The following is a 576,716-nucleotide window of genomic DNA, read 5'->3' on the forward strand; positions in this document are numbered from 1 at the left end:
GAGATGTTCAGTGAAAGCCATAAAGGGGACTCCTGGTCTGTCTTGGTTTTTTCGAAACAATATTTGCATACAGCAAGTGACCCTGGCTGACACAGTTACGAGATAGGCTAAACCTGGTAACATAATACTGCAGCTGTGATCATTCAACATAATGTAACTTCCATTAGAAAGTTGCCTAAAAACTGGATCAATCACTGCAGCTGGTGAACCTTGCAGGTGGCAGGATAAATTGTTAAAGAAACCATCGCAGGCCCGTGTAAATTAATACCCTGACAAAGGAGAGAGCCGCTTAGTGCGTTTCCACAATTTCTACCACTAAGAAACACTTCTTTCTCCCCACTCCAACATGTGTGTGTTTATGGTAATTCCCAGGATGTCTTAATGTATTCTTTACCCAACCTTTCATATAAGCCTGCTGGTATATGTTTTAAGCAATACTGAAAAGGGAAAATTGTAACAGGTAGAGTGATTGTACCGTGTATTATCCATTCAATTGTTTTTTTCAGTGACTGTACATGGCAATCTTTCCAGTTTTTAAATGCTCAGCACCGTATAGTCTGCTCCCCTCTGTGCCAGTTTGATCTGTTTATCAGTGAGATTAAATTATGAAAACAGTGACGTAGTGTTGATTAAATGCCAAGGCACATAGCCTGAACGAAGGTTTTGTAACGTCCAGCCAAATAGCATGATAGAACATAATTGTGACTGACCATGTTGAAACATAACCTAGTCCTGTTCCATTATGTCTATGGCAGAGGAAACTATGATGTCCAAAGAATATATCCTGGACAGCAGAGTCATTAACCCATTGTCTACTACAGAGAGAGATTTCTCAAAATTAGTACGATCAATTTCTCGTATTTATTCTGCAGTCTCTACTTGCGTAATCTTCCATGCTTCATTATAAGCAGCATAGATACCGGCGTATATAAAACGTTTATGACACGGTTTAGTAGGTCCTTGTAAGAAGTTCCTCAGATCAGCGCCATCTTTAAGTAAAGATAAGTGTTGTTTTACTTCCTTTACTGTAGACTTGTGTAGCCAATCAAGGCACAGTTTCCCTACACTGTATGTTGTTACTATTCCTGGATGCCGTCTCTGAACATATCTTGGGTCTGTGGGCCAGATTAACCATTTTTTCCAATCTGGATCTGTTCTGTTGTGATGCAAAATAGTATGTACGTCGACCCCCCCTCTGAAATGTTATTAATATCAGGTGTAGGTATGGACGGATTGTTTAACTCCTTGATCTTGGCTAACCCAAGACAAGATGTCTGTTGGACAGTGTCATTCAAAAACATTATTTGCTCTGGGATAATGCAGGCTCTAAATAAGGCTTCAATTCCCTGCACCTGCCAATCTTTTGTGCCCCAGACAGATTTTGTCTCAATGTTGTTTTTCCAAAAGTCGAAACCTAACGAAGACAGCTGAGCATAAAAGGCTGCAGAATAAATTTGCCTGGTATTTGTCAACATTCTTTTCATTCCTGTCCTATTAACATTTTTAAAGTAAAATGATTCTGGATTTGAAACATTAAAACTGAAAAGTATGGAAATTTTCCATAAAATGTTTTTGAGCCTACTTTGGTGGCGTAGGACAATGTTCCCATCGGTTATATAATTTAGTTTCATTTAGATAACTTTATTTCAGTCAAATAGACCATAAAAGTGTACATAAAATCAGGACATTTTACTGAGGGTTAAAACAATAAATTACGTTTGCAGTAAAACCTTGAGGATAAAATAGATTAAACCAGAAGTTATTAACGATACAGTATAATAGATATATACAGGATTATAAAAAACTTCTCCTTCTGTGCCACATACTCAACAAGTATCGTGATACGGCAAAGACAATTGGGAGATGTGTATCAAAGCGAAGGACCCTACAAGCATGGGCACATTGGGTGAAACCAAAGTTCCTACAAAGTGGGATCAGCCAGCGTTTCCTTATCTCCCGGTAGGCAGTACAGAAAAACAGTACATGGGGAATATCTTCTTGCTTGTATTTGCAAGCTGGGCAAACAATGGTCTCAGTATTGGCCCATTTACCAGTGAAGACCCTAAGTGGGAGGCTGGCGATCCTTAGCTGTATACAGAGTTTCTTGCAAGAGCGGGATAGATTAAGTCCAAGAAGTTCTCTAGACCCGGTTCTACCTTCACTTGAAGGAACTCCAATGTCAGTCTACCCAGAGTTGGACACCTCTGTAGAGATGCTAGATTATAATTTCTGGCATAACTCAGCAACTTAGCCTTCGTTATCTTCTGGCAGCTATCTACAGGATTCTTCCACAACTCGGGTAAACCAAATTGATCACATAGTGCCCTCACATGAGCAAGCCATGGGATGTTCTTAGTTTTTAAAGTAGCCCATACATCAGTAAACTCCGCTTTATAGGATAATAATTCAGGGGCAGACCAAAGCCTCTTCCAATACATTAGTAGCCGAGCAGCTACTACCTCCTTAGTTAATGGGGTACTGATTGGTAGGTCAAATAGATTCCTCATGAAACCATGTTCTACCCTCACAAGGTTTGGTATTTGTTTATGGCCCCAAAGTTCTGCACCATACGTGGAGTCTGCTCTGGCCTGAAGTTTGTAAATTCGGGCGGGTTTTCTTCGGGGGATTAAAAATCACAGGGACGCGATCCAACAGTTCTCCATATCGTCCACACCTAACTTGCGCATAATTATTGGTATGGAGTCTAATCAAGATGTCTAACAGATCAGGTGGGAGACCCATACCCAGCAATACAGCCCACAGTTTTTCTCTCGGGATCAAATGCGGCCCGCAGGTCCACGAATATGACATAGAGGCTGCCACCCTCCACACATACCGTTTTCCAAAATAATACCTGGAGCCTAAAAATGTGATTGATTGTTGAAATACCCGTCCGAAACTCGGCTTGGAATATAGACAGTGTCCCATTTTCCTCTATCCACCCCTGAATTCTATCTAGGAGGATCCTGCCCATCAGCTTTTGTGTGGTGTCTATCAAGCTGATGGGGCGATAGTTAGACGGGGTTAATGGACAGCCTTTTTTGTGTATTGGGACAATTTCCGCTCCAAGCCACGTATCCGGCGGGGAACTACCCTTGAGTATAGCATTAAATAGGACAACCAAATATGGTGCCCAAATGTTGGATTGTGTACGAAATAGATCACCGGGGAGCTTGTCAAGGCCGGGGGCCTTGTTTGGTAGGAGTTTAATTATAGCTGTCTCAACCGCCACAAGTGAGATAACTTCAACCCCACCCATAGGGTGGTCACCGGGAGGGGCCGCTGTGCCCTTGCCCTGTTTGCAAATCAGGGGCCCCACCAAAGAATGCTCGTTTGGTGATCTTAGAGTAGAGGGCTGGGGAATTTCATCTACTACCTCCGTCGTCGGCACCAACCGAGCTTCCAAACTATGTTCATAAGAGTCCCCAAGGGTGGCGTGCGGTGTTGACTGTACATCAATATCAGTATATAGGGCCCCAAAATGGGCTTCTCATGCTGCTGGTGCAATATTCGCTATAGTTGGTGCTCTACCCCCTGAATTCACAATAGACCAAAATGATTTAGCATCTTTGGTCAAGAGGGCTACTCTTAAATCCTCCCACCTATTCTCCTCCCAGTTCTTCTTCTCGCAGTTAACTACCTGCTTGTACCTGTGCCGGCACTGTTTGATGCTAGCCCTGTCCTCATTTTTTATAGCAGCTAGGAGGTCACTTTTCGCCTTCCGGCAGGATGCGTCATACCAAGGGTGTTTTTGGTGAGTGATAACCTTCCCACTTCCACCTGGAAAAAAGACATCCGATTGATTAACAATCAATTGTTTGTGGATATCTACAGCCCTGGTCCATGCCTCTGGGTCAGAGTCCTTCTCTCCAACCGTGCCCATTTCTAAGAGCAACGGTAGTACAAGCTGATAGATCCCTGCCAGTTTGATCGGCGATTCCTGTATTTTCGCCCACTTCATTCGCCGCCGATTATTAGAAAGAAGGAGGGATGGTTGGGCAGAGTTAGGGTCGGGCGCAGTGCTAGACAGACCAAAATTCTCTGGTTTCAAAGACAACACCAGAGCGTCATGGTCACTATCGCTCCGTTGGTGAATCCTGAAATCAAAACCCAATTCCAATGTCTGGCTTCAACTAATACATAATCTATATTGGATTTTTGGCCCAGTCTATTAAAAGTTGGTAAGCCTGGTCTACCTGGGTCCACCCACCCATTACACGCCTGCAGAGACGTTGTAAGGGATAAGGATTTAATTTGCAGTACCAGTAGAGTCCAAGCTTTTACTGGGGCTATTCGTGGTTCAGGGATATGCCAGTATTCGTCCTCATCCACTAAATCAGCCATATCAATGCCAGCAAGAGGTTCATACTGGCAATTGAAATCGCCTCCAACTAAGAGAGCTATTTCTGGGTCAAGCGAAGAGATAAACCGGCCTAGTGTATCAATAGTGGGAGATTCCTGGCCGCCCTTCGACGGTCTGGAATACACATTAAGAAGGGCACACTGGGTAGAATCGGACAGTGTCAGGAGGACACATTGGATGTCAGATGAATTGGTTGGGACATTGGCTGCCTTAGCCCCCAAGTGCGTGCCGACCATTATCGCTAAATCGCCCGAAGGTCGCCCCCTGCCCCTGGAAGTTGCCAAAATGCTAAAAGTGGCAAAACCATCCCATAAGATTTCTTCCAGGGCCCACGTCTCCTGCATGGTGCAGATATCATGCTTTTCAATAAATTGACCCCACTCGGGAGTAGATAATTTATTTCTGAGTCCGGCCAAATTCCAGGACAGGACTTTAATGTTAGCGTCCTTTGACCCAACACTGCTAGTGCCAACAACTTCTTTGGGGTCAAAACCACCAAATGCATTACCACTGGGGCGCGCCATCTTCTTGTTTGCTTTGGATTGTTCAGCTGCTTGTTCCAAATGTGGCATGCCGGCTGACCCCGAAGCTCCCTCCTGCATCACACAAGGAAATGCATCAGAGTTTAAAACCAGGCTGGCATTCTCCCTAATCTGTACCACAGTTGGCTCTTTCGGCCCAGTCCCCTTTGCTGTCTCTAGTTGCGTAAACTAGGGTCTCTGAAGAAATTAACATCTGCAGTATCCAGGTTACTAGCTAATTGCAAACCAGGTTCTCTAGCTACTGATGGTGGACATGCTTTGACCACTGGTTGTCAATCTACTAAGTCAAGAGTACTGAACCTGTTGTACTGAGGAAAAAAGGAGAGCAACAGGGTAGTTATTTGTGGACCCTCCCAGTTATTCAGCTCAGTTTGGTCTCTGCATGTTGGTGAGTTCAGGAACCCCCGTGACTGCCCCCTCTTTATTGTTTCCGACCCACATTAGTAACAGGGTAAAAATAAGACAAATTTAGGGGTAGGATTTGCGTTTTACTCCCCACTGAGGCCCCCTTACATATATAATCCATTACAGAGGTATTCCTAAAATTTATAATTACACAGTTACCAGCAATTGTTTTTGGCCCATCCCCAATCCAATCAACCCGCCTTGCAAAGAGTATTTCATCAGTTGCCTGTGATGGGAGAGGCCTATTATAGTTCAACCACTAAATACATTTGTTCTTAAGCTCAGTGTATGCCTCATTTTTCCCACTATCCAGTGCTGGTACCCCTACAAGCACTACCACATAGGGCAGTGAAGCTGGGGGGAGATCAACTCGAGGTAGTAATTGCACCTGCTTCTCCTCAGCGATATTTCTATGGGCTTTGGGTTGTTCATCCACATACCCCGTTTTCCTTCCCAAAGCCCCACTACTGGGGTGTACGTTGTTAATTTCTTTAGGCCTTTCCCTGGGTGGTAAAGGGTCACTACTAGTGGGTGGACTGGAATTTACCACCATCGGCCTAGCATTCGGTATAGAATTACTAATTGGCTGATTGCTAGCAGTTGCTTCTCCTTTCCCTGGTTGCAACCCCCCATCTAGGAGACCTGCCCCTACTGCAACTTGCAGATCTGCCTGCAAGTGTGATGGGCCAGTCCGTGACTCTAAGTGCAGTAGTCTCTTCTCAATCTGTGCGAGTCTATCGTATATCAGAAGACAGGTCCTTGTGAAAATGCTCTGCAACTCCCCCCAGAATGCAGATCCCAAATCTGCCGGGTTGATATCTCTAAAGTTCATTGAAGTGCTGGCCGCTGGAGTCGGCGGTGGGCTTGTCGCCAGAATAAGTGGGGCTCTTAAACTCGATTCTTCATTCTTTTTGTTCCCTTTTTTAAGTTTCGCTTTTTTACTAGTTAAGGGTGCTCCTCTGCGCTTCCTATTCACGACCAAGTCTGTTATCGCTTTTACGCTCTCTGCCTTGGAGCACTGTAGGGATCTCGTTAGTGGTCTCAAGTTTACGGAGTCAGTATCTCCATTATGGGGATCAAGTGCACTTGTACTAGGTGGTGCAGTGATCCTGCTGACTTGAAAAAGTTCTGCAACACGACTACCCTGGGTATTTGGGCTTTCCATCTCCAACTCTGAGTCACCAGTACTGACCACGTATTAATGGTTTGGGGAGATTGAATGCAGTAGTTGCCCAATTGATGAGCATTTATCAAAGACTGGGTCTAGGGACAGTCTATTCTCTGTCAATTCAATTTTGCGAGAATGGACTGATGAAGCCCTTGTGATAAAGCGATCTAGTGTTCCCACAATAGAACCACCCACATTGGGCTTTCCCCCTTACCATCCGTGCTAGTGGCCATGGTGGAAGCTTGAGGAGCAGCTAAAAGCCGTCAGTAAGAACTCGTAGATCGCCGTACAGTTATCTGACCACTAGCAACAATACAGGGTAGGTTTTTGCGAGCACTAACCTTAATTCCGAAGATGATATAGGGGTGGCCTGTCCCGTCCTCTCCCGGGCTCGAACGGGCTAAAACGGGCCCAGGCTACGCCCGGCACCAACCCGCGCCCGCGGGGCCGGAAGTAGTAGCTGACTAAATTTCCCCGGTAGCAAGGGGGCATGGCCGCTGCCTGCCGCGTCCTCCCGCAGCCTCCTGGTGTCTGTAGTTTGCCGCCGGTCACTCGCGCTGTATCTCCCGCAGAGCGGGAGATGCAAGGTCCTTTTCAAATGCCCCTGGTAACAAGGGGGTGTGGCCGCTGCCTGCCGCGTCCTCCCGCAGCCTCCTGGTGTCTGTAGTTTGCCGCCGGTCACTCGCGCTGCGTCTCCCGCAGAGCAGGAGATTCGAGGTCCTTTTCAAATGCTCCCGGTAACAAGGGGGCATGGCCACTGCCTGCCACGTCCTCCCGCAGCCTCCTGGTGTCTGTAGTTTGCCGCCGGTCACTCGCGCTGTGTCTCCTGCGGAGCGGGAGATGCGAGGTCCTTTTCAAATGCCCCTGGTAACAAGGGGGCGTGGCCGCTGCCTGCCGCGTCCTTCCGCAGCCTCCTGGTGTCAGTAGTTTGCCGTCGGTCACTCGTGCTGCATCTCCCGCGGTAATTAAGTACATTTCTAGGATTTGCAGATCTGTGCAAGAAATGAAGACCATAATGATTATAACAATGCATTTGTTCATAATCTGATGAACCTTCTAAGTATTCATGATTTGTAAATACTGCAGACATTTCTAAGTCTGACATCATATTATTAATAGTCTCGAAGTCCAAATCATCAGAAAAGGTACTAGATGAAACAAAGTTATGCAAGGAAATCTTGAACTGGTGTTGAATCTTCAACAGCTCTGCCGGACTGAAAATGTCATAATCAGTTCTGTCCCAAGCTATACCACCAGGTATAGGAACGGCTGTGATGTTCACTGATGACAAGTCTCTTTGTTCACGATGAGATGATTTGTGTGGCTTGAGGAGTAAGTTGATGTTTTTACTTGCTGTGTCCTTTTTATCATATCTTCCATTTATCAGCATTCCCAAAGTTATTACAAGAGTCAACGAAAGTAGAAGAAAAAGTACACCCAACACAATCCAAAGTTCAATCCATGGTGAAACCAGATAAATCTTTTCCAGGTGATGAAAAAGTTCTGTTGCTTGTTTTTTGAAAGTTCTTTTTACTGGCGTTGTCTCAAGTTCGATGGGATCCTCGGAAAACATAGCAAAGTTAATGAAATAGCCAGAGGCAGTTCTGTGAATTGTAGGGATTACTTCAGGATTCGTTAAAATCGCTGTAACTACTTGATCACTTGTTACAGTTGTATAGTCAGATGCTACTTCATTGTAGACAGGCGTTTCTTGATGAACTTGCAGATTCTTCAAAGGTGATGAGTCTTTTAGTTTGAACCTCTTGGATAGTAGCCAGATTAGGGCGTCTGCTACATCATTGGAGTCCACTTGGCCTACTTCTTATGATCGACCACATGATGTGGTTTGACCAGTTTGATGGATACAAACCTGTTCTCCTTTTTACCAGCAAGGGGCGGCAGTAATACTGTTCTTGATCCGTGGATTGCTAGGACAGGTACTGGTTGTCTGTAAGAAGGCCCAAATTCCTTCTTGTCCGCAATCTTTCCTCTGACTACATTCCCCATCTTTGGAATCCAGACATTTCTTGCTGGGACGGATGGGTTTTTTTCAGTGGTCGTTGGCTTCAGGAACACGTTACTTTGGCTTTTTCTTATTTCATTTAGGCCTGCAAAACAGCCAAACGATCTTTGATATCAAAGGGTTTTTGTTCTACCACTGAAGTCTGACAATCAAGATCCAAAATAATCATTCTTGTTCCAAAAATGATTTCATATGGAGTGAAACCCCCTAGAAAACTTCTTGGCAGATTATTAAGACTACGTTAGACACTTATAAGATGTTTGACCCACCCATCACCCGAGCCTAATACCCTAGCTGTTATAGATTGCTTTATGTCCCAGGTTTTTCTCTCCACTACCGAATTTCCCTCAGGATGGAATGGACTAGAGTACCGCAATGCAACTCCCAATTTGGCCATGGCCTCCTTGTAAGCTTGAGAGCTAAACTCAGGACAATGGTCAGAATGTAGCATGCCGACTGCGTATGTGCCGATAAAGACTCACAAATCTTTTATAACAATTTGAGCCTCAGCCGAGAGCTGAGGCCACATCCAAATGAACCTTGAGCACAAATCCACTGCGACCATGATATATTTATAGTTACCATCCCTCTGTAAGGGACCGCAGTGATCCAGGTAAACACAAGCTAATGGTTTGTCTGAAATTAATAGGGGCGTCTGCGCAGGACGTTTCACTGTAGACACTTTCATCTTTTGGCAGATTTCACATTCCAAAACATAGTTTCTGGTCTGTGGCCTCATACGCGGCCACCTGTATCTCTGTTTTAATAACGACACTAGCGGAAACACCTGCGTGTGCAGAGGCAAGCCCTTCATGTGCTGCTAAGATTAGTCCTAATCTATGTTCCATGTTTGGAATTACTCTATCCCCCACTCCAGGGATTCGAGCAAACTGAACATTATTTGCATCAGTTATGTATGACTATTTGAGCGGAAAGCCTTTTGTTAATGTTTGACCACTGTCTTTGCTTGAAGCATTGACAGCTTGCATTATTTCGCCGTCTGTTTTCGTTTTTGAACAAGTGATTGCAGCTACGGAAGCCGTTTGCACAGCTGCCTTTGTGGCTTCATCAGCCAATGAATTCCCTGCACCGTGAACGCCATCACGTTGATGACTCAGTGCATGTATCACGTGAGCCTTTTGTAGGTCTTGTCGTAACTGAACTACTTGTTCCCAAAGCAATTTATGCTTGATTGTGCCTCCTTTTGCATCTCTGTAACCGTTTTGAATACAGTTTTGCAAGAATTCATTGTAAGATTGAACACAATAATACGAATCGGACACTATTAGTGTCAGGAATTCGCGATCAGCATTTTCAAGCGCCATCTTTAAAGATCTTATTTCAGCTCGCTGAGCTGTACAGTTTCTGAGAGATTCAGTTTTAGTGACCATCGGTCTGAATTTACCTAGGCGCCAGCGCCCTTTGACAATCGCGCATGCTGGATTGTAAATCTTTTTTTCCACAACGTAGTGTTGTGCAAATCTGTCCGTGTAGATTACACAGGTGTACTGTTCGAGAGGCAGAATTTCGATCGGCAGAGGACATTCATTATCATAGTCCAGACATTCTAGTTTTTTCATTTTCGGATCAAATGCGTGTGTCACGTCTTCTGTTGCAAGAGAAGTTTCCCATTTTATCCATTTAGGATCTAGAGCTTTAGCATTAAGATTGCCTGGTAATGTTACCGCCTCAAGGGCTGATACTGCTGTTAAAACAGATATCCTCTTTCCTTGGGCTAGGGCTCTTTCTTTTGCTACAGCAGTTTGAACCGCAGTTACAATTTTTTCAGTAGAACTGAATTTCATTTCAGCTTGAAATGTGATTTGTAAGCTATTGGTACAGTTTCTCCCTCATTAGAGGTCAGGTATGTGAATCCGCATCTTCCTGGCATGACTCGGATTACAAGGTTGCGTTCGTTTGCGCGTGTTTGCAGTTTTGTTTTAGTTAACATGTCTGTCTGTAATGATCTTAAAATTTCTGTGTGTTTTTGAGTCCAATTATTTGGTTTAAATTCAAGTTTTATTAGTTCATGAAGAGGTTTAACCCTCTCTGCATAATTTAGAATGTATGTTCTTCTGAAATTCAGGAAACCTAGTATTGATTGTAACTTCTTCAGCGTTTTTGGAGCTTCTTGGAGTACTGCACACTTCTCTAAGAAGTTGTCTGCTAGGCTTTTGCCTTCACTTGATAATTCATATCCTAAAAATAGGACAGTTAGATGGGCAATTCGTGATTTATAAAAATAAAATTTGTACCCTTCAGCTGCGAACCCAAGTATTATGGTGTTCACTCTTTTCAAGTGAGTCTCCAGGTCATTGTCTGTAAGATAGATGTCATCGACATAGGATAATGCCTCATCATCATAAATTTGTAGTAACTCTGTTACCCTGGCTGAAAATAATCCTGGGCTATTCTTGAATCCCTGTGGGAGACAACAAAATTTTTTTGGGTCCCCATGCTGGAGAAAGCGGTCAAATATCTGCTTTCAGGTGCTATGTTTTGACAGAAGAAACCATTTGAAATATCTAATGTCGTTTTATATTTTTTGCGCACAATGTTATTCATTAGTGCTGCACTGTGTGAGTTTTGTACTGCAAAAGTTTTACAGCAGGAGTTTAGATGTCTGTAGTCCAAAACTAGACAATATGAATCGTCTGGCTTAGAGACAGGAAACAAAGGATTGTTCATTTGTGAGGTGCATGTTTCAATCACCTCCTGATATTCAAGTTGATCTAAAATTTCTTTTACTTGTTTTTTTAGCTTCTTGCTTAACAGGATACTGCCTCTTTGCAGTAGGTTGATTTTTTAACTGGATTTTATGGTGAGGAGAATCCTCATCCCATCCTACATGATTTTTATATAATGCAGGGGCTTGGGCCACTGCCCATTTTCTAGCAAGTGTGTATTTTTTTATGAATTGGAATGCCATTTGAGAAGGCAGGCATAATCATTTTTCGCTATGTGGGCACTCCCTGACAAACTCTGGTGGCCAGTCCTTTTCTGCTAGAAGGATATCATAGCCTTTAGATAGATCCCAAAAGAGAACTTTTATTTTCCTTGTTTTATCTCCCTCTATACGTAATGTTATTTCATCTAGTTTATGGGGCACGCTCACTCGGGTGTCTGCAGTTTCCACTTGAATGTATTCATTCGTGTCCCCTGTCTCCAGAAGATTCATCAGGATCTTGCGAGCTCACTTCTGCTGCGCTGTCTAGCATTGTCTGGGCCCACTCTCTGTTTTTCAGTTGTGTCCTCAGAATTCTCGGCATGTTTTATTTTAATACTTGCTACCTTCTTTCTGGGAATTTGTAATTTTTTACTTTGATGAGCAGGTCCCTTGTCTTTAGACTTGACGTGCTCTTCTTTCTGTTCTGACCGTCCTCTTCTTTCCGATTTCTTTGATGAAGTCTGAAAAGATCGAGAGGGACGTGTATCAATATCTTGATATCTGTCAGGTTTTCTCAAATTGTCCCTATTTCTAAGGTTGTATCTTTTTTCAGAGGGCTCCCTTTGGGGAGACTCCCCCCCCCCCCTCGTTCTGGAGATTTATCTCTTCATTGGGGAGACCTTCCTCTGGTCTGAAACTGTTTTTCTCTGGGAGTGGTTTGTAGCTGGCTAGAACCGGCCATGTGGCTCCTGGTCTACCTAGTGGACCGAGCCTGGTAATGTGATTTTGATGTTTTAGGGCGCCATTAAACCAGATCAGGTGCTCTTGGTATGTTAGTGGAATTTCAACTTCCTCGAAAGGAGAGTATTCCTCTGGAGCATCCGCTATTTTGTAGTAGTGGAACTCATGTGTTACAGCATGTGCTGCTGGAAAATTTATCCAGGAATAGAATACCTCTGTCTGCCGAAATTCATGTGCCTCTACCACAAATACGACTGTACCACTTCTTGATGTTACTCCATTTTCTATAAGTTTTATAGTTATGGTTTTTCTTATATTGACCGGGATGATTATTGCATCATGGTCGTCTTCATTAATCCCTGTAACGTCTGCACCCGGTTGGTTCGCATTTACTGCGGCTTCACCGGTTTTGTTGTTGTCGCCGTGATTTGACATTGTTTAATGAAAGTTTCTTGCAGAGCAAGTTTTGAGGAAACAAAGATTAGGTGTACAATATTTTGGAACACTGTATCCTTCAACGTTGACTAAACCAAAAACTAATACATAGGATTCTCATCCTACTAAGTTCTGGCGGATATTAACCTTTCACCCACTCCAGACGTCTATTTGAGTTTTTACGGGAAAAAGCGGACTGTGTGAAAAAGCACGACTGAGTTACTCTAGTATCTTGCGTTAGATTATCGCCTTACCAAACATTGGGCGCCATGTAGTGTAGTTCCTATTTTCCCAATAGGCTCTGCGCATTGGAATAACATAAACGATAGGTTAGACGTAGGACTGAGGTTGACTACGTCTCTATTGAATATATTAGACTTAATTAGGTTTGCTAGCTAGCTCAGAGGTCACTAGAAACTTTCTCGAATGAACAGGGAGGAGTTAACTTCCCTGATTAGACAAGAAGGGATTAGCTTCTGACAACCGCATAAACCTGACAACTTTGCTCCCCCAGAATAAGGAGTATATCTCCAGAGCAGTGTTCCCAGGAACGTGCGCGGCTGGGCGGGCGCGCACGTCTAATCCCCCGAGCGCGCAGTGCTGCCTGTGGAGCGCGCATCCACAGCACTTCTCAGAAGAGCATTCGCGCCGCCGCTTTTAGAACAGCATTGGTGCGAAAAATGTTAATTTCCGGCTTGCCGAGGCTCCTGCACTTAGTGCTGTTTTACCATCTTAAAGGAGCACAGCTGGGGGCTGTTTGAGGACCATTGCGAAAATATTCCTGTTAATTGTAGCACCGTCAGCGCCGCAATTAACATAAATATTTTCACAATGGCCCTCAATTAGCTCTCAGCAGCGCCGCTTTAAGAGAAGAACGACGTGTAAAGCACACATGGTGCTTTTAGGCTTGCTGCACACCTTATGTTAATAGAGCGCGGCAGATTGTGTGCCTTTTAAAAAGTTTTCATGTTAAATGCAGCCCCGTGCATTAGTATGTCGGGCTCTGCAATTAACATGAAAACTTTCCAAAAGGCATGCAATCTGCAGTTATCTACCACGAACACCTTTTCCAAAATAATATAATAATCAACCACATAGTCTCTAGAATGTAACATCTGCTCCCGGTTAGGTAATAGTTCATGTTGGAAAAACAATATTTAACTTACATTTCTAAATACAAACTACTAACTACTGGGTTCCTTATCCGGAGAAATATCTGTTTTCAGGAAGGATATGAAACAAATCTGCATAATTGAGAGACAAGAACGCAGTGTTTCAGGGTTGCTCCCGCAAAAATGGCTAAATCTACAGAGGAAAAAAAAGCGTTTGGGAAACGGGCACATCTAACTGCGAGGCCCTCCAGAGATGTGACACAGAGCCTTCCCTGTCCTTAGGGGTTAGCCCTCTGGGCTTGTTTGTTTCTGTTTTCAGCTCAGAGGCAGAAGTTTGACCGGGATTGAGGCAGGATGCTAATCAAAAGTAGACTCCCAACAGTTTGCAATCCTCTGTTACTCAATGCATTTTCCGTTTAATTTTCAGAGAGAGATGAACTTCTGAGCTTTCTAAATGGTAGCACGATTAAATAATTTAGCAACAATACAAATATTTTAGCAAGCTTCCGTCTAGTTAAGAATGCCTAACGAAACTAATGTATGTAAGAGTTCATTGAACTCTATCTGTTATCCCTCATAAACTAGAAACGGCTGCCCTATTTGGCTAGACAGGCAGACCCCCCCATCAGACGGACATACACACAGACAACCAGAGCAGCGGAAAGTTTCCTAAGTACGAAGGTAGATTAGACAGACATTCCTAGGAGACAGGCGGCCACGATGCAAGGAGGCAGGAACAGAAAATGAGAGAGAAAGGGACGTACACATAGCATAAATACACAGGCACAGAGAAGCCAGCAGGGACAAAAGCCCGGAAGACAAATATAGACAACACACTTAACGACGTACTGACAGTTGTACACCGAGGTAACTGGATAGACAGCGATAAAAAAACATACACTGGCAAATACAGAAAAAGTTTAAAGAAAAATATAAATGCATATAGCTTGTGTATAGTTTATGTACAGGTGAATGATAATATCTAGTTAAAAAGATAGACATGCTTCCAAAAATACAAAGGGGAGGGAAGGATAGAGAAAATATACAGAAGGTACCCACATTGGCAGACGTAGATGGTCTGAACACACATATTTGACTGCATTCTCTCTGCTAGACTGACAGACGTACAGACAGACAGACAGAGAGAGATAGATAGATAGACAGATAGATAGATTTATTTAAATTCGAGATGTGCTGATGGATGGATGGACTCTAGATGGACGGGTTATGGGTTTGGGAGCTGGATGGGTTTGAGTGGGTGAATGAGCTGTATGTAAGGATGGATGAGCTTAAGGGGTAGCTGGATGGGTATGAGTGTGTAGATACGGTGGATGTAAGTTTATGTGGATGGATGAATGAATGGATGGATGGATTTATTTTACTTGGATGCTAGATGAGGGACACTATGGGTTGGATGGATGGGCTTAAGGGGTAGCTGGATGGGTTTGAGTGTGTGGATAGCAAGTATGTAAGATATGTGGATGATGGATGGATGGATGGATTTAGTTTACTTGTATGCTAGATGAGTGACACTATGGGTTGGATGGATGGATGGCTAGGGGATGGATGGGACGGGGGTTTGTATACAGACATAGTCAATGGAAGAATGTATTGACAAAAAGGGAAGTGTTCAAATGCTCAGTAAATGTGTTTAGAACAATATTTAAGCAGAGCCTGTCTGCCCTGCAGAGTGCATCCAGCACAGCAGGCAGGCTTCCATAAGCTGAATTCTATGTGCGTACAGCCGTTCTTCATACATGAGAAGTGCAGGGAAAGTGCGTGGGTGATGTTTGCATATTTTTTGACAAGGGTCTTGCAGTTTTCCTCCCGTGAACATGTGTTTGCGTCTCACAGCGGGAGCCGGAGCTGTCGGAGGCTGTCCTCAACTGCCTGACCCCCATGAGCCATCCGAGGAGCCCCTTGCAGATGGCGCTGCTGCTCTGCATGCTGACGGCTGGAGGCTGCAAAGAGAGAACTGAGCCAGTCGAGCTCTGAGACAGCGCCGTCCTCAACCTCATTATAGACATCATACAGGACTTGAGAAACTACCACTTAGCCAAGGAAAACAGAGTGCAGTTTTACTCCAAATTCTGAGACTAAAAACTGGAGGACAAGGAAGCGCTAAGTATGGGCACTATCAGGACAAGCCGAGAGTCGGCGAGTCTCCCATTTTCACTCCTCTCGTTAGTTAGCATCCGCACTATTCTGTTAGTAAGAAGGTGAAACCGGGCAGAGCCCGAGCACACTGTTATGGCTGGGCTTGTTGTACTGAGAGGTAGGCAGGGCTTGGGTCAGGTGGGTGGTCTCTTTGGACTGGGATGATGCAAGATTGGGGCAAATCTGTAGCATTATATGCTAAAATAGAATTGTATCGAATTTACATATCCTCTAAGGAGATCTGTTGTTACCACCTAAAAATGAATATATTGTGCGGCACAGTTAGTGCAGTAAATTATATTAGAAACCAAGTGTTTGGCTACAGATATTTCACAATAACTTCTAAACTATCTATTCGTGTCCATTAGTGCCACTGAGGGTGCTCTGGTCAAAGTATTTATAAGTCACAAGGCAAAACAAGCACCACGCGGCCATAAAAGTAACAGCGCAAGTATTTTCATTCCACTCAAAGCCTTGGTCTACACGCGCGGTCAGGTTCATGGCGCACATAGCCTTGGCTACAGCGCACAGAGACCTTACTCTGCCGCACACAGAGGAAAATAATTAGAGGGAACATTGCTCCAGAGTCGTGTGAAAACAATAGATAGCTATTTCACTCAGTCAATCGTGCATACTTAGTTTCACCCGAGTGCAGAGAAATAGAGAGACGGGCGTTTTCAATAAAAGGTGTTATTTATTGAGCAGTCTTCTTTCTCATGCAAGAGAAGTGAATTGCTATAATTGCAATACTTGTCATAAAGTAAAGTGTGTACAGTAAAAGGAGTATTATGAAATAATACTGTAAAAGCATTGATATGGTTTCTGAGCCATATGATATTTAAAATGTATAAAATATATACAATTACATACAATGATAAAAGTTGACTAAACGTACTCAACTGATGTTTCTAAATACGCCTACCCCAGTGTACCTAACCTAAGCCTAGTACGTGGGAAGGAGTAAGGGAGTTGCAGTTTAAGTTAAGTTAGTTTTGCCAAGAATCTGATTCAAGAATACTCTAAGGATCCAATCAGCTCCGTACCTCGGTTTTAGAATGAAGGAGGTCTTGTATCTCGCTCTCAGGACTCGATCTCCCAGTAACCCGCAAGGGTGACTGGAAACACTGGAGCTGGATTTTCTCGGCAGGAGAAAAAGACAGCCTCTTTCTCAGTGCATCAAATGGGAGGGACGGCTTCCTTTGGCACTCGCATCAGTTGGGCTTCGGATAACTAGATAGCCGCTCTGCTCCAAACCACCGTGTGTTGCTTAAGGCAAACACTGGTATATTTATACCTGGAAGGTGCTGTGTTTGACCTAAGGTTGGACATAAGACGTCAATAAAAGATGTCACTAAGAACTGGACATTCTTTTCAGACTCGCAGGACTTCTAGGACAAATCAAAACAAAAGCATGGGGAATTCCCAGGTTGCTGGAGGTTTGGTTTGTTTAAAGAACTCATTGTACTTTCTAGGAGTCCAAGGAAGTAGCATTGCCGTATTTGGACTGCATTGGCTATGACTAAATATGGATATGATTCTTATGCCTTTATAAGGATATGATTTGTTATAACCACATAAGGGCATAAATCGGGAATATTTAATTAGGGTCCTAGATACGTTCACAACAACAGGTCTTGCTGGGATGGATGGGTTTTTTTCAGTGGTCGTTGGCTTCAGGAACACGTTACTTTGGCTTTTTCTTATTTCATTTAAGTCCTGCAAAACAGCCAAACGATCTTTGATATCAAAGGGTTTTTGTTCTACCACTGAAGTCTGACAATCAAGATCCAAAATAATCATTCTTGTTCCAAAAACGATTTCATATGGAGTGATTCCCCCTAGAGAACTTCTTGGCAGATTATTAAGACTATGTTGGACACTTATAAGATGTTTGACCCTCTCATCATCCGAGCCTAATACCCTAGCTGTTATAGATTGCTTTATGTCCCAGGTTTTTCTCTCCACTACCGAATTTCCCTCAGGATGGAATGGACTAGAGTACCGTAATGAAACTCCCAATTTGGCCATGGCCTCCTTGTAAGCTCGAGAGCTAAAACCAGGACCCTGGTCAGAATGTAGCGTGCCGACTGCGTATGTGCCGATAAAGACTCTCAAATCTTTTATAACAATTTGAGCGTCAGCCGAGAGCTGAGGCCACATCCAAATGAACCTTGAGCACAAATCCACTGCGACCATGATATATTTATAGTTACCATCCCTCTGTAAGGGACCGCAGTTATCCAGGTAAAAACAAGCTAATGGTTTGTCTGAAATTAATAGGGGCGTCTGCGCAGGACATTTCACTGTAGACACTTTCATCTTTTGGCAGATTTCACATTCCAAAACATAGTTTCTGGTCTGTTGCCTCATGCGCGGCCACCTGTATCTCTGTTTTAATAACAACACTGTAGCGGAAACACCTGCGTGTGCAGAGGCAAGCCCTTCCTCTGCTGCTAAAATTAGTCCTAATCTATGTTCTAAGTTTGGAATTACTCTATCCCCCACTCCAGGGATTCGAGCAAACGGAACATTATTTGCATCAGTTATGTATGACTATTTGAGCGGAAATCCTTTTGTTAATGTTTGACCACTGTCTTTGCTTTAAGCATTGACAGCTTGCATTATTTCGCCGTCTATTTTTGTTTTTGAACAAGTGATTGTAGCTACGGAAGCCGTTTGCACAGCTGCCTTTGTGGCTTCATCAGCCAATGAATTCCCTGCAACATGAGCGCCATCACGTTGATGACTCATGCATGTATCACGTGCAGAGGCAAGCCCTTCATGTGCTGCTAAGATTAGTCCTAATCTATGTTCCATGTTTGGAATTACTCTATCCCCCACTCCAGGGATTCGAGCAAACTGAACATTATTTGCATCAGTTATGTATGACTATTTGAGCGGAAAGCCTTTTGTTAATGTTTGACCACTGTCTTTGCTTGAAGCATTGACAGCTTGCATTATTTCGCCGTCTGTTTTCGTTTTTGAACAAGTGATTGCAGCTACGGAAGCCGTTTGCACAGCTGCCTTTGTGGCTTCATCAGCCAATGAATTCCCTGCACCGTGAACGCCATCACGTTGATGACTCAGTGCATGTATCACGTGAGCCTTTTGTAGTTCTTTTCGTAACTGAACTACTTGTTCCCAAAGCAATTTATGCTTGATTGTGCCACCTTTTGCATCTCAGTAACCGTTTTGAATACAGTTTTGCAAGTGTTCATTGTAAGATTGAACACAATAATACCCATCGCACACTATGAGTGTGGGGAATTCGCGATCAGTATTTTTAAGTGCCATGTTGAATGCTTGTAGTTCAGCTCGCTGAGCTGTACAATCTCCTAGAGATTGTGTTTAGTGACCATAGGTTGGAATTTACCATCGCGCCAGCGACCTTTAATGATCGCGCACGCAGCACTATAAGCTTGTTTACCCCCCGTAGCGGGTTGGTCTGATCCGTCAGTATAAATTATACATTCATACTGCTCTAGAGGCAGAATCTCAGTAGGCAGAGGACATTCTTGTTCATATTGTAGAAATGCTTGTGTTTTTAAATATGGGTCAAAAACGTATTTAACGTCTGTTGCAGCAAGAGAATTAACCCATTGTATCTATCTCGGATGTAAAGCTTTAGCATTTGGAATGCTTGCTTTTGTCACTGCCTCTAAGGCAGGTACAGGAGTAACAACCATTATGCGCTTACCCTGTGCGAGGGCTCTCTCTTTTGCTACTGCAGTTTGAACCGCTGTCAGAATTTTTCCTGTTGCAGTGAATTTAATTTCTGCCATTAAAGGTTAAGTAGGTGAATCCGCATTGTCCTGGAATGATTCGGATCACTAAGTTGCGTACGTTTACACATGTTTGTAAATGTTTTGTTGCTAACATGTCTGTTTGCAACAAATGCAAAATTTCTGTGTGTTTTTTAGTCCATTAACTGTTTTGAAATCAGGTTTGATTAATTCGTAGAGAGGTTTAACCTTTTCTGCATAGTTTAGAATGTAAGTTCTTCCGATATTCTGGAAACCTAGAATCGACTGTAAGTTTTTCAGCGTTTTTGGAGGTTGGAGCAGCGCACATTGATCTAGAAAATTTGCTGCCAGGCTTTTGCCTTCACTTCCTAGGAAAAGGACCTTTAAATCGGCAATTCTCATTTTTTTTAAAATTGAATTTGTACCCTTCAGAGGCGAATCCAAGTATGATGGTGTTCACCCTGTTCAAATGCCTATCCAAGTCATCGTCTGTTAGATAGATGTCATCGACATATGATAATGCCTCATCATCATAGGTTTGTAGTATCTCTGTTACCCTGGCTGAAAATAACCCTGGTCTATTCTTGAATCCCTGTGGGAGACGACAGAAGTGACTCTGTGTCCCCATAATTGAGAAAGCAGTTAAATACCTATTTTCTGGTGCAATGTTTTGACAGAAGAAACCGTTAGAAATATCTAATGTGGTTTTATATTTTTTATGCACAATGTTATTCATTAATGCTGCACTTACTACGTTTTGTACTGCAAAAGTTTTGCAACAGATTTAGATGTCTGTAATCCAAAACTAGACGATGTGTATTGTCTGGTTTGGAGACAGGAAACAAAGGATTGTTCATTGACGAGGTGCATGTTTCAATCAACCTTTGGTATTCACGTTGATCTAATATCTCCCTGGCCTGTTTTTTAGCTTCTTGCTTAACTGCGTTTTGTACTGCAAAAGTTTTGCAACAGATTTAGATGTCTGTAATCCAAAACTAGACGATGTGTATTGTCTGGTTTGGAGACAGGAAACAAAGGATTGTTCATTGACGAGGTGCATGTTTCAATCAACCTTTGGTATTCACGTTGATCTAATATCTCCCTGGCCTGTTTTTTAGCTTCTTGCTTAACTGGGTACTGCCTTTGTGCAGTTGGTTGATTTTTTAACTGGATTTTAGGGTGAGGAGAATCCTCATCCCATTCTACATGATTTTTATATAATGCAGGAGCCTGGGCCACGAACCATTCCCTGGCATTGGTATATTTTAAATGAATTGGCATATTGATTTCTTCACTATGTGGGCACTCCCTGACAAATTCAGGTGGCCAGTCTTGTTCAGCTAGAAGAATGTCATAACCCTGAGAGAGTCGTTACCAAAAGAGTGCTCTTATTTTTCTTTTTATGTCCCCCTCCATCCCGAGTGTTACTTCATATAACTTATGTGGTACACTAACCCTGGTATCTGCAGTTTCAACTTGGATGTACTCATTCAAGTCCACTGTCTCCAGATGATCCTTCAAGTTCTTGCGAGCTATGGTGACTTCTGCTGCGCTGTCCAACATTGTTTGAGCCCATTCCCTGTTCTTGAGTTGTGTCCTCAAGATCCTCTGCATCTCTAATTATTAGACCTGCCACTTTCTTTTTGGTGAATTGAATTTTCTTATTTTTTGGAACGTGTTGATTGTCTTTGAACTTCACGCAATGAGGTAATCTAAATTTTATGGTCCAGTTGTGTTCCAGTTATGGTCCAGTTGTGTTCCCTAGCGAGTACCCCACCGACTCCATGTACGAGTTAAAGTGCATGTAACTTCCCTCCTGTGTCAGCTATGAAGACGCAAATACATTTGCGTCCAACGTTAACATGTCCTCTTTCAGACCCACCATGAATGGGTCAAATGGTCCGTTCCTAAGTATGCTATGCCAACGTCTTTTTGTAGTGTACTCCTACGTTTTTCAGCCCTGGCTGAAGTAGGCCCTGAATCTCTGCCACCGAGCCTCTTTTCTGGCTTCTGACTCCGAGAAATCTCTGCCCAGGCAGCCCCTGTACTCGTGAACTCTGACTTACTTTCAGCGCGGCCCCTCGCGCTCGGCTCAGCCTGCTGCCTGCCAAGATTGACTATAACCTTCGAGTTATCTGTTTCCCTCCCCGAAAATACATTCCAGCCTGCTAGCTTCAGTAAACATCCTTCCTCAGCTACAGGGCTAAAGGGCCGACCTGTCTCTGTGCAAGTAATTCATAGCTTCGTTGCCATGCTTCCATGGAAGGCCCCATGCCCCCACGCTTCTCATACAGACACTCAGGCGCTTATACACGCACTCACAGCAAGTATAGAATAGCTTCTGCTCTAGAGACCTTTCTGCCCAGATAGCTTAGTTCCTAAACATCAGATATCAGATATGATAGAAGCACAAGTTGATCTGACATGCCAGACTTCTGTCTCTTTCCGTCAGTGTAAATGTCAAGTCCCCTGCACCCCTCCAATTTCACGTCATGCAGCTGCGTGCGCATCCAAGTTTCCGATTTCTGCTGACATTGCCACATTTTCTGTTAGTGCCACCCCTTTGTGACACCTATCAGTGACGTTTCCAGAACACACCTCTAGTTCACGCCTCTTGATTACGCACATGTACCACGTGTATATTGTTATCTTGTCTTCTCTCAGCTGTTACGCCTTCTATACTGTTTTAAATGGTGTACAATAAGTATATAAGCTATGTACTGTTAATAAAATGTTAGCGCGCTCATCTATCCCTTCTGACACCCTGTGTGGTGGTCAGAACATGATATCTTGGCCATGACCATTCCCTTTTAAGGAATAAAACCCTTAGAACTCTAACACCACGGACTCTGTCTTTTTTCACCCGATCTGAGTTATTATTGATTAAGTACTTACCTGCATAGAAATTAAGAGAGTAAATTAATTATTTACGTCATTTTGGCGCCCGAATAGGGACCCCTCCCCCACCTCACGCGCCGGTTGGCGCATTGCAAGCTCTGTCCCCTGCCATCAGTTAGAAGGAACATACGCGTACCGGCAGGATTTCCTGCATCTCCCTCTGACCCACGGAGGTGACGAAGACTGCGATCAGTGCCCAGACGAGGCGGTGAGGAGTGCGGAGGATCCCGACCAGAGCCTAGCCGAAAGAAGCAAGGTCCGAGGTGTCAAGAGGCCCACCAGGTTTCCGAAGTTTTCCGAAAATTCCCGAAGTTGTCCGAAGTTTTCCGAAGTATCGAGTCGAGTCCAGTCGAGTTTTCCGAGGCCTTCTGTTTCCGTGCTTCCCGGTGAGTACCATTGCTGGGTCGTATCTAGACGGGTTTGGGTACGCAAGTCCGGTCTGCACTGTTTTTAGGCAGTGTATCTGTACTGTTTAGCAGTATATCTAGTATTCCGAATTTCTGAATTTCTGCACTGTTACAACAGTGTATCTGTACTGTTTAGCAGTACATCTAGTATAGTGGGGTAGTCATCTATGTTTTAAATGTTTTTGTGATTAATGTCGTGGTATGAATGTGATTGTTTTCCTTGTGCATTATTGTATTTTCGTGTATAAATAGTTACATTCAGAATTAAGTATCAAGGATCGAGCATTTCAGTATCAAGTAGGCACAATGCCGTTTTTCAACAAATTAAAGCAGATAGGAACTAGGAAAGGGATGTTAGAGGAAGAAATTCCGATCCCCCCTAGGGACACTCCAGGTAATTTCATGTATAATAAGCATGGCATAGACGCCATATTGTATCTAGAGTTATGGACCGATTATACCAAGCACCTAGAGGAAAGATACCGATGGCCAGTTAACGGAACATGGGATGCCGAGTGCATCATAAAGGTAGAAGAAGCATTACGGAAAAAGAAAGCCAGACAATCTCAGAAAGACGCCATAGAATTTTGGCGTAAGGAATCACATAAACGTGCTGAAAGAGCACTCCGTAGAGAAGACAGACTTAAAGAATCAGAAAAGGCCCAAGAAAACGAATTAGTTATGGAAGGAATTCGAGTAAAATCAGAACAAATAGATCGCATCCGAAATAGCCAAGTGAACAACATGTATCTTTTGGCCGAAGGTACATCTGACGCCATTTCAGAAATACCGAAAAATTTGCCGTCACCATTAGTTCCAACTAAAGTAATGCACAAGACTACTAAAGACATATTCCTAGATTCATACTTAGAAGATGTAGCACCAGCTTACACCAATCTGCCTGTTCGTGCCCTGCCTACTGACAGGGACGGGGGTGGCACTCAACCCCCAGGTCAAGTTCCAACGGTACCGCAACAGACTTCTCCCGTTCCGCCAGCCCCGCCGCTTCCCGCACTCAAAACTGACTTACCGAAACCACGTTTGCCTGATCCACCTAAACGACAAGTTCAAGTTCAGATACAGACTCCACAGGGAGGTAATGCACAAGCGTCCGCTTCAGGAGGTGCGACCGCGGGTCCTCAGACCCCGCCACCAACTCACAGATTCAATCTCAGAGATATGCAGAGTCCTCTCACGTACAGGTCTCCCCACTCCTCTAATTCATCCCGCCTTGACGCATTAAAGGAAAACATGTCAGTTTGCAGATATGATCCAGTACCCGGAAAGGACGATTTAATGATATTGGCATCATTACGGTTAAGATCTGCTACTGATAGCTTGTTATGCTATGCAGGAATGAAGGAGCGTCTAGACAGAATATATGAGTTTGTTCAGACAGGAAAGGACCCTGACAGTATTAAGGATGCCATGGAGAAACAGAAAGTTGGCATGCAAGCGCTGATACTACGATTCTTTATAAATTGTCTAATAAGAGAACGAGACAGGCCCGGAACAGATCAGAGTGAATTAGACGCATTGAACAAGTGGGGTCAAAATATAGCTGATGGAAGACATGACAGACAGAATTGCATAGACTCTATGTACAAGAAAATTAGGAAAGCAGTGATAGCCGTACATCAGAAAGAGAAAGAAGAAGCTCCCTCCGAGGAGGAAGAAGAACAGGAAGAACCCGAAAGAAATGTAGGAACAATAGCATATGTAGGTAAGGGAACTTACCTTAGGAAGGGTATCCGTCCGGAGAGCAAGAGAGTTTTCTTCTCTGCCTTAACAAATCCGAATTCTGCTGAGCATCAGTTCCAGGAAACTGATAAAAGGCTTCGAGATCGAGTTGGGTACCACGTACTCAATTCTATGGATGAACAAGAACTAGCCCGATCAGCTGTATCATGGGCCGAAAATGCAGACATATATAATGATGACACCGTAGCACAGACATTTCTGAACCTCTCCCCCGACGAACAGAAATTAGCAGGTGTATACATGATTCAGCACCTTCTCATCAAATACAGAAAACATTATTCCGATCCAGGTCCCTTACACGAGACACTAGAAGCACTACTGATGGATAGATGGAGAGGTCTAAGCACTAAATTAATTCAAATAATTCTAGAACAACGACACAGATATGATACCTTTGTAAGCTCTGAATATGTTCCCGCCCCACCTCCAGAAAGGAAAATGTACCACATGCAATGCGGGGGTGGTATTGAAAGTCAGAACCCCTTACGAGAAGTGCACCCTGTTATGGGTGAGGATAAAACCTTGAAACGCGTGTATGTACACACGCCTCTGACTAAATTAGAACTGTTAGAAATGAAGAAACTAGTACCATGCCATGATAAAGACCCTGCCGGTTTCCATAGAGAACTTAAAGACATGTTATTAATGGGGGATTACACGTATGATGATATCATGAAAATGTTGAAAGTATTATTGCCTACGGGTATATTCGAGAAATTAAAGGAAAAGGAATGGGAGGTGGGAGACACAAAGATTGCCTGGGCAGAAATAGAGGAAGAAGAAAAGAAACGGGTCCCAGGGTTAGGCCTTGGGGACAAAACTAAAGCATTACCAGGTTTGATAGTACAGGTCCTGCCCAGATTATTGACAACAAGAAAGGAGGATTGGGATGCAATATCGTCCTGTAAACAGAAACATGATGAAGATACTAGTGACTTCTATTCCCGATTCGAGAAATGTTTTATTATTAATAGTGGCCTCCAGCCAAGTAGCGAGTCGTACCCGCATCTTTTTGTATCAAAGTTAGTCGAGAATTCCTTACCGTTAGTCAAAAATAGAGTGTACAAGGTCGAGAGTACATGGCAAGCAAATACGCCATCACAGATGTTACAAATGTTACAATATCATCAGAACAGAATCAGAGAAGAACAAGATCAGGAACAAAAACGCATGAAAGACACAAAGATGAAAATGTTAGTAGCTCAGACGGTCCCATCCGATGGTCACAGAAAGGGTGCGACCCAGACAAGTCACACTGCAGCTCCCGTCAAAGGGACATGCAATTATTGCAAGCAGCCAGGTCACTACGTACATGAATGCCCAGTTCTGAAACATAACATAGCGACAGGTAAAACTAAAGAAAGACCGCACCCGCCTAGACAAGACCATAACCAGCATCAGTCTTCACAGAATACACAGGGTACACAGCCTATGCATGTTTCCTCGACTCCAGCACAGACCGTAGCAGTACCACAGCCACAGCCCATTGCCGCAACTCAGCAAGTTTCACAGCAGATGTACCAGTATGCCCAGTCCGCGTATCCCGAATATTCCCGATATACATGAAACAGCCTAGAGAGGGAAGGTGGCTTGCCTCTTATTGAGATTCCTGTAGATCAAGAAGGTCCTTATGTACACAGTCAAGTATTGGGAAAAGACAGAAAGTTTTTAATTGACACAGGGGCAAGTCGCACTACAATAAGTCATGATGAAGTTCCAGGGGCACCCCTCTCAGGCTCACAAAATGTTTCTCTGGGTTTTTCAGGACAGCCTATTGTAAATGAGGTATCAGAACCAGTTCCCCTGGCTGTGGGTCCATTATCACGTGTTACAGACCTGTTACTCACGAAATCATGTCCAGAAAATCTGTTAGGAATTAAAACATTGAAGGCTCTAGGAGCTATAATATGCTGTTCCCCGGAGGGAGTTAGACTCTTTCTGCGGGATTTCAAGGGTCATTATGTTCTGCGTGAATTTGATGTCAGATTGAAAAATGTACCAGACTACTTGTCGGCAAAAGGCCCAACTGATGTAGGCTGTATGCACATTACACCATACCGCGTTACACTCAAGGCAGGTGTTATATTACCCAGAATCAGACAATATAAGTTACCACCCGATGCTGTAGTGGCTTTACTGAAAATCATTGAAGAGCTCATTGCCCAAGGAGTGGTCGTCGAGACCGACTCCAATATCTGCAATTCACCCATCATTCCGATTCTTAAACGTACTGATCCCAATGCACCGCCAGTATATCGGCTGGTGGTTGATCTTCGAGAATTGAATAAATGCATTATTCCACAGTATCCTGTGGTCCCCGATATCTCCTCTCTATTGACTGCTATTGATTCAGAAGCAACGTTCTTTACTGTAATTGATCTCAAGAACGCCTTCTTCAGCGTGCCTATTGATCCAGAGAGCCAATATCTCTTCGGATTCAGTTTAAATGGACGCAGTTTCAAATTTTCGCGCGCACCTCAAGGATTCACAGAAAGCCCCAGCATCTATAGTCAAGCATTGAAAAGACAACTAGATTGTATTCAAATGCCAGTTAACACCGCTTTACTGCAATACGTCGATGATCTGCTGATCACCGCACGAAGTGAGCCCGAATGTGAAAAAGCATCACTGACAGTTTTACACTTCCTGGCCGACAAGGGACACAAGGTGTCCCCTTCGAAGCTACAATTCTGTGTTCAGCAAGTTGTGTACTTGGGTCACTTGCTGTCCAAAGTGGGGAGACAGCTCACTCCCGATCGCATTCAGTTAATTGCAAATATGCCACAACCCCAGACACAAAAGGAAGTGCGGGCCTTCATAGGCCTCACCTCGTACTGCAGACAATGGATTCCCCAGTATGCATTTCTAGCAAAGCCACTCATCCAGTTAACGACACAGGAGGCAGCGACTTCGACTGCCCTCCCTTGGACTCAGGAACATACACAAGCTTTTGAAGACTTAAAGAAAGCCTTATGTCAAGCACCAGTTTTAGCGACACCATGTTACAGCAAACCGTTTACACTTTTTGTTACAGAACGTGATGGTACAGCGTTGTCTGTCCTCACCCAAGATCAAGCAGGTTCACATAAGCCTTGTGCTTATTTTTCTAGTACATTGGATTCAGTAGCCCAAGCACTCCCTGCGTGCTTAAAGTCAGTAGCAGCAACAGCGTTAGCAATAAGACAAAGTGATTCAATTGTTTTAGGTCATCAGTTGACAGTTCAAGTACCACACTCTGTAGAGGTTTTGTTAAACAGAACCCAGACTCAACACTTGACTATAGCACGACTGACAGGTTATGAATTAACACTATTTCAGCCACACATAGAAATCAGACGCTGCAGTATCCTTTGGCAGACCACCGAATATGTGGGGGACGCCCATTCCGAAGAAAATAACTGATGTTGATTGCAATATGTTGACAGATTACCTTGCCTCCTTGATGTCTGCACTCCAATCATGTCGTTCACAGGTTGCTGCAGCCTTCCCTGACAACACCGATGTGAAGGCGCATGAGGTCCGTCCTGGGGACCTGGTACTCGTCCGGAATTTCGACCGGAAAAGTCCGCTGGAGCCCCGCTGGAAGTCTCCGAAGACCGTTCTCCTTACAACCAGGACCGCCGTGAAGATAGAGGGGAGAAAGGGGTGGGTCCACACGAGTCACATCAAACTTTGCAATGAACTAAAAAACGGACTAAAACAGGACTCTGACTCGTCCACCCCCACCAAAGACTGTGTTGAAAGAAAAGACGTTACAGTGTCTGAACGAGAAAAGACTCCCCAAGAACTATATCGTACGAAACTCCGATCTAGCAAGTCAGACAGTTTAATTGTTTAAGTCCTCCCCTAGGTGAATCGGTTAAATAGTTTCTGACATGTATCCCCTAGATCGAGATAGAGAGAGAGAGAGAGAAGCAAAGAAACGTACATACTGTAAATCACTGCGTAGTCGCTGTATAGTGACGTTGTTAATAATGTTTTTTTTAAGTATTCTAATTATTATTGCCAGCATTCTGCTACCTATATATTGGCCTATTTTCAGGCGTGAACAATCTGTTTACAATGTCTCTGCTGAACACACTTTTAGTGAACTTCCTGCACATGAACTCTCTTACAGACTTGCGCTGCGCAACAATACATTCATTAGTATGTTACACCACTCCCATCAGACAAATAATGCTACCGACTGCTGGATATGTGGCCGACTCCCTCCCTACCAGAATTACAAGGGAGCTCTGCCCCACTTTCCGTACCCGTTCACTCACAATGGCTCCTGTGGGGCATGGTTTAAAATAATTAATTCCTTAGATCCTGATATTGCTGTTTTCGATGGGGGTTGGGTTTGGGGAAACTTGAACTTAGTCCTGCTCGACGTCTGTTATCCTGATAAAGAGGGACTTCCCACTCGAATAGGAACTGATCTAGAGAATGAAGTATATGGATTAGGTAATTACACAATTAGCCTTATGATCCTTACTGTAGAATCCGAGGATGCTCCAGTTCTGCCCCATATGTTAGTATTACCAGTCACAGGTGAATTATGTGTTAGTAAGAAAGGTTCAGTACATGTAGGTCATAGTAAATGCACTACTGTGGTCGAATTCAGTGATCATGGTAAATCGTCTTTCAAAGCTATCAGTCACTCCTATTTTGTTTGTGGTCATACCGCATACATACGTTTGCCTCCAGATTGGGATGGTACCTGTTACATTGCATTCCTTCTGCCACCTGTTTTTCTAGCTCCCCCAGATTACCATAGAAATACGAATCTAGTACCGAATAGACCCAAAAGAGATATTCCACTTGTCGACTATACAGAAACGGCATGGGAACAGTACACTGATTTCAATAAAGGATTCTTTTTCTTTCTAGGACCTGTCCAAAACAGTAAATTAATACGTAGATTAACTAGAACACTTGAAGCAGTAGTACATGAAACTGCCTCCGCCTTAGGTAACTTAACAGAGGAGCAATCTGCTATGCGGGTTGTTGTCCTTCAAAATCGTCTTGTTATTGACGTCATCTTGGCAGATAGAGGTGGAGCCTGTAAGGTCATCGGGTCAAGTTGCTGCGTTTTCATCCCACAAAATGCACCATCTGTTTATGAAGCTATTACCCGTCTGCATAAAATTGCGAATCAGATACATCAGAATCCAGGCACCTGGACTTGGTCCGGTTGGTTCTGGACAACGTTAACAGCTTGGGGATGGAAGATCTTATCCTTCCTAGGCATTGGCCTTGTTATAGTATTCAGCTGCTGCCTGTGCCTACAGTGTGGGCCAGCGATATGTGGACTGTGTGCCACCTCGTGCATTGAACATTCCAGTTGTCTCTTAAACAGTCAAAGAAAGAAAGATGAACATATAATGTTACAAGAACAAACCGATCGATTTATGAGGATCGATATATCATGAAGGGTCCGTAGGGAACAAGGAGGGAATGAGGTAATCTAAATTTTATGGTCCAGTTGTGTTCCAGTTATGGTCCAGTTGTGTTCCCTAGCGAGTACCCCACCGACTCCATGTACGAGTTAAAGTGCATGTAACTTCCCTCCTGTGTCAGCTATGAAGACGCAAATACATTTGCGTCCAACGTTAACATGTCCTCTTTCAGACCCACCATGAATGGGTCAAATGGTCCGTTCCTAAGTATGCTATGCCAACGTCTTTTTGTAGTGTACTCCTACGTTTTTCAGCCCTGGCTGAAGTAGGCCCTGAATCTCTGCCACCGAGCCTCTTTTCTGGCTTCTGACTCCGAGAAATCTCTGCCCAGGCAGCCCCTGTACTCGTGAACTCTGACTTACTTTCAGCGCGGCCCCTCGCGCTCGGCTCAGCCTGCTGCCTGCCAAGATTGACTATAACCTTCGAGTTATCTGTTTCCCTCCCCGAAAATACATTCCAGCCTGCTAGCTTCAGTAAACATCCTTCCTCAGCTACAGGGCTAAAGGGCCGACCTGTCTCTGTGCAAGTAATTCATAGCTTCGTTGCCATGCTTCCATGGAAGGCCCCATGCCCCCACGCTTCTCATACAGACACTCAGGCGCTTATACACGCACTCACAGCAAGTATAGAATAGCTTCTGCTCTAGAGACCTTTCTGCCCAGATAGCTTAGTTCCTAAACATCAGATATCAGATATGATAGAAGCACAAGTTGATCTGACATGCCAGACTTCTGTCTCTTTCCGTCAGTGTAAATGTCAAGTCCCCTGCACCCCTCCAATTTCACGTCATGCAGCTGCGTGCGCATCCAAGTTTCCGATTTCTGCTGACATTGCCACATTTTCTGTTAGTGCCACCCCTTTGTGACACCTATCAGTGACGTTTCCAGAACACACCTCTAGTTCACGCCTCTTGATTACGCACATGTACCACGTGTATATTGTTATCTTGTCTTCTCTCAGCTGTTACGCCTTCTATACTGTTTTAAATGGTGTACAATAAGTATATAAGCTATGTACTGTTAATAAAATGTTAGCGCGCTCATCTATCCCTTCTGACACCCTGTGTGGTGGTCAGAACATGATATCTTGGCCATGACCATTCCTTTTTAAGGAATAAAACCCTTAGAACTCTAACACCACGGACTCTGTCTTTTTTCACCCGATCTGAGTTATTATTGATTAAGTACTTACCTGCATAGAAATTAAGAGAGTAAATTAATTATTTACGTCAGCGTTCTGCCTTTTGTTTTGACCGTCCTCTTCTTTCGGATTTCTGTGAGGAAGTCTGAAAGGTACGAGAGGAACGTGTATCAGTATCTTGATTTCTATCAGGTTTTCTCAAATTATCCCTATTCCTGAGGTTATACCTCTTTTCAGAGGGCTCCTTTTCAGGAGACCTACCTCTGGATTGAGAACGCTTCTCTTTAGAAGTTTGCTTAGTATTCTCCCACTTCAGTGGCGGCTGGTGACATTTGAAAGTGGCGGGGCGTAAAAAGATAATCACACTGCACCGTAGCGAGCGAGCGAGCCTGAACCCCCTAAGGAGGGTTTCCGAGAAAAGTTTGAAAAAAGAGTGGACAAATGGTGCATTTTCAAGAAAATTTGTGAAAGCAGAAATGTTAATAAAGCAATTGTGAAAGTCCAGTTATTACATTAATAAAGTGGTGTCACATAACATAGGCAGCTGCTTATTCAGCATAACCACAGAGCTTCATAACAGACTTTGAAACAGATTGCATTGCTGAGTACCTCACAGATGTATTTTAATAACAAACAAATAAACAGGACGCAAACTAGCAGCATTTAAATAGAGTGTTCACTTTTTGTAATTAAAATCAGCACGTCTGTTTTTCATGGAAGCAAACTTCTCAATGGCTGTATCATACATAATAGATTCATCCTCGGCAGTGATAATTACCCACCAATCCCTGCTACAATCCACCACCTTGCAGTGCTGGATAAACTGCGTGGACAAAAAAACGAGGACACACCTGTATGCCCTGGCACTGGCAGTGCCCTTGATAGGCGCACTGCATGGCAACCTCAGAACGAATTGTCAGCCTTGACAGAGGTGGATTTAAAGACAGAGTGACAGACTTTGAAGTATTTTATTTCATTAGTTAACTTTCAAAACTGCCTGAACATCATGAGGCTTTTGAGCAAAAATATATTTCAGAAATTATACAGTAAAATGCACCGTTTGGAAAAATGTTTTGTTACAGTGGAGGGAGATTCCACACCAAGCTACTAAGAGCGGGACAGGCTCTCTAGCTTCACTCACTAGCTCAGTGCAACGTAAACATATGTTTGCGATCATGCCATGGACATTACCAATACCATGCGGTAACACCCTGCCAGTGCCACGCAGTTACGAGTTAATACCCTCGGAATGGAGCTGACTGTCCTGGCCTGGTTTTACTGGGCAGGCTTCAATTTGGTATTTGGTGTTCCTTCAGGGCCGAGTCTGATGTGCGGCACGTACAGGGGGGTGTCGGAGAGGTGTGTGTGGGGGGAGGAGGGGGTGGAAAGGTGCAGGAGGGAAAGGGAATAGAAAAAAAGTGTCCTGGTGGGGGAAAACTTTCAGCGCTGCTCCTGCCATAGGAGAGGGGGTCGGGGAGAAGCGTGGATGAACTATATTCATGCAAGGGGTGAAAAGTTTGCTGCCCTGACAAAGGGTGGACGGACCCCATATTTCTGGTGTTGCTGCAAAAATAAATGCTTGCGTGACGTGACAAAGATCAGAGTTTGAAGCGAGATGGAGCTGACGATGGATCTGCATGCAGGCTGTGGCCTGGTCCAAGAGCACTGGGAGATAGTGTAAGCCAAGAAGGGAACAAGCTCTCTGAGTTGTATTGGCGGAAATCAGCGTGGATGCATGTGCAATGAAATTGACACTACGGTGGCCGCCTTTGACCTTGGAGGAACATTAATACCACAAAATTATATTACGAGTTCCCCGAATCCCCGTTGTAATATATGCAGCGAAAATGGTGCTGTCGTCTCGGAGCTACAAGTTAGAAACTTACACCGATCATTTAGCAGAATAAGCAGCGCCAGTGATCCGGGGCCCTGCACTTACCTTAGGCTCCGCTTCCCGCCTTCAGGTCCTGACTCCCGCGGCGCTGTCCTGTTCGAAATTCCGTGGTGTTGACTCGTCGTGACGCAGCAGGAAGGCTGCAGGCAGCCTCCCCTCCCCTCCACCACAGCACAGCGCTGTGATAGGTTCGGCCGGCTGCCCCCTACTGACGTCATTTCTCTCTGTATGCTGCAGCACAGCAGCATACAGAGAGCAGGGAGAGTGGGAGGGGTTACGCGAGGGCAGGGGGGAGCGGCTTGCCTACTGTGTGAATACTGTCTGTTTGGGTAGCCTCTCAGGCAGCCCAAACAGACAGTATTACGAACAGTGGGCAAGCCTCTCCCCCCCTGCCCTCGCGTAACACCTCCCACACAGGAACTTCTGTTTTCTCGTCATGCGGAGAAGGCAAGGCAGAAACAAATGGTAGTTATTATCATTGGTAATAACTACCTTTGTTTGCCTTCTCGCACGGCGAGAAAACAGGGGGGTGCGGCGCCCAAACGCCCCCATGGACCAGCCGCCACTGTCCCACTTCTTTTTAGGAGGAGTAGGAGTGTTTTTAATAAAGACCTTTAACTGTGTAATTGTACTAAATTCTGTATATTACTTAGTATTTCATCCTCTGACATTGCTTCAATGTCAGGGTCAGGTCTGTAGTTGGCTAAAGCTAGCCATGTTGCTCCTGGTCTACCTAGTGGACCGAGCCTGGTAATTGTGATGTATATGTTTTAGAGCGCCTTTAAACCAGAGTGCATGCTCTTGGTATGTTAATGGAATTTCAATATCCTTGAAAGGAATGTATTCCTCTAGTGTTTCATCTTCTTTGTAGAAGTGACAATCCATGAATAGAATACCTCTGTCTGATGATGTTCACGTGCCTCTATCACAAAACCTACCCTACCACCTCTTGCTGATAGGCCATTTCATATGAGTTTTATAGTGATGGCTTTCCTTAAAGTTTCTGGAATGCTTATATCATCATCTTCGGTATCTTGGAATCCTGTAAAGTTTAAAACTTGTACGGCTGCTTATGCTGCAGCTCCACCGGTCTCGGTGTTGTTGCCGTTATTCAACAATGTTTAATGAAAATTGCAGAGCAAGTTTCAAGGAAACAAAGATGAGGGGCAGAATATTGTGGAACACTGTATCCTTCAACGTTGAAAAACCAAACTAATACATAGGATTTTCGTCCTACTCAGTTATGATGGATAATATTCCTTTACACACTCCATACGTTTATTGGAGTATTTTACGGAAAAAGGGGTCTCTGAGAAAAGCACAACTGAGTTACTTTAGTATCTAGCGTTAAATTTGTGCCTTACCAAACGTTGGGCACCAAGTAGTGTAGCTCCTATATTCCCAATAGGCTCTGCGCATTGGAATAATATGTCAGATAGATTAGACGTAGGACTGAGGTCAACTAGGTCTCTATCGAATATACTAAACTTAATTGTGTGTGTGCTAGCTAACTCAGAAGTCACTAGAACATTTCTCGAATACACAAGAAGGGATTCGTTTCTGACAACCGCATAATCATGACAACTCTGTTTCCCAAGAAAAAGAATATATCTCTCAGAGTCTCGGAAACAATAGATAAGTATTTCACTCAGTCAATCGTGCATGCTTCGTTTCTACAGAGTTTCAGAGAAATAGTGAGACGGGCATTTTCAATGAAAAGGGTTTATTGACTGTCTTCTTTCTCATGCAAGAGAAGTGAACTACTACAATCGTTATGCAGACTGCAAAGTATAATGCGTACAGCATAAACAGTGATTTGAAATAAAACTGTAAGAGCATTGTTTGGTTTCTAAGCCATATAAAAATACATACATAAATAACATAGACTAAAATACTCAACTGGTGCTTCTAAAATACGCCTACCCCAGTGTACCTAACCTAAGTCTAGTACGGGGGAAGAAGTAAGTATTGTGCAGCATAGGTTTTAGTTCTTTTGCCAAGAATCTACAAAAGGTTTCTCTAGGTTCTAATCAGCTCCATACCTTGGTTAGAATGAAGGAGGTCTGGTATCTCTGTCTCGGGACTCGATTTCCCAACACCCCGCAAGGGGAGTCGGAAACACTGGAGTTGGATTCTCGGCAGGAGAAAGGCAGCTTCCTGATCAGTGCGTCAACTGGAGAGTCTGCTTCCTTCTGTACTTCCTGTAGGGTGCTGCATCTGGCAAGTAGGTCTTCGAACTGCTCTGAACCACCGCTCTTTCAAATCAAATCAAAAAGTCTTTATTTAGATATAAACAAATATCTTTAAAAAAGAATTACCGGTTCATATTATTTACAAATAATAAAAGCAGTACAAACAGTCAATTAGACAGCGAGAATATAAATATTCGTCTCCTCGGTCTCCTAATTACAAAAACTTTTAAAACTGCACCCCTAAGCTGTGATTACTGCATAAAACAAACCATGATCACAAGATAATATTTAAACTGTTCTTGTCACTAATTGCGTAATATTTTTTAAAAAAATGCATTAATTAATTTAAAACAGGTGGGGTAAAGCAGTGACAGACCGCTTTTGTTTAAAATTGCGATATGCATACTGGATCAAGTTTGTCAGTCTTATGTTTAGATCTGTATTCTCTGGACTCAGTGCCGCAATAATGGCTTGCCTACAGGTCCGAACACCCAGCCGATTCCATTCCCCCCTCAGCTTAAGCCTACGTTGGAGGTTGAAGGCGGGGCAAATGCAAACCACATGCAATAGCGTTTCTGCTACTTCGCCGCACCCTCTGCAGGTTGTGTCCTCCTCCGTGCGGCGCCAGGGGGGTAAATTTTGCAAAAATCGCCAGTGGCCCATTCTAATAGCGATAAAAATGCGTTTTAAATACAGTGAATAAGGACTGGAGAGATAAGTGGCAGGGATTAGCCGATTGTAGGAATTAATAACTGCCCACGAGTGACTTTGTTTTGAAAACCGTGCTTTGTCAGTAATGAGTGATCGCATTCTTACACATTTTTTGATTGCAAGCTTAAATATAGGCTGACTGGGATTGAGGGCCCAGAGGCCGTCTGCTGACATTTGTTGGATATAATCCTTAAAAAGACGGCCAAATGTTCCTCCTGGGTTTTTCTCAGTTATTTCTTGCCAAACTAGGGACTCTAGTGTGCCTGGATTGGATTGTCGTAATTTATGGCAGAGATTAAGAAATACCCCAATGCTGGAAGCATCATAATTCAATAACCCCAGCTCTAGTCTGATCTGTGGAGGAGATGCGGAATAAGGCAAATGAAGAACCTTTTTATAGATTTTAATCATGTGCTGATTTAAAGCAGTGTTCAGTTTGCCCTTGAATATCCCTATACCGTACGACAGGGTAAGGCCAATTTTCGCTTTCATGACTTCCAGGAGGGGTAACAGAGTGGGGCCTGAGAGGTTTTTCGAAAGCTTAGTCAATGACACCGCAAGCGTCGCAATCTCATTGCGCTGCTTTATAAGGTTGCCCCTGGAGTCTAAGTGGACACCCAGGTATTTATACGACTTGCCTATGGCGAGGCCGTTGTTGTTAAATGACCATCCGCCACCGCATACCGCTTCTTCCCAAACGGGACAACCTGGGTTTTCTTCATATTGACTTCTAATTGGTTCTTGATAGTGTATTGCAGCAGTGTGTCAAGAAGCCTTTGCAACCCCACCCTGGTGAGGCTAAACAGAACCAAATTGTCGGCATATAGAAGGTTACTTAATGCCGTGCCTCCTACCTTTGGCGGGTGGCTATTTACATCATCCAGGATACTAGATAAATCGGCTATAAACAAGTTAAAAAGGAGAGGGGCCAGCACGCATCCCTGCTTAACACCTCTCGTTGTTGGAATTGTTCGCGAGAGATGCGTGCCAGACCCTAACTTCCCTCGAACCCAGGTGCGTGAGTGCAGTTGGATAATTGCATTTAATATTTTGTCAGGGATTCCCCACTTCTTCAGCTTTTCCCTTAGGGCCTCCCTGGGGACTCTGTCAAAAGCAGCTTTGAAGTCGACAAAGCAACAAAACACGAACCTAGATGTAATAAGGGCTTTGTCAACAATGGATGACACCACTAATAGGTTGGTCATGGTCCCCGAGTTGGCAGTGAACCCAGTTTGGTTCATTGGCACCCGGTTGTGATCATTTGCCCAATGCCTCAAGTCCTCCAAAAGGAGCCCTGCGTAGTGTTTCGCCTCAATATCCAAAAGGGCTATTAGTCTGTAGTTATTGGGGACAGCACGCGAACGTGATTTATGAATTGGGTGAAATATTGCACCCCTCCACGAGTCTGGAATTGTTGCAGTTCTCAATGCATAGTTAAAAAGATTTGTTAACAATCCAGACCAGAAGGTTATGTCCGATTTAAACAGGTTTTGTGGGAGGCCGTTGGGACCGGGTGCTCCGTCTTGTCTAGCCTTTGTCACTGAAATGAGGACCCTGTCTTCGGGCACCTGGTAAGCCTGGTCGGACAAATGTGTTGGCTCAGTGGGAGGACTCCCTTTGGTTCCGAGACATTTCCCCGTTTCTCCTGGCGATCCGTGTCCTGCAGGATCTGGGTGGGCTTGTGACTTAAAGTGATCCGTAAGGTATATTACCCATTCTGCTTCTTGAATATTTGCAGTTCCAAAGCTTGAAAAACTCGGGTTTGACTGATTAATTAGGGCCCAAAATGTCCTTGAATTTTTACTCTTGCTCTCCCACACCAGTTTGCACCAGAATTGGTTTTCATATGACCGCTTATCCTTGGTAATCGCCAACCTGAAGGCCTTCTGGGTTCTGTGATATTTGTTTAAGATTTCACTGTTCCCAGGGAATTTAACGAGTAGCCGTAACGCGATGTTTCTTGCCTTTTAAGTGTTTTTGTTTTTCAGGATGCTGCAAACTTGCGAAACTGGGTTCGGCTATGAACCTGCGTTTTAGCTGGAAAACAGCTGGTCAGGTGGGAGCAGAGCATCGTCCAGGTAGCAATCGGTGAGGCATCTAAATTGTTGCCGCCTTTTGTAAAATCCATGCACACTTGTAGAATTTTCAGGCCGGTGTTGTCACTCCACTTCAGGCGCTTTAGATTTTCGGTGTATATTCCCTGACAGGTTGGGGGTGCTGATTTATGAGTCCTTGGCCTTGTGTTGAGAGAGGTAACCTGAGGTCTGTGGTCACTTTCGGTACGTGGAAGAATACTAAAGGTGTCTAAATAATAAAGCTGGTCAGCGTTGCAGATGGTATAATCCAGATGGGAATGTTTGCTGCCATTTGACCTGGACCAGTTTGGTGGAGTGTCACCTGCAGACCTACCGTTCATTACCAGGTAACCCGCACTATAGAGTTTTGACACGCAGAGCTCTCCCAGTTGGCTATGGACTTGATTAAGCGGTCTGGTTTGGATTACGGCCTCAATGATGTTGAACAGGAGATACTCTTCAGTATCCACTGTTTTTCCCTGAAATAGATTGATGTTAAAGTCCCCCGTAGCGATACAATCTGAATTTGGGTGCTCAGTGGCTATATTGCTCATAATTTCTTTTAGGCGGGCCAGATGGACTTTTTTGGTGCGAGAGCTTGGATTAATATACACATTTAAAAGAAAAAGTGAACGCAGATTTTGCCACCGATTGATTTTGACCCCTAATATCCAGTCTTCTTTGAGGGGTAGTTGTTTAATTGTGCCTTTTAAATTGGTGGATATGTAAGTTGACAGGCCGCCTATGGCATGTCCATGGGGGCTATCCCTAAGGGCTGGATTCCAAAATTCAATAAACCCAATAATAGGGTGGCCGACAGTTGCCCAGGTTTCCTGCAAAGCTATTGCTGTGTGCTCACATAGGAAGGAGAGGGTTTCTTGGTTCTCGATTTTTTGGTGAAGCCCACTGATGTTCCAGGAGCACATTGAGAATGTAACACGCCCTTGGTGTTCGTCTGTAATTGGAAAAGCTGCTGACCGAATTGGCACGCCCAAGGGTTTATTTATCGTTACCGAAAGCCCTGCAACTGGAATTCATTCTGTACTTTTAGATTACAAAATCGCTGGAAAGCACCCCCAGCCTTGACTAAAGTCAGCGTCAGCAACCTCTGTTTGTGGGGTTTTACAATGATCTAATGGACCTGATGCGTTTTTTAGGATCGAATATGGTCTGACATTAGCAGCCAGTCTGGTACTTGCGGCTTGTCGGAATAGTGGTGATTGAGTTAACAAGGAGATAGGGTAGCCAGGGGTGGGGTATGGATAAACTCTGATACCCCAGTTTTGCAGGGTGGCCTTATGGTCCATGAAGGCTCCCACCCAGCTGGCAGACTTAAATGACACCAAGGTTGCCTCAGACGGTTGGTTGCCTCTGGGAGGGAGAAACTCTATAGATTCAATGTACTCCGAGGCCAACCCTTCAAGCCCCGGGATGCCCTCCGCTAGTTTTAGCATGTTTGATCTATTAAGGATGTCATGGCGGCCCTTGGATTTGTATTCTGGGACCAGTAGGAGCTGATGATGTAGTGTATCGTTTTTATTCGCGTGCTCAAACTTGTTTATTTCGTTGGGTGGCTGGCCTACATCTGGTTCGTGCTTCTGTTGCGTCTGCTGATGGGAGGCCTTCACCGATAGTTGTGTGAGACTGGACAGGTTTACATGTTTATTGTAAATTGTTTTTTTATAAGTCATTCTTGGTGTAACATTGTCCACTCCAAGCGGGGTTAGGGCCGACGCTGGATTAATTATTCCTTGTTTCGGCATGGGCCTCATTGGATTGGCCTCGTTGGTTTCCATCCTTAGAATTTATATATCTGTACTGGGCTCATCTGTTACTATTTCCATAATTGGTTCGCTTGAGTCAGGGACACTTGACACGCACTGTTGGGTGGCGGACCCTGGTGTTTTTTCTTGGGGATTCGTCGGAGGAGATGGGACACCCATCTTGCTTAGGGACTTGTTATTTACCGTATTCTCAAAGAGAGGAAAAAACTTCTGGTAAGCCATGTTGGCGGATGCCCTAGTTTTATTTCTGTTTTTGCGCTGACGTTTACGTTCTCTCTTACTACACGGTGGAGGGAGGACTGGTGGTTCTTCCGGTGTGGGCTCAGTCAAAGGCACTAAACTAGCCTTCAGCCCTATATTTGAGTGATCCGAGCTAACTGTGCGCCCGCACAGAGCCCCGCCATTTTTCGATCGTCGGTTTAATTTGAACAGCGCTTATCGGCAAGATTTGTGGTTGCCCACTATTCTCCTGCCCATTATGTTGGATTGTGCAGGGAGCTGCTCCATCGGACGACTCCGTTTCTTTGTTTATAATGGGCCAAGAGTTGGCGGGGTGTTGGGACAGGGCGGACTGATTTTGATGTTGCAAGCTGGATTTTGTAGATGGAGTGCCTCCCTTCATACACTTAACTTCCTTTATGATGCTAAATAGAAGCTCTGGAAGCGAAGAGAGAGAGTCAATGATTGGGGAGCAACAGCAAACCGATTGGACAAACTTTGTAGATGCTTGCGCCCCTAATATTAAGTTATTCAGTTTATCAAGTTTGCTGTCGATCCCTGACGTAAATAATGCTAGAGTGTTTAAAAGATCGACCTGGACCTCCAGCTTTTCCGAATGGTAATTTAGAGCAGTGACTGTTTGTTCAAAAGTCTGAAGAAGTTGGGGCCAAACACTACTTGCGGTATGCTCTTCTTTCTGAGGTTTTTTATTGGGCGTTGGATTAGGAGAGTTTTGGGTGTTTTTAAAAAAGAGTGATAAGTCCGCTAAGAGCTGCTCACTTGGGTCAGGAGATCTTGGCTGTTTTTGAGGTGATATCGTAATTGCTCCGGGTGAAGAAAGTGAAAGTTGCTCGGAGCTTTGCACTGCTAACTGCTCCTTTAGAGTGGTTATGTTTTGGGGTGTGTTTTGAGGTGAGTCAGGCAATTGACTGGTATTTGTGCATACGCTAGTGTTTTGCCCGTGGATTTGTGCGTAGGTTAGTTGACGAGGAAAAACTTTTAAAGGATCCATTAGCGCCACCAAATTTTGTTTAGTGAGTGTTAGTTGGGTTTCTGGCTGCTGTGTTGAATCAAGGGGGGAGCTTAATTTGGGCTGAGAGCCCTCCAACTGGGGTTGCAATTGGCCTGGTGCTTCTATGTCCGCTGTTGGAAATATAGGCAACTGAATCAGTGGCGGCTGAACTTGATGATTGGCATTCAGATTTTGATTAAGAGTTGCATCACTCCCATGGTCCATGGGCTGATCGCCGAGTGATGATCCAAAGATATAGACTCCTGAGGGTTGGGCCTAATTTTTGATTTCAAATGGCCACGGTTGGGAAGATATCAGTTGCCGGAAGGAAGCACTTAGTTCAGTCGGTTTAACCGAGGCTCTAAGCCTCATTGCCTCCAAAGGCTGGGGCTGCTGCTGAAATGACGAATTGCTCATTTTTGAAATAATTCAGCAAACTCGAGGATTTTAGGGCTTTTGGCCTGTCCGTAGTACCATCTTTATGTGAGTCACTGTCTTGAGTCAGTGAAGGTTTTGCCACTTTTGCTGTTTCTTGAGGGGTTCTAGGCAGTTTTTGACAACCCAGGTGTGACTCCTCTTCCAGGACAGGCTGTTTAGATTTCCTCCGTTTAAGAACCGCTGCAGCCTTCCTTACTTTTCCTGATCTCATGGTTCCAGCTGGTAGAAGTAGAACTAGTACTACACGAACTCCGAATGCGGAGCACTGCCAGGGTGGATAGAATTCTAAATTGACCTGTCCCCAAGGAAGAACAGGGGGTTATCGGATGATCAGTAGCTGGATGGTTGGTTGGCTGACTGTCTACTTGGCTGGCTGGTTGGCTGGCTGGCAGGCTGGCTGGCAGACTGGTTAGCAGGCTAGTTGGAGAACTAGCTTCCTCTTATCATTAAGGATAGAGAACTTTAGGAATTTCTGTGGCGTGTCTTAACTTTTCCCCCCACGCCACAATAAGTGCCAGTGCTAGATCAATAGGCACCCCCCCACCAACTGAACCCACCTGCCCAGAACACCGACCTGCAGCGGCCCACACACACCACTCCCCTCACGCCCTATCCGGGGGTCAACAAGTGGCCGCACAATTATAGTAGCACGACCAGGCTGACTCAACCAAATGGGCAGAGGGGGCAGCGGGGCTGGCTACCACTGGGCTGGGTCTGGGCAGGCACAGGGAGAGGAGGCAGGGGGAGCAGCCCCAGAGCTGGGAGAGATGGTCAGCCGACCAGGCTGGCGAGCGCGGACAGCGTGGAGAATGAGGCGAGCCAGCCGGTGCGAGCCGGTGAGAGTGAGAGCGAGAGCGAGAGCGAGAGCAACACCGGAGTTAACAGGTGAGGCCTGGTGGGGCCGGGGGGGGGGTCAGGTGACTCAAGTGACTCGCGTGGTGGGACTCACAACGAGCGGCCCCAGGCAACAATGGAATGTAATTTGGGGAGGGACGAGAGAGGGAGCTTCCCACAACAAAAGAGGCGGCAGGCAGCGCCTCTCAAAGCCTCTCAGCCCTCACCCGCACCCAATGCAGGCTCAGTCTCAGTCACAATTACTCAGTTGCCGTTTGCCGACTTACCAGTGAGTGTCCACTCCGCACCGCACCGCTCCGTCTCCTCCTCCGGCCTCAGCACTCAGACCCCGAAGCCAATAATGGGGCAGATCACCCCGGATGTGGCCTCCGTAGCGCAGCGGGACCCCGGCTCTCTGTTTCTCTGTTCTCAGCTCTCCGCTCCAGGCTCCCAAACAGCTCACACACTCGCTCGCTCGCCCACCGCCCTGCCATGCCTACCTGTCGACACACGCTCTGCTTCCGTTAGTGGGGCGCGGCCAACTAGCACGTAACACTCCTGAACCACTGTATCTTGCTAGAGCAAGTGTAGGTATATTTATACCTTGAAGGTGTTTAGGAATGCCATAGTTTGATGTAAAGTCGGGCATATGAATGTCAGGAAAGAGCCCCTAGAGAATAGTTGTTCTTTGTAACTGAGTTCCTGGACAAATCAATATTCAAGCAAGGGGAAGTTCCCTAACTGCATAAGCTGGTTTTCCAAAATCGTTGTGATGTTTTGTACGGGTGGAAGTAGCCATGCCTGTATTTGGGTAGCATGGGCTATGCCTAAATAAGGGCTTGATTTCTATGCCTAAATAAGGGCAATGTGAATTGTACCTATATAAGGTTATGAATCGGGAAAATTCACTTGGAGCTTAAAACGCCACACAACACTATCTCACTCCACTCTATGCCCCTCCACTCTGCGTCACCCTATTCCACTGCACTCCACTCTGCAACATTCTACACCACTCTATGCCACTTTAGTCCACTTAACTTTAGGCCACTCTACGCCTCTCCAATCTATGACTCTACTCCACTCTACGCTACTCCACTCTACACCACTCCACTCTATGACCCTCCAGGTCACTCCACTCAATTTCACTTTACAACACTTTACTCCACTCTACGCTATACCACTCCACTCTACTCTACTCTATGACACTTTACGTCTCTCCACTAAACGCCCCTTCACTCTACGCCCTTCCACTCTATGTCCCTCTGCTCTATGACACTCCATGCCACTCTGTCATTCTACTCCCCTTCACTCCATAACAATTTACAACACTAAACTTGATGACACTTTATTCCACTCTACAACTCTCTACTCCTGTCCTCTCACTGATACTTTACTCCACTCTACTCTACTCCACTGAATTCCCCTTCAATTTACACCCCTGCATTCTATGACCCTACACTATACGCAAATATAAATAAAATGTCACGCTGTACTAAAAGGATCTGTTACTCTTTCTATTTGACGCCATACTCACAGATGGGCAAGAGGCTACGAGGTGCTTCTCCTAGCCTTGATTGACGCTTGGCTTAAAAGCTCTGCTCAATACATTATGGATATGCAATTTCCTCCTGAATACTCTATTACCCAGTACAATTGTGGGGTCAGATATGGTGGAAAGGTTGTAGTTATTCACAGGAATTTCATTTATTCTGAATGGGAACCGTGGACACCCACTCCTCATTGTGATATTTGCTTCTAGAAATCAAATGTTCGAATATTCCTTCCGACAACTAAATATGGTCTACCTTAACTCACCTTTATTGAGGAATGCATGGAACTCTTCCTGAATCATTTATTAACAGTTCATGAATTACCGATTAACACGTCATAAATTATTTATTCTTCTTTGAATCTAAACTTTTCTTAGGTGACCTAAAATATCCACTTTGTTGACTCTAATGACACAGAAGTCTAATTGTTCATAAGACTATGAGCATATTTAACACTTTTGTACATCTACAAGCACAAACCTCTACTATTGATTTGTTCACCTCAAATAAAGATTTCCTGGTGATAAAAGTGTGCAAAAATCACATCCCTTAAGATAAGGAGGGATATAAAAATAGGAATCAGGAAATAATTGTATTTCCCTATAAATAACTTCCTAGAGGGGGAGGTTATGTAGGTAAAGCACTGTAATAAGGCATTTTTTTCTTTACAATTCTGGATTCTCAATTAGTATGGGCCCAGACCCTGTTTGATGGTATGATCATTTCCAGTTATACTTTTCCTTATTGTTTACATACAGCAAAATATTTGGTCAAACTCAAAAGGAAATAACTTAGTTCATGACACCAAAGATGTAATCAGCCTCTCAGCACTGGCCATTTTGATAATTTTCCCTTTATCTCACACCTTGAGATGTTAATGCCACTATCACTCAAAATAATGCATGAATGTACCTCTTAACCACTTGGCTCTGAAAAAAAGAAAGAGAAACAAATAATCTCCTTCATTGTTCTCTAGAGGGCTTTACTAAGAGAGAAAACCTCAGAGTAATGGGAAAAATGTGGCTGAAATTTGGAAAAATGCACCCATTGAAAGCTGCCGCAACAATTTGAGGGCAACGAAATTATCTCAAAAAGAAATATTTATCTCCCCACAGCATCACGCATCAAATCTCCAGTTGATACTATGAGCAATCAACCTCAAGAACTCTTCAAAGTTGTTCAAATGGTTAATAATCCCTCCCTTTTATTTACTTTTAAAGATCCAGAAGCCAAATGTGAGGAATTTGCAATGCTGGCCGGTGAGAAAGTTAACTCTCGTTGACTTTACTTCCAAATACATGAAAAAAAATTGACAAAGTCATTTCCAGGCTACTTGTTGCCATTTTCAAGACATCTTACAGAGGGATGTGATGGAAACCATAGGAAAGATAAAGTCCTCAAACAATTTCACACACCCTCCTGTGGCTATTGCTAAAGATGTGTGTTATTTATTTTTACCCTATTCGACCAATCTTTCAGTTATCTATTGCACAAAGTATCTCCCTCAAGTGCAATGAAAAAGCAGAGTCTCCAGGTCCAGAATTATTGGGTCAAAAGTTGGTGGACCAAATACTTCCAGACACAGCTGCACTTGCAATTGTGGGTGGCAGAATTCCACTTAATTATTGCTCTAGGTGAAATTCGGCCACTCAAAAAGAGGACCTTAGTTACATATTCAGGAACTTAGAGATCCTGGCATGAAGATTTAAATAAAGATCAAAGAAACCTCTGACCAACTAAAGTTGATATTACACCTCAAGTTGCATACACTGTTCACATACATTGGAATATTCTATTGAATGATGCTGCTCTCAAATGACAAGTCAACAGAAACCATTGCCAGGTTACACCCTTGTAAGAAGGTGGAGTACTATGTGGTGATGCTGGTTAAGCTTCACCATGCAATACTCTCATAATACCCCAAAACTGGCCCTTGGATTCACAATAATAAATCCTTAGCTCAGTCCTGGTAGAGTGGCAAAGAGCAGGCAGGCTTTACTAGAAGAGCATGTGTTAAGTATTTTGGCGTTCCAACATGGACAATAAGCAATTGAAACTACTCAATAGAAATCCACCACCAATTTATAAAAATAAAGCAATATTTAATCAGTGCAAAACAGTACTGCAAAACCTCATCATTGCGATCAATGGGAAAAAGCACGAGTGGCCACTTGCAGGTTCAGCTGCCTGCAACCCAAGGAGGGTAAAGGTGATGTGGGTCCCAGGACCAAGCCATGAAAGTTAGTTTGATTTTACCGGCCTCGAGAAGCCCGGGTAGCAAGGGTGTCCTGGATGGCTTTGGTGCTGAAGTGGGAGCCGTGGGAGAGCTGTTTTTCACTGCTTACAGGGTGCTGGTGGGGAATAGGGTGAAAAAAGTTGACAGCATAGCCATTGCTGATGTTGTATGAGGGTTTTGCGGGGTTCCCTCGAGGTGCTGAATTGAGTAAAGGGGGTGGTTGCCGGAATGCAACCAACAAACCTTGCCACTGGTAAGCACAGCAGAAAGTTGTTTTCAGGTCCGAAGGTCTAGGGTAATAGGGTAGTTGCCTGAAACTTAGTGGAGGTCAGGACTACATTTCCTACAATGCAAAGGACCATCTACTTCTGGGCAATCCCTCAGAGGGCCGGTGGGCAGCAATTCTTTGGTTCCGGTACTTTGTTTTTACCTGCAGTGAGTAGAGGACTAGTCCAGGGGAGTCTGGTGATGCCTTTTGCCTCTCAAAGTGGTCCCTCTGTCTTGGGGGAAATAAGCTTTGGTCCAGGACGAGTCTCAGTCATGCAGTTCCAGGAAGGTTGCCACAGGTGCAGAGTATCACTCATTTGGTTTGTGCAGCCCCTGTTGTTGCAGATTTGGGTCTGTTCTTGGGTCCTTTGTTGCAAGTTATATCAGAACTGAAGTTCTGGTGTCAGGGGTAGCCCTTAAAACCTAGATTTAGGGGAGTTAGAGGTGTGGGTGCAAGTGGCAAATGGCCTAATAGCCCCAGCGGTGGTTCACTGACAAAACATTGCCACCCAAAATACCCTCATACAACAATATTGAGTTATAAAAATCGATGTAAAAAATATCGACATTCTATATTTATAAAGGTAAGTACAAAAATATTGAAAAAAATATCGATATAAATATAGATGTAAAAAAATATTTTTAATATATATAAAATAAATATGAAGTATATCAAATAATAAACTTAATTATAAAATAGATTTAATATACATTTTAACAAAAATTACAAGTGCAGTTAACTTTAAAACGTTAAAAGTTAAAAACACATATATAATAATTATTATATATATTTATTGAAAAACAATTAATAAACTATTTATTTAAGTGTATTTTATAATTTTAAAAATATATGAAAATTTAACAAATATAAATATATATATATATATATGGATAGATATACATATGCCCATAACATAAAATGTATGTTAGAAAAAATTCTATTATTAATTAAAACATTAAACTATTTAAAAATATTTCAACTTAATTATTCCACTTCAGTCAATGCAACAGTAGGGAAAGCGTGGGATAGTGGAGGGGTAAAAATTACTATTTTCACTCCAGTGAGTGCAACAGTAGGGACAGGGTTGGATAGCGGAGGGGTAAAAATTACTATTCCTACTTCAATGGGTCCAACAGTAGGGAAAGTGTGGGATAGCGGAGGGGTAAAAATGACTGTTCCCACTCCAGTGACTGAAACAAAAGGGAAAGTGTTGCATAGCGGAGGGGTAAAAATTACATTTCCACTCCAGTCAGTGTAACAGTAGGGAAAGTGTTGGATTGTGGAGAAATAAAAATGACTATTTCCGCTACAGTCAATTCAAAATGAAAAACAAATATCAACAACAAAAAATATATGAAAATCAAAATACATTTAAAAAATATATAAATATGTTAAAAATTAAAATACAAATATATTTATTATAAATTAAAAAAATATATATATATTATAGTGGTAAATACATATCACAAAGACCTACAAATATTATATTAAATAAAATATTCACAGAAAAAACCATAGGTTTCAGGGGCTTTATAGTTAGCTGGACATTTCACTCTTACAAAACCATTGAAATTCCCCCGTTATAGTTAGTGCAGCTAACTATAACTGGCGCGCCCGCAATGCACTTCTGATGACGTTACATGTTACATCACTCATGACATGGTCAATAACATCACTCATGACATCACTGATGACATCTCAAGTGACATCACTGATGACATCACGGATGACATCATCCAGTGAATGTGTGTTTTTCTGAAAATTAAATATGGTTTATATATGTATATCTCAAGGTCGACGGAAGAATAAATGGCTATATAAGTGTCTAAATGGATGATGTTTAAAAAAAATGATTGCATAACTGACTGATTAAGTGTATCTTAGTGAATACATGGGTTAGCGAGTAATGTTTAAATATGTAAATATCTGTACCAGTCTCTCCCTTTGTGTTTAAGTGGCTGCATGGGTTGGTGAGTAGCTACATGAGTGTCTGTATGAGTTATTACTTTGTTTTTCAAATATCAGTATGAGTGTCTGAGTGTCTGTATGGTTCAGTGGGGGGTATTACTTAGTGCATAGAAGCATGAATGAGTAAGTCACTGTATGTGTTGAAGACAGTATGTCTGCAGGACTATATGGGTGGATGAATGTGTGTATGGGTGTGTTAGTGAGTGAATGACTGTCTAAATAGTGTCTTTATAAGTAACTACATATATTTTAAACTAGTATATGTGAGTATTGGTGTATATAAATGAGTATATGTGAGAGATTGGAAGAGTTCCTGTATGAATACGTATGTGTTTCTATAAGTGGTTCTTTAAAAGAGTAAGTATGTGTAAGTTTCTGTAGAAGTATGTGTGGTGGTGTGTGTATAACTGTATATGCAAGTAAATGGATGTTTGATTCTTTATTAGCATGAGTGACTATGTGTGTGAGTAACTCTATGGATGAGTGGCGGTGTGTAACAGGATGTATAGGTGTATTAGTACATATGATGAGTGAGTACATGTATGAGTGACTATATAGGACTGTTGGTGAATGAGTGGATGTGTATGTGTATGTAGATCTTGGAATTACTGAATAGGTTGTTGTAATTGGTATAGGTATGTCCATTGTTTTGAAAATTTTCATTTCTATTTTTGAATGTGTGTATCAAAGGGTATATTAGGGTGAGAGGAGGTCTGCCACTCTATCACAAGGATGATGTCATCAGTGATGTCATTTGAGATGTCATCAGTGATGTCATGAGTGATGTCACTGACCATGTCATGAGTGATGTAATATGTGACGTCATCAGCAGTGCATTGCGGGCGCGCAAGTTATAGTTAGCTGAACTAACTATAACGGGGGAATTTCAATGGTTTTATACAAGTGAAATGTCCAGCTAACTATAACGCCCCTGAAACCTATCTTTTTTTCTGTGAATTTCTAGGGTTTTTAAAATGCTAATTCCTAACTATAACGTGCCTGAAACCTATGTTTTTTTCTGTGAATTACTAAGGTTTTTTAAATGCTAATTCCTAACTTTAACATGACTGACACCTATGTTTTTTTTTATTGAATTACAAAGCTTTTTTAAATGCTAGTTTCTAACTATGCCTACTGAGGTAGGACATGTGAAGAAAGGAGAAAAACACACAGAAAGAACAAAAAAATGCAGAAAGAAACAACAGAAGTCCTCAAAGATGAAGAAAAGTGCAAGAAGAAGGAGGATGTGCAGAAAGAACAAACAGAGGAGCAGAAAGAGGCCTGTTGCAAAATCATCCTGTACCCTCAACTTTTTCAGATGGGTACTGGTGGTAACTGACTCTGACTAACCAGTCCTAGAGCCAGTGCTATGCTAAAAGACACTTAGAATACAGTTAAGACCTTGGCTGCTATGGAGATTTTTCTCCTGTGCGGCACTCAATGAGTTCCCATTATACATGACGAGCTCAGCTCGTCATAAGCACAGCTCAACCGTGCCTCATGACGAGCTGAGCTCGTCATGAGCAGGGAAGGGGTTAAAAAACCTACATACACTAGGGAACACTATGCATTGGCTAGCCCTGTTATTAGCATGACCTCCTCTGTAAGCCCCTAGTATATAACAGGGCAGGGGGATTAAAACTACCTCTTAAAACGCCCCACAGGGCGCGTTTGCACACTGGTGAAGGGAGGGGGGTGCCTCAGATGACATAAGTGCAAACACGACCTGTGGGCGTTTTAAGTTGTGGGATAAAGTCCCCTTGAATCTTGAGGGTCCCTGAAGGCCAATTAACCCACCAGGTATGTCCAGTAAGTGCCACAGAGTTGCATTGCAGAGAGGTGTAAAATGGGGCATGGACTCGGACCACCTCTCTGCAACGCAACTCTCTGGAGCTTACTGGAGGTACATCGTGGACTAGTTGGACTCAGGTACTGTCAAAATTAAAGAGGACTTAATTCCCCAACTTAAAACGCGACACAGGGCGTGTTTACACACATCACCTCCGGCCCCGTCCCCTCCCTTCACCACTGTGCAAACACGCTCTGTGGCTCCCTAGGGTCCAACTAGCCCACTAGATACTTCCAGTAAGCGCCACAGAGCTGCATTGCAGAGAGGTGTAAAAAGGGCCACCTCTCTGCAATGCAAGCGCAGTGGCGCTTACTGGAAGCACCTGGTGGGCTAGTTAGACCCCATGGGCCCTCAGGATTGAAGGGGAATTATTTCCCTAACTTAAAACGCTCCACAGGGCGCATTTGAACACGTCACTTCAGGCTCCGTCCCCTTCCTTCCCCACTGTGCAAACGTGCCCGTGGCGTGTTTTAAATTGGGGGATTAATTCCCCTTCAATCCTGAGGGTCCCTAGGGTCAAACAAGCCCACTAAGTACCTCCAGTAAGCGCCACACAGCTGCGTTGCAGAGAGGTGTAAAAAGGGGCGTGGTCCCTGAACATCTGTCTGCAACGCAGCTCTGTGGCGCATACTGGAGATACCTGGTGGGCTAGTTGGCCCTCTGGGACCCTCAGTATTGAGGGGGAATTAATTCCCCAACTTATAACTCGCTAAGTATGGGTGAATTTTGTGGATCTGCGGTCCGCAAATTTGCACAAAATCGCAAAAAAGTCTGCGAATTCGCGGATTTATCCACAAAATCGCAGATTTTTTTGCGATTTCCATCTACTCAACTGGAGTACTTTTTACTGGCTAATCAGTAAGTGCTACCTCGTTGGGTAAATATATAGTGCTTTCCCTACACTGCAGCTGCGTAAAGGGCCAGAAGATTTGTCTCCACTGACCATGTGTGCCTGTAACTTTGCCTCCGCGCCAAAAGACGCCGAGGTCCCTTGAGTGAGCTGACCATCATAGTTGGGATGGGGCGGGAAGACGTTTGATACCACTAGTGTGTGGTGCTGGCTTCTATGCGTGTCAACATGCCTCTTGTGCTCTTGTGTATAAAGGGTCAGAGAGCGAGCAGGGCAGCAGGTGAGGAGAAAGCAGCCTCCTGGTCACAGGAACTACACGGGGATTGCGCTCGAGAAACTCATGGATTCAAAGACCTCCCTCGAATATTACAGCTAATTTTCGACAGCAGATATGGGGTTGAAGCACACTTGCCCAGCCTTGACCGTGCTCACTAATGTTTTGGGCTGATTAAAACGTTACTGAATTTGAGCTTCAACTCGGGCACCTGCTTTATTTATATCTGTAAGTGCTTCCTGTTGAGGTTTAACTTTTGGCCCACAGGAAGCACTTACAGAGTTAAGGCAGGTGCCCGAGTTGAAGCTAACTTTGTAACCATTTTAGAATGGCGCCAACAAGCACTCTGGCAGCTTGCCGGCGCCATTCTAAAATGGTTACAAAGTAAGCTCCAACTCGAGCACCTGCCTTAACTGTGCTTCCTGTGGGCCCCAAAAAAAATCCGCCCGCTCGCGAATTTGCGAATTTTTCAGCAATTTCGCGAGATTTGCACATCGCGAAATTGCAGAAAATTCGCAAATTTCACGAGCGAAGCGGATTTTGCGCCCATACTTACAACTCGCCAGGAGGTGCCTTTGCACAATGATGAAGGAAGGGGGCGGGGCCTGAGGTGACGTGTCTGCAAACACGCCCTGTGGCACATTTTAAGTTGGGGAATGAATTCCTCTTCATTTCTGAGGGTCCCTGGGGGCCAACTAGCCCACCAAGTACCTCCAGTATGCCCCAACTTAAAACGCGCCACAGCGAGTGTTTGCACACATGTCACCTCAGGCCCCGCCCCCTTCCTTCACCACTGTGCAAACGCACCCCGTGGTGCGTTTTAAACTGTGGAATTAAATCCTCTTCAATCATAAGGGTCCCTGGGGGCCTACTAGCCCACCATGTACCTCCAGTAGGCGCCACTGAGCTGTGTTGCAGAGAGGTGTAAAAAGGGGTGTGGCCTCAGACCACCTCTCTGCAACATAGCCCTGTGGTGCTAACTGGTGGTACCTGGTGGGCTAGGTAGCCCCCTAGGGACCCTCAGGATTGTAGGGGAAAAAATTCCTCATCTTAAAATGTTCCACCGGGCGGATTTGCATAGTGTTGATGGTAGGGGGAGGGCCCTCCAGCGCGAAGCCGTTTTTTTAGTTTTTTTCTTTTTTAGAAGGGGGGCTTTGTGGCACCCCTTCCTTTACTGTTTTGTGGGCCCTGGGGACCCCATCCCCCAGAGCCTGACCCCTAATTATTACATTTTTTAATTTTTAATCGGGAAGGGGCTGGATGGGCCCCCTCCTGAGGCTTTTTTTGGGCCGTGGACCCCATCGCCCGGGGCATGGCCAATTAATTTTTTATATTTTTATGAAGGAGGGGGCTGCATGGCCCCCTTCCTGAGGCTTCTTTTAGCCCCAGGGACCCCATCTCCCGGGGCCCTACCTTGTTTTTAAAAAATATTTTTGGGGTTGGGGGGCCACGTGGCCCCCCTCCCGGGCCACTTGAAGCCCCGAGGGCCCATTCCCAGGGCATGACCACTTAATTAAAAAAAAAATTCCAAGGGGGGGGCTGCATGGCACCCTCCTGAGGTTTCTTTTAGCCCCGGGGACCCCATCTCCCTCGGCTCTGCCTCGTTTTTTTTCTTTTTGGGAAGGGAGGGGGGCACAAGACCCCGCTCCCGGGCCTGTCCTCTCAATGGGGACCGTGGGGGGGTACCCAATCCCCCCACGGTCCCAGCCGGGTCCCCGCCTCCTGCGGGAGCCGGCATTGCTTTTCCACATGGGGAGCAGCTAACATGTTGCTGCTCCCCATGAGGAAAAGCAATCTGCTTTGCTTCATTGAAGCGAGAGCAGGTTTCCCTGCTCTCGCTTCAATGAAGCAAAGTAGTTTGCAATGACAGTGTAGCCCTGTCATTGCAAACAGCAGTGTCCAGGGTTTGGGCACCCAGGGACACTGCAGGAGCCGGCCTTGGGGGTGGCTGTCCCCAGGGCCATCATTGGTTCCAGGGGGGGCCGCATGGCCCCCTCCCACCATTTTCCAAAGTCCCGAGGGTGGTGGTCCCCAGGGCTGGGTGTCCGTCACTGACCCCCAATTAAAATATTTAGAGCCCCGGGGAGGTAGCGGTCTCCGGGGCGTGTAGGGGGGCTTGAGCCCCCCACACAGGGTATTTTTTCATTAAAAAAAGCCCTGGGGGTGGCGGTCCCGGGGCTGCAGGGGGCAGTGTGCTCCCCGCAATGTCAATTAAGTTGAGCACCGGGGGGTGGCGGTCCCTGGGGCTTGGGCGGCCTTAGAGGCCCCTCAACATTAAACTATTAAGCCCCAGGGGTGGCAGTCCCCAGGGCTCCAGGGGGGGCATGTGCCCCCCGCAATCATTCATACTTTGCCCCGGGGGTGGCAGTCCCCGGGGCAGTGTGGGGGGGATTGGGCCACCCCACACTTTATTTTCAACATGCCCCGGGACTTGGCCCCCTGGGGGTTAATTAGCATCGAAGCGCGGGAGCCTGCGCTTAGATTCTTTTTTTATCGGCAGGATCCGTGCACCCTGCGCAGATTTTGCCAATTTAAAAAAAAAAAAAATTGGGGGGGGGCTTTAAGGATCCTTGTGGGACCCCCTGAGCAGGCCTAGGGGGTCAGGGTGTTTCTACCATGCCCCCTTTTTGCGTTTTGCATGTTTTTTTCTTAGGTTTCTTGTGCATCGGTTCCACAAGATGGCTGCCAACACTTTTGATTTGGAGTGTTGACAGCCAATTAGAATACAGCTCGTGCTCGGCAGGATGCGCTCAGGGTGCGCAGATTCACAGCGGCCATAGATATATATGTGATTTTTATTTTCATTTTCTCAGGAACTACTGAAGTGATTTACACCATTTAACCAAAAGGCACAACTCTGAACCAAGGTCTACCTTTCTGCCAAATTTGGTGTAATTCCGTTCAGCAGTTCGGACTGTAGCTGCGACTAGGGGACCCTTCCCCTTTGTGAATGTGTGCAAAAATATTGTAAATTCTGATTGATTTGTGACGACAAATGCGGTTGCAAAACAATCCTACATTGGTGCTAGACTCACTATTAGGAAGGGACGACCTTGGCACCACGCTTCCTAATACCAAGTCGCAAACCATATTTTGTAAGCCGCTAATGGGTTAGCGACTCGCAAAGTATGGTTTGTGCATGGGGCAGACCAATTTGCGGTCACAAACGGACCTAATTCCCTTTGGGACCACAAAAACAGTTGCACATCTGCCCCTAGGACATGTGTACTTTATTCTTACTTGCCCTAGCAATGGAAACTCCTAACGTCGTTTCACCCTGTTGTTAGCCTGTCTTTCCCTTTGACTAAGACTAGATTACCTTATTACATTTAATAAGTGTTACCTTTAGAATGGAAGCAGATAGAAATATCCTTTTTACAATCAAACAAATTGTGATTTGGAATTCTCTTTAATGGTGAATTCGGATTTTAAGTTACAGTTTTGAAAATTTCACTTTTAGAAAGATGGCATGTTCTTGTCACAACATATTATACCTTCTGCCAGTGTCCTGGGTCACATGATTGTGAATGGCTCTGCTGTTCAGGTTTGTGTATTGCTCCCAGACAATGGCAGAAAAGGACCTTAGGTGTGGACAAAATGAGCCATCCTGGAGGGTGACTGGGGAGGCTATACCCAGCCCCACTTACACTTTGAAGGGCTTTGCCTGCAGCGCCCACAAAGAAACCTGAGATCACTCCTGCCCTTCATTTTGTCAACTCAGACCATTTGGAGTTTTGACCAGGGTACGGGGAAGAACTTTTCAGAACCAGTGTTTGAGGTAGGTCAGGGAATCCCCAACACAAATGCTGTTGCTAAGTATAAATATTAAACCTTCAGAGCCACTCTTCAAGACACTCCTGAACCTGGGGAAGATTCAGAAGAAACACTGCTCTGCTGTCAGAGGACTTTCCTGCTGCTTGCAGGACTGCCTTGTCCGAAGAAAGAAGAATAGCTCTACTTGCTTTACTCTCTGGCCACCCAGAGTAACTCCAGCTGTCAGCTAGCTGACCTCCTCCTGTGTGACCTACAGGGACACAACAAGCATCACAGTGCTTGCTGCAACTGCCCAGCTGACCAACTGCAATTGTATCTGCCTGGACCTGCCTGAACCTGCTGTAGTCTTTGTGTGTTTGTCCTAATCACAAAGAGGTGCACCCCAGTTCCTGGACCCTTGGTTGGCATCAATGGAAGCTCCTCCAAGAAAAAAGTGTACAAATCCTGAAATTTGGGCTCCTTGAGAGTGCGAATTGGCCGGTTTGCGTGAAAGCTCTGCCTCCTACGATGACGGGCAGCGCAAAGCTATGGCGAGACCTGCTCTTCGTGCCAACAGGGAGTGCCTTCAACGACAGGCAACACAATACCTACACTGTGTGCTACGGCAATGACAGCCCAGAATAACCACAAAATGAAAGCTCCAATGGTGACTGAATCTTCGTGCCACAGCAATGACTGTCCACAACACTCAACCTGCTCTTTGAATCGAAAACCTCCTCCTTGCGGCCTACTCCAACGCAAACAGAACTCTTCACTTAAGACTTGAGAAGGTAACTTTTCAGCGGGACTGACCTTGTCCCTGTTAGTGCCCCTTGCTCCATCGCAGTTGGCCTTGTGACTTTCCCATGGTCTGGTGCAAACAGATGACCGCGAGTGGAGCTTTGTGCTTTTAGGTGCTATTTTCACTTAAAAGATTAAAATTAAATACCTCTAGTTCTACTTATTGGATTTGTGGTGTTCTAATATTTTATTTATACAAATGTGTTCCATTTTCCTAAAATGGTTTAGGATTTTCTTGTGCTGTTTTCACTTTATTTTTGTTTGTGTGCTGCATAAATACTTTACACATTACCTCTAAATTAAGTCTGACTTCTTTGTGCCAAGCTACCAGAGGATTAAGCATAGATTAATTTAGTGGCTTTTTATGGTTAGCCCTGCCAAAGAATTGTGGTTGTTGCTTGAGTGGAGAACACAGTCAACTCAACCAATAACCCATTTTTTTTACACTAATCTTGAATGGCGCACCCTTTAGGAACCATGTGTAGAATTAACAAGTTTTAGAAATGTGTGATTTAAACTAATGTCAAATGCCCTTTCAGATTTACTTTTCTTTACTTAGAAGCACCTTCTGTAAGGCAGAACATTCTCATTTTGACTTCTCAGCAGAACATCCCTGACTTAGTAGAACAGGTTACTCTCTTTATGAGAAAACAGATTTGACCTAATTTACCTTTTGAGGGAGCTTTATAATAGTTTGTCTTTGCTTGATGACTTTGAATTGCTTTGAATATATTAACTAATCCATTCATGTATTGGCTACTGAATGTCGGCTAATTTGATGATTTGAATTTGTAACTTTGCATATCATTTAATAAACTTTTATGGTTTTGAAACTTTACCCCTCTGTGTCATCCTTGTGGAGCCTCATGTGTTGATTTTGATGTCAGCCTCAAACGGAACTAAAGATACATCGGAGGAAGCTTTCTGAACCTGAATATGCACCAGAATCTGCATTGGGCAAAGTGCCCCATCATATGTGTTTAAAAGTCCTGATCTTTTTTATAGTCAATCTGTAGTGATATCATAGAAATGTATTTATGAAAATTGTTGTCTATATTTTACTTTGGTGATTTGGTATGTTTACCTCCTGATGAAGGAGACCTTCTAATCTTAAAATGCACAGAGGTTGTAGTGCATACAAAAGTAATAGGAGATATTGTAGAACTGTATTTTTAAAATGGAAGAACACCCAAATTAAGAAAAAACTTTATTTGATACCGAAGATCTTTTCTTCAGACTGCATGCTCTCTAGGAATGGGGGAACATATGTGCATTTGTAGTTATTAGAACTTGTAATTACAGGATACAAATGCCTAAAGAGGGACATTTGATTTTTGTGCGGGAGAATCATCAAAGTTAACGTGTCCAAGGAAGAGGTGAACCAGTAAGTACTGTGTTTATGAACAAACACAGGATGTTATTTTTATAATTGTCCAAATTTAGGTAGGAAAGCAGGGCAAGAAATTAAAGGCCTCATTTATGAGGCCTTGCGTCAGTTTTGCGCTTCCAATGCGTCACTTTTTGTGACGCATCAGCGGCGTAAAACATGCCTCCTGTTGCGCACTACTTACAAAGTGACGCATCTAAGCAGATGTGTCAATTTGTAAACTCCTGCGCTACATTATACCTGCGTCAGGTATAATGTATGTAGGGGGGACGTTCCCCCGCAAAAAGCCTCGTAGAAGTGATGCAGTGACATCTATGAGATGTCACTGCGTCACATCTAGGACGCCGTTGCGTCAAAATCTTACGCTGGCCTCACAGCAGGCATAAGACTGATGCAGGCCCTTTCATCATGTTAAAGGACGCATTGCTGGAGTTGCATCACTTTTGTGACACACTCCAGCAATGCGTCACTTTTGCGCCATACAGATACGTCAAAAATACTGACGTATCTGTAACTCCTTGCGACATGATGCGCCATACAGTAAATATGACGCATCAGGTATGTCGCAAGGAGTGCGCACTGAGAAGTGATGCATCGCTGCTTTCCCACAGCGATGCATCATTTCTCATAAATGAGGCCCTAAGGGTCTCTTTTAGAGTTTGTCGGATGGAGTAGAGTCCTTGGGGATGGTGGAGGACATTACCTCTGCCATCCAGAGTGTATTTCTTGTGCCAAATTTAAAGATGATCACTGGGCCAGTGGTAATCTCTGAATGTTGACAGGAACCGCAGTGACATCATTTATTTTCAATCTACTACAAGTTTGATGGCCACTGTCGGTTTTGATGGCCATCCACCAAACTTTTACAAAAGTTTTGTTTTTTAGAAACAATCTCCCAAAGTGGGAGTTTGTTTCTGAAAAACAATAAACAGATGACCCCCACACCCTGGAAGTATTCTTCTGGGATGTGAGGGTCAATATTGTTTTTTTCCTGTACCTCTCTGGCAGTTTTCCAGGCTTCAGATTGATACGGAAGACCTTTTCCCAAGCAATACCTCCCCAGCACCCCCAGGTAGGAACATGTGAGTCCTGCCACACCTCCGTACATAAATTCAGCAGAGTATAATAGCTGCTAACCTACACCAACAGAGCTGTAATAGTGACAAAGCACAGAATATGTTTGCATACCTTGGGATCTTATTATTCACAGCATTCATTTACTGGGGGCAGAGAAATCTGCGGTAAGATTATGTATCCACTACATTTATAGTTACTGAAGGTAAGTAACTTTATCTGCTGGTGTATATATCTTCCCATGGATTCTTCATCCTACAAACCAGTTCAAAATCAGTACTTTTCTGCGACGAGGGATTGAGTATTGCCCGTTAAGCAAAGAAATCATGCAACAAACATCTGGCAAACTACCCGTCACTGCATGCCCGAGACCGGAGGAAGCAGTGCTTTGCAAACGGGAAACAACCTTTGCAACGCAACTTTTACAACGCACTACCATTACAATGAAACTTTTACAACGCAAGATCCATTACAACGCATGCCATTACAACGCAACCATTACAACACATGACACTACAACGCATACCATTACAACGCATGTCATTACAACGCAGTCATTACAACTCATACCAAAACAATGCATAGTACCCTTACACTATCCAAAACTTACCCTACTGTTGCACCCCCTGGAGTTAGAATAGTAATTTTTACCCCTACTCTATCCAACACTTACCCTACTGTTGCACCCCCTGGAGTTAGAATAGTAATTTTTACCTCTACACTATCCAACACTTACCCTACTGTTGCACCCCCCTGGAGTTAGAATAGTAATTTAAACCTCTACACTATCCAATACTTACCATACATGCAATGTAATGGTATGCGTTGTAAAGGTAGTATGCATTGTAATGGAATGCGTTGTGAATATAGTTGTTCAAAATTCGTTGTAATGGCATGCGTTGTAATAGATGTTGCGTTGTAAATAAAGCGTTGTAAAGGTATGCGTTGTAAAAGTATGCGTTGTAACGTCATACATCCATTGCAAACGTATGAAAGATGAGCATATAGCTGCCTGGCAGACATCTGCAACAGGAACGTCTATGGAAAGGGCGGTGGAAGCAGCCATGGTCCTGGTTGAATAAGTACAAATGACCTACAGAGGCTCTCTCTTGGCCAGGCATAGCAAATTTTGACACAGAGAATGAACCTATGTGAAACAGTGCATTTGATCATCACCTTGTTTGCTCGAGCAAAGCCCACAAAGGTTATTGACTTTGTCCTGTTGTGTGTGGTCATTGTAGTATGAGAGGGCATGGCTTGGCACAGCCTATGCATTTGTTCCTTATAATTAGTTGGATGCGCAGGAGGGTTGAAAGATACAAGGGTAATGGACTAGTCAATATGAAATGCAAACATCACATTGTGTAAGAAGGATTGGGAGGTGTGAAGGACTTGATAAGGTTCGAATACCATAGAAGAAAAATAAACAGAGGGAAAAAGTACTGCAAACCCTTCATTTAATGTGTCACTAGTGTCGATTTAAACAGGGAAATATTATCAAGACAAGACGTAAATGCAGGCAGGGCTACCAGGTAAGATGTACCTGTAATCACCTTCAGACCATGCAAGTGACAATGCAAACCTCAGGATGATCCACAGCCCTCAACAAACGTGGACCAGCAGTCAGCATAGATAGATTTGGTGGCAGACTCCCTTGTCACCAAGATGATGTCAGAATCATTTTGTCTTCTTGATGATATTTCTATCTGGCAGCACTTAAGCTGCAAACTTGCAGCTGCAGGGACTGATGATTGGAGTGGAGGACCTGGACATCCTCTTGTGAGGGACGGTCCACTCTGTGTGGAAGGGGAAAAGGTGGCTAAATGCTGAGTGCCGGCAGGTCGGTGTTCCGGATCCTCCTCACCCATTCTGGGATGATCAGCCTCAGCTGCACCTGACCATCCTGCACTTTTTGCAGACCTTTGGTCGGAAGCAGGATTGGTGGGAATGCATTCAGCAGACAGTATATGGCACACAGCTGAGGACAGTTCCTGTTCCTTGTTTAGGTGAAGAGATCCATGAATGGAAACCCCAATCTAGAGATGGTCACTTCCATCAATTTGGAGATTAGCTCCCTAGGCAAGAGATGACTGGGTCATCCGCCCCTCTACCCCCACTGCAATATCCTGTGAGATGGGCCTCTGCTGTAAGTCTCCCAATATCTGCGTCCATGTCCACAGTAGACCTGGTTGAAATGTTAATTACACTGGCATAATTTATTTCATATCAGAAAATTCACATTACGCTTGTTATGCAAAATTCCTTAAATGTTGCCTTTGTACCACATTGAGAAATTATGCACCATTAGCAGTAAATATTTACCGCAAATAAAAACTATAAAAACTTACTACGAACACGTGAACAACAGAATTCTAGTGGCTGTTGTTTGTGGTGCATTTGTTTATTTGCACTTTTATTTAGCGCCAAATGCATTCTCATGTCATAAATTGACAGGAGGACTGATTTCATGCTAAAACATAGCGTTAAATAAAGGATTCAAATTTTGCGTAATTATATGTAGATTTGACAAATTGTGCATATTTATACAAAAGCAAATTAAGGGAATTTTGCCCACCCCTAGTTCACAGATGAATTACCTTCCAACATAGTGTCCCTGACTGCACACCACCCTGCTTGTTGATATACTGGACAGGTATAGCAGTCAGGAAATAATCTGGAATTTGCCCACTGAGATAGAAGGGAGAAAGGACTTCAGAAAATGATGGTTCTCACACATCTCGAACACATGTATGTGCAGGTGCTGCTCCTACATGGACCAAAGGCCCCATTACGTCATGTCACCCAGATGAGCAACCCAGGCCAGCAACAAGGAATCTGTGACAATTGTACTTTGAGTATGAAGAGGGGTGAAAGGGCAACCGTTCATAGGGTTAGAATCAATATCCACAAGGCTCCTGTCGCTCCGACTAGAAATCCACACTATAGCCGAGAGGAGAGATATGCTTTGTTTTACAGCCATTGCTTCTTCAGTCCCCACTGGATGGATCTTGTGCACCAAAGCAATAATGACCAGCAAGCCCTAGACCTGCAAGACCACGATTTGAGGTTTATCCAGACATTTGGGAATCATTATCTTAATATCCTCGATCTACGGAGGATCCACGTTGAGGATGATGTTGAGAATTGCCTCAGTGTGGGACTGAGGTAAGACTTTTGGAAATTGATGGTAAAGACCAGGGAGCATATTTAAAAGGGCTTATCCCACCAGAACGTCACATTCTATGATGTTCTGGTGAAGATAATCCCTTTGCCTTATTTACAAGGCGGAGTTAAGCATGAAAGGGGTGGGCAACGGGCAGTGGGCGTTCAGTCGCAACACACTTTGCTTTTGACGCTGCCCCTTATTTACAAGGCTGGTGTAAATATGAAACTGTGCCAAAACTTAGACTAGGGAATACCTGGTTTTACCTGGCGAAATGAGGAGAAATTATTAATTTCTCTTCGTTTTTGCTGTTTCTGTGTGTGCTGCATTAGGCTACTGACATTTCGTAAATCCAATTAGACGCAAGTATTAGTATTATAAAGTGGCCATGGTCCTTGTCCTCTATGGCCAAGGCATCTGAGTTGAAACTAAAAAATCTCCTTCAAGTGGGCAAATCTTTAAGACCAGGGAAGTGTTCACAATAGTATTCTTTTTTTTTTTTAATTCAGGTCGTTTTTATTGAAGTAGAAAAACAAAAGGAAAGACATTACAGTAATTCTTCCGTTACAGAAATTATTCGATTCAGTTATCGATAAACAATTACAAAAATGCAAATAATATAAAGTAAATCAACTCTTGCTTACATCATCGTAATACAGATACATACATAACACTCAGTGTGTGAAGGTAGCGGCTTAGGCTCTAGCGGATGACCACAAATGTACTCTCAGATGCCACAAGCCCATGTAACAAGATCACCATATAATGCATCAAGGTGGCTCATAGTGAAATGAGGATGCATCTAGTGATTTCCACAGCTTTCTATTAGACGGACTACATGTAGATGCTTGTAGTGCCGGATTATTAGCACCCCTCAGAAATGATAACCACTCCTGCCAGATTTTAAAGTTTACCTCATTCGCACTTTTCCATTTGCATAGAACCACTTTACACGCCAATGTTAGCATTAAGTCCAAAAGCAGGCGGTCTTGATCATTTGATAACTGTGGGTCGAGCGCCCCCAAAATTTCATATACAAAGTCCTGTACAGGCCTTATCTTGAATACGTGGTAAATGCAGTCAAATATTTTGCCCCAGTATACACTTAGAGAAGTACAGTTGAATAGCATGTGGGCAGGATCACCCGAACCTGACTGGCAGTTCCAGCATGTAGGTGAGTCCCTTAATTTACATTTGAAGAGCTTATCTGGAGTCCAAAATGCCCTGTTTATTAGCATGTATTTTGTTTGGAATAGGATGGGTGATACTTTGTGGGCAAGGGCCGTCTTATGAATCACATCCCAGTCGAAATCTATACCTGTTAAATTTGGTTCAGCTTCCCATTTCAATTCCACCTTTCTGTGAGTTTTCTTGGGCAAGGGCAATAAAAGTTTATACACCTTTGAAACGAAGTGACCCGCATACATAAGACGTGGGAGATGAGTTATTAACCATGGTGTATAGGGAGAGAAATTACGGGCAGTTAGTATCGCTTTGATTTTCAAGAAATCATAAAAATCCATCAGAGTAAGACCATGCTTCCGTTGCAAAGTCGAGAACGGGAGTGGATCTTTCTCTTCGTACAGGTCCCTCACCAAGTTAATGCCCTTCTTGGACCATGAGTCCCAGAAGAGTCTATTGCCATTATGCTTGAGATAGGGATTTCTCCACAGGGACATAAAAGATGATTTAGCGAATGTCAACTTAGTTTTATGTGTTTGGTCAAGTCTAAGCAGGGCCCGCCTAGTATTTAGCATTATGTATTTGGAGTGTGCTAAATGCGACAGGTCCATAGTGAGTAGGGTTTCAAGAGGAGCATGGTCCACAAGTGCTTCCTCAATATTAATCCATATTGGTGTGTAGATTGGTGATTTTGTCAACCACTGAGCTCCCTGTTTACAAAGAAAGGCTGTCTGATAGTTCCTGAACAAGGGCAGACCCAGGCCGCCTTTATCTTTGGCTAATTGCAGTTTCTTTAGTGATACCCTGGCTTTCTTACCCCGCCACAGGAAACTACCAAACAGCTGATCTACCTTAGCAACAAAATTGTTCGAGAACGTCATAGGGAGCATGCTGGCCAGATAGTTAACCAACGGAGTAGACATCATTTTAAGCGTCTCCGCTCTACCCCACCAGGAGAGGAATTTTGGAGACCACCCTTCCAGTAGTGTGGATATCTTTTTAAGAGTCAGTTCTTCGTTTATTTTCAGGGTGGAGATCAAATCTTTATCAAAGTCTAACCCTAGATATTTAAAACACTTAGACTGCCATGTAAGACCGGAGTCCCCAATGATTCCTTTATCACCAATATTGTTCAGGAGTTTGACCTCCGTTTTGTCTTTATTGAGTTTATACCCAGAAACCCTGGATAATTCCTCAATATCAGTCATGAGTGCAGGTATGGCCTCCCCAGCTCTCTCTGACAGAACAAGCACATCGTCTGCATATGCCGTTAATTTGACCGTGCAGTCCCCAAATTGAATGCCTGCGATGTTAGGGTCATTTCTTATATGATATAAGAACGGCTCAATTGCCAATAAGAACAATGAAGGAGACAGGGGGCATCCCTGCCTCGTGCCCTGCTTTAAACAGAAGGCGGAGGAGAAAGATCCACCAGCCCTAACTCTCGCTGAAGGGCAGCAGTATAAGGACATTACTAGTCTTGTAAATGTTCCCCCTAAGTTAAATTTGTGTAGGACTGCTTCAAGGAAGGACCAGTCAACCTTGTCAAAGGCTTTTTCAGCATCCAGTGTTATTGCTGCTGTGGGTGTGCCTAGTAATTTCGCCTTTTCTAAAACATGTGCCAGAATCCTTGTATTGTCACTGGACAACCTATTTTTAAGGAAGCCTGCCTGAGATGGATGGACTAACTGGGGAAGGACCTTCTGGAGGCGGGCGGAAAGTATCATAGCCAGGACCTTACAGTCTATATTAATCAGTGAAATAGGTCTATAATTTTTCGGGAGCGACGGGTCTTTCCCATCTTTAGGGAGTACTGCAATTATTGCTTCTGCCAGTGTGCCTCTGACCTCACCTGAGTTATTTATTTCTTGAAATAGATGTAGGAGGGGCTCTACTAGTAGGGAGGGGAAGGTTTTGTAAAATTTAGCCGTGAAGCCATCCGGGCCTGGTGCCTTCCCTGGTTTCGGACTTTTAATTGCATTTTCTATTTCTAGAGCACTAATCGGGCCATTAAGACTAACCTGTTCCTCAGCAGAGAGTCATGGAAGATCACATTCATCTAAATAACTCTTAATCCTGTCTTCCTCCACCGTTTTATTCTTTGCATAAAGGTCTTCATAGAATACTCTGAACACCTCTGTTATTTTGTCCGGATCCGAGTGTGCGGACCCTAAGGTATCTTTAATGACACTAATCGAATTCTTCTGGACTTTAAACTTCAAGTACGAGGCTAGACTCTTGCCAGCTTTATTAGAATCACAGATCTTAAATCTCCTTCTTTTATCAAGCCAAACTCCCGCTCTCTCGCTGACTATTTTATTGTATTCGTATTTTTTATTTGCCAGGGCATAAAGAGGCATATCATCTCTATCATTCAAATGTTTAGTCTCTAGGTTTACAATTTCACTCTCCAAGGATTCCAGATTCGCATTATAATTTTTGTTTATTGCTGATCTGATTTTGATACACCCCCCCTTATGGTACTTTTCAAGGCCTCCCATCTAATGAGATCAGATGTGTCCCCCTCTTTGTTGACCTGCAGATAAGAAGAGATCGCATCTTGTATTGTGGCCCGATGCTGATCATTATTTAGGATTTCATCATTCAGGCGCCAAGACCTCTGACGAGAGGAGGGTTTGACATTAGCAATGGATAAGGAGATGCAAGAGTGATCAGGCATTACTCGGGGTTCTATGGCAGTAGACTCTATTCTAGGGACTCCGTTCTGTGATATGAGGATGTAGTCGATTCGGGAGTACGAATCATGTGGTGAGGAGTAAAAAGTATAGTCTCTCCCTGTGGGATTTTGAAGCCTCCACGCATCTACCAAGTGAAAGCGTTGACATAAATTGAGAAAGGCTTTATGTGATTTATTTGTTTTGAAGGGACAGTGGGAGTCTCTATCCAACGTTGCATCCATTGGAAGATTGAAATCCCCGGCCAGTATGTGAACAGCATTATCCGGGATATTTTCAATATGCTTATTCAGATCCTCCCAAAATTTAAGGTCACTAGTGTTAGGAGCATATATGTTTGTGACATAAAACTCTGTATTATCCCTACTTAGTTTGGCCGTGACCCACCTCCCGTTGTCACTCGCTTCGGAGGACAAAAGCTCTACCTTAGATTTCTTTGCCACAAGTATCAAGACACCATTCTTTTTGTTCACAGCCTCTGCACTCACAACCTCATTATAAAACTTATTCCTCAGGTGGTAGAACTGCTTAGTCTCAAGTTTCGTCTCCTGCAGTAAAACAATGTCACCTCTCAATCTCCGTATTTAGTCTAAAATCTTTTGTCTCTTGACAGTTTGGTTCAGACCTTTAACATTAAGAGATAATATCTTCAGTTTGTCCACATTACATACCCCCAATGGAGTATTGATAGTATTCAATGTGAAAATGGGCCTTGACGTTTTTCCTTTGCCACATGGATGATAACTGTAGCCTGTCGATTCCTTGGCCAAAACCACCTCAGAAGAAGGACTTGAACAAACAGGGGACAACACCATAATCGTTTTTAATTTTTCTATGGGCGCCAGAGTCAAAGTCCATGAAGGCATGAAGGCACAACGTTGGGAAGCATTAGGGTTGTAGCCACCAGTATCATCTAACCTGCAGGAACAGATCCCCCACCTCACTGGGGAGTAACCCAGAAGAATGTTCCCAGAAACGGAACCACGTTTTCTAGGAAGACTTCTCCTTCCTGTGCCATTTCTAGTGTTACTGTGTGGAGATCTTTTAGGAGAAAGTGCCTTGGAAGGTGAGTTACCTTCTGGAGAGGGAGCCTGCTTTAAAGTCTCTCTGAAGTCTTTAGCTAAAACGTTCCCAGTCACTCACTGATGGCCTTTGGGAACACGGTGGAGCAAGAGTTGCAGATCACGGGATCTTGTACTAACAAAACACCAGATACATTTGTTGTGAGGTCAGAAAATGACATTTTTTAGCAGCAGCACCTGCAAGCCTCAAAGCCTGAGCAGACCTTTCACATAGTTGTTGTCTAAAGCTGAGGGATTTGTGGGTGAAGCACCACATCAATGATGCACCGAAAAATGGGGATCTTACATCAGCGCTCAGGTTGAGGCGTAATATACTCTTGCGATGCTAAGATCTAAAGCAGAGACACGACTGGCGCCATGCAGTGGTCCTTGGTGATGATGGAGAGTTGTTGAGGAAAATCCTTTCCAGGTCAGTTTGAATCCTACAAGGAGTATTGGTAAGTTATGAATCTGCAGAGAGATCTATCCATCAGCATTTAGTGAGCATAGTTACATATCTGTAAGCCACCGAGGAAAATTGGAGTGATACCACCCAGAAACACAGTGTCAGATATGTAGGGGCCTGATTTTCAATGTAGGGGGGTGAAACCAATGTACTGGCCTTGGAATATTTGACTTTATTTAGTTGAACGTCAGTGTAATAATAAATTGTCAGCCAGTATAGGATGTGTACAGAGGAGAAAACATTTATCTGAGATGGTAGGATGAGATGATTATTTCACTCTGGTTTATGCAGTTGCACTTGAAAAATGAGTTCAGTGCCAGCACCTGTGAGACTGTACCTAGTATATGTGGGCTCTGCCTGTGAATACCATGGCTGTACCCAAAATATAATGCACCACCTGGAGATATGAGGCTGGGCTTGAAATATGATAACATTAACTCATCAATTGATGCTGTACCTCAACATGGAAGGCGGAAATTGGATGAGAAAACAATCACTATATTTTCACAGGTGTTGATGTCCCAAGGAATATGAGGTTTTACATGACTCTCATAGAATTCTGGTGGAAATACCTTTACGTCCAAAAATGTGTCCCTATACACCATGTAGAGTTCTGACAGCAGCAGTCTATGCCTGCCGCAACAGATGTTTCCTGAAACGGTTTACTGCTGTGTGCGGAAGGTAATTTCCATTTGGTGTAGGAGAACATGCCTTCATTGCTCCAGCTCGTTTTACCCCCATTAGGAAGGACCATCTTTTTGCATGGTATTTCATCATATTTTCACTTTCTGTAGCAGAACCTGTTTGTGCTGGAATTAGAACTCTGTGCACTTTACCCTAATAACCAAGGGTAAAGTGAATGTTCTCTTCCTTTTAAACATGGGAAAGTTGGCATATTTATGATTGTTACATTTAATTTCCTTATAAGACCCTAGTATATGGTGCTATCTGTAACAAGGACCTATAAATTAGATCCCACTAGTGGGCTGCAGCAATCATTGTGCCGCACACTAAAGTAGCTCCCTACGACATGACACAGACCTGCCATGTCAGCCTGTACGGTAGTTTTAAACTTCCATTTCACCCTTAATGCAAATATTTAAAAAATTACAGCTGAGCACACTTTTCCATTTGTTTTTATTGGCAGTCAGATGCTGAATAAACAACAATGGTGCATTTTTTTAAACGCAAGCTAACAATAAAAACCAATTGTGAATTTATGCTCAGCTGCAATCTTTCTCTTTCTAATTGCATTAAGGGTGAAGTACCTTATATGGCTAACAGAGGTCCTTTTACAACTCCCCAAGGACACCTAGTATCAGCCTGTAGTACTGCACCCTTTCCCTGCTTCATGGATTTTCTTTTATTCCTAATGCTACTGCTGGAATATTTTTTAACACAAAAAAAAATTAACAAACATTATTATTTTCAACAGCAATAGCCCAAACTTTCCCTAATGCGAGACCTATTGCATTGTATTCATTTTAGTTTTCAGTTTATTTAATGTATGATTAATTACAACTGAGAACAAAATTAACAATCTAATCCATTGTAATAATAAAATAAAAGGATATTAATCTTTGTGGTAAAACTCCTTAGTTCACAATAAATAGTACACAAGTTAATCCAAATAATAGAAAAAAATAATCAAGTTTAGGTAGGGGGCACGGAAGATGTCTTGTAAAACATTTGAGATTGAGACTAGTATATAGTAAAGATCAGCACATGCTTGCATGAATAACGGTTAAAAATACTGTTATGGATTTGGAAACGTCAAATTATAAGGAGCAGAATCTACATGTTCAAATCCGTTAAAAAAAACTGCATTTTACTCTTCTTCAGACGTTCACTAACTGCTTCTGCACACCACCTGATCAAATAAATTCTGGTTCCAGTAACTTCCTGCAGATGGTATGCTCTGTTCAGAAGTGTATCAAATATCAACAGTGATTCCGCATTTGCTGAACAGACACACACACAGTTGGTTTTCCCCAGAATTCTTCCAGGTGGAGCTGAACTCAAATATTGACGAAGCAGCATCTGGTCCATTTACACTTCTGAGGGAAGGGTAAGGAGATTAGAAAATATTCTTGAATATGTTTATGAGAATAGGAAGATATTATTACATTTGAGAACTTTATTATTTATTTATTTATTTAGACGTTTTATATAGCGCTGGCTAGACCTAGAGGTATAAGAGCGCTTTACAGGGGTAGGAGAGAGGTCATATTATGGCACAATAAATAAACAGTAAAACCAAACAACAAGTAATTAAAGTCAAAATTACAGAACACCAAAAGAGAGAGCTAGGGCAATATACATCATCGATATCAAGATGTGGGTGATCATGTTTAGAATGAAGCTGTGAAACAGGGGGGAAAGGTAGGTGAACAGTTGGGGGTGATAGGATTGGACGATTAGACAGGAGGGGGAGAGGCAAAAGGGGAAGCTTAGGAAGGAAGGGACAAGAGAGAAAGAGAACTGAGAGAGATAGAGGAGGAGGGTAGGAGGGAAATCAGCGACAAAATGCTGCGGGGGCAAGGGGATGGGAAATTGGAACAAGTTGCAGGTTAGTCACCCCAATATTTATAGAGGAGGTGTAATTTGAGATATTTTTTGAAGCTGGATTAAGAGGGGTTACAACGTAGGTCTTTTGGGAGGGAATTCCAGATGATTGGGGCGTTTCCTGTAAAGGAGCGAGACTGAGTGGATTTCTTTTTTTGTAAGGGAGGGACTAGGAGGAGAGCGCTAGAGCTTCTTAGAGGTCTTGTGTTGCCTGCTTTGTGGATTTTGTTGGTGAGGTATGTCGAGGAATTTTGGTGGAGGACTTTATGTTTGATGCACGCAGATTTGAAGGTGGACCTGCCTTCGATGGGGAGCCATTTAAGGTATTTGATGGCAGGGGTGATATGCTCAAAGCGTTTGCAGTTGGTAACAAGCCTTACAGCCAGGTTGAGCACAGATTTAAGCAGCGCAAGGTGGATTTGGGGGATTCCGGTGAGGATGGCGTTGTCGTAATCAATGCACGATAGGACAAGAGTTTGGACAACTAGTTTAAAATCTTCAGTGGGGATGAAGGGTTTAATCTTTTTTAGATGATGGAGGGTAAAGAGGGCTCCTTTAGCAGAGTTTTTGATGTGAACACTGAGGTTAAGTTTAGTGTCAAAGGAGATACCCAAGGATTTTACTGAGTTGGCAAGGAATAGGGAGCAGTTGAGGGCATTGAGGTCGTAGATCCAGGATTGAATGGGGTGGAGGTTGTTTTTGGGGAGAATGATTTCAGTTTTTTTGGGGTTAAGCTTGAGATGATTACGTTGGAACCAGGATTGAATCTTGGTGAGGGTGCTGTTGAGGTGTAGGATATCTGCGTGGGTTTTGATCTTGTGGTAGATTTGAGTATCATCGACATAGAGCTGGTAGTTGATCCCAGCTTGTTTAAGTATGAGGCTGAGGGGTTCCATAAACAGGGAGAGAGGATAGATCCTTGGGGAACTCCAAGGGAGACCGGAGTGGGGTTGGATAGGCAGTTGAGTATTTTAATTTGTCGTGATCGGTCCGGTAGGTAGGAGACAAACCATTTATGAGCCATGCCATAAGGCTGAAGCGATCTCTGAGAACATTAAGTAGAACCGCATGGTTGACAGTATCGAATGTAGCTGAGAGATCAAGGAGGATAAGTAGGCAGGTCTCGCCTTTGTCAAGGGAGTGGTTTATGTTGTCGACAATGTTGAGCATAGCAGTTTCAGTGCTGCAGGCTTTCCTAAAGCCAGATTGTAGGGGGTCCAGTAAGTTGAATTTATCAATGTGCCTATCTAATTGGAGTAGGACACATTTTTCAAGTGCTTTGGAAAGCAAGGGGAGGTTAGAGATGGGGCGGAGATTATTAAGGTCATTGGGGTCAGCCATAGGGTTTTTAAGAATGGGGGAGATTTGTCCAAGTTGAAGGGAGGTGGGGACACAACCTGATGCCAAGGAGGTATTAAGGATTGAGGTCCAAGATGGGGTAATGATGTGTTTTAGGTCTTGGACTAGGTTAGAGGGAAGGGGGTCTTTGGTGTGGGAGGAAGGTTTAAGTTTAGAAATTATATTAAAGACATCATGTTCAGAAACTGGGTGGAAATGATGCCAGGAGGCATTGTTTTTGAGTTGCGTGTTATTCATATTGGTTTCAGGAGGAATGGAAATGGGTGAATGTGTGGAGAGATTATGGGCGAGTATTATGGAAGAAGTGTGTAAGGGCAGAAGAGAGAGGGGAGAAGAAGTAAGCTGGGAAGAGGTGTATAATGGTCTGGGGTGCAGTGAATGGGGAGAGGGTTATAGAGGGGATGTCTGGAGAAATTTGGGTGGTTGAAGGGATCAGAGTGGGGAGGAAGGAGTGCTCAATCTTCGCGATTCGATCCAAAAAGAAATGAGCAATTTCTTCACATCTGGCGGTCAATGGTATAGGTGGTGTGGAAGAAGTTTGGTTATGAACAATGTTGAACAGCTCTCTGGGTCTGTTCTTTGCCCGATCAAGTTGGGATCGGAAGAAGGATGATTTTTCGTTACAAATATGTTTCTTGTAGGATGATCTGGCTAATCTGAGTAGGGCAAGATGTATGGGAGAGGGATGTTGTCTCCAGGTTCTTTCAGTCAGTCTAAGCGTACGTCTTTCTTTGTTAAGCTCAGTGTTAAACCATGATTTGGACGGGATGGTTCTTTGATTTCTTAGTTTCATCGGGCCAGTTGGTCAAGGGTATCTTTGACTGCTTTATTAAAGTGCTCAGTAAGCTCATTTGCGTTATGTGAGGGGGGGGTGAGTAGAAGTTGAACATAGAGTTTGGACTCTAGTACTTTAGGGGGAATGAGGTTAAGATTCCTGGTCAATTTCCTAGGTTTTATGGTTTTGGTAGGGAGGGGAGGTGCCATAGCAGCTATGGTGAACAGGACAATGTGATGGTCCGACCAGTCTATGGGTACAATATTAAAATAAAAAGGCCAGGTCCTTGTAAGTGATGATAGTGTCAAGTATGGCACCTTTGGAGGGAGTCAGGGATTTACATAGTTGTACGCGGTCATTGATCTCGAGGAGATTGTTGAGGAGGGTGATAGAGGGATCGTCAGAATCATTCAAATGGAGGTTAAGATCTCCAAGGAAGACATTATTGGAGTTACAAATTGAGGATTGTGTTAGAAAGTTGGATGGCTCATCGACAAAGAGAAGAGGGTCCCCAGGAGGATGGTAGATATTATGTAGGCGAATTGGGAGGGAGCCTTGGACTTTAAGTTCAGCTTCAAGAAATTCAAATGTGGGGTGCTCAGAGTTGTTTACAAGAGAGATCGGAATATCATCTTTGAATATGATTGCTAGACCACCACCCATTCTGTCAGTTTAAACCAAGTAAAATATTCTTTGAACTATTGTTTTTTTATTTATTGGGAAAAGTAATTGTAAATCCCAAAGTTCAGTTAGCTGCTAATAGAACAGTGGCAGTTCACATACAACATGAAGTGCTACTACAAGCTTGAGGGTCTTGCAATCAGTCTGCAGTAGAGTGATGATATTTGCATAGCACTATTGCTAATGTGCACGAAGCAGGGAAAGGGTGCAGTACCACAGGCTGTCACGAGGTGTCCATAGAGTCCTCTTTAGGTCACATAAGGTATTGCACCCTACAGTCTTGTATTGAGCACATCCCAAATTACTTTTGGGCACCACGCAGAAAAATGAAGTAAAGTGCCCGTTTTGTGAAAAGATTTACCATGTGCATTTAAAGCCTACAGTGTTTCCAAGTGGCAACATGTAAATAACAATAAATGTCTATAAAAAAAACATACGTATCGTGGCTCCAACAAGAGCTCCCGAGCATGTGAACAGGAGCACTCCCATGCCACCAAGTGAAGTGATCAGGGGAAGCAACAATAAACGAGGGATAAGGCACCAGTAAGCAGTATGAATCACATTGGGATGGACGACCAGGAGGAACCAAAAATGCCTTGGATGGCTAAACAGAATGCTCGATTTGTGATGTCCCCTGGGCGGGAACCAAGCAGATAGAGAAGGGCCACTGACAAGCAATGCACCAATCAAAAGGCAGGATTTCTGAATGGCACAACAAAGAACCAATGGGTAGTCGATGGGTGGGCTTTAACCCCATATTCTGGATACAAAATGCCTTGCAGAGAAGCGCAAGTGCTGCCCAGGCTCGACCTAAAAAGGAATAAATGTTGGTGGGGTGTCTTTTCCTATACAGTGTTTGTTTGGAATCTCATCATCAACAAATTTGAGACAACTTTACATTCTCACTGTCTTCCCAGTCAAAACTGCACTCACCATCTGTGCGTCCACAGAAAGCATGTTTTATTGTTCTTTACAGCTCATTTTTTTGCAAAGCTTTTTTGGGAAATTAAAAAAAATAATACAAACTTTAGTTATAGTTAGCTATTTTATGACACAGTTCAAAGTTAACACAAACCTTTGAACACAATCTTCAGCAAGTGCGGGCAAACGGATACACATTAGGTCTGGGTATCTTTCACAATTCTAAAGTAAAGAACGTTTCTGAGGAGGTGTCAAAACATAACAAAAGGGACCGTCTGAGTCGTAGGGGCTCACATCCTTTAGTAGGCAAATGGTTAAAGAATAGAAAAATAGTTTGTTCTTGTTTTAGAAACGTTCATGTAAACAATTGAATTAGAAGGTACATTTCTGCTTTGAATTGCATATTTTAGTCGATTGTCACCTCCACGCCAAAGGTTTCATCACTTTCAGCCAGATCTCTTCCTGTCTCTGCTGTGAAGCACTCTCTCTGGCCCTCTCATCTTTTAATCCTCCACCAACTATCCATCGTGAACCCCACATATTGAGGGTGGGCACACCCGGGTAGAAAAGTGGAACGGGCGTGCGTCTCTCCATCCACGCTACAATGACTTATAAGGAGTGTTTGGAGTCAGACAACCCTGTCAGAGTAACTCTCACGTGCAGGGAGAGTATGTGTATAGATATAGATCCCCACACTGACCCCTAAGAAATAGTAGACATACAAACAACGAAATCATGGTTTTTGTTTCTCAATTTTAATGATAAATGTTGTTTTACCACATTACATACCAATATTCTTAACTAATGTCTCACACTACACCACATATTACATGGCCTTCCTTGCAATACAAATAAATACAATACATGTTGAAGTATATATCTACATAACAATCCTACACAATGAAGGCCTTCATCACAGTAGTGGTACGCCCAAAAGGGCAAAATTGCATCCGGCAGTGTAGCCCTAAGCACTGAAAAAAGCTGTACTCAACCGCCTGTACTTTGCAGCGTTCCAGTTGTAGCAGGCTAGATCATTGTGCAAAACATGTGCATAATTGACACACGAAGCATAACAATATTCAGTTTCATAAAAGGTGAAGCACTGATGTTTGTCATGTTAATGTCATCCTGCGCATATATTAGGACGATAACAGCAACTCTCAAAATACCAATAATTTAATCATAGACTTCCTGTTAAGAACCCCACAGTAACATCTTTCAGATGTTGATAGTATCGTCCCGATAAATGCACAGGCTGGTATTTCAACCACATTATGGTGGTAGAACGCCTAAAGCACTGGCTGAACACTTATTGAAGTCACAAGTCTCAGTTTTGGGGCGAATGATACTCTATACGCAGCCGCGGCCCATGCAGATACGAGCGGTGGGGCCGGGTTTGGGGATTTTGATGGACGATGACGAGGGAAAATTAAATAAATAATTGTATTTCCCTTGTCATCTGTCTATACGATCAGAGAAACACAGGGTTAGGAAGAATACAAAGGGACTTGGGGTTCTACATACTGCCTCCTCTGAGAAGATAATCCAAATGGAAAACTCTTTTGTACTGGCCATAGATGAGCCAACATTAGTGACAGTCACATAGGCTTTTATGCTTCTCTCAAAGGTTGGTGGTATTTTAAATCTCACAAACTAGAATGAGCACAATCAATAGCATCTAGTAGAGTTTAACCTTCATGAATGCTCTGAAACAACCATCGTACTCCTTGAATCTCTGGTCATCCGGTGTCATAGATGTGCATCTATGAAGAGCTTATACCACATCCATAATAAAACAAAATTGATTGTGCTTGGGAAGTCCTTATCTACTAAGTGACCTAATTGGTCAAACACTGCTCGGTTTGTTAGCTCTGCAGGGAAGTCAAGGTCGATACAGTCCAAAGGCAAGCATGATGACAGGAGTCTACCTTTAATTTCTTCAAGAGATGGGGTACTGAGAAGGAAGGAGGCAGAAGCAGTCCCTTAATCAAGAGACTACTTCATCACACTTCTAAACGCTTTTACTATTTCAATTGACTACCTCAGGTTTTCAGAAAGGGTACCCAAAATTACATGATTTAGTGATTATAAGGTTTACAATTGCTGATCTGGTTAAGTCCTGCGTAAGAGGTTTAACGCCTGAAATAGTCTGGCATTTTCTTGAAGAAGTGTGAGAAATAGTGCAAGAAATAGTATTCATGATCAGGAAGACAAAGCTAATGGTCTATGTATGAAAACTTCACAATCTAACGTTCTGATTCACAAAGGTAAACTTACATGCTTGTGTAAGTTTGCGCTTTTTCAGCATTCACAAAACTGCATTTTAATCGTAAATTTACGAGTGCAAAGACTCCGCAGTCGGGACGGAGAACTCTGCACATAAAAAGATTGGCCTGTCCTAAGGAAAACTTTGTGTGCCAGCACTTATTTTTAAAAGATTTTATTTTACAAATTAAGCAATGAAACATCTGAAGATTGAATTGAGGGTTTGCATGGAAAGGCGATTACATTTTTGGAATAGTATTTTAAAAAGTAGCTAGTCCAGATATCTGACCAACTTAGGCGCACGATGAGTGAAGAACTTCAACAATAAATCTGGTCCACGTTTGGACGGCAGTGTGCACATATGTATAGTGTTATGAGAGAGTTCATTGCTGCTCCGCTGAGGCTCCCATCCTTGCCAGGACAATTGGCTGAGGATACAACAGGACCGCATGGTCTTCTGATACTCATAGTTGCACTTTCTGGAGTTTCTGCTTCTGATGATCCAAACCACATACTCTTAACACACGTTCACCTCTAGTGCTTGCTGTCATTACTTGCAAGTGTTGCTGCAGAAGTCAACCATCCTTGTTTTTCACGTGTGGTGCTATTTAACTGCTGTTCCTAGAACAAGAAATTCAGAAAAAAAGTGAAGAGGGTATGGGAGTGAGAGAAGGAGGATGGAAAATAGGGATGGGGAGGGAAAGTGGAAGGAATGATGTAACGAAAAGGTGCTGGAGAAGGAGGTAAGTGATGAAAGCGGTTCAATTTGGGAAGGAGGGACAGATGAAAGCAGGAAGGAAGAAAAGATTAGAGAGGAAGAGAATCGATAAAGAGTAAGGAGGGCGAAACATTATGTACATGTGAAAGAGATATGGAGTTGTTAGTTTAAGAAAGCAGAGGACAGAAATAATAAGTACGGATAAGAATGAAAAAGGACTGGAAGGACATGGGGAAGAAAATGAAAGGGGAGAGAGGGAGGGTAGAGGTCCTGAGGAAAGTGTGAAGGGGGAAGAAAAGATGTAGACGATGGGCTAGGATGATAACAATGGGAGTAAGGCAAAACAAGAAAGAGAGGAATGTCAAAGGAAGGAGTGGGGGAAAGAGGGAGGGAATGAGAGAGGGAGAGGATAGGTAAATGAGGGACTGGGGGCCAAAGAATGAGCAAGGGATGGAGTCACAGAAGAAAGGGAGAAAAGTATATAGGGGTGTTTGGAAACGGTTTCCGTGTCTACTCATTGTTTTTAACTTAACATTTAAAAGCATTAAAATAAGATTAAAACGCGTTCAAACATTGTTGAAGCTATTATTAGATTTTTTTTTGAAAAAACTTGATAAAACTCTTCTATGTATTCTCACAGACGGGAAGGAACTGTTGATAGGAAAACAAAACCATTGATTTTGCGGCACACAAGCAGTACCTTGTTTTGGTTCAATAAGCTTCAGCGAGAAAGGTATTGGTATAGGTTAATGGAAAAATGACCCGTTGCTGAAGGTCCGTAAGTTTTCTAGAAGTGAAAATTCAACATATCGTAGGATTCTTTCACAACAATATTTATTTTGTAATTCATTTATTCGAGAAAGCCCTCATTCATCATCCATCATGCTTCATCTATTATTCCTCCTTTCTCAAACCCTCATCTCTCATTCCTCATATCTTATACCACGTCATTCAGTCTTCACTGGTAGCCATCATACCACATCTATCATCCATCATCCCTCAATAAACCTTATCCTTCAGCTATCAGCCATCATCCCTCTTCCATCATGCTTCATCCGTCTTTCCTCAACAATTATTCCTCATTCATCATTCCTCACTCCCCATCCCTCTTTTATAATGCTTCAGCTCTCATTCCTCAAGCTTCAATCCTCATTCCCCTTTCCTCTAGTTATAAGTGGAAGTGATGTAGGTGGTGTGCCCAGAAGAAATACGTATTCGATGATGTAAATTATATGCATACACACTGTAACCAATACGCCTCTTTTTGGTTGGTTGCTAGGTACAACTAGTTTCAGAAGCAGTGCTTAATTTGAGCAGGTGGTTTCCGGTGCTCAGCCCTAGCAGCTAATTGTCATCACTGGCACATTCAACAGTCTCCCACATGGTGGCGCTCTCTGTCTAATTTAGAGCTGAGCACAATAGTTGCTTACTAAGTCAATGAACATTAAAAATAACCAATACCTATCACCAAAGCCATTCTTAGAGCTTTGGGAGCCTGGAATAGTCAGAACTGTCAGTGTGATGGTTAGTAGTTGTGTTGTAACTGTAATTGGAAGAACTGACAGGAATGGGCAGTGAAAGTAGAAATGGCCTTCTAATGAGTGTCCTGGCTCTTATTTATTTGCATATTAAGAACGGTTTACAATGTCTTTTAGTTAGTAGTAGGAGTCTGTTGGTCTATTACGATAAGTGGTGACTTTTTTATAAGGGCTATTTTTGCAAGGACACTAGTGATCACAGAGTTTACATCACTGATAGCGACTTCAGTGCTGGGAATAACACTGTTTTAAGTGTTAAATAGATCAGATAGTAGATTGGAGTTGCTAACTTTATTACAGTTGCATTTGTGAACTGTGGGAAAGACTCCTAGATCAGTGTTTTTCAAACAATGTGGTTGCAAGCCAATTTTTGGTGGTTTATGAAAGTCCAAGCATTAACTAAAGATGACTTTAAATTCTGTGTTAATCTTGTCAAGTTTGCTGCACATCAATGACAAAGGTCAAATGTCAGGCTATGTTTTCTGACAAATTGTCGATTCTTTTTTCAACATGAGTGTTAGTGTTTACAAACTCCTCTCACTTTTGCAGTAAGAGAAAGAGAAGCAACGAGAATTATGTGACAATCTTTCTGGTGTACAGAGACTGTAGAAAAAAGGCAGTAGGGTGTAATTCTTTGTAACACACAACAAAATGCAAATATCTGTAAATGAGCTGAACACACTCAGCAGTTTGGAAAGCAAAAATGAAGTCAGATTTTTTTGTTTATCTGAAGTGTGAACGAAAAAAAGGTTTTAAAGTGATCATAACAAAAAATGTTCTTGCTGAAGTGCAAATGCTACATTTTCACTGATACCCTATTTCCACATATTATCATTTGTATGCAATATAATTTTATCAGTAAAACAATATATGTCTTTGCAAATGTGTTAATTTCAAATGAAAATGTGCTGTCTGTAAATGACAATGCACCATCACTCGAAGATTTAATTCTATTTAAAAATTGCCCACCTCATGTCCATCAAAGGTGGGTGGATTCTGGAACGTTTGTCATGGTAAAATGTATGGGAAGCACTGTCGAAAGAATTTGTAACTTAAAGCAGGTAAGTTTATTCTGCGGCGTTAATACACTCCTGAGAAAAAGAAGCAGCAGCTATACAACCGGCATCTGTTAACTTCCTAAACTGATCACTTCCAAAAGGCAACATTGTAAGGGCATGAGTGATGAACTCTATGTGACATACTAACATTATAATATCAACACCTTTAACTAATACATTAAAAGAGTTTATTTGCAGGATTAGTGTCATGTGAGTCTTCTCAAGATGGTGACCCAAGAATTAGAATTCTAAATCAAATCTGAACCTCTAAACAGGGTATAAAATGTTCAAAGAATCTTCAGAAATTATGTGAGCCCTTTCTATATCCTTGATTTTCTGCAGCATTATTTTTCTTTCTCTCATATCTTCAGACGATATAGCTTGATCAAGCGCTCATCTTCAGTTTCAATTACGTCACCTGTTTCATTTTCATTTTTACTTGTTTCTTGACTCACAACTGGAACAAACAGGTTGCTCTCTGGGTTTTTAGAGTTTGAGTTTTCAAAGTCTGATTTTTTTTAGTTTGAAATTTGTTGACGTTATTGTTGAACTCTTTGATTGTCTCCCTTTTCTGGATCTACGTGCTGAACTTGCTGCAAACATCTACACTTGAAAATGTTTTTCAAATAATAATGTTGTGAGTGTAATAAATAGTATTTTTATTTTTATAATCTATGGAAGAAACAGTATTACTCATGTTTTTTAGGTTGATATACCCGTTGGTAAATCTCTGGTTCAGTGCACTCTACTTGATTATAGGTAAGTCAAGTAATACAGAGCACAACAGGGAAATGTGTTTTTTAGTTCAAGAAAAATAATGACCACCCACCTCCAATGTTGGTTCTGCAATGCACTTGAAAGATTGTATAGACTGGGAGAAAAGGAAGGGTAAAAGACTCATTACTGGTGGTGGGAGGAAAAATGAGAAGGTGTGAGGACTGAGGAGTGAAGGTTAAGGAGTGATGGAAGAAGAAAAAGGGATGAAGATGTATTAGCACAAACAGGTCTGTGTTCATTTTAGGACATCACCATTAGCCAATTTTACTCATCACTCTTGAAGTGAGTAGGAGGTTGATTAGTGAGGGATGAGGAGTAATAGGTGAGGTCCTATGGACGGAAAGTGAGGACTGAAGAATGATGCAGGAGGGATGATGGATATGGAATGCTGAATAATGGATGAGAAATATGGGGAAAAGACTGATGGATGTGGTCAATCTATAATTAAGGTATGAAGAATGAGAACTGTTGGATGAGGGTTGATAGAGAGGAATGAGGAATGATGGCAGAGGGTTGGGGGACAACAGATGGGAAAGATGGTTGATGCATAATGAACGATGAGTGATGGACGAGGTATGAATGGTAAGGAATGATAGCTGATGGACCAGGGATGAGAATGTCCTAAAACGGATGCTATAACTTAGGAAATGTATTCTTAAGATGATAATTATGTCTTGCTATTTTCAGTATTGTTTTATTTATTTTGTGGTGAGTGTGTGCTTTACACAGCCAGAAAAGAGATCATTGACCGATGCATCCGGCACCCGGAAACAGAAGTGTTGGTATTTCCAAGTGTGGGGAGAGGAATAGTGTGGGTTTCCAACTTGCACCCTGCATATCCTCAAAAATGAGACATTACCACGTCAATCGGTGTCTCTGCACATGATTCCCACACTATTTCTCATTTTTTGTCAGTTTTCACCCCAGAAATGTCATCCACGCATGAAGATTGATGCACATGAACAGAGCCTTGGGTCTTCGTTTTGGAATAGGGAGGAGGCTGCGCTCTCTAGGCACCCACTTGTTAAGATGAAAATGATGCTTGGAGGTCTCACCACAAGACTCAGGGTCAACAGAGAAAGTGTCACGTTTGTGTGCCTATTAGTGCAGCTTAGTAGTGTGTGTTTGAGAGAGAGAGAGTGTGTGTGTGTGTGTGTGTGTGTGTGTGTGTGTGTGTGTGTGTGTGTGTGCCTAGCAGTGCAGCTAAGTAGCGTGTGTGTGCCAATTAGTGCAGCTAAGTAGAGAATGTATGTGTGAGAGTGTGCCTGTGTGTGTGTCTATTAGTGCAGCTAAGCAGTGTGTGTGTGTGTGTGAGAGAGAGATGTTTGTGTGTGTGGGTGCATATCAGTGCAGCTAAGCGGTGTGTGTGTGTTCCAATTAGTGCAGCTAAGTAGCATGTGTATGTGTGAGTGTGGCTTTGTGTGTGTCTATTAGTGCAACTAAGCAGTGTGTGTGTGTGTGTGAGAGAGAGAGATGTGTGTGTATGTGTATGTGTGGGTGCATATCAGTGCAGCTAAGTAGCGTGTGCATGTGTGAGTGTGTCTGTGTGTGTCTGCATGCGTCTATTGGTGCAGCTAAGTGGTGCCTGTGTGTGTCTGTGTGTGTGTGTGTGTGTGTGTGTGTGTGTGTGTGAGAGAGAGAGAGCGTGTGTGTGCTTATTAGTGCAGCTAAGTAGAGTGTGTATGTGTGACAGTGTGCATGTGTGTGTGTGTATTAGTGCAGCTAAGCAGTGTGTGTGTGTGTGAGAGAGAGAGATGTGTGTGTATGTGTGTGTGCCTATCAGTGCAGCTAAGCAGTGTGTGTGAGAGAGAGAGAGAGATGTGTGTGTGCCTATCAGTGCAGCTAAGCAGTGTGTGTGTGTGTGAGAGAGAGAGAGAGAGAGAGAGAGAGAGATGTGTGTGTATGTGCCTATCAGTGCAGCTAAGTAGTGTGTGTGTGTGTTCCAATTAGTGCAGCTAAGTAGTGTGTGTATGTGTCTGCATGTGTCTATTAGTGCAGCTAAGTGGTGCCTGTGTGTATGTATGTGTGAGAGAGAGAGAGCACGTGTGTCCTTATTAGTGCAGCTAAGTAGTGACCAAGTGTGAGGTAAACAAGTAGGTGGCAGGCACAGCACACAAACTCACCCAGTCACTTGACTTTGCAGGTGATCTCTTTCATGATTCGCTTCAGCTCGTGCAGCTGGGGGAGAGAGGAGAGAGGTTACTGAGACCTTCGAAGTGAGCTCCGTGCCACGTGCACACACAACAACACACACTGCACGTCCTCCTCTTGGCACACTGCTCATTCCCCCTTTGACTGCTTCCCGAGTCATCTCAGCAATCACTTCTCTGCAGACAAAAGACATCTGGCCACCAGAAGCGTTTCTACAGCCTACCGACAAGAAATCCAAAGCGCCCTACCTTGAGCTCCATGTGCCGGAAGCGGTGGTCCATCCTAGACGGGAGAGAAGATGGAGAGATTCTCATGAAGAGTGCAGCTAGATATAAAGACACTCCTGCCAGCGAGTACAGCCACCAGGCCCGTTTCACTACTGTTGTGTCACCGCAGACTCTATCCGAGCCTAAGCCCTCAGAGTCCCATCCTCTGCCTTCCACTGCTCCCTGGGTGCTTGACGTCATAAAGTCATTACCTTGACAAGTATTTACTAGTGATGATATAACTAAGATACAGACTAGTGCCCTGACTTTCACTTTACAGGATTTTCCACCAATAAACACCTTTTAGGTTTCACCTGGCAGATATTTATTCAGATCATATCTACTCATGATGCCGCCACTATGCATATCTAATGCGACAGTCCACATGTATCCAAACATTTGTAGCCCCTCCCTCCCAGCCCTCTGACGAGGGCAGCTTTAGATATATAGTGGGACCCTCAGACTGAGCATTAGTGTGTGAGGTTCTGAGGTATCAGAGGCCATGCCAGTGCGTAATTTGTAAAACAAAATAAGTGACATGGATCTCGTCAGGAGGCCACCGCAGCTTGCACCACACATTGCACCTGCCATGCTGCCAATGACAGTTACAAGACAGCTACTAACCCTTACACCCCTACAAGCGTGACAATTTGGACTATTCCAGGCTTCCAAAGCTTTAAGAATGGCTTGGGCGGCAGGTAATAGTAATTTTTAATGTATATCGAACTAACAATTATCTGTTGTTGCGGTCATCAGTAAATGAGCCAGACATCACCACCTTGAGGCAGACTGTTACAAGCGCCGGTGTTCACAATTAACTATTGGTGCCACCAGCTCAAATTAAGCGCTGCATGCATAGGGGCGTGGAAAGGGAAGAAGTCACCTAAAGACTGAGATAGGCAGCAGGGAAACTCTTGGGTCATCACAATCACATGTAGTAAGACAATGTTGAAACGTCATCTGCATCTCTTTACTAGGGAGGCAGGTTTGGGTTAAAAGCAGTGCTTAGAATGAGCAGGTACTGTCCGGTACTGAGCACCTGCACTTCTTTCATTTTAAAGGAAGTGGGCCTGCACTTCTCTGCACAGCTACAATACATTTAATGGGAGAGTACTGGCACATCTCAGGAATAAACATGTTCTCTAAATAGTGAGTACCTGCACTTTTACATTTCCATTTAAAGCACTGGCTAAGAGGTCACAAGGGAATCAACGGAAGTGCGTAACAGGGCGACGTACTGTTCTGTCGAGTCACTGGCCTTGATGTTGCTTTTCACAAGATAATTCTCCTTCATGACAGCCTCCCAAGCCAGGGTTTCTGTGTCCTCATTCCTAGAGCCTAGAGGGGTTTAAACACGCCTTGTTAACATAAAGGCATATTTTCACAAAATACAACATACACAAGAGCATTGGTGATTTTTTTTTACTAAACCATCTAAGAATTTTGCAAGTCTGATAAAATAACGTGGTAATAAGTCAAGGCGACGACGACAAGCTGCACATGGTAAGATCTCCGCTAGTACTTCTAAAAGAGCAGTATGAGTCAGTGTCACATCAAGGGTGATTGACATATACCTGACTCGGGCCCATTCGCCAGGGCTTCCAAATTGTAATTGTATTTATATAGCGCTTACTACCCCTGAAGAGGCGTTAAAGTGCTTTTCAGCAAATAGCACAATGCTCCAGAACCCATAGGATTAGTGGTGGATTAGTGTAGGGAAATATAAGTGATAATTTGAGTGATGGACATGCAAGTCTGTTAGTTTGATTGAACAGGGTGAAGGAGGGATAGGGAAGGGAAGAGTCTAGATAGTGGTATTTGTGGGAAGTGAGGTAGTGTGGCTCACTGGTTAGAGGCGGCAGACCCGAGAGCAGAGGACGGCCCGGGACCAGGGTTCGATTCCCGGCGCGGCAGGTCTCTGGACCAGGGTCAGCGGACTCGATAATTCTCTCGCCTCGGTGCCCACTCTGATCAGCGATCACACTCGGCAACTCTGGGCATTAGCTTGCCTCATCTTCACTAACGGCCCCACCAGACCGCCGGGGATGCCTGGTCTCACCCTGGAGATACCCATTAAGGGACCATCTCTCAGGGAAGCCAGGAAGGGTTTCGCAGCGGTCGAAGCGCGGAGATACTCCCCCGGCAGTGATTCTAGCGCTATATAAACACGCACATTAAATTAAATTTGGGAGTTCATACTAGTTAGACGAGGTTTGGGATGAGTCAAAGGAGGGTTAGAAGAGAGAAGAGTCTACAAAGGATTATTAGGGACATCATAGTCAGGGACACTGGTACCAGTAGAAGGGCCCTGGCCTCCACCCCATCCTTTCATATGCCTTTCGGAAAACCTAACACTTTCCAACAGAGCACTCCATCCCTGATGATAAACAGTGTCATTGAAGAATGATTGGGATGTGTTGGTCTTTCCTCGTATACTTTCTTCCACTGCCATTATCAGGGTTTGACCGGAGTGCCAAAAGCTGCCCTGGATAAAATGTTAAAATCAGCCCCTTTTCATTTGTCTCCTTGCACTCTCTCTTAACATCCATCCATCCATTTTTCTCTTGCCTTGTTTCCCCTCTCTTCTCCCTCTCTGGTCGATTTCACTCCACTTCCCCCACTTTCTCTCTCTCTTGAACCACCCCCTCTCGACCCCTCCCCCCTGTGCTTCCTGAAATAAATATTGGGCGAAAGTGACACAGACACCAGAGATGGACCTGGGCTTTCAAAACTGCACACCAGGGAAATGCCTGGCGGAATAAAAGCCCTGTCCAGCATTACCTGGTGGTAGTCTTTAATACCAGGTCAAAAAACACTCATACCCGTAGAGCTAGGGGAGGAGGGGGTGTAGTGTGAGTATGAAGGGATGTGTAAATGCTTTGCACAGGGCGGGTTTGTCGCCTAACAGCCATTTCACAACATTAGACAGGTGTTGGGTCTGGTAACCCTTTAAGTTGAAGCCTGTGTCTGTGGTGGAAGACGCAGGCCATGACATTGACCTGCGTGCAATAGTCGGTGGGGATTGGCCAAAAATCCACAGTTGTGGTGCAGGATTTAAAAAGAGCTACTTTTTATGTGTGGGTCAGCTAGTTAATTAAAAGGACCATGTGTCCTTAGAAGTTCTATGATTGTATATCTTGTGTGCTGGCAGGGCTGAGGCAGTGCTCACCACTGGACTTTTGTACATTGTCTGTTGCTAAGAAGGACACATGCATGAGTGCCACCAGGTAGTCAAAGTTTGATACTAACTGAGGTAATGGAGAGAACAGACAGTAGTGACATCTAGTGGCCAGTTACAGCTTCTATTTCAAATGGACACCACATAGATGCAGAAGATAGACTTACAGCATACGGTGGGCTCTGCTGCCTGCTCCTTCCAGCAGCAGCGAAACATCTTTCTGAGCGCCATGAAGAAGTAAGCAAAGATGACGAAGGGGAACGGGATAGTGAGGCGGTTGCAGTACTCCTGCACCAGGAAGTAGCGCTGGAACTTCCACACCTGGTCGTTGTTCTCTTGCACTGACCCAACGGTGTACCTAGACACAGAGAGCAAATGGAAGTGTGGCTATTATTAGCTGATGTGCATGAGCCTTGCAGAGGTCTTTGTGCAGGCAGAATCCAACCCAGGGTGGGCAGCACCCACACATTTCTCCACTGAGCAGCCCCTGTGTGAACTTAAACTCAACTCATCCACAGCAGTCCATGAAACATAAACATTGGGAAAAGCTTGTTTGATTATCCCTGATTTCATAACAGAACAGTAAGTCTACCATATTACATCTCAAGTAAATGTTCCTTCTCAGAGAACCAATCATTTGGTCTAGTGAAAATTATACATTAAACATATATGTCATCAAGCATAAAAATCCTAAGCACAGCTCTGGACTTATCTTCAAACTTTTGACAAGTGCTACTCAGCAATGGAAGGCGCTTGAAAAAAGCACACTGAAACGAAAAAACAAACCAAACCTTGACCCTTGCTTGGAAGAACAAAATTGTAAGACTTGTTGTTCACTCACCCAAACATGGCAATCAGGAGGTTGACCAAGAGGATGTTGGTGGACAACATGTATATGCACACAAGAGGAATCGTAATCCACTCAGGGAACCGAGGGTGATCATCAGAATCCATCTCCACACACAGAGGCTTTGATTCATTCCCAGTGAAGGTGCAGTGATCAAAATCATACGTTGTACCTGAAACCCATGAGAAAGAGTTGTGGGAAAATGTTGAGGGAGGGAGGGAAATGAGATAAAGAAGGGGAGAGTGCTTAAAGAAAGAGACAAAAGAATAGCATGGCAGACGGATTACCATCAACATCACTAGGATACTGGCCGAACACCGCAAGATACGGCTCATAGATGACCGAGCGGAAGATCCACTCCCATCGGTGTTCATTCAGGCGTAAGATGCCTTGTCGTGCGACGCCAAACGCAATCACCCAGACCGCAAAGAGGAACAGGAAGAAGAAAACATCGATCAGCTGCATAGGAGATATAAGAGGTATGACACATAATGTGTTATGTTACCGAATTTTATAAAGCGCGCATCAACTGAAATATCTCTTGGAGCTAGAGCTACAGAAGCAAAGCTATAGTTAAAGGCACTGACAGGTCTTCAGGAGTTTTCTAAATTTGAAATAGCATGAGGCAAACCTGATTTCGGATGGTAGGGTGTTCCAGATACATGGGGCAAGTGTAGAAAAGCTGGAATCACCCAGATTATTTTTTATTAAAAGCTGGGATGGACATATGGTTTAGGTAGGAAGATGTGTGATGCTTTACCTGTACACTGTATGAGACTTTATAAAAATCAATAAAAAAAAAAGTAGGAAGATCTTAAATTAGGACCAGGTGTGTATTTGTGGATGCAGGTCGAAATGTAGGCCGAGCTGCAACTATACAAAGATTTAAGAAGAATGCAACAGGACTTGAAAACTGAACGTTGCTCCACCTGTAACCAATGCAATTCCCGCAGCAGGAGTGTGATGTGACACTTCCGGGCTAGTTGATACAGAAGCCTAGCAGCCTGATTCTGTATCAATTGTCAATAAACCATAACAAGAAGAAACATTTCCGTTTAAAAAGAGTGCATTCCGACCCTTCCAAAACTGAGCATGCCTGGAATCTGTGGAAATTATGTAAACAAGGCGATCAGTGCAGGTATCATGTCTGCAATCAACTGCACAGCTGTAGGCTAAGATGCTATGCCAACCCAGCTTACATTAGTGCATAACTCAGCCGCAACCTATGGTATATTGTATATAGTAATCGAAAACAGGTATGTAACGTAGGTGGCTGCACCCCCTGCAGGGCAAAGGGGCCCCCATCCCTGATTCCATTCAGTTTAAAGCTTATGGACGGTGGCGAGATGTGGGGGTCTCGGGTCTCCCAACATCTTCGGCGGCTGGGCCCCATCATTTGGTTTTACACCACTGAATCGAGCACAATATCTTTCCCTATTTTGATGCTAGTATAATAGACAAGATGTTATTTTGAATTTTGCACCATGGCAAAAAACGGTAAAAAACGGCGGTAAAATTATCGCCGGTTTAGCGGCAGAAAACTGCCACTAAAGTGGCGATAATGGGCTTGATAATATGCCCGGGAGAATTCCAATAGAAGCCCATGTTTACACCAGATCATGGATTTCTATTGGAATTCTCAAGGGCATATTATCAAGCCCTTTCTCACCGCTTTAGTGGCAGTTTTCTGCCGCTAAACTGGCGATAATTTTTAATGCCGTTCTTGATAATATGCCCCTGAATTTTTTATATTTTTGCTGTGGTTTCCTGACAAGGAACGGAACAATAATGTTTTCTCCACTTTTACTGTATAGGATGAAACTAGGGGAAACATTAGAAGGTGCCTCTTTTTAAGGATGCAGCCTGAACAGTGCAAAATATTTGTGTGTTTTTAAAGAAAGGGATTGTCTTTATTTATCCTGGATTATGCACATTAAATGATTTATAAGAAAAAGACTTATTCTATACTGTTTCTCTGTCTGATTGAAGTAACGACCACCTACACATGGATTGTGCAGTTACAGCATAAGCACGAGAACTGGGTTACACAGACAACAGTGGTGAACATTTCCCTCACACAGGTAGAGCAGAAGAAAGAGCAGTGTTGTCTCCTCACACACAGAGCAGGTGCTGCAATGTGATGAGATGAATACCCAGTATCAGATAAGACCCCTTTCCATGCAACCTCTCCTGCGTAGGAGCATGAAACCAACCACACCCTGAAGAAACACAATACCAAAAAAACAAAGACGGCCTGATACCAGCTTCCTCTTCTAAAGAAACTGAAATCGTTTATTCCAGAAACGGATGGTTACAGCATCCTGCCCATGGCCTCCTAGGATTCCACACTGGCCCCGCTTATGGCCGTTCGACACACCGCAGCATGCGTCACCCATGGCCTGGGGAAAAATGATCACATCACTCCCACCTTGATGGAACTCCACTGGTTGGCCAAGCACCATCTTCAAAACCAACAGCATCATTTCCAAGGCTATCCTGACCAGCACCCCCGCTTATCTTGCAGACAAGCTCACCATGCCTGGTGGTTCTCATCAGCCCCACAGTCCGGAGACCATCAGAATGGAGGCAAAGAAGGTTACAAGATCTATGCAGCCAGGATCTAGACAACATCGGAGTATCAATCAGTACAGCCCAAATGCTGCAGCCATTTTGGAAAGAGCTGAAGATTAACCTCTTTGAAGAACATTACATCACAATGTAATAACAGGGCCCTTCTCCACCCACAAACCATGTACCGCTCCTATTGCTCGCCGACTATATGCTTGGCTTTGACCCTGTTCAGCTCTCTGCAGCCTTTCTGGCAGGAGCGCTCTATATAAATACCTAATACACACATGATGGCACTTTGTGCCCACCGTAGGACATACACTGCCAACCTACTTACCATCCTCTGCAGCATAATGATCTTGGGCCCCAAGTTCCGGCTCACAGTGAAGATGTGGATCAGTCGGACAGTGAAGATAATGTAGTCCAAGCAGAAAATGACTCTCCCTGCATACAAGGAGCTGGGGTTGGATTTATTCAGTCTGTGGAAAGAGGACAAGATGGGAAATTAAAAAGAGAAAGGAACCAGCACTGATAAACCAGCAGAGTTTGCTGCAAGACAAGTGTCACAGGTGGATCAGCCTAGACAGAAATCAGGAAATTTCCAAACAAGCTGATACCTCTTTAAGGACGAGACATCGGTCAACTACTAGTCCTGTTTTATGTGCCCTGTAACTTACTCTTCTGGTCATTCATAGGAATTGGCTGTGGAAATAATCTGCTTCTTTCCAAATAGCCCAGGCCTCCTCAAAACTTATCTCAGAAGAACTGCACCCATAAAAAGATGAGAATCCCACCCCAGTGCACCTACAATATTTAACCAATCCATAAAACGCCCAGGAGTACATGATTTCAATAACTTTTGTGGTAGTCAGTATGCCCTATGCAAGCCTGTGCTCAAAATCCACAGGTAAAGCTATTGTTACATTTCACATTTGTTTTTGTTTCTACTTGTTATGCCCAGATTTTCCTTCATCTGCAAAAATGGAAGCTTGCACGCTCTTTCCCACACTTACTAAACCACTTATGCACGGTCCAATAAGAAGTAACGATAAGTTTAGGGAAATGTGGGAAAAGCATTGCAAATGCAAGTGAATATGCAAATGTTAGTTATCTGGGCTCGATTAGGAGTTTTAAATCCATGTGCGACTGTATGTGTAGGGATTGCAATTGCACGCGGTGCAAAGTTTGCTGCCATTTTACAGTATAATAAAAATTATTATATTTATATGGGGTGATAAAAAAGCCGACCTGTATCCCCCGATACCATTTTGGTAGGTCAATCCTATCAAATTTACCAGGTGAAAAGGACCCAATTAATACTGGATTATATGGATGTTGATGCTAGAAGCAATAAAAACTGCATGTTCTGTCCCATGGGTTGGATAAAACATCAGTGCACACGGGGCATTCGGAATTTAGGGCTATTTTCGTGTTTGCACCAATGGCAGGCCTGCTCTCCTGACACCCCCCTAGGAACATCCAATTAGCTATCCATAAGGGGCCTCATCACTAGCTATGTGAACGTACTCCATCGGCAATACTGATTCCTTAATTACTGATACTGAGTTTAGGCCTGGAGAATAGAGAATAGCTTCAGTAATCCCTGTTTCGCAATAAATCCCATATGGGGTGGTGGAGGTTAGAGTGGCCTCCAGGAAGGCCACTGGCACTTATTTTTTTTTTTTACAAATTAAGCACTGGTTTTCCAGCTTTTCCAGGCACTTCCCCCACCCACATTTGACCAGAATTTTCCAGAAGAAAAGTCCCAAGCGAAAATTTGAGGAGTGTAGTGTTCCCGCACAATTTATAAAGTTTGATTCTGACAGTAGTTTCAGTTACTGGCCAAATACTAATTGTCACAATACTGGTAATGAAGGCCGTAGTGCCACTTACAGGTGCGGAAACATCTGGCCGTATTGCAGTGCAGGAGACCTCTGCACACATAACAGTCTTACGGATCCTGACTGTGTGACTCAGTATTCACACTTTATGCATGCAGGCGTCACTCTTTCCAACCATATGTTACATCTGTGTGTAGAGTCTGTTTTATAAGTTAGACCCTCTGTCACCAGTATGAAGGCAACTGATACAGTAAACTAGATTAAAAGCAGATGTTCCTGCGCCTGACTTTGTGGTGCTCCTGGATTACTTTTGGAATTCGGGATTCAGCCAACCCACCTGGGGCCAAGGCGCAGCATGTCTGAAGAGACAGAGGCAAAACTGCACCCGCTGCACTGTTAGTGTCTCTTCAGAAGAGCCCACAGCCTTTCTTGTCTTGTACTCCCCTCCAGGGCAGGAATTGGACTCAATGTACGCCTTGATCTATACATTTCAGGTCAAGGTGTGGCAGAGGAAGGAAGGGGAAGTCATGAGGGGCAGAACTCGAAAAGCAGAGTCTGATAGTCAACGTCTGTTGCAAAGAAATTGGTAACAAGGAAAAAAGTGATGCAAATTTGCTCTAATTTACTCAATTGGTTACAAAAAGGCTGTATTTTGAAACATCTTAGGGGGTTAAGACACCTGCTGCAGAGATTTTGGTCTGCCCGGCAACTTTGAGGAAGTTACAATGGGTGTACGATAACTTTGGTGGTTAAAGCAATTTTGGGACCGTTTTCGTTTTTGTCCAGCCACACTTCTGACTCATAAAGTAGCATAGAGGGTTAATGTGCTTGCTGCAAAGCACTTTGTGTAACGTGCAGATCAAAAATGTGTATTTTATGTAGACTCGTAAGTGGGCTACTGCTTTTGACACTGAGGTCATTTTGTTACCTCCAGTTCATAAGTTGCAATCCTTCTAATATAGCACAATGATCCATTTACCAGCATCAATGAGCTGCATGCAAACTGTAAGTCATAGGTTTAGTTCCTTACTATGGATTTTTTCTGAATCTGTTGTTATTCTAAGATTGCTAAGAAGAGCTCCCCTGGGAACTAATAGAGGGCTATTAATAGGGACAATCCCGATCATTGTGTCACATCTCATACCCAGACTTTGTGTTTCTCCCAACAGTTCACCCTTCACATATATAATAGACAAGTACGAATGATGTGTGATTCCTACACCCTAAAACGCTCATTGTCTTTAGCAACCTTTCCTGTACATTGATTCATTGTGTCTCTGTGTGTGATGTAAAGCGCTCTGACACCCTATTCTGGGATGAGTAATGCTACAAAAGGTCTAAATAAAAATAACTTAGTAGGTGTTATTTAAATCATTATTAGTGTAATTACTCATACACATAGATACATGTAGCTAACAGTGCATGCACATCTCTTACATGGGGTGGGGGGGGGGGGGGGACAGAGTCAAAAAACCTGCCTCCAAGTCATAGTTTCTCTAAAATGCTTGTGAAGCGATAAGCTGTGTGCCTTTATTTCCCTTTATGGCATTGAGGTTTGGTTGATTGCCTTCAGATAGTACACAGTCAGGATCATACTTGAACAAAAGAAGGGCTGATGGCCCTTTAAGTTAGACCTTTGCTTGTGCCCCGCTGGACAGTGACTATAAGAAAGCTCCCTCGCTGTCTGCAGGTTTCTGCACGGAATAGAATGCAGGCAGCGTGAAGGAGCTGCTGAATTGTGTCCCATTGTCAGAAAATGAAACCGGGACTAATTAAGCCTGTTTCCACGGGTCGTCCGGCCAGAAATAGATGCAGGAACTAGGATCCAGTGGGATCCCCTGCTTTCCAGCACTGCTCCCCTCCATACTGGAATGCAATCGGTAAAGGAATCCTGTGAGGAAATATATAGGGGGATGGGTCCGTGTTAACCTTCACGAGTCCTCCTCTAAAAGGGTGTCCTGAAAGTGATATTGACTGTGCATCACATTCTGGGTCCCTCGAGGGCCTCCTTGCCCATGTACCTCTATCTGTAATAAGGGGGAGAGGCACTAACTTTGCCTTGTGAGCCCCCACCTTTACTCACTGCAATGAACAGTACAGAAAAGCCCGCTCAAAGGTTAGCAGCTCCTACATTAGTAACAAAGGATCCAGAGAGCATTGGGAGTAGATACATGTTTCTTGCTCTCCTGATCCCTTTGAGAATAAAACGCCAGTTCTTATGGGTTTATAGCTTATAATTTATCAAACAGACCACACACATTTAAAAAAAAACCTATAAAAGCCACACATTGATCACACTTCTCATGCAAACTATCATAGGGAGCAAACATGTGCCATCAAATCAAAACTACTTCTGTCCACATTAATCCACATGTTTGAAACGCTATCAAGCAAATAGGGTGCATGCTTTTTAAAGTTGGCACTGATACCTGTGATACAGGTGTGACTTTTGTCCGATTATGTTGTTTGTGATGTTGCCATGTTGTTACTATGGTGTCCACTAGCAGCGCTTTGAGGGCCTGTAGCTTCCGGAGCTGCCCGAACCAGCAGATATTGGGACTTTTGATGTTTGTGCAACATTTTATTCTTTAATGGCCTTTCGAGGAATTTCAAAATCGTGTGTGCTAGCTCTCCACAGCCAGTTTGATTGAATGAGAGAATTAGTGAGCTGGTACATTTCCATAGTGCCCACAGGCAGATCCCACTGGGACTCGGGCACAGTGTTCAAGACCCCATGCTGCAAAATGCAGCTTCAAAACTCACACGGGATCCCTAATCCAAAAACGCCCACATTAAACATCCCATAAAGACTTTCCACGGCGAAAATGCATAAAAGTCAAACCCAGACCATGCTTAAAATAAAGACCGAGACAAAAATGTTTTGATCATGATTCTGGAAATACCTTAATGTAAATACACACTTTATGAATATATTTACAGAGTTCCATTAAGTCAGAGGCAAAATCAGTTTCGAAGTTTCGCATTACACACCCAGCATAGGTAGAGACAATCAATGTGTTCCATTCTTTTTTATCAAAATATATTGACATACTCGGATTTTTTAGTACCTACAAACATGTATTGCATATAATAGATGGATGTTTTGTTTATTTCTCAGTGGTTTCAAAAGTTATTGCCAACTGCAAATATGTTTTTGTATAATTGAGTGGAGCTAAGCAGGTCTGTTCCAGTCCATATTTTACAATCAATAAAGCAGTACACAAATGCATTCTTTTATCTATTGTGTTGCTTGTCAATCTGCACTATGCATTTCAATTCTTTGATGATAACTAATGTACTTGAGTCCCCTCCTATTGGGTTTATCCTAGATTGCTGGAAGGCATAACGGTCCCACTGGAGGTACTTAGGGCTTTTCTTTTTAGGTTTTTGCTTTCTGGCACTCAGCTTCATTATGCAGATATATTATTGGGGGTATTCTGTTAGATTCATCAGCCATTGGTGCTAAAGGATGTAGCCTGGTTTGAAATTTACAGGAGTCTGCTTAACTGTACTGTAGCAAATTGAGCTTGCATTTTCATTGTGTGTTTCTGTAATTATTGTATTTGGTTTTATCTGCTTTTATGGTTCTTCGAGCCAAATTAAAGATGATGATGATGATATAATCTGCACCACATCACTCTGCCTATCCTTCAAATCAAATCTAATCAGTTTTACAAGGTAGATTGAGTGCAAGTATAACCATGAGGTACAAGTGTCGAAATGCACAGACGCTGAAACAACCATGGAACCATCTATAAATGTGGCTTTGGATTACAAACCATTATCAATAAAATATGGTATAATATCAAATACATGATAATTATATACACTTTCTCATTTACAGTCCCACATCATGACTCAAAACAGAGATATGGACTGGTAAATTAAAAATGGCACTGTTTAAAACAGTTTATTCTTCAAATCATGCCACCCCTAAAACACAATCCGGTGGATTGCCCGTGCCTTGTTCGCCCTCGCGTCACAATTCATGTCACAGTTTAAAGTTATAGCACCTTAATTATCTGCTTAATCTAATTTCCAAACAATACAATTGCAAATATCACACATTTACAAATTACTTTACAATAGCACAAACTATCTACTTAATCTGATTTCCAAAAACTGGAACACATTTTTCAGGTTTTAAATCCTTTTCCTGAATGCGAAGATACAGCATGTATCTTTTTGTCTAAATACACTGCAAGGAGTCAAGTCTCACAGGTCTCCGGACCTTCCAATGTGAACTTTGCTTTTCTCTAGAGAGGAAGTCTGTGCGAGGATCACATCTCAGTTCAAAACTCTGAGAGAGGTCACCAAGTGGGAGAAAAGAGGGACTGCGAGAGGATGATAGGAAAGGTGGATACAGAGATGAAGGAAGGGGAATCGGCCTTTGCAACACGAGCTGGGCCATGCGTGCCGTTTCCCGCAAACGGATCCACGTGTGCCTTAACCAGGGTTGGATTGGGATTGAAAATCGGACCGGGCAAAATAAAATCGGCCTACATTTGCATAATCACTCTTCAAATCACTGCTTTGGCGTAATCTTATAAAAAAAACTTTAGGAGGGGGTTAAAAAAATGCACGCGTTAGTTTAGACTGGTGAAACAAGTGAGGCCACTTCTTCTCAGGCCCCCTGTCCCCGCTCAGTATCTGCACACATTAAAGGGCCGGCCAGCGAGACAAAGGGAGTGACAGCTCTGCCTGTTGCTTAACGGAGGTAATGAGCGCCCATCGCCTCTAGAAAGGCCACTCAGACACCCACTGGGTCGCTGGCTGCATTTTAACAATAGAGACAGCGCCCAAATGGCCCCCCAGACTGCTATAAAAAGCAGCCCACAGCAGAAGTCGGACGCCGGCCCCTGAGGCATTGCCCGAATGCCCGCGTTACCAATCCGACGCTGGCCTTAACCACGCATATGGGTGGTTAAGGCACTGTGCCATCTAGATGCATGGATCGGCGGGCACAGGAAGAGGATGGATCAGGAGAGGGAGCTTCGGGGCGTGGTCTGTTAAGTGGGGGCGGGTTTTGAGGGGGTGGGAGGTAAATTTTAAAGCTGGGATAGTTTAAGGAGCTGGGGTCGTTTTTAGGGCTCGGGGGTCAGCTTTGTTTTTAGGGATTGGGTTGTTTTTAGGGATCGGGGGTTGGAGTTGTTTTAGTGCTCAGGGGGATCGGGGGTGTTTTTAGGGCTCAGGGCGGGGGGCAAGGGTGTGATCTTTACCACACATATCCCTTTACCAGTACTACCTTTACCATGAAATTGCATGGTAAAGACATGCATAGTAAAGGAATGCATTTTCAAGATGCGTTCGTTGTTCGGGCAGCGTTGTAGAGGCACTTGTGGTTTAGCCATGTCTGTCTCTGCCATACAACCTGAAGGAAGGAAGTGTGAGGAAAAGATTGATAAAGTTGAACATGGAGAACATAAGGGGGTCATAATTAGGAGTGAGAAGGGAGCAGAGACAGAAGGGGAAGCTTTTAGAACACGTTGATCCTCTGAGTTGCTTCACAATTCTACCCACGGCTTGGTTTTTATTTGTATTCTGAGCATGGAGTCATCTCTGGAATAGCTCACATTATTTCATTTGAAAAACGCCTATCAACCCTCCATAATTGTTTTTTTTTAATAAGGTGAGATATTCCAGATCCAGCAGGATACAATATAAGGAGGGTTGGACTGAAAACCAAAATCAGCTCTGACGAAATGTTCAGACTTCAAGAGGCCATGACTAGAAAAGGGCCTGATGGGTTTCAATGTTGGGTCATGGGACGCCATCCAGATGCGAAAGCAGTGCCCTAAGCCTGCAGCCACCAAGAACATTACAGAATGGCCGGTCACCCTGAATAGGAGTCTCCACAAATGTAAGCTCTACATGCAGTTTTGATGATGCTTTTCTTCCTGTACCCGTATGCCATGGCTAAGATTTTATGGCCTCTGTGTTTCTTGTTAGACATTCGACTTTTGAGCTCTGAGATGCCGGATTAGATGTCCATTGACTCTCCTTCTGCATCGTCTCTGAGGTTCTCACCTTGATGCCAGGCAGAGTGATGATCTACACCAGGAGTGATCTTGAGCCTTAAGGCTTTGCAGAAATAATATATACACCGGCTCGGTTACAGATGACTGTTCAGACAGTTGAGGTACCTTTATTGAATTGGTGTCTATGGGATTACACATCTATTATTCTGCTGTATGATTATCATACCGATGCATGACCTCTCTAGAAAGATAGACATGATTACTACTTTGCTGGTTTGCTCCCCTTTACTCTGCGCCACTTTGAATCTGGGAACATCTTGCCTTAGCGCCCTGAAGAAGGTGTAACCCGTAGTTGGGTGGTCACCAAAACGTACATCGGTGCTGGTTACAGCCGGAACATCAGGATGTTATGCATAGCTGGAGAGAATGTTTTGAATACACACAATACCTGAAGCAATCTATGAAGATAGCTATTAATTAGCTCTTTATCTTTATATATGTAAAGAATTTGTGTTCAATTTAATTTGTATCACATATGTATTTTGATATTGTACTGTTGTATTCTTAAATCTCAGTTTATCGTTTCTTGGCTTTTTGTTCCTGTATATGTAAACTTCCACATGTGTAAGGTGGATTTGACTGAACATTGCCTGTATATGGTGTGCTGGTTGGTAGTAGTATGTGTATGGCTTGAGTGATTGTCGATATGAATGGACGAGGAGTATGATTGTACTTTGATAGGGGGATGTAAAATGCAGTTGTGAGTTTTTCATTTGTTGGAATTGATATATTTTTTTGGTCCTAAATTGAAACTATAGCTATAAGAAATATGAAATGTATTTAGGAACATTTTTGTATTAAATGCAAATAAATCTACGTAAGTGTATTGTGTTCCTATGGATAGCTTGATCAATTGAGGAATGACTATCCGAGGAAAAGTTGACATATTCCCCTTTTTTAGTTTTTTTGGGTAGGTTAGTTTTTTTGTAGCTTATATGGTCTTGTTAGACATTGCCAGATTTTTATGACCTGTTTATATGTCGCGGGCTTCTCAATGCTCAGCAGCCTTGGGGAATAGGAGTTCTGGTTTTTTTGCCTTCTTGTCCACTGTTCAGCAAAATCTAGGACCACAGAGCGTCTAACTGTACTGTAAAGAAGACTAGTGCTCATTTGCAGCCACTATTAATTTCCAAACTTTCTGTGCTTATTTTCATAGCTCCGGGGTCCAAGAATCCTTCAACGGTCAGCAACAATGGTTTGCAGGTCAGGTCTCTGCAAAACTTGTAACACACTTGTAATCCCCTAGCCCTACTGCACTGGGTAGAGTAACTTGGGTCAAAGAACTTCATGCATGGTACCTGGTGCTCATTTCAACTGCTGTGGCTGAGTCTACTGCCAAAACAGGTGGACTTTGAACTAAACATAAAGGGACTACCACATTTTAAGGTTTGCCTACAACGCACATGTGCTGTCAGCAAAAGCTATTGCTTTTTTTTAAAAAGCAGCTTAAAAATGGGCTTTGAGCACGGCCATCACTTACAAATACTTACCATTGGTTGGCTTGCACATCACTTTCCTTTCCTTGCTTCTTACTGGTCACACCTCCTGCTTACTGCCACCTGCTCACCTCCTCCTGCATTCTTCTGTCCTTGCCGTGGAGCATGGGCATCTCGCAGCTTCCTGTTAGCATCCAGTGTCCTTCCACTGGCTGAGCACTGCTTGAGGTACTTTTTTAGGGCGTGCCTGGGCAGCGCATGCGCTGCTCTGTGAGCCATGCTGTAATGGAGTATGGAATAGAAGCCCTGCCCACTCTCCGTCTATATTTGGCATTGGCCTGTGTCATTGTCCTTCGTAAAGGCTGGCTTCTGATTCATTAATAGGCTTGTTAGTCCCTCCTTAGTAGAGCCATGTCTTCCTTCGTAACCTCCCATGAGGACTGGCCCATTTTTAGGTCGAGCGTAGCGATAGCGTAGCAATGGACCTTTTGTTGGCGTGTCTGGGGGAATGTGAGACAGCGATCGCCCACGCGCCTCGCTGACTCAGATTCCTCCTCGTGGGCACGCATGGCGCCATGCCTCATATTCCCGACACTCACGCATGCGCACATACACAGCCACACGCATATACAGCCACACGCATACACAGGCACACACACACGCACCCCCCCGCCGCCGCACCTACACACACTAGCGCACCTACACGCACACACAGAGACCCCCCACACACACACCAGCGCACCTACACACACGCACGCACACATACAGAGACCCCCCTCCCCCCGCCGCCATCGCACACATACACACACACACACACACACACACACAAGCACACCCCCCTCCCCCCTAGAACTAAGCCCCACTTACCGCCATTCGGGACTTCTTTAGCCGGGGCTCTCCCTCGGGCATGGGAGCCCCGCCTTCAGGCACTCCGTGGGCACGTGCGCGGGACTTCCGAAGACGGAAGTCCCGCCCAAAGGAACTGGCTCGTACGGCTCGTACAGGCGTCTCCAGCGACTTCCCTCACTGCTAGTTCTTCAATACTTTGTTTTCCTCGGGTAACTACACACAGAAGATTTTTCCTTACTTGCTACTCTTTGACTGCCACGGTCATATTAATGCCCATCTCATATTAAATGTGCAGTAAAAGACCTAGAGCTATCACCGTGATCACTCTTTCACTTCTGATAAATGCAATTCATAACAGTACCTAGACAAATGCTGATCGTCATTCCTTTGATCGTGAGGGTACCAAGACTTCCAAAGCATGTTCCCGATTGTGTAGTTTCGTTCTATGCTGAAGTTTCTTTCCTAATTGCTTCCCCCACATGATGCAGAGCTTGGAAATCCGGGTTCTTCATCCATTTCCGGTACCATTTTTTTTTTTATACTAATGCCCATCTCTTACTAAATGTGCAGAAAAATACTTGTTGTACTTGTTTCTTTAGCAGGCGACCGGGACGGGACAGCAGAGGAGCATAGGCAGGGCAGGGATGGAGGGGGCAGCGGGGCTCGGAAGGGGAGGGAGGGAAGGGCTGGGTCGGAGCAGAAGACATGACTAGTTAGTGCATGGGGAATGCATGATGCTGCTTCGGTTGTATTTTTGCACTCAGTCACACACGTTGTTAAATTATCAATGTATACTGCTTATTATTGTGTGTCTGCTCTGCGGATGCTGCGCCCGCGGTGCACAATACCGACTGATGGTTGGAAAGTTGTCAGCTTCCGGTTTTTAAGGTCTTCGTTGGGACGTATTGTCTCTGCTGCTGTTTTGTGTGTCCTCGCTAAAGGACACGTACCGTGAAAATGCAAGTGTTTCATGAGTGTGTCAGCTCTGTGGGGCCGTCTTTGCTTCTATCCCAATGACAAAATAACAAACAAGTGTGTGGACTTGATGTATGTGTGTGCGTGTTTGTGTAACATAATTTGCGCTTGTGCATTTGATGGCGTTTGTGTGCATTGAGTGGCATGTGTGTTCGCATTTGAAAATGTGGGTTTGATTAGTGTATATGTGCCTTTAACGGTGGCTGCATGAAAGTGTATTTTCGCATTTGGTGATTTCTGTGAGTGAATGTTATGGTGTGTTCGCATCCATTCATTCGCGTTTGGTGTATTAGGAGATGTATATGCCTGTAGTGTGTGTGTGTGTGTGTGTGTGTGGGGGGGGGGGGTCGGTGCTGTGTGCTGTTTCAAGGTGTTCTTGGGGTGAACAGGGTTAATCTCTGTGTAGATGTTCGATATTTGAGCTTTTTTTCACCGAGTTGTTGTGTTAATGTGTGCATTCATTTCTTGTGTCCGAGGAAAGGAATAGAGTCATGTGGTCTGTGTGTGTTGCTTACGGTCTGTCTGGTAATTCGTTCATTTTATTTTGCCTCTTTTGCTCACATTTATCACCTCTTCCTGGCCGTATTGTAGTTTTTGCTCTATTTTGTTCCTCTTAACTCCCATCTCCCTTCCTCCCCAATAGTTTTCCCCTCGTTATATGTGTAAGTGGGTGCAATTTCATGGCTTATGGGGAAAACTCCTAGCTGAAGGGACACTTTCTGACTCACAGTGGCTGTTACAATTCCGTGGGCCATGGTGCAATTGTATGAGCTTTGTGGAGGAATTTTGTGTACCTATACATAGAGCTTCATGGCTCACACAGTCTTCCGTGGCTATTTCATGTTTTATTGACAAAGTCAGGCCTGCGTCTTTTTTTTGTTGTTGTAACTTTCCACTGAAGTAATTTTACATCTCCCGTTTTTCACCCATGTCTGTGTCTTAATGCTTTACTGCTATAACTCTAAAACCCTGGTAGGCTTTGAATTGCTTATGACTTCATCAAGTGTAAAGGGGGCCTGGGGCGTTAATGACTTTGTGCGCTTTCCTCTCCAATCATTCATCCATCCATTTATTAGGTCGAGCCTGAGCAGTGCATGTGCTGCTCTGCGAGCCATGCTATATTGGAGTATGAAATAGAAGCACCGCCCACTCTCCGCCTATATTTGTCATTAGCTTGTTGTCTGATGTAAACATGAAGGCGCATGCGCAAGGAGCCGGGCAACGCATGCTGCTTGTTACTTCTGCTGTTCTATATAGCGCTAACAGAAGTGGAAGACATGGAGGCGCATTACCCAAGCCGGGCATATTCATTTTTAGGCACGGTATAGAAGTGAGTCATTCCGAACCACAGGATGCCAAGACTCGAACTAGGCTTCCCAGCTTCATAGTCTGAAACTGTAGCCTTTCTGCTGCGTTGTATCGGCCTATTCTGGAGCTTTTGTTGAAGTGCTTCTGTTTTGATGAGTGAGGGCGACATAAGAGGCCCCAGCTCGCCTCGGTTCACATCCAGGGTCAATCTTGAAAACTCACCGTGGAAGCTTCTCCCAGCCTCAGCTCTTTGTACCCGAGGCCATGAGGGACGCGTGTCCAAGCTTGTCCCAGGAAGGAGCGCCCACCCTAGGATGGCAACATCGGTGATAAGATGGTTTCTTTCTATTCGCAGCCAACTGTGGGGTTCCTTCCACCCCGCCACCCGAGGGTGCAGCCAGCAGGGCCAGGGCAGAGTGCCTGGGGCGGGCAGACTTCTACCGAAAGCAGGAGAGGCTCCTCCCTCCAGCACTTCCCTGCCCCCCACCCCCTGCTGAGAGCTCCTGTGTTGCACTCGACCCAGGGGTGTCCAACGCAGCTCCAAGAGGGCGAGAAGCATGGCAGACTTCTACCCAAAGCAGGAGAGGCTCCTACCCTCCGGCACTTCCCTGCCCCCCCTGCTGAGAGCTCCTGTGTTGCACTCGACCCAGGAGTATCCAACGCAGCTCCAAGAGGGCGAGAAGCATGGCAGACTTCTACCCAAAGCAGGAAAGGCTCCTACCCTCCGGCGCTTCCCTGCCGCCCCCACCTGCTGGGAGCTCCTGTGTTGCACTCGACCCAGGGGTGTCCAACGCAGCTCCAAGAGGGCGAGAAGCATGGAAGACTTCTACCCAAAGCAGGAGAGGCTCCTACCCTCCGGCACTTCCCTGCCCCCCACCCCCTGCTGATAGCTCCTGTGTTGCACTCGACCCAGGGGTGTCCAACGCAGCTCCAAGAGGGCGAAAAGCATGGCAGACTTATACCAAAGCAGGAGAGGCTCCTACCCTCCGGCACTTCCCTGCCCCCGCCCTCCTGCTGAGAGCTCCTGTGTTGCACTCGACCCAGGGGTGTCCAACGCTGCTCCAAGAGGGCGAGAAGCATGGCAGACTTCTATCCAAAGCAGGAGAGGCTCCTACCCCCCGGCTCTTACCAGCCCCCCCTCCTTGCTGGGAGCTCCTGTGTTGCAATCGACCCAGGGGTGTCCAATGCAGCTCCAAGAGGGCGAGAAGCATGGCAGACTTCTACCCAAAGCAGGAGAGGCTCCTACCCTCCGGCACTTCCCTGCCCCCCCCTGCTGAGAGCTCCTGTGTTGCACTCGACCCAGGGGTGTCCAACGCAGCTCCAAGAGGGCGAGAAGCATGGCAGACTTCTACCCAAAGCAGGAGAGGCTCCTACCCTCCTGCTCTTACCAGACCCCCCCCCTCCCTGCTGGGAGCTCCTGTGTAGCACTCGACCCAGGGGTGTCCAACGCAGCTCTAAGAGGGCGAGAAGCATGGCAGACTTCTACCCAAAGCAGGAGAGGCTCCTATCCTCCAGCACTTCCCTGCCCCCCCCCTGCTGAGAGCTCCAGTGTTGCACTCGACCCAGGGGTGTCCAACGCAGCTCCAAGAGGGCTAGAAGCATGGCAGACTTCTACCCAAAGCAGGAGAGGCTCCTACCCTACGGCTCTTACCTGCCCCCCCCCCCCCCCCCGGCTGGGAGCTCCTGTGTTGCACTCGACCCAGGGGTGTCGCACGCAGCTCCAAGAGGGCGAGAAGCATGGCAGACTTCTACCCAAAGCAGGAGAGGCTCCTACCCTCCGGCACTTCCCTGCCCCTCCCTGCTGGGAGCTCCTGTGCTGCACTCGACCCAGGGGTGTCCAGCGCAGCTACAAGAGAGCGAGAAGCATGGCAGACTTATACCTAAAGCAGGAGAGGCTCTTACCCTCCGCCTCTTCCCTGTCCCCCCTGCTGGGAGCTCCTGTGTTGCACTCGACCCAGGGGTGTCCAATGCAGCTCCAAGAGGGCGAGAAGCATGGCAGACTTCTACCAAAAGCAGGAGAGGCTCCTACCTTCCGGCTCTTCCCTGCCCCTCCTGCTGGGAGCTCCTGTGTTGCACTCGACCCAGGGGTCAGCTAATCGTTCAAAGCACAGATGCGTTTATTTCTTTTCTTCACGGGTTTAGTATTGTGTGGGATGAATAATCCAGACACAATGGTGGGGGTCCCTCTGACGAAAGTGACTAGTGTAGGGACACTTGTGAGGAACTTAAAGTGTGTCTGATAAGACTTTCGGCCGAACTATGACGTGAGAGCTTATTTTTTTCTTCACTGGACGCAGTGTCATCTTTATAGTGTTTGCGGTTTTTTGGGGGTCTTTTTCAATAATTGGGCAGCCCTCACAACCTCTGCCTCTGCAAGCTGCAGCACACAGAGGCGCTTCCTCAACTCCGGTTGCAGCCAGTGCTCCTGCTCAACACCCGCCTTCTTCACTTTGAGGCTGCTGCTTGGCCATGGTCGAGGGGAGGAGCAAAAGGAAGGACCTGTGAACTTCCCCAGGACGCGTGTAAGGTAAGCAGCCCCCCAATATAATAACTCTACATGGGGGAAAAAAGTTGTGTCTTTGTTTAAATAGCGCTTCTGTTTTCAGCTGATCCTCGTTAGTTTGCAAGCAATTAATGAACGCCACAGCATCACTCGTCGCCACCACAACATCACTCAGCGCCACCACAGCATCAATCTGTGCATCCATTCCACAACAACTGGTTCAAATATGTTCTCTCAATGTTTCAAGCTTTATTACAAATTTCACAAAAAGATGTTAATATTTCACTTCTGTTCTTGGATTTTCGTCACAATAAAATACACTGAACATAATCTTCACAAAAGTTATTTACAAAAGTTTAAGCTATTACCATTATAAATTACAATAACTTTTATTTAAGTATTAATTATTAAAAAAAAATTTTTAAAAAGCCATTGTTATTTGTAATATCAATACATCTAAGTCACGTAAATACAACACATATTGCATTACAAATGCTATAGGTGTCACATTTGCGAAAGTTAAAGCTATTGGCATTGTAAATGACAAAGCTATTAATTTAGCTATTTTCAAAACCAACACATAAATACAAAATTTGTCATTTACAATACCAATAGCTCAAACTTTCCTAATGCGAGACCTATTGCATTGCAAATGCTTGTTTTGGTTGTTACACTGTGAGTCATTTTTAGTCTGTAAGCACTATTTTCTTTAAATAGTTTTTCCTACAGCAGGCACAACATGCTTTCCTGCCACATTGAGCGCACTTTGCACCCTTTTACTTTTTAAGCAGCCCGGGACAATGGTGGCCGCTTTTTGGAATAGGTCTAGCATTTACAAGAGTTTGAGCTATAGGCATTGTACATGACAGAGAGAGATGGGACAGTAGTTCTTGAGTTCGCTGTGGTAGGCGGACGGTTTCTTGACAAGGAGTTTGACTTCTGCGTTTTTCCATTATTGGATGAAGGTGACCATGGTGATGGATGTTTTGCAGATGGCGGTGATCTCACTCCTGATCCTCTTGCTCCCGAAGTTGAAAATATGGTTGGCCCAGAAGTCCGTGGGTGCTCCTGAGTGGACAGAGGTCATGATGGCTGTGGTGTTCTATGTGATGAGATCATCCCAGGCGGGGAGTAGGTGGTCAGGGTTTGCACCTGTGGAAGCAAGGAGGCTGAAAGGTCAGAAGGGCTGGGGTCAAAGTTTTTGTGACTGGTGGAGATCTTGTCATGGAAGAAGTCTGCCAGGGTGTCACAAAGCTCTGGGAAGGGGTGATGACATTTTCTGTAGCTGTTGAAGTGTTCTTTGCTGAGGCTAGAACTGGCTTTGATGTGGTCAGCTAGGACGCTCCATTTTATCTCTTTCAGGAGTTGGTGGTATTGGTTGAGGGTAGTCTTGAAGGTGACTCGGTCTTGGGCTTCTTGCTGGTGCGCCAATTCCTTTCCAGACACATGCAATTTTGTTTTGTGATTCTCAGGTACTTGGTGTACCAACTGGCCTGTTTAGTGGATTTCTTGAGTTTGGTGGGTTTGACAGGGGCGACTCTGTTGGTGCAGTTGGTGATCCAGGCGGAAAAGTTATTGACAGCATGTTCTAGGTTGGCTGCGGTGTCAGGGTGGGAGGTATTGAGGGCGTCAGTCCATTGGCTCTCTGACACTTTTTTCCAGCTGTGGTGTGAGGTTCTGGGCCGCTTGGCGGCTGTGCCAGGAGATCCTGTGATGGTGAAATGGACAATGGCATGGTCTGTCCAAGTGAGCTCGGTGACATGGCTGTACTTCACCTTGTCTCTGGCTATGAAGACAGGGTTGAGCGTGTGTCCTGAGTTGTGTGTGGGATTGGTGACTGGTTGGGTGAGGCCAATGTTGTTCATGCTTTGGAGGAGGTTGGCGGTGTTGGTGTTGTTAGGGTGAAAATTGAGATTTTTGAATTCAATGGCAAGAGGGGCGATGAAGTCGGGAATGATGTTGCAGGAAATGGGGTGTGGTTCTAGACGTCTGTAAGGAGGGGGCATCTCATGGTGGTTTTGCCATCGGTATGGAGTTGGAGTCTGTGTGGATAATGGAGATTCCACCTCCATGTTTGTTGATGCAGTCCCAGTGTGCTATCTTGTATCCGTCTGGAGTTGCTGATGCAATGTCAGGAGCGGATGTGGGGTTGAGCTAGGTCTCGGTCAGGAAGATGAAGTTGAATGTGATGTAGGTATGGTGTCCCAGATCTCAGTTGCGTACGTGCAGAGTGATTTTGCATTGAGCAAAAGGCAACAGAGTTGTTCTGAAGCAGTTGTGGCTGGGGTGGTGTTGGTGGTCCTGAGTGTGGATGCTCCTGTGTTGCAGGAGAAGAGGCAATGCCGGCAGGAAAAATGTCCTGCCATAGATTGTGGAGAGGAGTGGCAGCTGCTGCGGAGTCTGGGGTCAAGGGCGCGGTCCAGGGGCATACTGGCGCCGACAGACTTGTCTTTCGCGCTGGCTCCGCGTGTGTGCTACGTGGCTGCACTGCAACCTTCTTTAAGTAGGTCCTGGGAGGTGTGAGGGGCGCTGGGTGGTAGTGGACGGGGCAGGCAAGAGGCAAAAAGGAGGGAACCGGCAGGAGAAAATGGAAGAGAGCGACAAAAGTAAAACAGGCACAAAATACGGCAAACAAAGGCGGGAAGTACAACAGAAAACAAACCAGGAAACCCAAAAACAATACCCCAAAACAGGACTAAACAGTGGGGTAACAGAACAGTTTGCAAGCAAGCAAGGCAGTCAGGAGGGAAAACGTGAAAAAGTGAGCCCCAAGAGCACACACCCACTTCGAGTGTAGATGCACAGCTCAACATCTGACACATCCAACAAGTCCCATTATTTCTTGCAAGGGGTTCAAATGGGAGACTACACTTCATTTTCAAGTTACCCCATTGACTAATGTTGATAAAAACTCGTAAACAGAATTAAATTGGGTTAACACTTTTGTTCCAAGGTATAGTAGAGAACGATACGAAAAGGCCAAAGTTATAAATCACCAAATATTGCTTCTTTATACGGACATTTAGTTGTATGCATTATTAGGTAGCAGACATGCATTGTCATTCATAATCCACTTGTTAGGAGCATTAATTGAGTCACACTCACACTGCAGAATGCTTATTTTCTAATCCTCTTGAGCTGAGGAAGTCGTGAAAAATGATGTGTTGGCTGGACACATATTTGCAAGGTGACAAAATGCACAATTTCCGAAACGTTATCAAATATGCCCGCTGGGCAAAAGTCCTGAAAACTGTTTTTGCAGAACAATTAACCCCCACCCCAAAATCTTCTTATACGAAAACTCTCATTCCAAGATTTTACATAGGTGTTTCCTGAGAAACCTACATTTCCCCCCCAAATTGTTTTTACAAAGCATTATCAAGTTTTTGGATGAGAACCTTTGCAACTTTGCACACAATTCAGATTTCGAGCTTCATAATTTCTGTAAAATGTACACCAGGCAGTTGAATCCCTAGGCATGCAGCAGTCCCAGCATGTTTCTCAGAGACAGGCTGTTTCGGGCAGTGGCTATGCACTCACCTGAAAACAATCCCAGTGATGAAGTACAGGATGCCCAGCATGTCCATGATGTTCCACATGTCTGTGAAATACTTAACACCGCTCATGTACAACTAGGAGAAAGGGGAGAAGGAAGCATGTCAGTTGAGATATATTGATGTTGAAGACTGATGGAAGACTCAATTATGTACTTCTTGTCTGTTTGTGAAGAGTGGATCATCCTCTAATAATGCATGAAGCAAGAAATCTAACTTGTGGGAATGAGACTACTCACTGTACGGGAAATAGTGTGGTCCCCTTGACGTCTCCTACTGACATTTCCACTCTACACTGTCTGATGTACACCTGAGTGGAGCCAATTAAAAGAGATTGGTGCCTTCTGCCTCTTTGCACGGTACCTTCTCTCTGCATTATGGGATCTCCACCTTTTTGAAATTTGTGGAGTAGGCATTCGGATAAACACTAATGAGTGGTCATTTTGAATAAGGATTTGTGGCTATTATAAGTGTAAGAACACAGATGTGAAAATTTCTAGGTGGCAGCACTGACCTTGGAAAACAGATTAACTCTCGCCCTTGCAATCTATGAGGTCTTTAAGGAAAGTTCATACATATTTCATTACCTGCTCTTCTTTAATCACATTTCTAAAGTCTTCCCCAGTCTCTGTACCACTCACAGGTACAAGTGCATCAACACAAGCTCGTCAGCAAGGTAGCTCAAGGGGGCTGTTGCAAACAGGAGGGTGGGAGCACACTGCCTCCCATCCGGGCACTCAGTTTGCCCTAATTCATCATGGTACATGCAATGCATGATAACTCTTACTTCAACAGTAGTCTTTAATTGTTCACCCTTGTTGGTCCAGCCTGTGCTGTGCAGTCTTTTCAGCACTCCCAAAATGACTTGTTGCTCTACTGATGCAGGATGAATCTAGAAACACGTGTCTAGAGTTACACAGCATAGGCTGCACCAACAAGGTTGGAAAATGCACGACTACTACGACCACGGTGCAAGGGTGCCTGCGTTGCCGCATGGTATCCAATTATGCGTCAGGACAGGGGAAAGCTCAGGGATATGTCATACTGTTGTAAATATGAGGCATTCCTTTGCTTTGGAAGTAACGCCACACGGTGCAGCTGAATGGCATGCGGCACCGCACTGCATTACTTCCTTGTAAATATGGCCCTTAGTTCTTAAGGTAATAGACAAATCAAAGTGTGCTCATCGATGAGGTGAGTAGGGTGGACCTAAAAATATTTTAGTGGAGCATTCACAATAATGTATTTTGATAACGGACTCCAGAGTGTTATCTTCACTGATGCAATTCTTATTGATTTGAAGTGGAGTAGTTCACATCCATAAATGAAGAAAAAAAAGTAAAAATTGCATTCTGATGTCAAATGGAACGGAGCTATGATATTTTATAATTTACAAAGAGGAATTGGTGGTACTATGGAGAGTTTGAACGTTTAACACTGTTATATCTTCTAAGAGTTAGTAGTATGTGTATTTTTATTGCACCTGGTAAGCTGGAATATGTTGGGAAAATAAGGCAATGATTACGTCAGCCAATCTTTCCTAATCTCAATGGCCTACAGGTAGTTTAGTAAAATGTCCTGCCCTGTGCCCTAGTGCAAATTTCCTGTTTAAAAAGTCTACCGGAAATGACATCCTAGAGCAGAAAATGAGGGGATGGGAGCTGCGATCCCCGGATGGAGGAGCAAGGACGTTGACACTAGGGCCCTGTGGTGTGCTGGCCAATAATAGTTTTGTTGTGCTGTGCAGGGATAGAAGGGGAGAACAAGGGATGTGCTGGGCTGGCTGCCAAACTTAGAGTGGGCGGGGGCAGGGAGAAGGACGTCCAGGTCAGCCCTGCTGGGTAATTACGTGTTCGCAGTGTGGCAGCTCGGAGTATGGGATGGGGAGCACGAATGCCTGTCAGCCCCACCATTGCTCTGAGCAGACCTTCACTGCAGTGGGACCACTAACTGTTGTCCCCAAGGGCTGCTGACACTGTCTTCATTCAACAGAAAAAGCTTCAGGAGCTTAGCATCTTGCAAAGCTCCTAAGGTTCAAAAAAACATGCACTCCCCAAGAAATCATGCTGAAGTTCATTGCTCAGGGTGGACAATTGGTGAATGATCAAAAACTGGTGCTTTGATGGTGGATATACTACCGGAATAGGAGAAGAGAACGATTTTAGAGGAGGAGGATGGGTGTGTCATGGCAAGCGGTCAAAAAAGAAAGGAGGACACACTCTCTACATGGTCTAAAATGAATTGAGTGTGGAAGGTGTGCTTCTTGTGTTTGGGGTACCGAAAAGCCTTGCACAATTTCTGCCTGTTGTTGATACAAATTCATATACAATTCTACATGTTTTGCTCTATTTGACGTGCTGACTCTGACCTCATCTAATTTGAGAATATCAAGAATATGTGCTGCATACCTGTCTGATTTCATCACACAGCAAGATAAAGACCAGCACATAGACAGAAATTTCAAGTCCAGTGGGCACGGGTTGGAAGTTCATCAGTAGCACATAGGCAAAGAGCAGGAGGAAGCCAATGTAGAAGATCACGGTCCAGGAGAAGACCACAAATGGTGATGTTATGAAGGCTCCATACTTCCAGAGTTGGGACTGTTTCCCATCCGAAGGCTTTTTCCTTACAACAGGGAGAGAAACAGATATGTCAAGATCCTACATTTCAGCCACCACAGGGTAACATCTGCATGCCTGTAGAGACCTATTGCGTACCTCAAAATATTTTTTGTAATTACTGCACAAACCTGTCCAAGTCTTTAAACTATTATTACAAATAAGCAGGATCCTCAGAAAGATTGGATCTTATCTCTCTCCTGAGGCGATGAAGCAGGCCACTGTGGCTCTGGTCTCGTCAAGACTCGATTATTGTAATGCGCTGTATGCGGGTATAAACAAGAGTCTTGTTCACAACACAGATGGTCCAGAATGCCGCAGCCAGGTTGGTCCTTAATCTTCCTAGGCTTTCCTCAGCCTCCCTGGCCAGAAAAGACCTTCACTGGCTTCCCGTTCAGTCCAGGATCACATTCAAGCTTCTTTGCCTTGCTCATGGGGATATTTATGGTTCTGGACCAGAGGGCCTTAGGTCTCTCTTAGTTCCCTATCTTCCCAGCAGAGCACTTAGGTCCTCCACAAAAAATCTTCTTCTAGTCTCTAGATTTTCCAAGGCAAAATGGGGAGGCAGGGCTTTTTCCACCCTGTTTCCTAAGCTCTGGAACTCCCTCCCCCCTGCTCTGTTAGGACAACGATCCCTTGTTAATTTCTGAAAGGATCTGAAAACTTGGCTTTTCCGAGAGGTCTACCTATAATCATGGACCCGGTGATCTGAGGCTCGATAATTTGATACCTGCTTTGTCAGGTGCCTTGATGCCCTTGGGCTAAGTTGCGCGTTATAAATCCCCATTCATTCATTCATTCATTCATTCATTCATTCAAAGACTGAAATGTTTACCAATCAAAATGCATTATCCAATTTCCCCACATCCTGATTGCTTCAAACTATGTGACAGTGAACTACATTTCTAACATTGTAGTTCAGTGCTTCCAGGCGGAATGGATCGGAGGTTAACAGTCTAGCTGCTAACCTCCTCTATTTAATCCCATGACTGGCACGACGCACAGAGGACGCTTTCAGTGGGCGTGACGCTGGCGCGTCAAATGCAAGCGCGTCCGCACCTGGTCATCGCCAGGAGCCAGGACTCCTGCATGTTTCACACCAGCATCAGGTACAGACTGAAGGACATATACATATATACCAACCAGGAACTTCTCGAGATCAGACAAGGTAGTTCAAATAAATGTACCCACCATGCAAATGCTACGCCTAGAGCTCCCAAGGTTATGGAGGGGCCTTTCACGTGTAGGTTCTGTCAATTTCAGAGCCTGAGATTGGAACAGCACCTCACTGATTGTACGACACATGACCTAAACAAAAGTCAGAATAGCCCCTTTGTAGAGGTAGACACCTCTCCCCAGACCCTTTCGGGAAACCAAGGCTGGAATTGCTTACTAAGCAATGTTAGAACTTTACCTAAACATGCAGTTGAAATCTGGGACTTATTTTCCTCCAAGCTCCCCGACATTGGATTCCTGACCGTAACCTGGATCAAACCCAGCTCCACCCCTGCCATAGCAGCGGCACTCCTGGAGGGCTACCGCATCCAAAAGTTGAACAGACAAACTAAGGTGGGGGAGGGGTTATAGCCATAATTCATAGATAATCCATTAAAGTCTCCATACTCGAGCAACTAAATAATGACAAAACTGAAATCGCAGTTTTTAGAATTGACTGGCTTTCTCAACAGTTGGAAAGGTGCCCTTGTATACCGGTCCCCAGGCCCCCTCTTAGAGTTCTCGTTTAATCTAATGGAATTAATTTTCTCTCATGTCATTTCAACAAAAAAATGTTTGCTCCTGGGTGACTTTCACGTTCACAGTGAAAGCCCCACAAACCGGGATGCTTTGACGCTCCTGGCAGATTTAACCACAATAGAATTAAGTAAGAACAACGACGGCCCCACCCACTCAGCTGGACACATGTTGGATCTTATTTTTACTCATTCCGCTAACATTTTCTACGGAGGTTTTGTACCAATCTCATATGCTGATGATACTCAGCTCGTACTTTCCTTCGACAAAAATAATCCCAATGCTCAGTCCACTTTTTTGAAGGGCATGACGGCTATTGCTAGCTGGATGAGGAATAATTTCCTCCTGCTGTGAGGTGGGCCCCAAGCTGGTGGCTAGTGGAGCTGGGCGCTGCTCCGGCTCCCAAGACTGTGGTCAAAAACCTGGGCGTCCGCCTGAACCAGAAACGAATAATGAAGAGCACGCCGCAACTACCGCCGGCGCTTGCTTCCATGTGTTAAGCCTCCTTAGCAAGTTATTTCCCTTCCTCCCTCTGACCACGCAGAAAACCCTCATCCAGGCACTGGTGCTAAGCCACCTGGACTACTGCAATGCTCTTCTGATCTCAGCCAATGAAGCTTCACTGAACAGATTGCAAGTGGTCCAGAACACTGCGGCTCGCCTGGTTTCCAATGCTCCCCCCGATCTGCCTCCCTCCCTCTCTTGCAGCAACTGCATTGGCTCCCAATGCAGAAACCGATCAGATTCAAGATCTGCTGCATTGTGCACAAATCCTTTAATGGCAAAGGGCCCAGCTACCTGGCAGAAAAATTAACTAAATATCTGCCATCCACGTCCCTACGCTCAGGGACCAAGTCTTTACTCCTTGTTCAACATTGCAAAAAATCACGCCTAGGAGGTACAACCTTATTCCATCAAGCCACCCTCTACTGGAACCAACTCTCCATCCCTCTGCGACAATGCCCGGATCAGTTACAGTTAAGAAGGCTCCTCAAAAATGTATTGTTTTAATTTGCTCCCCTTCTTTGGCCAACTGCAGCAGTTCCATAGTGAGGATATATCCCTTGGGGGTGATTCAGGCACTTAATAAAATAATAAATATGAAATATCAAACAGTACTTACCAGCCCACCTCTGCAGTCTCCAATTTGCAATGCATATTGCAGCTGCAGTACACCTGACACTTGACTTGTGTTATGTTCTCTACCCGTAACACTAGGAAAGTGTACCATCATATCCATATGTTGGATGATAATCATGGTCTGGTACTATAAAATGAGATACATTCCCATTCTAGTACCGAATGGAATGACAAAGCCATTGACCAAACGTGTGAGCCAATGAGCCACCAGGGATGCAGTTGCCAAGATGGTCATAATTTGAAGAACTTTGGTAGCAAGGGGCAATACCCTTCAGCATCCTCCCCTGACATCATCTCCCCCTGTGACTGCATGTTGTCAATGGTGGGGACCTCACTATACACCGATTTGGCTAGCCCTGTTGCCGCCATGGGCTGCCTTGGAGGAGGGCTGCGCTGTGCCCCCACCATTTAGTGTTTTTATTTCAAATCTGTTTTTATTTTCAAAAGAGAAGAAAAAAAAGGATCCCACACCACAGGACCAGAGGTACACAGCGTTACGCCTACAACCCTATCCAGGGCCGGCCACGTGCTCACATATTACATGCAATTCACTAATACTCAGTAGAAGAGGTGAGAGGATACACAGCATTACGCCTACATCCCAAAAGGGGCCTGCCGCGTTCTGTAGTGCATATAATGGCATAGTCTGATCCCATGTGGGGAAGACCCCTAGTGTCCACCCTTGTAAAAGACAGGCAACACGCCCGGAGTCAACATTCCGCCCAACAGGGCCCTAGAACCGGCAGAGCAGCGGAGAAAATAGAAGAGAAAGGACAGACGATAGGAGAGGAACGAAGGAGAAGAGGAGAGACCATGCAGGAAGAGTAATAGCAGTGTGCGCTAGGGATGAGAGAGCAGGGTGTGAATGCCAGTACCAAGGCGGCTATGGTGGGGTCACAGCACAGGAGAGCAGCTAGGGTAGCAATCTGCTTGGATCCAAGGGAATAACAGCATCCATGAAAAGGTGCAGCATTCTCAGTTTGGTGGGCATATGGCGGGCATGTTCAACCGTGCATAGGTACTTAATTAAAGGTTGCCAAACAGCCTTAAAGCATGTATCGCGTGCCTGCAGTCGCGCTGTGAAGAGCTCCATAGTGGCAAAATGCCATAAACGCACAAACCAGGAAGCGATTGGAGGGGCCTCAGTTTTTTTCCAATACAAAGCAATAAGTTGCTTAGCGGCTCCTAACTTTTAAAGCGCCTAGATCCAATCACTCCTGGTGAGTGTCTTCAGGCCAACAGGTTTGATGCCCAACAAGCCCGCACTAGGATCATCAGGCAAAGGGAACCCCAGCACCCCCCGATGTGGCTGAGGACCTCCTTCCAGAGTATAGTCAATAACGGGCAAGCCCACCAGATGTGAATGAAGTCCCCCGTCGCAGATCGGCATCTCCAGCATAAGGGGGAGGACGAGGGAAACATCCTGTGAAGGCACTGGGGTGTGTAGTACCACTGAGTCATGATCTTATAAGCGTTTTCCCGTTGCGGAATACTACAGTACACTTTGGGAATGTCCCGCCACAGCCTACTCCACTGCGCAGAAGAAATATCCACGTCCAGCATTTCCTGCCAGCGGTGCTGATAGGGGTGTGAAGGCAGTACCTGTGGATATTGCAGAATCTGGTAGATTCGGACATTAGCCCCTTGGACTCAATAGGATGCCGGGACAGGCGCTCAAAGGGAGTGAAGTACCGCGTAGCTGCCTGATGCATGTCCTCCGCAGACACCCAGTGCCTCAGCTGGGTATATTGTATCCCTGCCGTTGACGGGACTCGGAACTCTTCCCTGCATTGAGCAAAGGATTTAAACACTCCCCCCCAAACAGGTCCATTATAACCCGGCAGTCCCCTTGTGACCATTTGGCAAAAGCCCGTGTATGATATGCCGCTGGAAAGGACGGATTCCCTTCTATCGGGGTGTGCGGCGAGGTAAAGGTTGTAAGGCCTCTGCACACGGCTACCGTATCCCAAATGTCTAGGACCGTTTTCATGGGTATCGCAACATAGGCACTCATAGAGCGTGCCGCCCGGTGGTGCCAGGCAAGGTCCCAGATAGTTCGCCCCGTCAGGGCTCGGTCCATGTGTAGCCATCTCTTCTCACTCTCTGTGACCACCCACTCCACTACATAGCGAAGATGTGCGGCCCAATAGTAGTCCACTAGATTGGGACATGCCAGTCCCCCCATATCCCGCGGTGCCAACAGGAGTTTCTGCGAGAACCGGGGTCTCTTCCCTCCCCAAATAAAGTTTGTGAGGTCACGTTGGAGGCAGCGTATACAATGTAACAGAATGGGGTTGGGGAGGAATTGAAAGAGATATAAGATTTTGGGAAGGACCGACATTTTAATGGCATTGAGTCGGCCCAGCCATGAGAGCAGCAATGGCCGCCACCGCCTCAGATCTTCAAGCACTGACCTGCGGCAGACTCGCCAATTAGCTTGCATCCACGTGTCGAGAGAGGGGGTCACTTGGAGGCCGAGGTAGTGAATGGAGTGGGCGGCCCATTGGTATGGGACCAGGCTCTTCAGGAGGGAGATTTCCTCCTGCGGGATGGTTAAGTTGAGTGCCCAAGACTTACTATGATTAATTTTGAGGCCAGAAGCATGTTCAAAAAGGCACAGCGTAGTATGAAGGGCCGGAAGGGACTCCCGGGGGCGCGTTAAGGAGAGAATAAGATCGTCCGCAAACAACGCCACCTTCCCTTCCGCTCGACTCAGAGCGATGGGCACCGACGGATAGAGCGGGGCCTCAATTTCCCGAGCGGTTGCCGGGCGAGATGAGGTCTTCACCCACATAAAGCTGGGAAGAAGATTCCTTTCCTGCCAACATTGGGAGATATTTGTCTTCCTAAAGTACATTGTACGCTGTTGTGTGAAACTAATGTGTTTGCATTTCTGTATACCTTCTCACACTGTATTGCAGTAGCTGACCAACTTACAAGGTCCTGATGAAAGCTGGAGAAACACTCCATCTAGCTGAAACTAGTCAACCATACTGCACAGCGCCATAATGTAGTCTCACATTCTCACTACCAGGCGTGGGTTTTAATCTTGACACCTACACTTATCTTTATGAAAAAAAAATTTTCAGTCTAGGTAGTCATTTTTAATTAAGCACTTTTTCTTTGAGCACTGCACTTTCTCTGTATTGTAGGTTGCGCACAATTGTGGCTAAATGCACCGGTTTCCAATTCCGCACCGTCTCTTGATGGCACGGGCAGCACACGGAGCAATTGTCCTTTCTCACATGATGATATGCCGCCACGAGGGCGGTCTGATGGGACTTTTTTAGCCTATTGTGACGCAACACTCTTCTCCACACACATATCCGCGTGATCCTCTTGCACCAGTCAGGACAACACACCATTTTGGACCTGGTCTTCTCTCTTTGTGTTGTTTACCTCAAGTGCAGGGGCATGAGGTGACAGGTCGTTAAACTATTACCCCTTTGACCCTCTGTAAATTTGTGTTTTGAGTATTGAGTCGGCCCAGCCATGAGAGCAGCATTGGCCGCCACCGCCTCAGATCTTCAAGCACTGACCTGCGGCAGACTCGCTAATGAGCTTGCGTCCACGTGTCGAGAGAGGGGATCACTTGGAGGCCGAAGTAGTGAATTGAGTGGGCGGCCCATTGGTATGGGACCAGGCTCTTTAGGAGGGAGATTTCCTCCTGTGGGATGGTTAAGTTGAGTGCCCAAGACTTACTATGATTAATTTTGAGGCCAGAAGCATGTTCAAAAAGGCACAGCGTAGTATGAAGGGCCGGAAGGGACTCCCGGGGGCGCGTTAAGGAGAGAATAAGATCATCCGCAAACAACGCCACCTTGTTTTCACGTGCCCCCATTTGGATGCCATGTATGTTGGGCGCCTGGCGAATCATCTTTGCCAGTGGTTCCACCACAAGGGCAAATAACAGAGGTGAGAAGGGGCACCCCGTCTGGTACCCCTAGAGATGGTGAACGGCTCCATGAGCCGGCCATTGACCCGAACCCTAGCCTGTGGGGCAAGATATGGTGCCATGATCCGGGTGATCATGTTCTGGCCTAGTCCAAGTTTACCTAAAACCGCCCGCAGAAAAGTCCAATCCACGCGATCGAATGCCTTCTCCACATCCAACGAAAGAAGGCAAGCCGGGATCCCCCAGTGTTGCGCCTTACCCACTAAGTGTGCTACTTTGCATACATTATCCGCCCCCTGCCGGTTGCGAATAAAGCCAACCTGGTCGGGATCCACCAGTCCCGGCATATAGGGGTCCAGACGCTTCGCCAAGAGTTTGGTGTAAATTTTGAGGTCGGTGTTTAGCAGAGCGATAGGGCGATACGATGCACACTGTGTAGGGTCTTTCCCTGGCTTTAAAATCAACGCTATCTCTGCCATACCCATATACTGGGACGGCCCCTCAGTGTCTGTAAAGGAGTTATACAGCCTTAAGAGATGCGGCCAAAGCTGGGACTGGAACATGCAATAGAAGGATAGGGGCAAACCATCCAGTCCCAGGGTCTTTCCAAGGGGGAGATCCCTTATGGCTGCTAGTACCTCTTCTTGAGTGATAGGGCCTTCCAGGGTCGCAGCATAGTGCGGGTGCAGCGTCGCCCCCGCGTAATTATTCAGAACGTCCTCTACCACCTCCGGAGCCGGCGGATCCTTCCGATATAGTGCCGAGTAGTAGGCCTGGAATGCCTCACGCTTATCCCCCTCCAAGGTGACCTTTGTCCCGTCCGGACGCTGGACAGTTGCTATATGAGCCTTAGCGGCACGCGCCCGTAATCTCCCCGCGAGCAACCTGCCCACCTTATCCCCCACCTCATAGTATTTCTGCTTTAGGGCCAGGAGAGATTTTTCTACTTTGTTAATGCGCAAAAGTCGGAGTTGCCCTCTAAGGTTGGCAAGGCGCCTCCTAGATGTTAACGAGTGGCCACCCTGGTCCCGTCGTTCCTCCAATTTTATGTCTTTTGCCAGCCTATCTGTACCCACATAACATATAACACTATCCTCTAGGGCCCGAGTCTCACGCGCCCTGGCAATTGAAAGAGTGGTTATATGGCCTCTTATGGTTGCCTTGAAGGCGTCCCACACCACAGGGAAGGGCGTCTCTGGGAGATCGTTGGCAGCGAAGTAGGAATCAATGACAGTTCGGATGCTGTCCACATCCTCTGGGTCTCGAAGGACACCCAGTAGGAAACCCTGCCGGGGGAGCGGGCACTCTGTTGTACGGTTAAGAGCCAGTCCTCTGATCATGGAGTCAATGGCCGCAAGACAGGTTCCTCCCGATCTCCCTCCAGGGATTTAATGTGCGCGATGATGCCCTGCTTTGCCTGGGAGGCCGACAGCTCATCTAGCGGGGGCGTGCAACGATGCCGCTGGACAGTGGTCCAAGTCAGCTTGGCTTGTATCCGTTCCTGTCGTCGTGGGCGGGATGGGGTTGTCGGCGGCGACGTCGGTACCTGAAGGAGCTGCGCCGCCTCCGTGAAGGTCCGTATCACTCTTCTTCTGCTCTCCCACTGGAAAATGAGGGCAAAGGGGTGGCCCCACTGGTAAGGAATGCCCAAGGTGCGCAGTTTCTCTGTCACTGGCTTGAAGGCTCGTCAGCGCTTCAGAATGTTGGGCGCCAGGTCCTGAAATATCTGTATCTTGTGCCCCTGGTATCAGAGGTCCTGTTTGTCATGGGCTGCTCTCCAGATAGCTTCCTTCTCTGTAAAGAAATGGACCCGTGTCAGTATGTCTGGAAGGAGGCCCGGTCGCCCCGGGGGCCCAGAAACTCGATGCGCCCGATCCAAAGTCAGCGGCGATGGCATTTTTGTCACCCCATACCTTGTGGAGGAGCTGCGCTACATACGTTAGGATGTCCTTCCCCTCTTCTCCGATGGGAACTCCCCGGATGCGAAGATTGTTCCGGCGGCTCCTGTTCTCCAAGTCCTCCTGTTTGACTTGCAGCTCATTATTCTGCTCCTCCAGAACCGCTAGACGCTGCCACAGCTGCTCCTGATCTTCCGTGCGAGCATCCATCGTTTTTTCCAGCCCATCCACTCGGTCTCCCAAGTACGGGACTTCTCTCCGAAGCTCCGTCACGCAAGTGTTTACCTCAGTTCTGAGGGAGCTGAACTCTATCTTAAGCTCAGCCATGAAAGAGGCCATAAACGCCTGAGTGACCGGCATCAAATTCCCCGCCGCCTGGGAAAAGCCCTCAGAGGCCGTCAACGCCCCCACCTTACCCCACATAGCCACGACAGAATTGTCCCTGGGGGCCGTGGCCGGGTCCAACTTACCCCCTTTGGAGCGCGTCATTGCCAGCCCTGGAGTGGTCCGGAGGCAGTCAGGGAATGCTGCCACAGTACGCCCACGCAAGGTTATTAGGGGGTCTCCCCAACGTGGCGCCATGGGTCAGGTGTGAGCTGAAGCCTCAGTCCCAGAACGGTAGGCAAGGTGTCGGGCCCCAGCCCCCCATGCCCATCTGCTCACTGGTACATAGGCACGGGGACCCTCCCTCTAGTCCGCCCCTCCCCCTACAAAGTTTTTAACAGGTATGATACAACTGTCGGAAGTGGTGTCTCTACCCCTTAAGGACACCAACCGCTAATGGCCAACAGGAGAGGATCCAAGAATGTGAGGCGGGGTGCGGAGGAGACACTCAACCCCCCTCAACAAACTAGCATGGGGTTTAGGAGGCAATATGAGTTCAGACGATACAATAGGTACAGCAGGCCGCCCAGCCACACAGCCCCAAGTCAGCTCCCGCTGCACCCCAATTAGCAGCCCCCAGACAGATGATAAGCCCCCCGGGAATTAGGGCATACAGAGCATGTGTCGCGGGGCAGTCAGTCGCAGCAACGGTAAAGAGTCCATACAAAAAGTCCCCACTAAAAGCGCTTACGCAGGATGGGGGGGCATACCCACCTCACCGCCTCCCTTCCTGAAGCCTTCCTCAGCAGTAGCGTCTCTGCACCACCTTTTTTGACCCCCATAGCGCAGTCTCAGGGTCCATCCAGCCCCTGGGCTGACAGGGCAAGCACCGCGGAACCAGGCCCACCGGGGTAAGGGCCCAGAGGCTCAAGGCCGGGTACCAGGCGGAATCGAGGGCCGTCGGTGCGCCACCCAGGACACTCCCGTGCCAGTGCCCAACAGCAGTCCCCCGCTGTCACTCCCCAGGGCCTCCTCACAGCCACGAGACCCAGCAGGTCAGGGCCCCGCAGCAAGAACAGAGGCCACCGACTGCAGGAGCACCCAGGGGCTGGAGCGCCAACCCACGGCAGGAAAGCAGGCAAAGCAGGCAAAATGATGGGGAGGAGCACGCACTCCCACTCCCCTCTCACCTGAGGTAACCACATCCAGCGACAGCAGTGTCCGGGCCCCGTCACTTCCAGCAGAGTGGGGGAGGGTAATGGCCCAGGTCCAACTTAAGTCTCCGCTGTCCAGTCGTGCCTCCAGCCGGCAGATTGCAGGTCGCCCCCTGCAGCTCGGGGACCAGAGGCAACAACCCAGTCGCAGGGCTCCAGCTGCCCTCACTCCGCTCACCGACGAAACTCCTTAGCAGGCCCCCAGGCCCGAGCAGGCCCCAATCCGCTCCTCAGCACGTAGGCCACAAAATGGTGGCTCCGGCCTCAGCTCCGTCCCGCGCTCCCCGCCGGGCTCTCAGGGGGGCACCACAGGCCAGGAGTCTGCCGCACTTCAGGCCCTCCACCAGGGGCCCGTCTGTGCAGGGGAGCCCGTAGATTCCACCGGGTCATGTCAGTTCCCACGCACCTCCGCCACCGCAGCGGGGTCACTCCAGGCATCGGGGCCGCCCACTGTACAAGGCCGCAGTCGGGGGTCAGATGGGAGGCCCCTGTCGCCCTTTCTCCATGTAACTCACTGCCTGTCAGCACGGGGGTGGGGGGAGGCCTCCAGCCCAGCTCCAGCCTCCACTTCCCGGCTGTGTCACAGGGTTCCCATCGTCACCAGGAGCCAGGGGCAACACCGCGGCTGCGGGGCTTCAGTCTCCCCCAATTCACTCTGCACCAATATTTCTCCGCAGCCTCTGGCACAGGGAGGGTTATGCAGGCATCCGGGGTGCAAGGGCCGTAAGGCGCAGGCAAGACGCTGCACGGGCACCGCCGGACAGCACACAAGATGGCGGCTCCCGCCTCTGGGCCGCAATGCTTCCCCCGTCAGCCTCTCGCAGGGGACACCACTAGACCGAATTTCACCGCACCTCCAGGTCCGAAGCCCACCACAGGTACTTCTCACCCCGGGGAGGGCAATATAAGCGCCCCAACTCCGCTTTACAGGCCTAAAACGGTGGTGGAGGGTCGGAGCTCCCACCAGGCATGTCCTACGGCAACTCCAGTCAGGCCACGCCCTCGCCACTTAGTGTTTTAAAAATAAAAAGGGCCAGGCCCTGAGGGATGGGGTCCCCGGGCCGAAATTGGCCCGAAGGGGGTGTCGTTCGGCCCCCTCCCTCTAATTTATAGAGAAAAAAAAAATAAATATCCTCAAAAAAGTCCGGGATTGGGTCCCAGACTGAAATTGGCCAGGGAGGGCGGCTCCCCTACCTCATTCAAAACATTCCTGGCCCTAGCGGATGTTGTTCCTGGGGTCCAAATTGGCCCAGGGAGAGGGCTCCCCTCCCCTAATAAATTAAAATAAATAAATAAATAAAAGTCAGACGGCAAGTCTTCGGAGGCCTCGCCCCCTTTTGCCATCACCCTTGCTGTTACCTCCAGTAAGTCTGCTGAGAGGTATGTTGAGGCCATGCCCCCTTTCTCCACCACTCTGCAAACGGGCCTCTTGGCACGCTACTCTTTGGGGGATGTAATCCTCTTGGATGCTGAGGGTTCTTGGGAGCCCAGAAGCCCTCCTGTTACCTCCAGTAAGTCCGACACAGCAGAAGTCCTGGCAGGTTGTTAGAGGACACGCACCCTTTTTCCTCCACTCTGGAAACATGTCTCCTGGTGCACTGTGGTTGGGGAATGAAATCACCTCCACTCCAGAGGGTACTTGGCAGCCAGCAAGACGTCCTGTTATCTCCAGTATGTCTCATAGAGCGCGATTGCTGAGAGGACTTCGGAGTCCACGTTGCCTTTTTCCACCACTCTGCAAATGTGACTCCTGGTGCACCGCTTGTTGGGGGATGAAGTCCTCTTGGATGCTGAGGATTTTGAGAGCCCAGAAGCCCTCCTTTAACCTCCAGTAAGTCTGACACAGCAGGATTCCTGAGAGCTGCTCGCAGGCCCCACCCCCTTTCTTCACCACTCTGCAAACGCGACTACGAGTTAAAAAAAACGATAGAAATTTACTTTAAAAGAACAAAGTTTACAGGTACGTTATAGTTAGGAAATAGAATTTAAAAAACCTTAGAAATTCACTGAAAAAAACAAAGGTTACAGGGACGTTATAGTTAGGCTCAGATTTCACTTGTACAAAACCTGTGAAATTCAGCAGTTATAGTTACCTGAGCTAACTAGAAGTCAAGCCCCCCACAATACACTGCTCAAGATTTCACATATTACATTACTCATGACATGGTCAGAGGCATCACTGATGACAGGATGTATGACGTTATAACGCATACCATTACAACTACCTACCATTACAACGCGACCATTACAACGCATACCATTACAACGCATAGCGCTTAGAGGTGCTGGATAGTGGTAAGTATAATTTACTATTCCAACTCCAGTCCCCGTGGACACTAGGGAAGGTGTTGGATAGTAAATTAAACTTATTCCCTATCCTAGAGCGCCCCCCAGCGCAATGCGTTGTAATGGTATGCGTTGTAAAAGTTGCGTTGTAATGGTAGGTAGTTGTAAAAGTTGCGTTGTAACAGGTGTATACCCTGATGACATCACAGATGACTTCTCACATGTGATGGAAACTATTTCTGCAGTACCAAAAACATTTTTGTGGAACATAATGAACACGCTTCATCAACTGTCAATTACTCATAGAGTTACTCTTTAATACAAAGATGTATAATGTGTTCAATACCTCTACACACCCATGATGCATTAGAAGCACATGCATTTTGTAAGCAGTTATACTCATTAGCTGGACACAGGCTGTACAAAATTAGGTAAAACGTAATATGGTACTTCCCTGCCACTATGTAAACTATAAAACAAGCTAGCACACTCATTGGATGATGTCATCAGTGATGTCATCAGTGATGTCATCAATTATGTCATTTGAGATATCATAAATGATGCCATGATTGATGTCATAGAACATGTCGTGGGTGATGTGATATGTGAGGTCATTAGCAGTGCCTTGCGGGCGTAAAATATAGTTAGCTCAGGTAACTATAACTGCCAAATTTCTCTGGTTTTATCTGAGTGAAATCGTGCCCTGACTATGTGTTTGTGTTTTTAAGGGAATTTCAATTTTTTTTTAATCCTATTTGCTAACTATAACATCCCTGTAACCTTTGTTTTTTTCAGAGAATATATATATATATATATATATATATATATATATATATATATATATATATATATATATATATATATATATATATATATATATATATATATATATATATATAGCTGTTAGAGTTGGTTAATACGTATTGCACATATTGTGATAAATTTGGTAGCACTGCTGGAGTCAGTGTAATGTTTTTTACCATTTACTTTACACCGTTCTCTTGCTGTGCTAGCTGGGGCATGCACACCACAGCTGGATGCTCTACAGAGAGCAGGTGAAGGAAAGCTGGGCAAACCATTACTATGCCTTCCCACTCTGGTACTTAAAGGCTCCACCACCCCATTTAGTTTATCATCAAATAGAGCTAAACTGCATATACTGGGAAAATTAGCAGACATCAACGAGCTTACACTGAGAAGTGCCTTACCCAATGCCCTCTTGGCCACATTACCTGAAGGAGATTAAGCCACAGCTGATCAGAGGGAGGAAGAGGAGGCAGAGGATAATTTTCCAATTCTTCGTGTCCCTTGAGATATGGCCGTACCACTGCTTGGACAGGAAGTTCTGTAGTGAAGAAATGGTCAAGTTGTTCAGACTTGTTGGGATAACAATTGAGGTGTGTGGTTTCTCACTTTGCCTACAATGCTTCAATTAACAGATGATTACTTGTCATGCTGGCTTTTGTTAGAAGCACTTCTAAATTACTTGTGTACCACAGGTATAGCAGCCCCATGGTGATGAGGAAATTATCCTAGGATATTGTGGAGAAGATACCTCCAAGTGGCAAAACCTGAGTCTTTACCTGTTTCCTAGATCTCAAGTGGGACTAGAATGCTTTAAGGCTTTCTTACACAAACCTGTAGCTTTTTAAGCTAATATATCTGCAATATTATACTGTAAATCGTCTATCTACATTTCTCTAAAAACTAGTTTTAAAGGAGGAACACCAAACCTCCTTTAGAGTGTTGAACACACTCACTTGATCACTTGATCTAATATGATGTCAGTGGGATGTACTTCAGAATATTGAGAGAAGGCATATATCGTGATACACTAATATTGTGGCAGAATATCGAGGAACAAAATATCGAAAGTTAAGTGCATAATGTGGAAGATTAGATTTACTGTTTTTAACTCCACATTTATAAATCTTGAAGGTATATATATATATAGTTCTGTAGTGAAGAAATGGTCAAGTAGTTCAGACTTGTTGGGATAACAATTGAGGTGTGTGGTTTCTCACTTTGCCTACAATGCTTCAATTAACAGATGATTACTTGTCATGCTGGCTTTTGTTAGAAGCACTTCTAAATTATCCTAGGATATTGTGGAGAAAATACCTCCAAGTTACCTTTTTTTGCATTTTTGTATGACTCGTGTTCATGACCTGCCTGAGTGTTTACGCTATCAATTATTTGTACTTGTATTTGTACTTGTATCATTATTGATGTATCTGGCTGACTATGCTCCCTCATGTACCTTCCCCACCCCAATACTATTTGCTCACACGTTGTTCTTTTCGTCTGTAATGCGCTCTGATATCTGCAAAGATCTTGTTCGCTCTATATAAAACTTTCAAAATAAATAAATAAATAAATAAATAAATATATATATTTATATATATATATATATACACACACACACATATATATATATATATATATATATATATATATATATATATATATATATATATATATATATATATATATATATATATTACAGCGAAAAACGGAGTTCCAAGCGTGCTCTCAGGCGCATTAATCCACACCACACAGTGTCATCAGCGAGCAAGTGCCGCGGGGGATTGACCTTCCAGGTTTTGATCCTTGTGGACACTGCAAAGCCTGTTCCAACAGTCATATGATCAAGGAATATTGGAACCCGAGTACCAGTAAAATGCAAACTATCATGCAATTCCTTACATGTACAACAATGTTTGTAGTTTATGTTCTGGTATGCCCAGGTGACTTAAAGTATATTGGCAGTACCACCAAAATGGCCAAACAACGCATCTTAGAGCATATGAGAGCTATTACCAAGAAGGACAAGCAATATCCCATAGCAAGACATTTTGAATCTCATCATTACTCTAATGCTAAACTGATAAGTTACTATATTCTTGAACAGGTTAATCTGTCCAAACGAGGTGGGAACCGAGCACTGAGACTCAGGCAAAGGGAATCGAGACAAACTATAGGCCTCTGTACTCGTTTTCCGAGAGGACACAATTTGGATGAGGAATACAATGTACATTTACATAGTGTATAAGTGTGTTAGATGGATTTACATACTTATGCCTCTCTATCTATCCTCTTTTCTACAGGTTGAGAGGGAGGGACTCTGTCTCAGGCTCAGGCTTGCGACAACGATACCCTAAACCTTTTAACATGGACTTTCTCCATTCTTCACTCCTAGTATGTACAGTTTCTTTGACATCATTTTTGTTATTATTTTTTCACTTATTGCGATGGGAGTGTGGGTTTATGCCTTTAACAGACTGTGCAATGGTTGTTTGCCATCAACTGTGTAAAGTAATCATGGGTTGATACTTTTATGTTTGACTTAACAGTTGTTTCCCACTAGCTAGGGTCTACATTCACGGTTGTACAGTGGGACACGAAACCTGTACCAATTTCATACATTGGACATGTTCAAGCACACACCCACTATCTAGGGGTTATGCAACTTTGATGTGCTTGCCGTCTCATGTGTCTTCATTCACTTTATGGCTTACAAGCCAATGAATAACAATTACTGACAACCTAGTTCCATTGTACCAATTTCCTACATTGGTTATGTTCAAGCACACACCCACTATTTAGGGGTCATGTATCTACAATTTTTGATGTGCTTGTCGTTTCATTTGCCCTCATTATTTCATGTACTTCTTGGCTCCACTAGCCAAGGAATAACATTTACCGACAACTTAGTTCCGTTGCCTTGACAACGCGACTACTGTCAGAGGTTCACACATGCGCATTACCTGGCGCATTTAACTTCACTGCACTACGGGACATTGGGCATCCGTGGGCATTTGCAGTCTTTTGCTCATGGTACACAAATACATCGACCTTTTTCACTCACAATAGTATTATTGTAGCAGATTGTGATTAGTGGGGAACACTCGAACCTGTCATGGAAGGTTCACAATGGTCAGCTATAATGTATCCCAATATCTTCATGCTGTATAATATATTTCAGAATGTAATTTATTTTTGAGACTGAATATTGGTTTGTGATTATTGTCTATATTATATACATACTGACCACTGTAAGATGGCGCCCGCAAATAGAGCGGCTCCTCGTGGGTCCGTCTTCTATGTTAAGTTAACATTTGTATTTAAAATGGCAAACTTCAATAACACAAGTGTGTGATCAAGCACTCATGGAGTGCGAAACGCGTCACGTAGGGCTTATGACGTGAATAAACCCTACCCTTTTTGGCAAATCGGACTGTGTGGTGTGGATTATTGCGCCTGAGAGCACGCTTGGAACTCCGTTTTTCGCTGTAATATTGACGCCGGCTGCTTCACCGGCAGTGTGCCACCCCCAGAAGACGAAGGATACACTGCAGAAGCTACTTTGGATTCATATATATATATATATATATATATATATATATATATATATATATATATATATATATATATATATATATTCACTGAAAAAACCATAGGTTATAGACCATATATAGTTAGGAATTAGCATTTAAAAAACCTTGAAAATTCACTGAAAAAACCATAGGTTATAGACCATATATAGTTAGGGATTAGCATTTACAAAACCTTATTTTACTCACACAAAACCATTGAAATTCGCATATATAGTTAGTTGTACTAATTATATATCGCGCACCCGCAATCCACTGCTGATGATGTCACATATTACATCATTCATGACATGGTCAGTGACATCACTGATGACATCATCCAGTCACTGTAAGTTTCTGTAAAGTTAAAATATGTCTTACATATTGAACAATGAGTGGATGTATAAGTGTGTGGATTAAGGATTTAGTAGGTGCATGACTGACTGTATGAGAGAGTGATTAAATGTGTCTCACTAAGTGCATGGGTTAGTGACTAAACTGTTTTAATTTGTGCATCATTATATCTGTTGTTCTGTAAACTGCTGCATGTGTTGATCAGTAGCTATATGAGTAACTATATGGGTTATTGATTGGTTGCCCAAGTATTTGTATGGGAGAGTGAGTGTGTGTGTGTGGGTGGCTGGGAGGTGTGTGACTCTTTGCATAGATGTGTGAACAGTTGATTCACTAGATGTATTGGTTCAAAACTGCATGTGGAAACAGCTGTATGGGTGGTTGACTGTGTGCATGAGTGTATTGGTGAGTGAATGGATATCTCAGTGCTACATGTCAAAGTAAGTATATTTGTAAAACACAGTACATGTGAGAGTTGACATATATAAATTACTGTTTATAAGAGCCAGTGAATGTGTGAGTGGCTGCATGGATCATTGAAAACTTGTTTCAGTGATTGTATAAGAGAGTAAATATATGTTAGAATATATTTGAATTAGTAAGGTGTGTATAACTGTATAGTTGAGGAAATGAAGGTGTGATTGATTCTTTACATGACTGACTAGGTGTATGAGTAACTCCATGGATGAGTGACAATCTGTGAGTGTCTGTTTACACTGAGTGTATCTAAGGTTATATTAGAGTCTGAAGAGGGTCATCGTATTATCACATGACTGATGTAATCAGTGATGTCATTTGAGTTGTCAACAGTGATGTCATCAGTGATGTCACTGACCATGTCATGAATGATGTAATATGTGACATCATCAGCAGTGGATTGCGGGTGCGCGATATATAGTTAGTGCAACTAACTATATATGCGAATTTCAATGGTTTTGTGTGAGTAAAATAAGGTTTTGTAAATGCTAATCCCTAACTATATATGGTCTATAACCTATGGTTTTTTTCAGTGAATTTTCAAGGTTTTTTAAATGCTAATTCCTAACTATATATAGTCTATAACCTATGGTTTTTTCAGTGAATTTCAATGGTTTTTTAATAGCAAATATCAAAAGCTGTAAAATGTATTCTTCTTTTAAAGGAAAAATATATTTTATATGTTTTTAATATAATTTTTTTATGCATCTGCCAAACCCTGACCTCTTAATAGTGCACTGTGGTGGAAATGATTTGGGCACTTTGACTGGGGTTGGTCTGGAAATGCTTTTAATGGACACCTTTCATCAATTGATGACACTTTTTCCCCAAACTGCCTTGGTATATTCCAATATATGCCAAAGACAGAAATGGAACTGGTTCAACCAATTTTGTCCACAATTTGAGAAAGCACGGAAACATGTGAATAAATCTGTTTCTGCTTACATGAGAGACTTTAGAATGGGTTTAATATACAACAATAACTTGTGTTACAACATGCAAGACATCTACAGAGGAGATGGTGTGCACTTCTCCGATGAGGGGAATAGAATATTCCTCCTGAATTTAAAATTGTGCATTGGAACCTACTTGTAGGTACCTAAATTAGCCACAGAACCCAATAGCTCTTTTCAGAGCTACCCTACCTCTGATCATTCAAAACGTTTTTCTTTTTCTAACTTTTTTCACTATTTTTCACCAAAGTACGCTCCCTGGTTTGCTTACCGGTGCGCGTACCGGGCGCTCCCCATGCAAAATTTTTTTTTCTTTTTTTTTTGCCTATATGAGCGTCCTAAGCCCCCCTCAGAAAACCTAGAGGGTCAGGAAGTGTCTTCCCTGCCCCCTTCTACCCATTCCGAACATTGTTTGCCCTCCATCTTGTGTCTCAATTCTACCGAAACACAAAATGGAGGACTCCCGTAACGCTGCCGGTGCGCGTACTGGGGCGCGCACCGGGGAGCGCTCGCTAAAAAAAGGTGGGAAAGTAATTTACAGAAAAACCACTGGAGACACTTTCATCAAATATAGAATAGGCCCTACTACATAGCAGTCCCTACCATTTACCCAAATTTGATGGAATTCCATTGAGAAAATCATGCTGTAGGCCTGACTAAATATCCTGAGGTAAATTACATGACAAAAACACATATGGAGTGTTAGAATTGACAACCAATTAAAATGTTACTTTCATTTTCTACTATTATTTCAAGACATTTGATTGGTTATGTACCTGACTATTTATAAAGAAAGAGAGAGAAACACAGTCATTTTGACTACTACTTCCTGAAGTATATTTCAAGAGCATTTTCACTGACAACTTTAACTTCTTTTTCAAAGGTAAGATATAATTTAAAAAAATTGAAAGGAACAAAAATGTTATGCACTTTAAATTAATTTAGGAAAACGTTTTCAGATAGTTACATACTGTCCCTCGATAAGAGTTAGTCATTGAGAAAGACTTAATTATTTAAATTATTGATTGAGTTAGGCTTCTGTGGTATAATTATGAATTTACTTAGGCTTCATCACAGGCACTTTTTAATAGTTCTACTTCCTGCCTGAAACCATGCACTGCCCAAAGATAACTTCACTGTTAAAAACTCACAAGTACCTGTCTGAACTTAAACCCAACAGTGCCCTATCTCCACTGATATATTTATTTTTTATGCAATTTACAGCAAGAAAATGGAAGCACAGCAAAAAGAAAATACAATTTCATTTCAAATTAAGATTGAAAACAATCCTAACGAAGAAAAAGAAGAAGTGGACTTTATGGATGAAACACTAGACCAAGAATTAATAAAATGTGCTGAAGAATGTGATTCTTGGAATGAAAAGGAGGACATACCTGATGATTTAATGTTACAAATTCTCTCAGAATTTAAAAAATCAGAACAATAAATTTAACCCCTTCCGTGAGGCCGCGATTTTCCCCGTGTGCGGCCGCCGGCAGAACACGGGCGGGCCATGACGAACCCCAGCCGTCATCAGCACACGAGCACCGTAGTGCATGACGGCTGGGGTTCGTCACCAGCATGGAAGGGGTTAAATTTTAAAAGTTAAAATAGTTTGAGACATTATTCTTTTTAATACGAAAATTATGAAATAGTACCCAAAAAGATAAAATATAAAGTGAGACTTCAAATATACTGTGCAACTTTTTTGTGTTACATAGTAAGTTTGCTCATAGTTACTTCCTTTCTCCCACTATATTATCTCCAATGTGTATTTAACATATCTTTATCATCTCCTGCCTCCATGTTCTTTCTGCTTTCCTGACAGACTATGCTATGAATTCCATATACCACAATAACTTCTGAAACAACATGCAAGATATCTACAAAGGAGACGGTGTTTATTTATTTTTAGACTCTGCATTGGTACCCACATGTTGGTACTTAAATAAAAAAAAAAAAAAAAAATAGAACAAAAAGAACAATCAATAAACATACAATATTTGAAAATTCTTTCATTCTTTTTTCCCTATATTACGCTCCCCGGACCGCTTCCCGGTGTGCGTACCGGGCGCTCCCCCCGCAAAAAAAACGAAAATAAAAATTATTTTTTTTTGCCTTGCGGGGCCCTTTTAAAACCCCCTCATCAAACCTAGGGGGTCAGGGAGGATGTACTCTGCCCTCTTATGCTTATTTCCCCCTTTGTTTTTTCCACCTCTTGTGTCTCGATCCTACCGAGACACAAGATGGCGGCCGCTCCGGACTGTTTAGAATGTTCACAGTCACCGGGGAGCCAATCCGCTTCTCCTTGCGAAGTTCCGTTACGCGTCAGGTACGCGAACCGGGGCGCTAACCGGGACGCTGTCACAGATATATATATTTTTTTGAACGTTAATTTCTCAAAATCCACTGGAGCACATATCTTGAAACCTAGCAAAGGCACATCGGGCTACCAGTCCCTAAAATTTTGCCAAGTTTCATAGAAATCCATTCAGCCATTCGAGCTAAAAGTGAGTTCAACCGCCCTATGGAAAACTCAATGTTAAAAACATGTTTTGGGAACCCCCTTTTTTCTCGGCCCCCACTTCACGAAACCCCCCCAAACTTTCAGGGGACGCTCAGAAACAAAATGTGTCATTTTCCTGAAAATTTCAGCCAATTCCGTCCATCAACGCCAAAGTTATTCAACATAGAATGTTCAGAAATCCCTATTCAAAAAAATCCTAACTATATATACCTACTGGCGACCGCCAGTAGGTTATATATATATATATATATATATATATATATATATATATATATATATATATATATATATATATATATATATATATGTTCAAAATCACCCCAGGCACGATATACCCACAGAAAAGAAAGACACTCGCACACCAGGGTCCGTGAATCAAAAGTTTTGTTATTGGCGACGAGTTTCGACCGAACCACCGTTGACAACCCGTTGGTGTGCGACTCCGTTTCCTGCGTTGGTGGGAGTTTGGTGTCAATATTTGGCGGCGTGGTTCTGCCGCGGGAGGACGCACAGTCAGCAAGCGCGCCAGAGGCTTTCCCGACTTGAACCAGCTCTTCTTGGTCGTGACGCACGAGAGGGAAAGCGGTTGCCGCCGATGACCGGCATCGGTATGACTCTGTAAGCGAACTTGAAAATGGTTCGCCAACAGCAACACGGAACAAACAGACACTTCTAAACAACACCGCCTAATGGAGGGCAGATAAACTACTGCTGCCAATAAAACTACAGGATCCAGCATGCCTCGAAAACCACGTAATGACCATTGAAGGTCTTGACCACTGGGGGTCAATAAAAGGAACTTTGGCAATCACCTGTGGATTGGCAGCAGCAATGGTGTAAGGGGTGACCTTTGAAAAAGTCCAATGGTGGACGAAACGCGTCAGGAAATTCCCCCGTTAAGTGAATAAATTACCTGTTTGACAACCCGTTGGTGTGCGACTCCGTTTCCTGCGTTGGTGGGAGTTTGGTGTCAATATTTGGCGGCGTGGTTCTGCCGCGGGAGGACGCACAGTCAGCAAGCGCGCCAGAGGCTTTCCCGACTTGAACCAGCTCTTCTTGGTCGTGACGCACGAGAGGGAAAGCGGTTGCCACCGATGACCGGCATCGGTATGACTCTGTAAGCGGACTTGAAAATGGTTCGCCAACAGCAACACGGAACAAACAGACACTTCTAAACAACACCGCCTAATGGAGGGCAGATAAACTACTGCTGCCAATAAAACTACAGGATCCAGCATGCCTCGAAAACCACGTAATGACCATTGAAGGTCTTGACCACTGGGGGTCAATAAAAGGAACTTTGGCAATCACCTGTGGATTGGCAGCAGCAATGGTGTAAGGGGTGACCTTTGAAAAAGTCCAATGGTGGACGAAACGCGTCAGGAAATTCCCCCGTTAAGTGAATAAATTACCTGTTTGACAACCCGTTGGTGTGCGACTCCGTTTCCTGCGTTGGTGGGAGTTTGGTGTCAATATTTGGCGGCGTGGTTCTGCCGCGGGAGGACGCACAGTCAGCAAGCGCGCCAGAGGCTTTCCCGACTTGAACCAGCTCTTCTTGGTCGTGACGCACGAGAGGGAAAGCGGTTGCCACCGATGACCGGCATCGGTATGACTCTGTAAGCGGACTTGAAAATGGTTCGCCAACAGCAACACGGAACAAACAGACACTTCTAAACAACACCGCCTAATGGAGGGCAGATAAACTACTGCTGCCAATAAAACTACAGGATCCAGCATGCCTCGAAAACCACGTAATGACCATTGAAGGTCTTGACCACTGGGGGTCAATAAAAGGAACTTTGGCAATCACCTGTGGATTGGCAGCAGCAATGGTGTAAGGGGTGACCTTTGAAAAAGTCCAATGGTGGACGAAACGCGTCAGGAAATTCCCCCGTTAAGTGAATAAATTACCTGTTTGACAACCCGTTGGTGTGCGACTCCGTTTCCTGCGTTGGTGGGAGTTTGGTGTCAATATTTGGCGGCGTGGTTCTGCCGCGGGAGGACGCACAGTCAGAAAGCGCGCCAGAGGCTTTCCCGACTTGAACCAGCTCTTCTTGGTCGTGACGCACGAGAGGGAAAGCGGTTGCCACCGATGACCGGCATCGGTATGACTCTGTAAGCGGACTTGAAAATGGTTCGCCAACAGCAACACGGAACAAACAGACACTTCTAAACAACACCGCCTAATGGAGGGCAGATAAACTACTGCTGCCAATAAAACTACAGGATCCAGCATGCCTCGAAAACCACGTAATGACCATTGAAGGTCTTGACCACTGGGGGTCAATAAAAGGAACTTTGGCAATCACCTGTGGATTGGCAGCAGCAATGGTGTAAGGGGTGACCTTTGAAAAAGTCCAATGGTGGACGAAACGCGTCAGGAAATTCCCCCGTTAAGTGAATAAATTACCTGTTTGACAACCCGTTGGTGTGCGACTCCGTTTCCTGCGTTGGTGGGAGTTTGGTGTCAATATTTGGCGGCGTGGTTCTGCCGCGGGAGGACGCACAGTCAGCAAGCGCGCCAGAGGCTTTCCCGACTTGAACCAGCTCTTCTTGGTCGTGACGCACGAGAGGGAAAGCGGTTGCCACCGATGACCGGCATCGGTATGACTCTGTAAGCGGACTTGAAAATGGTTCGCCAACAGCAACACGGAACAAACAGACACTTCTAAACAACACCGCCTAATGGAGGGCAGATAAACTACTGCTGCCAATAAAACTACAGGATCCAGCATGCCTCGAAAACCACGTAATGACCATTGAAGGTCTTGACCACTGGGGGTCAATAAAAGGAACTTTGGCAATCACCTGTGGATTGGCAGCAGCAATGGTGTAAGGGGTGACCTTTGAAAAAGTCCAATGGTGGACGAAACGCGTCAGGAAATTCCCCCGTTAAGTGAATAAATTACCTGTTTGACAACCCGTTGGTGTGCGACTCCGTTTCCTGCGTTGGTGGGAGTTTGGTGTCAATATTTGGCGGCGTGGTTCTGCCGCGGGAGGACGCACAGTCAGCAAGCGCGCCAGAGGCTTTCCCGACTTGAACCAGCTCTTCTTGGTCGTGACGCAGGAGAGGGAAAGCGGTTGCCACCGATGACCGGCATCGGTATGACTCTGTAAGCGGACTTGAAAATGGTTCGCCAACAGCAACACGGAACAAACAGACACTTCTAAACAACACCGCCTAATGGAGGGCAGATAAACTACTGCTGCCAATAAAACTACAGGATCCAGCATGCCTCGAAAACCACGTAATGACCATTGAAGGTCTTGACCACTGGGGGTCAATAAAAGGAACTTTGGCAATCACCTGTGGATTGGCAGCAGCAATGGTGTAAGGGGTGACCTTTGAAAAAGTCCAATGGTGGACGAAACGCGTCAGGAAATTCCCCCGTTAAGTGAATAAATTACCTGTTTGACAACCCGTTGGTGTGCGACTCCGTTTCCTGCGTTGGTGGGAGTTTGGTGTCAATATATATATATATATATATATATATATATATATATATATATATATATATATATATGTTCAAAATCACCCCAGGCACGATATACCCACAGAAAAGAAAGACACTCGCACACCAGGGTCCGTGAATCAAAAGTTTTGTTATTGGCGACGAGTTTCGACCGAACCACCGTTCGGTCGAAACGCGTCGCCAATAACAACACTTTTGATACACTAATATTGTGGCAGAATATCGAGGAACAAAATATCGAAAGTTAAGTGCATATAGTGGAAGTATAGATTTACTGTTTTTAACTCCCCATTTATAAATCTTGAAGGTATACATATTACCTACTGACGGTAGCCAGTAGGTATATATAGTTAGGACCTAGTTTCCATAGGAAATCCCCAACATTCTATTGGGAATAACTTTGGCGCTGGTTGATGAATCTTCGCACATTTCTCAAAGAAGATGGCTCACTCCGCTCCGCTCCTTCCCTGAAAGTTTGGGGGGGATTCGTCAAGTGGGGGCTGAGAAAAAAGGGGGGTCCCAAAACGTGTTTTCCCTATGTTAATTTCCATAGGACCTTTAGACTCAGCTACAGCTTGAACCGCTGAAGGGAATTATACCAAACTTGTCAAAATGGTAGTGTCTATTACGCAGATCACGCTTTTTGTTAAATAGTGTAAATCCCTCCAGTAGTTCCTGAGAAAATTAGAAGAGAAATCAATTATATATCTATAAGCGCGCACGGGTGCGCGCACCCCGCGATTTTTCGTGATTTTTTTTTGGGGGGGGCTTGGGGGGGGGGCTTGGGGGGCTTCTCTCTTTCATTTTAATGTTTTTATTTTAATTTTGAGGGTGCCCACCCCTCGTTTTGGCCCCCGAGATCACCGCCGCCGCCCGAGCTGCCTTAAGATGGCCGCCGCCTGGTTGTGGGCGGGGCCGGCGAAGGAGCCGCGCTCTGATTGGTCAAGGAGCTCTGACGTCATCGGGGGCTCGCCTCAGGGCCACGCTGGGATTGGCCCATCGCTCTGCACCTTACATCACAGCCTCCTCGAAAACATTCGGAGGTTAATTCCTTGTTGGCATGCTTTCGGACGAGTTTTCGCCTTCGTTTTCCCCAAAGTTGCGTGCAGTTGCAAATGTATAGTACCAAAGGGAGAACAACATTTCCGAAAGCTTTGTAAACGATCTATGCCAAAGCGCGCAAAAGTCATATGTTCTTTCCAAAACGTGCAATCGCGCCTAGCAGGCTCGGCTCTCTCGCCTCTTTCCTGCACTCTCATTCTGATGCTGAGCTTTAGGAGGCGTTTGTTTTTCCCTACACCGCCGGAAGTACGTCAGGTGGCATCCTGAAACGGAGCGCGCGCGGCTGATTCGCTCTTCCTGCTGGCTCTGGTTTAGTTGCTACCAAGGCGCTCAAATGACGGGTAAGTTCCTGTTGTGGAAAACAGAAGGCACCGTTCTCGCGGCAACCTTGATCCTTTAAAAGACTGGTCGCTTTCGGATAGCGGTGTTTGCAGCTGTAGGGCTGGCTTGGAGGGCGTGGAACAAGAAGGCGCTGCAGAGCTCCCTCCATCTGACAGCACCTAACCCGGCTGCGCGGGAAAACAGCCCCCCTTCAGCCTCTACTCCCCACGCTGACTCAACCAGACCGCGTGTACAATCTATATATCTCCCTCTGTAGCTGCTTCTCAGTCTGATGTGTGTACTTAGAGATGCGCCACTTGTCTCCATGCATAGCATAGGGCAGCACAAACTGTTACAGCAGGACGAAAAGTGGCGGAGCAGTTGTTCCTAGCCACGGTTGAACCCTCACCCATATCGATGTTTTGCCCCTCAGGCACCTGATAGCAAATCGGAACTGGCCTCCGAGCCGTCACCTGCCAATCTCTTGTTGGTCTCCCCTTCTCTACTTGTGGCGTCTTCCACATCAACAGCTTTTCACCCGCGGTGGCCTCTTGTCACTCGCCTAGATTATCGTATCTTCACTGGTTCACGGTGCCCTCCCTACGCATCGATGGGTACCCTCCCATTCACCTTGCTCCTCCGCACTTGCGAAGCACGTGTGGTTTGTTTACGTACCATCACTTACCCACGATTTCTTCTTCACTGTCCCTCATCCGATGAGTCTTCTGCCTCTCGGCTACTAAGTACCCTCCTCCCCAGCCACGATATCCCAGACAAGTGTCGCTCACCTGTGGTGACCATTCTTTCCGCACCCAAGCCCTTCACCTGGATTAATAGCTTTAACTTGGAGTTCTTTCCAACTGAATGTTGCCTGTAAGCTATAATCTCCAGAATAGGAGGTTTAGCGGTCCGACTAGACTTTCTGTTGGAGTTGACTTGGGTGGATTTGCATTTAGTTGGCTACTGTTGGTAGTCTCGCATTGAGCCAAAAATGATGGACCGGAATGCAACCAGAGTAATTACTAGTGGTTGAGATTAAAGAATTCTATCCATCTCGTTATTGTATTTATTATATTTTTTGTGAGCTGGTACCTTTCAGCAGAGCCCAGTTTTCCAGCTTATTCCTGGCAATGTATTATGAGGGCAAAGTTATAGCCTTTGGAACATGCAAGTGCATCATTGCTATTTCGGGTTTCCTACTTTACCAAAGTATGTGATCTTGGGTGAATCGTGCGCCCACTGTGCCTCTGTCTCCTAATCTGACCATAGCTAACAGCTTTGATTAAACTATTGAGAAGTCTACTTCACTTTGGAGATTGTTTACGTTTAACATATCTAGCCCTTTTCTTGTTTATGAATGATATACTTCATGTCACTAGTCATAACTTCAGTTGGTGCCTATGTAGATGTGTGCAATACATGAACCATTTCCATGTATCTTTCTATATTGCTTACTGCATTTCTCAGTGTCTGCAGTTTCGTTCTTCATACCTCACAGCGAGGGGTTGGAAGCATAGTTACCCCATGGCAAGTTGTGATGTATATTCATTCCTCAACGATCAGTTTATTGAGCCGATCATAAAAGTTAATTATAATTACAGCTGCATATGGAATCGGCTGTCCTATGCCAAGTGTTCATTTTTACATTCAAACATCTGCACTGCAAATTTTAAATTCATATGATGACACATTTTAGTACCATTCTGACCCGTTGTAGATGATTCGTTCTATGATTTGGCAATGAGTGGTGTATGTTGTCGTTTGATACTCCATGCATGTTGGCTGATGCATCTTATTTTTGTGTTGATATTGCTGCATCTCCACAACTTTTGTAGTGTGAATGATGTTGCAGGCGAGTCTCATGTTTATGAGCTCCTGTTGACGGCAAGTTTGAAATTACACTGACTTTGTGGAGAATCCATTAGTGTACCTTCAGCATATTTAAGTGCTTGAGACAGGGTCGATGCATTCACTGTTTCAAGTACCTACGATTATATGTAATATATATTTTGTGCGGTTGTCTTAAGCATTGTCCTTATAAGGAAACCATCACCATATATCTGTTTGGCATTTTAAAGAACCCAACTGCCACCTTCCCTGTGTGTCCTGTCCTTGTTTGGAACCATGGAGAAATCAAAACCCACAAAATATTTATTTGTAAAAGCTGCCCAAGTAATTTCTCCAGTGTCAAAATACATAGTTAATGGCGATTGGCTGCAAACATTTTCCATTGTATGTTTATTTGGTTCATTTTCCTTTATTTTAACACCTGTGAGACAAGACCACCTCGTTTTCGAGCCATGAGTGGTATTTTCCAATACTTGATTAAGATGAGTTGTAACACCCACTAATAGTTTTAACTCACCGGCTTTACTGTGATGTTTATTTGACCATCTTTCACTTGTCCTCCATAAGAAGCCATGTTCCGTCTATATTCGCTTCCTAGCCGGTATTGTGGTAAGTCTGGCAACATATAATACATTCTAACTAGGGATGAGTGATATTTTTAACGGTGCCTTTTCAATAGGGGACTTCTGTGTTTAGATTAAACATCTAAAAACTTTCTCTACATTACCCAGTCAATTTGGTCCCTCACATTTACTACCATTCATGCACCCCATACATCCACCCACCTATCCATCCATCCTGCATCCATCCATCATTCATGCATCCATTCACCCATCTATCATGCATGCATCCATCCATGCATCCAACCAACAATCATTCATCCATCATGCATCCAACCATCGTTCATGCATCAAAAATCGGATCCCTAGGGCTGCTCAGGTGGTCCCACAAGGATACTAACATATTTAAACGTTATCCGCTAATAGAATTAGCATTTTCAAAACCTTGCAAATTCACTGAAAAAACCATAGGTTTCTGGCCATATATATATATATATCTATATATATATATATATATATATATATATATATATATATATATATATATATATATATATATTCGCTTCACAACTCACCAAGAATATTGATGAAAAACGGGACACCCAGAGCTGCAGTGTACAAAAGGTTTATTCGGCAGATGAACAAAGTTCCACGACGCGTTTCGCCATTACGGCTTGGTCACGCTCGTCTCGTGGTTTGCGATACCTTCATTTAAACAACACCCATAAGTGCATGTAATAACATCAAAAGTGAAGGTGGCGGCCATCTTGTAGTGTGAAACTAACCATGGTTGTAAGACTTTCATGATTGTCTTTGCCCTGCATATTGGTTATATACATGTGTTATTATTTTGTAACATATACAATACATAGTAAAGAAATGTGGCGCCATATCAGCACGAAATCCATAGTTACGAACATTATTCGTTATACTCTTCGTATTACATTTTGTGCTATCATAATTACACGTGTATATTTTTTAAATCAATGAGACCCATATCAGAGATTCATAAGGCAAAGTTCAAATTAATTCTTAACGCAAAAGTGCGGTCTCGTGATAGGTCAATCTCTCATGGTGTCACAGTTTGTTCTACCAATCACATCCATTGTGGCCGACTCGTTGTTATGACGACCCAACGTTGTTATCCACCATTGTAGCATTTCTACGCTTCCCCAAAATCACGCCCCAGTGGGCAAAATTGTTCTACTAATGTCCTCGCAATTGGGCCCCAGTGGGCACGAAAGTAATGACAGAATTGAGGATATAGTTCCAATCTGTATTTATATCCATCAGACGCTAAGTTCATATTGTTCAGAAATGCCACTTAGGAAGAATCTCAGTGCAAATTAATAATATCAATTCCATTTTGTGCCGCCACCACGTGATGCATAGATTCCTGTGAATAAAATAGATTATGTTACAATTAAAATCCAGATAACCGCGGATAACAGTTCAAAACACATTCTTAGTCATATAAGTGGATTGCCAGTTCTTCCGTCACATTTAGACCTTTAGGTGTTAAACATTCGAAATCTCGAAATCCACAATGTATTTAGACTCGAGTTTCCTAAGGGACAGTTCTTGATTCCCACCCCTTACTCCCAAGTCCACACTGTCAATGACAACCAGTTGCAGCAATTGTTCATTTTGCATGTGCATCTCTGAGAAATGTCTAGCAACAGGGTAGAGTCTATTGTTGTTGTGTATGGCTCTGAGGTGTTCCAATACCCTTTTCTTAGCAGTGTGTTTGGTGCTGCCAACATACCATTTGTTGCAGGGACAAATCAGAATGTATATGCTGTATGGTGTGTTACATGATAATCGTTTCCGGATTGTAAACACTCTTTTGCTGTTTGGGACCGTAAGAGTTTTACAATCTTTGCTGAATTTGCAGGCCTTACATTTTCTGCAACATCTAAAGCCCCCCTCATTTCTGTTAGGGTCATTTTTGGATGTCACATAATTGTGGCTGAGTTCATCTCTTAATGATTTACTCTTCCGGAATGTTATTTGGGGATTATCAGAGAGATATTTTGTTAAATGCATGTCCGTCTGGAGGACATGCCAGTGTTTCTGAAGACTCTTACGTATAGTATGGGCTTGTTCAGAGTAAGTAGTAATGAATCTTACTGTGTCAATTGTTTCATCGGTGGTACGAGGAATTAACAGTTCTTCTCTGTTTTTCAGAGCCACGCGATCTTTAGCGTTATTGATTACTTTGAGACTGTACCCCCTGTTCAGAAATCTCTCACACATTACATTTTCTTCATTCTGATAGGCCAACTCGTTACTGCAATTGTGTTTAGCTCGCAGTAATTCCCCATAGGGTATGCTGTTTATTAAGCTACGGGGATGGCAGCTGTTAGCATTTAAAATGCTGTTGCCCGCTGTTTTTTTCCGATATAACTTGGTGTTGAGTAAATTATTTTCAACTCCCACAATTACATCTAGAAATTCTACTTCTGTTTTACTGAAGTTGCCCGTCAGGGTTAGATTTAGTTGGTTGTGATTCAGTTTGTCAATGAAGGACTGTAATGAATTTATGTCTCCACACCAAATAAAAAAGATGTCGTCTATGTATCTCAGCCACAGGGCCACCTGATCGAATTCTGCCATTTCTCGGACGACCTGCTCCTCCCACCAGCCCATGAAAAGATTCGCATGACAAACTGAATCACAACCAACTAAATCTAACCCTGACGGGCAACTTCAGTAAAACAGAAGTAGAATTTCTAGATGTAATTGTGGGAGTTGAAAATAATTTACTCAACACCAAGTTATATCGGAAAAAAACAGCGGGCAACAGCATTTTAAATGCTAACAGCTGCCATCCCCGTAGCTTAATAAACAGCATACCCTATGGGGAATTACTGCGAGCTAAACGCAATTGCAGTAACGAGTTGGCCTATCAGAATGAAGAAAATGTAATGTGTGAGAGATTTCTGAACAGGGGGTACAGTCTCAAAGTAATCAATAACGCTAAAGATCGCGTGGCTCTGAAAAACAGAGAAGAACTGTTAATTCCTCGTACCACCGATGAAAAAATTGTAACAGTAAGATTCATTACTACTTACTCTGAACAAGCCCATACTATACGTAAGAGTCTTCAGAAACACTGGCATGTCCTCCAGACGGACATGCATTTAACAAAATATCTCTCTGATAATCCCCAAATAACATTCCGGAAGAGTAAATCATTAAGAGATGAACTCAGCCACAATTATGTGACATCCAAAAATGACCCTAACAGAAATGAGGGGGGCTTTAGATGTTGCAGAAAATGTAAGGCCTGCAAATTCAGCAAAGATTGTAAAACTCTTACGGTCCCAAACAGCAAAAGAGTGTTTACAATCCGGAAACGATTATCATGTAACACACCATACAGCATATACATTCTGATTTGTCCCTGCAACAAATGGTATGTTGGCAGCACCAAACACACTGCTAAGAAAAGGGTATTGGAACACCTCAGAGCCATACACAACAACAATAGACTCTACCCTGTTGCTAGACATTTCTCAGAGATGCACATGCAAAATGAACAATTGCTGCAACTGGTTGTCATTGACAGTGTGGACTTGGGAGTAAGGGGTGGGAATCAAGAACTGTCCCTTAGGAAACTCGAGTCTAAATACATTGTGGATTTCGAATGTTTAACACCTAAAGGTCTAAATGTGACGGAAGAACTGGCAATCCACTTATATGACTAAGAATGTGTTTTGAACTGTTATCCGCGGTTATCTGGATTTTAATTGTAACATAATCTATTTTATTCACAGGAATCTATGCATCACGTGGTGGCGGCACAAAATGGAATTGATATTATTAATTTGCACTGAGATTCTTCCTAAGTGGCATTTCTGAACAATATGAACTTAGCGTCTGATGGATATAAATACAGATTGGAACTATATCCTCAATTCTGTCATTACTTTCGTGCCCACTGGGGCCCAATTGCGAGGACATTAGTAGAACAATTTTGCCCACTGGGGCGTGATTTTGGGGAAGCGTAGAAATGCTACAATGGTGGATAACAACGTTGGGTCGTCATAACAACGAGTCGGCCACAATGGATGTGATTGGTAGAACAAACTGTGACACCATGAGAGATTGACCTATCACGAGACCGCACTTTTGCGTTAAGAATTAATTTGAACTTTGCCTTATGAATCTCTGATATGGGTCTCATTGATTTAAAAAATATACACGTGTAATTATGATAGCACAAAATGTAATACGAAGAGTATAACGAATAATGTTCGTAACTATGGATTTCGTGCTGATATGGCGCCACATTTCTTTACTATGTATTGTATATGTTACAAAATAATAACACATGTATATAACCAATATGCAGGGCAAAGACAATCATGAAAGTCTTACAACCATGGTTAGTTTCACACTACAAGATGGCCGCCACCTTCACTTTTGATGTTATTACATGCACTTATGGGTGTTGTTTAAATGAAGGTATCGCAAACCACGAGACGAGCGTGACCAAGCCGTAATGGCGAAACGCGTCGTGGAACTTTGTTCATCTGCCGAATAAACCTTTTGTACACTGCAGCTCTGGGTGTCCCGTTTTTCATCAATATTCTTGGTGAGTTGTGAAGCGAATTGAACAGCCAGCTGGTGGCTGCAACGGGACCGCCCGCGCCAGCTCTTCTCCCAATACCAGCGGTGGTGGGGTGAATATATATATATATATATATATATATATATATATATATTAGCTTTTAAAAAACCAATGAAATTCACTGAAAAAACCATAGGTTATACAGTATATATAGTTAGGAATTAGCCTTTAAAAAACCAATGAAATTCACTAAAAAAACCATAGGTTTTAGGCCTTATATAGTTAGGAATTAACATATAAAAAACCATTGAAATTCCTCCTATATAGTTAGCTGGACATTTTATTGATATAAAACCAATGAAATTCGACATATAGTTAGTTGCACTAACTATATATTTCGCGCATCCGCAATCCAATGCTGATGATGTCACATATTACATCATTCATGTCATGGTCAGTGACATCACTGACGCGTTTCGGGAGAAAGCTCCCTTCGTCAGTGTTTACACTGACGAAGGGAGCTTTCTCCCGAAACGCGTCCGGAAACGGCACCCGCTGCTGGAGTGACTCGTAATTGGTGCGCCTGGAGCGTATATATATATATATATATATATATATACGCTCAAAGGTCCCTTCCCTCAAAGGAACAACAGCACTCCGGGGGTGATGAATTTCACAGCGGTCTTTGTTTATTCAAAATGAAAGTCAACAACAAACGCGTTTCGGCATCAGCCTTCGTCAGTGTCAATGACACTAAGCACATGATGTCATTTTAAACCTCCCTCATAGTGGCAGACATAGGTGAAGGACAAACCCTGGATCTAATATGGGCGCCATCTTGTAATGGATAAGATGTGCACATTAACACATACAATTACCCTTCCAAAGTGATCAAACCGTGTATCGGTTAGAAAAACAAGTGGTAAATGCCATAAAGTAATAATTATACAAATGATATAATGTGACAACATCTAGCCTTGGATCTGCATAAGTCCTTTCATTATTGGTCTGTTGTTATACGAATGAGGCTTATATCGGCATGAAAATCAAAGAGCAAATACACTAATAAACATATACATATATACATATATACATTCACACCTAGAGGGTTGCACAGAAAAATATATTTATACACATGATAGCTTACCTAACTCATATGTCTTGGCTTCATGTTATTTCAAGGTTTTAGAGAATATATACATATATACAAGTTAATGAATAGGCTGGACAAACTAATAGTGAAAATTAAAAATTTCAAAAATAATTTTTTTCATTTTTTCATATTCTCATATATTCGTTTTCTAGAATCATGGATCATAAGCACTCCTATTCTGAGATCGTACTACAGAATTTTTTTCTAACAATGACTACAGAACAGATATATCAGCTAGAAGCTAATATCTTCCCTAGGCGGATCATTTTCCTAGGTGAACGGCCATCTCCTCCCCACTGTTGAGGCCTCCCGGATGTTTGGTCTCTAAATCGATGATATATCTCGATTATAATCTTCGGAGTCGTCTTAACCTATCTCCGCCCCTGATGTTATTAGGTACGTAATCCAGCCCAAAGTATGTTAGTTTGCTGCGATCCTTATTATGAAGCTCAGAGAAATGGCGTGCTACTGGGTAGGAAGGATCAACCTTATCAATGGCCCTGAGATGCTCTAGCACCCTCAATTTTAATTGGTTGATGGTACTTCCGATGTAGCGGAGGCCACATGGGCATACCAAGCAATAAACCGCATAGACAGTACTGCAGGTCAAGAATTTCTGTATAGCCATGGATCTACCTGTCATCTGATTTTCATATCGAAGGACTCTTTTACTTGCTGCACAAGCTTTACAGTGGCCACAAGGGTAGAACCCACTCATGTCCTTCAGTGTGTTTGGTTTATTGATGGGTTTGTTGAAATGGCTATGTGTCAACATATCCCCCAGCGATCTGCACTTACTGAAGGTTACTAGAGGATAGAGAGGCAAATCTTCCCTCAGTATACTGTCTGTACGTAGGATGTGCCAGTTTTTTCTCATCATGGCCTTAAGGTGGTTGGCTCTAGAGGAGTAAGGTGTTATCATCCTGAATTTACTATCCTCTGTGTTGGTGGTCTTAGTCTGCAAATCATTTTCTGTTTGTTTCTTTTTCAGCAATTCAATCCTAGGGATATTTCTGACTCTCTTAAGTGTACTCTGTAGTAGGGAATCATCATAGCCATAGTCTGAAATGTTTCAGACATTCGTGGGCTGCTTTCTCAAACTCACGTTCTTGTGTGCTGTTTCTACGGAGTCTGAGAAGTTCCCCATAAGGGATGCTTCTGATAAGCTTGGGAGGGTGACTGCTTTTAGCAAATAGAATGGAGTTCCCTGCCGTTTCTTTTCTGTACAGGGAAGTATGTACCAGGCCCTCATCAATGTACACCCTCAGGTCCAGATAGTCGACTGCCACTCGGCTAATTGTTCCCGAGAGGTGCAGATTGTAGCAGTTGTTATTCAAATCTTCAATGTACATTTCTGCACTTGCAGTCGTACCCTGCCACATGATAAAAAGATCGTCTATGTACCGGTACCAATGTACCACCCTGCCATGCTCTTGTCCCTTCTTCCAGCTCCTGGGCACCTGCTCCTCCCACCAGCCAACTAACAAGTTCGCCTAGCTGGGAGCAAAGCAGGTGCCCATCGCCCTACCAGAGATTTGCCTGTACAGTTGTTCACCGAATAGAAATATGTTGTTATTTAAGCAGAATTGTACAAACTCGAGAATCATAATGTTATGCTGTGTGAAGCGCAATTGTCGCTTTTCCAAAAAATGTCTGACAGCATTCAGGCCATGTTGGTGGTCAATGTTAGTGTAGAGACTGGTGATATCCATCACCATAAGTAGATAGTCGGATTCCCAGCTCATACCTTCAATTATGTTCAAAAAGTATTTTGTATCCTGGATATAAGAATCCAGGATAGTAACAAGGGGGAAAAGAACAGAGTCCACGAACTTGGACATGTTTTCAGTTAGTCCATAAATAGACGCAACAATAGGGCGTCCAGGTGGTGATATAGAGTTCTTGTGGAGCTTAGGAAGATGGTAGAACGTCGGAATCATGGGGCTATTGCTCGGTTGAAATAAATGTTCGTCCTTCCCCAGCATTTGTAGATTATACCATTTCCGAATCAAATCATCATAATTAACGATGCTCTCTATATATATATGTTCAAAATCTCCCCAGGCACGATATACCCGCAGAGAAGAAAGACACTCGCACACCAGGGTCCTTGAATCAAAAGTGTTGTTATTGGCGACGAGGTTCGCTCGCAACGCGTCTCCAATAATAACACTTTTGATTCATGGACCCTGGTGTGCGAGTGTCTTTCTTCTCTGTGGGTATATCGTGCCTGGGGAGATTTCGAACATTAATTTACCGGGTCCCGACACCCGGAACTCGCACCAACCCTGTCTGGAGTGGGGCTGGCAAGTCGGGAAATTTTCTTTAAATACATATATATATATAATACATATATATATATATATATATATATATATATATATATATATATATATATATATATATATATATATATATATATATTGAACGAAGACTCCTGACCGCCAAGGGTAGCGGTTTCAACAGGCGTAGACCTCCACTCCAATGATGGGTGTTTTTACTCGATCTTAGCAAACACCAAAAAGCCACATCACAAGTTCCTGTGCCAGTAATCCATCTTTATTCCAGCAAAGTGAAAAGAGCGAGTGCCCTCCCTGGCGCGTTTCGCTCCGCAGGCGGAGCTTGATCACATGATATACATATACATCAACAACCTTTTGCAGAAGCAGTCCTTTCTCAACCCCTTTCCCTCAGATCACCATCACAACAGGCGCTTCCCTTATGGGGTGAGGGTATATATATATATATATTCGCCCATCAGCGGGTGATGCGAGATCCTCTTACCTGCTAAATTGGAATAAAGGGCGTTTCCACCCGTTCCCCTATTGTGGCCTCTTCACTCTTGTCGTTGCAGGAGGTGATGGATGTACATTACAGCGCGGGTTCCAGTACCGCGCAAGGAGGCCCCCGTCCCTTCAAGTTGGCTCTGACCTGCTGGTTGCTGCTTTGGTGGCGTTTGGAAGTACCCGGGGTACCAGGATTTCCCAGAGCCCACCTCCTGGTCTGGGTGAAATTGCAGCGGTTAAGGAGTCAATCGGCTTCACGCTGGGCAGAAATGCCCCCGCTTAACGGACACCAGATACACGGAGGGTGAGACGGTTGGGGACTGGAGGGGACGGCTTGTTCCACAGCAGCAGGGTGTAGAGTTTTTCTCATCAACACAGCGTTTTTCCATCCCCACGCAACATTCACCAGTTACAAGCACGAAAACTGCATTCTGGGACTGGTAGTCGCGGTACATTATGCAACACACCAGGGACATTTGTGATAGGTATTTGTGCCAGAGGGGGCGGAACAGTGCTCGACCAATCTGGTGGGGCGTGATATTATATCAGGGAAAATTTCCGCCACCTGAAGCATCCGTACCTGTGGCGCTGACGAAGGCTAATCCTAAACCGAAATGCATTCGCCCATCAGCGGGTGATGCGAGATCCTCTTACCTGCTAAATTGGAATAAAGGCTGTTTCCATCCGTTCCCCATCGTGGCCTCTTCACTCTCGTCATTGGAGGAGGTGATGGATGTACATTACAGAGCATGTTCCTCTACCGCGCAAGGAGGCCCCCGTCCCTTCAAGTTGGCTCTGACCTGCTGGTTGCTGCTTTGGTGGCGTTTCGAAGTACCCGGGGTACCAGGATTTGCCAGAGCCCACCTCCTGGTCTGGGTGAAATTGCAGCGGTGTAGGAGTCAATCGGCTTCACGCTGGGCAGAAATGCCCCCGCTTAACGGACACCAGATTCACGGAGGGTGAGATGGTTGGGGACTGGAGGGGACGGCTTGTTCCACGGCAGCAGGGTGTGGAGTTTTTCTCATCAACACAGCGTTTTTCCATCCACACGCAACATTTACCAGTTACAAGCACGAAAACTGCATTCTGGGACTGGTAGTTGCGGTACATTATACGACACACCAGGGACATTTGCGATAGGTATTTGTGCCAGAGGGGGGCGGAACAGTGCTGGACCGATCTGGTGGGGCGTGATATTATATCAGCATCCGTACCCATGGCGCTGACGAAGGCTAATCCTAAGCCGAAATGCATTCGCCCATCAGCGGGTGTTGCAAGATCCTCTTACCTGCTAAATTGGAATAAAGGCTGTTCCCACCCGTTCCCCTATTGTGGCCTCTTCACTCTCGTTGTTGGAGGAGGTGATGGGTGTACACATATATATATATATATATATATATATATATATATATATATATATATATATATATATATATATATATATATATATATATATATATATATATATATACCCTCACCCCATAAGAGAAGCACCTGTTGTGATGGTGATCTGAGGGAAAGGGGTCTAGAAAGGACTGCTTCTGCAAAAGGTTGTTGATGTTCCACCACTGCAGAGAGCGATAGGTGTGGTTCCCAGTCAACACTAGATCTTCCCAGTGACCCCAAGGTGAGACCATCGGTGCACTCTTGAAATGGGCAAATGTGTAACCTGGTGTGGGGGACTATGGATATGCAAAAGCCCATCATTTCCAGAAGGTATATCACTGTTCTGACTGTAACTTGCTGATCTGGCTAAAAAATAGGTTTGCAATGACTGCAAGGCCTGCACCCTTGTGGGACTGGGGTAGGCACTGCCCAGCACTGAGCTGAGGATGGCCCCTTGATAGAGCTGATTTTGGAGAACCTGAAGGTGGGACTTGGTGGTGCTGATGATGAACCCCGAGTCTAATAAGAGGTTAATGGTGGCCTGCGTATGTGCGAGGCACTGCTGGTGAGTTACACTCTTGATCAGCCAGTTGTTCCAGGTAAGAGAACATGTGGTTGACCTTGTGCCGCTGGTGTGTGGCTACCAATGCTAAAAACTCTGGAGGTGGTGGTTACCCCGAATGGCAACACCTTGAATTGATAATGTTTACCACTTACCACAAACCAGAGGTAGCGCTGGTGAACTGGATGAATTGGGATATGAATACAGGCATCTTTGAGGTCAAGGACAGTCATGAAATCACCTTATTGTAAAAGAGGAAGGACATCCTATGGACTAACCATGTGGAAATGTTCGGACAGGATGTTCTCGTTCAGGTGCTTGGGGTCTAGGATAACCCTGAGGGCCACATCCTTGGGAATGAGAAAGTAGAAGGAATACCCTCCTGTACTTGTAGGTGTGGTGGCACTGACCCTATGGTGCCCTTAAGTAGGAAGGCATCTATCTCTTCCCAAAGCAGGTGTTGGTGTTGTGGGGAGAGGATGTGTCTGCGGGTGGGATAAGGGTGTAAGAGAACTTCAAACAGTAATCATCGCGTATGATGTCTGCACCCACTGGTCGGAGGTGATCTTCAACCATGTGGGGAAGAACCCTTGTAGTCGACCCCCGACAGGTGTTGTGTGATCTGTTGGAATGAGGGGCAAGTGGCTGGGGCAGCTCACTTGGTGGAGCCCTCCCACACCTCTTCCCTTAGAATTGTTGCATCTGTAGGAACTTAAATAATAACCCCTTGTGGAGGGTTGTTGAGGCTGATGACATTGGTAATAGGTGGAGGCGTCTGGGGAAGTGGCCTTAGAGGAGCTCCAGTAGGCAGACCATTAAAAAGATCCCAGACTTGAGGGTGTTAGGAAGAGACCCAGGGCTTTGGCAATCTCCATTTCTTTTTTTGATCTTCTCCTGCACCTCATCAACCTGTGGCCAGAAGAGGTGTTCCCATCGAAGGGCAGGTTGAATAGATGCTGTTGAACATCTGGTTTGAAGCCAGAGACATGGGGCTAGATGTGTTTGTGGATGAGTACGCTCGAATTGATGCTGCGAACCGCAATGTATGCAGCATCAAAGGCACATCCTATGATGGTACTTGAGATGAGTTTGCCTTCAGAGCCTAACTCTTGGCCCTTTTTGCAATTTTCATCTGGGAGATGCTGGAGGAGCTCTTTCATTTCATTCCAGTGAGCTGTGCCATACCGAGAAAGTAAATCAATTGAATTAACAATGGGCCAGCGGTTGGTAGATTGCTCAGCGATGGGTTTGCCAGCCACATTCATCTTTTTACTTTCTTTGTCAGGCATCCCCAGTGCCCTGCACATTGGCCCTTTTGAGTGTAGTATGGCCCACCAATGAGTTGAGGAGGGAAGTTGACTTTTAATATAGACTGGGTCTCACCGAGAGGCCTTATATTTTTTTGTCCAGCCCCAGGGTGACCACCCGTGCTTTAACTGTCTCCTTTAAAATGTCTGGAGTTGGTTTGAGCTTCCCCTTCAACATTTGCAAGTATTGCATGGAACACTGGAAGGAAGAAAGGGTTTCCAGAAGGAAATTCTCCTCAATGGAATCCCTATGTGTATCCACTTTATGGAAAGAGGCCACCCTGCCTAGGACATCATGGTAGGAGGTGGTGTCATCTGGCAGGGAGGGATGGGGTTCAGCTTTCAATGAGTTGATTAACATCAAGCTTTCACTTGGACTTTCTCTTTCCCCAGTTCCTAGATGTGCACTTCCCACATTCATCTCTGGTTGGATCCAACATCTCCAGAGGTACCTCTATCTGCCTGTCTGTGCTACTTGCACAGGGATGGTGCACTGCTAGTCTTCATACCTGGACTCCTGGTTGTGAAATAAATTGTTGGTCTTTTGCTTCCACAGCAAGTTCCAGGCAGTTGCTCCCACCCCAAGCTTCACAAGAATACACCAGCATCTGTTCAGCCAGGTCTTCGTCGCTGCTGTAACACTCCGTGAAGAGCTCTAGGACAAAACAAAGCAGGAAAAGAAAAGAGAAGCATTGCATAGGTACAAAAGGGCAATATAATGCAGAGTCAAGAAAAAAGGACAATTCATTTTCACATCAGAAGATTGAGGTTCTCACCCTCTTGTACATTTTAAAGACTAGGAGGACGGTTGCATAACAAACACAGGCAAGGCATATCTGTAATTCTATTGCATACTTATCTGCCTTTAAAACAAATATGAACTGGGTACAGCCCGATCAACCTTTCAAAATCCTCGGCCTCCTATGTAGTAAGCTATGCTGTCAATCCCTTATCACTCTCCTGACTCTTCATAATACCCTGTCTCTTACTGTCACACATCAAATTGCTTCCAAAAAATGTTTAGTACTTTATTAATGTTCTTTATTAAAGTTAAATTTTCCCTCTTTTCAGTCTTTATATTTTGGTGTAGTGGTACATTACCAATACCAGAGACAAAGTAATGCAGAGGTTTTTCAAGCAGTAGGGCCTCTGTAAAACAAAATGGTGTGGTTGACCATCCCCCATCATATCCTGACTCCTGAAAAGTAGCACTGAGGTTGCAGAGGTGCACATGCATGCTGAGCCTGATCCAGAGGGCTGGTCTGTCTGTTTTGGAAATCCATTGGAACAGCAGGATATATTTTTCCAAGAAAAATGCAACAGCAGCTCATGTGCATGCCTCATCCAAGAAGTCTCAGACAAACACACTGTGGCTAGGCTTGTCAGAAGCTTTTGTGATGCTCACATCACTAAAAAGCTGTGCAGCCCTTTTCTAATTTTATGGCAACACCTAGTTTTGGCTAAGGGTATATGCCTTATTGAGAACATATATTACGAAAGCAGGATAAGCCTGTTTTGTGGCATATAAATGGATTTAGCAATATTGTAATGTGGCATTTGGATAGTGCTCACTACTTATATGTTGGGTAGTGAAGCATTTACCCACATGGATATCAAGCTATACAGTTTAGAGTGTGTGTGTTGGGAGGGTGTTTTGTTTTGTTTAGAGCCTATGTGGGAAGTGTTTCATGTCGAGCATGATGACCATCAAGGTGGGGTATCATGCTATGGGATTCAAAAATTGCTGATGTAATGAGTGAGGCTATGTGAGAGATTGACTTACAAATTGTAATTGTAATACAGACAAAACATCTAAGAAGTTATAATTGTTTTTATTAACTACACAATAAATGTATTCATTACTATAAGGAGCTACTTAGCATCAACCTGTCAAGATGCTCAGTGCAAGGGAGCAATCAGATAAGATCCGGTAATACATGTGGCAATGTGCAGCAAGTAGAGATGATGTTGAATGAGTAAGAGAATCCCCAGATGGACCCACATCACTCCCCACCTCCCAAAGCTGCACTGGCTCCTGATCCAGAGGAGATGTCAGTTCAAGATGTTGAGCCACACATACAAAGCCCTGAATAACAAAGGACCAGCATACATCCACACATGTATGATCTTCCACAAACCAACCAGACACCTAAGATCTGCCTCCCTCTTCCTTGCAGACTAGATCCGCTGAGGCAACAGCGAGGATGCTTGTCTTACACCTATTGGCCAAAGCTTGGAATAACCTTCCCCTGGCCCTCAGGGTTGTCTCATTGTTCTGGAAATTCAGGAAAGGGCTCACGATCTGGCTTTTGGAATGAACAAATCAGTACGAAGCAGCTGGCAACTCCAGTACCTTAAGACCCTCACGGGTTATTTACCGTGCTTTATAAATCCCGATTGATTGAAGTAAATGCCTGATTAATTGAAAGAATTCCAAAATGGCAAACACTGGAATTGGTGATATTATCAGTAGCCATGCCCTTTTATTTGTTTCTTTTTAAAGGCAAGGATGCTACCTAGTCCTGAAAAAATATACCCAATGCACAAGGAATAACGTGGAAGAGCAATTAAGGCTCACAACCTGGGCAGCTCAGATTCCACCTACTCCGGTTAGGCCAAAATAAGCCAACATTTTGAGAAGGGGTTCATGCCCCAAGCTTCTCTCAAGCTCCATAAATCTCCCACAAGCGGTTGTATACCATTCAGGGGAGCCTAAGTCAGGTAGTGGCTCAGACACTAGCCAGGCTGGCAACCATCGCATGCAAATGAGAGAGAAAGTACTTGGTAGGTTGCTGCCCTGAAAGCAGAATGGGAGATTAGCCTGCTCAAGTTACTCTTCTGTCCTGACTTCTCCATGCAAGCCTAATACTTTTCTTCGATCCCAGAGACCCTTACTTTTCTCATTTAAATGCATCCTCCTGATCTTCTAGAATTTCCTCCCAAACAACTTCCTATTTCATTATTAGTAGTGAATGATTAGGGTGGAGGAAAACAGTTATTTGAAACATGAGGCTGGGCAGGGGTCTGTTGGAGCACTGGACACATATATTGTCGGCCAGTCTCAGAGCAACTCAGGCTCTGAGATAGCAGGCATACCTGGGTTTGTCAATTCTTGTTTTGTTTTGTCATGGTTTTTGTAAAACATTATTGTTGGGGCCTTTGCCACTATATATAAGAAATGGCTAAAAGCTAACCTTTTTTTAGATCGCACAATGCCTTGGCAGTCCCTGGCATGGATGGAAACTACTTTGTGTGTGAATGTTCTCCTTGTGAAAGAAAGAAAATGCTGTCATTCACAGTGAATGTAGCCAAAGCTGTGGTATAGTTCCCAAGTTTCCCAGGTCCATGTGTGATGTGCTGCTTCAGTCCAGTTTTTTTTCCTTTGAGTTTGGGGATCTGTAATCTGTTTTATTATGGAATAAAGATTACTACAAATCCCAGAATTCACAGAAAAAACATTTACTGGTGCAGCGCAGCACAGCATGCTTGGACCTGTGAAACGTGGCTGGGCAGCTGTGGTGGCTGACTGCCTCCTGCTGTACTGCGTGGAAAAAAATGAGAATGGCTCAAAAACAAACTAATGGATGAAGAGTGCTGGCTAACAGGCCCTAAAAGAAGGTTAAAAGCAGATATATTGTATATATAATTTTAGTAAAAACAAAAGGTTTTGTCTACTGCCAGACCTAAAAAGGATGTAAAAAGATTGCGTAGGAGAGTTTGCAAAAGGTTTTATTCACAGCAGACTATGCTGAATGCAATTTCTTCTATTGCTTGCAGTTGAATTGTTTCAGCTCTGAGGGTTCTTCTCTGAGCAGCTTGTGCTGGGATGGAAACATTCCCTGCATGGTTTTACAGATGTGCACCACTGCTTGATTAAACTTAACTGTAGTTTTCATTGGTTCTTCATTTTTTGTGCCTAGTATGCATGACAATCATGCGTGCATGCATGCTGAGGCCTACTCTGTGGGAAAGTTGCTGAGACCTAGAGCGTGCCTCTATGGTCTGGAGCGGTGCATCAAGCGTGCCTTGCAGGTACACAAGATTAGGGCCCATGTTCTAGAAAATAATCATGGAATGATGGTGGCAGCATATGTTTTTTTTAATTTGTAGTGCAGGATAGGCATTTTTCTTGTTCTTAAATATTGAGATGCCCACTGGCCCCACTTAAGTAACTTTCTGCTATCAAGATATGCTTGGACCTTGATCTGACATCCGAGTGAGTGAGTGGTGTGAGTATGTAGAGTGACTTGTAGTGAGAATCTATGTTAAATGCAAATCTGTGACTGTGAGGGCAGTGGAATCTTTATTGGATCTGTCTGGTACATCATGACATAAGGTGGAGGAGGAAGGCCATAAAGGATATGGGTGGCATTCCTGAGCTTTGGGTTTAGTATCAGATAGTAAGTTATGGGAAGATGGACATTGAGATGTTTTTGCTATGCAGCAGTGCCCATTTTAGTAGTGATCTGCTGACTGTCTCTTTCTGAGCACTACTATTTGGTTTGATGGAAGGTTGGGGGAGGTGGAGATAAACATGTGCCTCTTTTTCGTGTTTTAGAACCCTGTACCTATAGGCATACTTCTTTGTATGCTATTTCATTTTGATATAACAAAGAATTCCACTTTTATATAAGGTAAGCAGAACCATGTGGAGCCTATTTTGTGTGATAGGAAAGCATTCATTACTACATCTGTGCTGCACCAGTTGTCGAACAGCAATGAGCTGCTTTATATAGTGAGTAGGGTTTGTTTTGTATTAGATGCACTTTGCTTAGACACATTTTGTGTGCTAGGCACTATGAGCCTTTCTCTGTGTTGAGTAGAGGAGAAAAATTCGGTATAATTTTGCACCTATTTTTATACTTTGTGCCCATTATGGCACAAACATGGCTCACTCATGACTTTTGCGCATGCAATTTCCTCCAGGTCATATCCGGAGCAAACTGTGCATGTTTAACAAACCTACGGTGGCCCCCAACATTGTGTTTTTGGGTGCTGAAGGTGGGCATACAATAGAAATTGCCCCAGGGAATGGGCTCTCGAGAGCCACACCAGGCTCCGGAAGGGGGGTGGGGGCAGTGTGCTTCCCTCTTTTTAAACAATGAAGGACCTAGGTGATGGGGTCCCCAGGGGTTGGGGAGGGGAGCCACAGACCCCCCTTCCTCTTGAAATATAAAAAGGCATCAGGTCCCCCGGGGTCAATACTGGCTTGCGGAAGGGGGTTACATGTCCCCACACCTTTAAATATATGTTTTAGCCCTGAGGAATGGGATCGTCAGGGCCACCATTGGCTAGGTGAGAGCTCCCCCTCCCATAACATTTTTAAAAAGTCCCAGGGTATAGAGCCCCAGAGGCCCTTAGTGGCTTGGCTGATGGTTCCATGCTCCCTGCCCTTAATTAAATAAAATGGCCCTACGGGATTGGGTTCCAGGGGCCCTAAAGGCTCATGGGGGAGCGTACAACCCCGTGTCCAATATTTTAAACAAAAAAAAAGAATTGCCGGCTTCCACCATGCCTTGTGGTTGACCAGTGGGGGTGCTGGCTGCCTGCAGCCAGTAGGACACAGGAACTGACCATAGGCCAGGTCCTGCGGCCAATCACCCTCCATGCCCAGCCAAAGACCGTGCACAGCATGGGGTTGGCTTTATGTATGGTAATATAATATTACTTTGCTTAAAAAAGTCCTAGAGATTCACTGAAAAAAAAAACAAAGGTTAAAGTCACATTATACAGTGTAAAAAATATGGCATAATATTAACACATTGGGAGGGAGAAATTGCCTGAAGGAAACACAACCAAGTGATTATAAAAAACTATATTTCATTTAATAAGTGTATAAATGTTCATATTAAAAACAGTTAATAAAAAGGCATGAATATAAATCAATTATACAAAAAGCAAGATATACAGTAATCATATAATACATAAAAAGTACATATAAAAAGATTCTATAACAGTGGCAAACAATATTATTTGACGCGCGTTTTCGGCGTTATCGGGAACGCCTTCCTCAGGAGCCACAAATCGTATCTGAAAAACATAGTTAATTTATAATTAAATCAAAACACATATGTGACTATTTTATTCAGAAGTTGCATTTTGAATTACATTACAATATAACAACCAATAATGACAACAAAAAAATATATAATGCCTAAATGACAATAACTCCCTACTTGTATAGCTGAATGAATTTAGCTACACAAGGTACAGACTAGCATTCCTATATAATAGATAAGATTCACGAGTCAGATTTAGATTGTAGGTACTATGTTGAATTTTCTTTAGCATACATTGGTCTTTCATTCACGATGAGACTTTCTAGTTAGACTCACTATGAATATTCAAATATGGTGAAATTATTCGTTTTTACGGTGTTTGCCATTGTCAGATGGTATGCACCCTATATGTAACCCAGGCTCATTTTTGAGATTATCTTATCTGCAAGAATAGTCATGATCATTGAGATTATGGGATATAAATACGATCTCTCGGTCTGAATTTGCAAGATCGTCTGCCGCTATGAATTTTTTAACTTCTGTTATCCGCCTTCTGACAAAAGACTGCAATTAAGAGATCCGAAAATAATAAGTGCCTCCTACTATACACTGATTGGGTGTTACGTTTGTATAAGACATTTTTATTATCATGACTGTCGGATTATAAAATTCCTTTGGTGCGACTTTTTGTTTATCATCCGCCCCTTTAAACGAAGTTTGAGCTGTCCCCCTCTGACAATAGGCGTGCTCTCAGCACTTACACGTCACCCACTAGGCGTTCCCGCTTGTGACTCGGCCCGCGAACTTTAAAGTTAAAAGGATTCTCCTTTAATAGGCGGCACCCAAACAATTACGCGTCACACAGGGTAATACAAGCGGTCCATATATAAGGACACGAATGCCGGCACGCTAGGTTATACCCCTTTTCCAACGGCTGCGGGACGCCAGCAGCTATCCTCTGTGCGGCTCCCGCGGGTTGACACATTCGGACCAAGAACCTTTCTTCCGGTAAGATCTTTGTTTCCCTTTAGGCTTACGCCTTTTCGCCTGACAATACTAGATACCCACAAGTTATTTAGAACTCAGATGGGTTTGTTTTATCTACTTCTATTTTTAGAAGTGGAAACTCGGCGTGGCGATACACTCTCCTACGGCTTAAACATGACGGCAGGCACGAGCCGTTTTTCCTAAACACACCAAGAAATCGGCAGCAGCACGCTATTTGTGCCTCCGGTAAGGCAATGCGATTAGATTCAACATTGCTGTTAGTTTTGAGCACAGTCTAACTATCGCTTCGTGGTTTGAATTCCTTGGCCTTGACTTGTTCATGTTGTACTTTTCACTTTCTAGTATTGCTATGGACATTCCCTATTAACCTTCTGAAGTGGACACATAAAAGATTCCATTTCCCCGATGTCCTCCACTGTGGGTGTTAGAATGCAGAATATTAATTACTGATTTGTCTTACCGGTAAGGTTTCTTCTTGTATGACAAGCTTCCAGATTCTGTTATGTCCATAACACTGGGCCTTTTTAAATAAATACCCAAACATCATGTTACGGTACCATTGAAGATAAATCCCTCGTGTACTGGCAATTATCCAGTTCGTTGTGCTAATTGAATAGAATTAAGGCTTGATATCAAGAATAAGTTTATCTATCTCATCCCTTGTTAAGATTTCACTACATTCTCTTATTTTTTGAATCCCAGCGTTGACGATAATCCGTATGAAGGCCGGTCACTCGGAAATAAGGACATAGTTACGTTCGAACCGGAAGGTGTTTCTTCAATGTGAATAATTAGCGAGTATGTGCCATGGTAAGCATGAGCTAATAAATATGCTACACTTTGCAGTTAGTTAATTCTCCTATTTAGGAATCCCTTGGATAATAACTAAACTATGTCCTCATATCAGAAGATGCATGCATGCCCATCTAGTCTTCCCCCTTATTATCACGATCATCTAAAAGACCTGTTCTATATTGGCAAATATGGAAAATGTGCCTGACAAACGGAGAACCACCTTTTGCCATTCTTCCCCTTTTTAGATTATGAATTACTTCTGGAGTTACCTTTTTGACACTTTGCACCAATACTTTGGTAAACCACTACTGATAGTCCTTTCTTTCCTCTTTGTCTACTGTAATATCCTATTCCAGACTATAGCTTATGGACATTGATATAAAGAGAGAGACAAGCATTGTTTGTTCAACTTCCGCCCCCACCGTCGGTACCTTGGTAAGTGACTCCCTACATCTTTAGTTTAGGTCCTTTGACCATTTAGCCCCTATATTTATTTGATTGATTGGCTAAAATAGCCCCCCCCCTCACATGGACTCTTTTATCTAAGATCTTATCAGCTGGAATAGCAGTTGGAAGTGCTTTGTACCAAAATTACAGTTGTTAGCTAGATGAGCTTTTTGACAGATGATTTCTTACATACAGATCCATCTACTTATGTCAAATGTGTGAGTAATACCAAATCACTCATAAATGAATTATACATCTCCTTACATTTAGAGCTTATCCATTAGATTGGCTCCCTAAGAAGAGATTATCCCCAAGGTCTCACTATTGGCTGCTCTACAGGAACTATCTTTTCCCACAATTACTACTGCTCAAATATAGGAATGCTAGTCTGTACCTTGTGTAGCTACATTCATTCAGCTATACAAGTAGGGAGTTATTGTCATTTAGGCATTATATATTTTTTTGTTGTCATTATTGGTTGTTATATTGTAATGTAATTCAGAATGCAACTTCTGAATAAAATAGTCACATATGTGTTTTGATTTAATTATAAATTAACTATGTTTTTCAGATACGATTTGTGGCTCCTGAGGAAGGCGTTCCCGATAACGCCGAAACGCGCGTCGAATAATATTGTTTGCCACTGTTATAGAATCTTTTTATATGTACTTTTTATGTATCATATGATTACTGTATATCTTGCTTTTTGTATAATTGATTTATATTCATGCCTTTTTATTAACTGTTTTTAATATGAACATTTATATACTTATTAAATGAAATATAGTTTTTTTATAATCACTTGGTTGTGTTTCCTTTAGGCAATTTCTCCCTCCCAATGTGTTAATATTATGCCATATTTTTTACACTGTTTATTTCCCTGTACCACAAATTGATTTTCTTAACAGGGGGTCCTTGTTATTTACATTATTATAAAGTCACATTATAGTAAGGTGAAAATTTTTATGACAATGTAACGATGTAAACTAAAAAAAAAATACTGAATTTCAACTGCTATAGTAATCTCCAGTAACTAAAGCTTGTGCATCTGTGTGCATGTTTTTCTGAGCAAATGCATGAGTGTCAGAGTAGAGTACCTTTTGAGATCTTTCTATGAAAATATATTAATGTAAATTGGGATATTTCAAGGGACGGTTTCAAAAAGCCATTAAACTGTGCAATGAATGTAGTGCAAAAGCAAGGCATGGGCACATTTAAATGGAAATGACAAATCCCCCAGGGTTTTCCTACAACTGTGTGTATTTCCCAGTAATCAAAATGTGCATTCTGGGGCACCATCGACTACTCAAAGCAGGGGACCGTCCCATTCTAAAGCTGTCCAAATACATTGATGACTTCTGAAACTTTGTAAAAAATAATTTTGCTTGCTGAAAGGAGCCTTCCTTTTCCAGATTCTTTTGGCAAAAACATTATACGAAGGTCTGAAAGAGAAGACCGACCAACAGGGAAATTGGAATTCACAATAAGCATGGGCATTAAAAGGCCAGTCAGACTATGGTTCAGTCAGGACATTCGTCTGATATACTACCACAGAAGTATTCTCTTTTGACACCAGGTTTTGGAAGAATCTCAACAGTTCCTCATAATTCAGTAGCTCTCTGATGATTTCCCTGTAATACAATCATGACACTGTTAAGGATGTGAGGCTCCTTAGCTCACCAACTGCTCTGGTCTCATACTCATTGGCGATTTCCTCCGACTCCCCTGCGGCATTGATGTCATTCTTGACTTTGGCCAAGCTCTTCAGCAACTTGCTAGCTCCCAGAGCAGCCAGAGTGCATCCCCTTGTCTAGTGAGGAAAAGAAGACATATCAGAAGCACGAAAACGATATGCAACATGCAGAAACAAAACATGTCCTATAAAGGAATTAAATGGGCCGCATGGTAATGACTTCAGCAATGCATGTCAATGCAACTTAAACGAGCCTGCAGGCACTAGCTGATAGCAACAGGCATGAGATTACCTACCCTGCCCCAATTAATTCTGCTAAGAAGAAATGTATACACAAATCCTGAGGCTAAACCCTAAGACATTAATTGTCCACTCAGAGAACAATGCAGCATTTTTGTGAACTAAGAGGGATCCCATTCAGAAGTCACAGACCTGGTCCTACCTGGACATGCTGACACAAGTTTGCCATTGCACACTTGGATTTACTTTCTATGTAGATTGATATTTAGATTTAATTTACTTTTCATGTAGATTAGCAATTAGATTTAATTGGCAAAACTGTCATTTGCCAGTATGTCTCACTAGGAGGGCAGCCTCGCAGTGAGTCTGGAGTTTCTATGTTTAGAAGGTGTTTTCATACCCTGGGCACACCCCTTCCTATGACCAACTACAAATTCAGACGGGCAGCATATTCACGCTAGACTCGCCAGGACATGGACTTGGTCCTACCTGGACATGCCAACAACAGCCTCCATTTGTATACTTAGGACCATATTTACCAGAGAATGGCGAGACGCTGTAAGTCATCTTGTTGCACTGAGCTGCCTCATAAGAAAAGTGCAGGGTTGATTCGTGTTTACACATCCCTCTTTCCTCTGCTCTGGCGCACAATTGGTTGCCCTGCTCCAATGTAGGTACCCTTACACCATATTACAGGAAGAGACACTTTCCAGCACAAAACCAATCACTGATGGACAATCCCGGCCCTTGGAGGGAGTTCCGTGGGGCAGAGAGGCGGGGTGGGGGGTAGCAAACACTGGAATATAGATGATGGGAAGTAAGTAAACAATTACATTTAAAAAACTAATTTTGCATCGCGTTGCATCGCATTCTGCGATGCAGGGCGCGCAACGAAATTCGTTGTATTTATTTAATTCTTTACTTACCTCCGATCATCCATATTCCATTGTTTACTACCCCCACCCTGCCCCTACCTCCACCCTGCCTTTCCGCCACACGGAACTCTCTCCACGGGCCGCTACTGCTGATGGGATTTTCCTCCTCCTTCTATGTGTGCTGCAGAATGTAGCACACATAGAAAAAGCAAAAATAAGGAGAAATAAAGGCATTTCTCTTCGTTCCTTCACTTTACCGCCGCCAGCGGGGAGCCGTTAAAATATGACCCATTCCCAGGTGTGCAAAACCTTGTAAATCTGGTACTGCTTCAGAATTAATGGGTGTTGCGTAGGAACACCCACAGCAACACTCATGGAATGCCCCTTTCATGCAGAGTGATGCGTAAAAGGAGGCCATATTTATAAAGCCATGAAAAGCCATGCAGGGTGGCTTTGCGTGGGCTCATAAATATGGCTCATCATTGTGCGCCACCAAAGCGTCAAAAAAAGTGATGCTCCAGTGGCACAGAGGGCCTTGTAAATCCATCCCTTACTTTCTTTATGGAGCACAGGCTCCAGTGGAGGTGCCTGCCGCTGCTATTGCATCTTGGGCACCATCTTGGAAGAGCGCTTTCTGATGCAACACCTTTGAACCTTTTTATGATTTCTCATTTCACATATTTTATTTTATTCACTCTCATTTGCCAGTATCTCTCACTGGAAAAGGATCCTCCAGTGATTCAGGAGTTCATGGGCTGCAGTTATCACTGTCATCCCCCCAGCCCCACGTTCATTCCAATAGTCGCCTGCAAAGCAAGAAGGGGAGCGTGTCAGCATGCAGTGGGCATGCTTAAGGCACACCAGAGGCACGCCTCTCTGCATTCATCTGTGCCTGGACCTTACTCAGCACCCAGAACCCTGCTCCTCTGTCTCTAGCCCTCACTGGGCCCATCAGGTAATCATTGGATATGCTACATATAGTTAATATTACAGATCCACTACTCTCTCACTGCTCTACCTTTGTGCTAAACGTTTACTGGGCTTATACCTGTGATATCTGCAGCTTTCTGACCTTAAACCTCCCCTCCAGGTTTATCTCGCCCATCAACGGAGGGCAAGAAGATCCTACTACGCCGCCTTCGAGTTTGGCCCCCTCAATCTCTGCCTTTTTTTAATCAATGTAAGATCTTTATCGAAAAGTAAAATTGAAATACTCAAATTTATCAATCAACTTATACCAGACATACTCTCTCTCACATAGACTTTGTTCTGAAATTCTTCAGCACTTGATATTGTCCATGCAATTACTAATAACTATACTTTTATTCACTGTGATTGCCTTGACAAATTAGGCGGCGGTAAAGTCATAATTCATCTTAGATCTAAGTCCTGCAGTATTCCCAACTCTCACACCTCAAGATCTGAAAGGGATCAACTTCTCCCTTGAACTCAACTCTTCTACTTCTCTTAATGGGGTGCTTATTTTTAGGCCCCCTGGCTATCGCTACGATTACATACATTAACTCTCAGAATTTCTTGAACCTTATATACTTAACGATTCTGCTTGTATCAGGCAACTTCAGCTGCCATTTGGAAGACCTTAGGACTCTGACACGGCCAAACTATGTGAATCTTTGAAAGAGCTTGGTCTCACACAATTAGTTCAACACAGTACCCAAAGGGCTGATCACACCCTATATCCTATATACGCCATCTTAATTACAATCAAGACCCGCTTCCTCTAATCAGGACAGACCATACTACAATACCATTCTATACTGCAGCATCCTGCGTGGAGCGCTTCTTCTATACCAGTTAAGTCCCGGCCTGGGGCTTAAGTCACATAGGAAAACTTTTCATCTGAACTTAATCTAATTGATTATAATTCTAATACTGATACAGGAGTCAGGGTTATATTACCAACCTTGGCGATATAAGATTATCGCCGCTTTAGCAGCCGTTTTCGGCCGCTAAGCGGCGATAAATACATCGCCCTATTAGCAAGCTGTCGCTAACTGAAGTTAGCGACAGCTTTGAGGTGATAGCAAGCGGTTTGGGGCCTGCTTTGCATGTCAGCTATATTTATTGCTAATGACATGCAAAGTGGGCGTACCCAAACTGTTAGTGACTGAAAACAGTCGCTAACATCGCTATCGCCTATTAGCAAGGCAGGCGTAACGATGGAAATATTCGCGCTAAGCGCAAATATCTCCAATAACTAACGCCTGCTCCGACCAGTTCTTAGCCATTATATCCAATGGGAGGTGGATATAATGGCTAAGACCCTGTTAGCGATAATACGTGAATATCGCTGTATTCTCAGCGATATTCACGGATTCGCCTGGAATTTTATCGCTTTTGAGATAAACGTTGCTAATAGCACGTTATCTCAGCAATAAAATCCGGCGTTGCTTGGCGATAAGAAAAATTGTTGCTAAGCCTATTTAGCGATAATTATTGCTAGTTGTTGGTAATATGCCCCTCAGTGTCTCAAACTTCAACTTGTGGCTTCTCTCTGTCTTGAATTCTATCACCCACATTTGTAACAAACGAGAGCACAGAACTAGACGATAACTGATCTCCTAGATGTTTCCAAATCTGGTGCATCCTTAGACACATTCTTGCGTTTATGAGATGAACTTGCAGTTTGCTTAACAGCACTAAATCTAGCTTCCCGCTGGATCTTTCCCCTCAAATTTCTTCAGCCTATCTCACATCAGGTTAGCTCCAGTCCTACTAAACCTTGCAACAAATCTTTGACTACTACTACGGCTGTCCATAACTCTAGGAGAGAGGCATTTGTCTTTCCATTACTAAAAACCTTTGACCGATCCTGCTCTAATTTTTATCTGATTTCTCCGCTACCTCTATCAGATAAAATTCAGGAGAAAACTACTAATATCCAGTTATCTGCATATTTAAAGACTCACACTCTTTTGGCCATCTCTCAGTCTGGATCCAGACCAGCTCATGGGACTTAGGCAGCATTGCTAATTGATACGGATAATATCAAAGGGATGCATACTGGACCATGGTGGGTCCACTTCTATGTTAAACCTGTATCTCTCAGTGGCTTTTGATATTGTTTCCTATTCAGTCTTACGTAGAAGGCTCATAGGTCTTGGTATTAGCAAGTAAGCTCTAAAATGGCTTTGGTCTTTTCTGAGGGACAGAACTCAGGCAGTTATCTTTCCACCCACAAGAGTTACCCTCAAATGTGAGGTCCCACAAGACTTCTTAACATATATGTTGCCCCCTGGCACATCTGATCAGATCTTTTGATTCAGTATTTCTTTTTATGCAAACATCACACAGTCATTTCAATCTCTCAAGACATCATTGCAGCTCAAGACAATTTCTGAAACTGTGTGATCTCAGTTGCAAACGGAATGTGCATAAATAGCCCTAAACAGAATGGTGCGAAAATTAAGGTGCTGCTCTCTGGTAGTCAACACTTTCGGGTTTCCCTTTGTTGGGCGATGGAACTCATCTCTTTACTCAATCCAGTTCATACTACCAAGAACTCATGTGTTATCTTCTACAGCAAGCTCACCTTTTGAGCACATATTGCTAAGAGAGCTTCTATATTCTGCATCTCTTGAGAAAGACTTTACTCGAGCTGCAATTTTCTACACCAGTGCCCAGAAAACTGTAGTGCAATCTTTAGTCACCTCTCATCTGGACTATGCCAACTGCCTTCTGCTTGGCATTCCCCACTTTCTCATCAATCATCTTCATGCTTAACATAACAATGCTGCCAGGCTACTATTAAGCATCCTGCTTCATTACCCTATAAAACAGCACCTGCATGCACTGCAGTGGCTGCCCATACAAAAACACATTGGGCCTGATTCACAAAGGCAATCTGAGACAAAAGTCTAACTTTATGACATTTAATATTCACAGAGGTCATTTACAAGTCATATTTTTACGTCCGCAGTTGGTCCGTACTATCCGGCTCAAGCCGTACTCTCCGGCTTGGGCTGGAATCTCTGCCTCAGGCCGGATGATGTGTAATTAATGGGCCAGAACTCAATTTTTACAAAAAGGAACATTAGGAACGTGAGATAAATGGTAGAGGAGGTCAAGACAATTAGTTTGGCCAGGGAAAAGGGTGTGGCCAGACACTACAGCACATCCCAGAAAAGTTTGTTGTAACACTACAGTCAACACTGAGTGTGGTGTAACACTACAGCCAACACTGTAGGGAGTGCAAATTGTGGACTGCATGTACCATGATGCAAAGAAACAAACTATTCTGGGATATGATTCAATGTTTGGCCACACCCTTTTCCCTTCCCAAACTGATTTTCATGACCTCCTCTACCATTTACCTCACATTCCTAATGTTCTTTATTGTAAAAATTGCGTTCCGGCCCAATGATTACACTTCATTCGGCCCAAGAAGGAGATTCCGGCTCGAGCCAGAGAATACTACTTGAACCGGAGAGTACGGTTTGAGCCGGAGATTCTGGCCCGACTGCGGATGTAAAGGTACGACTCCCAATGACCTCTGTGAAAATCAAAAGTCGTAAATTTAGACTTTTGTCTCAGATTGCTTTTGTGAATCAGATCCATTGTTTTCAAGTCGTTATGCATCGCTCATCAAGGTCTCAATATTCGTGGTCCCTCTTACATCAGATGGATTTACTAATTACACCTCTTCCTGTTCTGTACAGTTTTTCTCTCTTCACTTGGTGTCAGTTCCAAATTCTGTCTTAGCAGACAGGGAGAAAGATCTTTTTACTAGCCTGCTGCTAAAGCATGAGATCGTTTCCTGTTAGCATTAGGTTGCTCCTTGCCACCCAGAAATCAATCAATCAATCAATCAATCAAGACATTTATATAGCGCACTACTCACCCGGAGGGTCTCAAGGCGCTTGGGGGGGGGTCCGCTACTGCTCGAACAGCCAGGTCTTGAGCTGCTTCCTGAAGGCGAGGTGGTCTTGGGTCAGGCGGAGGTGGGTCGGGAGGGAGTTCCAGGTCTTGGCGGCCAGGTAGGAGAAGGACCTTCCTCCTGTTGTGGCTCTGCGGATGCGGGGGACGGCGGCGAGGGCGTGGCTGGTTGATCGGAGCTGGCGTGTGGGAGTGTAGAAGTTGATGCGGCTGTTGAGGTATCTCGGGCCTTGGCTGTGTAGGCTTTGTGTGCATGGGTGAGGAGACGGAAGGTGATTCTCTTGTTGACTGGGAGCCAGTGCAGGTCTCTCAGATGTCCGGAGATGTGGCTTTGTCGGGGGATGTCGAGGATGAGTCTGGCTGAGGCGTTCTGGATTCGCTGGAGTCTCTTCTGGAGCTTGGTGGTGGTTCCGGCGTAGAGGGTGTTGCCGTAGTCCGGTCGGCTGGTGACGAGGGCCTGGGTGACCGTCTTCCTGGTCTCGGTGGGGATCCACCGGAAGATCTTACGTAGCATGCGCAGGATATTGAAGCAGGACGAGGAGACGGCGTTGACTTGTCTGGTCATGGAGAGGGAGGAGTCCAGGATGAAGCCCAGGTTGCGTGCGTGGTCTGTTGGTTTGGGTGCGGAGCCCAGGGCGGGTGGCCACCAGACGTCGTCCCAGGCGGAGGGCGACGAGCCCAGGATGAGAACTTCCGTCTTGTCTGAGTTCAGTTTCAGGCGGCTGGACGTCATCCATTCGGCCACGTCTTTCATCCCTTCGTGAAGGTTGGTTCTGGCGATGGAGGGGTCGTTGGTGAGGGAGAGGATCAGCTGTGTGTCGTCGGTGTAGGAGATGATGTTGAGGTTGTGTTGGCGTGCGATGGCCGCAAGGGGGCTCATGTAGACGTTGAAGAGGGTGGGGCTGAGCGATGATCCCTGTGGTACGCCGCAGATGACTTCGGTGGCTTCTGATTTGAACGGGGGTAGGCGGACTCTCTGTGTCCTTCCAGCGAGGAAGGAGATGATCCACTCCAGAGCCTTCTCTTGGATTCTGACGTTGCTGAGGCGCTGCACTAGGGTGCGGTGGCAGACAGTGTCGAATGCTGCGGATAGGTCTAGGAGGATGAGGGCCGCTGTTTCTCCATTGTCGAGCAGGGTACGGATGTCATCGGTGGCAGCAATGAGGGCGGTCTCGGTGCTGTGGTTGGCCCTGAAGCCCGACTGAGATGGGTCGAGGGATCCATTCGTCTCGAGGAAGGCGGGCAGTTGATTGTTGACGGTCTTCTCGATGACTTTGGCTGGAAACGGGAGGAGCGAGATGGGGCGGTAGTTTTTGAGTTCGGTGGGGTCCGCTGTTGGTTTCTTCAATAGAGCGCTGAGTTAGGCATGCTTCCAACTCTCAGGGAAGGTGGCGGTGTCGAAGGAGGTGTTGATGATGTCTCGCAGGTGGGGTGCGATGACAGCGTCGGCCTTGTTATAGACGTGGTGAGGGCAGGGGTCAGTGGGCGATCCGGAGTGGATGGAGTTCATCGTGCGGATGGTGTCTTCGGTGCTGATCGGGGTCCAGGCGCTGAGGGTGGTGGTGGGGGGCGTTGGTGCGGTCGTGGGGAGCGTTGGTTGTGTGCTGAAGCTGTTGTGTATGTCAGCGATCTTGTTGTGGAAGTACCAGGCGAGGGAGTTGCAGAGGTCTTGCGATGGTGTGATGTCGTTGTTTCCGGCGTTGGGGTTGGAGAGCTCTTTCACGATGTTGAAGAATTCCTTGCTTTTGTCTGCGTTGTTGTCCAGCCGCTCCTTGAATGCTGTTTTCTTGGTGGCGCAGATCAGTTGGTGGTGCTTCCAGGTGGCGAGCTTGAGGGTGGTCATGTTGTCTGGTGTTGGGTCTCTTCTCCAGGCTCTCTCAAGGGCTCGGCAGTTCTTCTTGGAGCTCTTGAGTTCGTCAGAGAACCATGGGGCTTTCTTGCTGCCGGGTCTGCTAGGCGGGGTCCTCAGTGGGGCGAGGTCATCTGCGCAGATGCTGATCCACTTCGTGAGGTTGTCGGCAGCCTGGCTGGGGTTCGCTGAGCTGGCGGGAGGGTGCTGGCTCAGGGATGCGGCGAGTTGGTCGGCCATGATCTTGCTCCAGCTTCTTCGTGCAACCTGTTGCTGGTGGTGGTGGATTGTGGTCCTTCTGAAGCTGAAGTGGACGCAGCTGTGGTCCGTCCAATGGAGTCCGGTGGCGTGGCTGAAGGCGATGTCCTTGCTGGATGAGAAGATTGCGTCGAGTGTGTGTCCGGCGTAGTGGGTGGGCGTGGTCACCAGCTGCTTGAGACCGAGGTTGGCGAGGTTGTCCAGCAGGGTGGTGGTGTTGCTGTCGTTGTTGTTCTCCAGGTGGAAGTTGAGGTCCCCGAGGAGGATGTAGTCGGCGGAGGGGAGGGCGTGCGGGCTGATGAAGTCGGCGATGTCTTCGCTGAAATGCGTGCGTGGTCCCGGGGGTCTGTAGATGAGGGTGCCTCTGAGGGTGGTCTTGGGGTCGGTGTGGATCTGGAAGTGCAGGTGTTCGGCGGTTGTGAGGGTGTCGTCGGAGTTGCTCGAAATGCGGATGGTGTTCCTGTGGATGATGGCGATGCCTCCTCCGGTCTGGTTGCCGCGGTCCCTCCGGATGATCTTGTAACCGTCTGGGATGGCGATGGCGATGTCGGGCGCTGAGGAGGCATTCATCCAGGTTTCCGTGAGGAAGGCGACGTCTGGTGATGTTGTGTCGAGGAGGTTCCAGAGCTCCACGGCGTGTCTGTGGACGGAGCGGTTGTTGATCAGGATGCACTTCAGGTGGTTGCTGCTGGTTCTCGGCTTGGTAGGTGCGGGTGCGGTGCAGGTCCGGATGCAGGAGAACTTGCAGGAGTGGCAGCTGAAGGGTCCGTGGGTGCTCCTCGGGGTGGCTCGGTAGCATCCTGGGATCCGGCCGGTGTGGAGAGCGATGAGTTCGGTAGCGTCATAGGTCCGGCGGGTGGGCTGGTGTCTGCGGGAGGCAGGGGTCCTGGCGCTGGGCGCGGGCCAGGCGCGGACGGGCGCAGACGGGCTTACCTTTGGCGCGCCTTCGGTGCACAATCGGCGCACCCGCTGCGCGTTCGCACGGTCGCCATATATGGCGAAGTGGGAGGGAGGGAGGAGCTGGGAGGCGGGAGCGGGGAGGGTACACAAAGGAAAGGGGGCGTGGCCGCTGGCACGGCGGCGGGAAGCGGGGAGCGGGGCGGGGGGCACAGTGGAACACGAGGAAGGAAAAAATAAGTCACAGGGGAACGCGAGGAAGGAAAAAAAATGTTACAGGCTCAGGGGGAACAAAAGAACAACAGTGGACAAATGCAGCAGCAGTACTAGTGCAGAAACAGTGGCACAATTAGCGCGGCAGCACACAGGCAGGGAGCGCGATCCCGCTAGGGCAGCGGGGGCGGGGTAGAGGCGGCAGGCTCAGCGAGGCTGAGAGAGGCAGCGGGTAGGGGGCACACGCAGCTGCCGGTGGCCGTGCGGTGCCGGGGTGTCCTGGGAGCAGGCAAATCCACTAGCAAATCAACTCAAGACACTTCCCTTTTCCCACTGGTTCCATTGTCCATCGTGGAAGCTATGTCCCCCGTGCACAGCCAATAGGCAACCCTAAAGGTTTAACCTCTTTTACAACTTCATCATAGCTTTACACCATAGGACACCCTTTCTGCTACTTATCTTTTACCTACCAGCAAATAAGAAAGCAGTGACGTCCCCTATGTCTTCCTTAAACAATTCACCATCTGCCCCTCGAGGTCCTGCGATAATCAATCATTACATATATCATACTTCTTGTCTTTCCCTATGCACAGTACTGTCTCTTCACCTCAGAATCCCCTTGTATCTACTCTTTCAACTTCAGGGATACCCCACTGAACGACAGATCTAAGGTTGATGCTGAGAAAGAAACCTATTTCCACATTCTGATAGAAGATTACTTTCTTTGGCTACTTACACTGACAAGAACTTGGCGCACAAACCCTTTAACCCCTTGCCTGTGGTGCTAATTCCCCCGCTGTGCTGGGGGGCGGGGGTCGCGCACTGCGCCCCGGTGCTCATGACGAGCACTGCTCGTCATGAGCCACGGTGGCTGTGTGCTCATGACGAGCTGAGCTCGTCACGGCCACACCCGTTTCTTTAGAACGCTCAGCACAGCGGGGGAATTAGCCCCGCGTGCGAGCGTTGTGGCCGTTATGACGAGCTCAGCTCGTCATGAGCACACAGCCACCGTGGCTCATGGCGAGCTCAGCTCGTCATGAGCATGGGAGGGGGTAAAAAGGTGACTCGTTGACAGTCTACCACCAGTTGATCACAAAATTCATTTGAAAATCTGTAGCACCAGAGGCACCATAATCTTCACTGACTAGATTTTGAATGAACATAGAGGTCCTCTTTATGATAATCCTTTGAACAGTCTTTTGATAGGCCTCACAGCTCATGCGTCCTCCTTCACATGTGCAATAACAGTAGGGGGCATATTACCAACAACTAGCGATAATTATCGCTATGTTGGATTAGAGGCAATATTTTTATCGCTGAGCTGCGGCGATTTTTATCGCTTAGGAACCTTGCTATTATCAAGTTTTCTCTCACAAGCGATAAAAATCGGCCGAAATGCATGAATATCGCTGAAAACTCAGTGATATTCATGCATTACTGAGCTAATGCTCTTAACCCTGTTATCCACCTACCATTGGATAACATGGCTAAGAACTGCTCAGGGGCAGGTGTTAGCTTTTAGAGATAATCGCGCTTAGCGCGAATATCTCCAAAAGTTGGTAATAGGAGATAGTGATGTTAGCGACTGTTTCCAGGCGCTAACATCTTGGCACGCCCACTTTGCATGTCATTAGTGATAAATATCACTGACATGCCAAGCGGGGCCCAAGATGGTCGCTATCTCCTACTAGCTGTCGCTAACTGGTGTTAGCGACAGCTAGGTAATAGGGAGATCATTTTATCTCCGCTTTCTTGGCTTTTAAAGCCAAAAAAGCAGAGATAAACCCCCTTGATAATATGCCCCTATGTCTTTACAAACCTAACGCTGTAGAAATACAGCATTACCTAAAGAGAGCCAGTGAAACACCTTTAAAGCATGGTTTGATGTAAGCTGCATTGATGGCATCAATGTTTTGCATTGTGCAGAAAAAAGGAACATTGTGGTCATATTTCTTCTAATTGAGGATCAGTCTAGCTGGCTGCTTTTGCAGTCTGTTCATCATGTTGGTTGGTTGGTACCTGTAAATCAACTTGAAGCAAGTTAGATAAGTCAAGACTATCGATGTTGTCACTTCAACTTAGTCCTCACCGCAGTAGCATGGTATCGCTTTATGGAAAAAGGAGAGTCGGAAAGTGTTTCCCTTCACCGCTATGTTTATCTAGAGAATGAAGAAAAGGTCTGGGTTGAAGATTGTAGAGGTTGTGGTGTAGTACACATGACTGATAACCTAGTGAAAAGTTACTCTTGGTCTTTTTCACCACTCACTAAAAGGATTATGAGGCTCTCGCTCATTCAACAGGGTAGGCAATTAAAAGAATTGTGATTGTATCTTAGCTCCCTGTTTCATCTACGACATACAACTGGATCTGAGTGTCCTCTTAGTACATCTGGAATTTTCGATTTTCATCAACATAGCACTTACAAATGTTCAGCCGAGAAATTTGTTTTAAAACCAAGAGATTTGATAGAGCTAAACCATATATTAGCTGCGAAGTTTCGACCCTGACAAGAGCGTTATTGAAAAAGTTTCATGGTGGGTCTTCTTCAGGAGAAAAAAAGTGTCATGGCGGGTCTTCTTCAGGACAAAGGAAAAGAATGACAGCCCATCCTGGGGGTGGATTCCCATAGGCGTCCCTCGTTGAGTGAAGGCTGCTAGTAGATCTGCACATGTCAGGAAAGCTCATGAACACAGTTCAAGAAGTCTTTGAGATCTAAGCTTGTGAAGTCATTTGCAGGCCGTTATCAGGTAATCAGCCGATTTTGAGGTAAAGTGAACATAAATCCCCAAAGGTTTGGTCAGTCATCAGTCCTGGCCGTACAAGTGCACTCAGCAGCAGTCTGATGGGTTGTCATTCTCACCAGAGTTCTGACCACCGTTAGCTTTATTTCCTTTTATATCATGTACATTGTTTAATTACACCCTGTATATATGATATGCACTCCACCACTGTCACTGAGAACCCATTGTCACTATAATATATTTCACTCCAAAATTGCATTTAATATTGACAGCCTAGTATATATTTGTAAATATATAAATGAATGCTCAATTTAACATAAAATAATACCTTTGCAAGCACTTACTTGCCAGTGTTTTTGTGTTCCAATTGCATTGAATATGCCTTCTATTCTATGATTTATATATCACTTGTAAAGCAATTAATATTTCCCGACAGAACCATTGTAGCTTCTCATGTAAGTACCCAGGTTCTGAGGGACACAAGGTTACCCCCATTGTGATTGTACTCTATGCACGCAACTTCGTTATCATCCCCGACAGCCAGCCATAAAATGACATGTCAATGCAGTCACCTCCTCCTGCTTCCTCACCCTCTGCATGCTCCACCAAATCTTCAGATGGATACCCATTAACACCAGAAAGACCATCATTCGAGCCCTCATCACCAGCTGCCTCTACAATGGCAACATTCTTTACTCCAGATCGCCACCCAGCTCCTCAAAAGACTTCAGACCATACAAAACATCAAAGCCTTATCCTGGAACTCCCCAAATGGACCCACATCACCCCTCATCGCAGAAACCTCCACTTGCTCCACATACTGAAGAGATGCAAGTTCAAGATCCTCATGCATGCATACAGAGCTCTCCATGACCAAGGGTCATCATACCTCAATCATCGACACAACTTACACTGGCCCGACAGACATCTGTGCTCTGCCTCGCTTGCCTTTGCACACACCACGCATCCATCCTTCTCCTTCGTTGCGGCAAAAAAATTTAACAGCCTGCCCTTCCACCTCTGGACAACCCCCTCCCTGGCGAAATTCATAAAGAAACTCAAGAACTGACTCTTCAATGGAGATACAGGACCCTCCACACATAGATAACCTCAGAAGTCACAGTGTAGCACTATGCAAATGATGTTTGATTTGATTTGATAATAAGATAAAGACACATGTTAATACTCTTTCTTTCTTGGACTTCCATACCTGCTCCCAAATGACTTTCGAAAGCTCCCTCTTGTTCTGCAGAACTGCCCAGATGAAGACGGCTTGCAGTGGGTGTCTTGTGATCGGAGATGTTTCCTAGCAAGAGATTGACAAAAATATTTTTACTTAAATGACAGGTCTCTAGTTTTGACTGAGCTTCTGTGAAGGAACCTGACTACAGTTTCCACCTGCTTGCTCTACAGATGAGTACTTTTATTGTATATTTAAGTGTGGCCTGTGTGAAAGGTAATGAAGCTCTAGACTGACAAAAGGGTGGCCTCTATGTTAAATAGAAGGTGATACTGAAAACTGCTCCATAGAGAAGAATGGTTCAACGAGCACTGCTCATGAGCTCTCCATAGTAATGACCTCTTAAATAACTTCTTCTACAGAACTGTCTCTCAATAATAGGAATTGTCTTCACTGTAGTTCCCTATCAGTGTAAGTGTAGTCTGTAAGCATATGTATGGCGTGTGCCTTGCCCCCACCCATCTCACACCAACACACATAACTCTTATAGTATATTACGATGAACAGGCACATAAGAAATTCTGAAGATTTCCACAGAGGACAATCCCTTTGACAAGCTTATGTGTGACAGACTGTCTCAGCTATTCTACGCATTAGGGGCAACCACCCACTGGAAAGTCTCTCACGTTTCCCAAAGTACAATCACTCCCTCACAATGTTTATTGCAATATACATCATTCAATGACATGCTTTTATTGCCACCATTATGCCTGACATTGACATCTCAGAGGGAACTTTACTCTTCCAGTTCTAAAGCCATGGCTTAAGCAAGTTTTGTATCTATAATTGCTTCACCCACAAGGTAACGTCCTACTATTTGAACTTCCATTCCATCCTTCATGCTGCCATCGTCCTTTTTGCTCCTCTGAAAGTTGGTGACCATTTTCCAGACAAAGGTGAGCAGGTTATCGTTGTAGGAGTTCTTCGCGATGTGCAGGTTTCGAAAGACCAGAGAGCTGAAGTTCTCAGAGAAAAGCTCCGTGAGCACCTCACAGCTAAGGAACTTCTTCAGATTCAAGCCATTCTCAAGCAGGAGGCGTACAAATTTCGGACGATCCTTTACCAAGGCCAAGAACATGGCATCCTCCAAGTCAGCAGACTGGGAATGGATGGAGAAAAAAACACAAAGCAATATTAGGAGTAAGTTGTTATTTTACATTAAGACACTCGGTGAATAGAAAAAAAATCCAATTCTGTTACAAGACTAGATTTTTTGATTCATGTTATCTGAGATCAAAGGAAAGTTCAGGGATCTTTTTTGAAATTATAAATGACAGTTTATTATCCCCCTACAAAAAAGGAATGAGATTAGTATGTGCTTTCTTTGAAGCATGAATGACCTGGTGAGAGGCTTGATATATATCATAAAGAATCAAGGAATGAGTGTCGGGACTGAGCTTCATCTCAGGCAATCATATGAATTTGAGAACAACAGCTACACTTGAGGCGGTGAAAGTTGTAAAGCTGTCACGGATAAAGAACTCAAATTTCATAGACTTTTCTCAAATCAAGCTTTCTGTATGTGTCTCTTCTCGTGTATTCCCCTTTTATTCTCCCATTGTCTTTTAAAATCTCACATATTCTTCCCTGTCTGTCAGAACTTTAGACCAGCTTATCCACTCAACCCACTTCTCACCCAGCCTTGTTCCCAGAGCACTGTTCCCACCCATTTCCCCAGAACGCTGAAAGTCTACCAACAGGTTCCCTTTATCTTCTTCATCCTCCTTTGTCTCACCCTATAACTTATAAAATCAAGTAGTCACTGTGAGAAGTTGGCCTGGCATATGCTGTCCACTATTCTAGAGGGCACCTTGCACCAGTCCAAGCGACCCTTATTGATGGCAGGTTTAAAGACAAGCTATATAGAAAGCTTTCTTAGTGATAGCTGTGGAGAGCAATCTTCAGGCTAAGTCTTGGAGGAATGTAAAGCAGCTTTTTTTACCAGTCTATAATCTCATGAATGTCAAAATGAACCACACCCGGTATATATATAAAATATATGTATTTATTCTAAACACATCCCTCTAGTCTCTTTATGAGGCTAGAGGCAAAAGTACATTCAGTAAACTTATTTAGCACAGAGTAAATTAGCACAATATACGTTGAGCCCTAGGGGTGTACCAAACCATATATTACGAAAGTGGTATAAGAACCATGACTGACATAGATACAAGGCCTAGAGCCTTTAGAACCACTGTGACCACCAGGAACCACCCAAGGTAGTGACACAGGGGACCCACCGGGGGCGCGTACAGTGTCTAAACACAGCTGCGAATCACCATTAACTTCTATGGGGAAAGTCGCGGTTGGAAAATTACATATAAAGGACACTTAGAAGAGGACTTGGAGCAAACCCCTTTAGAACTAGGCAGTTCTAGAGTTAACACCCATGGGAGCACTGGAGTACTCAAGTTACCTCACCTAGGGAAGCCGGGAGCATAGGTGTCTTTTTGTGTCAGGTTTTGTCATCGATTTCAATGGCGAGCTGCTGAAAAATGCTGCAGGCGACCAAGTGGAAAGTGTCCGGGTGGATCAAAGGGTGGATCAGAGATGTTAAGAACCTGAAAGCAGAAGGGACAGAGTCTGGGTCACTTGCCAGTGACCAGGAAGGCGATAAGAAGATGACAACTGATGTTGGGTGATTTCAGGTGAAGAAGGTTAAGCTTGACTCTTCAGCCACGAAGACCAGGAGGTGTCGACACCAACCAGGTGCTGGTTTTGAGCTGTCTCATGAAGGATGTCCAGTGCTGCGGTATCGGATTCCGGATGGGACCCAACAATCCTTGGCAACAGCAACCCACCCAGAAAGCAGAGATTGGCTTTGGTGCAGACCTGCAAGGTCAGAGGGACTCACCTTTTGAAGGGGAGTCATGGCACGTCTGGACCAACCAGGGAAACCCAAGAAATAGCAGAGTTACCTTCATAGGGACCCACCAGTCGATGGACCAGGGATCGCAAAGGGGCCTCAAGCAGAAATGATAGAAGCAGGCTCACTGAACACTCGTGGAGTGTAGGCCCACAATCTTCTGTGAAGATAGTGCTCAGGGCTTGGACTACAAGTAACCCAATGCACAACTTCAGGAAAGCTCGAGATGTGGATGCTCTAGGAAATGTGCACGGTGTCCAGGAGTTCCAGTCCCACTTCACTCGTGAGGGCTGCGGGTCTCAGCTTTGCTGGGGTCTAATGTTGGCCTCTGAGAAGTCTGGAAGTCCATGTCCTGCATCGCAAATCCATTGGGATCCTGCGGGAGCCTTGGAAATGCAGACCGGCAAGATGCTTCTTTGGTGCCTGTTTGAACAGGGGAGTCACTCCTTGACCCCAAGGGAGATTCTTCGATCTTCTAGTCGATGTAGAATGTCGATGTTCCAGGACATATGTTGCAGAGTTTCGTCCATGTGTAATCTGAAGTCCTAAGGACTGGGATCCCATACTTATACTAAGTTAGGCGGTTGGACATACTCTGGGGACCCACCTATGGGAGGATCTAGGGAGGGGGGTGGCTACACTCCTTTCCCTCTGTCCAGTTTCGAGCCAGAATAGGGGCTGAGTGCCCCTGCAACCGGTTTGAACTGGGATATGCACAGGGACACCAACTGTGCCCCCAGCACTATCTGAAAAGCATTCTATGAATGCACCCACCCAGCCTCAATACACTAAAGCCTGTCTGGGAGGTGGTTACACCTCCCTGTAACAGGAAACCTATTGATCAGGCCTCCCCTCCCGAAGTTTCGTCCAGCAGCAGGAGGTCAGAGTCGTGTCTGTGGCTTCAGCATTCATTTTGTGATGCTGGGGCTCTTTTAAATTATTTCCGGTTAGGTTAGTGTGTACATGTCTGCTCCCTCTAGAAGGGTGGGATTCTACCCCCGCCGCAAGGACTGGCGGTGGGGGGTAGGATTCCAAAATGTTTGACACCAAACATTACATGCTTCCATGTAGCCATTCTTAACCTCTTCAATGCTAATGACAAGGGTAACTCGTCATGCACTGCCCATTCATTTCAATGGAAATCTCATTAGATGGGCCTGATTCCAATAGCATCCAAGTGGTTCAGTTAGCATTACCACGAGGTTATAATGCACTTGAGAGTATATGATCTGGCTGCATCACAGAGCAGCTACAGAGAATAGATTCCGAAAGCTGCAGAGGGGTCCTGCTCATGCATGGGCACCCTCTCACACAAAACCAAGCACTCTGCCTTCAGAATTGATAAGGTCTGCCATAGGAGTGACTTATAGGTTTATATGTGTCAGTGATATAAGGTAGATATAGGTAACCTATATCTTAGTAAGGGGTGCATGCACCACTTTACTCAGGCTGCAGTAGCAGACCTGTGGTGCCATTCAGGAAGGCTTCCCAGGGGTGACATAATACATGCTTCAACCCCTGGTAAGCCTCTGGTGTAGCTATGCCCTTAGCACCTAAGGTACCATATACTAAGGACTAACAAGTGTAACCCAGTAACCGATCTGGAGTGTACCTAAAGTACATGGAATCACTTTAAAGAGGAAAGCAGATAGGCTGGGGCCCTGATTAGCAAGGTTCCCAGCCAAACTAAGTCAAAAACCATCAACACACCAGGAAAAAAGTGGGGGCAACCATGCAGTTAGATTCCACCCTCCTACATTCACTTTAATCACTTTCTACTTCCCCCTCACTGAAATGTTCTCCTAACCACACTCTCTCCCTCCTATCCATCCACATCATGGCACTGCAGCTCTTCCCCTGTTATTCTTGTGTACTACTCCTTTTTATCTTCTGCCTGAACTTTACTTTAATCCCACTTCCTTACCCTGACTGACACCACTCGTTTATCCCTTTTAACCCAATGAGTCACAATTTTCAGGTCTTTCCCAAATCAGGCCTACGTTTACAAAGATCCTGCAGGGAAGTTCTTGTTTTCACAAATACCTTGTCTCTTGTTTTCCTACGAGTATCCCTGGTCTCAATGCTACCCACCCTCACCACAATGCTCAAATTTGGCAATGCCAAATGCAATTCATTTTTTGACAATGTCCTACTTTCTACTTAAATTTGCCCACCAGATACACGTTGTATGCCTTATATGTCTTGTAATAGCGTATCTTGTTTCCTATCATGGAAGTACAAAGAGATTCTGTGGTGTGGTGGGCGACTGAGGATAATCAACCCTAACACTACCCTTTAACATGTATGTGATGCTGCACCCTAAGCAACAGCTAGATGAACTCATGTTCTCGACTGATGTGAGGGACTTGAATTCTAGAAGGTCTGTAACACAGACTCACTACCCAACATAACCAAGATTAGTATCATACAAACATGACATAAAAAAAATATGAACACAATGAATATTTGGCATGGTAAGTAGAACTATTACCAATAATATGAATATCAAATGTAATATAATGCAAATGTAAACATTTCATATTACCATCAGCTTAATTTATACGTATTCAGAATTTCATGACATTGAATATATAATTCAGAAATATTTAAAGTCAGAGCCTTATACTCAAATGCGACTCAAACGGATATCCAAATTCTTACAAAGGCGTAGAGCAACAAACCTGCCAAAGATAATTCAGAAAAGGGTGGTTTCAAGCTTAGGAGCAGTATCCCCTTTCATTTCCTCTAGTAAAAGCTGTGTACTGCTAAAATGGTTCAAATGCGTCAGATTAGGACTTTAAATGCTGTACTACTGAGGGGAATTCATACTTCCTACATTCATCCTTTTTTTCGGATATGCCGAATTAAGTAAGAAATGTTAGATCCTACACTTTCAAAAAATAAAGTGATTTTATGAGGTGGACACGTTGAGTAAGTTTTCACTTGTTTTTAACTGTTCTAAGGATATAAATTAGATTTTTTTGTCGACATCCTGGGCCATCTGAGACTCTGGCACCTGGGCGTGACTCCAGTGTCTGTGCTTTTGCTTTTCTGTGAACTCTGATTGAGATCCTGCTTGTGTACATGAAACAGCACTCGTGTGTAGGTGGGTTTGTAAATGCCTGCAGTGATCTCGGTGCCACTTGATACCTGCACGTGCTCTCACTCTTGGTTTGTTAAGACAGAATACAGTAGACTTGCATGACAGCAAAATATACTCTCCTCATCAGCCAAGATTCCAGAAGGCCTGGCTTTTCTTCTAAATCACATAACTTTATTGCGCCTTTAGGCTTTATTGCGTTCTCTTCTATGCTTTTCTGGATCTCATGACATTAACACGCTTTCGGTTGCCATGTTGGATGTTGTTTACATGGCAGAATAAGGAGTGTATTATTTGTAGTCGTACACAACTAGGGAAAAATATTTCTGAGGCAAAACATTGTTTAACCAAGAGAAAATAGTAAATAAAGGTACACTGAATGCGCAAGGGCAACAGCTTGGAAAAACAGGGAAGTACTCAAAGCCCTAGGTACGTACGCTCTTTCATTGATAAATAGAGGAAATTTACTGTGGATCATATTGAAAAATATAGATGGAAAGCAATGAGAGGGATGTTAATGAGATGCAATGGGATGAAATTTTCTGCATTTTGACTGAATATGCGTGAGTCACCTGAAAGAAAAAGGTCCAGATGCTGGGCCTGAAGTGTGCATATGTCTAGATTCCAAACCACATAAGCCCTTATATTGTCTGTGATTCTGATGAGACCACAGGATGTCACAGTTTACATGGCACCCACTTGATCAATTGTCCAGCTTTGGTGTTTCAAAAAGCTACCCTATCCAGCCAGGAGTAATCTGAAGAGCCAGGATGTAGAGAGTGAATTTTCTTGTTATTAATGAATACACCTTTAAAGAATGTATTATTACTTAGTATTCTGTATTCTAGAATGTTTAATGTGCATCTTTCAATTAGCTACCTGCTAATTGACTGGACTAGTCGTGGGTCCAGTGTAAGGAAATAAACTTACTTTCCATTTCTACTAACTTTGGAGTTTCCTTTAGAATTATTTTGGAAAGAACTTACTACAATTAATGGCGATGATTTACTTAAGACCCACCGATCTTGAAATTCATTGAAACCTCAACAATTTACTTATTATTCCTGGAAATACATTTTTTATTTTCCATGGATTGTGTGTCAATACGTATCTTATTTTGGATACTAGCAGCCCGTCCCGACGTTGTCCGGGAGCAATTAGGCTTCAGGGCCCCCGCCAGCCCCGACGTTGTCCGTGGGTCCCCCGGAGCCTTCCTCCATATATTGCAGTATTATACCTCTATGTTTACTTTTTACGCTTTTGTAAACTTCACACGTAACTTTTTCCTCCTGTAATGCACCGTTTGGCTCACTTTTTTAATGCTCCGTTTCCTTCCTCTTGCTACCTGCACACGTCACTTTTTCCTCCTATACCTCTATGTTTACTTTCTACGCTTTTGTAACCTGCACACATAACTTTTTCCTCCTGTACTGCACTGTTTGGCTCACTTTTTTAATGCTCCGTTTGCTTCCTCTTGCTACCTGCACACGTCACTTTTTCCTCCTATACCTCTATGTTTACTTTCTACGCTTTTGTAACCTGCACACGTAACTTTTTCCTCCTGTAATGCACCGTTTGGCTCACTTTGGTAATGCTCCGTTTGCTTCCTCTTGCTCACGATGTACGCTTTTGTAACCTGCACACTTAACTTTTTCCTCCTGTAATGCACCATTCGGCTCACTTTTGTAATGCTCCGTTTGCTTCCTCTTGCTCACGATTTTCATTTTTGCTTCATTTTTCCGCTGCTCGCCGCTCACCGCTCCTAAATAAATAAATAAATAACCTACCTCATCCGCCGCTCACCGCTCCTTCCCGCCTGTCCGCCGCTCCTCACCGCCAGTCCGCCGCTCTTTACCAGTCCTCCCCGCGCCATGTCCGCCTGTCCTCCTCGCGCTCCTGGACGCCGCACCTCCTCGCGCTCCTCACGTCGGGCACGCACGTCGCGGCCGGCGCTTCTTCCAAGGGACTACTTTTTTTTCCGGTAAATTTTTTAAATATCGTATAATTATTACGTTTATATAGCCTATGTCCATCTGCACACCCTGACGATTACAACGATGTATCGGGTGTGTGGATTGGCACTGTGGTTCCCGATTTTACCCACCTCAAAGTTCTTCCTTTATAATAGTAGTATAGATATTTACTGTTCTACTGGTGATCTTTATGGCTTTGGCATTTCGCTTTTGGATATCGACATCGTGTTTACCATAAAGGATTTGAAGGAGAAGATAAAGGAAAAGGTACTATGCATTTTATTGTATAGCTGTTTTGCTGATACTCGCATTGTTCACTCCGACGCTCGCACAAATATTTTTCATTTGAGCGCGCTAGAGTTAAACATTGGCTGTACCCCGTCTTTTCTGGTTTGTTTACCTTCAAGCACCCTCACCGTTGCACTGCTGATTACTTTTGAATCTGGCATCGGACTTTACTCCAGCAAGTCGGTTGTTTGTCACGCATTCCTTTTAAATAACGATGATTTGGATTTGGTGATCAAGGAGAATGATTCTGCTGTGGTTTTCACCATCGGTGATTTAACACAGTGTAGTAAACTATCTGAGGAAGAATGGGTTACTTGAGATAAGAGTGATCTCTGTCTTGAAAGAGTAAAAACAATTTTAGTCCAAGGTTGGCCTTGTGATAGGATCTTATCTATGCAAGACAAATGCTACTCGCAGGTGGTGGCAGAATTATCAATTGTGAATAATGTTTTAGTCAGAGAGGACAAAGTGGTACCACCTGAAGGTATAAGGTCTAAAATAATTTCTCTTGCTCATGAGGGACACTTAGGAACATCTAGTAGGGTTAGGAAGATTAAGGAGATGTATTGGTGGCCAGGTATTGATGGTCAAGTTAAGAATTATGTAGATAAGTGTCCTGAATGTTTATGTTCCGATAAGCATTGGCGCTTATCCACTTCTCCTTTGTGTCCTGTAGAGTGGCCCAAAGGTCCTTGGCAAAAGTTGGGAATGGACTTTTCAGGTCTGTTTAATCTTCTTGGAGGTGATAATAGATTTTTGATTGTGATAATTGATTATTTCTTTAAATGGCTATATTTTTCATTTGTAAAGAAAGCTGATTCTAGTTCTGTAGTTACATTTTTACAACGTTTATGTATGATTGAAGGTCTTCCTTCTGAAATTGTGACAGACAACGGAACTCATTTTGTTTCTAATGAGTTTGAAAATGTTCTGAGTGCAATATCTGTTAAGCATGTGTTAGTTCCTCTATATAGTCCAGCTTCTAACGGCCTCATGGAAAGAGCATATAGATTATTGAAAGAAGGTGTGCAAACAGCTGTGTCTAACAACGTTGATGTTTGTAAGTATCTTTGTGATAAGGTCTGGAGTTACAACACAACACCACATTCAACCACTGATGTTTCTCCTTATGTCTTTTTACTAAGAAGTAGAAAACCTGTCTCTATGCTTAATCCATAATGGTTGAGAGGTAAATTAGGGGACACCGATTCTAACATTGACTTTCGCAAAGTCAGAGAACATGTAAAACAAAAACAAACGACATACCAAAGAAATTTTGATTTGAGAAAACATGTCAAACTGACTTCTTTATCTCCAGGTGACTGGGTGCTTATAAAGAAGCCTATTAAGGTAAGGAAATATGAATCAAGGTTTTCAGAACCTGCAAAAATTGTTAGGGTTTCGAAAATGGCTGTAATGCTTCAAAATCGTGGATGGTGGAATCGAAATGCGGTGATTAAAATTACACAAGGACAAGCTAAGATAATTTGTGAAAGAATCAAAACTCAAACAGACGCAAGTTGGTTTGATTTTGGTGACCTTGTTCATAGGGATGACATTGATAATCACATTTCTTCTCATTCTTATGAAAGTGTTGGGAATGGTGATTCTGTAAATGTTGTTCCCATGATTCAAAGATCTATTGAAAATGTGCAACATAGTGCTTGTGCTTCTGGCGATAATGCACCAATCAGGTGTAGTTCTCGCATCAGGATTCCTGTTCATTCTGATGATTTTGTTTATTATTGAGATGGTTTTACTTGCCTGTATATAGATCTATCTATTTGTTTATTTATTTTTATATAAATATTTTTTCCGGTTATTTAAAAAAATATATATTATAGGATGGGGGGCGTGTAGAGCGTTAGTTTTCTTGTTATTAATTAACTAGCAGCCCGTCCCGACGTTGTCCGGGTATGAATTGCTGCCGGCCAATAGTATATTGTTTTGTAGGATTTCGTTTTGATAGCATTTCTTATCTGTGACAGGCCTGTGAAACGCTCAGATTCACAGTGCACTGCTGATGCACTTAAGAGTGCGCATTCAGTAGTGTGTGAACTCGAGTTTCACTACTTTATTTTTCCTTGCAATATTATATAGCGCAAACTCGACAACATGGCATGAGCACAATTTACATTACAGAAGAACACACTCATTTGTGGTAGGCACGGGGAGACAAAGCGATTTGCCTGGAATCACAGGATGTTGAGCTGATGCCTAGGTTCGACCGTAGCTCCCCAGCTCTACAGTTCGCAATTCTAGAACTTGTGACGGGAGGTGTGCTAAAAGTGTATGTCGGTGCTGGCCATCAATGAGAGAGACCTGTGCATTTTTCAAATGGGTGGTGAAAAAATATGAGTATGTTGCTGGAGATGTGGGCCTCCGTGCCACCAATGTACTTACCGCGGGAGGGTAAACACCCATTATTCCGCAACTTTCTTTCCGCATACCATCACTCCGCTTACTTTCATTACGAAAGTACCATGACTCTGCAACTCCATTATAACGCATGGCTTACATTTAATATGCTTTTACCACGCATACATTTACAACGAAAATGCATGAATGGTAAAAGCTTGTTTTTTTAAAAATGTTTGGATAAGGTAAGTATGGGTATAGGGGTATATCTTTTGTGGTACTGAGGTATATGTTTTGGGGTGTTTGGGTATTTTAAGTGTTCAGATATAGTTTTGGGTTATGGGGTACAGGGGTAGTTTTAGGGTTTAGGGATAGGTATGGGTTTTGGGGTACAGGGGTATTTTTAGGGTACAGAGCTAGGTTTGGGTTTTGGGGTACAGGGGTATTTTAGGGTTCAGGGGTAGATTTGGGTTTTGGGGTACAGTGGTATTTTTAGGGTTCAGGGCTAGGTTTGGGTTTTGGGGTACAGGGGTATTTTTAGGGTACAGAGCTAGGTTTGGGTTTTGGGGTACAGGGGTATTTTAGGGTTCAGGGGTAGGTTTGGGTATTGGGGTACAGTGGTATTTTTAGGGTTCAGGGCTAGGTTTGGGTTTTGGGGTACAGGGGTATTTTTAGGGTTCAGGGGTAGGTTTGGGTTTTGGGGTTCAGGGGTATTTTAAGGGTTCAGGGCTAGGTCTGGGTTTTGGGGTACAGGGGTATTTTAGGGTTCAGGGATAGGTTTGGGTTTTGGGGTACAGTGGTATTTTTAGGGTTCAGGGCTAGGTTTGGGTTTTGGGGTACAGGGGTATTTTTAGGGTCATGGGGTAGGTTTGGGTTTAGAGGTACAGGGGTATTTTTAGGGTTCAGGGGTAGGTTTGGGTTTTGGGGTTCAGGGGTATTTTAAGGGTTCAGGGCTAGGTCTGGGTTTTGGGGTACAGGGGTATTTTAGGGTTCAGGGATAGGTTTGGGTTTTGGGGTACAGTGGTATTTTTAGGGTTCAGGGCTAGGTTTGGGTTTTGGGGTACAGGGGTATTTTTAGGGTCATGGGGTAGGTTTGGGTTTAGAGGTACAGGGGTATTTACAGGGTTCAGGGCTAGGTTTGGGTTTTGGGGTAGAGGGGTAATATTAGGGTTTAGGGATAGGTTTGGGTTTTGGGGTACAGGGTATATTTATAGGGTTAAGATGGGTTAGTGTTTAAGGGTGTTGGGGTATTGTAAGGAGTAAGGGTGGGTTATGAATATGGAGTGCAGGGATATTTAAAGGGAGGAGGGTGGGATTAGCACACGATATGAGACATGGCATGAAGGGCGGAACGTACCACACGCCCCCAGCACATGCCCACAGCACAATGCAGACACGCCCACAAGGGACTACTTTGCTGGCACGGTTCTTTTACCTTTTAAATGTATATGGTGGGCGTCTGCATAGCCTATGTCCTTCTGCGGCAACTGCCCTTTCCAACGCTGTATTGGGTGTTGTGATTGGGGCTGTGGTTCCTGAGATTACCCGCCTCAAAGGTTTGGGCTCTCTTTTTATTATATTAGTATGGATACACCTTTAAAGAAAGTATTATTACTTAGTATTCTGTATTCTAGAATGTTTAATGTGCATCTTTCATTTAGCTACCTGCTAATTGACTGAACTATTCGTGGGTCCTATGTAAGGAAATAAACTTACTTTCCTTTTCTACTAACTTTGGAGTTTCCTTTGGAATTATTTTGGAAAGAACTTACTACAAAGGATTACATCTAAAAAGGTTAATAAGAAAGACATCAAGAAGATAAGTAAAACAAGGTGTACGCCTAAGGATGAACAGAACCGAAGAAGCTTCTTTCATGTCAGATAGGCGGCTCGCTAAAAAGTGTCTACTTGATGGCACACATCAATTTCACTGCACTAGAGAGGCATGAAAAGAGACATACAAAACAATCTCCAATCATTCTCTAATTTTTTACCCCATGATGATAGTGTTCAGCATTATATTAATGAATATAGAAAAGACATTCGGAATATAAATTAATCTCATGCACAGGACAAGTTGAAGTATTATCATGAAGAGGAATACAAGCAGGGTTGTAAATAAAGAATCAGCATGTAAAAGAAATAATTCACTCACTAAGGATTCACCACTCTTGATCCAAAAGGTTGTAACTTAGGGCTCTTAATATTCAGCATATTAAATGTCCTTATAACAAATGTCCAAAACCAATTATAGGTGATAAGGCTTGCAAAACCCGAATTGTAACCCTAATTTTATATATGGGTCACGACCCAGGAAAGGGTAAAAATCACAAAATGAAGGTCTGTTCGGAAAGATTATTAGATGTAGTAAGCCCACGGGCATGCCTTAACATGACTTATAACCTAGACCCAGTTAACTTTGAATTGTTTCGTGGGCATACTTTATTCTGCTCTCTTGAGAAAGCTAACTTTGCACACTCATTGTGCACAACAATCTAATCAAATCAAAATTGTTAGAGAAGCCATCCAAGAAAACTGACCAGAGCCAAAAGATCTCCATTTTCTCCATTCAGAACCAATTCTGTATTGTCACATTGTTATTGTTTTTTTGTAGGTTTTTTCCATTAACAAATTTGGATAATGGACCAGGAGACGAGCATTATTTGAAAGAATTGAGATTATACAACAGACATATTGCAATCCAGTATCTCAATGCAAAAATAGAAAAATAATGGTGGAATGACAGGGATGAATGTACGGTCGTTAAATATGTAAGTGCTTTGCAGACATTTCAAGACAGGTTGATTTGTCTTATGAGAGATAAGTGGCTTCCACTGGACTGATTGACGATGCTGGACCTGAAGGATGCATATTTCTACATTCCAATACAGCCATGTCATGAAAATAGCTGGGATTCAGTTTGGACCAAAGAAAATCACAGTTTACAAGACACCCGCTTGGTCCATCTTCTAGCTTTGGTGTTTTAGAAAGAAACTCCCAGCAGACATGACTTATATGAAGGTGAAAGAAGTGAAGCAGCTTAGACACATTTTTTCAGGATTCGTCATAGTTCATTATTCAGTCATTTGATAAAGAACCTTTAGTAAAAGATAAAGGTATTGTCAACAAGAAGTCTGCACTGGTTCTGGAATGTCTGGGATTTCAGGGAATTAAGGTCCTTGTTCATCAGTGTGTCCCCCCACAGCCATCCCCCCAGTGAGATGAGCGGGAAAGTCCTAGATGTGTGTGTCTTTGACCTCATGTATCCTTCCACTGTGCGTCCTATATTTTAAGTTGTTTTTTAAGAATATTTGATGTATTGTTTTTATCTTTTATGGTTGATGGAATCGAATAAAGATTGTTTGGTTGATTGATTGTGTTACAAACACTTGCAGCAATCGAAAAGAGCATTCTGTGCAATGGGAAGAATTACAGAGGTGCAGTGGATTAGGAAGTGAGTCAGAAGTCAGAATTTTGGATGTCCTACAAAGACTGTTGGCATTGTGGAGCAGTTTCTGGAACTGCACCAGAGAGTATCATCGTCTGCACAAGCCGACTAATTTAGGAAGCTAGAAGGGGCTAACCAGAAGGAAATAGTCATTAGAAGAAAATGTGGTAACATAGAAATGGTCTAGAGCTCCTGATAGATGTTTTCATTGAACAGCATGGAGAGGGATTCTCAGAAACGTTTAGATCTGTTGGGGAACAACAGTCTTTGAGATGTCCAGAATATAAATATTTGAGAACCCAGAACATTTATACAAGTAGAGCCTGGGAGAATGGGGTTTATTTACTAAAGCACCAGATTTTATAAAGGCTGACATGCGAGATGAGATTTTAATTCTCAAAGTGAGGTTGGACAACTATGCTATATGAGCACTCTTTATCTGCCATTTTATTGGGCATTAGGGGATAACTAAAAATATTTGAGCAGAAGATTATGAGAGGCCAGACAGAAGAAGTGTCCTACTGCTGGAACTTTGAAGTCAGTAATGATGGCCCTATCTGATAAATGGTCCTGTGACCTGTTGTAGTATCCTTGGACGCCACTGTGTTCACAGTTCTAGAGGCCAGTAGTCTCGTGAGGGTGGGAGCCTTGTTTAATTTGTAGACAAATGTAAAATGGTGTCCCATAGACGGAAACTCCACAGAGAGCTCCGCAGCAAAGTGCATGAAGTTCTTAAATCTGGTGAAACTGCAAGAAATATATGAATTCGTAATGAAAGCACATGGGAAGATTCTTTACACCTTTGGGTGGTCTGGAATAGATCGAATTGTGTCCCTTGTAGGAGTGTGATGATTAGTAATTGTGTTGGTACTGCCTTTGGCAGCGCTTGTAGGGGTAACGTGTGGTGCAAGCTCCAGTGGTCTGGCACTTATTTTTCTACAAATTAAGCACTGGCTGCATGGTCTGGGACTGCCGGCCACCCCCGCCTTATCATGCAAACTATAGTAAACACTTATCAGTCAAGCAACAGAATTCTTTGGAAGGCAGGGGGTCTCGCGACCCCCCGGCTGTATTTATTAAAATATGAAAACAAATCAAAATTAAAATAACATTATGTACATAATTATTAAATGCAAAATTCAGACATTAGATTTACAGCGAGTTAGACAGGTATGATGGGCTAAGCTTAACAAATATCTAATACAGCGTGTTTTCTAGCCGAATCTAACATCCTACATATCAATTTTGCATTCTAATAATTTCTGGTCATAAGGCAAGGTCGTTAACCGGTGTCAGATCCTTTACCCAGCTACGCCCTCACGTCTGAGTGCGCATGCGCGACAAGGGCCCGGTTACCGGGAGAGTTCATCCCTCTCCTGGTTGCCCTTGTAAGCTACGTGAACTCCATTTAACCAAAAAGAAGGGCCCTTACACTCGCGCCATTTTCTGACGTCATAGTGTATGTGCGGGGTGGCTACCAGCCCGAGGAAAGCGTGACCCCCCCCCCCAGCATCCTTCCAAGCAAGCGGATATCCTGCCCCTGAAGTTCTAGGAGAGACCATTGGCCTCTCCCCCTGGGCAGCCCCATTCGTTAATGGTGCCGCCCCCTAAGGACATTAAATTGCTGCTCACATATTATGATCTTACCGCCACAGGCCAGCATAGTTGACTGACTATCTGCCCCCCCCCCCCCAAATGCCTACACTGAAAGGTCATACCCTCCTAGCAAAACCTTCTACCCATGCCAGTATGTTTCCTATCAAACGGGCATTCCCTGACTCGGTCAAGTGGACCCCATCCCGCAAGTAGAACTGCTCCCCCCAAATGCACCCATGAGGTATACTCTGTAGGTGAGGAGTTCGAAAAAGCTTGTCTATTTTATTGTTGACCCTCTTTACCGAGTGATTCAATGCCCTGACTGATTCACCCCCCCTCCATTGAAGCCTCGGTATCAACTGTGACCACACTATAGTGCAATCCGGTAACAGTTTCGCCAGCCAACCTGCTGTTGAGATGATTTCTTCCAACAGGACCCTTCTGCCCAAGTCGACTAAATCATTCCCCCCCCAGGTGCAGGATGACCAGGGACTGGGTTAATGGGTGGCATGACTGGCGCTATTGGCACGCTCACTGGAATTTGCAGAGCGGGCGTGGGTGACCCAGGTGCCACAAGCACTCTATTCGGTACCGGCCTCGGGGACCCCCCACCCACAATGGGCTTGGGAGGGCGACCACTACCCTTCCTAGTTCTGCTACGTTTCGGCGGTGTCTCGAAATCACCCCTTGGTTTGGGCGGTACTATGGTCCATTTAGGCCTTCCCGTTGGTCCTGCCTGTGCCTCTACCTTTGCATCCAGCTCAGCGACAGTCCTACCCAATTTGTCCACCTTCCCCAATCTCTTGTCCATTGCAGACATTCTGCGCATCATTGTTCAAAACATTAGTTCCATGCGCAAATTCCCTGCACCCCGTCTGGCAGACATATTGCTCTTACACCTACACTGCACAGTGCGTTCTGTTAGCTACCGGCACAATGTGCCCTGTACCTGTCCAATGCGGAGGCTCACAAGCTGGCTGTAGGCACCACGCAACTGTGACCGCACACACCAGCTAGACTGGAGTGTTTTGGCGAGCAAACTCTAGCCCAGTGGCCAGCCAGAAGCAGTGAAATGCAGGCCTGCCTGCGTCCTCAGAATCTGTTGTCCACCATGAGCTCCCCAGCTACCCGGTCCGCAGGGGCGCTTGTCTTTTGCTCCTAAAATGAGAAAAATTGTTAAAACCGAATTCAGGCTACTCACAAATGGGGAATTTTCCATCCCACACTGTGTAAATGCTTCCTAAATGCTTTGCATTGATATTATTAAATCACACCGCCTGATTTAAACGCTAAATCAGCTCCCCACTGACCCCTTAATCAAAAAGGCTGCCACTGGGATGTAGCAAACGGTATGCTAATGCAAAAACAGGCTGTTGTAAAAAACAATATAGTGTAAAACTTGGCCTGAATCAGAAGGTATGCTAAAGCAAAACAAGCTGTTGTAGAAAGAAAATACTGCTGTCTTATGAACTGTTTTACAAAGTGCAAAATTGACCTGAATCAGCTATAAAGACGCTTCTTTGAACGTTTTTTTTGCAATGTACAGGTCTGCCGCCGCCTAAATACACAGCAATCCGATCTCTGCTACTAACAAACCCAGCACTGGTCTCCCATTCACTTGCTGCCCGGGCCGACCCTGCTTCGCAACGCCCTTATTGCCGTGTCACTCGGGAGAATGCCTCGCAGATCCCAGCCGCTCTGTCGGGCCAGTCCTGTAGCGGCCGTACCGCAGAGCCCGCAACGTACCTTGTGAAGATTAAACCTGTTTTTCTTAACCGAATCTCCAAATAAAGCCCGCTCTCTGTGCCTGCTGTTCCCACTGCACCGCTTGGATTGAAACTCCGGCTGCCGTCCCCGATCGGCAATCCTGCTCGTCACGACCGATTGGGCCCACCGACCGCCGCTCCGAATCGCGAAAACCTGCCGCTCCAAACGAAAACCGGAAATAAAAAAAAGAGAGACAATTACAAGCCCCACGGCGGGACGAGGAGCGAGCCTGGAAAGCGTGGGGCACAAAGAGGACGCTTCCCGCGCTCCCCAGGCTCTTAAACCCCCCCTTTTTTGCTATGGGTCCCGCCTCCTTGACCCGGAAGAGTAAAACCGCTTACGGGTCAATGGCGGGACCCACGGACCAATCAGGGCGGGTGAAGAGGGGCCGGGCCCAGCGTGCGTAAATGTAAATAGATACTTGTATAGCGCACTACTCACCCGCAAGGGTCTCAAGGCGCTTGTACGAATACCGCTGTGGAACCCATCCTGGCTTTCCCTGTGAGGCTTCCACTCCTGGGCACCCCCAAGGTGGAGGCCAGGCATCCTTAGCGTTGTGGGGGCTGTTGTGGAGATTAAGCAAACTATTGCCCAGAGTTGCAGAGTGGGACTCCATGATTTGAATAGGCACCGAGACAAGTATTATCAGGTCCGTGGAATTTTGAGCCCAAGACCCGCCGAGGCGGGGAATTGAACCCTGGTCCTGGGCTAGACCTCTGCATCAGGGTCTGCTGCTCTAATCATTGAGCCACACTACTCCGTGGGGGCCGAGCTCCTCTTATTCCATTTTGCTTCCTGACGAATGAATTATCATCATACCTCTACCAATAGGACTGCAAATAAGTGTGGCCCGCTTGGGATTAACCAGACCTCTAACAGAATGGCTCTGGGAGAAAGCTTGTTTCTGGGGTTTGCAACAAATGTACTCACCAAGTCAGTAATCTCGCTCTGTTCAAGAATGGGAAAATACCCAAGCAGTGAATTTAGCCCAAGGGCATTAGAGTGATTTACATGAGCATCTGACTCAATCATACATTTTTAGGCTGGGGAGATTTAGCGATTTTCACAGAATCATAAGGTGCTGAGCCGAGGTCGAAGCTTGAGTCTGGTTCCCTAGCCCCAGACTCGACAGCTCTGGCCCTTAAGCCACTTCCCTCCCCTACATAAAAAACATAGCGAAGAGGGCGTGATAATTTTTTTTAAAAACTTCTTACTTTGCAGGCACTCTGGTCTAAATAAATAATGACAACTCGCACAATAAGTAAAGTGCTCCATTCTAACCAAGAAAGCTGAAGTGCAGAGGAGGTGGAAAGACATTTGAATGACTTGCATGGGAATTTGTGAAACCATAAATTCAATTTTTGCTCAGGGCAGCTGAAGCTGGCAGCGGATACTGCGGAAGTGAACTAAACTCATCCTTTCATGCTCACTTTCCCTTTCCCACTGCTAGGGCTCTCTCCTAATCACATCTTTCTTTCCTGACTTCGGTTCTCTCCTTGCAATGCCGTTATGGCTCATGTACTTCTATTATTTGCAGCTAATGGTTTCCGCAAATGGATGCTTCGGAGATGCCATTATGAACGTATTTTCGTGAACTTGAAGGAAAAATGTGTATAATGCTATTTTCCTCATGGCTGGATACCCGTTGATAGCCTGGTCTGGCAGCATGGCGCTACATTTATTCTCTGGGCACGTGGCCTGGCTCCACACTGCAGCAGGGCCCATTTTGACGCGGGCGAAGCATCTCTGCGGTTTTTCAAGAGGGTTACGTGATTAGCATGCTTGTGGAATATGGAGCTATATATGACAAGAAAATATTAAGTTTCAAATTGAGTATATTCAAATTATATTATACCTAGTATGTATGGAGATGTGCAAAATGAGATATACTATTCAGGAAATTATTTGAGTGGCTCGTGATACTCCTTCCCCTCAATCAACAGGGTCAATAAACAGCATAATGTAATACTCGATGCAATTCTGCATATATACTTTAGTCCTTGCTGTTTATTCGTACTAAGCAGTTAAAAAATATTTAACCAAAATCAGGTAACAAGCAGTTAAGTTTGTACACTGAAATAAAATTTCGTTCTCACGTGTCTATCCGCAGAGTTGTTTTTCTGTGCAATAACATCTGACCTGCAATCTGTGACACACTAAGCAGTATTTTGCCACATCAGTTTCACTGTCCGCCTCCCCATTCCGTTCCAAAGCCTCCTAGATCATCTGCGGCGTACCCCAGCGATCCTCCCTAAGCCTGACGCTGTTCAACATGTTACATGGCCCCGCTCGCACACGTAACCCGACAGCACCACCTCAACATAATCTCCTACGCCGACGACACTCAGCTGATCCTCACCAAGGACCCCATCACCGCCAAAGCCAACGTGTTTTGGCTTTGCGCCTTTTTTCAATTGTATACAAAGTGCTGTAGGATCAACACAATTATATCCGGTTCCACACATTGAGCTTCCGGTGCAACACAAGTAAACACAAGTAAACATAAATAACGGACTTCAAAACAACAATTCAACGGAGGCGCCACCTTTGTATATGCAGGTAAATACAGGGGATACTTCAAACTCATTGCTTTTATGTAATTACAAACATTGTATGTTGCACACATTTCGCAACAATTCATTTATAAATGAATCTTATTCCTCCCTGAAGGCGGTAACTCATAATAACACAAAATTGGGCTCTGAATGGGTATAATGTACATCAAATTAATTTTGAAGCCGTCACCAATGATTATTTTCAACCATAAATCAATTGCTACATTTAATACCAGATAAAAAAGTGCCTTAAGAAATAATAAATAGTGCCTCAAAAATAATGATCCATATATCTATATACAAAAATTACAAAAGTCTCATGTAGGCTGAACAGCAGTTATACACTAACTCTCTAATTTAATATATGTGCTTATGGACTCATACAGTCTTATCATCATAACTAACCAGGATACCTGGGTGATGGCACAACAGTTACACAGGTAATTAGCAACGCATAGCAACATCAGCACTCATCCCAAATGAATTGCCAATTCTTCTTCAGTATTTAAACCTTTTTGGATGGTGGTTTGCATGTCAATTATAAATCTAAATTCAAACCGCCTTAATCTAAGCTCTCGATTTCCTCCCTGATCACTTGCTGGTATATGATCCAAACAGAAAAATGTCAGTAAATTTCTGTCACTATTGTGAAATTTGGCAAAATGCATCGCTACGGGATACGTAAAATCCATATTTTCTATAGCTCTTGCATGCTCTAAGATTCGTCGCTTTGTGGAGTGTATCGTACTCCCAATGTACTGCTTGCCACATGGACATAACAAGAAGTACACACAGAACGGTGTATTGCAGGTCAAGAATTTATTAATAGCCCTAGTATTTCTCATGCCTGGTATTTTATATGTCAAGACCTCTGTTTGCATGCCTTACATTTAGAGCAAGGGAAAAACCTGTTAGTGTGCTGATCCGTGGAACACATGGAATGGGTTCATAATGAATTTTCACAAGTGCATCTTTTAAAGATCTACTCCGTCTGAAGGTCACTTGTGGATAGTCTGGAAGCGTATTTCCTATCACCACATCTGTTTTCAAAATGTGCCAGTTACGACACAGTATTTTCCTCAGTGTGCCTGCCTCATTTGAAAAAGTGGTGATAAATCTAAAGGTTTCCCTTCCTATCAATCAATCAATCAATCGATGACATTTATAGAGCGCGCTACATACCCGTAGGGTCTCAAGGCGCTGGGGGTGGGGGGGGTGCCGCTACTGCTCGAACAGCCAGGTCTTCAGCTTCTTCCTGAAGGAGAGGTGGTCTTGGGTCAGGCGCAGGTCGGTCAGGAGGGAGTTCCAGGTCTTGGCGGCAAGGTAGGAGAAGGACCTTCCTCCTGTAGTCGCTCTTCGGATGCGGGGAACGGCGGCGAGGGCGTGGTTGGCTGATCGGAGGTGGCGTTTGGGAGCGTAGAAGTTGACTCGGCTGTTGAGGTAGTTCGGGCCTTGGTCGTGTAGTGCTTTGTGTGCGTGGGTGAGGAGGCGGAAGGTGATTCTTTTGTTGACGGGGAGCCAGTGAAGGTCTCCCAGATGTCCGGAGATGTGGCTGGTTCGTGGGATGTCGAGGATGAGTCTGGCTGAGGCGTTCTGGATCCGCTGGAGTCTCTTCTGGAGCTTGGCGGTGGTACCGGCGTAGAGGGCGTTGCCGTAGTCCAGTCGGCTGGTGACGAGGGCCTGGGTTACGGTCTTCCTGGTCTCGGTGGGGATCCACCAGAAGATCTTCCGTAGCATGCGCAGGATGTTGAAGCACGCCGAGGAGACGTTGTTGACTTGCCTGGTCATGGAGAGGGAGGAGTCCAGGATGAAGCCCAGGTTGCGTGCATGGTCTGTCGGTTTGGGTGCGGTGCCCAGGGCGGGAGGCCACCAGGAGTCGTCCCAGGCGGAGGGTGAGGAGCCCAGGATGAGGACCTCCGTCTTGTCCGAGTTCAGTTTCAGGCGGCTGGTCGTCATCCACTCGGCTACCTCTTTCATCCCTTCGTGCAGGTTGGCTCTGGCGGCGGCGGGGTCGTTGGTTAGGGAGAGGATCAGCTGGGTGTCGTCGGCGTAGGAGATTATGTTGAGGTTGTGCTGGCGTGCGATGGCCGCGAGGGGGCTCATGTAGACGTTGAAGAGGGTGGGGCTCAGAGAGGATCCTTGAGGGACGCCGCAGATGACTTCGGTGGCCTCTGACTTGTACGGTGGTAGGCGGACTCTCTGTGTTCTTCCGTCGAGGAAGGAGATGATCCATTCCAGCGCCTTGTCCTGGATTCCGACGTTGCTGAGGCGCTGTACTAGGGTGCGGTAGCAGACAGTGTCGAAAGCCGCGGAGAGGTCTAGGAGGATGAGGGCCGCTGTTTCTCCGTTGTCCATCAGGGCTCGGATGTCATCGGTGGCGGCGATGAGGGCGGTCTCGGTGCTGTGATTGGCTCGGAAGCCGGACTGTGAGGGGTCGAGGGATCCATTCGTCTCGAGGAAGGCGGCCATCTGCTTGTTGACGGTCTTCTCGATGACTTTGGCTGGAAACGGGAGGAGCGAGATGGGGCGGTAATTCTTGAGTTCGGTGGGGTCCGCTGTGGGTTTCTTGAGAAGAGCGCTGAGTTCGGCGTGCTTCCAGCTCTCAGGGAAGGTGGCGGTGTCGAAGGATGTGTTGATGATGTCTCGCAGGTGGGGTGCGATGACAGCGTCCGCCTTGTTGAAGACTGGTGAGGGCAGGGGTCAGTCGGTGATCCGGAGTGGATGGAGTTCATCGTGCGGATGGTGTCTTCGGTGCTGATCGGGGTCCAGGCGTGGAGGGTGGTGGTGGGGGGTGGTTGTTCGGTCTTGGTGTGCGTTGGTTGGTTGTTGAAGCTGTTGTGTATGTCCGCGATCTTGTTGTGGAAGTATGAAGCGAGGGAGTTGCAGAGGTCTTGCGATGGGGTGATGTCGTTGTTTCCTGCGTTGGGGTTGGATAGCTCTTTCACGATGTTGAAGAGTTCCTTGCAGTTGTGTGCGTTGTTGTCCAGCCGGTCCTTGAAAGCAGTTTTCTTGGCGGCGCGGATCAGCTGGTGGTGCTTCCGGGTGGCCAGCTTGAAGGTGGTCCTGTTGTCCGGTGTAGGTTCCCTTCTCCAGACTTTCTCCTATAGTGTTAGGCTTTTCCTTATTCCGTAGTAAGCAGTGTCTGGGAATGTTATCTACTTTAGATAAAGTTTTGGCCAGCAGATCCGGGCAGAAGCCACGTAATTTGAATCTCTCTATTGCTGATGCCTCAATGTGAAAATCACTCTCCAGGGTACAATTTTTGGTGGCTACTATGTGCTTCTAGAATGGAATTGCCCGCCATTTCCTTCCTAAAAAGGGAAGTGCAACTATTTCCTTCCCTTACAAAGACTTTTAAATCTAGGAAAGAAACCTCTGTTGTACTAAGATGTCCACTGAAGTGTAAGTTCAAGGTGTTATTATTGAGTTCTGATATATAGCTCTCAGCATCACTTTGGGAACCCTTCCACAGTATAAAAAGATCGTCGATATACCTTTACCATGCAGTAATGCATTTGGCCCAATGATTATATTTTTCTGCTCAGGCCACCTGCTTCTCCCACCAGCCTACAAACAAGTTCTAATAGCTGGTGGTGAAGCAGGTGCCCATGGCCCTGCCCTGTATCTGCCGGTAGTGCTGCTTATTAAACAAAAATATGTTATTTGTTAAACAGAACCATGTAAATTCAATCAATATTTCATTGTGTTCTGTAAATTGCAATAATCTACCCTTCAAAAAATACCGTAGGGCATGCAATCCATTGGTGTGTTTGATGCAGCTATAAAGACTTGTTATATCCAAAACGATCATCAGCATGTCCAGGTTCCGAATATATGTGCATGATGTTCTTGATAAAGTGCGTAATGTCTCGTATATATGAGGGCAACATCCTTACAAACTCTGCCAGGAAGAAATCAATATATTGAGACATGGCGTCCGTTAGACAGCTCTTGATATATTCATCCTTGGTTATTTGGATATAGCATTTCTCATCAGACAATTGTTTCACTGCCTCCTGTACATAATATTCTCATGTCATTAACACTACATTTCCTCCTTTATCAGAGGGCTTACAGATCAGATCAGGATCACTCTGGATTTGTTGTAACACAATACGCTGACCTTTATTTAGGATGGAGTCCACATTACTTGATTTTCTTGAAATCAATCTCAGCAGGTCTTTATTAACAGATTCCTCAAAGGTGTTGATCGTGTCGAAAGGAGTCATGGGTATATAGGTTGACTTGGGCTTGAAGTTAGTTCTGACAGATTTCTGTCCAATACCAAAGCTAGCGATATTGGAGACATCTGGAATCATACTCTGTGTATTTCCAACATCCTGAATAGCCATGATTAGTAACGTCCTTAAGTCATCGCCCGTGAGGGTATCAGTTGAGATTTCATGCCTTGGGCCAGAGATTAATGCAGGTGTGTGCTAAATGGCCTGCTGTTGTGAACCCTTCAATTTGAAGAAATTATGCAATTTTAACTTTCTGGTGAATAGGTAGAGGTCGATACGTGTTTGGGTATACTCCTATTCTTTTGCTGGACAGAAGGTAAGTCCTTTCTTAAGTACCACTTGTTGATCTTTAGTCAATTTTTTGTTGGTAAGATTTATGATTGTTAGATCTTGAACTGGCATTACCTCCTGAACCCCCTCTTGCTGCATGTTTGACCTGCAATACCTTGATTTTGATTTGTTGTAGCCGGCCCTTCTCGTTTTTATCTGCGGTGTCTTGGCGTTTTATTTCTGGGGGTTTGCTGCGTCCACCCCGTTGACGTGAATTCCACATGAGTTGGAATTCCTCGAAAAAACGGCTTCGAGCAGAAAGGGCAGTTGCATTGTTCGTACCATCATCACCAGATTGTTCTGCGTCTGTGCTGGCATTGGACTCATATGTGTCCCTTGGTTCCGCACTTCGGGGAGCTGCATTCTTCAATGCCTTCCGTAGCCCATCAAATTTGCACGCGAAAATTAAGATTCTCCCCTGGGCATAATCTCTGTTGAACTTTGTATGTTTTCTTAATTTGATTTTTTCTTGATAACCAATAAGGCGTTGCTTCATACTCTTCTGCAATTCATCCTTGGTTTTTGTATCCTGATTTTGCGTGATGAGAGCTTCCAGTTCCTCGATCTCCTTTAGGCACTTTTCTCGATAGCGCCATTGAAATTTTATGAGTACCTTTAGCATGTCAACCGAGGCTTCAATGGTATATTCTGACCATTCCTCGAGGAGAGCTGGATCCGGGTTTTCCTAAGACGGGATCGAGTAGATTCGTAATCCGCGTGGTATTCGCTTAGCCTCAATGTAATTTTGCAAAGAGGTGGCTTCCCACCACTTGCGGATTTAGCGCTCAAAGAGCCGCTCCAGTCTGCTAAACTGTGTATTCAAGGAGCCTTGCACGCCATGTTCACATTCCCGCTCCGTTCGCTGCATTGGAGTACATTTGAACACCTCCGCTGCTTCCTCATGACGAGATGCATCGGAAAACATGTTACGGCAGTGAACTCAGCACTTTGCCCCATTACAGTCTGTTTCCAACCTCGAAACACTCCCGCTACGATTTCTAGTCGTACTTCGACAATATCGCTCTTGCCATTCAGAGTGTCACAAAGCAGGGACTGGCGCGTTCAGCTACTCACTCGTCCGCGTTGCTCGATTATTCGTCAACTTGAATGCAACGTGGTGGTGCTCCAATGCGACAACAGTTCAAAGCTCCATTTCCACCACAGGTTGCTGACAGCACTCCGAAGTGGGTGCAGGTCCTACAACGTGGCGATGGTTCCACGTAACGTATTCAGCGCAAAACTTCATCTCACAGCGCAAATAAAGGGACCGCACTCTTTCGAGGTTACACTCGGTTACTTTCTTTTACAGAGATTAGAACACAGGACGCATTTCGGCTTTGTGCCTTTTTCCAACTGCATACAAAGTGCCATAGGTTCAACATAACTATATGCGGTTCTACAAATTGAGCTTCCAGTGCAACACAAGTAAAAAACATAACGGACTCCAAAACAACAATTCAATGAAGGCGCCATCTTTGTATATGAAGGTAAATACAGGGGATACTTCAAACTCATTGCTTTTATGTAATTACAATCAGTGTATGTTGCAAACATTTCACAACAATTCATTCATAAATGAATCTTATTCCTCCCTAAAGGCGGTAACTCATAATAAGATTTTGTTGTCATATGAAGCGGCGGGGTCCAGCTGCAAAGCACGCACCACCAACCAAAGAGCTCCCACTACTGCCCGCCATTGGACCCAAACCTTTTTTCGCGCAAGCACCAAGGGCAGGCGAAGCCGCCAGTGACCAGACCTTGGTATTGGCCCTCTACACCTCGAGAATAGGTAGTATGAGGCGCAGGTGTTTGCAGCCAAGAACATTAGTCTCCAAGCGTCGCCCCCCTACAGGGCAGAAATGAGGAAGGAGGGGCAGACTACCCAGACCAGCGTGCCTCGCTCTTCGAGCCGACCGTGGCGCCCACCAGGGGGCAAACACACCATCAAGTTACCAGCAACGCCCACCGTGGGTTAAAAAAAAAAAACACACTGCCGAGCCGCTGGTAATGCACACCTCTCCACCCTGACGACGCAACTAGCCTCCTTTGAAAAAGGTCTGTGGGACAGACCAAAATGCATCAGGACGAATATGGCTAGAATACTGCAAATGAAATAAAAGACTTTCATATTCACCACGAGGAGTGTGGCTTATCCTTCTTTCCTTGAAAGATTTTGCTGTCATATGAAGCGGCGGGGTCCAGCTGCAAAGCACGCACCGCCAACCAAAGAGCTCCCACTACTGCCCGCCATTGGACCCAAACCTTTTTTCGCGCAAGCACCCAGGACAGGGGAAGCCGCCAGGGACCGGACCTTGGTATTGGCCCTCTACACCTCGAGAATAGGTAGTATGTGGCGCAGGTGTTTGCAGCCAAGAACATTGTTCTCCATGCGTCGCCCCCCTACAGGGCAGAAATGAGGAAGGAGGGGCAGACTACCAAGACCAGCGTGCCTCGCTCTTCGAGCCGACCGTGGCGCCCACCAGGGGGCAAAAACACCATCAAGTTACCAGCAACGCCCACCGTGGGGTTAAAAAAAAAAAAACACACTGCCGAGCCGCTGGTAATGCACACCTCTCCACGCTGACGACGCGACTAGCCTCCTTTGAAAAAGGTCTGTGGGACAGACCGAAATGCATCAGGAGTGGACGTATATGGCTAGAATCCTGCAAATGAAATAAAAGACTTTCATATTCACCACGAGGAGTGCGGCTTATCCTTCTTTCCTTGAAAGATTTTGCTGTCATATATATATATATATATATAAAACCTACTGGTGGTCGGCAGTAGGTAGTTATAATTAGAACCTAGTTTCCATAGGGAAAGCATTTTTTGATTTGCTAATAACTTTGGCGTCGTTTGACGAATCTTCGTGAAATTCGCCAAAAAAATGGCGATCCAGGTCAGCTCCTACCCTGAAAGTTTGGGGGTGATTCGTCAAGCGGGGGCTGAGAAAAAACAGGGGTCCCAAAAAGTGTTTTCTCCATGTTAATTTCCATAGCAACTTTAGCCAAGGCTACAGCCCAAACTGCTGAACGGAATTACACCAAATTTGGCAAATGGGTAGTGCTTGGTTCTGAAAGCTACCTTTCTTTTAAATGGTGTCAGTCCGTTCAGTAGTTGCTGAGAAATTAAAAAAATAAGAGTCAAAAAATCAATTTCACATAGGATTGTTTAGGCAAGGCTACAGCCCGAACAGCTGAACAGAATTACACCAAACTTGGCAAAAAGGTGGTTCTTGTTTCAGAAAGATAGTTTTTTTTAAATGGTGTAAATCCGTTCAGTAGTTGCTGAGAAAATCAAAAAATAAAATATCGATATCTATGTCTGCTGTGGGTTTGCGACCCCTGCTGACCACGAGCCTCATTCTAACTGGCTGCCAACACTCCAAACCAGGAAGTGTTGGCAGCCATCTTGTGACTTGGTAGAACCGAGTCCCAAGGAAACAGTAGAAAAACTATTAAAAAAGAAGAAAAGAGGACAGGGTAGAAACACCCTACCCCCTAGGCCTGCTCATGGGGCCCCAGGGCCCAAAAAAGCATTTTTTTTAAAAACTTCGGCAAAATTTGCGCTTGGGTCACGAATCCCGCTGAAATTGTTAAATTCTTCATTTGATTGAAGCCCCCGCGTGGGCCAGGTCCCGGGGGCAATGTCAAAAAATATTAGCGGGGGCCCCCGCAGACCCGGGGACCGCCACCTCCCCGTGGCTTATTATAATGTATGCGGCATCACTACAGCTCCCCGCAGTCCCACGGACCGCCACCTCCCTGGGCTTTGATACTAAACCGTGGGGGCACACGGCCCCCCGCAGCCCCGGGGAATGCCATCTCCCCGGGACTCTTTTGTTTTAATTTTAAAAGGTGTGCGGGTGGGCTCGAGCTCCCCCACATGCCCCAGGGACCACCACCTCCCCAGGGATTTTAAATGTTGGGAGGGAGACCACGCGGCCCCCCTCCTGGAGCCCTTGATGGCCCTGGGGACCGCCACCCCCCAGGGCTAGCTCCTGCAGTGTCCCGGGGTGTCCACCCCCAGGACACAGCTGTTTGCTATGGCAGGGCGGGAGCCGTGCTGCTCCCAACCTGTCATAGCAAACTCTGCTTTTGATTTTGGAAGCGAGAGCAGGTTTCCTGCTCTCGCTTCCAAAATCCAAAGCAGATTGCTTTTCCACACGGGGAGCTGCATGTTAACAGCTCCCCAAGTGGAAAAGCAATGCCGGCTCCCACAGGAGTGGTACAAAAGGGGGTGGTGATGGACGGAGCATCTGAATCAATCAAACACTCACACCCAGTCAAAAGATCTGGGTTTAATCCATCACCGTTCTTTAGCCCACTCTGCCACCCCAGTTCAGACATGGCCATATGCAAATCAGTCTGACCCTGTGCCTCATGGGAACAGTCCAGCCTGAACTGCCAAGCCATGTCTTCCCTGGACCGGAAACAAGCTTCAGAGGACAGGTTTCTGGCATTCCAGCCGTCTTCAGCCCAGCTTGCTTGAAACCAGTGGCAAAGTGAGCAAGGGACTCACGTCTGAGCATACCCTGCCACACTTATGGCGGCCAAAAGCGGTACAAAAGGGGGTGGTGATGGACAGAGCATCTGAATCAATCAAACACTCACACCCAGTCAAAAGATCTGGGTTTAATCCATCACCGTTCTTTAGCCCACTCTGCCAACCCAGTTCAGGCATGCCATATGCAAATCAGTCTGACCCTGTGCCTCATGGGAACAGTCCAGCCCGAACTGCCAAGCCATGTCTTCCCTGGACCGGAAACAAGCTTACGAGGACCGGTTTCTGGCATTCCAGCCATCTTCAGCCCGGCTTGCTTGAAACCAGTGGCAAAGTGAGCAAGGGACTCGTCTGAGCATACCCTGCCACACTTACGGTCCAGGGAAGACATGGCTTGGCAGTTCGGGCTGGACTGTTCCCGTGAGGCACAGGGTGATACTGATTTGCATATAGCCATGTCTGAACTGGGGTGGCAGAGTGGGCTAAAGAACGGTGATGGATTAAACCCAGATATTTTGACTGGGTGTGAGTGTTTGATTGATTCAGATGCTCCGTCCATCACCACCCCCTTTTGTACGGCTCCCACAGGAGGCGGGGAGCACGCAAGGACCGTGGGGGCATTGGGGCTACCCCCACGGCCCCCAACTGAGTAGCCAGGCCCCGGGGTTGATGTCCCCGGGGCCAGAAGGGGCCCAGGGTAGGGGGCCACGCAGCCCCCTACCAAAAAATACACACAAAAAGAAAAAGAGAACCAGCTAATCACCGGAGGGCCCGCCCCCTCCCTGCACCAGTGTGCAAACGCGCCCTGTGGCGCGTTTTAAGGTGGGAAATTAGTTCCCCTTGAATTCTGAGAGTCCCTGGGGGCTATGTAGCCCACCAGGTACCTCCAGTAAGCACCACAGGGCTGGGTTGCACAGAGGTGGTCCGAGGCCACGCTCTTTTTACACCTCTTTGCAACGCAGCTCTGTGGCACTTACTGGCGGTACCTTGTGGGCTAGTTGGACCCCAGGGACCCTCAGGATTCAAGGGGACTTAATCTCCAACTTAAAATGGGCCACAGGCACGGACTCTGTGCATAGATGTGTGAGTGGTTGATTCACTGGGTGTATGGGTTCAAGAGTGCATGTGGAAACAGCTGTAAGGGTGGGTGAGTGTATGTATGGGTGTGTTGGTGAGTGAATGGATATCTTAGTGGTACATGTCCAAGTAACTACATATGTAAAAGGCAGTGTATTTGAAAGTTGGAGTATATAAATGACTATAAGTGAGAGTCAGTGATTGTGAGAGTGGCTGTATGGATGAGTGTGTACTTGAATCAGTGATTATATAAGAGAGTAAGTATGCGTTAGTATCTGTATGAATAAGTGAAGTGGTGTGTGTATAACTGTATAGGTGAGTAAATGGAACTGTGATTGATTCTTTGCATTACTGACTAGGTGTGTGAGTAACTCCATGGATGAGTGGCGGCGCGTGAGTGTTTGTATAGGTGTATGAGTGCATATGATAGCGTTGTAATAATGAGTGACTGCATGTATGAGTGATTGTATGAGTGAATGAGTGGATGTGAGTGTAGACCTAGGAATTAGTGAGTGCGTATGTAGTAACAAGTATTGGTGTGTCGATGGTTTCGAAAATAGTAGTCTGTATTTTATAGTGGGTGTATCAAAGGTTATATTAGGGTGTGAGGGGGTGCATTAGATTTTCACGTGAATCATGTCATTTGAGATGTCATCAGTGTTGTCACTGATCATGTCATGAATGATGTAATATGTGATGTCATCAGCAGCGCATTGCGGGGGCACAAGTTATAGTTAGCTGAATTAACTATAACGGCGGAATAACTCTGGTTTTCTAGGAGTGAAATGTCCAACTAACTATAGCGTCAATGAAACCGGTGTTTTTTTCAGTGAATTTCTAAGGTTTTAAATGCTAATTTCTAACTATAACGTGCCTGAAACCTATAGTTTTTTCAGTGAATATATATTTATATACAGCAAGGCATCAAGCCGGGGTGTATTATAGCCCCAGACATTTTTAATCATCTACTCATGTGTGATCTGGCACCTGCAATGAACTCGATCATCAGGGATGCATCAAACTTTGCAAATCACCCTATCACTTCCTTGCTCTACTCCTACGATGTTGTCCGCTTAAGCCACACAGCAAAAGGTCTGCAAAGGCTGATTGACTCTTTACAGCAACACAAAAGTACCAATGGAATGACGGTGAATTACAATCAGACGAACATCGTAATTTTCATAAGTAAAAAGAAAAAAAGCTGCATTTGGCACCTTAGCAGTCACCGCCTGACTGTAGCCTCAAATTACAAATATCTGGGATGCTGGCTGGACAATAAGTCAGAATACCTAACAAATTTAAACTCACTACAACCTAAAGTCGCATCACTAATATTCGCCTTCCACACCATCTTCAAACGAAGAAAACAGACCACCTTGGAACCCCTAATGAACATAGTAAAAGCCAGACTTATTCCACACTACATTATGGCTTGGAACCTTTCCCGTACTTTCCTAAACACGGCCCAGAGTTCTGTTTTTAGATCATTGTTTAAACTCCCTCATACACCTCTTAGCCCAGATCAGATTGAAATTCATGCTGTGTAATCAGTCTTTAGCACAAAAAAACAGCCTCCTCAAATACCTGCACGCAGCATGCGAGGCAAAAGTAGGAACTTTGGAGAATCTAATCTGACTGGAAATTTCATTGGAAAACAAATTAGCCCCCCAAAACCCCTGGAAGCTTGCCCTCTCTCACACCTTGGAGCTACAAAATGCAGCAACCTACTGGAACCAAAATCACTCTCACCAGCGTTTTAAACTAAATATAAATGAAGCGCTCCATAAGGAATCCTTTGAACAGAACAGTCAGCCTCTTAAGAGAAGAAAACATTCAAACCTTAGGGAGCTACGATGAAAGAGGTATACAAAAATACATCATTGACACATTCTCTGTGTATTATAAAAAAAAAAGCTCTACTCTATTCCAATGGGCAACTTCTCTTTCCTCATGGTCAATCCGCCATCCCTGCAATAAGTGCTGCCTCTGTGAACAGAACCAAGAGACTTTATCCCATCTGCTCTGTATCTGCCCCCACTGAACGATGACCACAGAAGATTCCTTCCTCGTCAATTGGTTAAACAAGGGATTCAAACAATACAGGCAGCTGTGACGGTTTTCTGAATGATTTACACCCTCAAGCTACTGTTGGAGTAATAACATTTTTGAAGAAAGTGGATAAAATGTTACGAAATTCAGATCCACCTCCAACTTCTTAAGGACGGTAGGGCGATGCACCAGGGTGCACGATTCCTGCTTTTGTTAGTAAACAATATCAAGAGTAGGCTCCTAGGTGAGCTCAGTCAGCAGGCCAGGCTCACATACTGCACCTGCCCATCACTTCCAGTTGACCCAAGTGCTGGAGCTTACCTATCCTACCTCTTTAATGCCTCCCCTTAGCCTGGCGGCCGATAAGAGACACATCAGTTTTACTATGCACTGCTGCTACATCAATCACACTTCTTTTTTAGACCTTAGAACAAGTCAGTTTCTTTGACTCCAGCACTTTAACCCCTTCCCTGCTGGTGACGGAACCACTCCGTCATCAGCCGCGGTCACGCTGTGCTGATGACGGAGCGGTTCCGTCACGGCCCGCTCGTCACGCCTGCGCGGCGCGGATTCCGCACCTGCTCTGAGCGTTCAATTGAGCGGGCGGGGCCGTGACGGAACCGCTCCGTCATGAGCACAGCGCAACCGCAGCTGGTGACGGAGCGGTTCCGTCACCAGCATGGGCGCGCCGCGCGCGCCTTGCCCCCTTAGCACTGCGGCAGAATAGCCGCCGCAGTGAAGGGGTTAAGCCCAACCCCGGTTTTCTTACCATCACAGTGTTATTGGTGTGTTATGTTTAAGATGTGTTTTCAGTAACAGGCTGCAGACTAAGATCACGTTCACCCTCGTTATTAACAAATGCTGCCTCAGTCACTTACAGCATGGGACACTTTACAAACTGGTCTGCCTCTGCCACCTGGACAAAAATAATTACAACCCCCCATGCACCACGAGGTGTGACAAGGTTGCAGACACTTGCGTATGGGCCAAGCACATAGGACTCAACCTGGCTGGTTTTGCAGACTGCTGCACTCGTACTGTCATAATCAGCTGTAAACTCTTAGACACCCGTTTTGTATTGTCAAGTTACATGCTAAAGTGCCAATAGGTTTTATCCTGATCACAGCTTACATCCTTTTATGAACTGTCAGTGTTGGTCATGCAGCCTTTTTGTCTCTTTTTTGTATGCTATCAAAACAACCGGGTATTCTTTTATATATTTGTCTATATTTACCTTGTCATTCCCCACTTCTGGCATGAAATAATTTTATGAATTGTGTTACCCATGGAGGTTTTATGCTTTTTATTTATTGTATTACTTTTAAATACTGTTGCACTACACTGTTCTTACTTTGATGGACTTGATCGCCAAAATAAAGTATTATAAGACTTGAAATTGAACTTGAAACTGTTTAGTAGATACGTTTTAATACTCCATAGTGTATTTCTCATGAGAGTTTCACTGTCTGCAAACAATGGGGTACAGGGTAAACTCTCTCCATAGAGTGAATACTGTTTATAGAACCTATTTCTCTACTCTTACCAACTTCATTTGGAACAGACGTTCAGTATTTTTAGAAACTTGGCTTTCTCTGAACAGTTGTATGCTGACTGGACACCATACTCAATGAGTGTTTTCCATATATCTGGGGTTGACTGCTGTGAAGTATGCTACCTGCAAAGTGTGTGGTATAGGGCCAATGTTGCACATAATGATTGCTTTCTAAAATTAAGGGAGTTGTGTCTGTGATGGCACTAATGATGCCTGATATTCTCCAGAGCTATTTTGAACTTACTGTCAGGCCTCCAATACCGTAGTGGTTTATAGAGTAATATGTGGGGAAATGAAGCTTGGAAGATGTCATCAGTGAGGTCCTCAATGATGTTTTCTGAGATGGCATCAGTGATGTCATAAATAATGTAATTGAAATGTCATGAGTGATTTTTAAGGTCATTAGTATTGCATGGCGGGGACAAGTTATAATTAGTGCTGGTAAATAAAACTAGTGAATTTCTGAGTTTTTGTTTTATTTAAATTAATGTTGTCATTGACAAATTTACCTATTTTACTTTGCTTTACTTAATCCTTTGTTTTTTTCAGTGAGTTTCTAATGTGTTTTTAAAAAAACAAAAACATCTTTTTTTTCAGTGAATTTCTGTTTTTGTTTTACATAAAGTAATAATTAATTACCACATGGAAATGCAAAGCTCTTTGGCCGTGCAAGGCAGGGGGTTGCCTGCAGGGCCTGCAGCCAACCCCCATCCATAAAGCCAACCCCACGCTGTGCATGGCCTTTGCAGTGAAGGGTTGGCCATAGGGCTTGGCCTTGGGCAACCCATCTCCCAGGGCCTTTAGTTGTTTAATTAAAGAGGATTGGGCCATGCCACCCCCTCCCCGAGCCTTGTTAGACCCTGAGGACCTCATTCCCTAGTGCCATTTCTAAAAATAAAGATGAGGGAGGCCCCCCTCCCTGAGCCTCTTTAGGCTCTGGGATTCCATACCCCAGCGGCATGTATTTTTTTAAGGGGAGGGTAGCTGCATGGTCCCCATCCCAGAGCCGTTTTCGGCCCCGGACCCCAGCCCCCAGGGCCACTTATTTAAACAAAAGCGTGAGGGAGCTGTGTGCTCCCCTCCCCAAGCTTTGTTAGGCCATGGGGACCCCATCCAGAGGTCCACTCTCTTAAATAAAAGGAGATGGCGGTGCACGTGGGGCCCCTCCCCGGGCCAATTTCAGCTCCACAGATCCCAAACTCCGGGGCCTGGTGTAATTTTCATGGGGAGGGGGACAGGCGCCCCCCGTCCCGGGCTGACTTCTGTACCTGGGACCCCATCCTCCTGGGGCCCGTTGTCATCACTGGGGGAAGGGGGCACACTGCCTCCCTCCCTGGCTTATTACGTCCCCAGAGACCCCATCCCCGGGTGCCCAGCAACATTTTGCAGGGGGAAGTGGGCACACTGATCCCCTTGCCGGGCTGATCTCGACCTCGGGGACCCCATCACCAGGGGTCCTCAAATGTAAAGGTGGAAGCCCTGATGCCCATCCAGGGCACCCACCATAGTATGCTACGAGCCACAAGAAGAGCCTCAAGGCCCCTTGCAGCCTCAGCCAGTTTCCCACATACAGCGGGAGCCAGCATTGCTCCCGCCCACAGGGAGCAGAACTTAATGCGTCTCCCTGGCGGCGGGAGCAATATTTTGACCTATTTCCCTGCTCGCATTTCTGGGGGCAGGAAGAAAGATCAGACGTCCGCTCCCAGAGGGCGGGAGCATTTTTTAAGGTTCTGCCCACTGGGAGCAGACTTAGCATTTGCTCCTGCTTGGTGAGAGTTTAAAAATCCTCCCCCCATGCAAGGTCAAACACAGGTTTCCCTGCCTACGCAGCTGTGGGCAGGGAAACCGCCATGTCCTGGAGTGGGCTCCCTGGTGGCATGTGTCCCCCTTCCTGAAAGTTATTGCCCGGGCCTTTATACTCTCCCTTCCCCATTTTGAAAATTTTTGGTACTGGGGTGAGCTCCTCAGGACCTTTAGAGGCTCGGGGAGGGGAGCCGCGTGGCCCCCTCCCTTTCTGCAATAATATTGACCCTGTGGAGTAGGCTCCCCAGGGCTTCTAATGGCTTGGTGAGGGGGCCGTATGACCCTCTTCCCCTTACATAACATGTTCAACCCTAGGGATGGGCTCCCCAGAGCCTCTGATAGCTCAGGGAGAGGAGCCATGGGTCCTGCTTCTCATAAACATTGTTTTCGGCCATTGAGGTAGCCACAAAGCCCCTCTCCTCTTTATGAACACAGTTCCAGAGGTGGGCTCTCCTGGGCTTATAGGACATAAATATGGACCAGCCACCTTTTTTTGAATCCAATGAGAGTCTCGCCTGATCGCAGCATTTTTTGCCTTTTTTTTCTTTTTAGGCTCAGGGGAGTTCTTCTGGGTCCCCTATGGGGTCTAGGGAGTAAGGGTAACCTTACCTTGCCCTCATATATCTTTATTTTTGTATAGCTTCAGAACAGGCGACTCAGTCCCCGGGTCCTGTATGGCTGCCAGCAAAATTGTTCTCACGTTTCTTGCAGCCAATCAGAGCGCTCGCTCTCATAGGAGTAGGACTCCCGCGGGAGTGAAATGGTCCAAGGAAAATAAAGCTTCCCAGACCAATCAGAATGTTCTATTTTAAGACTGGTGCTCCCGATAGAGTCTCTCACGACTCTAATGGACCCAACTGCTAAATTATGCAAATAGTTTTACTCTACATTTTTCAAAAACTACTGAACGGATTTAAACCAGATCACAAAAATCTGGGGGCAAGGTCTAGCTTCCTGCCGAATTCGGTGTTGTTCGGTTCTACAGTTTTTGCTGTGGCAAGGTCTAAAGAAGTCTCTGGAAAATGCATGGGGATTTTAATTTGTGGGACCCTGCATTTTTGGGATTTTAATTTGTGGGACACTGCATTTTTATCGGCCCCTGCTTGATGGATCACCTCATAACTTACCAGGAAGGAGCTGAGGTGGGTGAACTTTTTTCTGAGAAGTTTTGTGAAGATTCAGTAGCCGGGGCCAAAGTTATTAGCAAACCCAAAAAACGCTAAGCAGAGAAAATGGCGATGCAGTTTTGAAAAAACTCAATAATTAAATATTTTATCATTGTTAATGCCTAGGAGTTAAGTGACAATAATGTAGTGTATCTTTGGGAATATGCTGTTTGGAGTAAAGCACGTGTGATACCGGCTGGTCGCTAATTGATCATTTCCCTCTAGACCACTTGGGCTGACTGTTGTTAAATTGACAATATACACTTTTCAGAGTCTTTGTAAAATTGAGATTTTGTTAGTTAAGTAACAAAAGATCTGTACATTGAAAGTAATAATTCGTTGGTGTGTTTACATATACATAAATAACAATAACTTCTGGCACATAATAATAGGTTTTACTATAAAGTTTTTTAATTAGTTACATAATGAATTAAAACCTTTCTTTGTACATTAATCCCCAAAAATTAGAACCAAAGGACTAATTAATGTAACTGTTGTTTGGTAAATAGATTGAAACTGAGCACAAAGCAGACATTGGGAATTAACATCAGTTTCAGAAATATTTCTCTGAAATCAGTGATCTAGGGAGACACAGACAGACTCTTCAGCAATTTAGTCCAGACCTGGACCCTACTTGGAATTTTCCTGCACTTCTAGTCTTTTGCTTACCCATTTAACTCCCCATAGATTCTTAGATGGTTTGAGTGTGGCACACAAGTTCAAGCTGCCTTCCAATCACATCTCGCTGTATCTCTTCTTCTCTTTCCAATTGTGCTGTTGTAATGTGTTCTTGCTCCTTCTTCCCACCCTACTGGTGAGGTGTGCGTGCATATAGTGGCCACGGGTTGTACAACCCCTAGAATCAGTATGGCCATGTGGACCCTTTCATCTGGCACTTTGACAGTCTGCAAAGGCTTTGACCATTCGCTCACATTTAGCCTGTGGCTTCCTTACCTCCCAGCGTCTGTCATTGGTGAAGATCTCCTCACTGGCCAGCTCCAACTGGTTCCACTCCAGGAGCAGCTTCAGCTGGGCATTCCAGTTCTCCTTGTCCTGTTCATTGGTGCTGAATGCTGTGGAGTTGATAGGATGAAGTTGACAACAGGTCTGAATGGCAATATCCTGCCAAAAGCATACACCTAGCAATTTCTTTAAGACTAAATCTATTATTTGGTCAAACGTATGCCACAATATTGTGGGTGTAACATCAACTTGTAAATATATTGTATCCACAGTCTACCAACAGATTGTCAAGGTAAGCATACGTAGGGAAGTATAGATGTACTATTCCAAACTCCACATCTACTCACCTTGGCAACATGTGAGGAGTTGAGATCATCGACTTAATATCTTTGCAAATCATTTATTAAAATGTATAATATTGTGATAGGATACACCCAGGTCTCCATGGTCTGGGATATTATGATTCACAGGTGTACATCTCTACCCCACCATAATGATGAGGAAGGTATGCTTTGTCATGTGTTGTAATTACTGTGAGGCAAATGTACGTCGTAGTAATTACTGTGGTAAATATAACATATGCTAGTACTACCCTAGAGCAAGGGGTTGGTGTTCAATAATCAAGAGCGAGGGTTTTTTCCCTAAAGCAAAAATTTAATAATATTTTTTTCTGTTGCTTTTGGTTTGAACCCCATACCTTTTTAACACACACATTTCACCTCCCTAAACAGAGCATCACAACACACACCCTATACTAAATATATGCATTGCTAACTCTTTCGTGTGAATAAAACCCAGCAAGAAAGTTCTATTGATCAATGCCTTGCTGCTAATCTTTATGTCCTCAATTACATGCCACTTTCATAAATTCGACCCAATGTCTCAGACATCTATTCTTCTAAAACTGATAAAACAAACTGCATTCAAATTCCTATATTCCCACTATAAATTATCTTTTTAACTTCATGTAGAAGTAAGTCTGTTGTCTGAGTTTTTGTGCATTTAAACTAAAATGTGCATTAATATTAGTCACTCAGCATCTTCTCATGATTCACACAAGTATACTCAAATAGAGTTATAGTAATTGAAACCCACTTGCTCTGATGTGTTTAAGTGTGATTTTCTGGCTTAGGCTAACTGGGCCTCAGTTAAGCCTCGAGGCTAACTTGTCCAAAGATAAAGCTGTATCATGATGTTAATTCTGTGTTTATATTTTTCGGCATTAAGTGAAGCAAGATGTGGATTGTTTATTTCTGTATGACACTGTTCTTGAAAGGATCCCTAGAGGATGCCTTTAGATACAATGCTTAAGGTCTTTCCACTTGCACACTGTATTGTATTCATTCTTCTTGTTTTTGGTACTGGTTTGTTCTAACACCTTGGATGACATTAGGTCAGACAGGGTGAATCAATATTCATGTAGTGGAGTAGTGCTAAGGTGATAGGACTATGTGGTGTTTTCAAAGGTGGGAATGTGATTTGTTGGAGCAATTATCCTACTGTGCTGACTTTGCAGCTTCTATCTTTGTCTATGCAAGAACACTGTACATAAACCCTTACATTTGAGGGTGAGCCAGAGAACTTTTGGCGATTTTTCCTCAGCCCGAAGGAAGCTGTCCGATTTCTTACTCATTTTGCTACAGACGTGAGACTTGGCATTTTTCTGATTTTTGTTCATTATTCTGCATTTGATAGCCTTCAAGGCAAATGACTTCAATGCAATTGAATGAGATTACTGCTACATCTGCATTTTACTCTTTCTGTACTGTACTCTTGAATTTTTGTAATAAAAGTTTATGGGTCTTTTTCAAAATTCAATTTTCATTCCCCTTTCTGAGTCAGGTTGTTCTTTATGATTGTATTTTTGAGAAGTTGTTTTGAATCTTCTCTTTTAGGACACTTTGCCTAATAGACTTTAGGTTTAACACCATCCTCTATTAACGCAATGTTTGGGCGAGCCTCTGTAATGCAGATTTCCTAGAGCCCAGAGCCCCCACCGAGCCACTCTTCAAATTTAAGATAAAGTCAACCATGCGCTGAATGCAAGGATTGCATGTCTTATTGCACAGTCGGCTAACTCAGTGGAATTTGATGAAATGATCTTCCATGGGATATTGCTTCATATTATGAAGAATTGTTGAGCATTGCTACTTGATGCTCCCTATTCCTATCTCGGTGTGCGTGGAAGGTCACGGAGATGTTTTAAAGTCTGCACCAGTTCACAGCCCCTTATGCATGCTGCAGGGTTTAATCCAGTCTTAAAAAACCCTCAGCTTTCATATGGAGCAACTGGAGATCTGATTGTACCTTTGGTTGTCCACATGCACCAATACATTGCGTTTCAGCTGCATTCCACATTTTATCAAAAATACCTATCTGGGCCTTTGAAGTTCGGCCAATTGGAGTGGCCAAAAGGGACACAAGGAACCCTCCAGTAACCTGAGGGAGAGGTGGATGCTTTTATGGATGGAAAAAGCAACACCAATCTGGGATAGCAAACAAGCATAATGGAACACACACAATTTTCTTGTAAGCATGTTAGTAATCCCTGATTCTAAACACCTACTCTCTCAAATCCTGGAGAGGATGAGACTCACTTACTATGCTGACTTGGTGCAATATGGGATGGTATGAACACATTTTTCAGGGCTGCTAAAGTTTGGACCTTTGGCAACTCAGGCCCTGATTTAGCATTTGGTGGATGGGATACTCCATGAGAAGTGTGATAGCCCGTCCGCCACAATACAAAATGCATTATAGCCTATAGTCTTGTAATGTAGCCTTTTACCCCGCTGCTTAGGGCTATTCTGGTTGTTAAAGGCCCTGAACCAGAGCATTCATTAGGGAGTGGGCCTTTAACAACTGGTACACCCTGAGGCCGAAGGGCTATAAGGCTACCTGTGTGATTTTTAATTCTTCTTTTGAAACTTTATTAAATAACTTGATTTGCGCCGTGTTTTACCCAGAATCCAGCAATCCCCTCACACTGGGAAACATCCCACACTGACCCCTGACTCAAGAGTGGTTTTGTGGCGGCCATATTGAGGGAACAAGGAAGTCCCAGCGCTCTAGCGCTGTAGACTATAAAAGGAGGCAGCGCGATAGCTCGCGAGACTCTGTGTACATCTGAGGCGGAAAGCCGGGTGTTAGGCTACCTGTGTGATTTTTAATTCTTCTTTTGAAACTTTATTAAATAACTTGATTTGCGCCGTGTTTTACCCAGAAACATCCCACACTGACCCCTGACTCAAGAGTGGTTTTGTGGCGGCCATATTGAGGGAACAAGGAAGTCCCATCGCTCTAGCGCTGTAGACTATAAAAGGAGATGGCCACTCCTCCGCGCAGCGGACGCGAGCAGCGGCGCTGGTATCGCGCCGAAGCCAAGCCTAAGTCCTGCCCGTCTGCGCCCGTCCGCGCTGAGGTCGGGCTTAGGGCCGGAAATACTGCACTGGTAACTACTTATGCTTCTCCAACTAAAAATCTTATTGTATCCGTGAATACCCATTCTATGCATTGTCCCCAAGCTCTTGTAGTAGATAAGTGGGCAGGGCCCATAGGCTGTTAATACTGTAAACAAAACGTTGTACCCATTATAGAACAACGGATTAAAGACACTGAGAGGGCTCTTATGGGAGGCCTCATAAACGCTCGATCTATGTGTAAGAATGCTCAGCACATATATGATTTGATTACAGAAAAATTACTAGATTGTCTATTTGTAACAGAGACATGGTTTAAAGACTGGTCCAACCCGGACATTGTCCTAGCTCTACCCCCGGGCTTTTTAATACAGAGGTTGGATAGACCCCGCCAGCAAGGAGGAGGGCTGGCAATTATTCATCGGGATTCCCTTAAATGTACCACCACGGAATTACCAGGCATAAAAGGTTCAAAATGTCTTAGTTTTAATCTTCAAGTCCATGATTCGTTCACTTTCTCCGGAATGTTAATATACCGACCCCCCCGGACAAGCAACTCAGTTTCTGGAAAGTATAGGGCAGGTACTAGCTAGTCTAATCCTGGGATTTGCAAACTTCACCTTTCTAGGAGACATAAACATTCACTTGGATAACACTAATGACCCCAATGCACTGTGCTTTAAAGAAACCTTACGCATTTTAGGATTGACAATTCAAACAGTAGAGCCAACCCATACAGCTGGGCATACCTTAGACTGTATCTGTTCTAATATAAACACAATCAAAGTGGATTCACCGCTAACCCAAACATGGTCAGACCATAAGTTTATTGGCTTTAACCTTAAAATTGATAACAAAAAGGAAACTAAACTAACATCAGGCAATATAAAATCATTTCCATGCTGGAGAAAAATAATAGAACATCCAGATCTGGATAGCTGGGCGGTAGCAGAAAAACCAACTATGTCAGGGAATGTGATCACTGACAATGAACACTATGAGGGTTGGATGAGAACCATTGGGGAAAGGATGAAAACATGTGGAACAAAATCTAAAACTACCCAAAGAAAGAAATCTGCTCCATGGTATACAAGTTCTCTAAAAGGAACACTGGGAGAAGTGAGAGTATTACAGCGAAAATGGCGCCGCCACTATAAGAGCGACGACCGGGAAAGATATAAAAAGGCTAGGAGGAATTACCATATCTCAATCAAACTTGCCAAAACTAGCTACTATACAAATTTGATTGAGTCCTCGAATAATAAGCAAAAAGAGATATTCCAAATTGTCAACAGTTTCAGGAAACCTAAAATACTATCCCAGGAAATCCCCCCATCCCAGTCTCTCTTTGATGAAATTGCAGTATATTTTGAACAGAAAATCACCAATTTCACAAAAGACTTCCCACAGGTCAATCAAGAAGAGCTAGACGAAGATTTCAATGCTGTAAAGGAAAGATTGGGTACCACAACTTGGGAAAGCTTTGCCATAATTAGCTCAACTGAATCTTCCCAAGCTATCTCCAGACTAAATTCAGGCTCCCCTTTTGACCCTTGTCCCCAGTTGCTACTAAAGGCCATAAAAGATGAAGTTAATCCAATGATTAACTCCATACTCAATTCTTCATATCCCAACATCCTGGAAGGTCGCAGCTGTTAGACCTCTCCATAAAAAAGCCATCCCAGACCCCACAGTACTATCAAATTTACGGCCCATTTCACTTCTTCCAGCGGTATGCAAACTCCCAGAGACCTGTATTAATAAAGAGCTTACAGCATATCTTGAGGGTAATAATCTTCTCCATCCAAATCAGGCTGGCTTTAGGTCCCATCATTCAACAGAATCTGCCCTCTTATTCTCCACCGAAACAATTAGAGCGGCTTTGGATCAGGGCAAAAGAGCAGTCCTGATCCTGCTAGATTTATCTGAAGCCTTCGACACAGTGTCCCACAATATTCTGATACATCGCCTAAGGAGTGTGGGCATAGTGGGCACCGTGTTGAAATGGTTTAACAACTTTTTGAGACAAAGAAAGCAGATTACCATGCTAGGGCAGTACTGTTCGGAAGAAAGGGAAGTCCAGTCCGGGGTACCTCAGGGCTCTAGTTTGAGCCCTATTTTATTTAATCTTTATATGGGGCCACTGATGGAGCTTATTTCTTCCTTTGCTATCAGCTCAATAGCATATGCCGACGACACCCAACTAGTCCTAATCTTGGATGAGGACGCGGCAATTGCTGAATGTGCTCTTAGAGACTGTCTGAAGGCCACTTTCGAGTGGATGAACAAGAATCATCTGAGATGTAACACCGCGAGGACAGAAATTTTTCCCTTTGGTAAAAATAATCTGCTCTCCCCCGAAACCTGTTGGCCGATAGAAGCGGAGGCGCCGCCTAGCACTATCACGGCGGCTCGAAATCTAGGAATCAAATTTGACGAGACACTATCCTTCAAACAACAGGCTAGTGAAGTAGCAGGTTCGTGCTTCAATGTAATAAAGGGTCTCAAAAAATTATTTACCTTTCTTCCCTTATCAGCCAGACGAACGGTAGCAGTGGCATTAATTATATCCAGGTTGGATTATTGTAACAGTTTATATGCGGGGGCAAACAAAGCAGCCCTACATAAACTACAAATGGTCCAACATGCTGCGGCAAGACTAGTGCTGAAAATGCCTAGAAAAACTTCAGCTTCCGCAGCACTTAATATGCTTCATTGGCTCCCCATCAAAAAGCGGATCCTGTTTAAGGTCCTAATGATTACTTTTAGGGCCTTTCATAAACGAGGCCCACAATATCTGTCAAAAAATGTCATTCGCTATTACCCCCGCCGTGAACTAAGATCGGCAAAGCCAATCTGATGGTTGTTCCAAAATTACGGTTCGTCACGAGAGGAGGAAAATCCTTAGGGGTTAGAGGAGCTAAAGCCTGGAATGAACTCCCCTACCAAATTCGTGAAATTACTTGCGAAAGTAAATTTAGGAAAGCTCTTAAAACCTGGATCTACAGCATGGCAGACACAACCTGCAATACCCTGGTCTAGAATCTGATCGCCAATGTGAGTATTACAACTCTCACTATCTGGAATACACAAGTCAAAAGCGCCAAGATGCTCTTCGGAGTGATAGTGCACTATAAAAGCTCCACATCACATCACACAAGGCAATTAGAACATTCCACCGACCAAGGAACACTGTTCCCAATGACGTGCACACGTGGGCGCGCGCGTACCTCTGTAGCATGAAGCGCGCAGTGCTGTGTGTGGAGCGCACACACACACAGAACATCAATCGATAACATTGGCACTGCTGCTTTTACAAAGCGAGCAGCGCAAAAAACAGGTATTTCTTTCATGTAGAGCACGGCTGCGGTGCCAACTGTGTGTTTTTGTTTAAAGTATTCATGTTAATTGCAGCACCGTCACGAGCTGAAATTAACATGAATACTTTAAACAAAAGCACACAAGCTGCCCATCACCCTACAGCTGCGCTCTATTATGAAAAGAAATTCAAATCTACAAACAGGGCGTGAAAAACCCACGTCGTGTTTGTAAACTTAGTGAATTTCTCTTCTTAACAGAGCTGGGCTGCGGGGTGATTGTGTGACTTTGTTAAAGTTTCAGGTTAATTACAGCTGCAGACGGGCGCTTTAATTAACCTTAAATCTTTAACAAAGCACCACAATCACCCCCCAGCCCAGCTCTGTTAAGAAAAGAAATGCAGAAACTCTACAAACACGACGTGAAAAGCACACGTCGTGTTTGTAGAGGTTTTGCATTTCTTTTTAACAGAGCTGGGCTGGGGGGTGATTGTGTGACTTTGTTAAAGTTTCAGGTTAATTACAGCTTCAGACGGGCACTGTAATTAACCTGAAATCTTTAACAAAGCACCACAATTGCCCCGCAGCCCAGCTCTGTTAAGAAAAGAAATGCAGCAACTCTACAAGCACACGTCGTGTTTGTAGACTTGCTGAATCTCTCTACTTGATAGAGCATAATTGTGGGGTGATTTACCCCTTTCTGTGCTTGCCATGGTGTGCCACCCTACTTGTATTTTACTGTTTCTGCATTGCTTCCAGATATATGATACAACAAGTAACATCATACATAGGACTTTAAGTTGGATGAAAAAACTTGGGGGTCTCGCAATGGTACCTGGCCAGTGTAATTAAGGCCCTGGCTTAAGACACATAAGCTTAAAAATCTGTACTTAGCATAGTGTACCTCCCAACTTGTATTATGCTGTTTCTGTCATTGCATCCAGATATATGATACAACAAGTAACATCATACCTACAAGTCAGGACTATTGGCTTTGTCAATGGTCGTTAGTTGCATAAAATAAATAAGCAGCAACTATGGCTTGTGTGTAATATTGAAAAGACTTCAACTTAAAGCCCCGGTGGCACCACAACAATGTTGCTGCTCCTGAGTTTCAAAAAGAGAACAGAAATCCAGAGAGAAAATTACTCTCTTTAAATGATTTCCCATCCCCTACAAGTAGGGTGAATAGAGCGGGCGACCCAAAAAATGGGACATTTCGCAAAAATAGAGGAAGGACGACAAATTTATATCAATAAAGTGGTAAATAATGACAGTCCTCATCCTCATAGAAACACAGAACAGGCACTAAGAAAATAAATCGAATGTCATTTTTAAAGCAAGCATCATGCCTGTTAATTAAACTGCTTACTTATAACAGCTGCTTACTATCCCTGCTTTAGAACACCCAAATATATAAAGAGTACAGTGGTTCAGGGGTGGCCTAGCTAAGTCCAGAAGCAAGAGCAATTACTTAAAATGGATACTAAATCAATGTGGGAGCAAGACATGTAGGGCAGTATGTATATTTTTAATAGATGTATTTTTCAAAACTTTAGACAAGATACGTTCCGGTGCTCACATTAGTGACAGGGTGTGTTTTGTGACTGAGTGAAAATAAACAAAGCATCACATAAACAACACAAAATTATATACAGTGGAAGGATTTCGTTGGGGGGGTTGTCGACCACGTTTCGATCCTGTAGTTATTTAAGATCATCATCATGACAGGGTGAGCAGTCTGAAACTAAAGAAGCAAGCTAAAATTAGCACTATGCCCTACTTAAATTCTCACTTGATAGAGTGACGTAGTGCTGCCAGTGACATGGTAAAAACAGTTGGCATGCAGACTGTTTATATTAGTTACTTAAGATGGTGGGAAACCGGGTGGTGAGGGCTGGGGCACGCACAGTTGCATCGGATGGATTGAACAATTCGATCGCCAACGGCTGAATACTGTGTGCTATGACTACACTTACTTTCTTTGTGGGTCAATTCAATGGTGGGGAGAGGCGGACTATAACATGGGCAGTGAATTTGTTGGCTTTATCCACCGGCCTGCAATTCCTGCTAGAATAAATTCTGGAAAATTCAAGGTTGGGGGTGAAGATCTGTGAATGGGCGGAAAGCAAAAGTCAGCTACATGTTGGCACTTCTATTAGGAATACTCTAATTGAGGTTAAGCGGTTATCTTCCTTACTGGCTGGTAGATTAGGTAGATTCGCAACGTGCTAATCGGTCAGGATGGAGACTCACTTAAAGGGAATCTAAAAGAAGAGAATGAATCAGTGTCCACACCAACACGAGTCAGGGAGTAGCTGAACTAATAATAACCATGCTTACTGGGGCCTTTTCAAGGAATGATGGTGTATACTTTGAATCGTCACCATCCGTTCAGAGGGTCGGCTAGTCGGTCGTCCATACTTGGGCCTAGGGACAAGCTGACATTATTACTGATTTATCTATACAGTTTTAGATATCTATTATGCGTGGTAAACTTACAATCTGCGCTATTTATCACAGTTGAGGTTTGCTGGGCCGTGGCTTAAGCTGCGAAATGCTCAGTAACCTAACAAACATTCTATTCTTATTTAGGTTGGTCCCCGTTCACTTGTGCTGGTCCGTACGTTATATTACAGGCCTGGAGTTCCAGAAGGTTCTATTTCCTTTTTGGGTGGGAGATCTAAAAAAAAAATGTACGTCGGTGTAGTAAATCGTGGTTTAGGGCATACTACCTAGCTGAGTACAATTTCCGCTGTGTTCCCAGTACTGGAATTAAGAGGAAAAGTATTAAGTTAAAACAATGAAAGGAAATCATTTCTAGGTGGTTACTGGGTCATGCATCATATACTCACTAGATGTAGGGCTTTGCAACCGGGATCTGAAAGATTAAGACGGGGATATTTGCAATCAAGGCCATTGTCTTGCTGGTAATTGTTTTAGATAAAACTTCTCAAAAAAACGCAACATAAGCCACTTTTCCCGAAATCTGCCGGGACAACTGTTGAAAAACCAGGACGGTCCAGACACATCTGGGACTCCTGGTCACCCTACCTATAAGGCTCACCAGGCATGACGTCATGCCCTAACTTCTCTACTAGTGAGAAGTGAGCAGTGTGAGCACACGCACATCGATGTTCCTGCTGTCACTGCAGTCTGGAAAAAAATGGTCTGCCTGTGCCTGTTTGGAGGCCCCCTTTAAAAAAACTGCCAGTGCTCAGCACTGGTGAGACCCGGCCCTCTTAAAGCACTGATCATACCTACAAGTCGGACTATTCACTTTGTAAGTGGTTGCTAGTTGCTTAAGATAAATACGCAGCAAGAATGGCTGGTATACATTAAATCCATCTGAATCTGAAAGCAGCAAAACTCTCCAGCCATCTTTCTAGTTGTGATTAGGCTGCCAATGACAGAGACTTGCTGGAGTGTCTGTTATGGTCATGCTGGTAGTACAGTTTTAATAACCCCTTTTGACAAAATGTGAAATTTTAACAAGAAGTAGTTTGACTGTAAATGAGATTCGCTTTTTTGTACTTGCATATATTAGGGCGAAAGGGGGTGATCTTCTGTACAAAACTCAGCTCTGAAATTCATCAGGTTAAGCAGACTGTCTTGTGATAGGAGTTTGCCATACATCTAGTGGTGTAGCTTCCATACTGTGGTTGGGACAGAAAAGTGACTAATGGGAATTCAATAGTTGGCTTGGTTCTAAATATTTTTCAAATTGTAGGGTGTTTATTCTTTCCAGGTTTAATGGGGTCAGAGGATGGAAGAACGGAGAAATGTTTGTGGTATTTCTCTATTTTTTTATGTAAGTGCTCATTATGACACGTCTGAAGAATAGACTAGATATACCTTGACCCAGTGAGACACTGATGATGGTAACAGTAGTCTTGAGCAGTGGAGGAGCAGTCTTTTTTAGGGTCTTAATTATTGTTCTAATATTGTCTTGAGAAACGGACATCTAAAAGAGTTTGTTTTTTATGCATGATTATCTGTGACCTGAGCATTCGACGGAATTAGCTGATGTACCAGTGCAGTGATGGTGCAGGTTTTCACAGATCTCTTGTCAGCGTTGTAATGTTGGTCTAAGTTTGTATTCTTTCAAGGATTTGAAAGTTGGATAGCAGTTCAGTGATCCCTATGCTTACCTATAAAAGCCTTTAGGCACACTGCTCACTCCTAGTCATCCCATTTCACTTCATCTGAAGGTTTTTTTGTTAATTGCAACTCCGGACGGGCACTATGATTAACTCGAAAACTTTAACAAAGGCACACAATCACCCTGCAGCTGCGCTTTATTAAGAAAAGAAATGCAGCAACTCCACAGACATGGTGTGTAAAGCACAGGCCTTGTTTGTAGACTTGCTGTATTTCTCTTCTTAGTAGAGCTTGGGTGTGGGGTGATTGTGTGACTTTTCAAACTTTTCTGTGCTTGGCATAGTGCACCCCCAACTTGTATTTTCCTGTTTCTGTCATTGCATCCAGATATATGATACAACAAGTAACATCACACTTACAACAAGTCGGACTATTGGCTGTGTCAGTGGTTGTTCGTTGCATGAGATAAATAAGCAGCAACTTTGGCTTTCATATAATATTGAAAAAGCTTCCACTTAAAGCCCTGGTGGCACCATGACAATGTTGCTGCCCCGGAGTTTCAAAAAGAGAAGGGAAGCAAGTGTTAGTGAAGAGAATACTCCGGACAGATGGATCAGTCATTTACACACTTGCAGCTGCCATCTGCTCAGACCTGCATCTTGGCAAGATTAAAAATCTTGGCAAGGCCTAACCAACCTTCCACCCTTCTTAGTTTGTTCAGGTGAGTACGGTTACATAGAGCAAGCGTTTAGAAATGACAAGATGGCGCAAAAGGCTCCTTATAGAACACCCCAACGTTGACATGCTGAGATGCTACTTCTGAAGCATTGCCATACCACACTCGCTGTCTTCTCTGACATATCTTTTGTCCTTTTTTCTTCCACTCCCCAGCTGCTCCCACTGTCTCCTTCTCCTCTTTTTCTTCTTCCTCATACCAGTCCCGCTCCACGTTTACCCACTTTCCCCTTCTCCCCATCCCATTCTTGTCTCCATTTCCCTCTCACTGCCTGTTATTTGCTTTCTCTCTTACCTGTTTTCCATTCTCCGTTTTCTATCCCAGTTCTCCAAAGCCTCTGGCTGCCTTTCTTTTCGTCCCCCTCTTACCAATTTCTCCATTATCCCTTCCCCTTTTCTCATCTTTGCACCCTGACTTTTTTTCTACTTTGTTCCTCTCTCCCCCTTTCTCTATCACTAAATCCTATTTCTCACTAGTCTCCTCTTATTTTCCTTCAGGCTATGTTACAATTTTGAAAACACATCCAACTATCCCTGAATATTACATGGAAGCACATTTAGAATTGGACCAGTGTGCCTCTGCAATGTCGGTGACCTGGCCAAAAAGGACATGAAAAAGCTGAAATTGGATCATAAATCCAAGCTGTTCAAATCAGAGGCCCCGGAAATTAATTTGGCCCTCGCAGCGCCCATCATGAGCTGCAATTAACACAAAAACCTTAACAAATGCACACAATCATCCCACAGCCCAACCCTATTAAGAAAAAAACGCAGCAACATAGCTGCCAAGGTTTCAAATTGCAATGTGGGATGTTTTCATAATTTTACTGTAAGTATTAGTGCCATTTAGTGCTGGCGGCGCCTGCTGTGACAATATTTGTTGGTGCCCCAATGACCACCCCAGCCACGAATACTCTCATTACCAACCTTTAACAGTGACCCTCAAGTCTCCAAAACCCCTCTCTCTTTCATATTTATTTTGTTTAATAGCGTCACTCATACCAGTGTAAGGTGTTAAGCACTTTACATTGCATACACATTACACAGACACTGAATCATAGTGTGTAAATCAATGTATAAAAAAAGTTACATCAGACAGAGGAATAAAATGTCTCTTCTTAACAGAGCTGGGCTGCTAGGGTTTTAAACAAATGCTTGTAGTGATATTTGGCGCTGCACACATGTGCAGTGTGGTTCTTGGCGCACAGATCCACGGCTGAAGCGCACAGAGACCCTACACTGCCGCACACAGAGGTAAAAAATTTGAGGGAACATTGCCAAGGACCAATCCCTCCGCAGTACTGTTTCCAAAAATATTCCTAGAGGAGATGCCTGTGCTCTTCATCGGCAAGCCTAATCTGTATTCCCAAATTCAAGAAAAACAGACTAGGAGGGATGGCCTTTGCAGTGATAGAAGCTCTACTCTGGAATCAGCTTCCTGCCTCCCTTAGGAATGCAGGGGACCTGCTGCATTTCAGAAAATCCCTGAAAACGTGGCTCTTCCCTCAGTATTTCTTGCCAGGTATGCAGCTGGAAGCAACCCCCAACCCACAATCCTGGGTTTTTAAGGCTACTAGCGCAAATATACCTTTTTTGTGGGCAAGTGCACTTTATAAATATAAATAAATATAAATAAGGGTAGAATGCTCTAAATTAAATAGGAAGAAACATGAAGACAAATATTGGAATGTTGAAACTCCCATCTTATACCAGCCATTATAAGCCTGGAGCTACTTCATTGTGTTCAGTGGAGCTATCAACATTCCAATGTTCTAATATCGCCTTAGAGCCCGCCGTAGCAGGCTCTACAGGCCATTAACGGTCCGTTCCAGCTTTTAAGGCCCAAGCCGAAAGGCGAGGAACTCTAATAAGGGAGTGGGCCTTTAATGTCCGGTAGAGCCCGCTACGGAGGGCTCTAAGGCTATTAGAACATTCCACCCTAGAGGGCAGAATGTTCTAATTTGTAAAAACAAAGGCCTCATGGAGTTGAAATCCCCTGGGAGTCCATGAGGCCTTTGCTAAAAATTGGAATGTTGATGCTCCGGGCTTCTACCGCTCATCAGTAGCCCGGAGCACTCCATTGTTTTCCATTGAGCGCTTGACATTCCAATGTTCTAATGAGGTGGACTGGATAGCCTCCACGGTTGTGACTAAGTATCCCATCCGCCAAGCTCTATTTCAAGCCCTTGGTTTTATGGACATCCTCAGTGCCCCTTCACCCTGTGAAGGAGATGTTCATTATATTACCAAACTAGTGGTGGGATCAAGAAACTTGCTTTTAGACCGGTTATGCAAATCTTACACTAGCTACCTTTCACTGACTAGAGTCTGTTTCAGTTTGTATGCCTCGCTCAAAAATCCATTCATGCCAGCCTCCCTTCACACTTGTCTAACAAACTGAACATGTCTAGTGCATTTAGATGGTTATAGAGCAGAGGCCAGCTAAGCGTGAGAGGCAAAACTTCTGGAAGATTCAACTTCTACCCATGCTTTTGCTGCTCTGGTAGTCTAAATGTTGGTTCTCCGCCAGGTGCACTCAGGACAAATTCAAATTCTCACTCTTCCAACAGATATCTTAAAACTAAACTGTGGAAGTCCTCGTTTGGGGAAATGTATGCTAATATGTTTGTGTTCTGCTATTATTTTGGATTGTGGTGGTTGTATTTTTATATATTCTATATTGTAGTCTGCATGTCCTGACTTTTTAAATAGCATAGCACCCGGTGCAAGTGTGTGTTTGCTCGTATTTTAGAAAATTAAATAAAATACAAAATCTGAATTAAAAACATTCACTGTCCTAACAATCATACCGGCCATATCTTTGTTGTGCTATGAAACTGAAAAATGTGGTAACATTTGACATACCAAACAAGTAATTCTATTCATAATAACCTATGCTTTGAATACCTCCTAAAACCTCATTTCAAATGGCCAGTAATCCCAATTCGGGTACGAACTGGCTTTGCTCGCAAATCAGCATTAGAAATGATGTGGTAATTCTTACTTAGGGGTCCTCTTTGAGAATAAACTTAATTGGGATCCCCTATTACAGAAAAAAGGGGACCTTGCTAGGGTGAATTCAGCAATCTTTAATCTTGCTTCCAAATTAGGGAAGAAACCCACAGGAGCTATACTGCAAGTGTATCAGGCCAAAAGCCTTGCCATAGCTTCATATGGCAGCGAAATATGGGGATATAATGCTGGAGAATCCCTCCAAATAGCGGGAAACGACTTTCTGGAAAGCCTATTATGTGTTCCACGGGGTACATCCAATTTAGCGGTCCAGGAGGAGTTGGGGGTCCCTTATGTAAATGACGTACTTTCTTTCCGACCACTGATTTGTGGGTTAAAATGTTGGTTGAATCCAGACTTCTTTCTGACCCATTTGATCATAGGGTCCCTTGATAACTCAGCTCGTATTCCGTGGCTGAGGTACGTTAAGAAAAGTTTTGGTAGGCTAGGGCGGGGGGACCTATTCACTAATCCTGAATGCATCCCAAAGAGGAATGTGGAGGCAATTAAAGTTTCCTTCCTGTCAGAAAGGAATATGGATTGAGAAGCTAAGGAGGTAAAGAAACCAAATATGTGGACGTACATAATGCTCAAAGTAACCACAAGGGCAGATCGATAACTTATGGGGTCGTTGTCCACGCACGAGAAATTCCTATTAACTAGGTTTCGTCTGAACCTTTTCCACCTTTTGCTTGCCAGACCCAAATGTTTTACTAATCGCAGAGTGGCAGCTCCTTGCGGCTGCAACGGACAGTCTCCGCAGGATATGTTGCATTTTATGTTTTTATGTCAATTGTATGAATTTCCTCGTAAACGCTATCTGGTCCCATTTTAAAAAGTTTGAATTTTAGGCAGGCTCGTCCTGCACTGGTGTATCTTCAACTATTGAAAGAGGACTGTTTATTTTTTATAGTGAGATTTTTAAAAGCAATTGTTAATTCTAGGAATTATATGGATTTGTAATGAGTGTTTTCCTCAGGCTTTTTGTGAATTATTTATCTATTTTTATTGCTGTTCTTGATATCATCTTAACAATGTAATGTCACTTATATTGTTTTTATGACGTGTAACTTTTATTGTTTGAACTATAAACCGAATAAAGTTTTCTATTGATTGATTGATTGATGTGGTAATGCCGCAGTTTTTCCATACAAATATGAGCTTTGTTACTCCTCAATACCAACTCACACACAGTGCAAGGTAAACATTAACACACAGTAAAAACCTTGGACTAACACTAATTTGTGATTTGTTGATTTTGCAATTTTACTGATGTACTTATAAGTCGCAAAGCCTCCTGCCTAATTAATATTAGGAAGGAGGCATTCTGAGGTCCCCCCAAGGAACCTATGTGAATGCAGGGCTGGAGGCCTACAAGGGACAGCTGACCTCAAGCCCTTTACTTTGCCTTGAATCCAAATGAACATTTCTTTTAAAAGCATCCCATGTCCTTTAACCCTTTAATTGCTGCCGTCGATCAACGGTCGTCACGAGCGCTACCTCCCCAGTGCTGCGCACGACCGTTGGCCGTCCGGCCAGCATTCGTTCTCCGAACGTTCAGCACTGGGCGCTGAACGTTCGACGCTGGGAATGGGTTAAAGAAACACAGGCTGCTTTAATAAAAAATATTTGAAATGAAAGGCATTGGAAGGAGCTTGTGACTATGGCCACCCTCCCAAATAATATTTCCTCAATCGCCCCCGCTCCCCCACCCCCACACATTGCCCTTCCAATGTCCCTCCAACAGGATTATCCAAAGGGAATCTGTCCTTCCCATGGAAACAACTTGCCCTCTGCTAATCAGTTGCCACCTCAACTTGGGTGGCGGTAAGTAAACAATGAACTAACTGCACAGCCACATTTGCGGCCACAAACCACTCATACATGGCATTCCGAATCACAAATAGGAGGGTGCATCTTTCACGCTTCTTTTCTATTTGCGATTCTGAAGCGGCCACAAAAGTTACCTTACAAGTTGGCTTGCAGGGTAACTTTTATACATTTCAGAACACTCTTTTGCAGTTGCAAAGCATTGATTTTGCGAATCCCAGACTTTGTGACCACAAAATAGTTGTGTACATGTGGGCCATCTTCAGTGACATAACGAAACTTAGGGGGGGCCTGCAAAAAACTTGGCAGAACCCCATATCCCATCCACCGCTCGACCCAGGCATGAACTCTCTGGCCAGGGGCCCGTCCCCCATGCACAGTTCCAGAGGGGGCCCCCGGGAGTTTGTGGACCTCCCCACACCCCGCACAGCGGGGGCTGCTGGGGCTGATGTTACAAAAGGGGGTGGTGATGGACGGAGCATCTGAACTAATCAAACACTCACACCCAGTCAACAGATCTGGGTTTAATCCATCACCGGCTGATGTTACGCCACTGGTTGTCTTATCTAAGGCACAAAGCAGCACATTGGTGCAAACCTAACACACATCCTGCTTTACTTGCTGGTCCATGAGTTTACCTTTGTACAATGCGTATGAAATAGCCGTGCTCACGATCTCATCTCCGGCCTCGTCAATTTTGATGACTGTCAGGAGGTGCAGATGTTCCATGATCTCCTTCACCTGCAGAAAGAAGAACATCCCCAGTTCAGCCAGGAAACAGCTCTGACAACCCTGGTGTCCTCGTGCAAACCCCTCTAGCTAGTTCAAGCCTTTCATTCACTATATTATCTTAGTCAAACTAAGGGATCTTTACTTCCACTCTCAAATTTTAATGCTGTTGTACTGATGAATTCCACTGTCAGCAAACCAATTGTACTTGTAATGTAGGTACAGAGAAGAAAATCACCAGTGATGCTTCTGCAATATCATTTTTTACGTCATCTGTATCTGGACATTAGTGATTATAGTCAGTAATAAGACACATTCACTAAATATAGTTTGGTGGCTGCAGTACCACTGTCAACATCTCCTGGTGTCTACAAAGGAAACTTATTAAAATAAAGTCATGTTTCCACAGTCAGCGAACAGATAACAGTGATAGCTTGGGCATTTTTCGTTAATGATTTTGCTCATTGAGGAGGGCAGGCCCCCGCTTGGCTTTAGTATCTGTCCTCTACAGGTGCTTGCTTTCTCGTGTACTGCCATACTTGCTTGCTTCTTTCTGTGGGGGGAGTGGCCGCCACAATTTTTGTGGACTAGGAGGTCTCTGCAATGGTATTTCTACCGGCTGCTTCACTGCTGCCTGAAGCTGGACTTGCTTGGTCGGATGATCCTCACTCCACCAGAGCAAAGTATAATGGAAGGTACTGCAGCATTATGGACTAAGTAAAGAAGCTTCTCAGTCCCAAAAAGCAATTCTGTGGCACTGTCGGGGAAACAGCACAGCTATATGCTGTATTATTAGCTTATTATATATCAGTTTGGAGAAAGGACTCTGGCAATTTGGCAACCAAAGCTGAAAATGTTCAGAGAAAGCCCCGGCTTCTCAGGTATGTGTATATTTGTTTATTAGAAACAACAGTTTTGGGCACTTTTACAGAGTTTTTTTTTTATATATCGCGAACTGTACCTGAAGGTATCAGGTATCAGAACGCTTTACCTAGCAGCATTTGTGTTACATGAGGACACATTCATTTTTGTTAGGCACAGGAGATTAAGTGATCTGCCCAGAATCACAGGATGTTCAGCGGCATTGCCGAGACGCGAACCCGGTTCCCCAGATTCATGGTCAACAGCTCTAGCCATTAGACCTAACTCCTCTCTACTTGTTTTTGGGAAAAAATGCTAACAGGACAGCCATGACATAGCAGCCAATTTGGTATTACATTTTCATTGAACGTGCTGCCGCTGAGTCAGCTGGAAACTTTTAAAGTAAAAATGCTTAATTTCAGTTGTAGGGTGCAATACATTTAATGTATGGGCTGCTCAATGGCTGGCAGAGATGTGGCCTCGGCCCCTCTAGTGGTTTGGCAATCCATTCACCAAATTTCGAATAACGGCCTAAGTGCCCTAGTAACTTTCCAAACTAAGCATGGCCTCTCATCATTCGAGACCCTCAGAAGGGTATTGGGAATCTCTATGTGCTCCATGCATTTGTGGCTGCGACAGATGCACTGAACACACAAAACGTAGCTGCCCGCCTAGTGCTGAATCTCCCTAAAAGAACATCTACTACAAAGGCCTTAACCAAATTGCATTGGCTATCTGTGGAGAAAGGAATATTGTTCAAGACAATGTGCTACTGTCACCGAATCTTGGCAAAAAAAGGTCCACGATACCTTCAAACTATGATAGCAGCCTACACACCCAGCAGAAACCTGAGATCCGAAGGAAAGACACCAGAAAATGTACCAAGAATAAGGAAGTCTAGGATGGGTGGTCGGTCTTTTAGAAACCTAGCAACTAAACACTGGAACTCATTACCTGTTGACATGAGAACGGAGCCATGTGAAGCTACCTATCTGAAAATACTGAAGACATGGCTTTTCTCCACCAGGAAATTTGAATAGACCCCCAAGACCCCCTGATACATGCTCATGGGCTTGATGTGACATGCCTTACTTTCAACTCCTGCCATCTGAGAGTCTCCTACTAGCGCGGGGACACACCGGCGGTGTAATCATGCGCTCTATAAATGTATAAATATTAAATGAAATATAAATAAAATAAATAAGACAGAGAGAACACCATGGGGGATATTCTCAAGAATGTGTGATAATTATCGCAAAATTAGCTTAACGCAACTTTGCATATTGCTGTCTATCGCGGGAAAATAACACTGTGTTAACGTTGTATTCTCAACACGGCGGTACCATGCGATAGTCTCATGATAATGCGTCAAATGACAGCGTTAATATTTACGAGATGCCTAAAACATGCGAAACACAAACAAAGCGTCAATGTCCCAAATCGAAATACAAAAATCTGCGATAACCAGCAAGAAAATCTGAGGGAATAATAAATAATAATAATGGTAAAATAACTTTGGTGATTAACATATTTTCTGGGGAGATCTGTGTTTTGTCTAATGCCCGTTTTGACTCAAAGTAGCATGGATGGTAAATGTGTCTCCTTCAAAGCACATCATGTAAATGCAGATGACAGATTTTTATTTTATCTAGATAGATAAGTGGGTCACTGCTTTTAACACAGAGGTCCTTTTGTTACTTGCCGTCCATAAATTGTAATCCTTCTAATTTAACACAGTGAGCATGGGCATGACGGGTGATTTGTACACCTTGTAACCCTCACTATCTTATGTAACACATATTCTGACATTGAAGTAAAAATGTGCATGATTTATTTTCAATGTCATAAGTATGTGTGATGTAAAGCGCTCTGACACACCTGCATTTTGATGAGTAGCACTATAACAGAAATAAAAAAAATAGTGGGATTTAAAATATTTTGTGTAAATACTTGGACAGATCAACACATCTGACATTCTTACAGTGCACGCATATCTCTCATATACAGGGACCGCATAAAGTCAGAAGTGTGCCTCCTCGCTTATGTAAAAGTGAAGTGCTAACAGGTTGTGTGCCTTTGTTTCCCCTCCTGGCATTTGCATCTAGGTGGGAGGCTCCAGGTAGCTTCCAGCAAAGGATACTTTAACAAAAGAAGGCTTGATGACCCCTTAAATTCAGCCTTTGTTATGCGCCTAGCTAGAGTCTGAAATTGGAAAGATCCCCCTCCCCACCTGCACGTTGTTGCTCGGAGTGAAAGCAGATAACATGCATGCGCTGCTGTGTCCTAGTGTCTGAAAATTACAACGGGACGAGCACAGTGATTTGATTTGATTTGATTAGTAAGCTTGTAAAGCACGCGAATGCCCAAGTGCGTCTTGGCGCTGTTGTTTGATGCGTTCCAGATTAATGAAGGGGTACGATTCTAGCTTAACTGGGATACAACGATGTTTTGACTGCCTTTCTGAAAGCCAGAAGCGACAGGCTACTTTTTATTGCAGTAGGTAGAAGGTTCCATAACTTGGCTGTCCTCAGCAGGAAGCTTCTTCCTCCCCACCTCGCCTGCCTAAACTTGAGTTCTTGAAGAAGTTTTGCATGAGTCGATCTTAGACTTCTCGCTGGGACATACCATTTAAAATGTGTTCTCCGGAACTGAGGTCCTCAGCCGTGAAGTGCCTTATATGCCAGACACAGAGACTTAAAGTCAATCCTTTTGTCCACTGGCAACCAGTGGAGGGCCCTTAGTCAGTGGGACCCATCTTCTTGGCAGGGTGGGCAGCATCTACCCGCGTGTACCCCTGACTTGGGCCCTGTCTAGAAAATTTCACCCTGCATTAGACTTGCACTAGACTTTGGCTTGCCAAATGCTTTTTGCCAAAATAAGAGTGTTATTCTTGACACAGAAAGGCAGGTGAGCAGAGAGTGCTAAATGGAGTGCATAATATCGATGATGGGATGGAAGAATTATGTCATTTTTTCCAATGTGCAATCCTTTTATAGTTTTAATCTTCCTAACTAGAAAATTCTGAACAGGAAAAATATGTTTTAATGGACATATGCTGACCTCAGCGGGCGGTGCCAGACAGTCGAGGCACGAGCAAATGCAAGGGACACTCAATAGCAAAAATCAATAAGGCGTTGGTAATGGCTGTCCGTCAGGTGCTAGGGCCACTAAGTACTTACTGAGAGCAACAGGCCCTCTTTCGTGATCTCACTTCTTTCTGGCCTGAGGGGGAATGTGGTCCACTAACCCCTGCCATGGGATGAATTAAACATTGAGAAGTTACTTCAGGAAGCCATCAGTGAGGGCTTGAAGGCCACATCACTGTATAAATGCAACAATGACTAATGTCTCTCACTCAATCAACCAATCAAGCGGTACTTGTATAGTTATGCTTCTCACCCGAGAGGGTATCCAGGCGCTATGCTGCGATGTCAGTCGAAGAGCCAAGTCTTGGGTCCCTTCCTGAAGTAGGTCAGCAAGGGTGAAGTACAGAGTTGGAGGGGAATGGCGTTCCAGGGCTTGGTGCTGAGGTGGGAGAAGGAGTATCCTTTGGTGCGGCATCATCAGATGCTTGGTATCTGTGTGAGGGAAAGATGAGTGGAGCAGAGGTTCCTAGGAGGTAGGTGGAAGTTCAGGCGGTGATTCATGTAGGTGGGTCCTTGGTCGTGGAGGGCCTTGTAGGCATCGATCAGGAGCCTGAATTGGCATCTCTTTTGTATGGTGACCTGTCATTTCATGGAGAGTTTGCTCTCTAGGATGATGTCAAGGTTGCAGGTGTGGTCTTTTGGAGAGGGGGTGGGTCCAAGTTTCGATGGCCACCAGGAGTCGTTCCAGAGGGAAGTGTGTCTGCCGAGGATCAGTACTTCAGTTTGGTTCTGATGATGTCCATGAGTGGTGTAATATCGATGTTGAAGAGGGTTGGACAGAGGGAAAAACCTTGAAGGACTCTACAGATAGTGCCTTTGCGTTGAGAGGTGATGTGAGGGAGACAAATTCTTTGGGTGCACCCTGTGAGAAAGGAAGCCATCCACTTGAGTGCATCGTCTGTGATTCGGATCTGTCGCAGATGATCGATGATTGTGTGGTGGAAGATGGTGTTGAAGGCTGTGGAGAGGTCTAGCAGGATCAGGGCAGCTGATTCTTCTTTGTCGAGTAGGGTGCATCGGTCATCTTTTGCGGCAATCAAGGCTGTCTGGGTTCTGTGGTTGGAACTGAATCCTGATTGGGAAGGGTCCAGCAGGTTGTTTCTCTCAAGGTGTTCGGTGAGTTGGAGGTTGATGCCTTCTTCATGACTTTGGCTGGAAATGGGAGCCCAGAAATGGGACAGGAGTTCTGGAGTTCGCTGGGGTCTGCCGATAGTTTCTTGAGGAAGGGTATGACTTCTGCGTGTTTCCAGGCACCTAGACAAGTGGTTGTGGCGATCAATGTAGGGGTTGAGAATGGTGGTGAGCTGGTGGCTGATTTAGTTTCTCTAAGGTTGGACAGTTGAAGGGGCATGGGTCGCTGGGTGCTCATTTAGGGTTGAGCGGTCAGAGGTAGCATTACAAGATGGGCGAGAAGGTTTGGAGTCAACAAATGGGAAACATTTTGGGAATGCAATATCAGAAGATTGCAAAGTAGCTAACCCATGTGAAAAGGAAGCAGAAGGCAGAGGGAAATATCGGCGGTGCATGGGGAAACAGACAAAAGGAGAAATGCAACATAATCAGTACCTTCTGTAACTATACATATCCCAGCAAGGTTCTTTGGCACTATATAACAGATATCTATTATTACTGATCTCAAATGTACATAGGATGAAATGTATAAGGAGAAGACAGACTTCGTGGACCCAACGATATTTGAACCTGTCACTATGTGGGTCAAACATAAAACCCTGCATTTGATGTTTTAGTCAATTAGGCTATCGGGCCAAGTGCAAATATGAAGTCTGACTTCACCGAAGGTTTGAATCAAGGCATTATTACTGGAAACTACATGTGAAAATGCACTGCCCAGTCCTAGGGGCCTCTTCTAAAGTACTTTAACTAGTTCTGCAGTTCATATCTGCAGCATTGCATCTATTTCTGGAGGCCACATCTGGAGTGTTGTGTCCCGTTTTTGGGGTCACAAGTGGAGCTATGGGGGCTGGGTTCGAAGTACTGCATTCAGTTGAAAAGCCCACCCAAGCAGACCTGTGTCTGGATTTAGATTCAGCACTTGAATTTTATGTCCATTTCTGGAAAGGCCCTTCTTTAGAATTGTGTCTAGTTTCATATTTCATCCCTGGACGTATATACATAGGCACGAGCAGTGAAGCATGATAGCTTCGGTGTAAACCATAGTCATAGGTCCAGATGTAAATTTTTAACTGGCAGTCAGCCCAGAAACTGTTGCCATGCCATAATAAATAATCCATAAACCAAAAAAGACCCTATCATCATAGCACTATAAAAATCCAAATTAGGACTTCTATCACTGCTGGCACAGAGTCGTTTATTTAGGGCACAACTCATTGATAGCAAACAAGTGAGTAAGGAATGTTTGCAGACTAGTGAGTTCAGGTAATGAACAGAGAGACCACCATGGCACACTCTAGTTATGTGAGTCAAATGTACATTGCAGTCCCTTTTCTCTCATCATTGGTGTCTACATACCTCTCTTGTGTGAGTACGGGTGAATATGTACTCACACAAGAATGGGAGCTATACCTATCAACTCAACTAAAAGCTGTCCTACAAAAGATGCAAAAGCTCGTGCAGTGCCACAAAACTGTAGCATAATAGCGTTAACCACAGAATTAGGATTTAACAGTTACCACAAGATGGCCATCATTTCGAGTGGCTCTTAATTCCCAGTGAGGTCTCCTGAGGTCCACGAGAACACAGCAGACCTCTAGATTTTCCCTCAGAGATTTTCGCTGCTGAAAGCAACTGAGATCTGCTGGAATTAGGGGTATTCGACCTTCAGTTACTCTTTCCTCATTCATGGGTGTAGGAAGTGTGGGGGACGCTGGGGATATATCACCCCCCCCCCCCCCCCCCCCGATTTTGGAGTGGAGGTGACAAAGGGGACACGTGTGGGGGGACCAGGGGACAAAGGAATTTCCCCTCTCCCTTCTGTTAATCAATGGCCCTGCACTTGACCTGCCTGGAGTCAGAGAGGCCACCCCCCTCTACCTTTTGTTATGCTGCAGTAAAGCTCTGTGTTCTGGGAAGGGCAGAAAATGAAAAACATCTCTGTCTCTTTTCCTTCATGCCAAGAGAAGGCAATGACAGTGTCCACTTCCCCTGATCTGCCTCTGGCAGCTGCCCTCGTCCCCTCTCTCTCTCTTTATTCCTCCATCTCTTTCTGTCTCTGTCTCGCTCCTCCTAACCTGTGGATTTCAAGAGACAGCTCTTACATACTTTCTCTTGCCTCTCTTTTTATTTGTTCACATGTCAAAGGGATCCTTTATTTGTTCAAATGTGAAATGTATCCAAAAAAGGTGGAACACTTTAGCTGGAAATGTCCTCATTTTCTGACTGTTTTCTATTCAAAAGAAAAACCTCAGGAGAGAAAAAATAATTAAATACCTAAATAAAGCTATACAGAGTGGTCAGCAGACAAACCAGATTGTTATTATTCACCAACACACATTAGCACCACTTTTCAGAGTTTACCAGTGAAAGCGGTACTTTCTTTTTATCTTCTTTCTTTGAACAACATTGTTTTCCCACGGTGGGGAAGTGCAACATTCCTAAAGGGACTGCAATACCTGGTTGAAGGGTGGAGTTTTAATTATTTTATTTTATAAAATGTGGCTCTGTGTTCGGGGATGTGGTCTTTTTTAAACCAAACTGCTTACATTTTGAAAGGATATAAGCAATGGACATTGAAACGGGTCCCTTCCTGGTACTGTAGCCATGTCCTGAACTTTTCAGGCAAAATCCCTTACTGATTTCTGAATAATGAGTTTAAAACCATTAAGGTAACCATGTTGTTACTGATTACAGTTCACATGCGTTGCTTATTCTTGCATTCCCTATGAGTGTTTGCTTTTTCCAGGGTGTTATTCTTTTTTTTCAGGCAGTATTTTACTGTTGTCAAGTGCATAATTTGAATTTAGTCACAGCACAATTGAGTGGAGCCGAAGGCATTGCAAGTTTCTCTTAGTGGGGCAGTATGGTGTTCAGTGTGGGAGAGGATGTGCCACTCTGGCCAGAGCTGCTGAATTTGGAACTGGAGAACCATGTTCAGCTTTCATGACCTGTCCACCAGACCACACTCCTAGCAGAGCTTATTCTGATGCTACACCTTAGAAGGCCTGATGGACCTTAGAAGCCCTGGTGTCTTAGCACCCGCAGGTGGATCCTAACGGTGGCAAGTGTGAGTTAACCTTGAAGGCCTGTCCACCACAATCCATACTGCAGTTCACCTCCAGTCTTGCGAGCAGGCAAACGAAGAAGCACACCCTAGATCGTCAGTGACTCTGTCAGTGAGGACACAAGACCCTTGAGGTCAGTCCACCTCACCCATTGGTATCTCCATTGGCCTTTTTCAGCAGTAGTAGTGTAATTTACCAGTGGTTGGCAATGTAGGATTTGCATGCACACCAAACTTAGGGGGTGATTATAATGGGGCTGGGACCGCCATGTCGCCCCGTCGGTGGGGTCTCACTGCCATCGGTGACTGCATCACTGCCTGCCATTTTACAATAGCGGGTGGTTCCCTGGCGGTAAGAAAGACCAACCGGCATGGACCCGATGGGCTCCTTGAGCCCGCCAGTTTGGCGGAGGGGCTCGTGGGTCCTACAATGCTGGTGGTGCCTCCTAGGCACCGCAGTAGGGATTACGATGTCCCTTAACCGCCAGCCTATCCATGGCGGTTCACCGCCATGGAAAAGCTGGTGGGAAGGGACATTGAGACCTGTAGCAGGCCCCTTTCCCCCCAGCCCCAAGACATGGTACCTGGGTGGCATCTATGATGCCCCCCTACATATCACTGCACCATGTGAGAGGCACCGCATTGTCCCTGCCACCTAGTGCAGTGATATATGTAACATGTCCCTTTTTTACATTGCGGCGGATGATGCAGCCAGCAGCACCTGCTACAATGTAAAAGATAGGCACTGCGAACGCCATTGTAATGCCTATTGTGGGGCCGCCACTTTGTAGCTCAGCAGTACCATTCCCCGATTGTGGCGGACGGACTGAAGTCCACCTCTCATCGTAATCAGCCCCTAAGTTTGCAAACTTCTTGGTCTCTGCTTCATGCACAAACACTTTTAAGAGGTGCAGCCTGCTTTCGGGCCACTGGAGTTATGAAGCAATGGAGGCCAAAATTATGTTGCAGCGTTGAGTAAATTATGCAACAATAAAAAGGGTGCAGCGTAATGCGGTACATTTTATGATACTTTATTATTTTGACATATTTATACATACTAACAGCCTCTGCAAAGCTTTTGCCTCATTAGTACCTGTGTAACATACAAATGCAGCAGAGTGAAGGGAGAGCAGTCAACCTTTGCAAAGGGCCCTACACTTCACAGTCACATTTATTTTAGTAATTTTTGATCCGTTTGAGCTATAAAATTGTTTGGGTGAAATCGTTAACTTATGCAGCAGATGGTGTATTATGTGGCAAATATGATACAGCTATCGTCAAGTGGAAAACATTTTTCCACTTAAATTAATTTTGCCCCAACATTTAAGTTGATCAATTTGTAAGTTCCCCAAACCCAAAAGTCGAGTTTGGGGAACATTTGCATTTTAAAAGCAGTCCTACAACACAGGGCTGCTTTTAAACTGACCTCAGGCTTCAGCAGTGCATACATGCAAACGCAGAAAGGGCTGCTGGCCTCTAAACTGCCATGCTCTTTTACATTCTAGGGACTTAAAGTTAGTTCTCCTGCCCTATTATGTACTAGGGCCTTATAGGAGAGGTCATGCCAATCATAGGGTTACTCTAACCCATAGTGCACCCTAGTGTATGTAGGTGTTTTCACTGTATTTGTATGTGTCTCTTTCAGAATAGCACTGGCCCTGGGCAGGCAGAGCCCAGGGTCAGTCAGAGTCAGGTACCACCAGTACCAGTCAGCAAAAAGTTGGGGAGTGTTTCAGGCGCTTGTTTCCTTTAATTGGTTGTGAAAAAAAATGTTGGGGAGTGCCCAGGGCACGGGGTGGCTTTGCAACACTAAAGAAACACAAACTCTGAATGTAAAACATAACACCTTGGTTGGGGGTTCTCTTTAATAATCAGAATTGATTTCTATCCTAATGAACCCATTTTCCAACATTAGGATAAGGAAAGACGGGAAAAATCATAACGTTCTAATCTATACCTTGAAGTTTTGATGCAGTTCTTTGATGACGGTTAATAGCTCAATGTTCAATGTTAGTATTTTAACTTATAAACTGCAAACACCAAAAGAATCTCTCAGACAAAAGCAGTAACTCACTGACCTATTTACATGATATGCATTTCGTGATCTGCGTGGTACTCGTTCTTTGCAGCAGGCATATTACCCCACTGTGGCCACCTTACCATGAGTCAAAACTTCCACTAGACAAACCTCCTATCTCTCTCAATAAAGAACATTAATAGCCGAAGTTATCTTCACATTTTTATTGTTGCCTGAAAATTGCTGGAGACCAGGAATGCAGCAGCAGGTACTTTTCAAACCATAATGAACTTACAAACATGACGCCCCCACCCTAAGCCAGCGACCTTTGTTTGCTTGTTGCATGAAGATGCAAGATTCATATACATGTGTTTTTTAACATTTGGTCTGATTACTGTATGTATGTAAATAACAATAAAGCATACATGCAAACTGTGACTACATGCCTGCTTTTCTCAATATTTCACTTCGAAAGTATGCGTTTGTATTTGTTTAACAGGTGGTGATTTGTGCAGAGTCACTGGAAAGTCCACAAGGTTGTCCCTGTCCCCCCTCCCCCGGAATTATAGGGTCTCCTACGCCCCTGTCCTCATTTCTTAGGGGAATCTCAGGGTTCTACCAAGGTTCCTGGTTAATTCTGCAGCCCTTAGCGTTTACAAGACTCACTGTATCAATAACTCAAGGGTGGAAAATGTATATGCCAGCATCCGAGGATCTCATAATGACACCCAATGTAGACCTCCACGCTTCCATACACAAGCATAATTCTACCTGGAATGGGTTGTAGCTTAACATCATTTGGTTTCAACTTCATCCAGGGAAACTTCTAAAGAATCTCAATTTCTTTGTGAACTCCTGCTTGTAATGTAGGCTTTGCAGACTGTGAGGTCCCTACAAGACATCTGTTTATGCGGAGCCTTCAGGAAAACATACCTAGTGTGTCAGTATGTTTCTCAAGAGTTATTTTGTCAACCTTTTAGGAAGATTTTTAACCACTGTCAAGATTTGCAGTTCTTCAGCGTGGGCAATATTAGCATCAGGCATATTCTCTGCATATTCAAGGCTGATAACCAATGAGTGAACTTTGTGTCTCACACATATGCCCCTATCATGTGACCTATGAGTAATGTTGTTCCTGTAAATAATGTGAGTTAGCTCCATGTCAGTCACCAGAAACCCACCCATTAAATCTCTCCACCCCAGACCAGATCGTGGCTGTATGAAGACAAGTGGCACATAAAATCATACCCATCGGATCCAGGTCTCCGTCTCTTCCTCCGATAGCCGTGAAACCGTGCGGGGCAAATAGCGGACCAACTTTTCCTTGATGGTGGATGAGCCAAGGATTATGCCCTCCATATCCAGCAGGCTGGCAATGACATCAGCAGTCTGTCCAGACCCTTCCACCACCACACAGGGAATTTTACTTTTAATAGCAATGTTGATCGCCTGGGTAGAAAAGAGAAAGTGAATGATATGTGTCCATTTATATATAGGACTTCCGGTTGTAAGGTATTCGTTTTTATACATTTCTATCTGTAATTATAACTTTGTTTTGTTTTCTTTTTATTGCAATTATCCATATTTCTTTTGTGTTTTGTGAAACAACGAACGCATTCATTTTTTTAAACTCTTTTCCTTGTCCTAACAGTCATGACTGACAGCCTCAACACCCACTCAAAAATTACATATTTTCCGTATTTTCAATTTTAAAAATAAATACAAATATATAAATAGATGGGATTCTGTCAGCATTTATCTGTAAAATCAGTGTAAAACGGAAAATTAGATGATTTGTTTATATCAAAACAAAAATAATTGAAGGCTCAATGGTGAGCATACATACATACACAAGTATAACGTACAGAAGGAATGCAAACATCCCTCACATTAATCCAACACAGCTCAATCCCACTCAAGGTGATCTTGACCGTCAGTACTGCTAACCGAATGAATCACTCTATGCAACTAGTCAAGTCAAGTCAAGTCAGTAAATTTATATAGCGCGCTACATACCCAGAGGGTCTCAAGGCGCTTGAGGAGGGGTGGGGAATTACTTCTCGAATATCCAGGTTTTAAGCTGCTTTCTGAATGCTAGGTGGTTTTGAGTGAGGCGAAGGTGCATGGGAAGTGAGTTCCAGGTTTTGGCCGCTAGGTAGGAGAATGATCTTCCTCCCATGGTGGTTTTGTTGACGCGGGGAACAGTAGCGAGGGCTTGGTTGGAAGAGCGCAGCTGGCGGGAGGGGGTGTAGAAGGAAAGACGTGAATTGAGGCATTCGGGTCCAGGTTCGTAGAGAGCTTTGTGTGCGAGGGTGAGGAGGCGGAAAGTTATTCTCTTATTGACGGGGAGCCAGTGGAGGTTTTTCAGGTGACCAGAAATGTGTTCTTTACGCGGGATGTCTAATATGAGTCTGGCTGATGCGTTGAATTGATGCGTTGAATTGAAAGTGACGTAAAAGGAAGGCACAGTTAGCAGAGCAAAATAACCTAATATTGTGTCTAAAAATTAAGTAGTATACATAAAACCACACATCAGTCAACAAAAACAGAAACAATCAAGACACATCATAAAATCTAGATGCTCATAGTTTATTTGTATTGTTATATGTACTTAAAATGAATCCCAATATGTTAAATCAATTACAACTAAAAGGACATTGATATTCGCAGGACAACGTTGAACCTGAGACCGAGACCGAATAGAAAATGAAGAGGTGAGGGGGTGTGGACAGCAAGGCCAAGATGGTCGCTGCTTTTTAGGAGAGGTCCCTGCACTTCCTTTAAATCCTACTGAATCTGGCATTGTCAATCATGCCTACTCGTGGACAGCCCGAAGCTCAGACGAAGATCTCTACTTGAGCTGACTGACCATCCGTTGGCGAGCAACATGGAACGGGGCTGACCACTCTCATGGATCTGGCGCTGGAGCTGCCGGAGGCCATGTGGATCGGGGCAGCATCACCCAAATGGGGAGGTGACGGCATTCGGCCTCACAGGTGCCATTGTGTCGCTACGGATCTTGGTCCTCGGCCATGAGGTGCCGACAGGAGATTTTCCACCAAATCTCCCAAGTTCTGGACATAATGTTGGGTTGTCAGGGTGATTTATGGATGACAAATGCTTCTAGGGGAGAAGTATGGGGGGAGGCAGTTGAGGGGAGTTGTTGTTAATACATTTTGTATATTTGCAGTTATCGATACTGTTAGAATTGGGGGTCTCTGGCTGGCACAGGTAGGTACTTGTGACAAGCAGGGATCCTCTCCTCTAGTCAGGGCAAGGGAATTACCCTCTTAAAATAAAACCTGCTCACCCTCTAGGCGGCGTGCCGCGAGCAGTCAAGGCTAGTTCAGAGGCGATGTAAGTTGAGCATTTGTGACCACATACAGTAACCCAGTGACAACACTACAAATGGACACCACACAAGGTTTTATATAAAAAAATAAGTATAATTTATATAGAATTATCACAAGACCAATAAACGAAAAAAAAGAATCCACAGTACTATTAAATGTCAAGAGTTCTAGTTAAGAAGGTGTAAATCAAAGTTCTGTGCGAGTCGGTAGCCTTGTCCGGCTACGGCGTGCTGAAAGACTGCGACGGTCCGGGCCCACTTAAATGTCGACAGACTCAAACACAGTACCTTTTCCTTGAGGCAGCCGGCCCGGTTGTACGAGCCGGTACTGGGGATTGTCGCAGTGTACAAAAAGAAAGCGTTGCAGGTCACGGTGTCCCTTCCGTCGCGGTGCAGGCTACGGCTCGTTGATGGCGTCGGTGAGCTCAGAGCTGGCGTTGTTCGTGGTGGACGTTGCTCGTTGCGGTGCTTCCAGCTTTACAGTGCGGCGTTCGAGCCGAAGTTCGGGAGCTGGCGTCGGTCAGTCTGGACAGCGGTGCGAGTCGGGCGGTGCGTCGATAAGTGTGCGAGGCGGTGCCCAACTCCGGTGCGGTCACAGGATTCAAAGTCAGAAGCAGTGACTTGTCGTTCAGACCAGTTCGAGTTGGTGTAGCAAGGCGTTGCACGTTGTGGTGTCCTTCCAGTCACGGTGCAGGCTACAGCTCGTTGACGGCGTCGGGACGGAGTCGGTGAGCGCAGAGCTTGCGTTTTTCGAGGCGGACGTTGCTCAGTGCGGTGCCAACAAGACACCGGGCCAGTCGTGAGAGTCGGTCATAGCTCCCTGCCTCTGTAGCCACTGGAACAGCAGCAGTTCACAAAGGCTGGTGAAGTCCACTGGTCCTGGGACTTCGGTCAGGGGGCAAGCATTCTTCCAAGCCCTTGGAGATCTTTTTAGCACAAGTTGAAAGCAAAGGTAAAATCCACAAAGTCCTTTCTCGTCTCTAGGTAGCCAGGCATCCACTGCAGGCCAATCCCCCAATCAGCACTTCAGCTTGGGAATAGTCTCTCCTCAGTTTCATCAGGTTCCTTCTCCTCAGCAGAGGTTTCTTCTTGTCAGTTCCAGGAGTCATCTAATTTCATGCGATCAGGGTCCCAATACTTATACCCCAAAATCCTTTCTTCTCTGCGGGAAGAGGGGCCTGTGCCCAGTTCAAGACAGTTCTGAAGCACTCTGTTTACCACACTTCTCCTTTCACAGCACAGGGCAGGCACATCAGACGCCCCACAGGAGGTGGAGCCAGCATTGTGGAAGGCAAGTACAGTCCAGGAGCACTTTGTTGACAGTCTTCCTTCTCTTCTTTCAGTGTGCAGGGCAGAGACATCAGACGCACCACAGGGGGTGGAGCCAGCACTGTGGAGGACGGGCACTGTTCTATTCAGGTCTCAGGTGCAACTTCTCCCTCCCATCTGGTTGCAGATCTCCCTATTCACCACCGGGCTGCCCCAGCCTGTCTCCTGGAATTCCTCAGTCCTGTCACACACAAACCCTGACAAGGAATAAACAACCTAGCAGAGGCGGGCTCAAATGGTTAGGGAAGCAAATACCTACGTTCTAAAAGTGGTATTTGCAAACACAGAAAATTAAAATAAACTTTACTAAAAGATGTGTTTTATTATTCTGAGTCCAGGCAGACTCAGAGAACATGGTAGAAATTCGAAATTCGAAAATCGATTTTCTACCATGTTCTCTGAGTCTGCTAGGATTATAAACATGTAACAATCCAGCAACCCATTCTAGCCTAAGGAGCACAGGTAGCCTTGCAATAGTGAAAAACGAAAATGGCTGTAATTCACTATTAGGACATGCCACACACATCAGGGCTTGTCCTACCTTATACTTACAATGCACCCTGCCCTTGGGCCTACCATAGGGTGACTGATATGAAGAAAAGGTAAGGTTTAGGGACTGGCAAGTGGGTGCATTTGCCCAGTCAGCATGACAGTACCAGACAGCATGCAGGCTCTCCAATGGCAGACCTTAGAACCGTTTTACAAGGCCGCTTCTGTGGGTGGCACAACCAGTGCTGCAAGCCCACTAGCAGCATTTGGATTTACACGCCCTGGGCACACTCAGTGCACTGTACTAGGGTCTGACAAGTAAACCGAATATCCAATCATGGAACCACTAATCAATACATCAATTTACAGTAGGGAGCACTCGTACTGTGGCACTGGACAGCAGTGGCACAGTGCCCAAAGCATCTAACACCAGAAAAACACATGAGCCAACAGCAAAAATGGAAGGGAGACCCACGCCAATGGTGCCAGGTCTAACAGGTACCCAGACACACATCAATTTTTCTACCTTGGAAGTCCCGTACCAGACATTTCTTTCTAATGTACAACACATCCCTCATTGGCCCAGACCTTCAATCAGCACCCAAACCATACCCATGATCCATTGCATCTAAAGGCTCCCTGGTTAACTTTTCCTTACTCTCCTGAAGTGTAAATGGCCTACAGGACCAATTCAAAAGGGTAGCCATACTCTAATAGGCCACGAGGTGGCTCCCGGCGAACCTAATGCTCCTGGTACTCATTTGGTGGGCCTTCAGTGCCACCTCCTACATGTTTTGGGTACGACCTTGCGATCCATGCAGGTTTCTCCAGTGGTACAAGGGGTGTGGTCATACTTTTACACAGATCCTTTCCCATGATTCACCACAGCAAAATACATGCGGACCCTCAGGGCAGATTTGTGGGACTGTAGGGAAGCCTGGAGGGATCCCACTATAATCTACTCAGTGTTTATATCCCACCACAGTCTCCCAAGGAAGCTTTGGATGACTGCTGTGCACTACTTATGGGGTTTCCCACCATGGTGACTATCATTGGGGGTGACCTTAAATTGTTTCCTAATCCTGAGCACGATTCCACCGTCGATTAAACTGCATACCGAATAAGTGGCACCAAATTACTGGAGTCTTGGATGACCCCCTTATGCCTCTGCGACATGTGGAGGGTGTGGCATCCACATGAGAGGAAAGTTACACATAAGCCCGCAGCTCACAAAAACCTCACTTGCATTGATCCAGTGCTGCTTCCAGCGGCAGATGTTCTTCTTACCACAGTGGTAGAGATTCTTCTGTGAGGTATATCTCATCATTCCCGGTCCATCTTTACTTAGGCACCCCTTCAGTAACTCGAAAACCAATTTAGCGACTTAATGCCTGGTTCCTAGGAGGAGATGCCAATCATGTGGGGAGCCATTTGCGCCATATCTAAAAAAAACTCTGAAATAAAAGGTGGGTTTCTCGGGCGTGGCCGAGATGGGTTCGGATGAGATGTGTTCCAGAGTCTCTCAATCCCTGCCGTGATCTATTCCACACAGCTGCTTGCACATCTGGGATTTTCACCCCTACCTGATGTGTTCTGGCTAGCAGAACCTACGGAACACCAGCAGCTCAAGAATAAGGGCTGACTGGCTGGGCTATCTGCATCTGAAGTCTACGATTGGGGGAGAGGAGTGTGGCCTATGGAAACATGGCTGTGTTGCGGTCTTGCTTTAGCTGTGCTAATGACGGCAGATCCTGCTTTGCTCTATGGCAACATAGCAAAGGCACCTGAGCTGGACCCCTGGTGGGAGGCTGCATCAGAGGGTAGTGAGTCCTACATGCGCCTGGCAGCTCCATCCTAAATTGCTCAACAGGTCTCCCCGACCCTCCCGGCCTTACCTGACTGAGGAACGGATAGTGGTCGACCGGTGCTTGTGGTGTGGGGCCCTGGAGTGGAGCTGTGACAGTGAACATACCTCCTCCTTGATCCGGGCTCTGTAGACAGAGCTTCAGAGGCCCTTGAATGTGGCCCATGACGATTCAGCACTGGTGGAGGCCTACCAAGGCCTGGCTTCGGCCTTTCCCCTGCAATGAGGTTTGGAGGGTAACTGGCCTTGACTTGCAGCCCAGACTGCAGGGACCTGCAGTAGCTGCACCACTCCACTGGGGACCACCAAGGGGTTTACTCCAGAGAAGCTGGATTATTGCACAGAGGGAGGGACGCCCTCCCTACCGTAGGACGCCCTCCCAACCACAGTGAACTACTACAGAGCAGATTTAGCACCCAGACCACCAGTCATGCAGTACGGCGCTCACTGAAACGGGCACTGCTGAATTGGCATACTCCTAGACCCTGGTATCAAACAGGGGGAATAGGGGTGGACGATTTTTAATGGGGTCCAATGTACTCGTCCTAGGAAGCAGCAAGCAATGAGTGTTGTACAGAGTTCCCCAGTGGGAGCTAGGAAATTAGCTCAGCTTGTCTTCTCTCTCACTCAGTTAGTCATTCCTTAGACAGTTTGTTACCCACTGGGCACGCATGTTCTGACACCTTGAACATAGGCACGAATATGATGTAGTCCGGTCACAATAACTCTGACATCATTTGTGTCTGCTTATCTCTCTTTCACAACAAGGGTTGAATAAGGGTTGGTTTCATTGTTCACCACTCCTTAATACCCCTTCATTTTTAATAAAGCAGTGAGCCTGACTATTAAAATAATCTCCAACAGGACTCTACTGACTTTTTTTAAAACACACCACCACGCTCACTATTGCACTTTTTTAGGCCCCTCACACCCACACACCCGTTGGCTCGGAATAGAAGATCTCCGCCAAAGTGCAGCTCCCCTTGCTGCCCGACGGGCATTGCACCGCCAGCCTGCCGTAGGAGCAGGATACCGATGATGACGCTGGACGGTCATCGGCTGGGACAACAGTTGTGGTCCTGCCGATAGCCTGTGTGAGGTATCCTTACATTCTGAAAAGGGTCTACACCATGCACTTAAACACCCCCTTTTTTCTAACTGAGTGAGAGAGAAGACAAGCTGAGCTAATTTCCTAGCTCCCACTGGGGAACTCTGTACAACACTCATTGCTTGCTGATACTCCTAGACCCTGACAGAGGACTTGCTCTTGCTGCTAGGCCCACGAATTCCACTGATCTCCTGGGGGATCCCTGTGATGGACTGGAGATCTGGGGTTTGCCTGTTTTCATTGTGCTGCTGATCGCTCACTTCCAGTGATGGTGTCCGGTTTTGGCCGGACGTCTACATACCTTCTGCACTTGACCGCCCCCAGTGTTGGTGGGACCTGCCGCTCCGGCTCTGCACCATACCGGCCCCAAGTGAACGATCCTCACTCCCTCAGGTCTTGGGTGTTAGGCTCCATTGAGCATTAGCCAGTCTGATGCTCTTTCTTATAGGCAACGCTTATTGAATCTCACAAATAGCCAGCTGAACGAGCATTGGGATAGTTCTCTTCATCTTTGCAACCTAAAAACTCAATGAGCAGGTTAACTCCCCACTTCGGCAGCAACGTTTTTGAACACCTTCTTGACCACCTGGCTTTCCTGTTCGAAGTGGACCTTCTGTGATTGGGAGCAGAGTGGACCCCACCCTTACCTTCTTCAGAGAGTGTTGTTTCAGCCACAGAGAGTATGGCACCGGACAGGGGAAGAAGGACCTTACTCTGAAGGACATGCTCACCAAGCCCATCGGTTCGCAGATTGAAGAATCTTCCTCTCCTCCGAAACAAATACCACGCCAGATGTAAGAGTGGGGAATGCCCCGGTTACTTACCCATTCCTGGAGGCCCTGTTTGCTTCGAGATGACCTCCAGACAATCAGGAAAGATCTTTCCAACGATCTTACGGAAGTTCCCCAAGACATCGACAGCCTAGGTGACAGAGTCTCATCACTGGAAGACCATGAAACAATTCGCAACAAAGAGATTGAGCAGCTCTAGCAGGAGGTCCTCCAACTCTGTGACCAACATTTGGACCTGTAGGCACATGCCAAAGATTTGGAAAACCAATCGCAGCACCACAGTATTTTACAGCAAAGGTATACCTACCGGATTTGAGGGATCTGACATTACACGAGTCATTACAGAGCTCTTCCGTTCAATCCTGGAGGCTTCGTTAGAGACTGAAATCAAGCTTGACAAAATGCACAGAGTGGACCCTAAGGTACCCAACTCTGCACCTCCAATGGAAATTTTTGGCATGTGTTTATGACTTTCCATTAAAGGAACGTATCGTTCGCGCTTCCCGGGACAGACACCTAATACAGTATCAAGGTTTCAAGCTGATGTACCTGGCTGCCTTTACCCTCCAGAAACGTAGAGCCTTCTACCCTGTCACTGCTCATCTTAGATCTGCAGGCAGATCATATTCGTGGGGGCACCACTTCCAGCTTGTCTTTCGACTGAACGATAAACTTCATCAACACCGATCACTGGAGGAGGCTTGTCATCTACTGGACAACGAGGACAACACTCCTGAATTATCACAGACAACCCAGCGCAAGCGAGGGGCCTGAGGACGTCGCAGATGGAGAAGTACTAGGGCGTCTCTCACAGAGCACCATCCGAATCAAGCCACCATGGCTAAAGAACATCAAGTGGTGCTAGAGACACTAACTGGAGATTCTGCCAGTGCTGCTGAGTCATGAACCTGGCCGTGATACCTCTATATTTCAGTCCAGATGGGTGGTTCGGGCAGAGGGCGGGGCGAGACGGACTTTGGGTCATTACACACACCTCACTAACTCTATCAGTTGGGTCCTTGACATTGGACACTGACTTTACTTGCAAATATTTTTATGGTTGTTTGCCCAGTTTTCTTCTTTGTTTCGTTTCGTTTTCTGGAAACCTACAGCTAATGACCTTTCTCACCTGTATGGCCTGTATTTCTGCACTCTACACTACAAGATGCATATCAAGACCTATTCTTTATCTCATGATGACCTCATAGCGCTTTCCTTACCTCAGTCCTATGCAACATAATCTGCAGATTCTTATCCTTATTGTAAAGGGCCTTAAAAATCCTGCCAAATTCCGGGCTAACCTTTCTTACCTTGAACATTCAGGCGCCCACATCTGTCTTCTTCAAGAAACTCATCTACTTGCCAGTGACTGGCGTAGACTGCGCTCTAGAGCTTTTCCACACCAATTCGTCTCCCACTCTACATAAAGCATGGAGGTGGCGATCTTGGTATAAATCTCCTTTAGAGGGAAAATAGGCCCCAAGCAACCTGAAATTAGGGATAGGCTGCTTGCCTATTCAGTGACTCTGGGCACTTGTACCTTTGCTTTGGGGACTATCTATAATCCTATAAGGGACAGGAGCACTTTATACATCACGCAGTGGCTGTTGTGATGACCATTCCTAACAGTCTAGGTACTCTTGGGGGGTGATCTAAACCTGGTTTTCGATAACAACCTGTACAAATCTGCCCAAACGCAAGGGTCAAACAGTAGCCCTCTCCCAAGCAGGCACACTCTGGCAGAAGAAAATAGGTTTGGGTGACATTTGTCGTGCTCTACACGAACAAACACGAGACTTCACGTTTTACTCTCATGCAGATAAAACATATGCCTGAATAGATCATTTCTTAGGCACGTCTGGCATTCGGTGTATGGCCTCGGAGATGGAACCCCCTTCCCAGCCAGACAATACCTTTATGCCGCTCACCTTGGCCTTCCCATCTTAGCAGCCTCAACTCAGAACCTGACAGTTGAGAAACTTTCTTAAACTACCCTGAGATTGTTAAGAAAATCAACAAGGCCCTAATGTAGTTCCTCACAATCAATGACACAGCAGATGTTTCTGTCTCCACTCTGTGGGCATCTCTGAAAGCAGTGATTTGGGGCAAACTGATAGCGATTTCTGTGGCAGACAATAAGCTCCACAGAGATAAGAGGGAGTACCTATCCTGTAGGGTCCAGTACCTGGAGCACACTCATAAGTGTACTAACTCTCCTCGGGTGTGGAGACAGCCAGAGGCAGCCTTACACAATTGGCGGGCATTGATCTAGATAGAGGGGAATGCACTGTCCTTCATCACACTTATTATGTTGGTGGAGCTAAGTGCGGCCGCCTCCTGGCTAATAGATTGCAGATGCAGTGACAGGCTGCAGGAGTCCAGGCCGTGTTCGACACTGATGGCTTGGAACATAATCGAATATCCCCATATTGTCGCTACCTTTTGAGAGTTCCTTAAAGAGTTTTAAGCAGAGCAAGACCTACCCGCAGATAGACAACGTGCATATCTCAGGGATGCCCATAAACCGAAGTTAACGCCAGAACAGACGTCTGATCTAGAACGCCAGATTTGGGTAGAGGATTTTATCTCAATTATTGCCAGGCAGAATCCTCTTAAGTCACTGGGCCCTGATGGCTTTACGGCGCTCTTTATAAAACCTTCTGCATGACCCTAGCCCCCTCCTAACCAGATTATTTAACGCTATTAAAGATCCAGCTCTGATCCCGCCTTCATTAACTGGCATTCTAGCATCCCGCTTGGGCCCCTTCTACGGGGCCTCATTGCCTCTGTTCAGGCGGACTTTGTCCCCCAATGCCGGTGTAGTGACAATACGAAGCAGATCCTGCACTTAACAGATAAGGCCCAACGTTTGTCCCGTGATCTAACGCAGAGAATGTGTTAGAGTGGGTCCATTGGCCATACCTGCTAGCTACTCTTAATCACCTTCCAGCTTATATCATTCCAGGGTTGCCCAATGCACTCAGTTTCTAACTCAAATCCTGTTGGGGGTGGCAGATTGGGTTGACTTTGGGGACGACCTTGCAGAATATTCTATCACACTGGACAGGGGACTGCTCCCCACACACCAGGGATGGCTGGACCATCTTTGGTATAAGCTAGGGATGATAAGACTGACCCGTACCCTCGTGGCACAGGGCACCTCATATATTGAGCTCTGGCATCATTTTATAGCTTTCTTATCCTCAGAATTCCCCAAACTTACTTGCCTCAGATACCTCCATCTTCTTTGTTTAATTGAGGTTTTTAATGATTCCCAGTAAGAGAGCATTGGTTAGATTACTACATAAAAATGTGTAAGACCACATTACTCATTCGCAAAACTGTGGTTCCTGGTGGGAGGGGGGTGTTTTGGGATCGAGTCTCCTGAGGCGAAATAGCCGGGAGTGTGTTGTTTTAAATTGTGATACCTGTGTAATTTGTGCTTTTAAAACCTACCTTGACTCCCATTGCTATCTACATCGCGAGGGCGCCGTGCAGCGGATTTTAGCGCTCACGTGACCCCCTCCCTCGGGCTTCCTCCACGCCTGGCCACGCCCACCTAGAGGCCACGCCCCCTTTTCGCCCTACTTAAGCGCTGAGACACTAGCGCTCGGTTGATTTCGAGTCTCCTGAGGCGAAATAGCCGGGAGTGTGTTGTTTTAAATTGTGATACCTGTGTAATTTGTGCTTTTAAAACCTACCTTGACTCCCATTGCTATCTACATCGCGAGGGCGCCGTGCAGCGGATTTTAGCGCTCACGTGACCCCCTCCCTCGGGCTTCCTCCACGCCTGGCCACGCCCACCTAGAGGCCACGCCCCCTTTTCGCCCTACTTAAGCGCTGAGCCACTAGCGCTCGGTTGATTTCGAGTCTCCTGAGGCGAAATAGCCGGGAGTGTGTTGTTTTAAATTGTGATACCTGTGTAATTTGTGCTTTTAAAACCTACCTTGACTCCCATTGCTATCTACATCGCGAGGGCGCCGTGCAGCGGATTTTAGCGCTCACGTGACCCCCTCCCTCGGGCTTCCTCCACGCCTGGCCACGCCCACCTAGAGGCCACGCCCCCTTTTCGCCCTACTTAAGCGCTGAGACACTAGCGCTCGGTTGATTTCGAGTCTCCTGAGGCGAAATAGCCGGGAGTGTGTTGTTTTAAATTGTGATACCTGTGTAATTTGTGCTTTTAAAACCTACCTTGACTCCCATTGCTATCTACATCGCGAGGGCGCCGTGCAGCGGATTTTAGCGCTCACGTGACCCCCTCCCTCGGGCTTCCTCCACGCCTGGCCACGCCCACCTAGAGGCCACGCCCCCTTTTCGCCCTACTTAAGCGCTGAGCCACTAGCGCTCGGTTGATTTCGAGTCTCCTGAGGCGAAATAGCCGGGAGTGTGTTGTTTTAAATTGTGATACCTGTGTAATTTGTGCTTTTAAAACCTACCTTGACTCCCATTGCTATCTACATCGCGAGGGCGCCGTGCAGCGGATTTTAGCGCTCACGTGACCCCCTCCCTCGGGCTTCCTCCACGCCTGGCCACGCCCACCTAGAGGCCACGCCCCCTTTTCGCCCCTAAGATTTCCTATATCAATGTGCAATCCCAGAACGCGCAGCGGACGTGCGCAGCGGGCGCGCCGTTTGCGCGCCGAAGGCGCGCCTAAGGCAAGCCCGTCTGCGCCCGTCCGCGGCCGGACGGGGCCAGGGGCACGACCCCATGCCAAACTTATTTCATACTCTTCTGAGGAGCTGACCAGCCTCCAAGGCCACTGGCCCTTCTCAGAAACCACCCTTAGACACATCGCCTCATTAGGACTTGTCTCCTCTTCCACTCCTACATCGCCGCTTTCTAGACTGATCCCTTCACCACATGGTTCTTCCCCGCCTGACCCTCTCCCCCCTACTCCGTCATTATCTGCTTTTTTACTCAACACCAGGTCAGCGGTCAAGCACCATCATGAGCTGTTTGTCCTGCTTGACACTGAGAAGCCTGACTTACTGCTCTTGACTGAAACCTGGTTCTGTGATTCTTCCCTTCCTGTTCTCCTGGCTACCCTCCCCCCCTCCTACGTTGCCCTACGTGCCGATCGTCCGTCAGGCAGGGTTGGTGGTGGTGTGGCATTAATCGCCCGGTCAGAATTAAACTTTCAAACCCTTCCCTCCCCCCCCATTGCCCTTACTGAGTTCCTTCTAGTTCGTTCCCTATCCTTTTCCCCCCCCATCACTTGTCTCCTAATGTATCGCCCACCCCAGTCTTCGTCTTTGTTCCTACCAGCATTTCAAGATCTACTGGCCAATTTGGTGGTTAACTACGCCTCGGTCTTGGTGCTGGGGGATTTTAACTACTGGCCCTCGGATCCCTCCGAGTGCACTGCCTCGAAAGAGTTTACAGAAACTCTTTCTTCTTTGAACTTTGTTCCCCATATAACTGTCCCCACTCATTCCCACGGTCATTTACTTGACCAGGTCTGGTCCCTAAATCTTCAAATATCCTCGGTGATTGTCTCCCCTTGTTCTTGGTCTGACCATGCCCTTATTTCCTTTTCCATTTCCCACAACCGTGCACCTAAAACCCCACACGCCAAAAATACCTGGGCGCGGAATTGGAACAGAGTCGACCTTCTCTCCCTGTCTTCTCTGCTTCGGAACTCCACTCCGACTCTCTCCGGTCTCTCTTCCAACTCTCAAGCCAACGCCATCAATACCTGGCTGACGGGAGGCTGTGACTCAATGGCTCCCTTGCGTCGCATCTCCGTTCGGCGACCAAAGGACTCCAACAGGTGGTTTAACGACCACCTAAAAGAACTAAAACTGTCCACTCGACAGGCCGAGAGACAGTGGAGAAAAAACTATTGCCCCTTATTAAAAACCCTCTATCTTAAATCACTTGCCGACTACAAAACTGCGATTCTCTCCGCCAAAACCACCTATTTCTCTACAAAAATAATGGCAGCTGAAAACAAATCTAGAGAAATATTCGGTATAGTGAATGACCTGGCCTATTTCGACAGAGCTTCACCTCAAATCCCTCCTTCCCAGACACTATGCGACCAACTCAACATTTACTTCTTAGAGAAGATCGCCACCATCAAGGCTAATATCCCCCCCCCTTCATCTGCCTTCGTGGATCCCTCCCCTCCCGCTGTTCGTTGTTATCTCACCTCTATCCCTCCCCTTACTGAGGCTAGATTCCGGGAGATACTCCCCAAAGTAAAGTCGGGTTCTCCGGCAGACATCTGTCCGGCTCGAATTCTGCAACATATCTATTCCTCTTGTCCTGAATCCCCCATTACTTTCCTCAACAACTCCCTTGCACAGGGAGTAGTGACCCCGGCACTCAAATCAGCCACTATAGTGCCCATTTTAAAAAAGCCTGGCGCTGACCCTTCCATCTCAGCCAATTACCGCCCCATTTCCCTGCTGCCCTATTTGGGCAAGGTGCTGGAACGCCATGCCACCGCGGTTTTCAGCGCCCACGTAGAGGCTAATGGGGTACTGGCCCCCCGCCAGGCTGGCTTTCGCCCTAGGCACTCGACCGAATCAGTTGTGGTTTCGGTCTTGGATAACCTCAGGAAGGGTATGGACAATAACAATTATCAGGCGCTGGTACTCCTCGATCTCTCCGCCGCCTTTGACACGGTTGACCACACCATCTTATTGTCCCGTGTCAGGGCGGCTGGAATTGAGGGTTCAGCCCTGATTTGGCTTTCCTCCTTCCTGAGGGACCGCACTCAGGCGGTCCGGCTAGGAGAATTTACGACCACTCCACTTCCTGTCACTTGTGGTGTTCCCCAGGGTTCCTCTCTTTCTCCTTTATTATTCAATCTTTATATTTCTCCTCTTATTTTCGCGCTTCAGCAGCTGGAGGTCACCGTGTTTAATTACGCTGACGACCTCCAGCTCATCTTTGACCTGTCCTCCTCTTCTCTTTCTGTCTCCAATTTTCAGTCTACCATGACCTTCATCAGGGACTGGATGAACCACAACCACCTTAAATTGAACCCGGACAAAACCGAGTTGGTTCTCACCGGTGGTTCGTCCAGTCCCTGGAACTCCCTCTTCTGGCCCTCTTCTCTTGGTCCCTCCCCCATTCCCTCAACCACAGTTAAAACACTGGGGGTTAAAATGAACAACCAGCTCACCCTTCATTCTCAAATCAGTACTGTAGTTTCTTCCTGTTTCCTCACTCTCCGAACCATTCGCACTGTTTCCCGTTTCTTTTCCCCACAAGCACTCAAGTTGATCATGGCCGCACTGGTGATATCGCGGCTGGATTATGCCAATGCCCTTTACCACGGCATTCCAGCATACAGCCTGCGGAGACTCCAGATGGTCCAGAACCAGGCGGCCCGGTTGGTCTATGGTCTCCCACGTTATCATCATTCTACACCTCTCCTCAGGGAGCTTCACTGGCTGCCTGTCAAGGAACGTTCCCTGTTCAAGACCGGCTGCATGGTCTTCCAGGCCCGCCAGGGCACTGCCCCCACCTTCATTTCCTCGCTAATAAATGAGTATGTCCCTTCCAGAGAGCTTCGCTCTTCTTCCAAATCCCTCCTCCTAATCCCACGTTTCAAACGGAAAAAGTGGGGTGGAACTAACTTCTCTACCCTTGCCCCCACGTTCTGGAACTCCCTCCCTGATCACCTCCGCTCCGCCACTCATTATCTTTCCTTTCGTAAAGATCTAAAAACTTTTCTCTTTAAACAGGCCTTTTCCGTGTAATTTCCCCTCTTTTCCACGACAGGTTTCATTTTGCCTCAGTTGCCGAACTCTCCACTAGCGCCAAGAAACCGTATGGTGCACGTTGCGCTTTATAAATGTTTTAAATTTGAAATTTGAAATTTGGGATGTTATGTTTACCCATATTTGTATCACAGATGATGAGCTATATTGCTTATGGCATCGCTATATTTTCTTGGTTCTGAAAATCAAAATCAATAAAGATATTTGAAGCATAAACTAAAAGGTGGAATTCCGTAATTTAGCATAGGAATCACTTTTTGCAAATATGCTTGTAGATGCTGCTTAATGAAATAACCACTAAACAGGTTATTACAACACCGGAGGATGTTCCGAGCTGCCGTCACCTTCTTAGATATCAATTCCAAAGGGCTCTTTCAGTCTAAATTACTCTGAATGAGCACACCAGATGTTTATATCGTAAAACAGCCTCAAGTCTGGTGGAGTCTATGCATCATCAAAAAGATACTTTTGCCCACATGCATCATTGAGAATTGCATTCGCAAACGGTGCGAATCACAATTTTCGGCCGTTTGCGAATGCAATTCTCAAATTTGGGATGCATCACGCTTTTCGCAATTTTAGGAATCACAACCATGTTGCGATTTCTAAAATTGTGATTGCATTTAAGAAATCGCAAATTGAGATTTCTTAAATGCAATGCATGAACATTTTTAATTTGCGAATTCGCAAATAGGAAGGGGTAAATTAGCATGAAGTTGACCATGCTAATTTGCGAAAACGTTCAAAAATGCACAAAAATGCATTTTTGAAAGTTTCATGTTACACACACACATGTCCTTGGGACATGTGTGTGTGAAACTTGCACTTAAAGTTACATTTCAGGGGTGCGGGGGGGTCCTTTGGACCCCCTCTGCACCCTTGAAAATGCATTCACAAATTGCGATTCGCAAAATGCCAATCGCAATTTGTGAGTGCCTTCCCATTCATTCCTAGGGGCCTCTTAGCCCATAGGAATCAATGGGAAGGGATTCCTTGATTGCGATTCGCAAATTGTGAATCGCAATTAAGGAATTTTTAGAAATCGCAAATAAAAATGCAATTTTTTGATGCATAGCAATTTGCGATTTCTTAATTGCAAATCCTTAATTTTCGCAATTAAGAAATCGCAAATGCTAACTTTGATGCATGTGGCCGATAATGTTTCCCAAATGCTACTACCTGAGTCTTCAATGTCTTCATGCTAAGTAAGTTAACCTTACAAAAAACAGTAAAGCATCAAACTGGCTTTGAAGCCTAATGCCTGGGTACGCCATCGCAACCAAGTTGCCCCCGTATAATAGCATGTTCAAGTGCGTTTGTAAAGTCTTGGGCAGAAAGGCATCAACTAGTGATAGATAATGGGGGTGATCAAGATACAAAGCAATCACGAATGGAGCTGGAATAAACCCCTGTTTCAAACTGTTAAAGATTCTAATTCTATCACTAGATGGGCTTTTCTAGAGTGGTCAACACAGGCACCCTTGAACCATAGTGCAAGCATGCCTGAGTTACAGGGAATCATTGTTTATGTGCAGGAAGGTGTTACTTCCTGCACATAAACTATCACTATTGGTGATTTGTTACTTCTATATGTGCTGTGGAATGCAGCACACATAGAAGCCGCAAATCGTCATTACATGATTGCTTAGGTGTAGGAAGGGACTCCTTCCTGCTCAAAAACAATTATTAATGGCCTTTTGCTCTTTCTATATGCGCTGCAGAATGCTGCACGCATATAAAAAGCAAAAAAGAAGAGCAATAAAAAGTTTTCTCATCTTATAACTATTCTAACGCCTGCTCTTGCATGGCATTAGTTTTTTGGAGCCGCCTCAGATTTACACCTCCATGTAAATATGGGGCAAAGTCAAAAACAATGGGTGTTGTGGTGGAAAGCCCACAGCAACACCCATTGCACACCCCTTTCACGCTAAGAGATGCATGTAAAAGGCAGCAAAGGCACAAAATGTGGCTTAAGGCCGCTTTGTAAATATGTAGAAGGGCACACCGCTACCAGAAAGTTGCTAAAAGTGACGTTTTGGTGGCGATACCCCCATGTAAATATGCCCCAAAGTGTGCAGAAGTATATGCACATCCAGTTGCTATTGCTCACAATCGAATGATGCATTGATTTTCTTTCTAGTGGACACGGAGACAGCATGAGTTAATAATATAGGCTTCTCTGTAAACCCCCACCAATCTGCAAAAGGGCCCATATTTAAACTTGCTCACATAATTTACACTCATTCTAATACATATTTAAACACCATAAAAAACATAGTAGAACTTATTAAAATAACTGGAACTCCAACAAATGCTCTAGAGATGTTTAAAAAATGTTCCACGAATGTAGTGTTTCAGTTGTACGTGGTCCATAAGCCAGCATCTTAAAGAGAATTTGACTGCTAGTCGCCTTCCAAGTGTTATTCTAAGGGAAGGGCAGTTGTTCATGTAACTAGACACTGATCAACACATCATAATTAGTTTACATCATACATTTAATAGATATTGTGTTTTGAATTGCAATTCACAGTTAGTCAGCTCCAGATAATATAGTGTCATAATAATGCTAAGGTCTACATTTTGCCTTTCAAAGCCACTAGTGTTCCAATTGACCCTCGAATCACACTTTCTCTGCCAGCCCCCAAGCTAAATCAGTATTAGTTACTCAAAGCAATATTATGTGCTGTGTGTTACAAATGGCATGTTCGTTAAATGATTCCCAGCATCCATCATGGCTGTGGAAGAGGGACAAAAAGAGCATATGGAAGGGGAGCTGATCTCGGTTGTATGCAGGCTGGCTTGAAACAATGCTGACCTTAGTCAGGCTTTCTTAAACTACCTTTAATACCTACACACCTCAAATCTAGAGTCATAAGATCCTGACATGGGGTATTTTTTGGAGTTCCCATTGGCCACACCCTTGTCCACAGACATGGGCTTATTAGATGCAGCACGAATGGCTGCCAATGGTGATCTTAAGGTGACTGGCTAGCAAACTGACTATGGAATCATTGGCATTGTTACAGCAAGGAAGGAAGTTGTCAGAATTTACTCAAGAGCATGTCTCAGCGAGCTGCAGATCTAATAGATATGGAGAAACCAAAGGGTGACATAGCACCTTGTGCTGCCAAGGATATGGAGGTTAGGAAGTTGTAGGAATGTAGGATCCTTCTGCACGGTTACCGCCACTTTTTGCCTGGTGATAAGCTGTTTTTGACTAGTCTGACTGGGATACTGCTAATCAGGACCCCAATCTATCCGCTTTGTCCCTAAAATGTTGTGTTAGTACGTAGATACAATCACAGATTGGATACTGGGGTAACATTATCAGACCCTACTATATGGTACTAAGGTACCCAGGGCATAGGTACCACGAGGTCTCCCATGGGCTGAAGCATGCACTATGACACCCATGGGAGACCATGCAAAAGGAAACTACAGGGCTTGACATTGCAGCCTGTGTAAGTTGGTGCTTGCACCACTTACTTAAGATATAGGTTTCCTATATCTAAGGGTCACTGAACTTAAAATCAATAAGTCACCCCTATAGCCGGCCTTTGCAAATTTGAGGGCAGGGTGCTTGGTTCTAAGGGAGAGGGTGCCCCTGCAAGAGCAGGACACTGCTACAGCCTATGGAGTCCATTCTCCTGGGTTGTCAGTGAAGCAGCCATATACTATATAGAGGGGCACAGAGTAATTACGCAATGACAATCTCGAAAATGGCTGCAACTAATCCTATAATGTTTGGTAACAAATATGCTGGAATCATACCGCCACACCGAGGTATGATTCCAAGCAGGGCCGGACTGGGAACCAGAACCGGCCCTGGCAAAGTGCTCGGCCGGCCCCCCTCCGGGAGGAGAGGGGAGGGGGGAGAGGTGCGACCGCGCTCTGTGACAGGGCCGGTTTTCGGCCGTTTTTGTTACAGGGCTGTTTTTGCAGCATAACGGCCTTGTAATAAAAACGGCCCCAGGGGCCCAAAACCGGCCCCCAACCATGCGGCCCACCGGGGAATTGCCCGGTGCCCTCAACGGCCAGTCCGGGCCTGATTCCAAGCACTGGAAGAACCCTCCGTTAGGCTCTCAATGTTCCCGGTACCAATTTTCTAGACCCGGACAGCACAAAATGGTTGCTGCCGACCAGAGACACAATTTTGCCCTCCTGCTGCTGAGCCAAGCTCGAGCAGAGGCAGGTGGAACAATAGGCATCTTGTCACAGGGAGGTGTGACACCTCCCAGACAGGATTTAGTGTATTGGAACCAGATGGGTGTGCTTGTCAGCACCAGAAGGTCTGCATTAGGTGCACACTTGGTGTCCCGTGCATAGTCCAGTTCAAACCAGTTCTGGGGCTGTTGGCTCTCGCTCTGGGGTGAAACTGGACAAAGGACATGGGTGTAACCTCCCCCCTGTCAAGGCCCTCCCCTGGGAGGGAACCCTGAATCTTCCCAACCCTTTCTGTAGGGTACTTAAGGGCTTACCTGGGTGTAGGTCCCTAGTTCCTCCTTTGCCGGACATCGTTTGGGCCTGAGTTCGTCTCCCTTCCAGGCTGCTGCATCTTTTGTGCCTTTGCATCATACAGGAATCTTCCAAGGCCTGTGAAGCATCAAAGACACCAGAGGAAATCTCCCTTGGAGTGAAGGAGTCCTGCATCCTCAGGCACCGCAGCTAAGTTGAACGGTCTGCTGAATCTGACCTCCTCCAGACTCCAAAGGTTCTGCAACACAGGTGATGGTTTTTCACAGCTCCTGGGGTTTGCCCTGTCCCCTCACCAAGTTTGAGGCCAGTATCCTTTGAGGGGGTTGCAATAACCGAACCCCAGTGCACTGCGTCAACTTGCAGTTGCAAAGGCTTGTTGACTTTTTTCCCAGATGATCTTTGGGCTCCAAGTAGCCCCAACCTCGAGCATCTCCAGTGACCAGAATTTTCAGCCACACCATATTGTGGGTCCACTTGAGGGTCCACTTGTTTCTTTTGGGCTCCCCTGATTGCTCGGGACCTGTCCTGACTCCCCCGCTGTTGGTGAGTCCCCTGGACCTTGCTGGTCCCGACGTGATTCCTTCTTTGATGATTCCTGCACTGGTTGTATTTGCCAAGGCTTGTTGGTGCTCCCGCCGGACACCGACCCCTCAGCACTTAACATCCTTTGTGGAACAGCTTGTCCATGGCTCCTGGTCCTCCTCAGCGTCGCCTGATCCTCACAGATGCAGAGTCAAGGTCCTCGTCATCCATCTTGCAACACCTGACATCGGAGGGCATTCATCTTCTAGGTCTCCTGGTCACTCCTGAGTGACAAAGACTCTGTCCCCTCTGCTTGCAGGTATCTCTCATCAATAATCCATCCTCAGAGACACTTCTCCCTTCTTCCACAGCAGCACTTTCCTGAAGTCCTCCATTGGGTTCGATGGCGATTTCCATAATCACCTCACACATATGCACCCGGCTTCCCTGGTGTAGGTAATGTGGGTACTAGGGTATCCATGGGTGGGGTGGCTCTCCAACCCTCTATCTTCCACAGGGTTTCTTCAGGGTCCACTAGGAAGGGTCCTTAATCTTTAAAAATCCAACAGCGACTTGCACATAGAGTTGCACAGAGCACAAGGTCGTGTTTCCACACTGCATGCGCTCTCGGTGGGGTCCCTATCCACTCACCTTAGGTAGGTCCGTGGGGTCCCAGCAGTTCTATATCCTCACGACTCCGTCTTGATCCAAGTCGTGGTTCTTATACCACTTTCGTAGTATATGGTTTGGTCCCCCCAGGAGTCCAATGAGTATTTTGTGCTATTTACTGTGTTTCTTTGCTAAAGTATTGTGTGCATTGTGTTTATCTCTGTGTTGAAGATATTGGAACATACTATGGAGTATTACATAATAAATACATATTTTTTCACTTAATCTATACTACAAGATTGCATTCTTGTAAAACAAGCTGCTTTACACTCCTTCTGGACTAAGCCTGAAGGCTGTTCTCCACAGATACCACTTAGAGAGCTTTCTAAGGTTGTCTAGGACCACTTAAATCACCATAAAGATTGTCTGGACTGTTGAAAGGTGCCCACTTACATAAGTGGACATCATATACCAGGCCAGCTTCTCCCAGAAGTCATGAACAGAAGCATAGGCACTCTAATCATTCTAAGATGGAGGAAGTTCCCTGTGTAGGGAATAGAGATCAGACCAAAGAAAGATGGTGACCAGGTTCCTCTTCTGGATCACCATAGGCAGAACAGTACTAAGGACAATATTCTCAATTAGTCTTTGCGCATGTTGGTGGGCTTCCTCACTCGTTCCAGGTTGCACCCAACTCCCCTCGTGTTTGCACCTTTATCAATTTCTTGCGTTCCTGCTGGCAGGATTCATTACGTCACTCTTCTTTGTACGTACGTAAAGAACATGCAGCAACTGTTCAAGCCTCTCCTTCATGCAGAGCACACACACAGCACAGACAGAATATGGATGAGATTCACAAATACAACTCATCACAAGATGCAGCAGTGCAAAACAGATGGGATACAGCACAAGCAGGAGCAGTCCAAGTATCCCTCACACACGAACCAAATACAGCTTCGAAAGCAGAAGAGCAAGTGTCTTTTGTGACCACAAAACAGATGCAGCATGAAGAGCAGCAGTACAAGCTCCACTAATGCAAACAGAACAACTGCTGCGATGGCAAGAGCAGAGGAAGCATGCCTTACAAAGATGAAGCAACAAATACTTCTGCATTCTCTTGCACTAACACAAAATATACAGCAAAGTGGTGTTCCGTGCGGCTCAAGGGCACGTCAGGCAAATAGGACCCCTAAATGCTCACTGGGCAGTGGCAGCGCGTCCTCTAAGACCGAGGAGCGTCGCCCCACTGCTTATCAGCAGTGCAAAGATGGAAAAATAAAATGATAACAATGTTGTTATCATTTTATTTTTCTGTGCTGCTGCAGGATTTGGGGTGGGGCTTGGCTGTCGTCACAGCTAGCAGGAGGAGGAGGAAATATGAAGCAGTGCATTACAGCCCGGTGGAGAGCAAGGACAGGCTCCCACTGGCGCTCAGACCAATCACTACGCTCCTATCATTGTGACAACTGCATTGTGATTGGCTTAGGGGGATGTATGACGTTACTCCGCATACTTTTACTCCGCATACCGTTACAACGCGACTTTTACAACGCATACCACTACAACGCATAGCGCTTTGAGGTGCTGGATAGTGGTAAGTATAATTTACTATTCTAACTCCAGTCCCCGTGGACCCTAGGGAAGGTGTTGGATAGTAAATTATACTTATTCCCTATCCTGGAGCGCCCCCCAGCGCAATGCGTTGTAATGGTATGCGGAGTAAAAGTCGCGTTGTAATGGTAGTGCGGAGTAAAAGATGCGTTGTAACGGGTGTATACCGGCTTAGGGGAGCCTGCGTGCTTCCTGACACCGGACTGAAAGAGGAGCGGACGAGAGTCAGTGGCCATACCTTTGGACTCTCGTCCGATTCTCTTTCGGTCCGGAGTCAAGAAGCACACAGACTACCCCACCACCACCACACCACCCTCATTTAGTACCAGTCACCACTGTAGAATGGGCAGAACAATATAGGGGGGGGGGGCGGTCTTTGGCCTCAGGGCTAGCTCTGGGTCTTGTGCAGGGCCGGACTGAGAACCAAAAACGACCCTGGCAAAGTGCTCGGCCGGCCCCCCCTCCCCACTCGGTGGGGTTGGAGGTGCCGCAGAGCTCTTTGCCAGGACCGGTTTTCGGCCGATTTTGTTACAGGGCCGATTTTGCAGCTTGGCTGCAAAAACAGCCCTGTAACAAAAACGGCCCCCAGGGGTCTAAAACCGGCCCCCACCTGTGCGGCGCACCGGGGATTGCCCGGTGCCCGCTATAACCAGTCCGGCCCTGGCCTTGTGCCACTTAAGCTTCTTCCCTGGTACATACAACATGAGAATGCAGGTGGACGTTCCTTCCCACATAGAACTTGCTCACAGTAGGGGTGGGGTCAGAGGGCAGCACCTAGCTCCCTAATCATTGTCTTGTGAATGATTCTTTGTTCCTTGAAACCTTTAATCCCCCCAAAGTGTCCCTGTTTGTGTTCGATGTGCAGTTTTGGGTGTTTAAAAGCCTACTCAAAGCATGAGTGATTAACTTACAAGTGGGAGGTGCATCTTACTGACCTTGAGCGTCTCTTTCCCGCCTCCTTGAGCAAAGCACACGATTGGAATCTTGCCACCGTAATTGGATTCTAGGAAAATGCAAAGGGAAAAGAATGAAGTCCAACAGCGATCCACCACTCACCATAACGCAAAAGATCATTTCAAAACCAGGAATCGGGGCCAGTCATGCCCTGTGAGAGGCGACGTGATCTATAGATGCTAATATATTGGATCTGAAGACTGATGGCCACAAGTACCAAAAGATTGGCAGCAAAATGCAGTCACAAGTTGCACACAGACTTTTTGCAACCAACCTTTGTGATGCATCCTATGTACAAATAGGTCGCACTGCGGGTCCAGGTGCAGAGGGTCGCAAAATGATCTGCATAATTAATATTAACTAGGCAGATTGCTCCTTGTAAATGGATACGAACGGAGGGATGGTGGTCTGCAGGAAACACAAACTACCATCCTTATGTTTGCATTCCTAACGTTTTCCTTTAATGTTCCTTAAATAGACTGCAGCTGCTTTTTTTATTTATTTATTTATTTATTTTTTAAAAAGCTTCTTGCTTGTGAAAAACATTAAGGAGAGTAGGCAATGGTCCTATTTTCTCTTTTCAAATGAGTTACTACCCTCTTTGAGTTGTTGGTAACTGATGAATAATTTGCACCCACTGTTGCAAGTTCAAACTATTAATACATACCATACTAAATTGCAATTAGAAGGGTAGGGCCCCTTCACACCCCTACTTAGCTGTTATTCTCTATGGATTGCTAAATCCATTTTGCAAGTCGGAAACACTTTCCCAGTCACAAAATGGCTTTAATACATACATTTTGTGAATTACAGAATTTGGAATCTCAAAATGACGTTGTGAATGTGGCCCCACACTCCTAAACCTGGTGTGCGGAGTCCAAAGACACCAGTGGGGGTTGAAGTAGGAGGAAAGACTTGGGGGTGGGGGTCATTTAGAGTTTGGCAGGGTGAGAGAACGACTATAAATCCACTGTTCTTCCACACCACCAAGCTGGCGGTTCTCTAGCCTCCCTGGAGGCAGATGAACTGCTGATTGGCTGCCGGGGGTCAGCCAAGGGTAGTAGCCAGTCTTTATCAGGGATACCACTTCATAAGTACTGTAACATCTGCTCTGTTTTGAACAGTCCTTCATATGTATGTTTCTCTACATGGCTCTGCAATGGCGTGTAATGACCACCGAGCATTGGGATAACACTCTCTGTATGTTACAGAGATTATGATTTCTTTTATTTCAGAAACAAAACACCTATGTAGAAATGTGTCTCTTGAAAAGAAAAAAGAATGCAGAGTGAGCACAAAATGGCACCCTGTCCGACATTCATATTATACATGCACTTACATTTGAGAAAACAATCCAACCCAAGCAGGCATCCCTGCTCATGTTCTCTGAGTATGGTGCTGAAGTCCCCCCCCCCCCCCCCACCACCAGCACCCACCCCTTTTAGGGTTTTAATCTTCCTGTTAATGTGCGATATTTGATATTTGAGCTTTCAGAGCACCTGAACTCAGCTATTCACTTACAGAGACGAATCACACGCAGAAGGTTGGAATGTGCAATGGGCTCATCATTCATCAGCTTGTGGAGGCCAGTGCTTAATTTGTGCAGGTGGTTTCCCTCTGCTTGTACCGGCACGTAATTGCTGGCACCAGCACTTAATTTCCCGCACCAGCACTTAATTGCCAGAAGCTACACTTATGGCAGCTGCCACATGGTGGCACTGTTTGTGCAATTTTAGGATTTGTTGTTTGTTAAATCAATATACATTTATAAACAACTAATACCTGCCACCCAAGCCATTCTTAAAGCGTTTGCTCCTCTCAAACAGCTTGAATTGTCACACTTGTAGCAGTGTGATGGTTAGTAGTTGTGTAAGTACAGTGGAAATGTGTGGTGCAAACTGCGGTGGCATCCTTACGAGGGCCCAATACTTATTTTATTTTTCTTTTTTTAACAAATTAAGCACTGGTCCAGGTTCAGGACTTTAAGCTGTCTAGAAATAAAAATGATGTAAAAAATAATATACACAATTCACAGCTGTTTCACGTGCTGAAATGTTGAGGTGTAAAAGATTATTAAATAGATAGTGAGTTAGCCAAAGCTCAATTTCTGTGCTTAATTTGCTGGGCCACATGAACCTCGAAGGGCAGAATTGAGTGATTGCTAAGTGACCAAGAAATACCTTAATTTATATGAACCAAACATTCATGGAGGTCATTTAAGATTTGCAATGGGTCGCAGCTGCGACCCCTATTTTGTCCCTTGTGACCCTTAACACTGCCTTTGTGACATCAGTGGTGGCAAAATCAGTGCCAAGAACATAGGGTGGCTTTACATTATTTATTTTCTGCCCGTTTTTCACTAGACTACTAGTGAATAATGTTCTATTATTCACTACTAGTGTAATGCATAATGGACCACACTTTGATTGTAGCGGTGGTAAGTAATAATGGTGTTAAATGTATGTTGTGTGCGTGCTTGCATGTGAGAGAGTAAGTGAAATAAAGTGTGTGTAAGTGTGAGCCAGTGTGTCTGCATGTGTAAGTATGTGTATGTAAGTGAAAGTGAGTGATAGGTAGTAAGTAAGATTGATGCCAGGATTTACTATTCTTTGATGTAAGGCAACACTGCATCAAAGTGCTGCACTGCATCAAGGAGAGAGTAAACTGTGCCATATATACAAAGAACAGGGCTGGCTTTACCACTGGTGGTGCCCTGTGCGACATTGTTTGCTGGCGCCCCCCCAATGACCACCTCTCGCTATGGATCCCCACACTACCGTCATTTGACAGTACCCCCCCCCCCCCAAGTTTCCATAACCACTGTCTCTTAGATTCATTGAGCTTTATAGCACTGCTCACACTAGTTTAAGGCGTAAGAGCACCGTATATCACACCTACATTGCACAGAGACAATCATACGTGTGTAAATCAGTGTATAGGAAATGTTACATAAGACAGAGGCCTACAAGGTGTATGAGTCACTACATCCATACGGGTAGGTAAAATAGTTTAAGAGTCCTTGGTCTGGAAAAGCACAAATTCAGAAGCATATGTTCAAGGAAGTGGTGGAGTGAGGCATTAGACGTCATGGCTTAATGCCTCACTACGCCACTTCAGAAACGCTAAGCTGCACCATATTTACAACAATATGGTGCAGCCTTGCATTTACCCCCTACTCTGGCACTACACTTAGCAGTGTAGCGCCAATCGAGGCACCCTTGCCCCGTAATGCAAGGTTGTCTGTGTGCAAGGAAAAGATTGTTTATGTCCAGAAAAGTCCCTCTTCTTGTACATAAAGAATCTTTAAATGCCCTTTCGTCACTTCTATGTGAGCTGCTTAATGCAGCACACATGGAAGTCACAAATAGCATTTTTTTAAAAAGATAGTTTATGTACAGGAAGGGGGACCTTCCTGTACATAAACAATCCAGGCTTTTTCCATGGGTGCTGCACAAGGCAGCACACATGGAAAAAGAAAAAACGAGGAGAAATAATGCATTTCTCCTCGTTTCGCCAACTCAAGGCCAGGATTTCCCTGGTCTTAATTTTGGCGCTGCCTCCTATTTACTCTGCCCTTGTAAATAAGGGGCAGCATCAAAAGCAATGGGTGTTGCAGTGGAACTCCCACCGCAACACCCACTGCCGACCCCTTTCACGCTATTGCGTGAAAGGGGGCCTTATTCACAAGGTAGCGTTAAGCCACATTAAGTGGCTTAACGCTGCCTTGTAAATAAGGCAAGACCCTATCACCATGGGAATGTCACAAAAAGTGACGTTCCTGTGGCGATAGGGGCTTGTACATATGACCCTCAGAATTTAAAATGTAACAGCATTGTTAGGGGTTTTCTTCAATAATAAGATTTGATTTCTACCCAAATGAACCCTTTTTTGCAATCTTAGGATAAGGAAAGACTGGGCAAAAAAAACATGTATCTGTAATATATTCCTTGCAGTTTGCATGCAGCTCTTTGATGCCTGTTAATAGCTCACTGCTCTACAATAGGATTTTAAAAGTTAAACTACAAGTAACAAAAGGATCTTTCTGACAAAAGTCATAACCCATTGACCTATTAATAGTATATGCACTTCTGTGGTCTGAATTGAACAAGTTCTTTGCAGCAGGCATGTTAACCTTCTGCGCTGCGCTATGATAAGTCAAAACTTCCACTATGAGACAAAGCTCTGGTCTCTCTGGGGCAGGGTCTTCAAACTGTGGGGCGTGACCCCCAGTGGGGCCATGGAGTGATGCCAAGGGGTTCCCGCCTTCACGGTCACACTTCTGCCCAGGCCCAAGGGCTTCAGCCCCCCTCCTCGCTCATCGTGTGTCTCAGCCAGGCTGCTGCTGCAGTGAAACTCGAGCTGCTGGGGGCCTGGGCAGTGTCTGGAGTCATCTCCTGCAGGCTGAGTTTTTCACAGGTCTTTAAAGACCATTTGCATATTTACATGTCTTTGTAAACTTGTTACAGAGGCTTAGTGTTTTTTCCTGGTTCCAGTACCCCCTGGGCCACTACTCTGCCTGTTCCTTACATTTGTATTTTACAATTACTGTTGTACTGTGAGAATGCATTTAATGAAAAGGAACATAAAGTAGGATTGCCAAAAGAAAAATGCCTGCCTGTTTTGTTTAAAGAGCCTGGAAAGACCTCCTCTTGACACTAAATAGACTTTTAAACACAAAAGTATGTATGCATTCCTTATGTGACTTTTCTGTCTTTTTTCTCTTCATCAGTCATGGATCATTGAGGCAGCCCTAGAACACAATTAAAAGTGCTTTCTATTTATATTTGCTGTTCAAAGTATGCACAGATAAATGCTGAAAATACAGATTTAGGTGACTGTGCCATCAAAATAATCTGCTGGCAACCCTAACCATAGGACTGTAAGTTTGTTGCAGGATAAGCACATTATTTATTTCCTCCACCCTCGATCCCCGATTAATGCCGCAATAGTTTAACTTAGATCATAAACCCTACGCCGCCGTCAATAACATGATGAGTTACTTCAAGTGTCTGGAATGCGCCCTGCATTCAGACATCTCGCTCCTCATTCTCGCCCTTCACTTTCACGCTCACCCTGCACTCACATTGATCACCTTGCACTCACACAATTCACCCACTCACCCTGCACTCACAGTGATCACTCTGCACTCACAATGCACTTGCGCTGTTCACCCTATACCTCACCCTGCAGTCACACGAGTACACTACTCATCCTGCACTCATGTGACACTTAGCTCACCTGTCCCCCTCACTGCACAATATGCAACTTACTCAAACAAGCCCATCAGTAATCATACATTCATTCGTCCCATTCTGACCTTGCATTTGCACCCAAATTCATAAATTCATACGCCACCTCACTCACCCTGCACACTCCTCTTACCCTACTCTCGCACTGCTGCATCGCTCACCGTGCACTCACATGGGCACTCTTATCACCCACACAGTGTGCAGAGGGTTAATCTGCCTGCTACAAAGAACATGTACTATGCAGATCACAGAACTGAGTTCGAGTAAACTATGAGTAGCGCTATAAAAAAATGAAATGTTTGTCAGAAAGGTGCTATAGAGAGATGAGGTGCATTGTTGGTGAGTGGCAGTGAAGGAATGGATGTACCATGTTACTCCGCATACTTTTACTCCGCATACCGTTACAACGCGGTATTTACAACGCATACCATTACAACGCATAGCGCTTTGGGGTGCTGGATAGTGGTAAGTATAATTTACTATTCTAACTCCAGTCCCCGTGGACCCTAGGGAAGGTGTTGGATAGTAAATTATACTTATTCCCTATCCTAGAGCGCCCCCCAGCGCAATGCGTTGTAATGGTATGCGGAGTAAAAGTCGCGTTGTAATGGTAGTGCGGAGTAAAAGATGCGTTGTAACGGGTGTATACCTGAAGGAATTCATGGAGAAGGAGGAAACGGGGGTGGGGCACCAAAAAAGACTGTTGCACCATGTGCGACCAGTGTTAGGACCAGCCCTGGCTGGGAGTGTTAGTCCTCTCCGAATTTCTGGTCTAGTGACTCTCCTGCTTCTGGCTATATTATTATTTACATTTGTAGTGCGCTACTGTTACCAAAAGATGTCCTGGGGCTAATAACTATCTGCTGCCTGTAGGCAAATGAGAAACACACAGAAGGAGAACCAGACAAATGGGGTAACCTACAGAGCATAGAGAAAGGTTTTTATATCTTCCTAAAGGATAATATATTCTTGGTGGAGCGAAGCAAAGGAGGGTGTAAGTTCCATAACTGCGTGGCCTGCAACAAAACAGCGAGACAGACAAGTCATGCGTTCTTGAATTAGGGAACAATAAGCAGAGTGGCACAGGCCGAGAGGAGCATACGGGTCTGACCCATATACTTGGTGAGGAGAGATGAGAGGATGAGAGAGGACAGCAAGGGAGTGAGAGAATTCGATTGAGGAGGTCAGGGATGAGGAGAAATGTGAATTGCCGAAGAGAAGTGTGGACACACAAGAAGTGAGTGTGAGCCAAAGGTGAGGGCTTCTGCTAGAACAAAGGGGAGATGTGAAAGTTGAATGGGGGGGACTGGAGAGGTGCAAGATACAAATAGACAAAAATTTGAATGAAGAGACTAGGTGAATGAGAAGTGCTGAGGAGCACGGGAGGTGATGGGACCAGAGAGGCCATGAGATAAATACGAGAGACTGTTAGAGATGAGGGCAGTGAAAAGAGAGAATGGCAAAAGGTGAAGTGAGAGGTTGAATGGGGAGAGTTCAGAAGTTGTAAAAAGACGTGAAAGAAAATGGCTTGCAAACTGAGAGAGGGATTCGGGGTTAGGAGAGGAGAGAGGGATGGAAGGGAGGGAGTGAGAGAAAAGCTGCATGGGTAAACTGCTCAACTCTGCACAAAACCGCCAGGTTTTTAAGGGACCCCGGCTTCTCCTGGCCAGGGCCAGGTGAGCTTCTAATGTGGCAGCACATATTCCTGCGGAGTGGAAGGCCCTTCTCAAAGGTTGACTATAAATCTTTCTGATGTTAATTGCTGTATTTTGGTTATAAACAGGTACTGATGGGGTGAAATCTTTCCTCAGTGTTACTGTGTGTAAAAAATGTCAAAATAATGAAGCAATGCTATCCCAAAATACACAGCATCACATAACATCACTTACATTTTCTTCCCACACAATTTAGTCAAACCTGTCGCGTAATTTGGTGCTCACCTGCCTCATAGTTCTAGTAGCCCTGCCTACAAGTTTAGAAATTTTTGTCAGGAGGGGGTCCCAACGCCTCAAAATGTTGACAGGGGGTCTCGGCATCCAAAAGTTTGAAGACCTCTGCTCTAGAGGGAGACCATTAATCACCGGAGTTAACCTGACATGTTTATTGATGCTTGAAAATTGCTGTGACAAGTAACATCGAATCAGGAGCTTTTAAAACAATACACATGGCGCCCCCACCCCAAATCAGCGCCCGGTGCAGTGGCACCGATCGCACCGCCCTAGAGCCGGCCCTGACAAAGAAATGGAAATGGGTTCTCTACTTATGCGCTGGCACGCTTTTGGCAGTCATTTCACAATGCACACACTTTGTGCCACAGTGCAAGGAGGTATGTATTCTCAGAAGCATAGGTTTTGTACTGGGAGGAGTCCCTTCCAGTAAAAAGCTATGCTTTAAGGGGTTTTCCACCTTGTATTTGTGCTTTACAATATAGCACACATACAAAGTTGGAAAAAAATAAAAAGAAATTAAAACATTTCTTCTCATTATGCCTCCGTTCCAAGAGCCGTGAGATTTTGGCACAAATTCATGTTTGGTGATGTTTGTAGATAGGAATTTGCATCAAAAATCCATTGGTAGTTACAGGTAAACACCCATGCACCCCCATGGAATGCCCCCTTGACACACAAATTAAGCAAAGCAGAGCATAGCTCAACTTTGCATTACTTTGGATACTATCTATTGCAAATAATGATTTGCGTTGATTATTACACCCACCCTAATACTTTGCACTAGATTTGTATTGCAAAAGTAATGCAAACCCAGTGCAAACCATTAGTAACCCTGTATTTTTTAATTTTGCACTCACTTATTTTGCACACACATTTGAGTTGAATCACTAGTACACTCACCACCAAACCTGCTCCGCTGTAACTCAGGCGTTGTAGCACGCTGGGGCGGCATTCGGTCACCCCAGTGGGGACCCGATGATGAAGCATGTCACCAACTAGTGGTGAGTGAAGGTCCTTCTAAACAAAAGGCTGCTTGCCTTGCCTTGTTGGACATAGTCATCCCTGGCCACAGGGTGGACGCCTCCTGACTTTTAGGAACAGACATGCGAAACACACAGAACTACCTGACCAAGGTTGGGGTCCAGGAATAAACTGTCACTGTTATTACTTTTTCTTTTGTTCTTGGGTATATGGGTTTTTTTAGTTACACTTAAGCACTCCTTTGTTGTTTTCAATATAACCTTAGGGGGCACAGGAGTGTTGACTCGAGCCCTACCTCTCCCGTTGATACATAAACATTAGTAAACATTGCCTGAGTGTCAGTAAGTAAGATTGAGTGGGAATGAGTGAGATTAAGAGTGATTTCATGGGAGTGAGAAAGTGAGAATGAATACAAAAGAGTATAAAGGATTGTAACAGAGTGTGAAAGAGAGTGAATGTGTGAGTGTAACTGTGAGGGAGAATACAATGTGATGCTTACGAGTTTACCATTGGCCGTGGCATGCTGATGGTAATTATTATCTTATAGACAAAGAAAGGGCAAAAATATTGGTGCTGGCATACTTGCAGCAGTCCTTATCATGAAAGACACATGAGAGAAAATACTGGCAGTGGCTCACTGGGGGTCATTCTTAATTCTTAGCATTAAAGACACCAATAGTAAAATATTGATAGTAGCATACTAGAGGTAGGTTCATGGCTTAGAGGGCACCCATGGAAAAATACTGGCATACTTGAGGAAGCTCTTGACATGTGTACATCAGTGGCAAAATGCTGGTATTAGCACAATTGAGGTAATCCTTGGCATAACGGTGGACAACCTGGCAAAATGCTGGATCTGACATACTTAGTTAATTTTTTAGATAAGGGTCACTTATTGCACAAAGTGCAAAATTCTAGCACTGACATTTTTTAGGCAAGTTTTGAAGTAAAGGGGCACTCATGGAATATGATAGCAACCATGACAAAATGCTGGCCCTAGCACAATGGAGATAATATTTGGAATATTGGAGCACCAATAAAACATTTTGAAAAAAATGGGATCAAATTCTAGGGAACATCAGGTTTCATTGGCTTGGCGCACCTTAAAAGGATTTGAATATTTAATGAGTGCCCCTCAGCGCCTATGGCATTTAAGCAAATTTATGTGAGCCTTTTGCCTTAAAAAACATAGCTTCGTCCTATTTTCTTCAAATTTTGTTCGTGGGGAGAAACCCCCTTTAAGAGGACTGGCTTACCTGCTTTGCTCACTCACTACAATTCGAGACAAGTATTATGCCCCAGAACTTTCTAAGATAAAGTCAGTGGTGGTACCTGAAATAGACACTTGTTCTGTTCTATGCTGCTATTCAAATTATGCAATGTCAATTGTTGTGATGTTAGGGTCAAGTGACATGCCTTCTTGGTAAAAGATCCGGATCAATGGTCATTTGATGTAATTTACTGTGTTGTCATTAAGGTCAAATGGTATGTGATGCCACTTCTCATACCCCTGGCATTTTGGTGAATCGATGCCCATGTAAATATTATTTCAATGAATCAAAATATAAAAATTTTCAGCTGGTCTACAGGGGTTTATGTGGCTCGAACCAATAAATGTGCAGTTAAGCATCTTCGTCTGTGATTGCAAGTCAACTCCCTTCCATGTTACACACCAACATCCCCGTTACCCTTGAACCACAGAATCCCCAGCCAACAAGCACATTGAAAGCGCACATTTGCAACCTGGCAGGCGCCACTTAGCCCGCTTGTTTGGTGGTGGTCCTCAATGTCACCCCCAATGGAGGACTAGACGTCTTATCAGGAGATCCCGCCTGCCTAACAGACTTTCTGTGCCGAAAGTGCATCCACCGCAGAGGTGAATGTAGAAGGGGATGCCTTCTTTTTAGCTTTTTCATAGTAACAAGTGAAGGTTCGCTTCTGAAGAGCAAGAACATGTCCCCAATGTGCTTGGAGTTTTCTCCATGTGTTGTGGACATTTTAAATAGAAGCAGTTGATTGACCACCTTGTATATTGCAATGAAGAACTTGAACTCTATTCTGGACTTCTACCTCCTTCATCTAGGCCAAGAGACATCTGGGATCCTCTGGCTGGTGCATAGGAGACCTCTTTGCCAGGGTTAGATGGTGGAGCCCCCTGAGATTAAATGCGCTCACTGCTGAATGAACCCTTATAAATGTGTGCTGCTCATTATAGTGTTTGTCCCAGGGCACCAAATGCATATGTAGGATTGGAGTTTACTGTGCATTAACATAGATCTACGTGTGGGTGGGAGGGATGGACCTACATGTGAGATACGGATAGGTTGCTGATGTGCAATGAATAAGCTGCACTTTCTTATTACCACGTGTAATAAAGTCCACACCCCTCATTATATTTTGTCAGGTCAAACCTGCCAGAATTTAAAGAGTAAGAAACATCCAGCAGATTTTGGTGTGATATGCTTCAATTACAGGTCAACCCTTACTTAGGATCAGTGAAAATGTTTACACCTAAAACAAGTTCTAAATATCCTGTTGCAGGATTTTTTCGAATGTGATGATTATCATATCCAACCCAAATGGCTAAACAGAGGCTTCTCATGCTATTAATTAGTTCACTTTTATGCAGCTATTCACACCACCCTGCTGATGTTGGTAAATGCTGTAAAGATCAGGGAGTCTTATTGTCTGATTTAAATGGTATTCAACTTACCCACTGCAGAGTCGGCCACATATTTTAACTCTGACCTGTAGACCACCACATCTTAGCAAGAAACGTTCAACTCACTGAGCCACCCTGCTTGCCAAAGAAAACTGGCGATGAAGAAAAACTACTCTGAGTGGTAGCAGTTGCGGTTGAAGACTGAAGTAGGCTCTGAGGTCTTCAGATTTGTAATCCTAGGAAGTTCTTGGAGTAGTCGCTGCAGGAGGGAGGGAATCTCAAACGATGCTCACATTGCTCAATGCAACAGGACAAGGCCCTGCGTTGATGCTCCACAGAATACATGATGCTGGGGCTCATGGACAGCACTCACCAGGCTATCGACTGTAACAAATTGTTCTGGATTGGTCAAGGCCCTATTAAGGGCTTCACTGTGAATTGGGAACCAGTGTGCAATGAATGCCCACTATATGCCAGGAATAGACACCATAATGTCAAAACTATAATGGCTGGGCATCACAATGATGTTATAGAATTGAATAATGTACCAAGACTGCCAGCAAGGCATCATGTACTAAAACGACTACTGTCTGTTACTATGTGGGTACCCTAGCAAATACTAAACTCTTTAATACGTCTACAGGGCACACGACGTTGTAAAATATAATAAACCATGCAGCTTTACTAGCTAGAGGTGGGCAAAGAATTCTGCTCCGCCGTGGGAGTTTGCAGAGTTTTGCCCACTTCAACAAAGCTCCACGAAGTGATGTGTAGCAGAGTTTTTTCTCTTGCCCTGCTCACCAATGGTAGGTTGGCAAGCGCTCACAAGAGAAAAATTGCGTGCCTGACCTTCTCTCGGTGAGATTTCTCCTCGCAAGCAGTCACTGCAGATCGCGACCGCTTGCATTGAGAAATCTGCCACTTGTGTTGAGGAAGCTGCCACTTCAAAAAGCAGCACCGACCTCTGGCGTCCTGCAGAGTCATGCAAAGTGCTGATCATGCTGATTTTACAGCGTGGGACAAACTCCTGGGGCTTAAAATCAGTGTGAGCAGCGCAACTTAACATACTCTGATGCTGGCAGAACTCAGCGGAGCGTGACAGAGTATTCTGTCACATTGCGGAGTTCACGGAGTACAACTCTGCCCAGGCCTAAATTACTAGCTTATGGTAGTCAATAATCTAGGGATGTAGAATAAAGCTACTGTCATTGCACTGGAATGCACAACAGAGGCTCAGAGCAGGCAGTAAAGCATGTATAGAAATTATGACCCTATTGGAATGGGTAAATACAAGATCAATGAATACCTTGATACATCTATGACCTTCTGTCCGACAACTCACTGGATGCCCTTTTCCTCACTGAGACGCGGCTACATGACAGTTCAGGCCCAGACATCGCTGAAGCCCTACCGTTAAACTATGCCATTGCCAGAAAAGACCGAACCACTGGAATAGGGGGTGGTATAGCAGTCATTTTAAAAAAATCGTTGCAATGTACTCTGGAACCGGTTTCCTTAAACGCCTGCGAGATGGCCCTTTTTAAACTTCATCTCCACCCGAATTTCACCTTCACAGGGCTCCTGATTTACCGACCACCTGGCCCTATTCAACCCTGGGCCACCCAACTTGTGGATTGGACCGCATCGGTCCGGGTAAACTATAGCAATTTATCCATCATAGGTGACCTGAATATACACTTCGACGACCCACTGAACAAACCTGGCAGAAATTTAATTCACGACCTTGCTGCCATGAACCTTACTTTGTGGAACTCGGGAGCAACACACAAAGGAGGTCACCTCTTGGACCCAATCTTTTCCAGCATTCCCCTGTCACACTGTCATCCAGCTTTGCCCCTGCACTGGTCAGACCACTTCCTAATTAATTTCAGCGTGTCTGATCCAATGGCTTCCAGCCCTTCCAGCAAGACAGGACAGTCCTGTAAAAGGAATTGGAAGAAGCTGGACATAAATCACTTCATGTCTGTCCTAGACTCTGCACCTCTGGATGAAATATTTGATACTGAGGACATAGAGATTGTAGCCACTAAGATCAACAAATGGCTTCTAGGAACCTTAGACACTTGCCTTCCTGTGGCCCGCAAAAAATTCACAACCCACAACTCTCCAGCGTTATGGTACAACGAGCAACTGAAGGCTGCGAAATCCAAGTGTAAACGTTTGGAACGCCTTTGGAGGAAAGATTACTCCCCTGTAGCCAGCTCGACCTACAAAAACGAACTCATGCTTTACCACAAAGCCTGCACCACGGCCAGAGCCAATTACGTGTCGAAATCTATTTCTGAAGCCACAAACAAATCTAAAACTCTGTCTAATCTTGTAAAAGAGTTAGCGGGCTCTAACACATCAGCCAAACCCCTTCCATTGAATAATGTCCAATGTGAAGAACTGGTGCAGTTCTTCACAAAGAAGATTAAGGCCATCTACCAGGACATAGCAAAACAGCACCCAGCACAAGCAGCGACGGATACAGACCTCGGCCCGAACGAGGAGGCCATCTCCCCTCCGCCAAACCTGTCCTATGAGCCACTAACATCCAGGCCCGGGATAAATGTTCAGGGTCTTGAAGACATCTTAGGGAAAGTAAAATCTGGCTCTCCCATCGACACCCTCCCGATTTCCGTACTCAGGCTCTTGGACACCCCACAATTCTCCGTCATATGCCAAACTCTGAATCTATTCAAAAGGGGGTGGTGATGAACAGAGTGTCTGAATTAAGCAGACCACTCTTACCCAGTCAAGAGATGAGGGCTTGATCCATCACCGTTATTTAGCTCACTGCATCACCCCAGTTCAGAACCTGGCTATGTGCAAATTAGTCTGACCCAGTGCCTCATGGGAACAGGGCAGACCAAACTACCAAGCCAATTCTTCACCGGAAAGGAGACAAGCTTCCGGGGACCGGTTTCTGGCATTTCAGCCGTCGTCGGCCCGGCTTGCTTGAATCCTGGTGGTGCAGTGAGCAAGGGACTCATGTCTCAGTATACCCTGCCACACTTGTGGAGGCCAAAAACGATTCAAAAAGGGGGTGGTGATGAACAGAGTGTCTGAATTAAGCAGACCACTCTTACCCAGTCAAGAGATCAGGGCTTGATCCATCACCGTTATTTAGCTCACTGCATCACCCCAGTTCAGAACCTGGCTATATGCAAATTAGTCTGACCCAGTGCCTCATGGGAACAGGGCAGACCAAACTACCAAGCAAATTCTTCACCGGAAAGGAGACAAGCTTCCGGGGACCGGTTTCTGGCATTTCATCCGTCGTCGGCCCGGCTTGCTTGAATCCTGGTGGTGCAGTGAGCAAGGGATTCATGTCTGAGTATACCCTGCCACACTTGTGGTGGCCAAAAACGATTCAAAAAGGGGGTGGTGATGAACAGAGTGTCTGAATTAAGCAGACCACTCTTACCCAGTCAAGAGATCAGGGCTTGATCCATCACCGTTATTTAGCTCACTGCATCACCCCAGTTCAGAACCTGGCTATATGCAAATTAGTCTGACCCAGTGCCTCATATGCCAAACTCTGAATCTATTCAAAAGGGGGTGGTGATGAACAGAGTGTCTGAATTAAGCAGACCACTCTTACCCAGTCAAGAGATGAGGGCTTGATCCATCACCGTTATTTAGCTCACTGCATCACCCCAGTTCAGAACCTGGCTATGTGCAAATTAGTCTGACCCAGTGCCTCATGGGAACAGGGCAGACCAAACTACCAAGCCAATTCTTCACCGGAAAGGAGACAAGCTTCCGGGGACCGGTTTCTGGCATTTCAGCCGTCGTCGGCCCGGCTTGCTTGAATCCTGGTGGTGCAGTGAGCAAGGGACTCATGTCTCAGTATACCCTGCCACACTTGTGGAGGCCAAAAACGATTCAAAAAGGGGGTGGTGATGAACAGAGTGTCTGAATTAAGCAGACCACTCTTACCCAGTCAAGAGATCAGGGCTTGATCCATCACCGTTATTTAGCTCACTGCATCACCCCAGTTCAGAACCTGGCTATATGCAAATTAGTCTGACCCAGTGCCTCATGGGAACAGGGCAGACCAAACTACCAAGCCAATTCTTCACCGGAAAGGAGACAAGCTTCCGGGGACCGGTTTCTGGCATTTCATCCGTCGTCGGCCCGGCTTGCTTGAATCCTGGTGGTGCAGTGAGCAAGGGATTCATGTCTGAGTATACCCTGCCACACTTGTGGTGGCCAAAAACGATTCAAAAAGGGGGTGGTGATGAACAGAGTGTCTGAATTAAGCAGATCACTCTTACCCAGTCAAGAGATCAGGGCTTGATCCATCACCGTTATTTAGCTCACTGCATCACCCCAGTTCAGAACCTGGCTATATGCAAATTAGTCTGACCCAGTGCCTCATGGGAACAGGGCAGACCAAACTACCAAGCCAATTCTTCACCGGAAAGGAGACAAGCTTCCGGGGACCGGTTTCTGGCATTTCAGCCGTCGTCGGCCCGGCTTGCTTGAATCCTGGTGGTGAAGTGAGCAAGGGACTCATGTCTGAGTATACCCTGCCACACTTGTGGTGGCCAAAAACGATTCAAAAAGGGGGTGGTGATGAACAGAGTGTCTGAATTAAGCAGACCACTCTTACCCAGTCAAGAGATCAGGGCTTGATCCATCACCGTTATTTAGCTCACTGCATCACCCCAGTTCAGAACCTGGCTATATGCAAATTAGTCTGACCCAGTGCCTCATGGGAACAGGGCAGACCAAACTACCAAGCCAATTCTTCACCGGAAAGGAGACAAGCTTCCGGGGACCGGTTTCTGGCATTTCAGCCGTCGTCGGCCCGGCTCGCTTGCATCCTGGTGGTGCAGTGAGCAAGGGACTCATGTCTGAGTACACCCTGCCACACTTGTGGTGGCCAAAAACGATTCAAAAAGGGGGTGGTGATGAACAGAGTGTCTGAATTAAGCAGACCACTCTTACCCAGTCAAGAGACCAGGGCTTGATCCATCACCGTTATTTAGCTCACTGCATCACCCCAGTTCAGAACCTGGCTATATGCAAATTAGTCTGACCCAGTGCCTCATGGGAACAGGGCAGACCAAACTACCAAGCCAATTCTTCACCGGAAAGGAGACAAGCTTCCGGGGACCGGTTTCTGGCATTTCAGCCATCGTCGGCCCGGCTTGCTTGAATCCTGGTGGTGCAGTGAGCAAGGGACTCATGTCTGAGTATACCCTGCCACACTTGTGGTGGCCAAAAACGATTAAAAAAGGGGGTGGTGATGAACAGAGTGTCTGAATTAAGCAGACCACTCTTACCCAGTCAAGAGATCAGGGCTTGATCCATCACCGCTATTTAGCTCACTGCATCACCCCAGTTCAGAACCTGGCTATATGCAAATTAGTCTGACCCAGTGCCTCATGAGAACAGGGCAGACCAAACTACCAAGCCAATTCTTCACCGGAAAGGAGACAAGCTTCCGGGGACCGGTTTCTGGCATTTCAGCCGTCGTTGGCCCGGCTTGCTTGAATCCTGTTGGTGCAGTGAGCAAGGGACTCATGTCTGAGTATACCCTGCCACACTTGTGGTGGCCAAAATCGATTCAAAAAGGGGGTGGTGATGAGCAGAGTGTCTGAATTAAGCAGACCACTCTTACCCAGTCAAGAGATCAGGGCTTGATCCATCACCGTTATTTAGCTCACTGCATCACCCCAGTTCAGAACCTGGCTATGTGCAAATTAGTCTGACCCAGTGCCTCATGGGAACAGGGCAGACCAAACTACCAAGCCAATTCTTCACCGGAAAGGAGACAAGCTTCCGGGGACCGGTTTCTGGCATTTCAGCCGTCGTCGGCCCGGCTTGCTTGAATCCTGGTGGTGCAGTGAGCAAGGGACTCATGTCTCAGTATACCCTGCCACACTTGTGGAGGCCAAAAACGATTCAAAAAGGGGGTGGTGATGAACAGAGTGTCTGAATTAAGCAGACCACTCTTACCCAGTCAAGAGATCAGGGCTTGATCCATCACCGTTATTTAGCTCACTGCATCACCCCAGTTCAGAACCTGGCTATATGCAAATTAGTCTGACCCAGTGCCTCATGGGAACAGGGCAGACCAAACTACCAAGCCAATTCTTCACCGGAAAGGAGACAAGCTTCCGGGGACCGGTTTCTGGCATTTCATCCGTCGTCGGCCCGGCTTGCTTGAATCCTGGTGGTGCAGTGAGCAAGGGATTCATGTCTGAGTATACCCTGCCACACTTGTGGTGGCCAAAAACGATTCAAAAAGGGGGTGGTGATGAACAGAGTGTCTGAATTAAGCAGACTACTCTTACCCAGTCAAGAGATCAGGGCTTGATCCATCACCGTTATTTAGCTCACTGCATCACCCCAGTTCAGAACCTGGCTATATGCAAATTAGTCTGACCCAGTGCCTCATATGCCAAACTCTGAATCTATTCAAAAGGGGGTGGTGATGAACAGAGTGTCTGAATTAAGCAGACCACTCTTACCCAGTCAAGAGATGAGGGCTTGATCCATCACCGTTATTTAGCTCACTGCATCACCCCAGTTCAGAACCTGGCTATGTGCAAATTAGTCTGACCCAGTGCCTCATGGGAACAGGGCAGACCAAACTACCAAGCCAATTCTTCACCGGAAAGGAGACAAGCTTCCGGGGACCGGTTTCTGGCATTTCAGCCGTCGTCGGCCCGGCTTGCTTGAATCCTGGTGGTGCAGTGAGCAAGGGACTCATGTGTCAGTATACCCTGCCACACTTGTGGAGGCCAAAAACGATTCAAAAAGGGGGTGGTGATGAACAGAGTGTCTGAATTAAGCAGACCACTCTTACCCAGTCAAGAGATCAGGGCTTGATCCGTCACCGTTATTTAGCTCACTGCATCACCCCAGTTCAGAACCTGGCTATATGCAAATTAGTCTGACCCAGTGCCTCATGGGAACAGGGCAGACCAAACTACCAAGCCAATTCTTCACCGGAAAGGAGACAAGCTTCCGGGGACCGGTTTCTGGCATTTCATCCGTCGTCGGCCCGGCTTGCTTGAATCCTGGTGGTGCAGTGAGCAAGGGATTCATGTCTGAGTATACCCTGCCACACTTGTGGTGGCCAAAAACGATTCAAAAAGGGGGTGGTGATGAACAGAGTGTCTGAATTAAGCAGACCACTCTTACCCAGTCAAGAGATCAGGGCTTGATCCATCACCGTTATTTAGCTCACTGCATCACCCCAGTTCAGAACCTGGCTATATGCAAATTAGTCTGACCCAGTGCCTCATGGGAACAGGGCAGACCAAACTACCAAGCCAATTCTTCACCGGAAAGGAGACAAGCTTCCGGGGACCGGTTTCTGGCATTTCAGCCGTCGTCGGCCCGGCTTGCTTGAATCCTGGTGGTGAAGTGAGCAAGGGACTCATGTCTGAGTATACCCTGCCACACTTGTGGTGGCCAAAAACGATTCAAAAAGGGGGTGGTGATGAACAGAGTGTCTGAATTAAGCAGACCACTCTTACCCAGTCAAGAGATCAGGGCTTGATCCATCACCGTTATTTAGCTCACTGCATCACCCCAGTTCAGAACCTGGCTATATGCAAATTAGTCTGACCCAGTGCCTCATGGGAACAGGACAGACCAAACTACCAAGCCAATTCTTCACCGGAAAGGAGACAAGCTTCCGGGGACCGGTTTCTGGCATTTCAGCCGTCGTCGGACGGGCTTGCTTGCATCCTGGTGGTGCAGTGAGCAAGGGACTCATGTCTGAGTACACCCTGCCACACTTGTGGTGGCCAAAAACGATTCAAAAAGGGGGTGGTGATGAACAGAGTGTCTGAATTAAGCAGACCACTCTTACCCAGTCAAGAGACCAGGGCTTGATCCATCACCGTTATTTAGCTCACTGCATCACCCCAGTTCAGAACCTGGCTATATGCAAATTAGTCTGACCCAGTGCCTCATGGGAACAGGGCAGACCAAACTACCAAGCCAATTCTTCACCGGAAAGGAGACAAGCTTCCGGGGACCGGTTTCTGGCATTTCATCCGTCGTCGGCCCGGCTTGCTTGAATCCTGGTGGTGCAGTGAGCAAGGGATTCATGTCTGAGTATACCCTGCCACACTTGTGGTGGCCAAAAACGATTCAAAAAGGGGGTGGTGATGAACAGAGTGTCTGAATTAAGCAGATCACTCTTACCCAGTCAAGAGATCAGGGCTTGATCCATCACCGTTATTTAGCTCACTGCATCACCCCAGTTCAGAACCTGGCTATATGCAAATTAGTCTGACCCAGTGCCTCATGGGAACAGGGCAGACCAAACTACCAAGCCAATTCTTCACCGGAAAGGAGACAAGCTTCCGGGGACCGGTTTCTGGCATTTCAGCCGTCGTCGGCCCGGCTTGCTTGAATCCTGGTGGTGAAGTGAGCAAGGGACTCATGTCTGAGTATACCCTGCCACACTTGTGGTGGCCAAAAACGATTCAAAAAGGGGGTGGTGATGAACAGAGTGTCTGAATTAAGCAGACCACTCTTACCCAGTCAAGAGATCAGGGCTTGATCCATCACCGTTATTTAGCTCACTGCATCACCCCAGTTCAGAACCTGGCTATATGCAAATTAGTCTGACCCAGTGCCTCATGGGAACAGGGCAGACCAAACTACCAAGCCAATTCTTCACCGGAAAGGAGACAAGCTTCCGGGGACCGGTTTCTGGCATTTCAGCCGTCGTCGGCCCGGCTCGCTTGCATCCTGGTGGTGCAGTGAGCAAGGGACTCATGTCTGAGTACACCCTGCCACACTTGTGGTGGCCAAAAACGATTCAAAAAGGGGGTGGTGATGAACAGAGTGTCTGAATTAAGCAGACCACTCTTACCCAGTCAAGAGACCAGGGCTTGATCCATCACCGTTATTTAGCTCACTGCATCACCCCAGTTCAGAACCTGGCTATATGCAAATTAGTCTGACCCAGTGCCTCATGGGAACAGGGCAGACCAAACTACCAAGCCAATTCTTCACCGGAAAGGAGACAAGCTTCCGGGGACCGGTTTCTGGCATTTCAGCCATCGTCGGCCCGGCTTGCTTGAATCCTGGTGGTGCAGTGAGCAAGGGACTCATGTCTGAGTATACCCTGCCACACTTGTGGTGGCCAAAAACGATTAAAAAAGGGGGTGGTGATGAACAGAGTGTCTGAATTAAGCAGACCACTCTTACCCAGTCAAGAGATCAGGGCTTGATCCATCACCGCTATTTAGCTCACTGCATCACCCCAGTTCAGAACCTGGCTATATGCAAATTAGTCTGACCCAGTGCCTCATGAGAACAGGGCAGACCAAACTACCAAGCCAATTCTTCACCGGAAAGGAGACAAGCTTCCGGGGACCGGTTTCTGGCATTTCAGCCGTCGTTGGCCCGGCTTGCTTGAATCCTGTTGGTGCAGTGAGCAAGGGACTCATGTCTGAGTATACCCTGCCACACTTGTGGTGGCCAAAAACGATTCAAAAAGGGGGTGGTGATGAGCAGAGTGTCTGAATTAAGCAGACCACTCTTACCCAGTCAAGAGATCAGGGCTTGATCCATCACCGTTATTTAGCTCACTGCATCACCCCAGTTCAGAACCTGGCTATGTGCAAATTAGTCTGACCCAGTGCCTCATGGGAACAGGGCAGACCAAACTACCAAGCCAATTCTTCACCGGAAAGGAGACAAGCTTCCGGGGACCGGTTTCTGGCATTTCAGCCGTCGTCGGCCCGGCTTGCTTGAATCCTGGTGGTGCAGTGAGCAAGGGACTCATGTCTCAGTATACCCTGCCACACTTGTGGAGGCCAAAAACGATTCAAAAAGGGGGTGGTGATGAACAGAGTGTCTGAATTAAGCAGACCACTCTTACCCAGTCAAGAGATCAGGGCTTGATCCATCACCGTTATTTAGCTCACTGCATCACCCCAGTTCAGAACCTGGCTATATGCAAATTAGTCTGACCCAGTGCCTCATGGGAACAGGGCAGACCAAACTACCAAGCCAATTCTTCACCGGAAAGGAGACAAGCTTCCGGGGACCGGTTTCTGGCATTTCAGCCGTCGTCGGCCCGGCTTGCTTGAATCCTGGTGGTGCAGTGAGCAAGGGATTCATGTCTGAGTATACCCTGCCACACTTGTGGTGGCCAAAAACGATTCAAAAAGGGGGTGGTGATGAACAGAGTGTCTGAATTAAGCAGACTACTCTTACCCAGTCAAGAGATCAGGGCTTGATCCATCAACGTTATTTAGCTCACTGCATCACCCCAGTTCAGAACCTGGCTATATGCAAATTAGTCTGACCCAGTGCCTCATATGCCAAACTCTGAATCTATTCAAAAGGGGGTGGTGATGAACAGAGTGTCTGAATTAAGCAGACCACTCTTACCCAGTCAAGAGATGAGGGCTTGATCCATCACCGTTATTTAGCTCACTGCATCACCCCAGTTCAGAACCTGGCTATGTGCAAATTAGTCTGACCCAGTGCCTCATGGGAACAGGGCAGACCAAACTACCAAGCCAATTCTTCACCGGAAAGGAGACAAGCTTCCGGGGACCGGTTTCTGGCATTTCAGCCGTCGTTGGCCCGGCTTGCTTGAATCCTGTTGGTGCAGTGAGCAAGGGACTCATGTCTGAGTATACCCTGCCACACTTGTGGTGGCCAAAAACGATTCAAAAAGGGGGTGGTGATGAGCAGAGTGTCTGAATTAAGCAGACCACTCTTACCCAGTCAAGAGATCAGGGCTTGATCCGTCACCGTTATTTAGCTCACTGCATCACCCCAGTTCAGAACCTGGCTATATGCAAATTAGTCTGACTCAGTGCCTCATGAGAACAGGGCAGACCAAACTACCAAGCCAATTCTTCACCGGAAAGGAGACAAGCTTCCGGGGACCGGTTTCTGGCATTTCAGCCGTCGTTGGCCCGGCTTGCTTGAATCCTGTTGGTGCAGTGAGCAAGGGACTCATGTCTGAGTATACCCTGCCACACTTGTGGTGGCCAAAAACGATTCAAAAAGGGGGTGGTGATGAGCAGAGTGTCTGAATTAAGCAGACCACTCTTACCCAGTCAAGAGATCAGGGCTTGATCCATCACCGTTATTTAGCTCACTGCATCACCCCAGTTCAGAACCTGTCTATATGCAAAGTAGTCTGACCCAGTTCCTCATGGGAACAGGGCAGACCAAACTACCAAGCCAATTCTTCACCGGAAAGGAGACAAGCTTCCGGGGACCGGTTTCTGGCATTTCAGCCGTCGTCGGCCCGGCTTGCTTGAATCCTGGTGGTGCAGTGAGCAAGGGACTCATGTCTGAGTACACCCTGCCACACTTGTGGTGGCCAAAAACGATTCAAAAAGGGGGTGGTGATGAACAGAGTTTCTGAAGTAAGCAGACCACTCTTACCCAGTCAAGAGATCTCTGAATCTATCCCTCTCCACGGCAAAGGTCCCAGCAATGTGGAAACATGCCATGGTTTCACCCCTACTCAAGAAACCATCGGCAGATCCGAAAATCCTGGCCAACTTCCGCCCAATATCCCTCCTACCCGCCTTCTCCAAAGTCTTGGAGAAACATGTCCATGGACACCTCGCCAGGTTTACGGAGGTAAATGACATACTTCACCCCTCCCAATCGGGTTTCCGCCCTGGCTTTTCGACAGAGACGACACTGCTTGGAGTGATGGAAAATCTTAGCCTCCTGGTCGACAGAGGGGATTCTGCTGTGTTGATTTTACTTGATCTCAGCGCAGCGTTCGACACCATCTCCCACAACACTTTGTTAAACTCGCTCTCCACCGTAGGCATCAGGGGAAATGCATTGGACTGGATAGCATCCTTTCTGACACTCAGGACATTTCAAATCACCTCCAGTACCACGGCCTCAAATGTCCATCTATCCCCCTATGGAGTCCCTCAGGGCTCTGTGTTGAGCCCCCTGCTTTTTAACCTATACGTAACCCCACTCGCCCAGATCGCCGAAGCAGCAGGTCTAAACATGTTTACCTATGCCGACGATTCACAGATCGTATTTTCACTCTCCAATTGAGACCATGACTCCTCCTCCCTCCTGCAGTCAGGCCTTAGGAACATTGCCACTTGGATGAGTAACAATATGCTCGAACTAAATGGTAACAAAACGGAGGTTTTAATACTGGGGCCAAACCAAAATCTCTGGAACCCAAGACACTGGCCGCCTGAAATGGGCTCCCTACCCATCCCGTCGCAACAAGTGCGCAACTTAGGCATTATCATTGACAACGGCCTAACTATGGAGCCCCAAGACACCAACCTTACAGCCACCTGTTTCACCATTCTGAGGTGGTTCAGAAAAATCATTTGGATGTTACCTGACGACACACAAAAGACTGTGGTCAATGCATTAATCACCTCCCGTTTAGACTACGGAAATGTCCTCTACCTAGGGTCATCACAGGCAGTCAAGCGACACCTTCAACTGGTGCAGAACGCCGCAGCAAGACTGCTCTGCAAGTGCCACAGAAGGGAACGCATGTCCGGTCACCTTAAGGCGCTCCACTGGCTATGAATCGAAAACAGGGTCAAATTCAAAACACTTAGCCTTATGCACAGAATAAAATGGGGCAATGCCCCCAGATACCTACAAACCCTCGTGCAAACCTACACGCCGGCTCGGTGCCTGAGATCCTCATCTCAAGACCTTTTCTGTGTGCCCAAAATACGCAGAGCGAGGATGGGGGGAAGATCCTTCTCCCTATTGGGCCCCAAGCTCTGGAATTCCCTCCCTCAGCACCTACGCTTGGAAACCCGCTACATCCACTTCTGCAAAGCCATTAAGACCTGGCTTTTTAACCAGTAACTGCTCCTGCCTCTCCCTTGAGTCATTCGATCCGTCCATGAGGTTTAGTATCTCTTAGCGCCGGGAAACCCTTTTTGGGTAGCTGTCGCGCTTTAAAAACCCAATAAATAAATAAATAATAAATATGTGCAGGCCCAACAGCGGCAATACCAATAAATGCAATGTTAACGTATACCATAACCTGTGCAGCATAACAATGTCCACACCCAAAAATTTTAAGTTAATGTGTGCCGTAATCTATGCCCAGACAACAGTGTTGACACCTGCAGTAACAATGTCAATGTATACCATAATCCATGCTCGCATAACAATGTTGTTCCCAGTAGAAATAAATGTTGATGTACGCCATGATCTCGGCACGCATAACTATGTCAATATGTGTGAAGACAATGTTGATGTATGCTATGACAACTGTATGCACAATGTTGAGAATGTTGATTAAAAATGATTCCAGTGAGCGCCATAATATTTTCAGGAGTTCTAATGAACTTGAATCATGCTCTCAGATTCATCCAAGGTGACCTCCCGATCAAACCCAAGTCAGAGATACGTGGTCAGGCAGGTCCTCTGACCCACACCCACACCTATTGAATGACAGGTCACAGGTGGGGTCTCACTTAGCCCAGAGACAAATGCACACCCAGGGAAAACCCTGATCAATCCCACAGATAGATTGTTGCACCACAAACAGGTCAGAGGAAATTGGTCTCAATAAAACACGTTTGGCCAAAGGCTCGCGTTTCCCAAAAATATCACAAAGCTAGATACCACATGTAGGTAAGAACACTCAGTCAATCAGGACATGACATGCACACCACATGTAGTGATCACACGCTCCCCCAGATAGCTTGACACATACACACTGGCCAACACTAGCACTCACTGAGGTCAAGAGTCATCGGTGTATTTATCAGATGCCCAATCTTGTTAAGTTATGACTGAGATGCTTTTTAAAGAATGCAGAAATTGCTTTGTTACACGGCACAAGATGTATATAATGTCAGCCAAAACAGTGTACACCAAGAGACTTTCCTCAGACGCATTCTGTCCAGACTCTCCTTGCCGCTGCATTTAATTAAGCCAACGTGTTCCTGTTTTGCCAAATGCTTCTTGTGTTTTTTCATTTCTTTAAGGTAAATTCACATCCAAGCAACAATCCATCTTCTGGTTGCTCGCAATCATATGCCATAAACAATATATGGTGTAGGACGCCAGTCACTAATTTCAGATCATAAAGGGTATAAGCCTTATTACAAATTTCTGTTTATAAAATGTTCAAAGAACTTTTCACATCATTACCATTCCCCAGTATTTTCATCTAAATCCTCATGCTTAATCTTGGGAAGGGAAAGATAACAACCCTCTGTTTCCCACTAGCATATGCATTATGTAAATGTGTCATCAAATAAGATTTTTTTTTAGTGTGATCACAAAACTCCAAACATCACTGGTGTACCTCTTGGGCCCGATTACGAGTCTGGTGATCCGAGGACTGCCAGATTCGTGGTGGCACAGCAGTGACAGATCCAGCCATTGCCGCACCAGCGGTCCACTCTTGGACCACCGGCTACACCAGGGAAACACCGTGCCCTGCCATTGGAGAAGCAGTCAGAGACCACAATTTGCTTGGCTGGATCAATCAATCAATTAATCAGGGAACTGTAAGCGCGCTACTCACCCGTGAGGGTCTCAAAGCGCTGAGTGGTCCGCAGATCTGTTTAGCCAAAGAGCCAGGACTTGAGGGTCTTCCTGAAGGTGTTCAGGGAAGGGGGCATGTCTGATGTCTACCGGTAGCTCATTCCAGGTCTTGGCAGCAATGTAAAAGAAGGATCTTCCGCCTGCTCTGGCTCTGTGGTTGCGCGGGTTTTCGGCCAGTGCGAGGTTGGAAGATCGGAGGTTTCTTTTGGGTACGTGGAAGTTGATTCTGTCGTTGAGGTATTTGGGTCCATTGTTGTGTAGGCATTTGTAGGCATGAGTGAGAATTTTGAAAGTGACTCTTTTCTCCACGGAAGCCAGTGGAGACTTCGTAGGTGTTGGGTGATGTGTTCATGTTAGGGGATGCTGAGGACAAGTCTGGTGGCGGTGTTCTGTATTGTCTGGAGTTTGCGGAGTAGGGACTTGTTGATGCCGGCGTAGAGTGCGTTTCCATAGTCCTGTCTGCTGGTGATGAGTGCAAGGGTGACTGTCTTCCTTGACTCAGGGGGGATCCCCTTGAAGGTCTTGCAAAGGATGCGGAGGGTGCTGAAGCAGCTGGAGGTGATGGCATTGACCTGTCGGTTCATGGTGAGTGATAAGTTGAGTACGATGCCGAGGTTCTTGGCATGGTCTGAGGGGGTAGGTGGGATTCCGAGGACGGGCTGCCACCAGGCGCTGTCCCATGCAGAAGGGGTGGAACTGAGGATGAGGACTTCTATCTTCTTGGCGTTGAGCGTCAGGCAGCTGTCATCCAGACTGCGACGTCTTACATTCCTTTCTGGAAGTTGAGTTTGGCAGTGGTGGGGTCTTTGGTGAGGGAGAGGATGAGCTGGGTATCGTCTGTGTAGGATACGATGTTGAGGCCGTGTTGTCGGACGATGGCTGCAAGGAGGGCCATGTAGGGTGGGGCTCAGTGAGGGACCCTGTTGGACTCCGCAGGGGATTTTCATGGGGTCGTCGAGTAAGGGTGGGAGTCTGATCCTTTGTCTTCTTCCAGTGAGGAATGACCAAGCATAGTACAAGTTTCCTTTCCACCAAGGTTTACATAGAGGATCTTCCTTCATGTAAAGCTTGTAGGAGAAGAGACGAAGGGGGCCCTACAGGTCCCTCCGTGCCTCAACCGCATGTGCATACACGTGAGGGAGTAGAACATGTGCCCCGTGTGCACGGACATAGGTTCCTGCATGGCACGGACTTTCAAGTCCATGCCGTTCAGGAACCTTGTGCTGCGGTTGCATTGCGGTCCCTTTTTTCAAAGGCACAGCTGCCTTTAAAAGAGGCACCACCATGGGACCACCATGCTGTCACCTGCCAGACTACTCAAAAGTCGTAATCTGGCAGGTGGCAGTGGCCTTTGGCGAAGCGGTGGCTTGGTGGTTTGCACCGCCACACCACCGGTCTTCCAAAAAGTCATAAGTAGGGCTTTATTCTTGGGAGCCCAAGGTCTCAAAAACTCCCAGGTGCTGCTTGAAGACCGCATGGTCTTCAAGCAGCATTCTCTTTAAGAAAACAATATACATTTTACTGAATGTATTTACTCAAAACAATGACACACCTCTGATATTCATTCAACAATATACAATATGTGATTTCAACAACACCATTGATAACTTCAAACGTATGAAGTTAGAAGGCTTTAAAGCATAGTCAACTCATTGTCAAATATGTGTACAAAGGTGAAATCTCTTTCTCAAGATATTGAGGTTGTCAGCTAGGAGAGAGATGAGAGGGGAGCTATATGTAAGACAGATGAGAGTGGAATGGAACTTAACGTAAAAATTTAAGGGAAAAAAGATGGGAAAAGATGTCGAGAGGGGTGAGTTGCGTCAAAGAGGGAAGAGGGCAAACAAGGTGTACAGCATGGTCAAATATACATTATCTATTGCATCCATGGTATTGGCATAATAAAAACACCATAATAATTCAATCTGAATGAAGGCCCCTTCCCTTTGTTCTTATTTTGATGATGACCTTCCTTCAGATTCGGATTTATAGCCAGCAACATTACAGAGACCATTTCTAAATTATTTACCACCAGCATTATGTATTTTTTGGAAATGTACCATAAGTTTCATCTGCTATTGCAATACACAACTTAACTATCATACTAAGACAATGGTGTTACCCTAAACGACATACAGGGACATACATTATTAAGGTAGAATCACAGTAGATAAGTTCTCAATTTCCCTAATTCTGACAGTCTTCACTTGGCCTTAGAAATCCTTCAAATTGGTACATCTAACATTTGGTTATGAGATAAATGGCAATTGGTTGTGTTACAAAACCATATTAGTACACTGGCCTTAGTTGGTAAGTATTTTCTAGCTAGTCTATCCTTTGTCTTTTTTACGTAATAGGTCCCGTCCCATGACTTTGTTAATCCTCTTCTGCTCACAATGCCGACTATGGACCTAATTACGATGAGACTCGGAAAGCCTCCGACAGCAGGTCAGAGGCTATTCGAGTGTCATCGTGTGTTTCTCTTTCGACTGCTGCATTACCATGCAGGCGGTCAAAAGTGAAACCAGCCGGTCATTTCGGCTGGATTCTGACTGCTCAAGGTGCCCGTCGGCCAGTCAGAGGCCTGCCCGTAATCCCTATGGACGTCATTTCTGCAGTAGGGCTTACGTTGTCGGTTTCCAACAGGCATTCCGACATGGAAAGTCTGTTGGAGAGCGACATTGAGGGCCCCTAGAAGGGCCCCCTTCACCCTGCGGCCTCCGGTTGGGGACTGAGGGGGGCACCTATGGAGCCCCCTGTTAATTCCTGCCCCGTTTGACAGGCACCCTGAGGGGCCTGCAACGCGGTGCAGGGATGAACAGATTCTCCAATTTCTGTATGGGAGCTTATGCTACGGCCGGTTCACGGCCGCAGCACAAGCTCCCATAGACAAATGGGAGTATGCGACCGAACCATGTGCAGTCGACTCGTATTGTAATGCTGTGGTCGGTCCTGATTCCGCAACAATGTCGGGTGGACGAGAGTCCACCCAACATCATAATTAGGCCTTAAGTATATTTTAGATTTTTTTATTTGTTACTTTTTTTACTGTTTTGTATACCGCAAACTCGCCCAAAGGTATCAGAGCACTTAACCTGAGCACCCGTTGCATTCAAGATGAACACATTCATTTTTTCAGGTTTCTGCAAATCTTGTTGCCCATTGTGACCGGTACTCAGACATATTTATTTAACTAGCTATTATGATTAGACACGGACACCTTCACTGGAGGCCGAGGGGAGTTTGAAACCAACGCTCCCAGCAGTGCTTGCGGCAGGATACGCCACCGTCGTGCATCGCAGCGCATCTGGCGGCGCATAAAAAGGGCAGCCACACTCCAGTCGGCACGGGACATGGACACCTTCACCGGGGCAGAGGGGAGTTTGAAACGACCACTCCCAGCCGTGCTTGCGGCAGGACAGGCCTCCGACGTACATCGCAGCGCGCCTGGTGGCTCAGGAAAAGGGCAGCCACACTCCCTCAGCGCGGGACACGGGCACCTTCACGGGGGGCCGAGGGGAGTTTGAAACCACCACTCCCAGCAGTGCTTGCAGCAGGATACGCGCAGACGTACATCACTGCATGCCTGGTGGCTCAAATAAGTGGCAGCCACAGTCCTGCAGCGCAGGACACAGATACCTTCACCGGGGGCCGAGTGGAATTTGAAACCACCACTCCCAGCAGTGCCTTCGGCAGGATATGCTGCCGACGTACATCGCAACGCACCTGGTGGCGCAGAAAAAGGACAGCCACACTCCCACACCGCGGGACACGGACACCTTCACCGGGGCCCGAGGTGAGTTTGAAAACACCACTCCCAGTAGAGCTTGCGGCAGGACACGCTGCCAATGTACATCGCAGTGCGCCTGACAGCGCAGAAAAAGGGCAACCACACTCCCGCACTGCAGGATGCACGAGGGAGGGCCAAGGCCATCCCCGGGCCAAGCCCGGGCCAAGGGTGGGCCCTTCTGTGCCCATCCGTGGCCGATCAAGGCTGGGCTGGGCTGCCCTCCTTAGCTCATGCCCCGGGAATCAGTGGACCTGGTCTTTGGATATCACTTGGCTTAAGGTCAGGGTTTTAACCCTTTGCACTACATATATCTGTGCCAGTCCACTCCTTTTTTATCTCGGTCCGGTGTGATCCGGTATATGGTCTAGACAAATGTTGGTGTTCTACTGTTGTTTTGGAATATAAGTGTGTAGTAATCAGGGACCACGCTGGAGATATTAAGTCAAGGTAGGTTTATTCAGGTAGCAGGTAGGTAAGTAAACAGTTAGAACAAATCCAGGTATAATGCCACAGCAATCCCAACGGGAGCAGCCTGCTAGCTGCTCAGCCCCATCCATCAACTGTCATTCCTGATTCAATCACCCAAGCATTCCACTCATAGTCCACATACCAAACATTCCATTCATAACACTCACATAGACTGAGCAGCCAGGGACAGGGAAACATGGGAGAGACAATCCATAACATCAGGATACTACATACCTCTTCCCTAATGAACAGAAGAATGATGTAACATAAACAAAGAATAAGTGCAAGACCCTGTGTGTATGGAGTTTTGTTCCAAATCAGGCACACAATCTGCGCAGCATCAATGTAGTGAAAGAAAAGGCTTAGTGTACTTGTAGGCTCACTCTGCACAGCATTCATGAAGTACCTTGTTGTAGTAGCCTCTCGAGACAGGGTACAGCATGCTTGAGTGTCGGCTGTCCGATGTAATGGACACCGGTGGGGCTGCTCTGCGATCTGTGGCTGTACCAGTTTCATATATTGTCTTTGTACTATAATGTCTTTAGAGTGACACAGTTGTGTGTCCTCATGTAACTCTTGTTTGTTTTGTCTTATTCCTGTCGCTTGCGTTAATCGACTTCTTCAAGTAGTGGCTTTTTCCCAGCATGATGTAGGAGGTATCTTGAAGTTTCTTCAGGCCACTGATACCAAGTGTAGAGCGTGGGGATGTCCCCAACTCATCGCTAAAAATATGTGTAGTAATCAGGGGCCACTCTGAAGATATTAAGTCAACGTAGGTTTATTCAGGTAGCAGGTAGGCAAGTAAACAGGGAGAACAAATCCAGGTATAATGCCACAGAAACCCCACCGGGAGCAGCCTGATAGCTGCTTAGCCCCATCCATCGACTATCATTCCTTATTCAGACTCCCAAGCATTCCACTCATAGTCCACACACCAAACATTCCATTCAGAACACTCACACAGGCTGAGCAGCCAGGGACGGGGAAACATGGGAGAGGCAATCCATAACATCAGGATACTACAAAGTGGTGACCCTACAACACCTATGCTAACAAAGCAAGTAGAACAATGGGATAGCAAACCAGCACTGATAAGAAGCAAATGACACTCCTGAAACCAATGCCCAAAGTCCACCCCGCTTCTATTGATAGGATGTTACAGAGAGCAATAGGAGTGGTGGCTACTGAAAATTAACTGACCGAAAGACGGCTATCACTAACCCTAAACTTGGACTTCACTTTGATAGATCTGGATGCCACACACGCTTCAGGAACCTTGGTTAATGATACCCCCAGGGCCCATATAACTGCAGATGAATTATCTAACGCTGATTTTCATATGGGGCCACTCCAACACGTCATGCAAAAAAAGGAAAACACAACGCACCAGCAAGATCGGGGGTAAAACGGAAGAAGGGTGGAGAAGAAATCATGGCTAACTTAGACACTGGGGAAGAAGGATCATCCACCCATTTAGTAATGGACAATGAACAACCAATATGGGTCACAAATCTAGTAGTGGATTTACAAATACAAGTAAGGGCTATTGTAAAGGACATGCTTAAAATGCTGGTAGAAAGGGTTGACAAGCTGGCTGTCCTGCTCGAGGCCCAGGTAGGCAGTCAAGGGGTAACAAATGGGGGGGGAGTGACTGGCAGTGGTCAAGAAGGTCAGGTTGCACCCAGTACCAACAAGGTTAACTCTCCACTTGTACAGAATGGCTCTACTACTATCATCGCTCCGAATCAAGCTAGCTAGTGTATTACAAGTATTAGCGGGCCAACTTAATTCCACCACAAGCACATAACAATAGACAGTGGCAAGAGAATAGACAACGGGAGGGGGTAGGATCTGCAAAATGTACAGAAGCTAACAAAGAAAATCTACCCCCGCCATGCATTAGTCTTCCACCCTCCTCAAACCTATATGTTGTTGTTTTGACAGGTATCCCAGAGCTTGGGAGGGGGCATAGCGAATCACACCAGGAATTAAGAAAAAAATGCATGTTTTGGCTAGCTAATCAGAAGCAATTTCCTTATGAGGATGCAGGAGAGATCCTAACAACACGCAGAGTCGGCTGGGTGAGCTGGAGACCCAAGGATAGGCAGGGGAATTGTATAGTGATCAATTTTAGAAGTCCACTGGTCGCTCAAGCAATTAAAATCAGGGATGACTGGAAATGGAGGGGGCTATAAGGGCCCTTCGGCTGGGTTATTTTTACCCTCCAGGGGGACCAAAACAAACTAGAAGGCTGAATGGTTGGAAGGTGAGAACATTAAACCAGACATATCGATCTAGATTATGATCGGCCCAGGCAGCCACTTTTTAATATACCACCAACAAATAGATTTGGTGTCTTAGAGGGAGTAGATTGACTTGAACCCGAAAGATACTGGCTAGAGGAATCCTACCAACAGAGAGAGCAACTGGTGAAAACTGTTCAAACAGGGGAGGTCACAGACCAGAGCACGTTCTCGAGGGGGGAGGGGGGGGGGGGAGACTTGTAGGAGGTTGTGTGGGACAACAACGAAAGAAATTGATAGACGCACTATGGCCGCAACTAATAGACAATCTTTTAATTCATCCAATGAGATTCCCCAGAAGTCAGATTTGGGTACTGGTGAGACCCCACACCCGCCCTCCCAAATATCGGCTGTCATAGATAGCCGGCCGGACCTATCAAGGCTGCGGGTTCTATCTTGGAACGTAGCTGGACTAGCCCCCAAGTTGGATAATCCTGAATGGGGGACATTCATTGAACAACACGAGATCTGCATGTATCAAGCAACCTGGGCCAGGGAGTACATCCCTGAATCCGGCTACGCATCGTATAGTGTAGCTGCAATATCGGGGGGAAAGGGGAGGCCCTCAGGGGGGCTTTGTATCTGGGTGGGTATACATCTGGGCTGCACTGTAAAACAGTTGGAAACATCCACAAACGACATCCTAGGTGTCCTTTTTAACTTCCCATCAAAGATTATAATTGCTTTAATAAATGTCTATTCAAGATCAGTTAGTCGTAGTAAAGAGTCAAGGACACTTGATCAGCTAACGACTTTTCTCTCTACTATCCCTGATAACTGCCTGGTGATTCTTGGAGGGGACTTCAACTGCCAATATGAGCCCTTAGATGGTATGAACGAAGACAACCCTTGTGAAGAAGATCAACACTGGGTTATTTTAGAGACTACAAGTCTGTTAGTAAGAGTCTGGACCCCTCTGGTGCTCCAGATGAATTCTCCTGCATTAAAACGTTCACTGAGGGCATGTAACGGTAGAACAAAGTCAGATACACCAGGCAAACACACCTTTAATAGAATTGGACACGCTTTCATACTAGATTATATTTTTATTGATAAAAAATCCTGGCACAGGGTAATAGACCTTTAGATCGTACCTCGTCACGATAGTGACCACAATGCCCTAATCCTAGTGTTGACCATGCCAAGCCCTGTGAGTGTATCAGGTCTGGATGTGCCAGTTGCAGGAAGAGAGTCCAATGGGTGGATATAAGCCAATCTCAAGAAAAGCTATCCCCCTATACCAAACCATCATTCTGATTCTCGCAAATTCAATGCAATCCGTCTTAGCTGACAGTACTTCAAATGAACTTTCAAAGGTCGCCCTTAATCATACTAGAGTGACAACAACCATGGCTGATTTCTTCTTTTCGACCAAAAAATCTAGAATCAACAGAAAACACAGACACCCCTGGTACAACAAAAGATATTGAAAGGCCAAAACAGCTTTGATCTCTGCTGTCAAGGCCATGGACAGCCCATTGATTAAAATCAAAGGAGTGGCCTATCAAAATAATATCGATGAGGCAAAAAAAGGGTGGGAACGCAATAAGTGGGATACTCTGAGAAGTTCCTTGGGCACCCTTGATATGAGGACTTTTTGTAACGTGGTAAATACGGGCAGTTACGAAGGAAAATCGGCGATAGAACCATATCTAGGGGAAGCTGTGTGGAAGGACCATTTTGAGTCCCTCTATTGGAGGTAGAGGATGGCACAGTGAATAATGAACATTGCCCCCCACAGGCCAACTGTCCCGAGGCCCACACGATTATCTTTAAGGAGAAAAAAGATATCCAGATGATAACACTCAAAGAGGTAACTGGAGCACTGAACAAAATAGCACCAGCAAAAGCCCCAGGGCGAGACAAGATACCCGGGGATCAGTTCAGTAGCGAACCTACTAACTGGGCACCATATTTTTGGACTCTATTTAAAGCCATCCTGCTAGGTATGGGAATCCCCTCTACCTGGGCTGGTGTGGAAATCATACCAGTTTACAAAAAGGGTTCTCCTTTGTTTCCCACAAATTACAGGCCCATAAGCCTCATTGACATTAGTAAAAGAAAATGTGCATGTGTGCTGTTGGGTCGCCTACAGAGCTGGAGAGAGGAGCACAATGTTCTCAGCTTCTTTCAAGCTGGGTTTAGAGAAAAAATGTCAACATTGGATCAGATTTTTAGGCTACAATTATTACACTGGAAGACCGTGTGTATTGAGGGTGGCAGCCTCTATTTAATATTTGTGGACTTAAAATCTGCATTCGATTTGGTGCCAAGAGATAAGTTGTGGGCAACCCTACTGGAGATGGGGGTCCCGGTGTGTTTGTGCCAAATTCTGAGGCAGTACCCATAAGAAATTTTGCACAAATAAGGTTTGGTAAACACGGGGAACTTACCACACCCATCCCTGTAGATAGAGATGTCCTTCAAGGATGTGTTCTTGCCTGACCCTTTTTTGTCTCTTTATAAATGGGTTAATTGAATTTTTAAACTCAGAGAAGGATTCAGATGCACCTAAGTTTGCGACCCGTAAAATCCCAGCCATGATGTTTGCCGACGATACCCTGTTACTTTCAAAAACTCCTATGGGTATACAGAGGGTTCGAAACAAAATTCATGTCTTCTGTAAGGAAAGAGGGCTTGAGATTAACCCACAAAAAACAAAATTCATGGTGTTCAACTCAGGCAACAGTACCCGACCAAACCCATGTTTGGATGGCAGACCCCTGGAGAGGGTGTCTGTCTTTGAGTATCTCGCATTATGATTACAGAAAAAATGGACTGGGGGGCACAAATAAAAAAAAATGTTTGAAGCTAGCCCAGACAACGGGGGCCTGACTAAGACCAAGACCGAGGTTCTCCTCTTCGGGGCTAGAGAGAATTTCTGGTCCCAAATATGGTGGCCGGAAGAATTGGGCATCCCTCCCTCACCTGTTGCCAAGGTCAAGAACCTTGGGGTTCTGATGGACGATAAACTGTCCTTTAGGCCTCAAGTAAATGCGCTGTCTTCAGCGACCTTCTTTGTTCTTAATACTCTACGTAAGATCCTGCCCTTTCTTCCAGATGAGCATAGAAAAACAGTAGTGTCTGGATTGTCTGTCTCGGCTGTATTATTGTAACGGCCTACTGCTCAATGCTCAACAGGGGCGACTTAATAAATTACAAATTCTGCAAAATGCAGCAGCTCGCCTGATCACGGGCATTCCCAAATTTGCCTTGGTTGCCCAAGAGCTGGTGAAATTACACTGGCTGCCTGTGCGCAAGCGGATTGCATTCAAAGCATTATGCTTAGTCTTCGTCTTCAAGGCACTTAAAGGGCTGGGTCCGCAGTGTGTGACCTAGTGCTTTCAGTGGAACAAACCTGTAAGATCACTGAGATCAACCGACCAGTGATAGTGATCCCAAGAATTAAGAAAGCCCGATGGGGAGGCAGAAGCTTCTCCTTGGGAGCAACAAAGGCTTGGAACGCCTTACCAGCGGACCTCAGACAGATACAAGACTTGATGTCCTTTCGGAATGTCTTGAAAACATGGCTATTTAGGCAATAAGCCATCCGGCTAGTCTTTGGAGTGGTCAACCAGCGCCAGGACACTGTCTGGTAACAGTGAGCTTTATAAATGTTGAAAATAAATAAATAAATAAATAAACTAAGGTATTTCGAAATTCTAGCCATAAACCTGTGGGCCCGGTACTAGAAATATACAAGGCTCAAGCTAGAGGTGCTGCTTTATATGGGGCAGAAATATGGGGACACCGTCATTCTGACAGTCTTACAAAAGCAGAAAACACCTTTGTCAGGCAATTATTTGGCCTCCCTTGCAACTCGGATTTTGCGGAAGAAACTGCTCTCAGACCTCTCTTATTTTGGCGACGTTTGTGGGTCACTCCAGAACTGGCTGAGTATAGGGAAGAACTAAGAGAGGTGTTGAGTATACCCGGGGCAGGGAGACTACCATGGCTGGCCCTTATCCGGAACACTTTTTTGTCTATGGGACGGGGGGTACTTTGTGGGATAATCCAGAAATAACATGCCCCACAGTGTCAAGGAAGGAGCAAAAGGATTGTTACTGGTAGAACAAATTGGCTCAACTACAAGGGAGCCATTCAATAGGCAAGCTTGCTGAAGTAGTTCTGGAAATCAAAGAGAAGTACAGGTTAGAGTCTGTACTGGATGACAATAAGCCAGTTACCATAAGGAAGCTATATTTACAATTCAGGCACGGGGTATTGCCACTGCTTGCTTTTACGAACAAATGGGCAGGCTTAAAAACTCTGGGTTGCCCGCCCTGTAAAAATGCAGTAGACACAGAATACCATGCGCTTTTTTTCTGCCCTGGGCATAAGAAAGCGAGAAAACGATGGTTGATCCAGATATGCAGAAACTTGGGAACCAGGCATTGCTCAGAGGCTTTTAGGATATTTAATATGACGCATGCCTCCCTATAGCATTCCCAGTAGCAGGCTTTTCTTTGTCCATGTGGTGCACACGTAGAGCATTCCTGAAGTTGACTCCTGCAGGCACTGGTTAATCCTTGGTACACTCCTTTTTTTTAATGGACCTTGGATGTCCTTTTATCTGGAGGTATTATTTATGAATTTTATGAGCTTTTTTAATCACTTTGTTGATGTATTTTTAACTTGATGGATAGTGCACTAGTGTATAGGACTGTCAACATGTAGAATTGTGGTCCATGGGTGTATGATAATACTTACAGGTTTTTAAATTGACCGACACAAGCACTTTATAAAAAAATACCTAAATGGCTGACCTGTGAGATAGAGCATGGGCTTATCAAGTACGACATTGTAAATTGTACATACATACTGCACATGCACTTTAATGTAGCTAGTGAGCTTGGATTGATTGTAATATTGATTGTTTGCAGGTTGCACTTGTGTGTTATATATACAATGCCATATAATGAATGTATTTCTTTTCCTTGTTTTAACCATGAATCAAATCAAATGTATGTTATCGTATATATGCTTTTATGGTCAAATTGGCCGAAATAAAGTTTTATTGATGATGATGATTAGAGCTTTCATCTTAAAAATGCTGCTGTGGAGTGGGAACGTATGCTACTTTACATGTAGGTATCTATCAGGAAGTGAGGTTGGACATAATGCCTACCGCTTAGTGTGGTTTCGGCACAGTGAAGTGTTAGGCCAAACTAGGTTCCAATTTTGCAAAGTAAAGGCTAGCGGTCATAGCAGAGTGCCAGCGTTGTGTGCACTGAGGCTGTGTGAGTGTGGAGAACAGTCTGCGCCGCAGCATGCTAGCAGTGAACTACAATTCCGAGCCCACCACCAACTCCTGTGTGTTCTGTAGAGACAGTGGCCATATTGGAGTTTTGGGTATAGATTCCTCTTGGTGCAGAGTGTCCTTTGCTAGGCTATCATGATATAGTGATACTGCAGCCAGAATCTTGCTACAGAGCCACCCCGAGACGAACCCACGGACCCTTCAGCTGCCACGCCTGCAAGTTTACCTGCATCCGGACCTGCCCCGCACCAGCACCCGCCAAGCCGAACACCAGCAGCAACCACCTCAAGTGCATCCTACTCAACACCCGCTCCGTCCACAGACACGCCATCGAACTCTGGAACCTCCTCGACACCACAGCTCCTGACGTTGCCTTCCTCACGGAAACCTGGATGAACGACTCCTCAGCGCCCGACATCGCCATCGCCATCCCAGAGGGCTACAAGATCACCCGAAGAGACCGCGGCAACCAGACTGGAGGAGGCATCGCCATCATCTACAGAGACACCATCCGCATCGTGACCAACACCGACGACACCCTGACAACCGCCGAACACCTGCACTTCCAGATCCACACGGACCCCAAAACCACCCTCAGAGGCACCCTCATCTACCGACCCCCGGGACCACGCACACAATTCAGCGAAGACATCGCCGACTTCACCAGCCCGCACGCCCTCCCCTCCGCTGACTTCATCCTCCTGGGGGACATCAACTTCCACCTGGAGAACAACAACGACCGCAACACCACCACCCTGCTTGACAACCTCGCCATCCTCGGACTCAAGCAGCTGGTGACCACCCTCACCCACCTCGCCGGACACACACTCGACGCTGTCTTCTCATCCAGCAAGGACATCGTCTTCAGCCACGCCACCGGACTCCACTGGACGGACCACAGCTGCGTCCACTTCACCTTCAGAAGATCCACGATCCACCACCACCAGCAACAGGTTGCTCGAAGAAACTGGAACAAGATCACAGCAGACCAGCTCGCCGCTTCCCTGAGCCAGCACCCTCCCGCCAGCTCAGCGAACCCCAGCCAGGCCGCCGACAACCTCACGAAGTGGATCAGCAACTGCGCAGACGACCTCGCCCCACTGAGGACCCCGCCTAGCAGACCCGGCAGCAAGAAGGCTCCATGGTTCACCGACGAACTCAAGAGCTCCAAGAAGAACTGCCGAGCCCTTGAGAAAGCCTGGAGAAGGGAGCCAACACCGGACAACATGACCACCCTCAAGCTCGCCACCCGGAAGCACCATCAACTGATCCGCGCCACCAAGAAAACAGCATTCAAGGACCGGCTGGACAACAACGCACACAACTGCAAGGAACTCTTCAACATCGTGAAAGAGCTCTCCAACCCCAACGCCGGAATCAACGACATCACCCCGTCGCAAGACCTCTGCAACTCCCTCGCCTCCTACTTCCACAACAAGATCGCTGACATACACAACAGCTTCAGCCCACAAACAACGCTCCCCACGACCGCACCAATGCCCCCTACCACCACCCTCAGCGCCTGGACCCAGATCAACACAGAAGACACCATCTGCACGATGAACTCTATCCACTCCGGATCTCCGACCGACCCCTGCCCTCACCACATCTTCAACAAGGCCGACGCTGTCATCGCACCCCACCTGCGGGACATCATCAACACCTCCTTCGACACCGCCACCTTCCCTGAGAGCTGGAAGCACGCCGAACTCAGCGCTCTACTAAAGAAACCAACAGCGGACCCCACCGAACTCAAGAATTACCGCCCCATCTCGCTCCTCCCGTTTCCAGCCAAAGTCATCGAGAAGACCGTCAACAAGCAGCTGGCCGCCTTCCTCGAGACGAATGGATCCCTCGACCCCTCACAGTCTGGCTTCCAAGCCAACCACAGCACCGAGACCGCCCTCATCGCTGCCACCGATGACATCCGAGCCCTGCTGGACAACGATGAAACAGCGGCCCTCATCCTCCTAGACCTCTCCGCGGCGTTCAACACTGTTTGCCACCGCACCCTAGTGCAGCGCCTCAGCAACATCGGAATCCAGGAAAAGGCCCTGGAGTGGATCATCTCCTTCCTCGCTGGAAGGACACAGAGAGTACGCCTACCACCGTTCAGATCTGCAGCCACGGAAGTCATCTGCGGCGTTCCTCAGGGCTCCTCACTCAGCCCCACCCTCTTCAACGTCTACATGAGCCCCCTTGCGGCCATCGCACGCCAACACAACCTCAACATCATCTCCTACGCCGACGACACCCAGCTGATCCTCTCCCTGACCAACGACCCCGCCGCCGCCAGAACCAACCTCCACGAAGGGATGAAAGACGTAGCCGAGTGGATGACGACCAGCCGCCTGAAGCTGAACTCAGACAAGACGAAAGTCTTCATCCTGGGCTCCTCGCCCTCCACCTGGGACGAATCCTGGTGGCCCCCCGCCCTGGGCACCGCACCCAAACCGACAGACCACGCACGCAACCTGGGCTTCATCCTGGACTCCTCCCTCTCCATGACCAGACAAGTCAACGCCGTCTCCGCGTCCTGTTTCAACATCCTGCGCATGCTACGGAAGATCTTCCGGTGGATCCCCACCGAGACCAGGAAGACGGTCACCCAGGCCCTCGTCACCAGCCGACTGGACTACGGCAACGCCCTCTACGCCGGAACCACCGCCAAGCTCCAGAAGAGACTCCAGCGGATCCAGAACGCCTCAGCCAGACTCATCCTCGACATCCCCCGACGCAGCCACATCTCCGGACATCTGAGAGACCTGCACTGGCTCCCCATCAACAAGAGAATCACCTTCTGTCTCCTCACCCACACACACAAAGCCCTACACGGCCAAGGCCCGAGCTACCTCAACAACCGCCTCAACTTCTACGCTCCCAAACGCCACCTCCAATCGACCAACCACGCCCTCGCCGCCGTCCCCCACATCCGAAGAGCGACAACAGGAGGAAGGTCCTTCTCCTACCTGGCCGCCAAGACCTGGAACACCCTCCCTCCCGACCTTCGCCTGACCCAAGACCACCTCTCCTTCAGGAAGAAGCTCGAGACCTGGCTGTTCGAGCAGTAGCGGCACCCCCCCCCCCCCCAAGCACCTTGAGACCCTCCGGGTGAGTAGGGCGCTCCATAAATGCCTTGATTGATTGATTGATTGATTGATTTGGGGTTTTCCTTGAAAAGACCTATTGATGCATAAGGATTGTTTTAAGGACATTGTGTACACAGAGAGGTATTCTGAAAGTGGTTTTCTTGATGAAAGTAAACATTGAACTATTTTCTTGAACCATCTCAACTCCATACCACTGGGATTGTCACATTATGCTACGGATTAGCTTTTGACAAAACAGGAAGGATTCTTAAATTGGACTACGCTGCATATGTACCTATGACTGTCACACACAATTATTCGAGTTCTAGTATGCACATACAAATTGCTAGGAGTGGTGAACACCAGGATTTTAGAAGTGTTTGTTATTTTGAAGAATTACAAAAGTCAAGCAGAAACTATGACTCAATTTCCACAAGCGATGGTGTAGTGACTAAGCTTAAGGTCATTACTGAAAACATCAGGAGTAGTTCTTATGTATTTAAATAGCTGAGGTGCTCAATCTGTGTGTGCTTAGTTTTCAGGAATTACAGGTTCACATCACAGTACAGAGAGTTTCTTACTATCCCAGAGACATTGTTAGGGTATATCCATTCACAATTACAACTAAAAACCTAATGACAAGTTATTTAAGATATCTCTTTGTCTTGTATGGATTCACTACATCCTGCACACCTCCTTAACCAACAAAACTGATGCAGTACAGTGGTTGAGTCCTGTAACTTTGTTTTTCCTCTTTTCCATTCCACTTTCTGTGCTTGTACCACTGTCCCGCAAATTTCTGTGTATGGGGTCACTCGTAGGGGGGGTGAGAGTCAAAAACAACACCGCTACAGTTAAATCTTACACACAAAGTTAGCGCATCCTAATAGTATTTGTGTCTTTGATGGCCAGATTCAGATATTTAATTATTTCTCTATCATGTATGCAGAACAATTCCAGTTTTTAATCATCAATCTTGGCAGCATACTGATCTAGTGTCTGTGTTAAACTTTCCTTTACTAGCAACGCGTTTTCAGTATATTGCAACAAGAACACAACATTTTGCTTAGTGCTTCCACACTTTATCTTTAGCCACACCTGTCTCCAAACATGAGTCCATTGCATGGCCCTGGGCCTGGCTATAAAACTCACTGTTAAAGAAATTATTTTTGATCACAATGAATTCTGCTATTTCAAGACGCACATTGGTGTCACAATGGAACAGTTCCAATCTGCCATCCAAGAAATAGAAGACACTACAGTCTAAATCATCCCGTAATTGTATATAGTTATGAACGGCTTCTACATCCAAACTAACATGTAATTCTATTCACATGGTAAGCTGCAGATCCCCAGAAGGATATGTTTGGAGACATGCATGGATGGTGGTAATGCCCTCTACATGCGCAAACAAAATAGCAATTTAGAAATATAGACATCATTTTAATAATGTATCCTATTGATGTGAAAAAGGGCCTACCAGGAAGTTTGTGTACCTTGGGGAGAAGACTTAGAATGAATTAGAGCTTGCTTGATGAGTTATTCCATCACAAACATGACGAACACCAGTCTGCTTTATTACGAGTACCATAGGATATAGTGATGGAGCAGATTTCATCTGCAGTCAGGCATTGTTTTATTTTTGTGCTTCAGACAGACTGCATTTAAATTGAATTAACATGTGTTTTTGCAATGTAGAGAAAAGTGGCCTTTTTAGCTTTGAAGATTAATAGAATATGTTTCTCTCTTCCCAGCTCATCCCTAAATCCACTATTTCTGTCTTAAGAGACTTTGACTTGTTGCATATTTTGATAAATATTTTCAGTTAATAACACCTCTTTTACTTTGTTGCACATTTATTTTGCATGTTGTCATAAATAATAGAAAAGCTGATTTACACTAGTAGCTTGGCTAGGTAAACATTTATAAGGGGTATTAGTATAGAGTTGGGAAACATAATGGGCTGATTTACATGAAATTAATATTATCTTTGTGTTTTTTTTTTTTTTGGGCCTACCATTAAATGGCTGCCTGTGAAACCAGCAAGGCTATGGCTTGCTTTGAAAGAGAAGAGAGCATGCGCAGACTGTGGCAGCTTGACTCAAACTGCGGAAGGAGTCAAGGACAGCTTGAACTGTACATTCTTGTGACTGTGCCAATGTACCAGTTAGTTAAAAGTATCCATCTGACTGCACTGTGAAAGGAAGGAAGGAACTATAGAAACATTTTCCCTAGCAATTGTTGCAAACTTATAAAATGTAGTTATTCATGTATGCTTCTTTTGTTAAAACTGGAAAAGTCTGTTTTTTTTAGAATGAGTCAGGGTAGTGCGAACTCATGCCATCATGACTGACCAATCACGTACAGGTTTTCCTGAAGTTGAAACATTTTGTGTATTCTGCCAAAATTTTGTGTATAAATTCTGACCTCTCTGGAGGAGGGGCTGGCTTTCTCAGCTCAGCTGGCTTCTAGGCTCATTAGGGGGTGTGTGAGCTCTTGAGAGAAGGAACAGATTAGGCCAGACATTCTATGGGTTAAGTACGAGAAACGTCCCGGGAGATTGCTGAAGGGAGGAGTGGCGTCCGAGGAGTGTCAGGGGGAGGTTTCTTGCTTCCACGTCATATCTTGGCACTGCAGGCCACATTCCTTTGAGGTCTGGTGAAGGGCGGGCTGTCTCGCTCCTTTTTGCTTTTTAGACACAGAGATGCACAGGGCACCAAACAGATAGAAAGGCTTTTTAGATTTAGATGCTAAACTATAGGTTTATGCTTTGACTAATTAATTAGGTCTGAAAAGATTTATTTGTTTTATGCATTTATTTCTCTTTATGGGAGATTTTTGCAAACTATTTGATTTTTGATTAGCCTTGCAAGACTATATTTTTCTTAGAAACTCTTTAAGAGTTTTGAATGGCATTTTGCGCCACATTCCTATATGTAATGCTTATATGCAGACAGTAATACGTTCTGTATTAATGCTATTTTTCCTGTTTTCCAAATTCTGTAACCTGATTGATATTTTACTAATGAATAAAGGGTCAGAGAAAAATTAACTTTTGACTAGAAAATAAAACCCTTTATATACTCAACAACTCTCTTTATTGGCTTAAAATAATAATTGCATTTTTGACTGTTCATCTTTATTTATAGTCTCCTGAAGGTAATACATGGTGTGAAGGGCCCAACACCTTTTGAGCGGTAAATTAGAGGTAGCATGAAGGTTTTGCATTGAGAAACTACCAGAAGAAATTACCGCTCCATCAATAGTGCACTTGTAATAAGGCAGACAGGATATCCGTCACGTTTGTGACGGAACAGCTCGTCCACCAAATTCTAGATCAGGCCCTTAATGTAGTCACAACAGGAAGTGTATTCGTCAAAAAAGCAAGTTCATCATCATTCAAACGACCGTCACCAAGGCGATCCCTGGGAGATTCAAATAATGCTATTTGGAATTCCAAGGTCAGACATTTTTCAACTTTAGCAAGACACGTAATGTCGACAATCATTTGCTAGCTTCTGGTGGGTTTGTATTTCTAAGCCACTCTGCCCTTCAAGGGCCTGGGCTCCCCCACTGTGTCCTAACAATAAAGTACAGAACTTGTGACAGACTTTAAAAGTGCAACACTGTCAAGAAGTGGAATATGCTTCTGTGGATGGAATAAAAAGGAATCAAATTCGACCACCCATCACTTTAATCTCTGACCATACTTTCAAAATCTTCAGTGCTTTCCAAGAACTCCAAATAACCAAAGAATTTGGGTGGTGGTGAGGATACTCTGTAAAGACGGATAATGCTTACCACCAATATATAAATCGGGCCCATAATTATTCAACCCATACAGGCCCAATGCATCAAATATATATCTTTAAAATAGCACAAGAGAAATATTTTCACAGTAATGGATGTTTAGAATGTGTAAGGTTGTATACTAAGGGTATCAATATGATGCTAGATGGTCAGACCGACGCCTGAAATCACAGCAGTCCGGGTACCACCTAACAGGCAGGCTGTGGTCCGACCGCCAAATTACGATGTGCCCGCCGGGCTGGCAGGCGCAAAAGTGTTCTATAACACTGCGGGCTGCTGCGGCCCTGGAAAAGGGCTGCATCACAAGTCGCAGTGATACAGAGCACTTTGAAGACTTTGTGCACATTCATGTACCGTGTTCCAGGCACCATTCGGTGGCTGGCACACGCTGCATGAATCAATCAATCAAGCAAGCGCTTATAAGCACAACTACTCATCCAAAGGGGTCTCAAGGCACTGAGGGAGAAATGGGGGGGGCGCGCAGCACTTTGGAGATCACGGTGCTTAGTCGAAGAGCTAGGTCTTGAGGTCCTTTAGGAATGTGGAGAGTGTTGGTGTCTGTCGAAGGTGGAGAGGGAGGGTGTTCCGTGCTTGGCCTCGAGGAGGGAGAAGGCATGGTCTTCTTGAAGCGTGTACCATTGCAAGAGAGAGCTGAGCTTAGCAGAGGGATCTTTGGGGTGCGTGGATTGAGAGGCAGTGTTTCATGTAGGCGGGTCTGGGGCTGTGGAGGGCTTTGTGGGGGTGGATAAGAATTTTGAAGGTGATTCTCTTCTCGACGGGGAGCGAGTGTGGTGTCCGTAGATGATGGCTCATGTGGCTTTGTCGCAGTAAGTTGAGGACTAGTCTGGCGGCGGCATTCTGGGCGTTCTGGAGTTTGCAGGTGAGGCTCTTATTGATCCCAGCATACATTGGGTTGCCATAGTCCAGTCTGCTGCTGATTAGGATGTAGTTGACAGTTTTCCTGTGTTCAAGGAGAATTCAGTTGAAGGTCTTTCAGAGTAGGCAGAGAGTGTGGTAGCAGTAGGAGGTGAAAGCATTGATCTGGCGGTCCATTTTGAGTTTGGAGTCCAGGATGATTCCGAGGTTGCTTGAGTGGTCCGTGGTAGAGGGAGAGGCCCCTAGGACGAGGGCCACCAGGAATTGTCCCAGGCATCGGGTCTGGGCCCAGAATGAGTACTTCGGTTTTGTCCGAGTTCAATTGTAGGCAGCTGTTCTTCATTCACCTGGCGACTGTTTCCATTCATTCGGGATTCTTGGAAGTTGTGATGGGAGGTATCAGCTTTGTTGGATAGGGAGAGGAGGAGTTAGGTATCGACTGCGTATGATACGATAATGAGTCTGTGTGGTCTGAGGATGGAGGCGAGCGGGGCCATGTAGACGTTGAACAATGTGGGGCTTATGGAGGATTCTTGAGGGATGCCGCAGGTGGACGATGTGTGCTCCGAAAGGAAGGGAGGGAGTCTGACCTGTTGCATTCTGTGGGAGAGGAAAGAGCGTATCCACTTAAGGGCCTTGTTCCAGATCCCTGCGTCGTCGAGTCTGAGGGCTAGTGTGTGATGCAAGATTGTGTCGAAAGCAGCAGAGAGGTCCAGGAGGATGAGGGCCACGGTCTCTCCTCTGTCGAGGAGGGAGCGGATGTCTTCTGTTGCTGCGAGAACGGCGGTTTCAGTGCTGTGATTCTTTCTGAAGTCTGATCGGAAGGAGTCGAGGATGTTTTTTTCTTATATGAAGGAGGTGAGTTGACTGTCAATGGCTTTTTCCATGACTTTCACTGGGTACTGGATTAAGGAGATCAGTCTGAAGTCTTTGAGATCAGTGGGGTCCGCCGAGGGTTTTTTCAGGAGGGGGTTGATCTTGGTGTGTTTCCAGTCTTCGGGGAAGGAGGCGGTCTAGCGGTTGATGATTTGTTGAAGCATGGGGGCAATGATGTGGTGGGAGCAGGGGTCCGTGGGGGCCCTGGAGTGCGTTTGCTTCATAGTCTTCAGGGTGTCTTTGATGCTGATGATGATGCTGATGATGATGTCTCCATCTGTCCAGTGTTGGCTTCGCAGTGTGAAGGACGATGGGTGTGGGTTCCTTGTGAGGAATGTTGTTGTTGAGGTTGTCGTAGATGGTCTTGATTTTGTGATGGAAGAAGGTGCGGAGTCTGTCGCATAGGTCGTGGGAAGGTGGGATGTTGATAGTTTCACTGTTGGGTTGGGTGAACTTTTTGACGATGCTGAAGAGTTCCTTGCTGTTGAGTGTGTGGGAGGAGATTCAGTCCTGGAGGGCTTTCTTCCTTAAGTATCTGATGAGTTTATGGTGAGCGGTGGTGACTGCTTTGAAATTGTCGAGGTCTGATGGGGTTTTGGAGATCCTCCAACGCTTCTTGAGGGGTCTGCATTCTCGGATTCTCTGACTTCGGTGGAGAACCAGCTGGCTTTCTTGGCGTGTGTTTCAGAAGTTTTCTTGAGGGGGCGATGATGTTGGCACAGTTCGTGATCCAGTTGTGTAGGGTATGGGTGGCAGAGGTAGGGTCGTCGTCGTTGGTGGGGGCGAAACTGCTAAGAGAGGCGGCAAGCTGGTCGTCGGAGATCTTGTTCCAGTTCCTGCGGTGGAGCTGGTGAGGATGTCTGCGGGGGTGCTGGTTTTGAAAGTGAAGTGGATGCATCGGTGGTTCGTCCATGGGAGTTCGGAGGTGTGGCTGAAGGTGGTGGAGCTCCCTGTTGTGAAGATAGGGTCGAGGGTGTGTCCTGCTCAGTGCGTGGGTTCGTGTGTGATCTGTTTGAGTCTGATGTTGTGGAGGTTGTCCAGGAGGGAGGAGGAGTCGGGGTCTTGGCGAGTGTCAAGGTGGAAGTTGAGGTCTCCCAGCAAGGTGTAGTCAGTGGAGGTGATGGCCTGTGGGGTGATGATATTGGTGATGGAATCAGAGAAAGATATGCGTGGTCCAGGAGGTTCGTAGATGAGGGTGGTGGACGGTTTGGTATGTATCTTGAAGTGGAAGTGTTCCATCATGTCTGTGGGCTCATCGGTGTAGGTGCTCAGACGGAGGTTGGATTTGTGGGCGATGGTGATGCCAGTTGGGGTGCTCCTGTTGGGTAATCTTGTAGCCTTCGGGGATGGCGATCGCAATGTCGGGTCCCAAGGCGGTGTTTGTCCAGGTTTCGGTAAAGAAGGCGACGTCAGGGGTGGCTAAGTTGAGTAGGTCCCAGATTTCTGCAGCATGTCTGTGGAGGGAGTGGATGCTGAGGAAGATGCATTGCAGAGTGTAGGGTACGGTAGAGTTGTGGCAGTGGGTTGAGGTAGGTCCTGGGTCTCGGTGAAGGAGAATGAGTGGTGGCAGTGGCTGCAAGTGAAATGTCTGTAGGTGTCGATAGGTGACAAAAGTTTGCAGTTGTTGTCCTTTCCGGTGTTAAGTGCGTAGAGAGCCAAGGAGCTCAAGCACTGGCGGTTTGGACGACCAGGGCCCCTGGCGCTGATCGCAGTCAGGTCGCGGATGGGCGCAGACGGGCTTGCCTTTGTTGTGCCTTCACTGTGCCAGTGGCGCGGCCGCGCAACGGGCGCCATTAAGTAGGGGGAGGTCGGGAGGACGGAACAGCTGGAAGGTGGGAAAACACGGGAGGGGCCACAGGGGCAACAGTGGGGGAAAAGGAGAGAAAAAGAATAGAATACAGAGGAGAAAAGGCAGCAGCAGAAGTAGAAAGAGGCAGAAAGAAAAAAAGCTGAAGAAAGGCAAATAGCAAAAAACCCAACAGGCAGTGGGCAAAAATTGAACACAAAAGTGAGGTGCAAAACCTGAAGCGAGAAAGCGGCAGCAAAAGAGAGGCAGAGGAAGGACTGGGGTACAGGGGCCTCAAACCCCATCAAAAGGCAGCGCTTGGGGCAGGCCACTCACAGCGGTGCTACGCGGTGGGCGAGCAGGGGTCTTACGAATGCGCGAGTGGGCATTACAATGTGCCCTTAGGGCCATTGAAAAGTGGCCTATGGGGGCACTGCTCAGGCCCCTAAAGTCCCCTTTTGTCTGCATATTCATGGCAGTGGGACCGACAGGAAAAGGTAGTCAGAAAGGGACATCCATCCTAATCCCTACGGCGAAGCTTGCGCACGCACTGCCTCAATCGTAGGGCTAGGATTCCTACTGCCACCTCGACAAGATCTTGAATCCTGTCGGAGGCGGCGGTCTTACCCCCATCCTCTGCTGTCCGGCCGGCTGCATCCTAATGCAGCGGTCAGACCAATGCCCCATATGTCAGGAGGGCAGCCATCGACGGCCTGTCCGTGGCGGTCCACCCGACCTCATAATAAGGAACAAAGTTAGGTATTTTCCATAGTCACTCTCAAGGCAGTTATTCAAATTGCACTGCAGGAAAGTGGCAGAAATATGCATCAATACTAACCTGGAACAATCAGCTCCGATATATATTTTTCAAGCTGCGCCCGCACATCTGCCTCCACGGTAGCAAAGCCATTGGTTCCATTATCCACCAGAATTTGGTGTGTGTGATTATTGTCCAGACAATATAGAGGGTCTCTTTTCTGGTCATCCATGACGTAATGAGCTACGTGAGTGCCCTAGGAAACACAAGGAAAAGGACTCTGATTTAAAATGTAACAATTCGAGAGACAACAGCAGAATGCTTATAATTTTCTGTCTGGTCAAACTTTCCAAACATTTTGTATAATTTAGGTTACATTGGGTGAGATAATTCTCATGATCCATGGTGCTGGTATTGAAACCATGAAGAAAGCTGAGTGCTGGAGAAGAAGGATCCTCCATGGTGGCCATGGGATGTACCTCTGTATTTGGACTTCGGATCAGGCTGTCCCTGTTGGCAATCATACCCCAGGCTGCAATACCAATTGAAACTATCTTCTCTTCGGATCTGCGGCTGATCGTGTTATCTCTCACCACTTCGCCAATGTACTTCATAAGTCCATAGTGTGTGCCCCCAGTGAAGATCCAGGCCCCTGTGAATGGGAGAGTAGGTATTAGGAAGGGTAAAGATAAGCAGTTGTATCATACCTCAACCGATGACAGAATATTTTTTCATGATAGAAATGTGTGTGATGGCTACGGGATGGCTGTAATAATGGGTTTACAAAAATCATTTTTCAAGGAGAAAGACCAAGAAATAGTAATTGTTCACTATAATCTTCTTTTGTTTTTGACCAGCCCTCACTGGGTATTGTATGATGATTTTGAACAAAGGGTTGTATTAGACCTTGGTGCAGAGAATAGCTTTGCTGCTTCTGTCCAAGGAAGAGGGTTTCAAGGGCTACATGATCTGGAGGAGGTTACTATTCCTAAGTTCCAATCACATGATCACATGTCCTTACTAAAGATCCCCTTGTTACTCTTATTGACATAATTCAGCTCTTTTACCTTAGCTCAACAGCAACAAGTGGGCAACACTGTCTATACGCACATGCATACGCACACACACACACACAAACACACACGCACACTAGTCAAGCTTCAACAGTATTCACACACAAGCACACACACACACACCTACACACACACATTAACAAGCTGCCACAATGCCTCCACACATACATGTTAACAAACTGCAACAACGTCTGTACACAAATACATACACAGACAAACACACAGACAAAGAAAATATTAAACTCTCTGACACCTTTCGACTGGGCGATGTAGATTAGTCGGCTAAATATTTTGCGCATGCGTGGTTTCAGGGAGAAGTTCCTTGCTCCACCGGTTACTGAAATGATTAGGTTGGGAGTCTTCAGCTGCCAGTAATGGGTCATCAGCTCATAAAGAACATCAGGAGTGGTGTCCCGTGACAAGCGAATGTACTGCAGGAGGAATAAAAAATGTAACATAAGAAGTCTAATCTAACATGGCACTGATACACCTGCATTACCTAGACAGTCCATCCATTGACACACAATGTCACTCGCAATATCCGGATACTGACACATCTGGGCCTGTGTTACTTTCAGTGCATCTTATCTTTATTTTGTCACTGGTATTGTGGGTCCATGAATGGATGTGCCTAACCTATATAATCTGACCTGTCTTCTCTCTCTCACAGGTAATGTCCCAATTAATAATGGATAATAATCCTCCCACAGTTTGTCTCTTCCTCAGTATATAATAGATCCCGAAGGCCACTCTGACATCTTTATCCATCACTCAAGCTAATCCAATCAATCAAAGTACAGTAACATTTTGACGAATGAGGGAGGCAACAGAGAAGACTGTGATGGTAAAGAACTGAAATATAACTGGCAATCCAATATTATTCTGAAAACTCAATTTTTAAGGACCTCCCCCCCTCCAGTTATGTAAAAGTAGAGTCAGTTCCTAATTTGTTTCTATACACAGGATTTAAACCCTTACATACATAAGGTGAAATGCTTCCTCATTGGGCCATCTTGCACTGAGTGCTGGATGTTGGTCATTACACAGTCCAAAATATGGCTTTGTCAAGTCACTAAGGTGAGTAAAAACAAAAAATATGTGAGGTTGGACTAGTAGTGGTATGTCCATCTGAAGCATTAGGAGCCTGAGATTGTTCTGCAATTGCTGTGAAAAGTTAATTGAATGGGAGACCTGAAGTGAACCAAAATCTAAGATTTTGAACTTTTCTCACTAACGTTGTAGCTGCTTCCAGTTTAAATGGTCAGTGAAACTGTAGGAAAGTGAGATTTTTGTAGTGTCACCCCTGACTTTTTGCCCTAATGCCAATGATTGTAACCCTGAAAGTGCACTGGAGCCTGCAGCCTAGGCCCCACTGTCAGTGCTTTCTCTCTAAACTGATATGTGCGAATTGGTAAGCCCAATTGGCAAAGGACTTTAACCCTCTTATAAGTCCCCAGTACATGGTACGAGTGGTACCCAGGGCATGGGTTTTAAAGAGGTCACTAGTTTGTGCCACCCTGAGTGACCCAAGTAAACTACTGACAGCAGGCCTGCCATTGCAGACTCCAGTAGCAGTGCAAACTGCTAAAACTCAATTTTGACCTCACCAAGGAAGGCCTCCAAAGCCCAGGAGACAGGGTGCATTATATTAAAGGTGGGGACATGTAAGTGCAAGCTTATATGTCCCTATAGTGGCCTTTACCATTAAATGTCACTATAAGCCATAGACAGTCCATAGAATAACATGGGCTGGCATCCGGGTAAACCCACAGATTGACAGCTCCATTATGGTACCACCTAAATATGTTGTGTTTGGGATCAAGCAATGTGCTGGCTCACCACTGACATGAATCTTGTCCCAAGGATGAGGTGGCATACACCCAGGTGGCTATGTTAAAGGTTGCTCACCTGGTAGCTTCAGCCTTTCCTGTGCTCTGGCTTCCAGCCTGCACCCTCTACCATCAAGACAGGAATCTTATCCCCTGCCAGGAGGTGTTAACTCTCTCAGGAGTCAGAAACAATGTCCTGGACCCCTCCCTCCCTGACAGGCTGGCTAGTGAAGTGGCACATCAAGGCAGTGGGTTTTAAAGGTTGCAGCACCTGTTATATGCAACCAGGCTGCCTCCCGAAGGAGGAAACAGCCCTCCACCGGCCCCCAGGTACATTTGCACTCGGACAGGCAGGTAAATTAGTTATTCAGGAGATTAACACACCCAGGAGGCTAGCCCCACCGCTAAGGTGGACTAACTGGTCTGTATAGCCAAGGAAGGTGGGCTAACTGGTCTGTATAGCCAAGGAAGACTTCTGCCATTTTTAAAAGAGGTAGAATCATGGGTTCTGGGTAGAAAAGGTGACCTACACTCCCGGATGTGGTCACCTCAGGGCCGATTTGCTGCTGGGGCTAGTAGACCATTGGCCACATGCACCTACACCCATAAAGCCCCTACATCAAGGATTTAAGGGCTACCCCTGACACCAGAACCTCAGTTCTGATCTAACTTGCAACAAGGGCAAATGAGAAATGACCTATGTGTGAGACAACAGAAGCTGCACAAACCAAAGGCGGGATTCTCTGCACTTGTGGCAATCTTCCTGGGATTGCACAAATGCGGCTCGTCCTGTACCAAAGCTCAGTTCTTCAGACAGAAAGATTCCTTTTAGAGCCAAAGGCATCACCAGACTCACCCTGGATTAGTAGTACTGGTCCCCTGCATCCGCAAGTAAAAACAACGTACACAAACTGAAGTATGACTGGGCATCGGGCCCTGCAAGGGATCTCCCAGATGTAGATGATCCAGTGCATTGTAGGAATTGTAGTCCTGACCTCCACAAAGTTTCAGACAACTACCGTGTTACCCAGCACAACCGGACGTTGAAATAACTTTCTACTGTGCTTACCGCTGCCAAGGCTTGTTGGTTGCCAGTCCAGCTACCACCCCCTTTACTCAATTCTGCACCTCGAGAGAACTTTGGAAAACCTTCATTCAACGTCAGCAGTGGCTTCAAATTTGACTTTTTGCACCATGTTCCCTATCAGCACAGTGTAAACTGTAAAACCAGCTCTCCAGCAGCTCCCGTTTCAGCACCAAGGACAGCCAGGATAACTCTACACCTGGGCTTCTCGAGACAGGTAAAATCAAACTTTCTGTTGTGGCTTGGTACTGGGACCCCATCACCTTTACCCTCCTTGGGTTCCACACAACTCGACCTGCAAGTGATCAACAGCCCCTATCACTTTTTCCCATTTACTGTAATGCAAAAGTTCTATAGTAGTGAATTGCTGTGATTTATGAAAATCCATAACTCTGGTTTTATGTTTCTGATATCGTTTGTTTAGGTGTCTAATTCAAGATAAAATTCTGCAGAATTTTTATAAAATGGTTCCAGATTTCTTTTGTGTGGTGTCAATTACTTATTGTTCATGTTGGTACTCTGAAATGCTTAACGTATGTTCCTCTAGTAAAGTTTGACTGCCCTTTGCCACTCTACCAAGACTGAGCTAAGAATTTCATATTGTGAATCCAAGAGCCATCTATCGGGTATTGGGAGTGTACTGAATGGTGAAGCCTAACCAGCATCACCACATAATACTCCACCTTCCTACAGAAACAATAAAGCAGTATTTGATCAAGTCTTCTTTACCGATAAATGACCAACATATAAGGATTAAACATATTGTGTGACATGAATATAGTGTCAAAAATATCATGACTACCAAAATAACATGAAACGGAATATATGTAATGTAATGTAATTTTATTTTTGTAAAGCGCGACTTACACTCCACGGAGCATCTTGGCGCTGACCAATCATGTCTGGAATGTGTTTGGCCGGGGAGCTAGTGAGGCACCGGTAAGACAGGATCTGGGGCCCGATGTAGGTAATTCTAAATTACCACTTCTAAAATGCTGAATCATACCGATTCAGTATTTAAGAAGTGGTAAATTAGAAGGGGGGAAATGTAGGTATTTCAGAATCTGTAAATACCAAATCGTTAAGATTCGGTATTTACCGATTCTGTAAATACCAAATCGGTAAAGCCCATTGATTCCTATGGGCATTGCAGCCCATAGGAATCAATGGTCATTACTGAATCAGTATTTACCGATTCGGTAAATACCAATTTTTGCAAGGGTGCAGGGGGTGTTACTTTGACACCCTCTAGCACCCTGAATGCAGGCATGTGTGCCATGTGGCACACAGACATGCCCTTAGGGAATGTGCATGCACACCTATATTCGGTATTTTACCACCCAATAGGATTGGGTGGTAAAATACCGAATCTGACTGGCCTGTGGGACTCAGAAGAGTCCCACCTACATGTGGAAGTTACCGAATCGGTAGAAATACCGATTCGGTATTTTACCGATTCGGTAAATTTACCGAATCGGTAAAATAGGCCCCCTACATCAGGAATGACCATTTACCGGTCGGTAACGGCCGAAATCGGCCGTTACCGGTCGGTAAATGGACACCTACATCGGGCCCCTGGTGTCTCTAGGGATTGGATTTAGACTAGGGCTAAACAGGCTGTGTCTGTGAGTTTAAAAATACATGTCTTTAGTGCCTTTCGGAAAAGGTTCTCTGACGGGATCTAGCGCAATTGGAGTGGTAGCATATTCCAGGCCCTAGCACCCAGCACTCCAAGGGACTTTCCTCCTTTCGTAGCTAGTCTAAATTTGGGAGTCACCAGCAGGTTCAGGTTGGAGGATCTGAGTGAGCGGGAGGGCACATATCTTCTGAACCTTTTTGACAGGTAGGTGGGACCCAGCTGGTGATAGGACCTAAAGGTGATTACTAAGATTTTGAATAGCACCCTTTTGTGGATGGGCAGCCAGTGCAGGATCTTAAGCGCTGCTGATGCAGACGACTTCCTGGGCCATCTCAGTACGAGGCGGGCGGTGGCATTCTGGACCATCTGCAGTCGATGCAGTACTGCTTTACTGGAGCCTGCATATAGACTGTTGCTGTAGTCCAGACGAGATGTAATAAGAGCCACCGCCACCGTCTTTCTAGCTGTCAACGGGAGAAGGTCGAAGAATCTTCTGAGGCCTTTGATTATGCTAAAGCAGGACCCTTCCACAGCACCTGCTTGTTGCCTAAATGACAAGGCCCCGTCGAACCTAATCCCAAGGTTGCGGGCCGTAGTAATGGTGTTTGGGGGGACTTCTGCATCTTGTGGCCACCATGCTTTGGGGGAAAAAAAGTTTTGTTGTCCGAATGGTAAGATTTCGGTCTTGCCCGAATTACATTTGAGATGGTGTTTTCTCATCCAGTCGAAAGTGGCGGTAAGACAATCTCTCAGATTTTCCTCTGCCTTTGTTGAATTGCTGTCTAATACTAGGATGAGCTGAGTATCATCAGCATAAGATATAGTGCTGATGTTAAAAGATGTAATAAGCTCTATCAGGGGGGTCATGTACAAATTAAATAGTACTGGGCTCAGGCTTGAGCCCTGTGGTACCCCTGTTTTTAATGCTTTCTCCTCTGAGCGGTATTTCCCTAGTACCGTGACTTGCTTCCTATGGCTGAGAACGTTTTTTAGCCATTCAAGAGCAACTCCTGCTATTCCTGATTCTGCTAGGCGGCCAATCAATACGGAGTGTGAGACCGTATCAAAGCCGTCGATAAATCGAGCAGAACCAGAACAGCCTTTTTTCCTTGGTCCATAGCAGTCTTCAGGGTCTCCACAGTGTGCAATAGTGCCGACTCCGTGGAGTGTTTAGCCCTAAACCCTGCTTGGTTGGGATGCAGGATGTCATTTTCCTCCAGATATCTAGTCAGTTGTTTGTTCACTGCTGCTTCCGTAAGTTTAAAGAGAATTGGGAGCAGCGAAATGGGACGGAGGTTTGAAAGCGTAGGGGGTCTACTAGGGGTTTCTTTTGCAGAGGTTTGACAGCGGGTAATTTCCACTCGGGTGGAATGACGGCAGTAGCCAGGGATGAATTAATGATGGCATTTATGCTTGGGTTTACTGTGTCCACTAGAGCATGTAACAGCACGGGAGGGCAAGGATCAAATGGGGAACCGGATTTACTGGATAAAATAGCCTGGCGGGTTTCTTCCAGACTAACATGGGTGAATTTGTTAAGCTGGATCTTCTCAATGTCAAGCCTTATGGCCTCTACGAGGGGGAGTGCTGGTGGATCTGGGAAATCTTTGGTGAGATCAGATATTTTCTGTTCAAAGTAGTTGGCGATTGAATAACATAATGGGAGCGAAGGGGGGATGTCAACTATTTTAAAGATTTATTTTTGTTGGTTGTTAGAGGAGTTAATGGCGTCTTTTTTTGGCACTTTTAATCATTGCATGGTACTGCCTTCTAGATGTTTTATAGATGATGAGTTCTTCCTTTCCATAGGCAAGACGCCATTTCCTTTCCAAGATTCTGACCTCTTTTCTTTTTTCCTTTAGGGGGAGGGAGAACCATGGAGCGGACCTTTTATTCCGCTTGTTGCTCACTTTACTGGAATCCACTGACCCGCAGAATCCTGTGACCCATTTACAGAAGTTATTATAATCTGTCTCCGTGTTGCCAGTCAAAGGGGGTTTACTTTCCTCGGCAATTAGGTACAGGTTGGGGGGATCCCTAAGCTTTTTCCAGTCTTTCTTTGTATGGACTTCTATTTTCATATGGTCCGTTTTGATCCCTTTCCTTTCTACAGTCAGTTTAAAGGGGACCAGTAAATGGTCAGTCCAGGTCTGGATACGGGGGGAATCAACTGTCATAGATTTAGTATTGGTGCAGATGCAGTCTAAGATGTGCCCCGCTTTATGTGTGGGTTCTTTAGTCAGTATTGTGAGTCCCAGGACACTGGTCAGATCTCTCAGCCATACTGCATTAGGGTCCTCAGCCTCGTCAAGGTGGAGATGTAAGTCGCCTATTAATGTAAAATTGGCAAATTTGAGAGTGAGGTTGCTGAGTGCTTCCCCAAGACTTTCCAGGAAGTCGATCTGTGATCTGGTGGGCGATAAATTAAAGCTCCTGAAAAGGTGGTCTCCTCATTTATCTGGATGCAGAAGCAAATGCTTTCTGCCCCCTTAATGTCCGAGAGTTCAAACATGGTGCATTTAATAGAATCCCGGTAAATGATGGCGAGACCACCCCCTCTTTGTTCCTGTCTGTCCACCCTCTGAATAAGATATCCTTGAGGAACTGTTAGGGCGATTACCGGGTTACACCAGGCTTTAAGCCATGTTTCTGTCACGAAAAGCATATCAAGATCAGTCTCCATAATTAAATCATAAATATGCGCCCCATTTTTGCATATTGATCAGTCCTCCCTGAAGGAGGATGTTTTTTCCCGTGTTAGGTGACCACGGCTCTGGGGTGAGATATGTTCTACACTTACAACAGCAGATTGGTCCTAGCCAATTATCAACATTTATAAATTTGTGGCAATGTTTAGTCTGGCAATTTAAGGAGAGAATCTCTTCCCTGGTGAAAGTCGAAATATTCGCTATGGTGGACGAGGGTTGAGCAGCGTGGCTAGCCCTAGTCCCGGCCGGGGCACGGACGGGCGCAGACAGGCTTGCCTTAGGCGCGCAAACGGCGCTCCCGCTGCGCGCTCCCGCTGCGCGCGCCCGCTGCGCTCGCCCACTGCGCGTTCGGAAAAGGCACATATTTATAGAGGTAAGACAACGCCTAGAGAGGGCGTGGCCTCAGAAAAGGGGCGTGGCCGTGGATCGCGCCGGTAATGGCGGGAATGAGGTTTGTTATTTTCGTTCCCGCGGCAGCGCTAAGATCCGCTGCGCGGGTGAAGAGAGGAGCGTGAATGTGGGTAGGAGAAGTCTCTGTATTTTTAAAATATACACAAATAATGGTGACTCTCAAATATTAAAATTATATAGCAAATAAGCTCCCGGCTTCCGCCTCAGGAGACACGATATCCTAAGTGTCGCTCGTATTCAGCGTCACTTAAGTAGCAAGTAGCGGTGGGCGTGGGCGTGGCCTCAGAAAAGGGGCGTGCCTGTGGTTCGCCCGGTAATGGCGGGAATGAGGTTTGTTATTTTCGTTCCCGCGGCAGTGCTAAGATCCGCTGCGCGGGTGGAGAGAGGAGCGTCAATGTGGGTAGGAGAAGTCTCTGTATTTTTAAAATATACACAAATAATGGTGACACTCAAATATTAAAATTATATAGCAAACAAGCTCCCGGCTTCCGCCTCAGGAGACACGATATCCTAAGTGTCGCTCGTATTCAGCGTCACTTAAGTAGCAAGAAGCGGTGGGCGTGGCCTCAGAAAAGGGGCGTGGCCGTAGTTCGCCCGGTAATGGCAGGAATGAGGTTTGTTATTTTCGTTCCCGCGCAGCGCTAAGATCCGCTGCGCGGGTGGAGAGAGGAGCGTGAATGCAGGTAGGAGAAGTCTCTGTATTTTTAAAATATACACAAATAATGGCGACACTCAAATATTAAAATTATATAGCAAACAAGCTCCCGGCTTCCGCCTCAGGAGACACGATATCCTAAGTGTCGCTCGTATTCAGCGTCACTTAAGTAGCAAGTAGCAGTGGGCGTGGCCTCAGAAAAGGGGCGTGGCCGTGGTTCGCCCGGTAATGGTGGGAATGAGGTTTGTTATTTTTGTTCTCGCTGCAGCGCTAAGATCCGCTGCGCGGGTGGAGAGAGGAGCGTCAATGTGGGTAGGAGAAGTCTCTGTATTTTTAAAATATACACAAATAATGGTGACACTCAAATATTAAAATTATATAGCAAACAAGCTCCCGGCTTCCGCCTCAGGAGACACGATATCCTAAGTGTCGCTCGTATTCAGCGTCACTTAAGTAGCAAGTAGCGGTGGGCGTGGCCTTAGAAAAGGGGCGTGGCCGTGGTTCGCCCGGTAATGGCAGGAATGAGGTTTGTTATTTTTGTTCTCGCGGCAGCGCTAAGATCCGCTGCACGTGTGAAGAGAGGAGCGTGAATGTGGGTAGGAGAAGTCTCTGTATTTTTAAAATATACACAAATAATGGTGACACTCAAATAATAAAATTATATAGCAAACAAGCTCCCGGCTTCCGCCTCAGGAGACAAGATATCCTATCATTGAAGGATATAGATGTTTTTGTATACAATATTGCATTTAAGAATATTGGTGTATTTAATATCATTTAATTTAATACAATTGCAATAAATAATTTGTTTGAATGAATGTAATACTAGTTACTATATTGATTCGAACTGCTAGTGTTGGTCTTAATATTTCAACATATAGGGGTCGATTAGGATCGCGGACGGACTTGCGTCCGTCCGCGACCCCAGAGCAGGAGGGAACCTCCGCATGGCATGCGGAGTTCCCTCCTGTGCAATTAGGATGTGACCGCCACCTTGGCGGTCACATCCTCTATTTTTAACATTGCGGCGGGTGCGGCTTCAAGCTGCACCCGTGGCAATGTTAAAAATGCACGCATTGCATTTGCATGCAGAAAGAGGCAGGCACCGCGCGGTGCCTGCCGCTTTCTGCATACAAATGCAGGGGGGTACCATAGGTACCCCCCATGTGCACCCCCCACCTCCCCTTCACCTAGGGGGCCCGCAACGGGCCCCCGCAGTGAAGTTCCGTATGCTTTTCCGCGGCGGAAAACCGGCCGCGGAAAAGCATACTTTACTGGCCATCCTAATATGGTGGACGGTGTCTGGAAGACACCGTCACCATATTAGAGCTTTTCCGCCGCGGTTGTAATCCGACCGCGGCGGAAAAGCTGCGGACGGAAACCAGGACCCACCAGCCATCCTAATCTGGCGGTGGGTCTTTGGTCAGTCCGCTGCGGATTTTCCGCATCCTCGGGGCCGGCGGTGGCTTCCGCCGGCCCCGAGGATGCGGAAAATCCACTATCATAATGACCCCCATAATTTGTAATTTTAAATGTGTAATTGAGTATTTTCTTAATAAATAAGTAATAAATAATGTGGTAGTGTTTTATTAAGCTTGTAGGGGAACAGGGTGGGAAGTTAATTAAATAATAATAAATTTCATTTTAAAATTTGTTTTTTTTACTTAATATCTAATTGATTACTCATTTAGCAAATATTTTAATTGTATTGTTTCAACTTTCATTTGTTAATCTTATGTTTTCTTTAAATTTTTAAATGTATGTTAACAATCTATATTTTAGTACTGGGCTGTAGGGTTTGTTAGGGGACAGGGTGCAAACTTTAGTAAACTTTAATTCATTTGATTTACATGTCAATAAAGATTTAGTGTGACTTAAATGTGTAATTAATTAATACTTTTTAAATTAAATAACTTTTGTTTTATTTATTTAAGTTTAATTTAGAAATTACAATCTATGTTTTAATGTTTATACTTTTGCTATTAGTTTATATTTCAGAAGTGGGTGGTTGGATTCGTAGGGAAATAGGGTAGGAAGTTATTGAAATTATTTTTTTTATTGATTTTTAATCTTAATGAATGTTTTATTGATAATAAATTATATGTACACATTGTTTGTTTATAATTTACAAGATTTTTTTATTTTATTTAAATATGAATTTATGTCTTGCATGTTTGTAATATTAATATTTGTACATTGTATTTGATTAATTTGAGCAAGATTTGTATTTAAATATTTTGTATTTAATTATTTTGTATTTAATTGGTTTGTGTTTGGAAGGGAAGCACATTTTTAAAAGTTTATATTGTCTGCATTTTTAAATATGATTAAAAATGTATTGTTGCTTAGTATTTCAATGTTTTCTAGAAAATAATTGAGAATGGTATATGTAATCCTCACGAAGTTCAACACTTCCTCTACTTTTGCATATATTAAAGTGGAAATAGTGGGAAAGGTAAACCTACCCCTCCGAAGTCCAACACTTTCCCTATTGTTGCTTAGACTGGAATGGGATTAGTAAATCTAACTTCTCCAAAGTTTTAACACTTTCCATACTGTCTGTTTCTTAGACGGTAGTGGGAATAGTAAATCTAACCCAGGGGTCTCCAACTTTTTCTGTAGTAGGAGCTACTTCTGATCAGTGAAAATCATCGGGAGCTACTGAAGGCTAATCAACTTGTGCATTGGTATCAGACACCCCCATGCCCGCTACATTGACTTTACGCCTAATACCCATAGAGCTAGGTACTATGGTATGAACAAAATACTTTGACTAGGGTTGCCATATGTGTCAGTGAGAACGTGCTCTTTAGGGATGTAACATGTGTGCATGGGAATAGGATATATGTGGATGGATGACTGAGAGCCTATGTTGCATGTACTTGCGGCACAGGACATAACTTTCACCATATGTGGCACAGTTACATGTATAACACAGGCATACAACCATTTTTGGTAGATATTTAAAGTGCAGAAAAATATTCTGCAAACATTTCCATAATATGGAAAGATTTTCTGCATTTAAAATGTCTCCCGCTTCAAATAATGGCTATATTTTTCAGTTATAACTATAGCGCCATGTCTACCAGCCACTAGGAGCAAGATGCCTGCTGTGTGTAAATGTTCTACCATTTCGAAGTGCCACATTTAACAAACAACAGGCATCTTGCTAATGACACGGTGCCATATTTAGAACTGAAAAATACAGCCATTTGTTTAAATGGGAGGAATTTAAATTGAAGAGACATGCTTCATACCAAGACGTAATTGACTTAATTGAAAATGGAGAAAAACTATAAGACTCATAGAAATATTTTTCTTCACTTTACATTTCTCTTTTGTTTCAAACAAGAGGCTTGCTGTTTGTAAATGCAATACATTGAAATGGGAGAAAATTAAAATGAAAACTTAACTTAATCACTGAGGGAACTTTTCACTTGAATTTTCTCCTATTTAAAGGCATTCAGAAGTATCATGTTTTTACCCATGTTCCAATGCTGAGTTGATAAGGACTTTTATTTAAGAGGTAAATACCTCAATTCTTCAGCTCTTCGCCTCTGTGCTTCAGCCTGGGTTATAAATCCGAATAAGCACTGCTCATTGTCAGGCCCGAATCTGCAGCCTAATAATAATAATGTAAAATTAACACAGTTTTCCCTGAATTTTAATAAGAAAATGTGACCCTACATGTATTTAAAAATAACTCAAGGCTGCGAGCTACTCTGAAGATGTCTGCAAGCTTACGATAACTTGCAATCGACTGGTTAGAGATCTAACTAGTCCGAAGTAGTAACTCTAACAACTCTGAAGTCCAACACTTTCACTACTGTTGCATAGATTGGAGTGGGAATATTAACTCTAACCCCTCTGACGTGCATCACTTTCCTTACTGTTGCTTAGACTAAAATAGGAATAGTAAATCGAACCACTCCAAAGTCCAATGCCTTCCCTACTCTTGGGTAAATTGGAATGGGAGTATGAGGTTAAACCCCTTTGAATTCCAACTGTTTCCCTAATGTTGGTTACATTGGATTTATAGTATTTTTTATATTATTGTTTCATTTTATATTTTTTTATATTTTATTTCTTAAATGCTTGTATCATTTTAGAAAAATGGTTTTAATATTTTTTTATATTTATTATAGTCATTATATATATATATATATATATATATATATATATATATATATATATATATATATATATATATATATATACATATATATATTGCCACAGCTTCTTCTTTCTACATTGAGTAGACCAAAGGACAGGGCACAGCAACAGATAGTTTTTAGCGTTCTTTATTTACACACCAGTGCAAAAAGTAACGTGCATCAAAAGGACGGTCTACGCGTTTCGGCTCCTGCCTTCCACTGGACCATAGAGTCCCTAGGTCTAGACCTTGTTTAAATAACGTGAATAGTGTAAGTACCCTCTACCATTTCCATGGTCATCTAGACTAACCCACCCAGCAACGTATATACATGGCCAGTACATGTTTAAAGATATATACACTAATATGTACAATTAACGTAAAGTACCATAGTGGTGATCCAGAACTATACATTCAAAATGAAGTATTTACACCATTATTCTGTTCCCTTATACATATCAATGTCCAAAATAAATGTGAAGTACATATATATATATCAGGAACACTCCAAACTTTTGCATACAAGAAAGGCACTGACTCCGTGAAATTTTGAATTCCAAATAAGTTTTATTCACTTATTGGCTGCTCGACGCGTTTCGGCGGTAAGCACCGGCCTTGTTCACAACATCTCTGCAGTATGTGGTTACTTTTATACCCCTGTGACTTTACATTACATCATGTATGTTTCACTCTTATTTTGTGGTAGATTACAGCTTGTTTTACACTTCTATTGCCTGGTTGCCATGGTTACATTTGGCAGGAGTCATGAACGACAGACATAGAAAAGTTACTAAGGCATGCACATTCCTGAGTCACGTCATCCTCCCTTTCACATTTACACGTAACTATAGAAACCTCACGGCTGCCACAGCCTAGTGATTCTTCCATTGATGGAGCGCTTAACACAGTGCAGAGCGGTGATCCTTGAGCGGTCATGTCGCTTTGTAGAGTAAGTGAAACCTTGTTAATAAAGTGTAACAGATTAATGCTGATAGACGCGCGCTGAGAGCGATACATAGTTGGCTTGTCTAGCGCTGTGTGAAGGAAGCTTAACTGTGGTTGAGTAACCGGGTGGTTTGTTTCAACGCGGTTGAGGGATTTTGTGAATGACATGGGTTTGGTACTAAATGATCCCAGATTGGACCTCTCGGCCCTCCGTGTGTATTAAATAATGTGTAATTAGGTGCCTTAATTGTTTGTATAGCATACGACAGTAGGTGCTCCACAATTATACACATCCGTATTACGCCTAAGAAACACATCTTCTCCAAGTGGAAAGGCGTTATGTGGAACATTCATATAGATAAATGCAAAGTTAACACATACCAATATTGATACCATAATTACTGTCAGCACCCATGATCATTACGTACACATTCCTGTTATGTGTATATCTCCAGTTAGATTTATGTGTTCCCATTAAACATTATGGTTTTTGTCCCCCCCACATATGTGAATTCGAGGATAACACATCATTACATCTGTTAAAATTTATGAACACATGCCTATTGCTGTAAGCTGAGCTACCACTACAGATAAAACAGAGTCTAGGGGTGGTGATGGTGCTCCTATGTACAATGTGACGTGAAGTTAAAACATGAACAGTAGATGTTTCCAGGAAGGGGAAGGAGGAAACTTTGGGAAGAGGGAAGGTATTTTAAAAATGAAGTTGGACCATCTGTGTGCTTTACAGGTGCACGCTAAGCGCCTCATCAGCGTTCAGACCATTGGGTATTTTAGAATTGAGGAGAATTATGTACCTCGATTCCAATCTCCTTAGAGTCAGGAGACGGTTGCCACCCCTGATATTTTTGGGGACACTGTCTATGACAAAGTACGACAGTACTCCAATGTCACCTGCATGGACCGCATTGATGTGTCTGGCCACTGGATAGGCTGGGTCATCATTCGTCACTGCACGGAGATGTTGGAGAACTCTCACGTGCACTGGGTGAATGGTGCTTCCTACGTACCGTTTACCACAAATACAGACTGAAACATATACTGCGTGATCCGTTTTACAGTTGTATTTGTCTCGGATAGTATATGGTTTAAGTCTAAAGGGTACCTCCACTTTCGTAGTGTTTATGCCGTGTCTACATGCCTTGCATTTGGAGCATTTTTTTAACCCCTTTTGGTTAGTAAGCCAATCTGCCGTTTTTTTGATGGTAGGTGCACTGCAGACTAGATGATCCCGCATGGATTTGGCTTTCCTGAAAGCTATGGAGGGTCTATTCCCACATATTTCTCCAATGGTCGGGTCGTTCCTTACCAAAGGCCAATGCTTTGTAAGTATTTTCCTAACCTGGGTGTGGTAGGCATTAAACCCTGTGATAAGTCTCGGGGGTTCCTTTTTAGGTGTTTGTGAGGCTGGATCTTGTTTCTGAGCGAACAGAAGATCCTTTCTATTGATTATTTTGCATTTGGTATCAGCCTTGTTACAGGTTTTTTGGCTATATCCTCTCTTTTTTAATCTAGAAAATAGATTTTCCTTCGCCTCAGTGAGCCCTGTTATGGTACTACAGTTCCTCGTCATGCGTAGGCACTCCGCATATGGGATAGATTCCTTGAGGTTGTGCGGGTGAAATCTCTGTGCATGTAGCACTGAGTTTCCCGCGGTTGGTTTATATATATATATATATATATATAATACTTTAAATTTTTATTATTATTTTTGAAAATGTCTAGATTTTTAAATATTGTTAATTGTATATTATTTCCATATTTAGGGCCTCATTACAATGTTGGTCGGAAAGCATTTCGGAATGGTTTCTGAACGAATTAGATTCGGGGAGTCCGATTGACTAATTATGATATTTCCATACACTGTTCGGTCGGACTCCCATTGACTTCAATGAGAGCCTGTGTTCCAACCGACAACACAGGCAAACATTTTAAAAAGGGGTGGTTGTGGAAAACCTTGCTCCCTGTGGCGGGCACCCCTTGGTGCCTGCAATACCGTGCATGGTTGGAGAAAGGGGATCCATTGGTCCCCCATGGGCCCCACCATGGGCCCCAAACAGAGGCCTCCGGGTGAAGGGGGGCCTTTTACCGGCCCCCAAAGTCATAATCCAATAGCTGATCTATGTCAGACAGACTGATTCGGAAAGGCTGCCTGAATACGACATTGTACTTGCTCGGTCGGAAACTTTTGTCCGTAGAGATGTACGCGTCAGATCCGACCGACTCAGTGTGTCCGAATGCCGTTCAGATGCGAGTCGGAAAGTCTGAACGATTTCTGACCATGATAATCGGTCAGTCAGAAATATTTACGAGTCAGGATCTGATTCTGATGCTCTTAGGAAGGCCTCCTAACGGCATTTGTTTCATCCAAATCGAATCAGGAATGTGTCTTTCCGACCGACTCAGAAAGGTTTCTGACCGACCGACTATGATGTGTGTTAGGCGTTAGGAGTATCCCAATCCGAACCCGACGGCATTTGGAATGACCGAGCCGTAAGGAGCAGAATCGTACAGCCTTTCCGACTCGAATCGGCAGTCTGAATCATACTTTTGGGGGCCCGTAGCAGGCCCCCTGCACCCGGAGCCTTCCCAATCAGGCCTGTAGGGGTTCCCATGGGTCTCCCCTCACAAGCAATGCCCAATGTGGTAGCCATCAGGGTTGCCCACCACAGGTGCCCTATTTTCTTAAGCCACCCCTTTCTTCAATGGGAGCCTATACATTCAGTTGGAACATAGGCTCCCATTGAAGTCAATGGGACTTCGACCAAATCATAGTTGGATCATCTGGATGCATCATACTCGGTCAGTCGGACTCTCCTGATCCAAGTCGGTCGGAAACGATTCTCAAACCCATTCTGTCGGGAAGCTTTCTAAACTGCTTCAGCATTGGACCATTAGTCGGAAACAAGGCTTCCGGCACGGATTCGGGCGATCCAATTGCTGTTCGGATCCTTTCCGACCAACATCGTAATCGGCCCCTAGTGTGCAGCATTAAATAAAACTATTTTTAGGTGTTCATTTTTATATTTAAATTAGTTTACATATGTTATGGCTGTATATATGCTTGCCAATTCTCACTTTATTTTGCTGTTAACATTTAAAATAAAATTAAAATGTGTTTTAGAAGTGTTCATTTATTGTTGTTATATTTTAAACTATATATGCATAGGTATTGTTTAATGATAACAAATATTTTTTTAACATTATATTATTTTCAACTTATTAACTATTTTAAATAAATTCCAGTAACATTGAAGGCGATATTTATAAAAAAAAATTAAACAATATCCTTACCTGTTTCTGTTCAATATTCTCTTCCACAATATTTTTGATGTGATAATTTAGTTGCTCTCATTATAAGTATAAGAACATGATATCCTGGTAAACTAAATTTTTGACACAACATTTGTGTCTTTCGATATTTTGTACACTGTATTCTGTCAATCATCCTCTTCAGCAGACTCCCACTCTTAGATCTGTTCAGGAATTGATAGTATGCTTTCATCCATAAAAGGTGTCTCAATCATCCTTTGTGTTGATGCTGTGGGCTATTCTGCATTTTAAGGTGAATATGGTCTGGCTATGGCTCCCATCAAGGGCCGCATGTTGATGGTGACTTAAGCTTATTACATCATGGCCTGGGCCAAGCAAAATGTCCTGGATTTCTCAGTAGAAATAGTGATCTTCCTTTAGGCTTATCAACTTATAGTCACATTTATAGAAAATAGGCTTTCAAACACATACTTTGGCACCCCTGAAACAGAGATGTTTTTAGGGAAGGGCAAAGTGGGCAATCGACCAGTGCCCCTGCCTTCCGAGGGATCCCCTTGGTAGTGAACATTCTCGTTATTGGACCTCTTTCTACTCTGTCCATTCTCCATCTAAACCTCTCTCCCTTTCTCTGACTTTCTCTTCTTCTGACTCTCGCTCTCTTTCTATCCTCTGTCATCTTAAGGGTTTTTTAGGTACCAGGTTTAGAGATACTGCTTCTATTTTTGAGTGGCACGACTTTTGAAAGTTTAACGTATTACTCAGTATAGTTTGTCATCCTGTGGGCGTGAATTAGTATGAAATGGGCAATAACATTTGAAGTTCTTGCGAACGGGAGTACCCAAAATATGTCTTGGATGATGGCCAAAACTCCTTAAGATGCCACTGCCTTGAAATAAAGGCAAAATATTAATGATAAAGTTTACTACCCGTGGCACCTCTTCGTGTGAGGTCATTCCTAGTGACGTGACAGCCTAACACGTCATTTCCTGTCATTTCACTTTGTGCAATGTTGCTGTGTTAAAGATTGTGCCTCAAGTCTTGTCCTGAAGCAGTTCTCTGAAATGTACTGACCACAATGATAAACATGTCTGCTACACAATCAAAAACATTTTTTTTTCTTGCACAAAGTTTTATGTTCTTACTCAAATGTGCTTTAAAAGATATATCCTCCTCCAAATGTCCTAAGAACGGTTCCAATGCACAGACAAAAATTCAGACAAAGTTTCTGAAAATTCAGCAAGAAAAGATTATTCATTCATATTTCAGGCTTTTTTCGTTTCCGCCACGCCAGTACCAAAAGTTGATAATTGCACTACAGAATATCGAGGGTGGCATACCGAGTGACCACATTATTGTGAACAAAATATTGAAAACTAAACTATCAAGCATGAAGGTAGGTATAGATTTACTATTCTTAACTCCACATAGATGTGGAGTAAGGTATAGAAAATCTATACATACTTACCTATCTATATATACTATATTATTTAAATTGTTCTGCAGATTTGTAATCTAGCTTCTGCTGGTAAGTGCCCCATCGCTGTCGTCTGGAGAGGGTTAAAAATGCAGAAGTAACATTCTATGAACTCATTTGACTTCCAGAGACACGCTTCCTAGGTGAAAAGTGTCCAGAAAGTAACACCTGACAATGCTTGCTGACACAAATCAGTGCTGATGTCAGTATCTATAAACTTTGGTGCAGATCCTGAATATGGAGTGTCGAATGGTCACAATATAGGGACCAAACTATCAAAGACCAAACTATCGACAGGTAAGTATGTATAGATTTTCTATACCTAACTTCACATCTATATATATATTTTCAAGGTACATAGATATGGAGTTAGGTATAGAAAATATATACATACTTACCTGTCAATATGTTGGTCAATATTTTGGTCTTCGATAGTTTGGTCCCTATATTGTGGAGCATAGCCATGACGACTGCACTAAGGAGTACAAATGGCTCCACCACTACCTCTAACTTGTGCACAATGATGGACTAACGAAAAGCTCTGCTTGCTAGTACTTTTTATTGACACCTTCCTTTTTTTTTTTGCAGAGCACAAGGAGACAGCAAAAACACGGTGTAGTGAACCATAATAACCTTATAGTAGTGATAACTTTGTTTAGCAGCTTTTCTATCAATGGACCATTCAAGTGTGGTAATCCCAGATGCTACTACCACACTGGTATTCAGAAAATAAAGGGCGAGTTGGCACTGAACTAATTTACTAGCTGAAGGAGGCCATTTCTATGAGTCAGGGTAATAAACTGCCAATTATCAGTCAAGAAGACGAGCCAATTGAAAGTCAAGGATCAGTATAATGGATGGCGTGGGACATTTTCTGCACACTCAGACAGATTCTGACACTATACATCAAGGTGATGTCTGCCTTTACCACATGATAGAGCCACAGCATACTCCACAATAGGTAGGAAAGTTTTCTGGGTGCCCTCTATGTCACCAGGACAGAGGAGTCAGGTGGGGACATGCAGAGGCTAAGATATATCAAGAGGGCAAAGATTTCTCAAGGGAACACAGTCTCTGTCACACTCAGCAGTTATATAGGCGTGAGTGTCCAGATATATCAATGTCACATATATACTTATTCCTTCAGGTTGCTGTCTATCACCAGCACAGAAATGCTTACAGACTTGTTATGGTGCATCGGTAGCATAGCTTTACCTTCCCTCTCCGCTCGAAGCTCTCGAACTGGAGATCCCCAAAAGCGTCGGTGGGCAGCTCTTTGGTGTGCTTCTTGTAGTTCCATTTATCAGTGCCATTGGTCTGAGTGCCCTCAATGTGCTGGTTTTTGGTGTAACCACACTTGCATAGACTTTCCCTGCGAAATAACATGAAGAGAAAAGCATTGTTTGCAGGACAGCTCATTAGTAGTGTGGCCAAACAACTAGAATACTGTCCCAGCAATCACAGAAATAATAGTTTAGTCAATGCTGTACAGACAAGCATTTGCAATGCAATCAGTCTCACCTTTAGGACCGTATAAGTATTTTTTCATACAGCACATTATCTGACCTGCGTTCTGCAACCCAGATAGGGAGGCTTGGGGGAGGGTTGAAAATGTTAAAGCGCTGCAGCCGTACTTCACCCTTCTTCGAGACTCAAAAGGCTGAAATGTATGACCTTGGTGAACCTGGCTATTATGCTGTTATCTCTGCATTTCAGTCATACAGGAAGAGATTGGTTGAGTAGTTTGTTAGGTTTTACATTTTACCCGCCGCATGAATCAAAACGCATGAAAAAAAACAACTAAATCACACCGTAATATATAATGCTAAAAAAGAAAACCTACCTGCCGCAGGGGAACCTGGAAATAAAATGCTGTTTCCATTTCTTTTCATGTTAAAGACCATCCCCTATCCAATTCACCCCCCACCCTCCCTCCTCCTCGCAAGCCGAGTTCCTCCCCGTCGAGCTGCTGAGATCAGCGCCATTTGTTTTCACGTATTGGCTTTAGGTGGCACATTTCCTGGAAGGAAATTATGTTTTTGAAAAGGCAACCGTTTCCAAGCTGCACCGGCGTCACAGCTGAATGTAAACACAAGTGTGGTTCAGGGGGTAGGCTGTGCGTGTTTGTTTTCACCAGAAAACTGCATGTCTGTGTCTACGCATTCTGGACGCTTGTCAACATACCCAGTGAAGAAAGTTCACTGGAGACGAGGGGAGGGGCGGGGAGGGTTGAGAAAGGAGAGGAATGGAGCATTGGGACGAGAAAAGTGGAGCAGGAAATAAATAAATAAAGAGAGCGCGGTGCCTAAAGCGGTTGCTGAGCTTATTAAAGTAGAATAAAAAAGCATAAGGCTCGGGTGGCGGACGACACAGAGGGCGGATAGTGGTGGGGAGGACGACAGGGGTGGGGTAATAGGGGAGAAATAAAAAGCGCGTCAGCCATTGTTGAAGGAAAACGCGTATTACGGAAAAAAGTGCTTAGCGGCTAATTGAGAGACACTCTCTCCCGCCGCAAGTAAAAGTTCAAATCCCGGTGGGCGCGCTAAAAGAGGACAGGGTGGCAACCCTCAGTGTAATGATTGCGTCCGGTGCAATCATTACACTGTGTTTTGCCTAATCTATGATGCAAAACGACGCCAACAAATCAAAAATGGAGGCGGAGCCGCAACACGACTTATGGAATCGTATCGATTCCACAAAGCCCTCGTATGACGAGAGTAGCGCATGCGCTGCTTTCGCCAGGCCGAGACCTAAAAAACAATCTTTTTTTGTAGGAAATACATTTGTGTTGGATTAAAGGGCCTGGAACACAGCTAAGGCTCCAAGACTCCACAATGCCAGCTAGTGTATGCCACTTAAAAGTACATGTTTTCTTTCTGAAGTTTCCATTCATTGTCCTTCTCCAAGTCGCTGAGCGGCAGATAAGAGTCTGCTGAAGGCTTCAGGAGGGACAAGAAAGAAATACTGTGAAATTAACAGAGATTAAAGGGGGCAAGATGTCACCTCTACTATAACTGGCATTTTGGGGAATCAACATGAGTTGTCATAACAGAGGACATTCGAATCTGAACAGCAAATCAGTGAAGTTGTAGATTAGCTTTTATAGTTTTTCATTGCTAAGGAGAAACAGGCAGTCTCCCAGCACACGAAAAAAAACAATTTGATTCCAGAAGACACAGTGAGAGAAAAAAGGGACTTTTGAATGAACTTGTGTCACTCATCTGTGTATTAAACATTATCACTGTTCATGCTATTGTGTTTCAAACTTGTTATTTCCACTGCAAATTTTCTTACAGTTTATGCACCATAGTCGTTCTCAGTGTCAATAAATAGGGCATTGGTGAGTTCCCAACTGGAATTTAGTTTCAATGCCCATTTCTAACCAAAACCACCAAGCAGAAGGAGAGGAATGATAAGGATGGCAATCATGCAAGAGAAGAGACCCAAAACAGCCAATTTACATCATGTAGAAAGGAATGGATTGGAGGGGCGTAGCCTCGGCAGCCAGGGAAGGCGGTCTTCTGAAGCAGAGCTCCTGGTGCCAAAGGCCCGCCAGTGTGAGAATTCTGACTACCCCTGCATCCAGTGCCCCCCAGCAGTTGGGTATGTAGACCCCCGATCCTAGTCAGTTGACTGCAAGTGCTTGGCTGCCTTCTGAGACGTGGAATTGAGCCACAGTAGGCTCACATAGACAGCAGGACACCATGGACGCATAGCCAGCTGACCACAAACTCTTGGCCGTCGCCGGGACCTGCCTAGATGTTGGAGTAGCCGTGAGGGGTTTGTGCAGATCGTGGGGGTAGATGTAGCTGAGGAAGCATGAGCTGCCAAGGGGAGGCCGAGTGACTGTGAAGGTTGCCCTCCTGCATGCTGGGTGATGCAGCACATGAACCTGTTTGTGCCCAGTGGTGGTTGGGGGGCCTAGAGGCGGCGTTGAGTTAAGGTGTGTCAACAGCAATATATTTGGTTGTGAGAGGTGTGCTAGGGGATCTGTACATGACGCCCTAAGAGGATGCAGACTAGGCCTATGAACTTGAGAGAGGGCACCTCCCTTAAAAGCTTATTCTGGGATGTTAATGGGCTAGGCAATAAACTAAAAAAAAGGCTTAGTGATGAAATACTTGACTTGACAGTCCCTGGACCTTATCATGCTGCAAGACAAATATAACTGGTAATCACTGTTGCTTTCTGGGCAGAGGGTGATATCAAACCCTGGTACTTGCAGGATACACCATGAGATCTAGGTGAATAGGAATCTCAATACGTAGGTCCCTACAGTTCCAGGTGGTTATAACATGCGTTGATCCTCAAGTATTCTGGGCAGCAGTAGAGGGTGTCTGGAATGGAGAAGGGTTGATAGTGGTGTCCAGGTACTTGCCTCCGGGTATCCATGGGGTGGGCCTGAAATGGCTGGGGGACTGGTCGGCTGATATTCCTCATGCCGCTTGTGGTGGGTGGGGGCCTCAGTCTTACTCTACAAGGGGACAATGGATAGGGTGCTTCACACCGGGGGACCCCCAGAGAGGATACACACCTCCATAGGTTCATGGAGGCCATGGGGCTGGTTGACCTCTGGAGAGCCGCCCATCTCCGAGGCACAAAATACTCATACATGTCTAATACTGCTTGTTCCCTGGTGCGATTGCATTATTTTGTAGTGTCATTGCCCAACCAGGCTAGGTTTTAAAATACAGTTTTTTACCCGAGGGGAATTTCAGATCACTTCCCATTGACAACTGTAATTTGGGGCCCAGGCGGGCGAGCCGGTACCTGCTAGAGGTTAGATCCCTGGGAGTTGACAGACTGGTCCACTATGAGACATGAGCAGGAGACAACAACTGATTACTTCTGTGTTAACAAGGGTTCAGTGACCTCAGAGGCAGTACTATGTAAGGCCTATAAAACAGTACTGAGGAGTTGTATAATCTCCCACGTAGTATGGAAGTGGCGAGATGGTCTGACGCCAGTACAGGACTTGGAGGAGGGACTACAGCAGGGGGAGGAGACAGATGCGGTGATACCAGATACTGATTTGATTGACCGCCTATTCTGGTTCAGAGAACGTTACAGACAGATGTTGCACCAGGAAGCCAGAATACTTTACAGGGTGAAACAGAGTTGGATTTATGAACAAGGAGAAAAGGCGGGGAAACTGTTGGCCTTGTTAGGCAAAAAGGAGAAAGGCCAGAGATCAATTCCCATGATCTGTACTGCACATGGTGGTCTTGGAGAGATTGACAAGGTCATAGCTGTAACCTCTGCGCAATATTTTCACGAGCTATATGCCCTGCGCTTCCCTTTGGAGTCCATGTGTACATTTGTGACTGGCCTTCCCAACATACAACTGAAGAGGTCTGACAGGTAGTCTCAGGAGCAGAACATCACAGAAAGGGAGGTCATAGAGGCCCTGTCCCAAATATAGAGAAGAAAGTCACCCGGGCTTCCTGTGTAATCTGTAAAATGTGTGAATAAAGAGGAGATTCCACAATTGAAAGCCTTGTTTTACGCCTCCAGGGTGAACTATCCTCAGATTTTTGACAAGCTTATCCCTAAAACAGGCAAGGCCCTGGAGGAGTGTGCTCCCTATCAGCTCACATCTCCCCTAAACATTGAAACCAAAATATTGGCTAAAGTATTGTCAACCCTTCTATTGCAGGTTATAGACTGCATAGTGGCTCCAGGCCAATCGGGTTTTATGTCTTGCAGGCCCACAAGCCAAAAACTTTGACGCTTATACAGCTGCCTGGCCTATAGCGATAACATTCAGGAACTCCATGCGGTGCTCTTGGCGGTAGACGCTGAGAAAGCCTTTGAACTCTTGGAGTGGCCCTATCTGATGAACCTCCTTGAGTGGATGGGCTTCGGGACTTTGCTCCTGTCCGGGCTGCATCTCGTTTACTGCAAGCCAAAGGTGAGAATTAGGGTAAATGAGACACTCTCAGGGGAGTTCGAACTAGGTAGGGGCATCCATCAGGTTTACCCCCTATTATCTCATCTATTTGCAGTGGCCATGGAACCGTTGGTGAACTTAATCAGGGGAGACAAAAAGTGGTGGGGCCTGTACTGGGATGATGCCTGGGAGGATGTCCTCTCCCTTTACACTGATGACGTCCGACTGTACCTCGTGGACTGGCCGAATCCCTTCCAAGTATCCTTGTGATCCTCAGGGTCTTTGACTTCTTTTCAGGCATTTCTATTGATTGGGGCAATCAATCATTTTTCCCCTCACATCAAAGCAGCAGAAGGCACTGACCCACTGCTTTGGGCGGAGATGGGGTTTACATATTCAGGTATCTATGTGACACAAGACCGGACTCTATTCTACAAGAAAAAGTTTGGTCGGATCCTGACAGACTTCCATCAGGACGTGGAGCACTGGTGTTGTCCCCTCCTCTCACTTTTGGGAAGAGCGGCACTATTCAAAAATTGTTTATCTCCCTAAGTTCCAATACGTCCTGCAAAATGCGTTATTTGAGGATTCCAAACACTTCTTTGAAACAGTTAAAGCTAAGACTAGGAACCTGCTCTGAAATGGAGGCAGCCCCAGTGTAGCAATGTCTACCCTGATCAGACAGCCGTTGGATGGGGGGATCGCGCTTTCCGATCTGCGCCTACACTACTGGGCAGCCCAACTGCAGTGCCCCCCCCCCCGGAGTTATATGAGTTGAATATAGGGGTGATGAGTTGGCCTAACGGCCAGGGCGGTCCACCTCGAATCTGGGGAACTGGGTCTGAGTCTCTGCAACGACGCTGAACATCCTGTGATTCTGAGCAAATCACTTAATCTCCCCGTACTTAACAAAAATTAATGTGTCCTCATGTAATGCAACGTGTGCTATGTAAAGCCCTCTGATACCCGATTCGGGTCAAGTTCGCGCTGTATAAAACTCAGGAGAAAAAAAATACACACACACACATATATATATATATAATATATATATATATATATATATATATATATATATATATATATATATATATATATATATATATATATATATATATATATATATATATATATATATATATATATATATATATATATATATATATATTTATATACACACACCAGAGAGGGTTGTGCGCTTACCTGAACCTATTGCAGTGGTAAACCGGACTTGGAACTGGGTGCTGCACAAGATGGGCTGGGCGAATAGGTTGACTTTGGAGACACTTTTGTGGGAATCTAGTGCCCTTGCAGATCTATGTAGGGTAGCGGGACGTCAGCAGTGGAATCTATTGGGAATTTCAAATCTTGGAGATTTGACAGTAGAATGGGGATGACTGGCCTTTGAAGAGCTACAGGGACAGTACGACCTCACGAGGGGCCAATTCCTCAGCTACATGCATGTGAGGGCAATAATGCACAGACTTATCAGCAATATTCTGAATTTAGAAGATGAGAGCCCTCTAGAATATAGGGTGCTATCTGCCCCTCTACACAAACGCACCATATCCCAGATATATTCCCCCCTCTTGGTGCACTATCAACCCTTTCTCCATACTCTGAGAGAGAAATGGGAAGCTGACTTGGGCAGATTGGAAGAGGATGAATGGAATGCAGCATGTCTGGACCCTGGGGAATTGGCCATCTGACCAGGTTTCCTACTGGTTTAGTTGAAGATACTACATAGGGCCTACTACACACAAACACGTCAGCCGGCTCTGCACGCTGTCAAAGTGGGTGTGGTCAGCAGCGCACCCTTTTGCAAACATTGTGGGAGTGTCCCAGATTATTGAGGTTTTGGGATGGTGTACAGAGACGACTCTTGCAGGTGGTGGATAATGTCCTGATGCTCACCTCCAAATGGTGTTACTGGGGATCTGGGGAGAGATGACCCTAGACAAATATATGCTGGTCCTTCACAATATAGCCCTGGCAGTGGCAAGACGGGTTATAGCGAAAAGGTGAGAGGGTACGGACCTGCCCACCGTACGGGAGTGGCTATCCAACATGAAAGGGTATAGGCAGGTGGAAGAACCCATATACCCGGTGAGGGGCTGCCTCAAAAACATGTCAAAATATAGGGTCAGTGGCAGGAACATTTGGAGGAATGAGAGGGGGTGTCTCGCTACCCCCAATCTATGTTGTACTTCTAGGGCCGGATGTAGGTCGGTCGGTAACGGCCGAAAATCGGTATTTTCGGCCGTTACCGACCGAGATTCACAAAATGGTATGTAGGGCCACATATTTTACAGATTCGGTAAATTTACCGATCGGTAAATTTACTGAATCTGTAAAATACCGAATCGGTATTTTTACCGATTCGGTAACAATGAGATGTAGGTGGGACTCTTCTGAGTCCCACAAGCCTTACAGAATCGGTATTTTACCATGAAATCCAACTTCATGGTAAAATACCGATTCGGGTGTGCATGCACATGTGTGCATGCACACCTGTGCCATATGACAGGCAGACCTGCCCTTAGGGCAGGTATGCCTGCCACATGGCCCCCGAATCTTTTTTGGGGGTGCTAGAGGGTGTCAAAGTGACACCCCCTGCACCCTTGTCAAAATCGGTATTTACCGATTCGGTAAATACCGACCGGTAATGCCCCATTCATTCCTATGGGCTTCAAAGCCCATAGGAATGAATGGGGCATTACCGGTCGGTATTTACCGATTCGGTAAATACAGATATTTACTGATTCGGTAAAAGGAACATCTGGATGTTCCTACATATCCACCCCTTAGATTTACCGATTTTTAATTACCGAATCGGTAGAATTCGGTAATTAAAAATCGGTAAATCTATTTTACCTACATCTGGGCCCTAGTGACTATGGGCTAGATGTAGGTAATTCCCATTTACAGACTCTTAAATACCGAATTTTACCGAATCGGTGTTTAAGAGTCTGTAAATGGGAAGGGGCCACATTTAGGTAATTCCGAATTAAGGAATATCGAATCTGTAAGATTCGGTATTTACCGATTCGGTAAATACCGAATCGGTATTGCCCATTGATTCCTATGGGCCTTGTAGCCCATAGGAATCAATGGGAAATACCGATTCGGTATTTACAGAATCGGTAAATACCGAATCCTGCAAGGGTGCAGGGGGTGTCGCTTTGACACCCTCTAGCACCCCAAGTACAGGCTTGTGTGACATGTGGCACACATACATGCCCTAAGGGCATGTCTGTGTGTCACATGGCACAGGTGTGCATGCACAGATGTGCATGCACACCTGAATTCGGTATTTTACCACACAATAGGATTGTGTGGTAAAATACCGACTCTTAAGGGCCTGTGGCACTCTTAGGAGTGTCAGCTACATATGGATTTAACTGATTCGGTAAAATACCGAATCGGTATATTTACCGAATCGGTAAAATTACCGATTCGGTAGGCACCCTACATCTGCAAAGCCTAATACCGGTCGGAAACGGCCGAAATCGGCCGTTTCCGACCGGTATTAGGGCTCCTACATCTGGCCCTATGCCCTGTGGGAGGCCAGAGCAGTTTCCAGGCACAAGGGCCCTGAGGAGCGAGACAGGAATCATCTGCTTTTATGTAACTCACTGTCTAGTACTCCAGTCTGTCATGCTGTATCAACACACACCATCACACCCGGGGGGAGGGGGGTTGCAACTGTTGTGTTTGGTTTTGTTGCATTGTTTTCAAAATGTTCAATAAGTCTCTGGAGACTTTGAGGCAGCAGATGCCCCACATCGGGAAGTCTATCCTAAAAAATAAGTATAGGTGCATTTGTGTAATGATGCTACGGTCGCCCCAGCAAGATGATGTATACATTTGCATTTGTCGACACACATGTGCTCACATACATCTAGACGAAGTGGTCATTTTTTTTTTTAAATATCCAGTTCCCAGAACACAGACGACCTTGGAGCAGCAAAATAAAAATAATAAATAAATGAAGGTGCGCAAAAACATGATTTTAGAACGTTACAAATGAGCAGTTAGTAGTAGATTGCAGATGCTGGGCCCTCCAAAACATTTCTAAAAATAAATAAATATTTTTTTTTAAAAAGGGGGAGTAAGCAACGGAAGAGCAGGTGAAGCAACGCCAGTGGTGGCAACAGTGAGAGGGTGGGAGCAACGGAGGGAATGTGTTATTAAACAAAAAAAGCAGGTCAGGATTAAGAGGGATGGTGTGGGGTAGCAATAAGAGTGGGCTTAGACAGCATCATTGAGCGCACAGGTTGTGAAGGGGGAAGCAGCACCCAGAAGGGTGGGGGAGAGCGAAAGAAAATACATGCACTGCCATGGAGTACTAAAAAGAAGAAAACAAGTAGTTCCATCAGCAGTGGAAGGATACAAATCATCCAATCAAAATACAGTAAAGAAGCTATACACCAGAGTCAGAATGAACAACAAAATAGGAAAGACATCAAATAAGAAGGGAGATGAGAAAGAAGAAAGCAATCTGATCAAAAGTCACAATATGTAAGGAGATGAGAAAGATAAAGTAATCCAATCAAAAGACACAATATGTATCTATTTTAATGTATTAGCCCAATAGATCGTCGAAAATATATAGTGAAAGGTTTGTGTAAGTGAGACCTATAAGGAAGAATAGGGCAGTAAAAGGGTGACTAACAGTCACATTCTATAAGACTTCAAAGGTTATGCATAGATGCAAGTTTGTACAACAGGCGGTATTGATGTGAAGTTGAAAGAGAAGATAAAAAGAAAATAAGTTATTTCCTAACTTAGGGGCCGATTAGGATGGCGGTGAATCCGCATCCTCCGGGCCGGCGGAAGCCACCACCGGCCTGGAGGATGCGTATTCACCGCCTTGGACTGCGACAACACCACCAGCCACATTAGGATGGCTGTGGAATCAGCGGCGGACGGCAAGACCGTCCGCTGCTGATCCGCGGTGTGTGTACCCAAATATGGTGGCGGTGTCTGCAAGGCACCGCCAGCCATATTATGATGCAGGAGGAAACATGCTTTTCCACGGCGGCTTTTCCGCCGTGGAAAAGCATGTGGTCTTATGTGTTTGGGGGCCCTTTGCGAGTCCCCAGGGTGTTGGGAAGTGGGGGGTGCACATGGGGGGTACCTATGGTACCCCCTGCTTTGGCATGCACAAGGTGGCAGGCACCAAGCGGTGCCGGCCAAGATGTGTATGCCAAAGTTAAACATGCATATTTTACATTGCGGCGGGTGCTGCTCAAAGCAGCACCGGCTGCAATGTAAAGTATACAGGATGTGACCGCCAGGGTGGCGGTCACACCCTAATTGCTATGGAGGGACCGCCACTGCCCCTGCGGTCGATCCCTCCATCTCGGGGGTGGCGGACAGACGCAAGTCACAGTGTGTGGAATGCATGGTCAAGTCTGCACTAACAGAAATGCGTACATCTGCTGAAAGTGACACAGGGTCAGAGAAGCAGTATGCACCTGGAAATAATGATGACAAATAGAAGGAAAAGCAAAGGATACACTTGATTGATTGATCAACAATAGCAGTATATAGTTTCATGAGTAATAATAACAACAACAATGATAATAACTCAGATGCCTTAAATATGTATTGCCTCGAGGCAAGGTGATGATTGAGTGTGTATTTATTTGTACACTTTATTGCTAGGGCAGAAGATCCTCTAGACAACATAACATAAAAGGGCAACCATATTATAACAGCTACCTGGGACTAACACAAATGTGTTTTCGCCAAGGATTTCTGAGTAACATCAAATAGACAATAAGAGCATAATTTGAGTTGCCTATCATGGCATTCGGAACCCAGAGGTTAAAAACATCCCAGCTAGTCACCTTTTACCCTCCTACAGTTCTACGTTTTGTATGGCCCATAAAATTATCTGCCCATGCGTTCAACTGCCACATATGAGTAGAGGAGTAATGGGAAAGTCTTGAGTCCCAAATTTAGAAAAATACCTGGCCTCTGCCACCCATTATCACCGCCTTCTGTTTCTTCCCACTTCATCCTCTGCCAAAGCTGTGCTTTCTGCTCTCTGAGAGGGGAAGACAGGCAGCACTTTACTGACAGGCTCTTAGAGAGCCCTGTCAGGTGAGATGCAACATCACTCTTTCAGGGTCACAGCAGCACAGGTCAGCAGCGGTCGTAGCACTTGGTGTAACAGCACTGAGCAGCGGTGATTCTGGTTAAGGTGCTTCTCCTTTAGAATGTCTTCTCCATACTTCTCTCCAGACACAGACTTCGCGTAGAGTGATTAGTTGCAGCCGTCATTGGCTCCCGAGTGGGGGGGTTGCGGGCACTGAGGGTCGCCCGGGAAGGGGTGTGGTGGGGAGCTTGCGCAGGGAAGGTCGGGCTGGGGAGGGAGTTCATTTAAAAAAAATTTACTTACCTTGAGGCTGGTACCGCATCTTCTCGGCTTTTGCTTCGGCTCCTGCTCTCCTGCCTCCGACAGGAACAGGAAGCAGGCAGCCAGGCTCCCTCCCCTAAGCCAAACACAATGCTGCAAGCAGCGTTGTGATTAGTCGGGAAGGCGCCCAGCAAGGGGCTTATAGGGTGGGCATGTTCTCCATGAAGGCGATTTTACAGCCTGCATGGAGAGGGCCCAGAGGGCCGGCCAAACCGTCATTGCGCACTCAGCGATGGGTAAACCAATCTTACCCTGCCCTGCTCCAAGAGCTTACAACCACAACATCCACAATGCCCAGCAGTAGTTGACTATAGTGTAGGAGCCACACATGGCCGCCAGGCTACCAGAAAGTTTGCATTCCCTGGTCCGTCATAGGAAGAGAGAGGTGAGTGAGAGCGAGGTCTGCACACGTTACTGCGATCCCCTCGCTTTCTTCCCCTAAACAACTACGCTTCTATTCAGGCGTTCAGCGCGACTTGTACACGCTGCAACTTACGCCGCGGAGGAGCCCAAACCCTGTTCCCCGCCACTGAACCGAACCCGTGGGTGTGTGAAACAAGGAGAAGCAGAAACGCCATTTGCGATCTCCGCCACAGTTGTAAACAGATACAGGTACGTCTCTACCAAAAGCCAACATGATTGTTCACAAGGGTAAAGAAAACAACGGGCACTGAGCACGACCGTTGATTGTGCCTTTCAGATTACTTTTGGAGCCCCAGAGAGAGCTTCCCGTTTGGAGTTAGAGATTCATACAACTGTGTAACCTTCAAACACTGACTTCACGGTAAAGGTACGAACCCACAGCTTTTGCGTTCTAGAATCAGGCTGACTGTGCTGCTCCTTGGCTGACTAGTAAATATGCCTTATTTTTTACACATCAGGTCAACTGCCTCATTAAAAGGCCGAGGCTTACATTAGCCTCATTAGAATAATTGGACCGCGGGACCGCGTCGCCCATTTATGAAGGTAATTTGTCTTGTGACATCCAGCGTCCTCAGGGGGAATAGATTTCTACACAATTTCAGTCACTGAATGCACTTCTTTTATATCTTTTTGTGTAGATTATCCACAATGAAAGAGCCCTGATGAGAATCTGAAATTTATTCTCAGATTCGAAACGCGTCGGCAGGCAGGCACTAAAAGAAAGATAACAAGAGTTTATGAATGTATTTTTTATCACTTTGACTTAATTTTCAAAGTTGTCTTTTTGATCTTTCCTAAAGAAATTTTGTTGCCATTTTTCACCTTGTGGTTTTTGTAGTGGTTTGTCATTTCGCAAAGAATAATTATTTGTGGATACATAATCGCTATTTTTGTAAAAGAAGTTTGTGTATAAATTGTTCATAAGTATATATATGTTTGATGTATAGTATTTTTGTATATATGTATAAGTGTTTTGTACAGTGTTTTTCTCACTCATGAAAAAATATACAAATAGTATTGAAAAATTTCAAAGGGTTTAAATAAAATAACCCCGACAAACAGTAGATTTTTTCTTTGTTTGGTTGTTCTTAAATTTTGAGACAAGAAACTAGAGTGGGGGCCAGCAATTATTTTTAGTCCACTGCTCCAAGAGCAGAGCAGTACCGCCCACCCGCCCGCCCACAACACAAACATAAAATTGTAACAACTAAAAGTGGAGGATCCTCCCCTGTGAGTGATGTTCCCACAGGAGGGTAGATTGTACTCTGGAGAACCCACATGAGAGGCACAAACAGGTGTGAGATCACTGCACAAAGCTGTCTATTGCCCACCCCGCCCAGGAAGTGAGAAGGGAAAAGGCAAAAGACTGACCACACCTAAGGAGTCTCTTTCACTTTGAACACAGAGACTGCGGTCCAGCCTGTCCTACCTCTTCCCCAACCATCTACTAAGTGCTACAGGAAGCCTAATCAGCAGCACTTCTCAGCAACATGCTTAATTGAATTTCTTGTCTCCTTGTCCCCTACTCAAGTGTCTAGATCTCCACCCATCAGTTTCACTAGTGTAAGCAATACACTTCCACCGCCTTTATCTTATGTACAAGGCCAGGCTGGAGACATATAAAAGGGATTCACAGGCCTCCATTACTCTGGGTCACTCATACACACAATTCATGTAACATGCACATCATATACATAGAACACACAACATACACTTGAGATGTCTGCACTAGGACCTGGGTACGTGCATAGAACCAGAACTTTATACGAGTGGACAAATAGGCTTCCACTTCAGTGAGACAAACAGAAAAGCCCTAACCACAACTATAGATTCACAGAAAAATGTTGTGCTGCAACCACTGCATTATGTGCTAAACGCCTACTAGGGGGGGTCTATTGTCAGTGAAATAAGGGCATGCTTGCTACACCTGTTCAAGCCAGTTACATCAAGTCCGACTTGTATCTCAAGTGAATTTAATGTAACTTGTTCCACTGTTCAGCTTTTACCAACCTTTTAAACTCCAGTATCTGCCTGGGCGCACATGGAGTCTGTTCCATTAGATAGCTTCCTGCCCTCTTGGAGAAACATGCCAGTGACTGCCAGGGAGAAGAACAATGAGGGGTTTCAGGCCAGAGATATGTTACTTCCCTCCTGTAGGAAGACATTTTAGGTGTTAGCCCCAAAAGGCAGGCTTTAAAGGGGAAACAAGTAGACACAGAAGGGGGTTCCCCAAGGGTAACTTTAGGATGTAGGCAGGTAGTAGGGGGAAAAACCAATGCAAATAGAAAAGAAAAACACCCTGCCTTGGGATATAAAGGCCCTAACAAAAGGGTCCAACAAATATGTATAACGGGGTGATTAGCCTAGGGGTTGACACAACACATAACAATCACATGGTCAAATCAAGAATGAACAATACAATTCATATTTGAAAATATATATGTTTTTTTTATTTTTAAGGATAACAATGATATAAATATAGAGTTTTTTAGGTATCACATGTATAAATAGATCATAAATAAAACAGACATGGATAAGCAAACAACATAGTAAGGAAGATTCTATCCTGCCCAGTAACGGCCACACTACACACACTCTAACTCACTTACTTCAATCTCTACCCACTCTTTCCTATTTGATCTCATTCACCATTCATGCTACATTCATTCATCTAATCCTGGCGAATACAACACAAGGGTGGTTTAACGTGTTGTATAGATCGGGGTGTTTAGTCCAGGGAGATGGTTTTGACTACAGGTCCTGATGTAAAAAGGACAATAGCCATTTTCCTGGAGACATAAGCCGACGCGCGTTTCGGTGGCAGGCCAATGGGGCCACACCTTCGTCAGGGCAAAGGGCAGTATACTGGGAGGGGGCACAGGAGAAAAAGCAATCTGTAGGTGTATCTTATTCAGTTATTCAAGAGATGTCGGAACGCAGTTGGGGCGTTCCGACATCTCTTGAATAACTGGACTAAACACCCCGATCTATACAACACGTTAAACCACCCTTGTGTTGTATTCGCCAGGATTAGATGAATGAATGTAGCATGAATGGTGAATGAGATCAAATAGGAAAGAGTGGGTAGAGATTGAAGTAAGTGAGTTAGAGTGTGTGTAGTGTGGCCGTTACTGGGCAGGATAGAATCTTCCCTACTATGTTGTTTGCTTATCCATGTCTGTTTTATTTATGATCTATTTATACATGTGATACCTAAAAAACTCTATATTTATATCATTGTTATCCTTAAAAATAAAAAAAACATATATATTTTCAAATATGAATTGTATTGTTCATTCTTGATTTGACCATGTGATTGTTATGTGTTGTGTCAACCCCTAGGCTAATCACCCCGTTATACATATTTGTTGGACCCTTTTGTTAGGGCCTTTATATCCCAAGGCAGGGTGTTTTTCTTTTCTATTTGCATTTAAAGGGGAAACAGCCTTTGAAGGGTAGATGTGTCACAATAGAGAGGAGGGCTACCCCATTGTTTTGGTAGACATGCAGGCATGTGGAGAAGAGAGGGGGAAATCAGTTGCCAAACTGATTTCCCCAGAGGCATGTAGCCCTGAGCTAGCCACACCACAGGGGTGGGCTAAGAAGGTCTGAACACTGAGTATGGGGTCTCACCATCTTGGGAGTGGGCAGAATGGTGCATCCTGGGATAGCCAGATGCTACATTCCATATGAAATGCTCACCAGATTGGAGATCATCTGGTAGTGTATTTGCTACCAACCTCATCCTGCCTTGAGGGCACTTTCCGAGCATAAGAGGGGCACCCCTGGCATCCAGACTTCAGATCTCGACTGACTTTGAAGAAGGACGAAAGAAGGACTACTCTGTTGCACTGAGGGATCAGCAATGCCATGTCTTGATCAAGGATCGTCTCCAGAGGCCAGTGAAACCAAGAGACGCCAGGGTCCCAATCACTGGCCCCCTGTTTGCAGCACAGGGACACAACAGCTGAAGACGTCGGTTGGGGCAAGTTGGTACCCAAAGCCCTCAAGCCACTACGACTGCTGCTGGGCAGCACCAAGGACCAAGAACCAACGCACATGAGTTCACTGAATCCAGGAGTGCTGTTGTAGAGTTTTTGGGACCCTCAACAGTGAGTTATTGACTCAGGAAGGACTGGCCTCTGACTGTGACAACGGATGACTGGTATTCCATTGGAGACTGGACTTCAGCCAGACCGCAGCTACTTTGAGCATCTTCGACTTCCTTCCTCCCTTCCATCAGGACCACTGCATAAGAATCCATTTTACTGTGGATAGAGTGCTTGAAGCTGCTGAAGGACTTCTTCCTCTGGGAAAGTAACTCTTCTTGAGGGCCTTGCTGGTCCCCCGACTGCTGGAGTTGGTTGCCCCAAGTATTTCTAACCAACCACATTGACACTTACCTATGTTTTCTTTTGAAAACGTTTCTAAGTTTTCAATTAGTTGACTTTGCAAAGACTTGTTTGTGGTTGAATAAAATCACTTTCGATTTATTATTGCTTGTAAAATCAATATCTCTGGAACCGCCAGTGAATCTTTTTCATTCTAGTGTCTAAATTCTTTTTTAAGAACAGTCTAAATGTATAAATTGCTGTTGGATTTCTTGAGTGTCTTGTCAATTTCTTCTTCAATTGTTTTGGAGCGGCTTAAATGCTTTACACTTGTTCCTCTCTGTAAGCCTTCCTGCTCAGTGCAACAGCTACCCAGGGTTGAGCTGAGTGTTTTGCAGACAAAACCTAAGGGTCCTAAAGTGGTTGATAAGCATATTACACAGTGAGATCGCACAGCCACATCATGTAATACACTCCGTTTACTCACAGTTCCATTTGATCAGAGGAAGCTTTTTATCATCCAGTGATGGGTGTGATGGAGTCACTCAGAAATGTTAACCATCTTTCTTTTTGGAACTGTCTTTGAGACCGGCATGAATCTGTGTTTTATTTTCATACATTTGAAAATGCACCTAGGGCTGATCACGGACTAAATCAAAGAGAGCACATTGATGGTGAGAAGCAGCAGTGAAAATGAACGCCTCTCAGAATAACAGAATACTGTACATTTGTTATTGTACAGGATTTATTACATGGACTCTTTAAGATACATAAGTAGTAGGCCATAAAAAATGGGAGCTTAGAATTCTTTTTTTTTTGTTTTGTTTTTTTGTTGTCCTCATAACCACCATATAGACAAAGTACCAAAAGGAATTAACGGAGAATAGCTGTCTCAGTTTATCTGAAAAAATCGAAGGGACACAAGTCTTGTGGGGGCCAACTGTCCCTCAGCTTTCGACCGTATTCCAAAGAGGCACAGAGTCCATGATTTACCAATCTGTGGCAAACCTTGGGGTAGTTTTAGCAGCCAAGTGGGGCCCGGGCATGAACCGGATAACGGCTGTTCCATTGGTACAAAATATAGAGGCACCATAGGAGATCAATCATTGGACCCGGGGGAAAAAAAACCCGGATGAGTCAATGAAGCCATGAGAGTAGATGCCAAAAGGCCCTTTTTCTGAGATTACCAGATCTGGCCAGATCTGTAACTGAGGTCTGCAATGCTGAATTTTGCCAGTCTCTAAAAGTAGGAGGTAAAGGGTCTTTTCACTTCCTGCAGATCTCTCTCCTTGCAAGCAGGATGGCATAGAAGACTAGACATCTGGCTGGGTGTTGTACGCCTTCTAGGACTCCAAATACTATTAGAGGCAAATCCATGGTGACAGGTCTTCCCAATGATTCTGTGAGGGAATTGCTGATATCCTCCCAAAATGTGGTTAATACTGGGCATTCAAAAAACATATGTGTATCCGAAGCAGCGATCAAACCACACTTAGTGCAAGACACTGACTGGCCTCCTGCGAATTTAGATAGTCTTAGAGGGGAATAATATGCCCTATGCAGGGTAAAAATATGATTTCGGCGAAGCCAGGACGGCTTGACAATGTTCCACAGAAGCTCAAAAGAAGTCATCCAAAGATTTTGTAAATTCTGATCCATCAGAACAAAACCCCATAATTAATCTGGCAGAACAAAGTCCCCATCTGACTCATCCAGAATAAACTTATACCATTTAGATATTTCCTTCTTTGCTGGACCGCTGCTTAGTAAATCAGAGATAAATGGGCTATACCCTGCGAGTTTAAACTTATTCTTATTGGCAGGGGATGCTTTATAGGCTACAGTCCAGCTGTGAATCTGTATATATTTGAATCGTGAAAAATTAGGGCCAACCTTGGCTTGCAGATGTTCCCACGAAAGTAGATCTCCCTCATAAAAGAGGTCACCCCACACTTCCAAGTTTGCCTCTCTCAGAGGAATTGCTAGAGTGACATCAAGCCAGGCAGGGTTTTCAGGCAAGTCCCACAACGGAGTTTTTTCACAAAAGTAATTTACTTTTATGGATTTCATGACTTCAGCCCATGTTCTGGCAAGACCTTGTAGGGTCTTCAATTTAATTCTTTCCCCCTCCAACATAGCTGCATACATAAGACCCACCCCCGAGGCTACTGGACCCTTCAACAGCATTCGTGAGTGGGATAATTGAAAGGCCCAAGCATAGATTTTTAGATCTGGAGCTGCCAAGCCACCCATATCACGTCGCCGTCTTAGTTTTTTCCAGGCGATCCGTGGAAGATGATTGTTTCAAATAAAGAATGAGATATTTGATTGAAACTTGGCTAAGGTATTTTGATCAAAGTATAAAGGAATGGTGTTAAATTAAAAAGAAATTTTTGGAAGAATAGACATTTTGATAAGATTGGCTCTACCTATTAATGAAAGAGGCAGGTGTGACCATGATTGGAGAAGCTTGCAGCAATCTTTAAGAACTGTAGACAAATTGACTTGGACTATTTTATTAATATCTTTTACTATTGTCAAGCCTAGATATCTCATTGAACTGCCTCGTTGAAGTTCTGTTGGAGGGTTCTCATCATTCCAAACAAGCATTTCAGTTTTGGCTGCGTTAATTTCATAACCCGACACTTATCCAAAAGCATGAGCCAGTTTCACGATAGCCGGAAGAGCCGTAGTGGCTTCTGATGTTAAGATAAGCACATCATCGGCATATAATGCCACCTTCCTCTTCCAGCCTTGATAATAGAAAGGTTTGATGGAGACCTCCTCCCTTAGATATTGCGCAAAAGGCTCAATGTAGAAATCAAAAAGCAAGGGGGAGAGCGGGCATCCCTGTCGGGTTCCCCTAGTGATGGAAAAAGGGCTCGATAGATCACCATTGATGAGAAGGGATGCAGAGGGATTACTATACAACAGGCCAATCACCCTACGGAACCTTTCCCCGACACCGAACTTGGCCAAGGCCTCTGACAGGTACACCCAATTAACCCTGTTGAAAGCCTTGGTTGCGTCCAGCGTAAGGGCCGCCAATGGAAGATTATTGGATGTTGCGATATCTATGGCATCAATTAAATCATAGGTTAATTCATATATTTGTCTGCCCTTTAAGAACCCCTTTTGATCCGAATGAAGGACAGAAGGTGCGATATCGGCCAATCTTGAAGATAGAACTGTGGTAAAGATTTTATAATCCACGTTCAGAATGGAAATTGGCCTGTACGACCCACACGCCTACTTAGGTTACCCGGTTTTAAAATAAGTGTAATAGAGGCGTTATCCCAAGATGTTGGAGGGGACATTCCTTCTAAAGGAATTTGATTAAACAGCTTAGTGAGGAAAGGAGCGATCTCTGAGTCCAAGATCTTATATAACTCAGCTGGCAGCCCATCGGGTCCGGACGTCTTCCCCTTCTTAGCTCTCTTAATGGCAGATATCACCTCACCCTCTGTGATGGGTTTATCCAAGAATTGGGATTGTTCATGAGAAAAAGAGGGTAGAATGATATTGTTCAACCAGCTCTTAATGGACTCAGCCGATATTACTTTGTCTTCTTGATATATTTCTTGGAAGAATTCCCTAAATGCCTTCCTAATTTCATCATCTGAAGAAAGATTAATGTTTCCTACTTTTATAGATGCAATGTTGTTCCGGACCTGAGCTACTTTGGTCTTCCAAGCCAGTAATTTACCAGCGCCTTCACTATATTCGAAGTGTGCCAACTTACTGGCTTCCCATCTCTGTTGAACCCTCAGATTTAAGATCGAAGCCAAACTTCCTTTCAAATTCGACAGTTGATTATGAAGAGGATCTAAAATAGACCCTGAAGCTGTGCTGTTAATGTCGATCTCATGTTGAACACGAGCCATATCTGATTCGATAGAGGAAATCTTTTTGTTATAATTCTTCCTCCGAAAGACGACTTTAGCAACAATCAGCCCTCTCAACGTTGCCTTAAACCAGTCCCAAATAATTCTATTTGAGGCAGTGCCATTAGTTGACAAAAAGAAGTTCTGAGTCTCCGACTTTAGATACGAGATATCCTCCACATTAGTAAGGAGAGAGCGATCAAAGGACCACGTAGTCGGTTTTTTTTTACTACGGAAACCTAACACCAATTTGACCGCAGAATGGTCTGAGAGGTGCGAAGGAAAGTATTCTATTGTTTTGACGGAATCAACCAGTCTTTGAGTGATCAAAATATAATCAATCCTTGACTTATGATGATATTTAAGATTCCGATAGGAGACCCCCTGTTGTTTTCCTGACCTCTGTCGCCAGACATCCACAAACCCATGCTGCCTCATAGCGTCTAGTAAAAAGGCTCTAGTCTAAGACAGAACCAAAGATCGGTTATTAGGGGACTTGTCCAAGACAGGGTCCAACACGATATTTAAATCGCCGGCTAAATTATAGGTCCTGAGGCGTGGCCAAGATGGCGGTGTGAGCGGACGTGCTCTGCCGAGCTCCCGCCGAGCTCCCGCCGCTGGTCGCCGTAATTTAGCACTAGCACAGCACCTGCCCAGGCCCCGGAGGTCTCCTGGAGTGCCTGACATCGGTGTTGCTGTGGCGAATGCACCGGCGGTGAGAGCAGTCGGCTGACGGCGGCTGGTTCCCATCGAGACCGCCCGGCACTGCGGCGGCCGTTGGGGCCTACCAGGAGCGGAGGAACGAGAGAGAGGCCGTGGTGGGCGGAGCCCGAAAGCCGCCTCGGTGGTGATCCGAGTGGGCGGCTGTGGTGGCGGTGGGTCCGGCCCGCGCGGCGGTGCGCGAGGCCTCCGGCAATCCCCGTGCGGAGGCTTCTGCGGGCCCGCCGTCACCCCCAAAGGACGGAACCGCTCCAGCCCTGACGACTGCCGAGACCGCTGCGGCCGGCCGGCGGAGAGGAGAGCGGCGCCTGCTGGAACCGGCCCACACACGGAGGTGAGGTGCAGGGTCTGGACGGATGACCCCCCGCGCCCAGGGGGGCGGAACTGGAGGAGAGGGGGTGACGAGGGGACTGAAGCGAGGGCACCGGTCTCCCCACGCCGCGGATCGCCCGCTTTGCCCTCCGCCCGGCGGTGGCCGAACGACACGGGGGCCCGCCATTTTGTGGAACGCACTGCCGCGCCTTGGTCGGCGCCTTCTGTTGGCCCTACATTCCCCTCCTCCGCAGCCTGATATCACCACCCTGCACCCCTGACGGCAAGCACCGGGCAGGACACTCGCCCACACCTGGCACCACGGCGAACAGCGGGGACCCGACCTGCCCAGTGACTGCTGGCACGTGGCTAGAAACTGCCCTGACCCTGCGCGTAGGCACTGCGGCCTGCGCCTAGAACCTCTACTGCCCGTGCGGCAACCCGGGGCCCTGTGCCCGCCCGGTCTCCTCGGTGCTGGCCTGACTTTGGCACCTGGTCTCGCTGATCCTTGGGCCACCCACGTGCCTGACTCTGCGAGCCACTGGCGCACTTAGGGTGCTATGTCTCGCAAGCCACCGAAGCTAGAGGTGACCGACCGAAGCACTGGAGTGGGCCCCACGGGGTCATGTCCAAAGGGAGGACCCGGAAAGACCGCACTATCACTGAGCTCTTCACCCCTGGCACGATGGGGAAACGGACGGACGTCGCGACGACCGGCCACCGGGTGCCCACCGAGAAAAAGGCCACAGACTCACCGTCCTTGGGGAAGACGGACCCAGAGGGCCCCGTTACGCGCTCCTTCTTGGAGTCCCTGTTTATCGGCTACGCGAGGACATCCACGCCCTGAAGAAGGAACTCCAGGAAGAGATAAAGGAGGTGCGCCGCGACACCGACGCCATTGGAGAGAGAGTGGCTGACCTAGAGACAAAAAGCGACACGAGGGACGCGGAACTTGAAGCACTGCGGCAAGAACTGGTACGCATCCATGACCAGCAAGTGGACCTCCAGACGCATGCTGAGGATTTGGAGAACCGCTCCAGGAGACACAACATCAGGATCAGGGGGGTGAAGCACTCTCCGGACACGAAGATCTCTTTCAATTCACCCAGGGGCTGTTCAACCACGTTCTGGGTCGGCCGGCAGACTCCCCCCTGGGACTGGACAGGGTCCACTGGACTGGCCCACCTAGAGCTAACACGGCCCATCCAGCTGACATCCTGGTGTGTGTGCAAGACTTTAGGACCAAAGAAGAGATCCTCAACAAAGCGCGCCAAATGGCGCCAGTCACCTTTGGTGAGCACTCCCCGACCCTGTATCAAGATCTCGCTGCCCTTATCCTGGAGAAGCGGCGCATCTTTCGGCCAGTCACGGCGGAACTAAGAAAACGCAATATCTCTTACAGCTGGGGGCCCCCCTTCCGCCTGGTGTTTAAGCTCGGCAACAACCTCCACCAACTGCGTTCGCTCAGGGAGGCCTGTGACCTCCTGGGCATTGAGATGCCGACAGTGGACGAGGACCCCGCGGGTGGTGGTGCTACTGGTGAAGATACAACCGGGCGATGGAAGCAGCAACGACGCCGCCACAGACCGCGGCGCCCCGCGGCGACGGAGATCGATGAGGGTCAACGAGCAGCGGTGGAATCCGTAGCACAGGGCTTGGTGAAGCCGGACATTGGCTGACCCCCAACCTAGTAGAGCGCTGGTACGGACGGATTCGAGGAGGCCGGGGCTGCTTGAACCGGCGGTGGGGGCGGAGGCTTCGGACTTCGCACACTTTCCCTGCGGACACCTGACCATTCACCCACAACAGCAGATGGGGAAAAACTTTGTCCGTCAACACCGTTGTCACTGCCTACACGTCAAGGTTACAACTTACCACGGGTCCAGTGGACTGTTACCTGGACCTGGGACTGTGTTTGATCGAACTCTTTTCATAGTTGGGATACGGGGACTGGGGGTGGGCCGGGAGGGGGAAGTTGGGGGTGTTGGGGATGGGGGGGGTTGAGTTGGAGGGGGGAGGGGAGGGATGGCTCTCCTTGTCCAGGGCGTTTCAAACATGCAGATGAGGTCAACGGGCGCACACGCGCCAGCAAGTTGTTGGTCTATGGCACACGCCCGCAATCCGAAGGCGAGGCCCAGCACCACCCGTACTGTTCCCGCCATGACACGTCACTTAACTATTCTTTCACTTAACGTGCGGGGCCTCAACAACCCAATCAAGCGAAAAGCGATATTGTCCTTCTTAGAGCACTCGAAAGCAGACATCTGCCTCCTGCAGGAGACGCACCTCGTCTCTAAAGACCAACACCAACTTAAGCCGCGCTCCTTTCCCTGGCAGTTTTTCTCTTCCTCCCAGAAGAAAGTGGCCGGGGTGGCAATATTGGTAGCCAAGTCCTTTGGGGAGAGGATGATGCAGAAAGAGGCTGAGGTTAAGGGACGGCTCCTCCTCCATAGTTTCCAGATTGCGGGCCAAACATTGCTAGTGGGCTCTGTCTACGCACCGAACGAGGGCCAGGAAAAGTTCTTACTTACAGCACTAAAGACAGCCACGGCCACTGCACACCCACACTTGCTACTTGGTGGAGACCTCAACCTAGTGTTCCACAACACCACAGATCGCTCAGGTCAGAGACTCGGACAGGTGGGGGCACTATCAACATCAGGGCACTCTTACATTGCTGAGCTAGGCCTCGTTGACCTATGGAGACACACTCACCCACATACGACTGCCTACACATACTACTCAGCGGCACGCAAGACCTACGCGAGGTTAGACTACTTCTTGTGCTCCTCCCAGCTGACAGCACAGGCCAAAGACGTGGAGATACTCCCGGCTTCGTTGTCGGACCATTCTCCAGTGACGGCAACCTTTCAGATGGCACCCACACCGGCACCCCAACGACACTGGAGGCGTTTCGGGATGGGCTTCTGCAGATACAGGGCACGCAAGATAGGCTTAAAACTGCGATCACTCAATTCTTGACGCATAATGCAAATGGGGACACGACTAAAGCCACGCAATGGGCGGCGCTCAAGGCAGTCCTCCGGGGCGAAATTATCTCCATCGCCGCAGCAAACAATAGGGAGAGGGCGCTGAAAAGGGCCGAACTCACCCAACGGGTGGCGGAACTGGAACAGATGCACCAGCGCACTGGGGCCGCGCGGGCGTGGCACCAGTTGTGCACCGAGATGAAGATGCTGGCTGCCCTGGACCAGGATGTGGCGGAATATGCCGCCATGCGCCTCAAACACGCATACTACACCGGGGGCGATAGATGTGGGAAGCTCTTGGCGAGCAGGCTACGGGCTCAGACGCAGAGGCAGCAGGTACGCTCCCTCCAGGCTGCTCCTGGCGCCCAGATCACGGAGGACGCGGCCATAGGAGCGGCCTTCGGCGACTTTTATGCCACCCTATATGATGCAGACCGCCTGGATATGACGGCCGGTGTGGATTATCTACGAGGCGCTGCACTCCCCACCCTCAACCAGGCGCAAGCGGACTTCCTGGATCGGCCCATAGGCCTTGAGGAGGTCATTTCGGCGATATCTCGCCTCAAGGTGGGGAAATCCCCGGGGCCGGACGGCTACACAGCAGCCTTTTATAAGGCATTCTGCCCTCAGATTGCCCCCATCTTGCGTGACCTGTTCAACACCTTTGACCAGCCCGGTGCCATCTCCCCGGACCTGCTCGAGGCGTCCATCTCCGTGATTCCCAAACCTGGCCGCGACCCAACCAAATGCGGCTCCTACAGGCCCATCTCTCTGATAAACATCGATCTGAAGCTCTACACCGGCATCCTCGCAAGTTGCATAGCGCCATACATGCAGCAACTGATAGACCCCGACCAGTCAGGCTTCATTCCCCCGAAGACAGACCAGCGACAACACCCGGCGAGTCCTCCACCTCATTGAGGCCGGCTCACGCACGAGACCAGGCTGCATGCTGCTCACGATCGATGCTGAGAAAGCATTTGACAGGGTGCACTGGCCTTACCTCGACCAAGTACTGCGGCACTTCGGGTTCGGAGACACCCTCCGCCACCGCATATTTAACTGTTACCACCGACCCAACGCCACAGTGCGAGTGAATGGCCATACCTCCCCGAGGTTTGACATCGGCAGGGGCACCCGTCAAGGTTGCCCACTCTCTCCGCTCTTGTTCGCACTCTATATGGAGCCAATGGCACAGGGAGTGCGACACCACGAACTCATCTCGGGCATTCCATTCGGCGGAGATACGCACAAAATCAGTCTGTATGCAGACGATATCCTACTGTCCCTCAGCAACCCGGTTCAGTCCCTGCGCGCACTCTTTGCGGAACTCCGTGCCTTCGCACTGGCGTCGGGTTTTAAGATCAACGAAGCGAAGTCGGAGGCCCTGAACATCTCGCTGCGGCCGGACATCCTGGAGGAGATCAAAGCGGAGTTCAAAGTGCAGTGGTCCGACACCTCCATCTCCTATTTGGGCGTTCACCTGACCCCGACGGTGCAGGGTACAGCTCGGACCAATTACGAGACGCTCACGAAGAAACTCCGGGATCAGTTACGGCACTGGAGGCCCCTCACGTTATCCTGGCTGGGTCGGATCGCAGCGGTCAAAATGACGTTGCTGCCCCAGATTCTATACTTGTTCCAGACGCTCCCCTTGAGACCACCGACCGGGTGGCTTCAACAAACCCAAGCAGAATTATCGCGGTTCATCTGGAACGGCCGGCGACCGCGGTTCAAGCATAGCCTCGCCGCTCTGCCTCCTGATCACGGGGGGGTTGGTATACCCGATCTCACATTATACTTTCAGGCGGCACAGTTGAGCACACTTGTGGAGTGGCATCAATTAGAGTCGGGCAAGCACTGGCTCTTCTAAGACCAGGCGGTAGCCGGTCGCACACTACAGGGCATTCCATTCCTGCCTCGCCGTCATAGACCCCCTAACCTCTATGCCTCTAAAATCACGAGCACAGTCCTAGAGGTGTGGGACAGAGTGGCCGTGGCGAAGGGATTGACCTCCTTTCCCTCGCCGATGACCCCAATTTTCGACAACCCGGATTTTACGCCTGGCCTGGACACCAGGGCGTACGCGGCATGGAGAGCGACTCCCTGCAGAGATGTGGGCCACATGTTTGACATCAAGGGTGTCCTCCCGTTCCACAAAGTGAAGGCGGATTATGGCATTGCCGAGACAGATCGCCTACAGTACCTGCAAGTGCGACACTGGGTGCTTCATCCCTCGATCCAACCGGGTGCCGGACGACATCTCACGCCCTATGAAAAGTGGCTGCTGACCCGCACATCAGATAAAAAACTAATCTCAGATCTCTACCAACAACTACTCATTAATATTCACACATACAACGCAGGAAGGGCTAGATGGGAGAGAGATATAGGGCGACACCTCACAATGAAAGAATGGGAAGGGATTTACTACAGGGCACGACACTCAGCACATCACACAGGCCTCACCGAGACGCTGACCAAAGTCGCCACATACTGGTACCACACACCCGAGAGGCTACATCGGTGGGACACCCAGGTTAGCGACAGATGTTGGAGGGGCTGTGGAGAGCTGGGGACGCTAGAGCACTTGCTGTGGGGCTGCGACAGGCTCCGTTCATACTGGACCCCTATTCTGGACCTGATTGACTCCCATCTGGACACGCAGCTCCCTCGATTCCCAGCCTACATCATCTTGGGCCTCCCAAACACCCTCATGTACCCCCTGAAATCTTGGAGGGGGAAACTGATAGCGCTGGCGCTAGGGGCGGCGGTTTAGAACATTGTAGCCCACTGGAGAGCCGTCCAGGCCCCGCAACAGCTGGGTTGGTTGCATCGTCTCTGGGCAATCCTGGGTATGGAGAAGCTGTCGCTGGCCTCAGCGGGGAGGGGAGCGGACTTTGCAGCGCTATGGCAGCCCTTCCTTACCCTACTGACCGGGGAGTTCAGGGAGGTGAGTTGCCCCCGCTATCTCCGGCTGCTGCGCCTTGCGGAGACCCAACTACCGGAGCCCAAGACACGCACGCATAAGCTCAGAGCCCCAACACGTGCAGCACTGATTGACTTGTAGAGCGTCAACGATGCCCTATTGACTATACCTCATTAATGGACAAGGAGAGGGGAGGGTGAGGGAGGGGGGGGCTCCCTGGGGGTTGTCTTAAGTTCCAAGTTGGGGATTCCTATTCATTCTTGCACTATTATTGGCATAGCTTGCACCTCTACAGCACCTCTTTTGACGCGGCCGGCCCTGATGGCTTGTAGGCGGCTTGCTGTGTTAACTGAACAGACCCAGATGGGGGCGTATCGGGCGCCAGCACGGCCCTGGAACTAGGCCACCTCCTCTCGGAGCCAGCACGGACGATGTTGAGAGGTGTGAGACGATTATTTTTGCTCAATAAAAGATTTAATACATAAAATTATAGGTCCTGAAATGGAAAGTAGGTGCAAGAAAATTGTTTCCAATGAAGAGGGGTCATCCTGATTCGGACCATAATGGCCAACTATTGTAACGGAAAACCCCGCGATTAAAACTGAGGCTATGGCCCATCTGCCAGAAGAATCAACCGCCTGTGAAATTAACTTAGCTTTAACTCCTTTTTTTTAAAATAATCGCAACACCTCTTGTATGAGAAGTTTGAGTGGAAGAGACCGTAAAATCAATCCATCTATTCTTCTTAATAAGTACAGACAGTTCAGAATGGGTTAAGTGGTTTTCCTGCAACACCATGACCTGCGCATCCGAGTCCTTCAGATATTGTAGAATTCTATTGGCTCGGGGCTTGGTGCGGAGGCCATTGACGTTCCAGGAAAGAAAACCTACACTACTCATCTCTTAATCAGTAAAGCACGATGAAAAAATACTATACCAAAGAAAATATTTATAGTCACGTTGATAACTTGCTTACAATAATTGTGTATGATATGTGAATTACCATTCCAAAAACTACTATTTAGGTTATTGAGGACTTTTTTATATTTTTGCCACCCCTTCGCGCTCACCCCCTCAGGGTGAGAGCCCCTCCCCCCGTGAAGAACCCTTGCATTTTCTAACCGGAACAATGTCCAGTAGATAGTGCCCCACCGGTTGAGCCCCTGCAAGAAAGTTCAACGGCTCACTATTCAAGTGACTAATAAAGAGTGAATAAAAAGTTTTTGAAATAAAGAAAAAAAATAATTGAAACTATGAGCCTTTTGGCTAGTGCATGTGTAGTGCATATATATATAGGTGCATCTACCTCTTGAATTCCATATTGAAAAAATGGAGGATTTACTGGAAGTATCTGTTTAAGCAGTTGAGGTTTTAAAAATGGGGGCCTAATGTTAAACCTTGCGGGCCCCTTTGCCCAGATCCATTAGTTACTCATCAGCTGCTTGCACGGACCTGATGTTATACATCTTGTTGTTGTACATTACTTTAAGGGCTGCCCGAAACATGAGCTGAGCTGTTGCGCCCAATTTTCTGAAAGCATCCAGGCGCCTCCCAAATTCTCATTGCTTTTCAAGTGTTATTCTGGAAAGGTCCGATCTTATCAAAAAAGTAAAACCTTTGCCTGACAAAGACTTTTGTTTCAAGGCCATATTTAGGATGCGTTCCTTTAAGACATAAGTGTGAAAATTGACTAAGATTTTGCGAGGTTTAGACCTCTGTGGATTCAGTTTGAAGGGATCTCTGTGTACCCTCTAAATATCGGCCAACAGTTCTGCGGGAGTGTGTTCTAGAGACAGTGCATCTTTCAGTAATGAAACGATGTATTGTTTGATATCTGACCCTTCAGATCCTTCCGGAACATGCAAAATACGGATGTTCCCCCTTCTCGCATCGTTTTCAAGAGACTCCATCCTCTCGCTGAGAGCCAGATCTTCCCTTGTGAGTTTCTTAATGTCTTCCTTCACTTGATCCAAGTAGATTGAATGAATGCCAACCGTCTCTTCTAACACTCCAGTTCTTATAGTGAGACCTTCAATTTTATTGTCGAGTGTCTCACAATAGTTTTTGAACTCTAGTTGATTAAAAGATGATTCCGCGAATCCTTTTCTTATCTCCAGAGTAAGAGCTGAAAACATCTCCAGAACAGAGGCTGCCGTCATCGGAGGGGAGAGGAGGAGGAAGGGGCCAATAATGAGTTAGGGTCAAGTGAGACAGGGACAGCAGAGTCATCTACATCTACACCCCCAGATGCGCCTCCCAACTAAGTAGAATCTAATTCTTCAGCCTCTTTAGAGTACACTGTAGTAAGAGCTTGAGGTAAGCTCAGCCCTTGCATGGATGAAGACTGGGGCAGAGATTGTTCTAACAGGAGAGACTGCGTAGGCAGTGCAGGCTGTCGCTCTATTTCTGGATCAAGCGTGCCTTGTGGGCTTGCTGCTAAGTCAGTAGTTACAACTGTTTCTATTGCTTGACTAGGATACTTCTCAGCTTGGTCTTTCACCCCAGATAATGATGTATCTGCTGGCACGGCGGGTTGGCAATAAGATAAGGAATTGGCCTCTAAGGTTGATGCCATAACTGGATCATCCATGACTTCAGGAAGATGTAAAATCTGAGGAACGACTTTAAAGTAGGAACGAAGTGAAGGAGTAATTTTTGAGCCTGCTGGATGTAGTGATTTAGAATCCTTAGTATTCACCTTGGTTTTACTCTTCACAATTGTGTTTTTAGACTTAAATTCAGTGTTCAAAAAGGAAGACGATTTCCTCTTAGATAATGTATTGACTCCTTTCCCAACCTCTATTCCCCCTTCTGGGACACTGACTTTGTTTAGCCCAGGGAGCTTAGAATTCTGGGAGCAGGCTTATGACATGTGTCTAAAGCAGCACGTCTCACCGCCGCATGAAGCCAAACTCTCTTCAAGGGGTAGGGTGTGCTTTGTAGGTCCAGCCATCACAATATCAAATCATCTGTACTAGAGAAAAGTACTCACATCACCACAGGGACTTAATTTATTTTTTCAGCATTAAATATTTTAGCACGCCCAATCTGCAACAAAGCAGGCTTACTGCATGTCTGGGAGAGTCGGGGCAAAGGAACCACTGTAGTATGAAACTTGTCTTGGAATTTGGTGGGACAGCGATAAAAGGGATGTGGAGATCACTATCTAGTGCGGTCAACCAAGATTCGAAAATAGGAACTCAACCTTGGTGAAAAGATGCATGTTCTCTATTTTTCTTTGGTTACGTTTTAAACAAGTGCTGGACGTCAACAGGTTTGGCTGCAGGGTAGAGGAAGGAGCTAGTCACAAGTGTATTTACAACATATTGTATTCCATTTGGGCAGCAGAACAGGGCTACAGGCAACCAAACGCAGAAAAGATAGACAGGAAACAGACAGACTTACGTTGATCTGGGGTCCTTGATGAAGTAGACGCATTCTCTCTTCTTGAAGTTTTCTTGAACAAATTTGACTGAATCCTACAAAAAAATATAAATATATATATTTGAGAAACACAAAAGTAAGCACTCATCACAAAGAAATTGGCAATGGAAAGTCCTTGAGTGAGTTCAGAGCTTCCTAACCATGACTGGGCTATCTGGTTCATTCCCAGTTCGTGAGATAAGATTAGGTCAGCCTAGAAGACAAAATATTAAGAAAATCCTGGTCTTCGCATGGGTGGCCTTAAAATGTTCCGTAGTTGACCTCTGATTTTCTTTGGATGGCCCTTGTGCTGGTGTAGGCAAATGCATGTTCACAGGAAATATATGAATGTGAATCACTACAACTCAGGGGGCCTAAGGTCTTCTCCCGGGTAAAGTGTACAGTACTCTGGGATCTTCTCCGGGTAATGTGTACAGTACTCTGGGGTCCTCTGCGGGTAATGTGTACAGTACTCTGGGGTCCTTCCTGGGTAATGTGCAGAGGACTCTGGAGTTATGCTCTCCTCCAGGTAATGTGTACAGTACTCTGAGGTCCTATCTGGGTAATATGTTGAGTACTCAGGGGTCCTCTACAGGTATTGTGTACAGTACTTCAGGGTCCTCTCTGGGTAATGTGCAGAAGACTCTGGATGTATGCTCTCCTCCAGGTAATGTGTACAGTACTCTGAGGTCCTCTCCAGGAAATGTGTACAGTACTCTGAGGTCCTCTCTGGGTAATGTGTTCAGTACTCTGAGGTCCTCTCCGGGTAATGTGTACAGTAATCTAGGGTACTCTCTGGGTAATGTGTACAGTACTCTGGGGTCCTCTCCGGGTAATGTGTACAGTACTCTGAAGTCCTCTCTTGGCAATGTGTACTGTACTCTGAGGTGCTCTCTGGGTAATGTGTACAGTACTCTGAGGTCCTCTCCAGGTAATGTGTACAGTACTCTGGGGTCATCGCTGGATAATGTGTTCAGTACTATGGGGTCCTCTCCGTGTGATGTGCAGAGGACTCTGGGGTTCTGTTCCCCCCTGGGGAATGTGTACAGTACTCTGAGGTTCTTTACGGGTAATGTGTACAGTACTCTGAGGTTCTATCTGGGTAATATGTTCAGTACTCTGGGGTCCTCTACAGGTATTGTGTACAGTACTCTAGGGTCCTCACTGGGTAATGTGCAGAAGACTCTGGAGGTATGCTCTCCTCCAGGTAATGTGTACGGTACTCTGAGGTCCTCTCCAGGTAATGTGTTCAGTATTCTGAGGTCCTCTCTGGGTAATGTGCGCAGTTCTCTGCGGTCCTCCGGGGTAATGTGCAGAGGACTCTGGGGTTCTGTTCTCCCCTGGGTAATGCTTACAGTACTCTGAGGTCCTTTACGGGTAATGTGTAAAGTACTCTGAGGTCCTATCTGGGTAAAATGTTCAGTACTCTGGGGTCCTCTACAGGTATTGGGTACAGTACTCTAGGGTCCTCTCTGGGTAATGTGCCGAAGACTCTGGAGGTATGCTCTCCTCCAGGTAATGTGTACAGTACTCTGAGGTCTTCTACAGGAAATATGTAGAGTACTCTGAGGTCCTCTCCGGGTAATGTGTACAATACTCTGGGGTCATCTCTGGGTAATGTGTTTAGTACTCAGGGATCCTCTCCGGGTAATGTGCAGAGGTCTCTGGAGTTTTGTTTTCCCCCTGGTAATGTGTACAGTACTCTGGGGTCCTCTAAGGGTATTGTGTACAGTACTCTAGGTTCCTCTCTGGGTAATGTGCAGAAGACTCTGGAGGTATGACCTCCTCCAGGTAATGCGCAGAGGACTCTGAGGTCCTCTCCGGGTAACATGTACAGTACTCTGGGGTCATCTCCGGGTAATGTGTACAGTACTCTGGGGTCCTATCAGGGTAATGTGCACAGTACTCTGAGGCCCTCTCTGGGTAATGTGTACAGTACTCTGGTGTCATCTCCGGGTAATGTGTTCAGTACTCTGAGATCCTCTCTGGGTAATGTGCAGAGGCTCTGGGGTTCTGTTCTCCCCCTGGTAATGTGTACAGTACTATGGGGTCCTCTCTAGGTAATGTGCAGAAGACTCTGGAGGTATGCTCTCCTCCAGGTAATGTGTACAGTACTCTGAGGTCCTCTCCGGGTAATGTGTACAGTACTCTAAGGTCCTCTCCAGGAAATGTGTACAGTACTCTGAGGTCCTCTCCGGGTAATGAGTAGAGTACTCTGAGGTCCTCTCCAGGAAATGTGTACAGTACTCTGAGGTCCTCTCTGGGTAATGTGTTCAGTACTCTAGGGTCCGCTCTGGGTAATGTACACTACTCTGGGGTCCTCTCCGGGTAATGTGTACAGTACTTTGTGGTCCTCTCTGGGTAATGTCACAGTTCTCTGGTGTCCTCTCCGGGTAATGTTCAGAGGACTCTGGAGTTCTGTTCTCCCCTGGGTAATGTGTAAAGTACTCTGGGGTCCTCTCCGGGTAATGCGCATAGAACTCCGAGGTCCTCTCCTGGTAATGTGTACAGTACTCTGGGGTCATCTCCGGGTAATGTGTTCAGTACTCTGGGATCCTCTCTGGGTAATATGCAGAGGCTCTGGGGTTCTGTTCTCCCCCTGGTAATGTGAACAGTACTCTGAGGTCCTATCTGGGAATATGTTCAGTACTCTGGGGTTCCTCTACAGGTATTGTGTACAGTACTTCAGGGTCCTCTCCTGGTAATGTGTACAGTACTCTGAGGTCCTCTCTGGGAAATGTGTACAGTACTCTGAGGTCCTCTCTGGGTAATGTGTACAGTACTCTGAGGTTCTCTCCAGGTAATGTGTACAGTACTCTGGGGTCATCTCTGGGTAATATGTTTAGTATTCTGGGATCCTCTCCGGGTAATGTGCTGAGGACTCGGGGGTTCTCTCCAGGTAATGTGCACAGTACTCTGTGGTCATCTCCGGGTAATGTGTGCAGTACTCTGGGATCCTCTCTGGGTAATGTGCAGATGCTCTGGGGTTCCGTTCTCCCCCTGGTAATATGTGCAGTACTCTGAGGTCCTATCTGGGTAATATGTTCAGTACTCTGGGGTCCTCTACAGGTATTGTGCACAGTACTTCAGGGTCCTCTCTGGGTAATGTGCAGAAGACTCTGGAGGTATGCTTTCCTCCAGGTAATGTGTACAGTACTATGAGGTCCTCTCCAGGAAATGTGTACAGTACTCTGAGGTCCTCTCTGGGTAATGTGTTCAGTACTCTGAGGTCCTCTCCGGGTAATGTGTAAAGTACTCTGGGGTCCTCTCTGGGTAATGTGCAGAGGTGTCTGGAGTTTTGCTTCCCCCCTGGTCATGTGTACAGTACTCTGGGGTCCTCTACGAGTATTGTGAACAGTACTCTAGGGTCCTCTAGAGGTATGCTCTCCTCCAGGTAATGTGTACAGTACTCTGGGGTCCTCTCTGGGTAATGTGTACAGTACTCTGAGGTCCTCTCCAGGAAATGTGTACAGTACTCCTGAGGTCTTCTACAGGTAATGAGTACAGTACTCTGAGGTCTCTCCAGGAAATGTGAACAGTACTCTGAGGTCCTCTCCGGGTAATGTGTACAGTACTCTAGGGTGCTCTCTGGGTAATGTGTACTACTCTGGGGTCCTCAACAGGTATTGTGTACAGTACTCTAGGGTCCTCTCTCGGTAATGTGCAGAAGACTCTGGAGGTATGACCTCCTCCAGGTAATGTGTACAGTACTCTGAGGTCCTCTCCGGGTAATGTGTACAGTTCTCTGGGGTCCTCTCCGGGTAATATGCAGAGGGCTCTGGGGTTCTGTTCTCCCCTGGGTAATGTGTACAGTACTCTGAGGTCCTTTACGGGTAATGTGTAAAGTACTCTGAGGTCCTATCTGGGTAATATGTTCAGTACTCTGGGGTCCTCTACAGGTATTTTGTACAGTACTCTAGGGTCCTCTCTGGGTAATGTGTACAGTACTCTGGGGCCCTCTCCGGGTAATGTGTACAGTACTCTGAGGTCCTCTCTAGGCAATGTATACAGTACTCTGAGGTCCGCTCTGGGTAATGTGTACAGTACTCTGGGGTCATCTCTGGGTAATGTGTGCAGTACTCTGGGGACCTCTCCGGGTAAGGTGTACAGTACTCTGAGGTCTGCTCTCCTCCAGGTAATGAGTACAGTACTCTGAGGTCCTCTCCAGGTAATGTGTACAGTACTCTAGGGTCCTCTCTGGGTAATGTGTACAATACTCTGAGGTCCTCTCTAGGCAATGTATACAGTACTCTGAGGTCCGCTCTGGGTAATGTGTACAGTACTCTGGGGTCATCTCTGGGTAATGTGTGCAGTACTCTGGGGACCTCTCCGGGTAAGGTGTACAGTACTCTGAGGTCCTCTCTGGGCAATGTGTACAGTACTCTGAGGTCCTCTCTGGGTAATATGTACAGTACTCTGGGGTCATCTCTGGGTAATGTGTTCAGTACTCTGGGATCCTATACAGGTAATGTGCAGAGGACTCTGGAGTTTTGTTCTCAGCCTGGTAATGTCTACAGTGCTATGGGGTCCTCTACAGGTATTGTGTACAGTACTCTAGGGTCCCCTCTGGGTAATGTGCAGAAGACTCTGGAGGTATGCTTTCCTCCAGGTAATGTGTACAGTACTCTGAGGTCCTCTCCGGTTAATGTGTACAATACTCTGAGGTCTTCTCCGGGTAATGTATTGAGTACTCTGAGGTCCTCTCTGCGTAATGTGCACAGTTCTCTGGGGTCCTCTCCCGGTAATGAGTGCAGTACTCTGAGGTCCTCTCCAGGAAATGTGTACAGTACTCTGGGGTCCTCTCCGGGTAATGTATTCAGTACTCTGGGATCCTCTCCAGGTAATGTGCTGAGGACTTTGGAGTTTTTTTCTCCCACTGGTAATGTGTACAGTACTAGGGGGTCATCTACGGGTATTGTGTACAGTAATCTAGGGGCCCCTCTGGGTAATGTGCAGAAGACTCTGGAGGTATGCTCTCCTCCAGGTAATGTGTACAGTACTCTGAGGTTCTCTCCGGGTAATGTGTACAGTACTCTGAGGTCTTCTCCGGGTAATGTGTTCAGTACTCTGAGGTCCTCTCTGGGTGTGCCCAGTTCTCTGGGGTCCTCTCCGGGTAATGTGCAGAGGACTCTGCGATCTGTTCTCCGCTGGGTAATGTCTACAGTACTCTGGGGTCCTCTATGGGTAATGTGCACAGTACTCTAGCGTCCCCTCTGGGTAATGTGCAGAAGACTCTGGAGGTATGCTCTCCTCTAGGTAATGTGTGCAGTACTTTGAGGTCCTCTCCGGGTAATGTGTACAGTACTCTGAGGTCCTGTCCAGGTAATGTGTTCAATACTCTAAGGTCCTCTCCGGGTAATGTGTACAGTACTCTGGTGTCCTCTCTGGGTAATGTGTACAGTACTCTGAGGTCCTCTCCAGGAAATGAGTACAGTACTCTGAGGTCTCTCCAGGAAATGTGAACAGTACTCTGAGGTCCTCTCCAGGTAATGTGTACAGTACTCTGTGGTCCTCTCTGGGTATTGTCACAGTTCTCTGGGGTCCGCTCCGGGTAATGTGCAGAGGACTCAGAGGTCCTCTCCGGGTAATGTGTACAGTACTCTGGGGTCCTCTCCGGGTAATGTGTACAGTACTCTGTGGTCCTCTCTGGGTAATGTCACAGTTCTCTGGGGTCCTCTCCGAGTAATGTGAAGAGGACTATGAGGTCCTCTCCGGGTAATGTGTACAGTACTCTGGGGTCATCTCCGGGTAATGTGTACAGTACTCTGGGGTCCTCTCTGGGTAATGTGCACAGTTCTCTGAGGTCCTCTCTGGAAAATGTGCAGAGGACTCTGGGGTCATCTCCGGGTAATGTGTACAGTACTCTGGGGTCCTCTCCGGGTAATGTGCACAGTACTCTGAGGTCCTCTCTGGGTAATGTGTACAGTACTCTGGGGTCATCTCCGGGTAATGTGTTCAGTACTCTGGGATCCTCTCTGGGTAATGTGCAGAGGCGCTCTGGGGTTCTGATCTCCCCCTAGTAATGTGTACAGTAATCTGGGGACCTTGCCTGGAATATATAATGTGTTAAGTACTCTGGAATCCTTCTTAAAATAATGTCCACAGTAGAGTGGTGGGGTTGATGATTTCCTTATTGGACCGAGTGCTCACTTGGTCTTTCTCACTGATGGCGCCAGAGTGGTACAAATCTAATGGGTGTCCAGAGGAGGTCCCCCACCTGGTGGCAGACAACCACAATTGAGGGAAATCCAAATTTCATGTTTTTCAGAAATTAATGTTTGTGGAAAAGAAAGAGGGGAAGAGAAGGCAGTAGATGCAGTTTACAAATGTGCCAACAACTGTAAATGGCTTCATTACTGATTCCCCTTGTGGTGATGTCCTCCTGTGCCCTGTAAAGAGTGTTTTCAACATTGTCACTCATATTACATGGTACGTCACTGTAAATCGGGACTAGCCTGATCCTTTCTTCACCACATGTATTTAAAAGACATTTGTTGGACAAATGTAGTGTAAGTTTACACATGAAATAAAAGAACGAGTGGCCCTTCGGAAGTTATTTTTTAAGGCTTTCAGATTCACCTGTTTATATTTTTGCTGCCTTCAGATTTGCGCAGTTTGACTTGTGAACTGTTAATAAAGCTTCTTTGTGTAACCCCATTTATCCTTAGTGAGCGGGGTGTGTATGTGTTTAAACATATTACCTGCACCTATGTGTGCTGAGAGCTGCGTCACTTCTCGGCTCGTGTGGAACGATTTATAGTGATCGTAACAGGTATCGAACGGAGAGCAGCGTCAGCAGCGCACATGATGTGCCTGCTGTCTCGAAACGGTCTCTAGCGGGCTCTGTTTTGTGCCCTGGCACTTTTTTCCGGACTGCTGTCACTGCAGTCCAGGATAGGGCAAAAAACAGAACCCGATAGAGACCTGTTTTGAGCCCCCCCTTTAAAAAACTGTAGGTCCTCAGACCCGGTGAGACTTGGCTCACTTAAAGCCCTGCGCTAAATATTCTTGCATTGGACATGCATTCTGTTGGCCTCATTTATGAAAAGTGACGCACGGCTGCGTGAAAACAGCTCTACGTCACTTTTCATTGGGCCCTCCTTGCGACACCAATAGTAGTATAGGAATGATAGCTTTCATCACCATTCATTTTTTGACAGGTGGGAACGCCCCCTGGAAGTGACGTAGGAGCCGGAAGTCCCGCCCCGGAAGTCCCTCCCTGGAACTCCCTCCCCGGAAGTCGGGGTCTGGAAGTCCCTGGGCGGAAGTCCCCGGATGGAAGTCCCTGGCCGGAAGTCCCTGGCCGGAAGTCCCTGGCCGGAAGTCCAGGGCCGGAAGTCCAGGGTCTGAGGGCGCCCCCCAGAGGGGCAGTGGTGAAAGCGGGGCAGGTGTAGGGTGCGAGTGCCCTTCACACAGGAATTAATAGATGTGTGTCAAGGGGTGTAGAATGATGGTGTGGGGGGCCTAGGGCTAGCGGCAAGGCCACCAGTAGGGCCTAGAGGGGTGTTTTAGGGTTGTGGGATGGATGAGCAGAGACTTACCTCTGTGCGCCATGTTTGTTGGGTCAGCAGGGACATGCCTGGGCAAGCAGGGACATGTCTGGGCATGTCCACTGGCTAGTAGAGGCTGCAGCCTGATGTTGCTTGAGCAGCGTCGAGGTCCATCTGTGGAATGGGAGCCCTAGAGTGTTTCAGGGTCTTTTTTGGGAGATAGGCCAGCCCCCCAGGAGGCGTGCCTGTTGCCGATAGAGTTCCTGAGTGGTGGCCTGAGGCGTGGGGGCGTGCCATAGGCAGCAGTAGGAAGGAAAGCCATTGGCCCTAAAAGAGGAGGGAAGTTAGGCCATTGGATTGCGATGGTGGTAATTTTGCTGCCTAATTTTAAAAAGTCTATGGGCGAAAATGACAGCATTTATGAAAATAAAAACAAGGGTTATGCAATTGTGATTTCTTTTACATATGTGGTAATGTATTTGGGGTGATAAACATGGTCATCTTGTAAAGCAGCAGCAGGGGATTGGCAACATGTCCAGGCAGTGTTCTGTAACATGCTGGACTGTGCTACATCAGCCCCAGACTGCTAGGGTGCCTGTGCAATATCTTGCACAACCTAAGTTTAAAGGGCCTGGTGTAAAATGATTCCTATTGTGAAAAGGAAAAAATAAATACATATTTTAAATGTCTCTGATGTAAAATGATGTCTGTTATGGAGACCAAAATAGGGGAAATAAATAAAAACACCCTCTGTGCAGTTGTCATTTCTTTCTTTCTAAAGGAACTTAATGTTTGAGGGATAATAAACATGGGCCTGTATGTAATGCAACTGTGTGGGCTGTGTATCAGGACAGTGCCTGGTTCTTTATCATACTAAGGTGCTGTCACAGACCTAAACAGTAAAGTTTCTGGTGCAACATAATGCACAGCCAAAGTTGAAATGCACAATGTAAGTGACAATTACTAAAAGAAAATAATAAAATAAACCTTTTTAAAAGGCACTGATGTAAAATGATACAAGTCATGAAAAGGAAAATAAAATACATAGTGATGACATGTGTTGTGTATTGTGTTTTCTTTCTAAGTGAGGGAAATGTGTTGGAGTTTATTAATAAGGGTCAGTATGTAGGGCAAAACCTAACACACGCCAATCTACACCACACCAAATCGCAACATCCTACACATTGCACCACCGGATACAAGTATACTTATACCAGATTATAACATCCCACACTTTATACCAAGCCATATCACATGCTATCATATTGTACCCCAGCGCACCCATCAACCCCTCCCTTTGTTCCCTATGGTTCCACCACAGACTACATCACACCAGCGACGGCTCGTGGAGGGAGTTACGGTGGGGCAGGAGGGTGGGGAGGGGGAGGGGCAGGGTGGAGGTTGCTAAAAACCGGCATATGGATAATTGCAGGTAAGTAAACAATTTAATTAATAAAACGAATTTCGTAGTGCGCCTTGCATCGCAAAATGCAATGCAGTGCGAGCTACGAAATTCGTTTTAATAATTAAATTGTTTACTTACCTGCAATTATCCATATGCCGGTTTTTAGCAACCTCCACCCTGCCCCTCCCCCTCCCCACCCTCCTGCCCCACCGTAACTCCCTCCACGAGCCGTCGCTGCATCACACCATGCAGTATACATGCCATTCAATACCACAACTATCCATATATAGGAGCAATTACATGCAACATCACAGCACAGCAGGACTATACAACAACAAAGTTCACTTAGTACATATCACCACACCGCACCACCGAACACACCAACATACCACACAAGACAATCTCATATTGCACCACGCCACTTTCGTCTACCTCATTACAGCCCATTATATCATGTACCAACATATTCCATCATGTCACATCATCAATTTTCAACACCACCTCTCTCAGTACCACACCACTCTCAACACACACAATACCACACTATGCCATACTTTCTCAGACTTTGGCACACCATATCAATACGTCTCACCTTAAAGGTCTGTGTACCACATCACCAAATGCCACATAACACCATACCTCACCTTACCACACTAAATTGCAATGTAAATATTATACAATCCAATGTAGTACAATAGCCAAGAACACACTTGACTCCCCACACCGCCCTATACCACCCACTGCAACACCACATCAGTCTAAACCATACCTACCTGCTTCTTTACATAAGTTACATCAAGACACAAGTCTGACACAGAAAAGGAGGGTGTTCAACATCTAGTATAAACCATCTATCTATTATGGCAAAACTCTTCCTGTCACTTTGCCGCCCCTCACAGCACCCTTGTTGCCTTCATAACTCCACACAGGACCATACAGTCTATGGTGTACAACACAACACACCCTACTGTACCACAACACCCCTCCCTGTTCACCATACCACATATGCCACATAGCAACACAAGTCTAACACCACACTAATGCGCACCACACCAATCTACACCACACCAAAACACAACATCCTACACATTGCACCACCAGATACAAGTATAGTTATACCAAATGACAACATCCCACACTTTATACTAAGCCACATCACATGCTATCATATTGCACCTCACCCATCCAGCAACCCTTCTCACAGTTCCCCTATGCTTCCACATCAGACTACAACACACCATGCAGTATACATGCCATTCAATACCACAACTATCCATACAAGAGCAATTACATTGCCCAGCACAGCAGAACTATACCACAACAAAGTTCACTTAGTACATATCACCACACCGCACCACCGAACACACCAACATACCACACAAGACAATCTCATATTGCACCACTCCACTTGAGTCTACCTCACTACAGCCCATTATATCATGCACCAACATATTCCATCATGTCACATCATCAATTTTCAACACCACATCTCTCAGTACCACACCACTCTCAACACACACACTACCACACCATACCACCCTTTCTCAGACTTTGGCACACCATATCATTAAGTCTCACCTTAAAGGTCTGTGTACCACGTCACCAAAATGCCGCATAACACCATACCTCACCTTACCACACTAAATTGCTATGTAATTACTATACAACGCAATGTAGTACAATAGCCCAAACCACACTTGACTCCCAACACCACCGTACTCCACCCACTGCAACATCACATCAGTCTAAACCATACCTACCTGCTTCTTTACATAAGTTACATCAAGACACAAGTCTGACACAGAAAATGAGGGTGTTGAACATCTAGTATACACCATCTATCTATTATTGCAAAACTTACAATAAAAAATAAAAACTTTTACAATAAAAAAAAAAAATTGACACAGTGTATTCACATGATTCATAATAGCGCACCATAATGCAAACTGAACCACATTTTCACTAAAAAATGTCTCAGACTATCATTCACCCGCTTCCATCCCTTCAGCTCCCCACTTAAAACTTTTTGTCATGCTCATTTTGATACACTTGCTTGTTCAGTAGCATCATGATACTCTTAGAACACCTACAGTTTTAGCTTGCTGTAGCCCCTGGCCAGCATCCAGAATCAGAAATGTGCTCTAGCATCACTGATGGCTTTTCAGAGCTAATGTAACCTTGTTCACCAGATGACCCCTTTCAAGCTCCCTGGGAAGCCGTTCATGCCATAGAGCACTTCTGCGGCCGAGTCTAAACCTTTCATATTCTAGATGACAGAATATTTTTGTTCTCCAAATCCTCTGGCAATTAAAGTGTCTCAGACCAAGATAGACATCCCTCCATCACCATAACGACCTTTAAAATCTACATACTTACTGTGTCAAAATAGGATTTTCTGTGGTGTATTGAGCCAAAGAAGAAAATGGACTTGGATGTCCAGAAAGCGGGGAAGTAAAACCTGATACTGTGTTAGTAGCAACTGTGCAAATAGGAAATAACTCTTTGTTATGCTATGGTAGGTATTTTTATTTAGCCACCCTACACTGTTTACATGGTCTGTTAATACCCTTAATTTTTATGGTAGTTTGCTCTCCAACAGAAGGTTCATTTATTGGGGAAATCAGACTTGTGTATTCCTGATTTGTTGTCAGTGTGTTTGTGGTGGTTTTGCTCCATTTGCACTGTGGTGGTGTGTCTCTATCCCTGTGCCTCGAGTTTATTGTTTGTCCATTTATGGATGTAAACAAGCAGATGCCTCTGGGTGAGGGCTGTGTGGTTTGCATTATATTTTATATTCTACTACAGCTCTGTTTGGTCCAGCAGTGTGATGTTTTTCTGGAAGAGGTTTGCCATAATAGATAGATGGTTTATACTAGATGTTGAACACCCTCATTTTCTGTGTAAGACTTGTGTCTTGCTGTAACTTGTGTAAAGAAGCAGGTTGGCATGGTTTAGACTGATGTGGTATTGCAGTGGGTGGTATAGGGGGTGTGGGGAGTCATGTGTGGTCTTGGCTATTGTACTTCTTTTGGTTGTATAGAAATAGATTGCAATTTAGTGTGGTAAGGTGAGGTATGGTGTTATGTGGCATTTGGTGATGTGGTACACATACCTTTAAGGTGATAGGTAATGATATGGTGTGCCAAAGTCTGAGAAAGTGTGGCATTGTTTGGTATTGTGTGTGTGTTGAGAGTGGTATGGTACTGAGAGATGTGGTCTTGAAAATTGATGATGTGACATGATGGCATATGTTGGTGTATGAGCTGTAGTGAGGTAGACTGAAGTGGAGTGGTGCAATATGAGATTGCCTTGTTTGGTATGTTGGTGTGTTCGCTGGTGCGGTGTGGTGATATGTACTAAGTGAACTTTATTTATGTATAGTTCTGCTGTGTTTTGATGTGTAATGTAATTGCTCTTATATGGATAGTTGTGGTATTGAAGGGCACGTTTACTGCATGGTGTGGTGTAGTCTGAGGTGGAACAATAGGGAACTATGGGAGGGGTTGATAGACGGGTGGAGTGCAATATGATAGCCTGTGATGTGGCTTGGTATAACGTGTGGGATGTTGTAATCTGGTATAAGTATACTTGTATCCGGTTGTGCAATGTGTAGGATGTTGCGTTTTGGTGTGGTATAGATTGGTGTGGTGTACATTAGTGTGGTGTTAGATTTTGTGGTGCTATGTGACATATGTGGTATGGTGAACAAGGAGGTGTGTTGTGGTACAGTAGGGTGTGTTGTATACCATAGAATGTATGGTCCTGTGTGGAGGTATGAAGACAACAAGGGTGCTGTGAGGGGCGGCAAAGTGACAGGAAGAGTTTTGCAATAATAGATAGATGGTGTATACTAGATGTTCAACCCCCTCATTTTCTGTGTCAGACTTGTGTCTTGATGTAACTTATGTAAAGAAGCAGGTAGGTATGGTTTAGACTGATGTGATGTTGCAGTGGGTGGAGTAGGGTGGTGTTGGGAGTCAAGTGTGGTTTGGGCTATTGTACTACATTGGGTTGTATAGTAATTACATAGCAATTTAGTGTGGTAAGGTGAGGTATAGTGTTATGCGGCATTTTGGTGACGTGGTACACAGACCTTTAAGGTGAGACTTAATGATATGGTGTGCCAAAGTCTGAGAAAGGGTGGTATGGTGTGGTAGTGTGTGTGTTGAGAGTGGTGTGGTACTGAGAGATGTGGTGTTGAAAATTGATGATGTGACATGATGGAATATGTTGGTGCATGATATAATGGGCTGTAGTGAGGTAGACTCAAGTGGAGTGGTGCAATATGAGATTGTCTTGTGTGGTATGTTGGTGTGTTCGGTGGTGCGGTGTGGTGATATGTACTAAGTGAACTTTGTTGTGGTATAGTTCTGCTGTGCTGGGCAATGTAATTGCTCTTATATGGATAGTTGTGGTATTGAATGGCATGTATACTGCATGGTGTGTTGTAGTCTGATGTGGAAGCATAGGGGAACTGTGAGAAGGGTTGCTGGATGGGTGAGGTGCAATATGATAGCATGTGATGTGGCTTAGTATAAAGTGTGGGATGTTGTCATTTGGTATAACTATACTTGTATCTGGTGGTGCAATGTGTAGGATGTTGTGTTTTGGTGTGGTGTAGATTGGTGTGGTGTGCATTAGTGTGGTGTTAGATTTGTGTTGCTATGTGGCATATGTGGTATGGTGAACAGGGAGGGGTGTTGTGGTACAGTAGGGTGTGTTGTGTTGTACACCATAGACTGTATGGTCCTGTGTGGAGTTATGAAGGCAACAAGGGTGCTGTGAGGGGCGGCAAAGTGACAGGAAGAGTTTTGCCATAATAGATAGATGGTTTATACTAGATGTTGAACACCCTCTTTTTCTGTGTCAGACTTGTGTCTTGATGTAACTTATGTAAAGAAGCAGGTAGGTATGGTTTAGACTGATGTGGTGTTGCAGTAGGTGGTATAGGGCGGTTTGGGGAGTCAAGTGTGTTCTTGGCTATTGTACTACATTGGATTGTATAATAATTACATTGCAATTTAGTGTGGTAAGGTGAGGTATGGTGTTATGTGGCATTTGGTGATGTGGTACACAGACCTTTAAGGTGAGACGTATTGATATGGTGTGCCAAAGTCTGAGAAAGTGTGGCATAGTGTGGTATTGCGTGCGTTGAGAGTGGTGTGGTACTGAGAGAGGTGGTGTTGAAAATTGATGATGTGACATGATGGAATATGTTGGTACATGATATAATGGGCTGTAATGAGGTAGACTCAAGTGGCGTGGTGCAATATGAGATTGTCTTGTGTGGTATGTTGGTGTGTTCGGTGGTGCGGTGTGGTGATATGTACTAAGTGAACTTTGTTGTTGTATAGTCCTGCTGTGCTGTGATGTTGCATGTAATTGCTCCTATATATGGATAGTTGTGGTATTGAATGGCATGTATACTGCATGGTGTGATGTAGTCTGTGGTGGAACCATAGGGAACTAAGGGAGGGGTTGATGGGTGCGCTGGGGTACAATATGATAGCATGTGATATGGCTTGGTATACAGTGTGGGATGTTATAATCTGGTATAAGTATACTTGTATCCGGTGGTGCAATGTGTAGGATGTTGCGATTTGGTGTGGTGTAGATTGGCGTGGTGTACATTAGTGTGGTGTTAGATTTTGTGGTGCTATGTGACATATGGGGTATGGTGAACAAGGAGGTGTGTTGTGGTACAGTAGGGTTTGTTGTACACCATAGAATGTATGGTCCTGTGTGGAGGTATGAAGACAACAAGGGTGCTGTGAGGGGCGGCGAAGTGACAGGAAGAGTTTTGCTATAATAGATAGATGGTTTACACTAGATGTTCAACACCCTCATTTTCTGTGTCAGACTTGTGTCTTGATGTCACTTATGTAAAGAAGCAGGTAGGTATGGTTTAGACTGACGTGGTGTTGCAGTGGGTGGTGTAGGGTGGTGTTGGGAGTCAAGTGTGGCATGGGCTATTGTACTACATTGGGTTGTATAGTAATTACAGAGCAATTTAGTGTGGTAAGGTGAGGTATGGTCATAACACCATACCTCACCTTACCACACATATGGCATTTGGTGATGTGGTACACAGACTTTTAAGGTGAGACTTAATGATATGGTGTGCCAAAGTCTGAGAAAGGGTGGCATGGTGTGGTAGTGTGTGTGTTGAGAGTGGTGTGGTACTGAGAGCGGTGGTGTTGAAAATTGATAATGTGACATGATGGATTATGCTGGTACATGATATAATGGGCTGTAGTGAGGTAGACTCAAGTGGAGTGGTGCAATATGAGATTGTCTTGTGTGGTATGTTGGTGTGTTCGGTGGTGCGGTGTGGTGATATGTACTAAGTGAACTTTGTTGTTGTATAGTTCTGCTGTGCTGAGCAAATACATTGCTCTTATATGGATAGTTGTGGTATTGAATGGCATGTATACTGCATGGTGTGTTGTAGTCTGATGTGGAAGCATAGGGAATTGTGAGAAGGGTTGATGGATGGGTGTGGTGCAATATGATAGCATGTGATGTGGCTTAGTATAAAGTGTGGGATGTTGTTATTTGGTATCACTATACTTGTATCTGGTGGTGCCGTGTGTTGGATGTTGCGTTTTGGTGTGGTGTAGATTGGTGTGGTGTGCATTAGTGTGGTGTTAGATTTAGTGTTGCTATGTGGCATATGTGGTGTGGTGAACAGAGAGTAGTGTTGTGGTACAGTAGGGTGTGTTGTGTTGTACACCATAGACTGTATGGTCCTGTGTGGAGTTATGAAGTCAACAAGGGTGCTGTGAGGGGCGGCAAAGTGACAGGAAGAGTTTTGCCATAATAGATAGATGGATTATACTAGATGTTGAACACCCTCCTTTTCTGTGTCAGACTTGTGTCTTGATGTAACTTATGTAAAGAAGCAGGTAGGTATGGTTTAGACTGATGTGGTGTTGCAGTGGGTGGTATAGGGCGGTGTGGGGAGTCAAGTGTGTTCTTGGCTATTGTACTACATTGAATTGTATAGTAATTACATGGCAATTTAGTGTGGTAAGAAGAGGTATGGTGTTATGTGGCATTTGGTGATGTGGTACACAGACCTTTAAGGTGAGACGTATTGATATGGTGTGCCAAAGTCCGAGAAAGTGTGGCATGGTATGGTATTGTGTGTGTGTATTGAGAGTGGTGTGGTACTGAGATAGGTGGTGTTGAAAATTGATGATGTGACATGATGGAATATGTTGGTACATGATATAATGGGCTGTAGTGAGGTAGACTCAAGTGGAGTGGTGCAATATGAGATTGTCTTGTGTGGTATGTTGGTGTGTTCGGTGGTGCGGTGTGGTGATATGTACTAAGTGAACTTTGTTGTTGTATAGTCCTGCTGTGCTGTGATGTTGCATGTAATTGCTCCTATATATGGATAGTTTTGGTATTTGGATGGCATGTATACTGCATGGTGTGATGTAGTCTGTGGTGGAACCATAGGGAACTAAGGGAGGGGTTGATGGGTGCGTGGGGGACAATATGATAGCATGTGATATGGCTTGGTATAAAGTGTGGGATGTTATAATCTGGTATAAGTATACTTGTATCCGGTGGTGCAATGTGTAGGATGTTGCGATTTGGTGTGGTGTAGATTGGCGTGTGTTAGGTTTTGCCCTACATACTGACCCTTATTAATAAACTCCAACACATTACCCTCACTTAGAAAGAAAACACAATACACAACACATGTCATCACTATGTATTTTATTTTCCTTTTCATGACTTGTATCATTTTACATCAGTGCCTTTTAAAAAGGTTTATTTTATTATTTTCTTTTAGTAATTGTCACTTACATTGTGCATTTCAACTTTGGCTGTGCATTATGTTGCACCAGAAACTTTACTGTTTAGGTCTGTGACAGCACCTTAGTATGATAAAGAACCAGGCACTGTCCTGATACACAGCCCACACAGTTGCATTACATACAGGCCCGTGTTTATTATCCCTCAAACATTAAGTTCCTTTAGAAAGAAAGAAATGACAACTGCACTGAGGGTGTTTTTATTTATTTCCCCTATTTTGGTCTCCATAACAGACATCATTTTACATCAGAGACATTTAAAATATGTATTTATTTTTTCCTTTTCACAATAGGAATCATTTTACACCAGGCCCTTTAAACTTAGGTTGTGCAAGATATTGCACAGGCACCCTAGCAGTCTGGGGCTGATGTAGCACAGTCCAGCATGTTACAGAACACTGCCTGGACATGTTGCCAATCCCCTGCTGCTGCTTTACAAGATGACCATGTTTATCACCCCAAATACATTACCACATATGTAAAAGAAATCACAATTGCATAACCCTTGTTTTTATTTTCATAAATGCTGTCATTTTCGCCCATAGACTTTTTAAAATTAGGCGGCAAAATTACCACCATCGCAATCCAATGGCCTAACTTCCCTCCTCTTTTAGGGCCAATGGCTTTCCTTCCCGCTGCTGCCTATGGCACGCCCCCACGCCTCAGGCCACCACTCAGGAACTCTATCGGCAACAGGCACGCCTCCTGGGGAGCTGGCCTATCTCCCAAAAAAGACCCTGAAACACTCTAGGGCTCCCATTCCACAGATGGACCTCGACGCTGCTCAAGCAACATCAGGCTGCAGCCTCTACTAGCCAGTGGACATTCCCAGACATGTCCCTGCTTGCCCAGGCATGTCCCTGCTGACCCAACAAACATGGCGCACAGAGGTAAGTCTCTGCTCATCCATCCCACAACCCTAAAACACCCCTGTAGGTCCTACTGGCGGCCTTGCCGCTAGCCCTAGGCCCCACACACCATCACTTTACACCCCTTGACACACATCCATTAATTCCTGTGTGAAGGGCACTCGCACCCTACACCTGCCCCGCTTTCACCACTGCCCCTCTGGGGGGCGCCCTCAGACCCTGGACTTCCGGCCCTGGACTTCCGGCCAGGGACTTCCGTCCGGGGACTTCCGCCCAGGGACTTCCAGACCCCGACTTCCGGGGAGGGAGTTCCGGGGAGGGACTTCCAGGGCGGGACTTCCGGCTCCTACGTCACTTCCAGGGGGCGTTCCCACCTGTCAAAAAATGAATGGTGATGAAAGCTATCATTCCTATACTACTACCAATGATGCGTCATAATTACAGTATGACACATCATTGCGCAAGGAATTACAGATACGTCAGTATTTCTGACTTATCTGTAAGCGCAAAAGTGACGCATTGCTGGAGTGTGTCACAAAAGTGACGCAACTCCAGAAATGTGTCCTTTCACATGGGGCAATCCCCATGTGTAAGGGCCTGCGTCAGTCTTACGCCTGCTGTGAGGCAGCCGCAAGATTTTGACGCAATGGTGTCCTAGAAGTGACGCAGTGAAATCTCATAAATTTCACTGCGACACTTCTACGACCCTTTCTTGCGTCAATACGCCCCCCTTGCATACATTATACCTGGAGCAGGTATAATGTGCCTCGGGGGTTTAGAAAGTGACGCATCTAACTAGATGCGTCACTTTGTAAATATGGCACAACAGGGTGCATTTTTTACGCTACTGGTGCGTCACAAAAAGTGGCGCACTGGCGGCATAAAGGTGACGCACAGCCTCATAAATGAGGCCCTGTAATTCTGTGGTCCACACGTTCCAACTCCTGGCCTTGCTGTGTTGATGTTGTATAAGTAACAATGACAGTATCAAAAAAGGTTTTCCTTTCCGTGTTATTCACTTTTTGAGTGGCCAATAGGCCTACGAACAGCTCTCAACTTTTTGTGCTGTATAGTAACACGGGTAATTATTTTTACACGACAATGACATTTCTTTTATCTCTCAATTTTTATTATTTAAAACATTTTTTTATGTTAAAATCATTATTTAATCCACATATAACATTTTCACAATTATATACTCTGGTACAAATTCACACTTCCTGTGACAATTCCTTTTAGAGTTCCAGATTCAGAGTAGACAGTTCATACATTATAAACATAAACCACAATATTATAAATAACATTCCAATAAACAATATAAAAACAAGCGTAGCCTGGCAGCCGGTAGCACGAGCCAATAGAGAGCTTGATTACAGACACAGGCAACAGCAGACAACCGCTGCAATCGCAAAGGACCCTGAGCTGAAAATAGCGTCCACAACCTCTACCTTCACTCTCATTTCAAAATCCTTCTTGGTTTAGTAATCCTCTGAGGGAAAAAATGCTTGTGACGTGTGTCTGTTTACAAAAAGGACAGGCAAAAATACAGAAAGAGCTTCATAATCCAAACCAAATTTAAATCCGATAAATATTTAATAATATTTCACAAGCAGAAATGATCAAAGGTGGATCAGATCATCAAATAGGGATCCGTAAAACTGGCAAAATAATAAAGGGCAGAGCTAGAGAAGTGTTTCTTTTATATCTTTTTAAAAAGTTATTGTACGCCTGTCTGTTGTCTTGCTTTATGACGAGGTGTTGAAATTACGGCATTCCCAATAAATTCTAGATTCCAACATCCCCATGAGTTCCCGTAATGGTCCGGAATGGTCTTAAAACATCCTGAGAATCGGCTCCAAAAATAGTGATTTTTCTTAGAGTCTCCATGGTGACTTTGAGGTTTTTTGGCCCTGGTAGGGGAATTTAAAGGATGCAATCCTATTTATTTGGTGGAAATCTCCTACAAGATCAAGCCACAATTCCCCACACCAAACCAAAAAGGGGGGAAGTGGGGATTTAAAAAAAAATGCGACACGGCGGGCAGGGGAGGGGGCGGAGCGGGTAAAATAAACAAACAAGACGGAGGGAAGAGAGGGGAGGGGGGAGGAGAAATGCGACACGGCGGGAAGGGGAGGGGGCGGAGCGGGTAAAATAAACAAACAAGACGGAGGGAAGAGAGGGGAGGGGGGAGGAGAAATGCGACACGGCGGGAAGGGGAGGGGGCGGAACGGGTAAAACAAGACGGACGTGCACGCGCTTTTAAGCTCAATGCGCATGCGCATTGAGCTTAAAAGTCACGGGCACTGCAAGGAATCGCCACGATTCCTTGCAGTGGATAAAGAGTGGATAAGCCCCCATAGTCTCGCTTGCTCGATGCGCATGCGCATCGACAGGCGAGACCTAACCATCAAAAAAAGGTCCTTTGTCGACGCGTTTCGGTGCTTTGTTCTAAATCTTATAACACCTTCTTCAGGACAGAGCTTTTAAAAATAGAATTTCTTCATTCTGGTAGTTTAGTCTGCCCTGTTCCCATGATGCACTGGGCCAGGGACAGACTGATTTGCATATAGCCAGGTTCCGAGCTGGGATGGTGCAGTGAGATAAATAACAGTGATGGATCAAGCCCTGATCTTTGGACTGGGTAAGAGTGGTCTGCTTAATTCAGACACTCTGTTCATCACCACCCCCTTTTCTGAATCGTTGTTGGCCACAATAGGTGTGGCAGGGTATACTCAGACATGAGTCCCTTTCTCACTGCACCATCAGGATTCAAGCAAGCTGGGCCGACGACGGCTGAAATGCCAGAAACCGGTCCCCGGTAGCTTATCTCCTTTCTGGTGAAGAATTGGCTTGGTAGTTTAGTCTGCCCTGTTCCCATGATGCACTGGGCCAGGGACAGACTGATTTGCATATAGCCAGGTTTTGAGCTGGGATGGTGCAGTGAGATAAATAACGGTGATGGATCAAGCCCTGATCTTTGGACTGGGTAAGAGTGGTCTGCTTAATTCAGACACTCTGTTCATCACCACCCCCTTTTCTGAATCACATAATTCCCAAAGCAGGTGTAATAAAGACTTCAGTACTTACAGTAGGTTGTGTACTTCCGTGACTTCTCTCTAGTACGGACACATATTATGGTCTAAATGTATTGTCACTGAGCTGGTCAGAAACGACTGATATTAGGCTGAAATCAATAACATAATTTTGCAGCTTAATATTCAATATCTTGCATTTTTCTTAACACTGTATTTCTATTGTTGTGATCCCGACTATTTAAATTTTTTAGGTAGGAGGTGAACTTTTTTTAAATGTGTTATTTCATGTGCTACACATGGTTCAATGGTAATGCATTAGGGGTTACATCACCGAGGGTAAAGTTACACGCCCACCTCAGTGTCCAATCTTGACCTGGTATTGGCCTATGATGGGATGTTAGCTTGTCGTCCTACGCCGACGACACGCAGCTGATCCTCTTCCTCACCGAGGACCCTCTCACCGCCAAATCCAACCTCCACCAGGGAATAAAGGCCGTCGCCGAATGGATGGAGGAAAGCCATCTTAAGCTAAACACAGACAAGACGGAGATCCTCATCCTCTGGCCCAACCCCTCAGAATGGGACGACTCCTGGTGGCCCGCATCACTGGGGACAGCCCCTGCACCCACCAACCATGCACACAACCTGGGAGTCATCCTTGACTCGAAACTCACCATGACCAAACAAGTCAACGCTGTCTCCTCCACCTGCTTAAACACCCTCAGTATGCTCCGCAAGATCTACAGATGGATCCCGACAGACATGAGGAAAACTGTAACTGAAGCCCTAGTCAGCAGCAGACTCGACTACGGAAACGCCCTCTAAGCTGGCGCCCTGACCAAGCTCATCAACAGACTGCAAAGAATCCAGAATGCCTCTGCAAGCCTGATCCTCGACATCCCGCGCCGCAACCACATCACCCCTCACCTCAGGAACCTGCACTGGTTCCCTGTCGATAAAAGAATCTCCTTCAAGCTCCTTATTCACGCACACAAGGTACTCCACAAGACCGGCCCAGCCTACCTCAACAGTCAACTCTCCTTCTACGCACCCAACAAGAAACTCCACTCCTCAGACCTCTCCCTGGCCACCGTCCCACGCAGCTGTAGAACCACAGTCGGAGGCGGGTCTTTCTCCCACCGTGCCGCCACAACCTGGACCCCCCACCCCCCCCACCCCCCTCATCCTACGACAAACCGAAGACCTTCTAACCTTCAGGAGACAACTCAAGACCTGGCTGTTTGACCAGTAGCAACAGCAACCCCCCCCGCCAGCGCCTTGGAACCCTTGCGGGTATGTAGCGCACTCTACAAATTATTATTGATTGATTGATTGACCTGAATTCAGTAATATTTACAGACACCAGATCATTCTGGCCCTTGGGACTGTCCTACCAGTTAGAAGAAAAAACAAGAATTAAAAAAAAAAACGACATTTTTATTTTCACCAGCACGTGACCTTTGAATTAAGGAAAGTTAAACCAAATGCACCGGAATGGAAACGGACTCTTTTTGAGTCGCTAGTGTATACGTTTTATTGTGCCACCCTGAAATGCTACATAGCTGACCTACATACTGATTCCTCCACCTATATACTGATAGCTGATAATGCATAAAAGAAAGTTGTGGTGATGAGCCTTTAAGGTCAACTACGTTTCTGTGTTCTGTGATGTTTGGAATATTTGGGGGGGGTGGATTGCTGGAGGTTCCGAGCAGTGGCAGCTTGTTTCTGATCGTGTTTGGACTGTGGCAAATAAAGCCCCTCTACTAATGTTCATTGGTGTCACGCAGTTGTTTCCCCAACACAAAAGTCTTTACCCTTATTAAGTATTTCGATAACATGGGACCTTCTCTTATCAGTTGCACCTTCGCAAATGCTGACCAACCGGCTGATTATTTCAACAAAGTCGACATATCAGGAAAATACACAGATCAGCCATCTTTTGTTGTCTGATCCTGTGTTAAAATCTGCAATGTTGTACTCCTTTTCTCCTACAGTGCTGGCAGGGGTGTAGCTACCATTGGTGCAGGAGGTGCAGTTGTGCCAGGGCCCAGAGCCCTGAGGCACCCATTGAACCCTCTTAATTGAACCCACATAATTCCCAAACAGCAGTGAAAGGGACTATTTTGTTTGCTTGCACCAAGGGCCATGGCATCCTTGCTACTGTACTGAGTCCAGGGTGTCCATGTGCTTCGGAGGTACGTATATATGTAGCGGTATGTATGTGTAGTGAACCTAGCTGGGAAACCACAACGCGCTAAACGTGGTACCCAAGGAGCGAGGCACGTGTTCAAGGGTGGCAGCATTCAGTAGGTTCTAGTGTGTTGGGTGCAGTATTCCTTGAAGAGATGTGTTTTCAATATCTTCCTGTACTGCAGGAGGGCCAGAACAGCTCCGAGGCTGGAGTAAGATGAAGGCCCAGCAATAGGTTGGCATCCAGAGCACGGTTTGGAAAAGGGGCATAAGTGTTGGACAGGCCTCAGGAAGGGCTCGCTCCCCCCTTGCATGACAGAGCCCGGACACCGGCTCTCCCAGTGCAACCCACAGAAGCAACCCGCAACCCGTTCCCTACGGGACCCCTGCTCCCGGACATCTCTGTGTCACCGGCCCGGGACACCATCGGCACCATTGCCCGGCCCAGCCGCCATCTTGGACACTGCACCACGAGGCCGCGTGGCCTCAGCTCGACCCCAACCCCGGGCCTGGCCAGGCCCCGACATCCCGGCACCACCATCCACCCAGGAGGTGAACGGACCACTTGGCAGGTCAATGGGAGAGAGAAGTGTCGATGACTCTCCCCCACCAGGTGCCGATCGCCCCCGGCCTCCCCGGGCGCTGGCTCCACCCCCCTGCTGGGTGTCTGGACTCCCTCATCCCGGACCTCCCGACCTCCAAGTGCGAGGGTCCGGACATCAAAGGGGCCCAGACCTATAACTGGGGCAGCTCCAGAGCAGGAAGGCAGTTGTATCCTGGAGTCGAGAGACACCGTGAAGAACTCATCCTTGACGGACTGCTGGCGCTGCCGCAGCCCTGCCTTGTGAACCATCGTCCTGCCTGCTGGCGCTGCCGCGGCTTTCTGCAACCTTCATCTTCGTGGGACCTGCTGGCGCTGCCGCGGCCCTTTGCCACCTACAGCCTCGTTGGGACCTGATGGCGCTGCCGCGGCCCTTTGCCACCTACAACCTCGTCGGGACCTGCTGGCGCTGCCGCGGCCCATTGCAACCTACTTCCCTCTCGGGACCTGCTGGCGCTGCCGCGGCCCTCTGAAACCTACAACCTCAGCGGGTCCTGCTGGCGCTGCCGCGGCCCGACCTCCTAGAACGCCGAGCTCGAGGATTGTGAGCCAACCATCACTCCACCTCCACACCAGATTGGTATCAAGACTGTCTACCCCCCTTTCCATCCCAGAGACTAGAATTGAGGGGACCCTCGTGTCCTGACCTCGCTGTACCGTAATACTTTGCTTCAAGAACTATATAAAAGAGCGTTAACCTTATCCTTGTGTGGTGTCCATCTGTGGGGGGGAAGTTACTTGTCTGTATGATCACTGGAGTCGGTCCTCCCAGGAGGCCTCTCCCCTTATCCTCGGCCGACCCCCCAGGTCCCCGTCTAACATTGGTGGCCAGCGGCGCGATCCGAACCGACGCGTAATCGTACAGAGAGTAACTCACCCCACGACTAAACCACAATGACAACCAAAGAGAGCGGATCTGCAGAGAAATTCCAGATGGAGAAATTAGAAGAATACAGCCATCGAGAGCTAAAACAATTTTGCATAGAACTAGGCATTGCTACCACCGGGCTGAGCACGAAAGAAGACTTCAAACACGCCCTAGAATCCTGGGCCGAAACAGGTGCAGCCGAACCCCGGAACCAGAACCTCGAAGCACCAGAGACAAGCTCCACCCCGACCGCAGAAAGAAGAGCGGTTCTCTCCATGGAAGAGATCCAAGAACGAGAAAAAAGTAGACTCCACGAATTGGAGTTGGCACGACTCCGGCTGGACAGAGAGCTGAAACTGGCGGAACAAAAGATAAACTTAGAACACTTACGGCTCCGAGAAGAGCGGGAAGAGAAGCAAAGGCAGAGAGAACTCGAAGAAAAAAAACTGCCATATGAGCACGAGTGCAAGCTGGCCGAAATAGAAATGCGGAAACAGAATAAAGATCTAGGGGTGCCCGAGCGGCCGCGCACCTCAGGCGCTACCGAACAAAAGGTCCACATCCCCAATGATGTCGTCCGAGATATTATCGGAACGACGACATACAACAGTGGTTTAAGGCCTACGAGATCGCCATGACCTCCCACCGGATTGATCGAAGTGACTGGGGAGCCGGTCTCTGGGGGAGGTTCGTCAATGAAGGCCGCGATGCCCTGCTCCAGCTCCCGGACCACCAGATGACATCCTATGACCACATGAAGGCCGCCCTCCTTACCCGATATGGACTCACGCCCGAGATGTACCGCCAGAGGTTCCGCGACTGCACACGGATCCCGGGTACAACTTGGGTAGAATATGTGAACTATTTCAGCCGAGACTTCGAGGGATGGATCAAGGGCAGCCACGTAACCACCTACGAGCAACTCTTTAACCTCATTGTGTGGGAGCACCTCTCCAACAATTGCTTCGTCGAGCTCAGGCAGCACCTCCTCGACAGTAAATTGACTGAACCTCGGCAGCTCGCCGCTGAAGCTGACCGATGGGAAAGCACCAGAGTGGCCCGGAGTGGGCCAAGCGAGCAGAACAGACCAAACCAAGGTCCCCATTGTCCCTGAGGAGGAGGAGGCCAGGGCGGGGGCCGAGATGCCGTCCCGGCAGCTCCCGCCAACCACACCCCGCCCCCGGCCGGTCGGGGAAACACCCCGATGCGCCCAGGGTTCCGAGCCAACGTTACTTGCCACAGGTGCCAACGACTCGGCCACTATGCCAGCGACCCGAACTGCCCAAAGAACCAGACCCCCGTGCCCCGCCAGGTTGCTGCCGCCGCGTTAGGAGAGGAGCAGACCTCCGAGGAGCATGAAGAGTACGAGCAAGAACAGCCCGAGTGGGAACCTGCCGCCATGGTCCTGGCTTGTCTAGGGGGAAGAGACATGATCCCGCAGGCTCCCCTACCCGCCAACACCAGAAAATACAGCCAGTGGGTGAACATAAATGGGCGCAAGGCCGAAGCCCTGCGTGACACTGGGGCCAGTGTGACGGCAGTCCGCTGTCACCTGGTCACCCCGGAACAAATCCTGCCAAACGTTCTCTGCCCCGTACGATCGGCCGACAATTCCGAGAGCCTGTGTCGGATGGCCTGCGTCCCCTTCGAGTGGGGAGGAGTGTCCGGCATGCTAAAAGTGACTGTCCGCGATGATGCCCCGGTGGACTGCCTCCTGGGAAACGATCTCGAGAGTTCCCCGTGGGCGGCCGTTGAAAGAAGAGAGCACCTGGGGATGCTGGACCTCCCGGACTGGGCGTGCGTAACAACCCGGTCCATGGCCGCCCGCGCCATCCCCAGATCCGAAGAACCCGAATGGCCAGCACCTCCTCCCCCGATCACTCCAGAAGAAGACACCCTCCGTACTTACCCCCCAGAGCCAACCCCAGGAGGGCCCGCTCAGCTCCAAGACCTTCCAGAACTGGCTCAGTGGCGTCAAGAGGGGGGACCCACCCAGGAACAATTCCGGCAGGAGCAAAAGACCTGTCCCTCCCTCGAGGGACTCCGCCAGCAAGCACTCGCCCAGAGCGCGGGAGACACCGCAGGGGCCCACTGGATCTATTGGGACAATGACCTACTATACAGCGAACAAAGAATTGCCGAATTGGGGGCCAGTCGAGTGCTGGTGGTGCCCCTCCGCTTCAGAGACTTCCTTTTGAACTTAGCGCACGATGTCCCCCTTGCTGGACACTTGGGACAAGACAAAACATACAACCGCCTGGTAACCCACTTTTACTGGCCCAAAATGCGAAATGATGTCTCCAACCACTGCCGGGCCTGCCCCACTTGCCAGGCCAGCGGGAAGAGCGGCCGAAAGCTCAAAGCCCCCCTACAACCATTCCCCGTCGTCACCACCCCGTTCGAACGAGTGGGAATAGACATTGTGGGGCCCCTGGACCCCCGAACAGCACAAGGGCATCGATTCATCCTGGTCCTGGTGGACCACGCCACCCGCTATCCCGAGGCCATTCCCCTTCGAACCGTAACAGCACCAGAGGTTTCAGGATTCCAACCCTGGTGTGGGATGCATGAAATAAGAGTGCCTCAGCAACATTGATTAATGAGAACCAGGAGCTGTCACTGATGTGGAATTATAAAACAGAAAGGAACACAATATCATGCACACAATACTCCTTGCATACATGAACAGCCAGCACAATGCATAAACACATGACATGTATGTATGCCCCCTAGAGGGGAATAGGTAATCATTAAGCCTACGACACAGGCAAACAATGCACGTGGACCCAGAGACCATTCGGTGATCATATGCTGCATGACTTTCTTCTCAGCAATGCACCCTATGCCCCCAGAGTTTACATTTCTTTGATGTACAGTTTTTGGGCCCCTTGGAGAATGAAGAGCACTCTCATGGACATAGTTCAAAGTGAATTTGAAGCAAAACCGAGAGATACTAAACATAGAGACAGATAAAATAGTCTCAAGGGGGTCAAAATGTTCCTGGCTTCGCTTTGCCTTGCAGGAGAAATCCTGGGCCCAGCTAGGTGAAAAGTAAGACAATCTGCTGAGATCAAGGTATTGAGATGAAAATCCCCACTGTTCTGTGTGGGAATCACTTACCGACCCCCCTGCTTTGCAAAGTGAACGCTGCAGTGCCTGAAGCCGAGGTACACAAGAACGCTGCAGTGCCTGAAGCCGAGGTACACAAGGCCTCATAGATGGATGAATGCCAGTGAATCGCGGAATAAGCAACCAGCTCAGCTACTTTCCTGGCAGAAGTTTCATCTTATAGACATACTAGGTCTGAGCCACCAGTTAAAGTGCCAGAGTTGCAGGGTGCAGGTGGGCGACTCTGTCATATATGGATATTCCTGTCTTGAGCCAGGTTATGTTATGTTATGTTATTATTTATTTATAGAGCGCACGTACACCCAAGGGTTTCTTTGCGCTGGTGTCTGGGTCCTGAGACGATCCCTAGTCATAGGCCTGTTTGAATAACAGGGTTGCAGGTTAACATCTTCCACCTGGGGGACCTCTCTTGGACTTTCAGCCTTGATGTTGCTGAGTTGCTCACAAGGGGCTGTTTCATGGCCTCACACCTCAGAGCAGAAGCATCCCTGACATGATATGCCTGGCTGTCTCTCAGTTGAAGGGACTTGAATCCCCATTGCCCTCCAGTAGTGATCAGCAGCAATCCAGCCAATACCCCAAAGACACAATCACACACTGTCCAGTCAGGATTTTTATATCACAACAGGGCTGCTTCCAATAGGGTTTAGAAGTTTCAGAGTTTCCAGAATTTTCTTAACTATCCCTGGAAAGTCCCAGATGAACTCAGCAGCCCACCTGAGCTCCCTAGTGAATCAAATACGAGGAACTGTTCTCACTGACAGTGTTGACATTTGGATCCAAGAAAGATACAGCAACAACTGCTATCCATGTGACGGTGGCACTTTCAAACCATTTTCATGATTCATCTAACAATTTCCGCACTGAATTTGAGCAGTGAGTGGTGACACCCTAGCTCAAGACGCCACCTTCAGATCACAAGTATCTTATTCCTGCTGGCACCTGCCAAGGTTACTTGCTTCTATTGTGCAGTCCAAAGAAGCAACAATGTTGACTCAATTACAGCCCTGGGGGAGTTCCAAGCATGAGTCCCACCTTGCAGAATCACAAAGCCCGTGCTCATGTCGCTGTCTGAAGACTCGTGATTAGCCTCAGATATTGGAAGTGCCAGTCCTCTAGTCCTCTAGACTTGGCTATGCTAACTAGGTAAGCTGTTTTCAGACGTCTGGCTTCCTGGCTAGTCCATTTCCTATATTGCTGACCAGGCGCAGAGGCTGTCAATATTAATACACACCTCAAACTTGTAGGGATGCTGAAGGAGTCAACACTGTCCACAATCCTACCTAATGTGAAGACTACAGCTAGTCTGTAAACTGAGCTGTGTGTCCCACGCATAAACATATGCTGCTGACGCACCCAACTCTTTCTCTGTCTAGATGGAAATTTGGAGGATAATTTTGGTGCTGAATATTCGCACTCTGTGATTGCATGGGCAATCACCCACTGTTCACTGTGACTCAACTTTGATTTGTTACATTAAACAATGATGGTTGTCCTAGGTAACAAGAACATATGGGGTGTGCTTTCCTGGAAGCGGAACTAAGTGATTTCCATAGACTGACTGGCTCTTGACAATACTCAGGTCTCAAAGAGAAAGAAGAGAAGAGATGGGTCATTATCTGTTCACCCTCCGCCTCCGCCCCACTTGCATGGAACAGACTCCACTCATTCTGCAAACAATATTCAATAACACAAGATTTAGAAGAAGCTTAAAACTTTTCGGCTCTCTAAATAGAAGAACATTGTGAGTTTAATTTAGTAGACTTCGTCCAGTGGGAAGCACGCCGAAAAGTCAACTTATTTCAGAAGTTTCTGAAGAAACTGGCAAGTAGTCATGAACTCGAATCACCTCTGACCTGAGTCAGAACCGAACCAGTGTGTTGGTAACAAGAAGACTCTGTAATCCTACGAAAAACCTTTGGAAGATCCAGGCAGTCTTTATTTGTGCTGGTGGTTGCAGGTGGCGGCCACTGGCTTCTTTGTTATCATCAGACTTTGAACCAGAGCAAAAGGGGATGCCAGATAATGCATTAAGAACATGGAAAAGAAAATAGGAAAACTGAAAACAGGAGAGGGTAAAGAAGAAAAAGAACCTGCAAGAGTGAGATAAAAAGACAGAAATTGCAGGGTGGGGTAAGAAGGATGAGGTAATGTCAAGGCTAGAGAGCCTAGGTATTCAGATACTCTGACATTTTACAACTTCAGTTCCTAAGAAGAACTCTGGGTCTTGACATGGAAATGTTTACTGCATAGCTTTGCAAGCATGTACCCCTGCCCTGAGTTATTCAACTGCAAGTATCCCCGGTATTTTTGATTTTTAGTGCTCAGTGCGCATGACAGTTATGCATACTCCCTGGGGTCTTATATGTGTGAAGCAGAGGCGTACTAACATTGCCTTCCATTTAACAGGACACTACTGCCACATAACAAGCTCACAGATCCTTAGCTATGGTGGCAGGGCACCATTTCTGAATATCTAGTACCCAGTTGCATAGCTAGGCGCTTTGCCGCCCGTGGTGGTCCCTCTCAATGCCGCCCCATGGCCGCGCTGAAGACGGGGAGAGGGATTGCTGGCGATATTTCCTACGGTGTGCCGCCCACACGGCAAACTCATGTAGGAGTTTGGGGGACGGCCCGCCATCCTTGCTACGCCACTGCTAGTACCATACAGTCCTTGTTTCAGTCCCTGGTCCAGCGAGACACAACCAGCCTCGTTCTTCAAAGTTCAGTTCAAGTGCTAAGACCAGGCCCTTTACTGAGGTCCTGAGTGAATGGTACCTGTGCATGGAGTATCAATCGACTGATATTTTGAATCTGTACAGCATGGTTATAAGACCACTGGGATCACGGTTATGAGACCAATGGGATCCATACATGGTGAAGGATGGCACAAGATCACTGGCACCCTTAAAAAGTAATGTGGCGTAACACTTGGCTTGAATTCCAGAAGGCGAGAGTGCCTGCTTTCTTCTTGGTACATTGGGGGGGAGGGGTTTCTTCCACTGACAACGTTTTAGAAAACTGTGTCAAAAAGTAAATTTTAAAGCACACTTTGCACATACATTTGCTCAACAGCTATAAGCTCTGAAAGAGCCGTCATTAAGTATTCATGTTCTTTCATGACGTGCCAAACCCATGAAACCTGACACACCCAAGGAGTTGATCTCAGGCGCGGGCGGCACAGGTCGGCCATGTAAGGTAAGGGGTTTTATTTATCTTTTTATTTAATTTTACCTATCCCGTCATCTGTCGACTTCCCCCGCACCTCTACACCGCCATTAACTGTGCCGACCGCTCCAGGTTGACCCCATTTTCATCAAACATACTATGGGCACACCAATGTCAAACGTTAGCTCCATTATGCCAACAACAGCATTTAGTGCTAGATACCCCCAATGCCATGGGTGTGTCTTATTCTAAAAATGACCTACAATATGTCAGTGCCAGCATTGTTTCATGCCCCATATGTCAAGAATTATCTCTAGTATTCCAGTAGTAGTATTTTGCCACAGGTGCCTGTTATGCCAATAACTACCTTCAGTAGGCCAGTGCCAGCATTTTTTTCATGTGTGCTGAGTATGCCAAGTTTATTTTCTAGTACGCTAGCAACTGCTTTTACCTGTAGTATTCCAGAACAAAGCATTGCTCTAGCATACCACTACCAAGTATTATCTCTGGAATGGCAGTGCCAGTATATTTTCATATGTGCTGTTATCCTTAGAATAACCTTCCCTACGCCAGCACTCGCATTTTGCAATAGGTATCTCTGTAAGTCAGCAATTACTTTCAGTATGCCAGGGACACCTGCAGACTAGCAAGCACAACGCCACATTCAAACTCACTCATTCTCACTTACATTCTCTCACTAACACTCACTCATGCTTGCTCACTTATATCTCCGCTCTCTCTTACTCTTCTCTAACTCATTCACCCTCCCTTTCACTCACTTACTCTCACTCACGCTTAGTCTCATTCACTCATACTCAATCAACTTCGTTTATTCACATTCGCTTACTCTCATTCACATTTTTACTAACTTTTACTCTTACTCATTCGAAAAAAACTGCCACTCATCCATTAGCATTTAAACTTATTTTCCCTCACTCTAACTCATTCATCTGAATTATTCTCATTCACGGACTCATTTTCACTCAATTACTGCCATTCACTCTTGCTCATTCTCAACCACATTCAGACGCACTGATCCCTGCACATTCATTCTTGCTCACTCATTCTCTATCACTCTTGTACTCATTTGCACCAACTCTCACTCCTTCAAACTCCTACTTACTCTTGCTCACTTTTTCTCACTCATTCCCACTGATTCTCATGTGCACTCACTCTCTCATTCATTATCACGTATTGCTCACTCGTTCTCAATCACTCGTTAGAAGTGTGGCTCAATGGTTAGAAGATGCAGACCATGAAGCAGAGGTCAGACCCGGGACCAGGGATCAATTCCCAACGCGGCAGGGTATTGAGCCCAAAAATGTCCACGGACTCGATAATTCTCGCTCCGGTGCCTGCTCGAATCATGGGTTCACACTCTGCAACTCTGGGCAATAGCTTTCTTAATCTCCACTATGGCCCCCCGCGGCGGGATGCCTGGCTTTCCCCTTGAGGGTGCCCAGTACGGGTTATCTCACAGGGAAAAACCAGGACGGGTTCCCAAAGCAAGCGCTTAGAGACCGTTGGTGATAATGCGCTATATAAATATAAATTACATTTACATTTACATCTCACACTCTTGTTTGCACTCACTCTTATTCATTCTCATTCATTCATTCTTTCAGTTGCCTGCACTCAATCTTACTCATTCTCGCTCACTCTCCCTCCCTCCTACTCACTGTCACTTGTTCACACTCCCTCCATCACTTGCTCTTTCACTGTCATTCACACAGGCACATGCTCTCTCTCACATGCATGCACACAATATTTAAGAGCATTTTGATTCCTTGCCTTAGTACCTGCACAGGTCTAATTTGGGCTCCGTGCAGTTCCTCCCTGCTTGAACGGGCCCTGGAGTATGAAACTGAAACCACAAACCTGCACAGTCACATGTAACAGGCTTTAGCCTCTTCTCTTCTCCAAAATGTTCCCAATTCTGTGACAAGTTTGGGACTGCCTGATTGACATGTATCCCGGTCACTGCAGGGTTTAAGCCTAAAGCACACATGGATGCCTTTAGCTGTGATGCCTCAGCAAGTCACAGAAGGGGAAGCACTGAGGCGTTAGAGGGCAGGGCTTTCACCAGCCTTGAACAATTTCTTAAATTTCTTGTGTAGGCGCCCTCATGCGTCTGCAGCAGCCATTGGGCAGTGTAACTGGCTGGTGCCTTACCCGCAGGTACGCGTTTTTTTTTAAATATACCAACAGTAAATTATAGATTATTATTCCCTGCTGGAATAATACAAAAAAGGTCAGAAGATAAGAAAAGAGTGGACCTGAAGCACATAAGGGCGAGCCACAATTGCAGAAGATGGAGGCTGGGTAATTTCCTGTAGGATATGCTAAGTGTGTTGCTGACATTCCTGAAGTGTTTGTGAAGCACCAGAAGTTAAGACGTGGAAGTATGGAGATAAAACTTCCTGTAGAAATGTAGAAGTGGCTCAGCACTGGCCTGCCTGATGGTTCCTTCCTGCGCACTCACGTTAGAGTAGATGGATACCTCAAGGAGGCAGTGTTCGCCATTGTAGTGCATGGTGAAATAATCTGTCAGTGTCTGTCTTTTGATTCTCCCAGAGGTCCTAATCCCAAAAACTGGTGTGAGGACTTACCTCTTCACTGTGCTCTTATTTGGGGGCTCTCTGTGGAGTTACTCCTTTCAGTCCCTGCTGCTGGACCATCACCTGAAGACAAAGACTGGGTCTGCTCTGTAGAGGAGTGTTACACAAACTAAGTAAACTGCTTCAAACCGGTCCTGAACAGGTATAGTGGAATCAACATTCTCTGTTGGGCAAAGGACTATACGAGAGATGGAAACTTTCGCAAATGGTTCCACGATTTCTCACTGACCAAACAGGTGACAGTCTACAAAGTGGCAGGAACATTTGAGATCCAGGCTGGTGCAACCACTTGCCAGAGGAGAGCAGTTAGTCTGCCTTAAAAATAAGTCTACTTGGTTAGTTGGAAGAAAGGTGTGGGAAGCACAATTGCAAATCGAGGTCTGTCCAGCGGAGAAGTCAAGGTGCAGTGACCTGTAAGAGAGAACTAGCCAGAAGACAGGACTGGATGTAGGGACATCGCATGAGCTGACTGAGGTCCTGGCGTTGTTTTCCCTGCATCCTACTGGTTGAGCCTGGCGCGTTGGGTTGAAGATTCAAATTCTAACTACTGTCTGTGGTCTCATCCTTCAAGGATGGATGTCGCAGAAGCTGAGCACTTGAGTAGGTCTGCATGCATCCCCCATTGAGTGCTGTGTACCCGGATGATACTCCCAATCATGACTACTACCCCCGACCAGCAGGGATGTCACAGGAGCCGACCCAAGTGTTGGAGGGGGTCTCCCTTCCTCACCTCTGTGAAACTGGAGCACTGATGCAACGAAGAGAAGAATTACCACCTCCTGTGGTCTTTCCTGTGATGTGTCCCTGAGAACTGCAATGTGTGCTGGCACTAACCATGACCTCTGACCCTTTGCCCCCGCAGACTCACCAGTGGCCAGTGGGTGATCTCTCATCGCCACTTGGATGGGAGATTTGTGTTTGGGCCATGAATTGCATCAATGGCTGAAGCCACCCCATTGAATGCACATGGCATCTGCTGCCCCACCAGGAGTGGTGAGAGAAGGTAGGGCCACACATACACTGCACATTCAGTGAGGACCACTTCCCTCAGTCCCACTGCACCAAGGAAGGTACATTTTGCCTCAGACAATTGCAGGGATTAGAATTGAGGCTGTGGATCTAATTTGTAAATGTTAAGAAACAGGGTACCAATAAGAGAGCAACCTGTGTGTCAATGACACAGTAAGTGGCTCGTTTTTCCTACAGCGAGCCTGCACCTGTCATTAGCCTGGCAGATTGCTATTCCTTTACTTGTAGAACCTTGTTAGAGCCCTGCTTTCCCTTGCATATTCTATTTGGGTTGTCAGAAAATAACGTTTTTTTCCATTTCACAAAGGACTTGTTCTCTCTGGACAGTCATTGTTGACTCTTACTGTGTGTGTTACATTTATGTTTCATCCCGCTTTAGTCCTTTTTCTGTTTACACCAGTATTGTCGGATCTTCTTGTTATTTTTTCCTTTTGCTGCTTATGTGTTGTAGTAGTGGGTCAGTGCACTGTAATCCTATTAACACTCAACATTTTGGGAAATATTTTGTATATATTATGGGTTTTTTACCATCATTTTTTTCCCATATTCCCCTTGTTTTCTTTGTGTAAATGTTGTGCCCTATGGAAGGACTCCTCCCTTAACCACTGCATCAACTCGGACTGGATTGTTGTGTATTACTCTGTGGATCGCTGATAGGACCCTTCTACAATAATCCAAGGGTGAGCTGTGCACCTAATGAAGTGATGGATGTTTCTATAGATTGATGTAAACATTCTAGTGGCTATACCACTTTCTGTGCTCACTATCTCTATTCTTTCCCTCTTTTAATCCAAGGATGCTTGTGGAATCCCCTGTTCCCCAAGATATCCTGAACAGTCCCAGAAGAGAAGGTGTAATTTTGAGGTCCAGATCATTATCTTTCCTTTTTCCCTTGATTACCTACCTTCCCCTGGTGTGTTTTCCGCTCATGCCTGTTATAGTTTCAGCATGAAAGGTAAAGGCACAGGGTGAGTAGTGGAACATTCTTCGTTCCTGCAGTACCTGGTTTTCAGGTGAGTGGGGGTTGAAACAGAAAACCAAACCCAGCATATTTATACTGCCTGAGCGAAGATGGTTCAAGAGGGACCACCTGCCTTATCTTCAGCTATAGGTGGCGTGGGGGTGGGACCGATATTAAAAGACCTTGCCTTAGCATTATCCACCATTCCAACAGAGGTACAGGAATTAAGGCAGGAAAATCAGGTTTTGAAAAATGAACTCAACACATATAAAGCTAGAGAAAATCCATGGGGGCGGGTTTCTGGTGCCATTTCTAAGTCCCATATACCTCTTGTGTAACCTGTGACCTTCAATATGAGAAAGCTTCTAGTGCTGGTAGTGCTCTACCTGTTAATCTAACGGTGATTACACTTAGCTGTTCCAGACCGGTTTTCTGGTAACAGCAGTAAAGGTTGTATATTTATGAACCAGTGCCATCTTCATTTTATGTGTAGACCTATGGCTTTTCCTGACAATGACACTAAGGTGGCATTCGTAATATCATATTTAGCTGGTACGGCGGCAATTTTGTCTGTTCCATTGGTGTACAATGATAACCCCATTCTATACAACGTTATAGCCTTTAAAGAAAAGATGCAACGCTTGTTTGCTAAACATACTTTCATTCAGGCAAGCGATAAGGAGTTACATAAGTTAAGACAAGGGAAACAGGACCTGTTGATATTTATCGCAAACTTCGATTGATTAATTTCAGAAACCCATTGGCCCCCAGAAAAAAGAACTTCATTGTTTTATCAAGGCCTTTGTGATCAACTGAAAGATGTCATGTAACAAGTAGTTAATCCTCCGGAGGAGTGCACGGAGTTTATTGACCTGGTAGTGAAGTTGAATCACCGATTAGCTGAGCACAAGAGTGAGAAAAGTTGAATCCAAACTCAGAGACTTTACATGTTTTGTGGAGACCAGAAGGAGGAAGTGGGATTCAAGCCACCACCAGAACATATGCAAATAGGTGGTGTTCAAGAGCCTTTACGCACAGAAGAGAAGGAAAGGAGACGGTACAAAATTTCTGCTTAGTTGTTGGAAAAGCAGTCATTATGCTCATGAATGTCCAGTTAAACCTTTGACCACTTTAGTGAGGTAGACGGTGGCCTTTATAGAGCATGGAGGTTCATTGTTACAATGAGAACCCTGTTTAAACATAAATCCCTATGATATAGCAGGTTCCGTCTCAAGAGTACCACCTCATTTTACTATAACAGTAATATGGTGATTACCAACAGCAATAGAACTACTCTTCCCATATTGCTGGATTACGGGGTAACAGGAAACTTTATGGACATTCAATTTGCTAAAATGCATTACATTCTTCGTAACCCAAAGAAAGAACCTGAACCAGTTAGGGCCATAGATGGTACTGACCTATCATCAGGGTTAATTACTATGCAAACAGAACTACTCACACTGAGATGTGATAATGGACATTCTGAAAACGTTTGTTTGGACTTGATTGATGCTCCTACTTTTGGAGCCATCCTAGTAGTGCCCTGGCTACAGTTACATAACCCTAGGATTGATTGGACCAGACGTACTGTTACTCTTGATTCCAGACATTGTTTACAGCATTGTTACCAAGAGGCCATAGATTGGGCCTCTCCTCTGGTCTGTGCTTCACGCATAACTCCTGATTCTCCTTGTGGTCCTCCTCCGTATGCCCCGTTTTCTGACTTTTTTGATAAATCCAAGGCTCCTAAATTACCACCTCATCATTACTGCGCTTGCCGTATAGATTTGGTCCCTGGTGCTACCTTGAGCTGTAGCCGGATTTATGCTCTTTCTGAACCAGAAAAACAGCATTTCAGGGCCTATTTGGATGAAATGCTTTCTTCTGGATTCATCAGACAGTGTTCTTCTCCAGTGTCCTCTCCCCTCTTTATTGTGCCTAAGAAAGAGGGCGATCTTCGGCCTTGCATCGAATATAGAGCCTTAAATAAGGTCACTGTCAAAAATAAATACCCTTTATTTATTTATTATGTATTTATTAAATGAGTTTGTAAGGCGCAACAGCTACCCAAAAAGAGTTTACCGGCGCCAGGACGAGGACTGGAATCAGGAGAAAGCAGAAATGAGAAAAAGTTACTGATTAAATAACCAGGTCTTCAAGGATCGGCGAAAACAAGGGTGGCTGGTTTCTTTGCGGATGACAAGAGGGAGAGCATTCCAGAGAGTTGGGACAAGATAGGAAAAAGAACGACCACCCATCCTAGCCAGTTTAATCCTGGCCCTAATACATTTTTCCAAAGAAGCAGAGCGGAGATGGCGATTTGGGACATAAGGGCAAGCCAAAGAAAGCAGGTATTGTGGAGCTAAGCCCCATTTTTTCTTAAACATGTAATTCAGGGCTTTAAATTTAATACGATTTTCCACCCCGAGCCAATGTGAATCGCGAAGAAGCCTGGAGATAGGTGTGATTCTGGGAACACTTGTCTTTAATTCGTGTCTTGGTGGATCGATTGCGGCGTGCCACAGTGTTCACTAAACTGAATCTGTGTGGGGCGCATCATCTCATCCAAGTGCGAGAAGGAGTTGAGTTGAAGATTGCTTTTCGGACGAATTTTGCTTAGTTTGAATACTGTGTCATGCCAATTTGGTCTTTGCAACTCTTCAGCGGCTTTACAGTTTTTCATAAATGAGGGGGCAGATTTACATGCCCCTTGTGACACATTTACGTTGCCGTTGCGTCACTTCTGTGATGCAGCGACAGCAAAAAACATGCGCCATGTGGCGCCTTATTTACGACTTGACGCATCTAGGGAGATTTATTTATTTATTTATTTATTTATTTATTTATTTATTTATAGTGTTTTGTATAGCGCGGACAAGACCCGTGGGTATCAGAGCGCTTAACAAGGAAAGAATAACATATAGACATTATAATAGCAGTAATAACAACAAAATAGATATGAGGTAGAAGGCAATATAATGTATGGACGTGATTAGATATATAAATTCCTAATGTCTGTGCAATTAGCATTAGATGGCGAGCAAGGCTTGGCTTGTGTCATGGTATCAAACCAAGCTCGGTGAGGTAGGGTTATATGGCATTCCAGTGCATATCAAGGATAATATGGATAAATAAATAAAGTGAGGTAGAGGTTATATAGTTTTGTCTGTGAGATATAGTTATAAGTTCACAAGTATATGAGGTAGCAGTAATGTGTCTAGCCTCAGCTTGAACATGGCAACAGTCAATTGTCAGGTATTGATCTTCCAATTTTCATGAAGAGGACAATCCTCTGTTAGCGTAAATGATCATCTCAGTAATCCGTAGGTTTCTCTATGTAGGGTATTTACTCATCAAGTGGCTCTTAAGTTCACGTTTGAATATTACTGTATTTTGAATCTTCCTGATGTTTGGCGGGAGTGAGTTCCAGATTCTGGGGGCAGCTCCAGAGAAAGCTCTGTTGTAGGTCTTTCTCTTGTGGAAAAAGGCTGGTCGCAATAGCAACTCTTTTGCGCTTCTAGTTGTTCTGTTACCTCCTGATAGCTTAAGTTTCTTGGCTAGGTATCTAGGCGTGTTGTAGTGAACCGCTTTATGTGTAATACAGGCCATCTTCATTTGAATTCTGGCCTCGTAAGGTAGCCAGTTTAGTGCTTTCTGGTGAGGAGATATATGATCGAATTTCTTCGTTCCCGTAATGAGTCTTGCCGCTGCGTTGAGGCAGGCTTTTAGTGGTGCTGTGGATGTTTTCGGTAGGCCAGCTAATGTGGTGCAGCCGTATTCGATCCTCGAGATAACTAGTGATTGGATAGCCAGTTTTAGATCCGTCTCTGAGATAAAGGGTTTCAGTTTTCTTAAGTAATTCAAGTGGAAGCGGGCGCTCTTGGCCATTGAATTAATATGGTCTTTCATGTTGAGGTTTTCATCTAGCGTAATTCCTAGTGATTTGGCTGAGTTAACTAGGGTCGGGGTGCAATTTAGCGCCGTCACCAATTTAGTCCATTCCTTAACATCAGATTGGCTCCTTGTCGGTGAAATTAGCAGGAATTCTGTTTTCTGGGCGTTTAGTTTCAGATGGTTCATTGTTAACCATCGCAGAGCTCTCTTTAGTGTCTTGTTCATTAGGTCAATGTCCTCAAGGGAGGCGATCTTTATGTATAATTGCGTGTCGTCTGCATACATATGATAGGATATCTGTGATTTTTGAAGAATCTCCGTGAGAGGTTCTACATACAAGTTGAATAGATCTGGGGATAACGTTGAGCCTTGTGGGACCCCGATTGCATTGGGGCTCGGGGAAGAGATTGCTTGATTAACCAGGAATCGCTGAGTCCTGGTTCTGTAGGAAGGAATTGAACCATTTCAGCACGTTTCCAGACAAACCCATCCTGTCTTGTAGCCTGGTCATTAGCACTTCGTGCTTTACCGTGTCAAATGCTGATGACAGGTCTAGGAGGATCAGTAGGCATGTTTGATTTCGGTCTAGGGCTTGTAGGGCGTCATCGACAATATGCAGGATCGCAGTTTCAGTACTGTGTCCTGTTCTGAATCCTGATTGGCAATCGTCAAGTAGCGAGAATTTAGCGATATGTTGACTTAGTTGGCCCTGCACGCATTTCTCAATGAGTTTGGCCAGTAGAGGGATGTTGGTCACTGGTCGATAGTTGTTCGGGTCTGTTGCATCAGCTGTCGGTTTTTTGATGATGGGCACTACCTGCCCTGTTTTTAGGCAGTCAGGGAGGGTTCCTTGTGCAAGTGAGGCATTTATTATCTCGGTCCAGATCGGAACTAGAGTGTGGCTGATTTCTCTTACACACTTTCCCGGTAGAGGGTCTTGATAGTGGTTGTTCGGTCTGAGTTCCGCCAGCGTTTTGGCGATCTTTCCCTGGTCGTATAATTCAAATGTATCCCATTTTGCCTTATTTTTTGTTTTGAGACCCTCTGTTGAGACATTGGCCTCATTTTTAGGTGGAGGAAGGGTCATAAGGTTAGTTGCTGCATTTGTGAGTTCAATTTCTAGCAATTTGGATTTTTCCGTGAAAAATGAGGAGAATTCCTCGCAGCTTATGGGAGTTTTTGTATTCTCTTGAACCGTTTTGGCTAGTTTGTTGGACTGTTGTTTTAAAATCTCGAAGAATTTTCGTGGTCTGTTTATGGCACTGTCCAATTCAGCTCTGATAAATTCTTTTTTGGAATTGATTATCTTTTTGTTGTATTCGTTTCTTGTTTTTCTGAGGGCTTTCAGCTCCGGGGAGGAGGGATGTTGTCTCCATTTCCTTTCGGCCATTCTCAGTTTGCGCCTGTCCTCGTTCAATGACTCATTGAACCAAGGATTTTTTGGTTTCTCTGAGACTTTTTTCAGTTTTTGGGGCATGGTGTCATTGACGATATTACCGATCGAGGTTATGTAGTGATCCGTCAGCTCATTGACATTTTGCTTATTGTTGGGTGGCTTCAGATCTTTCTCACACCTTTCAACCAGTAGTTCAATATTCGCCTCTTTTGTGTCTCGGATCAGTTTCTTGAGCTTGTGTGGTTGCACGGTCCTGCCCTTTTTCATTGTAGGTATCGCGAATGTTATGACGTGATGGTCAGACCAATCACATGGGTCTATAGCGAGGATTGATGCCTCATCATTTCTTGAAATAATCCAGTCTAAGGTCGCTCCTTGTGAGTGAGTGGGTTGGTTGCATGCTTGTATAAGTTTTAGCTCACTGAGGAAGTCTTTAAGCAAGTTGACCAGTTTGTCATTGCCGTCATCCCAGTGGAGGTTAAAGTCGCCTAGGAATATGTTATTGGCATCCGAGTTAGAGTTGGTCGTTATGATCTCCATCAATTGCTCTGTGAACTTTGCATTCTCTCCTGGTGGATGGTAGAATGCATGCAAGTTGCAGCTTTGATTATTTGGTGTTCTTACATTAATACCAAGGTATTCACAGGATTCTAGGGGGTCAGATTGGAATTGGCAGACCTCGATCTCTGAACGGTGAATGCAAGCTATGCCTCCTCCCACATTCCTTGGTCTGTCTAACCTGACGATGTTATATTGTGGTGGTATTAAGAGATCCATGGTAGGAGATGATGATTCATTGAGCCATGTTTCCGTGAGGATGGCCAGGTCAATTTCCTTATTAATGATGAGGGCAGCTATGTCTGATGCATGTTTAGTTGCCGAACGACAGTTAAGTAGTAGGCAATTCAGGGGTTTCTGTGATTTTACGCGTTTTCCATTATCGGATTCGGGTGCGGTTAGCTGAATGTGTGCAGGGTGGGCGTTCCGTCGGAAAAAGACTCGGAAAAGGGACGCAGTGAAATCAACAAGATTTCACTGAGTCACTTTCCGACGCCGCTTCGTCAAAACCGTGCGCCTGCTTGAAGCAGGCGTAAGGCGTGACGCAGCATGTTAGGTATGGGCAGCCCCTGAGCATTTCTGGAGTTGCGTCGCGCTTGCGAAATGACTCCAGCAATGCGCCGCCCTTATGCCTTCAGATGCGTCATGCATCTGTTTATCCTTGCGTCACGATGCGCTGCATTATAAATGTGGCGCATCTGTGGTGGCGCAAGGGTAAACTTGCATGACACATCTTACCTGGCGCATCCCTGCTGATAGGCAGGGAAGCACCAGTCCTTGTAAATCTGCCCGAGGTACTTAGGAAATTCCTTGATTTAAGTGTTATCTTGTACAAAGACAAAATATTAATAGATTCAAAGACCAACACAGAACATCGAATTTTTGTGTTTCAGCATTTCTCAAGAAGGAATCCAGATGGATTCCAAAAAGACTGATGCTATAACTACATGGCCTGTTCCAACTTGTGTGAGGGACATACAGGTGTTATTGGGGTTTGCCAATTTCTATCGGTGGTATATTACCCATTTCTCAGACACTATTACTCCCATCACTGCTTTATTGCGAAAAGGTGTTCTCTTTCAGTGGACTAGTACAGCCCAACATGCTCTGGAAGCATTGGTGCATAACTTCACTACTGCTCCCATCCTGAAGCATCTGGACCCAGCGCTACCATTTTATGTTGAGGCTGATGCCTCTCAGTATGCAGTTGGAGGAGTCTTGCCTCAGCTGGATGTTGATTCCGGTCACATACATCCTACCACCTTTTTTTCAAAACAGCTACAGCCAGCAGAACAGAACTACATGGAAGCCAAAAGGGAATTGTTGGGTATCAAGCTTACTTTTCAGGAATGGAGACATTACTTAAGGGGGACCAGACATCCTGTCACTATCTTTACGGTCATAAAAATCTGGAATTTGTCCGCTCAACACGAGCTCTGACACCTCGGCAAATGAGGTGGGTGTTGTTTTTTAATATGATTTTGTGATCACCAACAGACCCACTGCTCAACAAGTAAAATCTGATACCTGTCACGCATACACGTTGCTCCTTTACATAATGCCCCTTTCTCAGAGGAGACACCTATGATATCTAAGGATCAGATCATAGGATGTTGCTCCTCTAGTGATTTTCTTGATGAGGTTAAGGAATAATTGGCATCAATAGATTTGGCACCTTGGTTATCAAATCCTTTTTATTGGATACAGGATGGGGTTTTATATCATGGCTCTCAACTGTTCCTACCTCCAGAGCTACGGGATAAGGTCCTAATTTGGTGTCATTCTTCAGCACTAATAGGTCATCCTGGATTAACTAAGACAAGGGAAATTGTCTTCGATGGTTCAGGTGCGATAAATTGGGACATGACCTTCATGTGTTTGTGTCTTCTTGTCGTGTTTGTCCCATCAATAAGGCCTCATATGCTTCTCCAGCAGGTTTATTACATCCTCTTCCAGTTCCTCCTTCTCCATGACATACTATTAGCCTGGATTTTGTTACAGATCTCCCTAAAGAAAAAGGCTTTACCATCATTCTTGTGGTTGTTTAACTGTTTACCAAATCAGCCCATTTTATTACTTTGCCAAAAATACACACAGCAAGAGAATTAGCTGATGCATTCATACAACAAGTGATACGACTACACGGTGTTCCAACAGCTATCATATCAGACCGGTGGCTCAATTCGTATCCCGATTTTAGAAAGAGCTATGTTCCTCTTTAAATATGGAACTCGCTTGTCTTCTGCTTACCATCCACAATCATATGGACAAACGCAACAGACTAATCAGACCATGCAACAGTATATCCGTTGTCTCTTAACCTCCCTTACTTGTAGCTGGGTGAAAGCTTTACCTATTGCAGAGTTCACTTAAAACAGTCTCCATTCAGCTTTGGGTAAGTCCCCATTTTCTGTTCCATGGGTTTTCATCCTAGAGCTATACCTATTCAACCAACTGACAAAGTACCTGCAGTAGACTCCTTATGTTCCACCCTAACAGATATATGGAAACAAGCATTTACAATGCAATGGTTTTGCCTTTGTTAAAGTTAGAGCTATTGGCATTGCTCTTGACATTATTTTTATTTATGTTTTTTTAACATAAATAAATGGCATTGTCATTTACAATGCCACTACCTTTATCTATCGCAAATGACACACACAAACACACACAGAGCCGCCCCACACACACCCCCACACAGAGCCCCGCACACACAGCCCCCCACACACACAGCCACACAGAGCCCCCCACACACACAGCCACACAGAGCCCTCCACACACACAGCCACACAAAGCTTCCTACACACACAGCCACACAGAGCCCTCCACACACACCAACACAGCACAAGCAGGCAACAGGGGCAGACGGAGGCACAAGCAGGCAACAGGGGCAGACGGAGGCACAAGCAGGCAACAGGGGCACACAGAGGCACAAGCAGGCAACAGGGGCCCACAGAGGCACAAGCAGGCAACAGGGGCCCACAGAGGCACAAGCAGGCAACAGGGGCCCACAGAGGCACAAGCAGGCAACAGGGGCACACAGAGGCACAAGCAGACAACAGGGGCACACAGAGGCACAAGCGGGCAACAGGGGCACAAGGAGGCACAAGCGGGCAACAGGGGCACAAGCAGGCAACAGGGGCACGAAAACGGAGGCACAAGCAGGCAACAGGGGCAGGTGGAGAAAACACAATTTTCAACAGCCCACTTGGCTCTGCAACAGTTGCCTTTGAAAAGCAATACGGCGTAATGGGCATGATCAAATCCCGTCCCCTGCATAAAAAAAAACAACAGCCTGAGGCGACTGCTAACACAGATGTAGTACAAGGCATTACACGGCAAGGGTGCTGCTGCCGGCAATTATCCTGGTATTTAAACAAATCTCTCTCTCTCACACACAGAGCGGCCCCACACACACCCCCACACAGAGCCCCGCACACACAGCCACACAGAGCCCCCCACACACACAGCCACACAGAGCCCTCCACACTCACAGCCACACAAAGCTTCCTACACACACAGCCACACAGAGCCCTCCACACACACCAACACAGCACAAGCAGGCAACAGGGGCAGACGGAGGCACAAGCAGGCAACAGGGGCAGACGGAGGCACAAGCAGGCAACAGGGGCACACAGAGGCACAAGCAGGCAACAGGGGCACACAGAGGCACAAGCAGGCAACAGGGGCACACAGAGGCACAAGCAGGCAACAGGGGCACACAGAGGCACAAGCAGGCAACAGGGCCACACAGAGGCACAAGCAGGCAACAGGGGCACACAGAGGCACAAGCAGGCAACAGGGGCACACAGAGGCACAAGCAGAGCACAAGCAGGCAATGTCTACACGAGGCTGGAAAAAATAATTACAAATAATTTACATACAGGCAAATTTAAAATAAAGACATTTTTGATGGGAAGTTGCTGCCTTCGTGAATAACTGCGATTCCTGCTTTCAAGTGCATGAAACACTTATACTTCCAAAATGGCTTTCTCGTCTGGGTAGGTGCAGAATAATGTGCGCCTATGCATGCCTTTATCGTCCCTTTTCTATATCTATGCTTACTGTACTGAACTGTACAGCTGCAGCTCCATCCGGGTAATTTTCTTCCCCTGGGCAGCAAACGAAACGGCGGCAGCAGAGGCTACATCCGGGTACTCGCTGGCTACAGGTTAGTGCACCGAGTGGGTCCATGCTGGTGCTTCAGCCCGCGAGACGCTCTTCCGTAGTCACTACCAGAGCTAAATACATATAAGGTCCCAAATGCGAGACCAATTGCATTGCAATACATGCCCAGCACATAAAGAAGTTACCCTTGGGGTCACCTCTAGAGATCACAGAAAACTAAGAATGAAGTACACCAGAACGCCACCTTGTTACAGTAGCAGTCATAATTTCCAGAACTCAGAAGGGAAGTGCAGGGGAGGAATCCGAGATCAGGCACTAGTCAAAGAGGAAGTGAAAAAGTTGTACAAGAGCAGAAGTTCCAGCCAGGACCAGACATCCAAACTATTGGCCACATCCACGGGGTTCAGCGTGTAACACCACAAGAGATATCTGAAAGGAAAACGACATCCAGGCAGGCTATATAATGTCAAGCACTATGCCAGTCACATCACGTGAAAAACTGATAGCACAACCAAGAACGACCCCTAACACCGCCTACACCAGAATACAGTATCTGCCGCTGCGGCAGGCCAGGGCACCCTAAAAGAACAACTAAAGTCACGTCACCACTCAAGGACTCCTTCACCTACTCCGTACAACTTTCGGTGTATGACATGTAGGCCCTTACACCAGTTGTGCACGTTCACTACCATCCACTCCAGAATCGTCATCCTTTTGACACTGCCCCCGCTTTAGGTAGACAGCAAAAACACTTGCCACACCTTTAAACTTTGCCCCTGCAATTATAACCCAGTGACCCGCTGTCTTCCATTCAAGGGCATATTCTGCCCTGGGCCCTTTTCACACGTTGTGCCAATAAAACAGCACAACCCCTCCCTTTCTGAAGACATGCACCCATGCAACAGTGAGAATCCCCCCACCCCCACATGGAAGCAGTATAATCACTCTGGGGCATAGACTCTGGCTTGTGTGGGTGCAAATGGGCGTCACACCTGTGCACCACACATCACTGTATACGCAGCTGTCATTTGTTGGTGCACACCACTTCAAAGACCATCGTGCCACAACCCCCCTTTACTTGAATGTATCAAAACTTTGCAACATTCCCGCGGGTAAAGCTCACAGAAGCGCCGGGCTGTCGCCCACCACGCTTGCACCCCTAATTCCCACAAGACACCCCAAAATAAATACCCTCCCCACATCTTCAATCACGCCCCTACGACCGGGGGTTCTTACCGGCAGCCTCCCCAGGGAGGCGGGTCTCAGCGGCTTCAGCTCGGGCCCGTTGGGGGTGGTGTAAAGGCAGCCCCCCAAAGTCGTCCCCGCGGGTGGCTGTGGGTAGATCTGGGTGAAGTAGGTGCCGGGCCTCAGCTGCGGGCTGGAGAGATCTTGGCCCACGAAGGACCGTACCTTCTGCGGCTGGGCGGAGACAAGCACCCGTCCCGGAGCGGGGGTCACCCCCCGGGGTACCTTCAACATGGCGGGGAGGGGGTACGCGATTAGAAAGATACCCCCCGGGACCGCACCCCTGCAACTAAGTAGCACCCTCCCTACGCAGTCACCCCTACTAAGCCGCGCCCTGCTCCCAGACGTGGCACACTGACATTAAATCAGACACCTACTAGCCTATCCAGCTGATACCCTACAGCAGCGCCCCCAAAGTAAACACCAGCACCCCTAGCAATCAGCAACTAGTTCTAACTTCTGCACAGGAGGAGCAGTATGCACGCAATCTTAGCAGGCAGCGGCTCAAACGCACACAAGCAGCACCCCAACATACAGCAGCCCCCTCACTCCAACGCTAGGTTTACCTACTCTTGCAGGACCCCTCGACCCCCACGGACGACACTGAGACTAGGCTCTGAAGCACTGTGCCACGATCCCTACTCCCCCGGCCGGGACCCCCCCTAGCACTGCCCTGGCCGCCCCCCTGATTTTCGCCGCTGGGTCAGACTGGTATTTCCGGAGCTGTGAAGTGTGTTGCCACTGTTGACTCAATACCGAACATCAAACCATGGTTCGGACATTGACAGTGAGTGGACAACAGAAGCAAGCAGAAACTCGAAGCCAATCATGGGGAGAAGCAATGTGGAATTAGACCACCAGAGACAACTTGATAGATACCATGCAGAGAAGGGGAGACATGGAAGCCTCAATATCAGACATGCACAGAAGAGGGGAGCATGGGAGCAGTACAGGCAGGCATGGATTTACAGTGTAGCAGGCAAAGAAGGGGGTGATGGGTGAGTGAACGCCATGTTTGAGCAAGCAATCAATGACAGACATGCAGAGCAGAGCGGTGGTTAGTGAACAGCAAGGAGAGATGAACAAAAGCAATGCAGAGAATGAGAGAGATGGAGACTGGTGGTGACGTACCGTGGATGAGGCGAGAGGAACAATCCAACAGGAAGAATCTATCAGGGAGGATGGTACAGCGAGCTCACTGCGAATCAGTGGAAGCTCGAGGTGATGTTTGGAAAGTGAATGCACAGGATGAGGCGGTGAAATGTAGGATAGCACAGACTCTGAACACACACAGACCACGCGGGCGCCGCCATACTTCCTTCTTCCCCCGGGCTAAGGGGGGCGGGCACTTCCGGCCGGCCGCGCTAGGATTGGCCGGCCGGCCGGTCACTTCCGGGTCGCCGCGGGCAGCGCGGCGGCCCGTCTCTAGCTCAGGCAGGCGGTCTGGGGACGGGAGGGTAGAGGGAGACTGGATGGAGGCGAGCTGGGAGTGAGAGAGCAGGGAGGTGGGAGGTTACAGGGCAGAGGAGCGCGCAGAGCGAGAAGCGCCGAGAGGGAGAGACCAGGGGGAGGAGAGTCTGCGGGGATCGGGCCTGCCCTACAGTGCCGGCAATGCCGGACCAGACACGGGGGCGTTCCCGGCGTCCCATGACGTCGGCAAAAGCCAAAGAATGTCGGGAACGCCCCCGTGTCTGGTCCGGCATTGACGGACAGGCCCCTCGTCCAATGGCAAGGCTCCGTTTACGGAGCCAGCCAATCAATGACGAGGGCCGACCCAAAGCCACACACACAACTCAAGAGGTTTTTTTGGCACATGCGCAAAGCGCATGGCCAGTCAAAACCTAAAAAGCACAAGAGTAGTTGTTAGCAGCTAAGGAGAGTATGAAAAAAGGCAGATAAACATAGACGTCCTGCACCCTCCTATGCACCAGGTGATATGGTTTGGTTGGCTTCTAAAAACCTATGCTGGGGGGGACCTAGGAAATTACAGCCTTGGTATATTGGGCCATTTAGGATTCATCAGGTGATAAATCCACTAGCCATGAAGTTGGACTTGCCTGATGAATATCAAATCCATCCAGTGTTTCATACTTACTTGCTTAAATCATACACTGTTGCCACACAGGCTCTGCCCTCACCCCCCCTCCCCCACTGCTGATAGGGGAACAAGAGGAATATGAGGTTAAAGCCATCCTTGATTCTAGAAGACACCAGGTTAGGCTGTTTTATTTGGTGGATTGGAATGATTATTCCCCTGATGACCGTACATTGGAGCCTGCCAGCCATGTACATGCTCCTCGTCTGTTACGTCTGTTTCATGCCCGCCATCCGTTCAAACCTCGTCCTGTGGAGGGCTTTTGAGAAGGGATACTGTTACATCTCGTGGTTCATCCCAACTTTAGTCCTTTTTCTGTTTACACATTTTTGGATACTAACATTCATGCTACCTTGTGTCTGTACCGTATTTTGAGGTCTTTTCTTCCCTTTTCTTTCTCAGCGACTAGTGCTTTCTGATTTTTGATTCCGCTGTACTGAATTGTTCACTGCGCAGTCACAGATAGGGTTGTGATACGTGGGTAGGGAGCCGCACCCCTGACCTTATGCGCTTGGTTTCATTTCCAATTCCTACCCTGGAAGGACTCTCGCCGTCAGCGTTCTGCTGATTATACCTTGTTCTATCGCCACCTCTTCCTTGGACTCCTGCAACTATTTATGTGGGTCATTTTTGTACCAATCCCTTTGTGTGCATTTGGACACTTCTCCCTGGGACTCAAATCTCTTTGGACATGTAAGCAGGTGTCGTAGTATACCAGTATTCTAGGATCTCCTTGTTATTTTTTATCTTTTGCTGCTTATGTGTTGTAGTAGTGGGGCAGTGCACTGTAATCCTATTAATACTCAACATGTTTTTTTCCTGTATTCCCCTTGATTTATTTGTGTTCATGGTGTGCCCTATAGAAGCACTCCTCCCTTAACCACTGCATCAACTTGGACTGGATTGTTGTGTATTACTCTGTGGATCTTTGGTAGGACTTTTCTACAATAATCCTAGGGAGAGCCGTGCACTTAATAAAGTGATGGATGTTTCTATAGACTGGTGTGAACATTCTATTGGCTATGCCTATACGCCTTTCTGTGCTAACTATATCTATTATTTTCCTCTTTTAATCCAAGGACGCTTGTGGAATCCCCCCTCTCCCAAGATATCCTGATCACTCCCAAAAGAGAATTGGTAATTTTTAGATCCAGATCATTATCTTTCCTTGTTCCCTTGTTTACCTACCTTCCCCTGGTGTGTTTTCCGCTTATGCCTATTATAGTTTCAGCATGAAGGGTATAGGTACAGGGTGAGTGGTGGGACATTCTTCGTTCCCTCAGTACCTGGTTTTCAGGTGAGTGGGGGCTGGAACAGTTTGATTGTTGAGTTCTGAGTCTCTTCCCCCAAACTTCCCCCTTCGAAGCTTTGGCCTTCTTGCCTCCCTGCTCAGAGAGTCAAGTGCTGAAACTGCAAACTTGGTACTTAGTTTTCAGAACCTGAGTAAGTCAGGCTCCTGGCCATCAGTGATAATAGCCCTCGATTACCACAGTTGTGGCCCAGTAACCATTGAGTGCACTGGGATCCTCAAAATTGATCTGACAGCCCCTTGATGTATTTTTTTTTTTATTAGGCACTGGATACAATCGATGGTGAGCAATATGAGTGAATAATTACTGTACATCTATTTTTGAACCTAGGTGGGACTCCTCTCATTGGAAAGGTTTTACTATGCTCACAGAAGGGATGTTGTTGGTTCCCTGAGTCTAAGGGTGGTCTGTCAGGTAGCCTCTCTTGAAATGGGTTTTTGCTCCAGGACAAGGGGGGCATTCCTTTACCTGTTCATCTGAAATGATTTTCAGGAAAAACTTAAAACACTTCTCCTTGATTCTGCACTACCCTTCTCTCAAGTTTGCTTGTGCCTTTAGACAATGTGGAAATTCTACACGCTAGCACCGGGACACCTCGTTAGGTAGCTGTGCGCTTTAGAAATGTATTGTATTGTATAGTATTGTATTGCTCTCCCCACAAGCTGGTCTGACTCCACTCCAGGCTACATGGTACATAGTCCTCATGCCACATTCAGAATGTGGATCTTTTCACAGGGGGTGCGTGGATCCTGCCACAGGTGTTGCATGTCCCCCCAAGGACTGGATGTGACAGACTCCCACTGAAGGAGCCTTTCATTCTAGAGCTCTGAAGGCTGAAGATTATGGAGTGTACTGCTTTGAGATTTGATATGTTATCTGGAGTTATGCTTGCCATTAAGTTCTAATAGCACTTGAATTTTTTATGTTAAGTAATATCTTCCATTAGGTTCTAAGAGAAATTTAATTTGTTATATTGATTACTTACGCCTGCCTTGAAATAACATTTAAAGTAAACCATTCCTGACGGATGCCTGCAGTTACTTTTAATGGGGTTTTAAAACCCTTGTGACTTACACTTTCATCCAACGAAAGCTCGGTGCTGCGAGAGATGCTGGAGTACAGCGATCTGGAAGTCTCCAACGTGCCGCTTCTTCTTTTCCTCATGTCGGCAACCTGTGGCCAGTCATTGGCTACCCTGAAGAAGAAACAATGGTTTGGGTTCACTACCATTGCAAATGGAAACAGTGCACACACTGGCCTAGGTTACCATGCACATGAATGGGTTCAGGTAATACAATGTATCTTACTGTATGAGTACTAACTCTTGGTCTCAGGTTCTGGGTTATATTCAAGTGTGTGGCATCAACAGGTAGTTTAAGCCCTCACGTACATCCAACACCTGCTCTTCATAAAATACAGTGGGCCTTGAGTGTAGTAAAGTTACGAGTGTGGAGGATCCGCACTCTTAACTTTACTACACGTAAGTCCCTTTGTGAATCGAGCCCAGAATATCTAGCTAGGCACACAATAAAGACAGCCAGGTGGGAGGGACACCTAGTCCACCTGAGATACAAGTCACTAGTGTTAACACAAATATTAATTATTCTGGGAGCCCACAAATTAGGTGGGGAAAAGAGGGGTTTGTACCTAAGTAGTGGAGTCAAGAGGTGAAGAATTAGTGACTGTCAGCCCATGGTCTGCCAAGTCATATACATTACTTTTTATAAGCTCTGTACCTTACTAAATGTTCATGTAAAGTTGTTCTGGCAAGCTTTATGGCCTCAGACAGCATTTTACAAACTCTACTGCACTTTGTCACTTACCTACATACAAGCGCCCAGGTCTGTGGAAAACGTACTTAGGGGATAATTTACAGTTCGGTGGAGTGGGAGGCGTAAACTGGTGGTGCTCCCGCACATACAAACGTGTGGGTTACCCGCTATATTCAGAGTTGGGGGAGTCCTATGTTTACATTGGCAGAGCCTGCGCTGCTCACCTCGTCATACACGACCATCACTTGTTTTCCCTAACCAAGAGTGCTACGCAGTGCTTAATTTGAGCTGGTGGTTTCCGGTGCTCCACACCAGCGCTTAATGGTCAACACCGGTGCTTGTGGTAGTGTTATCACAAGGTGGCGCTGTCTGAGATGACCCACAACAACAGTCAATTATTAATTCAGTATACATTTAAATGACTATTACCTGCCGCCAAAGCCATTCTTATGGCTTTGTGGACTTGGAATAGTCCGAACTGTCACACTTGTAAGAGTATGATAGATAGTAGTTGTATTGTTACTGTCAATGGCAGCGCAGACAGGGACTATGTGTGGGGCAAGCTGCAGTGGCCTCCTGACGGTAAACCTGGTACTTGTTTTTTTAACAGATTAAACACTGGTGCTACGCCACATAATGAAAGCGCATCATGGCCCTCATGTGCAGGGAGAAAACTCCCTGCATGGCAAGGCAATTTTATTTTTCTAGAAAACAAAATACTTTACTGAGTTTAATATCTTCAATGGCGCTGCCACACCTGTGGCTCCACTGAAGGCACACAACCTTGTGGGGGACTAAATAAATGGCACTCTGTCCTCCCCCGCAGCCAGTGCCTCTGCTGACCTGGCGGGACAGCAGAATGCACCCTATGGTCCCGATGACCTCATCAGTACCATTTTCAGACATAAAAGCATAAGTTAGAAAATAGCTCAAACTCTCCAGACCAGTCACATCTTTATGATCCACGGTTTTTGGTCATGTGATGCAATTAAGAGCCAGGTTTGTAGGTTATGAGGTCAAAATTAGTACGTTAATGAAAGCTGCCTCTTGAATTCAATTGCTACTTCTTGTCCAGACACACTCTAACAGTAGAAAAGGTTGCCCTCCATCGTTCAGCAGAATAGACCTTTATGAAAAAGAAGCAATACAGTGAATTGCACAGTTGCTAATAAATGGGTCTAAATGCCAGCACTGGTTTGCCTTGTTAAGGAGTGAACACTGGGAGCTGTAGCTTTGTGTCCTGGTGTTGGCACACTTTACATGGACACACAAGTCAATTAGCGACTCACCAGCCCTTTCTCCACACCCCGGTTCTGGGCCAATAATAACTGCCGGAACTAGCACCTGAATCCAGTAGGTACACAGCGTTGATGATGCATCAAACACTAGATGCAATGACCACATCTAACGTGTGTTATATGCACAAGAGAATTAGAAACGCATGCAAGATGCATATGCATGAGGCACACCTGTTCAGCATGGAAAGCATCACAAAAAACAAGACAGGGCACCCTCATATGTAACCATTGTTCCACACAATGCGCGAAACGTGTGCAACACAGGCAGTAAGTGGATGTGTAGTACCATACATCTCCCAGCACATGCATGTAACCACTTCTAGGGGCATGTAGTCTTCCTCCAGTGAATCCCATAATACATTGATGAACTAAACCTGGCAATAAAAACACATATTCCATCTATCACATGTCATGCAGCACAAGCCAGATGCAAATGTGTTTTACATGTGCTATAACTTGCAACACATGCAAGAAGCAAGTGTTTTACCTGAGATCAGGTAAATCACAGCACATGCAAGAAGCACTCCCTGTTAGGAAACATGCTCAAAGAGTGATACATCTTGCAAAAGGTCAAAAGTACACCACATAAGGACATCTGGAGGTCCTGTGATACAGCCAAAAATGCATGTCTCCTGTCACCCTTAGCATCTATATGGAGCCCTACAACCTCTATTCATTGATAAAAGTATCACAATTCACAAATATGATAACAATACACAACTCTACTTAAAAGTCTCCTCCGCTCCCGACATCAAATGGCTCAAAAACTGCCTTCACCTCATCCAGGCCTCCATGTCCAAAACCTATTTGAAGCTCAACCCCACCAAGACAGAATCCTTCTCATTTGTTAACAACAAGAAGCAAGAAATAGTGCAAACCTGACTCAATGAAATGAGCCTTGATAGCTTTTAACGCCAACTTGCACCAATGACAAGTTTGATGAATTAATTCTGGACAACAACCTCTGCCTGAAGGAACACACAGCCAGGAAACCAAAGGCCACCTGGGACCAGCTCTCCTTACTGAAAAAGTAAAACTGTTCCTCCAAATAGCAAATTCGGAACTGCTGTTCAAGCCCCTGAAGTCTCGCATCTGGATGGTGGAAATGGAATGGAATCTGTATGGCCTCTTAAAGTCCACAATGGCTCCACTTGAGGGAATCCTACACTATGCAGCATGTCTCACCCAGGATCGAATATGATCACCCCTGTGCATATGGAAACCCACTGACTCCCCTATCGACCCTCTCCATCATCTAAACCAGTTGCATCCTATACAACGTCATCACAATCAGCACCCCTTCCTATCTGGCTCAAGGCACAACCACATCTAGGACATCATCAGACTGGAGGGAAACACATTTTATTTATTTTAAAAGTTTTATATAGCACTGGCTAGACCCGGAGGTATCAGAGCGCTTTACATAAGGTTCCACAGAAATTATAAAATTACTTCAGTTACACGTTACATCAGTTACTAGAAAAACATTTCAAGCGTGTAGAAGACTAAATAAATGGAGTTTAGAAGGGTAAGGGGTGGGGTAAAGGGGTAGGAGTTAGATAGAATGGAGAGACGAAGGAGGGTCTGCCCAAAGTCCGGCTGGGTAGGTGACGACCGAGGGGGAAGTCCACAGTCCATCTCCTCTTTAGCTATCAGGTAGCTCCACCGGGCATCAGCTAAACAGCTAGGTCTCAGCTGGAAAACTATTAAAGAGCAAAAGCAGCGGCGGGGAAGAAACAAGACAAATGTCAGAAGTCCGGCTGGGTAGGTGACGGCCATGGCAGTGTGCCGGAGCCAATCTCCCCTAAAGATGTCGGTGGAGCTCCACTGGGAATCTGCCATGTAAGAAGTGTAAAAAAGAAAAAAGCAAGGTAGCAGGCCTTTTCCATCTATGCACTCAGGATCTAGAACAGTATCCCGGTATCCATCAGGACCACCCCAACACTGTTCCAATTCAGTAAGAAGTTGAAGATGCATCTCTTTAAAGAACACTACGTTGTGATGTAGTAACACTCCACAAACCAGCAACCTCTCAAATCACTTGCTGACTGTGTCTTTGCCTTTGCCCTGGTACTTCGCCCCTCTGTCTAGATTCACATTATACAAATACCACATCCATGCAAGCATGCTTGGGGCACGGCACTGTGTTTAAAATGTCACACATCTCATAAAAAATGCAATAAAAGCTCCCACAAGTGACACTTATTCATGACAGTGCAAAATTTGAGACGGTGGTTGAGCACCAACCACCAGCACTTACTCATTAACACCGGCGCTTTTCGTGAGCACCCGTTAAGGACCCATTTATTTATGAGGAGATCAAGTGATTTGCCCAGACTCACAGCATGTTGAGCTGACACTGAGACTCGAACCTGGTTTCCAGATCTGAGGTCGGCAGCTCTGGCCATTACGCCACACCCTCTCCACACTTACTTGGTTAGTAGTTGGGTCTGTTTTAGGTGGCGCTAACAAGTGAAATAGGCTGCTGGATGCTGCCGCCTGACAAGAGCCCCAGTGCAAATTGTTTTACAAATTAACCACTCTCAGCGCATCTTACAACACATGTAAGAAACACATCAAAGTGGGATATGAGGGAAATGTTCTACCCTTGATGCATTTCGCAACATGTTCTACATACGTTAGAATACCATAGAGAAACACTCTAAAGAGAGATGTGCTTCGGACTCAAAGCATATAAAATGTATATTTTGGACCAAGTGGCATGCAGTGCATGGGAGACCTTTAAAAGCACGTGCAAGCACCTCCACGTGAGGAACATCTTTCGATTTTGGCAGATATTTTTTGCTGGCTTTTGAAATTTTCGGAAATGAAAAGCATTCATGTTCAACAGAGGCACATGAAAGCCATTTCAGATGAGATTCATTCCCACGGTTCCAATTACCAATAGATCAATTATGCATATTCCCTTTTTTCTACTCACATAAAGACTTTTAAACTCGGATTGTGTCCAGGATAATCGCTAATTAAGATGGAAGCCCTTTATGCTCCTCGAGAGCTTGCTCGTGGCTGGGCCTCGTGACTAATGGATGTGCTGCTGCAGAGTCGGCATGAGAAGCGGCTTGCTGCCTCTGCTGCGGGTTTATCATCTGCTGCAGAAGATGCTAATTGCAGCAAAAACTATTTTATATCGCGTTCAGGATTTATATATGCACTTACCTTCAAGTCAAAAATACCCAGAATAAATGTCAGACAGAACAACGCAAATTCACCATCAGTGCATGTAAGTCAATCAATCAATCAAACAGATTTGTATAGCATAATAAACAGCAAAGCTCTCGCACACAACAAGCAAGGAATAACAATAGTAGTTACGCAAAAAGAAGCATTGTAAATATATAGCCAAATAAATGACAGTTGCAATTTTCGTATGATTTCTTAGAAGATGGGTAGTTTAATGATTCCACAACCAGCCGACACGTGTTTCGTCGTGTGGGAACAACACACAACGACTCTTCAGGGCTGGGAAAAAAACATAAAAGGATGTGTATGGAATATTGAGTTACATTCAGCGCACACGAAAGACACATTGTCAAATCTGATTCATGCACTGGTGGACCGAGGTGAATTTGCATAGTGAACAGGGTGTCGTGGTCACGAATAAAGCAACCGAATCCCACGAACCATGAGTGGAAATGATTTAGCAAACGTGATCAGAGTAGTGGTTAGGAGAAAAGAAACTGATGGTGAAAAAGGGATATGTGTCCAAACATATTGTTTCTCCTTTTGAAACACGATGGTCAACATTACTGTTGTGGGAATTGTAGAGTTGCCTTTTATCAAAGATGTCGTGTTCTGATACAAAACCGAGACAAGTCCATCACACAAAGGTCTCATGCGAGAGCGTGGTTAGTACCGTGTAAACTAATAGTAACTCATTTGTGGAGTGAGTACATGCAAGCCCAGGTGAATGAACATTTGTAAAGAGATTATTGGTGCCTAGGGGAAAATGCCTACCTTAAGACACAACCTACACTCATGTAGATCTGGTGGGAAATATTCAAATGAATCTGATCTCTGTAGTAGGGGAGAAGAAACATAGAAGGGGGCAAGATTAAATAGGAGAGCGCCAGAAAGGCAGAGAGAAGAAGAAGCACCAAGTAAAAGTCTGGAGAGTACGAGAGTTTATATACACTAGTTATCTGTCTCTCTGTTATTGCCTATGAGATACATCAGTATGACTGGATGTATGACTAGTTCCAAATGGGCATGTGTACCTGTCAAATTACTCTCACCGTGCGAGATTGTAATTATTATCCGTCACAGACGTGCACACATGTTGATGGCAAAAAAGGGGGAACATAAACTGGAAAACTTTCAAAGGGTTCCCGGTGCATTGACAGTTTATTAAATAAAATAAACAAACAGATACAGGGTATATATCTGTGGTGAGCCCAAATATCTGCCTAGGTTTGACGTGTTGTAAGAGTCACAACTCACCGTCAATCGGAGTAACAGATGCAGAGGATGGGTTCATGTCTTCAATGTGGAAGTATTATTGAAAATATAGTGATCATGAGCACATAGGGTCAAAAGTGCTATACGAGCCATGCTAAAAGGAAAGGAAAACCGTGTGTTACGGTATTTCAGATTTGCTACAAGAATCAGCTTCTGGTGCGACATTAATTATCTCTCTCCCACACATAGTTGTAAATTTAGTACCTTAATAAGTGTGCATATTAAGCCTACAACCGGGAGGGGATCCACAATCGGGTTCCAGATCACGCGGGTACAGCTTGAATCGTGGAATTATCTGCCGGAAAGAAGGGGGGGAGGAGAACCGACAACAGCCGGCATTAATGGTGATATAGGATTGGATCAACCATTTTTCAGGACCAACTTCTAGTCACTCTGCTCCTATCGTGAAAAAATATTTTAAAATTACCATACTTATGGCAATGAACAGTGGTACCAGCTGCAGTCCGGTCCACCGTCAAATCGGGACTACTAGTCTACCTCCACCTACAAGGGTCCTTTAATGACAGGTGTCAGGAGTCTTACTTTCCAGTATCCTGCCTCTTACGTTAAAGGCATGAATTTTCAGACTCTGGTGCTCTTCAAACTTGAAATGGTATGGACAGTCCCCAGACCGCTCACAGACTGCGGCGAGGTCATGATAAAGGCAGAGCGTGACCTATATAAATGCAAATAACAGAACATGACACTATGAAATGACATAATATGACCTAACATACATACCATACCATAACATTTCAAAAGTGGTATGGAAAAGCCAAATGAAGCTCCATACACTGACAGAGGCCTCAAATCACCAAAATGCCAGAAGTAGTGATATCACACAATATCCCACTCATCATGAAATAATTAAAATTAGCAAGATCATGTGTTTTTTAACCTCACTGACACTATCTGAACCCTTAGGACAAGTGTAAGAATACTAGCTAAAACAAACATTAGAAATGCCAACAGGCCTGGATTTAAATGAATGTTGTATGGTAATGTGCAGCATTACAAGTAGATAACATGGGAATGGATAAGTTTTTGTGTGGAAACAAAGAACTGTACAATAATATTGGTGTACGTAAAAAGGTCAGGTTGCATTTGCACTGTCAAACCAGACCTATAAATCCAATTTAGGTTAATGAGTGCCCTTCTCCCATCAGGGCTGCTGCCAGAGAAAAACACAATACATTATCTAGTTATCTGAGCCACTTTAATAGCATTACAATGATATATGTGTGGCCCTGAAACTTAAGTTTCAGGACCCTCTGGATAAAAAAATAATAATGATCAAAGCTATGTGGAAGGCGAGAACTTTTTTGTGGAAGCACACAACTTCTGTCCAATCAAAACGAGTGGAGCCAAAGCTCCTCTCCTAGTGATACTCACATAATTGTCTGGTGACAGCTGCGCTGTCAAGCCAGTCCATAATTAATGACTTACGCAAACCAACTTCTATTTCAGTAACCAAGTGTATATTAACAAGGAAACTAATAGGAAAAGTCCAGGGGTACATCCCCCACAGACCAAATTGTAGCGTAATATGACTATGGACCTTATTTAGAGTTCGACAGATAGAATACTCCCTCAAACCATGATGGATATCATGTCCGCCGTATTACAAATGCCACAGGCTATAATGCAATTGTGATCCTGTTAACCGGACATCTGCCATATTTATCATGGAGGATCCAATCCACCAAAATTTAAAGAAAGCTCTGTAAGTCTTGATGTACCCTCATATACCCAAAAGCAGTCCCACATGCCACTGAAGCCTCATATTCACATGGGAAGTCTCATAAGCACAGGAATAGACTTGTGTGCCCTGAGGAGCCTCATATATCCAAGTATAGATTAATATGCGCATATATTGATTGATAGACACATGTAAAAGCCTCATATGTACCGGCTTCGCTTTGCCTATTCAAGGATAGATTTGTCCTCATGTATAGGCTCAAATGCCTAGAAGAGTCTTGCATGGCTGGTCTAGCCTCAACTGGAAATGGCCTAAGGGCAAGAGCTGCTGATCTTGGAACTGGGGAATCAGGTTTGAGTCCCAGCCTTGATTTAACAATTTGTGATTCTGGGGAAATTACTTAATTTCCCTGTGCCAAACAAAATGTGTAATACAATCTGTTGCTCCTGTAAAGTGCTCAAATCCCATTCGGCCAAGTTTGCACTATATTGATCAAAAAATTGTATCTTCATATGCAAAGGTATCATCTAATTTGCAGATTTAGATCATTCTCATCCTACTTAACTTCAAAGGCATTTATCTTGGTGGAGACGAGGATCAACAAATCGAAGGGTGTCTGTTGTGACTCCTGCATGATTAGGATTCTGATGCAGAGCGTCATACCCTTTGTTCCACCCTAACTGTTCTCAAAGGGGGTTTATTTTATGGTCAGAAGCCATGGAGGAAATAAAGAGGGGGCGCCTACAACAAGCAATCATTACTCCTAGAAAGCATTTATTTATTTATATTGCTAACAACCTCAAAGAGGGCTGCACAAGGAGAAGCTGGGACATCCATTACTACCCTCTGCAATGCTTATTTTGGGGTAACAGTCGGATCAAGGCAGGCAGAGCCATGCGTTTTCTAGCAACGCAAGTGCTACCATGCTTGCCTTAACATGCTTTGCCTTAACACCATCAGTGCTGCAGCAATTCCCCCTCTGTGCTGAGGAATCTTAAACTTCATGGATCATGACGAGCTCAGCTCATCATGAGCACATGACCAGTGTACTGCATGACGAGCTGAGCTCGTCATGAGCATCGAAGGGGTTAACATGCGTGATTAAGGCAGTGCCCTGTTTAGCTGATGCTGGGCAGAAGTAGGAAGGATTGAGAGATGACTTGGCAGCTTAAGTAGGGCTGGGGATGGGTTTTGGCGGGGTGGTGGGCAGTTTTCAGGGCTGGGGGGTTGGGGTTGTTTTCAGGGCAGGGGGAGTCAGGGACGTTTTTAGGGCTCTAGGTTTCAGAGTAATTTTTAGGGCTATGGGGAGGGCGTGGTAGATTATAGGGCTTGGAGGGGGCAGGGAAGTTTTTAGGGCTCGGGGAGAGGGGGTGGTTTTTAGGAGGAATGGGGTAGTTTTAGGTCTCAGGGCAGGGGTTTGGGGCCGTTTTAGGACTCAGGGCAGGGTTGCAGGTATTGTGATACGTTTTAGGGGTGGGGGGACAGGGTAGTTTTTAGGGCTCAGGTGGTCGGGTAGGTTTTAGGACTTAGGGTAGGGTGGGGTCGTTTTTAGGGCTTGGGGAGGCAGGGAAGATTTTAGGGCTCGGGTGAGGGGGCTTGTATTCAAGAGGGTGGGGGGTAGTTTTAGGCCTCAAGGCAGGGGGACGGGGTCGGGGGTAAGATTTACCTGATAAATCTTAACAACAAATATTGTTTTCCTATAAATACCTTAACAGCACATATTTCATTGCAAAGGCAGGCTTGGTAAAGGCATATGCATGGCTAAGACTTGCGCAGATAAGACAGTATGGAACTGGCATGCGGGGTAAAGGCATACGCGGTTCCCTCAAACAACCGTTATTTTGTGTCCATGAAACTCAGCAGATGTAGACACCCACCTACCATCACTTGAGTCTTGCTCCACTCCGTTGATCCTTCATCTCCCTGAGCCATCCACACAATGGATTTATGGCGGCTTCTGCATAATATATTATGTAATTAACATCCTAGCATAGTTTCATTAGGTTCACTCCAACAAAGCCTTTCATTACCATTTGGGCAACACTGGGACCACTCCCACCTCTCAGCAGCAGCATACGCCAGTGGACCACACAAGAAGACCAAAGGCAGTGTACTATCAAAGACTCCCCCATAGGTGGTTCAGAGCTCATTCTCTTAATTTGTGGGAAGGGCAATGTTTAAAAAAATTGTAAAATACCCCTCACACACTGAAACCTGATTCAGTGTCATGCTTCATTATTGGGGTCTTCCCGCAACTCTACGGGACGGGGCGTGCTATGACTTACGTAGACGCAGGAGCACTTTATTCAGTGATTGGTGAGTATGTGTAGTGCGTGGGATCGTGAATAGAAAATGTGAGATGGTTAAAAATTCTCTGGCTAGTAGAACGAAAATACTTTATTGTCTTCCCTGACTGAGAATAGTAAAAGTGGGGAGGTGTAAATGGTGTACTATAATGAGTCACCTCGTACAAGGTCGATATGTTTCAAAAGCCATCCCCTTGGCTTTCTTCCTCAGGACCAAAAAACTGGTGGACTGTGTTTGTTACTACCAGGCATATGTACATTTATTCTATCACCCATTGAGGTGTAACAGGGATCGTTTTTTGGTCCTGAGGAAGAAAGCCAAGGGGATGGCTTCTGAAACATGTCGACCTTGTAGGAGGTGACTCATTTAGTACACCATCTACATCTCCCCACTTTTACTATTCTCAGCCAGGGAAGACAATAAAATATTTTCGTTCCACTAGCCAGAGAATTTTTAACCATCTCACATTTTCTTTTCACAATGCTGAAATGTATCATGGGAAAACCTGCAAAAGTGTGATAATTATCTCCAAATTCATAATTCCAATCCGTTTGCAAAATATTGCATGCACAGGGACTGTAATTAACTAGTAATGAGGGCATTTGTAATAACAGTGCATAATGTAAGGGGAGTAATTCATTATCATAGAAAAGATAGTCTCCAAAGGCGATCATAGGTCATTACCTAAGGTGGCCGAGCAGACCAGGCAAAGTGGAATCACAGGTGAGGCATCATCTAGATGCTGCCTCCGTATGCGTAGGCCATAGAATTACAGGTGAGGCATCATCTAGATGCTGCCTTCGGATGTGGAAGCCATAGAATTACAGGTGAGGCATCATCTAGATGCTGCCTCCGGATGCGGAAGCCAAAGAATTACAGGTGAGGCATCATCTAGGTGCTGCCTCCGGATGCGGAAGCCATGGAATTACAGGTGAGGCATCATCTAGATGCTGGCTCCAGATGCGGAAGCCATGGAATTACAGTTGAGGCATCATCTAGATGCTGGCTCCGGATGCGGAAGCCATGGAATTACAGGTGAGGCATCATCTAGATGCTGCCTCCGGATGTGGAAAAAACAGAACAAGGTGGCTGGACAGGATTATTCACAAAGCCATTCCCCAATCACACAGCCAATATGTACCATGTGACCACTGGATTTATATTCCAAACGAATTTATTTTCTTTTTCACATAATTTCCACACAATATTTTAGAAAAACAGGCACAAACAGAACCACTGTCAGATCAAAAGGTTCATATATACAGTATCTACAAACATACACATTTACAAATTTGCAACAGTGAATCAAGCAAAATTGGTTTAACACACCAAAAAACAATAGAATATATAATGGTCCAATTGAATTGCAATTATATACTGTGCAAAAATTAGTGCGTAAACAAAGAAAGGGCACCAGTCCTAGGAACTAAAAAACCAAAAGACAGGCGGGATTGAGATCGAAAAACCAAGCCTGCCTGTCTACAATAGCCTGTGGTATAATGTTTCTATAGGGTTGCAAAGCTAGGGTCCAGAGTGGTAATATAATTTACATCCTAGCGGCACCCTTTATTGTAGCCACAGGGTGGTGGTGTCGACGCGTTTCGAACCTGGATGTTCTAGGTTCTCTTCAGGACGGGGACTGGGGGAAAGATTCTGCACGGGGGCACAAAGATTGCCGTAGTGTAGGTATAGCGTGGTTCGCAGTCAACCCTGCAGTTTACGCTGAGCAGGACTTGGGGCGTGGTGTCTGCCTTCGGAGAGCGTTCAAGTATGGAAACAGCTCACATTTGCAGCGCAGTAGTATAGGACTGAGTCTGAAAAACGGGGAGCAGGGAGCGCCCGGTCACTGAACCCAATTCAGGCCGGCAGGCGACGTTGGCCCGTCGTGTGAAAGAATTAATCCAGCCTCAATTCAATCGGTGTTGCTCGAATCAATCACTCTTCTCCAAATGACAGGTAGTCTGTAGATGTGGAAGCCATAGAATTACAGGTGAGGCATCATCTAGATGCTGCCTCCGGATGCGGAAGCCATAGAATTACAGGCGAGGCATCATCTAGGTGCTGCCTCCGGATGCGGAAGCCATGGAATTACAGGTGAGGCATCATCTAGATGCTGGCTCCAGATGCGGAAGCCATGGAATTACAGGCGAGGCATCATCTAGATGCTGGCTCCGGATGCGGAAGCCATGGAATTACAGTTGAGGCATCATCTAGATGCTCTCTCCAGATGCGGAAGCCATGGAATTACAAGTGAGGCATCATCTAGCTGCTGCCTCTGGATGGGAAATCCATGGAATTACAGGTGAGGCATCATCTAGATGCTGGCTCCAGATGCAAAAGCCATGGAATTACAGGTGAGGCATTATCTAGCTGCTGCCTCCAGATGCAGAAGCTATGGAATTACAGGTGAGGCATCATCTACATGCTGGCTCCAGATGCGGAAGCCATGGAATTACAGGTAAGGCATCATTTAGATGCTGGCTCCAGATGCAGAATCCATGGAATTACAGGCTGGCTCCAGATGCGAAGCCTTGGAATTATAGGTGAGGCATCATCTGGATGGTGGCTCCAGATGCGGAAGCCATAGAATTACAGGTAAGGCATCATTTAGATGCTGGCTCCAGATGCAGAATCCATGGAATTACAGGCTGGCTCCAGATGCGAAGCCTTGGAATTATAGGTGAGGCATCATCTGGATGGTGGCTCCAGATGCGGAAGCTACCTCACAGCAAGGGCACTGTAGAAGTAAAAACAGGCTCTCAGAGGGCCAAAGTCATAGTACAATGTTGAATCTCCAGTCCCTGTGTGGAGGAACAATAAAATAAATATAGGCACCTAGGAGGGGAGGAAGGAAATGAGACATGATGAAGACATGAAAGTATCTTACAGCTTTGAATATAGGAAAAGTAACTTGCTTTTCCCACAGGATCTTGGGATTTAAGGCCAGGGCCATGGCCAGGGGGTGACATGGGTTAGGCTCATAAAAATACAAGAGGATTCTTCGGGAGATTGGTGGCCCTGCTGAGAACAGTCTGAAATACATTTTTGTGAGTGAACAGACACACGTTAGGGTTCGAATGGTTCCACTCAGATACAGATAACTTAGAGCAGTAAGTAAGCTAATACCAGACCTGTGAGCTTCAATATCACAAGTTATCAGAACAGAAGCAACAAAAATCTTCATTTACCATCTATTCTGCTTCCAGGCATTTGAGGGGAAACATGTCATGGATAGTTCTCCTTTGCATGCCATCTGGCGCAAGCTATCAAAAAGTTAAATAACTAGGTGAGGTTAGGACACCCAACTTAAGTCCTGTTCAGCAACTGCAGGTATAGGGGCTCAGTCCAGCTGATAACTTGGTTTACTTGCAGTCCAAAACATTCTCTTTTGTGAGCTGCAATTACGAATCTATCATAGCAAGGTTCAGGCGCTTGGCAGTATTTCAAAACTTGGACTGATCTGGTCTTCAAAGGTGATCATTTGGGGCATTGAGTTGGACGTGTTCAGATTGGTGTACAGTCATAATATCGAATAAAAAATATCGACTGGCCAAAATATTGAGTCAAAAATATAGAATGGACACAATATCGAATGGACAGAATATAGACTACAAAAATATCGAATAGAATAGCAAAATATCGAATAGAATAGCATTAATATTGAATCCAAAATATAGAATGGACAAAATATCGAATGGACAGAATATAGACAACAAAAATATCGAATTTGAGGTAAGATAATATGAATTTTTTAAAGTGTTTTTTATGTTACTATATGTGTGAAAAGTGTATATTTATTTTATAATTCATTTTAACTATTAATTTAATTGTATTTAATTTTTGCGTAATATAATTCTGTAACGGGTTGTGGGTTTATAGGGGAATAGAGTGGGAAGTAATTTAAATATAATTAATTAAATATGTTAATGTATTTATTAGTATTTATGTAGAATTAATTGGTAATTAATTAATAATTGGTAATTAATTAAAATATAATTGGTAATTCATTTTAATTAATTGATTAATTGATAATTATGTTAATTAAATTAATGTAATTTCTGCAGCGGGTTGTGGGTTTATAGGGGAATAGGGTGGGAAGTAATTTAAATATAATTGATTAAATATGTTAATTTATTTATTGGTATTTATGTTGAATTAATTGGTAAATAATTAATTAATGGTAATTAATTAAAATATAATTGGTAATTAATTTTAATTAATTGATTAATTGATAATTATGGTAATTACATTAATGTCTTTTCTGCAGCGGGTTGTGGGTTTATAGGGGAATAGGGTGGGAAGTAATTTAAATATAATTAATTAAATATGTTAATTTATTTATTGGTATTTATTTTGAATTAATTGTTAATTAATTATTAATTGGTAATTCATTAAAATATAATTGGTCAATACTTTTAATTAATTGATTAATTGATAATTATGTTAATTCTATTAATTTCTTTTCAGTAGTGGGTTGTGCGTTTGGGGGAATAGTGTGGGAAGTAATTGAATTATAAATAGGACTCCCAGTTTTCCGTTTTTACGGATTTTTACATATAAATACAGACGGAAATCTATATTTCCTTTGTCTGTATTTATATCTAGAAACGGAAAAATACTAGAAAATGTTGTCACACTGCCCTGCTCGAATCCAGCTAAGCCCCCTTCCTGCTTCTGGAAATTCCTTCCCGGGCACGCACACTGGAGTACTTCACAGGCCTTTTGAAAGACCATTTACTTGTTAATGAGGCTTTATTGTTGTTTCACCCCATGCCATAGCCTCCCCCAATGCCTCTGACTCCTCCTGTCCCAGGCCCCATACAGTGCACGTTTTAAGCCCTTCAATTCACAGTGCTGCAGCAGGAGAAAAACAAGAAACGGCAGCTCTTCAGTTACACACGCAGGGCTACAAGTACAAGAATACCTTAGGTGGCACAACGTTGAATCTGTAGAGACGCAAAGTACTCTGCCAGTGATCACACAGTGCCAGCTCTGATTATTATTGCAGAACTACACGTATCAAAATATAAACAAACTGCGGGACGGCTCAAGCCCCCAGTTCAAAAAGAGATGTTCTAGGGTAGCTCGGAAGGTGCAATTACTTCATAAACATATATGTAAACTGCAGGTCCGGGGTTTGACTTCCAGTGTGGCAGTTAAGTGGGTTAAAGTGCCTCTTGCAGAGCTATCTCTGTCTGTAACCTACAGAGGAAGCTCCTGGTGCCAGGCAGGTAGCTAAGCGAGTTAAAAGGCCCTCTGCTGAGACTTGTGAGAATAGCCAGCACATCTTTCAAACCGAGAGCCACATCTTGAGTGGGTTAATATTTCCACTCCGGGTTATGTTTACTTTACCTGCAGGACAAAGCATCAGATCGCAGTGTAACACCTAGACGGGTTATACACCAACTGCAGCTCTCTGTGTGTGCCCCCCTCCCCCCACCACCACAGTCCACATCTACTGTCCTAGTAAGACAACCAGGTACCGCTGGGTACACTCAGGGGTCCAAGTCCCAAACCCAGAAAGACAGCTCCGGTGGTCAACGCGCTTGATGCAGGGATTTGAGCAAAATCTGAAAGCGGAACGTTGAGCATTGTTCGACCAACAGAGACTTTTGTGCCTCTGATGGCAATGTCTCCGAATTACTAAATACACCTGTTGTTTGCAGTGCCCAGGAGCGCCTGCTGCTAAAGACAATGGCGTGAAAAATGAGGCGCCTCGAGCAGATTCTGTCGACAGAGTTGTTCTATTCCCATCTATTCATCCAGTCACCGATCCATCCACTCACAAGAAAACCTGGAGGCGCTTTAAGGCAATTGGATCACGCCATTCTTTACAAGCTTATTCATCTATTAAGAAGAGGTGCGGCCTGAGTCCTTCACTTAACAAAGTTATTCTATAAAGTTTATTGTTTGACCTACTCAAAAGAGGACCAGGTATCACCTTGAGACGATTCAGTTCACAGACTAGTGTTCTACATTCCTATTCATCATCCATTTATTCACAAGAGCTCTTGGGCGACTTGAGGTGACTCAGTCAACAGTCATTCACTACTTGGCTATTCATCCATTCACAAGATAACCAGAAGGCAGCCTGCCGCCATTCATATGACAGGGTCCTTGTCTACAAGACTGTTCACCTAGCCCCACACCTACAAGTGCACTAGTGGGCGCCTTGAAGCCATTCCTTTGGTACAGTCAATCTCTGGAACCCAATGCATTCATCAAGCTACTCGTGAATTTACACACGACACAAACTGAACAGCATTCTCGTCGCACCCACCCCTGAACCCCCCTCTGCAGCTACATTCCTCCTCCGCTCTCTTCCGTACTTTGAGCATCTAGTGGTGTTACCACCTGCTGTGAGATCATAAGTCGTGGCTGTCTCACAACTGAGCAAACTGTGTGATCTTGGGAAAACTAATGCACAGCTATCACCATTGAGTGGCACCTTTACTCCGGTCCTTGAACTACAACATTTGAGAGTGTTTAGAAACAAGTTAAATGCCGATGTAAAGCGCTACATAAAGAACACCTAACCTTTTCAAATTACTCAGTCCTGGACCATTTAAAGCCACAACAAATCGCTAGTTTAAGTGAGTGCATGTGTGAATTGTCAATTTAAATAAATGTGGAAAAATACTAGCTGTAGCGTCGTCTTTTACTTGTGGCAAAAATAAATGTGGATAAATACAGAAAACATGCCCAAAAAATAAATATGGATAAATACAGAAGGAAATGGCAAAAAAATAAATACCATAAAACCGGGAGCCCTAATTATAAATCATTAAAAAAATTATTTATTTATTGCTTATTTTTGTTGTAATAAATATTTTTTATCAATTGTTAAATAATTTAGTGTTAATTGGTAAATAATTTGTATTAGTGGGTAATTTATTTTAATAATTAAATCTCATTTGTATTTTTAATTGATTAATTAATCTATACTACTATTATAAAGAGAGAAGTGTGTCCTTTGAGCCAGGTAAACTCGAAAACTACACCACCAATCCAAACACCCAATACATCTTTGAGAACGTCAGGGCAAGCAGATGGACATAGGCTATATTAAAAAAACAAATGTATGTTATTTAAAAAATTTAATATTGAAAAAAAGTAGTCCCTTGGAAGAAGCGCCGGCCGAGACGTGCGTGCTGACATCAAGAGCGCGGGAGGAGCGGCGTGCAGGAGCAAGAGGAAGAGCGGGGGACGTGAGCGCGGGGAGGAGCGGCGGACAGGCGGGGAGGAGCGGTGAGGAGTGGCGCACAAGCGGGGAGGAGCGGTGACGACCGGCGAGGAGCGGAAGAGCGGTGAACTCAGGAGCAGGTAAGAAAGACTCCCACTGCTCATGCCTCTTTGCGGGTACCGCAGCAGTGAAAGCCTTGCATGCTATGTTGGGTACATCCGGCTACCCAGTGATGCAATTCAGTGGCCTGACTTCCACCCACATCCTGAGGATACGCTACACTTTCTGTTGCCAAAGCAGCTCAGGAGCCATGTCTAAGCTGCCGACAGAGCACCAGGAGGAAGCGAGCACCCGCGGGTGTGCAACGAGAGACACAATGACAACGTCGGGGCGGGCAGGGGCCCTGAAGCACCCTTAACCTCGGGGCGGGCGGGGGACCTGAAGCAGCCTTAACGTCGGGGCGGGCAGGGGCACTAAAGCAGCTTTAACGTCAGGGCGGGCGGGGGCCCAGAAGCAGCCTTTTGGTGAACTCAGGAGCAGGTAATGGCGCCCATGCAGAATCACTTGAGACCTTCCACACCTGCATGCAGGAAATGGCAACATGGCTAAAAAGCAATTAGCTACAATTTAATAGCGGTAAAACAGAGGTTATGCAATGCAAAGTGGGAAGAATTGCCAGAAGCCTGCCTGCTGACTTCTGGCCCTTAGCCTCAGATGGACCTATGATACCAGTAAAGGCGGTGCGGAATTTGGGGGCTAGCTTCAATGAAAATTTAAACCTGGAGACCAATGTAAACAAACAAGTGAGCAGTTGCTTCACCCTAATGCGGGGCCTCCGAAAGCTGCTGCCTCTCCTCCCAGCACAGACCAGAGCAACCGTAGTCAGGAGTACCATTCTTAGCCGCCTGGACTACTGCAACGCACTGCTACTAGAATCTCCTGCATATCTGATTTCCAGACTTCAGAGTATCCAGGCGGCAGCAGCTAAAATGGCACTCTCTCGAGGACGCCGATCCTCCACTACTCTAGCATTGGCCGAGCTGCACTGGCTTCCCATGCCCCAAAGGATCCACTTTAAATCTCTATGCACTGTCTTCAAAGCAGTACATGGTCTGGGTCCCAAACCTCTACAAAACAAATTCCAATGCTATGAGCCCACACGGACCCTCCGCTCCTCATCCACTAACCTTATCAGTATTCCTAGAATCAGGAAAGCAACTCAAGGTGGCAGAGCATTTAGCATAGCAGCAGCCCACCTCTGGAATAGCCTTCCAATTGCGATCAGGAAAACCACTGAACTGCTGCCTTTCCGCAAAAAGGTAAAGACCTGGCTCTTCCCTAAAGTCTAACCACCGTAAGAGTAGCCTGTTCATCTCCCCTCCCTGCCCCTTGCTGTTCATTTCTTAGTCGCATTTTTCTAAGTGCCAGGATGCCCGTAGGGTTGCAGTGCGCTCTATAAATGATATAAATTAAATTAAATTAATTAAATTAAGGTAAGAAAGACTCCCACTGCTCATGTCTCTTTGCGGGTACCGCAGCAGTGAAAGCCTTGCATGCTATGTTGGGTACATCCGGCTACCGAGTGATGCAATTCAGTGGCCTGACTTCCACCCACATCCTGAGGATACGCTACACTTTCTGTTTCCAAAGCAGCTCAGGAGCCATATCTAAGCTGCCGACAGAGCACCAAGAGGAAGCAAGCACCCGCAGGTGCGCAACGGGAGACACAATGACAACATTGGGGCGGGCAGGGGCCCTGAAGCACCCTTAACGTCGGGGCAGGCGGGTCGGGGCGGGCGGGGGACCTGAAGCAGCCTTAATGTCGGGGCGGGCGGGGGCACTGAAGCAGCCTTAACGTCAGGGCGGGCGGGGGCCCAGACGCAGCCTTTAGCTCCCGGACAACGTCGGGACGGGCTGCTAGTATATTATATAAAAATATTAATTATTTTATATTATTTGTAATTGCTATTAATATTTAATTTAATTTAATTAATATATGAAGTATTTACTTTTCCTACTGTTGCACTCACTGGAGTGGGAATAGTAATTTTTACCCCCACGCTATCCAACACTTTCCCTACTGTTGCACTCTCTGGAGTTGGAATAGTAATTTTTACTTCTACGCTATCCAATGCTTTCCCTACTGTTGCACTCTCTGGAGTTGGAATAGTAATGTTTACTTCTACACTATCCAATGCTTTCCCTACTGTTGCTCTCTCTGGCGTGGGAATAGTAATTTTTACCCCTACGCTATTCAACGCTTTCCCTACTGTTGCACTCTCTGGAGTTGGAATAGTAATGTTTACTTCTACGCTATCCAATGCTTTCCCTACTGTTGCACTCACTGAAGTGGGAATAGTAATTTTTACCTCTACGCTATCCAATGCTTTCCCTACTGTTGCATTCTCCGGAGTGGGAATAGTAATTTTTACCCCTACGCTATCCAATGTTTTCTCTACTGTTGCACTCACTGGAGTGGTAATAGTAAATTTAACCCTCTCGCTATCCTACGTAGAAAATATTGTATATGTTTTGTTAATAATATGTATATATATATAATTATTTTTTTAAGTTACATTAATTATTTATTAATTTTAAGTTTATTTTAAGTATGTTTAAATTAATTCTTTTTATTATTATATTACTTTTAAATTACTTTTAAGAAATTTTAATAATTCGATATTTTGACTGTCTATATTTTTTACAACGATATTTTTGAGTCGATATTTTTGTACTTACCTGTTTGAAGATAGGAATTCGATATTCTGGCATTCTATATTTTTTCCACGATATTTTGGCAGGTCGATATTTTGCTCCTCAATATTCTGTCAGTGATCCGTTCAGATTAATGGTGCGACAACAAAGAAAGCCTGTACTTCAACCACTGAGTCATCTTTTATAAGACTGAACTCCAGGGGCGAAAGTAAGAACGGACTGGCATATAGGACAATCAGGCAGCTCCTGATGGACTGGTTTGACAGGTCAGTGTGAGGGACATTTTTTTTAGTAGTTGGGGGCTGCTTTTTATTGTTGAATTACCTGATATTACAATTTTTTTACTATACGCTTCGCTAATGGGGACCACTTTTATTTTGATGCCCGGGCTTATTTTTTTGTCCCAGTCCCACCCTGGAGGAAAGAATATCCCAGGAAGACAATGGAAGCAAATCAAATCAAAATGTATTCATGCTTGATTAAGTAAAAACATTACATGAGATAAAATAAATACATTCACCCCAGCACAGCTAATTTGATTTCCAAAACCACCCTGGCAGGTACGACATCATATCTATCCAACAAGTAAGATTAATATTGCAGTTCCTTTATTGCGCATAACCCACCCTAGCGACCACAGTGACATGACCAGCCCAAAGCATACAGTCAGATGTCCATAGTTGTGCAAAACTTTCCCCAGAGTGTAAATGCTTGAAAAAGTAATAATTTAATGCTCCTAAAAGTTTCAATGTCAACATTTCTCTAATCCACTTGGACAGTATGCCCGATTAGTTAAAAATATTTACATGAATAATAGAAAGTAAGAAAATGTAATGCATCACAAATATCTGTAAAACAAATAGTAGGAAAAGGCCACGGAGTAAAATGTGTGACAGAAGCAAGCAAAAGCTGGCAAACAATCTTGAAAGAATTAAAATAACCGACTTCTAGGACCACTTTTATTGGCCCTTATCCTGCTATCATGCAGCCCAACCCTGTTGAATAAAAAGTATCCACTCTATATTCTGCTTTCGTCAACTGGCTTTAAACCTGTAGTCCTCTCACGTGATTTCTAAAAGAAAGCGAGCAAACAGCGTGGTTGGTGTAGGCAGCTGTTCACTAATGTCAGTGATACCAGAAATCTGCATATTTCACCACACACCTCTCTCAATATATCCCCTACCTCCACACTCTGGCTCATCTCAAACCTCATTCTGCTACTATGATCTCCAAAATAATGCTTTCTCGACTCTTCCCTCTATCCCTCCTTGGATCACCCCAAATCTCAGTTAATATTATGATCTCACAAACAACCCATCTAAATTCTTCCCTCACCTAAGCCTCCTTTGATTCATCCCAAAACTAATTTTACTACTAGTATATCCCTAATCCATTTCTAGAGCTTCTCCTCTTCTCCATCTCTCCTTATACTCATCCAAAACCTCATCTTACTACTATAATCTCCCAATAAACACTTTCTAGACTTTCTATCTCCCCAGTATCCTTTTCAATCTAACTAACAGACTCACATGGCCACTGCTCAAATTAACTCAAATTTCCATATACTAACCCACCACTAATCCGTTTTGGGTTCCGAAGTAGCGTGCTACTAGCCAAAAAACGCTTTGACGCCTCGTCAGGGGTAGTAAGCGCTATATAATACAATTACAATACAATTTATTATGACAAACACTGTCGTCAGTTTGTGATGGAAGTCTTCACGCAACGCAACTGTGAAGAAACCGTCTTTCTAGGTTTCCAATAACGGAAGCACCAGGCTAGGAGACTCGCGTGTCACAGTTCCGGTCTCTTCTACTCATAGACATGTGCGACAGCTGATGAGACATGTGTGACAGCTGATGAGCCACAAAAATGTTGCTGCTGCAGAGAATGGGTTGGTTCATCCCTTTTTGACATTATCTCTATATCATCCTGGTCCTCAGGTTAGTTAAAATCCACACTGCATTTCCGTCAGAGAGAGGTTCAAGGTCATCCTACCTATCAATACAAAGACAGGGTGCTAACTCCGTTCTGTTCATCCCTTTAGCGACACCTCTGGGAGGAGGCGGAGTCACTCCCAGACGGCCCTGGTCGATGAGGCTGCTTTCCAGGAAATAATTATTCTTGAATATTACAATCCCTGTGTGGCGTTTCAGGGAGAGTTTAGCACATTACTCTGCCTCCCCATGGCAGATCCCCTCCCTCCACATTTGAGGGAGCCCACAGCCCACTGGTGCCATAAATTCTGGCTGCCTTTCCCTTTAATCACCTTTTGTAGGCCTGAGGGACTGATGGTACCGTCCTGAAAAGCAGGGAATGCGTCCAGCTCCCTAACACCTTGGAATCCTGTCACAAATCCGAAGGCATGTTTCAGAAAACTGAAAAGTGATGACATCAACTTAGTGTGACGGTGTATTCATTTTTTGGGCCTGTTAGGGGGATGCATGTGTGAGAAGTAGACCTGGTATATGCTGTCCACTAATTAAAGTGGGCAGCGTGCACAGTTCAAACAACCCTTATGATGTTCAAGGTCAAAGATAACCGTAAGGAAGCTATCCTAGTGGTAGCTGTGGAGAGCAGCCTTCAGGCCTAGTCTTGAAGGAATGTAAAGCAGCTTGTTTTACCAGAATATCACCTCTTGAATGACTAAATGAAAGGAGAACCACACAGTAGTCATATAAAAATATGTATCTATTAATATAACTCTCTACTATCCTCGACACGAGGATATTACACAAAGCACACAATACTGGGTCAATAGAACAGTTGTAAGTAGCACAATACACAGTGGGCTCCAGGGGAGGACCGAACCACATTCTAAAAAAATGGTATAACAATCACGACTTGAGTAGTTACAGTGCATAGAGCACGTTGAATTGCTGGGACCCCAAGGAACCACCCAAGGTAGTGACACAGGGAGCCCAAGGACTACGGGTGCAGCGAGGAAACACGACTGCATGCTCCGTACAACTCTATGATAGAGCAGCGGTTGCCAAGTTAAAGTTTAAGAACACTTCTAGGAAGACTTCAAGCAAACCCTTTGAAACTTGAGAGTTTCTAAGGCCAACCCACCGAGGTGCTGAGTTACCTATCCCAGAGGAGCCGGGTGCATAGGGGTCAAGTGGTGTCAGAAACCTCTGTCGTTTTCAATGGAGTGCCGGGAAGAAGTATTGCTGCCGTGAAGGTGAAAAGTGTCCTGTGGAATCCAAGCCTGGATTCTGGAAGAAAGGAACCTGAAAGAAGAGGGGTCAGAGTCTGGGTCAAGTCAGGTGACAAGGGGATCAGCAGTCGAATGCTCACTGATGTTGGATGCTTCAGGTAAGATGAGGGGATGCTTGACTCTTCAGCCACGAGGATCTGAAGATGTCTAAGATGACCAGGAGCCAGAGGTGAGCTGTCCCACAAAGGATGTTGAGTGCTGAGGGGTCGGTGTCCAGCTGGATCACCAATTAAGCCTCAGCAAATGCAACCCACGCAGGAGGACAAACAGGTTACAGGGTGGACGAGCAAGGTCCAGGGGACTCTCCAAGCAATGGAGAGTCAGGGCACTTCTGGAGCAAACAGAGAAGCCGAAGAACAAACAAGGTGACCCTCACCAGGGCCCGCAGGCCAACGAACCAGGAGTCGCAAGGAGACTTCAAGCACGTTTGAAAAGTACCAGCCCACGGAGCACTCGGTGTGAGGAGGGCACAGTTCTTTGGTGCAAATAGTGCTAGGGGTCAGACCTACACAGTGTCCAATGCACATGCTAGGGAATTGCCAACAAGCATATGCTTCTGCTATTGTACGCAGTGCACAGGGGTTCGGGTCACGAAGTCCCCACGAGAGATACTGGCCTCAGACTTGCTGAGAGGGCAGACCAAACTCGGGGACCTTCGGAAACCCAACTCCTGTGTTGCTGAAATCTTTGGAGTCCTAAGGAGCTTGGGAGTAGCAAGCCCATCAGAAGCGCTTAGGTGCCTGCTAGTGCAGGGGAGTAACTCCTTTACTCCAAGGGAGATTCTTCAGTTGTCCAGCGTTGGGCACTTGGTATCTTCTTAGTAGAATCTTGTCTAGGTAAAGTCTAATGTCTTGTAGCCAGGTAGCCCATTTTATACCCACGGAAGAGGGTAGGACAGATTCAGGTGTCCCTCCTATGGGAGGGGCAGGACAGACGGGTGGCTACACCCATGTCCTTTGTCCAGTTTTGCACTAGAGCAAGAGCCAATGGCTCCCAGAACTGGTTTGCTGGACTATGCACAGGGACACCAAATGTGCCCCCAGTGCAGACTTTCTGGCACTCTCAGAGTGTACCGACCCAGTCCCAATACATTAAATATTGTCAGGGAAGTGGTTATACCTCCCTGTGACAGAATGCCTATTGTCATGCCCTCCTCTGTTCGAGCTCGGCTCAGCAGGTGGAGGGCAGAAATGTGTCTGTCGCTGGCAGCGTCCATTTTGTGCTGCCCGGGTCGAGAAAGCTGGTACCGGATAGACCGTTGACCCATGAAGGTTATTTTAGATGGGTGGAATCATACCTCCCACAGCAGTTACTGGGGTAGAGGTATGATTCCAAGGTGTTTGACACCAAACACGACATGTTTCTACACAGCCGTTTTAAAGATGGCATTTACCGCGAGGTTATAATGCACCTTTACCTATATGTCTGGCTGTATCACAGACAACCCCGGAGAATGGTCTCTGAAGGCTGCAGAGGGGCCCTACTCATGCAGGGACATCCTCTCACGTAAAACCCAGCACCCTGCCTTCATGATTGATAAGGCCTGCTGTAGGGGGTGACTGATAGGTTTTTAAGAGTAGTGATGTAGATAGATATAGTGAACCCATATCTCAGTAAGTGCTCCAAGCACCAGCTTACACAGGCTGCAGTAGCAGGCCTGTTGTGTCATTTTTAATGGTCTCTCGTGGGTGGCATAATACATGCTTCAGCCCATGGGAGGCTTCTGGGGTCCCTATGCATTGGGTACATGTGTACCATATACTAGGCACTGATAAGGGTACCCCAGTATCCAATTTGGAGTGTACCTAAAGTACGTACATAGCAATTTAGCGAGAAATCAGATAAGCTGGGGTCTTGAATAGCAGGATCCCAGCCAGACTAGTCAAAAACCAGAAAAACACCAGGAAAAAATTGGGGGTAACCATGCAGTCAGATCCTACCTTCCTACAGCATCCAGCACTTTATTGATATATTTAAAGATAGAAGTGTTGCCTAGAAAAAAACATCCGGGAGGAAGCAATCCACTAATAAATGCTAAAAACACACCAAAAGATCAACAAAAAGTGATCTTTTAAGCAAACCACAAGACAAGTCTTTCTTAATTCACTTCCTTTGTTTGATTTGCCTCCCAGTGAAAGAAAATGACACATTCCTCCTTATAATGGATGACTGTAGACAAGCCAGAATTTTTCTCCTCTGTGTTTTCAAGCGGGTGGGATTGTGCAACTGCGAAAAAGGTATTATATAGCTGTGGTATACATTAATATTTAACAAAAATATTTTAATATTTATTTTCAGTTAAATCCATTTGGTAAATTTTCCTCATATTTTACCAAAGAGAGACACTGCATCCTCCGCATAATAAAATATATAGAAAATTTGAACTAAATATTTAACTCAAAAATAAATATTAAAATATTTTTATGCTAAATATTCATGTAAATTCATTGTGTATGTTTGCTTTAAATGTAAAACTAAATAGAAAACATTCTACAGCACTCTTAAAATAATTTCAAATTAAAACTTTAATTAATTGAAACATATTAAAATGTATTGCAGCTATTTTTCTGAAGTTTAATTAGTAAAAATAATTTCTACCTAAAGTAAAAATATATATTTTACATTGATAATTATTAAAAGTAATGAATTGAATGAATTCAAAATAATGTAATTATGTGTAATAAAATGTAATGTTACATTAAGTTTTAGATTTTTAGATAAAAATAGGTTTTTATATAGGTATAACTAAATATTAAATAAGTACTATTTTATTCTATTTGTTTAACATTAATTTATATTCACTTATATTTCTAACTGTTGCAAATTATCTAATTTAACTCAACATTATTTCCTATGAGGCTTTACTTAAGTCCCTACCTCTATTATTTTCCATGGGAGGATTTTGCAGTACAAGTGGCAGGCAATGTGTAGTGCTGGACTTCCAACAAAGGTGTAACTTTTAATACAAAAGTGTAAAGTTACTACAAAAGTGCAGTTTATAAACAGTACTTTGTAGTAAGTCTTGTAGTACTACTGCAGCACAACAAAACTTACTACAACATGCAGTGTGTGAATCAGGCCCTTTGTATTTTCAAGTTTTCTCCCCTCCTACTCCCCGTCCCACCCCCACCAGTGTTGTTGCCCCGGCATTGTTGCTTGCTGCGTCCCTCTCCCACTCCCCCTCCTGGGCTGTTGCTTGACCCGTTACCCCTACCCTATTGTTGCTTCCCCTGCCCATTCAACACCTTCCCTATGTCATTGCTTGCCCAGCCCCATCACCACCCCCACTGCATTGTTGCCCCATTGTTATTGCTTGTCCCATCCATTTCCCCTCCCATGTTTTTGCTCGACCTGTTCCACCTCACCCCGTCATTGCTTCCCTGTCCTCCCACCTGCCTCCTCTTATCGTTGCTTGTCCCCACCTGCAACCAGTTGTTGCTTGCCCCATACCCCTACCTCCCTCACCTTACCTGAATAGTTGCTTGCCCCATCCCCCCACCCCCTCCCCATCATGTTGCGTCTCCTGCTCATCTGAACCCTCCTTCCTGTCATTATTTGCCCGGCCCCCCAACACCCCCCCCCTGCATTGTTGCCCATTCGTCGTTGTTTGCTCCATCCCCCTCCCGTGTTTTTACTTGACCCGTTCTACCTCTCCATGTCATTGCTTCCATGTTCCACCACCAGCCTCACCTTATTGTTGGTTGTCCTATCCCTCACCCCATTGTTGCTTGCCCCATACCCCTACCCCCAACCTTCCCCAAATAGTTGCTTGTCCAATCCCCCAACCCCTCCCCATGTTGTTGCTTGTCCCGTCCACCCCGCACCCTCCTGCCAGAAAAAGAAAACATGACATGGTCAGTGCTGGCTGCACCATAGACCTTTTTTCCTAACTTTTTACCCGGCTGATGTACAACATAGCTAAAACACATCGACAAAGCCAGTGGCTCTCATATAAGGAAAGACCTATTGGCTTTCCAATTCTTGGTCTGTTTGTAATGACCCCTCTCCTCTATTTACTTACTAAAATTAATCTGGCACGATTTGGATCGGTAAAATCTTCATTTCACTATTGCATTGTTATTGGAGATGTTTTTATCCTGAGCTCCCTTAGAATATCTCAGAAGACTAGACTTTTACCTCAGACATACTATCATAGTTCAGCTGGTAGGGAAAGGTTGCTTTGCCTCTGTAAGCTCCTATGATCAGAAAGACCTGAAGCAGAGTCAATCCACAGCTCAGATCAAAGCACTTGGCCTTCTGCCTCTGGGCCTTGCAGCTGGATTCCTTGAATCTACAACTAATTCAAGCTCCTTCTGTTCTGTATCATCCACTTCCACAGCAGCCCATCTGTTTCGCCAAGGCCACTGCCTTACAGAACAAAATGCCCCTCATGTGGGATCCAGTCTGAGGCAATGGCTCCGCAGGTACAATGTAGGAGACACACCCATGATACAAGGTGTCAGCGTGCTTGCTTTGTAGCAGAAACTATAGTACATAGGACACAGAGGACCACTGCCACCCACCTCCTGATGTCATAGACCCACCTACCATGGGTTTTTTTAAAGAGTTTTATATAACACAAATTCGACCCAAAGGTATCAGGGCACTTTACATGAGCACCAGTTAAGTTACAGTTCGACACATTTATTGTTTTTTGGTAGGTACAGGGAGATTGAATGATTTGCCCTAAATCACATCATGTTGAGTGTCCCAGCTGAGACTCGAACCCGGTTCACCAGCTTTGAGGTCGACCGCTCTAGCCGTTAAGCCACATCCCCTCCCTTATAAGTTGACTAACATGTCACTTTTCTGCTACGTCACAGCTGTGCTACAGAAAATAAATTCAGTCAGAAACAGTGCATCTATTAAGAGTGGTAAGGCAGTGGGTGCCACCTAGAATTATTAACAGAATGTGATTTTTCAGTGCACTGGGAGCGCTGCAGCAAGCAAAATTGGATTTTACCAAAGGTGGTGAAAGTCCTTGGCCCATTCTTGATTATAAGCGTGGCTCCCTATAAGATGTATTGTACTTTCAGTTGTGCACTTCGCGGATGGTATTTGTGTTGGGAGTAAAGACAGTAATGGTGGTGGAAAGGTAGGGCTGCCAAACTGCCCACTGATGGCTGCCTGCAGGGAGACTGGAGCCAGATAGGCATTATTCGCTCAATGAGTTACACAATCATGATTCAATCAAAAGTTCTTAAATAGATCAGCTTTCACCTGTGCTTTAAAAAGGAGTTTGTTTGACTATAGTCAGGGCCACTTGAATTCTGTGATTGTGTGGCCGAGGTGATTTTTGCATAATTATTTATTTGCCGCATTTGCCACATAACCCATCATCTGCTGCATAATCTGCCGATTTAGACAAAAAAAATAGTTCCTAGTTTATACAGGTCAAAAGTTACTACAGACACATTGGAAAGTGTTGCAGTGCAATTAAAGACCTTTTGCAAAGCTTGACTGGTCACCTTTCTGCTATTTATCACTATATTTGGGTGTTAAACTGGTACTAATGAGGTGCACCAAATGCCCGGACAGTGTTAACAAGTGTAAAAAGTACAAAATAATGAAGTAATACTATCAAAAAATGTGCCCCATTTAGTCGCATAATTTGCCTTTTCTTGATGCATAATTTACTCAACCCTGCCACATAATTTGGCACTCCCCAGCCACATAAATGGCCCTGACTATAGTATGCACTCAGGAAATAAGGAGGGCAATCTAGTACCTATTCCATTGACCTATCCTCAGAGGCCCTCCAGGTGTTACCACTTGACGGATATGATTGCATGTCAGTGACTCACTCTGATCTCTGATACGTCTCTACTTCAAGTCTCTACGGAGTCTCTGCTTTGTACTGTGAGCGCGAAAATCGTCTACGTTTCTTTTCTGCACGCACGGTGTTTGCGTGTGAAGAACTCTGATTGGATCGCATTGAGCCTAAGAGGTGATTGGGTCATTTTTTTGGTTTTTGGGACGCTACTCTTCCGCATTAGTCTCGGAAAGCAAAGAGGTGACTTCATTTCTACTTATCGGAGCACGACGCTACTCTTCCGCATTAGTCTCGGAAAGCAAAGAGGTGACTTAATTTCTACTTATCGGAGCACAAATAACATTCATTGTTGAAACGGAAAAGGTGATTCAGCTTGTAACACGATTAAGGATTGAGTGGTTTCCATTTTCTACACTCATTGGCTACATCCTTTGTTTTCAACTGCTCCTATTCGTCTTTCCTTGACAAGAATTCATCTCCTCATCGACTAAATTTATTAAGGAGTTCGTGACTGTTTATGACACATCGTTTTTTTTAATTTGAAGTTAATTATTATTGCTTATTTAGTTTTCTGTCTTAATTTAGTGGTTACATTTTCCTCTATTTAAGGAACATCATTACAAGGTGTGTATATTTAAGAATTTAAGTATATAAGTTGCACATCTCACCATTAGGTGTGCTCAAGGTTACATTCTTTCTCCACCTCAAAGCTATTGAGCAGCAGGTAGTTCTCCATGCATGCCTTGGATTGAATGGAAAGCTTATTTTTTAAATTATATTGAGACCTTAGATGCAAATGGCAAAATGAAACCTCCAGAAAAAAAGGTATTTGTTTACATTGTTTAGGACCCGAGGGTTTAAAACTTTTAATCAATTGCCTATATCACAAGCTATTGGGGATGTGAATGTATTTGAAAAAGCTTTATATGATTTTGATAAATATTGTTCTCCTAAAGTGTGCATAGGAATTTCAAGATATAAGTTTTTTCAGAGGAAACAATTGAGTGAAGAATCTGTAGACAATTTTGTTTCTTCTCTTAAAACTCTAGCTTTAAACTGTACATTTGAAAATTTACAAAAACATCTAATTAGAGATCAGGTTGTTATGCATTCGTGTAATGAAACCATACAGGAAAGGTTGTGGATAAATGGTGATGAGATTTTAGACTTTGTAGTAGCCATTGTGAGAAAGGCAGAACTTTCCTGCAGGAGTGCACAACAAGTCAAGGGCAAGGGCAAGGGCAAAGATCGCCGCCACCGACGACATCCGAGCCCTGATGGACAACGGGGAAACAGCGGCCCTCATCCTCCTAGACCTCTCCGCGGCTTTCGACACGGTCTGCCACCGCACCCTAGTGCAGCGCCTCAGCAACGTCGGAATCCAGGAGAAGGCGCTGGAATGGATCGTCTCCTTTCTCGACGGAAGAACACAAAGAGTCCGCCTACCACCGTACAAGTCAGAGGCCACCAAAGTCATCTGCGGCGTCCCTCAAGGATCCTCACTGAGCCCGACTCTCTTCAATGTCTACATGAGCCCCCTCACGGCCATCGCACGCCAACACAACCTCAACATAATCTCCTACGCCGACGACACCCAGCTGATCCTCTCCCTGACCAACGACCCGCCGCCGCCAGAGCCAACCTGCACGAAGGGATGAGAGAGGTAGCCGAGTGGATGACGATGAGCCGCCTGAAGCTGAACACAGATAAGACGGAGGTCCTCATCCTGGGCTCCTTGCCCTCCGCCTGGGACGACTCCTGGTGGCCCCCCGCCCTGGGCACCGCACCCAAACCGACGGACCACGCACGCAACCTGGGTTTCATCTTGGACTCCTCCCTCTCCATGACCAGGCAAGTCAACGCTGTCTCCTCGTCATGCTTCAACATCCTGCGCATGCTGCGGAAGATCTTCCGGTGGATCCCCACAGAGACCAGGAAGACCGTCACCCAGGCCCTCGTCACCAGCCGACTGGACTACGGCAACGCACTCTACGCCGGAACCACCGCCAAGATCCAGAAGAGGCTCCAGCGCATCCAGAACGCCTCAGCCAGACTCATCCTCGACATCCCACGACACAGCCACATCTCCGGACACCTAAGAGACCTGCACTGGCTCCCGGTCAACAAGAGATCACCTTCCGCCTCCTTACCCACGCACACAAAGCTCTCCACGACCAAGGCCCAAACTACCTCAACAACCGAATCAACTTCTACGCTCCCAAACGCCACCTCCGATCCGCCAGCCACGCCCTCGCCGCCGTCCCACGCATCCGCAGAGCCACTACAGGAGGAAGATCCTTCTCCTACCTGGCCGCCAAGACCTGGAACTCCCTCCCGGCCGACCTGCGCCTGACCCAAGACCACCTCTCCTTCAGGAAGAAGCTCAAGACCTGGCTGTTCGCGCAGTAGCGGCACCCCCCCCCCAGCGCCTCGAGACCCTACGGGTAGGTAGCGCGCTCTATAAATGTCTTTGATTGATTGATTGATTGATGTCTCTGTCAGTAAAGATATTGTTTCAAAGATTAATTCTAAATATGACAATAAGTGCAAGGATTTTTCTAAAAAGAAACAAACCTTTGGCTCTAAAAGTAATTTTGAGGAGCTTAAAGGAAATTTAAAGTGTTACAGATGCAATAGCAAATCGCATCTAGCTAATAACAAAACCTGTCCTGGTTTAAAACAAAAGTGTTCTAATTGTGGATTAATAGGTCATTTTACCTCTGCGTGTAGAAGGAGTAAGACCAACCAAAAAGTGAAATGCATTGAACAAAGTGACAACAGTGAAGATGATTCTTTCTTGAGTGATTCTAACAATTGTTCATTTGTTTTAAATGTTAAAGAATCAGTAATTCTGAATGTTAACAGCACTATGATTAGAAAAAAAAACATTATGTGACATGGTTATTGGGGGTGTACAAATCAACATGTATGCTGATTCTGGTTCACCATATTCTATTGTATGTAAATCTGTATGGAAAAAGTTGTTTGTGGATAGATTGGGTAGCTATTTAGAAAAAAGTGATATTAATCCTGAAGGGTACTCAGGAGGAAGAATAGACATTTTAGGATTTAGAACATTAGTTTTTAGATTCAAAAATAGAGAGTGCATTGCAAAGCTTTATATTTCAAAGAAAGGTCCTTCAGTGCTTAACTGGTTTGATTAAGGTAAACTTGATATCATTTTGAACACTAATAGTCCTAATCCTGTAATGTTAGTGGATGAGCAGAATGGCATCTCTGCTATGATGTTAAACAAATTCCCAAATGTTTTTCATAAGAACATTGGGAAGTTAACTAGTTTTAAGCACGAAATTCGTTTGAAGGGAAATGCATGTCCTAAAGTACACAAAGCACGGAATATTCCTTTTGCTGTTCAAGAAGAAGTTAAAAATGAATTGGATACGTTTGTCAAAGAGGGAATAATAGAATGAATTGAATCATCAGAATGGGTTTCTCCCATAGTGGTTGCCAGACGGGCAAATGGCAAGGTCAGACTTTGCATTGACCTTCGCCATCTTAACAACAATATTGTTGTTGATCAGTTTCCTCTTACCCGTATTTCTGAGTTGTTATCATCTGTTGGTGGTTCAAAATTTTTCTCAACCATAGACTTATCTGCCGCCTACCACCAGATAGAACTTAATGAAAAAAGCAAAGATCTCACAGCATTTATCACTCCGTTTGGGTGTTTCAGATTTAACAGGATGCCTTTTGGTTTGGCATCAGCAGCTGCCATTTTTCAGAGGGTAATGCAGGACATTTTAAAAGATTGCAAAAATGCTGTCTGTTTTCAAGATGACATTTTAGTTTTTAATGATAACAGAGAAAAACATATTTCTGCTCTAGAAGATGTTTTGGGTGCACTCAATCTGCATGGTCTTACCATTAAGTATAAAAAAATTTAATTTGGTGTTCATTCTGTAAATTATTTAGGCCATGAATTATGTGAAGAAGGAATCAAACCCAAATCTAATCTTTTGGAAGCTATTAAGTCTGCGCCACATCCTCAGTCTAAGGATGATGTAAGGTCATTTTTAGGGCTAGTTGAGTTCTATGCTAGATACGTACCTGATTTTTCTTGTAGGACATTTAACATCAGACAGTTAATTAAGAACAGGGTTACTTTTGAGTAGTCAGGAGAGTGTGAGAAAGAATTTTGTGATGTGAAGAATGCTATTTGTTCTGCTACTGCACTTTCCTGTTTTGATCCTTCTTTGCAAAATATCATTACCACAGATGCTAGTTCAAAAGGACTTGGTGCTGTTTTTACTCAAAGGACCAAGGATGGTAAAGAAGTCATTATTGCACACGCCTCCAGAGCTCTTACCCCTTCCGAGGAGAAGTACTCCATGATAGAGAGGGAAAAGTTAGCGTGTATTTGGGCTTTGGAGCACTTCAGAGTGTTTGTTTGTGGTAAGGAGTGTATATGGAGGAATGACCATAAACCCTTAGTACTTTTACTCACTACTGAAGGAATGTTAAGAGCTTCAGCCCGTATTGCACGCATGTCTATGCGGTTACAGGATTTTATTTATGATATACAATATGTACCCGGGAAAGAAAATGTTTCGGCAGATTTTTTGTCTAGGATGCCTTTACCCATTCAGGAAGATTTGTATAATGAGTGGGATGATTTTCAGATTGCTATGGTTTATGTTGAAGGTCCTATTTCTATTGATCAGACTTTGTGGCGGAAGAAATTTGAGGATAATGAGATTTTAAAAAGTGTTGCAAATTACATTACTGGTGTTTGGCCTGATAGGAAATATATCAGTGCAGAACTTAAGAGTTTTTGGGAGGTAAGATCAGAACTTTCATATAATGATTGTGTTGTTAAAAGAGGTGAACGTATTGTCCCACCAGTTGGTGTGAGAAAAACTATTGTTTCACAGGGTCATGAAGGCCATAGTGGCATGGTCAGGAATAAACAACAGGTTAAGAATTTATTTTGGTGGCCAGGCATGGACTTATTTATTGAACGCTTAGTCAGGGATTGTGTTACTTGTGCAAATTCTGACAAGTCTTTGACTACCCTTAGACCCAACATGGATGAGCACGTTATTCCTGATAATCCATGGGAAACTATTGCTATGGACATTATGGGTCCCATTGGCTGTGATTCTAAGTATATCATTGCGGCCATTGATATTTTTTCGAAATGGCCTATTATCAAGATTGTTGAGAGAATAGATACTGAGTCTGTAACTAAATACTGTTTATAGTCAACATACTATGCACAATATATTCAAGCTGGTTACCGAAATAAGTGCCTTCAAATCATAATAAGTAATTTAGAATATGTTTGTTTATATGTCTAATATTTACTGAATGTCCTTAAGAATTTTTAATACGTGTAGCCATTTGTATTCGAGGTCAACACGTGTTGGTATCTGTAAAAAGAATATCTGTCTGAGACTCTGAGTTATCTAAGATCACCGCTTTCCTAGAATTGTTTGACAACGAGGGAGCTCAAAATAAAGAGTATCAGGTAACTGAGAATAGACCTTCTATACTCTAAGCCTAGATAAGTCAAAAGATATATATAAAGCTGGTTGCATTTTTTATCTTTTCAGTGCTTCAATATAGCATTCTTCAATATCCAAAAGCAAATCAATCTGTGTCTGGAATCTCAAAATCGTGCAGTTAACCAATAAAAATAGAAGTGAGTACCTAAGAACACAACATTTAATAACTTAAACGTAGAACTCTCTGAGATAGATGTCCCTTCATTTGATACACTCCTTGAATTCCACCCATCTATTAGATTCCATGCCTTCCATCCTTTCATTTTTCAATTTCTTTTTACCGTCACATGTTATATCTTCCTATTTTTTGTAAAAAGAGGGAAGGGAAGTATGATGTAGATAGAATGCATAGGAGGTAGAGGTAGGGATTATACAACATAGAGTGTCTTGAAACTAAAAGTGACAAATGTCTACCTTTAAGTAATGCCATTACAATGTATGTACATATAAGATATAGTGTGTAACACAGTGACAAAACTGCTAGTGTATCTTTGTCAAGATAAGCATAATGGTATAACTCTCTGGAATGAAAAAATATGCGACCCAAATGTACTATAACGAAATTTGTTCTGAAAATGAATGATCTTGACCCTTGCTACAAATGAGTAGATTTTATCTATCATGATAAGAAATGTATAAAACTATATATATTCTATGAAATATTTATAACTATATTGTATGTATATTTTTTCACTTTTTTCTATATAGGTTATGTTGTATGTTATATACGAATGACGGTCACCTGACGAAGGCCCCCTGGCCGAAACGCGTTGTGTCCCATCTTACCGCATTTGCCTTCTTCACTTTTCCATCGACTAATCATATCGTATAGCACTTGTTTATTTTTCTTTTTGCACTATTGTTGAGCGTGTGTAGTTTATATCTGTATGTACACTATATGTTACTGATTGTTAAATTATATGAAATGTATGTGCCTTTTATAAATGAATAGAAGTAAAAAATAATGAACAAATAATCAAGAAACATAAAAATATAAAAAAACTTATAATTTTGATATATCACTGTCTCAGAAAATCATTATGTGTTAGCATTTAATATGTAATATAGGGTCAAGATAAGGGCGCTTCCATTATCAATAGTTTGCTTAATACTTGTTTCTTTTCTCTAAAAATGTGATTCTAAGTATATCATTGCGGCCATTGATATTTTTTCGAAATGGCCTATTATCAAGATTGTTGAGAGAATAGATACTGAGTCTGTTTTGTGTTTTTTAGATAAGGTTTTCACTGAAGAAGGTTTACCTGTTAGACTCATAACGGACAATGGGGTTCAATTCAATTCCAACAAGGCTAAGGATTACTTTGCAAGGCTGGGTATAGTGCATTCCACGACTTCTCTTTATAATACCAGCGGTAATGGAGTGATAGAGAGATTCAATAGAGTTTTAAAAAGTGCTATACAGTCGATTGGAAATGAAGGCAAAAAATGGGAAGTGGAAGTTTTTAAGAAGGTATGGATGTATAGGACTACTGTGAATTCCATGACTGGATATTCTCCTTTTGAAATCATGAGGGGAAGATTTCCCAGGACTAAAGTGAATCCGTCATGGTTAGTTAGATCAACCTTTTCGAGTGTAGATTTGAGGAAAGTTAAAGAAAATCTTGCTCGTACTCACAGTAATAATAAGAAGTACTTTCATGAGAGGTTTGGTTCTAAAGTTGATCCAAAGGTAGAAGTTGGTATGATGGTAAAAGTTAAAAAACCTTGGAAGGTCAAGAAAGGAGAAAGTTTGTTCATGGGTCCTTTTGAAGTTGTTGAGATTTTAAAGAATTCAGTAAGGTTGTCAGATAATAAGGTATGGAATCTCAGCAGGATTGCTGTTCTCAAAGCTGATAAGGAAATGTATAACAAGACTCCTACTATGTATCATTCTGATTATTCTTTTTTGGATGATGATTTGAATGGAAGTGCAATTTGTAATATTAGTTGTTCTAGTGTGGAGAGTAATTCTTGTCAAAATGTGAATTTTCAGCCTGTTGATAGCAATGATGTGAATATTCAACCTGCCAATAGAAATGATGTCATTTTGCAGAAAAGAACAACGAGAAAGCCGAAATGGATGTCAGATTTTATTGTTTATGTGAAAAGTAAATTTGAAACTTAGTATTATTTTGTACTTATAGTGTTTTTTTTGTTTTTTTTCTTTTATTTGTTTTGTTTTATAAGGGAGGAAGGTGTGTTGTGTATACACGTGCTCTTTCACGCGCTCTTTCATGCGCCTTGTGTATGCTATTTTCTCGCGCCTTGTGTTTTCTTTTAAATGTGTGTTATCATTCAAATGTATGGTCTCATGCTTCACGGCACGATCTGCCATCGTGCCGTTCCACATTTCATGTACGGTTTATTCAGTTGCTGTATGCTCACTGGTGCCATGAGATCTATTACCGGGGGTGCTTCCTTTACCTATGAATAAACTACATCTTCCATCGAATTTATTAGTGATTATTGATCTTACACCCGGCAGACAGCTCACCGAGATCCAAATCATTAAAGAGTTAACAACGCATGTACAATAATGGCAGGAATTAAAAAACAGATGAACGGCAGGTTAAGGCCACAGCGCATCAGTTAAGACTCCCCAGTTAGATGCCCTACAGTCTACAGCAAAGGACAAGACGGGAGGCCATGGATGGGCTCAGGGGTGTGTTTTTAGGGATTGATGGGCCAGACATCTTAAGCGGGGCCTCCCCATTTCCAATATTTTAACTTGAGAAAATGTAGACATTTATAGGAAGAGTGCAGATGTATCTTAGGTCAATTTTTTGAAAGTTTTCCTTAGAAGTACCAAGTCTAAGAAAATATGATGCCTAAAACGGGCACATTTGAATTAGGTTTATTGATAGAAAGCCAGGGCAGCCAGTGTAGCTGGCACAAATTGGTGGAGACGTGCATTATGGATATTTTGTAAATTATTCAGTGTATTTTCAGGAAATCCAAAACAGACCAAATTACAGTGATCCAGCCATACCTGAGTAAAGTCTCTAGTTATCATAGCTTTTAGTGGCAATGCAAAGAAAGGACACATTCTCTGCAAGATGTTAAGATGGAAAAACACGATTTGGGGGCAGCTACAACTGGTTGGTAAAAATAAAGATCCGAGTTTATTAGTATCCCAAGATTTCTCACTACTTAAGTAGGTTTTGGAAAGGACCCCATTATTTCCCACGTCTAGCCATCACAACCAGCAACCCTGGTCATCTTGCAGACAAGCTCACCATCTCTTGTGGCTCTCGGCACACCCAAAGCAAAGATACCATCAGTCTCCTACTGAGATTTGTAAACAGGGAAATACAAGACGGCAGGCATTTACCATCAAAGCACCCACGATCTGGAGAAACATCCCCGGATCCAACAGGACTGCCCCAACACAGCTCCAATTTAGGAAAGAGTTAAATGCTTACATATTTAAAGAACACTACATCAGAATACATTAACAACTCACATCCCTGCTACCTCGGCTATCACTCATCGATTTTAGGTCCGTCTTTGACACTGGCTTCGCTGCCTATTGGTTAGGTTTACGTTACATAAATAACACATACAAAGATAGCCTTTCAGCTGCAGTTAGAGAGCTGCAGACAGGAGCTAAAGATACAAAGTTGGCCTTTCAGTGGGATCTAGCTTTCTCTGGATGAAATTACAGGACCCGGCAGACAGCTCGCCGAGATCCAAATCATTAAAGAGTTATGGTATGCATGTGTTTTTTGATAGAAAGCCGAAAGGTAACAAGAACCGCGAATGGTTCCCGCTCTTTCTCATCTTACCAGGGCGTGGCAGTGGTAGGAAAAAGTCTGCAAAGTCCAGAAGGATGGGCTGGCCTCCTCGACTCTGCATGTTGCCCCGATTCCTCAAATGGTGGCTAAACTGGTAGCTCTCCTGTCCTGTGTTTGGGCGCTGAAAATCAGCTTGCCCGTCCATCTGCCAGGCTCATGACGATCAAGGTGAGACGTTTGATGGAGAGGAACAAGCCACCCTGGAGCAGCAGGACCTCTCCGGGCATGCCTGCCCACACAGTTGCCCGAAAAGGGGTGTGAGCCCTTCCACTACTGTTTCCAGACCATAAGGTTGCTTGAACATACTCTGAAAATGTAGACCCTGACATAGCCAGCTCCAAGAAATAGTTAAATATATTCTATCCATTCATTTATCATGTGGTGTAATTTTATTAGGGTTATTTTTTCTTTTTTGTGTGGTTTTGAATGTGCTTCTTTTGCTTCTTCACTTTAAGGACCGTCGTCAAATGGCAATTATTCTCGTATTTACGTCACCCAGTATTACCATAAACGGAAAGTAATTTCAAAGTGTCCGTGAAGTGTCATAGCTGTGCCTTAGGCATAGAATGGCTACACGCCTTGCGTAACATGTTGGTAGAACTCTAGTTCTTATGAAGTTGACAAGGAAAGGACTTTTTATCTCCTCGTTTATCGTTTCCTATTGTATTAACCATACACTGTAGCTGAGAGTACTCCTTGTGACGTCATCGTGAGCACTAGTCTGCTGATGTCACTTTTAGTGACATCATCAGACTAGTGACTTCCTGTGATGTCATTGGGTATTTAAGTCCATGTGATGCTACTTTTGCTTCCCTGGACATTTTGCTGACTCAACACGCGTGTCACAAAGGAAACACGGCGAGAAGCTTTTATCTGTTGCTTCAGTACTGATGTCTTTATAGAGCACACCATCAGAACAGATGGGCACACAAGCTTACAGTTTATGACCATAATCACGGTGCACAAATTAAGCAATCCACACAAACCACCACACACATACAGGGAGAAGGGGAGGACCCTAGTGTGAGAATGAACAAGTATTTCTCTTGTGCCAGGTCATAAGGTCTGCGCCTGGCACTCTGCAATCATCTGCACTAAAAGCCAGTTTGCCCCATGCCTAGGAATGGGGTGGTAGCGGCCATATCGTGCACTTGGAGGTGCAAACTTAGCGTACCTCCAATCCAGCAGAGTATTGTGCTCTGGAGCGCCCCCAGTGGACTCCTAGGTTGTCACATTCACTGAGGGGAAAGCAGGAGAGCAACAAAAACAGATAAAGAGGCGCAGGGAGGCGCCACCGTCCCGACATACATGCACACAAGATACACACAGACCCAGACTACCTTCCACTGGTGCATGAATGTCCAACCACAAATACACTGAAGTCCAGACTCTTGTGGAAGATGGCGAAATGACAGGCAAGCTAAAACACTCATAGGAACAACTCGAATAGATCTGAACACCCACACACAGATATCATAGACACCCGCAGATTATCACACGCAGGCACATATGTGTGCAGCCAGTAAAACCCTACCCCCCTAAAACCCTAGAGCATGACACAAAGGAACTCACACATGCAAGCATAACGCCACACACTTAGAGAAACATTCACGTACCTACACACATCAACATTAGATATACACATCCAAAGATTATCACGCAGAGGGACACAAACTAACATGCGTAGCCAATATATACACAGCGAGGCATTTTCCAATAGAGTGTGGCGCACAGGAGCGCAGACCACCATGACCAAGTGAACACCCACACCCAGGTACCCAGAGTTGCACACACGGAAATAACGTTTATGAACAGATGTGTGTAAATATACAGAAGCATGCAGACACGCATTGAAACGAGCATTGGTATGCCACCGAGGTTACAGACCACAGGTAAGCATTTCATTGAAAACTCTCTCGGAGTAAGGCATAAGGAAACACTGGTCTGCGAGCCATGAATGAATGTGCGCACACAGGTATCCTCGGCGTGACGACGCCGCAGAGAATCAAACCCTGTACACACATGCATACCGGGATGCAGGTTTAAATAGAGGCATGCGGCCACTGAACGTGTCGGCAGGGTCAGCTAAAGGATTTTGTGCGTAGGGGGGGCGGGGAGGGGGCTGCTAAAAAAAAATCCCGGAAATTGTATTGCCCAGTTCCTTCTAATTTAAGCCCACATGATCACATGATGCCAACAATATGAAATTATATGTCAAACTTTGTTGAAATATGTCTTGTCTGGGACACTAACAAACCTTACGATGACAAACGTTCGAGAGAGACAGAGTCAAAGGTAGAGACAGAATCAGAGGTAGAGACAGAGTCAGAGGTAGAGGTAGCGACAGAGTCAGCAGTAGAGTTAGATATAGAGTCAGAGGTAGAGGTAGAGACAGAATCAGAGGTAGAGACAGAGGTAGAGGTAGCGACAGAGTCAGAGGTAGAGACAGAATCAGAGGTAGAGACAGAGTCAGAGGTAGAGGTAGCGACAGAGTCAGAGGTAGAGACAGAATCAGAGGTAGAGTCAGAGGTAGAGGTAGCGACAGAGTCAGCAGTAGAGTTAGATATAGAGTCAGAGGTAGAGGTAGAGACAGAATCAGAGGTAGAGACAGAGTCAGAGGTAGAGACAGAATCAAAGGTAGTGACAGAGTCAGAGGTAGAGGCAGAATCAGAGGTAGAGACAGAGTCAAAGGTAGAGGTAGCGACAGAGTCAGCAGTAGAGTTAGATATAGAGTCATAGGTAGAGGTAGAGACAGAATCAGTGGTAGAGACAGAGTCAGAGGAAGAGGTAGCGACTGGGTCAGAGGTAGAGACAGAATCAGAGGTAGAGACAGAGTCAGAGGTAGAGGTAGCGACAGAGTCAGAGGTATAGACAGAATCAGAGTTAGAGACAGAGTCAGAGGTAGAGGTAGAGGTAGCAACAGAGTCAGCAGTAGAGTTAGATATAGAGTCAGAGGTAGCGACATAGTCAGCAGTAGAGTTCGATATAGAGGAAGAGGTAGAGACAGAGTCAGAGGTAGAGGTAGCGATAGAGTCAGCAGTAGAGTTAGATATAGAGTCAGAGGTAAAGGTTGAGACAGAATCAGAGGTAGAGACAGTGTTAGAGGTAGAGGTAGCGACAGAGTCAGAAGTAGAGACAGAATCAGAGGTAGAGACAGAGTCAGAGGTAGAGGTAGCGACAGAGTCAGCAGTAGAGTTAGATATAGAGTCAGAGGTAGCGACAGAGTCAGCAGTAGAGTCAGATGTAGAGGGAGAGGTAGAGACAGAGACAGAGGTAGAGGTAGCGAGAGTCAGAGGTAGAGACAAAGTCAGAGATAGAGACAGAGGTAGTGGTAGATGTCGAGACAGAGTCAGTGGTAGAGGTTGAGACAAAGTCTGAGGTAGAGGTACTGTCAGAGGTAGAGACAGAGTCAGAGGTAGAGACAGAGACAGAGACAGAGTCAGAGGTACAGGTAGGCAGAAAGGCTTGGAGAAAGTTATAGAATAGACAGAGGTCAACTAGAGGGAGAGTTCCCTTTCACTCGGGCCCCTTGGAGGGGGGGCTGTGCAGTTGGCCATTATGCCCATGCCTTATAACGCCTCCGCGAATTGGCATCCACTGACTACAAGACACCCGCAGACACACCGCCATTAAGACAATAAATTCAGTAGAAAGACAGATGCACTCCCTAAAACATGCCAGTGAGATCCACAACAAGAGCATAAACAAGCAAACAAACACTGACAAACCGATTCACTCACAGAGATGCAAAAGACATATGCAGATATGCTATTATTATTACACAGACATATGCCAACGCAAATATGAATAGATATACAAACTAAATAAATACATGAATTAATATGTGACATTAGCACTCACGGCTATCACACACAGGTGAACTGACACGCATAAAAGCCAGCATTGCGGCAGGCATACATGGAACGCAGGTGAAAAGGGTGCAAACAGGCGTGCTTCGAAAAAGCCCCAACAGGTTATTGTGCACAACACCTCTGCGGATATATACTCACTCAGGCATAAAAACAAACCCAGTGGAACAGTCAAATAAAGATGTCGTACCATGAAATAAATATATCCCTTCAAATACTAGACTAAAACATGAGTATGTACAAAAATATAGACAAAGCTAGTGCCAGATACACACAAAGATCACACAGTGCAAGAAACATGCACACTGATGGAGAAGTATGCAGGATCCGGTGCACATTAGTAACACAGAGACACTCACACAGGCACAGCTCCTCACAGAAACACAACACTGAGGCACAGATCACCAAAGACAGCATTAGATTCAATACCTACTTTTGCAGGGGGCCACTGTTGTCCATCCTAAGCTCTGCTGGTGGTTCCATAGCAGCTGCCAGAGAAAAACAGTCCAAGCCACAACAGGCGCAGTGCAGGAAACAGCACCGGGAACGGGTAGGGCCGGTGCTCTGCTACCCACAGTGCCTTTGGAGGGCTCCAGTGCCCGGCTCAGAAATGAAATGTATACCCTCCGAGTCCACATCCTGTCTGCACACACACGCCCTTCTCGGAGACACAGCCTTGAGTGTAGACAGCACGATGCGTAGGCAGTGGAACAGACACACAAGGATGTTGAGAGCAACAGATTATGTCGCCCAGAGAGAAACTTTGACAGCACAACAAGCAGAGGCAGTCAGTGAGGAGGCCGGGTGTGAAACACTAAGGCACACAGAGACAGACACATGCTGTCAGCCGAGCAGGCAGACAGACACTCAAGCAGCTTCGCTCTTACAGACCAGCAGGAAGAGTCACTGAAAGCAGGCAGGCAGAGCTCATGAAGTGGCAGGGTCAGTTAAGGGCCTGAATTATGCCGACAGCCGAGACCACAGATGTTGGGTGACATGCGTGAGAACTGTACAGCCCACAGATCGCATCCGCTCATGACAGCATGCATTTGGTTTATGTATCGCTTTTAGCCAATAGATATATCTACAAACACAAAATGGCTGCACACATATGCACAAGATCCACACATATAACTTAAGGCGAAGATGCTAGAATGAAAAACGTATCTTCCGTCTGTATTGTAAAGTCCCATAGAGAGTGGCAGGCACATGGCTAAGGGCATGGAGTTCCACCATCTATGCAAACTGGAGGTAAAAGAGAGCAACCAGGAAAGTGCCCACAGAACACAAGCAACAGAGAGCGTGTAACCAGCAAAACAACCATTCCTGGCAGGTTGATAGGATAAGCTACAAGTGAGGAAAGGTACAGGCGCAAAAGAGAAGACACACTTAACTTTTTTTTTTAAACACTACATTGAAAAGGACAAGAGACTGAGAGGCAGTGACGCTGGCTAAGAGAAGGAGGGAAATGGCTAAGAGAAGGAGGGAAATGAGTAGTGTTGGTAGGACAATAGGGAATCCGGATTTCTTTATGAAGACTGAATTGGTGATGGGTATGGTAGACCAACATAGGGTGAGCCCCAGTGACTGCAATAAAGAACACGCGTTTGGAGAAAGAGGTTTAAGGACGCAAGGAAAATAGATTCCCGATGTTGTTTACTTGTAGCTGGCAGGTACCAGACGCAGTCACACACTGTACATGTGAAAAAGAGATCATAATTAAGAAAAACTCAGTGTGGCAGAGGTGAAGTTAGAAAAGAAGAGAAGAAGCTGAAGGAAGAACATGGATTAATTCAGTTTTTGAGGGTTGAGATAAAGAGGATGCCCCCCAGGACAGTACCTTCTAAGAAAAAACTGTGCACAGTGACATCCCTTGATTCTGGACCTCCCAGGTGTCAGAAGGAAAGCCGTCAGCATCAGGGGTATTGGGGCAGAGAAACTCAGAGGCAATGAATGAGTCCTAAGACCTAGGATGGCCAAGACCTGCCTGTCCGTAATATCCGCTTTACAAAGTAAATTAAGACGTAAAGACCTACTGTGCACGAAGTAGAAGCCGCGGACCTCCTCAGCCTCCACTGGGGACAGATGCTCTGCTGCAATGACCAGGCAGGTGGAAAGTTTTCTGTGTGACGTTTTTCAAGCTCCTCCTCCTCTGTCGTCACTTTTGCAGTTTTAATATGCAAGCAGATGATGGTGAAGCAGGACACATCCCTCTAAAAATGCAGCAAACAGGGGGGGGAGGGGGATGCAGGGAAGAGCCCTGGTTCAGAAGCAGCATATTTTCACCTTTCTTTTATTAAGCGCACTCTAAAAAATCATATTGTCTCTAGTAGCCCCCAACCCTAAAGCTGATCCCTTAGAATGACTCAAATGCCATATATCTTAATGAGCAATGCCATCTGCACGAACCATGGGCCGCTGAAAGAACAGGAAGGCTTTCATGGTTCTCATAAAGCTAATAAAGTAATTTTAAGTATAATTTCAGTTGATAAAAAAAATCTGATTTGTGGTCCCAGAATGGGAAAGCCAGATCTTCATTACAATGCTGCATCATGTCAGGGATATTTAGAAACATTTGGTGTTTGACCACAAATAATCTGATATGCGACTACAGGGAATACTGTCTCTTACATTTACTGGGGGCTTGGCTTTTAACATTTAGACAAGAGACATGCCAGTTTCAACTTTGCACCTCTTACCCTGGCCCTGGGGTAACCCTACAGGGATACCTTTAGCATAGTCCAATTTGGCTTTAATGAGAAAAGGCCACAATTATATTGTGATTCACTTTTTCAATATAGGAAAGAGTTTGCTTCAGTTTACTAGGACAAATACGGTTGACCTAATAGTAGAAACAAATCGAAATTGATATTAGAATCCCAGAGCACCCTAATTATCGCTAATTGTGCAGAGGTAATTCAAAGTCAAACAGCTTTTGGTTGGGGGGGGGGGGGGTGGTTGTGGGATCTTTTCAAGTACTTGTCGTTTATGACCACTGAAGCTTATCGACTTGGCTATTTCATCCATTCTCTTTGTAAATTGGAAAACACTGGCAGAGCCACTGACACACAGATAAACCTGTGTGTCTTTGGTGTAAGCTTAAAACTATCGGTAGGCTACTAGAATTATGTGGCAGAAGGGGGGGAAATTATGCTGCAGGATTAAACAATTTAAGCGTCAAGAAAAGGCAAATTATAATCCATTCCAGCTAGAACCAATTTTTTTGTTAACATCTACAGATTATGCAGCAGATGATGGACGATGTGGCACATATGGCAAATTAATAATTATGCGAAAAAATCACTGCAGCCACATAATCGCATAATTCCAGTGGCCCTGACTATAGGCATTTGACTCTAGTGATAAAAAATAAAAGCTGGATTAAGATATGGACCAATGGGGAGGTTCCACACTCACTCCGCCTCTGCAGGCAAAAAACGCCCCATCAAGTAGCCAGACACACTCCATGCCTACCTCTGTAAACACATAAGCATGAAGGTAGAAAGAGCTTTGGAAAGGTAAAGAAAAACGTGGAATGGAACGGAAGCTATGTATGAAGAGCGTTCAAAAGGTAGGGGGGAGCCCTGAGTGTATGAAGGTAAAATGAGCATAAAAAAGCATGGGGATATAGCGTGCGAGTAATATTGACACACAGAGAGGCAGGATAAGTCTTGGCAGTGTGTAGATGCAGGAGAAGGTTCTGGGAACACAGATACAACGACCCTTAGAGAAGTAGAGGGGGGACGAGGATGGGGTATGCAGGAAGTATGTCTCTTATAGGTGTAGTGAATCCTGCAGTACGCAGGGAGTGAAAGCATTGCACGAAAGCATGGTATACAAAAATAATAATGAGCTTTAAAAATCAAGGGAAGCTAGAGGTATATAAGAACAATGAGCTTTAGCCCAGCAGAGGAAAGTCCCAGGCGTAAAAAAGGAGACCTGTCAGGTGGGAATTGTCCACTCATGGGGATAAAGTATAAAGTATAAGTAAGTTATAAGATGGAGTCATGTCAACAATGAGCTCACAGTGGCAGAGGTATTATAGTCTGGTTTTTCTCTTCCAAGGCTAAACCCAAGATTTAAGAACACAAAATTGGGTGAAATAATAAATATGTACCACGCATCAATGGAACCCTTATCCCATGATGTGCAAAATGGATATGGTAAGTTGGAAGTAATATTACTAAATAATTTAACTACGATGCCTCAACAGAAGTAAATATTTTTCACCTCTTTATTAGACTTTGAATAAATGGTGGTTGTAGTGTTAAAATCAAGCTTGCAGTATCAACATTATCGGCGCCATCTTGCTCCCTTTTTGGGCCTATTCGTGCGCGTAAGCGGCAGCCATTTTAAATGCCATGACCTCTCTGCCCATCGCCGATAACCAGCGCGTCTCTCTCTCTCTCTCCTGACCTCGCAGGCATCCCCCGCGCACTGACAGCCCCCGCTCTCACATGCTTGGGCCATAAACCCCTCTTCAGCGCAACCCCGCCTAGGAACCCCATCCTGTTCCCAGCTCAACACCTCCCTCCATTCCTTTCATGATCCCGGGTCCTTTGATAAAACACCCTTTCCTCTGCGCCCGATTGTCCTGCTCGTTCCCAGGCCGCCACCTGGCCCTGCGGATGCTGTTTATTGCCCCCCCCCCATACAGTAGGAAGCTTCCCCCATCAAAGGATCCACGAGTTGATCAAAGCCCCCACCCCATGAGATCCGATCGACCACATACATTCCGTGAAACGGCGGAATGTCCAGCTGCGCAACAATCGTCACCTGTTGTGACCGGGGTGGGGACTCCTACTGTAAATGTGTGTGGGAACGAGCCTGAAGCGGGGATTCCGAGGATGTCCTTCCATACTTCAAAGCATTTGCAAGAATGTGCCACATGCAATAAACTGTAATAAAGATCATAAACCTGTGTATAAGAGGCCAGGCCTCAGAGATGCGGTAAGAGCACCTCGTGAAGATACCCTGTTGTCTGAATTGATGTGTTCTGCTCCGTCGGAATAAAACTTCTGTTTCCTGCCTTCCAGTCTCCAGCGCCTACCTCTTTGTTTGGTAACTTGAGTGGTATTAGAGGCGGTTAGCGCCGGGCAACCCTGAAGAAGGTCATCAGCCCGTACTTTTTTCCACAATTGGCGTCCCAAACATGGGGCCCATCAGTGACTCGTGGATCCAGTGGGAGAGGTCCTGACGACAGAGTGAACGACTGCAACGATCGGGAGAGCTCCTGTCCGATAGACCCTCGTCTGACAGCCGATCATCCGAACTTCACTGGTTCTGAACAGACCTCTCTCGAGTGATCTACGGTCCTGACTGGGAACCATCAGGAGTGTCGCGACGGTCACGAAGAGTAGAAGACGATCGGGCGCTGGATTTGGAAGACAAGAAACTGTCCATGCGGTCCGGGTAAGGTCGTGTAACACGACAAATTGTGAAATGATTGTTTGATTTGGAAAATACTAGTATTACTCTTTGAATTGTTGGTTCTTTTGGAGATACGCTGTCTGCAAATGGAGAAGAACAGGCCTCTCTTTGCAGGCAGTGAAGGATAGGTAACGCAGACTTTTGTCCCTGTTGTAATCCGTCGTGCCTATCTTCCTCCCCCACTGATTGATTGTTTGGCCCGAACTGTTGTTCGCGGATTGTTTTCTGGAGATTCTCTGTCTGCAAACAGGGAAAAACAGGTTCTCTCTTTGCAGGTAGTGAAAGGGTAGGTAACGCAGACTTTTGTCCCCGTTGTAACCCGTCGTGCCTACTTATTCTCCCCATTGATTGTTTGATTGACCGAACATTGACTGTTCGATATTGGTTCTTTTGAGGTATTCACCGCCTGCAAATAACGAAGAATAGAAATATTCTGTCTAGTCTTTGCACGCAGTGATAAGATAGGTAGTGCAGACTTTTGTCCCCGTTGTAATCCGTCATGCCTATCTTCTCCCCACTGATTGGTAGCCTGTTTAGCCCGGACCGCTTATTAGAGATGAACCATCCGGCTCCACTGGAAGGCACCCCTAATAAGGACATGTTTATAAAGCATGGATTGATCGCTATAGCCTATAGCAAGCTGTGGCATAAATATACGAAGAAGGATCAGAAAAGTCAGTGGCCACTGATAGGATCCTTCGATGAGGATAAAATAAGCGCGCTAGAAACAGCCTTTGGGATACACAAGACAACGCCCACTATGCTTGATAGTCTCGGCATGTGGCGCAAAGAAACTGAACAACGTAAAAAGAGAAATGAAAGTAGGTTGGGAAAAGAGCTGCGAAAGGCAGCCCACCTAGCAGCTAAGAAATTAGAAGAAGAGATAAAGGAGAGAGAAGAAGCAAAACAGAAACAAGAGGTAGGGACATCAAGTCAGTGTCCGGTTAGAACACCCTCTACGCTCTACCCTGAATTACCCTCGAAACAGCGAGTCAACGATGATCTTTTGTTAGGTCCTCCGATCATCTACACGCCCCCTCCATATGCCCCTTCCCAACCTTTAGCACAGCACCCACCACCCTCAAGCACAGACGAAAGTAGTACCAGAGCTTCGGTCCCCATGGCCTCCGCGCCGGCCGAACCCCTTGTACTAGATACAGCACAAGCAACAGTGTTAGATGACCCAGAGGCCTGAAGGACAGATTCCACAAGAACGAACAGGCTAAGCAAAGATGAGCGAGCAGGGATCGACAAGATAGTAAGGACACTGGTAGAAAGAAAGGAGAGTGAGGAGCACATCACGGATATGTTCAACTCATATGCAGGAAGCCACAGACGGCACTTTGCCGTACGACTGTGTTATCATGCCCTGAATGCGTATGAGGACCGATATCGAGACAAAGGTCCCGAGAGCCTAACGACTCTGTATAGAAAGATCGATATCGGGGATGAGGGCGAGTGTGACGTAATGGACCTCTTTACGCGTACGCTTGAAGTTTTCCGCCACCTCACTGAACAAGAATCGGAAGCTAAACCTACGACACCCGTAGCGACCGAATCCCGAACTGAGCGAGCTAGCACCATGATGCCAATAAGAGAGGCTGCCCCCTACTGGGTTCCCCCACGAGGTCTAGGAACGCACGATGACGTCAACCACCAAGATGCCCAAGGGAGGGTAGTGTACAACTGGGTCTAACAGCCATGGTATCGGCAAGATATTCTGACGTTCCGGAAATCTTTGCCCGATTTACGTAAAAACCCCACTGCCTTCTACACTGAATTAGGTACAGCCCTAGGTTCAACGATTATGACCCTGGCTGACAACGACTGGTTTTTCGGGTTATGTCTGCCAGCTGATGTGTGGAAGCAAATCCGGAAAGTCGACCACCTTGAGCTGTTTGGACATACCTGGTCACAACTCGATGGCATAGATAGGCAATGAGAACCTGGACAGAAGCCTTTAAAATCCATTTTAGAACTCCCAGACAAAATTGTACAGAAATTGAAAACCCTGATCCCAGAAAAGAAAGTGGACTGGTCGATAGTAACGGCTTGTCGTCAGAAACCCCAGGAAGACGTATCGGAATACTTCTCCCGGTTTGAAACAGTGTTCTCCGATTACAGCGGCCAGGACATGGCCACTGCAACCGGACACCATCTGTTTGTCCAGAATTATGTAAAAGGTTTGTCACAGGAGGTCTCTCAGAAACTGCAGGCCAGTGAGAGTAGTTGGGCAGCCTCCAAACCCGCGGCTATCCTCCAGATGGCCCAATACTACGAGCACCAGAAAAATGAAAACGATAGAGTGACAGAGAAAAAGAAGAAAGACTTAAAGGAAAGGGTGATGATTGCTCAGTTGCAAGGGGCGACTATAGGACGAGAGCAATACAAAGGGAACTTTCAGACAAATGTCCGAAGGAACGCACCCCCTAAAGACCGCACCCTGACACCCCATATTGGACGAAGAGACATTAGCGAGGACCAGTGTGCTTTCTGCAAAGGATTCGGCCATTGGAAATCCCAGTGTCCGGTTCTGATGGAGATGAACAGAAATAGGGACCCTAAGGACGTAGCGGGTGGACCGAGAAATAGAGGACAGCAACGGGGGTCCACGAATGACACAAATAACGATAGATCAAACAGACCGAATACATTTGACCGTCCCCGACAGAACCAGTACCAGCAGTCTGACTGCGACGATGCCCACGACTTCGCATAGGACTGCCTAGGGCAAGGGAGGGATCCAGTCGAGCTCTATGTTGACCAGCAAGGTCCTTATGTCACCGCTAAGGTCCTGGGTACAAAGTCTCCATTTCTGGTAGACACTGGCGCGACACGTAGTGCGTTATCTAAACGACTGATTCCAAGGGCACCCTTGTCTGGCTCGCTTGTAACATCGATAGGTTTCGATGGAACGCCCTCCACTAACCCTTTGTCCACTCCGATCTCCTTCGACTTAGAGAAAAACACAACTGACACGACGTTTTTGCTTTCCGCCAATACCCCGGATGCCATTGTGGGACTTAACTTGCTGAAACATTTCCGAGCTACTATTAGATGTTCACAAGACGGAGTTCGAGTTTTCCTGTACGACAACCCAATTCTGCTCAGACATTGCCCTTCCCGACGCATGTTTTCCATCACTGACGCTGACTCGTCCCTACTTGACACTCTGCCTCCGTACCTGTGGGCAAAAACAGATTCGGACATAGGACGCATGATGATTGACCCAGTGCACATCACTGTTCGACAGGACGCAATACTCCCAAAACTTCCACAATATCGGATATCGCCCGAGGGCGAGAAGGCATTGGTAAAGATTATTCAATCACTGATAGACGCAGGAGTGGTAGAGGAAGTGGTTAGCAATGTTTGCAACAGCCCTATCTTGCCCATCATCAAGAAACAAGGAGAGGGAGATGAGAAAGCGTACCGCTTCATCATCGACCTTCGAGAGACCAACAAAGTAGGTGTACCCCAGTACCCCGTGGTCTCAGATATCACCACTATCCTGACTTTGATTCCTTCTACTGCCACCACCTTCACTGTCATTGACCTCAAAAATGCTTTCTTCTCTATCCCCATCCATCCAGACAGCCGATACCTCTTTGGCTTCACCCTAAAAGCCCGCTCATATAGATTCTGTCGAGCACCCTAAGGCTACACAGAAAGCCCCAGCATCTACAGTCAGGCCCTCAAGAGACAACTGGATGAAGTCCAGTTACCCGATGGAGTGGTGTTGATACAATACGTCGATGACATCCTTTTGGCGGCCGATACCACTCCACTAGAAGTCACAGCCACCATCCAACTCCTGCACTTCCTTGCGGAAAATGGCCACAAGGTCTCCAAAAAGAAGCTGCAATTCTGCCAACCCCTGGTCACTTACCTAGGCCACCTTCTGTCCAAAGACGGAAGGAAACTTACTCCTGACCGAATCCAAACCTTTCTAGAGACCCCTGTCCCCAAGACTCAGAAACAAGTCCGCTCCCTACTAGGCCTCACCTCCTTCTGTCGGCAGTGGTTACCAAACTTCAGCCTCATTGTGAAACCGCTGCTTTCTCTGCTAGCTAAAGATGTCCCCTTCCCACTCCCTTGGACCCCTGAATGCCAATCCTCCTTCGTAGAACTACGAGATGCCCTTTGTTCGGCCCCTGTCCTAGGAACCCCCGACTACACGAAGCCCTATTCCCTCTACACTCACGAAAGGGAGGGGTGTGCTTTATCTGTCTTGACCCAATCCATTGGCCCAAAGCAACGACCATGCGCTTACTTCTCTGCCACTCTTGACCCCGTAGCCAGAGCCTTGCCTGCCTGCCTTCGAGCTGTAGCTGCCGCTGCTATCTCTATCCGACAAAGTGAGGGGATCGTGCTCTCGAATTCCCTCACGGTATTAGTACCCCATGCAGTTGACACCCTCCTGAACCAAACTAAGGCGCAACACCTGACGAGTGCACGACTGACTGGATACGAACTGACTCTGCTTGCACCCCATATCACTCTGAAAAGATGCACCACACTGAACCCGGCAACTTTGTTGCCCCTACCGGAGAACGATCCAAATGTGTCCCCTGTACATGACTGTGTGACCCTCACGGACGAACAGACTAGGAGTAGGGTTGACCTCAGAGACACGGCTTTTTCTGACCCTGATGGAGAGCTGTGAGTGGACGGCTCTTGCATCAGACTCCCTGATGGTACCACCTCAGCTGCTTATGTGGTCACCACGGCCCGAACAGTAGTGGAGACAGCCCGCATCACACAAAGATCTGCCCAGGCAGCAGAACTGATTGCCCTGACACGAGCATGCATCCTAGCAGCAGGAACTACAGCAAACATCTACACTGACAGCCAGTATGCCTTCGGGGTGGTTCACCATTTTGGGCTCCTTTGGAAGGAGAGGGGATTCTTGACCTCACACGGCACTCCCATCTTACACGGAGATCTAGTCTCCGTCCTGATCGAAGCCGTCCTCCTCCCCAAACGACTTGCAGTCATCAAATGCCAGGCACACAAGAAGGTGACAGACATTATTGGACAGGGAAATGCACTAGCTGACATAACTGCCCGGACCACAGCCGAGAATAGGGCGACGACATGCATGTACGTGACCAGGTCTCAAGCAGAGAAATGGACCGACGCTAGGGACACGATTAGGGACATTCAAATGGCTAGCTCACAACACGAATTGACTGAATGGGCACGGGTGGGTCTGAAAGACGATGAAGGCTGCTGGCGAACAAAAGACACGAATAAATGGTTGCTACCTGACTCATACCTGATTCCCATATTGACTATGACACACTCCCCTGCACACATAGGATCAGCCCCCATGATCGAACTTGTCTCCAGAGTTTGGCACAACGACAAAATCACAGACTCCGCCAAACGTCTGGTCCAACAATGCTTGATATGTTTGCAACATAACCCTGGGAAAGGAACTGTAGTACCCCGGGGAGGGTTTGGGGTTCCCAATCCCCCATTTGAAGTCCTACAGATGGACTACATCCAACTAGACAGATGCCAAGGCTTGAAATACGTACTTGTTGTGGTGTGTGCATTCAGCAAATGGGTGGAAGCATACCCAACCCGTGACAACACTGCTATGGCCACTGCAAAAGTACTATTAAAAGAATTTTTCCCTCGCTACGGCCTTTGTAGAATTTTATGGAGCGACAATGGCCCCCACTTCGTAGCCGAAGTTATCCAGCTCATCTTGAAGGGGCTGGGTGTAAAACAAAAGTTCCACGCAGTCTTCCACCCCCAGTCTGCTGGACTTGTTGAGCGACACAATGCCACACTGAAACTAAAACTAGCTAAGATAGTGGCCACCACAGGACTGAAATGGCCAGACGCTCTCCCACTGGCATTGCTATTGATGCGTTCCACCCCCACCAAACACCACCTGACACCTTACGAGGTCGTTTTCAGCCGACCCATGAGCGTCTGGTCTGCACCAAAACCGACTTCCATTCATGACGTCCCGGACGTCCTAATGTCTGATTACTTGTATAAATTGACTGAAACCCTGTCTGGTATTCACCAACAGGTGCTGCATGCCATCCCTGACGCTTCCAGGGGTCCGGGACACAACCTGCAACCCGGGGATTATGTGTTAATAAAGAACTTCCAGCGTGCCAAGAGTCTGGAACCCCGGTGGACGGGCCCCTGGCAAGTCCTCCTCACCACCCGAACAGCTCTTCGAGTGGAGGGAAAACAGACCTGGGTACATGCGCACCACTGCAAACGGATCCCCCTGACTCTGACGACGACCGAAGACGTGACCACCCAGGAAGAGCTCCTGAACAAAGACCGACCATCACTGAACTGCTATCCTGACACAGAGACACTCGAACTAGCAAAGATTCCTGACCCCACCGTGCCATCCAGAGAAGGGTATAACGTGCGACGAAAGGAGGGAGTTTCGGCTAAGCAGACCATCGACTAAGTCATAATTCTCAGATCGGTGGCCTAACACTACAAAGGCTGTCAGGAGAGAAAGCCAGACGAGGTTTTTGGTTCTGCCCGCTACCGAGCTCCCTTGAAGGTGATGGAAGCGCCTGATAAGAAGATGATGGAAGCGCCCGATAAGAAGATGATGGAAACAACCGGACATCTGAAGATTCACTACAAAAACCCAAAGACTGACAAAATCCACAGTTCAAAGACAATTGCACTCTTTATTGCGATCCTCTTTTGCCTCCTCCTCATGACCACCCTCTGGATTGTGGAAGAAAGCACACCCGCTCATGAGACATTCCTGACCACTGCACAGCCAACCACCATGAAGGAACATTATCTGATTTCTCTTTCACCCCAACTCAGAGAAAGGCGAAAGGAGTTTTGGAACAACTCCTTCGTGCAACTGCTGCACCAGCACAATCTTGCCACCAATGCCACCAACTGCTGGATCTGTGGGTTGCTACCCCACGCCACTGGACATTCGATACCCTTCATCCCTTCACCCTTCTCAATTCACGGCTCCTGCCTTGCTTGGCTGATCCTCTTGCAAGAGAGCTATAGGGATAATGCCACCTCCAGCAAAACTATGACGCATTTCTTTCATGAGGTCTGGGGAAACAAAACGAAGACACACTTCTGCCCGCAGACCTCCAACGACTCTATCCACATGGACATCCCTGCCAAAGAACGAATTGAAATGCAGGTGTTCAACAATCCGACCAGACCCACCTTCTCCTACCTTCGGAAGTGAACAGCCGCCACCCTGACTGTGGCCCTATCCGTCATCAACGTCACAGGCCTTATGTGCATAGAAGGGCGTGGGACACAGCTGGTGGGCCGCAGTGCCTGCCGCATCACCAGAACTTTGGACTCCACCGATCCACCTTCCTTTGTATCCTCTCCAAATATGTACTTTGTTTGCGGCACAAAAGCCTACACCTGGCTCCCCAAAGGCTGGGGGGCACCTGTTTTATCTCCTTCATCCTCCCTCCGACCTATGTGGCTCCAGCGAATCACCATAGACAAAAACGAGCCAAGGACATTGAACAGGCCGACTCCACAGGAGCACAGTTCCTCGATGCAATGAAGGGACTTGTTCCACTCTGGGGCCCGATGGCGAACAGCCATGCCATCCGACATTTGACTCAGGCAGTCGAGACAACAATGAACATGACAGCTGGCATCCTTGCAAACAATACAGCAGAGCTTCAAGCGGTCCGCCTGGTGGCTCTCCAGAACCGCCTTGTTCTAGATGTGGTTCTAGCGGATCGTGGTGGAGCATGCCGCATTATTGGATCCAGCTGCTGTACATATATACCGGACAATTCACCCTCCGTGTACAAAGCCATCGAACATCTCCACAGACTCTCCTCAGAAGTTCACCAGGAGCAAGAAGAATGGTCGCTTGGTGGATGGTTCTGGAGTACTGTTAAGAACTGGGGCTGGAGACTGTTTACTATTATCCTGATTCCTGTGGTTGTAATATGTGGGTTCTGCTTGGGAATTCAATGCCTGTCGCCTTTGTGTTCGCTATGTACGAATTGTCTCTGCCCTAAGACTGTGGACTTTGGAAAGGAACACATGAGAGCACTGTATGATGTCGAGGTCAGGAATTTGATGCAGATAGACATTGATTAGACAAGCTGGCTAGATATGTTGAAAAGGGAGGACTGTTAAAATCAAGCTTGCAGTATCAACATTATCGGCGCCATCTTGCTCCCTTTTTGGGTCTATTCGTGCGCGTAAGCGGCAGCCATTTTGAATGCCATGACCTCTCTGCCCATCGCCGTTAGCCAGCGCGTCTCTCTCTCTCTCTCTCCTGACCTCGCAGGCATCCCCCGCGCGCTGACAGCCCCCGCTCTCACATGCTTGGGCCATAAACCCCTCTTCAGCGCAACCCCGCCTCGGAACCCCATCCTGTTCCCAGCTCAACACCTCCCTCTATTCCTTTCATGATCCCGGGTCCTTTGATAAAACACCCTTTCCTCTGCGCCCGATTGTCCTGCTCGTTCCCAGGCCACCACCTGGCCCTGCGGATGCAGTTTATTGCCCCCCCCCATGCAGTAACAAGCTTCCCCCATCAAAGGATCCATGAGTTGATCAAAGCCACCACCCCATGAGATCCGATCGACCATATACATTCCGTGAATTGGCGGAATGTCCAGCTGCGCAACAATCGTCACCTGTTGTGACCGGGGTGGGGACTCCTACTGTAAATGTGTGTGGGAACGGGCCTGAAGCGGGGATTCCGAGGATGTCCTTCCATACTTCAAAGCATTTGCAAGAATGTGCCACATGCAATAAACTGTAATAAAGATCATAAACCTGTGTATAAGAGGCCAGGCCTCAGAGATGCGGTTAGAGCACCTCGTGAAGATACCCTGTTGTCTGAATTGATGTGTTCTGCTCCGTCGGAATAAAACTTCTGTTTCCTGCCTTCCAGTCTCCAGCGCCTGCCTCTTTGTTTGGTAACTTGAGTGGTATTAGAGGCGGTTAGCGCCGGGCAACCCTGAAGAAGGTCATCAGCCCGTACCTTTTTCCACAGTAGCCAAAAATTATTGGTAGAGATGTAATGCTATCCAAGCGTAATTAAAAAGAAATATGTCCTGAACAATGTTGTGTCAATGAAACAGAAGACAAAGTCAAAACAAACAAAGATTCTTTTTCAGACATCTTACAACTAACAAAATTGAACATAGAGTTATTTCAGAGTCTATAGCTGTTGCAAAGTCATCCTGTGCTCTGGGCACCCCCAACTTTTTGCTGAATGGTACTGGTGGTAACTGACTCTGACTGGCCTTGGGCTCTGCCTAACCAGGCCCAGGGCCATTGCAATGCTGAAAGAGACACATTTAGAAGCCAGTGGAAATACCTACTAACACTAGGGTATTCTATGGTATGGGGTAACCATGTGACTGGCATGACCTTCCTCCTAGGACCCTAGTGCATATTAGGGCAGGGGGATTGAAATTACCTATCAGCCTCTAGTATAAATAAGGTGTGGCAGTTTAGAGGCCATCAGTTCTTTTGCACTTGCATGTGTGTACTGCTGAAGCCTGAGGTTAGTTTTAAAAGTAGCCCTGGGTGGCAGGGCTGCTTTTAAAAAGTAAATTGTGCTCAAACTCGACTTTGGGGGTTGGGGCACTTAAAAATGGATAACCTCAAATGTGGTGGCATATAAGGAACCCCTAGGGTCTCCCCTCGGTGTACCAGGGGTGGGGGCTCAGGTATTTATAAGGTAGACCTAATAAAATGCGTCTTAAATGCCCTGGGTGGAGTGAAATTTCACATTTCACTCCCCACATTGTGCTAGTGCTGCCCAAATTCGACGTTGGTGCTAGGAGCACTGTGGAGGGAGGATCTGCAATATTTCTACAGATTCAGCACCTCCAAATCCTCCCCTAGTGGTCCTAAGGGGTGGGGGTCCTGTAGATATAAGCAAAGTACTTATAAAATATGTTTTTGTAAGTCCTGGTGCTGGAAAAATGGTCCAAGTCATTTTTCCCATTGCAAATCCCCTGCCACATAGGTTAACATAGCAGGACGTTATTAACTAATAACTCTTGATATGAGAGGGCTAGAAGTACCATTCAAAGACTTTCCAGAATGGTATTAATAAACTCAAGAATATGATATGGCTGAATTTCTACCAACGTGCACTTGCAAGAAGTTATAAGACGTTCTTGTTTGTAAGTCCAGATTCAGCCTTCCAGTGGTCTATCCTGATTGGTCAGAGTTAAGTTGATTAGCCAGGCTGCCTTGAAGAGGTGATAAAGAGCCACTGGAGTTAATCAGCTCTGCTGGGAGTGCAGTGTACTGCTACACAGGAATGCCAGAGCAGGGGGAGGAGTCGTAAACCATGGTCTTCAAAGAGAAGAGGAGGCCTTGCTGTCATTTACAACTCTAAACTTTTCACCTCAGCCAGAGCTAGGCTTATGGAAGGAATGCAGTCAATGCACAGATGCAAGAGGGAGAGTGTATGAAAAGTAGCCATCCAAGTGGTGTGTTTGGTCAGCTCTTACCTCCCTGCTGTAAAATCAGCCATTATGAATTTGGAGGATTTGATGCACTCTGGGACAAAATAATGCCACACTCTACAGGATGTGGTCATATTCTTGTGGAGCCGCTCTGTTCCCGTTGGTCAGCAGTGACCTCCTGCTTGACCCAGAGAACTTTGAATAAGTATCTGGGAGGGGCAGAGCCTCTCAGATCTGCTGTTTGAAACTTAAGGAAGCAAGACACTGCCATGCTGAGAAGTTGGGGTGCAAAGTTCTAAGGCCTATCCTCTGAAGACTGCACGAGCTGAAACTACAGCCCTGTGGATTACCTTGCTGCAAAAGAACTAAAGAGTGGACTCTCTACAAGCTACAGGTTAACTGAACTCACCTGGACCATCACCACCAAGGATCCTCAACCTGAAGAACACCAGTGGATTTGTAAGGGGTTTGTCCAAGTGGATTGTGGGAACTGAAGTTCTCAACTTTCAAGGACCATATTGGAGCTTTCAGACCCTTGGAGTGAGTTTGAGACACGTTGGGGCCCCTTGAAGAACTCCAAGAAGAAGTTCAAGACGTTTGGAGAACTTTGGAGCAACTTTGAAAAAAAGCTCCATAGAGGGACTGACTCAATCTGGCCAGCCAAGCCGCCTGCCGTCAACTTCAAGCATGCCAAGCCATTCCAGGTTCGGACCGCTAAAAGGGCCGTAGGTCCTACTTCCAGAGTTTGACCGGGATGAGAAGAAATCCAAGGCTGAATCCGGACTGGTGAAGAGCATCGAGGGACCCAGCGAGAAAAAGCTCCATAAACGTTTCTACGTCCAAACGAAGAAAAGGTGACCAGGAGCAACCTCGAAAGCCAAGCCGCCTGCCTTCAACAGTGTGTCGGCCTGGATCCTGGGTTTGCCCCGCTGAAACTCTCTGGAGGTGGCACTTCCATAAATTTGACCAGGAGCTCTTTGCAAGGCAATCCTACAAACCCTCACTGAATCTGGACTGGCTGATAGCTTCGTGGGACCCCGGGAATAAAAGCACCAGAAAAGTTACTAAGTCCGAAGGTAAAAACTGTGACCGGGACCGCTCAGGGCTCCATCGCGTCAGCCTAAAACATTGTCTTTGAGCCGGTCTATCGTGACCAGATATCCCAATAAGGTGCTATCAGCCTGATTCATCAAAGACCCGTTTTGCGAGTCTATAATAGCGATTCATAAGGAATCGCTATTACAGACTCGCAAAACGGGATTCATGTAGGAATCTCAAAAAGAATTGCGATTCCTACACATTCCTTATTTGCGATTAGCAAATTGCTAATCGCAAATAAGGAATAACTCCCCATTCATTCCTATGGGCCAAAAGGCCCATAGGAATGAATGGGGAGTATTCCTTATTTGCGATTAGCAATTAGCTAATCGCAAATAAGATAGCGATTTAAAGGGTGCCAGGGGTGTCAAAAGGACACCCTGTAGCACCCCTTAAATGCAAATTGAAACAGGTGTTGCGCACACACATGTCCAAAGGACATGTGTGTGTGCAACATGCAACTTAGAAAAATGCTTTTAAAAGCATTTTTCTAAGTTTTCGCTATTTACCACGAGGTTTGACCTCGCGGTAAATAGCGGGCCGAAATTGCGAATTCGCAATTTTTAAATGTTAATGTTAATGTTAATGTTATGGGTGTCTTATATAGCGCTCGGCACAATGGATGTGTGCTCCAGTTGTTTGATCCAGCTACCTAAATAAATAATGTTTACTACCATAGAGCACCTTGGCTTTGTTTCACCACATTCGATACCCCCTGTCTCACACACACAAACGAGGAGAAGAGGAGATAAGTGGGGAGGAAATGGAGCGAGACTCACAGTCTGCAATGAAATCAAAATTAAGTATAAGGGAGGACGAGCCACGACACCAACTAAGATGGCCGCTTAGTCTCCCGGCTCCGCTGACCTCCGTCCTACGCTCCACTATCCTGCTGACAATCCTGCTTTCCTGAACCGGATCCGTGTGGGTGATCCGTCCCACACTCCAGTGGTGCAATCCCGGAGTTTTTCCGCCGTGGAGCGATGATACGTCGAAGAACGTACTGAGGCCTAACCTGCCGGGGAGGCCGGGATCTCAAGTGCTGGCCCTGCCGGGTCCGAGCTGAACAACAACGGGCTGCTGCATGCGGTTGGGCCCGGTCTCCGGTCCACTCGAACTTTTTCCCGATTGTTTTGCTACCATCAGCTGCCTGGTGCCCTGTAGCGTGTGAGGCGACGGGTGACGCAAGGTACTGTCTTGTGAGGGTCCCCGACCGGGGATCCGGCATCCATAACGCCGAGCCCCCCGGATCGGCGCCTCGCCGCGTACACTGCTTGTGGATCACCGTTCCCTCCTAGCTTATTCCTGCTCCGTTTCCCTTTGCCCCGGGGAAGGCGCCTCTCCGTTGGGGTCACCATGCCTGCAGACAGAATAGGTTTAAAGGAGCGGGGTCGATCTGGCCCGTCCTTGTTAACAGTGATGGAGGCACTTATGGCGCTTCAGGGCACTATCAAAGCTCGGACTCATGCCTTGTTGTCTGCGATGGATGAAGTCACGGGATCGAGACTGGACCCTGACTCGACGATTGCGACCCGGCAGCCAGCCCACTTCGCAATGGATGCTTCGGAGGCGTGTTTAGACCCGGCGGTGGAAACAGTGTTTGCCCCTATTGTGTTGGATTTGCCAGACTGGAGTGTGCCTGGACACCCGATTGAACTGTTGGAACCTTCGATCCTGTACCCCTCGGAACATTTATACGTCCCCACTGTGGTATTTTCTACTTTGTACTGTATGCGGTTTTGGACTTTGTTTATCCCCCTCCTCCACCGGTCGTTCAAGATGACGGATGAGGCGGAGATTGGACTCGGATATGGGGAGGGGCGATGGTGGTACCAGCAATCAACATCTCTGCGCTCCTGTTCTGCCGACTTATGGGACATTGTGTGTAAGGGACTTCCCTTAATTACCGACTTCAGTACATTTGATCGTAGGGGTCAGGGTTGAGATCTTTGTCTGGGCTCTTCGAGGTGAATTTACGGTTGACGGGATTGCTACACTGTCCTAACGGATTCCGGGGCAGGGTTGGCTAGGTTGGGGGAAGGAGACCGGGAGTCCGTAGCATTATGCTCTCCTCCGATTTCCCCTCTCGATTGGGGCTTTCTTACATTTTTCTCTTTCCCTTTCTTCTATATTTCGGGCTCTGGTTGCTGGGCGACAGGCACGCTGCGTGGGGGGTGGCCGTAGTCATTTGCAGGGGTGCAGGGTGGGGGGTGTGGGCGTGGTTGCTTTGTTTTAGTCTTTGTTCTATGGCCTCTTTTTCTTCTTCTCTTCTCCTGCTTTTCCTTCCTTCTTTTCCGGGTTAGTGTAGTGGGTTCGGCTCTCTTTGCAACCTCATCTCTATACCTGTGCCTCGACCTCTCCGGGGCCTGGGTTCTGGGGGGCGGACAACAAAGACGGAGTGGATATTGATGATGTGCTGTTTATCCTGATGTCGTATGTTTAAACGCCGTTGATTGCTAGGGTAGCGACTATGGTATGGACGCATCGTTTTCCTGTTCGCCCCCATTCCCATGGTCCGAGACACTATATGATACCTGATCCTTTCTATTTTATATCGAAAATGAAAACCTCCTATCCTGTTTCACATCGAACTGCACTCCCAACCACTGTATTTGGTAGTCTGAGCTACTATGATCCCCAGGGACCATTGCTTTGAAACTGATTGTGATAATACGTTGAACTGCTTAGCGGCCAGCCCTGGGGGTTGTAGGCCCGGTTTTGTATATATGTGCAAATGTTAAATAAAGGTTTTCAAAAAAAAAAAAATTAAGTATAAGGTAAAGTGACTTCAAGTGCTTGAGACTGACAGGTTGGATTCTGTTTCTGTTTACCGCTAATTTCAGGCAATCTGACCTGCACCAAAGCACCAAATGAATTCTTCGATCTTCTCTGGTTCAATACTTCTTAGTTGGACGTATTTATAAAAAGAAATTAAACAAAAAAGGGCAGAGAGAACAGAGGAAGGACAGGTTACCTTCAAAGGATTTTCTAAGACTAACATGTTAATGAGAAGTAAAGGAGGTTGGAAAAACAAGAGAAGAAGTTGTTAAAACTTAAGAGAGCAGGAGACCATCTGATAGAATCAATGGGCGGGAACTGCTGAGGAAAGAAAGTAACAAACAAATAAACAAACAAACAAAAAAGATTAAATCAGATAGATAGGTAGAGATCAAGCTGAGAGGAGAGATGACAAGCAGAATGTTAATTTCACTTAAGTAAATCTAGAAGCCTTGGCACTTGGAGCGGGGAGGAATATTCTTGGTATGCCAACCTTTGATATGACGTCTTTCACAGAGTTATTAAGATGATTTAGTGGGTGAGTGCCTGCTTCAGAGTACATGGGGCCCTGTTACAGAAAGTGCACTGGGGGCTCAATAGGCGGGTCTGCCCACTCTGTGCACCCACAGGGCACCTTGTTATTACAGAAGTGCAGTGGTGGAAGAGGGCAGGGTCTGAGTGGCACGAGGTGCCCATTCTTTTTAGTTTAAGAAAAACTGTTTTCCTAGTTTTCGAGAAAAGACAACCATCCCGGGTGGTTAATTCCAATAGATGAAATGCTTCAGTTGAAGTTTAAGACAGGGAGTCTCCTGTGCTGTGAAACTGACGTAGGGGCTCACTGCTAAACAAGCCACCTTGTCAGGGTGCCTGTTTAGCTGAAAGAAATGTAAACGTGCACAAATGGTCAATCGGCAAATGTAAAGGGTTCTTGGAAGCCGGTATTGGCTTCAATTAATAGAATCACTTCATGCTTCCTGATGACAAATATTTATCTTTTTGAGTGATATTGCAGGGGAGTTACCTGCTGAACTGTGAAGTGTGTGCTTTTAAAAGACAGTTATAAAAACAAATTGCACTATGTACTTTCTGGAAAGCTCTTTTTCATCTTAAACCTTTTCACACATTTGTAGAGCCTATCTTATACTGCATGTAAAGCAAGTTTAAAATAATGACTCATACTCTTTCTGTCACAGACTGGGACCTGATAGCACTAAACATACACAAATGACTATTCTCCAATGCACCAACCATGATTCAATTCCGTGGCTCTATGGTCATACACACTGACCTCGTCAGTGCATTAATTAGTAGAAGTTTCCTACTGTATCATGGTCCATTTCCCACTGATGAACTTAACTTGCATTTATTTTTCATTTAAGATGGGTGTTATTTTATATGTGGTTACCTGAAGTTGAAAGATTGAAAAAAGTTACAGAATAGTTTCCTCTTATAGTCACACATTTGACCTGGCCCGCACCCTCACTCACCATGCCCCCATTGCGTGCAGCATCAAAGTTCCCATACATATTTTAATGAACTTCGACCGCTATTGAAAGGACCACTGATGCTTTTATACTGATAGCAGTAGTGCATTATCTCGAGAGGGCATTCCCTCATCTGCATGGGGTATGGACCATGCAAATGAGGGAATCTCATTGTCTTTGTGCCTGTGCCATATTAAAGATGCAAGCCCAAGGGCAAAGAAGCTGTCAGGAGTCAAATCCATATAGGATCTGCGCATTTAGACAACATAAACTAAGGGATTGGTGTCCAGATTGATTCCAGACACCCTCAAAGGATATGTTAGCCTGTAGACCAGCAAAGGTCACAGTGTCACTATAAGCCCCTAACCTTACCAAGGAGCCATAGTTTCTGGAAACTATCGAACATGACAACCCTTAATTCTTCAGGGATCATGGAAACAGTACATCACTTTTTGCTCAGTCAAACATGCGCCCCTATTCTCAGAGACATACACAGAATTAAAGGTGGGGCCGTTGTCAATAATCATTTATTGAACCAGAGTCATTCGAGTATAAAACATGTTTGCTGCGAAAATCGTTAGACAGAAACAGATTTATTAGGTTACAAGCACCAACAGAGAAAATAAAATTTAGAATTCTACCATGGAGCTAATACAGTGAATATATGCAGGCATATACATACATGGCAGTAATAAAGTGTACTGCTACTATGCGGACCCTATCTAAGTGTACCTAAGTGACCTAACATGTATGTAAGGGTAAAGCCAAGAATCCCCTAGGAAAGAGCCAACCGCATTACCTAATGGGAGAGAGCAAAGGACTCCATCTTGGTCTCCAGTTGGAAACCCCGCAATGTGAGACCACTGCGTGCTGGAGCGTCTGCATGCAGGAACCCCAGGGTCTTTCTATCAGCGAGGAAGCTTCTTCTCTGGTTACCCAGTCAAGATGTGATTATTTTTTACACAAATGTTGCCCTCAGGGGTTCTACCTAGAGATGTATTGGTTTGCCATTATGTGTAGTGGACCTGTTGTCCAAGGATGACGATAGCGGTGACTTTTGTATAGAGTTATTGGACAGAATATTGTAATCCTGCTGTGTACGTCCTGGACAGGGGATTAACATATGATACTAGGAATCCTCATGCATAATAAATGAGGCCAGTTTCAAGGAAACTGATTGATATTTATTCAGCACATAACTGGGTAAAAGGTGATATTTATTCAGCACATAACTGGGTAAAAGGTCAGTGCTAAAACCGTCATGCAGAGCAAGGTAGGACAAATGTAAGTAAAAGGTTGTGTAGCTACCTAGGGCTATATTGGGGTACCTTGGGGTTCATAACACTTGATGACATCCCTCCGGAGTGGGGAAAGGCATGGAGCCCACAGACATCCCCCTGCATGTGGGTGTTGTCACTCAAACAGAAATGTTTGGAGAGGCTATGAGATGGCAATTAACCCCTAGGAAGGCCAGGAGATGAATTAAGTTGGCTAAGGCCCTGATTATAATTAGGAGGGATCGGGTTAAGATATTGTATTGTTACATTGTAAGTACCTCAAGGTAAGGTATTGATGAGTAGTAGTTAATGCCTTCTATTCAGAGCTTTCAAATTGGAAATTAGGCGTAACACGTAGTATTGGTAATTAGCAAACCGCATTCCCTTGTTTTGCCTTTTTTTTCCCATGATACATTTCAGTGATTTGACCTAGAAAAGACTCTGATGGAAAATAGCAGCAGTGTGATAATTATTATAAAACTCAGAATGCCAATCTACGGCCAAACTCTAGTTTTCACAAGGATTGAAATTTAACATCTGATGTGTAATCAGGCTTTAAGAGTTATATATGTAAATTAATTCATCATTCCTCAACGTATGGAATATATAATTAAAGAAGATATATTAAAACATTTCAGATTTGCATGCTGGTTTAAATGAGCTTATTATATTGAAAGGGGGGATAATTGCTCTAATGTCAACTTGCTCCCTGTTAATTGAATGAAATATTTGAAAAACAAAGGCAGGCAGAGAGTGAGCAGGCTGTCATACTCTGTATGCAAATTTCTAACAGACGTATCACGGAACCCCGCATGAATTTCCCATGCATGCCTTTACTCCACAGTCACCACCCGGCTACGGCGTTACCACGCAAGTCATTACAACGATTTGTCGTAGGGGGGCGCTGAACTTTGGAATAGCATAAATTACTATTCCAACTCCAGTCAGTGTATGAGTAGGGAAGGTGTTGGACTTAAAATCAAACACCAGTCCAACAACGCGCCCCCTAAAGCAAGTTGCTGTATTGACATGCGTGGCAAAGGAATGTGTGGTAATGTCCCAGTTGGGTAGTGACTGCTGAGTAAATGCAGGTCGAGGTATTGCCTGCGGGGTAAAGGAAGCTTCCCATTTCTAACTCATGCAGAGGTTGAACTGAGAATATTGTCTGCGTTTACAGTGGGAACATTATAGCTGCCCATTGACTCTCCAAACATTGTCATGACGATCATCTTCAATCATTTTTAACCATCAGCAATCTCTGAACAAAGATTGTTAGTGGATAGGTAAAATAGAAAAAGTGAAACTACAAGTACCAGAATCCAAAGTGCTGGTGGCAATAGAGCCAGGATTAGGAAAATATGAATACTATAGGATGGGTGTAGTTGGTAGCTTTATGGAATGTGCCTACTATTTATATTCAGTCCTGGGTAAGAAGCAAGTATTCAGGGTGTAGCACATAATAGGTCCATTGGTGAAGGCCAGGGGACATCTGGGAAGGACAGTGGGTGAGAGGTACATTAAAGAAACAAAAAGCAAGTGCAAATGAGAGAGCGGTATGGATGGGAGAAATGCAGGGGAAAGTGAAAGAGATTCAAAGGAAAGATGAAGCCACAGTGAGAGCGAAGAGGGCCATAGGAGAATGATGGGGCAGAATTTACTGTCCGTCACACGAAGGTGGGCCATAAGAAAAACTGCAGTGCTGAAAGGTTAGAAACAAATTCAGCACCACCTTTAGCAAGAGTAGCGGCCGACGATATCAGCAGCAGCGCTTGCTCTCAATCTGGCTTCTTTGCTTGACACTAATGGCCAGATTTACAAATCTTTTGCACTGGGTTTGCTTCACAAAAGTGATGCAAACCTGTGAAAAACGTTTTTGTTGGATTTACTTTTTCAGGATAAAACCGTAAAATGTGTTTTGCGCTGGAAAGTTGCTTAAAAGTAACGCAAAGCACTGCTTTACATTACTCTGCATCGCAGAGATGTTACATGGGTGGTGCATGGGCATACCTATGCAATTACTCATGCTTTTCGATGCAAAAGCCTATCTACATCAATAGTAGACATGGTTTTGCTCCCAAAAATAATGTCATTTTGAACAAGGCGTTAAACCAAGAAATACTTTCATTTCTACTTAAATTTCCGACTCTGCATGTGTGCTGCACTGTACAGCACACCCACAAAGTAGGAAAAGTTTTACAGTTTGCCTAGGCATTGTATTTTGTACTGGGAGGGCTTACTTCTACCACAAAACCTATGCCAGACTCACGTAGACACCTCTGCACTATGATACAAAGGTGTGTGTGTGTGTCACTCAGTAGCCTGATTGTGCGTCTAACAACTGCTGCATTGCATTTCGTGAAAAGATTGTGAATCTGGCCCTTAGTTTCGTGCTATGATGCGAAGGCAAGCCTAGGATTTTGATTCGAGTTACACCCTGTTAGACGTTTGGTTTCTGGTTGGCTAGGGTGTGCACATAAGCCAGGCAGAACCCACCACTTTAGTCAGGGCAAGGGAGTTACACACTGAAGATAACCTCTACTCACCCCCTTGGTAGCTTGGCAGAGCAGTCAAGCTTATCCCAGAGGCAATGTGTAAAGCGTTTGTGCAACACACTCACACAGCAGTGGCACACTAAGCACACCACAAAAGAAAAACAAGGTTATATAAAAATATCTATATGTATTATCCATAGAAACACATTAGATCACAATCACATATAATACTGTGCTACTAGGTACTTGTCATGACTTCACAGGGATTACATAGATCACTTGGCCAATCCGGCCACTGTCATAAAACATCACACTTAGCACAACCCAGTAGCTACTGGTAACAACTGTACTTAGCATAACACATTATGCATCAACATAATCAGCAGTGCGTCATAGTAACACCTTGTTGCAGGGCACACATCATAAACACATCTCCTCACTGTAAAGGTGGGGCAACCCTGGCAATGCAGCATCACATACATATAAGTATCAGGGCATAGCATATGCGAATTACCAGCACCACATGGATACTCGTGCCACTAGGCCCTTTGTCAGAACAACAAGAGCTGCACCTATGCTCTTACCACACGACACGCTGTAACTGACTTCCCCAGCATAGACGCCTGGGCTACCTGCCCGCGAATCACAGGGAATGCAGCAATCTCAATCAGGGGCCTCCATCGAGGTCTCACCCCGAGCTTCTCACACACAACAATGCTCCTCGAACAGCAGATAAGAGTGCAGCTGCCCGCAACCATGCGGCGCAGCTGCAACCTTGTCAGGAATGCTGAGCAATTCACCACCGCGGCCTCGGGCCGGGTTAGGGAAATACCTGGATGTGAAGGCCAGCACAGGCCGGGAGAGGGAGAGTGCTGCGACACCTCAGCTCTCCTCTCCCACTCCTTCTCCGACTGGTAAAGTACTGCTGTGGTAGGACACAGAGCGACGTCTCCGTCGACTTTGCTCTGCTCCTCTCGGCCTCTCTACCACTGTGGGCTCGCCCACAGCCAAGCTCCGCCACATGGCTGGTTGTTCCTGCCTGGCTTTCGGTGGCCGCGGGGCTTCCTGCAGCTCCCTTGAGGGTTCAGAGCAGCCCTCCTTCCTGGCCCAAGAACGTGGGGTAGGCCCCCACCCGGACTTTGGACTTGCGGCGTCTCCTGCCGCACTTTGAAAGAGTGGCCAGCGTCTCGGGCTCGGGCAAAAACTTCAGCCCCCACCACACGCTTCAGTTTAAAATTAGCTATAAAACACAGCTCCCTCCTCACAAGTATCAGGGAGTGGAGCCACCCAAATGCTCCTCCCGTCGGGGAAATGAAAGTGCCCCAGTTAGTTGACAGGAGACAGCGGTCTCCAGACCCTGTATAGCGATAAACATGCGCTCTGCAGAAACAGGGTGGGAAAACACAGCGCTCACCACACACTGAGTCCAAAATCACCACGGGAAGAACAGGGCACAGGCAGGCCAGCACACATGGTCACTCAGCAGAGTGGCAGTCCTTTCAGCAACCCAGCAGGCAACAGGTCAGTCCCAAATAGCGGTTCCTCCTGGCACACAGCAGTCCACACAGTGTCTTCTCTTCCATATGGGGTCACAGCCCCTTTACTTATAGTCCACATGTCTTTGATATGGGGCACTTAAAATACATTTACAAGTGCACAACACCCCTTAATCACTGTGTAGGCCTTGGCCCCAGACACACCACAGGGGGACGGAGTCTGCATTGTAAAAGGCAGGTACAACACTATTCAGGTGCAGGTGCTACTCCTCCCACCACTCCAAATGCAGACCAGACCTATTCAGCTGCAAGGGACATCCCCTCTCGCTACTATAAATTCAGCCTAGCTCTGAGTCACCCAGGCAGGGCAGGATACACCTCAACCCCCCCAGGGACTGACTGGAGTTAATGCACATCCCCTCTGCCCTGCCAGTCAGAACCAGACGGTCAAAACACATCCAGGCAGGCACAAAGACACATAGCACACAGAAATGTCCACTTCTAAAAGTGCCATTTCTAAAACAGTCATAATAAATCTGCTTTCACCAATAAGCAGGATTTATCACTACTATTCAAATATACCAAACATGGTCGCTCTACCCCTCTCATGTCAGGAATTACCACTAAAGCACATATCAGGGAATACTCAATGCATCCCTAGAGGGCAGCCTCACAGCAGTGAAAAACGAAATAGGCTGTTTGTCACTACCAGGATATGCCACACAGTTAAGGCACATGTCCTACCTTTTACCTACATCGCACGCTGCTCATAGGGCTAGCTGGGTCCTACCTTAGGGGTGACTGACTAGTAAAAGGGGAGTTGCAGACGTGGCGACCACTTTATGTGCCACGTCACGGCGGCAGTAAACTGTGCACGAATGCCCTGCAGAGGCTGAGGCCTGAGACAGGTTTGAAAGGCTACTTTGGTGGTTGGCACAAGCAGCACTGCAAGCCCACCAGTAGAATTTATTGTACAGGCCCTGGGTATGTGTGACACCACTGTACAAGAGACTCACAGATAAATTAAATATGCCAAACAGGTGTAGACCAATATTACCAAGTTTACGAGAGAGCACATGACCTTTAGCACTGATCAGCAGTGATAAAGTGCCCAGAGTCAGAAAACCACCAAAACAGATCAGAAAAAATACAGGAGGAAGGCGAAAAGTTCTGAGCTGACCCTGCAAAAAGGGCCAAGTCCAACACAACTTCTTGTGGCGCTGCATAAGGATCACATTTCTGTGCAAAATTGCTTTTGTGTGTGAAAGTTGAGTTGTCACTGCTGTTTTCATACTTTTTCATCATTCAAGCATCAGTGTAAACCTGTAGAACTTCTGGGCCATGGTATGCAGAAAGATTTTGAGGGGGGAACTAAAACAATAGAGGATGAAATATTGGCATGAAACTAAACTATTTCACTTGGGGCCCTACAAGGTCTTGATACAACTGTGTTCAGGATCCGTGTGACCCCTGGTGCAGGTTGCATAGCATGCTCCTGGTATTTTCATATAAGAACAAAAAACTTAAAAGAACAGTGCTGATATCTGTGTCAACTCTACCCTTTGCTGGTGCCACACTGTTGCAAAGAGATGTACTTTACCTTCGATCGTGTAGGATGTTGAACTGGGACACAGCAATAGCCCGATTCTTCTCAAATTCCTGTCAAAGTCACAATACCAGTGAGTAGGGGCGGCTCCTCCCTTAAGGCGGAGGAGCGTCACCCCAATAATCAAATTGCCCCCAGAGATGAAAAATAAAATCGTAATAAAGTTAATTTATTACCATTTATTTTTCAAACCCTGTCCCGATCTGAGCTTCCTTCAGGATGGTGAACGGGGCTTTCTGCTGCTGCCAGTCATGCCCAAAGGAGGACGCTCCCTCCAACCCTGAGGTTGCTTTCATGCTGCATGAGAGCAACACCAGAATTGGTTAGTGTAGTTTCCTGGGGCCTGCGGTGCAGCCTGCCTGCCTGGAGAAGACCTGAGCGATGAGGACGTCACGCCAGGAAGCTAATTGTAGTTATTTTTGTACTTAATTTATTTTACTTTTATTTTTCAAACCCTCCGTACATGCCAGCGTCCCCTGCCAGGGAGATCGTGATTTTGTCAGGAATTTCAGGGGATCGTGTTGTGACCCTTGATGCATTTCACTTCCCCCATCTACCAACATAACAGGGCATGACATCTGCCCTCTGTCTTGCTGAAGCCTGTGCCCAGGTCCAGGTGCCATCAGCCTGTGTATACTCTGCAGCTCTTTTGTTCTGTGACTTTTGGATTCATCCACGTCCTGTATTCACACCTACTTCACAAAAGCATACAGCAGAGTTTGTAAAATGACCTGGGAAGTGAGGTGAAAAGGCGAAGTGTGAGCTTACAGCTCAAGGTCACTTAAATCCTCCAACATTAAAAATTCAAGCTTCTCCACTATACATTTGATTTAAATGGGATACCTGGCAAATAATGTGAGACAAATAAACGGACCCACTTAATGTTCTGGACAAAGATCCACTTAATGCCTTCATGTGCCCTTCCTACTTTAGATCTCTAACACGCACACTCACAGATCGTGACATTATAGCAAAGATATGTCTAAGGGCCAGTTTACGATTTCGGGTGGATCGCAACCGACCGATCATCGGTTGCGGTCCGCCCGACATCTGACAATGAGGTTCGCCCACCGCATTATGATGTGGCGGCCAGAGGCATCGGGCGGAGGGACCATCCGCTTCGCTTCTGACGGGTTTAAGGAGCCTGTCGGTGCATCAAAAGCCATCCATTTCTCCTAATGACGGAGGAGCCAGGCTCTGCTTTTCTGGCTGGATTATGATGACAGTTTCCGACAGCCTTTTCATGTCAGCCTTTCCGAGATGGAAAGGCTGTTAGAAAGTGTTTTGGGGGGCCCGTAGCAGGGCTCCATTCCCTCCTGGCCCTACGCTGTTGGGCCAGGTCCCCCTACACATCACTGCACTGTGTGGCAGGCACTGTGAGGTGCCAGCCAGACAGTGAAGGGATGTTTAAAAAACATCAGCTTTATATAGTGGAAGCTTGTGCTGCGTGTCTTTTCTGCCCGCCACCCAAGCTTCCATTGTAGAATGGATGTTTACAACCGCCCAATGGGCTGTCGCATCCTAATACAAGGGTTGGATCCGCCGACCGATGGTCAGGCGGTTGCAGACCGATACTGCTGTTGCATCCTAATACAGAGGTGGGAACCGCCGACCTATGGTCAGGCGGTTGCAGACCGATACTGTCTGCACCAACATCTTAATCAGGGCCTATGTGTTTAACAACTTGTTTAGAAAAAAAAGCCTAAGTTTATTTCTGCACAACACACATGTGAATAAGCATGTAAATATTACCATATGGGTATACATATAAGTCTTTATACAGTGGATTTTGTGTCTTGTACACAAAGGTGTTAATGTGTTTATGTATGTATGTATACGTTTTGCTATATATTTAGATGTGTGTCTATGTCTCTCTATATTTATATATTTTAATTACTGAGGAGGGAGATAAAAAATTATAATAATCTTTTGTTTAATCTCTGCCCATAACTCCACTCTAAGACTCGTCCCAATCATCTCCGACTGCTTTGGGCTCCCAAACACCCTTTCCAAGCTCTTCCCCAGGGCCGGACTGGCCATAGCGGGCACCGGGCAATCCCCCGGTGTGCCGCACGGGTGGGGCCGGTTTCGGGCCCCTGTGGGTTGTTTTTGTTACATGGCCGTTTTTGCAGCATAGCTTCAAAATCGGCCCTGTACCAAATTCGGCCGAGAACCGGCCCTAGCAAGCTAAGCGGCAGACCCAACCCCCCCCCCAGTGGGGAGGGTTGGGGGGGAGCCGGCCGAGCACTTTGCCAGGGCCGGTTGTGGTTCACAGTCTGGCCTTCTCTTCCCCTTTTAGCCAATTCATCTAAATAACAGGTGCCCATGTCCACCACTCTTAATAACAACTCATATCTTCCTTTTAATAATCCATTTCCATGAATCTGTCCCTATCAAAACAATTACAGTAAATGCATGAGATCTCAATGAGCACTAACGTAACACCACACAACTATTCTACAAGAAAAGACACTCTTTACTAATCTACTACTTTCTTACCTCTAAATTTGGGTTCCTGAATAGCATGATACTCACCGCAAAGAGCTGTGACTCCTGTCAGCTGTAGTAAGCTCTATATAAGTACAATTCAGAATTGCAATTACAATACAAAAAGCAAGAGATTTGAGCCGCCTTTTGTATGGACTGAATTTTTTTTATCTAACCAGAGATAGAAAATGAAACTGGACAAATCCCAAAAGCCAGGGCTAAAGGTAAAAATATTTTTATAGTGGGCAGAGAATGGAAGCAATGAGAGACGCAGAAGCAACACAGAGGAAGGCAGGGAACTTAGGACACAGAAAGGCCATGAGACACAGAAAGATCAAGTGGAGAGCAGGAGATGTGGAAGAAAATTGGGGGCGAGAGGGACATGGGAGCAATTCAGAAAGGGCAAGGGATGCAACACAGAGAAGCACACTGATGAGTGCAACAAGGAGGAAACAGGGAGAAGCACATAGTAGCGTGCTACTCGCCGAAAACGTGCTTCAATACCTCATCAGGGGTAGCAAGCACTATATAAATGCAAACCTTTTTCCCTCTTCTATCCCTCCACTATCCTTCTCAATCCAAATAACTGACTAACATATCCACCACTCAATTTACTTTCATCTTTCACTATACTAATTCACCACTAATCCTTAATGGGTTCCGGAGTAGCATGCTACTCGCCTAAAGAGAGCTACAACACCCCATCAGGGGTAGCAACCACTATGTAAATTAAAACCTGTTCCCCTCTTCTATCCCTCCACTGTCCTTCTCGATCCAAATAAATGACTAACATAACCATCACTCAAATTGCTTTCTTTTTTTGCTATACTAATTCACCACTAATCCTTATGGGTTCCAGAGTAGAGTGCTACTCGCTGAAAAAGCACTTCAACGCCTCACCAGGGGTAGTAAGCGCTATATAAATGCAATTACAATACAATACTGTACATAGGGACAGGCACCAGCACATGGTGGAGGAGAAGTTGACAAGGGAGACTGCTCAAAAACACCCAAACTCTGTGACTGCTTACACAAAAACAGAACAGTAGTTCCCTAGCATCGAGCATAGACACCAAGCAAACACACACATGGTGAAGATGCAATGCTCCATGGGAGGGACAAACATAAGGTTGAGAGACTGCGACACAAATAAGAAGAAGGCAAATAGGAGTGACAAGAAAGGCCAATTAATGGTAAGCAGTGGGCGGGCTCCAAGCCCCTCTATGTCCATAGTAAGCCACAACATGCCTCGAAGCACACAGAACATGCACTGTGACTGTCTAGTCTGCTCGATTGAAACAATCTTGGATAAATTATGAGAGACACTTTTAACTTGAACAAATTCCCTCTACAACGTTTGCAAATATCACGCGCAGTGACAGATGTTTTAATAGATAATTGTGAATAATATATTATTACCATTTTAGGAGTATAAACTCTCTAGGTCGTAATAATGGCTTGTAGGGGAGCCTATAGAATGAAGATGTCACTCTTTTGTCTTTAAAAACCTAAGATCTAACTAAAATAATGTATAATAAACAATAAATGGAGGGAGTTATCAGGTTCTTCAAAGAATAGAGTACAAAATATTTTTATTTCCTGCCGAAATATGTTCAAGGGCCCGAAACAATCCCATCTCTCATATTAAGTCCCCCCCTGTAGACAGAGGATGGTAACCTGGGCTATTCTCTATGTTGTTAGCTTTGTTGTTTCTAGAGCCTGTTTAGAGTTGCATGAAGGAGTTCAATTGACCCTCTCAGCCGAAAGATTATCAGCCCTCTTCTGGGTTAAACCATGTTACTGGCAAAGCCATTAGAGCAGGGTTGGACTGGCCGTAGCGGGCACCGGGCATTTCCCCGTTGGGCTGCCAGGGTGAGGGCTGGTTGTGGGCCCCTCCGGGGCCATTTTTGTTACACGGCCATTTTTGCAGAATAGCTGCAATATCAGCCCCTGTAACAAAATCGCCCAAACCAGCCCTGGCAAACAGCTCAGCCGAACCCGCAATCCCCCGGGGGGCCTGCCGAGCACTTTGCCAGGGCTGGTTTTGGTTCCCAGTCTGGCCTGCATTAGAGTGCCGTTAAAGAGTTTGTAAAAAACACAGTTGATGGACAGAATGCAGAACAATGTCTTACATTCACCCCAGTACAAAGATCTGGGCCTAAATCCATCGTTTTTTTGCACTCCACACCACCCTAGGTCAGACACTGGCTATATGCAAATCAGACTTGACCCTGTGCCTCATGGGAACAGTCCAGCCCGAACTACCAAGCCATGTCTTTCCTAGACCGGAATCAAGCATCCAAGGACCGGTTTCTGGCTATCAGCCTTCTTCAGCCTGGATAGCTTGACTCCAGTGATGTGGAGAGCCTGGGACTCACGTCTGAGCATACCCAGCCCACTCGCGGTGAAAAGTGCAAAAAACACAGTTGATGGACAGAATGCAGAACAATGTCTTACATTCACCCCAGTACAAAGATCTGGGCCTAAATCCATTGTTTTTTTGCACTCCACACCACCCTAGGTCAGACACTGGCTATATGCAAATCAGCCTTGACCCTGTGCCTCATGGGAACAGTCCAGCCCGAACTACGAAGCCATGTCTTTCCTAGACCGGAATCAAGCATCCAAGGCCGCCATAAGTGTGGCAGGGTATGCTCAGACGTGAGTCCCTTGCTCACTTTGCCACTGGATTCAAGCAAGCCGGGCTGAAGACGGCTGGAATGCCAGAAACCTGTCCTCGGAAGCTTGTTTCCGGTCCAGGCAAGACATGGCTTGGCAGTTGGGCTGGACTGTTCCCATGAGGCACAGGGTCAGACTGATTTGCATGTAGCCATGTCTGAACTGGGGTGGCAGAGTGGGCTAAAGAACGGTGATGGATTAAACCCAGATCTTTTGACTGGGTGTGAGTGTTTGATTGATTCAGATGCTCCGTCCATCACCACCCCCTTTTGTACCGCTTTTGGCCGCCATTAGTGTGGCAGGGTATGCTCAGACGTGAGTCCCTTGCTCACTTTGCCACTGGATTCAAGCAAGCCGGGCTGAAGACGGCTGGAATGCCAGAAACCGGTCCTCGGAAGCTTGTTTCCGGTCCAGGGAAGACATGGCTTGGCAGTTTGGGCTGGACTGTTCCCATGAGGCACAGGGTCAGACTGATTTTCATATAGCCATGTCTGAACTGGGGTGGCAGAGTGGGCTAAAGAACGGTGATGAATTAAACCCAGATCTTTTGACTGGGTGTGACTGTTTGATTGATTCAGATGCTCCGTCCATCACCACCCCCTTTTGTACCGTTAAAGAGTTTGTGACATACCTTATCTTGCACATCCAGATTCGAGGAAGATGTACCACACCCGTTTTGAGAAAGGGAACTGCAGAAGACACTTTTATGATACCTGTATGTATGTGTATGTTCAGGGAACTGAGAAGCATGAAACTTGCTTGGCAGTAATAGATTACTGAACACAGGCTTGAGCCCTATAATGTTGAAATTGTTACTAGTTAGTTGGGGGTAATGACCATTGAAGAGGAGTGCCTTCCACTTCGTTCTGAAAGTGCGTCAGAGCAGTTCTGATGTCCATGTCTAGCCAGGTTAACAAAATATTTTCCTTCAGCCAATGTGTAGTGCTTTCTATTCATTTTATTTTATTTCAGGTTTCTGCGAAGCAATATTTATCACCACTTGTGTAGGCTACATAGCGCTGTGGATCAGGGACACACAAAATGTCATGATTATCCTGTTTTGAGTCGCGGTGGCCGTTAGCTGAGTAACCCGGCCAGCCACGAACTCTTATTTCCGCAGTACTTGAGTCGGTGATAGACCAGAACTACAACTCCCGGCAGGCCTGCATGGGAGAGACGGAGAGCCAGATGTCACGTACGTCATGACGCAGACCAGGAAGTAAAACAAGCCGGAGCAACCAGAAACGCTGCCGATAATTCGTTTGGTTCTGGTGGCTTGTCCATAAATCCGGTAAGGTCGTTCCGATTTAGTCCAGCCGTTGATTTTCTCCTTGCGGTGGTACAATTGGTTCTGATGACTTGGTTATGAACTGTTCTACCTGAAGTATCTTTGTCTCGAGCTGTGTATTATCCAATGCACAGGGTATCGTATTTGGAACTCTTAAACTAGTCGAACTTCTTGAAAGACTGTGGGCTCTGAGGCTAAGAGTCGCGTGGTCTGTTACCCTTGTTTCATTTTGAAAGCAGAAAGACTCTTTGGTAGGTCTTTGACGTAAGAGCGAGAGATTTCTTTTCTCCAGTACTTAGCTTGTTGGAGTCAGTGAAGTAATACCCAATGCATTGAGTACAGACGTTGAACTGTTTGTTGTGGTATTCTGTGTTGGGTTCGGTGCATGGACATTCATATGCAGCACCTTGTGTCTTTGTTACAACTGTAACCAATATCCCGTAACCTCACCAGCAGTGTTCCAGGTTAAGACGTATTAACTATCGAACCTGCCATTTATTGCTATTTTGTGTTCCTGTTTATTTTAGGAGAGAATTACCTGGGAGAACTGTCAGTGGGTTTGGTTAAGCAAAAGAAACATGTTTTCAGGTGTGTTCCCCAGTTGATACACATATAGATCTATGCATAGTCCCACATTTTCCGACCTATGTTGTAAGGCTTGTTTTCTCGATTTCAGTTATCCAAAGTCCAGGTTCCATCCCGTGAACTCTCCTAGAAATAGTCCCTCGTATTTTGCTTTACAGGTAGGCAGGGGGTTAAAGCTATCTCTAACACAAGGGAACTGCAATCTGATGTTGTTCTATGTATTCCTGAAATAGCATTGTATTTGAACATCTGTTACTTGTTGTTACAGATCTCCCTCCCCGCTGTTCCCTTCCTTTCCTTCCTGGCTTTCTATCCCTCTATCTTCTTATTATTCCCTCATGTGACTATCCTGGTAGTCTGTGTATATTACTTCAGACTCCGGGGGCGTCATGAGATGGAACCCATAACATCATCGGTGTAATCCTGAAGAGTCCTGGACCTGAAGCCTGACAGAATTATCGGCCCACGGTTTTTACTCTTCCTGATTTCATCAACACTATGGCCACCATGGATGATGTTATGGCAGCCTTGGCAGTTGTGCAGGCAGAATTAGTAACATCTAGACAAGAAGCTATAGCTGCTCGGGCCGTTACGGCTCAGTTACAGGCACGTGTAGATACATTACAATCGCCTGATTCTGGGGGTGCTCCGGGTCCCACAACATCTGTAGTGGTAGAAATGCCTTCTCAGATACCTTTGGCTCCTCCCGAGAGGTTTATGGGAGACAACAAGAAAGTGCAGGTATTCATGTCCCAAATCCTGTTGCACTTTATGTGTAAACCGAAAATGTTTGCTACCAACCAGGCTAGAGTGGCTTTTTTGATATCGTATTTGGGAGGTGAAGCCGCTCAATGGGCAGTGCCAGTAGTTCGAAGAGACGCCCTTTGTTATATGATTGGGCAGAATTCCGTTGTGAATTTGAAAAGACTTTTGATCGAAGAGCAGAAACCTTTTCTGCTGATAAGGATTTGCTCGAACTCAAACAAGGGAACTCTGATCTGGTAACCTATCTTAATATCTTCAGGCGACTTGTGGCGGAAGCAGATTGGCCGGAAGCGAAGATGTCAGCCGTCTTTTATCATGGTCTTTCAGATGATCTTAAGGACGCTTTGGCTACCATTGATCCCCAACCCAAAACTAGCGCCGCTCTCATTGAACTCACACTGATCTTGGTTCACAGAATGAACGATAGAAAAGTGGATCTAAAGAAGAAAGATCGTCCTCTACCTACATTTGAGCGCACAGGGGACAAAACGTCTACGCCAGTAGAAGCAATGGAGGTTGGTGCAGTTCGGGCCTCTCTAACCCTCAGCGAAAAGGATCATCGCAGAAAACAAGGATTATGTCTCTACTGTGGAAAAAAGGGACATTATTTACACGATTGCCCGGTGAGACCCAAATCTGGGAAGTATCGTACAAATCAAGCAGCTGCAGGCATTTCCGAGAACAAGCCGGAAAACTCCAAAGCTTGAAGGTGGAAGAAGGGAAACCCTCAAGCGCCATGACCATCCCTTCAACTCACCCCTGTAGTCAAGAAAAAAGACATTTGTTTTTGGACATGAAAATAGTGGTCCAAGATGAAGTAAAAATCATTTGTGTAATGATTGATTCAGGAGCCACTGGGTGTTTTATGGATCATAAAGAGGCCGAAAGATTAGGTGTTCATCTTATTGCCAAAATCCATCCCGAAACAGTGTATGCTGTGGATGGTAGGGAATTATCAACAGGTCCTATCCAACACCAAACTTCGGAGTATGATCTTGTATATGAGGATAAACATCAGGAGCGTCTTTCTTTTGATCTTATTGATGCTCCTCATTTCGGAACCATCCTGGGTCTTCCTTGGTTGAAGAAACATGACCCAGGGATTCACTGGTCATCGGATACGGTGGTGTTTGATTCCATATATTGTCAGGAACATTGTGTAGCGGAGAGAACAGGACCTGCACAAGCTTTGTCCCTGAGGCACCACGTGGCAACAGCTGCTGAAAAAGAGGTGGATCTACCCACAGACTATAAAGACTACGAGGAGGTGTTCAGCGATACTAAAGCAGAGATACTCCCACCACATCGCGACTTTGACTGTCGGATTGATTTGGTACCCGGAGCAAATATTCCGAAGGGAAGGGTTTACGCTTTAACCCTGCCAGAGAACGAAGTCCTTCGAGAATACCTGGATAGGTACCTTGCATTAGGGTTTATCAGACCCTCACGTTCCCCGGCTGCCTCTCCTTTGTTTTTCATCCCCAAGGCCAATGGGGAGAAAAGATGTTGTATTGACTATAGAGCATTAAACACTATCACCATAAAAAAACAGTATCCTTTACCCTTAATTCCGGTGCTGTTGGAACAAGTAAGGGCCGCACAAATCTACACCAAGTTGGATCTCAGGGGCGCTTATCACCTGGTACGAATCAAGAAAGGAGACGAGTGGAAGACGGCCTTTAAGACGAGGTATGGGCTATATGAATATCTTGTGATGCCCTTTGGGCTCTGCAATGCCCCTGCAGCTTTTCAGTTTTTTTTTTTAATGAAGTACTCCGAGAACACCTGGATCGTTATGTTGTAGTCTATATAGACGATATTTTGATTTATTCCAACACCACAGAAGAACATGTGATACATGTGAAGAGAATCCTACATGCATTAAGAGAACACCATCTTTATTGTAAAATCACAAAATGTGAGTTTCACGTTACCACGGTAGAGTTCTTGGGCGTCATGCTCACTCCAAATGGTCAAGAAATGGCTGAAAGAAAAGTTAAAGCTATCAAAGAGTGGCCCCAACCCCATACCATCAAAGACATTCAATGTCTGTTGGGTTTTGCCAACTTCTACCGAAGATTTATCAATAACTTTTCCAATCTGGTTACGCCCTTAACCAAACTTACGAGGAAAAACACGCCCTTTTTATGGGACAACATAGCACAAAGATCTTTTGAAGGATTGAAGACCGCCTTCTCCACTGCTCCAGTGTTGGTACATGCCAATCCCGAAGACCCCTTTATTGTGGAAGCTGATGCTTCGGAAGTGGCGATTGGAGCAGTCCTTTCACAAAAGAACAAACTGACAGGGTGTTTACACCCCATAGCCTTCATGTCTCGAAAATTGAGTCCCGCCGAGGTAAATTATACCATAGCGGAAAAGGAGCTGCTAGCCATCCGGGATGCTTTTCGGGAATGGAGACATTGGCTGTTGGGGGCCAAACACAAGGTGGTAGTCTATTCGGATCACCGAAACCTTCAATTTATGCGGGATGCTAGACATCTCACACCCAGGCAATTGGAATGGATGCTATTTTTTGAGGAATACCAGTTCATAGTAACCTATCGCCCCGGATCTCAGAACAAGAAAGCAGACGCCCTCACCAGACAAGAATATCCTGTGTTGCACAACGTCACCCCGCTTCGAGCCATTATAGAACCTTCCCGAGTGGTGGGAGCAACTCAAACCGATGACTTTTTGATGAAGGTCCGAACAGGTGTTAAAACATGTGTTTGGAGAACCTGGTTACGCCATCATAAAGAGTGGAAATTGACTCAAGGAATACCCATGAAAGGAACTCAGGTATTGGTGCCCACGCGGCTTCTCAGAAAAGTTGTGTTCCAGTGGTGTCATGAGGCACCCTGTGCAGGACATGTGGGGTATGCCAAAACCTTGGAAAAGACATTGAGACAATTCTGGTGGCCCTCGATCAGACCCGATCTGAAACAATGGGTAAAAGAATGTTCAGTATGTGCTCAAATGAAAGCCGACATACAGAGACCCCAAGGGTTATTGCAACCTCTACCAACACCAGAAAATCCCTGGGATAGCTGCTCAGTTGATTTCATTGTGGGCCTTCCAAAAGATCAGGGGAAGACTGCTATCATTGTTGTTGTAGATTACCTTACCAAAATGGGACATTTTATAGCTTGTTGTCAGGTCCCCACAGCAGGACAATTAGCCCATTTACTGATGATTCATGTCGTACGCCTGCACGGTCTTCCCAAGGTTATTGTGTCAGACAGGGGGGCCCAGTTCACTGCAAACGTTTGGAAGGCTTGGTGTGCCGATCTACAGATTAATTCCTCTCTGTCCACCAGCTTTCACCCACAAACAGATGGACAGACCGAGAGGGTGAATCAAACACTCAAACAATATCTCCGGTGTTATGTCCATAGTAGCAAAGGATCATGGGTAGATAGGTTGTGGGTGGCAGAGATAGCCTACAACAGCACACAGCATTCTTCCACCAAACATACTCCTTTCTATTGTTCTTACGGACATCACCCTAGGTTCACTCCGTTATTGCTCCCTGGTTCTGCCAACAAGTCGCCATTAGCACAGGAAAGATTGTTGCTTGTTCGCCGAATTCTTCGTGCCACACGGACCAATCTCGTCACTGCCAAGGCTAAATACAAAGCACAGGCTGATAAACATTGCAGGGTCGGTCCAGTGTACAAACCCCGGGATAGGGTTTGGGTTTCCACTAGGAACATCAGGTTTAAGAAGCATAGTGTTTTTAACCCCAAGTTCATAGGGCCATATGAAGTGATCAAACATATAAACCCTGTTGCAGTGAAAATACGCTTGCCTGCTCATATGAGGATCCACCCAGTATTTCATGTATCCCTGCTTAAACCCTCGTACAGTCCGGTGAAAAAAGCACCGCATCCTGTATGGGTGCAACAAGATCAGGAATATAAAGTACAAAAGGTGCTGGACTCTAGAGTGGTACGGGGAAAGCTGCAGTATTTGTTGGCATGGAAGGGATTTGGTCCCGAGGAGAATTCCTGGGAAACAGCTGATGATGTGCATGCTCCCCGTTTGGTGAAAGACTTCCATAGATTGCATCCGACTCGGCCGGGAGGCGGTCGGAACCCCTTGTAAAGGGGGATGTACTGTCATGATTATCCTGTTTTGAGTCGCGGTGGCCGTTAGCTGAGTAACCCGGCCAGCCACGAACTCTTATTTCCGCAGTACCTGAGTCGGTGATAGACCAGAACTACAACTCCCGGCAGGCCTGCATGGGAGAGACGGAGAGCCAGACGTCTTGTACGTCATGACGCAGACCAGGAAGTAAAACAAGCCGGAGCAACCAGAAACGCTGCCGATAATTCGTTTGGTTCTGGTGGCTTGTCCAGAAATCCGATACGGTTGTTCCGATTTAGTCCAGCCGTTGATTTTCTCCTTGCGGTGGTACAATTGGTTCTGATGACTTGGTTATGAACTGTTCTACCTGAAGTATCTTTGTCTCGAGCTGTGTATTATCCAATGCACAGGGTATCGTATTTGGAACTCTTAAACTAGTCGAACTTCTTGAAAGACTGTGGGCTCTGAGGCTAAGAGTCGCGTGGTCTGTTACCCTTGTTTCATTTTGAAAGCAGAAAGACTCTTTGGTAGGGCTCTGACGTAAGAGCGAGAGATTTCTTTTCTCCAGTACTTCGCTTGTTGGAGTCAGTGAAGTAATACCCAATGCATTGAGTACAGACGTTGAACTGTTTGTTGTGGTATTCTGTGTTGGGTTCGGTGCATGGACATTCATATGCAGCACCTTGTGTCTTTGTTACAACGGTAACCAATATCCCGTAACCTCACCAGCAGTGTTCCAGGTTAAGACGTATTAACTGTCGAACCTGCCATTTATTGCTATTTTGTGTTCCTGTTTATTTTTGGAGAGAATTACCTGGGAGAACTGTCAGTGGGTTTGGTTAAGCAAAAGAAACATGTTTTCAGGTGTGTTCCCCAGTTGATACACATATAGATCTATGCATAGTCCCACATTTTCCGACCTATGTTGTAAGGCTTGTTTTCTCGATTTCAGTTATCCAAAGTCCAGGTTCCATCCCGTGAACTCTCCTAGAAATAGTCCCTCGTATTTTGCTTTACAGGTAGGCAGGGGGTTGAAGCTATCTCTAACACAAGGGAACTGTAATCTGATGTTGTTCTATGTATTCCTGAAATAGCATTGTATTTGAACATCTGTTACTTGTCGTTACAGATCTCCCTCCCCGCTGTTCCCTTCCTTTCCTTCCTGGCTTTCTATCCCTCTATCTTCTTATGATTCCCTCATGTGACTATCCTGGTAGTCTGTGTATATTACTTCAGACTCCGGGGGCGTCATGAGATGGAACCCATAACATCATCGGTGTAATCCTGAAGAGTCCGGGACCTGAAGCCTGACACAAAAGGCTGAAACGATAATGATACATGAGGTGAAAGAATAAATCAGATAAAAGTTTGAGGCTAGTGCCAGGAACCATTGTCCAAGCCTGTCGTCGTGCAGGGAGAAGGCCTTGGAGGAAAAACAAGCCTAGTGAAAGGAAGTCTGGAGCAGTGAGGACAGTAGCTGATCCTGGCTCCTGACCGACACGCGTTCTACAGAGTGAATGCATAAGTGACAAACATTGTTGTGCCCTCTTGACAACAGTGAGTCTTTCAATCCAATGTGCTTCTGGTGTCAGAGGATGGTTATGTTCACAAAATGCAGCACCATAGGTGGTCAGCAGCCGGGACAAGAGCCTGACGAGTGCAATAAACTTTTGCTGGAGACACACACTGCATGCAGGGTCACTCTAGGGTCCTGCTTTCTGGCTCTGTGATGTCAGCAGGCCATGGACGAGTACAACTGGAACTTCCCATAAAGTGCAAATATGCCACCCAGAAAATAATTTACTGACATGGCCATTACTTGTATCTTAAAGGCGGTAAATAAATTGGGAAAATCATCTAAAGCCAAATCCTTTCTGCAATAAACTTAAAACGGGCAGTATGAGAGGAAATCACTTCAAAACTATTTTAGAGCTCAGTAAATTATTCCTAAATTGACGGTTAAAGCGCACAGAAGCAGAGTTTCTGTGCTTCAAGTCAACACAGAGGATTTTAAACAAATCTGTTTTCAAATATCAGCTGCAGGGCCTTCCAGAATCTGAACGAATGACAGCAATCATCCGATGAGAAAGGAGGTAAACCCACTGAGAACAAATGCTGCAGGAAAGCAAGGCAAGATGATGGAAATATCTCACTTCAAACAAACATCAGCATTCACTGAAGGTGGCAGCTTACTGTCAGACTCCCAAAATGATCATGGCCCTGAGGCATCACTAAGTGAGACATGGGAGACCATTAGAACAACCATCTAATGGAGCAGTGGATTTACAATTTGTGTGACTGCATTAAACTTACAGGAAACCCAACATAAGCTGGAAGGCAAAATGGAGGCTGGGCTATATTCGCTGGTGTTATCATCAGGACAGCCACAAAATGGTGATTTGAACATTAGTGGATTTGCTGCCCAAACAGCCTCCTTCGATTTCCCCAGTGCATCTTTCAAGAATCCAGTTCAGTTCTCCGAGGATAAGTAGGGTGCTAAGTCGAAACAAAGAGCCTTGTTCATGAAAAAATTAAAAAGTGCAGGTGTAGATGTAGGCGTCTTCCTGAGCATGCTTATCCATTTCTTTTTGGATTCACAAACATTCCCAGAAGTATGCTTGAAAAAACCGCACCAGCAACATGCAACACTGTCTCAACGGGAATCAATGAGGGGAAGTCATTTAAGGAATAACCTAATTAAACAACGACATTTTGCTGTATAATTAGGTTATTCCTTAAATGATTTCCCCCTAATTGAATCCCGTTGAGACATTGTTGCATGTTGCTAGTATTACCCAGGTCTCGACAGGGACAGTGGTGTCTCCTGTGGTTGTTATTACGGAAACATTGCACCAGGTACAGGTTCCCAAGCATTCTCACAAGTTTTGTCCTCACATTCATTGGGAATGGTAGGTTTAGCTAGAGGTGGAATAGGTTCTCAGGTCTAATATTTTCGTCTTTACTTTAACAGCCATTGAAGGTCTGTCAAGCGAGCATGTAAGGGATATGGAAACGGACTTGGGTATACAATGTGATGGGGCATTGAGGGTTAACAAGCCCCCTTAAAGGCAGTGGTCCATATTTATACAGTATAAAAACCATGTGGTCCATATATATATATATGCTATATAAAACAGTGTCACAGAGTTTATAAAATTTACTGGAAACCTATAAAACATTCTTCAACTTTGAGAACCCAATAATAATATTTTGAAAATAAAGAACCACAAAACATCTAAAGATATGATTGAACTAAGAAAATAACTGCATTTAATTTTTATTCTCTAAAACACTTTTATTCGTAACTGCATATTTACTGCTCTACTGATATATATATATATATATATATATAAATATATATATATTTATATATATATATATATATATATCTATATATATATATATATATATATATATACGGTATACATCGTCCTCAACTACTCGGCAGTACAGCATGCAGCCAAATTGAGGTAAAGACGAGACGAGACCCAAATCATGGTGTTTAAAGTTTTATTGCGCCCAACACCAGTCTGCCATATATATATATTATCACTCCAGTTCCTCTAAGTTTGAAAAGAAATTCCGCACTCGCGTGGGCGTTCGAATAAAGTTTTATTTCAATCAACCAGCAATAGCAACAAACATGTTTCGGCGATATGCCTTCTTCCGTGTTAGTGAACACATCGGAAGAGGCCATTTTTTAAGAGGCTTCATTGGCAGTGCTTTCAAGACAAAAGAGAAACAACAGTCATATCCTTAGACTGTGCGCCATCTTAGTAGTTCACAAGTTAATTATGAAAATAGTATATACTTTTTCACAATCAAAGTACCGTAATACAATTAATCATTTTGTATTATCCATGACACCAGCAGAAAACTAATTTATATATTTACAAATTTACAAATTTACATATGGTTGACAATCGCATGTTATTTGCCATAGATTGGTTTTTCTTCGCTATCACACATACAATGTATTTTGCCAATAATTATACATTTCATTGATTATGAAACCCTACATCTGAACTATTTCTCAAATTAAGGGCATTTTGCTTGACATTGTTCCAGCCGTAGATCGGCACAAGTAAGCCACCATATTGTAGTTATCATATATAGTGTTACATTCACTTTTTTCATCATCACCGTATATCGGCTTATTTTATTACACAAGAAAAGGCTAGGAATCTGCTGGCATTACCATCTTCCGACATCATAACTTGTATTTTATTCTCTTGCTGTAGATCGGCTTAGGTCCCTCTTTCGTCCTTGCACTGTTATAGGCAATACCTACTCTCATACTTTACTTTTCATTTCAAATTTCACATTACAGAGTGTAAGCATTTGGCAATGTCAATTTGTTCAGTCGTACACTTCCTACATGATTTCCATTATTATGATCCCATAATATTACTGATTTAAAAAAAAAAACATATTTTATTGATTTTCAACTTGTCAATCAGGTAATCACCATCGCATTTAACAACCATCCACCCCCCCCATTTCACAGTTGTCAGTGAGTCCCCAGTACATATCAACTTTCTGCTAGGTAACTCTCATGGCCCGCATTCCCTTAAGAATGCATGAATAAAACTGCACCATACCGCCAATCCTCATGCGTTGCTGCAAGTAACCAACATTGCTGACATACTACCCCTAATCTAATGAACAAATGATAACTCCCTCCCCTTGCTCCCCTCCCCCTTCCCTTCCACCTGTGTGTTCAGTGTTTCAACAATAATACAATATATAGGACTTGTGTTGACAGAAAGCCATGGTGCTCCTACTGGGTGTTACAGTAACCTACTTGTGCCGGGTCACTCTATTCTCGGTTTTCCCCAGACGATTGGTTTGCCAGTGTTTGAACCAGCTCCTCCCAAGCTCTTGCAGCATCCAGCGCCTTTTCATTATTCAGACGTTGCACCTGCTGGAAGTGAATAGCACCCTCGCCACTAGCCCATTTAATCAGCTTAGCCCTCCATCTCTTACTGCTGGGACCCTCTTTTGATTTCCAGCGCATCGTTATTTCCTTTTTGGCCAGCACCAGTCCCATATCTACAAACTTACTCGTCACCTTCGTCTTGGAAGTATGAGGGAACCAGTGTAATAGGCATGTGGCCATATCAAAGTCTAATTGGCGCTCCATAATTGAATTTAATATTTCTCCCACTTCTCCCCAATAGCTCCCCAACTTCGGGCACTCCCATAGCATGTGCTCCAATTCCGCTCCCACCCTAGCGCATCTAGGACACATCGCATTGTTAGCATTATAATATTTCATGATCCTACCAGGTGTCAAATACGCTCTGTGTAGTATAAAGAAATGCACCAATTGGAATCATGCGTTTCTGGTGCCCTTTTATGCCCTGCGCAGAATATGCCCCCATGTGGCCTCCGGTATGGATTTCCCAATGCTCGCCTCCCATTTTATTCGTAGCGTATCTAGCAGAGCCAATCCCTCATTCAACATTCTCGAGTATAGGCATGTCACACCTTTAAACGTACCTGCTGCCATCACCACATATTGACACGCTATTGTGGTTTTAGGCTCTACCAATCCCCCCTTCCAATGCTTCTGAATGGCATGCACCAGGGCAGCATGTACCAGAAAACCTCCCCTAGGGAGATGGTACCTCTCCTGTAATGCCTGATAAGGTAGCAACTCTCAATCCTCATATAAGTCCCCTAGCACTTGGATCCCTGCTTGCACCCACTCCCATAACGATGTCCAGTCTCCTCCACGGGGTAATGCTGTCAGCATCCCCAGTGGTATCTCAGGTGCATAAGGGTGGAGCACATTCGCTCTCCGCTGACACCTATTCCAGCACAACATCAGGGTCTTCTCTTCCAAGGAGAGAACCTTTAAGGTCCAATCTTTGCTGCAATACTACGAAAGACAGGACATGTCTCGGGATTCCACCGCCTCTCAAAGATTCAGGGCCCCGAAATTCCATGGCTACCGCCTGTGTAAGAACCTGCAGTAGCGCCGCTAGATAATAGAGTTCCAGGTCAGGAACCGCCAGTCCGCCCTCCGCCTTTGGCCTCATCAGCGTTTTTTGAGCCACTCTGCGCCTCCCAGACCCCCAAATGAACCCCACGACCATGGATTTCAAGTGGGCAAACAGGGAGCATGGTACCCATATGGGTAAGGTTCTGAAAAAGTACAGTAGCCGAGGGAGTGCCACCATCTTCAGCAAGGCTATCCTTCCCATCACTGATAACGGAAGGGTACTCCAAAAGGCCATGCTCCCCTTTAAGGCTCGCACGCACCTCCCTATATTGCCTTTTAGTATGTCACTGACTTCATGGTAGATATGTACCCTGAGGTACGCTAAACAAGACTGCTCCCACCGCACGGTCTTTGGCATCATAGGCGCTATCCTCCCTGGCCGCACTGGGAATAAACATGTTTTAGACCAATTAACCTGCAGTCCTGAAATATTGCCAAAGTCGGATAACAATTGTGCCGCCCCTGCCAGTGCATCGTCCGTATTCGCCAGAAACATCAACAAATCATCCGCATATAACGAGATGTATTGCTGTTCCCCTCTAAACGCTAGGCCCTCGTACCACTGTCCAACGAGCCCGTGCTGGCAGAGGTTCTATTGCCAAAGCGAATAATAGCGGGGAGAGTGGGCAACCCTGCCGTGTCCCAAGGGCTACCGCATAACGGGGGGAAATCATCTGCCCTACTTTGACTCTAGCTACTGCCGAGGTATACAACACCGTCGTCCACCCCACAAATGCCTCACCCAGCCCAAAGTACCCCATTGTCTTATACAGATACGGCCATTCTAGGCTATCAAAGGCCTTTTCTATGTACACCGAGAGGATTGCAGCCATGGGGGAGCCGTCGCAGGCTTCTCCCAAATCCCTCATCAATCTCCTCACATTGATAGCAGTATTCCTGGTTTGGATAAACCCAGCCTGATCCTCATGCGCCAGGCTGGTCATATGCTGCAACAGGCGCGATGCCAAGATCAGACTTAGGATCTTATAATCTGGGGACAGCATTGAAAAGGGACGATACGCAGCCGCGTCCGTGCTATCTCGACCCGGCTCTAGCAATGGAACAATGAGGGCTTCTCGCATTGTCATTGAGAGCTGTCTCAATTGCCGCGCCTCACTATAGACCTCGAGCAGCCTGGGCGCCAACAAGTCTATGTAGTGCATATAAAATTCGACAGGCAATCCATCTACTCCCGGGGTCTTATTCAGCGCCAACTGTTTAATTGCGCACCTAATCTCTTCGAGTGTAATGTTCCGGCCCAACTGTTTCACCTGCTCTTCGTCCAGCTGTGGAAGAGTCACGCTCTCTAAGAAGGACTCAATATCTGCTTCGCCTGCTGCTAACGTACTCTCATAAAGCTTCTCATAATACTCCCGGAACCTATTCATGATCCCACTTTGAGTGTAGATTGTAGTACTCGCACCCGCCCCTAGTGCCAAGATCAGGGAGCCCCGCGGTATGGGGTTAGCGAGCCATGCCAACAGCGTCCCTGCCTTATCTCCTTCCGCATGAGCCTTCTCAACATATTTCTTGTAATCAAAACAGCGCAACCTTTCTACCTCCGTAGCCAGTGTCTCCTTAGCCTCTATTACCTCCTTTTGATTCTCCGGGTGCTCCGGCCTCCCCTGTTCCGCCAACTGCAGCCTGCGTCCTGCAACAGGGCCTTACTTACTCCAGCATACTTACTTATGCATAGCCCTCTTACCACCACCTTAAAGGCGTCCCATTCCACTGCCCTAGTAGAAGCAGTCCCTGCATTCTCATTAAAATAGTGCGTTATCCCCTCGCCCACCTCCCTATGGAACACTGGGTCATCCAACGTCTTGGGGCACAATCTCCATGTAGGGATTTCGGCCTGTCCCTTGTCCAATGTAAGGTAACCAGCAACAGGTTGTGATCGGACAGAGTCCTAGTGAGGTACTCAGAATGGGTTATGCAGGGCACCACCAACGCGGAGCACAGTATGGCATCCAGCCGAACATGAAGCTCGTGCAGTGCTGAGAAATAAGAATAATCCCTAACTTGCGGGTGATGTGTCCGCCACACATCCACCAGATTCCATCTAGTTTGCCAATCTAGTCTATACTTGGACAATCTACGAACTGGGGGATCTGGTAAGGGGGGTGAGACCTGTCCATGACCGTGTCCTCTATTGAATTAAAATCCCCTCCCAATATTATCGGGCCTGCCAGACAATGTGCTAAAGTGCCGGCCATCCGGTCCAGAAATCTCGCCTGGTCCACATTCAGGGCTTAGATGCTACATATTGTGACCTCCCTGCCATACAGGCGCCCTTCAACTGCAACAAATCTGCCCTCAGCGTCTATTGTTTGTTTAGTTGCCTGAAAGGGGACTCCAGCCCTGACCCAGACCAAAGCCTCCCTCGCAAACGCGAATAAGATGCACTAAAGACCTGTTCCCACCATCTACGCTGCAGTGCTAGGCCCTCTGACCTAGTGAGGTGCGTTTCTTGGAGCAGTGCTATATGTATCCCTCTCCTGACCAGATAGGCATGAACTTTGTGGCGCCTTGTCATCGTGTGTAGCCCCAGTACGTTCCAAGTGATACATTGCAAATCAGGTACTGCCCCCATCATCACAGTTCAACCTTTCTTCCCCTCCTCGTACAGAAATTAACACACCGGTGAACCCCAGACCCCAACCTGCCCCCCAACTCCCCCTCCCCCCCACCCTACCAAGAACAGGTCCTAAAACAAAACTGTTAGTCCCCATCCAAACCATTTCAACACATACCGCATACCTACGCCCAGCAGTAGCCACCACAGGCATGCCTTAAGGGCAAGGGGGGGGCTTAGCGCCAACAGGTGACAGCCCGCGCTCTTATAGTAACCCCGCTGCGATCCCCCAAGAAAACACAGCTAACTTCTCCCACCCGTGCACCGGCCAATAATACAACAAATCACAGTGCATTGAGGTGCTGTCCCGCCCCGGAGCAGCCTCCCAAAGTATCCTCTCAATTCACTTTGCGCCAATAGCGCTCAAATACAGGATAGTACATGGTTTGGTTACAGCTCTCCCGGCAGCCTTTCAACTCCAAACTTCGAAAGTTCGACCCATCACTCATCCAGGAGTTCATCAGCCGTGGCCAGAGTGACCTGCAGCAGCGGAACACTCCCAACGTCCGAGGTCTCAGTGTCCAATTGTGTTTTGTCCTTCTCCGTGTCCGTGCTCTCCGGCGACTGTAACATCTGGCTGCTAGACAACGCGGTCACTGCCTCCAACGCGTCCTGTCTTTCCAGCTCAGTTTGGGACTGAGACCGCTTCCGCACACCTTGTTGCCTGCGTCGAAGGCGCTGCTATTTGTGCTGGGGCAGGCCCTCAGAGGGCCCCTGCAAGCGCCGCCCCTGTCGATCCGTTCCCGCCCTGTAAGTTTCCAGCCATGCCCATGCGTCCTCTGGGGTGTCATGGAAATGAGTGCCACCATCCAGCATTATTTTCAATTTTGCTGGAAATAGCAATGAGTACTGAAGGCCTTCCGATCTCAGCTCTCTTTTAACTGCCAGGAATGATGTGCAAGGGCGCTGGATCTCCAGTGTATAATCCGGGAATATAGTCACTCTACCATTGTTGACTTGATACAGCCCATCCGTCCGTGCCTTCTGGAGTAGGCGGTCCTTGTCCTTATAATGTAAGAGCCTAGCTACCACCGGACGTGGGAGGCGCCCCTGCTGTGATGACCTAGCAGGCACTGTGTGTGCACGTTCCAATGTGAAGATTGGAGACAGGCCCTCCGCCGCCACCACCACCGTCCGTAACCAATGCTCCAGGTACTGCACCATATCCGACCCCTCCACTTTTTCAGGTAGGCCCACCACACGTATGTTGTTCTGCCTATTCCGACTTTCCGCATCCTCCGCACGCTTCTCCAGCACATCTATCATCTTGCACTCCAACACCTTTTGGGCCGGCGTCACCTCCTGTAGTGTTACTTCCACCTGCTTCACCCTATCCACCAGCTTAGAGTGGTCGGCTTTCTGCAGTCCCAGCCCCGTCGCTACTTGTGCAATGTCCTGTTGCAGGGTTGTGCGCGACTCAGCAATCGCCGCTAGTATACGGTCAAACTGCTTTGCAACTGGGGGTCCTGGGCCTCCTCCGCTCCATCCGACTCACCTGGGATTACAATTCACCGTCCGGTGGCTGGGCTGCTCCCCCCTGCTTTCCCCTTGGTTTCCCCATGGTCCTGGCCTCCTGCTCCCAGGCAGGTGTTAGTGTGCTCACCGCGGTACCCCGGCTCCCAGAGTGACACCAGCACCCGCTTCTTCCCCAAAGGAGGTCAGGTGCCCCGCTTGTCAGGGAGGACTTCCCTTAGCAGCCCCAGTAGGCCATCAGCCCCCTTCCACAACCTGAGGTCCAGTGGTGTCGACCAAATCCGGGCTTCCCCAGTGCCCAATCCGCTATAGTGCGTCCTTGTACCCGGCAGTCGCAGCTGGACAGCGGAGAGGAATTAGCGTCACATATTGGGTCATAATATTTAGTGACTGGTATGTATCAAGAACACAAGATAGAAGAGAGAATAGAATCAGTTTTCTGAAAACAGTATAACTTTGCCTCCACAAAAGTTTGATTTGAAAAAATATGAGTATTTATGGGATCATAATACTGGAAATCATGTAGGAAGTGTATGACTGGACAAATTGACATTGCCAAATGCTTACACCCTGTAATGTGAAATTTGAAATGAAAAGTAAAGTATGAGAGTAGGTATTGCCTATAACAGTGCAAGGATGAAAGAGGGACCTAAGCCGATCCACGGCAAGGGAATTAAATACAAGTTATGATGAAGATGGTAATGCTAGCAGATTCCTAGCCTTTTCTTGTGTAATAAAATAAGCCAATATACGGTGATGATGAAATAAAGTGAATGTAACACTATATATGATAACTACAAGATAGCGGCTTACTTGTGCCGATCTACGGCTGGAACAATGTCAAGCAAAATGCCCTTAATTTGGGAAATAGTTCAGATGTAGGGTTTCATAATCAATGAAATGTATAATTATTGGCAAAATGCATCGTATATGTGACAGCGAAGAAAAGCCGATCTACAGCAAATAACATGCGATTGTCAACCATATGTAAATTTGTAAATTTGTAAATATATGAATTAGTTTTCTGCTGGTGTCATGGATAATACAAAATAATTAATTGAATTATGGTACTTTGATTGTGAAAAAGTATATACTATTTTCATAATTAACTTGTGAACTACTAAGATGGCGCACAGTCTAAGGATATGACTGTTGTCCCTCTTTTGTCTTGAAAGCACTGCCAATGAAGCCTCTTTAAAAATGGCCTCTTCCGATGTGTTCACTAACATGGAAGAAGGCATATCACCGAAACGCGTTTGTTGCTATTGCTGGTTGATTGAAATAAAACTTTATTCGAACGCCCCTGTGAGTGAGGAGTTTCTTTTCAAACTTGGAGGAGCTGGAGCGATAATAATTTGCGACATCCACAACCGCTCACCGCACCCGCCCGAGAGTGCTTCACTGGAGGTGGAGTCCGAGCAGCAATATATATATATATATATCCATCAGAGTTTGACACTTGTAAGGATGCCCACACGGCGGAATAAACCTTTGAAGGTGAGTGTTTGCCACACAACCAGACACGTGCATTTCTCCAATCGATCAGCAGCTCAACGCGTTTCAGACTCATCGTCCTTGATCACGAGCTTAACACTAGGAACATCACAGCTTAATGTTAAACCACCTATACTTGCTTTATTAGATCAGCCCCAGTGGGCGTGTGCTAATGCCTTGTTCATCAGTCCCAGTGCCTTCTGGTATTCGTGGTGTTTAACAAAATAATAATAATATCACAGTGGATGCTGCAACCTTCCCCAATCAATGTCAAATAAAACCCAAATGGGTAGGGTAAAACACACGGCCTGGTGATGTTGCCGATAAAACCACTCACTGTGTAACCCTCCGTTCTTTAGCGGCGCCCAGCCTTCTGAACGCCAAAGATCCGCTTTTGCAGCAGCGGTTCGTCCTCGCGACTGGGCGAGGCCGCAAAACATCAATCAAAGTTTGCCACTTGTGAGGACGCCCACACGGGAATAAACCTTTGAAGGTGAGTGTTTGCCGCACAACCAGACACGTGCATTTCTCCAATCGATCAGCAGCTCAACGCGTTTCAGACTCATCGTCCTTGATCACGAGCTTAACACTAGGAACATCACAGCTTAATGTTAAACCACCTGTACTTGCTTTATTAGATCAGCCCCAGTGGGCGTGTGCTAACGCCTTGTTCAGCAGTCCCAGTGCCTTCTGGTATTCGTGGTGTTTAAAAAAATAAAGATAATATCACAGTGGATGCTGTAACCTTCCTCTATCAATGTCACATAAAACTCAAGTGGGTAGGGTAAAACACACGGCCTGGTGATGTTGCCGATAAAACCACTCACTGTGGAACCCTCCGTTCTTTAGCAGCGCCCAGCCTTCTGAACGCCAAAGATCCGTTTTTGCAGCGGCGGTCCGTCCTCACGACCGGGCGAGGCCGCAAAACATCCACCAAAGTTTGCCACTTGTGAGGACGCCCACACAGGGGAATAAACCTTTGAAGGTGAGTGTTTGCCGCACAACCAGACACGTGCATTTCTCCAATCGATCAGCAGCTCAATGCATTTCAGACTCATCGTCCTTGATCACGAGCTTAACACTAGGAACATCATAGTCTCATAGCTTTTAAACTTGCTTCCTTCCGTGTCAATGGTAGACACTGACGAAGGAAAACCGAAACGCGTTTGTCTGCCGAGTGTGCTGATTAAAACTTATCGAACACTTTCCCTGCGAGTGCCGTTTTCTTTCTGAAAGACTAAGAGAGAGACGGAGCTGTTATATATATATATATATATATATATTCTTTCAACAATAGGTGGAGGTGATATATATATACATATTGAGAAAGAATACGGAGGTATTCGAAACGCGTCTGACAACTTAAAATAAAGACCTGCTAAATCCACGAGAATTGGAGTCTGTATTTCGTTCCTTTGGCTGTGTTCCGGCTGGGCACTGCAGACGGGATTCGGAGATATTCTTATATATATATATATATATATATATATATATATATATACGGATATATATATATCACCTCCACCTATTGTTGAAAGAATACAATTCAGGACACTCCACAGTGCTTAGATGCTATTTATTGCAGACAAGATAGCCCCCAACCGGCGCGTTTTGCCTTTATGGCTTTGCCACAGTAATATGTACATTACGACTCCTGCTCCACTCCATAGGATAGGCACCAACACTGCTAAGGATCACTTTCAGATCTCCAACTTTATCGCAAAATAATGTGGCATAAATGGAATGTTATGTTATGTTATGTTATGTTATTAGTCTTTTTGTATAGCGCAACGGTTACTCAAAAAGAGTGTCCCGGCGCTTTAGGTAAGGCGGACAGATTTCAGAATAACACAACACAGATAAAAGAGGAGAGGAATCAACAGAATAAAACAGAGCTACTGGCAGACCTATTGCGAGAACAACCAGGTTTTGAGACCTCTTCTAAAATCAAGGAGGGTAGTCGCCCCCCGCAAAGAGAGCGGTAAAGAATTCCACATCTGTGGAGCCAGAAGACTGAAGGAGCGACCCCCTAAGCGGGCCCTCTTCACGCGCGGAACAGCCGCCAAAAGTAGAGATTCCGACCTCAACGAGCGGGTAGGAAGGTAAAAGGTCAGTCTCTTTTGGAGATGTTTAGCTCCCACGGCATGGAGCGCTTTATAGGCAAGGGTCAGAGCCTTAAAGGCAATCCGTTTGCGGATGGGTAGCCAGTGTAGCGTCACCAACAACCCAGAGACGCTGGTACGTCTACTAAGGCCAAAGATGGCCCTAGCCGCCGCGTTCTGTACAACTTGCAGCCTCTGCAGCAGATACTCTGGCAGGCCCAGGTAAAGAATGTTGGCATAATCCAACCTGGAGCCTATCAGGGCCTGCACTGTCAACCTCTTGTGCTCCTCGGACAAGAGAGGCAGAAACTTCCGCAACATTTTTAAAAGGCCGAAGCAGGTACCGGTTACCCCCAGGATCTGGGCTTTCATCGTCAGCCCCTTGTCCAACTTCACCCCCAAATTTTTGGCCATGGGCGATGAGCCGGACGGAGGGAACATGTCGATGGGCCACCAAGCCTGCCAGCAGGGCTCCGTATCGCACCCGAAGAAGAGTACCTCTGATTTGTCGGAATTGCACTTGAGGCTGTGCAGTTGGAACCATGTAAACACAGCCCCAAGGCAATTCTGGATACTCTCCCCGTCAAAGTCAGCCCCCCTCTCACAGGAGAAGAGGAGCTGGGTGTCGTCGGCATACGACACGATCCGGGCACCAAACGACTCCACCACCGCCGCCAAAGGGGTCATATAGATATTAAAAAGGGTCGGGCTCAATATAGAGCCCTGAGGGACCCCGACTCCCAGAGGCGGCATTACAGCGTTGTCAGGTGGTGTCCAGATCGTTTGCCGGCGGCCGGCCAGAAAGGAAGAAAACCATTTGAGCACCGTCCCCCGCAGGCCAATCTCAGAGAGTCTTGCGAGCAGACCCTCATGGGGGACGGTGTCAAAAGCCGCCGACAGGTCCAACAACACCAGCATGACTTTGCCCCCGGAATCCAGCACCCCTTTAATGATTTCCGAAACCTCCAGGAGCGCGGTCTCGGTACTGCGATTTGAGCGGAAGCCCAACTGGGAGTCGTGCAAGATCTCATGGGACTCCAGAAAATTGGAGAGCACCGACTGAACGTGCTTCTCCAAAATTTTTACGAGGGCCGGCAGCAGCGAAATTGGCCTGTAATTGGCTGGAGCTTTCGGGTCAAATCCCGGCTTTTTAAGCAACGGGATGACCATTGCCTGCTTCCATGCTGGCGGCACCTCTCCCAGACTCAACGAAAGGTTGAGAAGAGGGTGAGCCAGCGGATTAACCACCTCCGCCAAATTACCCAGGAGCTTAGCTGGGCAGGGGTCAAGCGGAGACCCAGATTTTAAGTTGCCCATAAGCGCTAGGGAAGCGGAGGCTGGCAGAGATGGAAACTCAGCCAATATGGCGCCCTGCCTAACTAGGGGAAGCGTGCCCGCCTCGGGCATCGGCAAAGTGACCGGTCCACTCAATAGAAAGGAGTCCTGGATGAGTTTGATCTTGCCTGTGAAAAAACACGCGAGATCCGCCGCCCAGGATACTGCGGGGCCCTCTTCCGAGGTGGTCGTCCGAGGTGAAATGAATTCTCGCACAATAGTAAAAATCTCCTTACTCGAGTTTGACGCTGCCTCAATTCTCCCCGCAAGATAGGCTTTTTTTTCGAGGCGGATGTCCCGGTGGTAAGCTCTAACCAGAGCCTTATAGGCAGACCTGTCCTTGCAATCATAATGTGCCCGCCAGGCCCTTTCGGCTACCTTGCACTGCTGCCGCATAGCCCACAGAGCAGTGGTAAACCAAGGGGCCGAGACCCGCTTAGGTGACAAGCGGGGGGGCAGAACAGGGGCCAGGTCATTCAGCCTCTCCGTCAGCCAATTTTGCAGGGACTCCAAGTCTCTCTCTAACTCACCAGACAAAGGACAAGGGTGAGACGCAGCAGCCTGAGCCAGCATCTCAGGGGTCACCCTGCTAAATGCTCGAAAGGCTCGTCCCTGCTGCTGTGAGACAGGGTTCGGCGCCCTGACATTGCCACTGATGACAAATTTGGCAAGCCAATGGTCCGACCACAAGACAGGAAGAATCTCCTTCACTACCAAAGGAGACGTCGAGAAGACCTGGTCAAGGGTATGCCCCTTATCGTGGGTCGGGCCCTGCAGATGCGGGATAAGACCCAGCGGCGTCATGACCTCCAAGAGCTTGATAGCGGCGGGGTCCGACGGATCATCCATCCGGATGTTAAAGTCCCCCGCCACCAAGCAGTGTTCTGCTCTCAGGGCTAAACCCACCAACACCAACTCGAGGTCGACAAAAAACGTCCCAAGCGGACCAGGGGGGCGGTAAACTAACAGTCCGCGTTTCAGCAGTCTCAGCTGCCTTGTTCACAAAATATGTACCATTATTTTTTTATCAATAATCATGAGCATTTTGAGCTAAAACAATGTATAAATATTTTACAAAGACATTTTTTTAATTTTATAAATACCATCTTTATAAAAGAATAAAAGTTTAATCAATTATAAATAATAGTTATTTGAAGTCTACTGTATTGCCACCTGAATGTATTTAATATGTGTCTTAATAAAATCCCAAAAGACATGCTTAGAAAAATCATAAGCATTTTCAAAATATTTTCAGTCAGAAGCTGATTGTTGGTTCAAGAATCTTGAACCAACAATTCATATTCACAAATGCCCCATCTTGAATCAAGATGGAGCATTTGTGAATATGCAGTCACTGTTTGTATTCAATCATGCTCCAACTTGACATAGCAGATAACTTCGAACAAAACAATTTGCTAATCACTTTCTAGAAAATCATATTAATGTGTAAACTTAAAGAGCCACTGGTCTAAGCACTCAGTGATATAAGCATGTAAACTCAGGTAGACTACCCAAAAGGCACTTTCCGAATGCATGTTTTCAAAACTACTTCTTTACACGGACAGGAACTTACAGGCTCCAAGCACGTACACTTCTTGTATTGAGAATGGGGCAAGCCTGCACTTTTCAGAAAAGCTGAAAAACATAACAGCAGTGTACCACTTCCCAGTAGTCAGCATGTACATTTTCACAATGAGGACTTGGGGCCACAAGTATCAATCATTTTTGTGTGTGCAAACAGGCCGATTCTCAGAATCGGCCCGTTTGCGATCCAAAAAAATGCTTGATACATGTATCAAACCCTATTTTGCGATTCGGTAACTTGTTACTGAATTGTAAAATGGGTGTGCAATTTGCTATTTGGAAGGGGCGTGTTATGGGCATTCTTTCCAATTAGCGAATCCTAATGGTATGTATGAATGTTTTGTGACCATGAATGCGGCTGCAAAACATTTGCATGTTACCACCTACTTCAAGTAGGTGGTTACCCATTCGCAAATGGGAAGGGGTCCCCAAGGGACCCCTTCCTCTTTGTGAATGTTTTTTAAAGTATTTTTAAGAGCACGCAGTGGTCCCATGGACCACTGCCTGCTCTTTAAAAAATGAAAGTAAAACTTTTCATTTTTCTTTTTTAAAGCATCCCATTTTTCTTTAAGGAAAACGGGCTGCTTACAAAAAAAAGAGAGATTGCTTTATTTAAAAGCAATCACAGACATGGTGGTCTGCTGACACCAGCAGGCCACCATCCCAGTGATTTTTGCAATTCCTAGGGGGTCGTAAATTGCGATCTACCTCATTAATATTAATGAGGTAGGTTGGTTTGCGACCCATTCTAATCAGTATATGAAACTCATGGAGTTTCATATATTGGAAATTCCGATTACCTAATTGCGATTCTTAGAAAATCGCAATCAGGTAATCGGTATTTCCAATTTTGATAAATGTGTTCCTAGGTGTTCTCACTTTTATGCAATCACTGTCTTTGTCACCTTTTGATACAAGGGCCCAGTCAGCGCTTCATTTCTAAATGAATGAGTGACGGTGATGAAAGCTCTGATCAGAAGTCGGGGACCAGTGCAATCAAATGTCAGCACACTTAATAACAAGGCTGTGCAATCTTCAATTCAACTCAGGCCTCTTAATCTACTACCAGACACACCCAACCACCTTATCTCACCCTTGCAGGTTGCTGTTTTCTCCCTTTGTGATGATTTTTACGTCTTCATCTTCCTCCTTCTTTCCGCTTTGAGTTTTTATCTATCTTTTGCTATAGGCAAATGTCTGATGCAGAAAAGTGGCAGTCCCCCAAACTAAGTACCATGATCACCACCGGCAACAACCAGCTCAAATTAAGCACTAAGGATCCTGCATCATTTCCAGCTTGGTCCATACCAAGCTCAATTGTTGGCCTCTGCCTGTCTGTGGCCAATATACTAACACCAAGAGGGGTAGAGAGGAAACACAAGTGATAGGTGTGCAGTGGCACAAATTGTGTTGTTAAAAACTGCCCTCACTCACACACAAATGTGTGTGTCATGCTTCATCCTCGAGTCTGCTTACAATACACCCTAACGTAACCAGGCACAGGATGGAGCATAGGGAGGGGGGAAGACAAACAACATAAAAATAAATCAATTAGGTGCTTATTAGTGCTAAAGCAACAGACTGGGAACAGTGATAGAACAGGTGCAGTAACGGAGTGGTTAAAACTGGCTCGTGGGTATCCTATAATTCAACTTTATTCCAGGATCTCCCAGCCAGAATTAAAATAGTGAAGGATGGGCGTGTTTAGAGCTGACTAAGTACTCATAACACCCCTCCTTAAACTGCCATAAATGTCAACATATGTCAACCGTGTTAGTATGCCCACAATAGAGGGTCATACCGGTCTTCCTCAGGACTTCTATCAGTCCCAATCACATTAACTTGGTCAATTCACGGGGCTCAGAACCTAAAAAAATCCATATGTGTGGAGGTAGTTCCCCTTGCACAGGATACAAATACTGCAAAACGAATAAAAAAATACTTATAATAATAAAGAAGGGAGAACAGAAAATATGAAATAGGCTCAATAATCTACATCCTATTCATAAATATTGTCTCATCACCCCCCCCCCCCCATTAATATCCTTCTAAGGGGTGCAAGGAAAAGCTCAAGACATGTATGTCACTCCTTGCCTCTAACTACAATGTCAGTCTTCCCGGGGATGAATGCATTTTTATATCGCCCCCTTCTAAGCTACACCAGTCTGGTATGTACCTGTGAATCCCAGGTGTACCTGACCGTTAGCTGCTGCCACATAACCACACACATCATCCAAAATCTACTCATATCCACATTAAAAACAAGTAGCCTCACATTGCTCTCAAGAGAAGTAACCCTGCCCCAAACCCCCATAATACACTCACAGAGTTCATCAACTTGTCGAACTCGAAATGACGGAGGGCAGGGAGAACCCCTGAGAACACAATCTGTATCAAAAAATGCAAAGCGAAGCAGTAATAGTAAGCACCAGCGTCCGTGCTATCACTGGTAACCAGGATAATGTTAGGAATGCGAGCCATCCCCCACAGAGCCCCCTTACTCTTCTGAAGGTGGTCCTCTCCAAACAAGCCTGCCTCTCACCTCCGTGTAGTGCAGGGTAGCGACGTCGGCAGGAGCGTTACTTTTCCTGTGTACGCATTAGCCGTCCAGATCATGTAGGGCGCGTGTGCGTCAACCTTGACGTTGCTAGCATAAGCTGGATCTTGCTGACACTACTACCGCCCATAGCAACCAGTACTCTTTGATTATACTACGGGCGAATCCTCACCCGCGTGAATGCACCCAAGTCTCCCTAGAAGCAAAAAGTGCCTAACCGCAGTGTCAAACCATAGCGGATAGCGCTAGCTCGTGGGCACAGTCTAAACACTGCCTCTAGGTAAAATATTAATCTACCTGGTGTCCGGTCCGCAACACTCTGCCTGCCCCTTAAAGAGTACAATACTGGGGATCGTGTAATTCTGGTAACGCGAGTTGATGCCCAATAGGGACAGAACTCAATGAGCCCAGACCCAAAGTCTTGTGTAGGCTACACAACAGGTCAGCCCCACCCATACAGTCAAGTTCCCACTATCCATACTGAAAAGTTGAAAAAAATTAGACTGAACACACAGCTCGGGACACCAGTACATAGTAAAGCAGATAAGCGCATCTCGCCCCATGCTGAACCAAAAGATATACCCTAATTATAGATCAATTAGTTATCTTGTTAGGGCATACCAAGGGATATCATCATTCAACCCCACAACGTGGCTTTTCAAATGATATACCCACTTTTGTCCCCTTAACAAAAGGGCTCTGTTCCTGTCCCCAGTGTAGGCATTAAACTGTAGTTGCTCGATAACGGACCACGTAAGCTCTTTCGTGGTATGCCGTTGTTCCAGAAAGTGTGCAGTCAGTTTGGTATTAGATCTCTCACATCTAATTGTGCTCCGATGCTCCATTATCCAAGTTTTTACTTTGCGGTTCGTCATGCCAACATATCACTTCTGGCATGGACAGGTAATTAAGTAAACTACCCCTTCGGAGTTGCAATTGGTGTGAGATCTCCGTTGGAGAAGACTGAGTAAGGCCTGAAACTATACAGGTGATATCTAAAGCAGTGGCGTATCTATAGTCACATATGCTGAAACATGTTGACCCTACTTGCATGCAGATATTTTGTTAAATCTGCTAGTTCATTACACATTTTTAATGTTGGTAGAATTGGGAGAAATTATTAAAATTGTCTACCTCTACTCAATTTCTACCCAATTTTATAACACTACACTATTTTTTCACCACACATTTATGCACTGCAATTCAGTTACCCCGTTGTACTTATTCTGTTTGGTCCCACCCATCACACAACTCTTTATTCATCTTGAGTTGATTGTCTGTCATAACAACATCTAGTGACAGACCACACTTTCTGCTGGGTTATGGGGAGCCCAGATGATGAATAGGGCGGTACAGTGTGGGAACTGATGGGCACTTTTTCCCAATTCAGGAATTAAGTGCTGTTTGTTGCACACTTTGCATTAATTGCTTATTTGGTTTTCTTTTTGTTGTGTCACACTCTAGTACTCTAGTACATACAGTGGAATCTTTATTTCTTCTTTGACCCACAGATATTTCTTATTATATATACGTGAGATCTCTGCTCCCAGGGTAAACCAGCGTCAATGGATTTCGTGTTGCTGGTCAAATGGCACACACTGCATGAATCGCACCGTGTGTGCCCACTTACTGGGGGCAAAATGGTTGATGTTCTTGCTACACTATGTTGCATGACCCTAAGTCTGGTGTGAACCAATATGTCTTTCAAATTCTGACTTCGTTTGAAGGAGAACAATGGCTTTTCCACACTCAACACTCAACCCATTCGAATTTAGAATCCTCCAATTCTTGAGGACAGTGCGTCTAATTTGCTATGATGCTGTGTTAAATGTGGATACGAACACTTTTTTTGTTGCTTGCACGTTTTATAGTTTTGGACAAGAGGAGTTCACGGTTGACATTGGTCGCTCTTTTTCTCTGCCTTTTGATCACCCGATCTGGGTAACCCCTCCTCATCAGTTTGTCAGAAAGAATACAGGCATTCTTCTTATAACTGGTTTTTTTCAGAGCAGTTCCGTCGTATCCAGAAAAACTGCCCAACCGGCAAGTTTTCTCTCAGGGATTTAGGGTGGAAGCTATCAAAAGCTAGTAACGAGTTCTTGTCCCTTGGTTTATGGAAAACTCTTGTCTGGAGTAACCCATCTCTGGGCTCTATCATGAGATCCAGAAAAGGGGAACCCTGTCTTGGTTACAGTTGACGTGCAATGAAGTAAGGGGTTCCTCTGATTAAGCCACTCTAGAAAGAGATCCACAGATGATTCATCTCCCTTCCAGATCACCAAGACATCGTCAATATCGGCTGACCAAGGACAAGAGACGTCATAAATCACAGATTTCTCAAACAACCCCATGTACAGCCCGCCAAACTGGGGGCAAAAACACTGCCCATAAAAGGACCATGGGTCTGGAGGTACAGAGTACCCTCATACTCAAAATAATTCCTGGTCAGGGCTACTTCCGCCAGACTAAGGCTAAAGGCCCTAGGTGTTTGGTAGGGCCAGTCCTCAGTGAACAATATGTCCTCCAGGACCCAGAGGGTTTCTCTCTGAGGAATGATCGTATACTCAATATCGAGGCCTAAGAGAAACTCCTTCCCAGGGTCAAATTCCGAATCCTTCAGGTGGTGTAAAATGTCTAGGGTGTCACATAGATATGCCGGTAACTTCTGAACCAAAGGTTTCAGATAGAAGTCACAAAATTGTGACAGAGATTCTAACAGGGAACCCATCCCCGAGACAATAGTTCTACCAGGAGGTGGTCTTGTTGGTTTATGTATTTTTGGTAGAACATAGAAGTATGGAGTTCAGGGTTGTTTGTTCACCAAAAATTCAGCTTTGTGGCCCGAAATACGATCATTGGACCGTGCTTCCTCCACAAGAGATGTAATTTCTCTAGTGATTTCCTGTGTGGGGTCCCTCAGTAGTTTCTGATAATTCCTGTCATCAGATAGCAGAAGGGTGCATTCATTGTTGTAAGTGGTTCTGTCCAGAATCACAATAGCCCTGCTCTTGTCTGCAGGTTTTAGAACAATTTCCAAATTTTTCTGTAGTTCTTTCAGAGCCCTTTTCACAACATTGGACAGATTAGAGAAAGATCGTGTTTCTTGTCCATTTAAATTCTCTAAATCGTGGATCACCGCCTGTTCAAAAGTCCCCACCTCCTGAGGAAGTAAAGAGAGTTGGGGAGTAAAAGTGGACTTAGGACGTAATGCAGTATCCCTTCTCATAGGATCAATGGTCTCTTTGTCTTGAAAAAAGATTTTCAACCTGATATTTCGAAAGAAAGTCGCCAAATCCTGGCGCAGCTGGAAGTGATCCAGATGATTAGTAGGAACAAATCCCAACCCTTTGTTTAGCAGCTTTTCCTGGGTATTAGTCAAAGTAAGTGCTGATAAAATAACCACTAAAGATGTTACCGACTGGTCCGTGGTTGCATGCTCAAAGCCATGCTTCTCGTGATCCGTTGGTTGATGTCCTGGTCCTGATCGTCCCAGGTTACCCTCTGCTGTCCTCTCTGTTTGCCCCTGCCCTTGCTCCGACCTCTCCCTAAAAAAGGAACCTGGAAATTTTGAAATTGGGCTGGCTAAAGCTGGGGATTCTGAAACCGAGGGTCCTCAAATTGAGGGTTCTGAAAAGTACGGTGCTGTGGGAAACCCATCACAGGCCAGTCGTAGCCCTGGTTCTGATATTGTTGGAATGGGTGTTGGAACATAGGGGTCTGGGTCCCCGCCAATAGCCCCGTCCCCTCCCCCTCCTTCTCTGGGGATAATCATATCACTACTATCACTAGAGCTACTTGTTGTATATTGGTGTGTACTCCCCTGGTTGTTACCCTTTATGTTCTCTGTTAACTTTTGTTGAACATTTTCCTCTGTTGTATACGGGTATACTTTCTCTCTGGAGAACTTTTTAAGATCTTTTTGTAACTTAGTGATTTTCGATTGCATCAAGTAGTCTCGATACTCTCCCAGCTCAGTGTTAACAAGGTCTAATTTGTGATCAAACGTGACCATCACAATATCTGCTCTAAGACCTGCCTCAGTGGACTGGAACTGTATGAGAAGGGCATCAGCCAATCTTTTGGCTGTACTAATTATTAAAACTAACCAATCTCTGGTACATCTCCAAGCCACTAGGGCCTAGTATCGTCTAAAAGCTTCATCTTCAAGAAATATTAGCGGTTCATTCGTGACCAACAAGCCACGTGGAGCAGCACTGCCCCTCAGGTATTCCGTAAGGATAGCTCCATGGAGTATAGTTTTCACTTGTGTTCTATTTAGCTCCAATAGAGTATCCCATCCTTCACCCTGTGTCAATACTTGGTTAACAGCCGCATCGCCCAATGGGGATGGACCCGCTAAAATTTCTGACACAACGTCTTCCCCAAAGGACAATCCCTGAACAAGTGACATCCTGTCGACCCGAGTCCTATTTCGAACTAGACCCACAATTTGTATCTGTCAGTGAAGAAAACACTGGATAGATGTGTGGTGTCGGCACGCAGCTGAACAATACAATAAAACAAAAATCAAAATGAGTAATGTAGAAAAACACCTGCCGCGAAACTGCCGCTCAAACACTATTTCACACAAAGTAGAAGGGGCAAGGGTCAACTATTCATCTCCCCCAAACCCCCTATATCAGCATACTAACACCAAGACGGGTAGAGAGGAAACACAAGTGATAGGCGTGCAGTGGCACAAATCGTGTTGTTAAGAACTGCCCTAACTCACACACAAATGTGTGTGACATGCTTCATCATCGGGTCTGCTTACAATACACCCTGACGCACAGGATGGAGCATAGGGAGGGGAGTGGACAAACAACATAAAAATACATCAAATAGGTGCTTATTAGTGCTAAAGCAACAGACTGGAAACAGTGATAGAACAGGTGCAGTGAAGGAGTGGTTAAAACTGGCTTGTGAGTATCCTATAATTCAACTTTATTCCAGGATCCCCCAGCCAGAATTAAAATAGTGAAGGATGGGCGTATTTAGAGCTAAGAACTTATAACAACATCCTTTTGTCTTCCCCATCCCTATGCTCCATCCTGTGCGTGGCTACGTCAGGGTGTATTGTAAGCAGACCCGATGAATGAGCATGTCACACACATTTGTGTGTGAGTGAGGGCAGTTTTTAAAAACACAATTTGTGCCACTGCACACCTATCACATGTGTTTCTTCTCTACCCCTCTTGGTGTTAGTATGCTGATATAGGGGGTTTTGGGTAGATGAATAGTTGACCCTCGCCCCTTCTACTTTGTGTGAAATAAAAATATGTCTGTGGCCAATGTCAATTCACTTGGTACTGCTCTCTCACCACTTCTGCTGAGAGCTTTGATCTCACATGATTATGTACTGATTTGTGAATACGACCTGGGTCTGACAGCGGTGCCATATAAAGAAGCAGTCGCAGAGGAAACTAGATGTGCTGTGTTCATATAGTATATACTTGTTTGAGTATTTTATGTATATTATTGTTGAGGTGCAAATCATAGAAACGTCTTGGGATCCCTCGCTTTCAGCTGCGGCTCACTGGAGTCCGCAGAAGTCAAAAGTTTAAGAACCACAGTTCTACATGATTCCAAAAATCCATTAAGGAGTCTGGTGAATGGGAATACCATAGGGCCACCAATCCATATATCCTTTCCCATGCAATGGGGCTGAAGGGCATGCACGTGGAAGGCTTCTGCTTCATATGTCCAGCAGTGAAACATTCATTCTTCCTGTAGGAGCTACTTCTTTTCCAGCCCATTGTCCCATCATTTCCTTCTGGAGCCTCTAAAGATGTTGAACCAACCTGTGTCCCCGCTTGCTGATGCTTCTATCCGTAAGGCTATAGATGCCTTTCTGTTCCATTAGTACATCAAGGCAAGCAGTGGTGTCTCAAGGAGTGATTTGTAGGGTGTGCACACAAGGGACCACCGATAAAACTGGTGATATTTCCCATATTGTGTATGTGATTGCTTGTGTAAACTCCCCATCTTGTAGAAAGAGCTCTGATGGTTCTTGGTGACCAGCAAACCTGCTTATCTTTCAGACAAGCTCACCATCTCTAGTAGCTCTCAGCACACCTGCAACCAGTACACCATCAAACTGGGGACTAATACGTTTAAATAAGAAAACAAACAAGACAGCAGGCTTTTTCCATCTATGCACTCAGCGTCTGGAACAACGTCCACATAGCCAACAGGACCACCCCAACACTGCTCCAATTTAGGAAGGATTTGAAGACACACCTCCTTACTGAACACTACATCACAGCCCGTTAAGTCACAAACCAACTACCTCTCATTTCACTCGTTGATTTTATGCTTGACTATGACTATGTGCCGTCCTCAGCTGCCTTATGGCTGAGTTTGTGCCATAGATATACTGCATTCATACACGTCAGGAACTGACTCACTGGTGCATAAAAAGTTAATTCCGGCACAGGTTCTGATTGGGACCAGAAATTGACCTGAGCACTGAAAATTAAATGAATAACATACATGGATTGTGACCATTCTAGGTTCACAATCTTTTGTGAAGCACTATCTTTTTAGTATCAGAGGGCACATTTGGGGAATTGAGCTAACAGAAATGTTTATTCATCAAAAAGTAACATATCAGAATATCTATACTAATATAATAAAGAGAGAGCCCAAACCTTTGAGGCGGGTAATCTCAGGAACCACAGCACCAATCACAACACCCAATACAGCATTGGAAAGGGCAGTTGCAGCAGAAGGACATAGGCTATGCAGACGCCCACAATATACATTTAAAAGGTAAAAGAACCGTGCCAGCAAAGTAGTCCCTTGTGGGCGTGTCTGCGTTGTGCTGTGGGTGTGTGCTGGGGGCGTGACAAACGCTGGGGGCGTGTGGTACGTTCCGCCCTTCATGTCATGTCTTATATTGTGTACTAATCCCACCCTGCTCCCTTTAAATACCCCTGCACCCCATAATCATAACCCACCCTTACTCCTTAAAATACCCAACACCCTTAAACACTACCCTGTACCCCAAAACCCAAACCTATCCCTAAACCCTAAAAATACCCCTGTACCCCAAAACCCAAACCTAGCCCTGAACCCTATAAATACCCCTGTACCTCAAAACCCAAACCTACCCCTGAACCCTAAAAATACCCCTGTACCCCAAAACCCAAACCTAGCCCTGAACTCTAAAAATACCACTGTACCCCAAAACCCAAACCTACCCCTGAACCCTAAAATACCCTTTTACCCCAAAACCCAAACCTAGCCCTGAACCCTTAAAATACCCCTGAACCCCAAAACCCAAACCTACCCCTGAACCCTAAAAATACTCCTGTACCCCAAAATCCAAACCTAGCCCTGAACCCTAAAAATAACCCTGTACCCCAAACCCCAAACCTACCCCTAAACCCTAAAATACCCCTGTACCCCAAAACCCAAATCTGGCCCTGAACCCTAAAAATACCCCTGTACCCCAAAACCCAAACCTAGCCCTGAACCCTTAAAATACCCCTGTACCCCAAAATCCAAATCTACCCCTGAACCCTAAAAATACCCCTATAGCCCAAAACCCAAACCTAGCCCTGAACCCTAAAAATACCCATGTACCCCAAAACCCATACCTATACCTAAACCCTAAAACTACCCCTGTACCCCATAACCCAAAACTATATCTGAACCCTTAAAATACCCAAACACCCCAAAGCATATACCTCAGTACCCCAAAACATATACCCCTATACCCATACTTACCTTATCCAAACATTAAAAAGAAAACATGCTTTACCATTCATGCATTTACAACGAATTTTGTTGTAAATGTATGCATGGTAAAAGCATATAAAATGTAATGCCATACGTTATAATGGCATTGCGGAGTCATGGTACTTTCGTAATGAAAGTATGCTGAGTGATGGTATGCGGAAAGAAAGTTGCGGAATAATGGGTGTTTACCCTCCCCCGGTAAGTACATTGGTGGCACGGCGGCCCACATCTCCAGCAACATACTCATATTTTTTTCACCACCCATTTGAAAAATGCACAGGTCTCTCTCATTGATGGCCAGCACCGACATACACTTTTAGACACACCTCCTGCCACAAGTTCTAGAATTGCGAACTTTAGAGCTGGGGAGCTACGTTTAAATCTCGGCATCAGCTCAACATCCTGTGATTCCAGGCAAATTGCTTTGTCTCCCCGTGCCTACCACAAATGAATGTGTTCTTCTGTAATGTAAATTGTGCTCATGCCATGGTGTCGAGTTCGCGCTATATAATATTGCAAGGAAAAATAAAGTAGGGAAACTCGAGTTCACACACTACTGAACTTGCACTCTTAAGTGCATCAGCAGTGCACTGTGAATCAGAGCGTTTCACAGGCCTGTCACATATAAGAAATGCTATCAAAACGAAATCCTACAAAACAATATACTACTGGCCGGCAGCTATTCATACCCGTACAACGTCGGGACGGGCTGCTAGTCCTACAATAACTTTATAGCTCACAAGTAGAAGCTCAACCTTGTTCTGGTTTTTAGACAACACTCATGACGTGTTAGGAGAGAACCTATGAGGATTTAAACAGTGCATGGAACAAGGGAGCTAAATGAAGAAAGTTACTAGAATGCCTTTACGACCTTCACAACAGACATGTAGGGTCATAAACATATTTACATATAGATACACGAGGCCAATATACTTGGTTGAGATAAAAGCCACCCCCACTTCCACGTTGCTGATTACTCCAGGACCCTACATGGTCTCCGGGTTTACCTTGGCTCATTCAATCAGTGGCGGCTCCTCCGCTACGGGGTAGAAGCATCGCCCCACTGATTTTGGAACAGCAAAATGAGTAAAATAAAACGATAATAACAAAGTTATTATCGTTTTATTTTTGGTTTCTGCGAGGTGGGTTAGGCGGGGGGCTGGTGGCTCAGGGTGGATTGAGAACTATGCACACTAACTGTGCATCAATGCTTGGCAGGCCGTTTTGGCCATCCAAGCAGTCATGCGCACTTTGCATATTCCCCACCAGGCTGTAATGGACAGCCTGGTAGGGAATATGCACAGAATTCCTGTCCTGTTCTGAGCGCTGAGCCACTGCCCTGAGACTAATCACAACTCTGCATTGCAGTGTTATGATTGGCTATGGGGAGACTGTGTGCCCGGGAACTTCTGCAGCGTCTTCCAGACTGTAGTCAGGAAGAGCAGAGAAGCGGAAGAACGATACGTCCGGCAGAGAAAAGGTAAGTGCGTTATTTTGTACAAATATTTTCAACCCCCCACGGTCATTGTCCCCCTCCCCTCCACCTCCATTCCCTATTAGCCCGCCTGTAGTCGTCTTTGGTATGAGGCCCTAGATGAAATTTGCCCTAATGGGTAGAGAATATTTTCTGCTAAGGTCTAAGTGCAGCAGTGCCTCAGGACGTCAACCTCTCTTTCCTCCCTCAAGATGCAATGACATCCATCAGCTGCTGTCTGCCACCCTTCTGAATGGCTACCTGCAGTAGGATGCTTCCCAGAACTGGGATTAAAGTCAATTGAGGCAATTGAAAGTGGCCAAGTGGCCGGACAGGCCTTTTGTTCCACCAGGCACTTCCCGGGTGGACTGGTGCTCTTGGAGGTCGGTTTTGAAAATCCAGGTCCGCTCATGGTGTCTCTGTCACTATCCAGAAGCTGCTCAAGGTTAATCCCTCAGTAGAGAGAGAAAGAAGCGGGGGAAGTAGAAGGTGGAGAGAAAGCATTCATAGAGGGAAAAGAGAAAGGGAGGAGAGAAGGAGATAGAGAATAGATGGGTGGATGGAAAGATAGACTGTGCAAAAAGTCGAAGGGATCAAGTCTTGTTGGAGCATTTTTGCCAGGGCTGCTTTAGTTCCCCAGTCCAGCCCTCAGAGCAGCACTAGCGGGCGCAGATAATCCCACACATGGTTATAGGGAGGGACAAAAATGGCCACAGCATGCATCAGTCATTGGGATTCACTCAATGGCCTACTGCCCGCTTTGCCAATCCGACCATGTTGCTACGCCAGGGGATAGCCGTATGTGTCTGAGAGAGGCTAAACATTGGTTGTGACTAGGGATGGGCATAACTCGTGGAACTTGCTGTAGCGTACTTTTCAAAATGACAGCAAATTTGTGTGGAATTATTCAAGCAGCGTAACCCAGCAGTTAGCATTCTTTTCTCAGTGCAAAACGCACCCTTGGCTGGAAAATGGACCAGAGGATACATTGTGCGCTAAGGAAATAGCACTGAATGCCATAGAACATGAACAGCAGCGCTCTGTTCCTGTGCTCTTGAGCAGGGCATTTTTGCCCCAAATTACACTGAATTACGCGAGCACGCATAAATGTGTAAATGAAGAGCCACAAGAGCAACCTGAAATTACCTAAATAACTCTGATTACTCGTATGTAATTAAAACTTTGCCAAAGCCTAGTTGTGGCCACAGCTGGTGCAATTGAAAGGAGATTCTGAGCAGGTGCCTAGTCATCAGTTATGACCTAAAGTAATTCACTATATGTAGGGCACAAGATGATTTCTCTTGCCGTGGTGATGGAAACATTTACTCAGTAGAATATATGGAGGAGAGCCGGCAAATATGCTCCAAACAGTTTCAGCACTCAGAAATTAAAAACTTTGCCTGTGTCGTGGTCGCTCCTTGGACCCTGCTCGTGATCCGGCACCGGTGACCTCCAGCAGACCCTTGTTCCATCTGGTGGGACCGTGGGCGACGTTATTTGTCATCACTTGACGAGGTGGCTCAATGGCTTCTGAAGAGGAGAGAACTCGAGAATGAAAATGCAGGAAAAGTAAAGAAAAAGGCAATAACAATCATAATAGTTCTTAATTTTTTTTATACAGAGAAAGGAAAGAAAAAGACTTGAACAATATTACCTAGTTTTGCTTCTTTTAAGTAGGAGGCAACCAACCGTGGAAAAGTTTACTTTGTTGCCATAATCTGAGCTAAAGATTATTCTCAAGGTCACACATTGGTAGTATTAGCCGTCTAGGCTATCGACAGAGGCAGGACAAGTGCAAACAAAATGAAATAAAGAGATGGGAAGAGGTGGCTGATGGAACAGTAGCAGACTTTGTAATGACAAAGAGAGCGACTTTACACTGCAAGCTTTGAACTTCAAGGCGCTTGCAGCTGCTTCAGGCAGCTGTTTGTGATTCCCTAGCATGATCGATCCTGGAAAAGGGTCTGTACAGCTCTTCCATGGGAAGAATAACACGACCTCAGTGCGCTTCCAACAGATGACGAAACATAACTTAGAAAAGCGCAAACCTCATGTTACCTGGTTTTTGCAGTGCTGTTTCATTGGTAATGCAGGTTTCATTCTGGCACACTGTACTAGTTTTTATTAACTACAACTACACAATAACAAATATAAAAACTTCGAATTTTAAAAGTCACCATAATGAACTGTGGTACAGTTAGGAACAATATTTAGCATGGACCATTTAGTTATTCTGAAAAGTGAAGAACACCTCATAGAGATGTGCTTGCTACAAGAGATCAGAAAAGAGTCAGAGAGAGGCAGAATATAGAAGTGCGGATGCAAGAACTGGAAAGAGGGATTCACAGAAAGAAAACCCTGATTGAGAGCATACCTGTATAAATCAAACAGAGACACAACAAACGAAGGCAAGTAGATCAGAAGCAACATTTGCAGTGACTGTACACTCATCGACTCAGAGTCACAAACAGCAGGAGCAAATGCAGTGATCAAAAACGAAGAAGCATAGCTTAGAGGAATTGAGACTCTCAGAGAGAAAAGACTTGAAGATATCAGGAACGACAAAGATCAGAAACAGAGACTCACAGAGGTTAGCAACAGTGACATACTGACACTGATGTACACATGTGACCTCTGATCTCTGCACATCAGCAGCAGAAATTCAAAGCGATCACAAACAAAGTCATAGAAATAAGAGCCTCACAGATATTCAAAACAAATAGTTATAGAGACCAGAAAGCCAAACTCATATAAATCACCAATATGAACTTGCAGATATCAGAAACAGATAGAGGCCAGACTCAGAGACCCACATTGATGTAGAAATGATGCACAACGATCAAAAGAGAGACACGAGGTATAGGAAACTCACAGGACTCAACGCAATAATATAGACACAAAAAGAGAGCCATAGGGATTGGAAACCGACTAACGCAAATCAGAAACAGTGGCTGAGAAATGAAAGACTCACAAAGCACAGAAATAAATGTTCAGACTCAGAGAGTTACAAAGATGAGAACATGCTGACAGAAAGCAAAGATACTGAAAAAGATAAGAACAAGAGACTCGAAGAGGTCCCAGCCTGCCCCTAGAGAAAAGATCACACACGAAAGTCCAATGAAATCTGGGACAAACCTCACAGGCAAAAGGAACAGACTCACAGAAATGTGAAAGAGAACCTTACAGCGATTAGAAACAAAGAAATATGGAGATGATAAACGGCAATGTGAAAGGAGAAAACCCCAGAAAGAGCAGTTATAGAGAGGTTCGCAAGCTCAGGAGAAGCTGATAGAGATTAGAAACAGAGACTCACAAAGACTAGGAACCTAGGCCCTGATTTAAGGTTTGGTAGAAGAAATATAGTTTGTCGGGGTCTAGACGGATATTATTACCTCCTTCACCATGACAGACCATCATCCCAAAAATTTAGAGATGATTTCTGGGCCAGCACCTACCTTTGTACATTGAAAGCAACTGCATAATAGTGGTTACTTTCACTGTAAAAAAGGTTTGGTAGGCGGCTGCCTTCGGTTTTGATGCCTATTCACCAAACTTTAAAAAAATTTGTTTTTCAGAAACGCACTCCCAAAGCTGGAACGGTGGGTCATTATTTCTTATTTCTGTCCCGCACAGTCGGATTTTTACTTGATGGTGATTGACAGAAAATAAGACATTACACCATCCAGCCTAAACAGGGGGGCAGTAGAATGTCCTTTATCCAATGGCCTCTACGCTGTCCGAGGAAGTATTCTACCTGTCATCCCGACATCGCCATAGCCATCCCGGACGCTTACAAGATCATCCGAAAAGACCGCACCAACCAAACAGGAGGAGGCATCGCCATCGCCCATAAGAACACCATCCGAATCACGACCAGCTCCGACGATAACCTCGCGACCGCCGAACACCTTCACTTCCAGATCTACACCGACCCCAGGACCACACTTAGAGGCACCCTCATCTACAGACCACCAGGAACCCGCACACAATTTAATGAAGACATCACTGACTTCATCAGCCCACATGCCCTCACCTCCGAGAACTACATTCTACTGGGAGACCTCAACTTCCACCTTGAAAAGAATAACAACAACAACACCACCACCCTTCTGGACAACCTGGCCAATCTCGGACTCAAACAACTTGTTGACACCCCCACCCACCTTGCCTGACACACGCTCGACCCTATCTTCACCTCCAGCAAACACATCTCCTTCGACCACACCACGGCTCTCCATTGGACGGACCACAGCTGCGTTCACTTCAGCTACAAAAAGACCACGACCCACATCCCACCACAACCTATTCCTCGAAGAAACTGGAACAAAATCACCACCGACCAACTCCTCACATCGCTTAACCAAAACCCCCCGCCATTTCATTGGACCCAAACCAAGATGCCACCAAATTCACACAATGGATCACCCACAGCGCTGACAAATTAGCACCCTTGAAAAACCACCAGATCAAACAAGGTACCAAAAAGGCCCCTTGGTTCAACAATGACCTTAAGAAATCCAAGAAATTATGTCGTACCCTCGAGAAAACCTGGAGAAAAAAACCCAACCACTAACAACCTGACCACCTTCAAGGACGCCACCCGCAAACACCACCAACTAATCCGATCCACCAAGAAATCAGCATTCAAGAATCGACTCGACAACAACACACACAACAGCAAAGAATTATTCAACATCGTCAGAGACTTTACCAACCCCACCGCCGGCACCAACAACATCACTCCCTCCCAAGACCTCTGCGACTCCCTATCCTCTTTCTTCCACAACAAAATCGCCGACATTCATAACAGCTTTGGAAACCTGTCCGAAGAACAACCCACTCCACCCACCTCCGAACCAAAACAGCACTCTCACAACCTTTGCGCCTGGAACCCAATCACGAGTGAAGACACCATCCGCCTGATGAACTCCATCCACTCAGGATCGCCAACCGACCCATGTCCCCACCACATTTTCAACAAAGCAGACTCTATCATCGCACCCCATCTTTGCGATGTCATCAACTGCTCCTTCAACTCCGCCACCTTCCCAGAAAGCTGGAAACATGCCGAACTCAGCGCCCTTCTGAAGAAACCCACAGCGGACCCCTCTGAACTTAAAAACTACCGCCCCATCTCACTCCTCCACTTCCCGGCCAAAGTCATTGAGAAAGCCGTCAATAGTCAGCTCGCCGCCTTCCTTGAATCCAACAATTCACTTGACCCCTCACAGTCCGGCTTCCGAGCCAAACACAGCACCGAAACCGCCCTCATCGCTGCTACAGACGACATCCGAAAGCTACTGGACAACGGAGAAACAGTTGCCCTCATCCTACTTGACCTCTCCGCCGCCTTCGACACAGTCTGTCATAACACCCTCATACAACGCCTCAGCAACATTGGAATACAAGGAAAAGCGTTGGAGTGGATCATCTCGTTCCTCGCCGGAAGAACCCAGAGAGTCCGCCTCCCCCCATTCAAATCAGAGGCAACCAAAGTCATCTGCGGCCTACCACAAGGATCATCACTCAGTCCCACCCTCTTCAACGTGTACATGAGTCCCCTAGCATCCATCGCACGACAACACAACCTCAACATCATCTCCTACGCTGACGACACCCAGCTGATCCTCTCCCTCACCAAAGACCCAAACACCACCAAAACCAATCTACACGAAGAAATAAAAGAAGTAGCCGAATGGATGAAGAACAGCCGTTTAAAACTAAACTCGGACAAAACGGAAGTCCTCATCTTAGGATCATCCCCCTCAGCATGGGACGACTCATGGTGGCCACCGGCCCTGGGCACAGCACCCATACCTACAGATCACGCACGTAACCTGGGCTTCATCCTAGACTCCTCCCTATCGATGACCAGACAAGTCAACGCCGTCTCATCATCATGCTTCAACATCCTACGCATGCTCAAAAAAATCTACCGCTGGATCCCCACTGAAACAAGAAAGACAGTCACCCATGCACTAGTCACTAGCCGACTGGATTATGGAAACACCCTCTACGCCGGAACCACAGCCAAACTACAGAAAAAACTCCAACGCATCCAAAACGCATCAGCCAGACTCATACTGGACATCCCCCGTCAAGCTCACATTTCTGGTCATCTGAAAGATCTCCACTGGCTTCCCGTCAACAAGAGAATAACGTTCCGTCTCCTCTCCCACCCGCACAAGGCCCTCTACGACCTCGGACCCGAATGCCTCAACAAACGACTATCCTTCTACACACCCACCCGCAAACTACGTTCATCCAATCAAGCCCTCGCCACAATCCCGCGCATCAATAGATGCACCATGGGAGGAAGATCTTTCTCCTACCTAGCAGCCAAAACCTGGAATTCTCTCCCCACTCACCTCCGCCTCACACAGAACCAGCTCTCCTTCAGAAAGCAGTTAAAAACCTGGCTATTCGATAAATAATGCACCCACCCTCACTCAAGCGCCTTGAGACCCTCTGGGTGAGTAGTGCGCTATACAAATTACTGAACTTGAACTTGAACCTGTCTCTAAATGAGGCAGACTGAGCAAAGGTCTGGCGGGCAGGGCACTTTGTTGCATTGTTATAATATATTTTTCTTGTAAGGGTAAAGCCCTCTCCAATGATGTTCCCTACCAATTCTAACCATGGAAACAAATTCACTCCTACCCTTAGAGGAGTGAATCTCCAATCATTACTAGGTTAGGAAGGGAGAATGTTTTTTAAAAATATCTATAAACTCACAAATGTGTAGGTGAACACACCCTTTCCAGTTCATTCTTGCCATAGATCGCCCAGCAGGAAGAACAAATATGCACATGATCTTTCACAATGCCATTGTATTAATGTGTGTCAATAAATTTGTATTTTGTGAATATTAAAAACTGCATGTGATTGCATTTATAAATCAAGTCATTTACATCTGTAAACGGATGCAATTCGTTCTAATAGGAATTGAGCAGGGCCAAGAGATTCACAGAGATCAGAAATTAAGATTTGCAGAGGTCAGAATCATGCTCGTATAGTTAATGACAAAATAAATGTAATGGATAGATACGCTTGAGCCTACCATTCTTAAAATCAGGAGAACACTCCATCATTCCTTATTTTGTATGCATCATTAACATTAATTCAGAAACGAGGATGAGTGCCTTTTTGTTAGGTATGGAATGATATGTCTTTAAATGGCAAAAAGGTTGTGAACTCCTAGAATTTAAAATCTCAAGTTCCCAGTTCATAAAACATTTTGCCCAGAACAGCCAAACATTGCTAAACAAAAATACCCAATAAATATAATTTTTAACTGTGGCCCACTTCTGCACGTCCTTACTGTGAACACAAACATAAATGGGAAACCTGAACAAGAAGGCAAAATGTGAAAAAATTCAACTGTTTAGAAAATTCTTTAAAGACAGGAAAACAATTTCAATCATTAGAAGGATGCAGAACATTTTCAGGGCGGCTCCCACATAGCCATCTTGTAGCAGCACAGAGAGAAAACGTTTAACATTCAAATTTTAAAGCTGGCTTGCCCAGCAGTCTGGCCAATAGACTAGCCCTTTTTGTAAATTGACCCATAAAAGGGCCCACATTATGTGACTGTACTGTTATTATGAATGAAAATGAGGTGCTATTCGGCGCCAAGGTTCTCAATACGATGTCGGGCAGAGAGGCTCCAACCAGTGGTGCTTTCCACCAGACATGGTAAGTTTATAGTCTGACCGCCGTATTCCAACGTGGTTCCTGCAGGCTAGCGGAGCCCCTCGGTCCGTTGGACAGACCATATATTCCCTTAATGACGGCGGCTCTGCCATCGGGATCATAATGTTGGTTTCCGACAGCCATTACATGTTGGCCTTTCCAACATGGAAAGGCTGTTCGAAAGCACATTGGGGTCCGCTAGCAGGTCCCCCTTTCCCCTGGCCCTCCACAATGGGGCTTGGAGCACCTATGGTGCCTAGCTAAACATCCCTGCACCGTGCTGTGCCGGCCACACGATGCAGGCACAAAACCTCCATTTCTCAATGGAAGGTTGTGCTAGGGGCCTTTTCTGTCCGCCACACAAGCTTCCATTGAGAAATGAAGGTTTGCAACCGCACCATGGGCAGTCGCATCAAGGGGGCGTGGCTTGAGCGCCGATGGGATAGACGGCGTGAGCTGATAGCTCCGCGACGATCCCGATAAATATCCTGCTAGACCTCCTGAAACTTCATAAAATTGGACGGGCGAGTGTCGGAACACCAGGGCTTGTGAACCCGACCGACAACGCGACATTCCGAGGTTCCAGCGCGACCCAGGCGCGGGTTGTGCTACTGGGGCGACCTGAGGCAGAGCAGCAAGATGGCGACAGAGGGCGGTGAGTGAGATCGAGCCAAACGAGCGGGGCCGCAGATACACATGACGAGTGGGCGTACTGGGAGCGCCGAGCCCCATAGTGCACAATTGGACGTTCCTCACAAGTGCGCAGTGATACTGGTGAGCAGAGCGCCTTGATACCCGGGATGCCCGCAGAGCTCCGGAGTGGACCCAGGCCCTAAGATGGCGGCCGGAGGGCTGTATGATCCCTGAACGACTCATCCATGATGCCGAGGACTGGTGCTGTTGTGAGCAATTGGCGGTGCGGCGGAATCGGGGCGAAAGTGCACGGCCCTTGAATACCTGCAGGACACCGAGCACCGAGGACCGGGGGAGTGCCAGGAGGCCCACTTGAACAGCGAGGCACTCGCGGGTCTACCAGCGAGGCACCTGTGAACCCCAGAGGCCCTGAGTGACTCCATCGGGACAGCCGAGTGACCGAGGTCCCATTGGCAGGAAGGAACGTTGAACGGCTGAAGGTGACGCCCGGTGAAAGTGCCCGGTAAGTGTGGTGAAGCCGGCCTGCACCCAGCACTGCGGAGGTCAGGGTGGGGGGCAGGTCTGCAGGGGCACACAACTGGAGGCAAAGGTCGATAAGGGCAAACCCAAGGCGGCCAAGGAACAGAGGGCTGAGAAATTGCAGGCCAGACCCAGCACACGCCACACCTCAAGGGGGAGTACATGCCCACGTCCTGCAAACATAGCAAGGGGGAAACTGAATGCTTCAAAGTGTGCAATAAACAGGAATCGGACACACAGGATATGAGGTGGACTGGTGAAAGGAGAACATGCTGCTGAGGGCTGTGCCGTACGCACCGCAATTGGGGCCGTGATCCACCTACTGGAGTGACTGAGAGCATATAGGGGGCCACGAGTTGCCTGAACGGAGTAGAGGAGATTGTTGCCCCGGATTGGTGAACTGCATCAGGAGCTCAAGATTTCCTCAGGAGTGGCTGTAGGATTGCGGTACTGTTGCCGGGACTGACTGCTGGTAGCTCCTTGGTGTGTTAAGCCTGAGGTAGTAGGGGCTAATGGAAGTGGAGTAACCACGGTGACTGAATCCGGCCAGTCTCGTAATACTCATATTCTTAGACCACGTGGTAGATCTTAAGGAGTCCGTGCGCAGAAAGGTGTAATTGTACCGGACAGAGTAACAACCAGCCAAACGAGATGAAACCAAAAGAATAAGAAAGAGGAGGCTATGGGGCAGGATAACAATCTTGGTGCAGGAGGTGGACCGCAGGAAGCAATGTCGGAAATAGGGCTGCGTCAACACCTTGATAAGATCCTAGAAGCCACAGCGGCGACAAAGGACGCATTGCAGCAAAACATTGCGCAGGTTGCGACGGGGCTGGGGCTCCTGCGTGCGGACCACTCGAAACTAGTGGATAGAGTGAAGGAGAATGAGCTAGCCATTCAGGAGCTGAAACCAGCGCAGGCTGCCATGGAGGTCAAGCTGGGAGATGCGTTAGGATGCTTAGCAATGTTAGAAAAGAGGGCTGAGGATTCCGAAAGTAGAAACCGGCGCAATAATATAAGCGTAGTAGGCCTACCGGAAACAACAGAGGGGACTGATATGATCGCTTATTTGGAGAACTGGCTCAAAACAGAGGTTGCACCTGAGGGACTACCTTCCTTCTTCACACTTGAGAGAGCACATAGGGTGTCAGCTCGACGACCGCTGCCTGGCCGACCTCCTCGGCCGGTGGTGGCCAAATTACTTCACTATAAAGATAGGGACGCACTGATCCAAAGAGCACGAACGGCAGGACCCTTCAAGGTCGGCAATGGCACTGTCACAATATTCCCGGACTACACCCAGGACATACAAAGACGCAGGGCCTCTTTTCTCGCAATTAAAAAAGAGCTCAGGGAGGAGGGGATCCAGTATTCATTGATCTTCCCAGCAAAATTGCGAGTGATTGCGGACGACACAACTCAGTTCTTCCTGACACCCGAAGAAGCGTGGGCATGGCTTGAGACATATAGAGCGGGCACAGATCGTAGGGCTCACGGTTTGCTCCGAGCCCCCTAAACAGTCTCAGATGCGCAAATCCCAACGTCTCCAGAAAAGGAATAAAAGCCTGCAGAAGCAACAGCTGGCTCAAATGGCGATGGATAGGCAGGGAGCATTAGCAGCGACAGCGGAGATAACCGGTTCGTAGAGGGCTGAGTCGGCAGTGGGAACAGAATCGGATGAAGATAAAAGGAGGTCCGACACGAAGTTCTCCGAAACGGACAGCAATAAAGGTCCTGTGGTCACGCCGAGAACAGCAGAAGGAATGATGTGCGAATAGCCGATCTAAGTGAACTTTGGAGGCTGAATAGTCAACTTGGACTGCTCATTAGTGTTATTGCGCCTGGGAGCGCTTGGGTACAAACAATTGCAGAATGTTACCTTATGGGATCTAGGGCGGTGGGGCCCAGGCGAACGCAGCTGCCGGTCGGGGCCAAGTTACCCTTCCATTGCCCTTAAGGCAACCTGTAGTGACTGCTGCAGGATAGAACTGTGTGTATTGTTGTAAAGTTTGGATGGGGGCTGATGTCTTGATATTGGGTCCTGTTTTGGGAGGGAGGGTTGTGGGTGTTACATGGGATGTTGGTATTTGGGGGACCACTGGTGGTGTGGGCGGACATATCGTCCACAGGCTGAAACTGCGAAGCACATGCAATGGGAATGTTACCTGATTTGAAATGCATCACATGGAACTTGAGAGGTTTGCACACAATGACTAGGCGCCACAAGGTTCATGCTTATTTAATTAGGAGAGGTATCCACATAGCTCTACTACAAGAGACACATCTTACCAGAGCGGAAGGTCAGGCGCTGCAGCGTAGATGGAGGGGACAGGTGTTCAGCACAGCATATTCGGCGTTTGCTAGAAGAGTTCTTATATGGGTGAGGGCGGAGTCCCTTTCCAGGCCACGAGACATGTGTTAGATCCAGGACGCAGATATGCGGCGGTAGAAGGGAGATTGTATGGTAGGGACATCGTACTATGTAGTGTATATGCCCCAAATTTTAGACCATTCCAGAGAAGGTGACAAAATGCACACCAAGTCTTCATTTTTTTCATCCTTATCTGAAGTTACAAACTGTTATTCCATTTGCGTGCTATTCTGGTTTGTAATGGTCTGCCCTGTGCCAAAAAATGTAAGTAGATTTCCAAAGGAGCGACGTCTCACTCCTACACCGAATGCACAGCATGCGTTGCTCGAGAAGCAATACCAATACTTCGTTGAATTTGTCATCGTTTTTTAATTTTATTCCTTGTATTCCTCAGTTTACCTGTTGTTTTACATCTTTTGGCACAGTATGCGTTGCTCGAGAAGCAATACCAATACTTCGTTGAATTCGTCATCGTTTTTTAATTTTATTCCTTGTATTCCTCAGTTTACCTGTTGTTTTACATCTTTTGTCACAAGGCCAACGTTTCATGCATAGTAGATTTCTAAAGAAAAGGTATTGCTTCTCGAGCAACGCATGCTGTGCATTCGGTGTAGGAGTGAGACGCCGCTCCTTTGGAAATCTACCAAATGTAGACCAGGCTCGTTTCTTGGATAACTTGTCAGTCATGCTGGCGCTTTACTTGGCTGGTCCCGCAGTGGTGGGTGGGGATTTTAATGCCATTGCAGACGTAGAAATGGACAGATCGCATCCTCCTCTGGCTAACACACCGGTTTGGAAATTGGCTAAAAACAGAGCTGACTGGCAGGAAAGATGGGGGCTAATGGATGTGTTGCGGGTGCAGCATCCTCGAGATAGGGATTATTCTTTCTTTTCATCCCTACATGACCTTCATGTCAGAATAGATGAAATTCTCTGTTCCCACTCGATCGCCCACGTGGCTGCACATACTGAGTATCTTACCAGGACCATATCTGATCACAAACCGTTGTTGATGTCGATTAACTGGCAGCGCATGCGGTCTGCGATTCCGACGTGGCGGCTGCACCTGGACACTCTAGAGGAACAGGTTTTCAGAACGGAGATAAGAGAGGGCATCGAACATTATTTTCAGGAGAATCAGGGAACGGCAACCACAAGAGCAGTTGAATGGGACGCCTTTAAGGTCGTCATCAGGGGGCTCTGTATTAGAAAGTATTCAGGAACTAGGAAAACAGTGCTTGAGGATGTGACGAAAGCGGAAGAGAAATTGAGGGATTTAGAACAACGGAGGCCGGAACAGCCGATGTTGCAAGCGCAGCTATTAGAGGCTATGGAAATGCCCGCGGCTGAGGTTGAGCGGTTGTGTAGCTTTGATCATAAGAGCTACTTGGCAAAAGTTTATGCAGAGGGGGATAAAGTCGGTACATTGTTGGCTAAGTTAGCAAATCCAGTGCCGAAGAGTGGCCCGATCATGAGAATAGATTCGGATACTGGCCTATTGGTCACTCGCAGGCTCAGGTGCTTTCTCGGTTCCTCGCTTATTAAGAATCTCTATATAGCAGTCAGCTGGAAGCAAATGATACAGACGTAGAGAGATATCTTGTAGGGATCCCACTGCCGCAATTGGACGCGGATCAGACAAAATTACTAGGGCAAGATATAACTCTGGCTGAGATCCGCAGCGCAATCAAACACATGGCCCGGAATAAAACGCCAGGGCCTGATGGTCTACCCATTGAATTCTATGCACAATATATTGATATTCTAGCACCCCAGTTATTGGAGGTCTACAAGGAAGCGGGGGAGGAAGGCCGGCTACCTAGGTCGATGCGTGAGGCGTTGATTATACCTTTACTAAAACCAAGGTGGACGGACGTGGATGTGGGCTATTATAGACCATTATCCATGCTTACGGTGGACTATAAAATTCTAAGCAGGATACTGGCGACCCGACTCCTGCCACACATGACCACACTGGTGCCTACGGACCAGGCGGGATTCATCACGAATAGGAACACGGCTTCTAATATACGACGATTCTTGAGGGTTATTGCTGACGGCCATGATGACCTGCGATCACCAGCGGTCCTCTCTATAGACATAGAGAAGGCGTTTGACAGCCTGGAATGGGTTTTCCTAAACAAGGCACTGGAACGATTCGGACTGGATGACCGATTTGGAAACTAGACGAGAGTGCTGTACTCCCTAGCCACTGCCAGGGTACGACTAGGGGAGGTAATCTCTGACCAGTATCTGGTGATGATGGGGACGAAGCAGGGCTGCTCGCTGTCGCCACTGCTATTTGCATTGGCGATAGAGCCACTCGCGGTTCAGGCGCGATCAGGAGTGGCCTACCAGGGGCTGCAGCTCTATGACAGGCTGCACCATATCTCACTGTACGCAGATGATTTACTTCTCTTCTTGAGAGATACTGAGGAGGCTTTACAAGGGGCGACCTCTTTGCTATCGCAGTATGGGGCAGTATCAGCACTCAAGTTGAACTGGAGCAAGACATGCCTCTTCCCGCTCCGACCGGATTTGACTCCGCCACTCTCTGTTGGTGAGATCACCTGGGAACTGATATGCCTCACCTATTTGGGGGTTTGGATCTATCATGACGACAAGGATTTGCTGGAGGGGAACGTGGGGCGCTGTATCAGGGCCCTGAAGGGATATATGGCATTTTGGTCGACACTCCCTCTATCGGTGGTGGGCAGAATAGCTTTACTGAAGATGGTGGCACTCCCTAGACTGCTTTACTATTTCCGCACTTTGCCGGTTTGGATCCCACCACGACTATTTAAAGAATTACGATTAATGATAGTGGGATTCCTGTGGGGCAATGGCAAATGGCGGGTAGCGCTGACAACCTTGATGAGGCCTAAATCGGACGGTGGCTTGGCTGTGTCCGATTTTGAGCTCTACTATCTGGCTGCACAGCTGCAGATCCTAACACAAGGTATAGCGCAGGAATTCCGGAGCCCTGAAAATCAGCGAGGACAGGGGATACAGCGACACATCCTCTCTTACATATTTTTGCAACAGAAGCTTCATTTGAGGGACCTGACCATGGAGGAGCAGACCCTGAGGCTTTGCTGGAATAGAAGTCAGCGTAAAGCGGGGGTAACTCACCCGTATGCTCCGGAAATCCCGCTGGGAATGCTGACGGCGCTTCCATACAGTGGGGACTAGACTCCCCTAGCGGATTGGGAACAACTAGGTATTCAAATGGTGGCGGATATATATATGAATGGAGAACTGATGCCCTTTCAGGCACTGCAAGAAGTATATGGCCTCCCCGAGGGTGGGTTTCTGATTCATGCAGCGGTCACAACAGCGATTCGGAAGCATTGGAGAGGTGGGCGAACTGAACCTGTGACCACACTGGCCTGTCAGTATGTTGTGATGGCTGCGGGACTGTTAAGGCAATCACGTGCCTCCAATCTCGGATGCCACGTGAAGGATTGCGCCCATTGGCGGACCTAAAAGCAAAATGGGAGGCGGGAATAGGCCGTCCGATCCCGGACACAGCGTGGGAACACATTCTTAAGAGGGCCTGGAAGGGGGGCATTAACGCTCGGTTCCAACAGGTACAGTTTTTCATTCTGCATCGGGCTTACCTGACTCCGGGCAAGATCCGGAAATACTTCCAGGTCCGAGATGCAGCATGTCCCAGATGTTTGGAGGAGGATGTCGAACTGGAACATATTCTATGGCTCTGCCCGAATATTGGGAGTTATTGGGCAGACATAGGGGTCCTTTTGAATACAATAACGGATAGACAGTTAGACTACGACATGGCTACTTGCTTGCTGCATTGGTTCCCGCACACAGCTAAAACTAAAATAACCAGCAAATGTATTGATTTAGGGCTATTGTTGGCCAAACGAGAAATAACTTGGCATTGGAAATCACGGGAGGGGCCTTCGAGCAAGCGCTGGCGCACGGAATTCTGTAAATAGGCAAACTGTGAGAGTGTTGTCAGGCTCCGACAAGCGGCACGGGTTGGCAATGATAAGGTTTTGGAGATGGCGAGAGCGTGGGAGGCCCTGGTTCAAGCTTTGAGGGACTACCAACTGGATGAGGGGGATGAATGACCGATAATCGTGCATGTGATCATCAAACAAGGAACAATGATGTGCAAGCTTTCTATACAGCCGATACTATAACGGGTTATGAGACTTGAATATGCCCACACCACCGAATATGTAGGGCGGAGGGAGTTATGGGGTGAGTTGGGCATTATTATGGGGACATATTTGACAGAATTGGATGATGTGATATTTGTTTTGTACTGTATAATGGCTATATAAAATCCAATAAAATATGTTTTCAAAAAAAAAAAAATGGGCGGTCGCATCAAAATACTGAGGTTGGAACCACCTCCCTGAGGTCAGGCTGTTCCTTTCTCTCAATGGTATCGGGCAGACAAAAGTCTCCAAAACATCTTAATAAGGGCCTCATTACGATGTCCGCCGAAAATGCTCCGACCAGCGGTGCTTTCCACCCCACATGGTAAGTTTTCAGTCCGGCCGTCGTGCAGGGGGGATTCCAACGTGGTTCCGATGGGCTCAAGGAGTCTGTCTGTCCATCGGACAGACCGTATATTCCCTTTATGATTGCGACTCCGACGTCGTGATTATGATGTCGGTTTCCAACAGCCATTCCATGTCGGCCTTTCCGACATGGAAAGACTGTCAGTAAGCGGCACTGGGAGCCCCTAGCAGGGCCCCCTTCCCCCCTGGCCCACAGCGAGGGGGCCTGGGGGCTGGGTGCCCAGCGAAACATCCCTGTACTGTGCTGTGCCTGCCAGTGCAGGGAGGTTTCAAAATCTCAATTTCTCAATGGAAGCTTGTGCTGCGGGCCTTTTCTGCCTGCCGCACAAGCTTCATTGAGAATTGGAGATTTGCGACCAAAGTAAGGGCAGTCACATCAAAATACTGCGGTTGGAACTGCCAACCTGAGGTCAGGCAGTTCCTTTCCTGAACAGTGTCAGGCAGACGAAAGTCCGCCCACCATCGTAATTAGGCCCCAAGTGTTGAAATGATGTGGTATTTTGTCTCCTTTCTTTTTGCAGCTGTAAGTGTTGTTACATGGCTTCAAAAATAAATCATTTCGTCTATGTAGTTTGTGTAGCCCAGCACCCATTGTGTATTATAAATCTGAAGCATACAATCTTTTCACAGCTCTAGCCAAATGCATTCGTCCCTCTCTCCAATGCCTCCTGGGACTCTTCCCTTACCCTCGCTCCTATTTGAAGCCTCACTCCCCATCTTGTTCCAGGGACTTAGCTGGTAATCCTACTCTCCTTTAGGCTGTGGTCAGTGTACACATATTTTGAAATTCCATCCTCTATAGCCTAATGCCGGAAACCACAACTCTCCTTGAGATCCACATCAATGTAAGAGAGTCTTCACATGCAGCAGATGAAATATGTCTGCTACTCCTACAAGCCTGCATTGACATAGATGGAACACAAAAATCCTGAAGGCTCTCCTTCTCAATGAAAATAAATCTGTCCGACATCTTGAAATGGTTGCCAGTCGTCTGTAGACTACAATTTCAAAATCAGTTCAGATATTCTTAATCGTCTCTTGACATTTCATTAATTAAAATAAAATCACTTCTAAATAATTTTCTCTACGAGAATATTATGAAAGTGATATATCTTTTATTATATTGATGGTATTTTTGTTCAGTAAATACATCATTTGCAAGATTAATTGCAAATACATGTTCTCTCTTTTATTGGAGTTTGAAAACTATCGGTTGTTATTAGAATATGGCCACTAGGATATTGTCCCTATAGGTGATGTACCACCCTGTGACTAATCCATGTGGTTATTGTCATTTTCATTTGTATGGCGCACAGCTGATACTCATATTGGCTTGTGGCACTGTTTTCTCATCCAATGGAAAGCAAACCAGGGCTTGTATGTGTAGATGCTAAAGTTATGTGTCCTGTGAATTATAAATAAGGGTGGGCGGAGCTGGCGAAGTGCCATTACATGGAGTTGGGAAAAAACTCAGTGGAACTCCGCTCCTCCATCTCTCTTCTAATACAAAATATTAAAACAGAAATTTAAAAAGAAGAAAACACTTACCTGTACTGTGGCGTCTCCGGGCTGCCACCCTCCTCCTCGCCGTGGTCTCTCACCCACAAACACCTACATTCGACGTGCCTCTTGCGAGAACTGCACATTTGTTGTGGGGAGCAGGCTAACTCCGCTCCGCTGCGGAGTCGGAGTTTTGCCTGAACTCCACGTTCTCAGCCGGGAGCAGAATAGGCAGAACTTCGCACACTCCGCTGGCGGAGCGGAGTTTTCTGCCCGCCTTTAATTGCAAATGGAAAGTGATCAGGGTTACGCAAGAGGGATAAAATTATCTTGAATCTTACCTGAGAGAACTTGTTGTTCTAGTGTCTCAGAAATGTGCATTTAGTAGGCTAAAAGGCATAGAACTTCTATTGTGCATGACAGAAACACTTAGAATGGAAACTGAGGATGTGTGCCCATTGGTGGCTGGTGTAATGCAGCCAACAGGTTGATGGCTGCATGGTGTTTCAAGATGTAGGACAGAACAGCCACATGTTAACAGCTCTCCAGAATTAGACGGGGTTCTCTAGTTTTCTGAGGAAGACTAGCAATGGTTTTCCCATAATGCAGTGCCTTGCACCGACAGAGAGCAGCATCCTTTATGTTGAAGTGTTTTCATTGACTTTGATAGCATAGGTCTTAGAGGCAATTTCCAGGCACTCTATTGTAAGCAGGAGATCAATGGATTACTGTGGATCGAAATGGGTGCATTGAAATGCAGCCAGAGAACATCACCATTCTAACATGCCTATCTAATTTGCATTTGTTGATTCAGCATTCACATTGCTTCAAATCTGCTGCCACACTCAGTCCAGCCAATCGCCCTGTGCCCGCCCTCTAACACCACACTGTGAATTTCAACAGGCTGATTTCTTCCATCATCCACAAATCAAAACTAAAAATAGGGTTTACAGGTAAGGCCAATAAGCCTGGCTTACATTTTGTATACCTTGCATATACGAAATAGAGAACATAATGTGTCACCATTCAGAGTACTTTTGAGATGGGAAATAGTCCCTCATGCATTGCAACGCAGGTAATCTATAGAAGGAGCACTGATTTCCTAAAGAGGCAAATGCATGAGGAGAGGGAGACATTTTCCTCTGGGAGAGTCCATTCAATGCATATTTTAAAGAATTGATAGCAAAAGATAGTCGCCCTGTCAAGTCAGACCTAAAATTGAAACAGAGGGGCATGGGGAAGGTTCTCCAAGCTAGCTAACCAGGTTAGTCCCACACGCACCTGCTACACTGCATCAAAGTCTTGAGGTGATACCACATCTAAGAGGTGTTTAATTAGTGAATATATGAAAGTATGTTTACCGCTAAAAGAAAGGATATTGTCTAGCAGGTTTATTACTGACTCACTAACGGAATGACTTACTGTTACTGATGACAGAGTTCATTTAAAGGCAATATTTATCTCATGAGGCTTGACGCAGCTACAGAGTAAAAGTCTCTTATCCTGCAAGCCATCAAACCCAAGATCTGAGCGCACTCAGCACAAAGTCAGGCCAAAGGCCCAAACTGTAAGATAATGCAATGACTACTACCTAAGGCAGGACCAATTTGAGGTTCATCCCGGGTTTCAAGGAAAGACAAACGCCTGTTATGGCTGCTTTTACACTAATCGAATACGATACTTTCAAATATGCTTTTCATTGAGAGAATGAGGATTCATCATCCATCAATTCTCAGACACTTCGTAAATTCATCTAAAAATGTTATGCATAGATTAGTTCATCTGCCCATGCTCCAACCTTAAGACAGTTCGGTGTTGGATGCCAGACAATCAGCGCATGCTTAATCCACAGAACACAGAGTTCTTAGTTGGCACTTCTAAGTATCACAACAGATGTGACCCAGTCCTACTGAATAGACATAAACTTGATGGCTTCCCCCCCAGCTCCATCTCTGACACTAGACTCACCAGGCTTCACTTGAGACAGATCCTTGCCGCTTTCATCCCACATACAAAACTCATCAAGTTAGTGAGTTTCTATCTAAATGCTTTTAAAATTATCAGAAACCTCCTAAGAACCTTACCATTGAAAACCTCTGCTCAATCGTGCACCTCCCAAATGTCCCTAGGCCGTCTGAGAGTAATACTGCACTCGACAGCCAAACATGTTACTATCAAGAAGAAATTCGATCACATCATCCCAGTCCTGAAGGATCCGTACTGGCTCCTCTTTTTGAAGGGAGGAATAAATTCAACATCTGCTGCTGAACCCACAAAGCTCTCCACTTGAAAAGGTCACTCTGCTGGACAAACCCACTAACTGTCTTCGGGGGTTTAGTCGGGCTGAGAAGTGGGGCCTCTCTGCTACTCAAAACACAGAAGTTAAGTTCCGAACATTTCGAGCCATGAAACAGTCATTCTCAGAGATTGCCATTGACCTAGGGAACTCTCTCAAAACATAGCCCACTCTCCTCGCCTTCGGAAAACCCTTAAAGACACAGGTTGTTATCCTAACCTTTAACTCACTAACTTCATTGTGGTCCATTCCACACCCTATGTTACTAACTCATAACCCCGTACCTCTCCAAGAAGCACACTTTCCTCTCATCTTTCATAGAATGCTGTTTCTTAGTGTACATAGATGCTATCTATGCATGCATGTTCTGTTACTTGTTATAATGTAAAGCATAGTAATGCCACTCGGTGCAGTAGTGCTATAGAAAATAAACAATTATTGGTTTGTTATTTCGCTTTATAGCGTAGTGGGTTGTTTCGAGCGCCAGTCCACATTATTCTGAGATTTCTATCACAACCCGGATCCTGATTCGTCCTTTGAACTTTTTAGGTCCTATGTTCTGGACCGTGTAGGGTAAACTTTTGTGAGGTTGAGCATTGGCTTCTTATGCAAAAGGATCGCCCGTAGTCAAAGTTGTCATCTTTAAGCTATACATATATGACTTTAGTGTCAGAGGGTGAGGTCAACATGAAGCACGTGCTGCTTATAAATCACTTTACACGCAGGGAACCACTTCTGACAAGGACATTCAGGGAAGTTCTTTGTTTAGAAAATAGCATAAACTGCTTTCGTTCCGTATTTGGTCCCCTCTGTCACATTTCAAAACTGACAAGCCAGGAGCCTCTGAAACATCACTAACTCTGTATCGGCCCTGCCTTTCTTTCAGAGTGGCACTTGACGTGTGTCCATCTTAACATTCTAAGTACGTTGGACTTGATTAGTGACATCATTTTACACACATCATTTCATGGTTCCAATTCGGAAGGTGGTGAAGCGACAGTCTGGCAGGCACCTCCCTTCCTCTCTGGCCTGTGCCTATAAAGTGGTAATTAGAGAGGGATAGGCCTGCAGATCGCATATAATCAGTGTGCACGCGCAGCTTGGAGGACTCCTCCCACTTGTTTGAAAGCACGTGAAAATGATTCGCTGGATGGAATGATTACATTTCTATTTAACCCCTTCGATGCTGATGACGGAACGGTTCCGTCATCAGCGTCGGTTGAGCTGTGCTGATGACAGAACCGTTCCGTTATGACTCCGCCCGCGCAAGGCGGAGTCAGCATGGGCGGGGAATTCGCGCCGCACGGATGCGGTAAGGTAATTCTGCATATTGGATGTTCTGGCTGAATGCCACTCCTACGGGTAGTGTCACTTTGTGACTTGTCCTGTCCTTTTGTACCTTGTCCTTTGTGTATGCATGAACAGCTTCCATCGGAATTCTGTGCCTGCCCTAAATCCATGAAGGCAAAAGACACACAATTGATTGACGGAATGCAGAACAAATCAAAACATTCACCCCCAGTCAAAAAAAAGATCTGGGTTAAATCCATCATTCTTTTGCTCACCATACTACCCCAATCAGTCTTGACCCTGAGCCTCATGGGAACAGTCCAGCCCAAACTGCCATGCCAGGTCCTCCCTGGACCGAAAGCAAGCATCCTAGTATCGGTTTTAGGGTTTCACCCCTAATCAGCCAGGATAGCTTGAATCCAGTGGCACAGTGAGCCCAGGACCCATGTATGGGCATACCCGGCGCACTTAGGGCGAGTAAGTAAAAGACACACAATTGATGGACGGAATGCAGAACAAATCAAAACATTCAACCCCAGTCAAGAGATCTGGGTTAAGTCCATCATTATTGTGTTCACCATGCCCCCCCCCCCAGTTTAGACCTGGCCATATGCAAATCAGTCTTGACCTTGTGCCTCATGTGAACAGTCTATCCTGACCTGCCAAGCCAGGTCCTCCCTGGACCAGAAACAAGCATCCTAGGACCGGTTTCGGGGTTTCAACCCTCATCAGCCAGGATAGCTTGAATCCAGTGGCACAGTGAGTCCGGGACCCACGTCTGGGCATACCCAGTGCACTTAGGGCGAGAAAGCAACAGACACACAATTGATATTCGGAATGCAGAACAAATCAAAACATTCACCCTCAGTCAAGAGATCTGGGTTAAATCCATCATTTTTTTGCTCACCATGCCACCCCAGTTTAGACCTGGCCATATGCAAATCAGTCTTGAACAGTCAAAACAGTCATCAGCCCAAACCATGGGCTCCTTCACCACCCCCCAACTGGGCCTGCAAGGGAGGGTCTGGGCCCTGCCCCTTACCCTGTTTCTCTCCCCTTACGTCCTCCAAACCTACCTTCTCCACTTCTCGTTTCAGTAATGTTAATAGTAACCTTCTACAAATTCAACCAGACACAGGGGACTGAGCTTGCCCCTCGGTGGAACCGTCAACCGTATATATTTTGGTGAAATATGTAAGAGTCATTCTTATGTTTCGCTTCCTGAGGCCCAGGGTGGACCTCTTGGTCGTTATACTGTGGATGGATTTGTAATGGCTGCAACTCCCAAGTTTGTGGTTGGACTCCATTTATCATTCTCTGGTGGCTAGGCTATGCCCGAGGATTCAGTCACTCTTGGGTGGATTCCATATATTTTGTTTACTTGTTTACTGTGTTCCCTGGGATTGGACTGCTGAGCCCATATTCTTTTAAGTGATGATTCAACTGTGCCTCTACATCTCAGGCAATCACCGTTACTGCCTCTATTCAGGAAGGACCTCAAGCCCTGGCCCTTCGACTGAACAGCAGCTTCAAACAGCACCTTCAGAACCTATCGGGTGAGTAGTTGTGCTTTACAAGAACCCTGATTGATTGATTGATTGATTTTGCAGTGTTGAGGTTTCTCTCACTCGAGGGTAGGCCACTGGTACTTTAATGGAGGAACTACTGACCCCCTGCATCAACATTGATTTTTGTTATATGACATTGCCCGCCCTAAATATGCTAATTGTACTCTCAGCAACACTGAGGAACAGCAATGCTACTGGACTGATATGCTTTCAGAGCAATTGTCATTGGCTACAATTAATTGAAGCGTTCCCTCCATTACCTTGTTTTTATTGCAGTAAATGCCCTAAGTGTGACAGGTATGCCCAGGAAGGGGTCCCGTTCTCACTATGCAACAGCTATATCACACCAAGGAGACCTACATATTCCAAAACCAGTTTGGGGTTGCTTTTGTCCCATCTTGAGTTGGCCAAGCTTGGCACTTAGGGGTTGACTGTTCCCACTGGAGCAGCCGGAGCAGGAATGAAAGTGGTTCACATATGGCTGGTTCAGGGACGTGGCTTTATGGGGTCTGGGAGTGGAGGGTTAGACAGGCTGGGTTTACTTTTTGCTGCAGCTGATGCTCTAAGTGTGATGGATATGCCCAGACCTGGATCCTGTGCTCTCTGTGTCACGTCTCAAAGTATACTCATCACTATGAGACCTAACCAAACCAAAACTGTTGTGTTCCCGTTTGGAGGGGACCAGGCCTGGCAGGTGGGCTATTCATTTGAAGTAATACCAAGACACATTTGCATTTGGCTGGTCTCTGTCTGCTGGAGTGGAAGAGTGCATGAGAAATTATGTATTTGGCAGTGGCCCCAAACGATCACCAGTGGTTGGGCTTAATTCGAGTTATCCTTCCCTCGCATTATTTTTGCAGTACATTTAAAGCACATCTCCAAAGTCACACACCTCATCCTGCACCACCCTTCAAGAGCAAACTACAACCAACACACTTTTCAAACACACACTCAGAAACAGGGTAAACAAACTTGGAGCAAATCAGAGCGCGTCATGACCCACAATGCAAGTGAATATAATACACCTATCTAGGCTTTTTAGATACCCCATAATTTCCTGTGAGTCACTCTCTACTCATGCCCATCCCTATTCCTGGCATTAGCTTGGCATGTGACTCACTCTACCCCTGCCTTATGGCCTTTCTGAGAATATGCTTGACACATTGCGAATTTTCACTGCCCTAAAGATCTTCTGAAAGCAGCACTGAAATGTGGCTGACTTGATCCTAGCCCCACTCAAAGGCAGAAACCTGTTCCAGCACTCATGGTTTTTGTCAAACAAATGTACCTGTCTGCATATATCTTGTATTTGCAATCGTTTTGACCTCCCATGCCAAAGAACACTATGCATCAATCCTGAGACGACCCTCACACAATAGCCATGGTATGACATGGGTGGCACCTCCTTAATGGCAGAGGAGAGTCGCCCCACTGACCAGAGCCAGCAGATGATAAATAAAATGTTACTAACACAATTGTATTATAATTTTATTTATCGCTGTCTGAGCCGTGATGGAGTCCAAGCAATGAGTATAGGGCGGGTGGCCGGGCATGGCAGGGAGGAGGAGTGGTATGCATTTGTAAGTGCGCATGCCAGTTTGGACGGCCATCTTATGCCAGCCAAACAGCCATGCGCACATATGTTTCTCCAACCCAGCTGTGTTGCACAGCTGGGTTGAAGAACATCCACAGGCTCCCAGGCACTGTCAGAGCAGAAAACGAGGCCCTTCAGACCAATCCTGGAACTGTTCTCAAGCTAGGAATAGCATGAAAGCAGCGTCTGGATTGGGTGGGGAGCCTGTGCTTTGAGGCCCATCTAGTTCTGGGCCAGACTAGAGGAGGAACAAGGCGGCCGGCAGCGTCAGTGGGAGCGGAAAGTAAGTCTTTTCATTTACCCAACACCACCCCCCTACCCCACCCCCTGGCCGAACTACAATTTTAGATAGGTGGCATCTATGGATTTTGCCATATATGTGTATATACTAAAAAGGTAGGAGTATCAAAAGTAACATCATGTACCATTTGACCAATCCCCTAGTGACATTATAGTATGCACCCCTCGCCCCATCCTTGTCCCCTCATCAGCCTTGTGCTTCTTGCTGAAGGGTTAGTAGAAGGGCAAGAAGTGACAATTACAGGAGGTAGGCAAGACCATTGAATCCTGTTTACATTTTAGGTCTGGCATTGGCCTAGAACTTTTGATATAACTAAAAGATATGTATGATGTACCTACTTATAGGGGATTCTAGCCAGCCATCTTCATCCATTGGTCTTTTTTTCTCATTGTGGTTTTCTTCCAGTCACTACAGCATACAACTTGGGACAAAGGGCCAGCCCACTTCAGCTATTGGCTAACTTCCCTATTAGTGACAGCATTCTGCCCAGTCACAAAGAAGCACATCCAAACACAAAGTAGATCCATTCAGTGCTAGGGACTACTTGTGGCGATGTCTGTGTTTTTAACTCAATCAAATATTTTTGCCATTAGCAAATATTTCTTTCTTTCGATGTGGGTTAAGCAGATTTCCCAACTATAACGTTTCGTAAAAACCATGACACACCAAACAACCACTGACAAAGCCAAGAGGCTGGCAACCAATGCCAGACCTATTACCTTTGTTTCTGTTACCGCCTTAGTTGATCCTGAGATTGGGGTAGCAGGGAGAGTGCTAGGAACACCAAAGGGCTTCCACCAGCTATGCTGCGTTGAGATTCATGGACTCTGCTCTTTCACCTCCCATAGTGTATCAGCCACGCCTAAAGCGTCACTACAGTAAAAGTGTGGCAGCAACATCACAATGACAAGCCCCAGGGAGGGTGAAACACGTCTGTGACTACTGAAAAGGTTTCAAATGACCCACACCAGCTCACCTTTTACTTGAAATCATAGGCCTAAAAAGGTGTCTCCCCCACTGAAAATGTGAATTTCCACCAGTAATGTAACACTTTCCAATGCAGCCAATGCAATGAGTGTGGGCCCCGCACAGATGGGTGCCCCTTCCCCTCTGGAACTCTCTTGGAAGTCCCTCTTTGTACTTCTGGACATTTGAGCCCTCAAACACACGGTGTCCTCAACTCTGAGGGTCACAAACACTGACCGCAAGCGAGCGTATGTTTGAATAGTCATGAGGTGCGTGATACACCCCTCAGGGGCCCCTCAGCATATTTTACTTGAGGCCCATGTTTTGCCTCACGCCTCTGCTCACAGTGTCTGCATTTATTTTAGCATTATACAAAATCCTAGACATGGGCTGTACAATGGACTTATGCTCTTGAGTTGATAGGTGGGGCAAGGAACTCTTGAATGGAGCTCTTAGCACTGCTGGAAACATTAAGATACAAACATGGCGATTAGGAGTGTAGGTGAAACTCCACTTGGGACTCTTTTCAAATAACTCCTACACTGAAATACAGGTTATGGGGCACCGGTTCAGGAACAAAGGATTCAAATTGGTGTTCTGCTCCTTAATGTAGTGAAAGGTGTCCAGTCAGTTATGGGGTGAGGGCTGTACTGGCAATTCTGCCTTTCTGTCTAGCCTGGCTGATGAGAGGTGATACACCGAAATCAGTCCCAGGATGCTTGTTTCTGGTCCATGGAGGACCTGGCTTGGCAGTTCGGGCTGGACTGTCCCCATGAGGCGCCAGGTCAGGACTGATTTGCATAAAGCTGGGTCTAAACTAGGGTGGCGTTGTGGGCAATTTAAACCAATGGATTTAACCCAGATCTGTTGACTCAGGTTGAATGTTTGATTTGTTTCTCATTCTGTCCTTCATTTGTGTGTCTTTTGCATTCTGCCTCTGCATTTGCCCGGAGGACTGGAGGCTAGGGGCCTGCTTTAAGAGCACAAAGAGCTACCATGGCCCAACCATGCCCTCATGGCCCTATTCTAGCTGCAACCTCCTGCAGCATGGAGCTAGTTTAAACAGTTTTGCCTGGGTTGATTTTGGCTTCCTGTCTGTCCCTGTCCAGAGTCGCAGTGAGTTCTCATTCCTGCACGATAGACCAACAAGTCTTAATGTAGCAAAGCAGAAGATCCCGCACAAGCAGAAGATCTATTCTACGTGTATGCAAGGGCCAAAGAAGTGACGGATTTTGAAGGACTAAATAATAATGTGGCAAGAGTTACTAAATTATGCAGCAAGAAAACCCAAATTGTGCAGTTTAATACAGCACTTTCCGTGGTACTATCAGTGTGCTATTTTATCACATATTGAAGGCAATCTCGACCCAAATTTTACTTCATTAGGGCCAGTTTAGCACTTTGATACACCATTCAGAAAATGTATGTTAATCTTTACAAAGGTCTGAGTTAAAAACATTTATTTATGTGGAAATCTCCAAGTTTTGCGGTGGTAGATTATGTGGCAAGTGCAATAGAACCATAATTATGCGGAAAGCGTCACTGCCGCTGAATTGCATAATTGCAGTGCCCACTCACAGAGGCCAGCACGCCTCCGAGCCTCTGTGAAGCCACAATTCTAAGAGCTGTGGGTGCGCATCGTGTCGGTAGACAACGATAGATGTCCCATGATGTTCTTTTCAGCCACGAGCCCCGACCTTATTTCGCTGGCACAAGGTGGAGCGCTACAGACAATGGCGCAACACGTGGGAATCAGACGCAACTTATTGAACGTGGCGTAGCGCCCTCACTCAAATGCCCGAAACCCAGCATGAAAAATAATGACTTACTTCCTGGTGTCCTGGTGACACCGTCCATATTCTCTGCTTCGTGGGTCACCCTCGCCACCCTGCCCATCCTTCCTCGAATGCTCAGACACAGGCAGCTACTGACAGCCGCACTGCCGGGGGGCTGAGAGCGGTGGAAATCTTGGCTTTCAGTCACTTCCCGCTCCGCCAATGACAGTCACCCCCTTTGGCTCACGTTTGCAGTCCCCGCGGTCCCATCCAGGTCTGACTAGCTGGTTCCATCCTGTGTGCGGTGCGGGGCCGGCCCTTCTCGACGGGCTCCCAGAGGAACATTAGTGAAAGGGAAAGAGAAGAGGAGGCAACCGAGTGCCACTCCCAGTGGGAGCAGGGGGCAATGCTGTTGGAACTGAGCTAGGAATAAAATAAAGGGAAAGCGAAGCACGAGGGAGAAAAGAGGAAAGAAAATGGCCCGAGGATAGTGAGGATTACAGCAAATGAAAGTGGGAAGGTGCTGAAGAAAGAAGGGAACAGATGTAATGTTTCAAGGAGTCAGAGGCCTGTCTATAAATCATCTAACAGAAGCACAAGTGAGCAGGGAAGAGCTAAAATCAGTTGAGAATCTAAAACTAAGGAGACATTGATTTTCCCAAGATCACTCTGTGAGTCAGCTAAGCAAACAGAAATCGGACTCAGGACTCCTGCAATCGAACGAAGTACTTCTATTGGCTTTTTATTAATGAAGCAGAGAGGCATCATGAAAAAAAAAAGTGATTTGCACGGAGGCGGGAGAGGGGATTCACAAATGTTGCTTTTCTGGCAAAGGGCCATCGAATGTTAATGTCAACGTGGGAAAGGATTCTTGTGCATGAAACAGACTGCTTGACTACAACTGTCCTGCACAAAGGTGAGCAGTCCTGTTGGAATATGAGATGTCCTCTCAAGCCACCAGGGCTGGGGAAGAGAGTGTCAGGCAATAGTCTTAGCAGCTTCTGGCATGATTCCTGGACAGGTAGAGGCATCACCATTCCGATTCACAAGGACTCCCAGCACTGTTATATCACTAACTCTGCTCACAAGGATGGCAAACACTATACCATCACTGGCCCGACTCAGGGGTGGATCCATAATGGTGATGTCACTAACCGAGTTCACAAGCAGGTCAAAGACTATATAGAAAACTGACCCAAATAAGAAGCAGTTCATTAAATATAACATTACCAGCCCAACTCAGGAGTAGATCTACACTTGTGATATTATTAACTCAATTCACAAAGAATCTAGAATGTCAAAACCCAACTCACCAAGAGTTATAAATAATAATGTATAACATCTGTGACACAAATCAGAAGATTGTCATAGAATATAATACCACTAACCAAACGTTAATGAAAAAATAACCCATCACTAACCCAAATCAGGAGGGCATCAAAAATAGAGCACTAACTCATCTCACAAGGAGAGAAAAGAGATAACACCTCATACTCATCTCACTTACAGTTCGAAGAATATGATACCACTAACATATCTCACTAGAATATCAAACACCATATAACATGACTAACTCAACTCACAGCAATGTCAAAGAATACAAAATCACTCATAAAGAGGTAAAAAATATAACATTGTTAACTCACCTCCTCAGGAAGTATAACGGTAACACCACTAACACACCACCAGGAGGTCAAAGAATACAACTTCAATAACCCAACTTATGAGACAGTCAGAGAATAAAACATCCTTAAGGTAAGTCATGAGGAGGTCAACAATGTGGCATTAGAAATTCAAATCATGAGGGTATCAACATGTAACACCGCTAGTCCAAGTTTAGAGAAGATAAATACAGCATCCGTAGCCAAGCTCATGAGGAAGTAGACAATACAACAAAAACAAACCAGCTCATGCAGCAGTCAGAAATATAACACCATAAACCTAACTCATAAGGAAGTGAGACTGTAACAAAACTTCCCAAGCTCATGGGAGGTCAAAAATATAACACCCATTATACTGCTCATGGGGATGTCAAATTATAACATCACTAAACCAACTCATGGGAAGGTCAACGAAAAAAACACCTGTAACCGATCTTACATGCAGGTCAAAGAATGTAAAATACCACTAACCCAACTCATGTGTACGACAGAAAACATGGCATCACTAACCATACTCATGAGCAGGTCAAATAATATGTCATATTACTGAGACAATTCACAAGCAGGTCAATAACCAGATAAAAGCACTAGTACAACTCACAATAACGTCAAAGAATATAGCATCATTAACCAATCTCACAAGCAGGTAAAATAATGTAAAAATATCACCAACACAACTCATAAGGACGACAGAAAACATGGCATCACTAACCCAACTCATGAGCATGTCAAATAAAACATAATATTACTAAACCAACTCACAAGCAGGTGAAAAAGCATAACATTACTAATTAAACTCACAATGAAGACAAAGAATATAACATTACTAACTCAATTTACGAGCAGCTCAAAGATTAGGTCAAATCACCCTAATTCCTGTCGACATCTGAAATATTAATATTCTAACCCTACCCATGTAGAGGTTACATCCCAACAGGGCTGGTAACCATCTTAATGCCCCCCTCAGGAATTATAAATTCAAGGGAGTTACTGTGGACCTCTCATGTTGCCGCTGGAAATTGTATCTGATTTTTTTCTCCAGGGGAAATCTGTGGGGAGAATAAGAAATTACTGGTGGAATCAGGCCTGAAAGTTCTGATTAATCCGGAAATTAATCCGGATTTTCTCACTACTCAAGAGGATTCTCAAGATTCAGTCCCGAATGCCTGTTAAGACAGCACCCCTGGAGTTACTGGGTTTCCTGGTTTTGTTAACTCTTATGGTGCCGAATGAACCCCCTATGCCCAGGGTACTCATAATGAGGCCTGTAAAGAACCATGGCCAGGGCCTTCAACACAAGCATCCCAAGCCGTTCTCTGTTGACTAGCACCACCGCTTGCGTTAGCAACAATGAGGGGCAAAGTTCTAAGGGACCTCAGTATGTTAGGATGCAAGTCAAAGGAAAAATGCATAGAAGTTAAGATTGAGTCTGCCTTGTTGATGGCATTCTCTTGGCGTATGTCAGAGATTTTAAGATTCGGTGTTGGGCAAGAGGCCATTGAGAGTGAATTCAGAATAATTCCAATATACTTCCGGGGTTGCAAATAGACAAAGAGGGAACATGATTCAGAAGTTAATAGCCGTGGTGCCGCTGCCTATCGCAACCTGGGATGGGTAGGAATCAGAGTGGGTCATGATTTACGCACTATGGGACTTATAGGTTTCAATATCTGAAACTAAAGTAGAGGTATTGCCTATGTGTTCATCTAGAGAATATCCGAACATACCCAGCAAAGATACTAACAACCTAACATCCTGCTTCCTCCTTTCTTTCTACCTTCCCTGAGCCTCACATCCCTACAAGTCCAGGCAGCTCTTGGCATTGCCAAGAATGGCCAACGTCGGTCAGCCGCGAGGGATGGAAAAACCACACAAATGGACAGGGGTAAAGCTCATGATCTGTCTCTGGCACCGGAGGCAAAAGCAGTAAAAGCGTGATATAAATATCACCAGGTATGGGGAATTTATATTTAGAGAGAAACACTTCACCCTCTAAGCAGCCGCTTTGATTAAAAATTGATGAGCTCGCTTCCAGTAATTACAGAGCAGAAGAAGATGGATTTTTCATATGCCATTAATTGGGATTAATTATTTAATATCCTTGGCTAGGAACCTGGCATCTCAAATGTGAATGAAGGAACATGTCTCTTAAAGACACATTGCATGGTCATCTAACTTGTGAGGCAACCAAGTGCCCTGAGCTAGGCTGCACTATGAGGAACAACCAGGGGAGAGGAATCAGCCTAACAGCTAGGGCAGTCAATCTCAAATCTGGGGAGCCGGGTTCGAGTCTCGGCAATGACGCCCAACCTCCTGTGATTCTGGGCAAAGTACTTCATCTCCCTGTGCCTAACAAAAATGAATGTGTCCTTGTGTAAGCAACTGGTGCTCATGTAAAGCGCTCTGATACCTTTGGGTCAAGTTCGCGCTATCTAAAACTCTGGAGAAAAAAAAACTAGCAGGCACTGTGCTGGGCTAGAATGCCAAGTTGGATTTCTAATCTATTGACGGTGAAAATAGCACCTTTCCGTCCAGAAACACAAAATTGTGCCTATGTCAAATTACAAAATGTAATAGTAGCTTGTTACCTACATTTTAAAATAGTAAAAAACACATAAAACTGTTCATTTAAAAACATTAGCCCGGATTAAAATACGACAGTTAAAATAGAAAATATATTTATTTATAATTGTTTTATAAAGCGCAGACAGGACACATCTGGGTTTCATATCACTGTTCGGCATATAGGATAGTGAGGAGATGAAAATATGCACCATTTGGATATGGATGTGCCGCACTGCCCTCCTTATCCAGCTTCCAAAAATTCACCTTGCTCCCCTGAAAGATGCCCTCCATGCCGCAACCCCTTTCTTGGCCAACACTAAAAAAGGGGAGATCTATAGCCCTCTGGAGGTCCCTTTGGGGTCCCTTGCTCTATGGGAAATTGTGAAACATGATGACAGCCGCTGTCTGCTCCCCCTGATGTTTTATAAATTCAAAGCATTTATTTCTTTTAAAGCAACGCCCGTTTACTTAAGGAACATGGGCAGCCTAAAAAACGTTTCCCTTTTGGAAATGCAAACACAGGTACAGTGTTCTTCTGTCCATTGCAATTCACAGGTGATCGCAACTAATGACCTGGCTGATACAGGGGAGGCTCCTCCGTTAGGGCGGAGGAGCGTCGCCTCACTGCTTTCTCGAAGTGCGAGAAGCAGAAACATCTGCTTCTCGCGCTGCGACAAAGCAGAATGGTATGCCTGGTTGGGGGCAGGCGGGTGGGCAGGTTGGGGAGGAAATGGCTTGCCCACTGTTGTGGGCCCTGGCTGTTTGGTCGGCCCCAGTCATGCACACTATACATTTTTTCTATGTAGGCTGGCAGCAGCCTACATAGTGAAAATGGCCTCCCTACAGGCGTCCGGGTGTGCACCTCCGCACCATCACAACCCTGCTATATTGCAGCATTGTGGTTTCAGGGTTCAATCAGGAGCTCTCAGGCCAGAGTTCTGTGCTGAGGTAGCCCCCTGCAGCTTGCCCCCGCACCACCTAGGCCTATGTTGCCGCACTGGTCGGTTTGCATAATCAGATACTGGTCACAAAAATTTAGTGTGCAATTTCCATCCACTTTTTGAGACCACCATGTTAGTACATTTGGCTCCTAGACAGATAGCCGCTTATTTACAATAGAAGTGGCAGAGCACAGCGTTAGCCTTATTGGCTTAATGCTCCGCCACTTCTGAAACGCAGGGCTGCACCGTATTTACAAGGATAGGGTGCAGCTCTGCCTTTCCCCCTGTGCTCGCTCTAATTTTAGCAAAAACAACAGGTGATGGACCGAATGTGGATCAATGTCACACACTCAACCCAGTCCGAAGATCTGGGCCCAAATCCATCGTTTTTTTGCACTCCACACCACCCCGGGTTAGACAATGGCGATATGCAAATCAGCTCTGACCCTGTGCCCCATGGGAACAGTCCAGTCCGAACTACAAAAGCCATGTCCTTCCCAGAACGGAATCAAGCATCCGAGGACCGGACCGGTTTCGAGGTAACACCTCTCATCAGCCCGGCTAGCTTGACTCCAGTGGTGTGGAGTGCCTGGGACCCACGTCTGGGCATCCCCAGCGCACTTAGGGCGGAATTTGCAAAAACAACAGGTGATGGACCGAATGTGGATCAATGTCACACACTCAACCCAGTCCGAAGATCTGGGCCCAAATCCATCGTTTTTTTGCACTCCACACCACCCCGGGTTAGACAATGGCGATATGCAAATCAGCTCTGACCCTGTGCCCCATGGGAACAGTCCAGTCCGAACTACAAAAGCCATGTCCTTCCCAGAACGGAATCAAGCATCCGAGGACCGGACCGGTCCTCGGATGCTTGATTCCGTTCTGGGAAGGACATAGCTTGGAGTCAAGCTAGCCGGGCTGATGAGAGGTGTTACCTCGAAACCGGTCCGGTCCTCGGATGCTTGATTCCGTTCTGGGAAGGACATGGCTTTTGTAGTTCGGACTGGACTGTTCCCATGGGGCACAGGGTCAGAGCTGATTTGCATATCGCCATTGTCTAACCCAGGGTGGTGTGGAGTGCAAAAAAACGATGGATTAGGACCCAGATCTTTTGACTGGGTTGAATGTGTGACATTGATCCTCATTCGGTCCATCACCTGTTGTTTTTGCAATTCCGCTCTAAGTGTACTGGGGATGCCCAGACGTGGGTCCCAGGCACTCCACACCACTGGAGTCAAGCTAGCCGGGCTGATGAGAGGTGTTACCTCGAAACCGGTCCGGTCCTCGGATGCTTGATTCCGTTCTGGGAAGGACATGGCTTTTGTAGTTCGGACTGGACTGTTCCCATGGGGCACAGGGTCAGAGCTGATTTGCATATCGCCATTGTCTAACCCAGGGTGGTGTGGAGTGCAAAAAAACGATGGATTAGGACCCAGATCTTTTGACTGGGTTGAATGTGTGACATTGATCCTCATTCGGTCCATCACCTGTTGTTTTTGCAATTCCGCTCTAAGTGTACTGGGGATGCCCAGACGTGGGTCCCAGGCACTCCACACCACTGGAGTCAAGCTAGCCGGGCTGATGAGAGGTGTTACCTCGAAACCGGTCCGGTCCTCGGATGCTTGATTCCGTTCTGGGAAGGACATGGCTTTTGTAGTTCGGACTGGACTGTTCCCATGGGGCACAGGGTCAGAGCTGATTTGCATATCGCCATTGTCTAACCCAGGGTGGTGTGGAGTGCAAAAAAACGATGGATTAGGACCCAGATCTTTTGACTGGGTTGAATGTGTGACATTGATCCTCATTCGGTCCATCACCTGTTGTTTTTGCAATTCCGCTCTAAGTGTACTGGGGATGCCCAGACGTGGGTCCCAGGCACTCCACACCACTGGAGTCAAGCTAGCCGGGCTGATGAGAGGTGTTACCTCGAAACCGGTCCGGTCCTCGGATGCTTGATTCCGTTCTGGGAAGGACATGGCTTTTGTAGTTCGGACTGGACTGTTCCCATGGGGCACAGGGTCAGAGCTGATTTGCATATCGCCATTGTCTAACCCAGGGTGGTGTGGAGTGCAAAAAAACGATGGATTAGGACCCAGATCTTTTGACTGGGTTGAATGTGTGACATTGATCCTCATTCGGTCCATCACCTGTTGTTTTTGCAATTCCGCTCTAAGTGTACTGGGGATGCCCAGACGTGGGTCCCAGGCACTCCACACCACTGGAGTCAAGCTAGCCGGGCTGATGAGAGGTGTTACCTCGAAACCGGTCCGGTCCTCGGATGCTTGATTCCGTTCTGGGAAGGACATGGCTTTTGTAGTTCGGACTGGACTGTTCCCATGGGGCACAGGGTCAGAGCTGATTTGCATATCGCCATTGTCTAACCCAGGGTGGTGTGGAGTGCAAAAAAACGATGGATTAGGACCCAGATCTTTTGACTGGGTTGAATGTGTGACATTGATCCTCATTCGGTCCATCACCTGTTGTTTTTGCAATTCCGCTCTAAGTGTACTGGGGATGCCCAGACGTGGGTCCCAGGCACTCCACACCACTGGAGTCAAGCTAGCCGGGCTGATGAGAGGTGTTACCTCGAAACCGGTCCGGTCCTCGGATGCTTGATTCCGTTCTGGGAAGGACATGGCTTTTGTAGTTCGGACTGGACTGTTCCCATGGGGCACAGGGTCAGAGCTGATTTGCATATCGCCATTGTCTAACCCAGGGTGGTGTGGAGTGCAAAAAAACGATGGATTAGGACCCAGATCTTTTGACTGGGTTGAATGTGTGACATTGATCCTCATTCGGTCCATCACCTGTTGTTTTTGCAATTCCGCTCTAAGTGTACTGGGGATGCCCAGACGTGGGTCCCAGGCACTCCACACCACTGGAGTCAAGCTAGCCGGGCTGATGAGAGGTGTTACCTCGAAACCGGTCCGGTCCTCGGATGCTTGATTCCGTTCTGGGAAGGACATGGCTTTTGTAGTTCGGACTGGACTGTTCCCATGGGGCACAGGGTCAGAGCTGATTTGCATATCGCCATTGTCTAACCCAGGGTGGTGTGGAGTGCAAAAAAACGATGGATTAGGACCCAGATCTTTTGACTGGGTTGAATGTGTGACATTGATCCTCATTCGGTCCATCACCTGTTGTTTTTGCAATTCCGCTCTAAGTGTACTGGGGATGCCCAGACGTGGGTCCCAGGCACTCCACACCACTGGAGTCAAGCTAGCCGGGCTGATGAGAGGTGTTACCTCGAAACCGGTCCGGTCCTCGGATGCTTGATTCCGTTCTGGGAAGGACATGGCTTTTGTAGTTCGGACTGGACTGTTCCCATGGGGCACAGGGTCAGAGCTGATTTGCATATCGCCATTGTCTAACCCAGGGTGGTGTGGAGTGCAAAAAAACGATGGATTAGGACCCAGATCTTTTGACTGGGTTGAATGTGTGACATTGATCCTCATTCGGTCCATCACCTGTTGTTTTTGCAATTCCGCTCTAAATTTAGCTGCCTTGCGCCAATGCAAGCACCCATGCACCGTGGTGCATGGATGTCTTCGTTGCAGGGGAAGATTGTTTATGTGCAGGAAGGTGTGCCTTCCTGCACATAAATAATCTTTAAATAGCGTTTTGTAACTTCTATGGGTGGTGCTTATTAATGCAGCACACATAGAAGTGCAAAATTTTATTACTGTTTATGTTCAGGAAGGGACACCTTACCGCACATAAACAATCAATGGCGTTTTGATGTTTCCATGTGTGCTGCACAACGCAGCACACATGGAAACAGCAAAAACATGGAGAAATTAAACATCTCTCCTCGTTGCCTCAGGGTAGGACCAGGTCTTCCCTGGTGTTAATTTTGCTGCTCCATATTTATGCCATCCTTATAAACATGGGACAGTGTCAAAATCAATGGATGCTGCGGTGCAACACCTACTGCAACAACCATTGCCCTCTCCTTTCACACTAAGTATAGCTTGAAAGCTGACCTTATTTACAAGGCAGTGTTAAGCTACAAGTAGTTAACGTAGTTTAACGCCACCAAAAATGAATGAAAATGAAACAGATTACAAATAAAGCACCAACAAACAGGAAATTCAGGTCTACACTATTACAAATACTGAAAGGGTTGCAGTGAGGCACAGTAAATACAAACAAAAATATGTTTAAAAATAAAACACACCGAAAGTTTCTCTGCACTTTTACAGGAACCACATAGGGCAGGCAACCAAGAAACACAGTCCTGCTTAACCCACAATCACCTTACCCAACTCCACAAAGGCATCAGGGCATCAGGAGAAAACAAACATAACTCACAATATTTCAACACTACTGTAGCACAATCCCAGTCTCAGTCATAAACTGACCTTCAGAATATCTGCCCTTCTGCACTGATTTTAGATTCCTCTACCCTCCAATACTGCACTACCCTACAATGACCTTTCACCTGCACCTCTTTGAACCTCTTTATGAATTTCCCATAAGTATGTGAAAACTCCAATGTGAAGCATGAAGTATGAAACAAAAAAGTAGGGCTACACTGGGGTGGAGTGACTGTATGAAATAGGTCTGCCGTGTCCAGTGATCCAGCAATACAGATCCTTCAGACTTACTCCTTGGGATGAAAACTGGGCTTAAAAGCTTATGTAATGGCAGGAATGAAGGCTCATTTGCGTTTGGTCCCACCAGAAAGGTCACAAAGTGAGCATTATATTCATTTTGAGGATAGGGCTTTAAAAGCACTTCTATTCTATCTAAAACACACGCTGTATGAAAGAATAGGAGAAGGTTTTTTGACCAGAGGTATAGTACACCGAGATCATATATTTATTTATTTATTTTGACAGTTTTGTATAGTGCGAACAAGACCCTTGCGGGTATCAGAGCGCTTTACAGAGCACATGCAGGTAATTGACAGATACATATAAATACAATGAATTATGCTAATACATTCCTTGAAAATGTTAGTGACTAGCACATATCAACAAGAGTGTATAAGAAAGTTCAGGTGAATCTGGACAAGAAAATCGCTTTCGCTTCTTTTTTCGAAGAAAGCAGCGGGCGGATTCAGTCTTGTGTCTTGGGGCAAGGCGTTACAAATCCTGGGGGCCATTCTTGAAAAGGTACGATTGTACTTTTTTTTCTTGGAGAATCGTTGTGCTTTAAATAGAAGATTATCAGAACTCCTAGTAGTTCTGCTACCACCCGATAGTACTAGTTTCTCGCAAGATATTTCGGGGTATTTTGGTGCAATGCCTTATGTGTCATACAGATGATTTTCAAATGGATTCTGGCCTCAAAAGGTAACCAGTTGAGGGCACAAAGGTCAGGGGAAATGTGGCAGTTTCTTCTGGAGCCTGTGATGAGTCTAGTGGCTGCATTGATTGAGGCTCTTAGCGGAGCGGTTGATGATCTGGGAAGACCGCAGAGAGTGGCACTCCCATAGTCTTCTTTGGGAATTACTAGGGTTTGAACTGCCTGCTTAAAGTCATTCGCGGGTATGAACGGTTTTAGTTTTCTCAGGGTGTTAATCTGAAAATTGCCTCCTTTAGTTGCAGCGCTTATGTGTTTCTGCATGTTTAGTTTATTATCCAGAGTTATTCCTAGGGATTTCGCAGAATCAATGATGAGAGGTTGACCATCGAGTGCAGTTAGGTGCTGCATCCACTCGCGGATCATGTCTGTTTGTTGGGGGGGGGGGGGCGATAAGGAGGAATTTTGGTTTTAGTGTGTTAAGTTTTAAATGGTTCAACAACAAAAAAGCTCCAAGGGTATAAGGCAATATGACCGCACCTATCTACAATTTGGTCTCTTGTGTTCACTGAGTATGGGTGCCAAGAACCTGAAGCCACATACCCCTAGGCTCCCCAGGGTATTCCCCCCAAATTCCACAACAAAACACAATGGTTCAGCACTCCACAGCAAGTAATAGTAAACCAATAATTTTTGATGAATCCGCACAGTAGGGCTTAAAAATTTCTTTTATTCTTATTTCTCCAAGCAAAGCGTAGCCAACGCGTTTCATCGATTCTTCAAAAATTATTGGTTTATTATTACTTGCTGTGAAGTTTTAAATGGTTGCTTGCCAGCCAGATCTGTGTTTTTTGGAGCGTTGAATTAAGGGACTTGATGTCTTCAAGAGAGTGGACCTTAAGTTAGAGTTGTGCGTCATCGGCGAACACGTGATATTGGATGTTTGGGGAGTTGAGAAGCTCAGCGAGTGGTTCCATAAACAGATTGAAGAGTGTTTGGGAGAGGGAAGATCCCTGGGGTACTCCCAATGTGACTGGGGTGGGGTAAGATAAAGATTGGTTGATCTGGAATCTTTGCATTTTGTCTTGGAGGAAGGAAGTGAACCAGTTTAACACTGTTCCAGATAGACCCATTCTATGTTTCAAGAGGTCTAGTATATTGCTGTGTTTGACTGTATCGAAGGCTGAGGATAAGTCAAGTAGGATTAACAAGCAGTCTTTATTTTGATCCAGTATTTGTAGAGCGTCATCTATAATGTGGGTCATGGCGGATTCGGTACTATGCCCAGATCGAAAGCCAGATTGAAATTGATCTAGCAGGTTGAAGTAGTCAATGTGGTTACTAAGCTGCATGTGGACACATTTTTCGAGTAGTTTGGCCAGGGTCGAAATGTTGGATATTGGGCGATAGTTATTCAGGTCTGACGGGTAAGCAAATACTTTCTTAGGGATAGAGGATACCTGACCCGCTTTGAGGATGTCTGGGATGGTTCCTTGCAAAAGAGAGGTGTTTATAATCCTGGTCCATAGGGGCACTAGCTGTGGCATGAAGGTCTTTAAGTGGGTTCCTGGGAGAGGATATGTGAAATGATTGGAGGGATTCAAAGCCATGAGTGTGTTTAAGATAGTTTCTTCGCTGTAGTATTTGAAGGTTGTCCAGGAGGCGTTGTTCTTGAGGTCGAGCTTTGCAGAACAGTTAGGCGGAGTCACTGGTGTGGTCAGCGTGGTGTTAGTGTGTGGGTGGATTTGGGATAATAGGTCGTTAAGTAGGTCTGTCTTTAGATTTTCATTCTTTGTTGTGAAAAAGGCAGCAAGCTCCTCACAATTGGGGAGTATTTCTGAATTAGCTTGGGGGGAGTGTGAGACACCCTTAGATTGAGCTTTGATTATTTCAAATAGTTTTTTGGGGCGATTCTTAGCTTGGTGTAATTGATAACATATAAAGTCAGCTTTTGAATGTCTAATCTTTCTGTAATAGGAGTTTCTGGTGCTTCTTAGTAATTTGAGGGGCAGCGGATGGAGCGGATCTCCATTGTCTTTTAATTTCTCTCAGTGATCTTCTCTCTTCATTTAGCCTACCATCATACCAGGGGTTTGAGTCTTTTGTGGTGACTCTTTTCAATTGTAGGGGTGCTAGGTTGTTGAGAACCCTGTTCAAAGAGTTGAAGTAGTGATTGTTCAAGTCCTGTACATCATTTAATCCATCCAGTGGGGGCGTGAGGATGTGGCTAGCGGTTGCGAATGCAGTAGAATTGAGGTTATCTAGGTTCCTCCTCCAGATTTGTGTTCTCTTTGGTTGGATAGAGAGTGATTTAACTACTTCCTTGTTATGGAAGGGGATTATGTGATGGCCGGACCAGTCGCAAGGAAGAATCGATTCAAGCTGAATAGAGTCTACTTTGGAGATCACTAGATCAAGGGTTGAGCCCTTATCATGGGTTGGACTATCAAAACTTTGGGACAGGTTGAGGTCGGACAGGAAAGCTTTGAGGTTGTTGACCTCTGGGTCATTTAGATCGTTCCAGTGGAGTTTGAAGTCCCCCAGGAAGATCTGAGTAATCTGTTGACCGACATTTGAGGCTAGAATATCCATAATGTGTTCGATGAAGGTAAGGTTGTTACCAGGAGGATGGTAGAAAGAGTGGAGTGAGCATATTTGTTTGTTATTGCTCGAGATGTCTAGGCAGAAGTATTCACATGAAGAGAATAACGGGGAGTTGGAGCGGTTCACAGAGAGGTTGATCCTATGAATACAGGCAATGCCACACCCTAGCTTATCAAATCTATCAAGTCTTGTGATGTAATAGTTTGGGGGAACTAAAATGTCTAAGATGGGTGTGGATGATTTGTTTAGCCAGATTTCCGTCAAGATGATCATTGGTTATAATGAGGTCAGCTATATCGGCGGCATGACGTGATGCTGATCTACAATTTAGTAGGGTACATTTTAGCTGGGCCTTTCGTCAAAGTGGTATTCTAATCATGGGAGATGGGTACTCTCTTGAGGTTATTTTCATCAATACCTCTGGGGGTGTGTCTTGTACTTGTAGATGCATTGGGATGGATGGATTGGATTAAGGACAGTTTCTGTGTGTCGTCAGTGTGTGCTGGTTTAGAGGGTAGGGAAGGGAGTTCGTAGAAATGAAGCAGGGAAGTGAGCTCACTTGGAGATAGGGTTCTCTTTTCCCTGGTCGGGCGGGACGAGGCATTAGGGTAGGGTACTGTATTCCATTTGGGGAGTTGAGGCGGGGGGCTAGTGCATTACTGATGCATAAGATTTGCTTTTGGGTTGGGTTAATGCCGGATCAGGTCATGAAGACTTTGGATGTCCTCTTTTATTTGTTGAAGGGATAGTAGTATCTCATCGAGTGTGGGGTCAGGTATAGAGTCATCATAGTAGTGGCCTGAGCTGTGGTAAGGCGAGGAGGGGTTAGTGCTAGTGTGGTGTCCCAGGGCATGACATGAACTGGTTTGATGCATGGTGGTTTTTCAGTGTGGGAGTCCATAGGGAAGGGATGGGTGGAGAGGGGATGTGAAGGGGTATTGATGTGTACTTTAGGAGGATCTGATTCGTTGTGTGACATTCTTGTAGAGTGATGGTAACTGGAAAGGGGGGAAGTGAAGAGGAGACGTGAGGGGTTATTGGAATGAGCTACGGCAGGAGGAACAGTGAGATTTATAATGCAGGGAGAGGGAGAAGATGGAACAGCGGATTGATCTGGAGTAAGTGTGTAAGTAAGTTTCCCAAGAGGGGAAATTAGTAAAATTGTTTGGGAGAGCGTTCCATATTTTGTGGACTATTTGTAAGAAGGAGTAGATGCTGGGCTCTTAGTGGGACAACACGTATTCATTTCTCCGCAGGAGCGGGCAGACATCTTGGGGGCACATTGCGATTAGCGTGCTAGTGTTTCGCTCCTCGGGCTGTTCAAAAGAGGAAGCAAACGCGTGCGCAGTGCACTAGGGAATTGTCTCCTGAGGCGGAAGCCGGGAGTAGACACATTATCTTCAAATTGCGCAGCATGGTATTTTTAATAATTGCACTTACGTTTTTAATTGGCATTGTCTGATGGTCTTTGTCCTGCCTTTCTTAGCCGACTAGGTGCTGGGCTCTTAGTGGGACAACGCGTATTCATTTCACCGCAGGAGCGGTCAGACATCTTGGGGGGACAATGTGATTAGCACGCTAGTATTTTGCTCCTCGGGCTCTACTAAAGAGGATGCAAACACGTATGCGCAGAGGGCACGCCAAAGGCAAGCCCGTCTGGTCCCGTCCGCACCCAAACGAGCCCAGAGGCCAGAGACGCTGCTTCTACTAAGGTAGATATTTGCCATCCAGCCTCCTTATACTATTCAGCCAAATGCTTAGTTGAAATCAAATCATTAGCACAGCTGAATAATCACTCGCATGCGAACTATACTCAGACGCTCCCGTATATCTTAGAGGGGCCGTTAACCTGCAGTTGCTGTCAATTTCAAATGACAACCCTTGCTGGGGATCCCCAAGCCCCTAGAAAAACTTGAGAGCCAATTATTATGAGTCAGAAAAACATTTTGTGCAATGTAAGATTCCTTGCAAAACACCCATTTGAAATATGGGACATGATTGTGTCCTATGACCCCGCCCTATGTTTTTTTACAGAAACATGGTTGTGCCCCTCAAATCACCCTATGATTACTCTGGCCATACCAGAAAATTACAGATTTATTCACTTGGATAGAGAGACTAAAACAGGAGGAGGTATTGCTATTGCTTTCAAAAGTCATCTGGACATAAAGTGGGTTTTCACTGTCAACAATGACTGCTTAGAACTAGGAATTTTTAAGGTTTCCTTGTCTGCTTCCGACAGTTGGTATGGTGCCTTAGTTTATCGACCCCCTGGACCAAGAGCCACATTTACAGATCTCTTGGTGGAACATCTTGCATTACATGTTCTTGCAGCAAAAAAACTTCTTTTGCTCGGAGATTTTAACTTCCATGGAGAAAATCTCACTGATCCTGAGATTAAAAAACTCTCTCTTCTCTAGAAGTAATGGGACTTACCCAACAATTTGAAGGCGCCACTCAAAGACCGGGCCACCTATTAGATCTGGTCTTCTCTAACACAGACAAGTTGAGATATGAACCCCCCCGAACCCCCTTTCTTGGACGGATCACGCTATGATTACGATCCATATTCAGCAGTCAGGCCAAAAGAGCCCTAAACGACCCATGAGACAAAAACCATGAACAGCTAAGGATTTGGCGCAATCTCTCTTTAGAGACATTTAATTAAGTTTTCTCCCCGGAACCGGTAACTAACTTCTTGGGAGTCTCCAAAAAGTTGGAGGCTTTTAATATTGCCTTAGAAACAGCCTTTGATGCTGTTATGCCAAAAAAAAAAACAGGGCTCCCTTCAACGGCGGCCTTCTACCCTTTGGTACACAGCGGAACTAACAAGCATTTGCAATGCAATAGGTCTCGCAATAGGAAAGTTTGAGCTATTGGTATTGTAAATGACAAATTTTTTAATTATGTGTTGGTTTTGAAAATAGCGAAATTAATAGCTTTGTCAGTTACAATGCCAATACTTTTAACTTTCGCAAATGTGACACCTATAGCATTGGTAATGCAATATGTGTTGTATTTACGTGACTTAGATGTATTGATATTACAAATAACAATTGCTTTTAATTTTTTTTAATAATGAATACTTAAATAAAAGTTATTGTAATTTGTAATGGCAATAGCTTAAACTTTTGTAAATAATTTGTAAAAGTATTTTATTGTGACGAAAATCCAAGTACTTGACATGCCCTTGTGTGTGAGGTGTTGTTGGTGTTTGGTTGCACCTAGTTCCGTGATGTAGTTGTAGAACAGTGTACAGAATAGGGGCGATGGGGCAGAATGAAGAGGCAGGACAAAATGGATGGGGTGAAAGTGAAGAGAGGGCAAAGAAGGGAGAATGGATTGAGATGCAGATCCAGAACAGAATAAGGAGGGGGAAAAGAAGGAGAGAAGTAATCTGAATAAGTAGAGGGGAAAAATAAGAGAAAGAGATAGGATGGGTGGAGGAGATTCAATAGAAAATTCGGGAGAACAAAGAGGGCAGAGTTAGGGGAGAAGGCAACAATGAAAGAGGAGAGGATAGGAAGCGTGACCGAATGGGAGAAGAAATAAGGTTACTAAAACTCAAATTATTCCCATTGCTATTTCCAAGATATGTTTCTATCTATCTTTTTTTTTTAGAATAATAAATAAGACTGCAGTTCACTTGGGAATCTTGATTTTCTTGGAAGCCAGTCGATCGGCTGGAAAGCGACAAAACAAATGGTAGGAAAAGAGTAGTGGTGAGGAAATATAAATTTTATGGTCAAGAAATGTTCCCTAACGTGTACCCCACCGTCTCCATGTACGAACTTAAAGTGCATGTAACTTCCCTCCTGCACCAGCTATGAAGACGCAAACACATTTGCGTCCAACGTTAACATGTCCTCTTTCAGACCCACCCTGAACGGGTTAAATAGTCCGTTTCTAAGTATGCCTTGCCAACGTCTTTTTGTGGTGTACTTTACACGTTTTCCAGCCCAGGCGAAGTAGGCCCTGAATTCTGCCATCGAGCCTTTTTCTGCCTTCAGACTCTAAAATGCCTCAGCCTGGGCCGGCCTCTGTACCCGTGACCTCTGCCTTACTCCCTGCGCGGCTCACGGCGTTTAGCTCAGCCTGTTGCCTGCAAAGACTGTATTCAACCTTCGAATTATCTGTTCCGCTCCTCAAAAATACATTCCTGCCTACTAGTTTAAGTAAACATCCTTCCAGCTGCAGAGCAAAGGGCCCGGCCTCACTGTCTCCGTCCAAGTAATTCATAGTCTCTGTTACCATGGTAGGCCCATGCCCCCTCGCATCTCATGCAGACATCCAGACGCTTATACACGCACTCACAGTCAGTATAGAATAGCCTCTGTCCGAGAGACCTTTTCCTTCCAGATAATATGGTTCCCAAACATCAGATGTCAGATATGATATAGGAACGAGTTGATCTGACATGCCAGACTTCTGTCTCTTTCCTCTAGTGTAAATGTCAAGTCCCCTGCACCCTCCAACTTTACGTCAATCACACGTCATGCAGCTGCGCGCGCATCCTAGCTACCAATTCCTGCTGACTCTGCACTATTCTGTCATAGAGCCACCCACTTCTGACACTTACATGTGACGTTTCTAGAACACACCTCTGTGCACGCCTTAGTTTACGCCTTCTGATTACGTATTGCTAACACGTGTGTATCCTTATCTTGTTTCTCTCAGCTGTTACGCCTTCTGCATTGACTTCTATTGTGTATACTAAGTATAAAAGTAATGTAATGTCAATAAAGTATGCTCTATCCCTTCCTGCACCCCAGTGGTGGCAGGAACCCGATATCCGGTACCAAGAACCATTCCTTTTTAAGGAATAAAACCCCTAAGAACTCTAACACCACGGTCTCTGCGTCTTTCTTTCCGATTGAGTTATTTTTGTTTAAGTACTTACCTGCATAGAAATTAAGACGGTAAATCAAATATTTACCACATTATTCTGGCGCCCGAACAGGGACCCCTCCCCCACCCCACGCGCCGGTTGGTGCGTTGCAGCCTTGGTCCCCTGCCACAGTCGTGACGGACACTACGCGTACCCGCAGGATTTCCTGTATCTCCCTCAGGCCTACGGAGGTGACGGAGACTGCGATCAGCACCCAGACGAGGCGGTGAGGAGTGCGGAGGATCCCGACCAGAGCCTAGCCGAAAGAAGCAAGGTCCGAGGTGTCAAGAGGCCCACCAGTTCCGAAGTTCCGAAGTATACACGTATCGAGTCGAGTCCAGTCCAGTCCGGTCCAGTCCAGTCGAGTTTTCCGAGGCCTTCCGTTCCGTGCTTCCCGGTCAGTACCATTGCTGGGGACGCATCTAGACGGGTGCATTATTATGTATCCGGTAAAGACGGGTTTGGGTACACAAACACGGTCTGCACTGTTTTAGACAGTGTATCTGTGCTGTTTAGCAGTACATCTAGTATCCAAGTTCTTGCACTGTTCTCAACAGTGTATCTGTGCTGTTTAGCAGTACATCTAGTATAAAGGGTAGTCATATGTGGTCAAAATGTTTCATGTGATTAATGTCGTGGTATGAGTGACTGTTTTGTGTACATTACCGTGTTTTTGTGTAACTAGCTGTGTTCAGAAGTAAGTGACAAGTATCGAGTATCAAGCACTGAGTAACAAGATGCTGTTTTTCAATAAGTTAAGACAGATAGGAACTAGGAAAGGGATGTTAGAGGAAGAAATTCCTATCCCCCCTAGGGACACTCCTGGAAATTTTATGTACCATAAGCATGGCTTAGACGCCATACTGTACCTAGATTTATGGGCCGATTATACTAAGCACTTAGAAGAAAGACACAGATGGCCCTTTACAGGAACATGGGATGCCGAGTGCATCATGAAAGTAGAGGAAGCACTATGGAAAAAGAAAGCCAGACAATCTCAGAAAGACGCCATAGAATTTTGCCGTAAAGAATCACATAAACGTGCCGAAAAAGCCCTCCGAAGAGAAGACAGACATAGAGAAGAGTCGGATAAAGTCCGAGAAAACGAATTAGTTAATGAAGGAATCCGAGTAAAAGCAGAACAAGTAGACCGCATGCGAAATAACCTTGTAAATGGCATGTACTTAGTGACCGAGGGTTCGCCTGAAGCCACTTCAGAAATACCGAAAGATCTGCCACCGCCATTGGTTCCAACTAAAGTAAATCACAGGACTACAAAGGACATATTCCTTGCTTCCTATCTAGATGATGTAGCTCCCGCTTACACCAATCCACCTGCCCAGGTACCACCTGCTGACGGTGACGGAGGTGGCAACCCACTCCAAGACAATGTCCCGCCCTTACCACAACAAAGTTCACTCGCCCGGAATCCTGTTCCACCTGTTCCTCCACCACTTCCTACACCTAAGATAAATACCCTGAATCCGTTTGGGCCTGACCCGGGAAAAACACCAGTTCAGTTACTTACACAGTCCCCACAGACAAGTCATGCTCAAGCCTCCGCCTCTGGAGGTGCGACAGGAGGTTACCAGACCCCGCCACAACAACATAGGTTAAACATAAGGGACATATTAAAGAACCGTACACCCCGAACCTCAAATTTCGACATGCTTAAAGAACCCCTTCCAGTTTGCAGATACGACCCGGTAAAGACGATAGGATGTTATTAGCATCTCTACGCTTACGAAAAGTTACAGATTACTTAATGTTGTTCCCAGGAATGACTGATCACCTAGATAGAATATACCATTTTATCCAGACTGGGGAAGATCCTGACTGTATTAAAGAGGCCCTGGCTTACCAGAAAGCTGACACTCAAGGCTGTATATTACGGTTCTTCATAAACTGTCTAATAAGAGAACGAGACAGGCCTGGGGTAGACCAGGACGAGATGGATGCACTAAACAAATGGGGCCAGAACATAGCCGAGGGAAAACACGATAAACAGAATTGTATAGCAAGTATGTACAAAAAGATCAGGAAAGAAGTAATAGAGATACACGAAAGAAAGAAACAAGAAAGGGAAGCAGATAACGACCGCCTTGATTCCTCCGAGGAGGACGACCGAGAGGAATCCGAGCAACAACCTAAAGAAATGATAGCGTACGTGGGTAAGGGAAATTACCTTAGGAAAGGTATTCGCCCAGAAAGCAAGAGAGTTTTTCTGTCTGGTATATCAAAACCGAATTCTTCTGAATATCTGTTTCAAGATACCGATAAAATGCTTCAAGAACGAATGGGGTACCACGTACTAAATTCTATGGATGAACAAGAACGAGCCCGGTCAGCAGTACTATGGGCTGACAATCCTAGCATATACAATGATGATACAGTAGCACAGACATTTCTGAACCTTTCCCCAGACGAGCAGAAATTAGCGGGTGTATACATGATTCAGCATCTTCTCACGTTATACAGAAACCAACATTCGGACCCAGGTCCCTTACCTGATACATTAGAAGCACTACTTATGAATAGATGGAGAGGCCTAAGTACCAAGTTGATTCAAATAATTCTAGAGCAACGACACAGATATAACGCTTTCTTAGGCCCACAACATGTTTCAGCTCCGCCCCCAGAAAGAAAAATGTTTCATTTGGAGCATTTTGACAGACAGAATCCTTTACGAGAAGTACACCCAGTTATGGGTGCCGATAATACCCTGAAACGTGTGTATGTGTACACACCTCTGACAAAGTTAGAATTGTTAGAAATGAAGAAACTAGTACCCTGTCACGATAAAGACCCTGCAGGTTTTCACCGAGAACTTAAGGATATGTTACTCATGGGAGACTACACATATACGGATATTATGAAATTGTTAAAAGTACTGTTGCCTACTGGCATCTATGAGAAACTCAAAGAAAAAGAATGGGAGGTGGGAGATAAAAAGATTATATGGGCTGAAATAGAAGACGAGGAAAAAATTCGTACTCCAGGGCTAGGCCTTGGGGAGAAAGCTAAAGCATTACCAGGTTTGATAGTACAGGTTTTGCCAAGATTATTGACAACTAAAAAGGAAGACTGGGACGCGATCTCAGCCTGTAAACAGAAACACGATGAAGATACTAGTGACTTCTATTCAAGATTCGAGAAATGTTTCATTATTAATAGTGGCCTGAAACCAAGTAGCGAGTCATACCCACACCTTTTTGTAAGTAAATTAGTAGAAAATTCCCTAACACAGGTTAAGAATCGTGTATATAAAGTCGAAAGTACATGGCAAGCAAATACGCCATCCCAGATGTTACAAATGTTACAATATCATCAGAACAGAATTAGAGAAGAACAAGAACATGAACAAAGACGTATGAAAGACACGAAAATGAAAATACTAGTTGCCCAGTCAGTCCCAGCTGCCGGTCAGAAAAAGGGTGGGACGCAGACAAATAATTCAGCAGCTCCTGTTAAAGGGACATGCAACTATTGCAAGCAGCCAGGCCACTATGTAAATGAATGTCCAGTCCTGAAACACAATATAGCGACAGGTAAAACTAAAGAAAGACCGCGTCAGCCTAGACAAGACCAGGTCCAGCCACAGACTTCACAGAACACACAGCCTATGCATGCTTCATCACACACCGCCCAGACTGTAGCGGTATCACAGCCACAGCCCATTGCCGCGACTCAGCAAGTTTCACAGCAAATGTACCAGTATGCCCAATCTGATTATCCCGATTATCAGCGATACACATGAAACAGCCTAGAGAGGGAGGTTGGCTTGCCCCTTATCGAGATTCCTGTAGACCAAGAGGGTCCATACGTACATAGTCAGGTATTGGGAAAAGACAGAAAGTTTTTAATTGACAGAGGGGCAAGCCGCACAACAATCAGCCATGATGAAGTCCCAGGGGCACCCCTCTCAGGCTCACAGAATGTTTCCCTTGGTTTTTCAGGAAAGCCTATTGTAAATGAAGTATCAGAACCCGTCCCCCTAGCAGTAGGTCCATTATCACGTGTTACAGACTTATTACTGACGAAATCATGTCCAGAAAACTTGTTAGGAATAAAGACGCTGAAGGCTCTAGGAGCTGTGATATGTTGTTCTCCGGAAGGAGTTAGACTTTTTCTGCGTGACTTTAAGGGTCACTATGTATTACGAGATTTTGATGTCAGATTGAAAAATGTACCGAAACACCTGTGGGCACAAGGCCCAACCGATGTAGGTTGCATGCACATTACACCATACCGTGTTACACTAAAACCAGGAGTTGTTTTACCCCGAATCAGACAATACAAGTTACCACCCGATGCTGTCGTGGCTTTACTGGAAATCATTGAAGAGCTTATTGCCCAAGGAGTAGTCGTAGAAACCGACTCCAATATCTGTAATTCCCCTATCATTCCGATTCTTAAACGTACTGATCCCAATGCACCGCCAGTATATCGGCTGGTGATTGATTTACGAGAACTGAATAAATGCATTGTTCCACAGTACCCTGTGGTTCCCGACATCTCATCTTTATTGACTGCTATTGATTCAGAAGCGACGTTCTTTACTGTAATTGACCTCAAGAACGCCTTCTTCAGTGTGCCCATCGATCCAGAGAGCCAATATCTCTTCGGATTCAGTTTAAATGGACGAAGTTTCAAATTTTCACGTGCACCTCAAGGATTCACAGAAAGCCCCAGCATCTATAGCCAAGCACTGAAAAGACAACTTGATTGTATCCAAATGCCAGTTAACACTGCCTTATTGCAGTACGTCGATGATCTGCTGATCACCGCACGAAGTGAACCCGAATGTGAACAAGCATCATTGACAGTTTTACATTTTCTGGCCGACAAGGGACACAAGGTGTCTCCTTCGAAGCTACAATTCTGTGTTCAGCAAGTTGTGTACTTGGGTCACTTGCTGTCCAAAGTGGGGAGACAGCTCACTCCTGACCGCATCCAGTTAATTGTAAATATGCCACAACCCCAGACACAAAAGGAAGTGCGGGCCTTTATAGGCCTCACCTCGTACTGCAGACAATGGATTCCCCAGTATGCATTTCTAGCTAAACCTCTCATTCAGTTGACAACACAGGAGGCAGCGACTTCGACTGCCCTTCCTTGGACTCAGGAACATACACAGGCTTTTGAGGAATTAAAGAAAGCTTTATGAAAAGCACCAGTTCTAGCGACACCATGTTACAGCAAACCTTTTACACTTTTTGTTACAGAACGTGATGGTACAGCGTTGTCTGTCCTCACTCAAGACCAAGCAGGTTCACATAAGCCTTGCGCTTATTTTTCGAGTACACTGGATTCAGTAGCCCAGGCACTCCCTGCGTGCTTAAAGTCAGTTGCAGCGACAGCCTTAGCAATCAGACAGAGCAACTCAATTGTATTAGGACATCCATTGACAGTACAAGTTCCACATTCTGTGGAGGTCCTTCTAAACCGAACCCAGACTCAACACTTGACTATAGCACGATTGACAGGTTATGAATTGACACTATTCCAGCCCCACATAGAAATCAGACGCTGTAACATTCTAAATCCTGCCACATTGTTACCCTCGATTATAACAGATTCAGCCCCGCATGATTGTACAGAGATCATTAATACGGTAACAAAGCCCCGACGAGATTTAGCAGATGTTCCACTGACCAACCCAGACCTGACACTTTATGTGGACGGTTCATGCATGAGAACAAGTATAGGAGAGTTAGTGGCCGCGTACGCAGTGACCACTGAAACCGAAGTCAAAGAAACACATCGTATTGACACACTGTCCGCTCAAGCAGCAGAGATCATCGCTCTGACCCGAGCCTGTATACTAGCCAAGAACAGAAACGCTAACATATACACTGATTCTCGTTATGCTTTCGGAGTTGTACACGACTTCGGAATGTTATGGCAAGAACGAGGTTTCTTGACTTCCCACGGAGCCAAGATTCAACACGGTCCCCTCATTCAAGCACTGTTAGAAGCAATACATCTGCCTTCAGGCATATCCATCATGAAGTGTAAAGCACATACTAAAGTTACAGACTCTGTTTCCCAGGGTAATGACCTGGCAGATCAAACAGCAAAACATACAGCATTGACTCACACCCAGACAACTGATGTAACAAAGATTATAGTACCAACACATTGTATGACTGTTAAGGATCCCACACTAGATGTAATCGATATTCAGACACATGCCACTTCAGATGAAATCAAGAAATGGACTGAACTAGGAGGGATCCAGACAGATCAGGGATGGGTGACGAAGGGAAAATCTACATGGTTTCTCCCCGACTCTATGGTTCAAGTCATAATAAATACCGCACATAGTCCAGCCCACCTAGGAGAAAAAGCCATGTTAGACAGTTTACAGAATCTCTGGTACAACAAACATTTACGAGCAGCAGCAAAACAGAAAGTGCGTACTTGCATGATCTGTTGTCAGTTCAATCCAGGTAAAAGCGTCCCTGTAGAGCAAGGTGGATTTCATCCTCCCGATCACCCTTTTGAAGTCCTCCAGATGGATTATATCCAGATGGACCGATGTTGAGGATTCAAGTATGTCCTCGTAGTGGTTTGTGCACTTTCCCGTTGGACCGAAGCATATCCAGTCCCAGATTACACTGCTCCGACCACTGCCAGGCAGCTAGTTCGAGAATTCTTCCCACGGTACGGCTTGCCTCGTATCGTGTACTCAGATAACGGACAGCCCTTCTCGTCCGAGCTCATGAAGCAGGTTTCACTCCTGCTAGGATACCAGTGGAAATTCCATTGCGTCCGACATCCCGAGGCAGCTGGCCTTGTAGAGAGACATAACCAGACACTGAAAACACGACTCGCGAAAATATGTAAAGAGAAAGGGGTCGACTGGATAGTCGCCCTGCCAGTTGCACTATTCTATATGAGGATGGTTCCTCATTCGAGATCAGGGCTATCCCCGTATGAGGTGGTCTTTGGCAGACCACCTAATATGTGGGGGACGCCCATGCCTAAGAAAATAACTGATGTTGATTGTAATATGCTGACAGATTACCTTGCCTCCTTGATGTCTGCACTCCAATGTCGTAAATATTTAATTTACTATCTTAATTTCTATGCAGGTAAGTACTTAATCAATAATAACTCAATCGGAAAGAAAGAAAACAGAGTCCGTGGTGTTAGAGTTCTTAGGGGTTTTATTCCTTAAAAAGGAATGGTCATGACCTGGATATCTGGTTCTTACCACCACAGGGGTGTAAGAAGGGATAGAGCGAAGTTTTATTGACAATACATAGCTTATATACTTAACATACATCATAGAAAGCAATGTAATAGGCGTAACAGCTGAGAGTAGACAAGATAACAGCATCCACGTGTTACTAGTACGTAATCAGAAGGCGTGGACTAGGCGTAACTGGAGGTGTGTTCTAGAAACGTCACAGGTAGGTGTCACATGTGGGTGGCACTAAAACAGAAATGTTGCAATGTCAGCAGAAATCAGAAGCTTGGATGCGCGCGCAGCTGCATGACGTGTGATTTGGCGTGAAACTGCAGGGTGCAGGGGGCTTGACATTTACACTGACGGAAAGAGACAGAAGTCTGGCATGTCAGATCAACTTGTGCTTCTATCATATCTGATATCTGATGTTTAGGAACTGAGCTATCTGGGCGGAAAGGTCTCTGGGGCAGAAGCTATTCTATACTGACTGTGAGTGCGGGTATAAGCGCCTGAGTGTCTGCATGAGAAGCGTGGGGGCATGGGCCTTCCATGGGAGCATGGTAACAGAGGCTATGAATTACTTGCACAGAGACAGTAAGGCCAGGCCCTTTGGCTCTGCAGCTGGGGAATGTTTACTGAAACTAGTAGGCAGGAATGTATCTTCGAGGAGCGGAACAGATAACTCGAAGGTTGTAGTCAGTCTTGGCAGGCAGCAGGCCGAGCTAAGCGTGGTGGGCCGCGCT

The 576,716-nt window shown here is 45.5% G+C and overlaps 1 protein-coding gene across 1 annotated transcript; it reads right to left on the reverse strand.

The window, feature by feature from the left end:
* Positions 1–75,995: 75,995 nt before the first annotated feature.
* On the reverse strand, positions 75,996–412,942 carry TRPM8 (transient receptor potential cation channel subfamily M member 8). The gene is made up of 25 exons (XM_086958714.1): positions 412,834–412,942; positions 361,918–361,991; positions 331,825–331,981; positions 312,674–312,851; positions 311,827–311,999; positions 311,429–311,603; positions 262,947–263,014; positions 239,376–239,576; positions 227,815–227,917; positions 210,754–210,872; positions 173,942–174,226; positions 173,098–173,193; positions 159,906–160,035; positions 150,486–150,631; positions 123,491–123,603; positions 109,540–109,756; positions 107,118–107,209; positions 88,965–89,106; positions 86,347–86,518; positions 86,054–86,231; positions 85,380–85,570; positions 83,273–83,372; positions 82,017–82,050; positions 81,741–81,795; positions 75,996–76,147 (listed from the first exon to the last, which is right to left on the reverse strand). Exons 1-24 carry the CDS (start codon positions 412,921–412,923, stop codon positions 81,745–81,747), a joined length of 3,285 nt encoding a protein of 1,094 aa, XP_086814840.1. The 5' UTR covers positions 412,924–412,942; the 3' UTR covers positions 75,996–76,147; positions 81,741–81,744.
* Between the last annotated feature and the right edge of the window lie 163,774 nt (positions 412,943–576,716).

The sequence above is a fragment of the Lissotriton vulgaris genome, chromosome 2_1 (genome assembly GCF_964263255.1).
Source record: "Lissotriton vulgaris chromosome 2_1, aLisVul1.2, whole genome shotgun sequence".
Classification (NCBI taxonomy): Eukaryota; Metazoa; Chordata; class Amphibia; order Caudata; family Salamandridae; genus Lissotriton; species Lissotriton vulgaris.

Bases quoted from the DNA above. Each gene is read 5' to 3' on its own strand.
- TRPM8 (XM_086958714.1), bottom strand. From the start codon at position 412,923: ATGAGGAAAAGAAGAAGCGGCACGTTGGAGACTTCCAGATCGCTGTAC. The intron at 239,577-262,946 runs GTCAGTAAGATG...TTTTCTACCCAG, and splicing joins GCGGGAAAGAGACGCTCAAG to GCGATCAACATTGCTATTAA. The intron at 109,757-123,490 runs GTAATGTGGCCA...CCCTGTTGTAAG, and splicing joins TGTGGCTTAATCTCCTTCAG to GAAAAAGCCTTCGGATGGGA.